General features: G+C 33.0%; 4 protein-coding genes and 3 long non-coding RNA genes across 22 annotated transcripts; 3 read left to right on the top strand and 4 right to left on the bottom strand.

The window, feature by feature from the left end:
* The first annotated feature begins 113,865 nt into the window (after nucleotides 1-113,865).
* Nucleotides 113,866-148,429, top strand: LOC123694887 (homeobox protein abdominal-A homolog). 4 transcript variants are annotated; one of them, XM_045640495.1, is made up of 3 exons: nucleotides 113,866-114,597; nucleotides 122,267-122,299; nucleotides 144,700-148,429. In XM_045640495.1, the coding sequence occupies exons 1-3, from the start codon at nucleotides 114,000-114,002 to the stop codon at nucleotides 145,095-145,097; spliced, it is 1,029 nt and encodes a 342-aa protein (XP_045496451.1). In that variant the 5' UTR covers nucleotides 113,866-113,999; the 3' UTR covers nucleotides 145,098-148,429. The 4 variants fall into 4 exon arrangements, with proteins under 4 accessions (XP_045496451.1, XP_045496450.1, XP_045496449.1 ...); XM_045640494.1 differs by having other exon boundaries at nucleotides 122,267-122,311; XM_045640493.1 differs by having other exon boundaries at nucleotides 122,252-122,299.
* Nucleotides 148,430-158,373: 9,944 nt separating this feature from the next.
* On the bottom strand, nucleotides 158,374-159,283 carry LOC123695198 (diguanylate cyclase DgcN-like). The gene is made up of 3 exons (XM_045640963.1): nucleotides 159,264-159,283; nucleotides 158,589-158,991; nucleotides 158,374-158,529 (listed from the first exon to the last, which is right to left on the bottom strand). The coding sequence occupies exons 1-3, from the start codon at nucleotides 159,281-159,283 to the stop codon at nucleotides 158,374-158,376; spliced, it is 579 nt and encodes a 192-aa protein (XP_045496919.1).
* A 12,470-nt stretch (nucleotides 159,284-171,753) lies between these two features.
* Nucleotides 171,754-239,499, bottom strand: LOC123695150. 2 transcript variants are annotated; one of them, XR_006751908.1, is made up of 3 exons: nucleotides 239,230-239,499; nucleotides 190,422-190,700; nucleotides 171,754-173,032 (listed from the first exon to the last, which is right to left on the bottom strand). It is a non-coding gene; the product is annotated as an uncharacterized LOC123695150 (long non-coding RNA). The 2 variants fall into 2 exon arrangements; XR_006751907.1 differs by having other exon boundaries at nucleotides 190,426-190,700.
* A 12,412-nt stretch (nucleotides 239,500-251,911) lies between these two features.
* Nucleotides 251,912-360,220, top strand: LOC123695112 (homeotic protein ultrabithorax). Of its 2 annotated transcripts, XM_045640843.1 has the most exons (4): nucleotides 251,912-252,784; nucleotides 300,498-300,512; nucleotides 331,623-332,758; nucleotides 359,285-360,220. In XM_045640843.1, exons 1-3 carry the CDS (start codon nucleotides 252,325-252,327, stop codon nucleotides 331,922-331,924), a joined length of 777 nt encoding a protein of 258 aa, XP_045496799.1. In that variant the 5' UTR covers nucleotides 251,912-252,324; the 3' UTR covers nucleotides 331,925-332,758; nucleotides 359,285-360,220. The 2 variants fall into 2 exon arrangements, with proteins under 2 accessions (XP_045496799.1, XP_045496800.1); XM_045640844.1 differs by lacking the exon at nucleotides 300,498-300,512.
* LOC123695114 lies at nucleotides 255,612-305,713 on the bottom strand. Of its 3 annotated transcripts, none has more exons than XR_006751901.1 (4): nucleotides 305,522-305,713; nucleotides 297,725-297,908; nucleotides 297,324-297,593; nucleotides 255,612-257,810 (listed from the first exon to the last, which is right to left on the bottom strand). It is a non-coding gene; the product is annotated as an uncharacterized LOC123695114 (long non-coding RNA). The 3 variants fall into 3 exon arrangements; XR_006751902.1 differs by lacking the exon at nucleotides 305,522-305,713 and adding an exon at nucleotides 299,785-299,947; XR_006751900.1 differs by lacking the exon at nucleotides 305,522-305,713 and adding an exon at nucleotides 299,791-299,947.
* Nucleotides 259,511-260,463, bottom strand: LOC123695113. The gene is made up of 2 exons (XR_006751899.1): nucleotides 260,306-260,463; nucleotides 259,511-260,176 (listed from the first exon to the last, which is right to left on the bottom strand). It is a non-coding gene; the product is annotated as an uncharacterized LOC123695113 (long non-coding RNA).
* Nucleotides 360,221-419,184: 58,964 nt separating the features above from the next.
* On the top strand, nucleotides 419,185-569,634 carry LOC123695111 (homeotic protein antennapedia-like). Of its 9 annotated transcripts, XM_045640838.1 has the most exons (5): nucleotides 456,117-456,475; nucleotides 481,348-481,397; nucleotides 515,047-515,087; nucleotides 554,650-555,501; nucleotides 567,192-569,634. In XM_045640838.1, exons 4-5 carry the CDS (start codon nucleotides 554,841-554,843, stop codon nucleotides 567,440-567,442), a joined length of 912 nt encoding a protein of 303 aa, XP_045496794.1. In that variant the 5' UTR covers nucleotides 456,117-456,475; nucleotides 481,348-481,397; nucleotides 515,047-515,087; nucleotides 554,650-554,840; the 3' UTR covers nucleotides 567,443-569,634. The 9 variants fall into 9 exon arrangements, with proteins under 9 accessions (XP_045496797.1, XP_045496795.1, XP_045496791.1 ...); XM_045640841.1 differs by lacking the exons at nucleotides 456,117-456,475; nucleotides 481,348-481,397 and adding an exon at nucleotides 419,185-419,555; XM_045640839.1 differs by lacking the exons at nucleotides 456,117-456,475; nucleotides 515,047-515,087 and adding an exon at nucleotides 419,185-419,555.
* The last annotated feature ends 7,082 nt before the right edge of the window (nucleotides 569,635-576,716 follow it).

Raw genomic sequence — 576,716 nt, 5'->3', positions numbered from 1 at the left:
ACATAATTTATAAATGAGGAGGAAACATTTCTTTTAACCGATCGTTGCTTGTATTGAATCAATTTTCTTGCTGTTCTCTCATTTTATTGCCAATTACGAACAAGCATTCCCTATGAGATTCGTTCCCTTCCTGTGTGTTTTTATATCTCCTTGTTACAAGTTATGACTTATTATTATATTTGATATAGTACTGATAGTATTATGTATTATGACTTGAAAGAGAGGATGTTGTTGTACCTACATATTATATTTCGTATTCGATTGTAAGGTAGGTACTTTACTTAGGTAGTGAGTTACCAACTTTGTCTATTGTACAAGACAGCAATGATTTTATTCTCTTCGTGTTATTTCAGAACGCTAAACTATGCAAATTTTTATTGTTACTTTAAAACTCACAAATGTTCAAGATGTAAGCTCAAATAGATACAAATTGTCTTTGAAACGCGTCAGAAATGTATTGTCACATTGGGTACAGTTCAAACCCTTTTTTGCATATAATTGCATAACAAATACTTAACGACTTCCTCAAATGGAATTCGTCATAAAATAAAGTAAACTAGAGCAAAAAATTAAGAAGAAACGTATTGTATAACGGACTCTACCTAGAAAGGGTTTAAACATTGCGGTTAACTGTTGAACAATCGGTACAGTTATTGTGTAGTTTATGGCGTGGTTGTAAATCATTTACAGAAAAAACTTAGTGACGTCATAGGTAGTAAAATTTTAACGGCGAGGCCGATCAGCTGAGGTGAGACCGCTGGCTTGGATGACCCTCAGTCGTAAGATGGATGCAAAGACATAAATACGAATGTACAATTTTTCTATACTTCTTCTATTCAAGGCCATATTGGTTCTTTCAATGCATTCCCTTACCTACCAATATCACCCTATATGCCAAAGTAAAATATACTGTTTTTTATAATAAAATAAAATTTATTTTACAAAATCTTGTTTCAGGAAAGCCTACTTGAGCTCCATTCGTTTTTCTCATGTGTATGATGTGTAACCGGTTGTCATTAGCTTGATAAAAATCTTAAAAGAGGCACTTTGTTGAAAGAATAGGTCTACATATTTTTTACTCCACTTATGTTATGAGTGAGTTTTGAGTACATACGTAGGTACTTTAGTGCGTTGTATATATGGTATTTTTATAAGTAGTAAATAACTCATTAGTAGGTATTATCAATAAAATCACCTCTGAAAATTCAAAGTTGTAAGTTGAGAAGCTGTTTTTAATTGCTATATCCTATCAATTTTTATAATACAGATATAAATTGCAGGTATTTCAAAAATGATAGGTATTTATTGTTGTAATAGACTCTTTACAAAAAGAAATATTCAAGTAAAACTGAAAATAACAAAAGTAAAAGTCGCAGTAATATTTCTGCTAATAGCTATTCGCAATCTCCACAGATCATATACCGAATACAATAACTATTTCTACAGCAACCTGTGCGATAACAAAATGGAGCACGTTTCTACATTTCTGATAACGAACGCGACTTTCTACGCATATTAAACTCGATAAACGGGACGATAAGAGAAACCTATTGTTGTTGGAAAATTCTAATCAATCATCTCGATTGAAAATCTGAAAATTGTCTAATAATTGACTCTTATGTGGGATATGGAAGTAGGTATTTAATTGAATGAATTATAAAATTATTCAAATTTTTTGAATGAATACCTTTGAGAAATATAGGAATTTTTGTGCCATCAGTATGCAAGTATGCCTTAAAAGTATCTTCATTTTAAATAAAAAGCTTTGGTGTCTGTGTTTATTTTATTTATAATTGTTTTTATTGATGAAAGTCTACTGACTACTTAATACTTTATTTATCTTCTGGATCATAAGTAAGTATTTATTTTACTAGTAGGCACATAAATGAATTTAATTATATTATGGACTCTGCTAATATCCACAAGGTATCTGCAAATCTTCTACACTACGTATCGGTATTAAAATCTAACTATAAAACCCATTATAGCTCCTTTTATCGATAATAACTCAATAAAAGTCGCAAGTGTAACCGAGCCGTATAAATCGGCAAACTAAACAATAGCCAGGGCAGTTATGCTCTACATTTCTTCGCGGCAAGTTTTTGCTTTGTAAAAATGAATTTTATCAGTTATATGACCACCACGCGTTGGCCAGCACGTCTTTACCAATTTAATTTATTCGATGCAGTGCCTCTGTGTATAAATCTGTTGCCACTTCATATTTCTGTAACGTGTCCGACCCAAATATTGTCCAGACGTGATTCTCGCTCACTGAAAACATGTGTGAAAAACGCGCTTAACCTGTCCGCCGCTCGAATGGTGAGTCTTGGATATGTTTTAATCAACTCCAATACGATACACCCAATGCCATCTATCTAACCAATAGACAACAACTTTAAGGAGACGTTACGGTACATTGTATATGAAACTCGAGTCAACACATAAAGGACCTTACACACGCACATTTTGAACTCGTTTCGTGTACGAGTGTGCGTAAAAAGTTTTATGTTCTTGAATGTGCGTGTAAGTAATAAAGAGAGCTATTGAAAAGCTTCGGCCGTTCGCCGCGCGGTGGCGTTGTTCAAAAGGTTCGTTTCCAAGTTGAGACGCTCGACCTTTAGAGAAATTGTGGCGCTACTGTGCTACTTAGAGCCTCAGTAAAATGTATAAATGTAATTTATAGAGAAATATATTATTTGTCATTGTGTTGATTCTGAATTGAATGTATGATTTTTTTTATAATATGAGATAATTTTATCAAGGAAATATATCCCTAGAATACTAAACATCGCCTGACAGGCCGCGTGCGGTCAGTTTTTTCCAATTATTTCAAGTAGATACGCGTCCGCGAAGCATATTGTGCTTTCACGCCAATTCGGTATTCTCCGAGCCACAGTAGCCAACGCAAGCGGGCCAGGCTCGGATGCTTTGTTTACGAAATATAAGGCACTCAGTCGCTTGGGAGGCGATCATTAGTATTTACGGTAAGTTTAATTTTTGGTAACTATTTTTTGTTTTGCGATTTTTTTAGCATGTAGCTATGTTATAACTTTCAAAATGTTTATATTATTTTTAGATGGATCTCAACGACGAACAAATAGCCGATTTTTTACTAAATGAGGACTCTGACAGTGAAACTGAGGACCACCTGGAAATGGATCCTTATGACTCTGACGATGCGTGGCAGATCCTTCTTTCGTCGAATTTCGACGGGAAAAAGACTTAGAAAATATTGTACTAGATAACCAGAACCCCTGAACATATAATTACATAGCCATAACATAACAATAAAAATTACTACTTGGAACATCGCTCTCCAAACTCCAGTTCCTGTGACAAAAAATATATCTGAGTTCAAATTAGTTTGTAGACAAAACTGTAATGTTGCCATAAGTTTTATTTAGATTTTTAAGAAGTTTATAAACTCAATAGTATAATGATGCCAAAAAAAAATAAGATGTAGAAGATTTTTTTTGTTTTAAGACTGTTCAAAGACTGTTATATTATAATAAAAAATGTTAATGACTTTAAGGTTTTAGTAAAAAATTTATTTTAAAGAAGAATGGTTCAGTTTAGTTTTTGCAAAGGTAGAGGTTTGCCTATTAATTTAGGTTACCTTTATAAATAAAAATAAGGAAAACTGATAAAATTTACATATATTACACAGTTTTATTTAAAAAGTAGCCTCCGGAGCGATCATTAGTATTAAGCTGTAGTAAATTTATATTAGTATTCTAGGGATATATAATAAAAGTAAGTAATCTAGTAATATATCTACCGTAATAATAAAAAAAATCATAGCTCTATAGAATATGATAAAGAATAAAGTATAGATTTTAAGAAAAAAAAAATTAAACTACATTTCAAATATTTGAATTATTAATAGATATATATAATATAGATTAGCCTAAATGCATTCTCCACTATAACAAATAAATAAATAAATAAAATCTTTATTTGAATTCATACATAAGTAAATAAAAAAGGTAGGTATTTACCATTTAACTTTTATAACAAAGTTGTTGACGTTAATGACTCGTAAATTGGATACTAATTATGTCCCTATTGTCAGAGATTAAACAGTTCCGCTTGTTAATAGCATTAATTATTATTTAATTAAACCCTTTCATTCAAAGTAGTACAATATACTAAATAGATACTAATAAAGACAGTATGTTAACCTAACCTCGAAGCCATCCTTCAAATTGACTTACGTATTTAAACTTTGATCTTTTCTATCGCGTAGGTAATTGGATCTAATTCATACTTATCAATTTGCATATTGCATTCATATATTATGGACATTTATGTAGTGTCTTAGGATCTACACTTATATAATTAGTGTTCACGGAACTACTTGGGTGGTTCATCTTATCGTGTTCGATATTTTATGCTATGTATATGTATAGAACAGTGATTTTGTGCCACCCAGTTAACTTTTACACGTAACTCACGGGCATGCATGCGTGCAAAATTGATGGCTGCACAGGAAACTTGCGTTGAGTTTACATCTGACATTTTAAATGTGTCGAATTTGTGTGATATAGGTACTTCTTGGTGTGATATTATGTTGTTTTGTTTTAAATATTCATTATTCATAACATGAATATATTAATTCATTTTTCTTTGCTTTAGGGTTCATTTTAATAGCAGTAGGTACCTACTCAAGGCTAATTATAACACGTTTGTACGATTTTTTTTTTTATTTGTAAGGTGGTAGGTATGTTGGGATTTTTTTTAGTCAATTACTTATGCATAAAAGTAAAAATCTTCACTATTTCATTTCTATTGGGAAATAACGTCGCATCGGCTTCATTCAATTTGCAAAATGTCCTGCCTGCTAGAAATGCAACAGTCACAAAAGCAAAATCTATTTCATTATTTAAAAATGACCTCAGTGGATCGAGCAAAAGTTCAAGCTTACCGATCTATCGCGTAAGGGCTACCATCTGACAATATAGAACCGGTTTGCACGGAATTTTGAGGTTAAAAAGGCCATCCCTGGGTTTCATCTGGGAACAGATTTGAGCTGTGATGAGATGGGACAGATTCGTCTTATTGTTAGCTAAAGTGTTGCCGGCTTAGTTTGTTTGATGGGTGTTTTAATTTCTTTGAGGCGTGTTTTTGATTTTGGCTCCCGGTAACCCTATATCGCGGGTGGCGGCTACATGGAGCGGAGTAGGTACCTCCCGCCCCCACTCATCTAACTTCAACCATTACTGGGGTCTTCCATTCGTTCCAATTTGAAATTTGAAGCTGATGCCACGATATATGGCGCCGCAGTGTTGTAGCGGAGTTGGATGTATTGGGCCGGAACAATAAAGATGAATGTAGGCATTACCATGAGTTATGTAACGAGTTTAGGCGTATTGTGCTTTTTTAACTCCTCTTCGATTTTCCAAAAATTGTTTGAGTTGTTGTAATCTATTGTTATTAAAAATTGTAGTTTACAATAAAATAATTTGAAATGGTATTTCATTCATAATGTTAAAAGAGCACATTTTATTATTTTTTTAACTAAACAAATTTCTCTTAACTATTTACCATGAACTTCATTTTCACAACATTTAAAAACTCAAGCATTTTTACAAGGACCTAAGTACTTACTATAATTATAATCACAAACAAAATAAAACATTGCATACACAGCGCCGCATATAATAAGTATGCAATACCTATAGGGACTCGAAAATAATTTCATAGAGTTGCAGCGCACGTCCGTTCGTTATTTTCGACGGGCCAATTCCGCCGTCTACACTACCCTGTGCCCAGCCACCTTCCACAGTTCAAATTACAATGATTCCTTCGCAATACAAAGGGGAATAAAACTACACGTACAAACTGTTTCAGTCTTTATTGAATTTGTATGTTAATTAAAGTGTGAACTATTATTATAAACCTAGATAGGGGAAAAATATTTAAAATTATTTATTATTCAATAAAATCATAAACTATACCCTGGCTTGCTGTATTGCATTTAAAATTTATTAAAGTTTTATAAGAAAATACGCTCGTCATACTAGTTATAGTAGCTGTACGTAGTTAAGTATATAATATTTGTAGGTATAGATATAACTAACTACCTACTCTACGAACTTTTCCAAGTCAAAATGTAATTAACCTATGAAGCCATAAGCTACCTATCCCTACTTACTGATAATAGTGTTGCCCAAATGCAAGAACAAGACGAGACTTAGCCAGTCTTGGTCTTGGTCTTGCGCCAATACACCTGGTCTTGGTCTTGGTCTTGGTCTTGCGCCAATACACCTGGTCTTGGTCTTGGTCTTGGTCTTGCGCTCTCAGTCTTGGTCTTGGTCTTGGTCTTGCAGCAAGAGTCTTGCAAGTCTTGCAATTACCTATTAGTCTAGGTATTACTATTTATTTATACACACATATTACTATTTAATTATATACACTTATAAATACCTAAAAAACCGGCTGCTAGCTAAGGATTCTCCAAGTTATCCCTAACAATTTCCCTCTTTTATATCCTTCCCCTTTCCTGAGGACAGCAACACATCCACTTCCCAGTGGAGTGGATGCTTATGGGCGGCGCGTATCGCTTAACACCAGGCGACGCGTCTGCTCGTTTGCTATCCCATAACATAAAAAAAAAAAAAAAAAATATTAAAGTTTACTTTAAATCTTAGAAAAACGTATTACAGTTGGAACATTGTGAGCTTGAATTAACATAGCCATGGTAAAGATCAAGCAGATTAATAAATAACTGAAGATTTGATAAGAAATTCGAAAAATCAAAGTCCTAGCTGCAAGACGCAAGAGTCTTGCAGGCTATGTCTTGTTCTTGCTCAAGTCTTGCACGGTCAGTCTTGGTCTTGGTCTTGCTAAAAATACGCGGTCTTGTTCTTGGTCTTGGTCTTGCAAAAACGCAAGAACAAGACCAAGACTGCAAGACCAAGACTGAATTTGGGCAACACTAACTGATAATAAAACATGTATTAGAATACTCCTACCTATTTAGATAAAACACTTTTTAACTGAACAGTAAACAGGTATTCGAAAAGAAGTTTGGCTGTGAAACTACCTACCTATATATTAATGACTTTTTCAAACAAGTCATATAATAAGATATTCTAAATTCTAATCTATCTAAACATTTCAAGCTAAATGTGCTCAAAACATAAAGAAAAGATGTTTATATTATTACAGGAAAACAAACAGTGCGTATTTCTTAAGTAATAGGTACTTACGTGTGACGTAATATGAAAGCGGTTTCGATATATCGCAGCAAATACAGAGGCTATAGAGGGTGATATACGAAGAGGCGACAGGCACCCAATTTGTTCTACGCCTTCACTGAATTACTTGGCGCTGTTTTGTTATCTATCGCGCATTGTATTTTAGATGTATTCACTTTTGTTATGTATATTTATTCTGAAGAGGTAAACATTTTCCTTAATATGAATTGTTAATAAACTAGCGTAAACATAACCCAGGTAATACATACAGGTAATACTTAATAAGGTATGAATAAGTCGCTCTATATTTAGTAATTGAAAACAATCGTGTCCATAATTATACGCCCTCGTTTCAATTTTGCTCTCAATGACACCAGCGCAATTCAGCGATAAACATTTTGTAATTCTCGCGTTGTTTAAGGGTCGTACCGACTAAATCGTCCACATATATTCCGCCAACGTAAACTTCTTAACATATGCTGAAAACGAAAGAATGCCAAATCATTCCAAATACTGAGTGACTGCATCGATAAACTCTTTCATTTAATTAAAACGATTTCAGTGAAGCGTAGCCGAGATCTGAACAAAACAAGACGCGCGGACTATGCTACAATGTTATTCCCAGATGCTGCGTATCTTTCAGAACAAGACTAAGTATTATGTTCCCTCTGGATCTCTAATAAGTTTGATAGTTTATTTTCTCCTTTTACTTAGTATACAACTCGTGCACGTAACAGTTAATTAAATTGTGACGGATTTTTATTTGAAGGTTTTAGAAATAAGAAAACACAGCATAGAAATAACATTTATTAATAAAATATTCTATCCAACGTATAATTTTTTAACAATAGGTAATTGACAAAAGCACTACATTAAATATATGAGTAATTCTTACAATTCGTAACAAGAATAAAGTAGAGCAAGATATCTAGGTATTAACATAGAGCTTATTATTAAATGTTGCCAAATACCCATTTACATAAAGGATAGCTTATACATAATATGTAGTGCTGAGTCTAATATCATAAATCTCAGCTTCTATTACATGTCAAATATTCATATATTAGCAAAAAAGTCTTGGCCCTCTGTGGCGAAAACATCCACTTAGATTAATAAGAGTAGAGCCAACTTTTGATTCAATGGATTTCCATTAAGTATTTACTTAGTAGGTTTTTTTGCTTATATTTCTTAAGGCTTTTTATTGTTTGTTGTGAAATGATTAATATTAATTACTACTAATCCCTACTATATAATAGATATTATATGTATATTATTATGCGAAAGTAACTCTATCTGTCTGTCTGTCTGTTACGCTTTCCCGCTTAAACCTCTCAACCGATTTTGATGAAATTTGGCACAGACAATCTTTACACCCTGAGAAAGAACATAGGCTACCTTTTATTGCGAAATATGTACCACGGGCGAAGCCGGGGCGGACCGCTAGTTAACTATAATGAGTTTTGTTTATGTCGATACATAAGAAACGAATATATTTAACATTTATTTTATTTTAACATATACACGCACTTATTTGCAATTCATATAAACACCTGCACATTAATAATTATTTACATAATAAACATAATATCTTATTAGAGTTATGTCATTTAAAAAGATCAATGTAGGTACACTAACAGTTGAACACCTTTGGATAAACCTAAGTTATTGGTTTAAATAAATTAATGGTCGTTACATAAAATAGTAAAACATGTCGGTATTATAGTCCTTAATGATACAAATTATAATAAATTCCTTACTTAATAAACATTTGCTTAGTCAGTAAAGTTAACATAAGTAAATAAACTAATAATTTTATTGTCACTAAGCCTGTATTTAAATCAGCGCTTTAAATCGGAATTTATAATAATTAGTTTCAGAAATGTACTTGTACTTATAAAAAATAGTCTTATCTACGTTATAAAATTTAATATTTTTCTTCAAGACGGTATATTCGTGAAGTTTTTGCAGCGACTCGGAAGGCTCATGCAAAATGTATAAAAGCGAGGCGGTTTCCTCCTGAAATTTGTATAAGAGGGGAAATAGTTCGTGTCCCTCGCTGACAAAACTTCATATTTTCGTGGACGTATATTGAACTACGGGGTTTATGCCCAAATGGAATACGTAAACAAAAACAAACTTTGTTGATATCTGTTTGCTTACCTAATATCTACCTACATATTATATACTTTTTTGTAGAGGTAGTGGGTATGTGAGTGGTTTACGTTATTACACGGTACATATTAAAGTATTCTTCTGCTGAAAATTATTTTGAATCGTCATTATACACATACATTTTAAACATCCGACATAAAATGTCATTTAATATAGCTATAAAAAATCTTGTTTTTAACAATATAATATAAAAAATCAATATCTACCTGTAACAATATAACAAATTTTAAGTGTTTACAAATATAAAAACAGAACTTTTGTCTCATTTCAAAGCATTGTGTTTTTGTTGAAAGTGAAAGTCAATCTATAAGTTTTTTGCATTGAAAACATCAAACAGAAGCTCTATTTTTATGGTGTTTTTTGTGTTTTAACGTTTTATTACATTCATAGTAACCTGTTATGGTTCGTAAAAGTAAAAGTTAAGAATACCATTGGCTTTTTGTCTGCAAAATTCATTAGAAACACAGTAAAAAATGAAGTAAATTAAAACGCAGTTAGCGGCGTCCAGTACTAAATGTAAGTACATCAGTATAAATGTAACTAAAGCAAAGATAAAGTTAGATGAACATTTTACCTTTTTGTTTTATCTCTGCCTGACGTTAAACATACCGGCAATGAGAAAAGTTACTACGTATACACTCAACTACAATAATTACCTTTCCCTAGTAAAATCGTCCATCCTGCAGGTAGATGCAAATAACAGCTCGAAACTTACGCTGTTTAGATAAAAGTGCTTTTGTCTGAATGGCTCAAAGTTAGCATATACTGTGTTAAAGAATTCGCTCTGAAATATTTTGGGGATAGAAGTATTAAATTACAACCGTTCAATGTTCAATCTTGATTAAATTTACTATTATTATCATGTGAATAAAACTTGATACTAGAAACAAAATAACGACGCTTTGCACCTAACAACTGCGTTTCTCTATGACAACAGTGAACAGGAAAACAATTTACCTACATAATAAAATAGTATCATAATCTAATGATACTACGGATAATAATATCGCATAAACAGATCAAAAGATAAAATGTACAACATTTTTTTACGAGAACATGTTATGGATAATGGAACGCCATATTGTCTGCGAATTACGTAAACGAACGTAGTGAGGAGTAATACTCGTAGAAGTGAAGATATAAATTATAGTCCCCCAATTAGATGCAAGTCACGGACACATCCAATATCTTTATGTAAATCGGGAACTTGTAAAAATAATTCAGTCATCGATGTAGTCAGTCTCCCTTGCTCTGGCCCTGTAACAGAGATTGATTTCATTAATATATTTTCCTTATCATACGTTCTTTATCAATAAATCTAGTCTATAGTTTCCTTATACAAATATATTTATATTAAACAAAGTATAGGTGTATTTAACTTGTTTTAAGCATCTGCTCTTTTAAACAATTCTATTTAAAACGAAAATTCAAAATACCCCTCAAAACAAAAGCAATCATTTTATTCTGTGAATTTTGTAATTTTCTTAATAGAGGCGAAGAAATACCAACCACGCTAATGATCAGAGATGAAAGGGTATCGTTCACAAAGCTAACGAAATGCAGCCAAGTCAAGTGTCGATCTCTATGCTAATTTAACAAGTCTTGCTCTTCCAAATTATAATATTTCAGTTCTCCAAGTAATGGAGATGATTATGGGATTTTTCACCCCTTGTTCGCGTTAACAACCTTGTTTATTTTGATGCCAATAATAATTCTAATGTTACCCGTGGCAATATAACCTCGCCATGTTTCTCATCTATATGGACCGATTGTTACAAATATTTTGTATAATGAATGTAAGTATATATTTAATTTGTTTAAATAAACAAAAAAAAATAATACTTCTATCAATATAGGGAATCCCTAATCAAAAAATAGCAATAATAAAATATGAATATTAATGAGCAAGTAGGTATAATTGTCACAGTAAAAGATCTAGCATGGCCTCGTCTCGGAGTCAATTTCAAGGTCTTAAGCCTATTGTTTTCTTCGTAAACTGGCGCTTTTGGCAGTGCATGAGTCATAAAATATTTTACAACGTGTGTAAACGACAACTCCTATGACTTAATATAATATCTATGAAGGTATTTTTTAAAAGATTTTAGATATCAAAACATGTCATCAGGTTTTCTATTTAAATTTGTATATAAATAACATGGTTTAATAATAATTCAGACGCGACTAAAGTCGCCCGTCGACGAGAGTCTTAAGGGCAGGCCTAACGTGAAATTAGACGGGAAAATGAGACGAGATAATTACACTGCCTCACCCCTCACAATACCCGTTGTTTCGACTTTAATCTCTTTAAGTTTTATTTACTTTTCTTGTGTAAATTAATGCAATTAGCTATCTTCTGTTAAGAAACGTTATTCTGGGTAAGCTTTTGACTTTGTCCTTTTTGATAAGAGAATTCTTATACCTACTTCAACGCGTGGTATTAGCATCGTTGATAAAATAGGAAAACATTTTAAATAGATGAGAATTTCTTGGTGTAGGAAAATTTATTATTTGAGACCTATTTAGTTGTTATCCCTACACACAACGAAAATATTATTGGTAGTCTACTGGGATATTTTACGACATAAGTACAAATTGTCAAAAAAAGGATAGGTAGATGTACCTATATCTAACACAATGTTGTTATAAAAAAAATACCTAAGTACTACATAGGTATTATTCACATTCGTTAAAAAATCATTACGTTCGAAATAACACAGCTACCAAAAATATTTACCTAAAATATTAATAAGAATATTAAATGTTATGCTTCGTTTCAATTTTGATGCACATGCAGTACCGTCGGCCATGTTTTCTATCTGAGCTGTTTCCCGCGCGCTATCACCATCTCTTTCACTCCCCAGTGAAAGCTGGTATTGCTCTCTCGTAGCAACGTTCGACCTGCATCCAATTAGAACAATACGCATGCGCTCCGTGTCAATGTCAAATCAATCTTTGTAGGCTGATGCAATGCACTAAAAATAATAGTTGAGTAGTGCAAGGAGACGAGGATGATAATTCTAAATAATTAACTATTCTTCTCTTGTTTCAGATTTATGGACTCTATCACCGAGCTCTACAAAAGGTTCCTGGGTAAAAACTATTTAATAATTAATAGATAATAACTTTTTATGATTGGAAAAAATATGCTATACCTAAGCTATACCTACATTCTACCCTTAGATTCTACCATGGTCGAATCTTGTAAAATTTAGGTATTAAAGTATACCTATCTACCAATTAAAAAAATATAATGTTTTCAATTAAATATTTTTTAACTGTAAATACAGATATACGATTGAAACTTAACAAATTACCTAATAATTATAACATCATAATCACAGAAGAAAATATTTGAAACAATAATCATTACCTAATCATTGTAATTCTTTCTAAACCAAGATAATGCTTAAGACGTTTCCTCTTTGAAAGCGGTGTTGTTAAATATTTAGTCATAGACCGGCAGCGAAGCATATTTTTATGAGTAGCGGGAACTCATTACTATCTTATTACCGCGGTGTCGGCTTCAGGCATCGATGAACCGAGGCACATCCAATCTCCCAACTTCTCATTTATTGATATTGACTCTGAGGACGCTCCGTAAATGTTGAAGTGAGATGTATAACATATTTGCCAGAAATGCCAATACTAGATAGACCTGTCCACAAAATATTTAAAAATTAAAATTCTCATGTTGGTTAATTATTTGGTACCTATGATACATAAAGTTAAGGTAACAAACAATTAAATAGTCTTAATGAACTAAAAAAGTATTTAGACATTAATGCTTGCCAACCTTGTTACCTACAACTTACAAGGTCCCTAAGTAGGTATCTACTGTAGCCGAACGAAACAAAATCATAAAAAAGGATAGAAAAATAAAAGAAACTTCTAGACATATCTTGTTCTACGATCATAATATTTGTTATAACTTATTATTATCAAACCTAACACGAGATAAGCTTGAACCGGGACGTGACTTGTGAAAAATAGTCATTTCGCTTCCGCCGTTCTGATTTGTAACCGGAGCGCGTGTGACGATCGACTCGTATTCATGGGATCGAACACTAAGTAATGAAATGGCTTTAAGAATGCTTACGCGGGTAAACATACGGGGGTAGGTAGGTACTTTATATGTATGTATAGAATCAACCACAGCATAACTATGTACTTAATAGATTTTCATGATTTTTTGCAAGTCAACTGAAATGTTTATAGCTGACTAGGTAATTGCTACCTAAGCTTGATTGTGACAATAAATTCATTGAATGCTGGAACCATTTGAATGCTGGGTACAAACAAAAAAATATCAAACAAAATAAAGCAGTGCAGCGAGGGTCGCGTGTTATTCCTAATATGGTAATTCAATCAGATACTCGACTCGAAATCGAATCCAATATCGCAACGGTTGAGTCTCCCAGCGAGGAAATGGAACAAACATCTTACTATATCCACAAATACTTTAAAAACACGAAAGTGCCCCGGCTTTTAGATTATAAATTGACTGTTTAACATTGGAAATTCATGCGTGTTCGAATGGTAGCAATTTTTAGGTAACAAAATAGCAAACTTATTGTATTGATAGCATGCTAATGTGGGTGATAATGATAATTATGCCTATTTCGATTCCATTTCCACATACCTAGGTAATATACTGCAGCAAAAACTTGTTTGCTAGATATGGAAACAATTAATGTAAAACGTTTGAGATAGCAACAAAAATATAGGCCTATAGGAACGCGCGTGCTTAGGTAGCGCGCATAACTAAGCTGGGTTATGTAACATCGCGATAGGAGACAAAGTTATAATCGGCTTAGTGGATCGAGCAAACTGTGCCCTTTCGGGGACAGCATTATCTGTCTATTGATTGTATGAGGAACGAATCTTCCGTATTTGCCAATATATGTCATCATATTTACTTATCTCAGGATTTTGTATTATTATAATATTATACAAAGATTCAATGCACATATTCGTGTGTATAAAGGTTTACACTCTAGTGTCGGTTATTAAATAAAGTCTGAATACGAGCTCGATAACTGTGCTCGTAGCGTTAATATAGCTGTACAACATGTGAACAAGCAGTTTCCTCATAAGAGCGCCCTAATTACATTACAGCCCGTAATTTACAGGGTAAATCGAAATTCGAAAAAGTAATTACACGAAGAGCGCGCGTTCGTTTGCATGCGTAATTAATGTCAACACAGGCGAATTCCGCATGGAATTGGAACCTGTCTGTCAAAGTGGAATAAACGAAGCCAATCAGAGATAAATAACCCGCGGTCCACGAACCGCTAGCGTGGCCTGTTTCATTTGCATGTCAATGACGCGGGGAGGGCGCGGCGGACGCTCTATGGCGGCTCACCTGAATACGCAGCTAGTCACGAATATCCCGTTGCGTACTTCTTATTTTTCGGGGCAAAACCCTTTTTTTGTGGGGATATTTTTTTCGAGATTCGGACTTTGTTATTTTTGTATGCTAAGAAGGCTTGGGCACTCTTCCTAATTGATTTAAGTTAATAGAATTCCAATGATTTCAAGCATTGTATCAGATACAAATATTATTAAAGACACTTCTTACCTATACATACTTTTGTTTGGTGCAATTCATTAATTCATTTGGATTCTTTTTAATAATTTTTTCTTCGCCCCTTTGAGTGCTATAGGTTCCATTTGTATTCTGAAAAATTAAAATTTAAAATTAATTCAAATAAATAATTGACAGTCAAGACTTTACATTGCAAATAATATAAACTGGAAAGTTTTTATTACTACTATTTTGAAAATAACATAAGTTCATTAAATAAGTACATAAAGCATTCTGAGCCTACCTACAATTCAATAAAAAATTTTTCACTACATTAAATAAAAACCTGAATATCACTGTCTGTATGTATTTTAGTTACGTAGTAACTATTATATAATCTGGGATTATACTACACCTAGTTAACTTCCTATATTTCAAAATATATAAATGAGAAGGTACCTACATCTACCTTGATCTAATCGGAAACGCTTAATTTCAAACCAATCCAATATTGTAATTACAAGGGCCGACTTGATTCGGAGAAAACAATTCAATCTCACGGTTTGAACCAACAAACTTAATTAGGGTTCAAGGGTTTGGAAAAATACGGCAACCAAAATGCTGATTTGGAAGCTTTAGAAGAATGTCTATCCACTTTATAAATCCACGCGGTATTAGATATAGATTACAATAAAATTTAAATTTTAAATAGTTACCTTGCACAAACAAGAGAAAGTTACAGCTATCGGTAAATTATTAGTAAAGCTGTAGGTACATAAACATTATTTATTCCAGTCACAATAGGTTTTTACTTTTTAGCCTTTTCTGACCGCATTTTTTTGTAAGATATTTTAATCAGCAGTAGTTAGCATAGTTACAGTATTACCTTCCTCAAAATATTTTTTATCCCTAAATTCTGCTCGTTATGCTCTAAAACACTGAATATTTTTCAAAGCTCTCGCCGCAAGGTTCTAATAATTCATAATAGGCACGAAGCTGGTTATAGCAAAGAAGACCTCCATTTCAAAGATCGTCCATTAGTTGGAAACGTGACCCAAACTCTTGTCAGCAATTCCACGGCAGGACGATATCGCATTTCTTACGACTCGAACAGAAGAACACGTCAAATTATAACTGCCTTGTATTTTTCAGTAGAGATACGTTATTTTATTGATTTAAGAAAATCTTGAGACACTTTCAACTATCGTTATATAATAATAAATATTAGTGGATGATAAAATTGAAATTATTAAATGAGTAGGTAATACAAATTGTATAATTATTTTAATATTCTATACGTAAGTACTTTTAAATTTAAAACATGTCAGAAGACTCTACATTTGAATAAAAAAGCTATAGCTTTGTAAGTAATATGAAGACATGTAGGTAAGTCAAGAAAATACAATTTGTGACAAAAGTTATCTAAACCACAAATTGTTCTATTTTATGACTATTTCTATCAAAATGAAGATATAAGTAAGACGTTGGAATACGAAACAAACGTGTAAGTACCTATACCTTTATCTGTAGAGATGTTAGGTGCATACGTTTGTAGTGAGTCTATCGCAGGTGGGCGAGGGTGGAAACAAATATGGGTGGGGGCGATATGGCCTCGTGTTTTATATTATTGAGGCTTCGACGGCCGTTGGGTACCGTTTACCTTGTTTACTGGCGGAGCAAAAACCAACTAGGGATATTCTTTCGTACGAACAAAACTCATTTAAATAAATCGTATGCAATCTCGATACGCCATTTGTTTCCAAATCCGATCCTAAACTCGAGGTGATTACGCAAAAAGGATAAATTTTATAGGACATTTATTTAGGTCTCTTGTGAATTCTGTTTGATATTTCGACCAAATCCAATATGATGTTAAACATTTGCGACCGTATACCGTCGTTTCGTATAACATTGGATAAAAACAAGAATTTTGTTTGGATAGAACACGCATCCCTGATTATATTTGGACAAATATTACTCGGATCTCGTGTACACAGTATAATAAGTCTCTTGGGCCGTCAAATGGAGCCGAAAGAAAAACCATCGTGTCTCTTGAAGCTTTCTTACATTTTATCCCCGGAATACATTGGTAGGGATAGAACGGACTAGGGAAAATCTCTTGAGCTATATTAAGGTGCAAAGGTGGGTATCAATTCCCAAATGGCTCATTTATTTTTCCGTATTGTTCCTTGCCGAGTACAATATATGGGGCATATGAGTGTACAACAAAATAGACATGAGAAGAATATGAAGGTATTACGAGGGGATTTGAAATAGGAAATGTTTCAATTAGGAAGGTATATACAGTCTTAACTTGATGATATATAGCCTACCTCGATAAATGGACTATCTAACACCGGAATAATTTTATAAAATCGGACCAGTAGTTCCTGCGATTAGCGCGTTAAAACAAACAAACAAACTCTTCAGCTTTATAATATTAGTACATATAGTAAAATCCATTTATTAAAAATAATCTAAATTTATATAATATATATAGGTATTATATAACCTAGCTTGAAAAAAATATTTACATCATTGTCTCATATAAAATTGATAACTATATACCTATTTCCTATTTATTTTTAAAAAATAAGATAAATTTAAAATTAGTAAATACTATTATAATATCATAATATTATATTAGATTTAACTGTCAGTTAACCGAGTAGGTATTGTTAATGCATTGTTATAGGTATATATTTTACAATATAATTAACAATACAATATAATCAAACATTATTTAGATTTCTAATAAAAAAACAGTCATTTTGATCAGAAATGTAGAGCCAAAAATACGCCCAAACAATGAATGTGTACGATTTTATTTTTAGGTAGGTAGTAGCTGTACGTACCTAAAACAAAACAACAATTATATATTTCGGAATGATAAAGATGCACACAATCATTTCAATATTCATTAAATTCTGTTTTTATTATAGTCGAGCCAATTTAATAGGGAACATTTGACGTCTATCAATTTTATCTTCGAAGAGAGGTAACCTGCTTAAAAACATCGATTAAAGTGTATTAATCGATACGGATTTGAAACATTTGTCAATCGAATTTATTAATTTATGATGATTTTTATTCACAAGTCACAATGCATTCGATTCTAGATGTCAGATTTCGATTTTTAGAGTAACGTCTCTAGTATTTAAAAAGAAAAAAGGTTTATTGACACAAAATTGTAGCGACGTCAGTTCTTCAATTCAGAAATTGTTTATTATGTTTAGGATGGTTTATCAGTAAAATGAAATCTTAAAATAACTTGTATCGGTCATTATTATTATAAATATGTAATCGTAATTGAAAAAAGTTAAGCAAATGTGCAGTTCTAACAAAACGAAATATCATGTTATTCTATGTCGCCGTTACTAGGTTACGTTGTTGAATTTTGTTGAACTGTCAAATGTTGCCTATTAAAATGGCTCTACTTGATTGGAAATTATCAACAAATGTCACCAGAATAAATTTATTCAATCTGAGGTTTCTAAAAACTGCTCTCGTGACGATACAGTTTTGTAAAGAAATTTTGTTTCAAGTATGTCTTTGAAGTATCTCGTTATACCAAATGAAACTTTGTATCGATATTCGTAAAGTTCATTATTTTTTATCACTTTGTATAACTTGTTTAGCTTGACATAGCGGAAGTTACGACTTTATTCTTCAGTCAATAGGATTGTTTGTTGACTGTAGGGCTAGTTATGTAAAATTAAGGAACGCCGACCCGCTGTTGGATGGGACCGCCAAATATTGCGACTTTTATTTATGTCCACTCGAAGTTCGTAACTACGACAACGTCGATCACGAAACAAAATATTGAGACCATCATTTTTCCGATCACATCTGATAACCTTCTTATCCTTAAGTTTCTGATGGCTTCTTTAAAAATCTTCACGGATGAACATAACAAGATAATTTCAATAGTGTTTTGTATAATAAAATTGTGAAAACGGATACCTACAAGAAAGTTATACCTACGCGTAATTTAGGTTAATATAGGTTAATATAAAGGTAGGTATAGATACCTAAGTACTTGGAATATATTTCTCAAAAATAATTAAGTGTTTATTGTAGATTTATACTATTGTCAGTGAATTACGTATAGATTTAACTGAAAGTACTCGGTAAAATTTAATTATTGTATTTTTATACTTATCAATTTGCACCTACTACTTACAAGAAAAAATCTACCAATATTTATATATAAAGCACAACACAATAATACAAATATGAGGCGAAAATTACTTCAAATTTTCCTTATAAAACAGAACGGTTTCATAAAAACAACAGCCTACATACCTATTCAAGATGCGAGGCAATATTTTTGTTTGCCTGTATTCCTTACCGCACACAAATAAGTCTACAGGCTTTTACCTCAAGATCCGGCGGGATTGAGTTGATCTGTCTTACTCCAGTTTGATTACCATACACTCCTTAAAAGCCCACGTTTACCATGGATCTACGAAGTGAATCTAATTATTCACGCTTGTGCCGCATCAATAATTTGATTTGCGATTAGTAACGTATAAATTTAAGTAAGGCGTTCGATGGAACTATGATCTCACTGGGCCTTTGTGAGCGGCCACACACGTGCTCTACGTAATATTTTATGGAAGGTTATTAATATGAATAAAAATCTACGTTTAAGTTATTATTTTTTAAATGTAATCCATGGCACTGTATAATTATTTACTAAACATAATATAAAATTATACTTTTGGCATAACAAAATATGTTTTCGTTGCGTTCCAAAAATTTCTTGCATCTTTGTAATTGTTACATATTGTGTGCGATTTATCCACTCTACACCTACGCTTTATGCAAAACGCGGAAGATTAAAACGATATTTGCTTCTCTCCGCCTCTCATTAAACATTTGGGTTTCATTCCATTACGAACATATCCGAATACGAAATTAACTCCCTTATACGAAAACGGTTAGTAATTTCCCGTGTACCTTCATAAGGAAAGCAATAGCATTGTTTAACTTTCAAAATAATCTTAATGAATATATTTAACCCAACGTTCCAGTGACTTGAAACATTATTTAGTGAGTGGTCATTCTATGAGTAGTCGATAACACTCAAGGTAAATAGACGCACTCAACATTGTTCACATACCTACCCTTCGAATTATAGCTACGTGGGCACAACATTTGATTCTCGGCAGAGTAAAATATTTCTTCCACTATAGGATGCCTATTATTTTTATTCAATCAAGTATAGAAATATACCTATGTTATTTTTTCTCTATACATTATTACTGAAATGATTGATAAAAACATTTTACATGGATGGATTTTGCAAAACTATGCATTCAGGATACATCGCCCATTTTTGCAAGTGACTACTATCAAGCTAATTTTCCGTTTGTAGCTTTATTTTGATGAGACGCCCAATAATTTCGTGTACGAAAGTCTCGATTGTGGTAGCTAACAGAGATAACAAGGATAAAAATTTTTGATTTGATGGTTCTCAAATATTTATTACTAACTGAATTTTTTTTTTGTTCAATCTCAAGATAATTACCTAAATTATTCGAAAAAATATTTGTCCTACAAAATCTATGGTTTGTTCAAAGAGTCCCCCTTTCCAAAGTGTATCGATAACGAGGTCATCATAAATGATTACTAACAAGCTGATTTTTTTGTTTTCACTTAGTTAATGTTTATATAATTCAACAGACATATTGTCCTACAAATTGCGTAATAAATATTTGAGAACCATCAAATAAAAAAAAAATTATCCTTGTTATCTCTGTTAGCTACCACAATCGAGAGTTTCGTACACGAAATTATTCGGTGTCTCATCAAAATAAAGCTACAAACGGAAAATCAGCTTGATAGTAGTCACTTGCAAAAATGGGCGATGTAGGATCCTGAACTACTACCTATATAATTAATTGTAGTTAATCAATAGATATAAAACTCTGTGAAGCTTTCTCAAAATAAAAATGTTAAATGTATAGAGATAAAGAAATTTTCTCATGCCATCCAATTATACAAGAATGGCTTGTCTAAAGATAGTTAATTAGTTACATGTTGAATAGCTAGTGAACTTTTACTATACGTAGTAGGTAGGTACTATTATATATTCTGTGCTTATTAATGTAATTGAATCTCATTAATATACAAGTATTAATTACTAAGTAATTAAAAAGTTTTGTAAAATAAATATAAGTAAACAAATTTCATCTCACCGCAAACAGGAAGATCCGAAGAAAATTAATTTTTAAAATGAAAAAAATCCTTTTGTTTGAATTTATGAAAACGACTTGAACTCAGCACTGCGAATACATCTGCACGATTAAACTCAAAGAATTTATATTTAAAAGGGGCTTGGTGGCAAAAAATGGGGAAAGCGGGTCCCATTGTGTCACCCTCATGTAAAAACTGGGCCAATAGGGAATGCCTGTGACCTCAACAATTGATTTTTTCCTACCAATCGATACGATTTCACAAAATGGCCGCCGATTTTTTTTAATTTTCGAGTGCGAAAGTTACCATCCATTATTGACCGACTTGCATGTCATTGTGTGAGGAGATGCACAGATAAAAATTTAATTTGGAACACTTTCAAAAATTTTAACGCTAAGTTTTTTTTAATGCATTTGCTGCTATTTCAATTTATAGGTAATCTATGTTTTAGAATGTATCACTTATATTAATAGGTATTAAAAAAAAAATCTGCCAAATAAAACTTACATTTTGTAAGTTAGGTAGTAGTACAGTGTCTAAGTTCGTTTTTAATATTGGAATATCTTATTTGTCGAATGTTTAACAAAACTCTAAATAAAAGAAAGTAGGTAGGTAGATATCCTTTTGGTGTTTACATATTTAAAGTTTTCAAACCTGGTAAGAATAAATAAATAGATTCCTTATTCGCCTTGAATTTAAAGCAGGTATGGGAATAACATTTTTTCCTAATGATCCTATTTAAATTTGAAGATATTTACCAACACAATGTGTTTTACATTTTTGGTATAAAACGGTAGGTACTATAATATACCTACCTAATACCTATAAGTATTTTTTTCTTTTGTAACTACCTATTATATTATTATCTAAATAATTAAATACTTATGCCGATATACCTATTACCTACCTAGTAGGTAACTTAATTTAATGAAGTAATAAAATTGTCACCAAAAGTCATAAAAATGTAAACGCTTTTTTTAATATGTACCTATTGGTAATAGTTAGGTATAAAGATTTTATCTATAGTATATGTACCTATTTTATCATACTGGGGCTATTATGAATCCGTAACAGTTAATATAATTATTATTATTACCAACACATGAAAACTATTAATGCGAAGTTTAATAGTTTTTGAAACGGATGAGTATAGGGTAAAAGTGGGATAGATACCCCACTTTTTGAAAAAGCCTCATAATTTTAATAACATGAATCTTATTCGAACACTTTGTATGAATATAGCTAGGTTAATTATCTGTTTTTAATTACTATATATATTTTTAATCCTATCATTTATAGATAATGAGTAATAAATATTTTTGTAGAACACATTTTTTGAGGATAGATGCCTGCAGAGTGGGATAGATGCCTTACGTAGGTACTCTATAAACGCGAAATCTAATAAAATTTATGTGATAAACCAGCAAATGTCATGTTAACATAGTTGTTCTGTTGTCCAAGAATATACTTGCGCTCGCACTCCTTCTTTTATTTTGTATTTTCGTGGCGTGGTTCTCCTACAATCAGTATAAGGGCAGATCGTTAATAAGTAAGTATACATAACAAAAAAAAAGCAAATTAAACGAGTTAAATCGGTTAACATAGAGAAAACCTCTGACGCAATCAGGTAAATATATAAATAGTAACAGTTATAAAAATTATAAATTATTACACATGAAAATTTGTATTACTACATCAAAAATAGTAATTGTCAATTGATCCAGAACAGAAGTCAACCAAAACCGAACGAGATTTTACATAGACGATGCTATCAATAGATAATGTAGAGGCAAAGACCTCGACAGACTAAAATATTATCATCTAGGTATAAGATATCGAGCTTGCGTTACTATAGCCAATCTAGCACTGTGAGTTATGGATCTAACCCGTCTGTTGTCTCTGCCTTCTATAAATGTTCGCTCACTTGTATGTTTTTCGTTTTTAGTCATGAATATATTCGGCATTCCTACACTACAAGTCAATTAGTATATCATTAATAATGTACCTTTATAAAAAATCCCAATTTACAAAATACGACAATTTAATTAGTAAAGGAATATTATTCATCGCTTATACCAAAAAAGCCAGTGCATAATTTAGCATTCTAATTACCTACAATAGTTTGTAGAATGTTGAACTAAACTGGCTTCACGGTTTTTGTATTTGTCTGGTAAAGGGAATATTTTTATTTTCTACACAATGGTAGATTAATTTCATTGACGTCATTTCATTTTTTGTGATTATTTTTTGTAATCAAAACAAAAGAGCGCTGTTCTTTTAATTATGAAAATTTTTATAAAATATATTCTGAAAATAATATTACAGATAATCAAATTAATTACAAAATTAGTTGAAAACTACTAATGGAAATGTAGAGATATAAAACAATTTTATTTATAAAAATATTTATTACCTATATTATATTATGCATTTCATAAAATTTAATAAATGTAAAAATAATGATATACCTCTTCATCGCCTCTACATTTTAAAACATACGAAATACAAAGTCACCAAGCCATCAAATCATTACCTATCATCCCATCCCAAATTCACAGACTCAGTTTCAGTACAACTCTACAACAGCTCTACTATAGAGACATACTCACGCCATCTATCTACTCCTTAAAGAGTCACGTATCCATGTGTGCTATCTGTATCATAGCGTATTCGTATACACCCACACATAGACACAACTTACGATACAACTTATTTACTACGCTCGTATTCGTGGCGCGTTGATAGCGTGTCGTGGTGTGCGTGAGTCGTGTAGCCACGTTGTGTTAACGTGAGATTGCGCATGTTTGTAAACCGCGTGTAAACAATAAACATTCCACGCACACAGGCGAGTACGGTTGGGATATACCGCTAGCGCCATCTAGTTCGTTGCGGTATAACTAGGCTTACGACCGCTTTGTATAACGTGGAATAGAGAATTTTAGTTGTGAGTTTTCTTTTAGTAAAATTAACTTAATTGAAAGGTTGCACTGAACTTGATGGTATGGATTCATACATTGAAATAAAATATTATATTCTTCAGGATTTTAGTCGTGATAACTATTTTGTTGGAATAAAATAATATCATATAAATGCTATTAGCATTTTAAGTTGAATTATCAAACAAAACATATCTTCGCGTCTTTGCAGATTTTATATTTACATATTTTCAGAATGGACTTTTAAAATATGATGAGTTCTGATGGGAACTGTGGTCTCTCATCCATTCATTAAAGGACTACAAGAGCTAGCTGAACTTCAGTGACTCGCGCACATATTAACACAATCGACGACGGTTGATAGAGATCACGATTTTAGATTTTAGACAGATTTTAGTCCTCTTGACGGGTTTTGTTTTATTTCCCATACTTAATATTATTTAGAAAAATCTACAAAATTAGAAATAATTTTACAGCTTTAAAGTAAGTAAAATAGATTCTACAAGAAAAACAAACAATTCTGGCGGAAAAAAAACAGCGAAACAAGCGACACATCCATCTAGTAACAGGCCACGGCCGGTACTGTCGGTGCACAGGCGTTCACGCATACATGCATACGTTTTTGGTTTGGTAGTAAGAATTTGCGATTTACACGAAATCTATTGATTGGACTAAAAAAATAAAACACTATTATTCTAGTGTGTTGCTTGTAGAATTATATGCCGAAAAAACAGAATGATTGCATGTAGTTTAGTATGGTTTTGAGGCATCAAAAAATTTTTTTAGAGGATGTGATTTTTATCTATAGAGTAAAATAAGTTGTATTGTGTTTTCAATACAGACTATCTAGCTAGAATATCTCCTGAAGAATATCGTAGTATATTTGCCTGAGATTTTTTACTGCAGTTAATCATATACTTTAAAGCATTATAAAACTCGCGTTTAGCTCTTCTAGTCCCCTTAATCCTAATTAATATTAGAAATGTGAAAGTGTGTGATTCTTTCTTTCACACCACAACGGAGCGATTTGGTGGTATGTTTTATATGTCTCATTCTCAAGAGAAGAACCTTTTCGATTCATATTTGAATCACTGATAGATGGCGTAATCCCAGAAAATTTTCCTACTAATATTATAAATCCGTAAGTTTGTGAGGCTGGACTGTTGTTATTCTTGCCATAACCTATAACGCGCCTAAAATTAAACAATTATTTTCAAATTATCTTTTAAGTTATGTTCTTGAGTTTTATTTTTTGGTTGCTACCAGTCTACATTTATAGTATTTTTGCGTAAAACACACTCACTTAACTCATTCAAAAACGAGCGTGTGCCGAGTACATGTGTTAGAAGTGAAACTTCTTTAGCAAGATTCTAAGATACCAAAATCGTTGCCCTACTCAAGTGACGTGACGGTATTGCCATGACGTGACTTTGAAATTTTACTCTCAACGCGCCTAAACGTTATAAAATTCAACTATTTTTGTAAATATGCGAAGTAGGTACTCAGGAAGTTCATGTGTAAAAATATGAAACATTTTGAGTATACTCGGCGTACAGCTGAGTATACAAAATTTATAAAATTTAGCGAGAAAGTTAAAAAGCGTGGTACTTAAGTAAAATTGCCGCCTTGTAATTTTGAAGCCAGTTTTTAACTTTTCATTTAACATAATATGATAAACATAGGTTTCAGAAAGTAATGCATAATTATATTTAAAAAAAACATAGCTTATTAATTAAGGGCTTTGGTAACCGCGATAACTTTTGTAAAGCTTAGAAAGTAGACACTGTAATATCCAGCGAGCTTACGATGTTCAGGTTGGTTTAGTTTTCCACTTCGTTTTTATCATAGAGATCTAGAGAGATGCCAATCGCTTGCGTTGAGTACGAAACAAGTGTCTCATAACAAATTTACGCACACAACAGTAAACAAAATAAAAACAATACTTCGCGTTGTGTGCGTGTCATCACACAAAAATTTGAGAGCGACTATTCGTTCGCACACTAGATTGTAAGTAACGTACGTATACAACACCACACAGCCGCAAGATATGCGTTTACGATAGGGATTGCTTGTCGATAAAATGAAAAAAGTTAAAATTAAAACAATTTATAGGCAATACAGTAACTAGGTAGAAAATAGAAATGTACACCTTGTTGGTAGCATTCATGGTGATGAAGTACATAAAGCATTGCCTATTGACTTATTGTAAAGTAAAATAAGTATGAAATAAGTGAATTTTTTTTAATCCATGAATAATAATCACTATACAATTATTGCTCGAGTACCTATCAAATAATAATACAATCAGATATTAAGCTAATAGTAATACATTATGATATAAAAATAAGGTAGTAAAATAATACATAATACGATAAAAAATCCGAATCTTATCGACATGGACACACTCGACGCGCATCCTCAAGTAACGACCGCGAGCAGCGGCCGTACTACACGATCGAACGTTTTTGTTAGCTTTAGTATCTTCATTATACATTGCGGTATTCGTACTCCGCGTTTGAATAGAGTCACATACAAAAGAAGCATTGTAAACTATTTACATAAATTAATGTGACTGTCGTTCTGTCACATAATGAAACCAAGAAATCACTCTACGTAATATTGTTTTTTAAATTATAGTAAGAAAATCGTATAATTTTTAGTACTTACCGATGGTATGTGATTGAATTTGACTTAAAGTTGCTGGTTTCACTTCGGTTTTTACAAACTTTAACGGAACAACGCGGCATTGTCAAATAATACCCGGCCGACGGTTGAACGTCAACTGAATGCAACAAACAGCATGTGTTCTTTTTTTGGGCATATTGCTGCGACACCGGCCCCGCCCCCTAACCATATCTCCCTTTAGTTTCTGTGATCTGTGGTTTTTATATTTTTTTAACATGATACAATTAATTTTATGTGCTTTAAGAGTCGAAGTATCATTTTCTTTAAAATGATAATGTTAAGGTTTTCTTATTGTAAATAATATATTTCATTCAAAGAAATAGGACCTACTTAATTCAAAAAGAGCAAAGTAAACTACTACAAAAAATAAACATAAAAAAATACAGCTGCTGTCCTATTCTAAAATAAAATTTTTAAGTTGGTTACAAATTTTCAGTTGCACCCTTATTCACGTAGCGCGCGTTAAAATAGAACTTTATCAAAGTCTTCCATTGCGTAGAGTGAGTTTAGACGCGATTTGAATCTTTTAAAAAAAATATATGCCAATTAGCTATTCAAATTCGTTTCCATTTAATTATTTTTGCGCGCGTATTTTTTTAACAGTAGGCCAGAATTGAGAACGGATGTCAATGACCTCTACTCTACCATAGACTTTTCTTAGAAATACCCTTGAAATATTATACGAAAAAAAGGTAATTACATTAACACATAGTAGGTATTTCCATAAAAAATCTATATCTGTTAATTAGGCAGAATATTCAACTCGCGCCGCGACTCACTTATCACAAACATTACGTAACATATTTCAAGTCGGTCAAATCCCGTTATCAAGCACATAATTTAACTTACGAAATAGCCATACGCCCACAGAAAAATCGCTCGTAAATAGTCATTCAATGTGATATGTATGCAAGTGCATACAGATGTTATTTTTTGTTAACGTTATTTTGATAAAAACAATGACCTTTGCCAACGAAGCGCCGATGATAATAATTATATCTTATTATTGACATAATACTGCTTAAAACCCCAATTAAGTATGTCATTGTATTTCGCCGCTAATTGAGGACATCAATTATTTATGAAAACGTTTGATTAGAGGCCAGTTACAGAGAATTTTTACTTAATTTTCATGACCATGTAAATGCTTCATTAATATTCTTAATAATATAACACCCATTAAAATAATTCTAACACAATTCAAATTGCGTGTCACTTGTTTTTGATATAATCAAACGACGCATACACCTACATTTTGTGTTAGTTCATTGACATTTGCTATAATACTTGAGGGGATGTTTAGCCCCTGATGTTCCGTCCTTTTCTCACGTATGCTACAAGAGCGAGACGGTTATATCGAGCCAGCAATTGTCGGCTGACAGGTGACGATAATTGGCATAGAGTCGGCTGCGTTTGAACTTTTGAAGGTCGAAAAATAAACATTTGTCAGTTGTCACGTCTCGCGAAATTCTGTAACGTTATAGACTATGAAGATTATAGACTTTAGAGTGATTTGATATAATTCTATAGTCATTCATTTGTCAGTCATTTGGCCAGGACGCGAAATGCGTGACTGTTTTTTCTTATTCAGCACCTATTGATTGTTTTTTTAAATTACACATTCATTGAATGTGTGGTATTTTTATAGACGTTGGAGAACCTCACATCCTTGCGATTATTCAAAGATATAGTCAATAAAGATGGGAATCTTGAATAATGTTTCAACGTGTTAACCTCGAAATAAGTATTATTTATTGCGCGGTTAATTTTCCGATTTTGGCAGTGGTACAGACAAATCGCAGTTTTAAATATTCTTTATGAAAAGTAGGTACTTATCATATAAGTATTTGTCGAGTACTTATGCAAAGGAGAATGCCCATTTTTGGTACTGGTTTTTCTCATGCATCAAGACAACAATATATTAAAAAAAATCTCGGCAATTTAGAGGCCTTCTTACCATCGGAAAATATATTTTGAACAGGGAATGTTTTGTAAAATCTAATAAGACATGTAATTGTTTAGATCCGTTATTATAGATTTAGTGTCCATTACCGTTTACATTTTTGGTACAGGTTTTTTCTCATGCATCAAGATAAAAATACTATTAAAAAAAATCTCGGCAATTTAGAGGCCTTCTTACTATCGGAAAATATATTTTGACCAGGGAATGTTTTGTAAAATCTAATAAGACATGTTATTGTTTAGATCCGTTACCATAGATTTAGTATCCATTACTGGTTACCACGGTAACCAAGCGGTAACTATTATGACATTTACTATGGTAAATAGCTAATATTGTTTTCATTGAATTACAAAAAAATCAATTAACATAAAATCACTCTGTAAGGTATTGTTTATACACTGTAGGTTGTTTTAACATATATAGTGAAGTAAAATAATATAAATATATATAAAAAAATATGATTATGACATAGCTTGTAAGATAGCTTGGAAGGTAACCAGTTATTTCTTATTTGTTTCTTTCTTCGAATATGTAGTGAAAAAATGATTCAAACAACAACAACAATATGTAAACTGAATAAAAACTCTATTGGCATTTTTTAAATATATATTTAGGTCCGTCTTGAAAATCTTGAAATCCGTCCCGGAAGATTTCTGGTGCCTACCTACACATAGCCGATGAACACATAGACTTTGCCTGAAAGCATAAGCGCTACGCATAGATTAAATATTATGTTAAACGAAAAATAGCCTTCAGACGATAAAATACTACCTAAATCACACATAAACCTAACTAAATCGGGTTCATTTAAGTTTTGAGGTTAATTCACATTTTTCTCAATATCTTGAAAACCCCTGTTTTTATCACAAAAAAATGTATCGGTAAAAATCTTTTGAATATCGAAGAACCCTCCAAAACCACTCTGGCATTGACGCAACACTATACTGTGGTCCATACTTTCATGGGCATTCTCCTTTTTTTTTCATTGCCTTTACAAATTTAAAATATATCTACTAGGTACCTACGTACTTAACAATATTTAAACTTAACTTACCTACTTCACTTTTGTATCATTAACATAGAATAATAGGACATTGTGTTTAAATTAAAATGCTATTGTAGGTACCTATTTAATTTTATTCCTAAATCTATTTTGTTCTTTAATTATGTAGGTAAATATAATCCTATTATAATAAACATGAGCTCCAAGATATTTCGATGTTCATTCACAAGTCTAAACACAATAATTGAATAAAAAGTCAATAAGATTATGACTAAGGATTTCCGATACATGATTGTCGTCCATTATTAGCTTTCTAAACATAAGATTCTGAGGTTTACATTGGATAATGCTATCCCTTTCCAACAATTGTATTTATTGCATTATAGAAAGGGATAGATGGGTTGCGAGGCATTCGCTTTAAAAAGGCTTCGACGGTGAAACTGGTTATTGCCGAATGCTGCGGGATGCTCGAACGTATAGAGATACATTATTGAAATATAATTAATTTTTAATAGAAAAATGTTCATTCATTCATTCTAAATAGAAAAAAATCTCATAAGATTGAATAACTGGAATAGGTACTAAAATAAAGCGACGTCACATCAATAATTTATTCAGAATTATTATAATGATGACTTGATAACTTTTTTTGTTGATAAGTGGATTTTCAAAATTCAGTTGCTTCAAAAATTTCCGTGTGTGACATTTTGGTAGGTACAGATTTGATATTATTTTTATATTTAACATTAGTTATCTATAAATATTCATCAAATCGTTTTATTTTTAATTGTTAATCAGAAAAGAGAAAAGAAAAACGTTGAGTTCTCTATTATTTTTTCAGAACTGTAGCGCTCTTATGATGTCATACAATATTTAAGTAATTTCTTTCCTTGTAGGTATTATTCTTCAGCGTCCCGAAGCATTCGGTATGATCTCGAAGAGCCTCCAAGGAATTTGGATAGATGGCGTTAGTATCTAATGGCGCCCTTATACCTTCAGCGTAACAAACCTTATTATGAAAACGTCTAAGATTAAAAAATAACAAAAAACTAGGTTCAATATACAAAAATTTCTCTTTAACTCAGCAAAAACTATCAGACGAAAAAATTCTTATTCGGAGGGAATCGTTTTTGAATAAATTTGAATAATGATTTCCTTTCGAGAACCGCAAATTGGTATTGTGGGCTCAATCTTACATACCTGGACAAAACTCGGTTTAGATAACATACAATAGGTAATAGGTATATAAATACTTATACACCTATTACCTATTGTATGTTATCTAGGAAATATATTTAGAAAAGGAATATTTATATATTTTTTTTCTTCTTTATCATAATATGCTTACAATTAACGTAGGTACCTAGACCCTGCGAAAACATAATTTTGCACAATTAAACAACTTATTTTCACATAAGCTTGATTTATTTCTGCTCTACAATTTCTCCGATGTGCTTCATTCTAATTTATTTTAATGTTTATCCCTCCTTTATAGTTTATAAATTGATTAGGTATGAGTAAAATTGAGGATTAAAATTATAATGTAGGTACAAGATAGATTTGAATTGCTTATTTTAATAATTCAGTAGATATACCACCTACAACAACGGGAAATAGGTATCTACATAAATCACTCCATTCCTAGCAATTTCGCTTGGTATTTCCTCACATTTTGTTGTTTTAAGAACCTGTGATTTGAATCAATTGACCATTAATTTAATACTATAAATAAACATTAACCTAAATATCAAATAGGTACATACTTATATAGCATATTTTGTTACTTGTACCTACGACTCGTGGAAAGCGACTCTTTTACAATAAGATAAGAGCTCAAGCTTTAAATTTAAGCTAATAAGATTAAAAACTAATTCGAATGTTTTTGAAAGTGGAATTATTTGTTGTACTTTCTTTGTTATTGGGATGTTTCTAGATGGAATTCTGTTGCATAACCGTGTATAGATGGGCGTCCCGTCGCCTTACTTATAGTCACGCACACATTCGCGTTTACGCATGCGCAATTGTGTTATATTTGTTGGTAAATATAACTAGTATGTTAGGTCGATAATATTCGGCATCCGTGGAAATAATAAGATGACATAATTTGTGGTCGGAAAGGGACCAGAGGGCGCTACGATGCTCTTCACAAGGATGTTTGTCGCTTTGCAATAAACGCAATAGGTACCTTTTTATGGAGTAGTTTAGGTATTTTTCTAATACGTATAATAAATTGATGAACATATTTTTTAACAGTTTTTAAAGTAAACCAAGCAATATGTATGCTATTTTATCTTTCGTATTAGGTAGGTACGTATTTTTCTACTTATTTTATAGATATTACACATAGTTACCTACCTACTTACCTCTATAGCCATTAATCATTATTAGCCATAATTTTAACCGTAGTATTCTTTCGATATAAAATTCAAAACGTTAATTTATATAGGTATATATTTAAGATATAGATACCTATTTAATAAATACCTACTTCATTATTTATGAAGTAACAAAATTGATACCTACTACTAAATAGTTTTCTCAGGATAAAAGAAACCCGAAGAAAACTATTCGTTATTAATAAAGATCCCTCATTCAACAGAAGCCTGGCTTATATGTTATGTAAATTGTTCTTTGTTATTATATCTTCCAAAATAAGCCGGAGTGATAAAGCTGACAACTGTAGATGTTTTCATAAAAACTTTTCTAGATAAGACCCTTTCGAGTTTAGATTACGAAAAAGTTTTTCACCCCGGTTCATTCTGTTCTTATTAAATTCTCGTGGGTTCACAAACTAGATAGATTTCCCTTAAGACCAGGCTGGCGTAATGCCGGGTAAAGGAGCAAATAGAGGTTTAAATGATATCCCCGTTGTGGTATTTAGTGAACACAACATCTTAATGTTTAGAACCGTCTACTATTTGCCCTTACAAATATAAAGACATACCTATACATGGATTCTAAACATGTAATATTAAAGTTATATTGAAAGCAAAGGTCGACACAGAGTAGGTAATTATAACATAAATCTAGCAAGTAGGTATTATACAGTCGCTCGCTCTAGCTTCGCTTAGGTTGATCTGGAAAAATAAATTAGATAATTATATTCTTTATTAGATACGAAAAATTGGAAAATTCGGCTGAGGAGTTTGAGCTAAAATTATCTGTAGTTAAGAAAAGAAAAGCTTATTATAATATTAGTCAATATTTAGAATACCTACGTAGGTAGGTATCGCATATAAAAAATAGACCGAAATAATATAAACAAACCATATTATAATTTATGAATTGACTTTTTTTTCTTGTCTCATTTTGGTTACCATTTGCAATTGCAATAGTGCAGGTATATAATAAATATCACATTTAATCAGATTCGCAGACATTATTATCACTTGAAGTATCCCAAAAGAAATAATAAGAATGACATTCGATACCGATCAACCTTTTACTCCGTTTAGCCCGAACACTTTGAATGTCTGAAAATTAATTTTGAAATCGACTTGTGACTAATAAACATATTTTAGTTACTTTAAGTTTTCGAATATCACTAAAAGTTAACCTTGCAATTTAAAATAAAGTCGTATTCACATATAAATAAATTTATTTTATTATTATATATAAGATCTAGGTATTATTAAGAAATAATCTCTAGGTTTCTTGAATGGATACTCACTTACTTCAAAGTACTTTGAATAATATAATTAATTAAACGTCCAATAAAAAAAAACAGTTTGTTTTAAATGATTTATTTAATTAATTATTTTCAACAGCGTATACCTAATAACCTAATATGGTAGCACGCACGGTAGCACAGTATGTAATAGATTGTTAAACAACTATATAATGTATAATATTTAACTACGAAGGAAATACTTAGAACGTGTCTACTAACATAATATAATGTAGAGTCATTTAAAAATAGCTGAAAATATGTGTAAAATGTTAAGATATAGGTAGTAGGTATAAGGAGTACGAACAACGTGATTCCCTTAATGTTTTTCTTTAGGGTTAAGTCTATTGGCATGCTAGACTGTACCCCACTAAAGCCCTCAATGGGGATTTACCCTTATTATATGATTTTAGATTTGCAATATTATCCATTACCTACACCTATTTCAATGAGTAAGTTAACATTAGGTAGGTACTATTACTGTAAACAATATATAAGTACCTTGATTCGTTACTTATTTTGTAAGCATGATTTCATAGTAATTATCTGTAACATAAAGAAAAATAACTACTCAATGTATATTGTATACGTAGCTTTAGAGGTTACCTATCTGTATTGTAAATTTGGCACGTATTTAAGTATTCGATTACAGTAATTCAAAAGATAAAGACAACCGGCTATCCGGTTTGGAATGAAAGAAATTCGATATTTTGTACATTTTATTATTTACTTACGTCATCGTTAAGGCAATATACCTAAATCTTTTACCCATAAAATTGTAAATAATACATTGATATATTTCAGAGGCATATAGGTATAGAAATTTTATGATAAGAATAAAAAATTACATGTGTTTTAACTTTTGTAGTTTTAGACTTAACTAGGTGCGTGACTGTTTATTGTTCTTAAAACATAAAGTAACGCCAAAAGCAGTTCGTAGGTATTTTTAATACTAATCCTTAAAAGGTTTTATTACAACATGGTGATTATTAACTGTAATTTGAAATTAGTTACGGTATTTATTTTTACAGTGTCGTATAAAAGCGGCCCACATTCATAATGAATTTTAGAAATAACTTATGTTGATAACGTATAGGTAGGTATATAATTTGTACAATAACTCTTAAAATAGCAACCAGCAACCTTAATGATTTGTTGAAATAATAATGTTTTCATAGACATTTATGTTAGTCAATTATATGTTTGTGGACCTTAACCTGTATTTACAATGACAAGGTAATTTATTCTATAGAAATATTTTGCTCATAGAATGTGGAGAATTTGTTACTCGTCCTTCCCTAGAAAATTAATTAGGTAAACTGTAATCAGTGTTATATACAAGCATTAGGTATAGGTATTTTAATGCATTAGCAAATACGAGGTAAAATTATAAATAAATTTTTGCCACTACGAAATACCACTCTATTGAAATATGTTTATAATTTATGTAGGTATTGCATTTAATTAATCAAGTGTCATGACGACAGTAATCTTGCTATTTTAATTACTACATATTATCTACAGTTATGTCCTAGTCACAGAACTTTAAATGAATAAATAGAGCGCATAAACATGTCATAAAGCAGATAAGTATTTAATTAATTGAAAATATATTTACATTTATTAATATGTATATATTATAACAGTAATATATTATGTAGAACATATCTGTTTTGTGAATCGTTGCATACGCAACTGCATAGTAATAAGTACCTAGTTACAATGATGTGTATCTACCTACTTAGGTGAATTCGTAATTGGTTCTTCCATATGTATTCCTTATTTCACAGTAGTAAATATTTTTTAAACTTTTTGTAATGCATAGAAAGAAGAACAAGAGCAATATATAAGTGGGAAAAATATGTAAGTATAGTTAACATCATGAAACTAAAATCTTTTCACACTTATTTTAAATTAAAAATAAAAAGCTCTACATAATATACTGAGTATGAATATAATGATTCAGATCTCTATGTACCTTTATAAAGTATATATGTATATTATGTATATATAAGATATTTAAAGTATCAACATTCATCCAATCATACCCGGAAAAATAATATTACCTACTATTTTTGTAAATCCTTTTGCTTGAACATGAGAGTCTGGTTATCTGGAAGTTGACATTAAAGCTTATCACTAAAATTCAATTAAAAGTAAAAGATGCAATTGCTATCAAGCAATTTTCTTATCTGAAGTTATAGGTATTAAATGTATAGATATTCAACATATCCAGTATGTAATGTCATATAATAGATATTGTTGAAAATAAACAGACCTGTAGGTATGTAGGGGTGTGCCATTTCACAAACAAGGGTGTAGACTCATTATCGTCGGTCCCAGGTTGCATTAGGGTTGTTATTTTCTTTTTGTAACGTAAATCTTTGGAACGGAAAGTTTCTGGATTTGCTGAACTGTTTACCTATTTGCTGGAATCGTAGCTACACTGTTTTCCCTTTTTGTATTTAAGTTTTCATTTAAGTCTGCACAAACACAAAGTTCTTAAATATAATTCATATTTGTTACAAACCATTTAACATTTCTACAGCCCTGCACTGAATGTGATTTGAATGCAAATGTCCAAACATCTAAAGTTTGCTATTTGTAAATCGTTTTTCTCGACGTTGAATCTAGATGAGATTTCGATGACTTGCATTTCGTAGACGAGATTCTATTTGAACTGAGTTTGAAGTAAGCTAGAGCTTGTAAGTTGTACGTGATTCGTCTACTGGCTTTACATCTCTATATGTAGGTATATATTTAAACTAGCCGAGTTATCTATTTCAAAGCACTAGACGGTAGGTACCTTGATATGCAAATTATAATGAATATGATTTTATAGGTACGGTAACATTCTAGAGTTACTAAAACTAATTAACGGTTAACAGATAATGTCAAAATTACGCAAAATAATATGTAAATTAACAGCGGACTTAAATATAGAGATTATTGAATTACAAGGAATGAAGTTTATCTTCAATCTTTGCAGCCAAATTCAAATTTTTCTCTCCTTACAAAATACCTATATAATTATATATTCATTGACATGTGATCATTACGAAAAAATATATCAGCCGTGTTTATCTATTTTTATGTAAAGGTTAACTATTCGTATACATTTACTTGGTTGGGTTAAAAGCATGTTGGTAGGATAAAAGGTATCTATTATTACATCGGGATGGAAGAACATTTTTGAAACCTTACGGATTAAGGAAGGCTATTAGTTCTAGGGTCTGTGTGAGTCTGAGTGGGTTGGAATCCTTGCAAGATTCCGCATGGCAAGAGCGATAGCGTTTATAAATAGCATGTTATACGTAGGTAACTGTTTGATAAAACGTTATATTGATAAAACAACCAGGAAATTAAGAGTAAAGTTCATAATGTCATTGCTGTTTTTACAATATTGTAAAATTTATCGTGACGTAAAGGAATTATAAAATAATCAATCATAAAAATATTCTATTGGGAAGTATGGTCACAAATATTCCCAAAAAATATTTTATTTATAGGTTGTTATTGTAGGTTTCTTGTTTGGTTAAAAAAAATCGCTTAACTTTCACGTATTGTACCGATCCCAAAATATCGTCCCTAAAATTTGTTGCAATAGCTAAGCGACGCGTCGGCGTCTACGTTGAAAGACATAAACATGGTCCAGACAACTCAAGCCGTCACGATATAACCTAATCAAAAAACTGGCAACTAGCAAATCAGCTCATCGCCCTATCTTCCTCTTCGCTATTTAGTAAACAGCTTGATTGTGAGGAAAACAATAACAAAAGCGTAAATAACGCAATAAATATTTGATCAAGAAATTCACCTCAATCGAATTGCGTACTTTTAAGAGTTCATTGCTCTGCGAAATTATTTAATTAACAAACCAGCATCGGACAACAAATTGAGTTTTGGGAGGAATTTAATCCTTGAAACTAATTGGACGCCTGCAATATTACAAGGGTATTAACGAAACAATTATCCTACAATAATTTCGACAGTGTAACATTTAGATTACGTATAACTCTTTGGGGGCATCTGTTTTGCTACAGCCGGATACTTGATCTTATAGACTAAGCAGATGTAGAAGCGACTCTAGCATGGGTAAATACACCCTATTTCCATCACAAAGAGGAGATATTACGGACAAATGTTGTGTGTCGAGTGCATGAATGTAGCAAATCGAAGTTTCAATGTTGCTCTGTTCTTTAAATTAATTTTGGCTCTTGAAACCAGTCCGGCATTTAAAACGAAATCGGTTAAGTTAATTAAACTACAACGGTTATAATAAATTTTGTATGTTTACGTTGTGTTTTTACACATATTGCCAAAATATTCGTGAACATTCCTTCTTTCGCATGTGCCTACTTTAGACCTATATATTTTAACCGTTATTAATTAAAAATAATTAGGTAGATACTTTTGCCCCCAATTAGGTTTGACGATGAGAATGATTTGCTGTATATATTGATAGTATGCATCAATAAATAATAAAGGATAATTTTGAAGTACAACCTTCGAAAATCGGTAACCGTTTCTCAAAAGCAATCACCTCCTCTTACGTTTCATTCCATTATTAAGCTCCTCGAAGCTCTACAGGTATATTTTATTCCGCTATAAAGTATTATATTTATGACAGATTCATTTAGCGAATCCGTGTTCAAAATTATATGGAAATTTTGCTGATACATAATTCAAGAACCAACATTTATTTTCGCAGAAGTAAATGAGATGATTGTAGGTTTCACATGTTACGATGTAGGTTCGTATCGGTGCATTAATTCGACGTCTTATAAAAACCATGAATTTATTTCGTATGGAAAATTTTATTTGTACATAAAATGGGTGTTTGTATGTCCATGTGTCAAACAGGTGGTCTTGCGTATGAGATTAATATCAAATTGGTTGTGTTTCACGCCAAGATACTTTTATCGTTAATTAGCGGTTCATATAAATGCAAATTATTGAGGTGGAATTGTATTTAAGTTTAACTTCATGAACTTCTAAATGAAATTTAATATTAAAAACGCTTACCTAGTATTATATACCTACATAAACGAGTAATACAATATTAAAAGGTTTCAATTCGATATAAGTTTTATACCTAATTGTATTGGATAGTTATTAGTTATCATACAATTAAATATAGATATTTAATGCAAAAATTCGACGTAAAATAGGTACTTTCCTATAAACAAGTATAAAATACCTAGTTACTAACAATAATTTACCCTGATGAAGCATTTCTCATCATTTTCATCTATCTTTTTAATATCATTAATACAACAATCATACTGAATAGGTACTATTCATATATTATGTAACTATTTTATCTGTAAATAATCGTAAGTACTAATTTAACTTTAATATAACAATGTTCCTTGTAATAAACAAATAATTTTAACACGTTATTTGCTCGTATCATGTACGGATATAGCCCAGCTTATACTAAAATCGGCCATTTTCGTATCGTCTCCCATTAGTATTCAAATTTAAAAATGGAGTTGAGTTGAGTGCACCGAACCCTATTCGATATTCGATACGTGTGACCAATTTAATGCGATCCCTCAAGTAAGCCGGTTTTAATCCCACGCTAACGTTGATTCTATATTACACGGGAGGGAAGGTGGTTCCAGTTAAATTGGTACAAACCATGCCCATCCCTTGGTAGTGGGGACGCAACGGTACCGATACGAAAGGGCTTGTCTACATTCATCATGCATTTTATGGCTGAGACTTGAAAGCCGCTTACATGCGAGTTTCATCCAGTACCTGTTACCTTGTTTAATACTCTAATTTTCATATCTACGTATACGTTCGAATGATTTACCGCCTCAGTATTTTGTATCGCGAGGTTACGCACTTTTTAACCTTTAAATATGAAATGCTGGTTGCAACTTGCAGGTGAAAAATATAATATAGTCCGTTCGGAATTGATCAGTAGGTAAATTGGACAGGTAAATACTATATAATGAATTTTCGCATAACGCGCAAACCTTATCAAAAAGTTTGGGAAAGTTGTGACCCTCTTTAAGGAACTGTATTTTACACGTCGCCTAACCGCCCGCGATCTGTGAAATTGGGCAATTTATGAAGTTCCAGGGAACTCTAAACGAGATTGCCCGTTGAATTTGGTATCAAACTTTCATACTTAAAGCTATCACCGTATCATAATCTTATCTTCTCCAATATCTATACGAATCGCAAATCCAGTTCAAGATTGGGTATCAGTAACCTATAGGTAATTTACATTTTGCATACCTACTAAATTCCAACATTTTACGTTACAAAGTCCCTGAATGTAAATTATGGATAAGTAATGTGTGAGTTGAAAAAAATTCTTATGCTTCAGGGATAAGGTATGTTTTCCGGTAAACATTTATCTTACTTGTATCTTTAGGAAATAAACACTATGAGTTACTGTTTTCCAGAGGTGAAAACATCCTTTCAAGTTTCAACACAACACGAGGAAAATAACTACAAATTGCCCAAAGAATTCGTTCAGAAAAAATTGAATATATTTAAAAAAAATTGGACAGACTCTTTTAAGCGATCTGGTAATCAATTAAATAATTAAAGTAATGGTATGCTCTATTTAGAACTGTGAAGCACGTAAATAGGCATAAATATAACATGAAAACTGATGAACCAATGACATTTAAAATAGTTGGCAAATGTTATTAACGTTCCTTTTTTATTCTTTTAGTTTTCCACTTTACAGTCAGATTTCTCCTAATACACTCTAAAAACAATTCTAACAAAATTATGAAAAGCACGACAAATATCCGGATTATTAGCTTACACAAGCAAATAAGAGACTTCATAAAACACATTGAACATATGACACTATATATTCCTATGTTATCGGCTGCCTGCAGGCAAGCAGATGACAATAGGGAATATGCATAAAATTTTAAATGGCCTAAAATATTTTTTTCTCGAATACTTATTATCGTAATATTATAATGAAAAGGATTTTTTTTTATTTACTTTTTATTTAAACCCTAAAAATAATATTCAAAAAGTGCAAAATAAGTGAGCGAAATTCAAACTGCCAGAACGCGCCACCACTGGTCGAACGAAATGTGACGTCATTTGACACGACATTGTATGAATCATCACTCCATACTCCATAGTAAACACAAGGTAAACACCCACTGGACGTGTCATGTGACGTCACGCAAAGCGCGCGCACAATGGCGGCGTTTGAACTGCTTACATTTTTTAAAAGATTTAAATTTCATTTTTAAAAATATCTAGAGTATTTTGAAGCCCATTAATATTTTTTTCTACGTTATAAAATAGTAAACTATTAATTTAAGACAAAAAAGAAAAACATGAATATTCCCCATTGGCGCGCCGTTCACAAGGGAGAAATAATCAACGCCTTATTAGGTACGACAAAAAGGAAAAAGCCAAGGAATAATAACACAAGAACACACGTAATAACTGAATATGTCATTCATAGCAACGTGTTACGCCTAGATATGTTACAATTGACACCCCGGTCGACACGTTCCACAAATATTGTGCTACACTTTGCAAATATAGAGAAAATGCTATATGAGTATACGTAGAACAAACGTTTTGACACTAGCTATACGAGAGTAAATTGTACACGTTCATATGAAATTACATGTCGTTCACTGCGTTTGGCACTGCGTCACGTACGTATAACTACATAACCTTTTAGGCAATTTTTATTAAATAAATGTTACTGATAGTTTATTAGAGTAAAAAGTTTTTTATTCAATATCTACCAACAAGCTCTACTATTTTGTTACTCGAAGGTTTTTTAGTAAGTATTGTTTAGTATTAAGATTATTTGTCTGCGTTAGACAGTTATATAGAGCATCTAAACACCTTTCTTCAATCACGAAAACAGTGTAACTGAGAAAGTTAAAATGAATAAAATTGTACAAACCATTTCTATTGTTGTTCCCTCCAACCGCACTCATAAATCAATGATCACGTATAAAGGAAAGCAATTAAAACCACGGAAGAGACAAAGAAATCAATAATCACAATGACAATCTCACCTTCACTATTTCACCTGTAATTTTGAACTGATGCGTACATGAAGAATCTAAGGCAACGCGGAAGGGTTTTTTGTTTATGCTCTAAATTTTATGGTTGCACTAAAAGGCCAAACAAAAAGTAAAAATGGCCAGTAATTGGACAATACACTCTCAATTTCTTTATAAAAATATTACAATAGCTGCACAAAGCTAAAGGGTGAGGTGTTTTTTGATACGCCGAAAGAAACAAAAGGGCGAACGCAATGTTTTGTTTAAATGAATGCACCAATTTTTTAAGACCAGGGTCATGTGATGCACTTTCTTGGAACTAGAATCAGTAGTTAAAGCAAAAGTGAGCGTTTTTTGATATCATAAAAAGCAGCTACGCATTTTGTTCATACATTTAAATTTTTTCAGTAATGAGACAAGTTTGGAGTCGTTTGCAACTTTTCAACGTCTTACACAGACTATTCTATTTTCAGATGTCAGTTTGTTAACCTTTACTTAAAAGTTTTATTTGCTTCTAGTTTATGGATTTAGCTAATTTAACATTCACCAACTGTAAATTGGACTTATTTGGATATTTCGTTCAAGTAGTGCCTGTAATCGCAACAAGGTTAACTTCGAAGTTACTACCAGCTCGTGTTTCGACTACAAGTAAAGGACACCTTCAAAATCGATTAGAATTGCGTTCATGTCCATGAGAACAAACATTTTCCTTTTTTCGGTGAGAAATCGTGGTCAATTTTACGACATCGTGACATCAATTCTTGGTAAGTTTCAAAATGACTATTTTTATGGTAAAATTTTCAATTCATTATCATATTGACTTCTGTTTTCAACCGTTGGAACCGTTGTTTTTTCTTAAAGACTCATGAATAAAACAGAATTTATATCAATTAGGTACCTATATCTCAAATTATTATTAAACCTAAGTGCCTTCTTTTTGTTAATTTTATAAAACCTAGAGTTCTACGCCGACGCTTAAAAATTGTCTCTACAAAATGTTTATTTTTAAATATTTTAACACTTTGCCAAACGTTTAGACGTCAGCCGAGCACTATTTGTCTAATCTTTCAGAGAACGACAACTAGGCTTTCCAATTATCAGCAAATTGTTATTTAGTGTACCATTAATGTATAAAAGAAATTGTGCAACAACAACTTTTCTAATATCAACTACAAACAGCAACGCTCGCTCGCTGCGACGTGCCAAATTGGAAAAGCGCCAATACATAAAATAAATTATGTTAAAAATGACGTCAATACCGTTACCATTCTCATATTTTATTTCCTAAACAAGGCAATATTTCTTTTGTTTGGATCACATGCACAAGATGTCGGAATGTAAATTAATCAAAATGTATTCTTGTGATTCTTTGATCAATGAAACGAAATCTCGCAAGTGACTCGGAAGATATTTAAATTTTACAGCAATCATGAGACAAAATATGCGCCCGTCTGAAACCTTTGTGATTTCGTCTCATTCGTTGCTGAATTATGAAAATAAAGCGCAATGTCAAAATGAATTAAATCATTTGCGTCTCCTACCAGACACACAAATAAGTTTAACGTTACCATATCCATGAATAATTCGTATAAGTCATGGAATTTGTCGTCATCCATTTTGTTACCGAAATCTTAGGAGAATAATTTTGCTATTGTAGGGGGCCTCATTCCGAATACGCAAAGCTATCATCATATTACTTAGGATAAAGTGAGATCTTATTTTGTGGTCGAGGATTAAGTCCGTCTGCATATTTATTCATCATGATTTATGATTTCGTTCAAATAAATAACAGTATTATCTAATTTTTCCTTTTGTATGCATCTCAAGATACCTACCTACATACCTACTGTAATCTTTCTGATAAATTTATCCGGGAAAGACTAATCTTGTTTATTTCTACGTACTTATCATTTAACTACATAAACAATTTTTCTCAAAAGCGGCGTTAGGAGAATGAACTCAAGATTTTTGAGATCTCCACTGTGATTTAGATAGAGCTTCGCGAGAAATCGTAAGGAAAATTTAAATAATCTGTAAACTAAATTATGAATTAAATCGAAGATGCTTCATTACATCGCAGATATCATAATATGAATTCGAAAATATAGCATCGAGTATACCTACCTATAATTAATTTGCCGATAATTTATTCTCTCAATAAATTAATAACTAATCCAATCGTATCGACCGCATAATTTTCATAATAATTATTTCATGCGAGGATTTATTAAAGTTTAGATACAGCAGACACATAGTTAATAATTGGCGTCAAGCCAAGACCCAGTTTATACTTAATGTAGAACGTTCGTAAAACAAGACTCCTTGTTACTTTATTTTGAATCACTAAAGCCCCTTTGTTTTCTATACATCCTCTTCACACTCGACTTAAAACATTCAAAGCTTTTAACAGCACATTTTAGTGAGAGATTAAAAGGTATAACACAAAATTATTGAACGATTACCTACCTTAGTTCTGTTTGAAGATATGATGGTAGGTATGTTGTGTTTTGGAATTTATAAAATTTATATGTTCAATAAAAGCAGATATCGTTCTAACTTAATAGTTTGTAACTTCTGCTTATAGTTTGTCACTTCTAATTTACACCAGTTTGTTTGTAAATTAGGAGGGATAAATAACGACGAAGAGCTTTACTGATGAATATAGATGTTATATACCTAAGTATTTACCTATATTCTTATGAACTATGATCAAGGAAATCTAATAATCGTTGACACTTGTTACAATAATATATTATATACCTACCACCTTAGAATTGAACAGCACAGCCAAATGGACATCATCAATACGATAGGTACCTACCTACGTGAATCTCATTCATACAGGTTATCCTGAAACATACGAATGACGTAGGGATTCATTCTCAATGTGAGAGGTGCATTTCCTGCACCTATTTATTTAAAATAGTACCGACAGCAAATATGTCTAAGAATAATATTTCATCTATTAAGATTTTGAAAATTATACGCGAAGAGCAATGGCGCAAATGTATGATCAGTAGGTACAAAAATATGGTAGGTTCAATCTATTTTATTATTCCTAAAATATAATAACACAGTGATGCTAATTCGCACTGGAAGGAAGACCGTCCAAAGAAGTATCCTTTGTCTATTCCTGTTATCTACTGAAATTCAGGTATAAGTAACCTTTATTACGCATACCTATATAAAATCTTAATTATTTTTAAAGTTTAATTATATATTTACGTAAACTTTTTTGCATTTTTTGCAGAGTTTCTTACATTATAACGTTAATAAACTTTCTTAATTATTATCCAGTTCGTCTCCATCGTAAACATGGGAGTTAATAACCTATGTCTGCGTAAAAATATTAATAATAATTTGTTTGCTGTCGTTGGCACGGCACTCAGCACTCGCAATCAAAGCACCCCATCTCGTAAGAGCCTGTATTGAGTCAGCCAAAATACGAAGCGAACCAAGCACCGTATGCTGATAATGAATGTGGAATTTTATACAGGCGCCTTCCGACTCTTTAAAACCACAAAAGTAACATCTCGATACTTGTCACATAATTTCGCTGATTTTATTCATAACATAAACGTATTCAGGTGGATTCGTAATGTAAGAACGGTGTTAACATTGCATTTTATGCACCGCGTCTCGGGTCGCTTGATTAAGAATTCCACTCGATATTCTTTAAGGTAACGAGTAGGTATAAAAGAAATAAGCTTATGTGAATACACGTTTATCCTCTTAATGTGGGTCGGGTCGGGTTTCATTTAATGTAGGTATATGAGATAGAGCGCCACTTAGTTAACATTAGGTACCTACTGAAAATGCAAAAGCATTTAGACATTAAAGGCAAGAAAGCATAAGTACCTACCTAAGATCTCTAGTACAAATTCAGACATAGTAATTAACTATTTGCCATAATACCTTAGTTCAACAGAGAAGATAATGAACGTACCTATTTCATGAAATATTCATTTATCTCTAAGCATTTTCCTCCAAGTAGAAATATGCTACGACTCTTTAAGAACTCCGGTTGCGGATGAAAACAAAAATATTTATCAAAGACCGGGGAGGATGGAAAGATGTCCCTTAATGCGACCCCAGATGTATTCGACCTGTTATTTATTATCATTCCCAGAAAGGTATCCATCCTTAAATATATGAATGCAAATTCCACCCCTTAGTGGAAAAGCATTCTTGCGCGATTTATCTCTACCACATTCGGTTGGAAAATCTCCTGAGGGAGCTACGAGCTATGCTTTCAAATAAGAATAAGCCAGTTTGAACGCTACCCAAATATTCAACCAGTTTTATAAATAGATGCAAAGCGAAGCTTACTATAATACGAAACTGGCGTGTTGGCAAGAATTTAAAACGGCGAATTAGAAATGGAAAGTTAGAGCGTATCAAATGAGACATGAGTCAGTAGCATACGTTACTCGCTCATATTAAACACGTCACAGATTACGCCACGATCGTAAAATTCGTCCGTCCATTGAGTGAAACAATAAAGCGCGATTTGTATCAAACGGTGTCACTAGCCCGGCAAGTTCAAGTGCGCTATTAAGTTGCACAACAGGCAATAAACACATGAAATAAAAACGTAAATATTCACTCGTCGTAAAGGCGGTATCATTTATAATAATAGCGGTGTGCAGCAGTTTTATATGAGAATGTTATTTTTATAGGCATCGGTCGGGTCGTAAAAACAGTAGACTAGAGGCAGACGGTTTTTACGGTTCGAAGCATGGGTGACGGATCGGCTCAGGTGATGGAACGGGTCGGAGCGAGCTGCTCGTAATCGCACTGCAGCGAGCGACGAACAATACAAGGACGCGCCCGTCTCATCCATGTTCAATGTACCAGCCACATGATGCAATGCTTCCGTTGAGAATTTTCTCTGCTGTTATATTATACCTATAGATACAGCACTTCCTTTTTGAAATGAGATTGCTTACTCTTCCGCTATTTTTCTATATGAATTTAGTCTAATTTTTCTCTTTTTGTTTCAGATATGGATATTGGCAGGTGAGATACAAAACTAAGAAGAGTAGTCAAACTGAAAATATAATATGTACCTAACATATTTTCTTAATACTATTTAATTACATCATGCTATTTTATTTTAATGTTTAACATCCATTATGTAGATAATAATTACATCCGTGTAGAAAATAATTATAATATAATATATTTTATAGATTAGTGTTATTATCGACCCACCATTTTTAACCGACTTCAAAAAAAAGGAGGAGGTTATCAATTCGGCCGGTATATTTTTTTTTTTTTTTTTATGTATGTACACCGATTACTCCGAGGTTTCTGAACCGATTTACGTGATTCTTTTTTTGTTCGATGCGGGATGGTGTCGAATTGGTCCCATAAAAATTTTATTCGGATAGGCCCAGTAGTTTTTATTTTATGAGCATTTTTGTCTGTAAGTATTTGTAAATTTTGCAAGTGCAAGTTTGAAGTCGGTTGTTTTTAACGCAGTTATCACTTGTGACATATAAATATCGCATCTGCGTTAGTTTATGTACATTCACGAAGAAAAGTGAAGAACTAATGACATTTTATTAATCCTTACATATTTTATCGTAAAATATAAATTTGCTGGAAGACAACAAGTTATATAATTTATTTATTTTTTACTTAACTGTAAGCTTTAATGAACTTTGTAACTGGTTTATCATGTGTTTTAAATGTGTCATAATAATTAACAGTCAACTAATTGCTTGAATGTTTTTTTTATGATATCTTATTATCACTGGGATAGGATAAACTTTGTTTAAATAAACTTTTTTCTTATCAGTAAAGTGTCAAAATAAATGTTATCAAAGTCACAAAAATGACACCTAGATTAAAAATAAAATGATATTTAATAGGTACCTGACATTATTAGAACAAATTTAATGTCTGTATTATTAGCTTGATTGTATAGGGTATACCTATCTACATATTTTTTATTTTATAGCGATGAAATAAAAATAAAAAACCAGCCAAGTGCGAGTCGGACTCGCGCACCGAGGGTTCCGTACAAACCTGCAAGGTTTACAATTAAAAAAAATATATATTATGTGATGTAACTAAAAATTTATGGTTTTCGTAATTTTTCCTTTATCTATGCTATACGACGTTGCTTCGTACCAAATTTCAAGATTCTGAGTTCACGGGAAGCACCCTGTAGGTTTTGATTCCCTTGCAAGTGTCGAAAATTTGCGGCATAAACGGCTGTATCTTTTGATTGCGTTGGCTTAGAAGTTTGATTTTTTCACAGCTTCAAGGGACAGTAGACCTGAGTAATTGATATAAATTTCAGCTTCATACCTCCACGCGTTCCTGAGAAAAAGGGTCTTGACAGACAGACGGACGGACGGACAACAAAGTGATCCTATAAGGGTTCCGTTTTTTCCTTTTGAGGTACGGAACCCTAAAAATAATAGCTTAATTCTAATATAATTAAATAATTGCCGTAACTGGTTGCGTGGTCAAACACAGTTTATGGTCATAGATTGTAGCAATTATCTTCCTTATGTATTTAAGTGTTATGGGTGAATAAAACAATTAAACGCATAGAAGCATCAATGAATCATCTAATTCAACAATAATTGATATAAATCCACTTGAAAACTCACCGTTACATAATAAAATTATAACGAGTTTTTATTTTAAGTAAAAACGTCATAATTTATTCGGACTTCGGTTGTAAAACCTTCCTGTAGATAATTATGGCAGCGTTTCATAGCAGGCGTTATTCAGGTCTTTTGATGTTCATTCATATTGAGGATAATATAATTTGGATAAGTCAATTTCATCACACAGAAGTATACCTACATATATATAGGTTAACCTTTATCTTTGGAAACTTTTAAAGAGATAACAGATGGATTAAAACGAACTCTATTAATTGTTTACAGAAACAGAAGTTAAATGAGTTTCTTGTATAAAATGACTTATATATAATGTACATTGTACCTATATCTAATTATTAACCCTCCTTCACCCCAAAAATGAACAACCCATTTTAATTCATACAATAAATTACATAATAGCAAACCAAATTGCGTAATACAATCCGCATTTCCGCTGAAACAGCGCAACCATTAAACGTTTACAACTTCATAGCGAGAAAACAAAATGTCAATGGAATGATTTAATAATTGCCATTAAAACATCTACAGTTGTGTTGATCAGGTGACCACGATTTTACGAGCGGCGCGTGCTGTTCTCGTAAAATTGTATCGCTTAAGGCATTAGGTTATACGTGATAGTCACGTGTTTATAAGATTTAAAATAGCTTAGAATATTTGACTATGAGACTGGGGATTAATGAATTGGAGTAGTTATTTTGGTGGGCTTATGGTAGACACGTGGAATGGTTGCTGTGCAGATTAAATAGGTAACTATGTATATTTATAGGTACAAACAAAACAGAGAACTATTTAGGTACATTACACAATTAAATATCAGGCATAATGAATATAGGCCGTTTTTTATTATTGTGAATTTATTTCATTAATACATGTAGGTAAATGAACGTATAGGTATGTAGATAAATTTAACGACTCTACCAGTGACTCTACCTTTATAAAACGGCATAAGCATTGAGTTGAATTATAAAATCATTGTAATTATTTAGTCTAGGTATTGGGTAGAAGCTAGAAGGTATCACTGTAGTTGTTGTTATTATAATTCGGAATCAAATTCATATTCCTATAAAATATTCCATTTTCATTCCTTTGAATACGTTGTATTTTTTTATGTATTCAATTATTATCTACCTACTAGTTTTCTTCAGAAATTATTGATAACACATATTTTACAAATATTATTTCCATGTCAGCAGTTCTAAAAACGATACTGCTGCGACATGACCTATTACTAAAATGACTGCATACGTCAGGAATATAAAGGAGGATCTTAAATCTAGCTCCGCCTGAAATATCATGGCCGACTGATACGGATATTCGATGCGCTTTCCCATTGGTGCATTCTCCTGTAAAGACATGACGCAGCATCAATTTCACCAATCAGCAGACACCAAATAAGTTCTGAGATAATCGCATATATATCTATCTCTCTCATCAATAGAGTGGGATATGGGAAATGAAGCGTGTCAATGTACTGATGATGTAGAACTTCGATGATATTCCGAGAGATGGCGTCGATTCAAAAAGTTCCTCCACTCGTACAGAGATGGCAGCACTTCAAGAGTTAATTGTAGAGCTAATATTAATACGATTTCTTGATATTTCGCGTTTTGAGGTTAGTTTAATTTCTTTTTTGTATTTTTATTGTATATTATAAGAAACAAATAAATTTAAGACCACTCGAACAGTAAGTACTTGCATATTTTATTTAAAGTTCCTCTAAAAATTAAATGTAGAGTTATGGTTGAAGAGACGTTTAACCTGTTACATAAAACGTGTTCCAATTAAAAATATTTATTTCTTATAAGATTTGTTTTTGTTGACTTTCTTTATTCCTATTCTTCAACGTGCTCTATTGGTTGTAAATTGTAATGTTATGGGACTATTCACTGAGTTTCCCTTTAAATTTGTTCATCGACTATTATTATTAACCTTGGTAGATACAAATTGTCGCAATTTATTCAAGGTCAATGGAAATGTGCAATGCGCATTTAAAATTGAAAATTATTTGTATTGTCTTTATATGTTTTTTCCATCTCTGTAAAGAAAAAACCATTGCGTTATTTCATTAGATGTTGTTTTAAGGTGATCTAGGTAGGTTTGTAATATTAAAAAATAGGTAGGTACCTACTTACCTCCCAGGAACTTATAGAAATAATTTAATGAGGTATATTGCTGATATTTTTTAATTTGCCTAAACATTGCTTTTTATATATCATGCTTAGGTATACCTATACCATACTTATAGGTATTAGGTAACCACTACTGATGTAAAAACTATGATACATATAAAATTCATAATAATAAGAGGTCCACTCTATATCAACAACGATCTATGGTATGCAAGTAGTAAAATAAAATTAAGGCACGCAATATTCAACTTTAAATGTCAGTAGTTATTATATTTCATTAAAAAAAATAAGGTGGCTATAAACCTACCTACCTAATAATAATAGGAGCAAGAGTCTTTACTAAGGTAAAAGTAAGAAATTTCTCAGAATTGCGATGACTTCAAGTTAATTATAATGAAAATTATAAATAATTACTGTTTGTAAATAATTAAACAACATATTAAGTAAACGCGAAAAATAGGTATACAATATTGCGTTTATTTAAATTTATTTAAATTTTTTTGAAAATATGTAGTTACAACTCATAGAAAATACTAGGTATACCTACCTACATAATGTACCTTTTAAATTGTAATTCCTAAAGTTTCTTTATGCAATACAGTTATATCTAATTATTGATGTAAATAACTCATCATTTTTTAATGAAATTCAGGACCGCATTTGGTTTTAGGTTTAGAGACTTTTACTAGATAGAAAAGAAAAAAATTGTATGGGCAAGTGATATTTCCTGCGGTAATATCATCACAATATTATCTTATAATAATATACCTATAGTGTTTTGCCATTATTTAGAAGTTATTCAATTTTGATGTTGGACTTGCACTAACAGCCTTAATGTTATGCACCTACTTAAAGGTACATATTGTTGGTAGTGAACAAAATTCTAGAGATCATGGTGTGATTTGAATTTTTTTTTTGTAGTTTGTAGGTAGGTATGATGACTGGAATATATTATCATATAATTATGCTTAGGTAAATAAAGAGGCAATTATTAATAAAAACTTTATTCGGTATGTTAAAATAACAGATAATATTATGATGTATGCTAATATAACTATCTAACGGTGCATTTACATCAAACGAACATAGAGCTAGATATAGAGCAAGAGCATTCCTTCGTGTTCTTTTAATGTAAACAAAAAGTCGTATTTGGTGTGGTTTCATTGCATAGAATCTTTTCAAACGCTCTAATAATAACGAAACAATACTCTACGCCTGTTTACACTAAAATTATTTGACATAGTGTCGTTAGAATGAGCATTAGCTCGTTTAATGTAAATACACCGTAATTAAGGTTATCATACATTATTTTTATCTTTGTAGTAGTTACACTGGTCGATTTCTTACGAAATTAGGAACGGAGCGGAGTTCCTAACCACATTGTTTGGTCGTTTTATTTAGGTGTAGAGATCTTATTCCTAAAAGAATAACTATCTACAGTTCTCAAATATGTTTATTATGTAAATTATTTATATACTATCAAATTCCTTATAAAGTAGGACTGATATCAGTCATTAAACGTTATTAAATACATATTTCTGCCATCTCAAAGGGGCAAGTTATTGTCATACTTTATACGTGTTCGAAGTTACTAGTTTATTTATACTATAAGTTTATTTAATAATGAACGTTATGTATATCAGTATAAGAACCGATTTTAGAATAACATTGTACAACAAAACATTGCGTGAGTTAGTCCCAAATTCGTATTCAAAAGATACCTAACATCAAATATGCAATAATCGTAAAACGAACAATTTAAACTCGCTCTTTGGTTTCGAATATTGCTACTTTGGTAAAGTAAATACGTATTTTGTTCGATTGTTATAGATAATAATTGCTATTTGAATTATTTGTGAGGGCATTTTATATTAATTTTATTACATTGAAATATTAAATAAAAACCATGATATCGTTTTGTTTTATTTTTATATTAGGTAGGTACTATTTTGCCAATATTGATGAGAAAATCTTTACAACTTATAAGTGTTATATTTAAGTACATATTTAATGACACAAAAGATATCGAAATTATTTACATGTATTTATAATAGCATGTATTTATTCGTTAGCAAAGACTTAAATATAACCGTTTTATTAACTTGACATTGTTTTGACCTTTTTGCCTGGTTTTAAAGAAAAATACAAAGCAAGAATGTTACATTCTGTATTTTCTTTAAATAATTTTCATTACTTATTATCTTATTAACATAATATGTATAAATATTTAAAGTTCTTTATAAATATTTGTAGAGTCTAGCATATCTTAACAAAATTATTATCTATTAATAAAATGGTTATTATTTTAATTCAAATGAGATTTTATTCTTATTTATTAGGTACCTAAGTATATCTACCTATAACTAGATGTAGGTAAAATATTTCTAGTTATCATAATAGGAATTTATTATTTTATTACACTTCTCATGATTTAAATATTATTTATTAGGTTCATATTTTATTATAGATATTATTTTATAGTTAATAATATCGGATCTAATTTATGGAGATCCTCGAGCAGTCGAGCTTAGCTGGATTTCTTTAAATGTTCTGTAGGTATTTATCATCCTGAAATAAAAGAAAATATATTCAATTTAAAGTGGACATTTGTTTATACGCAAAGCAAAATGTGACAAATTATTATAATAAATGTAATTTTATGAAGTTCATTTTCAGTGACCACATTAGAATTCAGAAGTTGTAAATTTTTTGGTTCTTTGCCAAGATTGCGTATAAAATATAAATTATGCCTCTTATTAACATTACGGCTTGAGAGCAATCTTCACTAAAAGTTCATTAGTTTAATTTGCTAATTTTGATGAATATTTTTTGTACAAAATTAATAATAATGCTAAAAGTTACAAGAAAAACCTAGTCCTAGGTACAGAGACATTTTATAATAGTTATATAATTGTAGTTAAAACTATAGATATAATTAATAAGGACAGTAATATTCAGCGATGATATTATCATATTACCTATTATGAATCATAACAACACAATGTACAAAAAAACTATAATAAAATGAAATAAATATAAAAAAAACCATTTAACATTCACAATGTTTAAATAATTAATTTTATAGAAATAATCATGCATATTTTTTATTATATTTCATAATTAAACATATTAAAATACAGTCCAGATGTGTTAGTAATGGCGTCTGAATTATAAATGACGTTTCGTGATCGCTTACGAGATTGGACGCGCTCTTGAGCAGTGGTGGGGGTAACACACATACAACGCCGGCTTCTTATTGGTTGATTATTTATACTGAAGAACAAGTTCAATTCAAAACATTTGATAAGCTGTACTAAATTCACATTACTACGTAATTTATCAATCGATTGTATCCATTTTATACAATTTAAATTAGATGTAGAGTTTTCTGACTAGGTAGGTAGAGTTCAATTCGCTCTATATACTATGTTATTCTTAATTAACGGATTATTGTGCTTAGATAACAATTAATATTTATTGCAATGAAGGTACTTAAAAACCTACTTACATTACCTAACCTTAAAAACTATATTATCTTATGTTACATTTGTATCTCCAATAAAACATAACACTTCATTTAACATCTTTAAAGACACTTGACTAGCCCAAAATATCGATTTTATAAAACTTTCTCTCTTACATTAATTGAACTTTACCTTCCCTTTGTCAGACCTTTTTGCATAACAAGAATCAAATAGTGTATTAGGTATGAACGTATGCGTAGAAGGTATATGTAGGTGTATCTACATTGGTCCTAAAGTGCAGTTAGGGAATACCGCACCGACGGATACAGAACTAAAGTACCTATAGGGTTCGGTAGGAACAAGATACACCGTCGGGATGTGTGTGAAGACGCCTTTAAATGTTTAATATAGCATCTTAGTATTTTAAATCCCGACTGGAAAAGAAAATAACTGAAGAAACCTTGAGCTAGATTACATCAAAAAATGTATAAATTACTATTTAGAAGAATATGATTGTGATAATATGATTTCAAGGTTGTGCCTATATGAAAGGATGTTATCTAGGTACCTAATAGATAGTAGGTAAAGTCAATTGATATGTACCTAGGTAGTGAGGTACATAGTTAGTTGGAGATCTAGATTTAAGTAGGTACCTAAAATTTAAATATACTTTTAATTTTTATAATAGGATAAGAATATTCTCAATTGGAAACAATAATTCAATAGGTACCTACATAATTAATTTTGAATGTTTTAATCAACTTAATTTCTTACAACCTTAGGTATAACTTCTTACTCCTAACATATTAGAGTTCAGTAGATGAGTAATTAATATACCTAATATTGATTTATAAGTTAGCATATCTGATATTTGTAAAACTAAATTACAGCTTAAAATCTTCAGATGTGTTTCATTCTCGTCACCACGGCTGCGTCGTGCGGGGTCAATAAAATATGTAGGAAGCTTCGACGTGAGGCTCGGTGTTTCTTTCCTATAACAAGAAAGAATTTTTCTATGCATTCATTCCTTAGAGATTTATTGGCTTCATGTGAAAGAAATTTCTCCACATACGTACGAACAAAGTAATCTTAATAATGCGCCGGTATCAGAGTAGAGGAGATGGAAATTTAAGAGATTTTTAAATGTATTCGAAGGTTTTCTAGAGATACCTACCGACGTTATATTTTTAAAGGGACATTACAATTATTTACAGTAAAAGCAAATAATTTTACAACCAAATTACTTTTATTGCAAATTATGAGATTGGAAAAACATATTTTATTATGATACAGTTTTCTGAAATGCCATTATAATGATTGTAAACATGTGTGTGGTATCGTAATGATCAATAATTTATTCAATAAATTTAAATATTACATTATATTTTCTTGTATAAATAGTATATTATGAAATATTTACGATAAAACTCGATTTCGATTTATGCGAACTAGGAATAAAACGATTTAATAGGTAGGTACTCCTAAAATTTATACTTAATTTTCTAAATTAAGTTGTTTTTACTTAAACATCAATAATATCTAATAAATTGACTACGTTAGTAACGACATTGTAATTTTAGACTGTCCATCCAATTGCGAGGACTATTTTCGATTATACTGCGATAAAACAACAGGTTTCAATTGATTTAGAGTTATGTAAACAGTAGCGTCTATATACCTTTCTATAGTTACTAATAAATGTAGTTTAATTCACAAGACTAAGCGTTTAATTGAGCGGTAAATTTTGTTGTTTTTGTAATAGAAAACAATGGTGGTAAATAGGAAATAGAAATTACTTATAGACGATGAGGGAGTTTATCTGTAGAGCAACTGATTTAAAGCTTATTTCTATGTATTGTATATTACTGGTTGGCACAATAAGAAGGTATAAATTGATAATTGCCTTAGTCACAACCTACCTACTTAATCTTTGGAATGATTAGTGTCTACGCAATAGTTATTTAAACCGATTTGCTAAGCATTATTAAAGCTCTGATTTAAGTAGGCGTCTAATTTATTATGGAACCTTAAAACCACAGAACGAATCATCATTACATACATGATAAATTCAAGCTCTGTTAATTCTTGTGCCGCATAACATTTGACACAAACGATGCCGTCTCATTAACCCCGAGTGAGGGCTCGTTGTGGTAAGTTACTGTCGGCTCTGGCTATAAACTGCGCCACTATATTGTCCTACAAACATGGGCAGCGATAGAAAGTGACCGTCGATACTGCAAATAGTAAGCGCGGTTTGAATAAGATCTTTGGGCTACCTACGGGTGGCCAAAAATGTTAGGTACCTACCTATACCTATAGTGGTAAATTGAGTTGTCAAAATATTATAATACCTACAGTCTACACATGTAAATAACAGGAAATAGGTATGAAAAAGAGCCTTTTAATTTTTGTGTTGATGATATCCTTATTTCCCTTTTCGTGTAAGATTAGATAACCATGACGTCCTTTCTTGTACCTACGTAAATAATTATGTTTAAATTCAGTAAGCATGCATTCTGTGATTAAAATAACTCAAATAATTTTATTATACTTTAAAAATGTCCCTTTATTATCCCTGTCTTATACTTTCGACAGTATTTACGTCGCATAATTATCATCATCTTATGACTCTGAGCGTCATTAAATATAGGACCGAACAACTTACTTAAAAATGGAATACTAATGAAACATTAAAAATTTAAATTATCTGATAACGAATTCTGTACTGAGCCTAAAATGCACTTTTGGAAGTAAGAACGTCCATATTACATTTCTACCTAAGTAATAAGGTGTCATGAATAATCTTAAGCTGTTTTAAAACATACCTACGGGCTTCATGTGAGTTCGGATCGGTCGAAAACAGGTCTGATAATGCGAATGGCAGTTAGATACTAATTTTATGAGACATCTGGGAATAACTGCCTTTCGACCTCTCCTGCGAACGCCCGCCGACTAAATATATTCCAAACTGCCTCTTACTGTGCGTAATCAATTTATCCGCGATAGAATTAGACTCTTATGAAATTCTATTGAGACATTTAAATCATTCTTAGTAAATTAAACTAGCTCTACGAGGTTTTCTAATTATAAGTGTTTCTTTATAAAGAAGTAATTTATACTATCTACTAAAAAATACATTTTTCATATTGCCTGTATGCAATTACGGGTATCATTAAAAGTTCTTAAGCTTTCGACAATTAAGACGACAGGTCAAAATGTCTTTATATTTATAAGACTATTATAAAAGCAAAAGGTTGCGAACGATGAACAAAAATGTTATTTTACAAACAAGGCGTACCATTACTTCGTAAACCGAAAATGAAGCTACTGCATTAACTACTTGCATGCTAAATTTGGCATATTTGATTTTCACTTTTGACGGCATCGTTACAAGTTGGTTGCAATCACCGATTAACAAAGATTTACCACCATTCGAAATTTTTAATTTATCAGTCAGAATCTGGAAATATATTCTTTTGAAATTATTAACACATAATAATGTAACTTTATCGTTTCTTTTAATGGAATGTTGCGGCTATCGGAGTGGCTTGGGGTTCGAGATACGACCTCAATAATGCTTGATGTTAATGGACTTGGACGATGAAACTGTGTATTAGGTCCGCATGTACAGATTTATATTTACTTACCGATATATACTTACCGATATATGGGCGTAAGAATACGCTTGAGCTCACAAGATTTACGACGAAACAAACATGTTGCGTTTTTTGTGTCCGTATATTTAGATACAGAGTACGGACTTATTACAAAGTCGATCTTAATTTTAACACCTCCATTAAATAATGAAATGTTTTTAAAATTAAGAAGTCAATAAACTGACTATTAGTACTCTTTGTGGTATTGTGGTATAGGATATTCAGACGATTAAATCAGAAATAACTACTTATTACCTACTTTACATACGAGTAACTACTATTTATCGCACAGAAAAAATTTGTATATCAATACCAAGGCATATTTTTACTTTGATCCAGAAAACGTATTTCTATTTTTTTTTTTGCTTATAATATTAAAATAATGATACGGTCCATATATTATAAGAATCAATTACCAACATACGTATATTATATAGTAAAGGCTATTCATTTTATAACTAAGACGACCAAAATATCGACGTTTTGTTGTTCTTTTTACATCCTATAATTCTATACTGGTGTATCCCGGTATACAAATGGATCTTGAAAAACAACCACTTATTTTGACAAGCGATCTTTTGTGGCAAGTCGTAAACGCAAAACTATTCAAGCTGAAAGTGTCTTAACATGTTTGATATAGAGTTCTTTTTTAATCGTATTCGGTAGAGAAAATATAAGTTTATTTTCATTAGCTACGCTAGACCTTAATTTTAATTTGAAATGAGCTTTTTATAGAGGACTCTGAAGAGAAACGATTTTTCATAAATGATGAGGCGGCTTCGATTGTGCGTACTGGATAAATATTTTTATGAAAAACTTTGGAGTCGGAAAAATGTGGGGTGTAATAAATATTACGCTAAGACACGTCGACACGTGTAACTAATCGTTCGATTATAGGTACATTTTTATAATAAATGGTCTTTTGAGATTGAAAATTTTGTTTGACGTCAAGTTAATGAAAGAGCATAATTTGTGAACTGAAGTAGAATGAAAAAAGGCCCTTAGCGTGCTCTTAATGAATCTTAAATTATTACTATTTATAATTTTAATATATTTTCTATTTATAAACTCAAACCCTTAGAAACGCTTTTGACATTTTATAATAATTAGATACTATGTGGGAATCGACATTACTCTTCCTTAATTTCCTCTTGAAAAAATTATTATTGATTATAATATTTTATTAAGTCCGAAGTAAGTAGTAACTGATTGTATTAAAGTTAATTTCTAAAGCTTTATATTTCACAAATTTCCCCTTGTATGCTGTAATGAAGAGAACTATGAATATAATCCGGGTAAAGTTTGTTTCAGTCGTTTCCTAATTGAGTCGGAGGCCGTGGGACGCTCCAGCGGGAACACAGGTGTTCTTAATGATTTAATTTTGACTAAATCGTGCAATCACGCCGTATTACCCACTCTTGAATACCCAAATGAATCTGGTGATTAGTTAATAAACATTTTTCTTCAATTTGATGAAGGTACCTTACTTTACCTTAATTTCGTAAGATCCTTTTTGCTAATCTGTCACTGACAATACACGGTAAATAATAAAGTTGTTTAGACGGTTTTATTTCGTGTTAAATAGGTATTAGGTACACAAAACGAGTTAGCTATCTTATTTTTAAATCTCCTTTGGATAAAATACCTGGTATGCTAAAATTCTTTAAAATCTACCTATTGGTGTTGTGAAATCTTGCGTATAGAATCAAAACATAATATAATTGAATGGACATAATCTATATAGTTGTAGAATATTCATTATATTATTGTGTGTTTCACAGAAAAAAATCGTGTTACAGTTCCAGTTGATCGTATAATTTATCATTAAATCGACATAATTAAGTAGGTATAATTATTATGAAGCAAAACAACCATTTTGACATGATTTAAGATACGAGCTAGCGCGCAAGAGCAACTTTTGTCTCCGCAACTATTTTGTCTCTCCCATCAACTCTATAATAAAAAAGTCTGCTGGGAGTTGTTTCGCTACGTGCCCGCACTTTCTTACTAGCCCATAGAGTTGACGGGACAGACAAAATAGGAGACAAAAGTTGCTCTTGCGCGCTAGCTCGCCTCTAATAGAGAGTTTTCAAAAAAAATAAATAAAAAATAAAGGTGCCAAAATAAAAGCTTATTTAGAGTTGTTATCGTTATACCTACGTGGGTATGTTTTGTAAATTAAAATCTATTTTGCATTTTAATTGCTTTGGTCTCATCATACACATATTTTGCTAGATTTTACACGAGTGAGTTTGTCAAACGGGCAATTGGGAATACATAAAAATGCTATAAATTCCGATCGTAAACGAATTGTAATTTCTTTGCATATTTTCTTGCAATAAAATTTGTTTCGAGCACCTTTATATGTGTTTAAATCTGATTTACCATTATTTATTAATTTATTGTAGCTTAATCAAAAATGTATGCGCCTAAAGTATACATTACACTTAATTTCGTTTTCGCGTGATTTCTGTAGTAGGTAGGTAGATACGTAGATAAAATTGTACAAATACAAAAAGTTTTCTTGCGTCATCCTGTGGTTTTGCCTAGAGAAAAATTAACGTTGCCATTTTTAAAAAACTTTTTAAAAGCACAGTTTTTAACAAAGAAATCTTAGAAAAGATAAAAGTTTTAAGATTTCATTTAGAACAGGCTCCGTTTCGTGAAAACTTTGCGAATAACATTTTCGCGCTGCGGTGGAAAATACCAGTGTAAGAAAAAACAAGTCCTTTTAAATCGTCCAAGTTTTTAAATTTTTCTATTTACTTTTCAAACGAGAAAATTCAACGAATAACGGAATATTTTATTGTGCTGGAATTTTTTTGTTTATTTAATATATAGATAGGTTTTTGAACTATGTAGGTATTACTTACTATTAACAAATAGGTATAATCCAACCTGGCTTCTGTCTATCCCCAATAAAATATCGTTAATTCCTTCACCTACGTCAACGATCATGATAGAGTGCAATACTCTGATCCTCTCTGATCATATCTAATCCGAGTGTTTACGCATTTCGTTATACAAATAGCTATGGAAATCGGCAATCTGCATTTTATCAACTATTGGTATTTGGTATGTAACAACAAAGTAGGTAGGCAAGTTAAATTGTAATTGGACAACATTCCTTTCGCCCTAAGATCGCGAGTAGAGTGGCATAGCTAAATAAATTTTATTAGAAACACGACTCCCGAATCTATACTGTTTCCATTACATTGATTAAACAAGATCCAACATGATGGTATTTAACTTTTAACTAGTTGTGCACACATATACGCAATTTGATGGCGTGCTGAGCCACATTCGAGTCCATCACATGTCTACTGCAAGCGAATTTATTCTTTATTCGCCGTGTGTAAGAAGTGTTTTCTATTTCTGCGTGCAATGGAGATATGATGTAAAGGAACAGAAGGTCTCGTATCGATTAGTTGTTGCCTCGAACCGATACAGCCGTTTCTATTTACGCTGTTTACCTATTTATAACCATCTCAGTCCCTACCTGCATCCGACTTCGATCGATTCTGATCCCGCTTTTCAATCGACGTACATATGGGAACTCTTTCCCTTAAAATACGCATGAGGAACTTTTAGGAATGAGAATTCCCTGACAGTTGTCATAAATAAGAAAAGTTGTGGCGCAATGCTCGGAGATTTGCGAGTTCTATTTTGTGCAAAAATTCTACAAGAAAATAAACGCAATTTGTAGAGTGTATTGTGCACCTTCGAATTCTTTTTTCTTACAATATTTCTTTCTGTAGGTACGCAATTTCAGTAACTTATGCATAAATAAAATCATCAAGCTTGTAAACGCAAGAGATATTGCGTGATATTTTAGCCTTATATTTTGCGGAATCATCGTGCACGCTTTATTTTCGGTCCTTATTACGTTTTCCGATGAAACTTAAACTGGCCACATTCAAGTTTATCAGGTGAGAAGTGTCGCAGGGAGAACGCGTGCCAACAATTTTAGTGTCCATAAACAGCAGCAGTTAGAGCTCATCATTCTTTTTAACGAGCGACGAGAATTGCTTATAGTGTAAAAAGTAACGCCGAGTGGCGTCCGCGGCCCTGTGGGCCAAATGGCTAGAAATATTTATGGTTATTACACATATGTAGTAGGGAGTTAACAGATTTTTTCCGCATAGCATTCCATTCAATTTGTTTTAATACATCTATCATACACATAGAAACACTTAAAGCTTGGGATTTACATGGTAGCTTTGAAGTTTGAAAGCTAACGAAATTTTGAGTCTTTATATATTCATCCAATAATATCACAGAAACTACCCTAAACCTAATAAAAAATAATTGAGCTTTTTATTATTCAATGTAAAACGTGAATAATTTACAATTTAGTTACACACCTTAAAGGTATGAAGGACAACAGCTACGTATACAAAAGTAAGACTTCTTGAAAATAGTACAACCTAAGGGCAAACTGAAGCCCGATTGCGCAACGCCCCGTATATTATCTAAGTCGGCAGTAAAATTAGAGTTAGAGTTACCGATTCCATCGACATTTAGTGTCGAACAATCAAGTCGAAAACAGTTGGCGCCCGAGGACGGGCGGCGGACTACGCCTACGGAACAGAACACAAAACACTCACCATGTGCAGCTATGCGATAATACGACCACAAGCGACATTCCACGCATGAATCCACTCATCCTGATACACGACAAATTATCAGACATTATCATTCTTCATCCACAAACCATTAAACTTAAATGTAGTCGTCATAAAAACAAGGAAGAATAACTAATAGGAATTTGATTAGAAATTATTCCATCGTAGACGCATTCAGAGAATTGCAACAATGTAATGGTTAGGGAGCCAGGTGCAAATTTGGTTAATTATTTCCTCTCAAGAGATAATTCGTCAGACGCATCAGAGTATAGTATTATAAAGCCTCGTGAACGTCAGCTGGCGCTCGGTTGGGGGGGTGAGCGGTTGTAGCCTCCCACGCACGTAGGAAAAAAAAATACATTCATTCATTTCCTCTCAGCTAAAAATTTATCAAATTGTAGCTGACCCAATATCTCAACGAAAAAAAATAATCAGCTGGTTACAACATGGTGTATTATACGTCAGCTGGTGTCTCGAACATGAAAAAAATAAAATTATTTTCCGTGATTTCCTCTCAAACTAAAATTTACCTGATGATAGCTTATATGTAATTGTGGATATATATATAGGTCAGCTGGCTGTATCTGGGTGGAAAAACCGTCAGCTGATACTTTGAAAGTTATAACATAGGAGTTAGACAGAAGCATCTATTGCCAATTTATATGCATCAACTGACTAGGTTTTCCTCGAATTATTGCTAGCTGATTTTTTTTTATTTATCGCATCAGTATATTAACAATCAGCTCACAAATTTTCATCTGAGATGAAATGACGTATCTTTAATTATTATCGTTATTTTTAAAAATTCAAGCAACACACGCTAGCATAATATAGACAGTAATAAGGTACTTGGAGGTGGTTAGTTGTGCACATGATTACACTACGTACATTCAGCCACATCGGTAAACATGTTTTTACAAATATTATAAACTGCATTTAAAAATAACTATCATATCATCAAATTCTCATAATTACCTAAAAGTGTAACAAATATGAAATAACCCACTAAAAACATTAGTTAACTTTATTTATTAAAAAAATAATAGTATAATATATAATTAATAAAGTTATTACTTATCTTTTACGGGGACTTATGTTGATGGAATTCCACGTATCTCGATGATTTTGTTAATGTCTCATTATATTCGAGACACCAGCTGACGCATAATACACCATGCTGTAACCAGCTGATTAATATTTTTCGTTGAGATATTGGGTTAGCTACAATTTGACAAATTTTTAGCTGAGAGGAAATGAATGAATATACTTTTTTTTCTTACGTGCGTGGGAGGCTACAACCGCTCACCCCCCCAACCGAGCTCCAGCTGACGTTCACGAGGCTTCATAATACTATACTTTGATGCATTTTACTAATTACCGCTTGAGAGGAACTTGGTCATAAAATATGCTTCTGGCTCCCGGACCATAAGGCTCGATCGCAGATGGCATTCTCGCGAAACGTTCCCTTAGCCGTGATTACATATTTTAATTTATTCCTTCTATCCTTTCCAAGTACCACAGCTATCGACGCAGAATATTAAAGTACTTACCTCCATTACATACAGAGTATCGTACGCTGCGTAGATCGGAATTAATCTTTCACATTTTCTTTATCTGTTAAATGTTTAAGTGCTATCCTAAATTATAACTGTAATATTTACATTTGTTAAAAACTTCATACACGTAGGTTACTTTTTGAGTAGGTGTATGTGCAATGAAACTGTGAATTTAAATATCAGTTCACCATATAGGGTCAGTATTCTGAATGAAACAATGAAATGTTTACCGAGGAAGAGTGGATTTAACGGGCCTCTTCAGGCCTTGACTCTATCCGCTTGCGTATAAATAATTCGTCATCAGCTGTTTTTATTTATTCTGTTTGATACTATTTAAGCCTGTGTAATTATTACTTTCTCTATGAAGTCGTTTAGATATTAATTATATATGTCGTTTGAACATATCTCGTTGAAAAAAATTTAACACGAAGGAAAAAGGAAATCCATATTTAAATTTGCATGTTATCAAGAATGGCTTACTACGCTAACAAGGAACGACACTGTTCCCGGGGCGGGCGCGTTAAAATTTCGTGTGGAAATGCACCCAATTTGCCGAATAGGAACGAGGTACAATTTGCTGTCTGTTATCTTTGCAACCCATCGTCCTATATTGTACCGTCTACAGACAACATGCCGTGCCAAATTCTAAGAAACGACAACTTATTTTAAGGAAATATTTCGAAAACTTTATACCTAAGTTAACATTATTATTATTTTCAACAATTTAAATTCTACGTACATACATATGTGTAATTCAAATTTATACGAGTTGGTCACACAAACGAACATAACAATTATTTATGTATATTTTATTAATCGTTAATTAAGATCAATAATCATAGTTCTGTACAATTACGTTCAAATCAATGAGCTCATAGAAATACTGGTCGCTCTTGATACTATTTTAATTTATTACAATGACTTCAAAGTAAGTAGGTATAGGCTCGTTCTAAAAATACGAGATGTCTAGTTCAGTAGTCATTCGTCTAGCATTCGTAACCAGGGTATAGATCACGTCTGCGCGACGGATAGCTTTAATATTCATTGCACATAACCTATTGTACTTTAAAGGGCGCCTTCGTGACATTCTCAACGTAAATCTATACCCACTTGTATATGAGGATTTATTTCAGCGAACACAAACGTCAACAACCGTTTAACCTTTAACGTGTCTTAAATTGTAGATATAGAGTTAGCACCAAAAAATTAAATCAGTCCTAGTAGGTATGAACAAACCCATACCCTATCTGTATAAGTTTGCAAAAAATATCATAAATACAAAATCTTTTGAATTACCAAACATATTATTATATAGGATATAAATAATATATGTTCGATCAAATATTCCGACAGTACCTTGTTTCGTATTCGGGCGGCGCTCCCCAGTTATATTTTGAATGAAAGTCTCCAGACCGTACGTATCTACATATTAGAAACATAACATAACATCGAACAGTTACGGAATAATATTGCCTCATAAACAAACAATGCAAATGGTTTACATCGCAGCGAATATTTTAACAGTGTTTCATTACGCTGAAACAGTAAATTAAGAAATTATATATTTCTTCAAGATAATATACATAACGGTAAATTTACAAATACCTACCTACACTAAGAATGTTATCTACCTATTCCAAATAAAATGAATTATAAAATATTTTATTCTTTAAATATTTCATCTACATAGTACGCTCTACATACCTACTAAGTACTATTATGCCTTTTTCTGAAGCTTGTTGAGGAACTTGAATATCGCTTAGATGCCATATTGCAGAGGGTGTGCGCGTAACGTTTCGTAAGTAGGAAAGGGTCTCGTCCCTTACAAGTGTGCTGGCATAACTTTATTTTCAGATTAACATAATTAGAGGGACCATTCCTCCTTTGTTTTGGGTAGAATTACCATAACGTCCCTCGAATAAGCAAAATGTAATTAGTTATTAAGCAATGACGAAAAACAGGTGCTAATTTTGTTTAGAAATTACAGACGCTTTATATTCAAACAGCTATAACTGAATGCATTTAATAAGCAGATTATTTTAAAATAACACCTGAAGAGCAATAAATATATTGTTTTATCGATCCTAATTGGCAGGTATAAAATTTAATTCGCATACATATGAATTTTTCCTATTTAAAACCGCGACTCGGAGTTATAATGATTCAATGTTTATGGAAGCCCTTTACCTGTTATTCAAGTCATGAAGTAGGCATTTTAATGGGAAAACAAAAAAACGTGAGCCTTATCTGCGTGCATTTACATTTCATGTTGGAGATCATAAATTAATGTAAAAAGTTAGGAATCGTCTAGCTAAGAGAAGGCCTCGATGTTCTAAGTAACCTTCTTGTTATCTATGCTAAGTTTCAGTGCTTAAGGTCAATGGAGGACATCCGGAGGGACAGAAATGACAGACAAGGTCATGGAGTAACTTAGGCAATGGAACGCCGAACATGTTTTCGACGTCGCGTCGGCGTAAATAAAGTACACCTTATTTAGTAAATAAGAAAAGTAGGTAGATGATAGATATATAATTAATATGATTTTTTTTTCTAACCTAGTCCATAAATACAATTTGAATCGAATACAAATGTTTATGAATTAACTAGAAAAATCAACGTGTCATATATTATATATAGTTTTTCAGAAGGGATAGAAGTTTTTACTACGCACTTTTTTACTACTTCCCAATTTCCTTCATAACAAAAGATAAAAAGTAGGCAAGTCGTGGACTATATTTTATACGCAACCTCTGTTGAGAAAAACTTCTTGATCCAATGTGAGATTTAGTACAAGATGTTGCAAAACATTTTCATGGGTTGTATTTTGTTTTCATTATGATAGAGCTTCAAAAATATTGCTCTACATTTTGCACAGATTTATGACTTTATGAGCTTTTATATCCTATTAATAATTTAAAGTAGATAATTTATAATACAACAAACATTATTCTACTGACAGGATAAGTTACGATTGTAAAATTATTGAATGAATGAATGAATGAAAAATTATTTATTGCACACAAAAATACAAGATAACAAAATAAATTATTATACATTATTAAAATGTAGGTACATAATATGCAACTGTGATCAGCCCACAACAATATACCTACCTACATTTAGTTTTCCTGTATTAGCTACCGATTAATTTACATATCTCCCTAAAATTAAAAATCCTCCCTAACGGATGAAGGGGCATCAGGTGTCACAAAGCGATCTATCGAAATGATATTATCTCAAACATATTTCCCAACAAAGGGAGGGTCGCTCCCCGCTCTCTGAATACATTACGCCTACATTGATTTTTCCTCTTTTACCTGCTATAGATAGCCATTGTAAAAGGTCATTCCGTGTTTAAAAATGTTATTGGGAGGTGCGTAATATGTATTTGTTACCGATTAATGTTCTCTTCATGAAAACTTTATTTTTTAAATCTATTATGTGAGTAATCTATATGTTATACCTATGAAAAATTAATTAACAAAAAATAGTTCAATTGCTGATCGAACGTTGGTCTCATGACTGATAGAATTTTATATTAATATTGCAAAAGTAATGATATTAAGGCATAAAAGCTTACTTACATATTTATTTTGCAAATAGCAAAATTAAGACTCTACAAAACCTTCTATCTAAAGGTATTCAAAGCAAGAAATGTAAATCGAAAATAATAATACAAAAATTTATGTAAATATTATAAATCGAAAAATTTTCACTCCATGGTCGCTTTATTATCTATTATAGGCAAATTAAACAATGCAATTTATAATAGCAATTGCTTCTACTTTAATCATGCAATTACCTAAAAGAACCTTGCATGACTGAAGTTAAATTAACTTAAAAATTTTAAAATATGAATCAGCAAAGCAATTTAAATATTGCGTTCCACGCGAAATTCAAGCATTAATTCCGAACCATTTAATTTGTGAAAATAGAAAACATTGTCACAGCGAGACGTTTCGGAATTGTGTTTTCAATTTAGTACGTTCCGACCTTTCGCCCGGGGCTATGACCACCTATGACCGAGCATCGAACAGGCGACGTCTAGACGAATTATAGGGTACCCACTTGACTTTTGGAGGATTTAGATGCGTTACCAATTTAGAGTAAATTAATATGTTAAATGGTTGTATGATAAGTCACGAAGACATACATGCCTTTCTTCCAAATATCGAATCAAATCAATATCAAATTATAAGCTTAATATGAATTTTAATAAGCCAATAACGTAACATGAAATATTTGTCTTTGTGAGATATAATTAATGGTAGGTAATATGTAGGTATTTATTAATAACAGTTCCCTTCATCATTTAGCATTTTAAAAACTATTCCAAAATTTGAATTAATTAATTAGTAAGAAATTTTCTCTTTTGTTATCTTCTATATTTAATGGCGTGTTGTCTAATTACTTAACTAATATTAAACTACCTTGATAATTAAGAAAATAACAAAAGTGTGATACCCGTATTTGAGTACATAAAGTAGGTATATTATCTGAAGAAGTTAATTACATCTGATCTACCAAAAATTCACAGTCATTCGCTTGAAATATATAAAGCCAGGTATGTATATCGCTTAATCGAGAAGGCCCGGAGGATCGACATTAATCGAAGGCTTTACGAGGGTTCGCGGTACAACCTCTCACAGCGCTCCATGTACGTACCGACTCAGATAAAACCTATGTAATAAAAATATCCTTTTGATGTGCGCGCAATTTTCGGAGACGAGCCATGATTTCATAATGAAGCAATTGCGACTTGTTCACTTGATGTTTCATTTGAAATTTGCTCTACATTGAGTTTTATTTTTATTTTATTAAGTTTTACTCTATATTTTTTTGGTATTTAGGTATAATAATTAATAGTATATCTTTATCAATTTCATTGATAGATACTCTGTTACATAAGATATTTTTGGAATACCTAAATAGGTACGTACTGATGTCGCCTATTTATATATTACCTAACTGGTTTCTGAATAATAAGTGCGTTTTCCTTTATTATTTTCCTATATCATTTTCATATTTTAAAATATAAATAATCAATAATATGATTATGTTACTGTAGAATAATAACCTCCTAAACTAGTTTTTTCGTTATCTGTTCAAAAGTGTTATATTTGAATTATTTTAAACTAGGATTTAAACTAGGATTATTTTAAAGATGGCTGCCGTTTGCCCCCTCCACGTCTCACTTCGCTCCCAGCGCAGCCTAAAATATTATGCACCCAAAATCCATTGTCTGTTGCCATGACAACAGCCCGCTCGATACCGGGACCTTGCAGACACATAATGAAACATGCATTTATCTCGCTTACTCTCCAAAACGTTGGATGCTGAATCCGGATTTTTTACGAACGCTCTTCTCGCACGTTCTACGATGGCCGATTGCCAGATGTACGGATAGCAGATATGATATTATGGATAGTAGAAGGGTATCTTGTTGGATTTTAATGTCAAATTAGATTATCTAAGATAAAATCTTGGATAAAATTATAATGATACTATCACTTAATCGAATGACACGATGAAAGTAGAAAAAAAATTGTTGTGTGATGTTTTGAATTTTCCTGTCACTCTGGAAGATATTTTTCTGTAATTTTCTTTATGAATGGTATGAAAAAATTGAAAAAATTCAAACCTAGTCTAAGCTGAATATGATTATATTTTAAAGACACGTTTGGTAACTTACCAATGTATACGATTAATATTATTTAAAATATGGTAAAAATAAGAAGCACTTCTTTTTGATAAAAAATCATTTTGCTTTAAACTATAGAGCACACTTCACCACAATTAACGAATATATTCCTATTTTCCACAAGTTAAATTAAGTTTAAAATACATATAAAGGTTAATGCAACACATCACTCAATCACATCCTAGCAAATGGTGTGTCCATTTTTGGAGCAATTTCTAACTGAAATTAGAAAGTTGCATATCTGCGTTCCCATTGGTCCTTGTTAAAAACGTCCCTTTATTCACCTTTAAACTTTCTCTTTTTTGTTACAATTCCTTGTCTTCCTGGTTTCACCTCAAACGCGGAAGGGTTTTACAACTTTCTCCTTTAAAACAATAATCTTTTGTTTCAGGCCATAAAGTAAGTAGATTGTCGTTTTATGTTATTGAGACATTTTTTGTTTGTTTTATCATAGCAATGTAAAAATATTTACCAACTTAAAAATATTTTGATTATTTTTTATTTGACCAAAATGTTATAAGTTTTTCAATAATGCTCTGTATTATTGCTATCAGACTATAGTTATAATAGGTACTATGTAGGTAGGTAGGTAGGTAGGTACATTATATCTCTACTGGAATTACTACCTCAACTCAATTTTATTTATTATTATTTTGGGACAAATGCAGGATATCATAGATATTATAATTAATAGGTACCTACATAAGTTTATACCAAAACAATAATTTAAAAAAGATGCATTAACTATTAACATTACTATCACAGCTACTATTTTCATATTTTGCTAGGTACCTAAATTTGATGTTTACATGTTAAAAAAGTGTATTTCACATTTTGGATATGTAGAGCTGCATCAGTTGCGTCATATCTTATCGTAGTTCATTGCTTAAAACACAGAGGGCGCTGAACTACATATCAAAAACATGATTTTTTTTATTAAATTTTTTGATTTTAAAATTAAAAAACGTTAATTAATTTCCCCAGTAAAGAATTCACGTTATGGAATCAGGGTATTAAAATATGAAAAAATGTATTCTTATGAGCTGCTCTACATTCATTCTGCAAACTCTATCACGCCTTTTCTTGGTAGGTTCTTACATTATTATGATCAAATTTGAATAGATAGGTATAAGAATAGCTTAGCGGTTGTATTTTACATATCTACACAAACTCTCATGTGTAAATAATAATTAGTTTATTAAAAAAGAAATAGGTAGATAGTGGTGCTTCATAAAAATTTTTTAGCTCTTTAAATTCACAATATTCTCTAAGGTAGACATGAGTAGATGAAATATAATATTATAAACGATATATCTAGATACAAAAGGAAAGCTCTATCTACTTTTGAATATTTATTAATAAGCAAATCCTAGTAATTAAGATAATAAAATTATGGTTTACTTTTTAATTATTACTTCCTATAGGTAAATTTCATCAATAAATTGTAATCTTAAAGATTTTATATGCATTTGCATGTAGATGTTTAGATATCTACTTCAATTACACTTTTTGTATTTTCTTTGTTTTGCAAATACACATACATACATAAATATTGACTATCAGGTATGACGTACTTACTGTATGAATGTACATAGGTATTTCAGCAAGAATTACCTATCCAAAACTACATCTCTAAGCTTTCCTTTACCTAGGTAAGAATCTCTGTGCTTCTTATTATGATTATAATCCGTGTAGATAGATTAAAGTTTTTGTAATTTGATTGTATCTACCTAGATAAAAGTTTGAGATAAACTGATACTAATAAAGGGAGTGCATTAAAATAATCAGCAATGAATTTGAAATATTCCTAAATCTCGGAATAAAATCTACTTAATCACTAATATTAAAAAGATATTGAAAGTTTATTTAAAAAAGAAATGTTTTCTTTTCACTCTCTTTATTGATATACTTTATCACATTTGAATGTATATAGTAACGTGTCTGATTGATGAGGAATAAAACTTTATGTAGATGTAAGCAATTAATGATTATATTTTATATTCGTGAGATAGACACATAAATTGTAATAGAGGTGTAATAAAACAACATATTATTATGAAGGTAGGGAATTTAATTCAGTGTTTCTTACGGCTAGTTACAAGTCAATGTAATTATAACAAGTACTAAAATTACTTTGTATTTTATACTTAGCAATTAAGTTTACGTACTAAAACTGTTTTATTACATAGGTACTAGTTGCGATAAGTCATTCTATTGTATTTATAATGATTAAGAGAATGCAAACGGGCAAATATTACAAAATGTTCAGTTTTGTTTATATAAAATTATAAAATACGATTTATGATAAAATTAACAGAACAATCAATCAATTATTTTACATTCAAAATTACAGATTACAATGATACAATTATTTTATATTTAAAATACAATTAGATTTAAAATAAAATACAATAAGATATAGTACGCAGCAATTATAACTAAAATATAAGTAAAGTAGGTAAAATGTTTAGAGGGAAATTTAAACATAGTGAGATTTCGTAGCAGCGTAGAAGATTGAAGACGGAGGCAGCGGCAAGTGTCATCTTCTGTTACGTATACTGAAGGTATACCGGAAAGAATGAGGCACTCAGGATACATTCAGTATACGTACAGAAGGCGACGCGTAATCTTCTCTTCTTTTTCTTCGAGATTCTTCGATCCAGGGACAACGGGTAAGAATTTTCATTAATTTATTTTAGCTTATTCTAATTTACAAACAGGTTTTTACTTTACCTTTAAATATTAACATGTTTTATTAATTATATTATTTACAACTTATTCTAAGTCTCACCCGTTATCAGCAAAATAGCAGACAGCACCTTTGAAAAAAAATTCCAATTAACATCGCAAACTTCACTGAGGATTTGTAAAAACGATCATTTCATATAATATAAATCTATCCCAGACGACCTCCACTAAATGAGCAAACTTATGTGGAATCGTAAATAAATAACGACTTTGCGAATTCTTACACAAATTGCGAAGCTTTTGTTAAGTCCTCACCAAACAATACCTTTTGTTTGCTAACTACCAATGAGCGAGCTCGTCTTGTGCAAAATTACAGGATTGGTTTGCAAAAATTATTTTCGCAAACCCGTGAGCCGGTAGCGAACGACAATCATCTTTTACTGCTTTTCGAGCAAGGTGGGATGACAATCGCCTATGGAGCCTATTGTCCTTCCCTATTGTCATAACCGAAGGACACATTACAAAAGCCGTGCTCTTTCGACCACTCGTAAAAAAACCTAAAGAATAGAATGCCTCCTGTCAGACCCGACTCAGGAGGGATTGAATAGAGAGGAAAAAAAAAGAGCAAGGGTGCATTATACCCGTAATTTACGACCAAAGTCGCATTACACCGGGCTTGCAGTGCAATCGATTGCATTGCACAAAACGGTCACGTTACAAAATTGCGGGAGTTATTTCGAAGCACTAGTGGAGACGTGGACGCTGCGAGAAGCCGCGTAGCGGTTCGCGTTTATGAGACAAAGCACGTGACTTACCGGTCGGTCAGCTGTTCGCGGCGTGCGAAGTAAACATTGGAGGTTGGCGAGGGCGGCGCGCGAGTGAGGACGTGTGGCCAGGCACGGCGTCTCTGGGCGTCTGTCGGTCTGGCGTCGGGGCGCGCGTCCCGTCTCTACATCGATTGCCGCCCTCGCGGCGCGCGCCGCCACCCAACGAATAATCCCGATGCAAAATTTCATTACATACGCCATGATCGTTGTTATTTGCACCCCGTAATGTTTTTTGATAGTTTGCTTAGGACCTCTTTCGGTACTATCAAATATAACTAAAATTCATGACGTATTGATACCTTGGTACTTAAATTTATAATTATATACTAGGTATCTACTTATTATTTTATATCCATAGGAGCTTAACAAGAGTTGCTGATGAAAGTCGATAAAGCTGATAGCGGACGCTGGCTGTATCACCTGTTCCAGTCGCTTGGAAGCGCAGATATTATCTACATTTGAATACCTATGTGAACTTTGCTCTATATGGGGCCGATTTCCACAAACTCTTACCGTGACTTAGCAAACTTTAGCCATTTCTAATTCATGATTGTAATGGTTGCTAAAACTTACAGTTAATATGTACAAACTTAGGATGCAATGATGTCCGTATCGCAATGTCACCTCGCTAAAGGTTGTTCATTTGTTATCAAACCGGCAATTTGAAGGTGCAATTAGTCGATATAAAGTTTTAATTAAGGTGAACTAAGAGGTTCCTACTAATTTAAACAATATGTACCTATACAATTGTGTAAATTGAACATGCATTAATTGTTTGGAACATAGCAACGTATGAATATAATTTACATTTAAAATAAGCATTCAATTACCTACGAATTTTAGCATCCCCTATAGGCTATAGTCAATTGCTATTGAGATCAAATATAGAAGAATTGAGACTGTATTTTTTATGATAAAGAAAGATGAAAGTATGATAATATTTTGCGCTATCTTTCCCGAGTTTATGATGAAATTCAAACATCACACCATTAACTAGATATAGAAACCAAATGACTGTGTTATTCGATGGTCGACCGCCGATTAAACGGACAGGCCGGTAAGTAAGGGGAGGAGTCAAAATCGTAAAAAAATAGGGTGGCACCATTCACCCCGGCAGCACCCGCCTGTAACAAAAAAATGAAGATTTATTTGCAAATCTGTGACACAAACTAATGGTCGTGAGTCGTGAATGTCGCCTCTTGATTGGGAATTGTGGCATTTTATTATTAACTCTACCATAGTTTTAGCGTAAGCTCTACTTAGCGATAGAATATTTTAAAATTTTAAATCGACCGATTGTATCAAAGAAAAGTTGCAAAACAACATGTTACAGTTGAATAGGTGTGTAATTAGATTTTTATTTCAGTGCGTTGGATATTTTTTTTATTTAAGGATTATTGGCGATAGATCTATCACCAAGTAGAATGGAGGACTTCCTCGACATCCTGATTTATTCATGAGTAGGTAGGTATTGCGGTTATTTCATAGGTTCATGTTAATTCTATAACAAAACCTATTGGTAGATAATCATTTCATAAAAATATGCCATTATGATGTAGAGCTATAATGCGTAGTGAATCTACTTAGATAAAAAATATTTCTTCTTGTTTTTATTATTATTTACTTTTCATATTTATGAAACGCACTAGTAACATAAAAAAGTGGACCTAGGTGAAGCAAGTATTGAGCAAGTGGATACATAATTAAAGCCATATAAATTTTGTATAGGTATTGTATTTGTTTATTTTTCAATCGATGGTAGATAATTGTGCTACATAGGTATAATAATTTTTAGGTAAAAAAGTTCATAAAAGATGACAATATTATGTAATAACACCATATTGTTATCACTTATCAGTTATTTGCTTTAAATAATTTAAAAAATAATCAGTACAATCAAATAAACATTATATAGAGTTTGACAACACAATAGAAAATAAGACAACTTATTTTAATAGTCAGTTATACGTTGGTAATTAATGTACTTTAAGTATAAATGATATAGATAACTGTAGACAGTTATCTATTCATTTCAATTATTCTATTTAGTTCAAAATTAATTTGAAGAAGTTATGGAGAATTTTGCAAAGGAAGAAAATCTTTCGGAAAATATGAGTAAAGGTTTTTCATTATCTAACAGTATCTTTGAGTTAGGTACCTATGTTTCAGTGCCTATAGAAAATAATGTTGAATTTAAAAAGACATAAATAACGTCTTAATTGGAAAAAGATAACACCTCAGGACTTTATTAACGTTAAAGATATTTAAAATCGACTTAGTACCATTAATATGGCAATAAGAAATTTGACTTCACATTGAGAAGGGCGCCTTTGATCTTCGTTATGTGCAATGCGCGGGCGTCGATATATTGATGCAATTTAACTGCACGCTGCTGCAATAATTCTGCCAGCAGTGACTTACACAGTGGACATCGATATATGCAGTTTATATCGTTTTTATCTTTTAAAGATTGATTTATGATTACAGTGCGTCTGCGACACGTCCGCTTTTTAAGGTTCCTTCACCCGCTTTGGCCGTGAGATAAATTGTGAATTGAGATTTTAATTAGTATGCAATTCGACAATAATATAATGCTGACATTATTGATTTTGCAAGAAATTACCTACTTTTTCAGGTGCCTCGTTATTTGACTATTTTGAATAGGTTAAATACCTACAATTTTCACTCTATATTAGTAGGTAGATAGCTCGCTAAGTAGCTAGATATTTAAGCAACTAACAGTAGGTTATATGACTATATATATTATGTGTATATAACTAAATAAAAAAGTAATTTTTATTTTTATCTTAGAAATAACATAAACAATCGTTATTCTTATAGGTATGGGGGTAGGCAGGAACCTACTCTTTTTCTTTTTAGTCAGTTTTTTTATTTTTTTTTTTTATTGTTTGAATATTTATTAAAAGATAAAAAATTAACACCCATTAGGTACATAGTTCTTCATTAAAGCAAGAACTGATTAAAACAAAAGGACTATCAGCATTTTTATATTAATGTTGCAGGGATTAGTGGTAATTAATAGATACTACCTACAAGGTCAAGGTGCAATTACACATCTCTCGTTACCTACCTACCTTAATTACAAAAAAAAAAACAGTAAAAAAGTATTTTAGATGTGTCACTGGATCTTATTAGATTTTAAATTTTTATCTGTTTATCTTATTAGTACCTACTTATCCCCAAATTTTTAAACCCATTTACAAATTCTATGTTTATTGAAACTTAAACAAAGGTAAGTATTAAAACGGTTGTAAACAAAATATAATAAATTTACTTAAATATTGAAAATCTTGTCGCTATTGAAACGTGAACATATATCGCTCTATATAATTAATTTTATGGATCTTTAATCAAGCATAAAATTTTTATTACTCGCACAATAAAAAAAGGTTTAAACTTACCGGTAAAGGAACACTTTCAGGATTTTTCCGTTGTTTTTGACACACAGAATTTAAAATTATTTATTTCAATGAGTCTTTCATTTATTATAGTCACAAAATAATAAGTACAAAATATGAACTTGTTTGACATTTAGGCCTAAAGAGTGGAGGCGGCGGCAAGCGGCCGTCGGCAGCCATTTTGTGGCGCTACCGTCGCGCCGGCTCGAGTGCTCATTGGTTGAATGACGTCACACGCGCCATGACGGTCCACCATTGCTGTGAATTTGCAAATTTATCGTTTCAATTAAATTATTCAAAAATAGATTCTACCCCGTTGAGATAAGAGCACATAAGTGGTATGTATATTTTGGTCACATGCTTGACGCATCTATGCTGTTTAGTCCGCATTCTTGAGCCAGGACTTATCGTTTTGGTTCCTTTTTAAATGCACCCAAATCGGATAATGGGGTGCTCTTGAAGTTTTATTTGATAGATGGGATAAAAGATGCAATTTACAACTATCTAAATCGTAGACCGTATTGATTGAGACATTTTATTCTTATTTTAATTTTAATTTGTTATTAATTATATATTATAATACCTACCTATATGGTTTGAGATTAGGTATGAAATTGCTTAAGGTTTATTTCATAAAAGGCTCTCAGGGTCGGATGAGTAAAGACACATATTGTGTGTACCTACCTAGCAATCTAATCATTTAATATATGAAAGTACCGAGGTATAAGATCCCAGCATTTAATAAGATTGCCAAAAAGGTTAGGTATGCCTACCTTAGAAGAAAACTCTCCGAGCTATTTTCTCCTGGCAGATAGATGCTATAGACATAATCTAGGCTAAGTAACGAATTTTTGCTATCAAATGCTATTAAAGATAATGGAGAGGTTTATTAATTTACTTCACGACATAAATTACTACGTTGGTACCTATATTATCAGAATAATACAATGTTTGTCTCTAGAAAAGAATATAGGTAGTTTATGCGAGTTTGGAAACTCTACATTTATTCATTATGCTTCTATTACCGGCATAATAGATAGAGCCTATTACTGAAATGATATTAAACTTGCTTCTAGGTGTCACAGCTGTGTCTACGAGATATAACCTTATACGTATGTACCTATAGTAGAGCCGAGAGCAATAGGGCGTAAGAGCTCCTAAGGGCGGAAATTGTATTTCCTTAGGACCTAAACGAAATTGAAAAACTTCATTATAGGTTTAGCACAGTAAATGGTATTAAGAACAATTATAGATAGGTACTTTATATTTAAATGTAACATAATTATTAATGTTATTATTACCTACGTATGACAATTATTTATTGAAGTTACAGGAATAATGAATATCTTCATTGTCGCTAATGTAGATACCGTAACGGCATCAGTCTTGTACAGATTAAGGAAAAAATTAAAGATTTTTACAAATTTCTCATAGGTTTTTTAACTTTATTTTATATTGTATGTTAAGTTTAACGTAACCAATGTTAGAAAAAGGGTATCATTTAAGCTATCACCAATTTAATTAGTTTTGTGTTTCTTAAATAATAGGGTTTGTCCTCAAAATAGTAGATCTGTCACCAAAATGTAGTCACCAAACAATGCAAAATCAGTTCCACAATAAATTACCTAAAATCCTGAGATATAAGATCTAGTACCAAATAAATGTTTTTGTATGTATTATAATAGGTGTGTCCTAATAAGTATATAAGCAAACTAATTTAAAGAGATCACCAATAAATCATATTATGTTACTAGAAAATTGCATTAAGTTCAAATAAAAAATTAGGGTTGTCATCATCGTTTCAACCAAAAGATTTTGCTACTTAACTAGACTCCCAAGGTTCTAAATTTCCACTGGTAGTATAAATTATATTTAAATAATTTTTTTAGCAGAGTAGTAAATAAAACAATTAAAGTCAAAATAATCAATATTTATTGTTTAAAATAATTACCACTGAACAATCAGCGCTGGTTTAAAATAGCTGGCTTATGGCTAGCAGAATAGTAGATAAAACACTTAATTAAAGTTAAAATAATCAATATTTATTCTTAAAAATAATAACCACTGAATAATCATTTGGTCATCATTGTTTAATTTTTAAAGCGCGCCAATTTGTATCCGCCCCTTTGATCATTTTTTCATTAAAATTATAAATTGATGTATTAAATTGGTAACGAATACTATTAATTTAATATCTGAACGAAATAAAATGTTACTACTGTATTGGTGACAAAATATCAAATAAAAAGGAGTCGCAGTCAGGGATCGATAATCGATTTATTTGGTGACAGATCTACCATTCTGAGCACAGAGCTATTATTTAAGTAACAAAACTGTTATTATAAGAACGAAGTTTATATTCATGTAATGCAATATAATTTTATTGGTTATCGATCTCTTATTTTACACATATATTAACATTAATTTGATAATTCATACCTGGGAACAATTTTTGTTTATCTGAGAACGAAAATATTTCGTGGTGATAGATCTATTTATTAGGTGATACAACTTGATGACAAATATAAATTTTGGTGATAGAAAATATAGTTCCCTTAGAAAAAGATTACAATGCATAAATAATGAAGTTATTTATAAATAACAAAAAAACACTTTTTATACAATACAATATACCTACCTACGTTTTTTAGTTAGAAATTTAATAGGTATTATACCTAAACTTTTTATAATATTTGAAAGGCGAAAATTAAAATCAATTCGCTGTGGGAGGTAATAATACCTACCACAAGATGTAGGTACCTATATCAGAAAATACATCTTATCAGCTATCTTACCCTGAACATTAGCATTATAAAAGGGTCTGATAACAACATCTGAGATATGCAAATGAAATTGATGTAGCTATATTTGTAACAAAGGAAATGATATGCCTCCGAAACTGTTTTTGTTAATATTATTCTATTGCACGCCCGGCCGTCCTGCCTATTTATTACGAAATTACATGAACTCACTTAATGAAGTTCTACCACATTTTATCCTAAATAATTAAAGACCACCGTAGCTTAATAACTGTATCAGTCTTTGTAACGCCGACGGTAATTTGTTTCTTTTTTCTTTCAAAATATATTGTTATAAAATTGGAATGAAAATGGACGCTCGAAGGGATACGCGCATCTGTTCGCCGCTTTATTTATGTGATCGGTCTACAGATTAGTCTCATACATTTATAATTTTTATTTGAAATCGCATATTTATGATTATTAACTCAGAAACCCGGATAGATAGGAACTTGTATTATTTTTTATCAAATTGCTATTATTTTTCTAACATCATCGTTAGTTATATTGTTAATCCTACATGCCACTTAAATAGCCTATCATATCGCATAGCTTATGTCTCTGTTATATAATTATTGTACGCCCGATTTGTTATTGTTACGATATACACCCGTGACACATGTTTTTATGTTTGGAAACATTACAGCCTTGTACGCTTTTCAAGTTGTTACTAATGAATGTTTACACTTATCAGAATAGATCACACATCTACGCTATACTGATGGATATCTCTGCGTAACGACTATAACCCCACCTAACACCAAAAATAACTGAAGAAAGTATTTCGAAACGTAAAGCAAACACTCTGGAGCGAGGTCATTGCACTGACTATTTATACATTTGTCACATGGATGTCTTAAATCAAGGGTATAAGAGTTAGAATGGAGTGATTGCAGCGGTATCTATGTAGACGATCAGATGCAGATACTGTGACATGCTGTGACCTTGACCCGCTGGATGACGAATTCCGTCCTTGTGGGGTCGACGACTCAGATACGAACGTATGTAGGTTGCTAACATAGCGTCTAGTCTACGTAATGTGTTACCTCACCATCACCATCATTGTTCCTACGAAAGCATTTTGAATCCGAATCGAGTTATGACTTCAAGTTCATTGCAATTTGTATTTAGTGATTGTCTCACTTGTTACCATTTCGTGTACCTACCTACCTACCTATGAACTAATAAGGTCATCTTTTAAAATAGTAAGTGTTAGATTTCAAAATGGTAGAAACCTAGGGTTAACATTACATAAAATTAACACGAGTCCTTGATTTCCAAGTCTTATTAATAACCATTTCTCAAAAGGTACCTATATAATATTTTGGACGCCGTTTAGACTTATTTTACTACTAGGTATTGAAGTATAATTCTATAAATAATAATCAATAAAATTTATGAAAAAGGCAATTGTGGAAATTTCGAGCTTTAGCTACCTAAAGCTCGAAATTTCCACAATATAGGTACCTACGTACCTACCTACCTAGAGTAACGTTGATATTACCACCAATCCCATGATCAACTTCAGTGCAATATAAATAAAAAAACCTTTCAGTTAATTACAAGATAACATTGAAAAAGCTAAATGAATTCCACTGAATACAATGTATACCTACAACAGAAATAACGTGCAAAGCATATCAAAATCGTGGGCGTCATGAGTCTGGTTTAAGAAAAATTATTGTAAAATACACTCGACCATAATTGAATGCGCCTCTGCATTGACTTTTAAATGTAATAAGTGCACAGTTTACGAAGAGCTTGCTCACCAAATGATATTGAATAAATTAAACCTTATTAGTACTTTGGACTATTTCATCTGCATTTATGTTGAATATTCGACGATATCGCTACTCACTCTGGTTATTAATCGACGAATGAATGAATAACAAAACGTTTTTGTTAATTAATTGTGTGTTTAAAGGAATTATGTAAACATATTGATTTTTACCTACGTACACGGTGCAAAAGAAATACACTTAGGTATTTTTTTAAACTGATTGTTGTAGCTGTACTTAATAATTGCGAGTCGAAAATATAAAATGACTGAATAGTGTTACAGCGATAAGTGATAGGTTAGTTCTGTATATTTTCAGTGGTTTAATAGTATCTATAAATAAGTAGTGAATCTATATAATTTACTTGTAGGTCAAATGGACTATCCCTTCTTAGCACTTTGTTTTTTCCGCTCCATAAGAATTTGGGTCCCGATTACTCTTTGTTGCTTTTACCGAATAAGTGATCAAGATCCCTCGCTTTCTTCTTTAATGTACTAAAATAAATAAATTTGATAACAATTCTGGTTACCTATTTTCTAAAAATAATATCTTATAGAGAAAATAATATAAAATCTACCAACAAGTAACTTTATTAGGTTACTTACCTACCTTATTTGCCTAATAAGAAAATACTTACACACTTCACGTATTAGTTTTAAAATAAAGTAATCCAAATTTGTATCACAGTCCTAATAATAATTTATTAGTGCCAAGAAGCCATGTTAGCCTGATAAATTAACCCAAAGTATATTGCATTTGATTAAAAGTCAGGTAGGTAGGTAATTGACCGAATTACCAATCTGAACACCGAATGCAAGAACTTTATTTATAAATGACTGGCATATTTATATGGTTACTTAAAATTCTGTATGGGCGCAAAATAGCATGCACAACTATTGAACCAATCTATTATTTAAATTCATTTGCTAAATTGCTGCTTCTATTTCATGTGATCAAAGTGAGTTATAGATGAGATTAATTTATAGCTCGTTCAGAACGCAAGTGAATCTAGTTGGGCGAGTTGATAATGCTATTTTTGTATAGTGTGATGACTGATTTATATATTATGAATTATGATCTTGCATATAGGTAATACATCGTTCAGATTGAAGACGCGCGCTGCATTATTAGTTTAACTTCTCGGTACGCTTGAAAAGGAATTGCACGTTTGCCAAAAATCACAGCTGTGGAGAAACATGTCGCACTGAATACTGATTAAAGCGACGTTATTGTTTTCGTTTTTTCACTTTCGTCCCCGCGACTTTTGGCCGACGACCTATTGAATTTTCATGGCGTTCTTTATTGGAATTTCTTATGAGCTCCATCGATAACTACGCTTGACATCTAGGTATATCTATTATATAAGAGCCGATGTCTCTCGTAGAGGAAGTCTTGCAAATTATATGAATCATTAGCATACATATCACATTCAATTCAATGATCCTTTATGACAGTTTGAATTACTTTTATTCTCGTAATAAAAATCAATGAGTATACTTTACCCACGGAGTAGGATTCAAGCTATGCCTGATAAGAATAAATTGAATGTTATTGAAGCTAACAATAGGCGTAGTAGCCTGTAGTACCAACAAACAATGCCATCAATTATTTCAATAACGATCTTTCTCTGTCACATCATTATCAATGGTTAAAATGTATTGCTCTTTAGCGTTTTTAAATATCGTCGAGAGCTAGTCATAAACATTCTGAAATATCTAGATAAGAAAGCGTCGCGGTAAAAGTAGTAAATATAAACCATGCTATAAACATAAATATAATGTTCATGACATTGTCGACACGATAAGGCATTAAAATTGATCGAAATGCAATAAATATAACAATTAATAGATAATTTCCGACTCTGTGACTGTCGCCATACAAAGTTGGATATATGCGACAATGCGCCCTTCGATCGGCATTCCGTTTTAACATGAACGTTTAGGTGCGAAGAAAACATTGTTGACGCCATTATATACTAAAATGCCTATATTAATGCGTAATCTGATAGTAAAATGGAAAATTTTATGACGACATAGCTGCTACATTATTGCATACATTAAAATCCTATAGAGTCAGCTGGAAATAGATTAAAATTGTATTTATCGATTTTATAATCGAAGCCTATCAAATTAAGAATACTCTACTCATAGTGATATTTCAGAGAAAAGTTTGTAGGGTAAATGTGATAGTATAATTACCTAAAATTGACTTTTCACACGTTACTGCTTCGAAATGGCATTTTAAGAAAAAATATCCGAGATAGGTATCCGATACCAAAGAATTTGACTATTTCTTATTTATATTAAATGTTCATTAAACACAATATGTTTTTACTCAAAAAAGACACGTAAGTAGAATGCATACGAGTTACATTTGCAAGACACTACTCGGTATATAAGTCTGTAGTCCACTGAAATTTTATTCACGTAGGACGTGCAAATAAACACAGTATTTTTATCGCCACAATGTACAAACCTTTATATAGTGGCCGTCGATTTCTACTCTTTATCTTCAAGCGGTGTTCGCTTTATCATGTATGAAAGTATTTTAGTGTCAAAGGACTCTACAACAGCGTGGTTTAAGGCAACCATTAAATTATTATAATTGCAATTTTACAGTCTACTGTCACAAGCACAAACTATTCGTATATTTGGTACATGTAATTTCAATTTTCGTTTAAATTTGTATAAGTCATAAATTGTTTACACTTTTCAGTACTCTCAGGCGAAAATACGTAAGTACTTTTACTTGAATTAGGGAAAAATCCCGATTCGATAAGCAACCATAAAACACTGACCCCTACATCATAAAAATCATGTCAATTCGGGTAAACGAATCCAGCCTTTAAAAGCAGGTATCGTGTCTCTAAAAAGCTTGTTTTTTGCATGATCCGTAACGGTTGCATTGTTTTATGACGGTAGAAGGGTTACCAAGTTACGTAATATAACAATAAACGGTTTGAGGACAATAAATTTTAATAGAGCAGAAATTTATGAGCAATTTGCGGAGACATTTACAGCTGATGAACGAAAAACTTAACTTTCCGTGTCCCAATTCCTTATAAACATAAATTTTATCGGGCTTTGTTTTTATTCGAGTTAAAGAAAACTGTATTTTTTTTGTGCGGATCGAGAAGCATTAACACGGAATTTATAGAAAACTTTTTCTCGTGAAATTTATCGAGCACAATTGTTTTGAATGGTGTGCCACGAAAGAGCCACTGCCACTGAAAAATATGAATACCTAAGTAGGAAGGCATTATCTGCCTGATATATACTAAAAATTGACTGTCAAATAGTGAAAATCACGTAGGTACTTGCTGGTCTTATATTGCGCTACGTGTTCTTTTTCATACCAACTTATATATACTTAGTTACAGTATTAAAAATGATACCGAACGTATTTTCATTAAGCTGGGATAATAAAAACAATACAAATGAAAAGGGTATCGAATACTGTTCGCATATTCAACGTAGAAAATTTCCTATTATGATCCCTTCCCTAAAGCAACTACTGTATAGGGCCACATTTGTATAGCGATCCTCTGCCACACGGGTTAGGTATGAGACACTATGTATCGATAAACTCATTTTAATCCCGCGTGTTGAACAACTTGAATTCTTTTTGCAAGAAGTAAGTATTATTTTACCTTCGAAAAATGATAGGGAATAGAGCTAAAAGATTGATTACTATTCAACACCAGAAACATGATAATTCTCTGATTTACACTTTTTATTTATACATTATGTACACGGTATGCAACACATGAATTTTCTAGCGACATATGCAAAATAACAGTAGAGCTCATCGATATAGAAGGTATAAACGAAGTCACTATTGAAAGTCGCACACGTGTCTTTAAAAGCAAAGTGCGCACGTAGCTTCGGACTCGTTTATACGAAGCTTAAGGTATGTATTTTTAGACATAGTTTTATTCGCGACCAAGAGTGGAAATTTCAATAAAAAAGCAAATTTTTCCTGAACAATTTTCTTCTCACTACCGTGGCGTCCGTTATTGAGTTCCATTGCATTATGCTAAGGCTGCCTTCGTTATAACGTAAATGTAGGTACTGTAATTTGGATTATCTCCGTGTGGAAAATGTTTGAAAATTTGTTTGCGAAACATTTCGTTTCGTAATGTATATTTTGATTATCTTTCGCATGTATGAATTGCAGCAGCATTAGAGGCAAAGATAATGAGAAATTGCGAGTCATAATATTAATATTTAAACTTGTTTCCATTACAACACTAACGATAGCATGAGCTCCAAATTAACAATTGGATATTCTATGCAAACACTAAACAACATCGTAAACAACTTTTAATCGATGTAATCTACGAGCTAAAAGATTTGCATTGTATTTAAAAGTTTCCGCCTGGTTGTTACGCGTGGGGCAAAAGAGGGTGGATTAAGGACGCTCGGAACGAGGAAAGAATACACAATTAGTTTTTCTCCTACCTGCTTCAAATACCAAAGCAAATATAAGTTGACCTATGATTTCATAAAGCGAACCAATATCCAATATAAACTTTAATACGGCTAAAAATCGGATCGCTTGTAGTGGGCGGATTAAGCCGGGGATTTTAAAACGAAAAGGAAATTTGATAGAACCGGAACCAAGGACCCGGATCAATGAGCGGAACTTGGATCGTCTTTGTTCAAAAATCTTATAATTAGACATTTAGTATTCATGCTTGTTACAGCGAGAACCCTATTCTATTGTCATGCACAGGAAAGTAAATAGGTAGCTGGTAGTTTTTCAATCAACACTATATTGCTTATATAATCGTAGCAGTTATGGGCTATAAAAATTCATGATTACTTATTATCTTGATTGTTGACTTTGATATGTTAGACGTACTGTAGACGAGATACCAAAATATTTCACCTCCTTATTTTGCGAATTTCAGATCTAAAATATCCTGTTATAAACAGTTTAAGCAATAAATCTTCTCAAAGATATTACAAAAATCTTATTATAGTTGACACTGTGATATACAGAACTTGAAAATCCATGGGGATCCAAAAAGCATGCATATTTATGTTAAATTTAACCTTAATAATACCACTCTTTCTCATAAATACATGCTTCATACCAACATTACGCGTGGAAGTGAACAAGCTTCCCTATGTTTGTGTTTAATATTCAACAATATTCTCCTACCGCAAATATTATTCGGTACGCTTTGAAAAAACGACTATATATTTTGCATAACGTTGAAATTAACTGAGGCTGCGCGTCGTTGATAAATATAGCGTTACGGGTGGAGGCGCAAAGTAATAATGCTATCTAAATGACAAAGAAAATTCCCTATATATACGCATAAATGTTATGAAATGTGAATTTGAACAACTATATCATAAAGCTGTATGGGGAATCATGTAATATAGGGAAATTTTGCTTCGTAAAATATAATGCTTATTTTGGTTTACGTTCCTTCTTTATCTACTTAGTTAATAATTTTCTTTTCCCTTATATTTGAATTCATTCTTCATGAGTAAATTTCTGGTTTGAAACATTGCAATTAAGGTCAGATTTACTTACCAATGACTCTGTAAATAAGCTTACTGTACCGTATATACATAATATAGCAGGTAAAATTTCTTAATGCCTCGGAAGCGTTTCGGGCGCACCCTCTGTAATAAGCCAAATTCGTCCGTAGGGAGGATCTACAAGTGATTTAAAGAGATTGTCAGTTAATGATCCCACGTCGGCCACAAATTCAGCCCTTTCTCGGTACCTTTTGAGCTAATGGCCTCTTTATCTTCTTAGCCCACCGGGTACCGACCGATATTGGAGGCAGAATATAAAGTGTATCGACAGCGACGCCTCGCTCTACCTCATTAGGCTTTTAACTTGTCAAACTAACGGGAAATAAAAACGCACCGTTTTATTTGGATAGATAACAAATAGGATAAGCAGATTTAATTTTAATTCTTATTACTCTATTACAGGGTTGAATTACTTTGTGTTGATAATAATCAAATATGTTTATAGCTCCTTTAGTGAACATCGATACACAAATTGGATGATCGGCAATAAAGCGGAAACCATGCCTACGTAATCTAGTTATCTCTGATATTGTATATTAGCGGTGGAATACACTTATCTGAACAACACGACCCGCCGCGCCATTTTTCTGGGGCGCCTTACGCCAAAATATTGTTACTACCATGGCCGTAGCTACGAAAATATATACACCATTAAGTATTTTGTTTATGGGACCGGCTGTATAGATATCGTAATTCGCTCTGAAGTTTCCAATTCCTACTTTATGATATCTAAATTATTATTGAAGTACATAATAAATTTGAGTAAATACACAAAGCATATTGTACCTACATTCCGTAGTATTGAGACACATAAAAATAAAAAGATATAATGTAATTCATTTGCGAATTAAACCACAAAAATAATTACCTATCCAATATAAAATGCCTGGAGCTTTAAGTACTTAACTTATGGCTTCAATATCTACATAACAGGTTCGCTACGAAGGCATCCGCGATCAGTCTATTGTATATGAATAGTAGACGTGTTCCGTACAATTTATTAGTGTCTGATCGAGCGTGTAAGATCGCCTTATTTGTTCGTCGTTCTTCCCACACCTTACCTGTTTCCAGTCTGAACGATTGTTAGAAAAAAGGCACATAAGTCGATCCAACAGAACGCTTTCGTTCGCGCGGCATCCAATAAAGTAATTCGATTCAAACGTCGTATATGAACGTTCTATGGCTTTTATGATCTGAATTAATGTCATAATTGCGGCAGTTTTGGATAAAATAAATCGATAAGACTGACTTAAATAATACCGCCCGCAGTTAACAACATAGAAATATTTTTCATCCAACGTAACTTGGCCCGTGCACATTCGTTGATCCCTATGCATTAAATATTGGTTACGTATGATTAAGGGTCTTCGAAAGTGGTTAACTAGTATCGAAATAAGTTATATAAGGCCATTTAAAATACATTTTTGTAAGCGATATATTTGATTCATGACAAGACGTTCGAGAAACGCATATTTTAATAATTAGTTTTAATATTTTCGGATACCTTCAAATCTATTTACTAATAGCACACGTGATATTGAAAACAAATATTTTAAGATGATGGCAGTCTGATGAAAATTTGCATAAGCTTTCTAGTTTCCAATTTATCTAATTTATTGCTGATATCAAGCTTGTTAATTACGTGTTTAAAGGTTATTAGGAAGTTAAAAAACCATGCAAATAGCAATAAATTTACTTTCATTCTATTTTAATTTGGGTGGTAATATTCAAGAGTATATAAATGGTAATTTAAATCCATCGCAGCAATATGTGTTTCAATTTAGTTTCTAGTCTCTCCGGTAATATAAAACGAGAGCCTATCCAGATTAAAAAGAACCATGAAGCTTCCTTCTTCAGTATACGGCACGTAGCTATAAAATTCAAATGAATAGTCGAGCTGGGATCTTTTAAAGTTGGTGGAAGCGTTGTACATTTCTAGAGTATGTAGTAGGTAGGATGTACAATACATACCGGCGTATGTATGTGTAGTTAGGTAGGTAGACAGCGTTTTGTGAAATTGCGAGGAAGCGGTACCCAGGGGAGAGCGTCTGGACTAAACACCTCGTTTTTATTGTTTCTGTCTTATCTGTATCCCTATGAATGCAATGTAGGTATATACTTATAAATATTTTTCAATGTACAGTGTACAGTATTAAACGTTTATATACAAACGTTTTTCTTTGCTTCCTTTCTTTCTATTTATTATCGTTTTTTATTAAATAAATTTTACAATCTTAATAAAATAAATTATATACCTAATATGTAGCCAAAAGAGCTTGATAAATTAAATTTTCTAGGAAGCTAACATTTTCGTCGTTTGTCTATAACCCTATGTAATTTATACTCTGGTAATATGCAATTATGTACAATCATAATGAAATTGGGTGTTTTATATTTAATGAAAGGAACTGCTCACAATTTATATTTACATATCTCTACGCTGTCTTTAAAGACTTCTTCACCCCAAATCATTAATAAATACCATCAAAACACGTACTCGAACCCCAAGTACAACCATAAACAGAATCGCAAGACATTATCTCGGTCCAGTTATACCCACTTTAATAGCGTGCTCCATAATTATTGTCCATGCAATTGTACATTCCTCTTCATAACGCTTTATCACATTAGCAATGCGAAATATCTGTATGAAATATGTTCATAACGTCCGAATCTTCCCTTTGTGCCTACTCTCATTACTCCTAAAATATAAAGGTGGCTATGAAAGGGGAAGAGTATTGGGGTCGATTTTAAAAGGGAGGGTTTTAATGTTTGGTCATCGCTCCCGCTTGACCGAAAGGGTAATTTCGAGGCAGACAACGAACGCATTTGCATCACAATGAGAGTCGGATCTCGAGGCGAGGGCTTCCGTTGTGTGGATAAGCTGCATTCATATTATACAAGCGCGGCATATAAGCCGTCTGGTAAACTTGCTACTCGGGAATATTAATTATTCTCATAATAGCTGCTGCAGCCAGAGTTTTTAATTGCGGCGCTGTCTTATCTAAGTTTTCTCATTTCATAAATAATTTAATGTCTGACGAAATTGCAAAAAGCTGGTAAAATGTAGGTACTCTTTTATATGTTATACATAAAAAAAAAATAAGTAAATTTTCAGTATAATTTACGGCAGCAAGAAAATATAAATATCAACTAAATTAATTGGATATTGATGTCATCTTGTTATGAGTAATGTATTGAAACATCTCATGCTTCTATTTATAGTTGGTAAGATTTGAGAAATAATATCTTGTCGTTTGTATTTCTTATCAATGAATACAGGTGTGATTGTAACGGGATTTAAGTTTTATAATATTACCAGTGTAAAAATTTGCATAATTAATTGAATTAAATCCCTACAAGATAAATATACACTTAATAAAATGAGCGGTAGGTATATTTTGGTACTTAAGGAAAAAGCTCTGGGTATTTTAGCATGGAAAATTTTAGAATAACAAATGTAGGCATCACTGGATGCAACGGGCATTTGCAATGAGACGTAATAGACTGATATATTACTGAGCCGGTACAATGCATGCAGACGCGGATGCAATTGTCCCTTGCAAATGAACGTGGGCCACGTCAGGGACACAACACATATGAATATTTATATCGGCGGGGCACTGTATTACATTACGGATCGTGAGATAATGGACATTGCAACTGAATTACATTATGTTCCTCCCAACAATCCCATGCAAATTTGATTTACCTACAAGTTATCAATTTATTGATTCGTTTCGAGTCATATTTATCATTGGAACAACTGTCACATCCGACACAAAATACTTCAAATTTTGTAAAACAAATAATAAAACCAAATAAAACACATAAAGAAACAATGGAGCCTCACAACAATACCAGAATGACATTAACTTTTAAAATAAAGGACTTAAAAAAGTAACAAAGATGCACATACAATAAGCTATTCAATCCTTTCCTCAAAATATGTCCGACGGACACTTCCTTATTGCCTCGTAAATCTAAGCGCCATACAATATCATAAATAACATTTTTTAATTGTCACAAACCTTAAGTCTACTTTGCTTAAAAACAGACCAAGAAATTCATTCAGAATTCGGATTCAAACAGGCGACTACTAGTTTACGAGCAAACTGAGCGAAAATTTTGTGAGTATTTTCTCATTTCTCATTGTTAATGCATATAGGTAATATTAATATTCTAATAGAAAACAAATCACGTAATATATAGTAGGTAGGTACCTAGATACCTACCGCACGAAATGTAACATTTTATTTAAACATGGTTGTGAAAGCAGGTGTTTGTAAATTAAAATTTTCGTCTATTATGAAAAATACATAGGTAGATAATTAACGACAACAGAAATATCGTGAGCATATTTTAAAAGCTGTCAGTGCAACGTGTTGCCAGGCACAAACCCGCCGCTTTATAATTCCAAACTTGACGGCAAATTGGGGGAAACTTGCTCTATAACGTTCACCAGTTAAAATTACTTCTAAACTATTCCATACCTACACTACTAATTAAAAACGAATATATTTCTATCGATCACGGCGCCGAACGAATCGACAATTGTCGGTAATAACCATAGAAGTTAATAACTTAATCATCTATGTGTGAAAAACAAAATATCTGCATTTATTAAGGCATTAAATTAGAAATGGCTATAAGGTTGATTATTCCATGCACGATTCATGAATAATAATTTCATAAAGATACATTTTAATAATTGGAAACCGTCTGTGAAAACAAAAGACGGACGGGTTAAATTTATGACAATGATCGATTTTGAGGTTGTTACAGTAATTTTATAATTATAAAACAAAATAATCCGAATCGTTAAGGTTTTTTTGGGTTCGCAATTTAAGTATGTTTCAGCGATAAATAACTTAACGTAAATCGAAGCTTTAAATCTACTCGAATTTCTGTTATTTGTTAATTCCTTGGTGTTTTTAGATCAAAGAATATTATTATATAGCTTTAACTAGGTATATAGATCGTTGATTATACACAAAATATAGTTATCAATATCCACAATTAGTAGCAGGTCTATACACGCAATATACAAGGTAAACACTACATGCAATGTTTTTAAAAATTATGTTTTTTTTTAATGTGGGATAGAGAAAATATAATATGGCTAGGTATGTAGCTACCTACGTACCTATAGAAAGATTCCATTCTGATCGAAGAAGGTCGATATGATGCGGTGTTACAGTTACATTGACCCATTGAAAACTTATCAACCATAAAGGTAGGTAGGTATAGATATGTGTAGATATGAATATTTATCAGATGATACAGAAAATATCTGAAGAATGTAGGCCAATAAGTCAACCATTAAGGTATCTATCAAATGTAAATGATTATTTTATTATTGTAATAAAAATTCATCAGGCAAGGTAAACAAAACACAACAAAGAAGTAAACAAAATGACACTATTTTAAGCTAGAAAATTGTTTACTTTGATAAAATATTTATTAGTAGGTACATAATATATAAAACCAAATTCTTGCCATTAATTAAAACATTGGATAGACTCCAGAACGTCTTTGGAATTGCGAAACTCCATTGTTTATTCACGATACATTAAGTTTTTCACCGTTCCAGACATCCATTAAAATTCCACTTGAAATTGAAACTGAAACTTCAACAAGTCTCCAGATTTGCAAAATGGCGTCTACAAAAATTAAGTCGATCGTATAAAAGAGAAGTAATTTAATAGGATTGAACTTTGTCGTCGTCTACTGCTGACACTTAATTATATTAGGGCTATGTAATTGAAATATTTTTCCACGTTTCTATTCCAATAATGTAAAGTATCTTATGATATTACGAATAGATTTAATAATAGCTCTTTTTATATAAGTCCTTTCTGTAATACCTGCTTAGGTACTTCTCATTAGTTTTAGTACCTATGTAGTTCTAGAAACGATTCATAATATAAAGTTTAATAAATGTATGACGTAAAAATAATAATTGTAGAGTCGGTAGGTCACATAACACATCAGTTTTATTTTATCAACAAAGTCAATCTCTAAATATAACTGTAGCGTGTACATAATTGATTGTAATTATTATTGCTTTATTCAGAGCCTTATCGTTCTATTTGGGTACATGTAATTAACGTTGTATCGATAATTGTATGAATAATTTAACAGTAGGTACCTACTTTGGAAGAAAGCGACGTTAATACAGGTCAAACTGTCAAACGTTTCTTAATGGCTGCTTAAGTTTAGGGCCAGTAATTAAGGTCGTTGGCAACCTTCACGTAAAACATTATCTGTTTTAGAACTTTTCTAATTTCTACAGTTAATTTAAGTTTAATTACTTCGTGTCATTAATGTAAATTGGCAATCGGCATTGTTTGACTGAATACAATATTTAAAGTATTGAACGTTTTTTAATTAAATTAACGCAGGTTTTTGTTTCATTAAATGCCGTAATATAGTATTGAAAGTGTCATGAAATAGAATTAATAAAATACAAAAAGTTATTAATTTGTGAGATAACGTGAAAATTTAACGTGTGCACAAAACAAAACGAACACGCAAAACAATCCGCATAATAAAATGTAGGTAGATATATGAAAATAAAACAAACATAACGTAGTCCAGCTTAGCCCTTCACATGGCTAAGTCGTAAAGGACCGGAGTAAAATAAGTAAAAATAAAGGTCCAGAAGCGAGAGATATCAAAAGGAACTTTTGCTTTTTAACCAGTTGGTCGCCAACTTTAAATTGGTTTGTACCGTCTACGACCCTCACTGGCAGAATGGGAAAACTAGTACGTGAACTTTTGTTCTCATCTGAACATTTGCTACATGACATTGTATACAATATCCCTTTCGTGCGCTACGTTATCTATTTCGAATTATTTAACATCAGCGAAACTAGGTATACTTAATCAGCACGTAGGTATTCGTATTAAGAACTGTTTTTGTAGTTAAGTCCTTAGATGAGTAAATAGATGCAAAGAATTGATTATTTAAAAGAAATACGACAGTTTCGCAAGCCCTAATGAGCCCTATATGCGCACCGTTTTTATTAAATCTTGGACAAAGATTTAAAAAAAAATAACTTAATAAGCTATTCAATTAATTACTAGATTATCAAAATTGACATAGGATTGGTAAACAGATCACAGAATTCTATTTGCAGTTGTAAATAGAGTCGTAATTTTCATTCGCAAAGACTAATATAGCTGAATGCATAAGAACGTGCACATAATTTGTTTGCTTAATACCGTGCCCGGTATCGATTTTCTTGTGAAACAGCAATGCACTTGGCGTGGTGTGCCTTTTGCCTACGTTGGAAGGCTATATTTCTCCTACTTTACGATTAGAATTTTTACTGAATATGAGAACAAAGAATTACTTTCCATTTATGTATCATTGCCCTTTTTATATTATGTCGTATAAAAATAGTTCTAGGCTACATACCATCTGTCGAGTTAAACGTAAAGGTGAAGGCTAAGGTTTTTAACTTTTTTACTATCGATAAATGCATTTAATTATAATATACTTTGGTACAAATCATATTTATTGCAACAAAAACGTCGGACGTAGAGTTTCTTCCGAAGCTCGTGTACACAAATCACTCATTCGCACGCATACGATTTATTAATAGCCATTGATAGTAACAATGTAAGAATGACGTCTATAAAATCTAGAGGAAACTTAAATCATGTTTGATCTAAATTTAATTTTATTACTAATAAAATTCGCGGGAGACAATCCAAGGCCGTAAATGCTATAAAATTATTTACATAAGTAAACCCTTGCCGTGTTATATTGTTTATAACGTATATTAATAATGATTTATTGTTGTTATATCTGTTTAATGTGTGTACACATGGGTTATAAAATATTTTATGAGACACTTTACGACGGTGTAACCTCAGAAATGCTTTTATTGATATCTAAGCGCCGCCCCAAATTGAACTCGTTAGCGAACGTGATAGTCTTTTAAATATATTACAAACATTAGCCGATATCAATTATCCTTACATTACTCGATACCGTATTCTGTATGTTACTTACATATTTTGCAACACATTATCTAAATCTTATCTATATTAATAAATTGCTTAACTTAGCATATGATTCTAATGAAGCGACAAGTCTTATAAAATTAACATCATACTTTGCAAAGAATACTAATTTAATATGCAACACTTAACAACGGATTTTAAAGATGCAATAAAAAAATCAAGTGTATCATAAATTGTCAACTATATTACCTATACCTATATTTTTTTACACTAGAGGATATTCCGCTTTCTTGCTTTGGATTTCCACACACTTTCCTTTGTAATTGAACTCATATCACACACAAAAACTAAGCACTTAAATTTTTAAACGTACTGTTTTGCAACTCGAGGCGCACTGAGAGAATTCGCGTTTTACCCCTTAATACCTGTGATTATAGCCTTCACTACGCTTCATTGTTCAGTAATTACCTTAACAGTTAAGTTTTTACAAACTTTCATGCACGTATCGTCGTTGTTCCAAAGAAATTTATGCCGTATTTACTTTTGCATTCGGTTAAAAATCGCCTTGGAGTGATATGAGGTTTCGTGGTGCAATGACAGAAATATTTATTACACCTCAAAGGGTTGAGTAATAGGGTGATGGTTTTATGGTTTTTCGTTGTGCAATTTTCTTGCATTGTATGCCATCGCGGTATATAGTGCGATCACAAACTGCACAAATTTGATCCTTTTATATTTTTACTAGATATTTTTAAAGAATTTAACTTTGACAGTATGATTCATTGTTTCATTCACATTTAATTACGCAATTAATTAAAATTACAGCTCTATAAAAGTTTATTTAACATAATATACGTTTTCATGATAAACTTCGAGATTTATAGGTTCATGGAGTTGAATCATTTAATGCAATTTTTTTACATTTAGGTAGGTAGGTACACGAGATGGTGATGTAATGGAAAATTTATAATTCAGCTGAAGCAAGTCATATTACAAACATAATTTTTATCTGTATCAAGAACAGATCATAACAAAAATATCGTGTTACTAGCAAAGTATCAAATCGCTAGTACGCAATATATCTTTGTTTTGGCCTGCAATTAACCACTAGACCGACAATAAAGTGCATTACGGACAGCGCATCGACAAAGCAGCTATTGTTCTGTCACACAACCCTTTCTCTCGAACCGGGAAATCTCTAAACATCTTAAAGATGTTGTAAAACAGGAACAACGGAAAGTATACATATTGTTTGTGCAACGGTGATTAGTAAGGTACGGTACCTGACAAATGCGAGGTGAATAAAGGGTAAATGAAGATAATGTTCCCGTAATGTTTAATTTTCTTGTGAGAAGCAAAAATTTTGAGTAGTGTTATTTGTGGTTGCAGAGAGCATTTTATGATATTTTTTCATTTGTTTATGAATGCTTGTGTTCTTATGGGACTTTAAATGTCAATTAATAGATAAATTTCGCCAGACGGGTAACTGAAACTCGAATATTATCTATACATACATAATATTTTCTTAATACGAAAATACGATTGGCGAAGAGAAAACAGAAAAAAATTAGACATAATATCAACAATGATTCTTGTATGCAATGCAATGTTTGTAAAGAGCTTTATAGCGAGCTTACATCTTACATGACGTCGTTGCAGCTATGTCTATACCCGGCGCGGCCTAAGATGATCCCTATGACAGTTCGTCTTAGTGATTGCTCGTATGATGGATCGTGTCGATACTTTACTATTTTATAGGCAAAGGCGTGGTTTGCATTCAGCCACGTCGGTAAACATGTTTTTACAAATATTATAAAATGAATTTTTAACGTCTATTATGTAAACGAAACGGTAAGTAAAACGAAAGTTTTCCAAAACATAAAAATGCACCTTATCATTTGCTCGTAATTTTTAACCCGTTTAACACAGTGTATATTATTTTATCATGAAAATGGAATCCCCCATTAAATTTTTCTAAAACTTATATTATCATAGGTAAGTAAATTAACGCGAACGGAAATTAATTAATTAATTATGCTGCGATCTTCTGTTCCATTCAATAGTGAATGAACTATAGCTTAAGCATGGAAAAAATGTGAACTCGTTTCCATTATCGAAATTTGTTTATCGATACTTTCCGCACTAGTCGATAAATGCCAACGATGTAAGTTTTGAAGGACGTAAACGTAAAGTCAGATTGATATAATTTCTCGTAAATGTTAAGAATTGTTATAATGCCAACAGAATATCATTGTAATGGCATAAAGCTACGTAAAAATTAATAAATGCCATTTTTAGACGCCTCCAATACGTTTCTAATTTAATGGTGACGCCATTACAAGTTTGTCTCTTGAGAATAACTGTCAGTGTCATAGGGATCATCTTAGGCCGCGCCGGGTATAGTTAAAGGCAATTAATTGTTTATTATTTATGGTATTATTTATGGCGGTAGGTATGAACTCAATTAATTATTAATGAGTGCATTAAAGTTTATATTTCGATTGCTCTTTATTTTATAAACTTTAATTAACATATTTTACCTTAAAGTATTTTCTTTATTAGCACGTTGAGTTGAGGTGCGATGTGGTAAAAATTTAAACGTAAAACAAAAGTCTTTTTATTAGGTATACTTTTTATATGTATCTACATAACTAGTACGATGTCATGCAATTGTGTCAGCGTCCAGCGATACATTATATTGGTTTTACATTTCTCTTTAGCTTATCGTATCTTTTATTTATTTTAATAGGTAAGTACCTACCTAATTAAAAAAAAAAATTGACTCGAGCTCCCTCTTGTTAGCAAAAGCTGAACTAGTTGCACATTTCGCAATGCACAGTAGCACCATCTCTAGGGGACTTTGTTTGTAATGAGCACTGAGTCCCTGCCAACCCCGTCTACAATAGAGGGATACAAACACGTTAGGGTGAAGCCACATGGAGATGTTGAGTTTGCGAGCGAACAATTTAGAACAACGGAGCTTTTACCAGTAAGTAAAGTTTTAGTTTTTTCTAGATACTGTTTTTGAAATGACTGCTCTTATCTTGTTACTCGTTTCTTTACTTATTTAATTGTATCCTACCTACCTACATTATATTCTAGATTTCGAGACGAAAAAGCCTTTGATTTAGTTTATTAATACTAAGTTTTAATACAGTAGAGCGCGTTTTTCTTACTTTTCGAATTAAACTTCACTATAACATAAATATAAACTACCTACATATCTTTTAGCGTCATAAATAAACAGTACTAAGTTTTCCACATTAATTTCGTTCGACATTTGCTTTAAATATCGGGCGTGTAGGCGTTCCACTTAATCTGGCGATGGCCTTACATTATGTTGCATGAAATAAGTCTCGACAAAACTTTGTACGAACTATATTTTATACACATTATGTACTGCTTAGCGCTTGTAAAATAAAACGTTTATGAGCACGCGACTACACAGGTGCAACTCTGTTGTTCGGCAGTAAACTTTTAACTTATATGCAAGTTATTTACACATTTGAGTTAGGCACGTAGATTTATTAATAAGCAAGCAGTTTATAGGTCGGAACTTATGATATATGTATATTATGTGCACTTACGTTGCCCTTTTTTGTTGCCTACAAACCGTATAGGTATAAAATAATTATTTTTGTTCCTAGTGTGATCTAAGTACAGTACCAGTAAATATCTGCAGGCAGTAGATACATAATATTAGATATAGTATCTACCTATTTAAAAATATGTTTTTATACATAGCAATATCTAATACAATAAAATCTCGTCTCTTCTTAGTCTGATTATTACAGGCACCTACCTAGTTGTTTATTTTAAATTGAACACATCACACGAGAACAAGGTACAATACGCACATTTGATGAGTGCAAGAATTTATTGATATATTGCAACTCCTGACACATTGCGAGACCACATTGCCCACACAATTTTCAATTGAGCTTGTTTCCGGCACCTAAGGTCTTGCTTCGAACATTCTCAATTCCCTTAAGGTCGAAGCAATTGTGCATTGTGTTGTTATGGTCTTGCAAAATCAAAAAATTAATAAAAACATTTTTTTTTTCGATAATTTTGCTAGATGAGTAGACACCTACCTAAAGGAAATAAAGAATTGGTACTATAATATCTAGTTAAAATTATGGTTAAATGCATTTGGTAAAACAATTTCATTACGATTAGGTTCCTGTATGATTTTTTTTTAACAAATCGTATTGTTAATGTTACATAATTTGCTGAGAAATATCCTATAATAAATACCTACGGCTGTTCTGAGTATTTAAATATGTATCGCAACTTGTTTTATAATTAAAGTGAATTAATAATTATATATAATTTTATAGATTGTTTAATTTATTGTAAAAATATATTCCTTAACGAAATATTTAAAAATTCATTTTATAGAGGTAAACTATCTGATAATCTCTTTACAAAAACGTATTCGTAACTCTAATTTTAATTACACAACCTATTTTCTACCTATATTAACACACCTTATACATAATATTTTAAGGACGAACGAAATGCTATAGGTATCTGAACTCAGGTTCAATCACTACCTATGTAATTATGTATGTATGTTAATAAAACAAAAGCGAATCATTAAATATCTGACCCATATTTTTTACACATACCCGTACCTACTATATTCCTACCTATATAATTATTATGTATAAAAGACAAAATAAATAACTCAATCAGACTTAATTATTAGGTATTCCCTCATAATATGTGCTTGTGCACATTACTTTATTTTAAAGAGTTTTCTCGTCGCTTTTGCTTTGTTTATCCTTATACTCGAGTCTTCCATTGACCTAGAAAGCGAAATTTTGCATACGGACGTAATTTTGTGTGTTACTTTGTATAAACATTCGTTTTTTTTAAACGATCCATAGCAATGATTAGAAAAAGTAAATTGTCTCTATATATTTATTATCTTATCGCAAAACTGTTTCGTGATACCAAACATTAAATCAGAGTATTAACAACTGCAGTTTTTTCCACGCTTCCAAACTACGAATATTCAAAAGTTTCAAACCAAAATATTGCGTGACTGAAATATCTACTAGTTATATACAAAAGTATATAAAACTCATCTGAACACGTGTTTGTGAGGAAACGGGCGATCCACACCGAATGACAATAGAGGTTTCCCTTTCAAGCGGAAAATTTACGTGATAAAAATTCTAAATCGTCGCGTGTGAAAAAAAAATGTGAAGGTCCAAAAATAAAGTGGCTGCGGTAGGTGTCATTACGGAGTCTTATGGCGGTTTTGTGTGGGGTTGTAAATCAGCGAGGAACGTGAGAATTGAATCATTATTATAGGCTGTGATGCCTGGGCATCGTTTACACGATACCTACTTAGGTATCATAATGCGTTGTACGCACGCTTACGTCAATGTTATCGCGAATTATACGTGATTGAACGATTTTTATATGGGTATATAATGCCTGCTAACGCTGCTGGAGTGAGTCGTGTTGTGTAATTTATTGTACAACCTTATGTGGAATATAAAATATATTTTTTGATTTTTATTTTATGTGATGGATGTTTTTTTTTTTTTATTTTAAAAAATATGAAAAACTGTAAGGTGTTTGAAACAAATTACTTTTTAATAAATTGAAAATTTATATTTTCTTTTGTGATTTTCTCTATAAACTAGGCAGGTAATTTAATATCGTTCTTTCGACATTTACATGTTCAGGATTTCTGAAAACGTAGGACAGACATTAAACTGAAAACAGTATGACAAAAGCTCACGGTGGATATACCTAACCACAATATAACTTAGGCAGGTTTTCTTGCATGAAAAACGAACCGTTTATTATGAAACCTAGTATGTATTTTGATTACCTATATAAGTAGACTATATGGGTTTCTAATTTGTATATCAATTTTCGGCAGCTTTTATATTTTTTAACAATTTACATGTTTTATGAATAAATCTAATCTTGAGACAAACAGACCAAGCCACGTTTATGTTTTTCAGATTTATGTTTAGGGCAAAATGTAGAGCAATTAGGTATTTTGTTAAATAATTTCTCATTACAGTTATATTATGTAGATAGGTACCCTAAGATGACCTCGAAATGATCAATGCTGCAGATGCAGTAAGCCATGGTCCACCTTAGTTGGGATAACCAGTGACATAGTGCATTCACCCCACGAGAGAGGGCGCTTTAAACAAATATCTGATTCTACATTTCATGTGATTTCATCATATTATTTTATATTATTAAATTAATACATTTTTTTTAAAGATTTTTATATGAATATGGCTAGTTGACATTGAAAAATGAAAATTAAAAAGCGTTAACAGAATATTTGTATTCATGAAGGGTTGTAAAATAATTTTAACTTATGCTTTAGTTCAACTGAAATAACAGAGATGGCTCTGTTTATAAAAATGTACCTTTATACGAAAGGTCATTAATATTATTGATTTCCATTTATGGGATATAAAATAAAAATTTACATCAATAAACATATCGATAATAGTAGTGGTGAATAAACTAATAATTTATATTAAAATATTTTGACGCTTTTGAACTTACCTATACATAGATATTATTATAATTGCAAATTAAAAACCAGTTGTATACCTTAATTTAAATAAATTATTTTCTTGTAAGGTGTAATAATAGAACAATTTTAATAAGTTTCATCAATTAGGTAACCAGATGGTAACAATATTTTACTAATTTGTTTTATTTAGTGTAGGTACTCTCTCCTAGTAGGTACCTCCACCTGATAGTACCTATAAGTCTTTTTATACTGTCTCTACCAAGCAACCAAGCAAGAAAATTAACTTTCATTACAAAAAAAAAACTACGACCGATATCGATACATCATCGTCAGGTACCTATATTTAATATTTTATAGAGAGGAGGACATTTAAGGGGGAGACAAGGAGGGGGTATTTAAATAAATAGATAATATTTTATCACGAACGCCTCAATCCAGACTCCAGAATTTTGGACAGTGCTATCCATTAGACTAGCAAACCAGAACCACCTTGGAACAAAAATAAATGACGTAACATAACTATAATCTTACTGAAACTACGCAATTTAATTTTATTACTATACCTTAGTAATTTTTAATAAAAATTATACTTATTGCATGTGTGAGATAATTTGTTATTATCATAAAACAACTCTTACGTAAGAGAAAATTTTAATACCTTCTATTTTTAACAGCAGTTGTTTACGCTCCACATTCTAACCAGAGTACCTCGTTATTTAAAATACCATCTTATTTCAGCGAGTTCATAGAATACACGGGTATAATTTTTGATATCTTATTACTTTGTGATAATTCAAATAATTGAAACAGTATATTACATGAAACTACATCCTTACTATTTCGAATGTTCATAGCATGTAGTTCTACTTGTATTAGTATTTCTACTTTTATGTAAGAAATGAATTTCAGTGAACTCACCAATCTCCAGACTCATTTGCAACATTTGCAGTTAAATACGAAAGGGAAATTGTTTATATTTATAAGTAACTACGTATTGACAAAACATTTGCTATATTTTTTATCATAATAAAAACAGTTTAAAATAATTTGATATGTAAACTATCTAATAAAAAATACATACATAGATTAACCTGATGTAGAAGCCGAGATACTGAAATGTTCTTGAGTTTGAAGAGGGTAGAAGGGCATCCATGAATTCTAATGTAAGTAGGTACCTAATAGATATGCTCTTATACGAATTGGCCAGCAGAATTTGATTTCTGAGAGTAAAGAGAAATGTTTATGAAATTTTATTTTATTCAATCTCTCATAGAGCAACGTTCATTTATCATTGAGAAGTAGGTACCTATATGAGACAACTTATAGGTAGATATGCTCGATCAAATGAAGACATATGCTTGCAGAATTTTAAACGACTAATCAATAAACAATTGCATGCTCAATTCATAGATAAACGGTCACAATTTACTTACAATTTGTATAGCTTATCAATTAATGTATCGTGTAGTTCAAATACCTCATAATCAAATTAGAATTCTGGCCAGCTAGCACGTCAGTTGAATTTCATACGCAGGGACGTAGAAAGAAGTAAACGAAAACACGCAGTAGAAGAAGACGTAACGTTTATTCATCTAAGTAAGAAATACCTCGATAATGTTAAGTCTCATAAAATCACCCCATTGTTCGGTGCGACAACATTTCGGTCCGTATCAACTATATTCGTGTGAACTCGAAGGAAAAATTACGAACATACTTTTTGTCATACAGCACCTAAATGTCGCGTAAATGTATTGAGAGCGAAAGTCGCTAAATTTGAGGCGTTCTTGGAGGCTTTTGAGGAAAGCCCGTAGCTGGTGTTATAGGCAATGAGACGGCCGGGAGGGAAGGCTCTATCGGCACTTTACACGCTCTACCGCAGCTAACCTCCGCCCAAATGTAATAACACGCCGCCTGCTCTCTGTTTCAATTTAGAAACAAATTGAAATTGTTTTTATTTGAATAATATTACTGTTACAACGCTTGTGTAGATTCAGAAATGATAATAATTGTATTGCTTAGTGCCCTAAATGTTGCTGCGAATATTGTTGGTTTCCGTTCTTAGGACGTTCTTATACTCACAAAGTTATTATTATGAGTTTGTCATTACATCATAGTTTAAAAAGGATATTGTTATTTCTTAGGTAGGTTTCCTATAAGTTGTAAATTTCATGATTACGTAATATGTTTAAATGAGATTGCTGATGATGATTTAGTGACATAATATGTAAAAATAATGTGTGTAAGTTCCTAAAATTCTTGATGAATTGTGTTTGAGATATTCAAGAGACACTCAAGTAGAAATAAGTACCTTCTATATATAAAAAATAATAGGTATGTAAAAATAATGTATGTAAGTTCCTAAAATTCTTGATGAACTGTGTTTGAGATATTGATTATCAAAGTTTTAGGCACTCAAATAGAAATAATAAGTACCTTCTATACATAATAACCACCATAGTTCATAGGTATTCAGCTTATACAAGCTTTTTTATAATCTTAATAGCAAAATATGGCTCTTTTAATTTTAATTTTGCCTACTTTTCAAGCATATTATCATACCTACCTAGTATTTATTCCATAGGTACCTAATACAATAAATGAATGAATTAAAACTAAGCTGCACATTGCACAACTACAACCTGGTGGTCGTTCCTTCTCAAATTAAAGATGCAAATAGTTATTTTATAATCGGATTTCGTTAATTAAGGACGCTATAACGTATTTTTACAAAAACACGCTGTTTTTCGGTACCATTTTAACTTAAAGCAATTACACGTGAGAACATAGTAATATCTTAATTTAAAGATAATATATTCAGCTCTACGTTCATCTTATAAAAATTGTACGACGTCATACAAAATTGTCGCTGAAATACGTTTTTTCCATCACAATAAACGCATAAAATGCAAAAAAATGGGGTCTAAACCGGTACCATTTTAGGAAAATTAAGAGCCTAATCTATCTTCTTAACTATATCTTATTGAGGGATATATAGTCCTTTATATATGGTGTAATTTTTATGAATCTAAATCAAAATTTTATTTCAATAATGAGCTAAATTAAAAATACTTGTCGATTTCTTCATACATTTTGTTCTCGCGGTTCGTCAGACCGCGCTCAGAAGCGCTCTTGGAAGGACGGGTGTATCGCTCCTCGTGCCAAAAATAAAAACGAAATAAAAAAGATTATTGTGCGTGCACTGTCTTTATCGTGATTTGAAATATTTGATACTTTTTATGAGTAAACTGTATAAGTTTCATATTCCAATTATTTGTAATTTAAAATTATGTTTTTAAAATTACCTTGCCTGATATCCTCTTTTTTATGGGTTGTTGAATAGATTGGTGGGGTAAAACAATTCAAGATGGCGTCGATGAAAATTTGGCTTTTTTTCGTGATGGGTGTCATTTTCATAGTTTTTGGGGTAGCTATTACCGAATATGAGGTCAAAACTGAAATCCAAGATGGCGCCGACGAAAATTTTACATCTTTTCGTCATGGGTGTCATTTTCATGGTTTTTGGGGTAGCTATTAACGAATATGAGGTCAAAACTATAATCCAAGATGGCGCCGACAAAAATTTTACAACTTTTCGTCATGGGTGTCATTTTCATGGTTTTTGGGGTAGCTATTAACCAATATGAGGTCAAAACTGAAATCCAAGATGGCGCCGACGAAAATTTTACATCTTTTCGTCATGGGTGTCATTTTCATGGTTTTTGGGGTAGCTATTATCGAATATGAGGTCAAAACTATAATCCAAGATGGCGCCGACGAAAAATTTGACGTCTTTTCATCATGGGTGTCATTTTCATGGTTTTTGGGATAGCTATTAACGAATATGAGGTCAAAACTATAATCCAAGATGGCCCTGACGAAAATTTGACATTTTTCGTGATGGGTGTCATTTTCATGGTTTTTGGGGTAGCTATTAACGAATATGAGGTCAAAACTAAAATCCAAGATGGTCGTCGAATTTCAAGATCGCGTCATGGTAATACTGTCGCGTTATGGAGCTAGGCGGCGATTTTGGTATCTATGAATCTCGCCAAAGAAGTTTCACTCCTGACACGTTTTCTCGGCACACACGTTCTTTTTTATTTTATTCTCTTCGTTTAAATGTTTTAGATAAACTTTATTTTAAATAAAGTTTAGCGAATATGTTTAAAGAATATATTTAAAGTTACTAATATCTGTCAGAATATTAACATGATTGCCACAGAGTTGCGTTTTATATTAAATTTCTAAATATGCATTTCAATGTTCTTTAAAATTGTTTTTTTTAAGACTTTCTACAAAACTGTGGTTGTTAACGTTTTTGTTATTTTATTTAAGTTTACTTTAAAGGAGTAAGAAAAATATACCTAATTATCGACGGTTACATTGGGGATTTGGTAATAGCTGTCTCAAAAACCTTGAAAATGACACCCATGCCGAAAAGATGTAAAGTTTCGTCGACACCATCTTGGATTTTAGTTTTGACCTCATATTGGTTAATAGATACCCCAAAAACCATGAAAATGACACCCATGACGAAAATATGTAAAATTTTCGTCGGCGCCATCTTGGATTTTAGTTTTGACCTCATATTCGTTAATAGCTACCCCAATAACCATGAAAATGACACCCGTGACGAAATGATGTAAAATTTTCGTCGGCGCCATCTTCGATTTTAGTTTTGACCTCATATTGGTTAATAGCTACCCCAAAAACCATGAAAATGACACCCATGTCGAAAAGATGTAAAATTTTCGTCGGCGCCATCTTGGATTTTAGTTTTGACCTCATATTCGTTAATAGCTACCCCAATAACCATGAAAATGACACCCATGAAGAAAATATATAAAATTTTTGTCGGCGCCATCTTGGATTTTAGTTTTGACCTCATATTGGTTAATAGCTACCCCAAAAACCATGAAAATGACACCCGTGACGAAATGATGTCAAATTGTCGTCGGCGCCATTTTGGATTTTAGATTTGACCTCATATTGATTAATACTTATTTAATAGCTACTCCAACTCCTTGAAAATGACACCCATGACGAAAAGATTTCAAATTTTCGTCGGTGCCATCTTGGATTTTAGTTTTGACCTCATATTGGTTAATAGCTACCCCAAAAACCACCCACATTTGCAAATGTGTTTGCTACTTAGGAAAAGTTCATATTTAAAGATATAGGTAATGTGAATGTGTGGTAACGAATTTAATTTATTTAATTCCGACTGTTTCTCGGAATAACATACATTTACTAAGAATTGCTTACAATGCCGGGTTTAATATATTGCCGGTAACATATAATATTATGTATGATAATAATTCTTAAAAAAGTATTTTATACATTTCTTAAAAAGCTTCGATATTGTATACAATAATACAATTCATATTCAAATAGGCATGACGAAAGATTTTGAAATCCTCTTCCATAATGTGTGTATACGTTTACTATACAAGAAAAACCCTATATTTCGGTAATATACTTAAATTTAACGAAGATAAAAGCCATTTTTCAAAAAATATTTATAAACTGTGCCAAAACAGCTCGCAGGTGTCATGGCGTAGGTGTGACGTCACTCTTTAGTAAATACGTAATTATTTGTACGCATTGTGAAGAAAATTAAATAAATATTTATTTAATATGTGTTATAGAAACGAATTTCAAAGTTTATAAGTGGTGTGCAGTATTGCAGTGTGAATCCACATAAAAATAATGCTCAAAAATGTGTTAGTAATTATTTCAAGCGAGAAAATAATAAGAAATGATTGTATAAAGTGGGCGCGGAGAACCCCGAAACCACGTATTGTGAATTCGCAATTATATTTCTGTTCTGAGTCGATAAAGCATACGTGAAACAAAAGAAAATAGATAAAAATGCGTATTCTCAACATATTCATAACAACAAAATACATCTGACGTGAGTTGTTTATTTAAACGTGACGTCACGCGTGTTTTAGTCAAAATGGCCAACTGCAGAATTTTAATGTTTTATTTTATTGATAATCTCATTAATCTTAATGTTTTTTAGATTTTTAAGTCACTATATTTAATTTATTTAGTATACATTTTCCCTTGAAAACACTAATATGATCATTTATGGATACTGTCGTCATGCCTATTGTTGTAAAATAGTCACACTTTTTTAAGTTGGTTGAATACACTAAAATACTTATAAGGATCGTACCTACTAATAATATGTAGTAACAAAATGAATTTTTAAAGTTCCCAGTAATCTTCTGGAATCAATTTCAATAAAAATATAAAAAAAAATAATATCAAGTATGAAGATGGTCTATAAAATGGAATGCGCTATGTTTACGTGAGCGCGATGTTCCCGCGAACCACGTGGCGACGTTAGATACCTAAATTTGAGTAACGCAGATTTGTGACAGCGTCCTTAACAATATTTATGAACAATACCCATTCATAAAGGTATTTTGAATTCTCTTCGGTACGTTGCTGCATCCTTTATCGTAGGGTCGCGGGAGGGGAGCCGGAAAAATTGCACATAAATATTGAAGCTGCCACTTACACGTGCGCCCACCGCCTGACGATAGTTTAGTGTGGATACGCCTTTATTTTGTTTTTGACGGCTGAAAGATGGTACTTTGTTGTATGGTTCTTGTAGTATGTTTTGTAGATGCACGTGACTATGATGTTTTGTTTTGTGGTTCAAGTAGTTTTAACGTTATAATGGGGTTATAATGGGTTAAATGGCATAATATATTGCTGGAAAGAAATAAAGAATGAGATGAAAGGTACCGGTATGATGTCAGATGTCTTTAAAAGAAAACAATGTAATAAAACATTGCAAACGTAAATTCTTTTATAATTGAGGCTGAGGATATTGTAAGATTGAAGTAAACAATAATAATATTGAGGCATATAGCCTATAGGTAGTCGACGACAATATTCAGTTGAACTGTTACAAACGTTTAGCTTATTAAAAGAATATGTTGATAACATGGCTGCCAAACTATAATTTCCAAACTATAATTTTCTTTAATTTATATTATATGAAATTGCTCTTGGATCTAAAACTCTTTCACTCAATTAAGAAAAAAATGTATCTGATATTATAAACACTGTAGGTAATCCTGCAAATGAAAAAGAGAACAATTTTAATATCTACCTAGCTCTACTAATCACAAACAAACCTCGAAGTAATAGGTACCATATTTATACAATTATCTATGCAGCTCTATAAGTTGAAATCAAAAACTAACCTCAAAGCATGTCCATACAAAACTAACGCGCTAGTGAGGCACAGGCCCTCTTTCTTTTTCTTGTAGCAAATTTCGCAACAATCTCACTTATTATGCCACACAAATTTCCGCGCCCTCTGCCTCCTCTAGACGTGAAATTAAAATTTCCTACTTACCCCCTACAGGCTTGTACACGACACGAATTGCTTAATAAATATCGTTGCCTGCCTAGTTACAATCTTATTGCCTACATTAAATTATGTTAAAGTTTAATGTTTGATCAGTATTTATACTGATAACGTTCAGAATTATTCAGATTAAATTACAACACACTTCTTATTAGAATATTTGATTATATTGAAAAGGTTACGATAAGAAACATTGTCGTACATTACGTAAATTTAATTAAATTAATTAACTACCTAGCCTTAAATTTTACTGTATGTAAGTACTTGTTTTTACATGAATCATAATTGTTTTTATTGATTAATTCTACTAGGTGTATTAATTTGAAATATACCTACCTAAATATATTTCATTCTTAAAACGATAAGTCCGCAATCGATTACAGATAAGCTTTGCATCGTTATATTTCCTTATAAATATAATTAATGACTATTTTTTATTTTGTTACAGGTTAAAAGATGAACCTTGCTCTACGGTAAGATATTGATATAATATTTTAAGGTTATAGCTATAGATATATTCTTCTTCATAAATATTCACATACCTATGTTATCTATATAACCTTAATGGCGATATTTATGTACATTTTATAAATATGGAATTAATATTAATTTATATAAGAATCTACAGTAATTTTCTCATAACTTTTCGACACATAATATGCTAATTCGACTCGTGCTTAAACCAGATACAGTACGAGTTTATTATTTTTATAACGCAATTTTTAAGTATGTATACTTGAATCATATTTTGTGTAGGAACCTATGGGTATTTTGTAAATCTTTTTCGTTTGGGCTATTTTTTGTCAATTTACCCAGATTGACAATGACTTACCAGGTACCAGGTCCCAGGTATATGTACCTACTTATAACTTCTTATTAGGTAGAGCTACTCTATGAATGATTATTTAATGTATGTAAGGTAGGTAAAGTGTGAATTTTAATAATACTTCTGAATTTAATTTTCGATTAATTTCGGTTTGTTTATGTACCTGCCTTTCCTAATGCCTTGTCTCAACTGTTTAATCTAGACCACTTCTTGGACCTATAGTCATTCAATGTATATCTACCTACAGTGATAGAAAATAGAAACGGTCTAGGTATTTATATATAAGTATATATATTATTACCTACTACCGACATAGATCTATCCTATAAAGATTCTTATAAGATAACCACACAATCTAAAACGTACCAATTTACTTATAAAAATGGCAAACAAATATTTTAAGAGCTCTCAGTCCATAATCTTCTAATCACTTCTAATCCCGTAGATCAGTCTCAATTGACGTAAACATTCAATTAAACAATTGGGCTAATCATGAACGTCGACTATCACAGTTGATGACCGCTTAAAAGTGACAAAACAAGTAGGTATATAGAGAATTTAAAAGCATCGGTTCTATAAACTGCTCGTTAAATCTCAAAAGCGATAGTTGTAAATTTTCTCAGGAGTGTAGAACTTTTACGATGGACGTTGCCACACCCACCTCAGACTTTGTGGCAGTATGATGACTCCTATACATCGATCCCCTATAAAACGAGGCGTGATGTGCTGTCGGCTTTTCTTTTGGCTGATGGATGTTATGTTAACGATATTAGGTAATGAGGATATATAGGAGCTAGTTAGTGTTTGATGTGGTGTTTGATCATCGCGTCATGTTTTGCCTACGCTTTATTGCGATCGCTAAGATATTGTATACTTAATTGTGATTAAAAATAAGATTGATAAATTCGTCTAAAATGTAGGTAGGTAATATTATTTACCTACTACTCAAAACAATGTAAATTAGCCTTAGAACTTTAATTATAAATTCATATTAAAAGTCAAATTTATGTAGGAAGATATAAAATCTTTAAATAAAACATAAGATTAATTCTAAGAATAAATAATATCTATTAATAGTTCGATATCTATCAATGATTATAATCTAAGTATATCCCACAGAACCAGACACAAAATACCTTAATATTTTATATGAGACGCTACCTAGGTAGGTACTAGATAAACTTTACCAATCCCATAAGCAAATCTTGTTTAGTGTCTGAGATAGTGATCTGTTGAGATATGTAGCACTAGATTAGAATTAATGTATAGGCTCTATAAAACTTATAAGTCCAGTTAACTCTACACATTCTCTAATAAGACAATAATTTATTCAAGAATAAAAAATAACAAACGTTGAAGAAAATACCCTTATTTTTTAAGCAGTTGATAAAATGCACTTCATAATATTGCACATAAGTGCGCAATATTGTGATTATAAATATGTCAGCAGCTCCTAATTGGCTGTGTTTCACATGAAATAAATAATTTCAGTAGTTTTATAAATTTTAATTAAAAGTAAAAAATGAAGTTAAAAGGAAGACATAATATGAATAATTTATATCTACAGGGTTAGTTTTCAATGACCGCCCAAATTTTCAGAAATGGTTCAGAATCGATAACATTTTAGATCTAATGAAAAAAAAAACTTTTTTTTTAATTAGATTTCATTCCTGTCCGCCACTCAAAAGCGAACGTGTGGACATTACAAAAGCACAATTCAGTTCAACAACCTAAATAGGTAGAAGTTAGCACACACATAAATTTGGCGATGCGCGCACGCACACAAGTGCATTGATTCTGGCGGTGTTTACGATTTAGGAAATTTTTAAGACATTTTCAAATGAATTCTATTATTTTTATTTTATTTTATTCGTCAATAATGTTTCAAATGTACCTTTGGTTTAATATCTAGATCTTAATTTTAAATTTTGGCTGGTCATTGGTCATCATCATCAAACTAACCCTGTATAAGTGACGAAATGTTACATATTCAAATTTGTTTCACATGATTATAATTGCCACTAGATACGTCATAACTCATACGAGTTTACAAATATAAGATAATAATATGTACCTAGATACCTATTTAAAAAAAATGAAGTGGATGGTTCTTTTATTCCGGCTTGAACTGTTTTGTTATTTTATGTATAAAATAGCAGTTACACCTTGGCCACGGGAACCGGCGGCGCGACCGACGGCGCGTCGGGCGGCGCGGGAATTCGCGCGGCGCGGAAAGCACGCCACGGGCAGTTGCGTTCGCCGCCGCGACCAGTGTAGACGAGGAGACGAGATGGCTTTATCAAAGTTAGCTCGACGTTAGTTTGGAGAGTAGCAGCTTTTTTGCTCAAGATTTAATGTTTGGAAGATATAGTGGAGTACACGAATTAAATAGAAATCGTGTTACAGACGGAGAATTCCACCAAAAATATGAAAAATATAGGCAGCACCCAGATTTTTTTCACAACATTTTTAAACTTATGTTGCGGGTGGCTAGACTTCCAAATAGCTGGTCTATCTAGAATTTCTGCAATAAAAGCTTCCGTCTCCATTTTCGCGAAAAAAAAATAAACTATTTTAAATTAAGTTCGCTCCGGCACTAGTCGCCGCGTCTGCCGCTCGACTCCGTGGCCTGCGCCGTAATAACTCATACATTTGTTTCGATCGCTAGTCGTGCCGCGCGATTCGCTCGGGAAAATTCGCCGGTCGTCTCGCTGGTCGCCGCTGCGCGTGGCATGCCCAGTACATTTCCATACATTTGATTCATTCGCAAGACGCGCCGCCGGTCGCGCCGCGCGAATTTTCGCTATAGCGAATTGTCCGTGGCCAGCACGTTAATATTAATTTGAACCAAAACACTAAGCAAAGATGAAAGACTGAATGGGTGCCTGAATAAAATTATAAAAAATTTCACTCATATTTTTACAATTAAATTCGTGCAATAAGAAGGTACCTACCTAAATGATCTAAAAAGATTCATTTGCATAAATCCAATAAGAAAAACGTTATTAACCTTCCAGTCAGTAAGCAAAGAAATAAGAATCAATAATTATAGATCAAAAATGGCCCTATCGTAAAATAAATGACCTAAAGTGTCCATATCGAAGTTTCTATACGTTTATGACATAAACATAACAATAACAACATAAACTCAATACTTATGCAATGTTCTACTGCCACACCGCTGTACCACCGACCTGATAAAGCTGAAAAGGCAACTTAAGCCTATAAAAACCATGCACTAAACTCATTTTAGCATTCAAAAATGTGTTAAATAAATAACATTCTCACGCTATAAACAATTTTATTGCTAAAATCATAAAGTTTGTTATTGCTCACGTGCGCGATGCGGTTACGACAGAAAGGCATGAATGAAATGAGTGAAAGAGAGAGATATGTTTGTAAGATAAAGAGAGCGAGCACCAGTTCGACCACGTGGCCGGCGTAACACAGCTAAGAGCAATTCTTATTAGGATTTTATTGTTTAATTTTATTGTTATGGCGCGAAGATATTTCTTATAACTTGCAAACAATAAAATTAGAATAAATTATAGTAAGCTCAGCTGGGAATAAGTAAGCACACGAATATAAATAAATATTTGGTATATTTTATTTGTATCTTAAATTAATTTATATTAGTAACAGTTATCTAGAACATTCTATTTATTAAAAATATCACAAATTATTTACACGTAAATTTTTGCTATTTACGTACAATGCTGAAAATTAGTGATGCAACGAATACTACTTTTACGAATACGAATACGAATATCAAACCTACTATTCGGCGAATACGAATATCTCGCCTTGGTAATAAAAGACTTATTTATTTAATGAATGTTTACTCTTCGAATAATTAAAATTTACAATAGGCAAATTTTTATTTAAAAAACATAAAATTCGTAGATTTTCTGGTTTTAGGCGATTTTTTTTCAGTCTGGATGTTTCCAGCCGTTGAAAAAAGTCTTTCCGAAGCGACTGTACATGGCTTCAGTGAAAAATATTTTTGGGCGAGTTTTTTCTGACTTGGAAAATGGACATTTTCTCGCCAAAAGGCCAGTGGATCAGCAGTCTCTGCACACGTTATATTTTTACGCGCGATTTTTAAATCTGTAGTAAATAGAGTTGCGTACAAAAATATTCGTTTTTAAATATTCGCATATTCGCCGAATACGAATATTCGGTAAATGTCTACTATTCGGCGAATACGAATATTCGTATTCGTTGCATCACTACTAAAAATATTTTACCTAGTAGGTATTAAAAGGACAAGTGAAATTTTAACCTACCAGATCTTTAAATAATGATCACCTGAATTTTCTATCTTGTGAAGAAAAAAATCAGAAAAAACAAAAATATAATCAGATCACTTTTGATTACTCAATAATTAATTATTGAAAGTGAATACCTACATTAAATGTTGAACATTTATCCATACAAATTATCTCGCAAGTTATAATGTTAAGCATTAAAATAAATATTAACGTATTAATCAAATAAGAGGTAAGAAAATATTTTTCATCTTTCAATCGTGAAATTGTTATTAATTAAGATTGTTTTATAAAATTATACGTAACGTAAACTATTGCAAAAAAATGTTACGCTGTTGCATAGTGCCATTCACTTTGACAGCTAGAAGTGCCGGAATGGTTTGTGATTGGTGGTGAATGTTCTGCACCGGATTACTATTGGCGTAGACGAGCAGAGTGCGGGGTAGCGCGGGGCTCGGCGCCATTACAGAGAATGGCCGGCGGAATGGTCGTTAGCGAATAGCTTTTATCTCTTTCTAATATAAGCCACGCAGGTAGGAATTAATGAGACGGAGAGGGTTCCGGCGCGTCACCCCGCTGAGTCACTGCGTCTCGCTCGCACCCACGTGACACGTTTCGCCGTCTCGTACACGGCGCGCGGCAGCGGTAACGTTCGCCACGACGGGGAATTCAGAGTCGTAGAGCCTCATACGCGGGTCATAAACGATCCGCGGCCATAGTAGAGGTGCACGCGCGAGAATCGATCCGAATCGCCGGCGATAAACGCATCTCCCGCGAGGCGATCGTCGCGCGCCGCGTCGCCGCCGAGCGATGAGTTCCAAGTTCATCATCGATAGCATGCTCCCCAAATACCACCAGCAATTCCACCACCAGAACTTATTCGCGGGTGCTGGGGCGTCTCCTATAGAGGCTTCACTTTCATCTTCTTTGTCGTCGTCGCTCTCGACGTCCCTGTCGTCGTCGTTATCTGGCGGCCTGGGGGCGGCAGCGCTGGGGGCCGGCTCACCAGGTGCCGGGAGCCCACAGCGCTCTTCCTCATCATCGTCAGCGTCGCCGGGAGCACCGGCGAGGATGTATCCATACGTTTCGCACCACCAGCAGTTCGGTGGATCGGTGCCGTTCCCAGCAGGCAGCGGCTTGTCTGCGGATGATAAGAGCTGTCGATATCCAACTGCGGTGGGCGGCGATCCGATGGTGAACTACGCGTTGGGCCAACACAATGGCGGGGCTGCAGTGTCCGCGGCTTCAGCGAGCATGGCTGCGGCTGCCCAGTTCTACCATCAGGCGGCAGCGAGCGCAGCTTCGGCGGCGTCAGCGGCTTCCGTAGACGCCATGGGTGCTGCTTGCTCTCAGCCATCGGCACAGCCCCTGCCCGATATACCACGCTATCCTTGGATGTCTATTACTGGTAAATAGTTTACTTCTTGATTGCATGTTTGTTTTAGATTGTCGTAGAAGAAATTCATCTGTAAAAGAAATGTTGTAATTGTTAGTGTGTGAAATTTATTTTATTTCCGATAGCTTATTGTTTGTGTTCTTTAACTTAGTTTTTATGCATTGTCTTTTGTTTTTATAATAATTAATGTTATAATATTATGTAGATAAATGTAGGAAACGATTTGAAGCATGTAATTTCTTGATTACCTACCTACTTATTTCAAATTGGATTTCATACAACGGAAACGTGCAACGTTATTTATAACAAGTAAAGATGTGATTCATGTTATGAATTCACATTTATCCTTGTATTACCTCAATACAAAAAAAAAATAACTTGTTATAGTGAATTCTGCTTAAACATAAATATTCGCTGGCATAAATTCGTTTAATAGATAAAACTGCATCGGTATGACCTATTAAGCCAATAATAATTGGATGTTACGTGTCATTAATTAGGTATCTATGAATAATCAATGGGTGAATATAAACAATATAATCTAATTAAAATTAAAAAGTTTACAATTGTCTTCACCTTGTCACAAAACAAGTCTTATTTGAATATTTAAATATCGGCTCTACATCATTGAGATAATATTAATATGGAGACGATACCGCCTACATCACTTATGTTCCACTCAACATACGTCATGTGGCGTAACTGCACTCAGTCGCTTGCTCGCTCATTGGCGCGAACGTCACGCTCATTTTTTATTTGTTTTAAAGTGAAACGCATCAAATATGCCTACGTGTGTGTTACGATATTGCACAAATAATACAAAGAATACGGAAAAGTGCAAAGGAATAACTTTTCATCAGTAAGTAACTAGATAATAATTTTTAAAACTTAGTTAGAGCAAAATTTTTGGCGGGCGACATTTTGTCATAGATTAAAAATTTAAGATATGACATTGGGCATGAAATAAGTGTTGTTAGTAATATTTGCTGGCGTATATTTTTATAGTATAAAATAATAATTTTACATATTTAGAAAAGCATAGACTGGTTGTTAATTGAAAAAAGGTGAAATCATGAAATATGAAAATCAATTACTCAATCACCAATTTTTTTTTGTTAATTGATTTTAATCAAGTTTTTAATTGATATTGTATAAGCTACTGACTTGAACGTATAATTGAATTATTATTTATTTATCTGTACTAATATTATAAAGAGGAAAACTTTGTTTGTTTGTTTGATTGTAATTAATAGGCTCATAAACTACTGGACCGATTTTGATGAAAGGAGAATGCCCATTTTTGGTACTGGTTTTTCTCATGCATCAAGACAACAATACTATTAAAAAAAATCTCGGCAATTTAGAGGCCTTCTTACCATCGGAAAATATATTTTGAACAGGGAATGTTTTGTAAAATCTAATAAGACATGTAATTGTTTAGATCCGTTATTATAGATTTAGTGTCCATTACCGGTTACCACGGTAACCAAGCGGTAACTTATTACATTTAATATGGTAAATAGCTAAATGTATTAATATCGATTATTGTTTTCATTGAATTACAAAAAAAATCAATTAACATAAATCACTCTTTAAGGTATTGTTTATACACTGTAGGTTGTTTTAACAAAGATAGTGAAGTAAAATAATATAAATATGTATATATAAAAAAAATATTATTATGACATAGCTTGGTAGGTAACCAGTTATTTCTTATTTGTTTCTTTCTTCGAATATGTAGTGAAAAAATTATTCAAACAACAACAACAACAACAACATGTAAACCGAATAAAAACTCAATTGGCATTTTTTAAGTATATATTTAGGTTTTCTTGAAATCCGTCCCGGAAGATTTCTGGTGCCTACCTACACTAGTCGATGAACAGATAGACTTTGTCTGAAAGCATAAGCTCTACGCATAGATTAAATATGTTAATCGAAAAATAACCTTTGGACGATAAAATGTTACCTAAATCACACATAAACCTAACTAAATCGGGGTTATTTAAGTTTTGAGGTTATTTCACATTTTTCTCAATATCTTGAAAACCCCTGTTTTTATCACAAAAAAATCAATTGGTAAAAATCTTTTGAATATCGAAGAACCCTCCAAAACCACTCTGGCATTGACGCAACACTGTACTGTGGTCCATACTTTCATGGGCATTCTCCTTTGGCACAGACAATCTTAAGACCCTGAGAAAGAACATAGGCTACTTTTTATTGCGAAATATGTGCCACGGGCGAAGCCGGGGCGGACCGCTAGTTCAGAGATAAGTAATTAATATTTTTTCTATTCAAGGTTTCCATGTCTGGGCCGTGAAGAAAGGGAAAAATTATTTTTTTTCTAAAAAAGGCTCAATTTGTAAGGAATAAAACTTCCCATAGCCCTGACTGAACCTAAAACACGAAAAAAAAAAAAAATTATTCCATATGACGTCACTATTTACATCATCCTATATTATATGCCAGATATTGTTAGCCCCGCGTAGTAAAGTCAGTTCATACCTAAAATAAATATTAAGTAAGTACAAAGAAAATTTCAAGTCAACGTGCATGTCAGGAGTGGCACCCAATAAAATAGACAGAATGAAACAAAGTGTCGCCTCTATAGCGGTGAGTCAGTGACATCGCATAATCTATGACTGTCTAGCCGTCATTCGCGCGCCCCGCGCCGCCGCGCTTGGCGCACAGATTTTGTTCGTGGTGTCTGCTCCATATTAATATTATCTCAATGCTCTACATAGTTTTTATCAAATCAATTTAAAAGAGATAATCGTGGAATTATTAACTGTAAATAAAACAGATTTATATTAAGAAAACAGTACAAAGATAATTAAGCCCATAAAAATCATGCTTTCAATATAATAATATCTATCTACCTACTACCTAGTACATAGTTACCTATAACTATTACAAAATGTAGCGCCGCCGCGCCGGCCGTAGCCGTCGGTGTAGGGTAGGTACATACTATATAATATATAGCACTAGGTACTAGATAATATATAAAATGTTATATTTTATGAGAAATTTAATATGTATCTACATATATAAATAATTATATAGGTATGGGAAAAATTAATATCTACACATAGATAGTAAAAATATAAATACACTCATTCATTAAATCAACAAATCACATCTTAAATAGGTAATTATTCTATATAATTAGGTACCTACATTAATAATTAATTGCCTGAATAAAAATTTTCAATAAACAAGGACATTGATGTACGGTTAATAAATTACCTATAGATAGTAAATCAATGGGGTATAATAATAGGTACCTATAGGTGTTTAATAAATAATTTAATGCTATAAAAATACCTAATATAATTCAATTGAATATTTAGAAATCACTGTAGGTACCTTCTAATAGTAGGTTTAGAACGGTAGTAAAAGTAGTAAAAGTAGCTATTGAAAAAAATGTAGAGTCGTAAAATAATAAAACCAATATAATGATCACCTCCATAATTCTATACCTAATATATAGTTACCTACAGTATTTGCTTATATATATATACATAATTACATAGTAGGTGTGTAAAAAAAACTAGAACATAAAGATATTTGATAGAAAAATCATCAAGCTACCTAAATACAAAAAAGGACAATAATATTTTGTATTTTAAAAACGTTAATAGTAACCTACTTTTCGCTTTCTATATGACCTAACAACCTAGCCACATGGCTATCAAGTCTAGCATCAAAGCAAACAAAACTAACCTAGGCCATGGCCCGTTAGATTTGCACTGCATGCGTTCACATGTGAGGTCCACTTTGTACTCAAAAACGGTACTCTATTAAAGTTTTACTGCTTGTACGCTTTGAATACAATGGTACAATTATTTTTTATTTGCGGTTTATTGCAATACTACCGTTCTTTCCTAAACTTTGTTTGGCTAGTTTACGACCGGCCAATTTAATAGCGGTTGATTATGATTATTTTTTATATTATTTAAACACTTGGGATATTGTCAAGTAATATCTAATTGAATAGAATAGTGCTTGTGTTAAAACACATAGGAAATTATAAGTAGGTAGGTAGGTACCTTAGTAGCAACAATAATTTGTTAATCTTTTAATCTCAATTTAATACTAATAATTTTTAGATGGGTAGGTATTTTTAATCAATCCAAGTAAATATATTAATTTCTTTAAAACAGCTGTAAACACAAATAAAACTAGATTTTCTTAGGATTACAAGATTTAATCAAATAACATATTTACCTATAGGAGGATATAACCTACCTAAGTAAAATAACAGGTAGGTACCTAAATATAATTAAAAATATGATTTAAAAAAGCGAACTTTTTGAACGGTCACAAATGTAAATATAAAACATTTGTGGGTTATATAAGTATAAAGACGCGTCTCGGCAAATAAATTCTCTTAAAATACCCGAACATATGCCGATAATAATGTTAGAATTGGCTCTAGAACTATATCAGATAAATTTATTCAGTTCAATAAATAACAATCCATTCTCATAATTATTCCACTAATGAATGTCACTTTGAAAATATACCAAAGTAGCTGTTGCGTATAACGAACATTAAAAAGATTTATCTCTTGAAGGGCGTTTACCCACGAGTCGATTAAAATTAACTTATATTTTTTTTATTCAAATTTGAATATTAAATTTGCTATCAGTATTAAATTCGTTATAACCACAATCGCTATAATATTGAATTATTATTGAAGAGGTAACCATACATTTAATTTTATAAGAGGATTTCGAGATATTTGACTCATGAAAGGAAAGTTGAAATTAGACTAACGATCTGTTGCATGATATAATTTTTAATCCGCATTAAATATAGTGTGAATATGATATTTTTTTCATCTCAAACGAGGAGTTCTTCCTGGCACATGTCCGCTATCAATAACATGTAAAGAACCCATAATCAAAGCGAATGTGCCATCGTAACGCGCTCATAGCTCACTAAAATTATACCAAATGGACTATAACCGACTTGTTTCTGTTTTAAAATGGTCTCTTCACGTGATTTGTTACTAATAGAAGGTTATAAGAATTATTGCGGCCGTCTCGGTGGATTCAAACACGAATTATGTGGATGTGCCCAATACTGCGTCAGCGGTTGTAGATGTTTGACTTACTATATTTTTTTTAAATAATATAATGGAATTTATTAATCATTTATATTATGATAGTGTCATACTTTTTATGATGTAATTTATATTTTATGTCCCCCCACACCGTGTTCTAAATAAAATAAGAGCTCTATGTGCCGATATATCATCAGGTACTTTGTAATTTTAAAATTATTTACTAATACATATTTTGGAAGACTTGTTATCGTTATATGACAGAAAAAAAAATTAATGTAATAATAAACAAAATATTTAATTTTAGTAGATACCTATAAATAAGAGAAGAGATAGGTAGTTCATAATTTGTTTTATTCAAATAGGTACCAGATACTTATAGGATTTTTTAATCATCAATGTGAGTCAATAGAAGCAACTAAATATGTATAAGTAGGTATTTATGTTGCATTCAAATAACATGCATTAATACATTTTAATTTCTCACAACTAATGCTTCACGTTGAATCTCTTCAACCAATAAGTACAAAAAGAATATTTCCCGCCAGAAGAGGTGATATACCGGTTACAAAGATGGGCCACTTGTAGGCGCGCATAGCGCATGCGCGGAGTAAACATGGCCGACGCCGCTGGCCAATCAGAACGCTTCACCGTGCTTCCCATGTGATAAGAATGCTTCATAATTTTATTGATTGCCAATTTCTAGTTGTTAGAATAAGTGCAATAATGATAAATTTACCTCATGTCAATAAATTAATTTACATCTTTGGCTTATTTGCTAAAGCAATTTCAAATATTTTAACATAGTTAGGTACATAACTAGGTACACAAGTAATAATTAATTTATAGATATTTATGTGCTTACAATTCCATTGCTTATGGATTAATAAATAAAATTGATCAATCTAAAAATTGAATGATATTTAAAGACTTCTAATTTCAAATGCTCTACAATAAATATTAAGCTTATATAATTTCATATTATTTAACGAGGAGTTAACCTATAGGTACATATATACAATAATATATCTAATTATCGTATACTTATTCTTAAACTAATCAATAATTTTTATCAAATAGTGATAGTTAGATAGATAGAAGTAGTGTAAAAAATCCATGTGCCAAGACTGATATGTAGAGCTTATCTGATTTGTATGGCACTTAAAAAAATTAAATTTTAAACGGTTTTCAACGCGCTTATCTCTTGAGAATTGTGACTTTCAAGTACCTACCTATCTGAATATCGGTTGACATTTAAAATTACATCGATGTTTTATGTTAGTACTTTTGGTTACCGATTGTGTAATCAATAAATTTTATGTTTCCGATTGGCATAATTCGGTTAATTTTAGTGCCTTACAAAACCGGAGTTGTTACTTTAATGCGAATTAAGGTACTTTAATCGTCCTGTAAAAGTTGGTGTCGCAGTACTTTTGATAATTAAATTATATTTGCAGCAAACCTTAACGTGTTAATCTAAATTATTGCAATCTAAATTATTTAAAAAATCCTAAAATCAATCTTGACGAACATGCTACATGATGTCTATATTCGTTAATTATAAACGTACTTAGGTATATCCCAGTAAAAAAGAAAACCCAATTCAAACTGCGACGATCACAAAATAATATTGAAAACCAAACCAATCTTAGGTAATTATAACTGCAAGTCACGATTAAACATAATATATCGACTCTTTTCAAATGTCTACCTACCTAAATCATGGTCTGATGCATCATGCAATGTTTTATATAGTAAACAAAATTCTTTTGTTCAGTGTATTGTATTATAAATTGTATTTGTTTACTCTGAACGAGCGCTAATAATTAAAAAGAATCTCGCATCACTTTAAACTTTTTGAAATTTTGTGCTCTATTGCGTCGTTACTCGTATGAAACACGCAACACGCGCTTACTCTGCGAAACGGTTAAATGAGCTATGAATAAACTGAAATCGATAAATTATTTTTATTAATTCCAATAACATCTACTACTCCGCCGCTGTTACAATATAAAAACTTACTGAAAACTAAAAAAGGACCAGTAAAGCGCATATAACAGTCGGGAAAAAAAGGTTTATAACCGAGCGATATCATAATTGTAAACAATAAAACATGCAGTATCGGTGGAAAATCTCTAAAAAGATGAAATTGTATGACTTTATAATTGTCTTGATTATGCTGGCATTGTTAACCATAAACCGAGCAAAAAGTTTTTCGCTCGTAACATGTAAGCATATCTCATACTAACAACAAAGCGTTTAATTTGTTTATTTTATATTTTATCTAACGTACCTACTCATAGAATTCATTTATTGGCTTGCATGATGTTATGATTATCTATACCTACTACTATAGAAAGTATTACAAAAACTGCACTTTATTTACTTAATTATTAAATGTCCAACAGCATGCACTTACATATAAATTTTTATTGTCTAATTAATTTCATTAATTTACCTACCTGTGTTATTTAATTCTAAATTTTTATTCGTGTGAAGTAAACAATGTTTTTATTTTCATTTTTTTATGTTCTTCAATTTTGTTATGCATGTATTTTTGCCGAAACAAAGAACTTTCTTTACGATTGATAATAGATTTTCCATTTCCAGATTGGATGAGCCCCTTCGACCGCGTGGTCTGCGGTGAGTTCAATGGTATTTATCGTTTCACATTTATTTTCTTTTAATTTTAAGATTATTTATTAGATATAGTCCGTATACACGAGATGATGCAATTGTTTGCCCTTTGTGCAATTTTTCGCTCGTGTCTTAAGACTTTGCTACCTTCTGTAATATTTATTTGCAATTATTAATTTGACATGCTTTGTCGAATTATTAAAATAACCTACTGTGTTTTTTTGTGTGAAAACTGCTAAAAATTGGCTTCGATTGCAGCATCAATTTTGGTTAACTTTAGGTAATCAAATTTTTGATTGAACAACAAATGTTTTGTTTGCGGTTTCTTTTAATTCATACTGGCGATTAGCCAGGAATTAGTCAAAACTAAATAGATACCTATGTGATTAAGAAACGCATTTGTAGATAATATTAGCTGTTCTGTAAATTATAAAAAACTTACAATAGTAACTTTTTTAACGTTAGTTTTTTGCAAAAGAAAGGGTTCTTTATTATCGCTTTGAAAACTTTCACCTTAAACAAAAGATTATTCTCTGCAATTCTTAACAAAGGATCAACTATTAAGGTAGCTTATACATAAAATTTATTTTGTACATACCTATAATAACTAGGTATTAATTAAAATACCTACAGGTAATAAATCCCAAAATCTCCTGAAAAAACCGCGAACCTACAAAAAAAACTGATAAAATTCGAATTCATTCAGTCATTCTACCATAGGAAATTTCGTTTGCGACATTTATTCATCTCCATTTAAAATATGGATGTATTAATTTGAATAATCACACCAAAAAACTTTTTTAACGTTTTTTAAACGTTGAAGACCAATAAGTATAGCGTTCATAAATGCAATAGCTATTGTCAGTATCTGTAGGATTCTTCTGCACAAGAGATTCCCACTACCTACAGTAACTTTCGCCAATTTGTCCAACAAAAATAAACAAAGACTTACGGCAATAGGGTTGCACAATTTCTCTTTTTTCTTAAAAATAGCAACGCTTTGTGCTTCCAGTGTTTACAAATAAGGTATAAGTCAAAGGGTTTTAAATCACGGTGTCGAAAGCTTTTAAAACAAGCTTAGAACAGGGGCTATTGTTTTGTTGGCACGCTCGCAAATTGCTTTATTACTCAAAGCTTTGCGGCCGTTCCGCGAAAGTCGATATGCCCAAAATTGCAGACAAAACATTATTTGTTATCATATAAAAGTTGCCGAATCCAAGTGCAAGGGCAACGTATACGCATTTGTAAACGCACTCACAGTGCCAGTATTTGCATTTCACGTACGGTTTCACAATAAAACTGTCTCTCGCGGAACATTTATTTGTTATGAAATGCCGCGAGTATGGCTCACAATGTTCCTTTATCTTCAATATATTACAATAATCGGGCAAACACAACAGATTACACTCTACAAGTTTATAAAAGTTGTTTTATGATGCTATAACAATTAAGAGCTAATCACTGTCAATCGTAACTCGACTGTTATAAGCCGCTAGAGCTGTGAAAAAAGTGTGCCTGCGAACAATAACATCTCAGAATTGACCATAAAGTGACGACCTTGCGGCAATAAAAATTTAACGAGGCAAGCCTGTGGCGTAGCGTAGTATAAACACTGCCAGATTTGTGAACGTGATCGTCATAGAAACAGCTGGTTCGACATGTGGCCGACGACTCCGCGTCGGCGACAGTTTTGCGCTTGTATCATAAAAATTTTAAAGGCTTATAAAGAAACCGTAATGTGTGATTTATTCGTTTATATACAGTCGAATACATTAAGAAAACTGTGCCATTTTATTATTTTATTGTCCACTTAACGAACGTAAATGTCGAATTCAATATAATTTAAGAACACAGCAGCTTTCACATCTTTGTTTAGTTTACGTGTAATCTATTTCTCTCGCTCTTATTTTTTTCACTGGGTAAGTAGAGCGGTCTGTGATAAAAAATGCGATATCGTGGCCGTGAAACATAGATAATGTATTTTGTTTAATTCAGAGGTCTTCGCTCTAGCAACATTCCAAATGTCAATGTCACTTACGACGTGTCTTACGTGCTGTGCGACTACACTCGGTTTCATTTGATGTAATCTTCAAACGCTTGTCGTTCAAGGCTATAGTTGTTGTTGCTATTACACGAATTACGCAACCCACTATTTTTAGCTATGTTAAAAATGCAATACCTAAGGTTGTCGACCTGTATGAATTCATATGATATGCAGTGCGTGAATGTTTCACAGATTAAACAAATAAAGTACTTAGGTATATATGGGTAGGTCATAGCCGGTGGCCGTTGCCAATACCAATAACTTCTGTTATTTTATATTTTAAAGACATAGATTATTTTATTAGACATCTAATTTTTTAAGGTAGATAGGTATATTAGATACTTTATTACCTACTCAGCAGCGAAAAACCCAAAATGAATCATAACTTTAATATATTGTTTTTCTCCCATTTATTAATTTTCACAGATAACGATTTTCGTTACTTTGAACACTCTTTGTAGTCCTAAATAAATTTTGCCTTCATCCATTGCGTTAACAATTTCTGAGCAGACAGAATGTATTTTGCCGTCTGATTATTTCGTGATGATTTACTAAATTCTTATCTGAATAGGCACTTCACGCTGCAATTGTGTGCTACAAATAATAATAATGGTAAATTTATTACAAATAGATATATTACTTAATGTTTTGACAGTTCAATGAAGTTTAGGGAAAGGGTCAAAGTTGATAATCTTATCTTACAAATAATTTCTGTTTGTTATTTATGGTTTTCGGCTGATTCAAATATTACATTTAGCTACATTGTTTGAATAAACTTTGCAGATTTAAATGTTAATAATAGAATGCTATATATAATATACTTACACCTTTCATCTCGGCCGAGTCTTAAAGAAATTTAGCAGAAAACTACATGATAATAATACTACTAGGTAGATACCTACGACAAAACCTTGATATTCATAGGGCTATTAAAAATGTCTCGTTGAATGTTGGGGTCAGTAATACGCATTTGTATCCTTGAGTGAGAACTTTAATTTTTAATACAATTTCCTTTTAAAGCCTTATTAACTGACAAAAATTATTACCCGCATTATATACATACCTACTTAATTAAAAAAAATAAAGATTAAATTACGAACATACCTTGCAATACTTTTAATTAAATTTTTCTCTATAAATTGCCAATAAATATTAACGCAGTTCGTTTGATCATTTATTTATGAATCGGTTGGTATCCACGTTCCTTCGAAACTATTTAAAACACTTTGAGTGAATCCATATAAATCTATAATGTTTGTTTATACGTGCGCGCACGCATGTATCGTTATCTTTTCAGACTATATTTATTATTAAAAATTTTCATTTCCAACGAAAACTGTGTGGCAATAGTAAACACTATAATAACTTACAAAATTGAATAAGAAAGAAATAGTGTTAATGGTGTTTTAAAGAGGTTAATTAAATCGTTTGAAACGGATGTTAGATATTATTTAAATAAGATAGAGATAGACTTTTAATTTCACGTATTTTTTTTTAAGTTGAAAGTTGATAATGCAGTTTTAGCAGTTTTTAGTAATTAACTCAATACTGATAAAAATGAACGGTAGGTATTGATTTTCGATAAGAGGTTGCTATGCCGATATAATATGTCTGTATTAAATTATTAATTCCAAACTTAACCAAAGTCTGTATGAAATGCAAAGTTGGCGATGACGTTTTTGCAATTTTAATTCATATCCTGTTGACATAAAGGCTTAATTTTATAACCTTAGAGCAACGTGAACTATAGTTTAAATATTCACTTAATACGTTTTTCACTCGGAGCACGTTGCGACGGATGCATTCAACAGGAGTCGCATGTACCGGCACATGTGTTTATTTCATGCTTTTTATTATTTTACCGCGTATTTTAAAGATGATTTGATTATCTTGTTCGATGGTTGCGCATAAACGTTAGCAAGGCTATTTATGTAAATCAATTACGTACACACCCTCTATTAAAGCGTTTTTATGTAAACACATTTATGTAACAAATCGTCGAGTATTTTTAGGGAAAACACATTTTTGTTGTAATATTGTGTGTTGACTGCTTTATTTAACATTATGTAGACTACCCTTATTAACAGTTAATTATGTTATGACAAATTAAAAACAGTCTAGTTAAACAGTTTACCTAGCCAAATATTTTACAATACAGCTACTGTACTCAAAGTTTATGTTTAAAAGGCTAAGCAACTAAATAACTTGCACAATATTAATATTCATGGTTCATTTCAATATTATAATAGAGTCTATTTCCATTCTATAGAATCAACTCATTTGTTTCTTACCCATAAATTTAAAGCAGTAATTGTAAAATGTATTAATATGTTTAACGTCATTTGTAACCGCGATGGGAATTTACATATTATTATTTCGATTGTTTGTTTTAATTCTTGGTAAAAATAAATACGAAGATATTACAAGAAAAAAAAGTAAAGATCGTGACTAGAATATCGAAACAAAAATGTTCTTATACAATAAATAGTAATTTTCTTGGCGTGTAGCATTCTGGAAATTACGAGATTGTCTGTTTTATTAATTAATATTAAGTTAAACCTTTATAAATTATTGAACAAGTATTATAATTTGAATATTAAATATCATATTTTCATACAACTTTGTGTATGCAAAACGTTTCTCATACAGAACGCTTTGAAGTCAGAGAACTGATTCAACAACTGTATGGATGTATAGAGGCATTGTTCAATAGTACGTCGAACTTCCAAGGCAAGAGCTTAACTCGCTACGCCATGCCAAATACTTTATGTTAATTCTGATACTGCAGTAACGTCTGCCAGTTTGAATTTATTTTATTCGTCTGCTTTCAGTCGATATCGTTATACTAATGTACTGTATTTCAGACAATTTATTAAGCCAATCCAAACGGTACGTTACATTAAGTATATGAAAGTCTTAAATTTATTTGCTTGTCGTTCAAGCTTTAGCAGAAGCTGTTAGTTTAGGATTCCGCACGAACTCGGGGTCACATGTTTGTGTTCACAGTGTAAATAGAACTCTAGCCTAAGTCTACATGGGGAAAGGCCTGGACGCAACGATAACAAGCTCTTAGTGACGTGGAGCTGTCGCTCTTACACTCGTACAGGCGCTTACAGATATCTACTACTATCTGCAACAAACGCAATTTATATCTCCATTAGCATTGTTTATTTTCAGATCGTATAAAACGTAGAGTGCTTAGTAACAACATTCACAAGATTAAAGGTATATGCTCGTTAAAAGTATCCAGCTAAGTTGATCCAACGTAGTGCTAATAAATGGAATACGCTTTGTACGAGTGACGGATCAATAGAAAGTGGTTGTTGATGTTAGTTTACAGCGCGCTCAGCGTTTCCTCGGAGTTTGCATAACTCGAGGGTAGTCTCTATAAAAACAAATTGGCTGGCCGCTGACCAGAGGCGAGCTTTACACACGTACGAGGAAACCGTGCGACATTCTTGAAGGTGATTTACTGGCATTTCATGTAACTCACTACAAACTATAAAGAAAATAACATAAAACTGAGTTATTTTAATATTATATGACTCAATTTCATATTTCAGTCGTGCTCGGAATTCTGAGAATTCGTAAGCTAAAGGCAGTTTGTTGGATTCAACTTTCAAGCCTTCGCTTTATATCATCCGTATAAAATATTTATGCAGGCTGTACATAAAGGAGATTAATGCGGCTACCATTATCTATACCCATCGGCTACTTTTAAAAGAAAAAAAATATAAGTTCATCCGCTCGAGATCCCGAAGTATATAAACAAGTTCGAACTTCGAAGGCGCCAATCAAGCACGACACAATAAAACAACACGGAGCCGAAGTTATAAATAACGAGATAAAGGAATGGAATTACATTACAGGCTGGAGGCTCTATGCGGCTCATGCGCATTAATCTCTGAGATACAATCGTGCGGCGGTAAATCTGATACTATCTTGATATACAAGTGGACGTTTTCACCTTCAGACAACGTTCGCGGGAAACTAGTCGTTTTACTTGTATACTGTCTGTACTTTATTGCTTGTACACTTTATCTGGATTTGATTAACGTTTCTTTATGTATTTTGTTATGCGTAATATAATATATTCACTTTCACTATTACAAACGCTAGGATGATATACTTACGCTTTGTTTTATATTGCTATTTCGCGATGTGCTGAAGGATCTATTTCAACAACAACAATAAATTCGTTTGCTTATATTTTGCGCTATTTTACGTGCTCTTCATGAAATTATTAGATAAAAAGTAGAATATATACATTAAATATAATACGCTGTCTTAGCTTATTATTTTTCCTTTTAAGGTTTCGTTGAATATGAAAAGGATTTGATCATAAAACCTGTGTAGACAAAATTAAACAATAAAATTATTTTAATTAATCGCCCCGCAAGTAATTTCACTTAAATTAACAACAACTTAAATGGCTAATATATTGGCACTATCACACATATAATGTAAAAAATCTTTGTTAAAATTACAATAATGTGTGTGGTTTCGTCCAATTAAGGCGACGTTAAAGTAATTTTGTTCCCACTAATATGTAATTAAATCGTTATTTTATTGGCTTAATTGTACGTAGCGAGTATTTTTGACGCGTTCTCCTTTTGAGGTCGGCCGTCGCCTACTGACTCACAAACTTATTTCGATTTTTCCCTTTCAATAATGAACGCAAGTTAATGGCTTTATCTAAAAGAGCACATTATCATTCCGGTCCTGTCGCAGCGCAGTCTCCGTGAATTATGATTTTAATCTAGACTTTGCTCGTATCGCATAGATTTTATGGAAATTAACCGTAAGGAATTATAATCGAGAATTCTTAATTAGTGCGCCGGTTTAACCACCCATGGAGAATTAAAACCATTTTAGGTTATTTATTATTTTGTACTTTCACGCTGCATCCAATTCTTGTTTGACATCAATGAAGCCCACGCTATAAAGTCCAATGACCAATGTCATACGTTGAAATAGATAGCCTCGGAACAGTATAAAAAATTGAGTACATATTAACTAGTTTATATCGTACGCCAAAACTGTATATACTAGGTATATGCATTTGTAATTAAGCCTCTCATAATAAGTAGCTTTAAATCGCCACGATTTTATTATTATTCAAGTCGACGTTTCACATTCATTAATTCCCATTAGCCTTACCTATAACTCAACGAAAACGTGATATAGAAATGAATAAAGATATATATCAAATTTCAAAACTAATTCAGAAGGCAGGCCGCAGCCCACGTAGCTCTACCGACAAAGAAATAATTAAAACGGCATACCTACTACGCTTAGCATTTAATTCCTGCAACTAAACAAGATTGTACATACAACTTCTCAGTACTCGCCGACTGAAAATAACACATAAATATTTACATCATTTATGCTATTTGATATCTCGAGCGATTCAATTTAGAGAAATGTTCGAAACTATGTGTTTATTTAGCCATTCAATGGAAGCATCAAGCGACAGATCTAAATTTGTAGTTTGGTGTTACCCGTGCATTTGATATAATTTGATATAGCCCTTAGAATTCAAGCGGTGTAGTGTATGCATGTTGGAGGGTAGCGCAGGCAACGGGGCAGCTAGGGGAGAAGGGACACAGGGTGCGCCTGACATTGAAGTAGTGCCAATAACAGAGGTATAAATAGCGGGGGCCGGCGCTACGTAGGGCGTTACATTTGTACGAGATCGGAATATTTTGTTAGTACGCTCGCTATCTCTAAACAACGGATTACAATGCGGGAAGGCTCGTCGCAAGATCTGTATGCTTGATCAATTGTTAGCTTTATATGAATCGATCGCGCATCAATATCAGCTTTTATAATAAAATACAAATAATGTTTGAAACTTCATATAAATATTTAGATAATGTTCATTTTTATTTCTGCACTAGCTGTTGCCCGCAGCTTCGCTTGCGTGGAAAAGATAAATTTTTATGATATAAGTTTACCCCCTATTTTACCCCTTTAGGGATGAATTTTCTAAAATCCTTTCTTAGGGTACGCCTACGTTATGACATCTACCTGCGTGCCAAATTTCAGCCCGATACGTCCAGTGGTTTGGGCTATGGTAGATCACTATATCAGTCACATTTGAGTTTTAAATACCTATTATATAGATTTAATTTATCGTTTGTAGCCGTCGATTTTTAAATAATTATCTACCTATTATAATTGGGATACATATTAACAATATTTAAATATACTATATAGATAATTACATTAAGGCACAATGCTATATAAATCGAATCATTAAAGGTTATGTCCCCATTCAACGTACGGTTATTCTCGGATAAAAGGTGAGATCACGATTTACGATCTTTTAGCCATATGCCCTGACTACGTAAGATGTTTTTATTTACGCGTCTTAAATATGCGTAATTCAGTTATTTAAAACTTCTATCGACGAATTTAGAACGCTTTTGTTTGATTTAGGTAGGTACGTAATGTAATTAATAAGACGTATCTACTATCTACCTATTATAGGTATAGTTTAGAAAGCATAGCTATAATTTGAATTCCAAAGATTTAGACAATACTCTTGCTAGCTGAAACGAAAACCGGTTAAGTATCAAAAAAGTCATAATAAGAGTAATAAATACTCCCCTAAAAATCGAACACCCTCGAAGCACCTATAGAAAAATGACCAGAATAAATTGGAATGGCAGTAGTGGCAGTCGACAAAACATTCAGTTTATGGGGTGTCATATTTACATTCGGGAGATATCGCATGGGAATAGCGAGGTGCTTACCTATTACTGAGATAATACAATATGTTCCTAGAATTCACCCTTTGTGTTTTCGACGCACTTGTATAAGCTCATGTGAATTTATTTAAAAGTAATTATATACATACAATGAAAGTTGCACAATCGAAAGCAATCAGTTTAGTGGCATGTTGAAATTGATCAGTTTTCCACAGATCGCGATTATTGGAAATTCTATTAGATTTAATAATTTTTAAACAAAGTTTTGCCATTTAAAATAATTATTTCAAATAAAGTTTCTTTGTTTACTCTAATTAACGCCTACACCATCAGGAATGTACGACCATGTGTACAGCCCATACACGATTACTTACCTACATAATGATTACTCAAAGGTATATAAAGGTTAGGTAGATAGAATTGGCTAATCCAATTACGGGAGCACTTCAATTACACGAAGCTTGTTTATGTGCGCGAGGGTGCTAATCGATCGCCAATAAATACGGATTCGACTTATTGCTCCTAACTCCTAAGCTCCTGAATAATTTTATTCACCCTACACGTGTACACTGAAACCTAAGCTCAGGATTTATATTTTCCCGCTTATTTTTATTAGGTATCCATGCAATAAACAGAAAATCGAATGGTGTTGATAAACGTGTATGTCTTTGTTGCATGCTTAACTTTTGATGTTCTGAAATTGGTTGTTGAATTCGATTAATAAATGGGAAATAAAAGGTTATTAAATTTAAGTTAATGCCAACGGTCATTGCGGATCCGAAACAAGGTTAGGTGCCATGGCATTTTTGTACCCATGTAAACAGAGACCTTATTCTGGTCGTATAGGCATGTGAATGGAAAACTGATTATGACAATGAACACTTATCAAATAAATTTTGTTAATTAATAATTGAATATACATCAAAATTCAAAACAAGATTTACCATTCAACATCAACACGTCCAAACGATCATGCAAAGACCATAAAAGCCAAATTAATGCATCGCGGTTTGATACCCAGCATGTAAAACATATTCTTTGATGGCGGTAACTTAGCAGCAGGCGGGCAAATGCCTTATATAAAAATGCCCACGCATTACACTCAGTATTTATATAAAACAAGCACAAACACCCTTTAAATTGCAGCTGAAGATTAGTCGGCGCAATTTTGGCGCGTTACGAGACTAGCGATTCCACCAAATAAAATGTTTAGGGTCATTCCGGCCGACAACGAGCGAAACCAGCTCTCCGAAATGCCGATAGACCTATTTCACCCCACGCCCCTTAGGGAACTATATGGGTACGAGGCTATCATAAATTTTGCCAAAAATTTGCAATCCTATCTCCCGGTCCGGTAGGGGAGGCTTAACATTAATATTACTGTTTGTTGGGTAATTTTGCTATAATATGCATATACCTATTGAATAAAAAATCTCTAGTCATGTTTTTTATTACTGACCCGCTGCTAGATGTATAATGTATATGGTTTTTATTAGATGTATTTTCCCTTTTCTCAGGGAGTTTTCCTTAATATAGGTAGGTAGGTATGTGAATTTAAACTAAAGCAATGTTTTTAAACTAACGTGTTTCAAAGTTCTTGTTTGGGTAGTATAACTAAAACAATTGGAGGGATTGCTTTGAGGTTGGATTAATTTTTAATTATAATTACGCCGTAGCAAATGGCGACCGCTCAAGACGCAGGCTGAATGCGTGAGACAAGGCTTAATCACTAGGTTTATAACGAGGGTGGGAGAGAAATTATACGCATTCTTGAATTATAAGGGATCCATAATTGCATTTCAGATCTTTATTAGAATTTCAATCAACTTCTTTATAAACGTTCAATCATAATTATCTTTTTGTTTAATTAATATTGCTGTAGATATTTCTTCTCAAGGCTATATCTTTAAAATGTTATCTAAAAATCTCTTGTTTGAGCCTAATATTATCATTACGTATCTATTTTATTTACGTGAACTAAACTTTGATATGTTATTTAACTAGTCACGGTATTAATTGAATTTGTTAAATTAATTACAAACCGTAAAGGTAGCAAATACTGCCTATAAAGTAAACTAGTGGTTAAACGTACGCACATCAGTGAAATAATATAATGTTCGTAGTGTAGTTAACAGGCACATAAGGGACCATCGTCGTTCGTCGCTTTAGTGCGCATAACCCTTGGAATAAAGCATTTGTAATTAAAACGCTCTAAACAGACGATTATGTATGAAAACGACACTCTTGAGTAGTATATGAGTCAAATCTACAGGTGTATGAATAATAATCATGTCATAGAGCGCTTTATCAGTGGACAACGCACCTGTTCTCGGATGAGGTTAGGATATAATATTATGGAGGTACCTGGTACTCGCAGTATTAGCGTTTTTCTTGTTTGGGTAGAATTATTAATTATAAAAAAAAATATTACGAGGAAGATAAAATATTTTTTATAATACCTGCCTAATAAGCTATGTATTTCTCTACTTGTTTGAAAGCCTCATTGAAAGCTTAACAATGAATTACGTAATTAATTCAGTATTATCGTCTTTCTTGTATAAACTTGATATAACATTTTTTAAATTAAAAATGACACAATTATATCAACAATAATATTAATGGATTATTGAATTAAAATTAATTCATTATTTTGCATAACAGCTGGCGTCCTTATCGCTGTAATTGAAAGTATATTGTTATCTAAATTGTTATTTTGCAGCTAACATTTAATCAATAAATAGGCAGTAATTTTTAATTGCGACTGACCAATAAACGAATTATCCATAGTAGCATTCACATTGAGAATCCGTTTGTGCCCGCATTAAGTTCCAATTAAGGGAATTTATGTGTCTGGGTCGATATAAACCTTCATAAATTACGCAGTTGAATTAATAAGCGTACAATAGAGCATGTAATAAGCACGGTCGGTGGTGACCGCCTGAGTATACAGGCGAATTAAATTTGCATGTTAGCAACCCCATAACACCCTTAGATACGCCTTGTCCATTGCAGGCCGCCATCTTGTATAACAAATGCACTGGGGTGATTAATATCAGCTGCGTTTTATGTTTAGAAGATTTTAATCGCCTTAATTTAATATTCTGAAACCGTAATTAAAAAATACAATATATAAATATACAATAAATAATAATTACAAGACGTTTAAGAGTAGGTATGTGGGTAAGAAGAAAAAAGTTTATTAATAAAAATCTGCGAAAAACAGCACTACAATCGTGTTGTGTATTCAGAAAACTTCACAAAAATCTTCGAATGTACGAACTTGCCCCAAGCATCTTTGTTCTAGATCGTTTGTACTTTGTACCATCGAGAAGTGCATTTCACTAGAGTAAAAAATATGAAAATAAAGGTAGGGAGGAGTTAAATTATAATATATTACATAAACGTTTCTCCCTTTTGTTTTTAAAAAGTGTTGCGTTCTCTTAGAATGGGGCGCGAGGTATATTCAAATTTGTGAGTTTGTAGGGGAGGCTAATTCGTTTTAAATTACGTTACGATATTGTGTTTTGAGTTGAAATATAGTAGAGGGCTAGGATAGAATATTACATTGGTTCATCCCTCGAATTTTAAATGCGAAAGTATGCTATTGCAATTAATACAAGATGATGCTAACAATATTTATTGCACATAAAACTTAATTGCTTATAAACCTATGCAACATACTCGCTTGTGTTCACACCTATATAATTATGTGTATTTTAATCATATACAAAAACACTGTATAGCAACAATTTCAATAAAAATCGGTTTACTAAAAACAATTAAAGGACTAACCTAAATGAAACGCATTAAATTTAAATTAATCAAAAACCACTTAGCATTATTTACGACTTTATCAATGACCTGGTGTCGCAGACACATTTGGCAGTAAATTTATTGGGCAGGTGTATTGATTAATTACTTATTAACCGAAATAAATAATACAATTCGTCATTTGAGAAAGGAAAAGATAATCTAGAATGTTAATAAAGATATAATAATAAATATTCGGGGGAAACCTTTTGTGATTCTTCTGGCGTTAAGGGAAGGAAAATTGCGTAATTCCCCAAGGGAGAAACGGAGTAGGCGACAGCTGTGAAGCCTAATGTCCTTTCTATTTATCTGCAATCAGGGAGCCGTAGGTATGTAGATAGGTATGTCATAACGTTTATTACGATATATTTACGATATGAGATCAAATTCCTCTCATTTTCGACACCGAGCACCTTCTTACCTACATGATATTTTATTCACGACATTAACATTTATTTTTTAGTAAATAAAGATTATTTAACTAGATTAATTTGATTCTGCGTGATCTTCTTACGTAGTAACATGATCGTCTAACATTTGAAATATTTGATTGAATTCAAGTTAATCCATATGACGAATATTAACGATCGTTGAAATTATAATCCAAAGAGCAGAGTGATTTATCGGCTATAAAACTATTGAACATACTCGAAACGAATTAATACTTTTCGATAGCTCGTCGACTTATATTGCGTAAGCGATGACAATCTCTGTTTTATGAAGGAAACCTCGTAAATGTCTATTAATATGAATGGGCTCCAATTACTTTTACGATTCGCGTTTTGTTGGGAGAGGATCTACAAAAAGTTTACGATCTCCGCGCCCCCCGAACTGTTTGGCTTTATATCCTCGGGTGTGAAGTCATTGAGAACTGGATCGAATCGAGGACGCTCTGAACCAACGGCAGATGGCACACGATCCCATTGATCCGGACCTTTCATATAATAATAAACCAAATAAGTCATAAAGATAGATCTTAGAGTAAACCAAGGCTGAAAGCTGGTACCTAAACGCCTTGTACAGATTTTGAAAGAGTTAGGTTGAGTTTTTGTTAGAGATCTAATTTGCATAGATATTCAATTTAACCTTATTAGCAAATTGAACAAAAATTCGTTTTGTTGAAATATTGTCAGTAAAACATAAAATGTACACAAGTAATGCAAATGCTTTCTTTGTAAGTTGTCCCTAGCCAAAGCTTAAAATACGGCAAAAATACAGAGCAAGCTTTTACTTCAGTTTAAAAAAGAAAAGCTCTGCTACAGCTATAAATGTCCATTTGAATACATTCTAGTTCGTTATAAGAATCTTCTTTTTAATTTCATTGGACGACTTTTCGAGGTAATTTTTGTATATTTTTTGATTCGCAAGATAGTATTTAATATTACAACTACCCAACTATTCCAAATTACCCTCATAACCACTTGAATCCGCCGCTTAACGCATTAAACAAACAAAATCGGAATCGGAACATCTGAAACGTACAATAATAGCCATTCAGTGAATCAGAATGTGCTGATCCGAACGACTATAGGCCAATAACAGAGAGCCGACTTCCTGCGCTGCGAGTCAGTGCCGGTGCGTCTATCACACTATACGACCCGTTCAATGCGTCTTACTCTACTTTTATCGCTCGTATCAGTCATAAAATGCTAATGAACGAGCACTTCGGACCAAACATCCGAGCGCAAGATTCATATGACGGTATAAAACGTAACCCGAAGTCGACACTTCGTTGGAAACGTAATCGTAATCGCCCATGCGCTTTCAAAACATCGCGGGTAACACGACCGCCTCAATGGCCGCTAAGATAGCTCGACGTTTCTCAAAGCTCTTTTAACATGCGACCGATATTAGAGCAGGGAAATGTGTGCTGATTCTCAACGGATATAAAAATCTTTAGGTTAATTGCGACAACCGTTTATATACGATAAACAAAACGGGATATATTTACGCATATCAAAGCTTTCATGTCAGCGATGCATAATCCAAAAATACTTTACTAACAAAGCTCTAAATACAAATTACTCGGATAAATAAAATGTAACACGTCACATCTGTTCGTAGTAAGCAATGTAGCAAGTATAATAATATTTTTAAAAATTCATATAGATCGATTAAGTTACATGTGGTAGGCGAGTTTGAGGTTAATCGATAATATTGAGGTAGGTTAGGATTCTATTACCATGTATATGTTTTATTGATATAAAATAGTGCTTATTGATAATTCTTATGTTTGATGAGCAATACTGATTTTGAACATAAATTTTATAGATATAAACATTGTCAATATCACTCAATAAAATTAAGTAAATAGCTCATAATATTGTGTGAATGAATTCGAATTCTACTAAATATTTATAAGTATTAAAAACGCAACGGATATTGTTATATCGGTACGTATCCTTCTAAAACAGGTTGTTAAAGTCAATGAAGTAATTCCACATTTTTTCTTGGAATTAGTAATAAGGTAGGTTGTTTTTATCTTTTAAATGGTAGAATTAAAAAAAATCATATAGAATGACTAATGAAGTTTATTATTTTTGTTATCAATTGTACCTAACTCTTAACAAAAACAGAATGTCTTTGAACATTAACCTACCGCTTTACACGTTTTTCTCGACTCTACATATTTTAAATTTTCAATGAATGATTTCAATTATTGATAAAATTTTCAAGCTACACCTTTAGTTCTCGGTGTGTGTTCACCTTAACAATAAGCGTTAATCCTTACAAAGGTTCATAAAAGTCGCTTTAACAATATTTAGTTATTCCAAAATGGTATGTGACATATAACACTGAGCGTAAATGTTTTTTGTGACTCTTGAAATGCGTTATCGTTGAATGATGGAGTCATTTTTAAAAATAAAACCCGCCTCTCCTCGTGTCACGAGAATAAACGACCACCTCGCATTAATAAATTATCAAAATAAACTTTCTTTACACAGCTTTCGTAGGTGCGCTCGGGTTTATTTTGAGCAGAGATTAAATAATATTTAATAGGAAATCAAGTACGTTGTTAAGAGCCGCAATCCGTTGTTTTAAACATCCTGTTATTACATTAACACGTGGTATCTACCTAAGTTAATGTAAACAAAGACGACTAAAAATTCGAGTGTAAGGCATTCGTTTCCGTTTATCCGAAATAGTGCTGAGATGGCTTTGTGTTTATGATAAGAGAATAGACGTAACGAGCCATTCTTATTTATGAGATCGTTATAGCTATTCTGAATAGGAAAGGTTACATTGCTTTTATCTCATTCATTATTATTTAATGATTATTAAGTTCCAATACTCATGTAATGTAAAACAAATCAAAGGAAATCGCTTTGGATTACAGTACCTACTCGGTAAAAGTTATGAGAGCTTTCTGCACATTAAGTAGTGATACTACAAGTTAGTAAATACTTTCTTTTATCTTCAATCCCTAAAATTTAAACGCAGATTTAAACACTATTTTAAATTAACAACTTTAAAGTTTAAAGAAATAGACAAGCACTTTTTAAAATCAAAATTAATATTTGCTATTGTATATAAAACTATTTTGTTTATATTTCGTAATTAAATACCATTGCAGTAAAATTCTAAGCGAATTTAAAACATTTTAATGAAAGCGACTTCAATTACAGCATGAGAGACAAAGTTAATTATTCCATTGCAATGGGCGTCAGTCTGCAGGTTTTATTTGTGAAAATAACTTTTCCAGCATATAGCACGAAAGAAGAACCCCGCTACTGCTATTGATTTTTTTAACTGTTTTATGTCTAAGGGGATAGAGTCGAAAATGTATTATTTTGCCCGGCAGTGGACATATTGGGTTTTAACGACTGCAGCTGGTCGCATGAAACGACTATTGCAATGCTGAAGGTAGAGATTTTTGCGAATGTAAAGCCATAGTAAAATTTATATCATTTGTGTTTTTTATTTCGTTATAAAGTACTTTTTAATTATAGTTAATTTTACTGAAACCATCAAAATGAAAAATAAATTCTTAGTACCTAGTCTCAACTTAATTCCTTTGTAGAGTCTACGTTGCCAAAATTTAATTAAACATGCCATAGCCTTATGTGTATTTTAATTAATACATTATTATGTCTCTTAGGTAAACAACTACATAGTTGAGACAAATGTAAATAATTTCCAATTAAGACAGTGTGACATTTGCGCATAAATTATACATAAACAGTTGCACCTTGCATCAGCTCATAAGAAAACAGTTGTAAAATATGCAAAATACTGTTAATTGCTGTCTTAATTATTACTTAATTATCAAATACTAAATACGTTAATATGCAAAATGGGCAAAGGAAATAGTATAGGTACTGTACTCTGTAAATTGTATGTATTAATTACCAATAAATATGAATGTGAGTGGGCATTCCAATGACACACCTATGTAATATAAAATAAAATACCTATAATATTATAATAATTGATAAACAAATAATATAGGTGTAAGATTTTGGCTGCTCTATAAAATTTATATGGTCCATACAAATTTTAAATTAATGCTTCAGTATAAATTAATTACTTTGAGATAATTTCTGTATACTTAAACTCATCAAATTACGTATCAATACGAATATAATAAATTGATTCACGTAGGTAAGTAATTATAATGGAAACATTCAGACTAATTAAATCGAATATAATGTGTCATTCTAGATATCGCATGACCCGTTTATCTGGGATAAAGTCATCAATTTCAATAATAGTTGTCATAACAGCACAATGTATAATGTAATAGTATAATAAATAGCATTTATAACTATAATAAATGTGCAGTGATCTACAATCCAGTGTCCACTGTTCAGACATAGGCTTTTATTTATAATTAGGTTGCCCATGACGGCGCAGTTCTTATCAAATTATATTTCTTAACTAACTCGGTTATCGAATAATTAAGCTATGCGCGGTTTTGCGTTAATTTAGCGCGTTGATTATATTTAATTAAATAACCATGTTTTCAGTTTCAACTACCGACCAAATTAAAACGGTGCGTATTTTGTATAGAGTAATGTTATGCCTTGTTAAGGAAATTATGAAAAATTTAGTAAAGTATTATTGCACTTATATTGCATCATATATTTTATGTATGTGCGTTTATATACCTCAATACGCATATATATAATGTGTAACAATGTCGGTGCATAAGTGCATACGATGTAGTTGGTGTGAGGCAATGACCCTGTTAACATTAAATCAGCCTGTCAACACTTGTTAGTTCGTTTGTGTGTTCATGACGTGTTCATATTGGTACAAGTAGCTATATAAAGAAACACGCCTAAGTTTAACAATTTGTAAATGGCCCTATTAAGAAATAAATGAAAACACAATTCATATAATAGACTTTATTTGATCAAAACAAATAGGTATCACATAACTCTAAGACTTAATGTTATGAAAATTAAATTCTGTAGCCAACAAAATAGATACTGTAATACATTAATTATTAACAAATTACATTACCTACAATACCTACTCAAAGCTTGTGCTTTCAAACCCTGAGTTTATTAGCAATAGCATTGTTTATGAATATGATATCATCGTTCGCCATAATAACAGTGAAATCTCAGTAAATGAAGTATCGATTTTAATCTCCGCTTTTCTCCATTCCAAACTGTATCGTTTCGTTATATCAGAAAATATGTTGATATTACGCTCACAATTCTCTATTAGTATTCAGCATCAAGATGAATACGTGACGTCAGCCAGGGGCAGATCAAAGATCATTCTGACATGCTACTGTACATACTTGTTAGGTTTTGAAAATAGGGCTGCTTCCAATGTCTTTTGGACATTAAAAAAAATGTTTATTTTCATCCCTAAGGAAAAAAATAATAAATAATATACAATATTGACTCTAAATCTACGTAGGTAAAATTTTTTATCTTATTACATACCTAATAGATAATTATTATAATTGCAAAAATATGTAATAATTCAGATGCAAAATTGTACAAACCTGTTTACAGATATAATTATTAATTACCTGCTTTAAGTCAAGTTTCAGATGAATGCAACAAACAATAAAAAAATATTAAAGGCATAAAAAATAATGTTGGGCAAAAAATTTCCTACATGCAACAAAGTATCAGAAACTACATCAACAAACTTTATAAATTTTAAAAAGCAATGCTTTATGCGAATATTTGTTAAAAATGTATTATTTACGTTTTTCATTATTTATGGAGCATTTCCAGACAGCCCTGTTCGCATGGCAATGTCCTTCGCGAAGCGGAGCACAGAACAACATTGTGATGATTTAACTGGCGCTCACAACGAGCAAAAATAGTCCTTTCCGACTCGAACAAGCTTGAAATATTAGCTTTGTAGTCAAATAAATTCCCATATCTCCACTTACGGCCCTTTTCCTGCCCCCGTCCTCGCTAGAAAACTCTATTTACAGTAACAAGTTCACATGTCTAATAAATTGTGGAAAGGCGTTTCTCGCGAATTAATTTCCGCTCTTGTTAAAGGTACTCTATTGTTTGAAACATAATCCTTTCACCTTAACAAAATATTTTTTACAAAAACTCCAAAGATGTATTTATAAATTTGTACTGATAATATTATTTCATTTCTTCTTCTTCTCTTCGGTAAAATAATATATGATGGGTATATTATAATCTCATAACTTTTTTGGGCATATAAACCGTTATTTAAATTCACATTTACATGAAATTAACGTGTATGAAATGTGTGTAATAATAGAAACATACCATAAACGTAATTAAATTACCTAATTTAAATGTGTAATGACTGAACTTAATTGGATTTATATTGTTCATAAAAAATAAAGTGTCTGCGAAATTATCTTGATAATTTAAAATATTCTTAATCTTTAATTTGAATATGTATTTATTGAATAAATGACCGGAACTTTAAAAAAAGGCTCAAGCTAGAATTAACACTTTACTTTTAAAGAAAGAAGAAAATATATTGGATGATTATTAACCACTCTACCTACCGTGATTCTCATTAAAACATTGAAGAGAGAGACGTCGCGACGTCGTCGTAGAATTATTTCTTCTTGCATTAAAATTAAATTATACCTACTACTTTAGGTACCTAGTGTACTCACGTGTGAACATTAAAAATTGTCCCACCGTGGTCAACAACAATAAGTTACAGGAATCGGGTCTCATAACATATTGCCTTTAGCCATTCCAGGAGTCGCTTAGCTTGCTCCATAAATAACCCTCTTACTGGACAAACGTTGATATAATTCACATATGACCCTTACGATCCGCTGGGCTTACATTAATCAAATAATATAAAACTGGTTTTATACAAAGGTGGGCAGGTTATACAAAATTAAATAAAATAATAAATAAGCGAGAACATTCTGTGAGATTTATTCGAAGAAAAAAGGGACGCAAGAGCCGGGTCTTGTCGCTGTATATTATGTTTGCCTGTGTCGGCTCACGATATACGCCTCTAATTAATGCTACGACGTTGTCTTCCAAGATATATTGTCCTCGCCGCGATCCTTTTAAAATGCTCTCTTAAAATTTTGAGATTAGAAATAAATAAAATAAGCGATGCATAATTTAAATAAAAAACATCAACTATCAAGGAATAGACATTTAACTTATTCCATGGGATTTAAATGCATAAAAAGTTTAGTTCCTGATTTCTTTTGGAAAAGCTCGTTTTAAACTTGCGAATTCGATTCCCTAAAAAAGATCGATTCAACAAACTCATACATGGAGCAAATTCTCCAATCTACAAAGCTTTCGAAAATAATGGAACCCAGCTGACGGGTAGGGAGGTGTCTTCGCCTGTTGTCATAGCGACCGTGCGAAGGGTGGCCAACCTGCCTCGCTAACACATTACAAGCGCTAACAAAAAGCAAATAAATCCACCCCAACTCGCAAGTAGAATTGGACTCTATGTTCTGCACCGGAAGAACCTCTTTAAAATATCGGTTGTTATCATTTATGACCTTTCTCTTTGATTGTTTAATCGGGACGCGTGTATTGTATTTTGGGTTCCATCTTTGCTTTTTAAATTTAGAATAGCTATCTCCATCTCATTTACTCGCATCACGATCTATATTTATCGTCCTCAACCGCACTCTATAATTGTTCCATTTCTGTTTATGACATTTTAAACAGTTTTTAAGTTTTTGTTGAAATGACCGTCAACAATAAATGTAAAATTGAAGCAGTAAAAATGCAGTTACGCTAATTTATTGCTCATATAAAATGCGGTTTCCAGATTCTGGTGGATAAAGTGATTTATTCATTGCATATTTATTTCAATACTAAAATTGCGGATTACCCGTACCGTGTAAAAATATGTTCAATTAAAGTGTAACTCAGTAAACGGTAATTTTAATTAACGGAAGTTGTTTCTTTAAAAGACATCCTTTGTTCTTACATTGTAAGTTATAAATTCATGAAATTAAATCAATTTTTTACTTACATGCATTGAATTAATTTTCCTTCTGCTACTGCAGATTAAACTTACCATCTTGCTTATGCAAAAAAATATATAAGTAATCTTTATGAACGATAATTCTGCTCCCATAATATTCTGGGAAAAATAAATTAACAAAATTCTGATATTATATTGATCAATATAAACTGATGGGCATAATAGGTATAATATGAGTGATATATTTTTAGATCTGGGGTGTAACAAGATTGGAAGTGTAAAGATAGAGCTACATTATAACAAAAAAACGCACATCACATTATAAACGATTATATACAAGTATATTGTTAAAACAAAATATCTATGTAAATCCATTAGTCACGTCTGGGCATCCTAAATTGCTACCTAAGTTATTCAGGTAAGGCTCTGTACACACGACCGGGCATTCCAAAGCGCTTCGTTGGTCCGCGTCCGCTATATCAATTATACACGCAGGGAAGACTATTTATCTTACCTTATTTATTGAACAACTCAAAAACCTGTCTGAGATCGGTATTCTTGAGAAATTTTTTCACAGTGTAAACATGGGTTTATGTATATTATGTACCATGAATGTGATTAAATTAATTTTTGATGAAGGAAAAATAATTTATAGATTGACCGGTTAGATATACAATTAACTGACTTTAAAGTTCTTCGTTTAATAATATTTGTATATAACTATAATAGATACATAGAAGTTAATCGAATGATATGTATAAAATATTGTTCAAAAAGGTTTAGCGTTCAAAAGTGGACGGTCAAATATCTGTTTGTGAAATCAAGTCCACACTAAAATCTTCGACCAGTTGCTTTTTTTAAAGTAAAGGGTTAAAACTTTCACAAATTCCAAGAAAACGTTTTTATCTCGCTGTACACAAAGAGACACCTTACAAAGCATTAGAAAGTTGCGCAACCCTTCCTCACCCAGACGCCTTATAGAGCTTTCTTTTTAGAAATCTTCTATTGTGATTTTTGGACCATAAAATGAATTTAACCCTTTCCGTTACTTTTTTAAACAACACCTTTTTGGGGACAATCGACGACTAACGGACCGTGCATTTGTTTACGTTGCTGTCAAAAACTGTCAAGTCGTAAATTTTTTTACCTCAATTCTAAGCGTATAAACTTAGGCATTCGATCTACTATGAGGTTGGTCCCAGTAGCGGATACTCTAAAATTAACTTTTATGTAGCCATAAAATATTAATGAGACATTAAATTCAAAGAAGGTTTGGAAATGAAATTTAATGGTTTCCCAAAGCCTTTGCGAATCGAAGCCAATAAATAATATTCTATGATATATAGCAGTAATAAACGTTGTACCATTCAAAAATGCTAAATATGTGCTACTTATGCTAATATTTTTTGTTTGCTAATATTTGTAGAATGACATATTAAATGGATGTTATTTATTTCCAGGTCCCAATGGTTGTCCACGGCGGAGGGGTCGACAGACTTACACAAGGTTCCAAACGCTAGAACTAGAAAAGGAATTCCATTTCAACCATTATTTGACACGCAGACGCAGGATAGAGATCGCCCACGCTCTTTGCCTCACAGAGCGACAAATAAAAATATGGTTCCAAAATCGACGTATGAAGTTAAAGAAAGAATTGCGCGCTGTTAAAGAGATAAATGAACAGGCGCGCAGAGAACGAGAGGAACAAGACAGAATGAAACAGCAGCAACAGGAAAAACAAGCCAAGCTGGAGAGCCAGCACCACGGGCACCACGTGACCCACCACCACGACCCTATGAAGATGCCCATAGATAAGGGCTCCGGCGATATTCTCAAAGTGAACAAGGTGCCGACGTAAGGCGCCCACGCCCCACGCATCGTGTAGCAAAATCCTGACTGATACTGTATCATAGTGTGAATACATGAATGGAAGTGTTACGTCCATGAGGACTCGCGGGTTGCGTTAGTCGTTTCGTATCCACTAGTTTTATGTTTTGCGGCTGATTTCGTAGGAGTGTCGCCTCGTTGTGGAGGTGTTTCGTGACTTTTATTGTATTAATGTTCCTTTAGTGCGAAGGACTTGCCTCGGTGTCGTTCGCTGGTGGACAGGCTGGTGATGTGCTTTAAGCATTTATTTTGTTGCCATAACCACACCATGTATTGCAATAATATTAATTTACTAAATTTTACAAAGGTGTTAGTGTCGCTCTAAGATTAACTATTTGGAGTGATTCTCGGTATTGTTAGTTAAGATTATGAATCTGTGAATCTCATAGTATTTATTACAGCAGCTACTCTTAACTCATTATGTTATTTCTTTTTATTATAGCTATTATAATATTATGTACATTTTGATGTATATTTTATTTGGCCGCTGCCCGTGGTCCAGTAACGTTAAAAATCATCACCACTATTTTGTGTTATTGTAAATTTTGTTGTATTTGTCAATCGGTTTCAGAAAGTTATTTTTATTTTTGATTGTGATTCAGTTCCGTTAGTTAAGTTCAGTGATTATTGTTGTTTATTTGATCGCGTAAATATAATATTCAATTATCTATAATTATTATTACATAAATTACTAATTCCATAAGAACGTTAAACGTATATTTAAACAAAAATACGTATCAAAGTACAATTCCATGTGTAGGATTTTGTCGTAAAATCGTTTTTATTAATCTTTCTTGGAAATATGCAATATTTTTTGACGATAAGCATTCTACCTATATAGAAAATATCGAGTCCAAATTAATGAACAGGTTTCGATAATGAATACGACGTATTGTCCAAATAAGTCAGCAGTTCAAAATTATATACGTAACATTGATACATATAATAAACAATAATGTGTACTAAAGTTAAATTTTACATGTATCTCTAAAGTTGAATAGAATAAGTGTAATATATCTTTAACGTAAGTTCGACTTTTTATGAAGTAATCTAGGTGTCATTTATACGATCTCCTCGTTCGTATTCCTGAGGACAGTTTGTTCGAGACACATAATGCAGATAGCAACGGCTTAAAGTGTATTAAATTTTTTTTTTTTAAACAAACGTGCTTCCAAAATACAAAATAGATGTCTCAGTCAAAAATTATTAGGCAAAAGTTTTTCTTTTCCATTCCTTTTTAAAAAGTATACAATAAAACTTAATTTGCTTGTAATTCATATATTGTGCCAAAATAAATTAATGACTTATTCATCTCTCTCATCAGCTCCTTAATTCGCGTCCCATTTAAGCATTAATATTTCTTAAAACGTAATATCAGAACAAATTTAGTAGTAAAAATTTAGTGTTGATAGTCACCATTATACGTAAATTATTGTCAGGGTAGAAATAATAAAAATTAAATATATATAACATGTGTCGATATGAAAACATTTGCTTCATTTTTATAATCATCTCTTAAATCAACTGTCCACTGTTTATACCATAATAATACTTACGATCTATATTTATCATTTTCCTTTAATGACGATTAATATCGTAATATCATGTTATAGGCGTAAGAATTTCCGAATCGTGTTTTCAATAATTCCAAGCCATCATAGAATAAAACCGATATAATATAGGATTAATGATTCACGCAATATAAACTATAAAATAGATAAAAATATCTTAAAACGTATTAAAAGATTCATTTTTATTTTAAGTTTTCCAAAGGATTTATTTTATAAAACAATCTTCGTATTATTAATATTGAATGTATCGGCGATCGATATGTGCAATAGTTTTATTCGAATTGGTTTAATCTATCGTCGTATTTGGTGTAAGGTTGTCGTTAGTAGGTATATAAAATTAACAATACATATTCCATCTTTGAACGTGAATAAATCGAACAAAATGTACTTAACTTTGGTATGTGTAGGCTTTATAAATTATTATGCATAGTTGTAACTACCGTAGATACTGATAATTTTAAGCGTATAGAACCGGTGAAAGTATTTGATTGAAAACGCTTAATTGCATATTTAGTCTCGTTAACTACAAATGGATGAGAAGGTTGCTTATTAGAACAAGGGACGTACACTGAACAGTGAACACGTTACACACCGATACTTGAACAATTACAACGCAACGTGTGTATACGAACTGTTACAAAATTGTTATCAATTATAGATAATTGTGTGCTTGTTTTTCCCTGTATTGATTTATAACGTAAGAGTTGTTTCATTATTTTTGTGGGATAGTGCAAATTAGGAGAGTTATAATATGTGGAATACCTAGAGCCAATATGGTTATTATTCGTGACTACTCGATCCTTTCTGGTTTCATTTTCAACAATAGGTAGAACTTGAGGTGTATGAGTAATGAAATTTGTGTGTATGTACGTCCAATGATTTATGTTAGGTTTTCTTTATTGTTTCTGCCTCGTAAAGAACTGTAGATAATTCACGAGAAACAATGAGCAATTTGCTAAATAGATTATATACGACCTCCATCCGTCTTGCCATATACATAGCTAGAGTTCTCTAGACCTTAGGTATTATAGTGCTTATAATACCAATACCATGTCATTTGTTTATATATGTTAACATTTTTGTTCGCCTTTTAAAAATATTGTTTGATATCAAAATATAAAGTTTGGATTTATAAGATATAAATTATTTATTGCAATATATAATTTGTTTATTATTTTTGATGGAAATTGTCCTGTTTTATGTTTATGTTAAAGTTATAAAGACTTTCTTTGTGTAGGTTATGATCAATTTCTTGTCTTTTAAATGTAGCAATGTATGTATGTACCTACGTATATCTATATTTTTGAGAATAGTTATAAAATCGTCATTTAAAAATAAGTAATTGTAAATAGTTGTCGAAGTTTTTGTCGCGCATTATATTTTTGTTCATATTTTGTTTATGTTATGTATTTATGTAATGAGTGCCGTACACGGTTCGCTAACAATTAAATAGTGACAAAAATAAATGATCATTGCCTTTGTTTGAATTTTGAAAAATACTTGAATTAAGTACAAGAAAATAGAAAAGCATTTACTTTATATTATCACTGTGCTAAAAATATATAAATATGGTTTTAAATTGTCCATCTGAAAAGAGAACCGGCGTACGGAACCATGTGACTGTGTCGTGTTAATATAAGCAAAATAGAGGGGTGATTGTATATGAAACCCGCATTCAATATTGTAATATTAATTTCGAAGATTCAAGAGAATAAAGAGTTAATAAAACAACGTACAATTTTTTGTCTTTACAACTTCCCTTGTAAGTTATCCCTACAACATAATATTATCCTTTCATCCTTAATACACGTTGTACATAATATAACGTTTCCAATTATTTTTAAATCATCATCAAATACTTATTGATTTAATTTCATAAAGATGTTCATAAGACATTACTTATGAAGATTGCAGTATGATCAGTATATGTGAATTTAGCAATGAAATCAGAAATTTAACTAGGTACTTATGTTAGGCTTACCTATGCGTGTATATATGACACATTATAGAGTAAATAAATTTTGTGTATCACGAAAATGAAAACACATGTAAGAAGTACCTACAATTAAAGAAAGCAAATAAATCAATTTATGAAGCTACTTATTTCTAAAACATATCTCGCTTGAATAAAATTGATATGAGAAAATCTTACTTATTGTCTCCTCCTTTATCAATTGTTTGTGTGTTATATACCTAGTTTTTAATATTTAAATATTTATTTTATTTGATATACTAATAGATAATAATGAGGAATGAATTGTTGAGCCTGATATGTTTAATAATCGAAGACTTATTATGAATCCGAAAAAAACCAAACACCGCGATCTCTAGAGATAAAGATTAAAAATTGGATTCACATAGAGACGTCTAGAGTCATGTGAAGAATTGACCTCTTTTCAAATGTCCATTAAATCATAATACTGTTACCTACATCTAATCTGCTTAAAATAAAAACTTATAAAATTAACTGCGTCAAAACAATCGACTTCAAAAACGGTAAAGTAAAAAATAAAAAGGATTTATATTATTAATTACTACATACATATTATTTAGATGTGCTATTTACTAAAAAGGTTTGATGTCGGTGCACGGGCTTAATAAGAACCGACTATATAAGAATCACGTAAATCGGTTCAGAAACCTCGGAGTAATCGGTGTACATACCTACATAAAAAAAAATATACGGGCCGAATTGATAACCTCCTCCTTTTTTTGAAGTCGGTTAAAAACAAAATCATTTTCTTATAGGTACCTATACCTACTGAAGTACCTATATTCCTTATTCCTATCTACTTAAACATTTATATTCTATTACATAGCTCTATATAAATAATTATTGAAAAACATATTGTTTGTAAGAGTTTTTCTTATCTTCTTAGACATCAGAAACATCTTTTCTATCTTGCAGTTTTATGCTTTCTTCCGTTCATCTTAGTAATTTTTTCCCCAATTTAATGAGATATTAGATTTTATAGATCCAATAGCTACTTTGCTTATGCATCACTTCTGTAAGTGGAAAATTCAAAATATAATAAATAAAAATACTTAGTATCTACGTTATATCTGTAGAGTGTAGGTATCTAGGTAATACTAATCCATATGGTGTTTTTCATGAATCATAATATTACTCATTTCAAGTTAATCGTCATTTTGTGAATCACTAGAAAAGTAACACTTCATTTTCAGAAATTCCCCGTCAAATATAACATTAAAGATTATTACCTAAGCAATAAAAATGTTGTAATAGGAAAATTGCTTCTTATTCCATTATAATGCATAGAAAATGAAGTCTGTAATTAATATCATAGAAAATGAATAGATATTTAATATAGGTCCTTATTGCCGAGCCTATTACCTACATATAAAGGATCTTACCAAGATAGTTCATAGTAATAGTAGCGCCTACATATCTGTTTTTAATTCATATATAAGGACAAGTTACACATTTACATAAATGGAATTCATAATTTATATTGGTGGAATTAACATATTAGTGATGAAAATTACAAAAATCCTAGGCACGGATTCCATTATTTTCTTTATCAATGCGCTGAGAGCCAGCTCTACCTACTTAAAACAGAATTAAATTTTAACCGTAACTAATATTCACACTGTCGGCAACTCATTATTTTTACAGTAACTGTCTCATATATCATTACAAAAAAGAAAAAAGCCATTGCCCTAATAGTTAAATGCCCCTAAATACCAATAACGTTTGTCGGATCCCCGCCAAAAACAAACCATGAGTTATATCCATAATGTAATGTATTCTGCCATTCCGCCATTTTCCATTCTCCACAGACACTAGTGCTGTCAAATAAATTTCAGACCTACGGAATTCACAATAGGTGGGATCGTTTCACGTTGAACTCAGAATCGCTTAGCAATTCACTTCCCCATTCCAAATGAAAGCTACGCAAAGCTAGTGATGAGTTCAAACGATTTTGTGCTTACAGCCAAAAGTAATTTTTTGTACCGACCTTTCGGTTTTTGTTGATAGTTTTTTCTAGTACCCCTATCTTTTGACATTACCTTTATGGCGCCTGATATCTTATGGTGTGATCGTAGCAAATTCTTATGGCAGTTAAAACGATCTAAAGCTGTTGTTGTAACCAAAACAAATTCAGTTGCAATTCGATTATCTATTATGGGAACTTTTATTGATTTGACCCCTTACATAATTTCTTACAAGCAATCATTCATTTTATACATATTGCAAAACTCTTTATTAGGAGTATAATTGAAAGGAGAATGCCCATTTTTGGTACTGGTTTTTCTCATGCATCAAGACAACAATATATTAAAAATAATCTCGGCAATTTAGAGGCCTTCTTACCATCGGAAAATATATTTTGTACAGGGAATGTTTTGTAAAATCTAATAAGACATGTAATTGTTTAGATCCGTTACCATAGATTTAGTATCCATTACTGGTTACCACGGTAACCAAGCGGTAACTATTATGACATTTACTATGGTAAATAGCTAATATTGTTTTCATTGAATTATAAAAAAATCAATTAACATAAAATCACTCTGTAAGGTATTGTTTATACACTGTAGGTTGTTTTAACATATATAGTGAAGTAAAATAATATAAATATATATATATACATAAAAAAATATTATTATGACATAGCTTGTAAGATAGCTTGGAAGGTAACCAGTTATTTCTTATTTGTTTCTTTCTTCGAATATGTAGTGAAAAAATGATTCAAACAACAACAACAATATGTAAACCGAATAAAAACTCTATTGGCATTTTTTAAATATATATTTAGGTTTTCTTGAAATCCGTCCCGGAAGATTTCTGGTGCCTAGTCGGCTAGTGTAGAGCCGATGAACACATAGACTTTGTCTGAAAGCATAAGCTCTACGCATAGATTAAATATTATGTTAAACAAAAAATAGCCTTCAGACGATAAAATACTACCTAAATCACACATAAACCTAACTAAATCGGGTTTATTTAAGTTTTGAGGTTAATTCACATTTTTCTCAATATCTTGAAAACCCCTGTTTTTATCACAAAAAAATGTATTGGTAAAAATCTTTTGAATATCGAAGAACCCTCCAAAACCACTCTGGCATTGACGCAACACTATACTGTGGTCCATATTTTCATGGGCATTCTCCTTTATCACAAAGATAAAAGATTGATATTGTTAGAATACTATCCTATATCATACAATTAACAATAAACTTATAAAAACTGAATAAGTATAGCGTACCTATAAGGTTCCATGGAACAAAAAATATCAAGGTGAAAATAAATTTTAATATTCGTACAATAGAGCTTTAGGTAGAGTAGAACAGAAAATATCATTCAGTAATAGTATCTATATTTACATTTTGACGTGTAAATAAGAGTTCATAATATACAAAGAATCGTTCGTTAGGCGAACGTTAAATGGCACTGCATAGCCTGATGGTACTCGCTGCCAATTTCACGCCCTGACGCTCTTGCATCGACCTTTAATTACGCACTACCAAGGCATTTGCGACTCTATAGCCTAGTAAACTAAAGCTCTATTTTCAAGCTCTGGTAAAATCAAAATTGCGTTCTAATAATTTAATAATATACCAACAGCAGTGAACTTTCCTAGTTTAAAAATAATTCACTCTGCCCTCTGCAATAATTTTCAGCACCTAGGTAGGCACGCTACTTATATAATTCAGTGTTATTAGGTATTTATTTCTAATGAGAGGTCTGTAGTTATGTAATATAGATAGGTATTGCATAATCTTACTACATCTATATCTAATATATATTTTTGTTTATTTGAGTGTAAACCTTTTAAATTGAACATGGCGACTGCGATCCGCTTGCAAACACTTCCGAATACGATAGAAAACTTGATTCTTTTATATTATCTTGGTTTCGATTTTATTGTTCGAGGGAAATTGTTTTACTTCAACATCTTTATTGAATTTATTTTTAAATAATAGGTAACTGTTTTCCTAAACAAACATTTAAGATTGTATTTAAGTTCATACCTACCTAAACATAAAACAATATTTGTGTTTGAACTTCTTGTAATGTTAAATTAAACATGTTAGAATTTACTCAAGGTTTAAGAAAGTACGTTGATATCATTTTTAAAGCCATAGTAGGCCTACATTCAAAAATTAATACAAACTAAAGTCGGGTTTTATTTGATGTCTTATTAATTTAATCACATAAATAATGTGTTATGTATCATTTATGGTAGTCTACCGATTATGACATAGATTTATAAGATGAAAGCTTTCCGAACTAACTTCGGCAGACACCATATTAAATTACTGTTTAATTTACATTAATTATTACTTTAACAATAACAATAATTAATTTAAAATTATAGTGTCGTCTAAGGTGTCGTCTTTCATTTTATGATGTAGCTATTGAATAGCTTATCTACGTTTAAACCATCATAATTAGTCCATAGACTTATTTATAAAAATCTTAAATGTCTATTCTAGAAGAAAATTATAACAAAACAAAGACAAAGCGATCAATCATAGGTTACCAAATTCTAATTATTATTCTTCTCAAATAATATATGAGTAAATATTATAAAAAGCTCGTCTTAAAAGCTCACAATTATCTTATTTGTCTTACAAAATTTTATAACATGTATACAGTACAGTTTACACGCTATTAATTTTGGTTTTACATATTTTCATTCAAGATCAATAACATTTAACTACGCTGTAGGTGGCACAAGGGAATAACAAGTTAATTATAAGTTAAAGCATAACGTATTTCGGCTTAGGTATTCGTTATTCACCTATGCCTACCAAAAGTTATATATTTATGCAATATTTTATCATTAATCTGATATAATTATAAAATATATAAATTGGGTTTCGACACTAATTTTATTTACATAGTGAATGTTAGTGGAAAATTTTTGAATTAAGAAAACAGCCAGGAAAGGACACACCTCATAACTTTTTAAACAATTAGGTAGGTACCTACGAAATGTAAATCTTTCAGTAGATACCTATTGTCAAATTTCTTAGGATTTTTTAATTTCTAATGCGTTATTAGTAGAATTAAAAAATAACAATTCATAACAATATATTAAAAGATAATTGTTATTTATTTCCAGTATAAGCCTTATCGTGTAAGATGATAAAACTGCAATAATAATGTTTTACATCAAATTTTCACATAAAACTAAAAATTATTAACTTTAACATGTATGCTAGAGGCAATATTTATGATGGAGGAATTTCGCCGACTCATACACTGGATATTGCTGCAGAATTTCACACGATCATTGAAACTTTTACGATCGAAACATAGATTTACCTAATACACGCCTACACTGTATGGCAACCTATTGTTAAGGAACATAAGCATTTACTATCGATGAACTAAAATCGTTTAGCTTTACAGAACCGATTAGGTACCTAATATTGTATAGTTCTGTTTTATTCGCTATGAAGAGTATAGGTACCTATAATTGAGCTTGCAATATAAAGGTAAAGCTACTAAAAGTAACCTTAACAAAAATTTGGAAGTAATATGTAGGTAGTAGGTAGGTGAAAAGTTTTTAAGCTGACTGTTGTTGGGACATCATCCTACATGTTGATTGGGATAATAATAATAAGCTAAAAAAAATGTCGAATTTTATGGCAATAATCGCTTGAAATCAACACACATACAAATTCACATTAAGTTTCTATTGAAACTATATCTATTTTATATAAATTAAAGTAGGTAGCCGTTTCAGTCTAAACTAGTTCGCGGTATTCTATGTCACGTTTCGTGCCAAACAACTTTGGGAAGGGATGCAGTATCGATCGCCGACTTACGTAAACCGTGAGAGCAACACAAAGAACCTATTAAGTAATTTACAAAAGAGCGATGACAAATATTTCTACCCCCTTTATATTTGATTTTTTAATAATAGATACATATAGGTGTATTTTGACTTGATCTGCATTATTTTGGTAATGATCGATGAAACATCATTTTTTTATTGTTTAGTATTTAATAATTGTAGATGTTTTCCTGGATCTATCTATCTGGATATAATAAATATATCAATTTCGAATTTAGGTATTATTTATTTGGGTGGAAACGTATAGAAATGTAAATATGAATTTATGAACATTCTGTATCGCGATGATAACATATTTTTTGCCTAAGTTTTTTATACTTATAACTAGTAGATATACATCAATGGTCACTTTCCTCACCTATAATAATTAAAACTTTTTAATTTACCTTATCCTTTAAAAAAATATTAGCCAATATTGCTATAGAATAAACAAAGGCGTTATAAAATATTCGTATTAAAGAAATTTGATTTATACAAGTTAATTTGAGATTATAAAAATATTGTTTTATGGCTGTTATGTAAATTGAGATTTTTTTATCACGCTTTCATCCGGCAGCTTTCATCGCTTTGCGACTGCGCGAAAACTTGCTAATAGTTACATTGATTTTGCAGATAGAAGCCAGGTCGGAGTTTATATCTACCACGTTACACTAAGCTACCCAAACATTACATCTCTATACCTACCATCGCTTACTCTCCACTAGTAACGTGAAATATTTTGGAACGAAACTCCGCAATGTATTACGGACATTGATTAAATATTTTATGTAAGAGGAATGGCGGTGGTTTTTGTACAAGAGAACATCGCGGTACGTATAATAATAGCAATCTTATTGGCAATAGTCGTTTCAAACGAAGCTGGTTTGGTGTGATCAACAAAAATGAATTGCTCAAATGAATTATTTAGGCGTTCTGTTAAACGTACACAAAATAATCATGACAAAATCTTTTTTTTATCTAAAAATTTACAAATCTATTTCTTTATAATTTGCTTGTTTGTTTAACATATTATTAAACTCTTACATTGAACTATGTATAACAATACGGAAGTAGGTCTTACGTAACATTAGATTATCAGAGAGCTTTACGTGAAAAATCATAAGCAATAAATATTCCACCTATCCTTCATTTAGATGCCTACCGATATTAACTACAAGTTTTAAATGAACAAAGCGAATAGCTCAAAGAAACAATGCCTTATCATTACCGCATCGATCTTATAACCCGTGTTTGTTAACAAATAAATGAACAGCACATCGTAGGGTCTCATAAATTGGTACAATTTAATTGGATCGCGTTAGGTAACAGATCGTTGGCGTGGAAGCCGCGAGCTACATTGAGGGTTATTCGTACGGTTAACTATCCTTCCAAGTTACGACTATCCTGTATCCGCCCTTTATCTGTGGAAAATGAACGTTTGCCGCTACTAGCACGGGAATGTTAAACGTGCGGTATTAGTTAAATAAACTAAAATCTATTTTAGTTTACGTTTAAAATTTAAATAAATATGATAAATTCGTTTAAACTTTTCCTTTATAACTGAAAAATAAGTAAAAATTAGATACTATTCTGTTTTCAAACCTAGATACGAAATTCTCACGACAATAAAGATATTAAAAAACATAAAGTAACTAGTTACAAAGATACATTTAACTACCGTAGTAAATAACATAAATCGTAAATTATAATACTTTAACTTACCTAACAACTTACTTTAGTAATATATATACGTATACGTAGTATATTATTATTAGTCTGAGGTAATAGTGTAGTTTGAACAACGTTTACATAACCACCTATATAAATATTTTGTATGTCTATCTTTAATTAAGTAGGTACTTGTTACATTAAACGCTGAATTTAGTAACTTCTGAGTTTTTATGTGGAAACAAAAATTGTAAACTGATAAACTGTGAATATTTCAAGAGCTAGGTAGTAGAAAGAAAATTTAAGCGAGTCAAAGGAGATCAGAACCGGAATATGAAGATCTCCGATAATGTACCACGGTCCCCTTCCTTCTTCCTTTTGTTAACAACGTAGAGGGCTAGGGAAGGCCATGTTATATTGGACGAACCTTTTAATCTTTGTGTGAGTGCTTTTTTATACAGGTATGTGCAAAATATGAAGGTACGGATGGTTATGTTACTGTATTATTGATTTTTCATATAAAGCTATTGTTGATATCGAATTAATATCTTCAGGAATATTTCAAATATGGTTATGATTTAGTTCATTCATACAATAATACTAGACTGCCTAAAGATAGTCAATTATACAATAATTAATCTTAAATAGAAAATAGAAATACATTATTTAACGCGTGATAATTGCCAATTTTCATTGTTTCAAGGCGCTACGTCTGTATCGAATGAAACACCGTGGAAGCAAACCCAAAACGCACTAAGTCGCGTGATTCCAACAACTTATACGACTTTTGAGTTGCAAATGGCACCATCCTTATCTCCGCAGCAAGGTGATTTACTATAATTACAAAGATAGCGGTAGATGCCTTTGTTATAATTTTCCAGGCTGGCTCACGAACGTTTTCCCGCGCAAACTCATGAAAATGGAAGCCATTTTGTAATGTGCCTTGTTTTTTGATAAGGGTATTAAAATAACGGTGTATTCGGACGGCTTTTACTTAGCTATGGAAAGTATTTACACAGTTATTTGTATCTAGGTACGTGAGCTCCCATTTTGAATGCTAATTTGGGGAGGCGCTAATGAAATTGAATGTGTACGTTAATGTACTCGGCTACATGTTTGTTTGTATATATTGGTTGAATAAATAGCTGTTATATACGTTATGTAGTATTCAATGTGTGTTGTATTTACATCTGAATCAGTTATGGAAGAAGATTTTAATACTTAGGTACTTGTAATTACACTAAAGATAAAAAAAGACATATTATAACATACAAACCGAACAGTTTAATTGCATACAACTATTATTATTAATTATAGTAATAAGTATCCTACCAAAAACATAAATGTAAAAATAGGATCCAAGTTCAACCGTCGCGTCGACTAGGTAGGTATCTACCTATGCCGAAAAAATAATTCAGATCTAAATATTATGTATGTGCCAAGTCCTGAAGACAGTCCAGAATTTTACCTATTTACAAAGATGTCTAAAATTCTTTGAACTCTTGGGTAAACTGAAAACAATTTGTAATTGTTTTTATTTTCCCTTATAGAAAAATGTTTATTCAAAATATGACTTTTTTTAATTTGAATAATATAATTATTTACAAAAAGCAAACAAATAATGACCTATTGAACCTCATAATATTTTGACCAGGTTAGTTTTTTGTTCTATAAGTACCTAGTTAAGAGAAAAACAAAATTTTTTTTTTGTGAATCATTTAGGTATTAGAAATCAAATGTGTAGTGCAAATAAGTGCGAAGCTATCATAACAAATCCCTTTGGTGCTGTTTTGTAAGCAACTCACGCTGCTTGTGTTTTTCTATGTACATATTGCCGTCAGCCGTTTCCATCAGACTTTCCGCCGACGTAAAGTCTTTAGCGAGCGCGACGCCAATGCTAAGGGTCATAGTGATCCAGTGCCCGCCCGGTAAGAGAATCGGCTGTTCAACCATTTCCTTTATCTGCCTCAACTCGCCCGCTGCCTGTCGCTCATTGCTGACTGCGTGGAGCAGTATGGCAAATTCGTCACCGCCAAGGCGGAATGCAAGATGGCGGGTATTCGCAAACATTTGCAGCCGTTGTGCGACTTCTTTGAGTACCGCATCCCCGGCAGCATGCCCCCAGGTGTCGTTAATAATTTTGAAGTTATAGCCGACCATAAATAACAGCGCGCTATTATGTAGCGTGTCGGCGTCCTCACTCCTCAATCAGCCTGTTCAGCGCCGTGCGGAAGACCGCGCGATTTGCAAGTCCTGTCAGCGAATCCTGAAGGGCGGTTTTTTGCAGCGACGCGTTTTTCAGCTGCAACTGAATTTGCCAGTCTTCCATCTCATCCAGCAGACTATTAAAGTCCTGGGCAAAAAGGTGAAACTCTTCAATTGTTTCCGGTGACACACGGCGAGAAAAATTACGGTTTCTGCGGACGTCGTGGACAACGTCAGTAATATTCTGCAGTGCGGCGTCAATATCACCGTGTAAGTGGCGACTGGCGAGGCGAGTAATATGCAGGCCGTGAGCACGCCCAACGCAAGCCAGACGAAAAGAGTAACGGTGGCGTCTGTTCCTATGAGGCGCATTTCACCGATAATTTTACCGTTGTGCCAGATCGGTTGTCTTATAGGGTGAGGATAAAGCCACCCCGTGACCAGACTGCCAATCATATCATGTTGAAAGGGTTTTTCTGCCTGCCAGTGGATCAGTTCCCGGCCTTCGGAATCGACTACTTTTGCGGCGGTGAATTGTCCTTGTCTACCCAGCACCGAGAGCGATTCATTGGCCGAGGCACTGTCGTGGAAAACGACGGCGTCCTCCAGGCTGTGGCTCACGGTCACCGCCAGTAATTCGAGATTTTTTTTGAGCGAATTGCTTTAGCGTCAGCATCGAAGCGACGGAAAGCAGCAGCCAGACAATTACCTAGCATGGCGATAACCACGCTAATGATGCTGATTCTGCGTAATGTTCCTTTAAACGTCGGACGTGACGAGGGGGTTAAATCCTTATTCATGACTATTATTCCCTGGCCTAGCCAGCAGTAATACATCGGGGCTAACACTGACGCCACTGCGCGTGAGGGCATCAATATTTACCGAAAAAGAAACTGAGTCATTATGAATATTCAGGCAGAAAGCGCTGCCAATTATGCATTGCGGGTTCTGCTCGGCAATTAACAATAAAGGTCGAGACTGAAAACGTTCTTTTAATTGCAACTGCTGTTGCGGTAACTCGTTACCAAAATAGATCCCGTCACACTGCACTCGTAATGCCTCTTCATCGGACTTAACATTAAGCAACGCTTGAAATGGTATTTTGCTATTTTTATCGCTTAGCGGGGCCTCATAGGCGGTGGTCGAAAAAATACAAAGCCTGGGAAGCCCCTGAAGCTGGGGCCAGCGGGTATAGCTTACAATGCCGGAAACAATGGTTCAAACATTGTTGGACAGCACCGGACTTGCTGGCTGTGCAGCCAGCGTTCTGGATATAAATAGCAGGCAGACGATAAACGACGTAAATAAACGAAGCTCACGCCAAATAGACGAAGTTTTCACGCATCACCAGCCCAAAAGCATCTTAGCCGGTGAAACCAGCCTTTATTATTTATGATGTCGCCGTTGAGCTGATCACTCCCACATAATCCTGACATTCATTCAGGTGTGATGATATTCCTGATTATCAAAAATAATTACGAGAAAAGCCTTGGAATGATAGCGTAAATCGTTATCGCTCTCCCACAAAAAAAAAACGCGCTCACGGGGGATAATATCAGCATAGAAGAGGAATGTTTAGTCGGTGTTTTGTGTGTTTGTGCATTTTTGCCTACAAAACACGCACCTTTACGTTGAATTTAATTTGATGTTTACGATTGTTGGGCTCCTAAGCGCTGTTAAATCGTTTGTGTAACGATTAATTTACGTATATTGGATTACAATCTTTACTGTTGAGGGTTACAGTAAGTCCTCCTCCACGAGGAAACGACTATCGCAAACGAGCTAAATACAGGACCGCTATCATGCAAAAAGACGCGCTTAACAACGTTCATATCTCTGACGAACAAATACTTATCACACCGGATCAGCTGAAAGCAGAATTTCCACTTACTGCAGCGCAGGAAGCGTAATTTGAGCAATCACTTCAAACGATCTCCAACATTATTGCTGGCCGCGATCCGCGCCTTTTGATGGTCTGTGGAACTTGCTCCACGATCCGGACGTTTTAAAGCTCTGTTTGAACAAGTAAGCGATAGTACCTCGTGATGCGCGCCTATTTTGAAAAGCCTCGTACTACCGTCGGTTGGAAAGGGCTTATCAACGACCTGTCAGACCAGCCATCCATATGCATGGCTCGTTTGAGGTAGAAGCAGGTCTGAAAATTGCGTCGCCTGTTGGTTGAGTTGGTTAGCCTTGGTCTACCGCTGGCAACCGAGGCGCTGAATCCGAATAGCCCACAATACCTGGGCGACCTGTTCAGCTGGTCCGCAATCGATGCTCGTACAACTGAATCCCAGACTCAACGGGAAATGGCGTCAGGCCTTTCAATGCCGGTTGGTTTTAAAAATGGTACCAATGGCCTGGGAACGGTGATTAACACCATGCGCGTTGCCGTTATGCCCTACCGCTTCGTGGGCATTAACCAAGCGGATCAGGTATGCCTGCTGCAAACTCAGGGTAATCCGGATGGGCATGTAATTTTGCGCGGCGGTAAACTACAGCCCGGCAGACGTTACCCAGTGCGAAGCCGACATGCAGAAGGCAGGACTGCACCCATCCTTGATGATAGATTGCAGTTATGGCAACTCAAACAAAGACTTCCGTTGCCAGCCGGGCGTGGCAGAATCCGCTCCAAATGGGTTCGTGTAATCTAGACACGCGGCAGCGTGTCAAGCCGAGTTCAAGCGAAGAGAACTGGCGAGCAGCAGCCGTGTGTATATTTACACGAACCATTTCGAGCCACTTTTCACCCCCTTATAACTCGAAAACTATTTAAGTTATATAAACCAAATTTGGTACATATCAAGAGGACCTCAAGATAAACAAGAACCTTAAATTTCATAAATACAGATTAAACAGTTGCGTAGATATTAATATCCAAAAATCGCAATTTTTAAGACTGACTGACTTATAGACATATACAAAACCTAACCCACTTCCAGATGACCTAGAAAGTTCAAATTTTGTAATCAACTAGGTAATAGTGAGTGTACAAAGGAAAAAATCAGAAAATACTGAATTTATTTGTATTTATTTTTTTTTTCAATGACATAAATTTTGTTTGTATGGAAAAATGGAAAAGTTTAAAAAAAAGAAAATAGTATATTCACCTTACTAGTCTTAAAAAATAGATCAAAACTAATCAGTGGCCGAAAAAAATTTTGAAATCCATCAATAAATGACTGAGATATAGATTATTGAAGTTTACATATTTTAGGACGAAACATCAGTAGATTCGAAGCGCCTCTGACATCACAATCACTCGCGCTAGTATCGCTAGGGCGGATTACTTCGATTGCATGATTTCTTTATTCAAAACTGTTATTAAATGTAAAATAAAAGAAAATTGTAATAAAAATATTGCCTTTATTGCTCATACATTTAAAAATAATGTATAATTTTACATATTCACATTTATTTATTCTTTATTTATGAGTGTTTAGTTTAGTTTTAATTTCAGTGTAAATAAATAAATAAATAAAATCTTTATTTTGCTTTATACATGGTATTCAATGGTGATACAATTATATTAATAAAGCACAAACATGTTTAGCCAATACAAGCATGCAAAAATAATTACCATAAATGGTGTAATGGAAGAAGGCTTCGTCGAAGGTCGAAATGATTTAATTTGCGTAATATTAATATGAGTGAAACATCTTTAGGCGCGTTTAGAGTAAAATTTCAAGATCGCGTCATGGCAATACCGTAACGTCATGGAGTAAGGCGACGATTCTTCTACAACGATCTTTGCATCTTGGTAATAGTGTGTGTACAAATTCACGCTGGATGTTTAGAAAATCATGTAATCTTTTAAACAGAAAACGAGTTTAAAAAATTGCAGATAATGACGGGGCAATGTGCGCTGACATTCATAACATACAAGAAAATATAGAAAATAATACTAAACAAACCATACAGAGAAACCGCAAGAAAAAAAAATCGTATATAAAAAGTATTATATTTATAAAGTAAATCAAATTTGCAGAGTAATTTTCTGTACAAAAAGTAATGATATCCCACCAAAAACATAAATGTAAAAATTGGAGCCGAGTTCAATCGTTGACTTAATTTGCCAAAAAAAGAAATGAGATCTAAATGTGTGCCAAGTTCTGCAGACAGTCCAGAAATTTATTTACAAAGATGTATTAAGTTCTTAGGTTGACTGAAAACTCAATTGTTTTATTTTCCCTTAGAGAACAATGTTTATTCCAAAATATAACTTTTTTAATTTGAATAATATAATTATTTTCACAAAGCAAACAACTAATGACCTATTGAACCCCATAATTTGATGAGGCTAGTTTTACATACTGTTTATATTTTGTGAGGTTCTAAACTATAACTATCTATCTAACTTGGCACACATTTAGATCTCATTTCTTTTTTTGGCAAATTAAGTCAACGATTGAACTCGGCTCCAATTTTTACATTTATGTTTTTGGTGGGATATTACACACGGCTAGGTACTACTCGCCAGTTCTCTTCGCTTGAACTTGGCTTGACACGCTACCGTGTGGTTAGATATTAGCTAGTTTACTCATACATTTATTACCTACTTAAAAAGGCTTAATGCAAAAATAAAAATCTTTACTTAATTCGCTTCTTATTATTATTATCTTGGCAGCTAATTAAAATTGTGCTTTTCAAAATATAGAATAGAACAAATTTCAGTAATAATCTCTTACAACAGAAGAAACCTTTGTTTTCCATTGTAAACATGGAAAAAGCGAGCTAACATTTCAGCAGCAGTATTCCACATCAAATGAGATAAACAGTTTGTATTCTGGGCGTAGAAACAATACGAACGCAATACGTATCATGCAGGGAGTACAGATAAAGGAATTTCCGTAGCTGCGAAAGGAACCCGTACATTTTGTGTTACAAAGGCTGGAGTTTTTGTATAGCCCTAGTATTAATATCGCGATAATGCAAATTCCGTCGGTTTACGGCCTCCGAGCTCGTTCCAGCCGCCATTACCGAAAATTCAGCAAGGTTTCGACTCTAGAGGGCTTTCATGTATTTTCGCTGCCTTATCTAGTACCTTTTTTAATATTGATAAATGTTAGTGTGTTACAATATTTTTTGCTGAATATTCTTTGTTTAAATTATTAAGTAATTGGGAATATAAAAATAAGAGTGGTGGTATAAAAGACTCTTATATTCCATGGCTTATTTTCTTTTGATACTCTATATAGGTAAATTCATTCATTTATTTAGTGAGTTTACTCATTAACATTTTCTAATGCTATTTATGCGAGTCTCCTGAAGTACTTAGGATATAATGAATCGTCTACCTACCTTCTAAATTATTACACTGTTTACTGTACCTAGTAGTACCTAATATCCTTATACCTACTTAATATTAGTAAATGCGAAAGTTTGAAGAAAGAGCGAATAATTATTTTTAATGAAGATGATAAGAGGGTGGATCTATTTTTTATTTTTATCTAGATAGGTACTAAGCTACGCACGGTGTAACTTCGAATAGGAATTTCTTTTGACCACGTGGGCGAACAGCTAGAGTATTACCTACCATTTCTCAAATTCTTATACAACCATAGAATCCATACTAATATGTATTATAAATGCGAAAGTAACTCTGTCTGTCTGTATATTTTGATACCCGAGAAAGGACATAGGATAGGTTTTATCCTGGAAATCCCACGGGAACGGGAACCATGCGGGTTTTTTCTTTGACTGCACGGGCGATGCCGCGGGTGGAAAGCTAGTAGAAGCATAAAGGATTAAATATTGATAGAAAATGTTAACACTGCAAAAGTCACACCATCCCGTCGACACCATATAACGTATTCTATTCAATTGTATGGAAAATCGGTGGGATTCAGACCCACCCTAAAATGATACAATTTATCTCTCTTCCTCTTACGTACAGTTAATGCGTCAAAGAGGGAGAGTGAATGAAGTTAACGTAATTGAGGGTAATATCAGAATAGTTTCAGTCTAGACGAGTAAAGTTGTAGGTTGCAAATTACGGGCGCAATAGTGAGCTGGTTAAAATATATTGTAATGGTACTTTAGCTCACGCTTACTTTAATTTATTTGACTTGGGATTGTGGACATTCTACTTAAAACTATTCATGACCATAGAAATACTTTGACACCCTGGATTCTTGCTGGATTAATTTCAAACGCTTCTAGATTATTTGTATTTAAATATAAGGCGGGATAGGTGATAAAAATTGATAGATTTTTAAAGAAACATTAAGCATAATAATAATATAATAATGAATCTTTTTGAAACTTCTACTTACCCTTGAAACTGAACAACAACCGCGCTAGTTACTTTGGTTCAATGTTAGTAGTTTCAGTTTTTGTTTTAGTTGCTATTTTGAAATTATTAGGTAATTATAATTCTATGTCAACTACATCCTTATTGATATCTATGTAAAAGAAGTTGACCAGAGTGTTAATGAATATCTAACCAAAATTAATTGTGAATTTTCTCGTTGCCTCTATCTTTATCGATATCTCTCGTATTTCACAGTTTTTCTCTGTAAGTTGCATTGCCGTTTATCTTTTCATTTAATTTTACATCCATATCTCTTTATTAAACATCTATCTATTTACATTTGTTGCAGCTTTTAAATTTCCACTTAGCGTAACAATAAACAAACACGAAAAATATTTGTTGCAACCTACTTAAATAGGTAGCATTCATATTATTTTTGAAAACTGTGAGAAATTACTAGATAAAAGTAACCTTTTGTATAGTAATATCACCTATAATGAAAACACCGATTATAGGTATACCTACCTACCTACTTATGCGTAGTTAAGCCCTCAATGCCTTTAGCACACTTCAGTGTTTTATGCGTTACTGCAATTTTTTGACTTTACTTTAATTTCATTAAAACTTAAATATAATACTGATTCTGTTTCAATTACACCTTATAACACTATCCGGTGTAGTACCTGGAGTTAGTTTAGTTACTTGTTCCTAATCCGTGGTAGAGCCCAATCCCCACGGCCGTGGGAAGAGTATATGTAAGGGTTTTTAGTAAAATATAATATGTGAAAATAATATTTTCCAGTTTTATTGCCATTGCCATTGTAATTCGACCTAAATAGATAAGAATATGCGGTCAGTAAAACAAATAGATACATCACAACCATCACCTGGCCCCGCTTTATGCCCCTATAAACGTTACAAGCACCCATAAAAGCATTATTGCCTATTAATTTCACACCACATTAGCGAAACATACAATAAAACTTTAACATTTAAGTCGGTGACAGAGATTCGAGTTTTGTATTAGGCGCCATCTATGAACTATTTGCAGAGGCTCCAAAGAAAAAGATTATGGCTGCTATAGTCGACTTTTACGACGTCGTAAAAGTATGCTATAAAACCGAAGGGCACGCACGCCCTCTGTTAATCGTTCAGAAACCGATATTGCGGCGAGGCCTCAAGATAGATTGCTTTGAGGAACGTTAAGAAATAACTTCTCGACGATTTTCTATTTATGGGCCTAAACGAATTGCGTGGATTTACGCAATGTTTGGAGCTTAAAGCTTCATAACATTGGGATCAATAAACTGCACGCGGCAATGTGCCTGAAAGATAACTAAGTACAAAACTAAAAACACTTTTATTGATAAATAATAAAGAAATAATATAATAATTCCAATTTCCATGTTGTGTTCTAAAGTTAATTAAAATAACTATCAATTATTAAAGAACATTATAATTTACACGACAAAAAACTATTTTGGGTAAAAAACAGGCTTTAAACAATTCAACTTGGGCACCCTCACAAGTTACAATCGTTAAATTTTTATGGACTTGAAACAGCGTGACTTTAAAAATATATAAATTTATAGTCACTCGAAGTGTAAGCGATTATTCAACACGTCGTAACAATTTTATTGCACCAATATAAACAAAGCATCAATTTATTGAAAAGAGAATCAATGAAAAAATTCGAACCACAGGTTACCTATTTCTTTGTGGCTTCTATTATTTTATACAGGCATAACAGGTGATATAATACTTTTTACACAGAATTACAAACCTGAATTAGGTACCAGAATTAGCTACATTTTGCAGTTTTATCCATATAAGCAAAATTTTGATCAAATTATTTTATAAATTTGTCCCTTATTTCTTAAAATTATTCTCAAATGAATGTGAAGTTAATCTGGTGCTACCTATCTATTTTATGCTTCTTTAAACATGGAGTCATAAAATTACTAAAAAAACTTTTATGAGGATTCATAAGATTGCTTATTTCCTCCTTTTGGTGTAGTAGGGTTGGTACACCATTAATTTGAGTACCTAACAGTATTAAACTGGAATATGGAGTAAATATGTAATAACCAGATTTACAATATAGCAATTAATACTTGTATTAAACCATTAGAAAAAGACTTTTAAAAAATTATTGCAAAAGCTAATATAAAGAAACTTCATTTGCATATTCATGTATTAGCATACTCATAAAAATTAATTATTTTTAAAATAATCTTATGATTATCCACATTCTATTAAAACATAACCTATGGTAGGTAATACAATATATCTATCTTTTTTTTTCTTGAAGGTTTTTTATGACGACTTTACTACGTGACTTTTTTTTGATATCTAAGTATTATTTTATAGTAAAAAATAATAGGTACATTCAAAAAGAATTTCCTTGATATGAATGAATAGGTAAATTAAAATATTCAAAACCTTATAATATTTTAAAAATTACCAAAAATACGACACCAACAACATCTATAGTGAAGCTTATAAAGCTTTTCAAGCTCTAAAGTGCATCTTATTTAGAACACTACATAGTACGTGCACGCGCGTATAGATGGCACTATACATAAAATTTTACAACTGCATTATTGCATTGTGAAGTCATTCATAACCAATAGATGGTGCTATTCTTATATAAACATTTTATTTAAATAATACCATAAACTCTCTTTTTTAATTGAAAATAATATTATTACTTTAGATATAAATTACATTGTTCAAAGACTGATATACTGAACTAACTTTTAGATCCTATATTCTCATAGGAAATTCATGACATTATGGTTGATAATATTGTTATTTAATAATTAATTCAAGGTATTGATAAATTAAATAATTTAAGTTTACCTACCTATTGAGTTTATTAGTAGTAGTAGATAGTATAATATTCTAATAAACTTAAAAAAAAACACAAAAACTTGGTAACAGAATAATACTTATTATTTTAATAATTATTTATTATTATTTCAATATTATTTTAATATTATTATTTTAATAATAAGTATTATTCTGTTCATATCTGGCAAGTATTGCTCTTGTTGAGCAATAGTTGCTCTACAATGTTACTGGAAAAATAACGCTCGCTGCAAAACGCAGACTCATGTTTATAACAACTTTTCAACAAGTCGGTTGAACTTTGTTAACTTTGTTGTATTTTAACATAATATTTTGTCCATGATAGAATAAAAAATAGATTCAAGGTTAGTTAAATTGTGGACATAAAATCAATCAAAAATACTTGCCATATACTGGCATTTTTAGGTAAGTAGAATTAAAAAAAGTTCACCTGAATTAATAATCTCACAGTATAGTATTATAACATCTGTAGCTTAACTAATAGTTGGGTACATACCTTATAAAATATTATCCAGTGTAAGGGTGAGCTTTATTGAACTTTAATAAATATGCATAGAGCCTTTTATTCACAGTGCGTCTCTGATTCGTTTCTTGTTCTACTAATTACACAATTTGACCGCAAACTATTTAGTTTCCTATATAATTTAAAATTATACGTATTATATTCGTAACTAGTAAACACAGCACTTAGCACTAAATAAGTTCAAGTAAAACTGAGTAGAATTCAAATGATGTGCCATAATTCCCCAAAAACGGTAAACAACAAACAATGTAAGGGTTTATTTTATTACGCAATTAAGTTAACACCGGCCCTTTGAAGCCCTGAAACTATGGCCAATAACATAACAGTTAATTCTAACCAGTTATGACGGTAATGAAAAAAACCTTTTTATCTTTTCAGGTATGTGGATTGTGGAGCACTTTAAGGAATTGATTTTGGTAAGAAATTCTTATTTTTTAATAGAATGTGATTTACTTTCATCAAATACTGAAGAATAAAAAGAATATATATGAATTTATATTTTTCGGTTTTTATGGCATTCAAAGAAGGATGCGGGTTCGAGTCCCGCCTCGTGATCGAATTTTTTCTATTCTTTATAAATTTATAAGAATATATATATATTGTATTTTTTTTACGAAAAAGAGCTGAGTATCAAGTGCCTATCTAGATTGCCTATCGAGAGTCTTTTATTTGCTTATGTTACAGCTGACCCCGCTAGATACTTAACTACGCCATTCCTATAATAATCCATGAGTATTTAGCATTTAGCTATCTACTTTATTTGCATTTTTTTATAATTTACATCATTATTTATATTTCATCGTAAAATTGTTTGGATTTGTTATATATAACTTATTTCACCAAATTCAGTGTATGAATCGTATAGAGCGATCCGAATTTACCTACTTTTATAAGATAGTATCGCATAAAGAATAAATTTAATTTCACCAATATCCTACATTCCGTATGTTTAATCATTCCTCAAAAGTTATACTTATTTTTATGCATATAGGTAAGGATTGCATATCTATTAATGTCATCATATTTTAACTAATAAAAACTATAGAACTCACTTAAAGCTAAATGGGCAATACAAGTAAAAACAAACAAATATCAAAAAGTACCTTTTAAGTATAATGAAAATAATGTTTAACTTTCACAGTTAAACAAGTTTAGAAGTTTTGCCTCTAGGTATACCTACCTGCTTTTGAGCGGAGAACTTTGATATTATGTAGGTTTGTTTGATTTTCACTGCAGACTTTACTTTTACTTATATAATTCAAACCAGAATTATTATTTCGTTTTTCAATCTATAAGGCACGCCAGTTTCAAATGAGCCAGAGTCTGTGTGTAATGTAGTTAGACAAAAAGCAACATTCAAATAATCAATTTCATTGCAGTCCAATACAATAACATATGTAATTATATGACCTGCCTGATGTGTTACCTAATTTTCAAAAATGAGGCATGTTTGCGATGTGGGACTCTAGCCCTAGTAGAGAAAAGATAATAATCAAATATTATATTATGTATAATCCTATAACTACGACGTATTAAAATATACTAATATTTTATATAAAATAATAAGATTCTCCTGATATTACTACATACCTATGGTATACATAATAGTATAACAGTCTCAGCTATTTTATCAACTGATTAAATCGTTCGTAGCTACCCCTTTATGAGAATAAGAAGAATATTTTCCATTGTTCCTTTTGTTTGGCAATTTAGATAAGGAACTTTGGGTGTTTTCCTATTTTATTTATCAATATGTTACATGTAAAGCTCATGACATAATTTCATATTTTTATCTCATAAAAGTAGACATGCATGTGGCCAAAAACAAATCAATAAATCCATATGCAATTAAATCCAAATACTCAACATTTTGGAGTTAAAATATTATGTCAAACCAATGTACTTTATAAAGCCCCGTATTCATGGTAAACATTTTTTTAGGAACAGTTGATCAACATTGTTGGTGAACGGCGAGAATGTTGCTAGCAACTATGTTTAAATCAATACAGGTTGTCCACATGCCAGTCTGCGTTAAAATGTTGCCCGAGGAGGTAGTGTTGTTGTGTTCTCTGTATCTGATTTATAGGCTTTCTAATAAAAAAAAGAGAAAAAGATGGTGGATTCGAAACTATCTTTTGCAAAAAGGAAATTTTTTTTTGGGTATATTTAGGGCTTGAAAAATTTCTTCGAATGCATCGTTCTTTTTGTTTCTATCTTTGTATTCTTTTATAGAAGAATCCCATAATAATGGTTTTGATTGAAATAATTCTATTAGTTGCATTATTTTATCATTGCTCCACACTACTGCCATGTTTATAAACTGTTGCAATCACGTTCACACACGTCAAAAATTGTCGCTAAGCTGATGTTTACGCTTGTCGGGCGAGAGCTTGTCAACATGACGCTATCAACTCTGCAACACGCAGTGTTGCCAGCAACATGTTGACAGCAATTCCGCAACACATTGATTCAACTTTGTTGCTAAACAAATGTTTACCATGAATACGGGGCTTAAGAATGTAAACGATGAAATTCTTATTAGATACACATAATATCAAGTGTCTTTTAACTTATTCGAATTGATATGATTATCATGTTACGTCAATACATAGAAAATATGAGATAGGTATATTCTTACAATCTGATCGAGGGGATCACGTAATGGACTGAGTTTAATGTGTTTTGTTTTCCCACTTCTTTAAAGCTTTCTAAGAACAGCCTTTTCTTGCCTTCGAACTGTATGCGTCGATAATTATTAAACAAGAGATACAAGAGATGTCCCTAAATTTAGGCTCTACGCATAGTCATGGCAAATCTTTCTGTTTTATTAAAGAAATAATATCTACTATTTTTTTTAAAGCAATTAAAATATGTACCAATTTTGATTCAACCAAATAGCTATTACCTAGTACATTTATTAACTTGTGAATCACATCAAACAAAAAGTTCTTACTTTATATTTTAAGAACAAAATTATTGGAAAGCTTTTTTTGGAATCTAACTGGGATTTCTAACGACCTCTCGGTGTATGATAATACTATCAAACTTTCACATTGCTCATCATACTGAATTTCGCCTAACTCATTATGTTTTTAAATATTTCAAATGCTCTTTACGTTATCATTAATGTGTTGAATAATTAAGCCTAAAGAATAAATATGAATGTTACAATGTAACAGATCAACTAGTAATAAATATCTCCCTATCTCGAAATAACATAATCAGCCATTAAGAACTCGAACCTCTGCGGTATCGCATTCGTAACTCCACAATATATTCCTTACAGAGAAAAATCTTAATTTCACAAGAAGATTTGTGCCCTGGACGGGTATAAGAGCCATTACAGGACGATCTTGGATTTATGGCCAATTAAAATCTATATCGTCGAACCAATTAAAGAGGTTTTGGTTTATTGGAATTGCTTGTTGTGTTTATCGTGGAAGGCGATTGGACCGGTTAACGTCAATCGTATTTATGTTAATACATTTACATGTAGCTTAATTAGGGCTGATCAGAACGTTCACCTGTGTGGTTCGCTTTTCTCTATTTCTCATGAAATAATTGGAACGCCAAGTCCAAACAATGGGTACAAAATAAAAATAATGATTCTATTTTTAAATGACCTTATTTTTAAGTAAAGGATTGGAAATAAAAGACGAGGCATGTCATATATTTTATTGTTAGGTACAATATGTACATAAAATTGCAAAATGTGCAGTGAAATAAAAAAAAATCAATTCAAATAAATCAATAGGTAGATAGATTGATTTGTAGCATAATATACTAAAACTAAAATATACAATTTAAGACAATTAATATAGAAACTTGTTAAACTTCAATCAGCTGTTAAAATACTTTAAGTTATCGGTTGTCTTTAAAGTAGGCACATATTTCTAAGCTTTTGTTACAATAGTTTACATAGTTTCGACATCGTCAACATAATATGGTTTTAATAGTGTTCGTTTTTGTTATACGATACAACGTTATACCTATTTGTAAATACAAGTAGTTCCTACACATAAGAATTAAATTTACTTTATCATATTAATACCCTAAAATTTAACTAAAATTACCTACCTTAAAATTCATTAAAGCATTCAAATGTGTGAAATGTATTTCTTGAGATGAAATTGTTTACCTACAATTTAAAATTAGGTACTCCGATAGAGTTGAAGATAGGTAGGTACTCGTACCTATATGAATAAGTTATCTAGTTAGGAGTAAAATTCCTATTAGAAAACCAATGCAGTTTTGTGAAACTAATTTCGATAATAATAAAGTTTTGGAAGTGTTACCTTTTCTAATTTCTTGTTTTGTTGTCTTTCTTTGCAACTTGATTTAATTTTCTCCCTTTGGATATTTAAAATTTGGTCCATGTAGAGCAGTAAATATAGCAGTTTTACATTTCTTTCAAATGTCTTATTGACTAACTTTTGCATTAGCTTAGGGCAATTATCTTTATTCATCAAATCATCCCCATGGAATTCAAGAAATCACAGTACATAATTTATTCTTTATTATCAAAACCATTATATTAGATACACAATCGCGAAATAATTGGGGAAGGTATTGTTCATTCATTTAATCTTTCAATGTACCTATTTTAATGTGTGAGCATTCTAAGTTGAACATGTTTAAACACAATATTACCAATAAACGTTAATCCCACAGTAGCTTGAATCTCAACAAAATGAATAATCAATAGACAATAAAAAAGATACAATCAAATTAAAAGCGGGAAGCATAAATGCGGATTAATTAATTTAATATCTTTCCGATAGCCATAGGCCGTGTTGGGTTCAATACAACAAATTTTCAATTACCCATACTAGTCGCAAATTCAGCTTGAATGTAAATTATTTTGCCGTGTGCATTATAAATATAATTGTAGGCTGTATGGGCGGGTCGTGGCGCGCCAATGGGAGAAGCGAGTGGCTCGTAGGCGGCGCTCTACGGAAGACTAATGTTGTTCCTCTGAAGCCTTCGTCGGGAGCGCTATGCTGCCTGAAACCAAATGTATGTTTTAGATGTTAATTTTGTTTAAGGGAAATTAAATAATATCCTTTATGTTACGTTATGGACAAACAGATAACTAGAGGTCTAGGAAAGATGAAGTATGGAATTTTGATGTAATGTAGAGTCCATATGATATAATTAATGGACGTTTATTTAAACGTTACATATTTACAATAAAATAAATATCCTATTATACTAATAATTTTGCTATAATTATATAAAACTAGCGGTCCGCCCCGGCTTCGCCCGTGGTACATATTTCACAATAAAAGGTAGCCTATGTCTTTTCTCGGGTGTCAAAATATCTCCATACCAAATTTCTTGCAAATTGGTTCAGTAGTTTAGACGTGATTGAGTAACAGACAGACAGACAGAGTTACTTTCGCATTTATAATATTAGTATGGATTAACACCTTAATTACTTAAATAGATACCGACTCATTGGCGCTAAAATAAAAAGGTCTTACAACAACAGCTATGAGCGTAATGCGTGCAGCATTTAAATACGATTCCGATGACTAAAAATGTCGTTTACCTAATAACAAAATTTTTAATCATTATTCTAAATGAAAAGTTTTGATTGTAACAAAGATACAAGTAAATAATTTTATTACAAACGATAACATAAAAATTCATCTGCTCTATATTTATCAAACTATTAAAACATCTAAATGCTATCTGTTTTTCTTTCCATTTTGTAACCTATTTGATGTTATAATTTTAAATTGGCGTCGGGCACATTTCTATGGACATGTAGAGAGATATCATAATAAAAAAATAAATCCAATAATGAAAGCTAACTAATTACCACCAATCAAAATAAATCCGTAGTAGTATCCGTCCCAGTAGCGCCGGTGATAAAATAAAAAGTGTAATCTCACACCTATACAAAATACATGGACATTTACTACCACTAAATGAGTCATAAAATTGCCTAAATCTCCCTCAACAGAAAAGTTTATGGTCTAAATTATCGTTTCGGTAATAAAGTCGTCGAGTGTGGTGCTTCCCCGAAACGACTCGCTACTTACTCTCTCATGTCAATCATTTACGTCAAACAAAATATAAAAATCAATTTACGACACATTCAAACCATTATGTGGTAGTGGAAACGGCTTCATTACCACTTACTGCAAATACAAAAGCGGCGCAACACAATGACCCCAATGATTTATATAAAATGATATATCTATGTGTAATAATAGTTTGTTCATTGTTAATTCGTACCACTGCGAGCCTCGCAACAATAAATTTGCGATTAGATATAAAGAAAGAACCTCTTCCATGATTTATTGGCAAGGGGAAGACATTTTCTTTCGTTATTTACCTGGAGTGTGCATTGTACTGTGCAAACTCATTTAATTCCGACCACAATGTTAGGTTAAAAACGTGAGCTTTTGTTACCGTGAAATGCAATTCTCCACATTTATTATGAATGCATTCTCTTATTAGTCCCGCCAAAAAGAGAATTATAAAAAAATAAAAAAATTCCTAATTGCCATTACATATTATAATTGAGATGATCAGAATATACACTGTTTCATTTTTCGGATTATTATGCGTCATGGACTGTTTTTGCTTGTCCTCATAAAAAAACATGTTCGTAGATTTAAACCGGCAAAAACAAAGAGCTCTCTTTGACCCTCTCCGAAAATGAGAAATGCATTATTCGACGTATTCTTTATATGACCATTAATTTTTTCAAGCTTTATTTATTGAGTACCGAAGGAACGGACACAAGCAGGTGGTCCATACTTAATCAAGACGTTACCGAAAATAAAAAACTTGTAGCTATATATTCTTTTTATCTGAATTATAGTTCTGTTCGACATAACTTACTGCCGACCGGACCGGGGACCGTTTTGTTTAGGTATTTATATAAAGCATTTTAATGGGATGGGAAAGATGTATAACGTTATGAATATATCAGCAATAAAATAGAAATATTTGTTGGGAACCAGTTGTACGCAATAAATAGAGTTGCAACATGTTAATAATGAGCATACAAATATATTAAGATGATACTTCAGGATTATTATTCGGATGCATGAAAGGGATAAGCAAGAGTTATAGAATTAGTCATGGTTTATATCACAGTATATGAATTATAAATATAGAAGCATTCCTTTGCAGCGCATATTTGATAATGCTTTTATATAGTTAACTTTTTTATTACGTACTGACCTTTGAAATGTCTATATCAATAAAAATAGGTATAACGTCGTACTTAATAAAAACTGTGTTTATATTTAGGTACGATGTCAATCACTCCATACAATTGACACAATATTACGTTCAATATCTACCTATATTTAAACATTCGTGAAATTTTTTTTCCTATTTGTATATTAATTTTATTCTAAATCCAATCCTTAATCTCATTGCGTGGCTTACATTCAATTTAAAACTCTTTTATCCCATTTAATCCTGAAATCTGCCTAGCTCATTAACGAGACAAACAGAATTTGAAGCTGTTGTTTGAACGCAGCTGTGTTAAGGCGAAATACCGAGAATAAGGCGGCAGATCGCAAAGCAGATAGACTTGATTTAGACATCTAGCCCTCAAGATTTGCGCCGGCACACGGGAATGTTTATGTTAGTACTTTAGAGCAGGGAGAAATGGCTAAGACTATCGGAAACTTTATTTGTAATGTAATAAATTCGGATTTTTTTCGCACTACATTTACTTGTACAGGAGCTTCGTTACTATTTGCAACACATATTTTCTTGGAATTGCGTGTTTATTTTATTATATTGGTTTTCAATTAACGCATGTACAATTTACAGTAGAAGAAATTTCAATTTAAAAATCATATACCTACCTACCTAATGTAACGTATTAAAATAAAACGTTTTAATGGCATAGCATACAGTTATATTTGAATGGAAAAGTAAATCCTCGACACGTTTTCACAAATCAAACGTAATCCACTCTCTTATCAAACAAAAAAGTCCCTCCGTTGGTGAATTTTTATCCGCGACAGAGGGCAAAGGGGCGAGGACCAACAAAAGATAAAAGAGATATATAAGTGGCCCTCGGCAATGCCATCAAGTCGTTACAAGAACAGTAAAATATTTCAAATTGTGCCCAATGCCGCGGAAAACGGAAGTTACGCCTTTTGCTTCGTCTTGTGTAGACTGTACCTAATTATAATTGGACCGACAATTTTAACTTGTGTAAAAAATGTTTTATGAACTTATTTCATAACAATGTAAAAACAGTTGACAAATAAGTGTTGTTTTTAAGTTTTAACAGCATTCTATTTTAATATAGATACCTATACATAAGTAATTTGGAAATATGTAGGTACCTATACGCCATACATTTTACAGTAATTAAATACAGCATTATACGTAGGTTTACCTTTTCATCTAAGCGTATATCCAGTAATTGAAAAAACTAACTACTACTATCTATCAAACACGTATATAATGTCTATATACCATATTAAATAGTAACATAATAATATGTTTATTACCCTCGCTTGTCCCAGAGCACCGTCCGCACACGCACACGCTCATATCGCAGTAAAATAGACACATAAATACAATTTATCAGCGGACCCACACTGACCATTCCCATGAAACAACAATGGATTACAATTAGATGCAAATATCATTCAAACGGAGTAATATCGTGAGTGAGAGGGTCAGCCTCTATGCAAATATTGCGAAGTTGTTAAATTTCCCCGGTGACCACCCTGCGCACATTAAATGCCTATATACAAGATATATATTCGCAGTTTTCCCGATACGAGTGTATCAAATATAAAGATATTTTGGCTTAATGTTCCGTGAAATCGCTTCACGCATGGCTTGATGTGGACTATAGTTATTGTATTTTAAATTACTGTTTGTTTCGCTTTACTTATAAGTGTTGGGCTTTTCTTATTGGACTGTAATTGTGAATATTTGTTTGTCAATAGGTGGCGTTGGTTGTCGCACAATTAAGAAACTTTTTACTGAAATTAAATCATAAACATACCCACATATTTGGAAAATGTATTGACTCAAAGATTGCAGAAATTATTTTATTCACTGAATTACTCAGAAACTCAGTATGGGTAAGCAAGAATATACATATCCCGAATAAAGAATTTTTTTATTTATAGGCTTCCGATTTTCTCAGTAAACTTGTTACCATAAATTCCATATTCTTTTCAACATTATGGAAATGCTCTTTGGATGTTCGTGCGAAAATTATTCCAAGTAGGCGTTCCTTTCGACGTTTATTCGCTTGTTGAATAATGTTTTATTTTTATGACTTTCAGTAACATCTCCACCGCGACATCGATGAAACTATTCCGTGTTCGCAAAGTATCAGAAATCTTTATTAAGAAGTGACACTTAGCGAAAAGTTTTATTGAATGCTTTTTATAGTAAACCTGCTAAAGATAGCAAAAAATTACAGTTGGCAATCAGACTCCTTAAACCAGATAATAATATTAACACATTATTCTTGCAGGGTTGAGTAAACTAGGCATAACTATGTAGTTCTGTAAAATCCATACATTGATTTCAAACACGTAATGCCGAAATTTCCACACCAAAAATAACATAGGAAAGGATAGAGGATGCTGGTCATAAATATATATTTAGTGTCCCTTTGTGGAAAGACATTGTTATTGAAATAAGGTGAGCGTGGGCCGTTTCCTCGGCACCCGCCCTTTATCGCTCTACTAACTTCATCTATAAGATATTTCAAAGGTATTTTTCATATATCCTTAAGCTGCATTTAAAATACGCACGTGCACAACATATTTGATACAACACTGATCGTTTTAACATTATTATATTGTTAGAAAGAGGTATGTGTTTATTGAAAATGTAACCTGTTAAATGATAAGTTAATAGATTCTTAATAGTGTTTTATAATAAAGGTTAAAATTAATATATCTTGTCGCTAATGGACCAATAGTGCAGTTATTACTAGGTACCTACAGCTACCTACTTTAAGGGGTATAAACTACAATATCCCTAAAGTTGTTGAAAGTATAAGGATTTTATAGTTATTAGGCACATTATTATGAACATCAACTGTTTTTAATAGTATCTATAAGTACTTATTTAAAAAGCCAAAATGTATTTTTTATCCAAGTCACTACAAAAGTAATACTGACTTTCTAACTCTATTTTCATAACGTGATTAATAAATATTTAATGGCTGTAATAATAATAAGTGTATTCAAAACTTTTTAAGATAGTAAAAGTGCTATGGAGTATATTATAAGTTCAAATTAAGGTTTAAATGATAATAGTCACGCAAGACAACCGTTTGAAGACAACAAAATGGAGGGTACCTATGTAAGATTTATAACTTAATTAAAATAATGTGTCATAAATAAAGATACTATTAAATAGTTATGCATGATAAATCCAATATTAACAAATAAATTGTATTAACATTGTTTTAAAATTTATTAGATAATAAATGTAGGTATGTACCAACACGTTATAAAGGAAACTTTCTTCAAACAACTCGAGAAATTCCCATCGAACTTAAACAAAACAAGAACAGGCAAGAATTTTAGCAAATGTTGGAACGAAACAATTTACGCCTACGAATACGTAACATAACGATACACGAACCGAATACGCTTTCGGCAATAACCGGGCAACATTCTAACAATTTAATGTGGCATAAACAATACAAATACTGTACTCGCCTCCGGCATGTACCCGCGTACAGGCTATATTTATTGTCTATGGTATTGTGGTGCGATCGTTACCGTATATCTGAGTGGGGGCGTACTGGGGTGCCCTATCATGAATCCTGATACACACCGACAATTTCAATACGACCTGCGTACGTACACAAATGTGGACTGTGACGTATGCGCGTGGAGGCCTCTTAAAATTGGAAGCAGTGGAAGGGTTAGTTGATTGGACGAATACTCCTGGGCCTCGGTGACCCGTGTGCTATGTTAATGGGTTTAATCGTCCACTAGTCCGTCTCGACGATTTATGTTTCATTTTCGATCTCGTTATGCATGGTGGATTATGTGTCCCTTGTTAAATTCATAATGGCTTGATATAAATCTAAGCTATGGTCCCCATGTCTTTCATGCTTGTGAGTAGAAGAACTTTTATTCAGATTTAAACATAATAAAATGCTCTATGAGATTTATTAAGTGTATTTATTGAAGTGCTTTAAAGAACGACACCTTTACAACTTTAAAATTACAGTATAATTTTAAATATGCACTAGTACTTACGTCCTACACACATACTAAGTTAATGACTTACAAGTTACAAGTTATATTGAATTTTTGTTCATCTACATCTTTTAATTGACAAAATTTGTAAAACTATCTAAGTTTTAAGCTCTAGCTAATATGTATATACAAAATGTACATGCACTAGGTATCTGTGTCCATTACAGGCATTAGGGTAACAGTTAATACAGGTGGTTTATCAGAATTTAAAACAGGGATTAGCACCGTCTAGGCCGGCCATATCGCGTCACCCGCCGGTCTCTATTTCACCGGCTCGCGCCGGCTTCCACTGGATCGCGCCGGATTTTACCGGATTATACCGGCTCCACGCGGCTGCTCCTGCAATGTCGCGATATCGAAATGTTTATGCGTTAAATTGCTCACCGAATTATATGGCCTATCTGATTAAGGTTGCTTTAATTTTGTGAGCATTTTAATCACATTTGCATCCATTTTGAATTTTGATTAATTTTCTTTATTAACTATCGAAGTAGAATCGAATTTATTTCATTCGAAATAGTTATATGGCCAACAAATACAAGTAAGTATTCTTAGTTTCTAATAATTACATACATAATATATGTATTATTTTGGATAAATGAAACATGAAAAGTATAATGGCAATATCCATTAAATTCTCCCAACACCAATAATATTTTGCTCGTGTGTAACTAATTTATAATCTATTTAATAAAGGTAATTGAATTCCATTTTATTACCAATACAAAACATCAACACACGATCTTCCAAATCCATCCCCTGCTACGACGTAGACTCTCTACGACGTAGCAGTAACATATAATCCTTTTCGCTACAATAGCAATTTCAAACTTCCTTAGGGGCTTCGGATAATCTTTCTTTATATCGAGTCAGTAGCAGCTACGGAGACTTTTGTCCTTGTCGAACTTACCGAAAAATTCGCATTCTCGATAGGGACGAAAAATCTTTGTGAAGAAAACGCTTCACTTCCCAATAAAGAGGGGAGTGGTAATGTGTATTTAAATTTTGGTTCAAGTGTAATAATTTCGTTTTTTAATTTAATTTGTAATGAGGTAGTAAATCTTGGAGGGGAGCATAAAATAAATCTCTTTAAGTAATCTTAAATACGCGCGCCAGGTTTGAAGGGGATTATAAATTAAGATTATACCGAGTTAGATTCAAAACGATAAATCAGAGATTATTATAACATGTACGATGTTATAATGCTCAAAATAATATGAATCTACACGATTTATGGTATAATAACATATAAGTTAAGATGTCAAGAGATTCCGATATTGGAAATATGTACTTCATGTTATAAATTAGATACATATTATGTTAATCCTTGTATGTATGCATATTATTGTGTTTATGTTAAAGAAGGATATTGACAAATATGTATTCTTCTAAAGCCAAATATTTATCTATTTTAATTTTAACAGGGAATAATTATCTTATCAAAATCTATTGTAACTATTTTCCAATCGTCAAATTGTTACCATCTTTAGTTTTTTTTTTTTTGTTAACAGTTGTATGAAAGAAAATGTGTTGAATTTGGTAATAACATTTTAAATCACTTATTTATTTCTCAATTAATAAAGAAATAACTAATTAATATTATTAAAAATACATCACAAATCTCATACAAATTTCACGAGCAAAACTCAAAAGCAACATTTACCGAAGAATCCAAGATCGGAAACGCAAACATTTAAAATAATCTTTATCAATTTTCTTATTAATTTTGCGAGTGCAAAAGCGTTACTTTCATAGCTATTTTAATAGGTAATTTTCATAAACAAACTTGGGAATCCGGGGAAGGAGGGTCGGGAAAGGCGCGGGTTCCTTTCCAAGATAGAAAACAGCTCCAGCATCGTATAATGGCTTTTTGGAATGGCGTCGTCCGTCTTGACACCCCCGCCCCTCCCCCCCGGCTCCGGCCCACCCCCTCCGCGAGAGAGGATGAATTCTTATTTCCTCATCTCGGAGGCGTCCGGTGCAAACCCTCCATGTAGATTGCCTTTTTCTCGTACAACCTTCGTATAACATAACAATGGCTTGTTTTCAATTTTGTTTCGCGTTTTCCGTCGGTTTCCTAATGTAATATGTATCTATTTGTTTTGTATTCTTTACAGTGCAAGGTCGGAGTTTCTATTTTTTTGGTCCTAAGAAAGTATGATAAACGTATTTAATTAAAATAATGTATTTAATAAGTAAATATTATAACCAGCATGGTTAACTTGCTTGAATTAATAATATTAATTAACATATAGGTAGTTCATTGTTACTTAATAGATATATTTCGATCGAGTAAAAACGATATTCAAGATCATTACATGTATGTACATTATTATTTGTTAATTTATACAGCATCTTAAACCAAGAAAAGAAAAGTGAGTGTAGTGTAAATTCCCTAAAATAATTAAACGACTTTGTTATTCATTGATTACGAAGTAAATAGGAAAATTATGTTATTAATAAGCGTGAAATTTAACAGAAATATAACAGGATATACTTAAATGAATAAACGTATCAACGCTACAAATATATTGACTTGTACTGGATATAACGTAGGTACAAAAAGGTCATTATAATATATTAGAGACAGCAAAGCGACTGCATTCATGAAGTGCATTCTGAGCCAAAAATACTTTGATACTCTGCCAAAACATGCGGAACCGAACGTAAAGTATATTTCAATATTATCGTGTGCCCTTTTAGTTAATTAAAATGCTGAATTTACTAATAATTCTGAATTTTCCGGACCAAAGAGTATTCGTATTCTTTTAAATCTAGCTAAGTGCATGTCTCTTTAATGTTGATGTTTATCTTAGAGATTGTGGTAAGAATGGTAATGTTAACAGTCACATCGCATATTCATTAGATGTACCTAATTTAAACTTCGACGATTGAATATTATCTTAAACCAATAACTAAGATTAAGATATATAATTTAAAAGAAGCATACGCGAACTATAAATAAACTATTCCACCGTCTAAAAGCACATCACACAGAACTAATAATAACAACGAGCAGTTAATGACGCAACCGAAATAATCCAACCTCAAAGTCGCCTTAATACTTTTGTGTCTCGCAAATTGTAAGGGGAGGGATAAGATTACACAGCAATCATAGCAGTTGTTGGAAATGAGAACTCGCCCTTAAAGGATAAACAAGTAACGTGTGCGTACAACTGCCGAAACGCGGATTTCATATTTTACGCGTACCTACCCCGCGATTTTAGAAATGTTTCATGGGGATGTTGCTTTGCTTTGAATCGAAGATGTCAGCTTTTAAATTTTTAGCCACTTCATAATTTTTTTTTAAATTTTCGGCATATTCTACAACTAACCACACACTACAATATATTAATATCATAAATCAATTATAAGTAAAATACCCATATTAATTATTTAAAATTAATTTTTTTAAAGCATAAGGTACATATTATCTATTAGGTTCTTTTTGAATTTAAAATAAACCAATTTATTCCAAAAACCAAAATCACCGAATTTTAAATTTTAAATCTAAACTAAATATAAAATAGAGTTCCCTTCAAATATGCAGCATTATAGTTCACCAAAACGTACCAAAGCAACATTTCACATCAAAATTGCTTTTCTTATATCTCAGTAAATGTTTAAAACATCGCGGGAGCATGTGTTTTATGGGGTTTAGTACTTGTTTTATTAATTTTATATTTTTTCTTACAGCTGAAGCCATGTAATGGCTCCGCAATTCATAATAAAACAGCAGTGTTGCAACTAACTACTATTGTTATTTCATGCTATTTTTCTTAAGAAAAATGTGCTTTTTATTCAACAGTGTATCTACAACCTGTTTTTTACTGTTCGTATTACATTATAGGTACCTATGCGTCAACATCTTTATTATTTTATTTTATAGCATAGATAATTTTCACAACCATTTTAGAATTGATACATATACCTGTGCAAAATTTAATAAAACAAACACGTGACATATATTACACATTTTGAATCAAAATGTACGCAGTACTTTCTAATTTCCACCAGCACAGGACGTCTCATGAAATATTGAAGAGTATTTTGTATTCAATACTTCATAATTTAGATTCTCATAAATAAATTAGATGGAATAACATAAAGAAGGATATACATATAATATGCGTAGTCCGCCTACGGGGTGATTTATGTTTATCTTGCTCTTATAAAACGGTATTAATACTTATAAATATATCAAGTATGAAGACGCCAGGGTCAACATTAATATATTAGGATATTATTTTGATTTAAGTCAAACTAAAATAACGGAGCAGTGAATTTTACGTACCTAATCGTATTGTCTATTGATTTTATTTAGGTGCAGATATAGTCTCGATTTAACACGTCTAATTATTTTGTCCATAGTTAAAAAGCTTAACTTAAATGTTGGTTTAGGTACACGAAATCCTTATCGGCATAACGTTTGAATAATCATATTTCTCATAATTGCTTCTAATTTCTTTGTGACATTGATTTTTATCTTTTCTTCATCGAATCTAACATTCTAAAGAAAATATTGTCCAACGTTATAAACTAAAAATTCAGCACCCTCCAAGCATCACCCTACAGACATCTTCCTTTCGCCAGCTCGACGGGAAAGTTGGTAGATCTGTTTCCTGTTTGCCATTCCACCACCCGGGGCGACCCCCGGTACACTGACTCACAAATAAATACATACGACATCCCTTGAGCCCTGAATAAATCTTGCCGATTCGAAAAAGAACGCTTTTACGGAAATCTCTTGTACCCACTGAATCTTGGTTTACTTAAACTTTATTCGTCGTTTACTTTTATCCGCGCGTCGTAAACCATCTTTGTCTCACATATTATTATGGTAAATCCGACTGTTCTTCAACATTTATTTTATAAGCAAAACACGTTATTTTCTGCTTTTCAAAAAGTTTACATAGAATATCTCTAATTTACATACTTAGCATTAATATTTGAACGTATTTCGTGCGTGCGTTGTCGTAACATTATCCATTGTCACAAATAACTAGTTTTTTGCGAACATCATAAAGCCTATAATTTATTTGATTTAATCTTCAATGAAAATGATGATCAAGCTTCAATATATTACGCCTTCCATGATGAGGTTTCCCAATGCTGAAGATAAAGCTTTAGATATCTTCATTCAGCACCAGATAAATGTGAGTTTGTACCATTTATTTAAACGTAATTGGAAACCACATTTTAGTTATCACTCTGTAAAAGACGTAAGATATACCTCCAGCTTTATCTGCTTGATAAACGTAGCTTGTACAATCAAAGGATGCGGTGGTTATAAAAATTAATGGTTCCCGTACAAACACCTTATTCCAAATAGCATAACTTGTGAGAAATCTCCTGAGTTGACTTTAACTCCGAGAATTTTAAGGTTTTAACAATGTTGGACTGGATGTGAAACAATACATTTTTATTTTCAATCGGTAAGTGTTAGTAAGTAAGTGTTGAAAAATAAATAGGTATTATATTTTTCGTTATGTGTTTATAAAACTGCTTCCAACAAGAAGTATTTTTTATCTGCTAATACGAATGACTTAACATATCGTTTAAGTATTTTTAAATCGCGGAATATCAATATAAATGTTTATGAAAAATGAGACATGATTAATTAGTTTCAATAGCTTAGGCTGGTTGCAGAGCTTGACCGACCGTCAGTGCGTACCGTCGGTCCTGACGATACGCATCAACAATTGTATGACTATGACACTATTACGCATGACAATACGCGTGCGTATGGTTGGTCTAGCTATGAACGGTTTTATGAATGTCCATATATTATATGACAAGCGCGACTGACGTACGCACTGACGGTCGTTCAAGCTCTGCAACCAGCCTTAGAAACAATTCAAGATATAACTAAACAGTAAACACTGACGGGGCACCTATATTTTAAAAAAACCTAAATAGATATTAAGTATAAATGTACACAAACAACAATAAAATATAATAATCCATCCATTTTTTCTATATCAAAGTAGGTATAATATCCCAAGTTGCAGTGAACAATGCCGTTCGATAGTGGTACAATAACCCGCCTCAAATGGCCCGGAACTTTTTCTTTAATGGTTTATTTAAAAATCTCGGTATTTTTATTCAAAGTTTCCTTCGGTAAAGACGAATAAATCTCTTTTATTAGCCCCTGGAGACATCTAACTTTGATCTGAATCGCTTTTATGCGATGTTTGCTTTGTTCCTCAGTATCTATGTGATTTAGCGTTATGTTTTGCACATAGAGATTATTTATTCGTCTGCCGAAAAGATATACTGTATCAATAGCCTCACTGAATCTATTGTAGGCGGAGTATTGTTAGTGGTGATTTGAGAATTACAACAGATCTTTGGCCATATTTTACCTACTTCACACGCACTTTTTTTTTTGGCTATTTCCATTATTAAAAAAAGTGTATAAAAAGCATTCAGATAGTAGTATAAATTTAAAAACTTATACAAATGTCTCTGTGCTATAAAAAGCTATCATAGTAATTTTAAACAAACAGTAACAGCTTTTTAAAAGCACACCTGATTCAAGCACTTTCGATTTTTTATAGCACCATAAGCGTTTTGGTTACAGTATCCGCTCCTTACCCTCGGAGCGGTGGCGAAGTCGTCAGGGTACTCAGACAATCGCATTTACGACGTATAAAAGTTAGTCTTTATAGTCCTCTCGTATATAAAAGTCGCGTTTATGCCTTTTTAATTAATTGTCCTGTCGTTAAATGCCGTATCAGCTTAGAAGATGGCTTGAAAATTGTTGACGACGTAGTGATTCAATAAAACGACGTTGATGGGCTGATAGTTAATAAAAATAACATAAATGTTCATTGTATATCCCGTTTATTGGAAATAAATTTTAAACATCACATTTTATGGGTTTAAAATTGCCTATGAAATAATAAACGTTCACTGATGAATATTTTATTGCGGCGAATCTGATTGCAAATTCTAGAATTGTATTGCAGATTTACTTAATTATGGCTTTAATTAAAATACAAGCGGGTGAAGAAACGTTAAGATAAATATAACGTATTTATAATTATGTTCAAGGCAATGATAACAAATATAAGATCACGGGGAACAATGATTTATTAACATTAATAAGTAGGTACGTAGGCGGGACGTTAATGTTTTCATATCTTAACGAATTCATTTACATTAAGATATTTATAATCTCAGCGGGAAAGCATACAATACTTTATACCAAAAATTCAGTTTCTATAATAAATGATAAAAGTAATCCTCCATAACAATCGACGGTTATAGCCGAAATGTCTTTAACGGTCAATAGAAGTCGTAAAAGTTATTAAAGTTTCCACTGTCGAGACGATAATATATGAAATAATAACTTGTTTCACTAGTTTAGTGATCTTTTTTATTGTTTTGTATTACTTTCTATCATATAAATGTATTTGTTTATAGCGAATAAAAATAATAGTTTAAAAATAAGTTTCGCTTTGTTTGCCTTTATACGATTCTGTACTCTACTCTATCTTTTCATCTAGGTCTCTAGGTAATTATTGTACATAAGAATGCTATACATATTTGTAGCTGATAACTACAATTTAACTCAACCCTCGCACGCCGTCGCTATTTACGAGCCGTCAATTAGTTTCTTCACTCTTTTTGCAGTAACAACGATAAAGAGTACAAAGTGGCCATAGACACAAATACAAGTGGCTATAAAACGAATGTAGCTGAGTCAGTTCGCCATAGCATTGCGCATGTGCGGTACATTCCGGCACTTTTATTGATTTCAGTAGCACTAACGGTCCATAAAGCCGACGTGCTGGACTGGAGCCTTCGCTCTATGCCCCTTATTACGTACTCACGATATCTACTGAATTCCACTTGTTAACTTTTTAAGCGATACCTACTTACTCTCTTTATTCAGATTTTTACTTATTTCTGAACTTGTTTTATCAATTAAAAGGTTTCTTTGTAAGCTATTGTGTCTATTATTTTCATTAAATGAAGCATAATCGCTTCTTTGTCCACTGTTTCTTTAAGTTCATCAAAGAAAACAGTCCGCACCTATTTAAATAAAGTATCAACATGATAAGTTGTTTCAACACATATTCTTAAACCCTTTATTTTTTATAAGTATTTAGTTTTGAACTAAATAACATCAACTATGATTACTCATTTTTAAAACCAATTATTTAACACTCTTGGTTAAATCTCTGTCACAAAGATTTACATAACGTAGTATTAATCAAAATACCATATTTACGTCATTACTTGGACTACATAAACGTCATTAACAGTCAATAATGACCCGAGCCACGTTCAGATTAGCAGTATAGGGGACCACAGATCATAATTGTAGTGACATTTACAGAGCTTCATTATGACCATTATTATTTTGTTGGTACATGACAATTATGGGGGTCATTAATTGTTTGTTGACGTTATAAAAATCTATAAAAATACAGAGATAAAGGCGATAATTGTTTGATAGATTATTTCATATCTTTAAATTTAAGTAATTCTGACTGAAATATCTTTCCTAGCTTGGTTATTTGTATTTTGTACTGCATATTAATTTACGCTTTTTATTTTAATTATGATTTTATACATTATGTGTTACCATTACCATTACCTATCTAATCTGTGCCATTACGCCATGTTCATATTTTTAGCGACTTGTATTTAAAACAACGGTCGCACGGTAAATTAGTTATTTCTCCGTATAAGTATACCAAACGAATGTTAGCGCAAAGCTTCAATAAGACAGAGATTGTCAACCCTAAGTACATAATAATGCTTGAGCGTAATATGAAAAGAGAACATTAGTGGGTGTTCGTCGTGTAATATCGACGGGGTAACGGCTGCAGAGGTTCTATTGCCGCCTTTATTAAAACTAAATTTCGCACCGCAAATCGTCCACAAGTCTGCAACGGGTTACTATGATTTAGTAAGCATTTGGGATGGTTTTTAAATGAACTGTCATAATACCTTTCGGTCTAAGTAATAAAAAGTTAGCTATCATAGCTTGCTAATACATTTGTATAAGAAAAATACTATCCCGAGACTCCTTGGAGCTATCAAAATCTACACAAAGTAGATAGAATTGATAATTTAGGTTTTCCTAACCTAGCAAGAACATTGGTTACAAGTAGGAAAGTCTTAACGCGATTAGTGCACTGTGCAACTATCTTAACAAACTACAATATCTTTATTCCTTCTTAACCTCGCTACATCTATCAAGGAAACCATAACACAAACAAATGTTTATAAATATAATTCAATATATATACAGTAATTCAATACGGACGCCATAACCAGTGAGCCATATGTCCAAGACGAAAGCGCAGTGTAGCGATGATTTCGGTACATTTAGCTCGACCGTAATGACGCTCGGAATCGTCTTGATGGAAGCTATGAATGAGCTCTCACAACATAAAGAAATCCCCTTAAAAAGGGTAGCTCCGGGGTGGGATAACACTGCGCAGCGACGCTCAAAGTATACGGATTTTATAAGAATATGCTTTCCTTGTTCTAACATCTTATGCATTTTTTCATTAAGTTAAATTTTATTTTATCGCTATAACATACAAATTTAAAGGCGAAATTACAGCATTTTTTACAAAATTTCTATTTCAACAAGCTACCTATACCTTTGGTATACCTATAGAGAGGCAATAATAAAAACAATGCAAATTGCAATATAACTGTATACTAATACCGCTATGCATAATATTCCCAGAACTAATTACAACAAATATTGTCTGTATGTAAGAAGTTTTGAGTAAGCGCTCAACATACGGCGGTTAAAGTTTGAGATGTGATGTCTGGCAAAACTTTGTGCTTCGAGACGTCTAAGCCAGGGGTGGCGTTTCATTACTGCGCTTCTAGCTAAATCCAGACTAGATTTAGGCTATCTCAGAATGCACCTAGAATAGCAACCTCAGCATAATTAAACACACTAAATGTAAACTGCAGTACCTAAGTAATTGAAACTCTAATGGGATTGCTGTTTGCGTTTATGTCTTAATTTCTCTCGTTTATTATTAAAAAGTTGCTGATTCATTTATTATCTTTCATAAGAACGGAAAACAAATCAATTCACTTTTGTATATATCTACTCATATAATCAGAACTAATTGGAAACATCGTAAGTAAAAAGTTCTCAGAAAAAAACAGAGAATTCTCATTTCCATACAAAAAATACATTGTTTTTGTGATTGTATTTTGTAAGATAATTAAATTATTGTTACAATAGTTATTATATTATACCTTCTATATATTATCCATCATTATAATAGGTATTTTGACCTCTATAAAAAGTTTATAATGAGTTTTCGCATAGCTTATTGTATAGGGCAGAAAAAGACGATAACTATTTAATATCTAACAATTTCCTTAACTTTTCATACATATCATATCATGCTTATAATATAAAATAGGTATATATTCACTTATCGCCTACCCTTATGACTCCATTAATCTAGCCAATCCATTCCCAAAGATAAAGCATTGTTTAAAACAACATAGCCTTCATAAGTTCGCGTAATCTAATCCCCCGTTCGTATCAAAAGTCGGCAAATAAACAAGAAACTATCACGAAGTACATTACTCTCCGTTCTCCGAGATTTACAGTTACAAAACAAGCAGAAATATCTTCTAGGGTTACAGTGGATCGGTAAAGTTGCTGATGGCGTGTTCCTGACCCTAGCGGCAAAGGGGAGCAAACAAAACAAGTTTTTTCCTGTGATGAATAAATAAGACAAGGGTCGCCGCTGAGGGGTTATCCCTACTTGTAAAATTGGCGTTTGTCTGATTTGAATGTTTTAATCCTTTTGAATATTGCAGTCTCAGATGGATTCCACGTATCTAATTACTCTAATGTCTTGACATTGTTAATGTACTAATCAACTAATTGGTAGGTATAAATAGGAGATGAAACATGGCTTATGGGGACGTTGCTATGTTTGTGTAATTCTTTTGATAACTATATTCAAAAACTTGTTTCATGTGAGTCAAAAATACATCACAGTAGTTCTACTGTACAAATTAATTTACTTTTTGAATGTAGATTTTATTTGTATGATTTTACATGTAAGCACATAAATCTAAATCTAAACCTATTGTACGTAGTAGATACAATTATAGTCATAAGTCAAAAAAATATTTTTTATATTATTTAAATATACCTACTTCAAGTACCATTATCCAATTAAAGAAAGTTTTCTTTCCAAATACTGTCACCCATATAAGTTCTTTCTCGGATTCGTTTAGGACGCACGGTGACCCCGGGCGATGAAACTAACGGCCCGGGGAATCAACAAAAGAGCAATAAGATATGGTAGGAAAACTAGTGTGGGTCCCCAGGGAGCCCTCCCGCGACTTGGACTATCGTCTTCGGGCTTTAGGAAATGTGTTTTCCACGATTCGCTCAGACGGATCCGAGTAAATAGTCTTGAATCACGAATCTGTAACAAAGAAATTCTTATCAAGTTCTATTGTGTCACTTGTTGTCACACATGTTATTTAGGTTAATTTCATAGACCAACACATGCATACTGTAACTATAGCATTAAAATCTACAAAACGTTTCCGAGTCAAATATTTGCAGTTCCGAAGTGCTTAATCGCTATTATATTATCGACATCGCTTAAAAAGTGCGCGCTTTTATTAAATGTAGCGAATTTATGCGTCAGTATTATCGAATAGCTCCGCAGTTTCGCAATATGTATAATTGCGAGCCGCTGCGACTAAGCAACACGTCACCGGGATAGCCTCGTATATCCCGGTAATTGGAGCGAACCCGGGATTCCACTTTCTTTATTGCAAATAAACTAGTCCCGCGCCGGTGTTATTCTAGTTTGTTGCTGCAATTTCAAAGGTTAAAATCATCAAATGCAATAAAAACTCTTTCTATTGGATGCCGTATTGAATATTAAAAAAGTAATGGCTATGGGTTTCAAATTTACGTTTTTTAAATGGGGTGTGATTAGCTAGGATTTCCTATCCAATATTTGAAAAAATAAGCATTTATAAGATACCTAATAAAATAAGAGCAATATACCTATAGGTAGAGTTTATTAAGAAATTATTTTGAATATGTCTATGTATTAATGAACATTTTAAAATTATATTCATGAAACGAATATTATATTCTATCTATTTGTTTAAGTAATGATGATTTTCACATATTATGTAATGCTATATAAACAGATTAGGTACATATAACATGTATGTATCTAGTGCGCAGTGCAAGCAAGCTCAATGGGCGGCAATGAATAACAATTTATATGCGTTTAATGTGCCAAGCAATTAAATTGCGACTGTATACTGTTGCCACATGTTATATGCGCAAACACGCCATGTTTAGTATAGGACTACCCACATAATACAGGACAATGATAAATCATAAAAGATTCAAATAATGACTCATAATTAAGTGTTTAAACAATTATAACACCCATAACATTTGTTTAATTACAGCAGCTATAAAGTACAAATCATAAGCCCCTTGAGCGAGAAAATAGTAAAGTTTGAATACTGAAACATAATATTAAATCGCGTAACTTCATAACTAAAACGTTAAGAATTCATAAACAGTAAATAACAACGGACCCAAAGAAACTCAAGACGCGACGAAAGTATACTAAAGCCGCATTAAAAATAAAAGGTAAGGTGAAATTTATTTGTAATGGCCGCCGTACGATGTAGCTGATATTACAAGAAAATACACTCCGGTCTAGAAATCCATGAACCTTGTAAGCAATTCTACAAAAATGGTAAGGGATTTTAGGACTCGGTTCGGTCGGCGATCGGTCGCTTCGAAAGCGTTGTATTGTAGAGTCGTATAGAGTTCTCAAGGGCGGGGTTTCGTGATGAATTGAAAGCATTCCGGACGAGCGCGGGGTGAGGGGGGAGATTTTTGAGGGGAGCGTTGCTCGGAGAAGGAATGGGGTTCGCGGGTGCAAGGGGGTTGATTAATGGTCCCCGCTAGAGGGAGCCATGTTCATTATACCGACGGAACGATGTGTTACTTGCCTACTAATATATTTTGCTTTCGGTGGCTCTGCGATCCCAGTGTGTTATTAGTTCATTATTTTAGGCATTTTTATTTCTTCCGGAGATGAAAAATGATGTCCCACTGATTACGGGCGGAATACAAAAATAGGCTAGGCCGTTTTTTTTTTTGAGTTAATAATTCCAAGCGGCATCCTATGTTATTCGAAATTCGACGTTAATTAAGTTTATGACTCTATTTTAACATGTTAATGTCGATCTTAAGTTTTTATTTGAAAACTAAACATTAACTAACTGCTTTATGGGTAATTTAAGTATGTTATTAAGACATTATTTTTTTGTGAACAAAAAGCACATTCGTTTTGAATGTTGATGTATTATTTCATATTTTTTTAAATTGACTCCTATCTGCAACGCAAATTAAAAAAAAATTATGTCTGTTCTTTTTACATTTGAAATTATATTGCTCTCCATCTTATATCTACTACAGAAGACATAATATTTACTAACTAGATGCTTGTCCATTCTTTGTCCGGATAATGTTAAACGGGAATTTAAGTGGTAGAGTTATAAATAATGGTAGAGGTAGGTAAAATCTGCAAATTTTTAGAGCGCTGATATGTAGAGTAGAAATGTAAGGTAATAATAAATTATTGTTTATATATTATTGTAATTTTCAGAGGGATTATTGCTGTGAATCTAAAAAGTATGAGCCATAATGTTTTTTTAAAGGATGTTCATTAAGATAAATAATTAAAATCAAAGATAGGTAGAGCAAAATCTTTATCTTTATATTATTAGTAGAAACACATGTATCCCACCTTTTTTAATAGTTTCTTTACATAATATAATATAACATGAAACTAATAAAAAATTTAGGTTAATTCAAAGTTTTATCGTCCAAATGAAATCAAAACAATGGCGTGTCATACAGAATTTCTTGTGTATTTAATAGCAATTTGGGAATATTCAAGAGCAGTATCAGGTCATTATCATCAACACGCACGCAAGCATATAACATTGAACAAACAACGAAACTCGAGCGCTCAAACAAAACTTGAGTATTCCATTCGCACGCGCCACTTAAAATAGAAACAATGGCCCCATTAAAAATCCGCTCCCGGGGTATTTTCCAGCGTATCCCGTAGCACGCATAAATCGCCAGCTTTCCGCCGAAGCTATTTCCAAAGGAGCATTTTCTATTCCGAACCGTGCACCCGTTTTTCTTAGACTCCCATTATAAGAAGGGAGGCGCACCCCGAGGGGGAGCCTCCCAGTAGAGGTTAAGTCGACGTATAGGCCGTTATGAAAGTTTATAAGTAGAATGGATGATAATTATACAGGATTCACGTATGGGGCGTGCTATTCGGGCGATATCACCTGCTCCCGAACCGTGATCGCTTGTTGAATGTCGAATTATGTGCGATTTTAATGAAACACTTAATTTAAGAATGAATTAGGTAATTTATAAGTTTTTTTATGATGTTTTGGGTAAAAGGAATTTCTTTCACAGACTACAATATTTGTTATCTATAGGTTTTCTATTTTACATAATGGGACAGGATCTTATTTTGCGTGGCTTATTCTAAGTAGGTATCTATTACATTTGTATCATGATTCAATCGATTAGGTACATAACACTTACAATGTGTTATGCCAGGAGAAGAATATATTTATATTAAATATGCATATGAACCATATTTTCAGAATGCGTTCTTCGTTTAACTTTGCTCTTTAAAAATACAAGATTAAGTGATAAATCTGCCAAAGATATAAGGAACGTAAAAGCTCATCTCACTGTTCGTTATACACCGCAAAGTTCGTAACACGGCAACTCTATTTACATGTAAATACTTTGAAAAAGTAATTTGCGCACGGCGTCTTTCGCGCCGCCCTCGAGATTGCGAAAAGGCGCATTAACCGTCTTCCAGGTGATGCATGATAACTGTTATAGCCGAATATAATTTTCTCAGACCCACAGCGCTCCCTTAATCCCCGCAAAAAGCCTTCGGAATTATTTCTACAGATATTTACGGTTTCGTGAATAAATAAAATTATGAGCGCCTGTATACGGGGTTCTAACTAAGTCGACTTGTTTATTATTATTCCTATATTAAGTTGTTTATCTTTTTAATGGTCCTCGAGAGTTATACGGGTCGAGTCGATTTATGCCTTGGAGGATAAGAGTCGGATAAAAAAGAAAAATGTCGGGACTGTCCTCTGATGCCACGCTGAGATTGGTTTTAAATTTAGATGTGATATTGTCTTCCACACTTTTTATTTTCTCATACATATGTATTATCGGAGAAGTCGGTGTACAATGGAAACTGTAATAAATTGTACGTAACACAATACGATTAAGAGAAAAGTTATTTAATAGCACAGATTAAAAACGTGTGTCATATTTCTAGTGGCATTTATTTCAGTGTTACAACAGGTTAAAGGAAACGTTTAAACATTTCTCGAAGAAAACAATAAAATAATGCAACTTTATGGTCAAATCGAAGACAATAAGGTTTAGGTCCGTTATGCCGCCAAACAATATTGCACAAAACGACACTTTGTGCAATTCATTATTCTGCAAGAACAATAAACAAAGAAAGGGTGACAATGACCAAACCCTTTTATTGCTTTTGTTAGAACAACAACCCTTTCTTTAGAAAGATGTAAAGTTTTGCTACAAGAGAATCCGTTATTTTGACGCAATGGCTTTTAAATTCTTGGAAAAGGAGTCATGAATAGGAAAGAACAAAACAGTTACCTACATTTAACTTACGTTCCTTTCCGTGTGCAGGTAAGAGGCAATTGCGCAATAAAGATTCATCATCATCAGCCCATATACGTTCCCACTGCTGGGACACGGGCCTCCTATGAGGGTACAGGCCATAATCCACCACGCTGGTAAAGTGTGTGTTGGCAGATGACACAATATGTCGTCGAAAATTTTTAATACTTCGACATGTCGGTTTCCTCACGATGTTTTCCTTCACCGTTCGAACAGTGGTGATGTAATAACATGCGCAAATAAATTGAACAATCAATTTATTTCCTGCGCGCTCGCCTGGTCTCAAACCCCGGACTTATCGATTCGAAGTCCGAGGTCTCACCACTGGGCCACCACTGCTCTTAAAGTTTAAACGTTTAAAGAGGAGTATTTATAAAATATTGAAGATGGTAAACGTGATGACCAATAATTGGTATGAAGCTTTGGTATGAAGCTTTTATATCCATATAAAATATTCGTCTCTATACCTATTAATTATTATTATACATCAATTTCTAAATTGTCTTCAAAAAATCTCTAGATCTCTTAATCCGTATTCTCCTTTTACAGGTACATAACAGGTAGGTAGGTATTGGGAAATAATACATTTTCTGTCTTACAAAAAACGTATAATTAATCAAAACACATTTCTATTAATGTTAAAATAAACAATATCCTATATTAGTTTATATTTATCGATAAGATAAAATAACCTTCATGAAATAAATGAACCCTATTTGTCACATCCACAAAAGCGTCTGACGTCAATCATTCACAACTGGCGAAGTGTGAGAGTCGTAAAGTTGAGTGCAACGACCTCATTGCAGACCCTACCCAAGGTCGAGCTAGTAAAATGTTTATGGTCTATAAAAGCTCGTCTGAACTGTGTCTGTGTGTCAAGGACTCAAGACAAAATGTACAGATGTTTTGAAATGAAACAGTGTTTTGTGTACTTGAACAATGGATGTATTTAGATAAACCCAACTTTAGATAGAGAATTTTAAATTTAAATCAATGAGCACGTGTAATTGATTTCGACGCGTACTATGTATTGAACGATACATATTTTAAATCCCCGTGGAGGGGTCTCGAATTATTCAATAAAATGGCAGCAGTTGCAAAGAAAAGCAATATCGGATACTCAAGTGGCTAATGACGGTTTGATGCCGACGGAGTGGCACACTCGTAAAAAATCACTAGAAACGATCCCATTTTGATTAAAAAATCACGTGATCTCACCCTAAATGTCTACAATACGAAACTTCCGAATGATTTAAAAGTTTTAATAACGAAATTCTACTCAAATGACATTATACTTTCAAATTAGGAGTGAAAATTTAATTTAAAAGAGAGACAACTCGTCGCTCGAGGGGTGAATGGGTATCCTTCGTCGTAAAAATGTACAAGCTCTTCTTTCACAGAGTTTCTTTTCAGAGTGAAAAATTTATGCCGCTTCAATCTCTCTGAGGAAAATTAGAAGGGCCCTGTATTTATTAAAGGAGATGGTTCGCACTCGTTAGAGGAATTTTAATCGCCAAAGTTTTCCTTATGAATGCGACGTTCAGCTTGACTTTCGAGTTATCTTTTATTAGATTTTAGGGCTTCTAATTAGGGCCGTTGGATGTGCCGAATGAAATCTTAAACGCTTTCTTAAGCACCTTTTTGTCATCGCTGCGTAATTATAAGAACAGAAGCCATAATGGCGTCATTCGCTCGTTATGTTTTTGTTACATTTTTAAACTCAAGCTCAATATAAAAACTTTTTTATCCATGTAAAATGTTTAAATAGGTATTTAATATTATTCTTGTCTACTGGGACAAAATTCGCAAAATCTCAATAACTAAAACTAAAAAAAAAGCTCAAAGTTTAAATTCAAACATAAAACAATAAATAACTACTTACTTTTAATTATTTATGGAAATTAGAAATGCATACGTATCAGTTATTCACGCATTTCTGCAACGTTGAAAAGCGTGCAAAAATTGGGGTAAAATTTCATAAGGTGGAAAATAATAATTTCAGTAAATAAACCGACCGCAGGCCCGTTTACGGCGGCGACAGCGTATTTTAATTAGCGATACATGAAAATGCTTTGGAAAGCTTCGTTTGCCTGCAAATTTAATTTAAATTATAACGCTTTTCCATGTTTCTGTATTCTATACTAATAACATTATTATTCCTACCTAAGTATGCAAAAAATTACGGCTAATGTTATAGATTTAATTTAAGTATATATTATTTTGAAGTCCTCTCTATGTTTTACTGCCTAGCTTTGGTTGTGTTAGGGCTATTTTACCTCAATAAAAGCATACTATTTTAAGCTCAAACATTTGATAAGAGAGCACTTAAATGCCTGATACTTAAACAAACAATCATAAGTGCCTCTCAACGTAATTTTATTGCTTGTTTATGACATTTTATTTCTAATTCGGTTGCCTTTATGTTTAATTAACTGTCAAGCGCATGATTTAAATTTATAATGTCACAATCGAGCATGGATAGCATTTATTGCCGATAAAAATTATTTATTGAGTCCTTTAGAGTCATTTTATTAGGATCATTTATTTGTATTACCCAACAATAATAGTTTCCTGTACCTTCATTGGTAGAGTAAGAATGCAAACTAAATATCCAAAAAACATACAAGTAACATTGTTATCATTAAATTACCATCATAGGTACCTACTATGATTCTAAAATTCACATTTATCCGAATTGAAAGAACTCAAGTTTGGAACTATGTATATACTTTCTTCCTTTTCCTCTCTCCATCCTTTCAATTACAATAATTACCTATGTAATCATATATTTATTGTCACATACTAGGTATACTAAATGTCAAAAACGTTTTAAAACATTTTCTATATGTTTGAAGATTATCTTAACGCAATGCAAGTGTATATGTGAGCGAAGTTAGAAATACGGGCGGTCGGCACATAACGAATGGGAATGACCCGATTAGGGCACCTTTTAACGTATTAAATCGAACTTATCTGAGAGCTTGTCGACGGCCTGACCCGAGGGTTAGCCTTATCAGCCATACCACTCACTCTGGCCCAGAGATACAACCCGTACGAGGTTTATTTTTCAAGTATAAGGAAGGATTGTGAGGCGGAATACCTTATTTTGTATATTGTCTTATATATTATGTAAGTAAATTTATGTACCTACCAAGTATTTGAAGTTCACTGCAGTAAAATAAAAATGTAATCAATCATAGTTCAGTTCGATTCAATATCTATAAATAATTTAATCTTGTAGGTAATGAATTAATAAACCAAAATTAAGGTGGGCATAGCATTTCTTCCATATGGTAATATTATTGCATTATAAAATAATAAATGTACCTACTTACATATTATAGTAAAGTTCATAATTACCTAGTATGTGATTTGATTCGTTTTTGCTTATTATATTCTCGTTAAAAAAACTATCTGTATAAGGAAGCTATAACAATCAAATAGATTAAAGAGTCTCTATCCGCTAGTAATACCTAATGAATATTTGAAAAGGCCATTAACAATATTAAAAACAAAGCCAAATCCAGTTAAACTACTTATATTTTATTTATTAGATTTATTAGCTTTTCATATCTAGTAAAAACAGGTTTTATAAGTATAATTTTTAATCAAGTATCCTTAAAAATAAAATTAGCATTAATTATTTAGATCTCATGTTTCGCCCTAAAATAGAAACAAAGGCCACCAAAGTTACCAATAACATATTCGTGGTTCATTCCGAAAACAAGTTGGAGGCTTAGAAGCCTTACTTTTCACGTAGTTCAGGACTTTGCCGCTAGATGGAGGCGCTAGTACAAATTTGGTAATAAAAATGTATCTCATCTGAAAGTTCACATTCTTGTATTTATTTATATTGCTTAAAATGATTAATTGATTTATATGGTGATTGCTTGAAAATTTATTGCAACGAATTTAATGAATGAATTATATTAGAAAATTTTATTATACAATGTAGAGCCTAGAGACACTAAAATATTAAAACAAAAATCAGTTATGACTTAGTAAGTAAGTATTATTTCAGTACCGAATATAAGATTTAGATGACATGCAAATATAAAGACAATTTAATTGTCTACCTATATTTTTGTATGTAGACTCTACGTAATATAGGTATCTTTTCATATATTAATGTACAACCCGAACCTCTTCGACACCATTAAACCTTTACATCCCACCGGAGATTACAAACAAAACCATCCCCATTAGAGCATTAAATAATGAAACATTAATGATTAACGCTCATATTTTTCACTTAACGCAGTCACTCGCCCCTATGTAGTGCCATTTCACATCATTGCTAAATTGGCACATAAATTGTACTCTTTAATTCAATCAACAGCCGTGTAATTCGTCTGTCTGACCAATAAATGAAAGCCCTTGATTTTTCGACCTTTTGCTCGTCTTGTACTGATTTCATTGAGGGTCGAGACATTAAAAGAGGCCAAATTTTACTGGTTTTAAAGTACTTCATTATTAATTTAGTACACTTTCACAGATATTAGTAACACACTCTCAGAAAGAGGGGAAGCGTAGCAAAAGAATTCGTTCTTTTTTAGTCTCTAAAACAAGCATAATTAATTGTTAATTAGTCTTGTTATGCGTGCTATTTATTTTACATACATAGGTAAGGTATTTTTTCGCAGTAAGCGTAAGGTAAATATGAAGATTTCGAGTATCAAAAGCGAGTCTGCATCCTGTTCTTAACAATGTTCATTTTAATTTGCCTTTGTTAACACAATATCTTATTATGATAGAATCTAGTACCAGCTTAAAAAATTGGTAGAAAAAATAAATGACCAACACATTTGAGAATTGAGTAATTTAATTTTCATATTCTTGTAACAATAGTGTAAATTAGAAATTCAAATGTTCACACAATAACATATAGCTAGCTAGGGTGCCTCCCCCGTGCACGCGTACGTCGGAAGTTCCAAACTTATTTATGCGTAGACGTATTATTTATATCCACATTTCCTATCACAAATATAAATATTTCATGTGCTTACTGAATAATGGAAACATTAAACAATTATGATATTACGGTCTTTGATCTCTGACTGGTTATTATTATTGTGAGAATTGTAGTGAGAGTCACATACCTATTAATAGGTTTATAGTTGTGTTTTATATAGTTTGAAATAGATCTCTATTATATTTTTTTGTCTAATTACCTACAATAGGACGTGAAACAAGATTTCAAAGTAAGTACCTACTTACTCATATATGTATAAATACCATTATATGTTCAATTAAAATGAATACACCAAACCCGATTCAGTCGGCCGTTTTTTATTGCAAGATTTACAAAAACAACAGATTTTTTGCAAGTGCAAAAAATCTATTTAAAACAAAATTTTTCCTGTAAAATTATACCTATCATCATATATATAAAAATCAATGCCACTTTTCGTTGTAATTCCATAACTCGAGAACGGCTGAACCGATTTCGATAATTCTTTTTTTATTATATTCCTTGAAGTACGAGGATGGTTCTTATGTAGAGAAAACGTAAACATGTACCACGGGCGAAGCCGGGGCGGACCGCTAGTACCTTATAAAATAATACGCTTTAAAGTACATCGACAACACATACCTCGAGAAAATAAATAGAGACATATATCAACCCGTCAATAGACAAAAATTATAATTTTCACTCCACCCCATTCCATTCTATATAAAACACATCGGCACACAATTGTTCGAGTAAATAAAGCCACTAAGAGCAACAAAGGAACATTCCGAATGTCGGATAATGAGCGGAACTAGCGGAGAGGAACGGAATGAGAGGTCCCGATACTTCCGGGCCATTACTCGCTTTGTTCATGTCCTCCGTGTCAGCGGCACGCGAGGGTTACATCGAGTGTTTGTCTAGATAGGTACTTATGTTTTATAATATCATATACTAAATCTGGATATAGCTTTAAGATGAACGATTTAATTGGTTATCTTAGGATAAAGCTTGATAAACTATTGGTTATGATTTTTTTTTATTTCGTCTAAATCTTTGTCAGTATGTTATAGCTTGAAGATAAACTGCTAAATTGGTAATGAAACTATTTGAATTTCATTTGAGATGGTATGTTTTATATAATATCATAATATTATGGTCAAAACAGATAGGTACTTTATTCTATAGACTTTGTAAATAAAAGAGCAGATTTATTGTAAGAAAAATAATTAAATGACGCTTGAAATACATAAAAACAGGTACTTACACAGTTACACTTATTGTTTGTATAAAAACTGTAATCTCGCCAGACTGTTCTGATAAAAAGTAAAAGAACTTACACCCTTTATATGGATATTAAAGCTTTAACATTTAAAAATTAAAACCTAAGATTACAAAATTGAAAACCCAATTCATACTTACGATAATATACTTTATCATTATATAACCTGTCATGAACATCCCTATAGACTTTTAATATCTAGTATTAGTAGGTTAAGTGTTATATTAGTTTCCACTTAAGTAGCCTGTATTACATTTCTGTTATCTGTTTGAATTTATGTGATTATTATTAATTAGATACATTTAGCTATATTAAAATTATACCAACAAAATGTATGAATAAATTGATATTTTGGGTAAATCTCCGGAAAAGGTGTTTCAAATTTTCGAATGAGTAATGTTATAATTGTACTAAATCTTAAAACAGAGATTTTTTGCAGTTCTTCGTTAATAATATAAAAATCCTTATCGGCAATTGAATGAAACAATTGTTCTTCTTATGAAGCAACACATTTTGTAAATCAGCACATAAAGTACTCTCAGTAATAAATAATTCTTAAAATAATAATGTAGTCACATAATTATAATGAAAATTCCCTTTTATATTTAGATTTGTTATTTTAACAATAAGTTAGCGCACAGCGTGAGATTTGACACTTAATCATTAAGATACAGCCAATTATATGAAAATTGCCGTTTTTATATTCTAAATTAATTTTATTGGCATGTTTTTTATGTATAATGGCATTCTTTTAAATTGCTGGTATTTATATTATGTGCTATAAGGTCTTGAAGATCTCTTTCTTTGGGCTATATCTTTAAAGCTTAAACGTTTAAAAATATATTGACTTTAGTTAGTACTAAGTATAAGTCGGTAGTTTGTTAAAGTTTTGAGTGATTTGTAAATGTGCGGAAGAGATAATAATTAATTAAAAATAATCAATAAAATAATAATTGTTATATATTTACACCAAATGATGTCAGATGAATCATTTAACATTGGGTATACCTATACCCAATGTTAAATGATTCATAAGTAAGTACCTACTTACTACCGTAACTACGTTACAAACATGAATCAGTACCTAAATAACAATTAATACAGTCTTGGTCGATAGCAAAAGGCTCTAAAACAACGGTATTTATTATCTGTCGAGCTTCATATTAACTGAATTCCGTAATTTTATACCAGGTACTGATTTTTTATTAACGGTTACACGAATTTTTGCATCCATTAATAAAATATTATCTCAAGAGCTCTTAATTTATTAAGTGGACATTTTAAGGAATACAAGAAATCGCAATAAATCTATCTTAGTGATTAATAAACTAAAGTAAATGATTTCCTAATGTATATTCAGCAAGCGAGGAATGTTCGGTTTTCATGTTTTTCTCCAAGCAAACTGCCTTACCGCCTCATTAAGAGCTATATGTATGATGATAAATTACTCCGAGTTTGGGCAAAACATGTAGATATCGGATCCGAAGTGATAATAGAATCTAATGTATGTATTTAATCTATAATAATTTAAGCTTATCCGTTCTATGTCACATCAATTAGTTGGGAGATTATAAACAATTTCGTATATAATATATTATATTCTATTTTATGATAATTCCCTTCATTACAGAAAAGATAATCTTATAAACTAATAGATAATATCTGACTAAAAATTAATTAAATGATAGAAACACTCAAATGTGTGACAATAATCCGAAATCAAATAAAAAGTTCGCTTAAGCTTATATTAAATAAAAAATGAGAGTCGGAGAATAACCCTTTAAGAGTCACAATCACTGAAAAATACTTTCATTTAATCCCCTCATTGAAACTCATTAAAGAATTAACATTTTTAAAACGCTTTAATCTTCATAAAGTGCCCTCTTAAAGTGACGCCTCGAAGCGGGTATTAAATTAAAATTCATGAAAATTACTTCAGGGCGTGCGCGAAATGAAATAAACTAATTACAAAGTTACAGATACCAATTCCGCTTGATTTATCAGAGCCGGCTGATCAAATAATTAAAAATATACCAGTCGCTTGATAGTGGTGGTTGTAAATTGTGGTGACCGCGTATTCAATTTGCGAAATATAACGAAATGCGGCAGCCTCGGTGCAAACGCAATGTCCTGCTATTTATTACTGGCTCGTGATTTTCATAAGCCTGTCCTGATTATGTTTTGTGGAATTCTAATAATTTCAGTTGGTTTTATTGATGTGATACTGCAACCGGCTATTGTGCAGCTTATTTCAATGTATAATTGACAATAAAACACCCATTTGATTCGCCTGATCGAGTAATCGTAAATTTATTATAAAATATGTGTTGATCTAAAATAACACCTACAAATTTGTAACGAATGTAATCATTAATCAAGTTGTAAAATCATATAGACGTAGAAATTACTGAAGTATGAAACGAATACTCGATAAATTGCAATAACAGAAACATACGTTTTGTTTAGAAGTAGCTACGTCTTATTAAAGGAAAATATAAGTAACACGAACACTTGTGTATTCAGCACTAATTGGCGGCGCAGTGAGGGTATATGTGTTTTGCACCCGCTACGAGCATATTTACGACTCTTGCATTCGATATTTTTCCTACAGGCATTAATGCGTGATGCTCAAATTGAAATATGGTGCGCAGATCGAGATGGTACTGCGTGCAGTTTGAACGATACCATTAACTGGGCCCAGTTACTCTATTAAAGTTTTTCATGATGTTTGTTAAATCTTAACTTATTTTATGTAGGTAGTCATTAAATCGATCGCACATGTATTTTAATGATTCAAAATATAATATCATAAAATTACCTTTATGTTAAAAAAAACAATCAATTTAAAAATAAAGCAAAAACCAAGCATATCCTTTTAAATAAACGAGCATAAAAATGTCAAGATGTATTTGAAAAAATTTGAAAAACAAACAAAACTGAGAGGTATAACGAGGCGTCATAATGTTGTAGCCATTCAAATTATTGTAACTGCGCACCTAAGCACCATTTTTCACGAAATCGACAACGTAATTACCACGATCTTATTTATTTATTGTCCTGATAAGCGAGTGAACTCGCTGCGAATGTAAATGAGGCATCGACTTGCTATCTCGAGCGTTATGGATTGCACAGTGGTGTGGCTAAAGTATGCCTTTTTGATCAGTGAGCTCTTAGCCTTGAGGTTCTTGAACTGTTTTTTATTAATCACGTCTCCTTGGTAACGGGCATCGCACTAATGGAAGCTGTACGTCAAACACTGCCGACTGATGTGTTTTATTTGGAATACCTACCTACTTATATCCTTTTATAAAGACATTAAAATGAATATCGTCACATATAATGTGTGCGTTTAAGATTATATGGTACCTACGTTAATTACAAATTTACTTTTATATAACGCATATTTCTCTCTGTAATATACGTTATCCGATAGGTAAATAAATGCTGTAAGAATTGCATTATGATAAATTAAGTACGAATTTAAGAATGGTTTAAACAAAACAAATGATTCAAAGGCAATATGTTATTGTCGTTTTAAAAAGGAAAACATAAATACAGTCACGGGCCGTATAAATAAGTGTGTATGTTTTCGCATAAAAAATACGTAAATCCTGCGTTACCATCAATTACGTATGCGTTTTGCACATTCAAAAATAATGAAGCTTTAGCCAAAGGAATATTATTTCTGAAAATACCAAATTATATATGGTGTGAAATCAATTAAATCAATTAAATGGTGTGAAATATTTGTGCGATAATTGATTAACTGGTTTCATGGAATCGCAAATCTTTATGAATTTCAATTTTAACTGTAGCGTGATTATTATAAATTTTATGGCATTTAAGTAAGTCTCTACATACTCCATATTTGTAAAATGTAACAAGTACCAAACTTATAGCGCATTGTTTCTCTAAAAATCTATTTAATTCATATCAAAAGTGAATACAATAGAACACTTCAAGGATATAGTTTATATAGAAACCGCTAATTAAAATAGAATGAGTTAAAACTTTTGAGACACCCGTAATGAGTTCAACTAACAATTTTCGGAAATGCTCCAACACAGAACACACAGAACACTATATCCAACCCCAAACACTAAACTCTGTGTCTCTCCGTGTTTCATTTATATTGCTGGTTACATAAAAGGGTGAAGGGTTATTGCACAACTACAAAATATTTTGGAAAAGGCTTCCTTTGACCAACATAAACAACACGGTTGTTCGGAACTTATTTGCATTTACACGGGCCGAGTAATTGCAGCATGCTCCAGGGAGAAGTTTAATTAAACTTGAGTGTCTTAAACGAAAGTAGGTATAGACCGTTTAAAGTACCCACTTGAAAACTTTGTATGGCTGCTCGTATGGAAGTTAAAGTTAGTAGTTAGTACCTACAATTATCCAGAAAACAATAACTAAAGCTGGGTTTTTCACACTATAATAGTTCACGTGAATTACACGAAAATAATGTTTTTAATTTGCAAGTTTTTGTTGTACAACCTAAAGTGTTACTATTGTATAAATTGAATAGATATGATCTGCAAGCACATAAGCACCAAGCGTAGTGTGATGTAGCAATTTATTTGCAGTCATAAAACAAAATAAATTCAACAAAATGTTGCATCGCAGTTGAGTGCCAGGACGTTTGTGATTCAGTCGCTAACTCTGATGTATGTCGACGTGTTTGCGAGGGACGTGGACACAAATTGAAACTTATGGGTTGATTGATGCTTAGCTTCGTAATTTAACTAGAATGCATTTTTACATTGATACAGATCTATGTACATACACTTTGCGGCTTACATGAAACTCACACCAACGTCTTAGAGCGTGTAAAGAGTTATTTATGTAATACGTAGCGCGCTTCAGTTATTAAAGTTGTATTTTTCAATTAATTTACATCTTATATTTGGTACATTTAAATAGATTGTTTAAAATACATTTAAGAAAAATATTTTTTTTTTTTATCTACTAGCATTACCTAATAGATACAGTATCTACATTTAAAACATAAAAATTCATAAAGAGGATTATCAATATAATATATTATCAAGAAATTATAAATTTATAACTTGTGTATATTGTATTACAAACAATAGTCTCTAGTTATCTTAGATGCGAAAATGAGATAATTATTTATAGACACTGAAAGCTGGCTTTGCCTACCAATAGGCGTATCTTGATAATATTTAATGTACTAAGGCGAAACTAATTGTATCACCTCTGCCCTAGACGGATTTAAAGTTATAGCATTTAGATACTTGTAATATCTTATAGTGAAATATTATCATTGATAACGTAAGCCACTCAGCTAAGAGTACCATAAATTCGTGATACCTATAATCAATCTTGTGATTCATGTCTTTGTTATGCTAATATAAAACTAATATTTTTCGCAAAGCTTTCAAGGAAAATCAGAGAGATTCATTCTTTATTGAAATATAGCTCTATATTTATTTCAGGGCAACTGTTTAAACGCTTTTAAGACAAATATTTTTTTAAAGATCAACACATCGTAGCATATTTATTTCAGTGCAAAAATGTTTGATGACAGTCACAAAACACCCAAGAAATATACCCTTTAGATCTTCAATACAGAGAAATGATAAGAATTCCGTCACGTTGTTAGGCTACCACATTTCAAGGTAAGATTGACGATAGTAAAACTCGTCTACGGTGATACATTTTAAAAATAAGTCACTTATTTTCTTAGATCGTGACCCTGCAACGTGAATTACATTTCAACTGCTTATTTAACTATTTTTGTGATATAAAGCTCGAACATTTTTCATCACGAACATTTACGTATAAACCATGAATAAATAAATAGGTACATTAAGCTTTACGGGTTACACAATTTTATAAGTTAGAACAGGTGATTTGAATTTTAAAACATATGGTGTCCACATAAATCGTATATTTATTGCCTAATTGAATTTCCATTTTACACCTACTAACTTGGTAGAGTTTTATTATTATACTAGCTTCCGCCCGCGACTCCGTCCGCGCGGATGTCGGTCTTTGCGTGGATGGTTTATTTCTCCATTTTGAGTAACTCGGACAATGACATCTTATAAATATCTATTGGACCCAAATACGGCTAGGTCTATAATAATACGCAACGTGTGTTCGCGGTACCTACTACAGAACAACGTCTATGGATAACTGAAAAATTGAGATTAATTTTTTTCTACGTATTTTTCCAGGATAAAAAGTATCCTATTTTACGCCCAGGATAATAAGGTATAATTATACCAAGTTTCATTGAAATCGAACCGGTAGTTTTCACGTGATGTCTTCACATACAGACAGACAGACAGACAGACAGACAAAAATTTTTTTAATCACATATTTGGGTTTGGTATCGATCCAGTAACACCCCCTGCTAGTTATTTTTTCAATATTTTCAATGTACAGAATTGACCCTTCTACAGATTTATTATATGTATAGATTAAGCATATTTTATTTGTACATTGTACACAATATTGGTGTGTTTTGATCGTATGCGAATACTAAACATATCACTTAGTTATCCTTAGTAATGTCATATTGAAAGTGTGAATTCAGTTTCATCTTCGAGTAGAGGAAAAGCTTCGGAATATACGCGAAACACGTGTTCACACTGAACGTATATAAATTCCGAAAGTTTCATTTGAACTACAGCCGTGTGGTACAAGTTTATTTGCTAATATTTTGATGTTCACTTTATTGTATTATAATTAAATTAAAATAAATATTATTAATTATAATCAGTATTTGTTCCCAGGTATGTATATATGTAGAGTCTACATTGTAGACATGTAGGTACGACAGATAGATAAGTAAAGTCTTTGATCTTTTTTTCCAATTTATTTTCATAATGAATGGATGGATAGATGAATTTTTGAAATCCAGATTCGTCCGCTGGTCTATTTTTTTCTATTTTTGTATTATTTAAACCACTGCGCACTGTACCAATATTCCGGTCATTCCCAAGAGAGCATGGGACAAATATTTATGATGGTTATCACAACTTATTGTATTACTTCCAGAAAATACAAGCGTCAGGAAAGTTGTAGCATTAACTTGTAGGTATACCCTTTCATTATCTAGAGACGTAAAGATAACGTAGAAAGATTATGGCGTGTAACAAGTGCGGGTATCAGCATTAAAAACAAAGTCAAATATAAGTAGGTAATAGAAAATGTCATTCAAACAATTTTAATATTATCTACCGTTTTTATTTTTCTCAACATTTGAATAAATATTACAAGTTACTAAAATGAACTCAATTAAAGTAATGCACAACGAAATTGCCCTTAGGTATTATTTTAGCCTGCATATTACAAAATCTCTATAAAAAATCATTTGGATCTCTTTTGAGAATAATAGTATAAGTACCTAGCTACCTACTCAATAAAATCTCTGGGCCAGTAATTGCATAAGTCCACGATTCTCTCTTCACTTGCGCCACTCATGAAGCTGCATATTAAACGCATGGACGTCTGCACGTCATGAACATTTAAGGAAGGCAGATCAAAGCATCACTCGTGTAATTCAGGACATGCACAAAGGAGCGGCGTGCGTTGAATTATATACAGTCTGCGAAAACCCTTTGTTTCTGATTTTACGATACATGTAATTACATCCCTACACCTAAATTTAGAGCACTGATCATCTATTTGGTATTTGTGTCGCTTCTTTACATTTAAAGCTTTTTACTTACAAACAAGTACGCCATGGTAAACACAATCCTTATATAAGCATATACAGCAAAAAGTAGCGAATCAGCTGCCGACCTCAAAAGGAATTGGGAGATGAGATTGCGCGATAACGATACGTGCAGTTTGTAATAAAACAAATTCTTGTGGACGAAGCTTTGAAGAAAATTCCTTCAATATTGTCATCTCATTAATTACAAAGTAACACTCTATGTAAAGAACGTTTGAATTAATATGCTGAGTTAATAACATTATACTTGTAGATTACTAGTTGGTAGGTAAAAAGAAAAATCTAACGCTATTTCGAAACATTATACAGAGTCGTTCGCGTGGGTAGTCTTTCATAACTAACAAACCCTTTTGTGCACAAACTAACGTCGGGCGTAATTCTAAAACTTGTCCGTACGAAACTTATTTACAAGACAGGAGGAGTTATAGGCGTGAGTAATGGAACTTATGTACGAGCTACATTATTCGATACTAAATCTCCACTGGTGTCGCATTTACTATTTAAATGTATTCATCCGTGAGTTTATCCGAGCGTCATGCGGCGAAGCCTTTTCCATAGAGACTTGTATAAATAATACGCATTTACGTTAATGTCACATAACTTATACAGTTACACAATATTGATGGGTGTTTGTTAGCGAAATCTGAAATTATTACTTTTCAAAAACTTGATGTGGATTAAAGAAGCGGTGTGGACATCAATGTAGAGAATATATTATATGTATCATAATTAAAGTCTAAGATATGCAGTGCTGTCCGTTAAATTAAAAAATACTGCATAAAAATTATAAGATAAAATACAGAACAACAAAAACTACTGAAATGCATAACAAAACATAATGGAATAAAAAATATACTAAAATATAATATTTGAATCATTAATTGTAGAGCCACATGGCACACCACTCCAATTCACACTACAAATTCCGGCAAATTCTGAACAATCTGTATTTCACACAAATACATAATAGATATGTATTTCAGCAACCTAAGAATTTATATCATAAATTATGTATGTCAATAAAATACTTCAAGCTTGCGCCTTCCACCGCCCGTGATGTGTTAATATCGACAATGAATAATGCAAGCGCGTTAGAATGCATTTTCATGGCCATTTCGAGAATTAATTTCTAATTTAAACATTACACCATTCCAATTAAGGAATAGAATTCGATGACCTTTATTAATGAAATTAGTCAATTATTGTTTTCTACATACTAACGCTTTTTTTCGACTTCGGCATAAAACCGTATAAAGAATTAATTGTGCATATGCCTGAATTGTAGTGGTCATTAAAGTCAACTTTGTATTCTTACCACTGCAATTTGTCTCCAAACTGGCACTTTTCTTAAAAATACATTGACAGATATTGACTTGAATGAAGGTAACAATCAATTAAATAAAGGTTACGATCCATAAATATTTACCGAGTAATTATTCTGATGACCCTAAATTACTATCTTGCGCGTATATCACAGATTGAGGTCAGAACAGTTTCTCAATAAATCGCATCTTCTATAGTGACCCGGCACGACTGGTTATGTGAAATACAATGGCTTATGGCACTCTGTCGGCCTTCTCAAAAGAAGTGAAACGTGCAAAATATTTTAATCATTCGTTCCATTAATATCGCGAATTCAATCCACGGTACAGTAGTCAATTTATAATTAATACTCAACACAAAAGGTAAACTAGTATCATTGGATAATAAACAACAGATACATTAATTACTGGCCACTTTTTTGAAGAAATTTTTGTTATGACAGACTACATGGTACCCCACCTTTGCTCTAGGACATAGGTACTCTTCTTATTAATAGTTGAAGATAAATAACACTACCTTAGTCCGAATGCCTACCGTATATTATTTATAAACAAAACATCAAAATTTTACAATATTGCTTTTTATAATAACATGAATTACAAGTAGGTACCCACTTTTTCCCTTTTTATGACAATAGACAAGCTTTTTCATAATTTTATACACAATCAGTAAAAGTGAAATTACATAACTAGAACCTGAATAGTAGCACACATACTAAGTGCATATAATAAGTAGCTACGAGCTTTCACAAGCATTAAGATAAAGGTAAAAACATTAAGACGATATTGAATAGATAATAGCCTTACATAAATAGCCACTACCGACTTCTTATATGCGGAGACACTTCTCACAAAAACACTGCTTATAATTAAAGTTTAAACAAACCATAAACGGCTGTACCCGGGCATGTTGGAATCCCATTGATGTGTAGATAAATTTAAACACACCTCCATATTTCGCCATCACCTTCCATAGTAAGAACACTCCATTGTGAATAGACTAAATAATAAATTATGATCTTAAAAGGTCGAGTTTTCGTTCTTGAAATAACATTGGGTACTAGTTTTTGTATGGGCATTGGGCATCCGATAGCATTTTGAGCTCACTAATTATGCATTATGTAAATGGACTGTATTAATGAAGTAGGTACCTATTGTTAATTTCGTACGTTATGGAATCGATTTATTGTATTTTTAGATTTTCTAATTTAAATGTTTACTTTTATAAGCATTGGACTACCCAGTTATCTCTGCTTGGTAATTTGACATTATGTTATAATCTACATAAATAGAATTACTACTAAGTAATAATTGAAAATTCGTATAATTTAAAGAAAAACTTGATGCAACTAGTCTCCTGTACACAACATATTATTATACATTTGTATGCATTAAGAAATAAAAAAAATTGGAAAAAGCAATATGTTGTCAACGATGAGTTGTGTTGCACCTTCAACTTTTTAAAAAACGGCCACATAACTCTGTTTTGAGTAAAAACTATATTTATTACCTTAGGTGTAAGTAATAAAGTGTGTCTCGTAAGCGATAATCCATGGCATTATATTTTTTACTTATTAAAATGTATGAAGTCTTGAATTCTTATGTGTTATATAAAACGCACCTGTCGTGACACTTATGTATGTGCCACTTTATAAAGTTTTTTCGTAGATATTTATTACAGATAAATAAAACTATAAAAAACCTTTGCATTTGTAATATAATTGTGTTATAGGCTTTTGAATTTATAATAATTTAGTTACTAATGATTTCAAAGATGTATAGTAAACAATAAAAATATCGGTTGGAATAAATGTAGAGCACAATAAAAAATTTAAAAATAATGAGTAAATAGTATTAGTAGAGTCTTGACAATATTATCATTAACTATATACTTACAATGTAGGAAGGAATACTTCGTTTACCTACTATCAGACTAATGGTTATCAAATAATTTTGAAGAACTGAAATATTTCTATGTATCATAATATTTGGAAAAATAAATTTATTGTTTATTTATTTAAAGCCTTGTCACATAATTAATTATTATCTATTAGTCGTAAGCCTTAGTTCTTTCAGGATCTTTTCCACATTACAGAAATTGGATCGATATTGTATACCTACATGTTATTTCATACTTTATGTGCCTAGTTAACGTATTGGCAGCCATTATATATGAGAGAAACATGTAAAGCTATATTAATACTCACGAAACATAATAAATTTCAGTAAGTTTACTTTGTAACACCTCCAGATACTGAAATTAATATACCTTATCATTTCGACCTTCGTCGCCAGACGCCCTTGGTTACCTTAACCTTTATGATATAAGTTATAACGTATTATTATTAATGATGTTTTTATGGTAATTTCACATGTTATCGAGAAATGTTTATCATGAGTGTATTGATAATGGTGTTAAAGATAGATTATGTTGGGATATATAATATTAGATACCTAGCACGTAAAACACTACTCTACTTTTTGTGTGTAAACACCTTTATTTTAATTACTATACCTACCTAATTAGCCAAAGGGTCATGAACTTTTTATACCTATTATAATTCTATATATTGTTCTCGGAAAAACCCCTCAAATTGCCGTTACAATAACAGTATAGGAACGGTACCTAAAACAATGATTACCCACTTATTAATTCTAGTATGAAATTCACAAGTATTAGATACTATAAGTATAGTATAACATTTATATCATCACGTATCTCCTACCAGAAATTCGTTCAATAATTTTCACTCAAGCAACAACAAAAAAAAATTTAAAAAGAAAAAAAAAACAATGAAAACTTCGTAAAATTATTCGACCATTGTTTATAGAGAGATTTTGTACCGCTAGGAAATCTATAAAGTTTATCGTAAGCGCTGAGCATTTATAAAGAGCTAAATAGTCGGAAGCTGCCGGGCTAACTTTGAAAGCCAATATATTACAGCAGCTGTTAACTTTACAGCCTTATGGCACAACACTGCACCGGCCTCTGACAGCGAGCCAACTTCGCGTTTTTAATATTTTAGTTTACGCTTTTATTAATACTAGTTTTTTTTCAAAGTAATAACCCAATTCACTTCAAGCAAGGATATTAAATAAAGAGAACTTTATATAATTTGTGTCAAAGTAAATATTCATGCTAATAAAACACGACAAAAATTTATCGCTAATCTTCAAAGTACATATTTGTTGCAAACAAGTAAGGTAAGTTTTATTAGTTTTTAATACCAAATGCACAACTACCATGTTGCGTTGTTTCTTGCCTATACTCATTACTCATTAGTATTATTAAAACATTCAATAAAAAATTGCTCATCAAAATATAAGAATAATGAAACCTATTCATACAACATTGTTGTTTGTACGAAATGATTATCATCTTTCAGTTATGAAGAACGTTAAAACATATACCTACTTAATTAAATAACTTACAGTATCTCATATTGATTATGTCTATTAAAAAACTGACCTATAAATCAGCAACTCAAAATAATAAGAGTAGGTACCTACACCTAGTAGGTACACATTTTAAGTTTAGTATACATATTATGTAATCACAAGTTCATTTATATAAAAGTCATCATAAAATCATAAAGAGCGTTTATTCATTAATGATGCTATTTTTCATTGAAAAATTAAAGTACCTACCTAAAATCTTGAGACACATTTAAGAAATTGTGCCTAGTTCAGGTAAAAAAACTGCAGACCCCAAAACAACAAACAGGAAAAAAAATACCCAAAAACTGCGATGATAAACGGGTCCGCAGACGTGAATAATACGCAATACATCTTCAAGCATCCCTCTCACACCTACAAAAATGGCGAATGAGGAATAAGGAGAATGATTGGCTAAACCGGTGAAGCAACTGTCCCCATAAAGCATTTATTTTTATCATATTTTATCAGACGCCTGCTAAAATCCTTTTAAAGTCACTTTTTACCTACGTCATGTAATGAATTTTCATTTGGAGGTCAAAAAGTATTTACCTCATTTCGTATTCTATTATCGTAAATCAGAAACATAAATAATCTCTGATAAAAAATTCCCAGTCATACACAGTACCATCACAGACAGTTAATAAATCGCGAGTCGATTGTAAGCGCTTTTAAATCATGGCAATACCAGATATAGTGCACCTTATCAATTAGAAGCACATTACAAATTTAGCCTTCCATCTTGCGCTATGAAAACGTTACTGTAGTTCTTCAACACATGATGTTATGGTTGAAAATCGCGCAGCTTGTTATGCTGAAAGCAGCAATGGATTTGTATGACGATTGCTTGCTTGGGGCACGTAGCTTGAAATAAATAAAGGCCAAGAGTTAGTGCCTGCCGTGAGCAGAGCCTGTTCCTTATCTGCAGTGTTCTAGGCTCCGTAACCTTATACTGTTGGGGTGTTAAATTTAAATTAGCTATCTGTCCACGTAAATAATTGCCCAAATGACGCATGATTTTATGGCATACTTTAATCAGCTTTAAGCCTTACTCAACACTACTCTATAAACGACATTCTTCATTCGCAACAATAGTAAACAGCTAAGGAAACTAAGCGGCTAATGAAAACAGGTTTGATTGCGGGTATAAATATTCAATATCGTCATTAATCAATTTTATTGCAAGTAAAAGTTTGTGATTTCACAATAGTGAGTGATTTAATTTGTTCGTATTCAGGTAATAGGTATGCAATTCTAATGGTTCAAAATTCAAATAGCATTGGAATAATAATAATCAGAAATCTAAATGATATTCAGTATGAATTTACGTTAGCAAATGTGCAAATTTCAGCAAACATTCCCTTAAAACATCTAAGACAACTTATAGATATGTACTTACATCTAATGGATTCGCGGCCATTCTTACGTTGGATGCATTTTAAAATGGACCGTATTATTTGAGGTATAAAGTTTGCATTTTAAAGCATGGAAGTTTGGCAACGGGGTGCCAGCAGGGGTGATTTATACTGGAGCAATGCAGTAGTGTGCAGTTAGTATTGATTTCCATTCGTGGGACCCCACCCTCGTGCATCTCACCTCACGCACAATGGCATCAGGCCAAGTGGCTATCTACAAATAACGTAAAAAACTATTCAGCATTCATAGTGATATATTTTATATAGGTTAAGTATTGGAACATGTTTGTTACGGATTTAATTTTGAAAATTATTTCTATAATGATTTCTAGTAAGTATTAATATCATAAAAGAGTTAAAATGTGAAGTTAGAAAATTTCATAACAAGTTAAAGTAATTAAATGTTTCGAGCTTTATTACTTTCTTTTTACATTGCGATATATTCAAAGAAAAATTGCAAAATTGCGATGTTATGCGAATAACTAAAGCGCTGTTTTTACGAATTACGCCATAAATAAGGAAGCGCATAATAAACGGCTAAATGGTATGATAGTGATGAACGTTCAGACCGGCCTCGACCAACAGACACACTCCCTAACTCAATGGGTCAATGACCGCTATTTCGGTTATGGTACTGCACTACATTTCGTTGTTATAATTACTTTTGCTATCAAGATGTAAATGTTTTATAGTTTTATTTATACTTTAATTATATAATACATATTATGTTGAGTTTATAAGTAGGTAATTAATGAGTTCTCTATATTGCACGACGATGCGAAGCATCAGAGAGTGCTTTACGATCGAAAAATTTTTTTCGCCTCATTTTTGCAGCTATTCTTATTATTATAGCCTTGTTAGTTCACGGAATCAAGATATTTTGCATACTATTGTCGAGATAATTTAATGGAGATTAATCCCATACTTTTTAAAAATTGATTTACTTCAATAGAATTGGAAAAAAACACCGAAATAGGTCAAAAAATTTTCCTGTCCGTCATGTGTGAAACCTGAAAGCACTATAACTTGTGAAAAAATCCATCATTTGAGTTAATTTTTTTTTTAAATATTCTAATCGACGATTGTAGGTCACTGAATGCGAATGATTAATTAATTCAGTGTCGTTTAATTGCAATTAATAAAAAACTAAAACTACAAGACTGTATATCTATATATATATATTTTTTTTTATATTTCATAATTAAATGAGCATTATGAGTCGTGCACTTTTGGATTTTCCAAATAATTTTCATAATGAGCGCTGCTCGATCAAAATGCCTTGTGAGTGTTCTGAATTAATTCAAATACAAAGAAAAATGACACGACATTACCTAAATAATTATTAAAAATTCTATCATAATTATCATGGTCTAAGATCCGAATATAAGTCGAAATGCAAGATTTTCCCAGTATTTTCCCAGTCAACCCATTTTTAATACATTTTTTAATACACTAAATTTATTATAAAATTGGTCTCATTCTATTATCACGCCGTTGCATTTCGACTTATATTCGGATCTTAGACCATCATAATATGTTCAACCTAGTCAAAATCGAGGAGGCTTGGAACACAAGTCATCGAGGGGTCATTCATGTTCCCTTAGAACAGCTGTTTCGCTATACATTTCTGTGGCAATCGTATACAGGTTTCATTAATTGTTTTTTATAAAACTAAGCGACCACATTTTATTTCGTATCAGAACAAAGTAAAGAAGATAATTTATGGGTAGGTATTTGGATTGATAATTCAGATTTTTTAACAATCACATATACCTGCACCTCTGGTTAACATAATCACAGGCTTACGTAAAACAACTTCCCATAAAGCAAATTTTATTGCAAGAAAAATAATTCCTCATCCCATAAATCGGGAGGACCACAAATTGTTTTTGCGCATCTTACATCACGGCCTCGTTATTCGAAACTTGAGTTATGTCGAGTAAAAACTCGAAAACGAGAGAATCGATTTATTTTTAAGGAGGAGAAAGCTGGTATCGATTCGAATCGACTCTTCCGGGTTCTGTATAGGAGTAGGTACCACCGTAATAAATACCTACGTCGCGTGATACATCGAATTCTTATCGTGTGTTCTGGGGATTTATTTGGGGCTTTCGACAAACGATTTATTGTGTTTCAAGGAACCCGTTTCGTGCCTACCTACTCGGCTTAGTAAATAAAGTTCTACCGAAATTAATGGCGTTCTTTCTGTAAATAGATGACTGAAGATTGATTCTCACGTTACTTCGATTGCTAAGCGATTGAATGGTTTGTTTATAATAATTTCTTGAACATATGTATATTACATACCTACTTATTCGAAATAAAATGCTTATCATGCAAACTTATCATAAACTACATCTGAAGATGTTTTTCTGAAAAAAAAAAACTTAAATTCGAATTACAATACATATTTTGAAGTTCACTTTAAAATTTGTCTAGTAGGTAGTTTTTATGACATAGACCCACAAAAAAATTCAAAATGCATATAGATTTTTATCAACACATTAAAATAATAAATTACCTAATTACAATTAGGTATGTACTAACATTAATATTTATTTTATTCTATCATGATGATTGATGCCCAACTTAACGATCACGTGCTTACTACTGACAGTACTCTACAGTAGTCTACAGTTCTAAATTGATGATGAAATGTAGAATTTACATAACTGAAAACAGAAGCACGACATTTATTCCAAGTTCTATTATTGAATAATTTATGAAAATTGGTCAGAATTTTTTTTTTAATAATATGCGTGGTATAAAGAACTGCGGAATTTAGTTAATCCATTTTATTAGGTACTACAACATTGTCGTTCCATATTCAAGCATTAGTAGCGCCAGAATGATCACGCTTTCCATCTGTCTTGCGTAAAGGGATGTCAAAACATTGCACAGAATCCAATTCCACATAATAAATGGTAGTTGAAATTAAACAGCCTTGAAATCTTTTTGGTACCGTTGGATAGAGTAGGTAAATGAAAGGCGCCCATCAACACACTGTCGGATTAAGCTGTGTTATTTGTAGTCTTAAAAATATAAACGACGAGTAAAGCTATTATTTTTAGAGGTAACACCAGTGTTTAATTATTTATTGTCAGACATTTTGGAAATTTTTAATGAATTACGCTGAAAATATTATGAATATAAAGGTGAGTGTTGAAACGTGATATCGGTCAAAGAAATAAGACTACATCAAAGAAGTTATAAATATCACACGTATTTGTATATTTCGTTATAATTATTTCAAAGGAAATTTTATTTTTTATTTGGTAAATATCTTAATAGTAAATAATAATATCCTGCGAAATTATTTATAAATACAATGGGTGCGAATACTACCTAAAAAAATTATGTGGGGGTATCTAAACTTTTCAAGCCTCCAAACCTATTTTAAAATGTCTACAATAATACCTACTTAGACAGCTTTATCATATATTCGGTATGTACATTGTTAAAACATCAAAGAGAATTCATAAAACACATTTCACAATTTGAATTTCAAATAACTATACTTACTTGGAAGCCATGAAGTGTTTTGTTTTGTACATTTTAATAAATGCATTTCTAGTTTCGTCTTAAGAACAGTCCGTATAAATTAAAATAAAATTAAGCTTACACGATAATCGTATACTGGCTTTATTGGGTAAATTGTATAGGAACTGTATTTCATTACATTCATCATTTTCTTATTTTTGTTCTAACTGCAGTCGTTGTACACCACACTAGTCAAGTGTTAGATAGAGTGCAGATACACCATGTCAACTCTTATTTCGGATCTTCGCCGGTTTCATAATTTTTCCTTCATCGATTGAAGCTATATTGATGTGAGTATTTCTGAGTTAATAATCGTTAAAATTTAAAGAACTAGACTAGGTACTTATCGATCGGTGCCCTTCCTTAAACTCTTATTTAAATTTCTGCTAGAAATAAGAATTTAAGTATCTACCATTGGGAAAATTTTAGGCCCTAGATAATATCCGGTAGGTAGATACCGTTCACAAACGTTAGGTGAACTTACTTACTCTTATATAAACATTATTAAAATATCAGATAGAAATTGGGAAATTTCAATACCATACAGAAAATTTGAGGCCCTAATATCCGCTACTCAACATAGGTAGTGTCGACACTGAATCGTGCTTATGTTTATGGCTTTACTACATGGCAGATAAAGTACTATACGGAGATCCGGTACAACACCGAAAACCACTTACCCCTTACAGTGGGCCTGCTGTATCACGTTAGCTGTTTACAAGAAGGGCTCAATTTATTTATTTGTTCATTAAGCGAAGCGGGGGATCGCAGCGAGAGCTGAATTTTAGGATAATGGCTGATGGCGTACTTATAGACACAGTTAAATGAACGTTTAGGTTTTGATATTACGGAGTAAGCATTATATTGTGACTTTATATTGAGTCATGCGACATGTGGTACGTATGTTATCTAAATTGGATTTTAAAAGCAAATTTTAATTATTCAAAGCAGCTTTCCTGTATTTTTTATCCATTATCACTCAGTTAATAAATCTAAGCATAAATAGGTGATTAAAATGAGTGAATTTTTGTACATTAGTTTTACATATCTACTAATATTTCATTTAAAATAAGAAGTTTTTAACTTACTTTACTAAATAAATTGATATATGTCCAAAAATATCGTTTTCCATTTCAAAACAATATTTTTCCATTTGCATTTTTCATTATATCCTTACTAGAAAAAATATTTTAGAACCGATAGCTCTACATTTACAACATTATGCAACAATATTGGAGCCAAATAAAATTGGTATTCAATTTCAGTAGAACATCATCAAAAGTTCAATTTGAAATCAATTCGAAATGTGCAAAATTTCTAAAGCAATAAAAATTAACGATCGCAAATCGATTAATCGAATAGAACAGGCACGAAAGGTTAACGAAACAAAAACGTGAGAAAGATGATAATTCGACACGGTGCTTTAATGGCTAGTTACATATGAATCGCCTCTCGAAACAAACGTAAAAACAAATCGTACGAAAGAATAATTAACAACATTCACATCGGCGTCCACACTTCACAGTCTAATGAAATTGTGAGTATAATCGATTCAACGCAACCCGTACTATAAGTGAATCGGGAAGAGAGTCGCGTAGTCTGTGGCCGTTATCGAATTCACGACTATTAACGTAAGCGGTGCGAGCCTCTCAAAGACTTTAAATTGAATTTGGCGTGTAATTCAATAATGGCCCCCAAGACCAGCGGCACTAACAATCTACGTAAAATGATTATATAAAATCATCGATTTGTTACAGAGACCTTTGCTGAGAAATCGCGATGCACCTTAGAGGTTAGGATGCAGTTAAGAGGTGTTAAAATACAGTTATTTAAGATGTGTCGATGGCGACTTTCGGTGCTAAAATGTTTTCCAAATTGCACATAACACATAAAGTAGCCGTTTGCATCTATTCCAATATTAATAATGCTTCCAGATAGCACGACTTGCAATAAAAATAATAAACCGTCATCTTCTATTATCTTTGTAAAAATAAATGTAAAAAAATTATAATAATTAGTACCTAACTGTTCTTGTACTCTATTTTATTGGAATTATAGGTATTCAATGTAAGTTTGAGTTTACCCATAACCCGGGTCAAATTATTTTAAAGAGATTGTAACGCAGCGTTAGAGGTAAAAGTTTTAATCCTTTAAAAGTGTACAGTGCTAACGTCGTAATAGTTACGCTTCCAAAGAATTTGTTAGTAAAGACATCTCGTTTACGATAATGTTCGATTTTCTATTAAACTTGAAAGCGTTCCACGTCCCACATTCTTATCTCGAATGTTCTACGACATATTTTTCCAAAGTTTCCCGGCGCGAGCTTTCAGGCAGCCGCGTATAAAGCTCTATTCACACATGGCGGGAGATAAGGCAGCTTTCACACCATTAAGCCGCGCGCTGGAGCCCGGGGCTTTTCCAGATTAGATTATACACTCGATTTATGACGTCATTAAAGCTTTGATAATTACTCGGGACAGGCTGCGTAGGCGAGACGCGGGCGGGGAGAGGTCGGGGGGCACCAGCTCGGGGAGACTCGCTTGTACTGTTTGATTGGATTCTTGGTACTGCGAGGGTAAAGGGATTAAAGTTATGGAGATTAGTTCGCCGCCCGCGGCCGCGCTCACTTCGTTTATGTTAAAAGGCCTATAGAGATGTGTTCCGATAAGAGATTGCTTATTGCCAATTGTGATAGCGGGGCAGGTTTTAATTTCGTTCCGTACGAACGTATGTGCGTATGTAAATACAGATCTGATTGCCTCCGAGGCAATTACAATTGCTACCTTTAATGTGTTGGGCTATAAGTAACACTCGTGTTAAGGTACAATGCATATACAATTGGAAATTTGTGATATCTTGAGGCTTCAGCTTCTATCTAGTTGAAGTTAAGTATTTCCATTTTCAATTAGATGTAGGTATAAACCCTAGACTTACATCTAAAATACCGCCACTGATACTTTGAATCAATAATTTAAATTTAACTCTACATTCATATAATAAATATAAATATTACATAAATAACATCTAAGAATAACATATTGTTAATCGAAGCAATAAAGAAAGTCTTTTGAAAACATGTCCATCATAAACTGCCAAATAAGAAAATTCAAAATTCCATACATTGATTTTCATAATATACCTAATTATGCACCTTATTAATTTCCTAAACAATGAATTCTTTAAATTTTGTCCAAGGGTGATACTAGATATATCACAATGATTTAACAAATATGAAAGTATAAGCAGTTTTACTGTAGATAGATAGGTACAAATAGGTATCTATAGGTAATCTAATATATAAAAATCAATGCCACTTTTCGTTGTAATTCCATAACTCGAGAACGGCTGAACCGATTTCGATAATTCTTTTTTTATTATATTCCTTGAAGTACGAGGATGGTTCTTATGTAGAGAAAACGTTAATATGTACCACGGGCGAAGCCGGGGCGGACCGCTAGTATACTATGTAATATACCTACAAATACAACACGTACGTAATATACATACAAAACTTACACGTACCAACTACACTATACACACTTACTTACTATTCACACTTTATTCAGAAAATGTTTCATGATATTCATAATGCAATATCTTCTTATTATATGAAATGCATATTTTCTTAGCAAGAAAAGCTATTAAAGGACTCCCGTAAAGCCTTATCTATTATGCTTGCATATTCTTGTCGCTTAGTGCTAAGTGAGCGCGAAATTGTTTTCCATATTTATAATACAAGTGCAGTATTGTTTGTTATTCTTTGTTGCATAGAAAAGTAATGGATAGAGTTTTTTATGCAATTATGAATAGGGAATATGGTAAAAAGGGTAAAACTAATCAAGTGCATTTGAGATTTATTAGAATACCTAGAGCTTTTAAGTTATCTTTGTCGTTTTATGTTACATTATCAATCGATATTTGTTTATTTTAATGTCCTATGTATGATACTATTTTTTTATATTTATTTTTTGTTACATCAGCAAAAGTTTTACTTAAGTGTGCTCAACTCTACGTAAATTGCATAGAAAATATACCCATCAATTAAATTCCGTACAAAAACCACAATCATATCTCACAAATTCCTTCAGAACTAATTGTAACAACTATTTATATGATAGTCATTTGAGACAGAAACCACCCATCGAGGCCCAACATTCGTCCGCGAATGGTCCTTCAATTAAGTGTAATGAGCCGACCCGTCCTGCCCAAACTACGTTTACCTAACCATTTACATCGCACGAATATATTAAACCACCTAATCCGAGCTGTGTTAAATTGGTGCCAGTTATCTGCCCTTCATCTTTAATGAAATTGCTTTTTAATGAATGTTCAGTCTTAATTGTGGAAATTTTTTTTGTTTTTGGTTGGTAATTTAATTATGAATCTGAATATTATCATGTAACGCACGTTCTTTAATACGAAACCATAACAGAAAATATTTTAATTTCATTATACACCTATCTATACATATTCAATAGCACGAACTTTTTAGCCAAACAAAGTAGTCCTATCAAAATGATAATACCCATAAAATATTACATACGTAGCGCTAATCTTTATTCAAGAGCGATTTGTACGTACTTCGTAGCATTGAATTTCCAACACGGAAGCCAACCAAAGACCAGCCTCGTATACCATTAGAGCTATTAGACTCGATTAGTGTTGCCATTAAAAGTGACGCACATCGTAAGTCCGATCGCATTTGGCAGTATTGTGATCCCGATACGTCGAACAAACGCATGATAATGATGCTTTAGTGCACGCCTAGTACCGACAGCATATTTGTTAGTCTTTGAATTTAATAAATAAAAGCTGAACACCCAGACAATTTTAGATATTGTTTGATGGCAACTTGACGTTTTTGTGAAGACAAGAGTAACTTTATAAACTGTTAAACAACAAAAATTGAACATAAATAATTATTGCTCTTAAAAAAAGTCATTTCATGGTAAACTGAAACACATTTGCATTACATTCAGTCCTCTTCTCTAGCTCACTGTTGAAGTTAAGTATAAAAAATATTTAAAATAAACTAATTTTTGCTTCTTATACAAAACATTATCGAATTAATATATCTATAGCTTCAAAGTATCTACGATATAAATAACCACAATGATTGAACGAACTGATTACCACAGATTTATCAAAAACAGAATCTACAAGCAACCTTGAAATTTATAAGAGGTTTAATAAGGGTCTAATGCAAACTGCGTATCAAGTGCTTGCCTGGAGGCTCCGATACAGGGCATTCAAAATAGGCGATAATTATGAAATGTGGCGCCGATTGTCGCCCCATTAGGCGGCTTTGTAGCTTCGGTGCTATGTGTGCTTCCAGATATGCAAATGTATTGGGCTACATGAAAATAATTTACTCCCGCCGTCTAGCTTTACATAAGCTGCGATAAATCCGATGCAATCGGGGATCAAAAATCGGTGTAGTCCTGTATGAATTTCTATGCATTATTTGAGAAAATAGGTAACATTAGGGAATACATTTATAGTACCATATTGCCTATAATTTATTCATAAACAAATAGGGTAATCTTTACACATATTAAAAGAATAACTTACCAAGAACTAAAATTTCTCACCAACACCTTAACACAGGCACTAAAAATGACAAACTGAATTAAAAACGGAGACAAAATCAAAACAATTTGGAGAAATGTTTTGTGCGTTGCACATAATTCACCTGCAAATACCACCTTTGACAGCAATTCATAACGGCTCATAACAATAACAATTATTACCTTCATTGTCCGAATGTCCAAACAATTGGTGAAAGACTTTCTTTAGGAAACGATCGACGTGTAATTATTTTACTTAGGTTGTTTTTTAACGAGACTAATGGCCCGGAACACCTTTCTACATCGTTACATTCTAAGCGAGGTACTTTTTAGTGGTTTACGGTGCAATAAAATTGCTCGGACAAGGCCAAACATTGCGGGATTCTAATTTTATTCGCAAAGCATCACAAAAGCACCTTACCTTTTTGAAATTTTTATTGCGAGATTCAAGGACATCCTTTCTATTGCGCAAGTTAACCCATTTAGAAATAAATGTGTTTGAAAACAGGGGAATTCTTTGTTCCAAACTGTAAGGGTTATTTATTGTTTCCTAACAAAAACGTTTAAGCTTTTTTAGAAGATTGTCTTCTGCGAACGCGGCGCGGCACAAAAACTTGTACTTTTTTACATTTTGTAATGTTTTGTTTTTATCGACACAAATATAGGCCTGCGGCTATTGTGTTAGAGGCAGCTTGTTGAAGAAAATTTAGTCTGGAAAAAATCGTTCTAGTGTTCACTCGGTTTTATGTATCATATCAGGATATCAAGATAATGCTAGATTTATAAAAGTCATAAAATAGTGATCCTAAGGAAAAGTGAATAAACCTGACAAAAGAGTGAAAAGTTTATAAAATTGGTAAGTGTTGTCTGAATCACTTTATTTCCAGTAGGATGCCTTTACATTTCTATGACTTGGTAGCTTGACACATTTGATTGTTTCATTCTTTTTTTTTTATTACACCTGACTATCTAAGATTGACTAGATAGTCTTTTAAATAAAACTGCCACTTGAAAAAAACCTAAATGCTCTATTCGAATATACCTACGTGAACCCTACAAAATCTATACGAACTTAAAATCATCTAGCGTATTTTAATAGACAACCAACGCTAAAAACAAAACTCGACGAACGCCAGAGAATACAAGATGGCTGCATTCCAACAAAATTTTGGTCGCCATAATAAACTTTATGCCAATGTAATAAGAACGTCTCACAAACATCTTAGATATCTGAGTAGTAACTCAAGCTGTCCAGCTGATAACGGCCCCCGCGCCCTCCCACCTAAACTTAATACCATATAACTCACAATCGAATAAATTATTGCCAGCTTATTCGATTTCAGCTCCTTCTCTCGACGTTGCTTCTTTTTAATCGCTGCACAAGCGCCTTGCAATGCGAATGCAATGATTTATAAGCTTACTGGGCAGGACGAATGTTAGAGATCCTCTCAATACCTACTAACGCAAGTTATATCATCCGTTTTTAGTTGAGTATTCTTTTAGAATACTATAAATAGAAGGTGTTTGATTTAAAAAGCTTTCTATACACTCTACTTGTATACATTCTACTTACTTCTACATTCTACGTAGGTACTCAAAATTTGTCGGTAGGTATATTATATCTTGATCTAAATATGTAATTGAATATTCGAAATTCTAGTAGTACCTTGAAGGTATACCTATTGCACCTCCAAGGAATGTCTGATTGTGTTAATCCAAAAAGCTCTAAAACGTTCAATACCATCCCGCATTTGATCTCTGCGAAGATCTCTACCGTATCTTTTATTGCGTTCAAATAATGTTCACGCACCCTAACCCTACAAGATTCAATAAGATACATCCGTTAAGTGCTAACAATTTAAAACAATCGTGAGTGGGTACCGACAACGATGCCAAGGGTTTTTTTATCTCGGCTGATGTATATTCTGTCACGACTGCAAGATCGACGTGACTGTAATACACGCCGGCATTAAATTAAGTATTCGTTTCAATAAATCCCAGTATTATCACATTAAATATTGAAAACGCTTTTAACCATATACAATGGACGAAGGGTATCTCGGCATAAAGACATCTGACTGAATAATGATGTGAAATTGGTAATATTTCAGACAATGCAAAGTGCCTACACTTATTTGTGAAATTTTACGTGACCTACAGAGTTAAGGAATAAACGACGTTCGGATTTCGATAAAAAGTGGGCATTTTAACAGATTTTTGTCCGAATAGCAATGAAAGACTTTAGGTACACAGCCATAAACACTACGTTAATTATAATTTCATATAAAACTAAAGCAGCAAAAAATGCTCCAATTAACAGTTAGAAAACAAAAAACGACCACCAAACGCTTCTGAAAGAGTACAACACACCAGGAAACCTGAACTTTACACATAAAAAGCCTAGCACAGCGCAATACATTACCTAATAACAAGTGCAAAAACATTTTATTCCGACACAACACGCCACAGAGAGTTAATACGGAGATAGTACAAGGCGGGCTCGTTAGAAAATTGTTGTGAGTTTGCGAGTTATGGACACCGTAAAAGGATGTATCTGGCGAGGGACGATAATACAGGCCCAGCAAACTTCTAACACGGAAACTAGATTTGTTCGCGTGTCGATAAATATCAGGCTCAAATCCCAATAACGCTGACAGGTAATGTTGTGTTAATTTTCACGGTATGGGATTTTGTAGTATCTATATATATTATATAAGAAGGTGCTCAATATAATAGAGCTAATGTGCAATTAATGTTATTTCTTCAGAATGAATAAGTATAAAATTATCATGTATCTGTTTTTTAGCTCCTCATTTATTCCGTTCTTTTTATTAGTTGTTGAGCTCTATCTTACTTTTTTATAATTTTTGTAAATATACCTACCTATATGTTTTTAATTATAAGTATTTATTAAATTATCTCCAAATATTATTTCTCTTTGTCTTTACCTTTTTATTTTATGTAACATTATACACATACCTGCTCTAGGTCATAAATAAATTATGCATCTTCTATAATATTAAAATATTAATATTTCAAATAACATTATAATAAATTATGTCTAATAAGCTGAATAAATTCGTGTATACGCCATTTGTAACAGTGATGATAAATTAGTGTGAACACAGGCTCCTGAAAAACAGTTTACAACTATATTAGGAGCCTGGGTCATTAAATTTTTGTAAGATATAATGGTGCAAATAAATTATTTGTTTATTTATTCTATAAATAGTAAATACGACTAGCTTTTTACAATCAGGAACGACTTTATTACTTTTTTTTATTTTTACAGACGTTTTCCCATCTTTATATACCTACTAGCTTTCCACTCGCGGCATCGCCCGCGCAGTCAAAGAAAAACCCGCATAGTTCCCGTTCCCGTGGGATTTCCGGGATAAAACCTATCCTATGTCCTTTCTCGGGTATCAAATTATCTCTATACCAAATTTCATGCAAATTGGTTCAGTAGTTAAGGCGTGATTGAGTAACAGACAGACAGACAGACAGAGTTACTTTCGCATTTATAATATTAGTATGGATTATTCTTCATAATTAAACAGAAAATTAAGCGACTTAAATTAATAATAATTGTAGGATTAGGTATCTTATCTAGATCAGCCATGCATGTCGGTACTACAGGTGAAGTGAACATTTTAAAATTATTAATCTTTTAATTGCCTAGTTTTAAATCATTTAAGTAACTCTTTTTGTATTAAATAAGACTAGGTAGGTACATACGAATTACCATCACATATTTATCTTGTAATTTTTTTCCTTATATATCTACCTAATAAGGTAATAAAAATATGTAGGTATTCCTTAATTTTATATAAATAATAATCATTTCAGTAGGGCAGTTAGGGCAGGTATTAAAAACAAAACTACAGGCTGACAATTATATTATGAGAAGAAAATCAAAAGAGGCCGAATGAAACAACATTTTTGATACCTAACTCTACAAAAGTAGAGTAGGTACCCTACCTAACGGCTTATAAGCAAAATGTAAATCCTTCGTGTTAAAATCTATCTATCTGTCCCTATTTTAGACTATTAGGTATTATTAAAAACTAAAATATAATGTACCTACCTACCTAGATATATTAAATAGAGAAACGGTAAAATAGAAAAAAAAAAAATTCAGCTCTTACTTAATACAATTTCATTATCTAAGTACCTAACAAAATAAAACTTTCACTAGCTAGGTAACTACCTAGCACATAGGTAGTTTATTACAGTTTATTAAGTACAATTATTGTGGTTAAGTTCTCTATTTTATCGTTATACTTATAGGTAGATGTTCTCCGTCCATTTGTCTATACAAATATTATCTATACAAATATTATAAAGAGGAAAGGTTTGATTTTTTGTTTGTTTGTTTGTTTGTATGAATTGAATAGGCTCCGAAACTACTTGGCAGATTTGAAAAATTCTTTCACCATTCGAAAGCTACATTATCCACGAGTAACATAGGCTAGGTTTTATCCCTGAAATCCCACGGGAACGGGAACTATGAGGGGTTTTTCTTTGAAAACGCGGGCGAAGCCGCGGGCGGAAAGCTAGTGACTAATAAGATTAAACCAAAGAGAAAGTGAAAGAGTAATAACTCATTTATTCTTTACCTATACCTACTCATTACATAATATCAGTTAACTTAGTATAAAATATAAAGATAACATTATAAGGTCAAATAACTCATAATGTAGGTATCCTTCAACTATCATCAGCCTGTACGCAATGTAACCATGCGCCGACGCAGTTGATTCAATGACATACTTATAAAATCTTGTACATTGCACTCGCCCAGTATCCAAGCAATTAAAAATTACTCTTAACTCAATGGGATAAAGACTATATTCCTACGAGGAATCGAGAACTTACGCTGTTATAGTTCTGTCTAGAATAACTAGATTTATAAGATACTAAACGATGTGTACGATATTGTTTTAGATCTTGACATTGGTGTTTAATGTCTTTGTTGGGTTTCCAGCCCAACTGAGTAATAGATACAATTTTCACTTGTACTGCATTCCCATTACCGTCCTAGTGGACATTTCAATATCCCAATATTTATCTTTATAGCCCTTTATTTTGGCATTCAAATGTATATAAATTATCTACTATCAGCCGTATCATACAAACAGCTCACATCAAAATCACAGGTATAAAAAGCTACTTTGAAAAATTACATAAATTATGCGTGAATTACTTAATAAAAATGCTATAAAATGCGGCTCTATATGATCTTTACGCGTTAAATGACTGATGATTAAATAATAAGCCACCGCGCACTCGTAAAACAAAGATTAACATACAGTTACGGTTGTAAATAGCCTATAACTTTGATTTTTACGACTAAATAATCGTAAAGGAACCCCGATAACGATGCCAAGTTCAAGAGTTGGGCTCTTCTACGAACGCACAAAGAAATGTCTGCTCCCCAAATTCGGTCGGGTTTTAATCGCGGACAATGCAAACGGGAGGCCCGGTTTGATGCACTTTTATTTTACGACGCACTCATAACATAAAGCGTTGAACGTCTCAACAACGGTTACGAGCGCATTAGGGTGAAAGAGACCGCACTATATCAGTGCGCCCAGTCTTTTTCGTGCGTTCGGAATGTGTTCCATCTGCTCAGTGCTCACATTGTTGGATATTTATAAATTGTGTGGTAATAATATTTATCTATCCCGAAATAGAATCTTACGTTAAAAAAGTATAAATATTGTGAATATTTGAAGTAGGTAGCTTTAACCACTTCATTTTATAGAGGCCGGTGCACACAGTTCCAATTTGCGGTTTCCCTTGGCCAAAATTCCGTGTAATTTAACAACTGAAATTTTAACTGTATCTAGTATAAATTTAATAAGGATGGGTAATTAAGAGCGTAAACGAGCTGGGTGTTTGGGTTTGGCTGAAAACCAGAATGAGGTTTGCAGTATTAATGTACTGCGGCTCTACATTTAGTAAACAGTCACATTTTAAAGTTTTTAACATATCTAGATAGGTAGTAAGTAGCTCATTATTGTTCTATTTCTGAATACATCTAACCGACCTATAAAATAAATAGTATCTATTGACTATTACTAATGTAAATAATACCTAGATTAAAAAAATGGATGCAATAAAAAACAATTAGGTATTAAGTTTAATGTAGGTAGATACGCACCTACCTAATAAATCTTATTTAGGTAAGTATAACAATTACGATCAAAAATTAAACACAAAATGAACTAAGATTTGATCACCTAATATAATTTTGCCTTTGATAAAGCATATCAAAACCAGGACAATTTTTAAATCTTACCAATCTTGATATCTCTACATTTTAAAGGATCGTGAAAAAATTAATAAAAGATGACGTGTCGAGGGTAGGTAGGTAGGTACTATAAAATGGTCTTACATACCTACCTACCTACAACATTATATATATTTACTTAAAAAATCAATAGATTTCATACAATCACCAGTTCCATTCATTTCGATCCCGAAAAGCGTAAGACGAAATTTTAATTGAACAACGGAACCGAGATTCGAGCAAGTGCTCAGTAAACACCGTGAATCGCCCGATAATAATGAAAGTGATGGCTATGACGCCATCAGTGTATAAAGCGACCGTTTCGGCTACATAAACAGCCCGTATTCTACTAACCAAATTACAAAGACACCATAATGACCTTTATTGTCACCTCTTAAGGTCCAAGTTCCAATTTTTTCGCTACATTGTATTAGAATGGTTTGTTTGTCCCCCTCTACCGGCGGGAGGCGCGCGCGCGGTTGGCTTACATACGATTCAAAATGGCTGATGGCTATTCGTCGCAGATGAATGTCGTCCGTCTTATTGTGAACATCTCGGAGCTATGTACCGCTGCGTCCGCGCCGTATATAATGGGTAGCGAAAGAAGATTTATGGTGTTTGATTGGTTTAGAGTATCTACCAGGTAGGTTGGATTTGAGACGACTTTCGTGATGCCTAACTTATTGAATATTAACATATTATTTTAACATTTTACTGGTATTTATGGTTAGGTACGTAAATAAAATGAATATTAATTACTTAATTATTGTAATAAAAATAAGTATCTAAATATTCATTTTTAAATTTAGATCATAACTCATACAAACATGTAAACGAGAAAACAACATTGTTATATAGGTAGATACCTATAAATCGAATTTATATTTAAAAAAAGATATGGTCAGCTAATTGGAACTTTTTTAATTAGTTACAGAATTTAAGGACGAGCAATTAACAAAAAAACGAAAATAGAAGTCGGCTATAACTAACACTAACTAAAATTAACCTACTTATGAATGGCAAAATGGAATTTGAAATTTAAAAAATAAAATTAAAGTATGAGGGTAGGTTTATACCTATTATTACTTACCTATAGGTATTGAGAATTTTTGAAAATGAGGAATATTCTTTTATCAAAAATAAATTCGCGGATGTAGATACCTATTGAATTATTCTAAGCTGTATTCAGACGTACTGTAAATTGTGATCCAACAACAAAAAATATAAACACACACTTTTGACTGTTGGTTTAAAGTTAGGTATACCTAGATGCCTTTAACTTACCTACTCATTAAACTCGAAATGTACTTAGGTACCTTGGTAAATTTTGATTTTTTGCTTCACCGTCAAATTTTAGGTACCTACTACGCAAGCCACAAATACCTTATCTACAGATATAGGTAGGTACCTACCTATACAAATTTCCCACTGAGAATGTTGTAAACTTATAAGTAGATACATACCTACTCATAGATAAGTAGATACCTATACACTTTATATACCTACCTATTTTCGGATCAGTAGATACCTATGTTAACTTTTGATATAGGTACAGTTTACTTAGGTAGGTAGGTACCTATGTAGATATCTACTAATTTTGACATGACTAGGTACTAAGATAAAATAAATCTCAGACTCTAAATAACACACTAAATAATAATAGTTACATTGTCAAACAAATGCATTAATAATTATTTACTTATAGGTATTATATAAATTATATATAATAGGTAATAATTATTTACTTATCTACATATTTATTACCTAAAGCCTAATTAGGTACACTGTTAGGTATCTAAAAAAAGATTGCAATTCCAATAATATTATGTACATTCGTTGGTCGTACAAATATGATTGATAACCTCTATTTTTGATATCGATTAATCAAAAATAAGTTATACCTCTAAAAATAACACTTTTTGGTGTGCATCGAAGTCCGTCGTCATTTATCTTCTTCATTTATTTTTTATCGGTAAAAACTTATATTATACTATTTCACAAATCATTTATCATCTTGTCACCATACTACCTTCGCTATATTATTATTTGTGAAGGGATAGGTATTATTTAAAGTTGTCTAAATTAAATTATTTAAATAAATGTTATAGGTAAATAGATAGATGAAGTGTTGTGTCATGTTACATGAATGAAATATTGCTGAAATCAAAACCTTATACTTTTATTAAATACCTATTTAATATTTTTCAAAAATTTTCACACGACATGTAAGCCAACCACATAGAACCCACCGGTGTCGCGGAGCCCGGATATTTTGATATGGCGACGCTTGCCGACGGCTGGCCCTTTTCTCTTTTTAGCATTCACTATGAATAAATCCTTATATTTATGAAATATATATGCGTTGACTATTTTTGTTGAGCTATATGATATAAATAATACTTTTCTACCCACTCTACCTTGATAGGTTACAATTGTGTGTAATAAAAGTTGTTTTCAAACAAACGGGAAGTCAAAATGTAACAGATGAACTGAAAATTTTCTTGAAAAAATCTACAATAAATATAGCTATTATAGCTATCCATTTACCAATAATTACAATATTAATTAGTAATTATTAAACCGGAAATAGGTATTAAGAATATCATAGTGATGTAGGTAGGTACCTACCTAGATTGTACAATGAAGAACTTATATAATATATTCTTGATATACCCCTCTAAACCTATCTACTGAAATAATTTAACATCGAACTAACTATGAATAGAAGCTCACAAGAAATGACAATAAGGAAATGAAGCACGGAATTAATTTTCATTCAATCCATACGCTCGACGGCATATTAAACAATTCAATAGTGGTGGTCTTCTACATACAATCGTATTGATTCCTATAAATAAAATATTAATACCTTCGTATATAGTCATGATTAATTATGAACGTGGGAATTATGACCTATGTAGCATCGACCATTCATAGACATTTGTGAAAATACTACCTACCAATAAGTGTGTTAGGGAGTTTCCTCCTTTTACCTATAAGTGAACTTTTGTCATCATAAAGTAATTAATTATCTACAGATGTTTTAAAGATAAATTATTAATTTCTAAGAATAAATGATTTCCTTGTCGTTGCCTTGTATCGACTACTGTCATTGACTGTCTTACAGATGTAGAGCCTTTTAAAGGTAGGTATATTATACCATCAAAATATTAATTACTAGAGATGCGCCGAATAGTGGTTTCACCGAATAACCGAATACCGAATACTATTCGGTTAGAACCTTACCGAACCGAATATTCGGCCGAATTATTCGGTTCAATGTTTTGACGTGTTTTGATGCGTAAACCGGTTCTAACGGGTCGCAAGTAGCTGCCGGCTCGGTGGCGAGCGAGCCTTACCTCACCGCCCGCCACCCGCGTATATCGCCCGCGCACTCCGTGCCGTCTCAGTTGTGTTGAAACTTCGCACAAAATATTAAAATTTTTAAATTGTTTAAAAATTTTATATTTTTACTTTAAGTTAGTGTTTGCAATATGAGCGGACGTAATGTCATTTTCTATTGGGACTAAAAGCATTGTCTTCAGACTTCAGGATTTAAAGTATTATAAATATTAAATACTGACTAAGTTCTAATAACAAACATGATTAAATTATTTTGATGTAAATTTACAAAATAAACGTTGGTTTGAAATGTAATGATCGTTTTATTTTATACAGGGTGTAATCGTTAACTGTGCACAGGCGATTATTCCATAACTATTACAGATATCAAAAAACTTTTAACTCATATTGAAAGTACTAGGTATACCTAATGAGTAAAATGACAATAATAACTTTTTAAAAATAAAACGAGAAATATCCAAAAATGTTACATGAAACGCTCCCATACATTTAGTATGAAATATGACTATTTCAAACATTTAATATGAAAGGTTTTGCTTTGTTATTTGATTTTGTGCTATAATTATTTCGCAAATTTTAATGAAAGTTCATTTAGAGACTGTAAATAGAGCTCGATGTGGAATGGGACAATGTATGGGAGCGTTTCATGTAACATTTTTGGATATTTCTCGTTTTATTTTTAAAAAAATATTATTGTCATTTTACTCATTAGGTTCAATATCTTTTTCTTATTCTTTCAATATCAGTTTAAGGTTTTTTTTTATATCTGTTATAGTTACGGAATAATCGCCTGTGCACACTTAACGATTACACCCTGTATACCTTAGGTTCAAACATTCTTCATTTTCATTCATAGGATTTCTTTGACTTGTGTATAGTATGACATAAATCATTCATAATATGAAGTTATTTATTTAGTTCTATAGCCAAGAAAGTAGAAATACTCATACCGAATATATTCGGCACCTAAACCGAATAATTCGGCCGAATACGAATAGTGAAAAAGATGCCGAATATGCCGAATACCGAATATGTATTCGGTATTCGGCGCATCCCTATTAATTACCTATTTAATTAGGCTGTTATTACTTTAGTAAGTTTACTTCACATTAGGTTCCCGTATACCTAGCTATTCAAATATGTATATATGTTTATACCTATCTACCTACATAATATTATATCCTCAAATAAACAAACTCTGATATCTAACTATGTACTTAGTAATTCTCAACGCGTGTCTAATATTAATAAATTCAAACCAATGCGACATTCTCACAACACGCCTAAATTACTAGTGTATTATGCAACCGAAAATATCACTCAATAAAACAATCACGCAATTAGCCGTGTTGGTGTGAAAACAAACAACGCGCGAGTCGAATTCTAACACGCTCCGGCGCCCGCGCACGCGTCAGAATATCCGTCGAGATATTTATAATTATTTACATTTTACCCGGGGTGCAGGGAGCCGACGATGGAAAAATTACCCCGGGAAACCGTCGACGATCGATTTGTGTTATTTTTTACATGAGCACTGTGGTGTCGACAAAACATTGATGGTATGTTATGGCTTGTCAGATGTTTTGGGTGTAGGTATTATTGTTATGTAGGTCGAAGCTTGGTGTAGGATCAAGGCTGCGAAGAATTTTTCAACTTGAATAATAAATAATTATTAAAATGTATACCTAAAGCTTTATTTAAATAATACATTATAATGTGGTATTTCAAATTTCTTGTTGAAAAGAGGACAGTGCTTACAAAACAATTTCAGTTAAAGTTGAGTAGTTACCTACTTTTATATTTTATTTAATATTGAATTAGCGTATTTTGACGTAAACGTAGGTACATAACGTAGGTATCATTTAAAATGTAAATTTTCTGTGTAGATCGCTAAGAGGAGTAAATGAGTGTGTTTAGGCTTTTATTGAGTAAGCGGTTAGCTACCTATATTTAGCTACTATACGCTTGTATTAACGACTTATTTGTCTAGGTTTGTTTTCATTGTACTTTAGAATTGCTTTAAAACACAAAGTTAGAAAGCAATTTATGGTTTTAAATTTTAATTAATTAAACTTAATACCTACCTATTACCCTAAGTGCTGATTTTTCAATGCTTGGATAAAACTTATTCGTCGAATAATCTATAAAACTACCATTTTAAAAACGTATTCCAATTGCCCGTATTTGACAGTTTACATGACATTTTAATATTATCGTTATACTTTATTGGACGGATAAGTTATATCCAAGCATTGAAAAATCGGCCCTAAAACTTATGATATCTACCTACCCCATTAATTTAAAATAGGTTAACTAAGTACATCAAAATAAGAACAGAATTAAGTTTTGTTTTAGTTTAGACAAGTAGGGTCATTGCGCCTGTTCGCGTCCACCTGCCTATTCGCGTCCATTTTGCGGACATCTTTTAGAAAATTCACGAAAATAAGTATACTTTAAGTAAAATTGTAATAAGAAAAATTTCCGATAATACCTCAATGTATAAGAGATATGCACACATATTCAAAATATGCCTGCGGACCGCCTATCCTATTAAAAAAAATATTTAATTTTGGCTATTAAACGAGAGAGCTAAAACGCGCGGGATTTTGAGAAAAAAAATAGTGCGCAGCGTCGCGCTTGACGGTAAGTATCTTATTGTTAAATGTGAATTTTTGAATATGTAACTGTTTCTTTACTTTGCTAACAAAAGATGGAATAGTATGGATTATAAATCAACTTATTTACTTTACAATTAATAGCTAAAATAAGGTGGACGCGAATTACTACACCGAATTTGTACAACTTCCATTTTGCGTCCACGGTGGGCGCAAACTATACCCTTAGTGCATAACAATAGAACATATTGCGTCCACATTGTTTTTCATTACGTAGCAATGAATTGTTTGTTAAAATATGTAATTTAAAATAGATAGTAAATTTTTGACTAAGACCACAAGTTGATAATTTAAATTTCATTCAAATTAGCAAATTTTTATGCTATTTTTACTTTGATATCCGTCCGTCCGCGTCTGTATGTCCGTCTGCCGGTCTGTCTTTCTGTCAAAACCCTTTTTCTCAGTAACGAGTGGAGGTATAAAGCTGAAATTTATATTGAATACTCAAATCTACGGTCCCTTGAAGCAGTGAAAAAATCAAACTTAGAAGCCAAAGCAATCAAAAGATACAGCCGTTTATGCTACAAATTTTCGCAAATTTCGACATTTGCAAGGAAATCAAAACCTACAGGGTACTTTACGTGAATACAGCCACTTGAAGTTTGGTACGAAGCAACGTCTTATAGCACAAATAAGGGAAATATTGAAAAAATAATCATTTACAGTTAAAACATATGAAAAAAACAGGATGATACCTACGGAACCCTCAGTGTGCAAGTCCCACTTGCATTTGGCCAGTTTTTATTAAATAACTATATTCGTTAACAAATAATTTATTAAAATCTAATTTTTATTTGCATTTATCTGATAAAATATCACCCAATACACTCTAAATTCCTTTTCTAAGCTGGTGGACGCGAACTGGTCCACGGGTGGACGCAAACTGGAATTTTTGGACGCGAACTGGGTAAAACGCCTAATTCTGATATTTGTCTAGATAAATAAAAACCACATGATATTTCCAACACAATTGAAAGTAAATCTTAAAATAGACTATGTAACGAACACGTTACATAAATTTTGCGTTGAAATTTGTTCTGGAACATTTTTATTTTCTCCTTCAAACTTTCCAACTGCACTAAGTGGACGCGAACAGGCGCAATTACCCTACCTATCTACCAAAATTATGCCATTTAGGTACAATTTTATCAGGTAGATACAACAAAAAGCAAAGTCTCTGTGAATAAAGAAAAGGTGGCTTCCTTTACTTGTGGTAGAGTCCGTTTAAAACTACCTACATAATGTTATATGGTAATTGCAACCAAAATAATACCTAATGAAAAAAATAATTACCTAGGTATAAAATATTCCTACGTACAAAACACAAAGAAGTACCTAGATAAGTAGGTAAATGGTAAAGCTGTCTGCTGTTTTTGTAATGTCAATGTAGAGCCAAAGTTTGGAAAGTAGGAATACAATTTTTTTAATATTCATATATCCAATTAACATTATTATATCCAATAATTACCAATTATAACCAACTAATATACCTACCTACCTACTAATGAGTAGCCAAATAAATTTACAGAAGTAGAGTTCAAGGAAAAATGCAACAAATCGAAATTCTGAAGAATGGTGGTTGAAGATATGAGGTTCACACTGAGATTATATACCTAGGTATATAATCTCAGTGTGAAAAAATTGAGTGTCCATTATTTATTTCATTTTAAATCAAACAATACGATATAGTTGTATGTGTAAGTAAAACAGAAAGTTTGTACTAGGTAAATACATCTAAAATTCCGAAGTTGCTATTTTGAGGACAATGATGATCTTTAGGGCTTAGGTCAAATGTATAAAACAATGATATCTTATCAATAGAAGACGAAGCCGCATGATAAGGTGCAGGAACCCTACATAGTGATATATGAGGCTATATCCATTTCATAGAAATATGCTTACTTAGGAGTCTATATTTAGTAGGTATTATCAGCTATGCACCCTTTATACTTTAGGTTTGCAAGTCCTACTATAGCTACAAGAAGAACTTTCTACCGCTTAGGAATCTCTTATATTTAGAAACCTACCCTAGGACCTAGGTACCTACCTACCTACTTATAAAATCCATTCAATGCTTCAGGCATCGAAGCTTAGGTCGTAACAAACACAGCTTACATATTGAGGTACCTAGGTACTTAATATGAATTTAGTAAGTAGGGATTTTTGTTGGGATTTTCCAAAATATTTAGTCTTTCTAGATTTTTATAAGAGACGCAGTCAATAGTCAATCTACGCAGAACACGAAGCAAACTGCGCAGCCATATCAAAATACCTAAGTCATAGAATTTTTTTAATGTTATAAATGATTCATAATTTTTTAAGGGAGCGTTATAACATAAAGGTACCTATGTAATATTTTAAATAAATTATAAATAAAATATTAAAATCCCAATCTAAACATTATCTAAGAATTATGTATAACAATAAATGACTAAACTTAGCAGTTTTTAGGGACGTTTTACAAAATATAGAAACTTCAATTACCTATTAATTCAATTATGTATTAACAAAAATGTACGTACTAGGCAGATAGGTATTTACAATAGTTTAAATCACATAATAGTTAAATAAACATCAACAAATGGTAAAACAAAATAAATCCTCCACAGCATTCCGAATCCAAAAATTCAAATGGAACTTACATTTATCTCTCTTTCTAATGCAACAGTTATAAAAGAGACAAGCTATATCTAGCGGCAGTGTAAAGCGCGCTGCGATATGGCGGACGCATCTCAACACATTGCAACTTTAATTTATTCAATCTAAAACTAGTAAGTTTAAAAAATAGCACATTTCCAGACACGTAATTAATCACATTTTTACTATATTTAAGTCACTGTTCAATTTATTTGTCTAATACTAAATTTAAATGCTTTTTAAACGCACACAATCACAAAATATTCACTCTTCGCCTAAGCCATCGGTCGCCATATCAGAGTCGGAGCGGCCAGGGTCGGACTTGACCTCATAAATATATTTTATTTACTTTGTTATATTGAGCGTATAAAATATTTAATTTATTAATTTTCATATCGTAGTGTGTAAAAAATTAATACATTAATATACTATCTGACATAACATACAAATAAAAATACAATACCTACAGCAGGCCCCTTTTTATGTTTTAGAAACATTTTAATGAATTTAACTACAATGAATGCAGCAAATGATTCACAAACTATATTTAACTAGCGGTCCGCCCCGGCTTCGCCCGTGGTACATATTAACGTTTTCTCTACATAAGAACCATCCTCGTACTTCAAGGAATATAATAAAAAAAGAATTATCGAAATCGGTTCAGCCGTTCTCGAGTTATGGAATTACAACGAAAAGTGGCATTGATTTTTATATATTAGATTATGGTTATACATATATATTTTGAATAGGTACTTTATATATATTTAAAAAAATACATAATTCATAATTCTTCCATGCCAAGTAGGATAAAACACATGAAAATCAAACGAACAGGTATATCAACATTAAAAGTTAATAGGTAACATGAATAACATGAATAAAAATATTATAGATAAGTCTCCCAAGACTGAATCTTCTGTGCTCCGACGTTAATTATTAAACAGCGTAAAAAAAGATGTTTAAAACTTTTGAATTGTTTCATACATATTCAAGATTGATTATTGTACCTAAGTATTGATTTAGTATGAAGATTATTTCATGTAAGATACTCTTAGTAATCCATAAGTGATTTGCTACATTTGACCGGAGATAAAATTACCTACAGTATTGGCCATTCAAGTTCAAAACTTGAATGGCCAATACTGTAGGTTTTGTTAGAAGCATATTAATTATTTATAGCGATTAGCGGCCTATTGAATGAAAATATGTACGACTGTAAAAATATAAAATTTTGATGATTTTCTCTGTAATTAATAAAATACTATTTTAGGCTAATAATCATCTTAATATGATATCGCTACTCAAATAAATAAAAATTAATGATTTAAAACAGTGTAGATGTAGGTACATTTTTTGAGATCTACAAAAACCTACAAAAAATAATTATGACTTGGTTTCAATTTAACAATTTAGGAAATTAATTTTAACATCTCCATTTTTGATATTCTATTCTACGATTTTAAAAAGTAAAAAAAAAACTCAAATTTTGAAACAGCTAAGTTCGTATCTGTCCGCTTATGCTCCGCCCATAACAAGCAACAAAAGTTTGCGCGGTGTTGCTTCAAAATATCCCGTTTGGAGGCCATTTTGACGATCATGAGGAAAAGAGATAGCATAATTGAGTGGTGTCGTAACGATCCCATGTGCGTGAATGAGACACTTATGCAAAGCTAGTCTAGTTTTAATGGATCGGGAAATGTAGATACAATAGTAGCGACTAGATACGACGTAGATTTGTGTTTAAAAATATCTCACCATTCTTGGATAGAACGCCGCGGCCGCGGCCGTCGGGATAGCATAAGACGTTGGAGTTTATTTAATTAAATGTAGTACATAATGTGTTTAATTTAGTCAAGCTTAGTCTAATATATTATTTTAAAACTAGCTGTGCCCGCGACTTCGTCCGCGTGGAAAAGCGACTGCATAGTAGTTACTACTTTACATACAATTATTTAGTAAACACGTACTACCATAAAAAATTCATAGAATTGTTAATAGAATTTATTACTAATCTAAGCTAAAAAACTTACGTACTTTCCGGAAATCCGGGGCATTTTCCGGGGATATCCGGAAAATGCCTGTAAAATATCTGGAAAATCCCCCGGAAAATGTGTGAAAATGTCCGGGAAATACCCGGAAAATATCCGGAAAATGCGTGAAAATGTTCGGGAAAAGCGTGGAAAATGCCTGAAAAATCTCCGGAAAATGCCAGGGAAATGTCAGGAAAATGCCTGGGAAATGCCTGGAAAATATCTCGAAAATATCCGGAAAATGCGTGAAATGGTCCGGAAAAGGCGTGGAAAATGTCTGGAAAATCCCCGGAAAATGCGTGAGGAATTGCCCGGAAAATGCCCGGAAAATATCCGGAAAATGTCCGGGAAAAGCGTGGAAAATGCCACTTCAAATTTGCGAAGTAATTAAAGCAGACAACCAAAAAAAGAAAAAGAAAGCTAAAATCTTTCATATTAAATGTATATGGGATATTCATATTTCATATTATGTACTTAATGTATGGGAGGGTTTAAAGATATTTTTTTTATATTTCTCGATTTATTTAAAAAAAAATGATTACGGCCATTATTAGGTTAAGTACTTTCGATATCAGTTTAAAGTTTTTTGTTATCTGTAATACTTACAAAAAAAAATCGCCTGTGCACACTGAACGATTACACCTTGTACATGAATGCCTTAGCAAATGTTCGCCGTGATTATTTAAATGATCATAATTTTTTTTATTAATGAACCAATTGACATGAATTAAACACTAAATGACAAAAAAAATTAACTACAGTTTTGGGTTCGGGATCAATTTAATAATTACACCTGCTAATATTTTTTTACATATTTTCATTGTATAAAATCGTAACATAATTTCCTTTATGTGTTCTATTAACACATAGATAATATCTTCCCAAGGTACTAAATTTTAATAAAAAAGTTGTTTTTGTTATTTATATCTAAAAAAGAGTATTTATATTAGACAGAAATAAACATAAAATTTTTATAAGTTTTATGGAAGCTGAATGTAATGCAAATGGGCAAATATAAAAGTAAAATTAGGTATTTAAAATAAATAAATGAAACAACTACCAATTACAGAAAAACTTCTTTTTCGGTTGAAAATTGCTGGATCATGAGTATAATTCTTTATCTCTTACCTTGGGCAGTCTGGAAGAGATCGCTAGTAAGCAATAAGACCGCCTTATGTACATACCGTGTTAATCCATTTGGTATGATTGTAAATATTTTACTTGGTGTGGTACGTATATTACCACACCAATTGATAAATAATATGTACTCTGATCCCAGTACGATCTGTACCGCGATAGCCATAACGATAATAAAACAATCAGATGACAGTAAAGCACGATTAAAAATCATACTTGTACAGTAGTTGTGAGTGCAATATTTACGTTTAAAAATAACATTTTTTTGGTACTAAAACGTAGGTAGATTCTCACGCACGCACGCTGATACGTGGTTGGCTGCCCCTTTTCTCATTCCCGAAAAATATCCTCTAAAATTACCCAAGATTCTTCCAATGATTGTACCATACGTTGGAAATTAACTTAAGTCAACAATTGACCACGCGCCAGGATACTTATTTCTACTACATCCTCATGCAAATCGTTAATTTTTATGAACATTGAATCTGTAAATAAAAAAAATGAAAAAATTACTTTACCTAATTTTAATAAATAAAATTGTATCAAGAACTAAAGTGACCTTCTTTGGGCGTTTAATATCGTCTTGTAAAAGTTATACATAAAAATAAAATTTCATCATTTTCTTATTTTGTCGTAACTTCAATTCTAATTAAAAACATGAGTCTAACTATATAATTAATTAATAAAGAAATAATTAATTATAAAAGCTACAACTTACCTTTTGTGGGAACGCAAGAAGGATTTTTTTTAAATGTCACAATTAACTGTTAATAGTGTCTTGTTTGACATCAAATAATAAACATCTACCCTCACTTGTAAAATTTTATTTAGTATATTCACATAAAATATAAGCACCCGAAGTGGACTCTGGGAAGACATGGGTTAAAAAGTTAAATAAATAAGTACAATTAAAAACCCCACCAACATCATATTATTTAATTTTTAATTATAAATTTGCAAGAAGCGTTAAACATGTAAATTGATTTGATTTTAATGAAGTCTCATAGATGGCGCTGTTTCAAATTTGTCTTTATACTACTAAGATTCATTAAACTGTTTCTCTGCCAAAATTACGTAAATGACGTAGTTTTTATAGTGTAAAGCTAGATAATAGCGTGGCTTACCCAAAAATAACATTTAAACATGAGTCTTTAGATTGTACGCTGTGTAATACACGGAATACGTTAGAAAAATAAAGGTTCACAGCTCCTCCCCCGGAGGTGATAGCATGATAATGTGTATATAAAAGCCTCACCCGACCTGTTAGTAATATTCATGCAAAATTTGAAGTCAATCTATGCGGTACTTTTCGAGATTAGCTCGGACAAATATACAGACAAACAGACAAACAGACAAACCGACAAACAGACAAACAGACAAAAATTCTAAAAACTATGTTTTTGGCTTCTATATCGATTATAGATCATGGATTATGTATTCTTTTAAAAAAATATTCAATGTACAGTTTTGACTTTCCTACGATTTTATTATATGTATAGATGTGTTCTGTTAAAGTAGTCGGATAATGTTCAATTTATAAAAATGTATTCATAGGTACTTACTTATGGTTTATCTGAAATTTTACCATAACCCTGTTCACTAGTATTATTGTTTTAGAATAAAACAAAACAGACCTGCTATTTTAATTGCCACAATCAGCATTTTTCTTTTATTATCTAGATAATAATATTAGGTATTCTATTTGGTGGAGACTTGTAGCGCCACACACTACTACGATGACGTCTACTCTACTTTGTCGTTGTAGTTAAGGCTGTCACCAATAGGTGGCGCTTATACTAACTGCTCTCGGAACACCCTCATAAAAATAAATTTTATTGTTATGACGAAAATAAAACTCTTGTCGTCAATTTAAACATCATTTTACTATGTAATAAGATTTATTTTATGATTAACAAGTGTCTTGATGAATTTATATTGCCGAATGATGAATAAAGCAATAAAGACGAATTTTACGATCGAGTTATCGCTTCTATATTGGCTGTTATGCCACTTTTTCGCCGTAACATTGTGACATAACATGTGATAACTGTGGTAATAAAATGAATTATCTTGATAATGTTTATTTGAATGTATTATATTACTAGCTGTGCCCGCGACTTCGTCCGCGTGGAAAAGCGACTGCATAGTAGTTACTACTTTACATACAATTATTTAGTAAACACGTACTACCATAAAAAATTCATAGAATTGTTAATAGAATTTATTACTAATCTAAGCTAAAAAACTTACGTACTTTCCGGAAATCCGGGGCATTTTCCGGGGATATCCGGAAAATGCCTGTAAAATATCTGGAAAATCCCCCGGAAAATGTGTGAAAATGTCCGGGAAATACCCGGAAAATATCCGGAAAATGCGTGAAAATGTTCGGGAAAAGCGTGGAAAATGCCTGAAAAATCTCCGGAAAATGCCAGGGAAATGTCAGGAAAATGCCTGGGAAATGCCTGGAAAATATCTCGAAAATATCCGGAAAATGCGTGAAATGGTCCGGAAAAGGCGTGGAAAATGTCTGGAAAATCCCCGGAAAATGCGTGAGGAATTGCCCGGAAAATGCCCGGAAAATATCCGGAAAATGTCCGGGAAAAGCGTGGAAAATGCCACTTCAAATTTGCGAAGTAATTAAAGCAGACAACCAAAAAAAGAAAAAGAAAGCTAAAATCTTTCATATTAAATGTATATGGGATATTCATATTTCATATTATGTACTTAATGTATGGGAGGGTTTAAAGATATTTTTTTTATATTTCTCGATTTATTTAAAAAAAAATGATTACGGCCATTATTAGGTTAAGTACTTTCGATATCAGTTTAAAGTTTTTTGTTATCTGTAATACTTACAAAAAAAAATCGCCTGTGCACACTGAACGATTACACCTTGTACATGAATGCCTTAGCAAATGTTCGCCGTGATTATTTAAATGATCATAATTTTTTTTATTAATGAACCAATTGACATGAATTAAACACTAAATGACAAAAAAAATTAACTACAGTTTTGGGTTCGGGATCAATTTAATAATTACACCTGCTAATATTTTTTTACATATTTTCATTGTATAAAATCGTAACATAATTTCCTTTATGTGTTCTATTAACACATAGATAATATCTTCCCAAGGTACTAAATTTTAATAAAAAAGTTGTTTTTGTTATTTATATCTAAAAAAGAGTATTTATATTAGACAGAAATAAACATAAAATTTTTATAAGTTTTATGGAAGCTGAATGTAATGCAAATGGGCAAATATAAAAGTAAAATTAGGTATTTAAAATAAATAAATGAAACAACTACCAATTACAGAAAAACTTCTTTTTCGGTTGAAAATTGCTGGATCATGAGTATAATTCTTTATCTCTTACCTTGGGCAGTCTGGAAGAGATCGCTAGTAAGCAATAAGACCGCCTTATGTACATACCGTGTTAATCCATTTGGTATGATTGTAAATATTTTACTTGGTGTGGTACGTATATTACCACACCAATTGATAAATAATATGTACTCTGATCCCAGTACGATCTGTACCGCGATAGCCATAACGATAATAAAACAATCAGATGACAGTAAAGCACGATTAAAAATCATACTTGTACAGTAGTTGTGAGTGCAATATTTACGTTTAAAAATAACATTTTTTTGGTACTAAAACGTAGGTAGATTCTCACGCACGCACGCTGATACGTGGTTGGCTGCCCCTTTTCTCATTCCCGAAAAATATCCTCTAAAATTACCCAAGATTCTTCCAATGATTGTACCATACGTTGGAAATTAACTTAAGTCAACAATTGACCACGCGCCAGGATACTTATTTCTACTACATCCTCATGCAAATCGTTAATTTTTATGAACATTGAATCTGTAAATAAAAAAAATGAAAAAATTACTTTACCTAATTTTAATAAATAAAATTGTATCAAGAACTAAAGTGACCTTCTTTGGGCGTTTAATATCGTCTTGTAAAAGTTATACATAAAAATAAAATTTCATCATTTTCTTATTTTGTCGTAACTTCAATTCTAATTAAAAACATGAGTCTAACTATATAATTAATTAATAAAGAAATAATTAATTATAAAAGCTACAACTTACCTTTTGTGGGAACGCAAGAAGGATTTTTTTTAAATGTCACAATTAACTGTTAATAGTGTCTTGTTTGACATCAAATAATAAACATCTACCCTCACTTGTAAAATTTTATTTAGTATATTCACATAAAATATAAGCACCCGAAGTGGACTCTGGGAAGACATGGGTTAAAAAGTTAAATAAATAAGTACAATTAAAAACCCCACCAACATCATATTATTTAATTTTTAATTATAAATTTGCAAGAAGCGTTAAACATGTAAATTGATTTGATTTTAATGAAGTCTCATAGATGGCGCTGTTTCAAATTTGTCTTTATACTACTAAGATTCATTAAACTGTTTCTCTGCCAAAATTACGTAAATGACGTAGTTTTTATAGTGTAAAGCTAGATAATAGCGTGGCTTACCCAAAAATAACATTTAAACATGAGTCTTTAGATTGTACGCTGTGTAATACACGGAATACGTTAGAAAAATAAAGGTTCACAGCTCCTCCCCCGGAGGTGATAGCATGATAATGTGTATATAAAAGCCTCACCCGACCTGTTAGTAATATTCATGCAAAATTTGAAGTCAATCTATGCGGTACTTTTCGAGATTAGCTCGGACAAATATACAGACAAACAGACAAACAGACAAACCGACAAACAGACAAACAGACAAAAATTCTAAAAACTATGTTTTTGGCTTCTATATCGATTATAGATCATGGATTATGTATTCTTTTAAAAAAATATTCAATGTACAGTTTTGACTTTCCTACGATTTTATTATATGTATAGATTATGTTATGATAATTTATATTTTTAATGTGCTATAAAACAATTATGAATTGTTATGTTTTGCATCAATTAAATTAGATTTACATTGATTTATTTTATGTTAACATGCTATCAGATTTGGTTGTAGAATTTTGTTTTATGTCATGGAAGATAAGTTTCTTAGTACGTGGGGTCACCGCAACAAGACCGCAACATTGTTGTAATATGGCCATACTAGGCTGTGTACTTTATTGCTAACTGCTTTCACTAGATGGCAGTAAACCTGTAAAACCTGTAATCAAAAAATGCTTATATTCAAATATAACTAATATCAACGTTTAGTTTGTCTTTTTAATTTAAAGAAATCTAATTTATTTTTATTTGATCTTAAAAACTAATTAATTAAAATAATGCACTATCCAATTGTTGCACCGAGTGCTTAATAGATGGAGTTAGTAAGGAATGTATTGTGAAACGATTAAAATGACCGTAGGTTCATACTAAAAATAACACCTATGATTATTTTTAGTATGAACTTTTAGATATTGATTAACTTTTAGATATTTATATTTATTTAAAATAATACTCACAGAAGAACAAGTTTTTAGAGGAGAAATTGAGAAGTTGGAGTTATAAAATAAGCCTACTTAGGTAATCTATTTGATTTCAATATATTTTACTAGCATTTTGCCCGAGCTTCGCCCGTGTTGACGAATGATAAAAAAGCAATATCTACAGAAGATACCGACTAGACCCATTGAGTTTACCTATTCTTTAGTACCTACCTATGCCTATATCCAAAAATAGGTAGGTACTTAAAAAATAGTGTAGGTACCTAGTGACCTAAATAACACACTACCTATAACTGAGCTATCTACCTACGATCTTGGTAAGTATTTTATCATTAAGATATTATATGATAAAAATTAAAATTAAAATCAATAGTTTTTTAAAACTTACTCAATTGATTCATATTTTTCCTTCCATAAAAAATATTTTCAGTGAATTTGGAGTCCTCGTATCCATTGCATTACCTAGGAACACCTCCTTACTTTTTCCTTTTTTTTCCAAAGTTTTGCTGTTACCTTAGCGTAGGAACATTCTCCAACCTGCATACCTATGACAAATCGTTTATGAATAGATAACATCTCTTATAGGTAAAGCAAAAATGGAGATCTGTAAGTATCAAACACAAAATATCTTGTTAAATACTTTACAATCTGTTAATTGAATCATGGACGATAATTAAGATATGCGAGACCATTTATTGAGCCACTGACCACGTAAGACGCGTACGCAATAAACTAATCTAGTTAGCAGACATAACAGTCCATTATAGCGCATTGATTGATATCAATCAAATAACTAGTAATAAAGCCATGGAGCCTCTATAAAAAGGAAAATTACAGTCATAAAACTGCAATCGCGTCCGAGCAGACAGCTAGACGCTACGTCTCGAGAACTCCAAACCACGTCGTTAGGTATATCCTCACACGATAAAGACATAAACTATCAACGACTCCTTTATCTCTATTAAGCGGTTGATACTTTAAACAAGTCAATAATGGTTCAATAAATGTCTAAAGAGCGGTATAATAACAAACCGCGTGCGTCCGCCGGCTGCCTCCATAAAGTTTCGAATTTATATCGAGGTTTAGCCCCGGAGGCGTATACGAAATAATCTGAGCGGTGTTTACTGTGAGTTCTACAAACGGCGCAATTCACGTGACGTTTACGAGCGTTCAAGTGGTAGTAAAAATCGTGTTTATGAGCACAAGGCGCGTGCCCTGCGCGGGCGCCGCCTGCCACGCGAATATCAACGCATCTGTCCCACGAATGCGAATGAGACAATTCACTTTTGTTTTCTTGCATTTTAAGGCTAAGGTCAGGGTAATATTTAGTCGATTTAGCATTCCGTCGACGGAGTCCGAAACTCTTAGACAGGCAGGCGGAACGACTAATGCATAAGCATTCGAAGTCGAATTGTTGTCTCGAAATACAAAGACTAAAGAGTGGATTAAAATTCGAGCCTCTACCGAAAACAGTTTGAAAATTGTTATTATTTTAATTGATTAAAGATTATGAGGAGAGAGCGAATTGATTAATAAGGAGCTTTTACATACTTATTTTGATGATTTATTTAATGATGTTTCAAACATAGGTAGGTTTATTAGGAGTCTATTAACCTTATTATTTGATAGGCATATACTTACACAAAAATATAAAATAAATTATTAATACTTTTTTTAGTTAACTAAAAATCCGAGCTCTCTTATCGCCATCTACCTTCATACTTTTAGTCATATTTATTTATTAAGATATAACGCTACTCTAGGTACTTAGATAAATTTTGATGAATAATAATTAATTCATGATGCTTTTCTCTCTACCTGATGGAGAAATAATTAATAGCAATTTAGTTTCAGCTAAAATGTCAAAATGCTCAAAACGTAAAAACTGAACATAGGGACGGATTTAAACTAATTAATATTAAAATAATTTAACTTACTTAACTAGGTATACTATTTTACTTGATTAGTAAAGTTGTAACTTCACTAGGTAAAGGTATCTACGTAGTGTTAAGTTTTTGCTCTTACATCCAATCAGACAGTCTTATAAGAACTTTAACGTGAGATCTTGTTAGATGTAAATTCAAACAGACTATGAATTCGTTAGTTTATTTTTCTTAAAGGGTATTTATTTGCAATTGTAATAAACTTTATTATAGGTTTTCTTTAGGTACGTAAGGGTTGTTTAAAAAATGTATCCTTAAATTCCTTATTTCACAGCTATTAAATAAAATGGCTTAATTAAAATTTTAACTAAATGGGTCATTTATATCGAGGTCTCTAAGAGGCCTATAGATAAGCGTTATAAAAACTTTTATATGCAGTTAGGTGGGTACTTACTACTTACTTAGGTATTCATTATTTACCTACTCGCTGCTATTAAAACTATGGAACTTTAGTGCCAATAAAAAACTTCTGTCGAGCCGACAAAAAAAACCTAGTTTTAGTAATGACTGTGAAGCAATAAAAATAATTTAGCGTAGTGTTGTAAACATTAGATACCTATATGATTAGGTATTTATTGATTTGTTATTTTGAAAATATATACCTATGTTGTAGTAAATACTAGTTAAGGTATTTAAATGAGTTTAAATTTTCACATAAATTAGATACCTAGGTACCTACGGACTTATTTTGCAATTATGTAGGTACCTAGGTTTACATTATGGGCTAGTTATCTATGTCTCTACATAGCATCAAGCATGGTTATGCCTCAATTCGCGATATTAGGTAGGGTGTTAATTAACACCTTCATTTTATTAGACGAATTACAGCATTTACAGCTAATAAAGATTTTCACCAATAAATCAATTCATTTACCTAGCATAATTTCTTAACGATAAGCAAAACTTTGAATAAGTATTGAAACACTAGGTACATACCTAGTTAGGTATATACTTTTTACATGAAAACTATAGAATTTTCTTCTTTCTCTACGTAGGTAGAGCTCTAAAGAAAATTAATGAGATACCATTTAACGCTACACATTGATTTAATTGTGCTTATAGGTATCTAGTGGAGTAAAAAATCAAACGAATCAGCCGTGAGCCCGGTGGAATGTTGATAGGACCTACCTTTAATTTTTATAAAACAATTTCTAGGACGCATCGGTATTTCTACAGCCTTAAATTGACCAATTAAACGATTTAAAAAAATTCACAGGCCATCCCGCCCTTTTTATCGGTAAATATTTGTTTAAAGAGGTGAGTGCAATAAAAATGCGAGCGTGTCTCTGGGTAGGCCGCTTTACCGAGAGCCATTCATTCGTTTGATGTCTTCATTTGGTGGCGCGAACCGAGTGCTTTTGCGATAATGCGCTATTGTTTACCTTTCGATAGTGCGTCTTTGGATGCACGCGCCACTCTGCGCCAGACAGAGATGGCTATGGATACCTGCGTGCCGACCGCGCAATACGCGCCGTACCGATAGCGCGCCACCTCACTCGCACGTTCTTCTTTCCTGCCGGTGGGAGCGAGATAGAACTATCGCTCATAAAAACAGGTAGTAGAAGAAATAATAATCATCTTTACGACTTCTCACTCTATTCAGCACCTTGTTACGATACTGCGAGTCTGCGAGCTCATTGTGGCCCGACCGTAGAGTGGTTGTAAAATCTTTTCTTTACTGGCCCGTTTCACTAATTGTACGTTTATGAGTTTACGACTTCTGTGGCTTAACTTTTCAGTGGCAAAGTCATTACCGATCTTTTGTAGGTGTTTTTTGTTGTGGGAATGGATACATTTTGAAGTCTTTATAATTTACAACTTATAATTTAATACTCATAATACTTAAGATTTCCAAATATTTCTTAAGTTCTTAAAGTTTTAAGTGGAATAGAAAGCATTGCTTAAAAAAATTGTTCTTTCATTTCGGACCTAGTTGCATTATTGAAAGTACCTAAAGGATTGATCTGAACTGTAGAGCACGTGTACAGGAGGAGTGATAAGAAAGGAAAGGAGAGCATGACTGATAATATTTATAGTGATTAGCGAAAAGGGGACGGAACAATCGGCAGTGTTGCGATCGCAGGCGGCGCGCGGGGCGGCGCGCGTGCTCTCCGAACCGCGCTCAGTAGATTGCGTGAGCCGAGTCGCGCTGGTCGCACTCGCCATACAGTCGCGCGCTCCCGCCACTCGCGACTGCAAACTTCGCTCGCGCTCGTCCCGACACATGTCCCACACTGAAACTCTGAAAGCGCACGTGACTCAGCCTCCGAGCTGGCCACACACGGTACCGCTTAAAAACTCGTAAAATCGCGGCACGCGCTTACGAGTCGTAAAATAATCGTAAAAAGTAAACACACGTCGACCGGCCTTTATCGCCGACGAAGCCCATTATGACGCTCGAGTGACGTTTAATAGGCAATAAAATTAATAAAGTTTAATATTCACTCTGTCTGTATTCGGAGTGACTGCGAGGTCGCGTTATCACGGCGCTTGGGGCCGCAATGACATAAGTGTTTTCTAACTGAGTGACGTTAGTGACAGTGACTGTTCACCATGAACTCTTACTTCGAGCAGGGCGGTTTCTACGGGGCCCACGGAGTGCACCAGGGCGGCGGTGGCGGCGACCAGTACCGCGGCTTTCCTTTGGGCTTGACTTACGCCCAGCCTCACGCTTTGCACCAGCCCAGACCGCAAGACTCGCCTTACGATGCGTCAGTCGCGGCAGCATGTAAGCTATACGCTGGAGAGCAGCAGTACGCTAAAGCAGATTGTTCGAAGGCTGGGGCAGACCAGCAGAACGGTTACGGAGGCAAGGAAGCGTGGGGATCTGGGCTGGGGGCCTTAGTGCGACCCGCTGCATGCACCCCAGAAGCCAGGTACAGCGAATCGTCGAGTCCTGGACGAGCCCTTCCGTGGGGGAACCAGTGCGGCTTGCCGGGAGCAGCGGCTTCAGCACAGCCTGTCCAGCATCAACCCAGCAACCACACATTCTACCCCTGGATGGCCATTGCAGGTAAGCCATACAATTTAGAATTTCCGTTCAAAAGCTTCTCTACGAAGCAAATTCAGTAGTTTGCTTACTAAGTTCAATTAAAACAATGTACTACACGCTGTTATGCACACTAGGTACATTTATGCCATTTCATATTTAAATTTATGTAAATATTAACTTATAAAATTAAAATTTAGCCCTCGTTGTAAAACTATAATGCTCCACTTTACACAGAAAAGAATCGAAAAATAATATACCCACAATTAACGGTATATCAAATCGTAGTAATTTCTTCATTCCCATACGAGACCCTAAAATGACGCTTCAACCAGTTTTAAAGCTCTATATAAAATATTCTAATAAGATACCAATATGAATAAAAATCAGGTAGGGAGCGCACTCCACTACTTAAGTATCAATAAAAATCACATAAAATGTACGACCCTTGTTAACACCTTATTAGTGCGACACATTATAGTTAGTACCATTAATATGTGATTGTCATCAAATAAATGTCAGATGAGAATGAAGATTTTGAAATATTTTTTGATTTTTGCAAAAATGTTTAATTTTTAAATAACCATATAAAATTTTATTCCTAATAGGTATGCCATTCATCCTTATTGCTTACGAAATCATATTTTTTATTAAATTTCTTCATTTAAAGAATTTTCAATTCTGAAAATATTTTCATTTTCCGTATTAATATTAAGGTACATTTATGTTTTAATTAAAAAAAGTTAGTTGTCTTTGAAACTCTACCTTTGATAATAATTCGATAGCAATTAATTTATTCACCTGCCTGATTATAAATCGTAGGTTTTAATCTTAGGTTCTAATTATAACGACAGACTTACTCAATGATATTCTAAAATGAAATATTAAATGATTTCTAAGCCATCATGTTGATTGACATGTGAAGTTGAATATCTTGGGTTATTGCCAGTTGTGATAAGTCACTCAGTACGTTACGATCGGTATCTGCGCTGGGTTAAAATAAATAAATACAAGTATCGGTTGAAGCCCTTATTGAGATTCAGTATGCGGAGTGTCGTGTTAGAAATAGGAATAAAAAACATTGCGGATGCTCATGCAACGTCTTAACGCTGCGCTAGTCGCTAGTCGCCACGGTTAGAGGCGCGGGCGCCGGTCCACTCGGGTCAATGCCCCGGTCTAGTTTGGGCGCATTATTATTATCTTTGAGGTTAAAATGACCAATCCAATAGCTACTGTATATTCGTAAGCTTACAGCGAAAGTTGTACCTTAAAGTGATTGAAGGGAGTGGTCTATAACGAACGATCGTTTCCTGTACTTATTAAAAAAAACTAGTGTGCTCATTGAATATAAATTAGTATGTATGTACCTAAATTTTATACACTTTACATTTGTTTTTAAAAAATAAATGTGACATCAGTACGACCGCCGCAGTAAATTTTATTAGTGAAATAAAAAAATGTGGCGAATCTCGTATTTTTGAGATATATGAAATTGACTTTAACAGTAAAGGTTTCTTTATTTCTTTCAATACTCATTTTTCATTAAATTATTCACACAAAACAAGATGTTACCACAGTTCATAAAAGGTGACGCATAACAATGAGCTACAAGTATGTAAGAAAAATACAATTTCCAGTAAGAATTTCCATTATACATCCAACTAGAATACAACGGCAGGTTACCGGCCATTACTAACGCGTAATTAACACGACGCGTGTGTGGTCTCGATTCTCATAACTCATGTTTGATAAAATTAAGTAAGAGGGAATAAAAAATAAAAATGAAGTAGTCGGACTGCCCGCCGTATTTCATCCTGGGTTCACGCAATGCCCGCGAAAACAATACAAGGCCGTTAGCTGAGGGTTCAACTTTCCGAATGGACTTTAAATGTAACTAAATGTCTTCCGTCACATGAGCATCTTGTACTTTGGTAATTCTTGCCAATAAAGTCTCCTTTCTTACGGATTTTGAACCAAAAAAAAGAAAATAACAAAGATACAATTTTTCTTAGTATAGGTATTTGTTATTTAAAAAATAATTGATCTATTTATCTAAGCATTGCGCCAGTGAATAAAACAGTATTACTTAATTAATCATAACGAACTGCAGGCTTAGACTGCAGGTATTCATAGGTAATAAAATAATCGCATCAAACGATCATAAACCAAAGTATGTAGGTACCTAATATTATAAAAACGAAAACTATAAATTTTTTATATTTATTTTTTGAAAAAAAAAAATGTTATTTTGTACTGATGATGACTTAAAAAATAATATCCTTGCATTTCGCAATGGTTTTCATAAATTTTGGTCGCGTCTTTGAATATAGGTGGCGCTGTTTCCAAAATAAAACGGCAGGTTAGGAATTAAAAATAAAACTAAAACGTGTCGGTTATAGTCTCGACCGCACTGTAAATAATATTTTTAAGATTCAACGTGAGATAATGCTAATTAATTTACGTCAAATAGAGGTTTTTGTTCGCGTGCTCTCAATACAATTATTTATAGTAACTACCTACCTACAGGTTAAATAAAAGAGTGGGAAAATTGATAATACCCGTATAATATATACTTAATACTTTCTATGCTAATATGGCTGAAATAATCGTTAGAGTAAAAATATTAAAATAATTAATAATATGTTATTACCTAATATATAATACCTTGAGCCTTAATGTAGAGCCTCAAACAGTACCTACGTACAAGATAAATTTAGACATTAACTATAAAGTTGTATAATATATATTTAATATAAATTTAATAATATAATTTATATATTAATTGCTTATGCAATTAATATATAAATTATATTAATTGCATAAGCAATTAATATAATTTAATAAACTCAAATGAATTGCTAATATTTATTTAATAATTTATGTGCGATTTTAAATCGACTTGTACACTTGAATAAACATAATATTTCTTGAAACACTAGATACATGCACTACATCCAATAATTTCGTTCTCTTAGAGACATAGAGCTTCATTTACCTATATATATTATGTTTCAGTCCTTGTGGAAACTTTTCTTTATTTAATCATGATTATATATAAATTATTTGAGTGAGAAAAACAAAGTAACTTTTGTATTATTTAATTATCATACCTACGTAGATAATATTTTAAAAGAATCATTCCTTACACTCAGTCCCCCCTCATGCGTCTAAACGTAAGCAAGATCTGACTCTATAATTTCTAAACAGGTTCCAAAATTGCCGAGTGAATTTCGCTCGAGGCCGAATATTTTAAATGCTCCTTTATTAAAGGGAAATGAGATATTGTAATCACTACCTAGTTGTTCACTTGAAGAATCCGCAATCGACGCACTGGTATCATTTTGTAATTCTTTTTATTTTTCTGTTAAATTGTTGCGATTCGATTTCTATTGGAGTCTTTCAGGAGACAGGTTTCTATCAATGCATGCTATGTTAATAAACATATTAATAATGTTTTAAATTTTATCGTTTTCTGAATCATTTTTATTATGATGTATAATACGTAATTATTCTCTACCTATAGGTAGGTACGTAAATGGAGCATTATGTTTGTCAATATTTCATTCCTGAGGGAACGTAGACAAACTTTACAATTTTTTTCCTTAAAAATCTTAATATCCTAGAGCAGGATATAAGTAATGTTTCGTTTTTCTAATGTTACAGAAAATAGTTGTTATATTTATTATTTAAATATCTCTACATAAATCATCTCGTAATGCAATGCATGCAACAAATTCATAACAATAGGCATTTGAAAATAACATTTATATTATAATTGTATCATTTATATAATTGCTAATCCGTTTAACTGGATATTTTTATACATTATTATTACATACGTACACGATATTTAATACATTAGACTGTAGACACCCGTGTTGTAGGTACCAAGTACCAACGCAATGTTACGAGACAATTCATGGTAAATAAATACATATTCTTTGAAACTTAACAATATTTTCACAGAGCTGAGTTCACATAGAACAACTCATACATCAGGAAAACCAACATAAAATATTGATTTGTTTTCCAAAACAACAGTTTAGACCGCAAAGCTAAGCCATCGTAATATATCACTATAGAATGCTGCGTGCATCCGTGACTCATGAGAGATCGACTTGAAGGTTGCTCCACTTCACGTATATGCCTTGCATTACAAACTTCAAGGGAATTCCAGCTCAGATGTATTGTTGAATCGTACTATAAATTCTATTTTAATGGCCTTTCATTAAAAATGGAATGGGATTATGATTTATTATATTAAAAGGTTATGTTAGTCACATACCTATGTGTAAAGAATTAGTCATTCATACAAATAGCCAATAAAACAATAATAGAAGTTTTCATTGATACTGAAATGTTTAGGATTTATGCTCAACTTTACAATAATAATTCAGAGCAAATTTGATTATTTCGTTATTAATAACATGCCTACGCGTCAGTAGACTTACCTGTTTTTAAGAATTTTTATGAAATACAAGTAGGTCTAAGAGACAAAGCAAATATAATGCTTTTTAGTGAAGTCATAACTGAAACGACCTTGAACAATAGTAAAAGAGCTATGGCCCACTCAATAGCATTTTGTAATGGTACCCTAAATTGGCTCGTCCGTCCACCGCATACAATCAAAACAAACAACGTACACACAGAAAAATAAGAACATAATAGCCCCGTAACAGTCGCAAACCATAAACTAATAATGGGGGAGATATGTTTTATGGCTTTCAAGTTTTGAATACATTTAAGTTTTTTAGCATTTAGTTAGGCGAATATCGTGTACGGGTGAGCACGTTCGTTTAGCAGTGCAATTGTGAGATTCTAGTGTCCTAAATTTGCTGATTAGATATAAACAATAGTTGTTTGTGGAAGATGCGCGTGCCCATATTTCCCGCGTGTGGCGTAGTGCGCTGGCGGCCATCTTGGATAAGCATCGATCATAGGTGTGCAGCTGTGAAGTGATAAATATGAACCCCGAGCGTCTTGGTGTGCGTGCTTTCTTTTTGTGTGCAACCGTTGAAAGCTCCACTCTTCAATTATTCGACGCGCGCCTCTGCAAATAAACGAAAGCGGAATGGTTATCAAGCTTTAGAATCTCAGTAAAAATATTATAAAACTTTCGGTGCATTGTCATAATTACGAAGTTAAACTTGTTTAAAATTTATTGTAATATGAGATTATTTAAATATAAATTAATTATGTAGTTTCTATAACTTATAACAAAAAAATGGGAATGTTAAAGCTCAACTATACCTACTTTAAACTAAAATATAATATGTATTTTGTAATATTTTTCTTTTATATTGTATTATGTAGATGTCTAGGGGAGAGCGGGGATGAAAGTCACATTTTTAACTTTTTTTATGTAACTTCCAAAATACGTTGTTTAGGAATGATATTTGTATACCAAACGATAGTGTCATTATTCTGTTACAAAATAAATAAACGTATTTTTGTATTATATTATCAGTTGTAGAAATATTTTGTATTTTCACTCTAAAGAAAAATGTGACTTATAACCCCGGGTCAGGGATGGTTGTCACAATGCCTAGGGTAGGTAGTCACATACTAAATAACAGGCAATTTATAAATAGAACGTCACTTTTTGGTCTTACAATTTTACGGAATAGTTTTTAACTAAGAACTCTTAACCAAATGAAACCGTAGACAGTCTTTATTTCAGTCTGAATACATATTAAGAATCACAATTTTAGCAAATAATAATAAACGTGAGTCAATATAGAGTCATCAAGGATAAATGGACTTCCAGCAGGTTTGTTAGGGTGATTTTCCGGTGTTGATTGAAAATTAACGGCTGAAACAAACAACAAATAAAGTCAGCTCGCATACAGGGGGCTGGTTAACATGTGACAACCAGCCCCCGAAAATTTGTGACAACGAGCCCCATAACACGTTTTAGAAAAAAAACATTGAAAATAAATTCCGGTCAATGAATATCTAAAAAACTGTACTACGATATTATAAAACACATTTCATCATCATCAAATGAACTGAAAGATTATTACTGTGAAACAAGAACGTATAATTACGAGGTTCGACACAGCAGCACAAAAATTTACTTTAGCTGTGCGAAAACAATAAACACCTGTGAGGCCCTAACGGCAGATCGGAGCGGTCTGACGCGAAGTAGGGACAGCGTTGTCACTGTACCGCTCTTGCCACGCTGTTCAACAGACTTATTCGATAGTTCAGTTTTGTGTTAAGACCGCTGTGACAACCAACCCGTGAGACAACCAAACCCGGTCTCCCCTATGTACCGATATGTAACTAATAATGAAATCATAAAATATTTATAAAGTTCCGTTCTTCAACCCATCATAGCTGTTATCAAATCTTTATAGTTCACACGCATTCTCCGTACCATCGACTTCATTAAACCGCGTCCGATTTTAGAAATACGATCATACACACCTAAATAAACAGACGCATGAGAACATCAAATGAAAGCTACTATCTGGGAACCACGGCCAGATTATTACGCGCTGCATCTAAAATCATTGGTTATCTATTCCCGATCCGTGACTTCTGCTGCAATCTTACAATTGTTTCGTTTCGACTCTTTGTTTGTTGAGAACTTGCAGCTTCCAATTATTTTTATTCCACTGCTATTTTCGAGTCTCGACAGTAGAGTATGCAGCACGAATACTGAGTGAGACGTGGACGAAATTGGTTCGATGAAGAAATAGTTTGTAACCAAATTTACGTTAACGTAATTTATGTAAGGTAGGTTTATTAACCCTTAGCTGGTATCGCCTTTTTTGGCAACACTACCGGTATCGTGGGTCAAATTCTACCCATACCAAACAATCTGTTGTAGAACGTAGATTTTTTATTATTTGTATAAAATATGGTTAGAAAAGAAATAAAAAAATATTTTTTTACAAAATAACCTTATTTAATATTAGAATATAAAAAAAAATATCATGTTTTACACACATTTGTAAATAACCTTATTTTTTGGCACTTTTTGGTTAATGTGAACTTAAAACATAAAAAAAAAATTGAAATGTTAGAAAAACTTTAACTAAAATATATTTATGGCACTTCTAATATCTTTATTATAACAAAAAAACAAATTGCTTCTGAAATCAGCATAAAATAAAGAAAATGACAACCAAAACCAAAATGACTTCTACCATCAACTATCATCCTCATCTTCTTCACTCTCATCTCTCGTATTTTCGTTCCTCGTATATTTTCTATTATTCTCGTATCTCCTCTTCGTTTTCACTGTCGTCAGAACTTACTCCAAATACACTGTCTTCTAAGCAACTAACAGATTAGGGATTGTCTCGATCGCTGATGATTTCGTCGTCACAAAGTTGGTTTACATTTGGTATTCTTTCATTTTTCAATTCCAAATCATCACTTAAGTCGTTCATCAACTCCTCGATTTGTCTGTCGTTCAAAAAGCCCTCCAATGTAGTACAAATAAACAATAAAACCAAAAAAGTAAGTAATTACACTCAGTGAAAAAAGTTACTTATTTGGTATCGTGGGTCGAACGTGACCCAGAAAGCTACTTACCTCCGCTCCTAAGATAGTCACAGTTCTGCACATCAACACCCCGCTGCAGCTAGCGACGCACTGAGAATACTTAGAAGCGCACAGTCGTTGCATAAAATATTTAAAGAATTATAACCGAAAATGTTCGCTTCTGGGTCAAATTTGACCCACGATACCTGCTAAGGGTTAATCATAAAAGACACTACTTATACCAAAGGTCATACTGCTTAGGATAAAAATCATAACAATAACTATACCTGTCTATTTATTAATACATATATAAATTATTATAGTATTTAGGTATATGTATTTATAGGTACCTTTGTATATTTGATTTGATACAGTAGACTGCTGTTCCGTAGACAATTAAAAAGGGGAGATACCTAAGCACCTAAAGTTGATTTGATAATAAGTGCCTTTGTGATTTTATAGTAAAATTTCTAAGGTATATAGGTACCTACATAAAAGTAAATAAAGTTTTATTAAACATTACAGTCCGTCCAAGTGTCAGCCGGAGGGAAGGGGAGTATAAGGATAATATTCCAAGAGAAGATATGCGGACTGCGGAGATATAAAAATGTTTAAATATTTTATAATAATTTTTACATTAAAATCATATTCGTATTTGAATGTTTTTTTGTAATTTTAACTATAGTCTACTTTGTAACATAGCCTAGTTAATATACATTCTAGTAGGTACACCTACATCACTAAACAAGAGTAAAAACATTGGATTGCGTAACAGTTACGTTCAATAAATTAAACAAAAAACAATCTTGAATAAATAGTTATAATTGAAATACCTTATTGATGTATGTAATATTATTACTTCTAACAATCTATGATTATTTATTTGCGCGCATGTTAAACATTTATGGGTGGTAGGTAAGTACTAGGTAGGTACACTTTAGTTTAAATCTTAAAACGGTATCAAGTTAAAAAGTTAATAGTTAGTAATATCTCAAAAATAAATATTAGCTTTTTGTTTAAGTAGTTTTCATAAGAAATGATTCAATAATTATTATAAAAAATAACAAAAAAATGTAGTGCAAAATGAACGGTACACCAAAACATGGTTATTGTAAATACAAGAGTACCTTCTTCGTCATCAGTAGCGATGATAATGGTACGGTCTACATGTTTGTACTCTCGATAAACAATGCTATGAGCTGAAAAATGCTCATATAATAAGCAACGTCTTATTAAAGAAGCGGACAACTAGCAATCGTTCAGCTTCTTTTATTCACGTGTTTAAACACAGTAAAAGGCAAGTATAATTATAAAAAATAATGCAACAAAGATTCTACACTCTATTTTAAAACTCAAAATATAATTATACCGTCTTTATGTATAATTGTTCATAGCTCTTTATGTTAACAAAGTAGTTTGTTCCATGTAAAGTAGGCAAATTGTATACTTTTAAATAATAAGGGGCTGTTTAATGTCTTTTACAATTAAAGGTTAAGGTTAAGAAATGTATGAAATAAAATTGTTAAAATTTCGCTTTGCTATGCGTGGATAACCGCCTTACTCGACTTCGAAGAGTAAGGCAATTAATAATTTTGCACGACTCACCGCTCTACAATCGCTAACCGACTCCACACAAAAGTAAAATTACAGGCATTTTAACATATCCGATAGGAATCGATATAATCGATCATTCGAATGCGAGGTCGTATCGACATTCAACTTAATTTATGACTCTTCTATACATCACAGTAGGTATCTTTCTAGAATAATCTTATAGTAGGTACGAGTTATAATAACAAACAGTACGTGCTAAATTCCTCATTGCATTCAACAAAATTGCATTAAATAATTTTATAACGATAACTTGTCCTTAGTAAACTATTAAACCATATTTAATTCCACATAAACTGCATCGTAACACACTGTATAAATAGCTCCTTTCGACCGATGCGATGTGCAAAACCTGTGTGAGGTAGGTAGATTTTAATTTTTAAGTTCTGCATCTTACGGCATATTTTTCATAAACTCAGACTGAAATCCTTATTCTAATGATTCTGTGAACCTTTTGCCGTGGACATACTGTCCACTATTGCATAACTTTTTGGAGTATTTAGGCTTTTTATAAACGTCCACTTGATATAAGGGGCTTCGTGCCGAAACTAGCGTTTTACAGAACAATGTGTCTTTTTAAACTAAGTCGGTTAATCGTGTTGGTTCCAGTGTGCATTTTATATTAAAATATACTTTGTATTATCGTGTTTTTACGTTGATTTTTCATAGCGTCATGTTTAATTATGATAGAAAAATTATAGCAACATAACTTATAAATACTGCTGCGTATGTTGGTATTATAGCGGAATTATTTGCGAATACTTATCTACTCACTTATGTAATTATTAATTGTATTTCACATTCTTTACTGCCCTGTCCATGTAAGATATGAAATGAAAAATAAAATGTATCTTACATATCTTGAAATAGTTGGTAGGTACCTACTATAATAAGTATAATAAATTAACTTTATTATTTATTTTATTTACAGTTATAGAGCATAAAAACTGATAAAAGTTCGCATGCAGTTCACTTACCCCGATATCAACAGTCGCTACTCTTTAATTATTCTTAGTAAATCTAGTCATATTTTTATGTTCCGTAGCCAATTTTTCCAATCAGTCACGGCACTCAAAGATTTGTTTCGGCTCTCGTTAGAACGACCACTAAACTTTATCACACCACTTCGGTAGGACGCGATAATTATCTGACAATCAAATTTTATGTATGCCTCGATTGTAAATTTTTAGTATTGGTGAAAGGCTGTGATACTTTCGAGTAAGGGACTCAGAGTTTTTCGACAGATAACCGCGAGAAACAGAAAGCTTGCGCTAGCGCCGATACCGATGATAAATGGGCCCCACCACGTACACGGCTAATCAACCCTTCAATACGGATGGAACATTCAGAAATATATCTATCTCATTTTATTTAATTTCAATTGTTTGAATTGTATGGAGAAACTTTAATATTATTATTTAAAGAAAAATATCATTATCGCCTGTGTAGGTATAAAAAATATCTCTTAATTAACAACAAAATAATATTGAAATCGTTTTCAGTCCGTTCAATTATTAATATTATGTATTCTATCAAGCAATAAATGCCGGTATGACCGGACATTAATCATTATTATTTATGTAATTACCACCTATAACTTACTTACTTATAGATATTTCTTTTAAATATGAAATTACTATTAGAAAGAGTCGGCTATACTTATCAAGGTTCTTCCTTATCCAGACGAGAACAGTAACATAACTAACCGTTCGAAGCGGCCTTTAAACGATACTATGCGGGTCGAAAAAACCGACATTTCTATTACGATGACCGTTTTTTCACCGGCCACGTCGAGAAACACAATCGTAAATTATAATTTATTAACCCACAGGACGAAGTAAATTAAGTTATCTATATCGTATCTATGGCGGTGCGCTTTTGATTCTAAAATTATAATATAATCGGCCTCAGTATGGGTTAAGTGTTCGAATGTACAAGACGCGCTGAGATCAGTTTGTGAGTGCAAATTGTGAGAGGCATTCTATCGTTCATTATGCATGCCGTCAGAATTGTTAAGGCGTGACCTACCACAGTTCATTGACGGTGGAGCAAAGTGTTCCAATCATGCGATGCGACACACGTTTCGTCGATCGACGTGCAATCAGCGGCGGGCAGCTGACATAAATCTACAGCTGTATTTTAATTATTACCTCATCAGGCGCTGGTTGAGAAAAGGGCCAGTTACGTGCGAGGGATGTGAGTAAGGCTGTGTGTTAAAATGAGTCTGTTATAACTCTTTCACACGCATCACGGGAGATGTGTTTGGCTAACACGGCACGAATGTTGGTATCACCGACGCTCGCGCAGAATTACAATGCGAATTTCCTTCTGCACCGTACTGGCGATACATAAAACATTATGTCTCGCCGTCATGTTTACAACGGAAAAGAGTCGCGGGCTGTGTGCTAAGCCGGGTCTCATAATGTGTTTTAAATTAGCCATTAAAATATTAAATAAATATAGTTCCAGTAAAGAGTCGATTAAAAGAATACAGCGGACGTGATTGCGGGTCGTAATGTTGTTTCAATATTAATAATGTACTGTGTGAAACTGAAATATGTCAGTTGTTTTATAGGGTTAAAGACCGCGGAGATTATAAATGCGAGCGCACGGAGTCGACGCCGCGAAAATATGTCTCTGCAAACAAGCGACGCCAAACACTATCCTAGCACTTTGAGTTAGGAAGCGAAATTTTTATTAGTCTTAAATTAGAGCACGGTCGTGAAAAGTCATTTACTTTCATACAAAATAACTGTTGAAATATAAAACTAACTATTTATAGAATATAATATCATGTATGAAATGAAATGCTCTAGGATTTATGATTTTTGTTATGGAATTTAAGTGTGTTTGTGTATAGGTACATGACGTTTATTATGAATAAAAAATGTAATTCACATTTGATATCATAATAAGACATACCTCTAGCTTCCTCACTACAATGTAGGTAAATAATTAAAGTTTTACGAAGTATTGTTTATTATGTTAATTCCAAATACCACGCCACTAATGAATTACCTAGATGATACATGTAGATTTTATGGACATTAAATTTTTAGTTATTACTCATACCTACCTAACTTTATATAATTTCATTGAATTCATAGTTTTGATACCTACTTGATACTTGATACTTTGTATTTTTATTCTTTATAGTACCTAGGTGCAATACTCAGTGTTTGTAATTTACTTAAGTGTACTCAAATGTACGATTTTATATAAATTTTTCTACATATTATTTTCCGATGTGTGTACAGATAACTGAAAATTACGGTTGCTTCCCCTAATATTAAAATGTGTAATGACGCTCAATTACCAAGCAATGATACATCGTACGATTCGTACGGCATATAATCAAATTCGATATCATTTCAATGGGTTTGTAGTACTCAATACCTACCATGTTTCAATTAACTTTTATGTGTTTTTATTCTGATAAAACACAAGAATAAAATAGTAAATGTAGTCTAATGAAAAACGTGAATATATTGTATCTTTACTACCCATTAAGATACACAAATGCGTTTGTAAACAGATTGCAGAGCAATAAAATTATTATTTGATTATTTCATTGTGCAAAAACTGTAATGAATTAAAGAAGTAAGTATTCTAGGAATTTACTTTTTATAACGTTATTGTAGATTTATCTCATGAAACCATATTTTAAAATGTTAATTGTTGACCGTCTAAACTGATTTTTCATACGAAACAACGATTACGTAGTTAAACGCCTATAGATTTTGAATTCCATAGAAGTTCACTACACATACATTACCAGGGGCCGCGACCCCGCACTTTGCCGAAACTGAAACTAACACTATTTAGAGCTAACTTAATTGACTTGCTAGAGTTAAGTCTCCATTGATTACGCGATACATGGCAGTTTTGGTGGCGCCAAAATGTCAAACTCCGCGGCCGTAATCCGTATGGAAATAGGGTCACTTTACAAGAAACGAAATTTACGGCAGTAGCACACGAGAAAATTATGTTATGAAAAATATAAGTATTAGAAGTAATAGACGGTCTTATCGGTAATAAGGTGGCCTTTATTTTTAATATATTAATGGAACTATGAATCATTAAATATATGTATAGGTTTTTTTTTAAATTCATAAAAAAGGACTCGTGAGAACATCAATTATTATCTTGATGTTAATTTCTTAAAATATTGATATAAAGTTGTTTATTAAGTTAAATAAATGTAAATAGACTTTATGGAACACTATTACCCATATCAATTAAACAGAAACAGGTAATTTAAATAAATTAGCAATCCGTTAAGCCGTTTACGGCAAATACTTGCGTTTCAAAAAGATTGATCAGCTAAAGGCACCTATTCCCGACTTCGAGATTTATTCTTATAGCAACACAATTTATCAAGTTTATTAAGCTATAAGCAATTTATTAAATTACTAACGAATAAAAACAACGACACGGCCGCTCGTGTTTGTGACAAATTTTGCAAATATAAACGTATAAATATCGGCAGATTTAAAAAGGATCTCATTTGCAGCATTTATGTGCGAAGCTTGCCTCTCGATCGGTTCGGTAGCGCTTGAATTAAGATAATGTTCACACCTGCTCACTTTGTATAAACGTCACAACGCGAGACCGAAGCACTAACTTCAACTGTTTATGACTTTACCGCTCTGAAGACACCGCGCACCGGCCCGATAAGTCGACTAATTTTTTATTAATTTTACGACGGTCGTATCTAGTTATAATAGCATTATCGTTATACGACGCTTGTATCGATTTTATTGCGATAGTTAATTTTATTTTTATATTTATATATTATGCTAGAATTTTATTTGTGGTTCTGTACATTATTTTGAATAGGTAAACCTTATTTTGGTAAGATAAATTTGAGAATTTTAAGTCTGCATTATAATTAATTAAACTCAATTTACCGCCACAACAAAAACGATTTTCATAATTATTCTAATCTTAACGACTTAACTATTCAGCACATAATATCTATTTTTACACGCTTTATATTAGCTTCACCTGTATGTTTGTAACCGACTTCTTTGGGCGCGATTTTGACCCACTTTAAACGGCCAGATTTCGTTCAAACTTTGTAGATTTATTGAGGACCGATGACAATACACTAATTTGATAAAATTTTCTATTTTTTAGTTCGGTTTTCTATAAAAAGCGTGTTTTTTAGTTTTTTTAAACTATTATTATTATTAATAAATAAAATTAGGCACTTAGTTCATCGCGTAGTCTGTGGCGTAGTATAGAGCTGTAGCATGTAGGTCGTTCACAGTTCTATAGGGCGAGCGCGGTCGCGATGTTTTCGAGTGGCTTGTTTTATTCCGTCCCTGATACACAATATTTTATAGGATCAGCTGTTCAATTGCGTCACTAACAGACGTATAATTGGAATTTTAGGCAAATATCTAGTTTTAAATTCATAAGGTTACTGACAGCTAGTAAAGTGTTGAATAAAACGTTTAAAATATCACATCAAATGTCGGATTTTCGAGGGGCATCATATTTTTAGATAATTTTACGACTCGAGTTCACACATTGTGAGTGCTAAAATAGAATATTTTAAATTTTATTATATTTTAAATAAGCTCGCCTAATTAATTGCATAACAGTTCTTTACTTATACAGGTTTTTTGTTTTTAGTTGGAGCGTCAGAATTTTTTCGCAAGGTTTTAGTTGTGCAATCGTTTTGTAAAAGAATTTATTTAAATAACGGCAGGACCGTTTTTTTTGTCCAGGTTGCATTCATTATTTGTTTAACTGTTGAAAACTTAATCGTTTAACAGCTTTAAAAAAGGTTGTACAACTTTTATGGTTAAGGTTTATTGTTTTCATTCAAAGGTAACTCAAAGAATAAGAACGCTTTAAAAGCGGCCTGGCATTTTGGATTCTTAGAAAAGTAACGGTTTTACTCGCTCTCATTAGATCGGTCGAAAATATTCTGGTTTGCGGTCTAAAAGTTATAACCGTCACGAAAACAAGAGCAGGTGCTATTCACATAGATACTTTACGTACGCATCGGGTTCGTTTATATGCCAATTTGTGCGATCGAAAGAAGATTAGGTACATAATGAGCATCTTTTGAGTACATATAGTTAATACCTATATGAACGGTGTGTTTCTCAACTAAACACTGCGCTCGTACTTTGTTCTCAGTCACGAAATTTGTGTTGGCATTCTGAAAGTAGGACTGGAAAAAGCGTGGATGCAAATCCCGCTCTCTGCCGCATGACGCGGCCGGCGACCGCGCGAGGCCGCGTCTACCGCGTTGGATTATTGAAACCGCGACACTCGCTACACATCATAAATCTCGAGTCGCGTCTCCCCATTGTTCCCCACGATGTCAAAGATCAGCAATTTGCCATTGTCATGCCCACGATGTTCTACCTCATTCTACATTCGTATTCGACAATTAAAACCATCCTGATTTTTAAGCTCATTTCGGCTCCACATTAATCTTCCGTCGATAAAAGCTGATTTATTGTCCGGCTTACATGACTAATATTAATTTTAACATGCAAACGAACCGATTGTGTGCCTATGTTTACGTCTTATTTTTTGTTTTATAGTTATTCCATTCCGAATTCTCTTAGCTCTGTTGACACGAACGTCGGTCAACGGCATTCCGATGAGATTTCTAATAAAATTAAATAAATTATGATAGTGTAGCGCCAGCGAAACATTCGAAGACTGTCGAGAAAGGAGCCCAGTTATTAACACAAGATATTATGCTTTTAGAGGACGTAGGAAGAGTTACTATTGAAACTGGATTATTCAAGTTTCCATCGTCAATTTTCAAGAGCATTAAATCGTCTTAGCTGCGTTGTCGGCCCGCGGGCAAATTCGCTCTGCTTCACCTTATATCTATTGATTAAAATAATATTTTACCAACATTTATTTAAAAATAAACCATGTACCTAGTAGACCTAATCTTAAAGATATTATAAAAAAAATCGTAAGTGTGAGTAATAATTTCGTTTGTAGATCCAACCCAATTGCTCCAAACAAGCTTGTATGAATGAGATCACTTTTTACAATTTAACGACACCAACTACCTAGGTCCGACTAAATTTGTCGGACGCTTTACAAGTTCAAGGCCGCTATAAAATTACGTACCCACGTGGTTGAATATTGATCCACAAAAGCATAACAAAAAGAGGATATTTTTCTAAGTTTTTTTTCTAGTGAGAGTCTTTGATTAATTTTATAACGAGACCGCCGTATATATGCAGCCTTGATAAATGAAATTTATGCTGCTCAGAATACGTTGGGTAATAAAATTATGAGTCAAAACAGCATTAGAATAAATTATAAAATAAAGTTATTTTTTTTTTTATGACGTTTTCTCGTGAATTTAAACTTTCTGCACGCATCGACCCGTAAATATCTGTGCCGCGGGTGAGATTATTTGCACATTAGATACTTATGTAATAAGTAATAACTAATAATTCAATTTTTATTTTAATAATATATAATAATTAAGTAACTAAAATTTTCATACACTTAAACAATATAGAAATAATGTAATTATGAAATACTTCACCAAATTAAATTATATTTTTATCATATTATTTAATTCAATAAAGTAAAACTACCTACAGAGTACAGCATGAATAAATTTGAGATAAGAATATAAAATATTGCTATTTGTTAAGGTTTCAATATAAAATTATTAAACGTAGGTAGGTTTAAGATCATTAAAATTCAAGGAAATTTAATTATTTTATTTTAAAAGAAATTAGATACAAAAAGATAAACATTATTATATAATACTAGTGGTTCGCCCCGGCTTCGCCCGTGGTACCTACATGTTTAAACTATCCTATCTCTCAAGTTGGATCGAACTGTACATGGTGTGCGAATTTTATTAAAATCGGTTAAGTGGTTTAGGAGTCCATTGAGGACAAACATTGTGACACGAGATTTATATATATTAAGAAGATGTACGGAACACAAATTGCATCGAGTTGGACTTGCACTTGACCGGAATTACAAACTGCGATCTGATAACAATCAGTATTTCCTAATGCATATAAATTTTATAGTACGGCTATAAACTAATAATAAAAAGGCTTAATTAAGTTGTTACTAACTGCGCCTAAAACGCGCACATTAAGATTAGTTGGGGTAATTAATATTCATTTTTGTTTTAATTACTTGTAAGTCTGAAGGTACAAAATATTCAATTGAATAAATCGCATTTTATTGCTCTTTTACTGATGCATAATTAAAGATTTTATATGTTTTATTACTTGTTATTTTATTTTAATTTTAGTTAAATAAGGCCATATTTCTGTTTAATTGCAGTAATAAGCACTTCATAACATTGCTTTGTCGTTGTAAAACCGATTTCTATATTCAAAAATGATACATTACATTTAAGTTCCTAAATGTATTTAATATTAATTTAAAATGTTAATTTGTATGTTAATGTATACGAAGTAATATTTTCTTATATCTATTAACTTCCTAGTTCTTACCAATTTATCTGCAAATGGCACTTAATGATAATTTTGAAAATGTAAAAGTTTATAGCGATGCGTTAGAACATATTATGCGAAGATAAGTTAGATTATGTACCTATATTATGCGAACATTGGAGGGCAATTATTTAATCTATTTCATTTTATGATATTATATTTCGTGGTCCAATTGAAAAATTCACAATAAATGTCGTAGTGTGGCAATATGTTATGAGGTTTTCAACAAAATTGTACTTACAAATTGTATTACGGTAGCAGTTGTTCACTTTCTCACAATCTTATAACACAATGTGTCTGGACTTGTATTTGAACTAAGGTTCATTTTCAGTGTTATGTTATTTAATTTTATTTTTGTATGACAAGCCATTGTACCTACTTTAAAGTTTAAGTGTTATTAAAATATTTATTATGTTGTGTTTTTCATTTAACTCTACACTCACTCTCATATTTTGATTGTGTAGTGTGTAAGTTTAACTTGTTAAGTTGATATAGGTAAGTAAATAATAAAATTATATTTACATACATGTAAATATATTATATATAATAAAATTATATTTACATACATGTAAATATATTATATATAATAAAATTATATTTACATACATGTAAATATAATTTTATAGTTTAATGAAACAAGTGGATATTGAGAATTTTCTTTACAAAAATTACTTAAATGTTTTCTTGCTATATGGTGGTGAAGGTACCTAAACGAGATAGGTATGTGCAATTGAACATATTATGTACATTCTGTATACTTACCTACTATGTACCTATAAACATTCTTGAACTGTACACCTAAATACTAATGAACCACATACAATACTAAACTCTTTTCCATTTAATTCTTCAGTCTTCTTCCTATATACTTTCCCATACACCGTTTATCATCTGTACTGATGATAGCGATTAGAGATTACCTGTACTCTGGCACAATAACCGACAAAATATTTTACTACTGGCCTATTACTATCATGTGCGTATATTCACTTGGGCTCAATATTTATGTCTTTATAACTCGTTTGCGTGTATAATACCAATATGGATACACGCACCCTACGTCAGAGGTGCCTCTCCTTTTTAGTATCAATTCACTACTGCTTTTAACTCATCAAATATAAATAAATAATATTTGCTAGAGTGGATTTCAAACAATCTTTATCTTCAACTAATTTAAATGTAACAGGAACTAGGAAATTACTTAATTTGCTTATATTTAGGTCGGTACAAAGGTATCCGATGTTTTGCTCATAAAGGCATATTTCAACAGCAAAATCTGTTTAACAGTTTTTATTTTTTTTTTGAATTAGGTCATATTGTGTAGGTACTTCCGGTTGTAGATGTTTAATTAATATTGATGTTTAGTAAAGTATTCTACCATTCATTTATTAAAAAAATCTATGCAGCTTCTGTTAGAAATATTAATTAGACTCAACTTTCCTATTTGTTGTTCGCTTTAAAAAAATATAAACATCAATACAATAATGGTTATATTTTGATATACAGTTTAGATATAAATATATTTGTTTCAAAAAGCCTCAGAATGCTCTATAAGTGAATACTGAATATATCGATTTAGTGTGTTTGAGATATATTGCACGTTGCCTAGTAGCGTGCGGCATGACAAAATGCTATGATGTAATGTTTTTTGTCCAATAGCTTGCTGGTTGATGATCGTTTAATAACATGTTTGTTTTGAGGATATACCCTAGTTTGTTAATGGTTAAATACTATCGATTCTAATATTAGAAAGTTAAGCGAATAAGCAAATAGGTACCTACCTAACCTTCCGCCATTTTCGTAAACTTCTGTAAATTTTTGTTTTACGTAGAAATTAAAGTATTTTCTATAGGAAGCGTATTGTAAATATAGATATTACATTTCAAAATAAAATACGGAAATGATATTCTGTCTTTACATTCAAGTCAGGTTTGTTTAAATTCCTATTCTAAATGGCATTATTAGATTTCAGTACGAAAGTAATGTTAATCGAGCTCTATTGTCTCATCACTATAGCCATTTCCTGTCTTCACTTCGCCTACAGGAAAGGGTGTGAGTCACAATTATTACATTTAATACTTCAATTATAATTCTTATTTATATAAATGTACAATTGCTTTTCCTTTGTCGCGCTAAATTCAATAGTGGGGCCAATTAAATTTCTTCTACAACGATTATATCTGAAAGTAACAGGTTCTGAATTGAAAGTCACGTTATCAATCCTTGCCTATTGGGTTAACAGTTTAAACTAACTTGATTATAAAATTTATCGTCTTGTAGATATAAAGTGGCAAAAACTAACGTTAAAGTTATCTCTGCTGCAAAGTGATATTCTGTTCATTAATGGAAGTAATGAAAAAACAATATGTAACACTTCGTGGGGCATAAAAAATACTGCACATCACGAATGCTCATTCAACTCATCATGCAAACATTTTATTCAAGATTCATTTAATATTCTAATAAAAAGAACATAAATCTATTTCCATAGTAGCAAATAAGAATAGGTAACGGAAACAATTCAGTATGTTCTTCGACCTTGCAATTGTAATAAATTTCATAGTTGTGACACGCAAATCTCTAACTGCGGGTGAATTATGGCTGTGAATACGGTTACAATTTGCCATTTGGATCAATTTGGAGTCAAAGATACATTGGATTATCGCTTGTTTTTAGTACCTAATGATATTTCAATTGCAAGTGCTGAGATGGATAGTTGAGAAATAAATCATAGAGAAGAATTTATACCTACTTGCAACTTTAAGGTTTAGGTTTTCCTGTTGAAAAATGTAATTATTTTGGGCAAACAGAAATACTTTTAATTTTCTATGGATATCTAAGGATAGGTAGGTTACAAATTTGTGTATTATAAAGCGCACTAACTAATATATTTTATAAGAAAAAAAATCTATTTTAAATCACGATTGATTTTTCTCTAAACACTTGTCACGAAAGCAGACATAAGAAGTTTGACCAATTTTATGGACATAATTTTGCCACCCAAAGCTATGAAAAATATTAGATATTAAATTAATTAAAATTTGATGTACATACTACATACCGTGTCATCATCTTAATTGTAACCATTTAAATTCATATCACCACTAATATTTCTTATGTTGTTTGTACTGCACTCAGCGGGCGATCCTGCGCAGGCGCCGCGTTACAATATCGCTATTGGCCCTGCGGCTGTAGGGCTGCCAATCTACCAGTTACTGCTCACTACTTACATGAAGTCACATACTCTACCTACAATTACTGAACTATGCGCCAAACGAATGCTCAACAATACTCAACACTACCTTTAATTGATTTATAATAGCTGTTAATGGTGTAAAAAACACCATTATATCGAACAGCTGTATTTAATTGATAATAATTAAACACGCCGTGATAAAAAAATTGTTCATTATAAGATGCCTTATTGGCTACAAGTGTCGATTGATTGACGTTTGATCTGCGAAACTGCAATCACGCGATCATTGTTCAATGATAAATCAGTTTGATTTCATTTTTTGTACTAGTGTACAATGTAGACTCGTTAAACAAAACCGACATGCATGGCAAATTATACAATTTGCGTAATTGCGATCGTTTTATCATAAATTAACGCTTTAACAAGAACATCTAGCGAACTGAAGAAAATAAATACGATTTCCTTTGTATAATCCCGGGTACAGCACAAAATCAGCGTTAAAACTGTAGTATTTATCAATACAGTCAGCGCAAAGAGAGTAGTTTATTCGCATTAAATCATAGCACTCATAAATCGTGCAAACCCGTTCTGCAGCTTATCAAAACAATACGCAGACACACTTCCAACTACGCAAGGAAAAACGTCTTCTCAATGAACTTCAACATTGTATTCTTGTACCTATTTCGCGTACGAACAAGGTCTATATTTAAAAGCTCATAAACGGGCACTTCTCACGTTCTTTAAGTGAGAAGATATCATTTCAAAATTAAGCCTCAAGAGTATGATAAATTTTCATAAATCAGATGTTATTTATTGAAGTATAGACTTTAAGGTGTTGCCAATTGGTTTATTTCGGTTTTATAGGATCCATAAACTTAAGACGTTCATGTATTAGATACCTACAAAATAATCGGTCTCGAATCGCTCCGGGTTTGTTGTAATTTTACAACGGGAAGTAAAAAACGATATTTTATAATTATACACGTCAGATAATGATACGACTGGCACAAAAAGGGAAAAGTAAGATTGTTTTGCGGCGGCATTCATACACTGTTTTACTGTTATAAAAACTTTACGGTAAGCTAATACTTCTCGATATAAAGTAAGCGTGGTATCTACGATTTATTTTAACCTATGAGCATCTCCTAAAATATAATTCACCGTAGGTATCTAATATTTCGATAGTATCAACCCTGAAAAAAATATTTAACTCTATAAATACGTTGGTGTTAATTGTTTATTAAATTGTGCACCGGTGTGCCGCAAATGTCAGGTCACAGCGGAAAGCACTATTATCTATAAAGTAGGCTTTTATAACAATTACATTCATTTGCACGCCATAAAAGAGATACTGGCGATAAGTTTTTCTTTGGATTGCAAGTGTAATGCGTTTATAAATTGTTTTTTTTTTTTTGCGTTGATGATTTGATAAAAATAAAGTTTATCTTACTATAAAAGCTCTTGTCAACAAAACTATTATTTCAAAGATTTCTTAGTAATGATAGAGTACCAGAAGCGGAGTTAAAACCGGTAACTTAGAGTCCGTAGGATATGGTCAAGGGTGAATAAGATAAAGTGAATTGTGGTTCCAGAGGCTTATAAGCTTTGGCACGGAGATTGATGACTAATAACCTATTTTATAATAAAGTATATCGTTATTTGAGTGTGCTCTGTGCTACTGAGTCACTACTCACTAGATGCATTGATTGTCTTTTGTATGGAAGGTACTGTGGGAAGGTATGTTCCTTTTGACAACAGAAAATTAATAATTTATTGTATAGTCGCAAGTAGGTAGATTAGTGATTCAAATGTTCTTGATACATAATCTAACACATTATTTACGTGGATTTTAATTATTGATCAATAGAAGAAAGTTTAGACATCGCATACATTTCATGTAAAAGGTATATAATTAGCACAATCAATAGTTTACACCTTATCAGCTGCATTTTATGCATTTCCTGCATGCCCTAGAATGCAAAAGGTTTTAACCATTATGCTAAAACTTATCTACCTATTATGGGATAACTATGTATCGACAACGATGACACAAAAACAAACCGTCAATTAAAGCAACCAATAATTCATGATAATAGAATATAAGTCAACCAACATTAAGTTCAATTAAAAGCCTTCCATATAATTACACATGTAATGTATTACAGGGCTTTGTAAGTCTTATGTGTGATAAGCATCGATGTAATTGTAAAAACTCGCATGTAGATCCATAGGATAAAGTGCTTTTGCCTCTAATGCACTTTTCAAACATTACTGAATATGATTGTAAATCGATGATGTTTCAATTGTACATTATTTTGTTGATTATGTTCAATGTATTTTATAGTTATTGTAATTAAATTCATAAATTGCTACCTACTTATTTTATACATATGGTTCAAAATGCCATGTAAATTTCTCGTAATTTATCTTAAAAGCTTACCTCAATATTGAAATCGATGCTAAGACGCATGTACCAAAATTGAGCGCAATCAATTTTGACCACAAATTGCAATAATTTGTTATTATTATCTAAAAATTGGTTCCTTTGTTTTATTCAGCTTAATCTCAACTGACCGGGGACGTGAACATTTAAAGATTGATTTATATGTTTTGATTTTAATTAAACATGATGCTTATAATTATTATAGAATCAGAAAATATGTAGGAACTTTACATGTTATCAAATAGAAAAATGGAAATATAAAACACTATTGATAAATGATCAATCCTAATGTTCATCAAATGATATACTTTATCCTTAGTTTTTTACCTTCAAAGGTCCGTCCCTAACAGAACAGCATATAAATTATTCACACATAGTCGGATGTAAATCTCCGTGTGTGTAAGCAGGTAATTTCGAAGTAATTAGATACAAATAATCCCAAGTATTCTGATGAACAGCCATAGCGTTACTTTTTGTGTTCGTAGCAAACATAATGTACCACGTACAAACCTGTTTCTGTTACCAGCACCGTTTGCAAAATAACATTTGTTTCGTAATAAAACTGATATGAATCGAAGTAGTTTTATGGTCCATTTTTGTACGTATGTTGTGCTACTATTTTGCTGTATGAATTATAAAAAAAAAATGTTAAGAGTGATGAGAAGGATTTAAAAATGAACAAGATAATTAAGTAATAAACTACTTATTAACCATGTTTTACACAGACCATAATATTAATAAAATTGAATTGTAAAATTCTTATATGGATGAACTATCATTAATTTATCTTTAAACGAGAACCCGAATGTGTAGCCTTCCTTATACCTACCTATGTTACTTCGATTTTTTGTTCAAGTGTTAACAGCCTGTAAATAGGTATGTAAGACTGTTTTAAATATGTATAATTGTATAGGTATAAAAATATCAATAAATTATACACACTCAATATCCAGAGAATAAATAATTAATTAAATAATTAACATAATATTATGATCACTGTAATTATTAAATTAGTAAATCATAATAAAACTGCTTTTTGTCATATTACCTACGTACCTACGTTGGTACCCACCTATGGGTTAATATTTTAATACAAAAATATAAGAAAACAATGAGCTTGATTAAAATGTAAACTAATATTAAATTTGCTAATAATAATAAAGTACCTACTACAAAAGTAAATCGTAGTTTAATTTGTTTGCTGACTCTACATTTACGGTCTTCGCCCCAAGATGATGTTATTTAAGATGAGATCAATTTTATTGAGATTTATTCTGTGAACATGTTTCAAATCGATTTTCCCATTAATTTAAAATACATATATTTTTGATACATTTATCTATTTTTTATTTCATTGAAAACAAAAATAATGATTGCTCTATCATAATTAATAAATTAATATAAATTATAGCACACGTTAGATTTTAATTCGACTATTATAAGAGTTATTAAGTAAATAGGTAATAAATAAATATATTTCTTATCTTAAGCACTCATTGTCTGCAATAAAGTTTAGGCAATTAGTAGCTGATATGATCAAATTCAAGGACGAAATTTATAATGAGTTCTAATAATAATTTCGCATATTATTTTTGTTACAATTGCTAATAAAATAAATTCAGTTCTTCTATTTCAATTATAGGTAATTGACACAAAGTAACTCTACCTTTTTTATGTATGAAAATTAAGGAAAATAATTCAATAATTATCATAAGAAATGAGTATTGAACATGAAAAGTAAATTAAACGCATCATTAAACAAAACACAACAATTATCTAATAAAACGTAACTATAAATAATTATCATATTACTACATAGTTTACAAAAATATTGTTACAAGATACGCTTCAGTGTATTTAGAAAGGGATGGAAAAGGTGCCGTCCTGCTCGCACACCTTAAACACTAAAATGCTCGATAGATGGCAGTAAAAATCGTGGAAACGGTTTAAAGCAGCCACTAGTGTCGCCATCTAGTGGAGTTTAACTGAACTTTTATAGCGCGTTTAACGAAGAGGGCACTTCGGCAGCTCGTAAACGATTTTATGAGCGCTCCACTGCTCCTCTGCTAGGTATTACCCGACTGAGTACGATTGGTAGTCTAATATTTAGGTGCTACTGTTGAACGGTATAGTATTCAATTCCGCCGATGTTCATGGGCTTTTATGTGCGATTCAAGGTGCGATTGGATGGCGTGCTCGAGCGTTTATTTGGCTTTATTGTTGGGGTTTGTTTATGCGATTGCTATTTAACCAAGTACGAGGTTTTGTACATGCTCTCGTTATTATTATTACGATGTTATGAAACTTGAGAGACGTAAGTATAGAAGAAAAATTTTTTGATAGCTCAAATTGACCGCAATTTTTACTGGATTCTTATTGGATTTTATTAAGTACTAATGGGCAATATCAACTATCTAATATTTTATGTAGGATAAAATAAGAATAAAATATTTTTTCTCACATTATAAAGTTCATTAAAGGTATGAAATCGATAGGTAGAGCAAAGTCAATAGCAATTTATCAGTGATTTATATTTGAGTTTTCCCAAAATGTAGCCGTGAAAAAGGCAAATCATAAATAAGATCCGATTCAAATTTGTAGAAGATGCTATCAGTATGATTTGTAGGCTCGCACCCGAGAGCGTTTGTCTAGTGATGCGATGATTACCTTTGTGTTTATCGATAACTGGATAATACGATAGTTATTTATTTTTAAAGTAGGTAAGCACTTTGAAATATTATTTGTACGTTTTGTTCATTTTATGTTAATGGGAACTCATGTTAGTTTATTAAAAACAAATATTATATAACTTAAAAAAATAACATATTAGATATGTTATGACAGAATGCTGTTATCCAATAAAAATAGTTTTTACGAATGAAAATAACTCGCTAGTGTGGAATATATTTTAAAGTGATTGACTAGGTATTTATTATTCACATCATAGAAACGTGTTTTGAACATACATTGAATTTTATACGTACTTGATATACAGAATAAAAACCGGAAATTGCCCAAAATGGCTCCGACCTAGAGCGACAAAATATAACGATACCTAGTCGAAACATAAGTGATAAATAATCATTAATTTGAATACGATCCTCGCCCACGTTTTAAGACATGATTTAATAGTGTTAACTAAGTATTTGACAAAGCTTGCTTATTACGTATTATATCAGCTTTTATAATTAAGTGAATTAGGATAATACTTTGTTTTATATATAATTCATATGAATAAATTCATAATTTAAAACATCATTTCGACAGGAAAGTCTTTTCTTAAATCACACCGTTATATCTATAAGCATAACTAATAGATCACCACACAGAACCAAAGATAGGTACAAAAGTAAATCTACGTATGTATTTGTATTCTTAATAAATAAAACATCCAGTGAAACCCATGCCACCCTGAGAGCAACAAATTACATCCTACTTGACCGACAAACATTTTTTTGTGGACGCACATAACCTTAACAATGGTTTATATCTTTTAAATGTGATTTAACAGGTAATTTTTTAAATAGATTACCATTCGGGTAAATTTATGTTTTGGTAACATAAATAGGTAGGTGAGCATTAGAATGAGGAACTACATTTATTTTCATTTACCTCCATTTGTATCGTGGCACCGCGTGGAGATTACGTGATTTAACAAAGGGAGTGCTATAAATCTGGGAGGCCTGTCTTAGTAGGCTTTGTGGGCATTTTTGATATGTGCCTTTAAAAGCTTTTTTCTGTATTTAGATGAGAGTTCATTGTGTAATTCATTAAAGTGAGGGTTGGTTGCGGCGTCGAGCTGTGTGCTTCGTGGTTGATATCGAAAGATAACGCTGTATTTATTGCAGTCCAATAAGATGTCCCGGGAGGACGTGATATCCGAGCGGACAACGAATTAGTCGATACAAATAAGTGTGTGTAATGAATTAAATTATAAAGTGGTTGATAAAACAATACATTTATTTTACCTATTAAGTACTTTATAGTTTATTGGTAAAAAAAAAAACAATTTATTTGGTGTGAATAAAAGTAAATGTGTAATTTATTGAACTAGCATTGCACCATAGCCATTCATCGCGTTAGTTACCATTTCGATTCATTAGCAGTCCGATCACGCGTAGGCCATCACTCGCTTTTACAAATGACTAGACTGTGAAATGCTAATGTCGAGGTGTGATGCCGATTACACGGGAGTTTCATCATAAATATGAACCATTGTTTCATACTTACTTATCTTTCCTCTAAACTTTGTACAATCTGAACAGTAGCTACGTATATATTTTTATCAACAATGTTCATCGTCCAGTTCCCTAACGAACCTATCAAAAGAGTGTGGGTGGTCCCATAAACTAGTATTCGCATTGTCTATTCTCGAATCGAACTTGCGATTTGCATTGAAAACCTACTCGGCATACATTATATCGCTGGTATGGCTAGTAATTAGAGCTATGTCGATATCGATATTCACATCGCGCTCCTCATTAACGTTTCCGCAACTTTTTTATTATTTATACACATACCCACTGCAGTTTTGTAAAGGTTGGACTTTAGATTATTTATGGATTGTGTTTGTATGATATTTGAGTTAATAAAGAAGACGGGGTGATATTTTACCCAACAGTGCAGCATACTGACCTGACCGACCGCCGACCGAGTAATACGTCACGACTAGACAGCGACCCCTCCCCCGGACACTCCGGCCGTTAGAACGAGATGGTATTATGATTATTGATGAACGAGTGATAGAGATCGCATACATTCGTGAAACATGGCGTATAACACCCCTTGATTTATTGTGGAGAGTGCCAAAGTTCGTAGTTTATGTGTGCGTGATGCGCAAACTTCTATTTTATGAATCAAATTAAAATGAGGTCAATTTAAAAAATATTTATAATAAGGCCATCCTAAGTTTTCTATAGATCAAAAAAGTTAAAAAAGATATGCAAGTAGAGTTCAATAATAAAAAAACCTACCTAGGTAGGTACTTATACCTAGGTAGGTTTGTTTATGAAAAGTGTATTTTTAGTTGGTACTTTCTATTAAGTAAATTATTTTTACATCTATTGCCAAATTAGTAAAATAATTATAAAAAAATGTCGACGATAAAATGTAGAGTCAGTATTTATTCAACTAGAGTTAAAAACAATTTGTTTTAAAAAAAAATAAGCGATCGTTGAATAAAAACACAATATACCTACCTAACCTATAACCTACCTATCTAATTTTAAAATTAAATATTTGTTAAGTAGGATTTTTAATGCCTATTTATATTAATGAGTGTTTTTTCTTTTGTTTCAGGTAATTATTCTGATAAAATTCGAACGCGCCGAGTTTTATAATAGGTACCTACGCACCAAAAGATACGAAAATTTATATAGAGATGGAAAGAATCAATTTAAATGTATTATTTTTTCCACATTACTATTAAATTTTATTGTAACCAAGTATCTAGTAACTACATAATCAAAATAGTTAGGTAGATATATTTAAGCAAAGATATACGATATACCTTCGTCTTAGTTTAATATATTAGGCAATAATTATTCAATTTGACAGTATTATGGTATAAATCGTGTTTTGCTGAATAGAATACACAGCATCAAGTATTGTAGGGAATTTCTCCCCGCTAGGAGGTCTTCATTCCTTGTTTATTGACTCCCGTACCCGGATGAGAACAAATATCTACTGTGTGAAACATCTGTCAGTTTATTAAATGTGAACACAATAATGAAAATAAATATATTAAATGGATCTTTCAATATTAGTAGTTTCAAACAAAGTTGGTAGGAATATATTATAATTTGCTTCTGTTCATAGTTACAGTGGTACCTATATTTGTTAACTTAGACTTAAAGTGCGTTTATTTCTATTTTCTAATCGATGGTAATTTAATGTTAGAGCTTTTCTTTGTTTAGTAGGTATTGTTTATCATTGCTCTGCATATTTTATATCTTATTCAGATTATTATATATTTATTATTTAACATTTGAAACATATTAAACCTTAGAAACACATTGGTTATCATAATTAGAAGTTCCATAAAATAATTGCAAAACATAGATTGAAATTAAGTCTTGTATGTAATTAACATAATGCGCTGAAACACAATACCAAGGAAACATGTTTCAGCATTATCCTCTCGGCATAAAATACGCAGTTAATTTTTCGTAATTATAATTGGTGACAAATATAGTAAGATAGAGCCGGCGAGGGCATTGTTCATCCGATGACAAATAATGGCAGATAATTCCACGCTATCGTCTGTCCAATGTGAATTTAGCACTGTTTCGAGCCAATATTCCCAGTTCATATTAAACCTATACAAATGTATAATACAGAGAATTATGTGTGTTCGAAATTTAACACGGCCTCGAGGCTTTAAGTTTTGTGTTTATGCTTTAATTTGTACGAAATAACATATAATAAACCTATTATATTTTCATCGTTGTACTGATCTTTAGATATATACTTTGTTTAAAGATATTAGTAACTACTATACAATGCAATGTTTCAACGATAAAAATTAATTCACCAATAATTCTCGGTGAAACAAATCTTAAATTTTATAGACCGCGTTATTAGTACGGAGAACTTGGCAAAATGACCATTTACTAAAAGTCAGATTATCTTAACAACTCGTATGACTATTCGAGACGTTCATTACTGACTAACTGTTCCTTATCTATTGGAAATTTCCTAAAACGACTTACGATAGTTAATATTTAAAACCCATGAGTATGGATATTCACGCGGAATCGTGACTCTCGTGACTGAAGTTGGATCTGACAAAACATTAGATACTTCAGACCTCCAACACCGTTACCCTATTTAATAATCCAAATATAGCTCTTATAATAAGGTATGAAAACTTTAAGCGCAAGCTCAGCTACGTTCACTTATCTATAATTGCTACGTTATTATCATCTCTTAGCACTCATGTTCAACAATTTACTTACAATAGCGATACAAAAAACCAGTCATCAAGAAATACCATTCATTATATTCTATGAGTAACATTAAAATAATAATACACATCAATTTCGTATATTAGCTTAGAGGAACAACATAAAAACTTCCTCAAGGTTTCTATACTGGCTCGTAAATCTCGCGTTTTTAATAGATAAATAGGGCTTCGCACAAACGAGCAATATCACATTATTTGGCCCTCCCTCAGGAAAGGCCCTTCTGATAAAACCTCCTTACCTCACACCCTTTATGTTAATGTACTACGCCAGACGGTGACAACCATTTTTTGGCCCACTTGGTTACATTATGGATGCTATAAAGAGTATTTCAAATTATATTCCCCATTAAAAGGAGATGGAGTTTATTTTTAAGTGATTTTTGCTGTACCGTTGTAAACGTTTTTTAATATTTTATGATACTTTGAATACAAGTTACAGTAAATCAAAGATAAGCTTTAATGTTTATGAATGCTAACACAGGTAGCACGTTTAAAAAAGTGGTTTACAAAATAGTTATTGTTCTAGCGTTGTATGCGTTGAGTTGTAACAAAAGTAAACCCGCGGTGCGATGTAATAAAATGTTCAAAACTTGGAAAAAATATTCTCCCATAAATAAAGCCGCTCGGATGCAAAGTTAGATAAAGAACATCTCACACACCTGAGCTAGGAAATTGCTTTTTTCTAAGCACCTTAAGTTTTTTACGCAACTTTCTCCAACAATAAAAGAAGTTTCGTAGAAGAACTTTCTCGTTATTTTTTGCCGACAAGGCGTAAATCATCGTATGATATGACGGGTCGAATATGCAAAAAATATAAGAACAATAAAAATATTGTGACATCATATCTTTTGTTGGGAATTGCGTGGAGAAAGTTGCACAATCCTCGGATTGTTATTTGTTTGAATGTTTTTCGTTTCGAATTCAAAGCTTATCAGTGACTGCGCATAAAGTATACCCTTATCACAACTAGTTAAAAACTAATTACAGGGGTGACACCACCTTTACATAAATCCCGCGGCTCCGCCGAATTGCCTGAGCAAAAGTTATTTTTAAGAAAAATCCCCTGGAGGCTGCGCTTCTTCACCCCGCGCCCCTCACTCCAGCGCCAGAGGAATTTATCACGATTTATATTCATGGCATAACAACGTGAGCCAGTTTGGGGCGATACCGCTCAAATTACAATCTGCTAAATAAAATACAAACAACGGCATCTAAACCATCAAATATTTAGGCTATACTTCTCTTTACTTTTGATTTGAATAATTTTATTGCTATAAAACAGTGAGTATTAATTAAACATTTGATAAAACAATAATATACCATATGTTACCGAATGGTTAAAACATCACGCTGTAACTCTCGCACCGACGGGCCAACAAATCAGCTGTGGTTTGGGACGGAAGTGTTTAGTGCCGCTACAACAACTATTTAATGGCTTTGGCACACAGAGTCAAAATGAACAATGATCTGTATCTGTTGTATATTACTGCCATCTTACATCGATCATCAGGTCCTTGCGTAAACAGTTGTGGCCAATAAAATATTCATCTGATTGATTCATTCTAGAATAAGCAGTTACAATGTTTCAATTTGAATACATTGAATTTGCCTTTCTTGTTTATTGAACGATCTATAGATATGAAACAGTGTATCTTTATATGATTTACTATAGAGCTGCAATATATTGCCTCTCATATTATATGAGATAATATGAGAGGAATTAAGCGCCAATTGGTCAACCTACTCTGTTTGGAACGCAGAATTTGGCACACTTAAATGTTCACTTAAATAAATGAATGTAGTTAAGGTTAATGCTATGAACCAATCAGTGAATGGACTATTCCACTAGTGATACAGACACTAAATAAATCTTAGGAACGGTAGATACCACTAGATTGTGACAAAGGGGTGCACTGCCTTCAGGGCTCAGTCGGGGGTGGCTCCACCATAATTGATGAGGTTCTTTGCACAGCAGGGCGCAGAATTATCATCGCGCTACGACACCCGAGTACAAGCTCTCATTAATTTGTGATTAGCTTGCAGTTGAGACTCTTGTGGCGGTTTTCTTCTAATTAGATAATCAGTTTTTCCTACTATTGGATTTGGCTTCCTTCCCTTTACGAAGGGTGGAGTCACTTCGGTTAACATGGGTTTTTAATGTAACCATTCAAAATAAGTATAAAAAGCTTACAAGCATTGTTTGAGTTAAAAGCAAATATTTTAGAACTGAGTTGTAAATTTTGAATAATTTAAATTTAATAAATTAGTTTATATATATACTAATTATATTTTAAATAATAGCTATATTCTCACATATAATATTGAGGATAAGAACTTCCAAAGAAAAAGAAGTAAGCAGTTGTTATTCGAAAGGTTATTGACTTTCATGGACAATGTGTATTTATATCTCATATTCAACACATACAAATTAATTATACGTGCCATCTGTGAATTAAATATGGTACCTTACTAAGTAAACACAATGCAAAGCGTTTTGTATAAAAAACTCATCCCGTAATAAATATCTTAAGCATCGTTTACTTGGAAAGAGGCAAAAACGTATTCCCCTATACTGTTAGTTTAAAGGTGGATTTGCAGGATATTTATTCATGCACACTCGTTCTTGGGGCGAATGTATTCGTCTTATTTAAGAATACTCGCATAAATAGGTTAGGTGATATCGCTTTTATTGTAACTAATCAATAATGTGTGTGATCACTATCGTAATTATTTGCGGGCACGCTACATGTAAATTCAGGTAGTTAGGTACCTACTGAAGACATGTAGGTACTTTTTAATACAAAGTTGTTTTGATTTTACTAAATTGTAGAGCACATTTTTTTTTTTTTATAATATTAAATAGGTAGTAAGTCTGAATTCTATGCCTCTAATTCTGCACTCTAAATATATTTTGATAGAAATAAGCTCAGGCATTATCTTTAGTGTCAGTGGTAAATTCTGTGTGAAATAGAAACTTGTTATTAGTATGAACTTACAAACTTTTTCATAAATTAAGAATTTCAAGTTATTGTTTTGCGAATTTAACAAAACGCCCGCAATAACAACAAACTAGGTAGTATCCCCTAAACTGTCTCATAATTTTAGTGTAAGTGGTTTAGCAAAGAAATCTTACGTGAGTTTATTAGATTAATTCGGTTTGGGGGCATATCGGAGCCAATTTGTCTGATTGCTAGCCATGTCAATGTATGTATTTTACCTATGTATGCGCCTTCTCCAATTTCAATAAATTTTGACCCCATCGCTGCGTCCCCATCGATAAATATTTGCGCCTGATTTATTCAATAAACTTATTAGGTACACGATTGATAAATATTTTTTATCCGTCGAGTCTGAAACATTGTTTAGGGTCTGTCTCTATCTTCTACTGAATTCTGCAATGATACTTTCGGAAGTGCAACGATCTCTAACTAATTTTATTTTATTACAATCTAGCAATCTTTGTTCAGATAAAAACAAGAAAATGAACGCAAAACCGATTGTATTCAATGGTTTAATAAGGATTATATACCACGACATTGAAAGAAGGGCGGAGCTCATAAAATAATCAAGTAGCACCTCATAGAGTGTTGGGCAAATTGTTAATTAGAAAGGTTGCGTACCTTATCCGACCTCGTACGCATTACCATCGAGCCCGCCTTTTTCCCGTTTGCGTTGAGCTTAAATCTCGACAAGAGGAAAATCAGCGGTGAACATCAGGAAGTAATTCTTTTACATTAAGACGAAATACAGCCCGGTTTTATTAGGTTGGTTATGTACGTGGTTACGATATTGTTTATTGTGTATGTGATGTTACTAGTATAGGAAGTTATTTATTCTTTTGTGCTAGATTTAGTGACGTTATTTATTTTGTTATTTAAATAAATTATAGAATAATTACGAAATACAATCATAGCAATTAAAAGCAACGCGTCACAAAACATTAAAATTAGAAAGTTAGTTTAAAAGTTTCACTCAAGAACGAGAGGGTTAATTCTTACTAAGGCAGGCCGTCATTTAAGATATTTAAATCGATTTTCCCTAATTTTCCGCGAGAGGGCGCCAGAGGCCCGACTCAATTTATCCGGTGTCGCGAGGCGGGACCGGTCTCTCTATTGTGCGCCAAATGAACTACGCGACGATCCGTACAGGATAGTTACATTGCTAACGACATCGGGAAATTCGAATACGATTGTCGAATGCGATAGCGGGTAAATAATATTATCAGATCATCAACAAGGACCCATTTTGAATCCCGCGCGTTCTTACTCGGGTTTTGTGTACATAATATAATTAACTGTTCAATGAATAATTACTGTTTACACTTCTCGATTAAATTAAGGAATTCGTATAGTTTATCGACCCTCACAAACCCTTTAAATTTTGTTTCATTAAGGCGTTTTGCTTATTTCGCCCGACCGGAACCTATTTGTTGAGCTGCTATTTAAAACATTCGCCCCGTCTGTTTACATAGATCAGATACGTTCAACAAAGGCTTTTGTAATTAAGAAAGATATTTTAAGCTGGCAGCAGCTTGCCTTCTACGCGAAATGAATTTACTGGATTAACTGCGTTTCAACTTTTGTTAAATGGAGTTTTGTTTATTTATTGCGATTTAATCTAATCCGCGCTTACGCAATTTATACGATTTAATTTATAAAATACTGGCTTATTCAGCGCCTAAATTGAAAATCACACTAATTCGATTTTCGCGTTAAACAATGGGCAATTATTAATGAGCTAAATAACTCTCTGCGTATTGGCGCCAATACATAAAAGATAGGTAAAACACGCAAAGCAATATTTCGAACGGCTCTCGGATATAAATTTCGTAGCTCCAACCCCAATTTAGGAGTGCATTATTTTCGCTTTCACAGACATCCGATACAATTAAAATCTTCTTTAATTAAGGGACGGCTATATATCATTCGCACGTGGCGCACTGAGTTTTCCACTTGTATATTTACGCCTTAGAACAAAGTAGCTTAGGATTATGGAGGATAACACAAAAATAATGCTTATTATCTACGGCGTAAAGGTTACATTCGGTGTTTAATATATTGCATTTAAAGCATAACTCTCTATGGTTTCCCGGTATCTCTTTTCACTTTGTCGCAGTGTCTCGGTTATTTACTTTCACGTGAGGGATGCTCGCAATAAATAGGTGTGCGCAAACATATTTGACGTTTACAAATACCTCCCAAATTGGTTTTCTTGATAGGACAATGTGTTATTAACTGGTTCAATAAATTTTGCCACTGGAATAAGTTATGTATAGTCACGCGTTTATATTTTATAGCGCTTAAAATAATTATTGTATGAAAATATTTTTAAAACTTTTTTTTCTTAAATACTTTAAGGCAAATGAAATGTATTAGTAGATAATATCTAGGCTATCCGCTATTGGGTTTATTATACAATATAATACGTACCTACAATAAAATTAACCTAAAATATGAAACTCATAATTAAACCATAGTTAATTAAGCGACTTCTAATTAACTCAAATCTAATTATAAAACCAAACGGTTGAATATTATTCGCTAACAACGTTGTGCGAAAATATGGTGAACAGTTTTATGATGTGTTAGTTATATCAGTAAATACAAAAAGTTACCTATATGTTTTATTAAACAAATGTTAGAACATGATCAATAATGGATGTCGGAATACATCATCAAAACGAGGTGTCGGTATAGAGTGAACGTCCGAGCTCCGTCGGGAGTTATAATTCAAGTGACAAATATCGAATTCCACAATTCATTTTTCTGCTATCTGTGCGCTTGTGTCGCCATCTGTGCCGGAGGGACTGGTCACTGGGCCCATTGGTTCTCCATCAAGCCGCCCGCCGGCCGGCATGATCTATTTTAGTTAGAAATAAAACATAGTTTTTTATGCTTTGATATTTTGTAGGTAACTATTTTAGGGTACCGACGTGACGTTAGGGTGTGGGTTGTATAATGGCTTTTGACGTAATTGATGAAATGGTAAAATATACTTTATCCAATATAGGTAGACCGAATTGCAGTTGCAATACAATTATAGCGAGACTCTAGATTTATTTGATAGGACTCTAGATACCTACTCTCGATTGACCCGAATTATTACGCACATATTTCTGAGTAAATTATAGTTTGTATCATTGAAAATATAACGCGATACAGAGCGCATGCATTATCGGGATCGGAAATTTCACATGCCCATATAATTTTAAGCTCGTAAAGCCTGAACAATAATTCACTGGGAGCATTTGCGGAAAATGCATTTTATTGTTAAAACGTGAATTTTATTTATCGTCGACAGCGTGTGGTGGGGGTTATAGTCGGGTAGGGGGGAGGGGGGGGAGGCTGATTTGCAGTAGCGGCGCATCGAACCCACCCTTTGGCATGGATTATTTATACTAAAGGTAATTTTGCTGGTTCATTATTGGGAAATGCAACATTTGTGCATTTCACGGCCTGTCATTTGCAGTTCATTAAAAATAAGCTGAAACCGCAATGAATCGCTCAGGGCATTCCAGATTTTATCTCGTTATATCATATTTATTATTTTATTGATATTAATTTGATGACTGAATCGGACAAGCGATCTTTCGAATATTTTTTATAACCAATTTATGAAAGCCTATAAATCGCGAAACCCATAACATGTACGTAAATCTACATCGTAGAAAGTTTTGGCAGCATGTAAGATACACAATTTTCTTTTACTGCAAGTTAAAGTGTAGCGTTTATAAGTGCACCAAGATAATAATCACAAGGCGTAACCTACAACCAAGGAAACGCCCATAAGGCATTATAGCCTCTGTTACTTGATTTTAATTGCATATTTGTTACATTGTAACTTCTTTAATTGTTATTCATATCGGTTTATTTCTCCTGTTCTGTAATTGTATTTAATAGTAACTCGTAAAAATACTCGGGGTAAATCTTGAGGATTTTCATCCGCATTTAGTCGTAAGAAAAACAAAAGAGCAACTCTTTTAAAAGCTATTTAGCTGCGATCCCTAGATAGCCTCCGCCGCAACGGCTGGCTGTTTTTTCCCGCTGAAAAGCCAATTTGGAATGAATCACTGTAACAGTGGCGAGCATCTGTGCTAATTTACCTACCGGTGGACAGTCTAATGCGAGTGGCTCGCTCGTAAATATGGAATCGCGACCGAGCGCCGAATATCGAAAGCCGGCATTAGTCGGATACAGCTAATACACATGGGGGCACGTGCGATATATTATCGCGTGTTCATTTGAATACGATGTTTAATCTGTTCATTGCTTTAGCGCGCTTAACGCGAATAAGCAAATTATTCGTTCCAATACTCTTCAATGTTGAATCCTCGTACCTACACACGTGTAACATTGATTATATTAGTATTTACGTTCGTGTTCGATTGTTTATAATAGTATCTACTAAAGGGCAAACAAACAATTGTGTTATCTATGTGTAAACAATCGTTGTTTTTAAGATGCAACCGTTTATAGAGGCCACTGTGAATGGAGAATCCGCACCGAGTTTGAAAAAAATAGTTTTTAACCTCCACTTACGAAATGCAGTAGCATGTAAAATATTTTACCCTTAAACACTTGAACGTTTTTTTCACAAATGTTATTTTTCGTAGTGATATTTTTGTTGAATTGAAATACAGCTGCTAAAAGCCGACAAAGGGAGTTTTCTTGTTTATATTGAGGTACCTAGGTACTTGGCGAAAAAATTGAATAAAATAACATGTGCTTATTACCAATTTATTTGTACTTTGCGTATTTCTCGTATTAGTAAATTTTAGAAACTCGGCCACCAAAAGCAGGTCGTTGTATCGCACACAAAGCAAGGACAAAGGCAGCGTTTACTAAATTGAACTGTGACAATATCTGCGCCTACAATCGCCATACATCGATTGGCTGTCGGTAGTCACATTGGGAGCGAGCGCGTGACGTTTACAATTCGTTTCTCTGCTTTATATCCACAATGCGAAATACATTTCGGATAAACATCGAAATCCGCGTGGAAGCAATTAGTATCGTGTATGCATAAACAATATTCCCAAACGTTAGGTAAAAGGACTGTTCTCGTATTTGACCCGTTTATTGTAGCGCTGTAAATTTGAGTAACCATCGTTTTCATGTGTACAGGTTGTTAAGAATATGCGGGTATTCTTATAGCTGCGTTGTTTACAGCAAATGTTTCAATTTACATAAAATGTTATTCATTACAAAACTGTATTTCATTACCCGATATCAGGTATGTTACTTTGTATCGAAACCTGTAGTGGAGTATAAATTAAAAATAGGATTTCAATTTATAATTAGGCAAAGAAACGAGATATGTAGGTACATATCTCGTTTCTTTACTTAATTTTAAATGTGTAGTGAGTCACAATACTCACAATACTTATTTCTGCCCCCCTAGCCACAGCTTACGTCAATCTCATACATTCGTAGTCTATTCTATTGAACGCTACGCTAACAGAAAGCCACTTGGCTAGGGGGGACGTCTACAGCTTACGTCAATCTCATACATTCGTAGTCTATTCTATTGAACGCTACGCTAACAGAAAGCCACTTGGCTAGGGGGGCTGTTTTCGTATTTTTTGTATTTATTATTTATTGGCACTGGCCCGAATTAAAAATATACCTTTTTTTAATAAATATAAATACCTACCTAACCAGCAAATTCTATCCATAAATAAATACTAATAAATAAATACAATTTTCTTTATTCCAGGTATGTAAAAACAAACGGCGATCACACCTTCAAAATTCGTAAGTAAAAAGGGAAATACGTATAGCTCGTACTTCATCATACAGGGCCTTATCAAAACCTTTGATATGCAATAATGGGAGCAATGTATCAAACTAGCTATCTAAGTTAAACGCAGTTTGAAGTATGGCCAGCCCCGGCCCCCCCAAAAGGTGGGGCCGGGGCTGCCTTATCGCGGAATTGCAGGCTCTCCACCCGTTTACCTTAAGATCTTTAATATTAATAAATACAGTTTTATCCTTATAAGTATATTAGTGTGCTTTATTGCTTTCATTATTAAAACATTCGAATGCTTTAGAATTTAGATCATAGTTGTAGTTTAGTTTAGATTACGTCTTTATTTCTCTTATGTTTAATGACACAAATTGCACATTTTTAATCAATCCCGGAAACCACAGTTTAAATTAATTATAACATGCATATTTATAAACTGAGTTCCATTTGTATTAAAGTAAACAAGCGAGTATTATGCAAACTTCCACAGCGCCTCGCTAAGCCACAATTTAGTTGAAAAAATGATACATTGTCTTGTGGACGTTTTATACTTGCAAATACATGATGTTGTAGTAACTTTATGCAAAGGTTATGTGTCTTACGTCCGTGCCGGCATGCAACCTGCGTGCGCCACAGGGAATGAAGATGTTAAATAATTTAGCTGGATGCCCGTATGGTTTATACCCGCCTGGAGTTTATGTACTTTCCTTTTTAATTAGGCCGCAAATTATATCTGTATCGATGGTCACGATATCGATGTGAAAATTGAATTACAGTTATTTGCATAGAAAAAAAAGTACCTAAGTTATTTCTTTTGCAATTTATGTTGCGTGATTTAAAATTTTGTATTTACCAGTTACCCACAGTTTTGCAAAAGCCTTTAGTTTTTTTGGAACGAAGTTTCGTTTTAATAAACGCATAATATATCTATCTAGAACAAACATTCATGCTGTCCATTGTTAAGATTAAAAAATACTGCACAAACATAAGCATATGGTGAATGAAGAAACTATATTCTCTATAGCAATATTATTTCGTGCGTAGGGTCGCCATAAACCACCTAGGCTGTGGTGGCGCGTGGGCGCCCTGATCTACAATGCGGTTTCCCTATTGTTTTGTAATGACTTAATACTATTGTTAATTAAATAGTAAATAAATAGCTGATTTGAGTATTGTTTTGTACTAAAATAACTCTTCTTTAAGCCGTCGTTAATAAATGTTGAATCGTGGTTTATTTGTTAGAGCTGACAAATAGCTAAAAATAAATTTAAAGAAGTTTAAAATTGTAAATGCAAATAGATTACTAACTAGGACTTTCTATACAAGACTATTCTACTAGGTACCTAATTAAAATACTCATGTCTAATTTGAAGAAAAGTTTAAAATTAACACCAAATATTTATTAAGTTTACCTTCAATCTGTGACTGCATTTATTCGCTATTTATTACCATTCTCATCACCCATAAATATCATAATAAACGGTTAAATAATTGCAGAATTTATCGGAGACCAACTCGCGTCGCATATTATCAAAATTAAAATTTATAGCTGGCAAGATGAAGAGAGTGAACCGCAAGGTTGGCCCTAACTCAGCTCGTCCCCAATGTATATGACAAATAACACGGTACAGGGGGAAATCTTACTTAATTTAACTAATGGACTAAAATAATATTTATTGCCACAGGCTTAATAAGCCTTGGGCAAACTGTTGCAAACTTTCGGGAGGATTCGTTTTATTCCCGCAAAAATTAAGCTTGTATGTCTGAATAAGAATTGTTTTGCAACAGCCCTTGTTGTTATTATAATAGTAAAAGTTTGTTAGTACGTCGAATAGTTTTTAATAAAGAAAGGAACAAATTTGATGCATGTGTAGTCTATAGGTACGCACACGGCCAACAAAGACAAATGCATCTCTTGTGTAATAACTAATCGAGATTTATTGCTATAACTCAATATAGGTACGATAGCTAATAGTTCAGGGTTTGACGTCACCCCAACGCAAATACTTCTGGCAATTTTGATAAATGCGTATATTGTATAGGTATCTTGTTATTTTGATTAGAGGCCATTAATGCATGTATTCTGTTTGCTATTAAGATTAGTATAAGTTATTATTTTCCTTAATTCTGATGCTTTCAACAATTCGCAAGTTTAGAAGTAGGATTACCGGTAAGTTTCTTGCATGAAATATGTTTTTAATTTAAATAATCTTGACTCTACATACTACCTACCTACTGCAGAATAAGTTACGAACAAGTATCGCTAACTTGATGTCATTGTTCAACTAAAAACGCTGACAATCCATCAGAGATAGGTTACAACTTACAAATTAGTAAACTTATTAAAAGCTAATAAACAAACCATCGTATTGTAGATCGGACATTTCGCTTGCGTGGGGAGGCGAGGAGGTGCCACCCCGCACAAAATTATGTACGACGAACTGGGACTAATATATTAAGGGGAGGACGTGCCAGACTAAGGAGACTGAGTACTATAGGGTGGGCCGGCGGAATACTTAAGAACCCGGTGTCACCCCATTAAAACACACGTTCTGCATTTTTGGTGAGACATTTTAATTTGGGGACAAAACTCCGTGCAGGTCGCGTGAATTCCTATCATTCCGTGTTGGAATATAAATTTAACTATCAATTTACCATAATAAACGCCTCATTCGAATTCCTAAGTGAATTCGTTCATTCGGAAACATGAATGAAATAAAAATTAATGAGTTCTAGTCATAATTGGGTATCTCTAAAAGTAGCCACTATATAGTCACTGCGCTCGATTTATGGTATGAAAATAAATATTTCAACACAAATATGATATTGCGTCTGGATGCGGGTTAAACGGTTGCAAGTGGTAATATCGCTGTGAAACGAGGCGTGAAACACGCGGTGCTCACAGGACGCATCCGGAATCATAATTCCAAAATAACTCCCAACCGAGCTCCCTACTACTCGCCACAGCCCCGCACTTTTTTGGATAAACTGGGATCCCCGTCCCGAAGTTAATTCCCAAGATAGACATAATTTGGAATTGGATCCATCTATCCTGCGTACCTACGAACAAAAATAAGTTAGCTCCTTGTACACGCCCGATTTATGCGGTCAAAAACAAGAAAAATTCGTTTTCTATTTTCACGCATTCAACTCTTATGTTATCATATTTAAATCAAAACAGTTTAAAACATATTATTATTACGTAGACCCGCCGCTTTTATCGTAAATAACAAAGATGAAGATATAAATAAGATTAAATTAGACGGTATGATTATTAAAATCAACATTTAAAGCAGATAATAGCAATATATTAAATTCACAATGCCTTAACGCTGACCAATTCGTTTTACGAGCAATCCTTACGTTTACCAGGTCATAAACGACACATAAACATGCTACCGCCCATTTACAAAACACTCGACTCTATGTTTACTTACCGTTTTAAATGCAAATATGATTATATTGCTGGTGTGACTTTTGATGGAGAAGTGTTTTATTATTTTGAACAGTATCATTGTTCGAACAAAGTCGGTTTTTGCAAATAAAATTTTGTTTAGGCGCACATCGCATCAGCGACTTGACGCTCTACAGATATCGCGGGAGATAAACAATATGCGAGTTTTTTTATTTCACCTTTGACACTTTAATCCAATTTGTTTTCTTATATCCCACTCAGGGGACGGGGGAATTTTCTGTTCTTATAATTGCTTTTTTGAAAAACATTCCTTTGTGTATTACACCGTTCCAATTTTAGTAGAATACCGTCCGATTGGGAGGAATTTATTACAATGCAAAGAATGATTCTTCAGAATTACATATTTTATAGTTGTCATTAACAATATAAAAAGACAGCGTATTAAACTTAAGTCCCATGGAAAGCGATTGCTTGCGAGGTCATAGCGATTCTTTTTATAGCCAACTAAGAAAATTGGCTCATTAATCTTAAAGATAAATGCTCAAAGAGTATTAGGCCCATCTTATCAGTGTACGAAACTAATGGTCTTTTGGATACCAACTTTTTATCACATTTCAGGTTATATAATATGTTCTAATATGTGGTTGGAAATGGGTAAAGGCATAATTGATTTTTTAAGCTTTCCCAATTTCATGAATTATTTATTAAATTACAAACTGAATGTTTGATTTTTTTGATAATATGTAGATTGATTAATAGTAATGACTAATGAGTATAGATAACAGATCGTCTTTCCGGAATTGGACTTTAAATTGGCTTAAACAAGAATAAGGTTAACCTAAGACAAAAAAAAATAAATAAATAGGTATTTAGTATTGGACATAGGTTTTTACTCTTAGTATTGAAAATGCTATGAATATTATTTCAGTTCGTTGTTGTTGATAAATTTATTTCAATGGGACATTAATTTTTTTACTCTATGTGTGTAAAGTGGGTTACATTGTGATTTAATTAAAACCAGTTTAATAAATCCACGACAAAAATATCTCTTCTGAAGAACATGACACTATTAATCCTCGCGCATTTCAAAAGACAAAAGCTGACGAAATTTGTACAGAATTAATTGTTGTGGTCCATTCTCCGTTTATTGTGACATAAAGCGTCGTAAATATTCACATACTTTTTAAATGAATGGAGGACAAAAATGGACGATTTTACGATACGATTTGTAAGATTTATCCGCTAATCACGTACAATAAGTTCAATCATTTCAGTTGTTTATTCGAAATTTATTCCGCTGGGGAAATACAAATGAGTGGTGAGCTAGTGAGGTGATAAATCTTGTCGATGTCTTGGCATGTCGCACGTCGGGTTAAAAGCTCGATAACCGAGACTCACACACCTACCCGAGCCAACAATAACCTCTGCGCTGTTTTATTTCTTATTCCGTCGCGGCCTAACCAGATATCCGCCAAGTATTTTATGCATAAAAATATCGATATATAATTGCTTCATTACGTTCTTGTGTTGGTGTGTAAAATATGTGGGAGTCGTACACAGGTCGTTCCAGTTTTGTTTATTAAATTTGCACTTGTGTTATGTTTGTTTTGACTGCAAGTAATATTTCTTTTAAAACTGAATTGAAGAAAAACAAGCAGACAAGTATAACGTGTCTGACAGGTGACATACCTACCTTAATGGTAAAAAAGATTGCGATTACCAAATCAAATAATTGTCAATAAAAAAATATTCATTAAAATAATTAAATTCCATGTGATATTCCCAACAATTCGAAAGTGACGGAATAATTATTCTAAGTGCTGATTTTTCAATGCTTGGATAAAACTTATTCGTCGAATAATCTATAAAACTACCATTTTAAAAACGTACTCTAATTGCCCGTATTTGACAGTTTAGGTACATGACATTTTAATATTATCGTGTAATACTTTATTGGACGGATAAGTTTTATCCAAGCATTGAAAAATCGGCCCTAAAGCTGATAATAAATGAACATTAAACGACTTCTTACCACTTCCATATTCGTTATAGTGTTTTATGGTATTGTGTTATTTTAAGTATCGAGGGAGACTGATTATAATTAAAATAGCGCTTATATATGCATTCATAACTACCTCCATATCGCTTAATTGTTTACGCTATAACAAGTTCTTATAATGATGAACATCTTTTATAAATAGAGACTAAAAATACGTACGTTCATTGCACCTTTCGTAGCCGTATCAGATTTTTTATCTGTGAATTGTTAATTTTAGACACCCTGTATTTTGCGTTCTGAAAACAGACGCGATCTCTGGTGTCTGTCGGGCCTGTGTCGCTATCGTTGTATCGCAGTGCCACGCCGTTTGCTTTATGGTGCCAGCTTTGGTGTAATATATCATGGGGATCGCACGCCATGATTCATTCCGAGCCACTTTTTAACTTTTCGAACGCACCTTTAATGAAGGGAGAATGCAGATAATAGATTCTGAAAAGCGGATAACAGTTAATTTAAATGAAATTAGAGGTACGAGTATGAATATTATTTCGGTATAGTTCTTAGAATTATTAGTAGATATATTGAGGTTTGTAAGGAAAATGATCAAGTGGGTGCCATACTGTTAAGAGCTTGTAACTTGTTCACTTTGCATTATGGCGCTCAATTTGTGCCAACGCGACGGTCTGCTGCTTGTCGTTTATAATTGGCTGAACTTGTCGGTCGCCTAAGCGATTTTTTTATTCTGCTCCAATCGACATTACTCTTCGTCTCCCGCGAGGGACGTAAATTGTGAACATAGAGGCCCTGGAAACAAGCATTGATGTGACGTATGAATACACGAGCACGTTATGTTTTATTAAAATTCAAATTTCAAACGAAATTTCCTATCAGCGCCGTGCCGAGTTTCAATTACGTACACGTACTAAATTAGGGGCGTTTTCGAAACATACGATTTATATTATTCGAGGTTATTGATGTTTATGATGTGTAAAACGTTGAAAACTGTCTTTTATTTAGATGTATAGCAGGTGGTCTATCGATTTTTGTTCTATGGCAACGAGGAAGCGATCGAAAGCAATGTTTTGAAAACAAAACGTTGCATAAACTTATTTTAACAACGGAATAGCGAGTTCTTTACATAATTCATAACTGTTTATGCATATCGAAACAATTGACACATGTAACGCCTGCTCCGTGAACATTTATTTTTATTTTATTCTGAAATGTACATTGTTTTGAATGTACCCGTATTGATTTATTTTAATATAATTATATCTACCTACTCTATGCACTTAAAATTATAGAATACCTATGGCAATTTAAATTTCTGTAGGTTAAAATTTTTTTTACACATCTTATAAAAATTTTAATTGTCATATTATAAATCGAATTAAAAATAGAAACCATTAATTTAATAAAAATGCAACAGCTTAAGTTAAGCCGCAGTAAATAAGCGAGCAGTCTTCGCGTTCGCAAGCTAAGCCAAAAAACTGCAAGTGGCTTTTAATAAATTATACATGACTCTATTTATGGAGCGCTCATTAACTTGGCTAACTTGTGAATACTTATATTTTCTATAATATTTATTGCCACATATAAAAGCACGGTCGTAGATTTCAATTTTATTACTTAATTATTTGCTGATATTAAAATAGTGAGATTGTGGATAATATGAATATAAATTACCTAATATACAAATCTCTTACAATTACCTATGTAGGTACCTATAGTCGGTAAATAATTTATGTTAATAATAATTAATTAATCATGCAGACAGAACTTTTGCTATTATTTTCAGCGTAAAAAAAATATAGTTGTTCCAAGCAAATTATTTGCGTTTGTTACAATTTTCTCTATAGGGTGTTAAGTTTTCAGTTACTTACCGTTTGTAATTAGTCAGGCGTCGCGGTAGTTTTAATGACAATTTCTTTGTTTAAGAAAGGATGTCTAGAACCACACCCCGGTGCTTCATTGCGTTTCAATTTACATTTTAAGAAACATAGTCATAACATTGCTTTTTTTCTTCTGTAGGAATGACGATAAAATATTTATTCTACAGATTAATTAAATCTCAAATATGTGCTAAAAGCCTTATGTATCAAGCCTTTTCCTAAAGAATTATCTACTCGGATACAAAGAGAAATAATTAATTCCATAAATAAAGCAGTACGTTGTCAACAATTTGCTTATCAGCCTTATCAAATGGCTGACCTTTATTCACCTCTGACTGATTTGCACTCAGATATGCCAGTGCATAAGACCCTTCCTGATTCCCTAATTCCCTTTTATGTCAATATCGTTTATACGAGCATGACCATACGTGAAATGTTAACAGGAACTATGTGAGCCGAGTTTAGAATGCACGTCATATTTTACTAGATAATAAATACTATTATTTGCTGACAATAAAAACAATTGGTTAAAAGTTCCTGAAGTAAATGTAGGTATATAAATGAGGTACCGCGTTGTTTAGCAAATACCTTTAGATGTATTATCGTATAAATTTGTGGCTCCCGCGTGTATATAAAGTAAAATGTAATTTAAATACAGCTTAAACGTATCTCTCCTGAATTCCCTGATTCGTCACGCGTCTGTTAATAAATCTGCTCAAATACCCTCCCCTGCAGCATAAATAAGGTGGATCTTGTTAAAACTTGCGGCAGAAAAAAATACCTCATACATTTACCGTCGTTTTTAAGCTTAGACGCTCCCCTTAAGACGGTTTCCTCAGTCATAAATATGCAGATACGTTCACCTGGGCTGAAGACTAATAGATGGAATTTAGCTCCAATTTATTGTTAACTAAGCCTTTCTTTTCTCCTCTTCCACACCTATAAACCCGGCGAATTATCTAAAAAACAAATAATATTTTGCAGTTAATAATTTGAAAAAAATTGTAATGTATATGTATTGCCTCCATTAGAACCTACTGTCAAAGTGCACTTTATTTTGAGAAGTTTCTTATCTATTTAGTAACAATTTTATGTTTCAATAACAGAAATTACAAGATAACATGTGTTATAAATTGAGCAATAAACGTATTTATAGTTGAGTACCTGTCATGTTATGAGGCGACTTATTACCTACATGATAGACTACGTAATAGTGATCTAATTAAAAGCAAAATAGATAATGCAATTATCTCATTACTCATTAATAGCTCAAAGTAAACATTGATAAATTATCAACTGGCTGCTTTATCATGATTTATTGTTTATTAGTTCGACAACAATTTATCAAATAATTGTTTCCGTAATTGGTTCAGTTCATCTAATATTTTTTTATTTAAAAAATGGTATGAATGAAAGCTCCATACCGTTGCTTCATACTGATAGCAAAGTGCATGTTTATTTTCAGTTGAAACCGCTAACAAGTTTTTTTTTTTGCTTTCAGATAGGGTGTTATTAGGTTGGTATTATTGAATATATTATCATCTACTTACCAATATAAAAAATCTTATGTCAAATAACGCAAATAACCCATTGATTTACCAAAGATATGTTACTATACCTACCTATTCATATCATATTTATTTATATTTGTATATCACTAGGCTGGGCTATAAAATAAATTAACCCTTAAAAATACCCATTAACCTAACAAAACAAATAGTCCGAAAAATATTTCAAAGACTATTCTTTTCATTTCATCAATAAAATATGTCTATTTTGGTTGCCAAGGTGCTACGCATCGCGGTCAAACGCCAACTCAACATATTACTCAACACTCTATACAAAATATACATTATTTCATTCACACATTACATAAGTCTGAAACGCAGGTGTTAAAAGCGTATTACAGCTAACAAACAGGCGTTAAGCTTCGGGATTCGGCAGACCATGGCGCGGGGAAATGGTCGAAGATTAGCCGCTTATAGGACCTGCGGATAAAATTAATGTTTCATCTCGAATTACGGCTTAATTATGTCTTAATGTACCCTCTTAAAGTGGTCGGATTATAGCTCGATTGTAAACGAACATTATTACACAGCATAGAGAAAATGATTATAGCTATTTAGGTACTAGATAGGTAGATCACGATCCTTTACCGACTTTATTTTGTTCATACTTAGGATTAATAAGCTCGTTAATAAACCCATACTATAATGTGATTAAGAGTACTTTTTCTTTAAAAATAATGTATTTTAAGAATCTCTTTGGAATTGTGTTTACGTTAGGATTTAATTATGCGTATAATTAGTTGCGTACATAAGTAAATTTTAAAAGAAAGTGTTTCTTATAACGACACTTTGCTATTCAATTTTCCACGCCATGTAAGTCTTGTATTTGAATAACTATGTAATGAAGTAGCGGCTAATAGGTTTCAACATTTATAACGTCAAACTAAAAATGGTAAAACAACATCCCGTAATTGCTACGCAATACATCTAACGCACGCCTCGATATGTGAGTACTATTCGCTAGGTCTTTCGCAGAACTCAATCATGCGGTACTTACACTCGTAAATACTGCCTACATTCATTTACGACACCTTTTGGTACTGTGTTAATAGTAAATGCACATATTTCTCCCGGCCACAGTTTATTCGAGAGCGTGTTAATCCTCAGTCTTTCGGGTCTAAATTGTTCCAGCCGAGATTATCCAGTTTACAGTTTGATACGAGCAGAAGCCAGTAACATGCAAACTTTGACAATTTTCGTGACGCATGATTCCGGTCAGGTTTAAGTTTTCGTTAATTCTGCGTACACAGGTCCGGCTCGAATTTGCATTTTGCACGCGTGATAAGTGGCCAGGATTACACGGGATTCCCACCAACAGCCTCTGTTTGTTCTGAAATAAAGGGCTGTTAAACTTTTTTTCATGGTAATTTGGGTCACCTTTAAGAGTAACGATCGCTGTAAATTTGTTTAAGTAGGCTTAGTCCTACCGTTTATTTAAATTAAAATGTTAATGCTTCGCTAATTTTACAAATTTTCTAAAAATAATACAAATGAGCTTACCTACTCAAGAGTTATGATATACCTATTCATAGTTAATTTAATAAATTTGGTTATTATTATAAATGAACTTAAAGATGGTAGCGTTACATAAGACATGTTATTTACTGGAAATTAAATTTCCGCGAATGTAGTGCGGCTGACTTCCAAAAATTTTCCAGTAAATCTTTGGCTTTCGGTTCACTTCTTGCGCTTAAGAAAGACTTGGCAACGTACTTTATTTCTGCGATGCTTGCTTTGCAGTATGAACAGATAATAAATGTAAAAATAGCAGATATTTTAAAAATATATTGTTCCGAAATTTTGTTAAATATTTCAGTGGTTTAAGAAGATAAGATATATTGCAATAATAACAGATATAAATGTATAACAGAATAATATATGAATAAAGATGTATAAACGATAAAGTAAAACCCGTCAAAAAAACTTCATCATTTCAAAATAACAACGTTTAACTAGTGTAGCTTTTCTGTGAAGAAAAACTCATTATAAATCAGGACACAATTTGAGATTCAAAGTTAAGCGCGACCAAGTTTAACAATATCGCACTAGTGCGCATTCAGTTTTATCTTTATCTAACTTGAACTGTTTAAGGAATATTCACCCGTCGACTTAACGTAATGTTTTGAGAAAAATTGTTTTTCCTGTACATTAAAATCCGCATGATAAACGATTTCAACTAACTTTAGTTATGCGAAATGTAAAACAAGACTGTTTGTCTTGTAGTATAAACAATGACATGCAAATTTACTTACATGGCTAGAACAAATGTTTTCTTTTAGTTACCTTTATTTTATTTCTTTAGTTAGGTTCTTTTAAAAGATAGTATACATGTTATGTTTATGAACAGGTGCATAATAATGTAGGTATCTGGAGTTAAAAAAAAATTATCACACATTTCCATATTAAAATTAATAGCTAAATAAAAACAATTATTATTTTCAATAAATTCCTCCTTATAATTTTCTCAGACAATAATATGTTTTGTGAGTAGGTAGGTATTAATAAAATAAAAATGGTAGGCAGATAAACAGCGCATGCGCGGCCGACGGAGCTTTTGGCATTAGCCCTTCAAGTGTTTAATAATGTTAGTTTTGGCATTTGGTTTAAGGGTTTAATATAGTCAAATATTAGGTAATATTTATTTATAGTAAATTTTAATAATTGTGTGTTTATTAATACACCTTTGATAAAATACTAAAAGGCATTTATAACGCAATATTAGAACCATTTAGAGCAGTAGTACTTTTGAGGTTATGCGCTATAATTTTTGTTTACCCTTTCAGTAAAATAATAACGTATAAAATCTCACCAAAAATATCTTAATCAATTTTAAACGATTTCCTTAGCTGTAAGTAGGTATATTTTAAGTAACTTTGGTTAGTTTAAATTCTCTATACCTATTAATAGAGTATTATAGGCATGTTATTCTACATCTGCTTTTTACATTTCTTTCTGATTGATTAATAAATTAATTATTTAATGAAACATAATAGGGTAATTGCGCCAGTTCGCGTCCACTTAGTGCAGTTGGAAAGTTTGAAGGAGAAAATAAAAATGTTCCAGAACAAATTTCAACGCAAAATTTATGTAACGTGTTCATTACATAGTCTATTTTAAGATTTACTTTCAATTGTGTTGGAAATATCATGTGGTTTTTATTTATCTAGACAAATAGCAGAATTTGGCGTTTTACCCAGTTTGCGTCCAAAAATTCCTTTTTGCGTCCACCCGTGGACCAGTTCGCGTCCACCAGCTTAGAAAAGGAATTAAGAGTGTATTGGGTAATATTTTATCAGATAAATGCAAATAAAAATTAGATTTTAATAAATTATTTATTTACGAATATAGTTATTTAATAAAAACCGGCCAAATGCGAGTGGGACTCGCATACCGAGGGTTCCGTATTAACCTGTCTTTTTTTCATATGTTTTAACTGTAAATGATTATTTTTTCAATGTTTCCCTTATTTGTGCTATAATATAAGACGTTGCTTCGTACAAGTGTCTGTGTTCACGTAAAGTACCCTGTAGGTTTTGATTCCCTTGCGAATGTCGAAATTTGCGAAAATTTGCAGCATAAACGGCTGTATCTTTTGATTGCTTTGGCTTATAAGTTTGATTTTTTCACTGCTTCAAGGGACCGTAGACTTGAGTATTCAAAATAAATTTCAGCTTTATACCTCTACGCGTTACTGAGAAAAAGGGTCTTGACAGAAAGACAGACCGGCAGACGGACATACAGACGGACGGATATCAAAGTGATCCTACAAGGATTCCGGTTTTTCCTTTTGAGGTTCGGAACCCTAAAATCAACATTATTATTAATATAATTCACTGTGTAAGGAAACTGGAAAAACTTAATTATATTTATCTTCTCATCATTATTAGAACCAAAAATTAACAAAAAACAAAGTTACGTTATGTAAATAAATAATAATCAGTTCTATTAAGATTACCTAAATACCCTATTTTTTAGTTTCTAATGAATTAAATTTCTTTTTTGTTTATAATATTATTTTCTTAACCACAGACTTATTGACTCTCATTCTCAAAAATACTGGTCTCATTCTTAGAATACCCATTTTAAAATGAAAAAATAGCATAAAAATTTGCTAATTTGAATGAAAATTTAAATTATCAACTTGTGGTCTTAGTCAAAAATTTACAATCTATTTTAAATTACATATTTTAACAAACAATTCATTGCTACGTAATGAAAAACAATGTGGACGCAATATGTTCTATTGTTATGCACTACAGGTATAGTTTGCGCCCACCGTGGACGCAAAATGGAAGTTGTACAAATTCGGTGTAGTAATTCGCGTCCACCTTATTTTAGCTATTAATTGTAAAAGAAATAAGCTTATTTATAATCCATATTATTCCATGTTTTGTTAGCAAAGCAAAGAAACAGTTACATATTCAAAAATTCACATTTAACAATAAGATACTTACCGTCAAACGCGACGCTGCGCACTATTTTTTTCTCAAAATCCCGCGCGTTTTAGCTCTCTCGTTTAATAGCCAAAATTAAATATATTTTTTTAATAGGATAGGCGGTGCACAGGCATATTTTGAATATGTGTGCATGTCTCTTATACGTTGAGCTATTATCGGAAATTTTTCTTATTACAATTTTACATAAAGTATACTTATTTTCGTGAATTTTCTAAAAGATATCCGCAAAATGGACGCGAATAGGCAGGTGGACGCGAACAGGCGCAATGACCCTACATGTAGGTATATTTTACATAAACAAAACAAAACTTCATGAGAAGTATTCTTCAGTTGGAACAATTAAAAGTGTGATTTAGCTTTTGATGGACGTTTATTAAGCGTATGTAAATAAACACAATATTTTAAATATTGTTCAAAGACTTGTTTAAAGACTTCATTAAATAATTTAGCTTTACCACTTCAAAACAAACCATTCCAACTAAGCTTGGTACTAATAATACCTTGGCGTCCTGTTTACACTTTTGTTTTCCAGTGATAATCTTACAAATTTATAAAACTTTGATGTAAATTAAACTTAACACTTACTAAAACACAAATTTTGCACAAATTTAACTAAAAACAACGCGAAAATCTATGAAAAACTCACAAAAACAAATTGGAAAACGCTCGGACGCGTCATTTGCATTAGTTCGTTTAGGTGGCAGCCGTGTCGCGTCATTCAATATGGCGATGGAACGGCTCCTTCTGATTGGTCGCCATGTGACACGAAGTGAAGTTGGCTCAAGTGTGCGAGCGAGACAGGTTTATGAGATGTTTTGGTGTTGATGAAGGACGAGCTATATATTGGTAGGATAGTACATTTGTATGCCGGCGGCGAAAGAGACCGGTTTCGTCAGAGGCGTTTACGTAGTGTGTGTATGTGCGCTCGGCTATGTGTCGAGGGCAGGTAGACGCTACCTATTTATAATGACGGATCGTATTGCCGAGAGCATTCGTCGCTTTGGATGAATTAAAATGGAATTTTTAATTGTAATTTCTTTTCTTTTTCAGGTAATGAACATTCAATGTATGCAGATATTGTTGAGAATTAACAGGTTTGATAAGAGGAAAATTGGTAGGACGATGTTTAAACTTTTAAAAATATTTTAAGCGAATTAAGAAAATACTTTTATTTTCATGCGAGTTAGGAATACGATTTTGTTAATAATTTGTTAAGTTTTTTTTTCTTCTAGTGTCGTAAATGCCATAACTAATTATTATTGATACAAAGCTATATTTGTTTAGAATTTTGGAGTCTTGAATGATTTGAGAATAACTTGCTAGGTACTCTTTATCATATCGATAACTTATAGGTAAGTAAATAATATTTTAAGATTAAATTTAGAAAAGTTTTAAATTCTTTAGATTTCCCAAATGTACCTATCTAGGTACCTACACGAAGGCATGGCGTATTTCTTATTTTATCGGGTGGGATATGATTTTTGAATGACATTTATTTTATGTTTTTAAATATTATATTTTCAACCTAATATTTCCCTTACTTATTCAATAGATAATAAATATTCATTGTATTCACCTGCCCAAATTTTTATTAATTAAAATGTTGACTAGATAGTTTATCTATTTAATGGTAATTATATTCATTAATTCTATACATTCAAATTGAATATAGGGAAGTTATGTTTAGTTAATTTGACAACTTTCAAAATTGGACGCAGGGGGCAACCTAACAAGAAATTAACGGGAGATACAATGTAAAAACACTCCGTATGTCCCAGGGCCAGTGGGCCGAGATAAATTTACTTTGTCGCGTAACTAGCAATAAATATGCTAATTCCACACTATAACGTCCGTATGTCGCCTAGCCGCTTCAACATTGAACGAGTGAAAAAGATATCACAAAATTGCACTGCGCACTTCACTTCAGTCATACAGTCTCAGATCGACATCATGCAAAATCTCGCTCTGTTTCTTTTGATCGAAAGTCGTATATTTTTTCGTCGATTTCCAGAGTTACGTCCTTCTGAGTGCGACACTCGTTTTATCGACCTAGGCAACTACTAACCCAATAAATTTCGGTGTTTCGCTCAGTGAACGAATGCATCGTCCTAGATACGAATGTGCGGGATTTGACCGCATGGATTTATGCCCCGGATTATGAGTTACCAAACAGTATTTGTCTGCTCTGAGTAAGCGTTTCCGTCTCATTTATTTATTGGATCTCACAGTTCCGTATTTTGTATTGCCAAATACATATTCAATACAGTCGTTTTGATATGTAGGTATGGTACAAACAAATAATATAAACATAATAACTTTTATGTTTTCCTATTATTGTATGTACTAGGTAATAGATATTTCTATTAGAATAAGATATTTCTGCAGAATTTTAATTTAGGTACATATGTCAGAAAAAAATCGCCTTCTAAAATGATTCAAAGCAATATTGAATAAGTTTCCGCTATATGTATGTCTTAATTAAAAATATAACTCGCGCATAAATCAAGAACACAGCTTCATCGGCAAAATGAAAACAATCAAAGCCAATATTTAATTGATGGCCAAACCTTAATTAACTTGTAGTCCACTGAAGCGGTTTCAAAGCTCTACAGATAAAAGAAGCCATCTGTATTTCGGTATTCAAATTATTTTCCAAACGTGTTCTCTGTTCCGATTGAAGTTGCACTGCTAAAATCTCCTTGTCACGCTCACTCTTGCGCATCCCCTGCCTGCGCGAGGAGAGTGATCCGACGATCGAAAATTCTTAACTTCGAAAGGGTAATATAACATTCGAACTCATATGGGACCAAAATAAAACGTAATAAAAAGATCACATCACAAAAGTTTGCCTAAACTAACCTCGTTAAGAGATTTCTGGATAAAAGAATACCGTTTTTTCAGTATCGTTACGATTGTCCAGGCGGTCGGATAGGACGATCGCTGGATTTCTACTAACTTTTTTAAAACGTTTCGGTTTTTTGAGTTAAAGCTTTCCGTTCAAGTACAGAGAGAAAGTTGTCCTTACAAACGTATCGAACAATAACGTTTTTGGGACCCTTGCGCAAGAGAAAGTCGCGATTGTTAGATAAAAAATGCCTTTTGTATTCAAAAGAACCGGAGAGTCAACGGCTTGAAGTTTTTTAGTTTTCGAAAATCCATTTGGTAGAATGCATGTGTTCTTATAAATTCTGTGTACGTTGAATCAGTGTACAAAAGTGAGAAGTCATCTTTAAAATTATGCTATGTAAGTACTTAACGTCATCGCTCGGGTGCTATAATAAAAATGTCAGACATGATGAATTTTTGACGAAATATGGGGCAAGGGCGAACGGACTTTAATTTTTTAATCCCACCGGCATGTAAGTAAAAATTGAACATGAATTTTTGTTTTAGGGAAATTTCCCTTTACAAGCTGTACGAACCAGCATATAGATATGCAAAATTTCATTTCTGAATATTTTAGACTGATTAATCCTATGTTACCTATATTACATTTGCAGCTTAACAATTATTTTGTTTGCGTATAGGTACGGTATAGTCCGTCCAAGAATTTTGAGAATAAACAGTATCGTCTATGCAATTCAAGTAGCCCAAGGGATAAGACGGAACATGTTGAATGTGTACGCACATGGAGGCACAAAGGAGACGCTTAATTAAACTAGCGGGGCAAGCGAAACGTAAGCATTTAATTTATATCCCTGCAGTAACTCTGCGAGCTCCTCTTGAATGCCTTAATATTAGAGGAGACGCGGAGAAGCTCGGAAATGAATATTTCTACAAATAGTGGAATTTGGTTAATATGTGGGTATAAGGTATTAACTATTAACGTTTCAAAAGTGTTGACGCGAGATTGAATTTAAATTCGTAATCAAAATCGTTTTCCGCCCAAATATTAATGAATGCATATTTAAATGTAGAGTCCTATACGGCTATATCTACTTTAAATCACAAATAGGTACAATGTATAGGTCGTACATACGTATTTCAGTTTTCGTATAGCCCAATCCAATTTACAAAAATAGTTTTGAATTCATTTAAAATTGTAGAAAATTACGTGCTACATAGATTTAAATAAAATTATTTATTTCAGTCATTTGTTTCGAAATTTTCTTAATCCTCTCGCTTCAACCTATGTGCTTGCACCGTATAATTTTCCTGTATTTCGCAGTAGAAAAACGTGCTTAGCCAAACAACTAAAATAAACTATTTTAATTACGAGCTACGTTCTCCACTGAATCAATAAACAATTAAATGTGTGCGTAATTGATCGTATAAAGGCTACACACATTAAAATTTCTAGTTCATTTGTTACGCTCAGTAATATATTCCATGGACGGCTTTCTTTAATTAATGGAGAAAAGCTTAATTGTAATTATTGATGAACAATCTCGAATGCAATAGCAATGTCAGGTGTTAAATTACAATTGCATAAAGGCATTTTTATTATTGTTTTATTCATAAATTCGAAACGTAATAAATAAGGTAGTCGTCAGCTGTTTACGAGGAATTCTTTGAATAGTAGTTCAAAGTAAGTAAAAAATGTTCCTTAAACGGTTTTCTTATTTCACGTTTCAGACTTCTTTATATGCTCGGTATAAGAGCACATTGACTCTTGGTAGCGATGAAAGCAATAAATAATGTTGAGTGCGTCTACAACACGATGCAATATCACTCCCAAATGGTGAATACAGACCGCATACAACTTCGTTATTATATGGACGATGGAACATCTTGTGTCCCTATATGATCATACTATGAAAATATAGCCACAATTGAAATTAAAATCGTTATATCATACACCTTCTTCTATTAAAATGCACCAACGTAGTCACGCGCAAGGAAAATAATTTAAATACTTACATACAGTAGATTAAAATTAATTTGTTCAATGCATTGATTAAAAGACAATGTAATCGAATTTATTGCTTCCGTTTTATGCTGTTTTGCATATTGATAATTGATATGTTTACATATTTTACCGTGGCACAAAATGTTCAAAGATATTAAATTTGTGTGGAGACGGTCTAAATGCCTGTAGATCCTTCCACCTATTCCCTTCTTAATTAAGTCCATACTGGGCCCAAGCAACAATGGCCACTCTCCGATGTTAACCAAGATATTCAAATATGTCTAAGGCTGCTATTATATTGCTACCATTTATAGCAATACCACTTCTGAATTCAATTTGAATAAACATAGTAAATTGTTAATTGGAAAGCAATACTTTTTTAACTATAATACTAGAATTGACGATAAGTTTAATTGCATTTTAAAACTTATTATACCTACTCAAAATGATGATTTTGATGAAGTTAACATTTCTCTGATGTTAATTTTTAAGCTTCTTTGATATTTAATCTCAATAAGAACATCGAATAAAATCAGATAGATTTACAAACTATAAATAAATAATCATAAGTAAAGTTAAATATTTATGTAAACAATGAAAATGCGTATCTTTTAGAACTGCTTTTGAAGGGACATAGAAGTGGAAATGTTATGATAACAATAATATGCATGCTATGAAGAAAAACCGTCCAAGTGCGAGTCGGACTCGCGCACCGAGGGTTCCGTATTTAATACCTATTTACTACTTACGTATTTAATACCATAATTTGGTATGAATGTCAATTTAATTCCTCTACGCGTTTATGAGGAAATGGGTAGTAAGTTTTAAATTATTTAAAAAAAATATATTATGTGATGTAACTAAAAATTTATGGTTTTCGTAATTTTTCCTTATCTATGCTATAAGACGTTGCTTCGTACCAAATTTCAAGATTCTGAGTTCACGGGAAGCACCCTGTAGGTTTTGATTTGCGAAAATTTGCGGCATAAACGGCTGTATCTTTTGATTGCGTTGGCTTAGAAGTTTGATTTTTTCACAGCTTCAAGGGACAGTAGACCTGAGTAATTGATATAAATTTCAGCTTCATACCTCCACGCGTTCCTGAGAAAAAGGGTTTTGACAGACGGACGGACGGACGGACAGACGGACAACAAAGTGATCCTATAAGGGTTCCGTTTTTTCCTTTTGAGGTACGGAACCCTAAAAATTTATAGTTACAGAAAAGTTAATGTTCTGTTTAATATTCATGCATAGGTACTTTAAAGGCTTTAACATAAATCTCTTCAATGGTGTATATTACTATATTATAATGATAATTATTTGTAACGTAATTGGGATATTACCATGAGCCATTAAAGTTTATTTATTAGTAAATTGTCTTTTAATGTGGAGATAAAAAAATATTTTTTATAAATACAAATATTAAATACGAATATATAGGCAGGTACATAGTACTCAGGAGTGACTTCTTCTGGAATAGGTTATAGATAATTAATATAAGATAATCAATAGTGAAATGTTATTTTTTTTTTTGTTTAATCATATTATGAAATAAACTCACTTCATACACGTTAAACGGCAATAACTGTAAATTAGAAAATGCCTACAGCTGCAGGCAAAAAATAACGCACAATTTAAATCGAGCAGCGAAATAGGTTTTGAAATCGAATAGTACCTACCTATAAATAAACGCTCCCGGTTCACCAGGTGACAATCTGATCGGCAAAAGAAATAGTCCAAGTTTACATATGGCTAAGCTAAAGTACGATACTCTCAAGAGTTGCCGCATAAATTGGCCTGTTCGTGATGCAGTGCCTCGTTGAATATGTATAGGTGCGCTCCCTTCCGTGCTTCTCATTTTACTAATAGATTTCTCTTTGATTAAATTTGTATATCGTTTTATTCATACGGCCGAAGCTACTATTGTTGTGTGGCGGCCGCTTAAATCAGCGGTTACGGCCCTGCTACGTTTTGTTTCGTAGGTACTCGTATCTACGTTTTGGCTGTTTGTTTTGGAACGCGAAAACCCTATTTATAGTGTGGTCCAGTCAATTAGACTAGCGCTGATCGCGGCTAAATTATAATGTACTGCAACTAAGGTAATAGTTAACAGCTATGCTCCTACGTCGTAGGTGCGATCAGTGTGGTTCAATTTTATAAACTGTAGATTTTAGTCGAACACTCTTCTTGTATTATTATCCAAAAAGTAATTATCATACTTACAAGGTTTACGATTTTAGAATAAAAACTTTTAGTTGGTTGGTTGGTTTTTTGTTTGGCCGAATCCGACCTCGCATCGAAAAATAATATTTTTATAATGTCTTTATTAAATTCGACTATAGAATGAGCTCACGCCCGCTTATTATAATTTAGACGAGTGCCCAAAGCTCTACCGGTCGAATGAAGTCATCATGTTAAGAATAACCAGTTTGATACGGGACACTTTATTGAGATAGGTAAAACAAATGTGTCGAATGTGATGTTAAAAATTCATCTAAGCATTTTACAGTCCCGTTTGTAGAAGACAAATTTTCTTACTCTACTTAGTCACGATGTAAAGATTAAATTAATATATTTATTCTATAGGTACCATCGTTATTTTGCCTTAAGTCGGAAATCATAGCGGTATTTGATATGCAAGAATGCAAGCACAGATTTCGTGACGGCAAGTCATGGCGTGGTGTTTATAATTTTCATACTTTTTGTTGTCCAACTGCAGTCTGCAACATGTGACCCCACTCTTCGTGTGGTCTAATGAGTGTTAGGGTAAAGTATGTTTAAATATCAATTTATGCGCTTATCTTTCGATCGTTCCCCTAGAAAACTGTTATGACTTACATAATAGCCGATATAAAATTCCTAGGCTTAAATTATACATTCAAAAGCTTAATTAACAGCAGATACATGTTGCGCATTCTACTTCGTAAAGAGCCACTAATCTTACAAATGAAGATATTTATGGGCGCTTTACCTCATTAGAGACATTAAAAGTTTCCAAGTCATAACGGCGGCAACTCTTACCCGCCTCGTCTCATTGTTCATTCAGAGTACGTACACCGCTCGACTTGAAATTTGTAGGCAACTCTGAAAAAGTGTCAATTCATCATAGCAAAGCCCCAGGCTCGGGACCGAAGTCCCCCGTATAAATCTCACTTCCATACTTTTGCGTGGGGAACGACTGCTTTATGAGATCCTTAAGGCTGTATGGATTTGGGAAAATATTTCCTCTCCGTGCTAGCCGTCGACAAATGAAGGAGCATTGAGCACATTAGAATGTGTGAAAGGTTCTATAGACGTTTTTTATTGTTAAACCGCGCAATTTATTTAAAAGCCAGTACGAATAAGACTAGGTGGTGCGTACATACGAAATACCTATTTACTAATATTTATTACTCCGAGGGTTTATGGTTGGTGAAAATTTAGACGTTTTCCAACATAAAGCTCTCGGATTCTATTGCTCACGTAGAGTTTCTTGCTTTTATTTCATTCACTTAAAGCCGGCCATACCGTTTCAGAGACTAACGACGTAGGTACCTATCAGAAATATTTATGGGTAGACACCGGGAGATATTTTTAATTTTAAAAGACGTTACTATTTTACTAATGTCATTAGGTCAAAGTGATTTACGGCTCAGCGGCTGGGACATTTGTTTTGATACTTACTAATCTTGATTTATAAACACTGGGAGACGTGTAGTATTTATGGACGTATACATTGAGTCATATCCGATAACATTCTCGGGTTTGAAGATTGCAGAATTGTAATTGAAATTGGCGTAGGTATTTATATTTTATATTCATACCTAAGGATATAAAGTACCGGCGTGCGTGAGGGCAAGAGCCTGGGCGCGCCTCATTAGAACGAGCCCTCCCCTCTAGTGGCCGTGTGCGCCCGCGCACCCGTTTATCCCAGACTCGACGACATTTCCATTTCTAGCGCGAGAAATAAACATTTTAGGCGAACGCCCGCAAACTATGAGAATCGAGATTATTCCTAGATAGAGTTTATTGTGTGATAATAAGCCGCTATTTGTAAGTTTGCTTATAAAACATATTCGAAACGAAGTAGCGTACTTCGTTTCGAATATGTTTTATTAATATATTTTCTAGATAGGTACATACGTGATCTACATATGAAATATTTTAATAAGTACAACCTCTGAAGAGAAATCTTAAATGTGGCGCGGTAGAGCGTTATACGTGCACAATCGTTTTCCATACAAGGCGGTGCACCAGTTAAAGATAAATTGGAGGTCTCGTGGGCGCAGTGATTTGAATTGAATTAATTATGAGCCGTGGAGTATTCGCTCACGATCTCTTGCAGGAAATGCAAACGAGAAAGAAGCGAGGGGCTAGTGTATTTTCGCTGCTATTATGTGGAGTACGCGCCTTATCTCGATACAAAGTTCAATAAACCATTGGACGATGCTGCAGCGCGAGTGAATCGCGGACGGTGAATTTATGCGACACAATAACGTATACAGGTGTCGCCGAGCTCGGCACCCCTTCAATAAGCCGCCGCGGCCGATGGGAACTAAATAGGATTGGAGATCCTTAAATACAAACATTACACTCTATATCTACCACGAGAACAACAATAAAATAAGGAGGAAAAGCTTCGGAGATTTCTTCTATTTTTCCAAAACATTAGCTTTGGAACGAACAGTTTCATCATACCTAGATAAATCGTGAAGCAGATTTTAATCGACAGTAAAACGGAACCCCGTTGTAAATCGATGTTGATTTTCAGCGCATTTGGGATATGAATTATTCCCGTTGATTGTTCTCGTGATCACGTTATGATTCACACATGGAGCGAACTAGATTTTTTTATTACATATCTGTATTGCATTATGAATTTAATGTTGATATGTAGTGGTTTATGAAAAATTTTGATATGTAACAGGTATGCACGGTGTAAGATCATTTCTCGTAATACATATTACATACCTACTTATATAAAAGCTACATACATATTTAACAATTTTAAATACAACCGCGGTCCTCGAGCCTAAAAGTAACCCTAATTTGTTTTTGCGAATTTTTCGCAACGTCTTTTTTATCAATCAGTGACTGGTAATTGGCTGAGCAAAGCCTGAGCAGGTATAATGGAGAGTGCTATCATTCTGCACCACTCAGCTCGGACATTCGGGGAAATTCTTAATTGGTCCAGCTTTTGTGACGTTGAATATCGCCGCTGAGATAATAACATTGCCAATTATTAGCAGATCGTTGCTTTTAATTAACTGTTGAGTATGTTCTTAACATATTGCTGCTGAATTTTGATCGAAGCCCCGATTTGGATGTCGAAGGGAGTTGTCGTGAATCGTGATGCATGACCGCTTCCGCGAGATCAATATAATTATAACGGGATTTTTAATTACTGTAGCTCTTTTTCGAACTGAAAACTTTTAAAATGATACACGAAACACGAAATTGGTATTATTAAAGTATCTTTAAATTGAAGCAAGTAATTATAAGTTTATTAAGGAACCCCATGAAAAAGGATCATCGAACTTTCTTCAGGCTCATATATTTTAAAAAGAAGTTCGGAATTAATTTTCACTAATAAGGCATTGTCAAGGTCCACCTCGGTCTCTAAAAGAAATAAACTTCTTATTGGTTCGCAATTAAAGTATCCCGAAGGTGACCCTCTATTCCTAAAGCTGAATAAAAAAATACTGCATTCGTCGAATACTAACGAAAGGAGGTTCACTGAAATTCTGCATCGAAAAAGCTCCCAAGCGATACTTATCAAGTGTTTGAAATGACACAACTGGATTCCATCCCTTCGGACATGTACTTTTTCCGTACGGGAAATAAAACTGACGAATTTCTCAATAAAAGGGAGATGACCGACGAGTTATCACGTACTGGATACGGAGTGGGTATTTGGAGCGAAGCAGCAAAAAGTATTCAGGGGCCATTATTATGGCATTTTTGTCGTCTGACAGGGCTGCGTGGTCGCGGCCATTACGGCCGCGGCGCGGCGGCGGGGTTGAGACGGCGTAGAGGGGCGAAGTATTCGCCGCTCCCGGGCCCCGCGCCCCCCGCCCCGCGCGCCGCACCCCGCCGGCCCGCACACCCGCGACATCCATCTTCAATATGCACATAAAGCGAACCGGACTCGTAACGGCGGACCCACATTCCCATTGCTCTTAAATTTATTTATCTCTTTATTAATTCTCAACTTGAATTTTAATGCTTGTGAAATTCGCCTTTAAATGTATCGAGTTAGACTCGACGTGTTTATTGAATGTTTATTGGCGTCCGAGATAAGAACTTCATTAGATTACCTTTTATCGGTTATGTAAATTGTTACAGTTTTTGAGTTAGATTAAAATAAAATTGGCGTTTTGTTCAACTCGTAGGTACTTCGTATACCTAGCAAGGTGTAGGAGAGAATGCGATTGTAGGTAGGTAATATATTTATGTAACGTCATATACTTACTTACATTGTACAGCTGCGTATTGACCGCATATTTTAAACAAGCGGACAATTATTCTTTACTCACCACCTTACCTAGACCTTATCAGGCGGGCCGAGAGACCTTATTTGTATTGAGTTTGTTTTTGTCATGTTACTTTTTATTTATTAAGTGAGTATATTTTATGAAACCGGTAACATCGACGATGAGTAAATAAGTAGCTATTATTTTTATACAGTGATATTTATTTACTGTTTACTGCGTCAGACAATTATGAACAAATATATAATTAATCAATATTTTAAAGCTGTGTTCCTTTTATATAGAGACATATAGGTAGTATTTATAGTGGCTTCAACCAGTTGCATTTTTATGTCCTTTAAAGTACCACATGTGCAAAGATTAAACATGTTATCTGTTACGGTATAATTTCCGCTACTTCATAGGTTTCTTCTTATAAATAACAGGCTTCTATATGTTCATATCCGGAACAAATCAGTAAGACGTGACATCTTGAGGAAGGCGACCGTATTCAGGTCAAGAAGTATCATAATATCAAGTAAAAATTAATAAATTTTACTATGTAGAGTCGTACATTATAAAAAAACGTGTAAGTTTATAGCCTATTTATAAAATTTTCGTAATTATATATTATTTAAAATGAATTGTTATAACACTTATCGCTATCCATATACAGCTCACACATGCACACGCTGTAAATGTAAACTGTTTAAGTTTCATAGCCAATAGTCATGTGACAAAAAGTTGCAAAGAGCTCGCGTGGTCACTTTAATGAAGTGTGCAAATGTCGATATCGTGGACATGTCTAGAAGGCTTTAATTAAGCCCCTTGTCTCGTTCGTACATGAACGGTTATTTTAATTGACGCTGCTTTTCCACAATGACTTTCTTATTTTATGTAGGTAGGTTGAGCTTTACGAAATATTGGGTTTAATCAAATCAAAGTTTTTTATTGTTAAAAGATTTAACAAATAAAAAATGGTAGCACTACCGGGTTAGAGAAGTTTTGTTATATGTATTTGTATTTTAATAGAAAAAAAATTACCTTAATACCAACAATTTTTAGAGTTTTATGGATTTGTTTCCTGAGTGAATAAAATGAAAAACCACGTTAAATATTTTAGTTCCATACAAAAAAATATATAATACATACATCGGAAACACATGGGTATCGAGAACAAAGCAAAAAATATGTACCCAGATAAGTAAACGTCATAACCACGAGGTTCCAAGTCATGCATGCACGATCTAATGGCCACCTTCGATCTTTAGCCTCCAACCTCCGCCATGCCTGAATCAGTTCATAATCAATGAGACTGAGCTTATGAAATACCCATTTTTGTAATGAAAATTCATTTTTTTTCTAGAAGTAGGTAATATTGTTTCTCGATTATTTATTGGCGCCTCGATTAAGAACAACACAATCGATAGGTAATACCATGTAATACACAACTCGTATTACAATTATTGCTCGTTTTTTGAGTTATGTTTTTCGTGAATTTAATAGAACCAAGATCTGCACAAAATAATACCTACCTACTCTAAAACCTAACTTTTTAACGAACAAGATTTATTGAGGAAATTCGCATAACACAAAGTCGTGAATAAACATCCGAGTATAACTTCTGAAAGTAATCTATGGCTGATGAGATATGAAGGTATATACACAGAAATACAATTTCATATATTTTATTCGTGCCCTACTGTACTCGGCTTGTATAATAGCTCTGTTTATATCCCCAGGCACGAAAATTTATCAACAGGCAGCGAATCAGCTCTCTGCAATAAATTGAGATTGTGCCAGCCTGCGAGATTGTCCTATCTCCAATATCTAACATATCACACCACAGACCTATAGATATGCAGTTAGTTACTGTAATTTGCAATTGCGTCTTTGTGTTAATTGATCCCACCTTCCTGTTACTATCGATAATTGACAATAAATTGTCACGCACATTAATCTCTACCTACATCAAATTACCTATCGTAACTGCGTATTGGGATCAATGTCTATGAAATTATAACGTCATCAAGCCTTGATTTACATACGTGTATTTGTATTTCCTAAGCGCAATCTGTATTGAATTCTGTATTGTATTTCTACGGCTTAAGTGCTGTTTTATATTTGAAGACATTTGACAAACATTGGACACGTTTAAGAACGTGAGGCACGCACTAATTAACGCTCAACGTGAAACTTTACTGAGCAAGTTAGCTGATCAAAGTTGGTCTGCGGTACTTCATATATTTACCCCAGTTTCGTTACATGAGTTAAGATGCGGACGGGAAGGGCAGGTCTAATTAAACTGGTAGCCTCGTAATTGCGTGTCTAACGTTCCCTACACGTAACATGGCCTTTTATTAGGTGGAAATTCTGTATACGGCACTATATTCAGGCTTCGGGCGAGAGTTATGATGTACGCTTCACGCTATTTATTGCTCTTCCCAATTTGTATGCTTTTTGTTTTTACAACAACAACCCCCTAAATTATTTTACGTTTCATCACTATTTTTGGACAAAATGTGGAACCTATACATGTCTCGCATAGTAGTTTTGCAATAACTTTATTGGTATTTGGTATTTTAAAACGGCATTCTATTCAGAGCGTTCGATTCAGTCTAAAACAAAGCCTTTCATCGAAAGCGCAATGCGTAGTTTTTATTCGATTATTCGATTTATTCGCGAGTCCGATTCGATGATTTATGCACCGCGCATCTAGCTCAATGAGGCTTGATATAGTTGATGCATTATTGTCATGTTTCTCGACAATCATAAACGTCTGCATTACACGCGGCCCATTGTTTATTACCACTGTTAGCGCCTTACATTATGAATTTAAAACGAGATACGTAACGATAATGAAATGATCGATTGGTTTCTTTATTTTTCATAATGTAAATTCGTAGTGAAAAGGGCAATTGAATTTATTTTATCAGATGCATTGTTAACGTGATCGTGTATAAAAGGAAATTATTATCTCCTTTACAATTTTAAATGACAGTGTCGATCTCATTGTGTTCGCCAACAATTAAAGTGGTGGTTTATTTCCATAGTCCAATAATAATTAATCTTTAGGTGAAGTTGTTATTTAAATACGAAATTCTTTTTAAAATATAGCGAACCAGAAATTATTAATCGTATATTTTCTTAGCACCAATTGTAAAAACACTCCCATGGCGAAGGACTTTGTTCCAGTAACTTTCTTTAAAGAGTTTTATTCTGAACAATGGACCAGCGATATAGAATTTTAGAAAGCTGACCATTCGTTGCGCAACTTTCTCCCTTTATCTTGTGCACAAAGGTAAGAAGTTAAAACTTATAATTCTTATACATAGTTTTTTACGGTTCGTTCTAACAATACAATCGCCATAAAAATTTTGCAAACATTCATTTAACGGTCGGATTTTGTTTTTTGTTCACGACTACACAGTACACTTATAAGGACGAGTAAAAAATAACACTTAAAACTAAACAGATTATTTACGTAAAATAATACGTAATTACTAATTACACCTACACATAGTAACCTAATACGTGCTAATACTGAGGTTTTTAAAGTGTTAGTAACTATGAAATAAATTACAAGTTTTATTCACTCTAAAGTTAAACATAAAATAACACCCACTACAAATAGGAATCTTGATTGTGTACAAATCTACCTATTTAATGTATTTTATCAACATCTTATATCCCGTAATTGATGCAAATTTTCATTCATAGTTCTCTCGTTACACATGTATTGTGAATGTTTACCATTGATTAGCACAACAATATATAAACAGATACGCATCTAGGCGCATAGTTAGGTATTAAATTGTGCTGTAACGACATTTACGAGCATATTGGCGCCATGCAGGGTGCAACATGCTAAGGCTATCACTTACCCCGTCCGTGGCTAATTCACTGTGACAAATTAACAACGGCTAAATTCATGCCCTACAGTAAATACGTACCTACTTACGCATCTGTATTAGTGCGTTATCTATGACGATTCGTTTGCTCCTTCAGTGAGGCTTCTTATTCGATCTACAAGAATGCGACGTACTGTATAATATTATGTTTACCTACTTATCTTTATCTTTAAGAAAGTAACAAAATGATTTAATTTAAAAATTGGTTTTAATAGATTTACATGACCAATAATGGTTTAACATAGAACTTTAAAAAATCTAATAGTGAAAAAACTAGATCAAAAAATGTACCTACTTAACCCATTGAGCCCAAAGCGGCCCGATCGGTCCCAGACACTATAGATTTTCTATTGTGTCTGTGGTTCCGGGGCCTGAGTTATTAAACATAAATCGATCTATATGTTTATTTGACATATAATATCTAACAAAGTTTATTTCACTTCTCTGATACCGGGAGCAAAGTTTAAGTGAATTTAAGAACTGCTACGTAAAAGGTAATAGTGCTCGTATACAATTGTATTCTTCTGATCTCAAATCTCAATACCATACTTGTACCTATTGTAAGGGGCTACAGAACAAAGTCAGGAATGGAGTAGCGAAATATTAAAGCAAAATGTTTAGCTAAAAAATGTAAACGATAACTATTACCTATAGGTAATTAGGTATAAAAAATATGATGCATAAAATAAGACATTGTTTGAATTTTACATAAAAATTCAAATAAATATTATTTGCCATCGTGATTAAACTATTAATGTGACAGATTTACAAATAAATCGTGCCGGTTTTGCGATATTGAGGAGACTGGAGGCTGAACAAACATCCAGCAGCATAGAAGGACGAGATTAACTAAGTTTGAGTTTAAGTTCTTCTCTTGCACTTCAAACAAGTAAAATAAATAAAGGCTTATATAAAACATTAAAATTAAACAAAACCGCATGCATGTTCCCGCTAGCTGTCCACGAGACATGAGTAACCTCTAGGTCGGTTTGCATATTATGATTCAGTGGAGTATCTTGTAGACATTGGAAATGAAATATTGTGTAGGTACAAGCCCGCCGTTTATCTCTGACTAGCCCAATGTAGCTCAGGATTACATACACATATACGTATTTATATTATGGAGATATATATAGTAAAATTGGAAATATTCTAATTATAATTTTAAGTCTTGCTGTCAACCGGACTATCAGAAGTTCTTATTATGTTTGTAAATACATAAAATTTTATAACTAAACAAAACTAAACTAAGGATGCATTCTAATTTCTACTGAATAATTATTGTAGTGAAATTTATTTTTACATATACATTCTTGCTCATGTTTGATTAAGGTTTGTTTTACAAGCGAAACAAAGATACATAATTTAACTTTTGACTTCACTGAAAAATGTATCAGACCTCCCTGAATTAATACATCCCACGAGAAGCGTAAGGAAAATTTATGTTATTATTCCCTCCGTTATTTGTTTTCTCATCAAGTTTATACATTTAAAATAAAGAGATGAAATATTGCTTCACATATTTAGCTCACGTTTTAAAACATAATCATGTAAACAAGTCGAGAGAATGTTTATTGGAAATAATTTGGAAGAATTTTTAATCATTTCGTTTTAAGACGTACAAAATATTTTTATATACCTACCTACTACAAGAATAGCAAAGAATATAAATAGTACCTACATGTACATACATAGTTGTACATATTTCACAATTTCCTTTAACAAAACGACGACTATTGCGACGTTGGCGGCCGCCTATCGCCTTCATCTACATGTCCAGTACTGACGTAGAGACGGACTAACAAACTTAACTGATCACAGAAGCTATTGTTACGAAACTCGTATGTAAATGTGACTAGTTCGAGTAAACGTGTATGTTGTTGTCTTTTTGTGTGAGCTATATGCCCACATGTATACATACAGACAACTTTACATATACCTAGGTACGGTTGGAAGATGGACAAACACTTGAGTTCCTGTTTATAAAGCAACTATAAAAAAATACAATATTATCAAAAATCATGCAAAATTCAATGAAAAGCCAAACCGCCCTGAGTAGGTACTTCTAAGTTCTAGCTACTTTTAATTTATTCATAAGATACGTAGTTTCAAACAAAGTGTAACGTAAAAGTTAGTTAATAAACACGCATGCAGTTTGCAAGTTGCAGCAATCAATACTGCAATTTAGCTTTGTTGCGCACGCATGCATCATGTTATCCACGCCATGCGCTACCGTAAACACATCAATCACGTACGCAATCCACCAGCTAGACATGTGACTGATATAAAGAGTTGCAACACTAAAAAATAGCCCTTTGCTCCAACAAATTCCGCTTGTTTGCTCGCTTTCCGCGCACCGACTCCCATAAATCGACCGAAAAAGTCAAATTGCAGCGATAGCTCACTGCCCTCAACTAAAAATTGCGATGTACAAACAAATATTGCATGAGCGCTTGTTGTTTAGTCAACTTTTTATTGTTGTACAACTTCATTTTATTTTTGATGTACTGAAATGCCGGCTCAGCTAAGTGCACATAATTGCGCCGATGTGAGTTTTTTGTTCTATTATACGCGGAAACGTGCATGCGAAATTTAATTTTTAAATATGTACAACATGCTGCTGTCACAAGTTTTTGAGTACACGGCCTCAGTAAATAATTACTGACGTATAAATACATGTTAATTACGGAGGAGCGCAAGTTATATTTTGTAAAGGAATAATGTATTCCACAGCGCGCTACCGTATTAATCCCTCAAAGCTTTTGCAGCGGCGAGTACGGGCTGATAAACTGCAAAACTAATGCCACACGATTGCATTACGATGCAAACTTTTTCAGTAACGGCACCGCCGCGGAAATCGAACAAAACGACTGGAATATATTGGCTAGTTTTTCACAGCACCACGCGACAGAGAACGATCTGATAATGATTCTGGAATTTCAACGAAAATACTTTTCAACTTTAAAACTTTATTTTAATGTTCTCGATCGAAGACGGGGATTTGGGAGAAATAAAAAGTGAAGAATAGTTAGTTCCCGTACGTGTTTATAGCGAGGGATTCTCTTATGATGAGTAGTGCGCTCGACACCGTTGGATGGATTTACCGCCGTATGAACGGATTATGTGGGCGAGAGCAAACACGGGGCAGCGGACGCCATATTGTGATTTATTGGCAACTTTTGATTCGCGGTTTTATTGCCGCTTTACTGTGGAGCAAATATATAAACTGCATGTTGCACTTTTATCCTTTAAATGTCTATTAAAGATTGTCTTTATTGAAAAAAAAACCTTAATTTTAGAAAGGTATAATTTTTAGATGGAAGCAGAATTCTGACAAATAAAAACACATAATTTAATATAAGTATTTACAACAAAATATGGAATAGAAAATTGAGACTTTCCGCAATCTCGACAGAAATTTGTTAATAACCCTGACATTGCTTCCAATCTCTTCCCCCAAACAATTTTTCTCGTCCGAAATAAATAAGATACGCAATAAATTATAAACGCCCATTGCTCCGCTAGATACAAAACAACGGACAGACAAGGGAGGCTGGGAAATTATGACAAATCATGCATTAAACATAGGGAATAAATGTTTTCTTATCACGTGCCTATTCCTGTTTTGATATTAGTTTTCCTTTATCTTTATTGACACAGGTTTCGGGGAGAGCGTTTTATGGCTTGATGTGGCGCGACATGGCCATCGATACGTGTTTACTTTGTAATAAATTCTTGAGTTTTTATTTCTTTACACTACATAACCGTTTGTGTAGTAATGTTCAGCAATTGTAGGTTACTAAAAGGTACCTAAACCATACGTATAGATCCTTCATGTATTATTAAATATTGATTACAACCTGTGATTACAACGTTGTCGCTTAGTGTAACCCAAAACCACAAATTGTTGAAATTGCCCGTAAATATATAAGCGAAAATATAGTACACTTCTAGTTTGCATATTCCTTTGTTCGAACAGATATAACTCTTGGCTAAAAACTGCAATGTCTCAACACATTCAGACTGCAGATCTGGTAAATTTATTTCAAACGCAGACAAAATCCTGGCGAAATCCCTGCCTCAACGACCAAACTTGCATTTAAGCGTAATGCAAACAGTACTTACTTTCACATAACTAACTTATGTACAATGATTCAAACTTGAAAATTTTTTCTCAATTTGAGATAATAAATGTATCTAACTAGATCATTTTGTGTTACCTCATTACCTGGTCCATTAATTTTATAATGATTAATAAAAATGTAAATAAACCTTTATAATAATTACAATTTAATTGTGATGTAAGATTGTAATTATATAGCTATTATAATGCATTAAACCTTTATTTATTTCATGTTCTGATTATTATTTTCCTAATCCATTATATCTTAATTTATAGCGATCATTATGTGCATTAAATTCCAGACTTCATATATCCAGAGATTTAGTTAGTCGTGCCTTTGTGGTTTCTTTGCCAACTCGAAACTTAACTTGGAAACTTGCTCCAACTTACCGCGTCTACCGGAATTTGAACTTTAAGTCAGGTGAATTTGCAATACAATCATATATTTTCAAAACAAACTTTCAGACGATTGAATAGCCTTTGGAACTTGTAGCTTCTTTTAAAAATTTAAATCATTAACTATTTCTCGTCGTATTTTATTACGCAGAGTAGATTTATAAGTATTTTACAAAATATATAATTGCATTTTTTGATAAAATTTTGCAGGGGTCTGTCTAATAGTTTTTGAAGTAATTTATCCGATTATTTATTTAGTGTTATTCTTTTTATCCTGTGGTAGGCGTTTATAACAAAAATCAAAATGATCGTTCTGAAATTGTAAAAGCTAAAGGTCTATCCTGAAGTAAGCTGCCGCGCCGCTATTCTCTTATTTCCGACATTTACATGGATGAGATCGGAGGAGATCATTATCGGAATTGTATGATTCGCTTTCACGTACTCACATTACATACGTTAAATCGCAAATTGGCGGTTCACTCGAACGGACACTTTAGCTCCACTCACGTACCGCTTTTTCACTGAAAATAACGACCCTAATGTCTTAACTTAAGGACGATATCGGCACGTTTGACAGTTTATGATTTGTATAGCCAATGGGTACGTGGTAGGTAAATGTCTACTTTGCGGTCTCCGGTCTGCAATCAAACTTGTTACCGGCACAATAAAACTTATCCGATCAACTAGGTAAAGTACGAAGATTCATGATTTGTTTGCCTGAGATTTCAGATAAACATTATTTGATGGCTACAAGATTTGATACGAACCGTATAAACATGTTTCATTATTTATTATAAAAAGAATCAGCAAGAGATAAAATAACATATAAATAAATTATCTATGTCCATTTTTTGTAACATCAATAGCATGGCTTGTCCCATTTATTTAATAATAAATTGATTTTTACAATAGAAACGAATGTTTTGGCTTTTATGTCATGTATAAATCAACACATATTCCTTTGGAGTCACTGTAGCGCTATAATTTAACACCTCCAGAACAAAACGTCAATTTATCAGAAATGTCCGTGAAATCAAAACAACATTTGGAAATTCATCTTTCGTTTTTTATGTGCGATATATTCTCAGGTAGATGATACGTTTGCGATTCCGTGTTTTGTACTTATCTCGTTATTTTAAGATAAGACGTAGTCTAATCCGAGGGTAGAAGGCGACCATGATATTTCAAAGTTTGACAGGTACAAGTCCTGTGCAATATGGCCACCACGCCACCCAATGAGGCACAGCCCCGTCACACGGAGCGCTTCGTTATAAACGAACATTAATCACGGCTGATTTATTAGGGAAGGAGTGACACATTTTATATTCTATTTTCGAGGACTAACGAGTTTTTCAAAATGGTCTCCGCTTGAGACATCGCAACAGCTGCATCTTGTTAGCGTGGTTTCAGTGATTTGCTTTTTGTTGTATTTATTCGCGTCAATGCTTGTGCCAATTTAAATTACGTGCTCCCTTTTACGATTTTCGATTGAATATATAGATATCGAACATTTTGTGTTATTCATGTTATGAGCTGAATGATCTCGTAAATCCAGTATCAGTACGCCGTTATTGATTTATGCGCCATATATTTTGAGTAACGAATGTATTGATCATATTTTATCGGCAAGGAAATGTGCTGTATACATTATATTATTGCAGAGTCGAGGGCGTTAGAGGCCAAATTGATTTTTAAATAAGTTCGCATTGTCCCCTTGAAGGAGAAAGTCTCAGGGTTTTACATGCCACATACGTCAGGGTTTGTCCTAATCCCGGAGGGACGTCCAATTTTTATTGCTTTCAAGCCTGATCTATGAGCTAATATGGGTCCAGTATATCGAAAAGCGATGTCTAAAGGGTTCTAATATTGTTTAGGGTACCTACATCTCTTCGATTTCGATAACATCTCGTTTTAATCCAATATCGCGGCTGTCACGAATTGCATCCGTTGTCGAAGGCGTAACTTTATAACGTGCGTGATATAAATAATACATATGCCCATGTAAAGTATAAAGGGTAGGGGCTATATAAATTACGTAGGTACATACGGCCCGCGAGATTTATTACCTATATTACGAGTAACGAGTAACAGAACGTAAACTTAAACACCATCAATTAGCAATTTGCATTTATTATAAATACCACTTAATTTTATAAAGTAACCAAGACGTGGCTCGAAACGTCATTTCGCCAGCGAAAATGATAATTTTCTCGATAAAACTTCTCGAAAGTATTTCGTGGCATGTTGTTACTGCCTCGCAATTATGATAATAACTAACTTTTTACACAAGCCGTATCGATTGGCGGCGGTAACCGTTACTTACGATTGGTCACCATCTCATTTTGCAGTTTGCACTAACAATTTAAATATAAAATAAAATTGTTCATATAGGTAATGTAAATATTAATTAAATTCCATTATTTTTGCAATTATTACAAGAAAGGACAACAAATTGGTGCTTTTAATGTAGTTTATATCAATTTATCATATTCCACTGATTGCGGTCGCATAATTTTATCTCTGTAGAATTTATACACGTTTGTTAAATTTATCGACGTTCTTCACGAACTTATCTCATAAATAACATCCGAAGACAGTTGTAAAAATTCAATTTCAAATATAAAGTAATTGCGAAAAAATAAATAGTTCCTTTAACCCTTAATGTCATAATAACGTCTGAGATGGGATGAACGAAAGAAGTTGTTTATCTTATAGGCACTTAATTTCGCTATTGTTTTTAAATTTTCAATCCTTTTTCCGTACACTCCGTCCAGAGTCCCACATAACCAATTTAAATTGATTCCGTGGCGGATTCAGAGTGAATAAAAAATTCTCGTTCGAACGTAAGAAAACCACGCTTCGAGCGTGTTCATTTTCAACTTTGAGTCAATTAAGCTTTGCCAATTTAAGTACTCGAGTATGCTGCGCCGGTGACTAATGTATTATTCATATTGCGTTTTTGAGATAACAAGCAGACTCTTAAGTCGATACACATCTAGTGGGCTGATTGGAAGTCGCTGGGAAGATAGCGGCATCTTCTACTCTATTATAATTAATACGCGCACACGTGCCTACGTTTCTTATTTATGCTGTGAGAACGCTCTGGGCGCCATCTTAATACCATTACAATAACCTATTTATTTCAAATAAATTGCAGTATTCCAATAAGAAATTCCTAAATGCTAAGCAATAGGCAAACTGATAATAGAGCCTTCCAGGTTCTGTGAACATTTTCAAAATTGCAATCATAGATCATCGTTAAATTTTAATTAATAAAAAAAGAGTATCGAAAGTAGAACACGAATTTAATTGCTCACCATGTAACACGAATCTATATAAAGACGGCGAGACACGAAACTCGACCGACATAAACGTTGTTATGTACATTAACAGGTATTATATATCGAATGATCACAGAGGTTGGACCACCCAGGCTGTAGGCTCACCGCGTTACCTGTATAGCGCTACCTCACCTACATCATGTGCTCATATGTAAAATGCCTTTAGGTATCGGCGCATTATAACGTCCATCATATATTCACTGTCGTTGAAAGTGTTCATTTCGTAATTTTCGATTCGTTTTACCAATAAAAATTATAAGCTCAGTCAACTGGATACCTCTGAATATGTAATAAGCGAAATTTGGAAAAGTACGCGGCCGATTTTAAAACTTGTTCTGTGTAAAATTGACCGTTATTGTCTTATATTTTTTACTTAATAAATCGTGTAAAGACGAGTTGAAGAGTGATTCTTTATATCATTAATTCATTATGTATTAACATGAATAAGAATTTCATATAATTTTTCTTTTAATAAATTGATATTGCTATCGATATTTCTTTATAATGGTTTTGTATATTGACTCTGAAAGAGGCATTAAATTTGCATAATTCTATCGTAGAAAATTACAAGCGTGGGCATGTGATTGCGCATTAAGCTTGCAATTATGCGTCTCAATAGCCGCATCTTTATCTCTTTTTCTATAGTTAGTGGCTTTCACACGTAATAAAATCAATGTTTTTACAAGCCTTAACGACCCCTCGAGAGTAAATAACCACATCCTGCGTCAAGCTGCGGCACATGTTGCGTAAAAAATTCCGTCTTAGACGGCGATGGAATAACACAGCGGGTGTAAATCACGAAGAAAACTTTTACGAATTACGAACAATTAAAACATTGAAGCAAACAACAGTTGTTGCGAATGTCCTCCGCAATTGCGGGACCATTGAGAATTACGAGCGGTTTACAGACTATAGATCTTAGTTCAAAATTCTTTACGACTAATATAAACTTACGCAATCCTTTTGTCGCTCGGCAGGAGGAAAGCGGGGAAGTTGCCGGAGTTTCTTTTGTTCGAGACACGTGTTGCAAAACGGGTTGGGCCTGACACTTGTTCAGGGGTCTTGGGAACTGCGAGACTCGATTTCCGTGGAACTAATGTTTTTTACTCCTCTAGTGTAAGAAAATACGAACGGACAATTCACATTTTATTCCTTATCTATCAGTGTGGATTGAGTGTTAATTAGCATACTTGACTTTTGTTTTTGTTTTGTATGTACCTCACTTAATCATTATTTCTTCATTTAAATGCGATTCGTCGAATCATATATAAATTTTATTATGTGATTTGAAGCGAATTTCGCAAGGGCGGGTCCTACAATCTTCCACGCCGGAACTCGACACAGATGCACAGATGATGTTTCAGATTTGCTGCTTACGGAAACATTCGGTGTCATTATTTACCTATTAAGGCCTCACCACACATCTTTTTTGCTAGTCAAAGACCCGCCCAATGCCTTAATGAAGCCATTTGTGTCATGTTTATTGCTTTTATGGTGTACGCCAGATTTTGAGGAGAATTTATAAGGCACAAATTGACAGAAATCGTTGCCATTAATTAGTCTACATATTCGTTTATTTTCTTTTCGCTCTTTAATATATATTAAATATTTACCGACTAAAGACGATAACAAGTTTGTGTTTTTATATGGTATGAAATTGGAGTAATTACTTGGTTTCCTTTTACATACGTATCGAGGTTTTAATTAGACTTATTTATCAAAGTGCACAATGTTGCAATCGACTGAGAGCATGCTTTAAAGAATTAACGACATTCTTCAGTTAGACAAAAGTGTACCTTATTAAAAAATGCATAACTTTATGTTCGCTTATTTTCTTGCTATTCTAGTGGGATTAACGTCGATTGATTACATCAAAGTAGGCACTTGTGCAATGTACAACGGCAAAAAGAGGTTCCAGTATATTTACGACTACTCGTGGCAGAGGCTTTTGTGGCTCAAACAATTAGCGTCACTCAATTAACCGCCCTCAGATAAATTTGTTAATTATTAAAAAGGTGCACTTAAGTCTCGGAGTAAGAGGCATTTTAAAATTTACACTAAGAAATTTCACGTCTGGAAGGTAGGTAGGTACTTGAAATTATTGTAAAGAAAGGTTAGTAGTCTATTTTTGCTCCCATAAAGAATTGCTCAGTAAATTACGAATGGAAAGATTCAGTTAGTGCATAGTTCAATAAATATGTCTGCCTCCCGTGACTTGAACTCTTTCAATATAATAGATAAACGCATACATGCGCTGTGGTCTTTAAGCTGCCCGCTCCCACTACTTGAGATAATTAAGCCATTAAATCGCTTGCCAACCCTTTTACACTGTGAGAAGCGTTCTTCGGCCTCGTTTTAAAGTGCTTTTATTTTTGTATCAACTTCAAAGGCAACGTGTTACTTGCGTGTTTGGTCTTTTGAGCCCTTGATTGGTTTTTGACACGTTATTTATATCAACCGGTTGTACATTTCATTTATGGTGGAAGTTGATCGTATAATTTACTGCAGTGGAACACCTATCAGTGGCTGGCTATATTGCCTACACATATTGATTTTACGATAACGTTTTTATGTTCAATATTCGCCGACTACTTTATATTGTGTTGAAGGTGTACCTACTTACTTTATTTCTAGTAATATTTTATCACTACGTAAAAGATAAAGGCTTCCAATAAAGTTTATAAAATTAACTCTCGATATAAAGTTATGAACATTTAACAACGCGAAGTAAATGTTTTTTGTGCATAATTACATCTTCGAGATGGTCTCAGGGTTGTCAATAAAACAGCAATGAATTACAATTTTAACTACTATTTTAATATTACTTAAAAGTGTATAATATTATGTGCTGTCGAATGTATAAATATTTAAACATAAAGTAATGTTTTATATTACCTCATTAATACACGTAACATCTACATAAACAGTTTGGATAATCCAATAATTAGAAGTCAGATCATAGTTTCCTATTGGAAATGTACATACAGTGCGCTACAAGTAGGTATGCGCTCGCGACGCGATACGGACGTCATATCAGGCAATTACATTGTTACGGAGGTAGCCCTGAACGTGATCGAATTTTCACGAGCCGCGGGCATGTGGCCCCTACTCGGCTATCGCTCCCGTGAATCGGGTTCTCGGTAACCAATTCAAAAGCTTTTCCAGTACCTAAGGAAGGCTCAACGAAGATTAATAATGTTCCTTACGTTTCGACCTTTACGCGGGTATTCAGTAATGAGCCCCGTTACGAGCCTTATCAATTGTATATATTTTATGTCATACGTTTAGAGATTAATTTTAATTAATTACCATTAAGAGATTCTCTACCAGCTTTGAAAGTCTAATAGCATATCATTTATCAATATTGATGGCAGGACCAAATGAAGCTGTCGCTACGAGCAATTGTAACGTCATTTCAACATGTAGACAACCTAACCCATTCAATGACGATCAAACGACTAACCGATGTTATTCGAACTTTTTGTATACATTGACAACGAACGAAGACTAATCCTTTTTTTATTTGTTTCAGGAGCCAACGGCCTCAGAAGACGAGGGAGACAGACGTACACGAGATATCAAACGCTAGAATTAGAAAAGGAATTCCACACGAATCACTACCTCACGCGGAGGAGACGCATAGAGATGGCGCACGCGCTCTGTCTTACGGAGCGGCAAATCAAAATATGGTTCCAGAATCGGAGGATGAAGCTAAAGAAGGAAATTCAAGCGATAAAAGAACTAAACGAGCAAGAGAAGCAGGCACAAGCACAGAAAGCAGCCGCGGCTGCGGCGGCGGCCGCGGCGGCCGCGCAGGGCCACCCCGAGCACTAAGCGCGACCGTGCGTAGCGCAGTGATACGATTGCAATCCGAACTGTCCCTATCTTTGTGTTTGTAAATTGTTTGTAATTATTTTCGTTATTTAAGTGTTGTTCGGTTGTTGTGATTATTTTTTAAATCGATTGTCACGAATCAGACGTGTTTCTTTGTATGAGCGATGAATAAACTGTTAATGTTAGTATAGAAACGGGTCGTATTATTTTGTGTTTCGGGTTTTGTTTTTGTTGATTTATTGAATTATTTACGTATATTTTAATTCGCGCTATCGTCTTAGATGTTCGCGTTTGAAAACCAGTGCAATTTATAGAAATCTCTTCCGTGTATCATAGTGTAGCTCTATTGTAGTGATATGATTACGAGCGACCGTAGCGCTAGCGCCCATCGACGTCGGCGAAACGAACTATAATTACATTGTACAAATTGATATGCCTACCAAAGAGACTCGGTCTCGTACCCTTAAAGTTAAAGCTAAGTAAGAAGAGTCATAAGTTAAATAAATTATGTAACGGAATATCGGACTTGTGTGTAGACAGACTAACCGCGCCATCTAACCTTCAATACTCTCGCATAAGTATAGTGTAAACGTGGTCGTGTTCCTGCAGATTTTATAGTCGGTGAAGTTAAACAAATTGCCATAAACATAAGTAGGTATTATTTTAGCGCGTAGCCGTGTACATAGTTAGGGATATGGTAGCGAAAGTGAGGAGTCTGCGATTGCGCGAGCGCCGCGGAATGGGCAGAAAAAGACTACGGGAAGAGTGCGGGCAAACAGAGAGGCAAGGCGGGCGGGGAGAGGGGAGGCGCCGCCGGCCACCGAACAGGACTAGGTAAGTTTTTGTCAAAGTCCGCGGCATTATTTATCGAGTGGAGACGGTTGCGAAAAACTTACTCGTCACCAGCCGATCCTGACGCCATTTTTGAAATCGTCCAAGCGAGACGTCTATGGATAGCTGCCTCAATGTTTTAATTTACTAAATCGAGCCCTTTCATGTTTCCCGACCGTCTCCCTCCGCTATCGAAATGTAAACGGTGCTTTCGATGTGCAAAACCATAACATTTAATTATTAATCGGAGAGATAAAAGTCAAAATAAATTAAGATAACCATAAAGTACCGTTCTCATTATCGTATCCTTAATATTATGTGTTCTGATTTAAATACTTGTGCGAATAACTACCTATAGATAACAAAAATGAGCAAAAAGGTGGATACCTCAAGCATTTTAATTTCATTTTATAATGGCTTCATCACTGGTACTGAATGATAGACGGAATTGTCTATTAATTAAATTAACTATAAACATTTTCATCTCGCATACCTAATACGGAAACGCAAACATTCAAACGAATACTAAAAAATGGATTCTTTGAGCGGAGCGCGAGGTACGGTCAGTAAAACAGATCCACTAGCATGCCTGTCTACTTGTTTGGTCCGCTTCTGATGTTGATAAATGTCAAATAGCGGTAAGTATATCGCAAGCATTACATAATTAAATTGCATTGCGTTTTAAATCATTGGCTCGAGCAAATTTATTATAACAAGTTGTTTCAGCAATTATTTTAATAACATGCAATTTTCTTAATTTTAAAAGTATGAGCAAATAGTTTTCTCGACTTATTTCTCGATGCTCGAAAAGGAATAAGTATGTGCTTCAAATATTTATTGACATAGCTTCGAATTAAGCGCTTCGAACTTGGAGTAAACGTATACGGTAAAATATAGGGTTGATGCTGCTGACCATATATGGGCGCCATTTTTGGGTCCTCGACCTAAATCAATTCAACGATAACTGATAATTATTTAGTCCGATAAGAAAAATTATTGGCTGGGCTGATGGCAACGTATCGCGAAAGGCGAATATTTAAACGGCTTAATTTCACTGTGGTATGGAGGACGGGATTTCAGGTTTATATATATATAAATCATAACGTGAAACTTTTTCACTTGAAACTCACATGAATATGCATAACATTTTAATGTGTAGGTATGTAGGTACTTAAACGGATAAATTTTAATTTTTAATAAATTATCACAGCAAATATAACAGTCAAAAATACATAAATTACTTAGACTGTTTTTTACAAAAAAAAAAAAAAAAAAATTCTAGATAAATATAGGTAGTTTAAAAAGTGCTCATGTTATTTTATGGCGATATCTTTAAATGCTGCGCACACTTCGAAGGTAGGTAAATTCCGTTACGTGTTTAAAGTAAGGTGCAAAATTTTCATTTAATGGCATTTATTATAAAATTCCACCTCAAAACGCGACTTAATTAGATGAAACTTGAATAATGCATGCTGGATTAATCATTACGATGCGTCTGACGTTTTTATTTTTATATTGAAAATTAATTGATATTCAGCGGCGGTTTCTTATTAAAATATTGCAATTTTATAAGGCTCCTGTCGTGAACCTGTTTCGTGGGTATGAAATGGGTGTAGGTACAGTAAAGGAGCGCTTTGCGGGCGGTGCATATATCATTATGTACACGAATGCCGGTCCGGCAGCTGAGCCGAGATGAGAGATCTTTCTTATGTGGAGTCACCACGAAGCGAGCCATGTCGCTCAACCCTGTTATTTATCGATAACGTTTTTATATTCATTCACTTTCAAGAATTTAACGGAAAGTTTTATTTCTCGCCCAGGATCGAGTAACGCTGAGATAAATAGCGTTGAATTTTTGAAAAATAGCACGAAGGTCGGTAGTTTTTTGGCGGAAGGGTACCTAATTCTAATAACGTTGGAGGTAAATTAGTGTTGATACCAATCTTTAATTACTAAGTGGCTACGTCAGATAAAATTATTTACTGATCAGTATGAACACATAAAGAATACAAATAATATTGAATATAACTTACCATAAATACCGTATTCTTTAATTAAATAATAATTTTATAAACTACTCGCTTATAAGCGGTATAATAAAATATTATAAACGGTAATTGGAAAGAATTTGTCAGTAAATACTGAATAATATTGTTAGGTAAAGGCATAGGTCATCCTTACAAGCCTGGGGTTCCGTTAACATTAACTAATGGACATTTTGTTATCGTTAGCAATCTTATCTTAATATCCTAACAACAGTTTGTTCACACGACATCTAGACAGTCTAAATTATTTTATTATGGGTGTGGGTATGCGGTCTATCATTTTTTTCATTAAAAAAAATCTTATAAAAAAATTGTAAAGTTTTCCAAAAATTAATGTTTATGTATAACTGACTGATGACTCTCAATGTCCTTAAGTATATTATGTACACTGTAGGTATACCTCATTTTTTTTTGATTTAGTAGTAATTTGTGTTATTTATTTTAGTTTTTTTATTTATATTATTATGCTTCATTGTCTCTATATTTGGTAGTCCATTACTTACCTACTATGTAAATATGTATTTCATAATATCATAGGTTTTCTTATTTCCACTAAATCAATTCGTAATAAAACTTGAAGCATATAAGGCTAGGTGCACTGTACATATAATGTAGGTAGCTAGTAAATAGGCACGAAATCCAGCAATAGTGCAGTATTCAAGTACATTCGTGCCCAGCGATACTATCGCGTCACCCGGCCTGCCCCGCCGCACACGACTCGACTGTACCTTCCGTACTATACCCATAAATTTGATAAACCTGGGATACCATTTAACAACGTCTTTCAAAAATACAAACCTATCTGATAGTAGTAAATTCCCTACATGCTTTATTGTGTCCGCTGCATTCGCTAGCACCGTTTGAGGGAAATGTCCGATGGAATTAAACTTCGTGGCGAATATATTCAGGTTACTCACCTCTTGTACGCGAAGTCGAATTGAAGGCTTTCATCGATAACGATTTATTTAATTAACTGTACCCGCGCACGAGGCTACTCGAAGCTTCTGTATAATGCCTTTATAAATGTATCTATACTGTTATTTACTACCTACCTATTGCTTTGCATTCAACTCTTATTGATTTTGTTGCATAAATAGCCAATTACTTTAATTTAGTTATAAATGTTGCGTATAAATTTGCATAAATTTGTAAGAATTTTGTACTACAAATTTTATGAAGTTAGGTAGGTAGGTAATTGTAAAATTTAATGTTCGCTTAATTGTATGCAATTGCTTGTAGTTGTTTATTAAGTGTGGTTAATAATATTTTGTATTTTGAAAACGGAAAAATAATGTTTTATTCATTTTATAATCCTACATACTAATTTGTGAAATAGGTATCAAACGAGAATGTGATAATCCTAAAATATTATTTGGCATAAAATATCAAACAAAGATGCGGTACGCGGTACGCGTCTACATATAACAAAGAATCATACAAACAAAGCGATGAAATCTGAGCAGCCCTATGCATTGAGAATATCGCTTCTTGCGCTATCCATTAATTGTTCCATACGAAGGACCACACTGGGGGCTATAAACTAGGCGCGCTATCGTTACTGAACTGCCTACTTAATAGTCACTTCGCTATAATTGCAGCAATCAATAAAGTTACAAGTGCTGTTGATAAGTTACTGTTCACACTATTCTATACTGGAGCTGTCTAATACATTGCCGAAGCATGCATGTTAATATTGATAATAAATAAAATTATTATCTTCAGTTTTCAATAAATTGCTGTAAGTCTTTCAATTTACCTTGGCAACACTATATATTATGCAGTTATATAATTTGTATTCTATTGTAACTTTATTTTCAAAAAAGGTATTTTCCTTATTAACTTTAAAAGAAGGGTTCTCCTTATTAATAAGTTATAGAAAAGAAGTAGTCTGTTTTCTCTTTTAGTCGGAGAGAAAGAGTGAAACGTAAGAGTTTGCGTAGGATTAATTTTTAGCAGCAGATACTCCTTTAGAACCAGTAAATTGATATTTAAACCAGAATCAAAGAGATTACGCGGACAAGCTGTCCATTCTTTATCTCGTCACCGCGATATATATGTCCGCAGACTTTGGAAGGATATAAATTAGCCTTGTTACTTCATTAAGTATGAATTTGCTTCAAGATTTATATACTAAAAAGATAAATGACGCATGGATGCACCAAAAAAGTGCAAGAAAGAAGTAGCGATAAAATTGTCCTGTTAATGACTTCGTGTGTAAAAAAATGTTTACAAAAACTGACATGGCTGTCGGTTGGAAAACAAAATTTAATGGGGTTACTTGCGAAGGTAATTTTTTCATCTAGCGACTAAAACGGTTAGTATCTACCAATCATTAGCGAATACCTTGTTTAAAATACATTTTAAAAAGGAGTGGCAAATAATTAATTTAAAAATACATACCTAATATATTAATATTCAGGTAGGTACTATTGTTTTATTGCAGACGATTTTGTAAAAATTAATGCCTTTTGCAGAAATTCTAGGTATATCATGATAAATCATAAATGATAGAAAACTAATTAGACCGCACTTTGTTCTAGAACATTCCTGACCATCTATGTATAGCGATTCTGAGAACAGCAGTGTTTATGTAAACACTGCACTGGTACCACCATCCCACACCATCCGGGGGCGTTCGCGTGTACGTTACAACCATTTACTAGCCCTCACTGTCGCCCAGGGACCGCTGTAAAACTGACCAATAAAACTTCATTATCTATTGGTTTGTTCGCGCTTCCAACTTCTATTTTATTGCTTTATGACACCACACTGAATGCCATAAAACTCGTCGTGTAGCTGGGAATTGTGACAAATTGCGCTTCCTTTATTACAGTGTGTGATTGCCGTAAAACCGTAGGAGATTATTTATACTACAGGTACCTGTTTCCATTTATTTTATCAGAAAATAAACGTCTAAATAACACACGGTCGCGTGAATACATATTTGCAATCAATTTTAATTTCTGCTTGCCTTTTTGTGTTTGAAGATGTAGTTAGTCATTTTTCCTGTCTGACCACATTATTCATAATTTATTACATAATGTAGGTTCAATATTTACATGAAATATGATTGTTTAAAATTATCCTCTTTATTATAATTTAATCACTAACTATACTATTATATCGATGTTTATTAAGTCTTCAACAAATACCTATCCTACCTACTTAACATTTGCTTGACTAAATATTTTATATACAACCTAAAGTTTTAGAGTAAATTACATACATAAAGGGCCTCATTATAAATTATTATTAAATTGAGGACTTAAAAGGCCGTGTCACATACCAAATCTTTAAAATTATGACATTGGATGAAAAGGTCAAAGTGGTTCTCGTGATATGGCATGGCTAATTTACCATAAATTGATGATTAAAAATAATTGGTAAATAATTTCACCATAAATAAAAAAGAATGTGAAAATAAAGTACGTGGTATTCAAGTGACATTTAGTGGGCGTGGTCGCGTTTAAGTAAAGTATAGGTTGCTTTTACGATATAAGTGATTCCGATACCTAAGTATATTATAGGATATAACGTTTTGGGAAACTGTTTCGTGTGTTATTACTTATTTACCTCATGATTTTGCAATTGCTTATATAAAGAATTAAAGAGTTTAAGTATACCTAAATGAGTCCGAGTTATTTTCCACTTGCACTTATAGGATACAAAATCGTATTTGCTATTGAGTTTATTGGACATTATTCTTACAATTTTTGCTTTTGGTAGCGCAAGTGTTTGTGTCGTAGGTATCTACATCTCACTTCTACGTACCTACGTCCTACGCAGCTATTTAGTAGGTACACATAAATAAATGACGCTCAACCTTATTAGCACCATTAAAACTTTTCGTAAAGTCTAATAAGATTAAGGTTTTCAAACAATTGCAATTTAAATTATTTTTGCTTTTACTAGATGTAAATATTTTTTTCACTACAGTAAATAAAAAAAAATATTTGAAATTGTACAAATGCTTTATGAAAGAAACTTAGTTTTCTACTTGCTCTCGGACCATACCTACCTATACCTAGTAGCCAACCCAAGTAGCAAAGTCACGCAAAAAAAAATACATCATTCATTGACACATTCTAATATGCAATTCAGCTATTTCTAAAGACAATAAAAAGGCGCGAAAAGCTATCACTAAACAACACTTGAAGCGTGAAAAATGAAGTCAATACCGAGCGCGTCGACACGGCAAAAGTGTATAAATTAGAAATGTTATAAATCAGCGGTTTAATTGAAATAGTTAATTGTTATGCGTTGTGCGCATGCGTCGACCGTGATTTATTGCTCCCAGTTAATCATATCACAAGTGCATTTGAATAATGTGACTCTTTCTCAGAGGACATTGACGAGGTCAGTCGGTATAGGAACCTGTAACTATATGATAGATAGTTTTTAAAGATTTCGTGCACGTTTTTGATTTGACCTTTTGTTTTAGGTATTCATACTTATTTGTTTCTTTATGTAGAGTTCTAGTAGGTCTAGTAGGTATTTACTTTGTCATTTCAATTTAAATTCACACGAATGTTTTTAATCAATTAACAATTTTAAAATGTTTTGACAACCAATCAATTATTATATGTATTATTATATTTTGTAATAGTAAGTTCATTGTGTATTATCATTTAATAAAATCATATTCAGATCAATATTAAATTTAGGTCGATACTATAATTTGAAACTGGTCTTGTCCAATTTTTGTTTTTACTTCCGTTACCATAAACTTAAATAAACTTCACACTACATTTCTTAATAATAAATAACTGACTTATTTCAAAAACATTAAAAATCTAAGAAGTAGAGTAGGTATATAAATATTCCAAGAGTAAAAATAGGTACCTAAGCAAAGGGTTTGAACCCCTCAAGTGTCTCCCCGTGCCCTTTCGACCCCCATTACTCTACGTCTTCTGATAATATATTTTATCTATTAAATTGGAAGCTTTATGGTACCGCGCTATTCTGTTTTATCTTTTTTTAACTAGTTATAGCCTATAGGTTATCCTTTGTGGCTCTTAAAAATAGTATTTCTATATTATATTGTAAAACTTATCCAATAGATAATAAGAACCTACTTACAAATTGCAATGATAAAATTGACTTTGGCAAACACAATGTTTTCTGCAAGTTTTCTGAGATGAAACATATTTATTGCTAGCAATTGGCAATTGCAAAAAGGATAATTTCAATAGACAAGCAATATATTATCAGATTAAGTTGAAACTTCTGGTATTTAAATACCTATGTGTGCTGTGGCATTAAAACTTTTAAGTTTTAATATTGCACGTCCACCGGTTTATACCTACCTATTTAACTGGGTATGTAGGTATGTAGATACCTAAGACTAGATGATGTATCAAAGTTTGTCATTTATAAATCCAATAACCACATAACAAATCGTAACCAGTTCTATCTAGATACTGCTTAATACTGCAATTCCTAATACTTATCTCTTATTAGAATCCCATAAGAAAGGCTTAAATGAATTATAAAGCAATCAGTCGATATAAAGATGAGTTTCAGAAGCGTAGCCACGGAAGGAGTGAGGCAACTGAACTGAACCAAATAATTGCTATTCCATTCACACCGAGGGCGATTTATGCAGGGAATTATTTCCTTGTTGTTTTATTAGGGGATTTGTCACTAACCCTCGCTTTTATAATTACTTGAGATATCGAATAACTTTTTAGATTGGGTTTATGTGGATAAAATTGGGATAAACATTGCTGTGTGATACAATATGTATTTTCGCGTATAAGGGTAATGTTAAAATTTTGATATGGGTACAGAAAATGTCGCGTAAATAAGGTTAGACTTGCGTTAGTACAAATTCAATGAAGCTTTCTAGCCACTGAATACCACAAAGAAAAAAGTGGTATACTTATCTACTTAAACAAGTAACATTTATATGTAATTATAAATCATAATAATGACTCGATTAACGAGAATCTCTTACATTTTATGTACAAAGAGGATTCTTGCAATCCTTTTGAAACTCAATAAAAAATTCTCACCGGTCTATGATCAAAGTATCTAGATAATTACATAGATATTATAATCAGAAATAATTTTTGCTTGTCTTTAAAGTTTTAAAGAAGAAAAATAAACTTTATTTGTTGTTGCTTACAGAAATATTTTATAAACCATAGTTATCTATGGATTACCTATAAAATATTTCTGTAAAATATTTCAATTGATAAGACGTAATATTTGTTCTTTTTAATTTAAAAAATTGAAAACTTAATAATTCAAAGTTGCTCCTATATCTAAAATAAAGTCGTGTAAAATCATGGAGTTGAAAAATTATAAATTGAATGATTATGAAATTGAATGATTAAAAATTATAATGATCTCATAATTTATAAATAAAGTGTAATAAGTATAACGTACTTATAATATTCTGTGAGTGGCTTAGTAAATTTTATTTTAATATTATTGTTAATCATAATCTCACATCAGCCTTACACAGTCATGTAATGTCTGTTAACGTTGCCAAAAAAAGTGGTTGTTAATGTCAATTTTTTATGATTTAAATTTTAACTCGGATTTTTTCAACAATGCGAATTATTAAAAAATATACTTATTTTTTTTATCCATCATTTCATCAGAATACGAATTGTGTTCTGCCATCTAGTGGCGAAATTATATTCTAGTTTGTGTTGTCAACACATTTATGTTGATAATTTACAGAATAAACTTTAAATAAAAATAGTATTATTAATGTATTACTTATTTAAAATGCTAGTGCTATTTTTTGCTTCTTATTTTGAATAATAAATGACATAAATCTTCTCTACGTTACCTTTTAATAACATTCTGAGAACGAAGTTCGAACGTAAAATCATAGAGGTCGCTAATATAAATAGACGACAGCGCCACAATCGGTTCGTGTCCAAACAAGGGAACTAAAAGTGGCGGGAAAAGCTTACAGTTTGGCTTTTGTCTCGAATGGTGTAGTTTGGTAGCGAGTGAAAGTTTATGATACGATTCCTAGTCATGAATATTGCCTGGCACTTTATTTAACTTGATATTGAATGACTAAATTTTTCTTGCAACGTAAAGGTTCTTTTACATTGAATTTTCCTTTAGATTTACTTTTTTCACTATGTTTCAGGTTTCTAAATACATACTTGATTGAAAAATGTTTATATTTTTAGTTTAAGTTCTGAATAATTCTGATAAACATTAAAAATTATAACGAAAAATTAATTGTTCCTATACAAGTAATTGAAAATGTTCACACGTAAATTACAATTATTAAAACGTAAACTATGTAGGTATGTAATAATATTTTGATTTTACCTTAATAGATTTTAAGAAATAAATTACACCCTATTTAGTAGCCTATAGCTACACTAGCGTCATCGTTCGAAGTAATAAAACATTATACTTTACGACGTGACGAATTGACAGAAAAAAATTCATTGCTGCAATCAGAGATGGCGCTTTAGTATATTTTGGAATGAGCGCCATCTATATTGAAGAATTAGGAACAACAACTACGATGCCTCGGCGAGTTATGGTTTTATTGGTCATCGGAATCCCCATAAAAGTTATGAGCTGCGGCTTTCCTCTCAAATATGGAGATATCGGAGGGTGAATGGGCGCATAAGACGGACTTTTATTGTTTGTAAATTGGTTGTAAAGTTATGAGTTCTTTCGTATTGTGCGTAATCACGTTGATCAGCTGTTATTTTATGAGATAAATCACTTTATTACTACAACCGTGTTTTATGAGGATATAGAGCTCCAATGAAGCTGGTTCTGGTTTGTTGTTTTGTATTACGTCTTTACAGTACTGTTTTATCTTTGTGTTTATCCAGTTATGAACATGATAAGTCCGAGGTTTTTTTCTATTTAAATAATAGAAAGATCAAATAGAACTTCATCAAATTATCATTTACCTACACGGTGCTCTCCCAAATAGATGAATTATTTTCTTTGCTTTTGCAATTTTCTTTATTTTAAATCACTTTTAAACAAGATGAGGTTAATATCGATTTTTGTTCACCTACTCGCCAAAAGATGGCGCTGTACTGAAGGTTGGGGTATGAAATATATTTAAATCAATATTTTTCAATCATTTTATTCAAGTTTTTAACATTACAACTTTAAATCTACTATCAATATAATAATTACTTGTATAAACTTCATATATATTACAATATACAAAAAATATAATTACAACATTGTACCTACATAATATTTATACCTAATACTATTATTAAGTAGGTAGGTATATAGACAAATTAATATAAAACTCTAACATTAAAGATAAACTAAAATTGATTCTCTTATAAACAAAAAAGCGTTTCCAATAAAGATCAAAGTAATTGATAAAGCGGATAACATCATAATAAAGGTAAAACAAATAACACATACTCAAGTATAGAGCTCATAACTTTACGAGCTAATTATTTGTTTTACGAGACGTTTTACGATAATCACGATCGTTCGTTCGACATTTACGACTTTTCAAGTTTAACACCTCATACCGATTGCGGCTTATTGCCACTTTAAATTAATTTTGTAAACAGATAAAAATATGTATTGTATAGCGATGCGCGTTTTATTTTATTACTCTTTGACTGAATTATGATTTTTTATGGACATTGTAGAGATTCTTTCGTTTTTATCTTATGAATTAATTAAGTTTTGGCTGTCACGGATAAATTTTATTAACCATGTTATAAATATTATTATAAAACGTACATAAAAGATAAAGTACCTAATCATCAAAAACTGTGCAATCAAAGTAACACAAGCCAATGTACTTACAACACAAGTAATTGTACATTGGCTATGTTTTTTTTTTAATCTAATGGATTGTTGAAAGTTCCCATTTCATTCACAACTGTTCGAATCGACCTTAAATGTAGTTTTGTATTGTTTATTTTTATTTTATTAAAGGAGAATCTCGTATGGGCCCCCGAGGATAAACCCGGCTTAATAAAGTGTGGGGGAAAGAGATGCAAAATGTCGTGAAAGAGAGGGAAGTAATGAAGGAACATCGTAATTTATGGGATGCACATTTGGTATGAACGGTATCAGATATTATAAAGTAATTTTGTGGCTTCCTAACGTGACGCTCAGGACTTAAATGATTACGTAGGTATATGTATTTTTATTATAATTTTATACAAAAATAATAACAATTAAAAAAATATGACTAAAATCTCAGTTTAAATTAACAAACCATAAGTTTGTGTAAGATGTTTGACATTTTTGTAATTACTTAATTATTTAGTTAAATCTGATTTGACACAAAATGAAATACAAACAATAGAAGTATTAGAAACAATTTTGAATACAAAATAAAAGTATTAATAATGTATATATGATTTTTGCGAGCGTATACCGCCTATCGCTATGAGTAAGTTATGGCCGCTGTAGGGTGAGTTACACCCTGCTTAGGTCACGTGGCCCGAAAGGGATGGGGTTATATAAAAATCCGTGCAGCTAACAAGGATGAATGAAGTTGGGGCGGCAAGTTATCTTCGTTCCATTCAACTCACACTCGCGCCGCCCGAACGTCCGTATAGATCAATAAAACTACTTTATCTCTTTTTGGCACATCCCCATACCGTCGCCGACTTCCTAGAACGATACTTTAGCCAGCTTTCTTCTAAAACTCCAATTTCTAAACGCATTTCTTATGTCAAAAGGAACGTTTAAAAAATTGACGGCGCGCTAAAAAATTTCGAATGCAATTTAAAAATAGAATGACATTGTCCAAAAAGGTGCATTGTTTCGAATCAATAGAAGAAAGAATTCCTTTTTTTAGAGCGCACTTAGCGCAATTGTCGCTCTTTTTTACACTGCGAAGTCGTGTAAAAGCGTTTTATCCGTGTTTACAAAGGTAATGGCCATGAAATATTATTACCGGGCTATTACGGAAAGCCACAGGTAGTACCGGGTCGTATTCGCTAGTTCATTGCGATTGTACTGTTAGTTTGAGTAATCGACACAGTTAATTTCGAGTTGCTTTTGAGTCGAGTCAGAATGTACGTGGTTTGAATTTGGTACTTGACATTTGAGTGTGCGTTGCAATTGACCTGTGTTTAGTGCATCAAGATAATCGCAGTGACCTTAATTAAATTATATATTTATCTTAATTACACGTAAATCACGCTACGTTCTGAATTTTACAAGAACCGTTATAAGTATACCTACCCCTTACTACTCTATGTGGTTAGAGACTCTTTTAGTGTTGTTAAATACTTATATGTAGGTACTTATCGACGTGTTTAAATAACATCGTATAAAATAAATATACCTATTACCTACTTATCTATTAATTAAATTGTAATGAAGAGTAATATCAGATTCTACACCATTTACTGCAAGGCATTAAAGTAATTACGGAGGCACCGATCCGCCCAATAGGTATCCGGAACTCAATTTGAAGGGTTCACACACAGTTCACACATTGTTCTTCTAATTAATTGTAATTTATATTTTTTTGGTTTTTATGGCATTCAAATGCTTTATAAATATAATTGTAATTTTCTCGATGTAAGTTTGAACAATTATAGTGTACTTAATATTTTATTTATTCTAAAAATATTTCAGAATATTACTTGTCACATTTAATTATGAAAAATTATAATTTCCTAGCAATTAATAATAAGCTTAGATGTTGGTTTAATTAATTAGGGACTACATACATTCTGTGAGAGTAAATAGGTCGTGAAGGTATGTGGGAAATGTGTTCATACAAGTTCCATAGGTATGAACTTCGCCTAATTATCTTTTAAGGTAAAAAATTCAAATATTCTTCACCCGATAACTGGCACATTAGCATTTTAATACTCAATTACATCAGTCACCTTTATAATGAATTTATGATACCTCTCGTCTTTACATACCTACCTACTGACTACTGTAATTTATTGAAATAAAATTTTATGACATTCATTTAGCTGAATTATTTAGGAAAACTACTAATAAAGCCTGTATATTTTGTGCGTTCAATTAAGTGTTAATGATTGTCTATGCATATTTTATACATAAGCATTGTAGTTTAGTTAGCTAAGTCAATTTATTAATGAAAAACATAAATCTTGAACGTTATCCTCCAATGTGAATGTTGCATTAGTATTACCGTCACGTGATTACAAAAAGTATATATTTCAAAGGAAACTTATTCAGATTTTATCTCGCCGAAATCTAGTTAATTCTCCAATATCCATACGTCTTCGTGTCCCCACTTTATTTGAAAGATTACGAATCGTGACAAAACTCGAAATGCCTACATACATACGTTACGCCTACAGCGTTAAGGAGAAAGTTGGGATTGTTTTACTGAATTAACTGCCATGTGTATTGGGGCTAATAGATCATTTTAAGAAATGTACCTATACTTTGTGCAAGAACGTAGACACATGTAGATAAGACAACATCTGTCAGTAAAGAGAATTACGACCCTAAAGTACCTATGTAAGTTGTAATGAAGTGTAGTATTGAAGAGGATCACAAACTTGAAGAGAATTATTAATTTCAATATAGGTAGGTACCTAGGTAAATTTCTAGTAGTCTTTTTATGTACATACCTAGTTTGAACGTAAAACGAAGATGCCCATACCAACCTATATAAATTATTTCGAACGTATGATCCTTCACATAGCACTGAAATTTAACCAAAATAAACTGAAGACGCGAATTTTATTTTGCGAGTTAAGAACGCAAGTTCTTAGGTATCATTGCTCTCATACATCGCTGGTATCAAACAAAAGTTTGGTCACGCTTAATGCCTTTACGACTGCCGGGGGTGACATAAAGAAAATGAAAAACATTTTGTATTATTCTTGTTGCGCTCTTGTCCCGCCTTACTTCACCGACCGTGTAGGCTGGCGATACTTGAGCGACTTTGGTAATCCTAGATATTACATCCTAACAACTATTATCTAATAATTACCTACAGGTAAAGTGTTGTAACTAACCTTAACTCGAGTATATAAACGAATTTAGCATGAATATTGGTATATTTTATCAACCACTATAAATTCGAGAAAGTCAGTGAGCTAAACTTGCAGTGTGAAAAATTTAGCTTGTGTATTCTTAGTGCATATTATCTCAAATTATCTAATTAAATCGAAATATTTCGGGATTGGGCAAAACTACCATTATTTAATTCGTGAAATGAATAACTACATAGGTATCATTGTATATTAATAATTATGTTTGCGACATCTCAGGATGAGTATTATTAATAAATATAAAAATACTAAATAGGTAGAGACACAAAGAAAATTGCAAATATTCACATAATTTATTTAAAAAAAATCGCAAAACAATATCGGGCCTTTATTTTCCCTCTTGCAGCGTCTGCTTAGACAAATATTCGCAGAAACTAGTTACGTGTTTCGACTCTAATGTAAGTAGCTTTTTAATATTTATCACCACTATATTTCATTTGAAAGAACTCTCATCCTGTTTTTCTTGTTTATACAACTAATTTAGTCATCATTATCAATATTTGGGAATAATTAAACGAACTTGCTTAATTTTATTAAAAACATTTGTCTAATTTTGTTTTATTGGTTTCCGTTATAGGTCGAATATATTTTTTAAATATACATTAGTAATGTAAGGCGTACGTATTGAATAAAGTCCTCTCTGTCAACAGCACCATAAACTTATCAACTGCAGTCTTCGTGCACTATTTGTTTTGTCTTACTGCGAGATGGCGTCTTCATTTGCGTACGTGTAAGATACCTAAGTGTGAAGTTTCGCTATGCAACCGCTTGTGTTGAATGATGTCAGCATCTGAAATATAAAGGATATACGAATAAGTAACAAGTCAACAAACTATTAATATTTTTTAGTAAATTTGAAAACTGCGAAATAGAAGAACAATGGTTCAACATGGAACCTGACAAATTCTATGATATTATTACTTTTAACCTAAGCTTTTAACAGTTTAAAATAATGTTTTATAAAACATTCGAACAAAAATATTACATTCCAAAATATTTTAAACAAAAGTTTTCCAAACATATATAATTCATAAATATTATACCTATATCGCGGTCACATAACTCAAGCCCGCGTCCCGAGTTCGCTCGTAATTCGTCGTGTGTGGCTCGCGACTCTTCTCTCTTACCTTTCCTATAATTTAACTATAGTACTTCAATTTTCATTTGGAAATTTCTCCCATGTTTTGATAAGAAAAAGGTACAATTTTCCTTGCAGAAATATAGGTGGTTAGGCTTTTATCGTTACAATTAAAAGTAAAGCCTTAGACAAATGTGATCTATGATAAACGTGATTTCGGTAACGAGCTCCCGCGACGTTGATGCATGGCCACGATTGTTATTTTTCTAAGGAAATAGAGGAAAAAATAAAAAGTGTGAACACAGCGCTTCACTAAATAACCGGCGATGAAAAATAGTTTATTGTTGTATCACGTGATTCGTGGTAATAAAGATCACATCCCAGGAGTAATCTTCGCTCCGAGAAATTGTTTTATATTTTCCCCTGTTTGTTCTCGAATGAGGGATTGTAATAACGTGCTATGCTAAAGTACAATATTATACTTGTCATATTATTTAACTAAAGAAATTAAAATTATGTTGCATAAATAATAATTATAATAAGTGGTGAATCGTTTCACCCTTTTGACACATCGTAACAGGAATTGCAAATTAAGCTTTACGTTATTAAAAACAAGTTTCGCTAAACATTACAAATATTAAATCTTTGTCAGCAACAGCATATTAGCGAATTAATCCAGCACCACTATCGGACATAACATCGCTAACTTAAATGCTGTTACACTAGTTTTGCTTAGAAAACTCGATAAAACCTGTTATAATGTATAAATATTTGTCTTTTGTAGGAATTTAGATTTAATTTATGCACACATACCCAGGACAGATGGTAGATATCTAAGAGGCAAGAGCTTAGGTATTTGCAAATTGTATGAGGCAAAAGTAATTGCAACTAATATTCGAAATGCCTTTTCCTTTGATATTTGGGTTAGATAGCTATTTATGGTGATTGTGAAACTGAGGTGATAGCTTAATACAAATAACCAATACGGAAATCATATTTGCAATTACTTACCTTGTAATATTAGATATCACCAAATCGCAATTTTTATAAATTTTACATGACACTGGCTCTTTCAACACAGGTAATTCAAATAAAACAGTAGATTCTGGTGTGTAATTCATCCGAACGTATTATTTGTGTAGCTTTAATAATTGATACGGACAGGTTTCTATGTAGGTTTATTGTAGGATCATGCGTTAATCCAGACTGAAATGTTTGCGAGCTGTCAAAAATGATTGATTTACGATCGACACTTATCAATCTTGGTCTATTGGATCTGATAGTAATTAATTATGAGGTGCAGTGTGCATTTATTTTACATGTCTTTCATATTAACGATTATATGAAAATATTAAGTCATAAATTATATCAGTTTCTATGACTCTACATCTATATATAATACTAGCTTCCGCCCACGACTTTGTACGTGCATCCCCGTTTTTCCCCGTTCCCGCAAGAATTTCGGGATATCCTTTCTTAGGGGACGCCTACGTTATGACATCTACCTGCATGCCAAATTTCAGCCCGATACGTCCAGTGGTTTGGGCTGTGCGTTGATAGATCACTATATCAGTCACCTTTGAGTTTTATATATATAGATTATCTCATATTTTCGAACTTATATAAACTCAATTTTAAATGATTATAAATATTTCCTAGATAATTTCATTGAATATGCAACTCAATCTGTTTTGACTACAGCCACACATCCGACACGCAACGCCGCGGGCGGTTTGGGGCTGTACACAAACTAGCCAATAAATAATAACAAGAAACCGATTATTTGTAATTAATAGCGCAAACCCACCTCGGACGCGCCATGGCAACACTTGCGTACGATCGCTATGACGGATTATCTTAACCCCACTTAAATCGCATTGCCAACTCAATCCCATCTTATTTCCTTGGCATCCACAACGACACATAGATTTATACGGACAACCTACAAAAGTTTTCGGATTAAATAGTTTTTCTCGTTTCAATATTTGGCAACAAAATTATTTTACGTATCTTTTTTTACGCTATGCTTTTAAATAGAGGCGTGATAAATGATTCTGCATTGTTGACATTTAATATAGTTCGCATTATATGCAGACATCGTATCATTTATATGCAAAATGAATTATTGCAGTGATTTATTAAAGACAGGCATATTTACTATTTCATTTGTACGAGCGATTTCGTAACCTCTATCTAAAGCTCGCCCAGACGGACGTTGTTAATACGGAGCCCAATAAAATAAACATCTATCAATGTATTCTCCGTTAATTGAGAGTAGAGTTTGTCGGAATTTTAAAAATGTTGCGCGCGAGTGTGATCTTCCACATGCCGGCGAGAGTGTTACAGAAATAAATAGAGAGTTACATAAAAAGAAGGATTAGAGGGTGCGTCATTTTGCTTAGCGCGTTCTAAAAATAATACAAATCTGTGCGGTGTGAAAGTTCAGAACGGCGACAAAGTAAAGCGCGTGCGTAGCTTTTAAACAATTCTGCGTAATGGTCGCCTTCTTGAGAGATATCGATGACTTACAGCCAAAAAGGGATAAGCGCCATTTTTTGGAGAACGGACTTATATATACCGCTGAATTGCTCTTTTTTTTCTGCGTCGTTTGGTCTAGTTCACACATCTCTAGGTTAAACTTTAAGTCGGTTAGGCGGTAGTAAATTCAAAGACTAAGGCCAAATTTCTTCGTCTTAAACGACAGATTTTTTTGTGTGGAATGCATTTTGGTAGTTAATCAAAAATTTTCAATACAAACAACCTTTATACTTTTTGGGCTTCCTGTAAAATTTTACTATTTTAACGTTAAACCATTTTGTCTGAAGGCAAGTATAAAAAAATATGCGTTTAAGATAATTTGCTTCGCTGTAATTTTTTGTTAAATTTCATTTAGTACTTTACGCTCGTGCCTTCAAAAAACAAAATTGTCGTTTGATATAGAAAGGCAACATTTTTGAGACTTAATTTGGTGTTTAGCAGTTTTTTTTCCGGTTAGTCTTTAAACACTTAAATGGCGGATACTACATTTGTCCCTATAAATATTTAATAATAGTTTGTCGCTTATACTTTTTTTCCCTCCCGAAACAGAAGAAATTATGACGCTTAGGATAAAATAGCAGAAATGAAAAATACGTTTATGCTAATTTGTTTTCATCCTATTTGTCGTTTATACGCCTAAAAACAGTTTGGAATGGTGGTTATCGGTATCGTTTCCCCAAACCTACGAGCCCAAGCGGCTTCGCGATGAGAAGACTGATTTCATTAATCTTAATTAATGTTAAGAAAACTTTGTTTGTTAAAGTTGCAGTTCTTTTTTTTAAATTTTTGTAATGTTTTATATGAGAAATACCTACACAGAACAAAATTTAATATACATAAAAATTACAAAACGTTGAATTCTATTTAAAAAATCTAGTTATATTGGTGCACTTGGCGATAGACTAGCGCGACTTCCTTCGGGAACAAGGGCGTTTTGGTCCCTCGCCAAGGCCATCCAAGGTAACTTTTGTCGTTCATCCTTTCCACCTTTGCACAAGGACGAAGACTCTCTGGCCCATTCCGCTAAAGAGAACTCTTGGGCGCTCTCTTTGCTAGGAACTCGACTCATGATGACAGGGGAATGACACCGCCGACCATCCCGCGGTGCAACCATTCAATGGCGGATATACGCTTCACACAACGTGCCGTTCGAAACGCTCTCTTTTCCCTTGACATCCATAAGTCGACTGGGCCGGATGGAGATTGTGCTTAGGACATGTGCTCCTGAGTTGGCACCGGTTGTAACGCGTCTTTTTCGGCTCTCTTACGCCAAAGGCATTGTCCCGAATTCGTGGAAGACTGCTCTTGTCCACCCAATCCCTAAAAAAGGCGATCGCTCAAATCCGTCTACTCAAATCCGTAAACTACAGACCGATCGCCATCACTTCTTTACAAAATAATGGAATCCATTATTAACTGCCAGCTCATGAGGTATCTGGAGGAGAACCAGTTGTTAAGCGACCGGCAATACGGTTTCCGTAGTGGTCGCTCGACTGGTGATCTTTTGGTGTACCTCACTCACAGATGGGCGGAGGCGGTTGAGAGTAAAGGGGAGGCATTGGCTGTAAGTTTGGATGTAGCGAAAGCCTTCGATCGGGTCTGGCACAAGGCACTTCTAGCGAAATTACCATCTTTCGGACTTCCTGCAAGGTTATGCGATTGGGTAGCCAGCTTCCTGGAAGAGAGGAGCATTAAGGTCGTTATCGACGGTTCTTGCTCTAAGCCTCTTCATGTGAACGCTGGTGTCCCACAAGGCTGCGTGCTATCTCCTACACTGTTCCTTCTGCATATCAATGATTTGTTACAAATCAGTAACATTCATTGCTATGCAGACGACAGTACGGGGGATGCTCTTTATCCCGGCCGTGCAAACACCTCAAAGGAAAGCCTCAATAAGAGTCGAAACAAACTTGTGTCTGAAGTCGAGTCTTCTCTCCAAGAAGTCTCGGAGTGGGGCGAACTTAATCTTGTCGAGTTCAATCCCCTAAAGACACCTAGGTTTGCGCGTTTACCGCTAAAAAGACCCCATTTGTCGTAGAACCTCGGTTTAAGAGTACTCCTCTTAGTATATCGCCGAAAATCGGAATCCTCGGAGTTGAAATCTCGAGTGACGTTCAATTCCGCAGTCATTTGGAAGCGAAAGCTAAATTAATAGCCTCGAAAAAACTTGGTGTGCTCAGTAGATCGAGACAGTACTTCAAGCCGGCCCACCGACTTCAGCTGTACAAGGCTCAGGTGCGACCGCATATGGAGTACTGTTCTCATCTCTGGGCCGGAGCCCCACAGTATCAACTCCTTCCACTTGGCCGCATCCAACGTCGAGCAGCTCGAATTGTCGATGACCGTAGGCTTTCCGATAGGCTCGATCCACTGTCAGTGCGGAGAGACGTTGCGTCTCTCTGTATACTGTACAGAATCTACTACGGGGAGTGCTCTGAGGAATTGTTCCACCTTATACCAGCCGCACAGTTCCACCACCGGACCACACGCCGTAAAAACCAGTTCCATCCGCACCATCTGGATGGTTGGCGCTCCACCACTGTCCGCTTTACCCGTAACTTCCTTCCGCGTACAGTGAAACTGTGGAACGATCTGCCACCTGCGGTGTTCCCGAACAACTACGACATTGAGGCCTTCAAGAAAAGAGCTTATTTGTACATTAAAGGCCGGCAAAGCACCTGTAACACTCCTTGTGTTACAAGTGTTTATGGGCGGTGGTGACCACTTAACATCAGGTGGCCCACCTGCTCCTTTGCTTGCTCTGACATAAAAAAAAAAAATTACCTTTGTTATTTTTAAGTTAATTTGAGCTCGGCTATGTAAGAGCCATTCGTCGGAGATGCTTTTTTATTTTGTTTTTGATTTTGTGATGCTTATGTTATGTGCTATTAATACGTCCAATAAAGACTGATTTGATAAATATTGATGTCTTCTAATTATTTACATCCCTAAAGCAAAATTTGGGGCAAAGCAAGTTTCAGTATCTTATGCAAAATATTTCCGTTAAAAAATTTAACTTTATACAGTTTTGCATACTGTTAATTTTTATTCGGTAGCTCCTTACACAGTATTTACCTATATTTTTTCCCTAAAACTTTTGCTTGTGACATTTTTCTTCGATGTATATAACATTTAAATTAGAATTACGTCATTTATGCTCAAGCAAAAAATTCAAGTATTTACACTTGTGCCATTTTTCCTGTTTACAAAATAAAAACCATTTGAGGATAAGCGACAGTAAATTGTATTTTGCGCTATATAATGGAAAAATAAAAACGTCATTTAATAAGTACTAAATTCAATGCTATATTGTATACATCTCCAGCTTTTTGGGGTCTATACAATTTTTTTTATGAATTTTTTTTTTATATTTTTCACTTTAAACCACTCTCATGAACAATTTTATAGGTGGCGGTTATCCTTTATTGGCTGTAAAGCATCGATATGTAGTGATTTATTATTGAGATCGATAGGTTAAACGTTCGGTCATAACTCGGAGCGCAGCACAGCTGGTACATTAAGAAATATAACGAAATCTTTATTGTTTTACTTTACTTATCTTCGCAATTTTACTTGTGTTCTATTAATACAAAATCAATTACTGATTCAAATTATTTTGCAAAAAGAAAACAAGAAAGCGTATACTTTGAATCATAATAAAATATTCGATACATTTGCGTTGTATAATTTCAAACCGTGTAATATGTAATACATTTTTGAATATCAGATTATAACAATTTCGGTTGGATTTTTTTCCGACACGTCATGTTTTAAGAAATTTACGCTCGGCTTATAGCGCTCAAAATTTTAGCTTCACCCGTCCAAAATCCTGATTTATGTTCAATGCGGGGACCGAATTGGAATTCGTTGCAAATAGCTCTAACTGTTGTATTTAAAGATAAACATTAGGGGAGCGGGGGGCACGTTGTTACAATTTTTAGATAATTATTAATATCACAAAATCTATCAAATAATGTATACATTTGATTGCTTTTACCATTAGTGTGTCTATTCGGCTAGTAGAATAGCATTGGAAAAATATTAAAACTTACGTAATTTTTCCTATAATAGAGAATTAATGAAATGAGTCGATTGGAACAACTTACCCCTGACTTGGGGCTAGTTGTTACAGCTTCGGGGCACGATGTTACAGTAGGTAAATAAACAAAATGAACAATAGTAATTAATTTATTTTTTATTATTTCAAAACGTTATGAATAAAAGATACTATTTTGAACAGTCTTATAACATTTATGAGCAATTATAATACCTATCTTTATCGTAATTTTCCAACTTTTAACAGTAATAATCACATAGCTTTGGCAGGAACTTTCTTAAATCTTTTATAAAATACTTTTTTATGACTGAATTAGAAAACTTCGTCAGTAAATATTCTGTGGTAAATATCAACATGTAGGTAATAAATTATTTATTCTTTTTTAACTTGTCACTTCAGTCAAACTAAAATCTAACATTTTCAAGACACTTTTCTTTTCAAATTAAACATTTTGCTTGCTTTAAGAATGCTCGTTTTATTCTGCAGTACTTCTGCCGCAGCAGATTCATAAACTTCTTGACTAGTAATTGTACCTAGTACAGCAATTTCTAAAGTCAATGAGATGAACGATAATACAAGGTCTGAGGCAAGTTGTTACATGTAACAACCTACCCCGAAAAATTGTAACAACCTGCCCCATGGTATGTTTTTTAATTAAAATTAAAGCCGCCATTGATGGATATTAATAGCAGAATAAAACGCTATTACAAATTAAAACTCGATGCATTATGAACGTTCGAGGTGAAAAGAATTTAGAGAATAACAAGCATAGACAGCAGGAATCAAAAATTTCGTATAAGATTTTGTTACTTAATTAATGGAAATCGAGACACGTGCACATAACCTAACAGTTTGCCGCTCGGCGGGTCACTTATTGTTTTTTTGCAACACACTATGTGATAAGGAAACAAATGAGGCCACTTACGTCTACCAAAGAGTTTAAAATCCCGGTAAAAAATGCGTGTAACTTCTTACCCCTGTAACAACGTGCCCCCCGCTCCCCTACAGCGATATAAAGCACATAATAAAGCTATTTATCAATATCCAATCAAATTATTTTGTAGGTAATAGAATTGGTCTGTTACTGGATCTTATATAATGTAGACATTTGCATGCCGTTTTGATAGTTAATATGTCTTTAGAAGCGAGTATATACCTAGTTTATTTTATGCTACCGTTTTGGGATACTTTTGGTCAGCAAGAAAACCAAAAGGCAAAAACATATTATTCCTAATAAAATAGTAACAGAAAATATAGTTTACAACATATGCATTCAAATTCAAAAAATTCATACAACATCAAAATGTGGAGCGAACAATAATCGAAATTGTAATGGCGCTACACAGGCACGTCATGGCATTCGGAGGGGATGAATTAATGGCCACTCAGGTAGGGTGGGATAAGCCCCGCCAAGCTGCCTTTTTAATAATGGAACCTGGAAGAATTGTATCTGTTATGTAATTTTTATTTTTTGATACTAGGAGCTACATGTGTTGTAGGAATTAAATAGACAAGAGACTTTTTGAACTTTTATTTGAGTTAGTACCCAGAGTGATCACTGCGTAGAGTACTTTTAATGAAATGCATTTTTTTACAATATTACTTATATTTTAAGAAAATGTTCTTCTTCTTGCGAGTTTGAAACATCTGTCATTGCATAGGTACTTAATTGCGTAGGTACCTAATCAATTTTAATATGTTCTAAAACTCTACAACTCTATATCATTTAAAAAGTATTTAATTAATTTTGAAACAGATTTTGTCATGCCTTTATTTCTAGTTTATGCGTCTAAATATAATTTAAATCTAAAATGCGTTAACGAATGTAATAAAATCCTTTCGCTTGTAGCAAGGCGAGGGGCCGAAACTGAGACAATTTGCCACTCGCCCGTCTAAGCCCACCTATGCGTCTTTCTTATTGCCAGCTAAATCTCGAATATACAACTAAGATTAATCCCGCTGAAAGAAAGGGTGTGGTGAGCTTTTGTGATTATGAAAGAAAATCATATTTCAGATTTGTTACCGTTATTTATCACGAATATGAAAGTATTTATTGCTAAGCATACAGCGACAACATTAAAAATTAAAGCAAAATGGTATATAATAATATATAAAACAATATAATATAAAATGTATAATAATAAAAAGAGGTACCTACTATTGAAACAAGAATTTGAGAATTTTATATGGAGTTAATTAATTATCTTTTTTGTAGACATTGCAGTTATTAAATGAATTCTATGAATTCCACTTGATAAAAAGATCAGATATTAATACAAAAAAATAAACAATTAAAAAAAAAAGACCACTATTAACATTAAAATATGAGGACATGTCTCAAAATTAATAACACATACTTCAATTTCGAATGAAACAAACTAACCGAACACGTGTGAAGCGAATATTTCAATGTAGAAACTCATTTCATAATGGTCGTGTAAACGTGAAAAATTACGTTTTTTATCGTGAGAATACTTGCGATCGCGATAAAATACCAGTGGGTGATAATTTGCCGATTAAGTTCGAAGCTGGTTTCGAATTAAACGTCTCAATGCGATGTTGTCTTATAATTCAGATCGTATGCGAGATACGATGAATTGAATGATTACAATGCAATTTTAAATCTGTGACGCCGTCAAATGTATCAGTACTTGATCTGAATTTAAATTAACAAAGGTGAATATCTGATAAGAATCGTGTGCAATGTGCTTTGTTACGGGTTAATGTACAGGTCGAAATTTTATAAATCTTTTTAACGCTTTAACATGTTCTTTATTATCTCAGATATTTGTCATGGAAAAAATAGGTAGTTAATACTTAATACAGTGCTCAGTTACGTAACAAAGCGGTCGATATTCATTATTTCCACGGTGGGATGCGCGCAACCCTTATCAAGGGAAGACGCCCGTTTTTTCTCGGTTTTCCCAAATAATTTATTTAGCGGGCTGCCGTCAATTTATCTCTGTGGGAGCTAATTTCGCGTCGGCCTGGTGGCTGGCGCATGCTGTAATTCAACAAATTGCGCGTCCTACTGAATTTATGGTCTCTCGCACTTGACGGAGCGCCTACCGCTGTTCTTTCATTGTTCCTGCTGGCCAGTGTCTGAAATAGAAAGGAATTCAGGATGTTACTTATAGTCTAGGTCATTACCCGCTGTTCTATTTCTAGACGTTTCCTGCAAGATGTATGTCCTTATGATGTTTGCTGAAAGGATTGCTTTTTGCTTTATTGCTGGCGTTTATGCGTGGCACTTTGCGTTAATATTCTGATTTAGTTTCTATGTAATTAAATAATTTAGATAATTAAACGCTTCGTGCATTGAAACAAGAATTTACAAGAATCGATGTAGTTTCTTTGTTTTTAAAATATCTAATTAAAAGATGATAGTCTAATGAAAAAAAAGTATTAAACACCAAAACACTAGTTTTATAATTATTATAGTAGCTAGATATAACATCACCCTTACGGCTTACCTCGTCTGCAGTAGTAACACATAATAGTATCAATTATTCGGATGGCGTCCTCTTCTTTATTACTTTTTCCAAGAGGAGGGTAAGAAATAACTTCTGTGCCTATTTGGCTTAAGATGAATTTTACCAAATAAATCACCTCTGGGACATCTGGAAAATAACAAAAAAAAAAAATGATTAATAAGTAATAACGGTTTTAAAATAATTACAACATAATTATATTACATTACATAGATGAACAAGGTTTATCGATAAGTTCTTTTTTTTCGCAAAGATTGACCTTAATGATGTATGTAAATAAATCAAAACACATTTAGTCAGGTAGTTAGTTTTCAATCTAAAACAACGGTTAATATCTGCACATATATCATTTGCGAGGACTAAAATTTAGATATAATTTAATCTATGAAAGTGTTGAGTTATATGAGTGAAGTGAAAATACGTAGCTGTTGTTTCTTTCTGCTGACTGCGGCCGAGACTCGTCCCGCGCCCACCGCCTTGCGAATCGGCTACATCAGCGACGAGTAATTATATAGAGCTTACAATTTCATTAATACCTTATATGTATTTATTTGTTTTATTTTGCGCTAGATATATATCAATGTTTATTATTTAATGAATATTATTACATTAATTTCTGTCATAAATTTGGTTACCTATCAATGTAATATAGATACCTACTAATTGATGTTATTAATCATAATTTTAATACCTACCTTATTAATAGAATTAGCTTTAGTTTCAATATTATATCCATTTTCTGTATTTAAATAGAAAATCATTAAATAGAACACAAATTCCGATACTCCATTAAAATATTCAAGTTCCGGATACCATAACACACTTAAATCGAATGCGTTCGTTAGGCGTGCTTTTATGCTACATTCCTAAACGTACCGTTTTAACAACTCCATAGATATCCTCGGTCTTTGTAAATCAGCATATGCAAAGTGGTATAGCAATAAATCTAGCAGCTCTTGCTCGTTCTCGCATCATGTTACATCTTAATTTCAGCCGGCTCGACGGAGCCTGCGAGCTACAGATACGGCCTTTTATCAAAATCGCTTTAGAAATTAATGCATAATGGAATTATAGTGACGCAAATGTTCACGATAAATAATATAAGAGACACTATATTGCTCAGTGATTGTTAATTGATGTATGGCCTATCGATTGATCGAGTTATAGAGGCGATGTCGCTTGGCGTTTTATTGGTTTTCAAATATTTTACTCGACTTTGCCTTCTTATCATATTAACGCTATAAATAAACAAATGCTAATTTTATTATTGTTTGCCCGTTTATCATTAATGAAATTTTATTTTTTTGACGTTTTATTAATTTCGCTTTTCCTTTTGTTTCAGGTGGTCGTCGCGTATTATGTCGCTTCATTACCAATCCTTGGTAGGTCGAACACATCCCGGCTTAAAACGCATTGTAATAAGTCATGAATATTGTAGTACAGTGTGCACTGTATAGAGGCCCATACTCCGCCCGCTCCACACAATTTGACATCCCGAGATCAAGATATCAATGCCGAATGTCGAATAAATTTTTCTGCCGGCCCACACGAACGCTTAGGCAATCGACTGCCGAAGATTTATTGTCAAAATTTCCCGTTAGTAACGCTTACCGAGCACACTCCGCGTATCACTATTTCACAAATAAAAGAACCAGTCGCGATATCATCGTCAACTATAAATTATATGTTCGTATGAAAAATACACGTTCGATGTCCGCTTATTTATCGCTAAGCCTGAGTTATGTATGCATATGTTATGTTAATCTCGAGATGATTAAATAGATGCCTCTTTAATTATTAATTAGGCTGTGTCGGCGTGTCGTGTGACGCAATGAACAGCCAGAGGTTGACGTGTGACGGTAGCCGAGGGGCGTGTATGGGCGGCGAAGCGACGCCGAGCTGCTATCAGTCAGGCTAATCTGCTATCGGCCGTATCGGAACAGTGGCCGTTCCACACTAGGAATAGGTCAAGTTCCCGCGTTGTTCCCGTGATATATTGTTCAGCATCTCCCTGAATAAATCTTGAACGCCTGCTGAGGTACACGAGACGGCCGCTCGGCTGCCTCCGGCCTCAAATGGAATTGTGTTTTTATTTATCGTGCGAATTGTACCTCACTATCGATCACTTGCAATCGCAATTTATCTGCAAAACGCGGACTCGGCTCGATGCGGACTGTAGCCGTGTAGATATACAGATTCTAAACCATATTGTGAAGCTAACCGATTGGCATTTTCGAAATGCTATCCTTTTCGAATATTATAGAGTGTCGCGTTGGCTCGTTGGCTATAAAAGATGTCGCTTGTATATTTTCTTTGCAATAAATTTTCATAAGAAATTGTAATGTACAAATATGTCAGGTTTACTGATGACTTGCCATTATTAATGTAAGATTCATTGGTAAGTGGGCAGAACAACAAAATAAGTTTATGATGTTGCATTCTGTGACTCATACGTCTTCGACAATGATAGATATTTTTATCTCAAGATTGTTTCACTTCGTAAGAAATCGTGCTAAGCAAGGAAAGGGATTTATGTAAATGTAAATATTTATGGTAATTAGTATGAATTTTAACCTGAAACTGATGTACAATGTCTGTATACGGTCAGAATTAAATACTTTATATTATACTTTTTATAATTAATTGTGAGAATATTTTCTGGTGGTGTGACGTAATTAATGTGGTCTAATAAATAAAGATAAGCATAAATAATAATATGAATTGAGTTGTTACATTGATTCCATTAAAAAAGTGTTTATATAATTTTATTATACATTTTAAATAAATTTATAACGATTATTTTTTATTTATTCAAAATTAACTTTCGATGATTAATTTTATAAATTTCGATAAGATATTTTTTATTTATTGACGTCACACCTACCGTCCTATATACGTAAAAAAGGCTTTATTACAAACATATTCCATTATTAGTCGATAGCTTAACTTATTCTTAGCTTACTCATAGTCAGTTCAAATGACAAGAAACAAAACTAGTTGTGCCCAGTATACGAATAGCTAATAAAATTAAGTAATAATGTAATTTATTATAAGATACAGTAGTTGTAATATTTTTGGATTCCTATAACATACGTAATTATTGTAATATTGTCACTTGTAGCATAAAAGTCATTTAAAATTTGGTCGAGATTCTTTCAGCTTTGTTTAATTAACGAATCGTAACGTGCCAAATTATCTTTTGTTCTACATTTTACACCGTGTTAATATGAAGAGTTCCTTTTTTGTACATTTATACAAAATCGAGTCGATGTTACTATATTATTTATTTAGAAAGAATCTACGTCTAAGTTTTCTAGCGGCTTATAATTTTAAAATATTGTAAATAAATAAATAATATTTATATTGCTTTCCTTCTTAATCGAATAAGGATTTTATTATTGGAGGTTCGGAATCAATACACTTGTTTTTGGAACTCACTATATTTTCGACCTGTATACAAATTAATTTTAGCATAACGTTTATTTATTTTATTCGAACGTGCTCACGAATATTATACGTAAATTTTGTCCTTAAAGCATTTGTCATACGTAATAGGTAGGCACAATTTAAAGTAATGTATCATAATTGATTAATATTAATTAGAATATGAAGAGAAATACTTAAAACTTGAACTCTAGTTAAAATGATTTATATGTTTGTGTTTGATGATTGTAACTGTGTGAAAAATATGTAAAATTATACGAGTTATTATCACTTATCATATATATTTGAATGGGAAGCGATATTATAATTTTTTGTACAATATCAGCTATAGTGCGAGATGGATCTGCATTAAATAAAATTCTGTTACTGTACACTTTGTATTATTTTTATAAACACACCTTGTTGAAACTTCCTTTTATTTGAATGCTTCATAATATTCATTATGATATAGATACAGAAACTCACACCTAATTATCGCAAAGAGCATTTTTGACTAATTAATTGCATGAATAATTAATTCAAGAAGACCTAACTATAATGAAATTAATAATACATTTATCTAAAAAAAATTTGAGTGAATTATTATTGCACAGGGGTGTCAATTATAATCAACTAGCTTTCCGCCCGCGGCTTCGCCCGCGCAGTCAAAGAAAAACCCGCATAGTTCTCGTTCCCGTGGGATTTCCGGGATAAAACCTATCCTATGTCCCGGGGTAAAAAGTAGCCTATGTCCTTTCTCAGGTATCAAAATATTTCTATACCAAATTTCATGCAAATTGGTTCAGTAGTTAAGGCGTGATTGAGTAACAGACAGACAGACAGAGTTACCTACTTTCGCATTTATAATATTAGTATGGATTTGAATTCTGAGTGACAATTATTTAATAAGAAAACTTTAAATGCATATAAAAAATAAAGAATACCATTAACATAATTAAACATATTATATGTAAATGTTGTATAAGGAAAAAGTTATAAAATAATGTGGGAAATATTTATACCTCTAAAACACATACTTTAAGAATATTAAAATAAAAGTAGATAGTAGAATAAAGCTTGGCAGGTACATTGAGGAGTAGTCGCAGTGTCGTGCCAGACAGGAAGCGAGCATACGAGGCCGAAGAGTAGGGTTCGATGCTTCGCTAGCGAATATCAGCCTTATTTACATACACATACATACATACGCGTCATAGCAAGTTTTATTGTACGCCGTGAATAAATTTCGAGTGGGTAAGAATGTCTATATGGTGCAATAAGAGCTGTTTATTTTGAGATAAGTTATGGAAAATTCGGGAGGAAAACAAATATGTGTTGTTTTGTATGAAACACTCTGTGAAGGTTCTCAGTAAGATGTAAAGGAAAATAAACAAACCCTCCATTCTTATATTTATATAGAATAGATTTCATTGGAAATGTAGAGCAAAATTTCAATAGGCATCGGAAGGTAATACTGAACTAAAAATTGCCCATTTCATACACTATATCTCATGAGGAGTCGAATGTAGAATATAACCTTAAAATACCAATATTATAAACTTGGTATTCCATATAAATAAATAAGACTTTGTTTTTGAATTAATTACATAAGTGGGTACACTTTATGTAGCTAATTAAAAATTTAAATTTTCATAACTTCATCCTGCGCTCATCTATCATAACAACAATCATGAACAAACGTGGACATTGAACCTCCCAAAGCGGCAGCCGGCAACCCTCACGCAATAGTCAACACTTAACAGTAAAAGCTACAAGAAGCATTGCCTTAAACGCGGATCAAGGATGATTTACTCGCGAGAAACTAAGCTCCATTTTTTACAGAACACGTAAATTCGTCCGTCTGGGCTCCGTATAAATCACGCTGTATTCCGGGATTACAGTTAGAGTAATGATTCAGTTCCACCTGGTGAGGGACTGCTATTATTTAGGTATTTGCTCGACCGTTCCCCGGGTAACCACTTTTGGGTCTTAGCCGCTTAGTCGGCGGTCTGTGCTGTTCTTAAAACAGTAACAGTGGTATCTATCCTCGATTTAAATTCACCATGAAATTCATTTTAAATTAGCATGTAAAATTTTTAAAAACTTATGGAAAAATCGATACTGAGAATAATAAAATAGAGTCATGATACTTGCAATTTATTCGAGTAAAATCTGATCAAGCAATTATGATCGCTGCACTGCTTCATATTGGCTTTATAAGTATAATTCTATTAAAGATTTAAATCACACTATGGTCACTGGTCAGACTAGACGCAAGGATATATCGATACTCTCTATATCATTATAATTTCAATCTGATACCTATCCGACAATAATTTAAAAATAATTGATAATTACAAAAACCCAGGTATTAAAATATCAGTCAGTAATTTTTTCCAAAAAAATTCCACACACAAAATGCTCTTAACCAAACACAAAATACTCCTATTAAACAAAAATTGTAACGTAATCAGTTGAAAATAAAAACGGTTAAGATAGTCTTTTATGTTGAAATTAAGGCTCCCATGAAAGGCTTATAATTAACGATCTAATTAGGAACGTGAGACTGCTTACTTTATTAGGTGGCTGGGGTTTCGTGACGCTACGATGTTCTGATATCGGATTTTGGTACTAGTTTAATTAGGTATTTTCATGTTACACCCGTTTGTTATGGCTGTATGGCTAGTCCTCGTAACTGGTAACTGGTAACGTTCTCGTGTGACAGATACGAGTTATTATGGAGATTACTTAATGCAGTGCTATTTTACTGCTGATTTTATATTCTAGGAGGTAGCAACGTTGACAAGTGAGCATTTTAGTATAGTTGGTTCTTTGATATGCTGTTCCTCTTGCTATTTCGATTACAGTCCGGGCTGTCTGGCTGGCCGCAGTGGTTGCGTTTATTAGTGCGCATCTTATCTGCACAGGAAAATATCCTTAATTTAAAGTCATTTTTTAACGCGTAATTTTTAATCGTTTGCCTTTAGATAGATCCATTAGACATACATTTTTTATTGCAAGACGTTTTTTTCGTTGTTAAATAGGTGCCAGACGCAATTTTTATTTCAAAATAATTAAAATATCATCGAAATAAGTGAAATTCCATCAACATGAGTCCCAGTGAAGGATAAGTAATCACTGTGTTACTTATACTATATACAATATTCATTTTACTATTTACAGTTTTTTGCAACAATCTACCATATCACCTCCTTTTTCCCAACGAACCTCAAATAGGACGTTAATGTAAACTTGATAAAAACCAAATATCATCAAGAAATTAAAGACTTTTTAACGGATTTTAAACGCGATTTATTCATTGTATTATTTTCCCAAGTCTTTAATTTCAAAATGTATAATACTCGCTTAAAATCAAACACTAGAAAATACAAATATCATCAAATTCATATTTATACCCAAAAGTGTAATAAATATGAAACCATCTATTAAAAATATTAGTTTACTAATTATTCAATATAAGTATTAAAAAAGGATAATATAATATAAATAATAAAGTTATTACTTACCTTTTAAGCGGACTCATGTTGATGTAATTTCACTTATTTCGATGACTTTTTAGTTATTTTTAAATAAAAATTGCGTATGGCACCTATTTTACAACGAAAAAAACGTCTTGCAATAAAAAAATTATGTCTGATGGATCTATCTAAAGGCAAAAGATTAAAAATTACGCGTTAAAAAATGACTTTAAATTAAGGATATTTTCCTGTGCAGATAAGATGCGCACTAATAAACGCAACCACTGCGGCCAGCCAGACAGCCCGGACTCTAACCGAAATAGCAAGAGAAACAGTATATCAAAAACCCAACTATACTAAAATGACTTTTTTTTAAACGTTGCTAGCTCCCGTACTATTAAATGGATGTCAGTATAGAAAAGTAGGATCTGTTTTTGACAATGATAATATAATTGTTACATACTTATTTATATCAAATTTACATATTAAATTGTGCGATTACCTAGCAATAAAATTACAAGCCATAAGCACTGTACCTATCATATATATATAAAGCTACACTACCACTCACTCACTGACTGACTGACATCGGGTTTCTCGGAAACTACGTGGAAAGTTGGGGGGATTTTGACGTGATCGTATAGAGGTGCGGCGAGTGACCACCGGAAAAATATTGACAACTCCAACACCCTGGACAAGAGAGTGGACCCCTGGAGGTGCGCAAAAACGGTGACACCTGGAGGGGGGGTGTCTGAACAAAAAATGCTCAGAACTGGTGGCGATTACCAGGGGTGGTGGAAAAATGGGGATTTTCGCGAAAACAAGATGGCCGCCGTACTTTGCCAAAATCGCCGTTTATGAATCCTTACGTCTCAAATTTGGCACACGTGCTCTGTTCGAGCCGGCAAATCGATCGGTGCCCCGTTCGAGTGGCTCCGGGCCCTGGTTTCCGACTTTCATACATTGGAAAATCCAACGGCCCGCGGAAACGGTGCGAGTTGGGTGGGGGGTCCCGGAACTAAAAATGATCACCACCCTGGGACGCTACCAGGGAGCCGTAGTGGGACGCTCGATTTTGGAATTTTTCCATTTTTGGCGCAAACATAAAAACGTAAATTTAGCCGAGGTGGTGCAATGGAGAAATACACCAATGACGCATTCGTACTCGCCCAGCTCCCAGGATATCCAGAAAAATCCGAAATCTTAAACTTTCCCTCATCTCTCGAAGACGGTCAACGGCCCGCGCAAACGGTAGCAGCTGCATCTGGGGTGCTCGAACTAAACTTGGAGTAGACCTCGAGCAATTACCACAGATAGTGAAAAAAATTCAAAATGGCGGAAAAAATGGCCGCCGCCATACAAATTCTAAAACGGCCATCGCTGGTCCGATTGCGCTGAAACTTGGCACAGGGGCTTAAATCGAGCCTCACATTGAGTTGGCATACTCATTATCGAGTTTCCATAGCTGGTTTCCGAGTTTCATACAACGCAAAATTCGACGGCTCTCTGAAACGGCGCAAGATAGGTGGGGGGTGTAGAACTAAAAAATGATCAGGAAGATGGGGTGCTACCAGGGCAATCGAGAAATTTCAAATTGGACGTAATTTTTTTTCAAAAAATGGCCAATTTTTCAAAGCAAGATGGTGGCGCCGTTTCCGTCACGATCGGTCTGAAAATTGACTTCTGTGCTCTGATTGATCAGATTTACAAAACTGCATACTCAAAATTTCTCTCCGACCCCCGGTTTCCATTTTCCATACATCACGAAATTCAACGGCTCTCTGAACTGGTGGCACTTAGGTTGGGGTCACCAAGGTAAAAAATGTTTAAAAACTTGGTCCGCTTCCAGGCACATAAAAATTTTTGCTAAAAAGCGAAATTTTTTTTTTCGAAAATTTTGTATGGAAATTTCCATAGTAGAAAGGGTAATAGGAATAGCATCGGCAAAAGACGGCACCGCGGGCTGCTTGCTGCCCGCGCACCGCGCAACCTCGAGGCTCGACAGCCTCCCGGAGTAGAAAATATTTATTAACTTTTGAACTACCGCACGAACCAAGCGAGCGAAGCGAGCGAGTCACGGCAGCGGCCGGCGTAAATATTCAAATAGGTAGCGAGGAGCGAAGCGACGAGCATGTAAGGTTAACTTATGAACTACCTACCACACGAGCCAAGCGAGCGAAGCGAGCGAGTCACGGCAGCGGCCGGCGTAAATATTGAAAGAAGTAGCGAGGAGCGAAGCGACGAGCGAGTTAGGTTAAATTTCGAACTACAGCACTAGCCAAGCGAGCGAAGCGAGCAAGTCACGTCAGTGGCTGGCGTAAATATTCAAAGAAGTAGCGAGGAGCGAAGCGACGAGCGTGTTAGGTTAACTCTTGAACAGTTTATTATGAAAAGTCACTGCCCGCTATCGATAAGACGTTTAAAAAATTTTACCAATATTTGAATAAGTAATTTATAAGCAGTTTAGGTAGCGAGGAGCGAAGCGACGAGCGTATAAGGTTAACTTTTTGAACTACCACACGAGCCATGCGAGCAAAGCGAGCGAGTCACGGCAGCGGCCGGCCTAAATATTCAAATAGGAAGCGAGGAGCGAAGCGACGAGCGTGTTAGGTTAACTCTTGAACAGTTTATTATGAAAAGTCACTGCCCGCTATCGATAAGACGTTTCAAAAATTTAACAATATTTGAATAAGTAATTTATAAGCAGTTTCGACTGACTGTAGAATCGCTGTTAGCAGATGTTACAAATGGAAAAGAAATTCGAATGCATTTTCAAATGACTGAAGATTTCTGCCCTGGGATGAGCCGCGAGCTGCTTGCAGCTCGCGCACCATGCACCCTCGAAGGTGAACCGCCCCCCGGAATAGAAAATATTTGAATTTGAAATTTATAAGCACTTCCGATTGACTGTGGAATCGCTGTTTGCAGATAATAGCAAATTGACGGGGAATTTTAATGCATTTTCAAATGACTGAAGATTTCTGTCCTGGGATGCTTCGCGGGCTGCTTGCAGCCCGCGCACTACGCTCTCTCGAAGGTGGACATCCTCCCGGAGTGGAAAATACTTGAATGGGGAATTTATAAGCATTACCGACTGACTGTGGAATCGCTGTTAGCAGAAAATTACAAATGGACTGGGAATTCTAACACATTTTCTAATGACTGCCCTATTGCTTCAACCCAGGGGCAAAAAGGGCTCGCGGGCTGCTTGCAGCCCGCGCACTACGCTCCCTCGAAGGTGGACAGCCTCCCGGAGTGGAAAATACTTGAATGGGGAATTTATAAGCATTAACGACTGACTGTAGAATCGCTGTTAGCAGATGTAACAAATGGACAGAAAATTCGAATGCATTTTCAAATGACTGAAGATTTCTGCCCTGGGATGAGCCGCGAGCTGCTTGCAGCTCGCGCACCACGCACCCTCGAAGGTGGACAGCCCCCCGGAATAGAAAATATTTTAATAGGGAATTTATAAGCACTTCCGATTGACTGTGGAATCGCTGTTTGCAGATAATAGCAAATTGACGGGGAATTTTAATGCATTTTCAAATGACTGAAGATTTCTGTCCTGGGATGCTTCGCGGGCTGCTTGCAGCCCGCGCACTACGCTCCCTCGAAGGTGGACAGCCTCCCGGAGTCGAAAATACTTGAATGGGGAATTTATAAGCATTACCGACTGACTGTGGAATCGCTGTTAGCAGAAAATTACAAATGGACTGGGAATTCTAACACATTTTCTAATGACTGCCCTATTGTTTCAACCCAGGGGCAAAAGGGGCTCGCGGGCTGCTTGCAGCCCGCGCACTACGCTCCCTCGAAGGTGGACAGCCTCCCGGAGTGGAAAATACTTGAATGGGGAATTTATAAGCATTAACGACTGACTGTAGAATCGCTGTTAGCAGATGTAACAAATGGACAGAAAATCCGAATATATTTTCAAATGACTGCCCTATTGCTTCAACCCAGGGGCAAAAGGGGCTCGCGGGCTGCTTGCAGCCCGCGCACAACGCACCAGCTAGTTAATTTGATATAAATATAGAACGGTTAACACGTCTTAATTGAAAAACATACTCGTTATTTGATAACATACCATATAAGGCTTGTTTTGATCTGAACTGCATCTAAGTTTAATTAACACTAATTTATTAATGACTTGTAAAGCGAGTCAAACGATTAATTGGAACACGATTTCAAATATAAATAGCAATTTATTACGAACAAAAAGTAGTCATAGACAAAAATTGCAAGCTCCACTAGCGCATAAATTACGTACGTCACACGATAATTAGCGATTGCATAAGCCTCGGTACATATAGAGCTATCTATCTCGCGTGCGCGCATCCATATTTCGTTGTCGATGGACATATTGAGTTATCTTAATTAGCGAACCACCCAGGCAATCGAGTTCCGACTTAGACATGGACTTATAGGTCCCTTGGCTTCGCGTTAAAAAACAAGAATCTGTCATTAATCGCATGCATCCTAATAGGTGATGTTGTTTATCCATCGGGCTTTATAGTTATGATTGCTATTAGTATTGGTTTGATTTATTTGTTTTATGAGGAATGTTTAATGGTGGAATTTCAAATATTGTTTTTTAATCACATGAAAAAAACTTTACATAATGATGAATATTTTAACAGTACCTACCAAATTAAAAAAAAAAAAAAAACACCTATTTAGCTATTGTACATACATAATCTGAAGAAAATCACAACTTTCTCGTTTTGAAATAACAAACGAATTCACAAATATTTACGTTTTTTATTTCTCCAAAGCATTTTTTATATGCCTTATCAAGATCATAAACAAACCTAACATAACTTTCCATCTAAAAATTTATTAGGAAAATATTAACGTTGACCTGATCGATAATAAATAAGAGCTTGGGTTATCGTTCAATAAATTAATTTTCAATACAATTAAGACACGCTATCGGAACAGGTCTGTCCATACACCCACGGCAAACAATTAATATTCTTCTATCTGTTTATGGAATGATAAAGTTGTTCACAATACTTACGTACCTATACAAATTTATAAATTATTTTATAATTTTTCAAAACGATAATTGAATGTGACATTGTGCATTTGTTATTGAGTTTAATTTGGTGAAGGACTGAAAATAATGCCGAAATACGTTCATAATAGAATTCTTTGATGATGATAATATTATGAACACATTTGTATGCAGTGCAACATAGGTACATTTATTTGGACAGATTGTGGTCATACCGTGATTAATTATTAACATAGAGAAATATGTTCATGTCATTATTAAACTACCCTGAAAACTATTTAACTCAAAACTGAACGATCCGAAACCTTTACCCATAAAGATGCGCAAGAGCAAGTATAATCATTTAGTAAAGGTCCAGAACAGTTGTAGTGTATCTAGTATACATTTCACGTACGCGGCCATAAATCCACGCTATATCAACTCCTGCGCGGACATGCGGATCGTGCTCCTCCAGATAAGATAAACTGTGGCCGCTAATTAAGTGTTTAACTTCATCATGTTATATTGCTAATAGGCTGTAGGTACTGTGATCGGTTACCCAGCTTGTGTTTGCTTGAATGATTGCTCTGATAGTGTTTATTTATTGGCGGATTTGCGTTTTTATAAGCCAATCTTGTTGTGAATAAATATGTGCTAAGTTGTTTGTTTAACAGACTGGTAAATATGATCTTAGTGTGTTAAAAGTGAAAACTATTACCACTTTTTAAATAAATTTAATACAAAAAGTGGTTTAAAAATTGCTGTTTGCAGTCTTTGTATTTTGGACAATAAAGTAATTTCGAAGCATAAAATTGCGATAACAATTATTATGACGCGTTAAAAAATGTCTAAACAATACATATCCAGGAAGGCGATTGTAAACTAAAAATCTTCCAGGTAATATATTAAAAATCATATCCAAACAATGCTTTGAAAACATTCGTGATGTTTTCCGTAGCAATAACGAGCGAAACCGCGGGAATGCGGAGACAAAGCTTTTTGTGCCCAAGTGTCATAAATGCATGATTTACGCAATTACAATGTAAAAGAGGTGATAAATTACTGCCCACTTCTCTATTGAAACTTCAAAGGATACCTTTTTAGCTACACCGTGGTATAAATAGAATTATGAACTCTATCTCGATGGCAATAACTATCGATTTAGAAGTAACTTGTCATCGAAGTTTTGCAGTTCCTGAGGTATGAGCACAGTGATTATTCACAGATACTGAACCTTACCACCCGCTAACATGAGGTAAAGTCGAAAAATCCGGCTTTAAAATTCAACAATATATATATTTTCATGCTTTAATTTGCATTAACAGGTGATTTTTGTATTAGTAATTTATTGCGCACTTGTAATATTGTCACAATTTTACCAAAATTATTAACATAATCTTTTTTTATTTCTTAAAACGACTGACCGTTATTTTATCAACGTGGACCGTCTCAATGGCTTATAATTCTTAAAACAATTTGGCTTATTGGTAACTCTATATCATTGCTAATTTATTTCAATGAATTGATTTAAAAATAGGTGAACAAATTTTAAAACTGAATTTGAAATAATGAATCAAAAATTACCTTACTTTAAGTATGAATACTTGCTCTACTATGGCTCCTGAATTTTTTAATCAGATAGTGGAACAATTATTATTTTAACTGCATTACACATAAAAAATAGGTGTATTATTAACTACTTCATATGGTAAATTATTTCATACTATCTTTACAAGTTCAAATTCATTGCTACTTAATATTCAATGCACTTTTGAATCGCCCCTGAATTGCACTTCACAAATCACTTAAGTTCTCTTAATTTAACATTGTTTTTCAACATAAATCACTTTTATTTGTGATAAAATTTGACCCCGTAATATTTGATGTATTGCTTATGAATCATTAAGATAAATTTAAATTCAGTGTACGCGCTCTTCGCATTGATGTTTGTATTAATACGAACTACCTAAGCGTTGCAAATTGCAATTTTTTAACTAGTGTTTATTATTGAGCGGACAACTTTAAAATAGTAGCAATCGGTCAAAATATTGATATATTCTAGAGTATTTTAGTGCTTTCTGAACTTAGTACTATCTATTAACGGAAACTCATGTTGGAATAATTTCCCTCATCTCGATGACTTTTTATTTATTTTGAGAGCTTTAAGGAGTCTGTTAAGCCCACGGGAACTGTCTGGGACCTACTGGCATCTTATTTTTAACTGTATATTCTAAAACATATGTGAAAATCAGCCATGAGAAAATACGTGAAGTAAGTACTGTTTTTATAATGAACCTTGGTCACCTGATATCTGGAAATTAGCCCATTGGCCAAGCTAGTCCACATTTAATCCGTCAGAAAATAGGTGAGGTCTGGAGACTTATACCTATCTACTACCTACTACCTACTAGTACCTATAAGTCTCTATGGTGAAAGACAAATCCTGCTTTTCCTTACTTATATGTTATATCATTTGTTTTATGATAATAGTTTTGACACAAGACTTTGATTTCCACTCCTTGGTAAGTAGCTAAATTGTTGAGTAATTTTTTGGTGCCATAGTATGTTGTCAGATTTAAAATCGTTCAAAAATACATCTTCTTTTGGAAACGACTACAATATAAATTATAATTCAACATACGATCTCATCAACATGACACGCTCAAGCGATTCGCATGAGCAATTGTACAAGGTCCATACTCCTAATGTTCTGTCAATCATCGCTGTGTAGCGTTTAACGCGGAATAATAAATAGAGGTAAATTTTTTGTGAAGTGTCCTACAGAATACTAATATTGTGATGCGTCACGTCCTTCCTAAGAACCGAGTATATTATACGACGTACTGTTGAGGAACTGTTTTTGAATACAGGTGCTGAGGAAATACAGAAAATACAGGGAAGCCATGCAGGTTAATAAGTAGGTATATGAATTATATTATGTCAATATTGCAAAAAAAAAAACTGAATTGAAGGCTAAAACAGGCTACCTAACACATTAACACATTAATAGGCTATAAGAAAATAATCTACAACTTTTATCTGATCAATTTTGGACATCATGAATAGTTTGTCAAGATACAATTCAATTCGAGAAGTATCCAGCAAATAATATTTAGAGATAATTACTTCGACAAACTATTATTCATATTATATATTATTCATAGCTTGTTATAAAAAAATTAAAAAAAATATTCATTTAAAATGAATTTCCTTTTAGATAACCTGATACCGCCATAATTGTAATTCAAGCCAGCCAACATTAATTCCTTTGTCAACATCTCACATCATCTCAGACACGACCGCTGATCAAATCATGACGTCCTTATTCCATGTTACTTACCTTGTGCTCGAATCTTTCTTTATATGTTTTCAAATCGTTACTCACAATAATACCCAAACAAACACTATAATAACAAAAAATACGGGATATTGTTTTTTATTGACTAATTAGTATTGACCTTATCACACGCTTCTTGTTGTTGTGTTTATGTACATTTTTTATAGAAAAGTACTTAAGAATATCTGATATGTAACTTTCTTTGTGATAACATTACGTGCTTGGTTTTACTTTAATGATATAATCGATTCTTCCTTAGAGCAATTTCTTAAGAAAAAACGTTTCCTTATTGTATATCGTATTAAAAACACACGCTCCGTTAAAACCATTGTGTTACATCCGTTAAGTACATTAACAATTCTATTAGTGTTTTAGCATTTAGGTACGAATACATTACGTCTATTTTTTAAAAATATTTTTTAATAAAAAATACTTCAACAATTACAAAACAGCAAATGTTGTCATATAGCTAGACTATTTATAGGTATTGCTTTCAAGTTTGGTATTGAACAATTAGTCACGCAGCTCCTGTATTCACACAGTGTGATTAAATGCGATCATACAATCATAAAACTCTGCGGTAGGGCGCGTACTTATAGTAGATGGATTAGATAAGATTCACCGATGATTAGTATTGATAGTTCACCGCTCACGTGCCATCGGGGTACCGTCGGACTGTTAATTATATTATGTTGCACTATGAAGTGTACTTAGTAGACTATGAAATCATAAGAGATATATTATTTCGTCAATCGATTTGCAATGTAGTTTTTGATATTTTATCCATTTTATTTTTATATATATCTCCCATTTGAATTATCAAAGGCATGTATCTTTAAGATTGCAATACAATTACCTATGCCAACATTCTTTATATATTCCAATAAATATTTAGAAATAATAGGTATGTAATAAAAATGAAAAGGCGCCTGGTTTTAAATACTTCTTTAAGGATAAGGATAGCTGTTATAGTATTTATTTATTTATGTTTCATTTTACATGCCTACATACCAGGATAAACAAACTTAGACCATTATACATTCTAAATGCCAACAAAAATGGTATAAACCTAAAATGTATCCTCTGGAAAACTAAGATTGAGGATACCTTATAAAAAATATTAAGGCCCGTATACATACGGCGCTAGTTTCCTAATCAAGTATTGTTTACCAATTGTCAGTAGAAAATTAACATGAAATATAAGCGCGAAACGTGTCCGCTGAATTTGAACACAGGCAATGTGCACAATACACGCCCGCGCCTTGTTTTAAACCTTAATAGAAGTTTCAATTGCTTTCAATTAAACATTTATTGGTAATAGCGATATAATACATTGTGGGTTATATAAAAAATCTAAGCGAAGTTCAATGTTCATAATGTATGCTATGCTGCCTATGTATGCCTATGCTAATAATTTCATATATTTCCGACTTCCGAGTCTATGATTATGTAGGAAATTCAAGGAAGAAAGGTCGGTTTCCTTTCTCTTTTCTTTAGTAACAAGCAGTTGATTATTATCACTCGTCCGTGTCCATATTTACAAGCTTTCAACGTATAAAATAGGTATATGAACGGTAGTGCTTTTAAATTTAATGACTGTGATATAATAATAATAATAATAATAAAAATACTTTATTGTACACACAGAAATTTACAGAAAGACAGTATAAAAGCAGCGAAAGAGGTCAGGGTACAGTAGGCGGTCTTATCGCTCATGAGCGATTTCTTCCAGACAACCAAAAAGCAAAGGAGAGCTGAGAAGTAGGAGAGTAGGCGTGGTACAAGAGTGAAAGTTCATGTACAAATATTACACAAGATAAAATAAAAGTGCAAGAAATACTTAAAAACAAAAAATATTAAGATGCTAAACTAAATAAACATAAATATAATACACATAAATAGATAAATATATAAATACATATAAAATATATATAATATATACAATACATAATATAATATATACACATACACTTACATATTATATAATGTTATGTTATACTGACTGAGGATAGAAAAATATAAAAAAATATAATCGACACTATTCACAATAAATAGTTCACATTGTATCTAATTACAGAACACTCATCATAGAAATAATGAAAATTAACCACGTCAATAAACAACACTAAAACATATTATAATGAGCTAACTGTCAACATAAGCTTTAATTAAATAAAATTGAAATGAAAACGCTAAATGGATTTTACGTGCTTTCATTAATGTCCATTTCGTATATTTTCGAACATTTATTATTGTGTGCGTAATGTTCTCGATCGTTATTCATATCTCTTTTAATAATCTCCTTTAAAAACAACATGTTTTCATTAAGGCTTGCCCGCCTAAAATAACACTGCGTGAAATTAAATTATGGCGGCGTTAAAACTATTCATGAGATCGGTGTTTTATGTGAAATTGAATATATGAAAACTGAAGGTATCCGTGTATTTATTTGTGAGGAGGAGGATAGATGAAAGGGGTTGATTAGGTAATGACTGTAGGACATAATATTGTGACTTACAGCTTTTACAAGCAGAAATGTAGAGCAAAGCAACCAACAGTTGTTTTCAGTATTATCGATCAAGAAGCATTTCTTTTACGTCTTTCTTCAGTAAAATACCTTTATTCTATTGTTAAAAATGAAAATCTTACCTTCGACAGATTTATCTAAATACTTTGCAATTGCAACTGTCATGTTGAATTATAATTTTTATTTCTGAACTCAGGGATGTTTTATTTTAGCTATCAAAACACGAATAATAATATTTCCGCTTATCACGACGTTGTCGAATTTTCCTCTCCAACATCTTACCCAACTAACCAAACCAAATCACAAAGCACAACTTATTCAAACTTGACATTAACAATTTCAACAAATCAGTCTGTCAAATCAACCTTAACGTTTCAGAAAACGCTATCAAAATTCATTCATCGTATTTTGCGATCATCGTACTACAGACTATAGACAAAATACTAGACGAATTTAGTTAGCTGAGTGGAATTTTTTTCCCATTTGAAATGTGAAAAACAAGTGTTACGAACACGAAGTCTAGCCGCGTCGTATAAACTTAACTAAAAATAGCAAAATGTGTGGAATTGTTAATGAAGTAGATTCGTATTTAAATTCAGTGCGACCATCACCTAGTTGTAAAACAACAGGTTAAGTCTGAGCGTTGGTAGACGACGTCTCTGAAACGGTATCCAATATAAGAATGTAAAATAACAAACAAATAATCAATTTCGTAATTATAGACTTTACTAGTGCGAAGTAGCGACATCTCGTCTTCGTATATTCGAACAAAAATTCCAGTAAAGTAAAAAATCTGAGAACAATTAATAATAATTATTGAAAAGAAACAAGAGGGACGACACTCACTGAAATGCATTGATGAATAATTATAATAAATCTTTATTCTTCCTCATTATTTATCCAAATCCTATGGATGAAATCACTGAGTTGGTGAACAAGTTTCCATTTGAATCAAAGTGATGTGTTGAAATTGTAAATAAAATAACATAGTATGTACTATGTACTATATATTTGCTAAACTAGCTAAGCTAAACTTTTATGAAATTAAATTGAAAATCCGCTCATTCCATGTTGAACATTACCTGAAAATGAACAAGTAAATCAGAGTACAATCAAAACAAGCACTAACTCGGACATAAGTCTAGCGACAATTCGAAACATGGGCAATAAAAAGTACGTAACAAATAAGCTTAGAGAGTTTACTAGACAACGTCCTCGGAACATTTGTTAGGGGACCGCGTAATTTTTTACGCGAAACACAGCAATGCGGTACGTTTTACAAAAAAAAGGAGATGAGAATAAACAGACGACGGCGAATGGCGAGAGAGAGCTCGAATTTTGAATACAAATGTAAATTAGTATCTCCACTAATTACCCCGGCAGACACGTCCAGGGCTATGCGTCTTACGGACTTACTGAGGACGTTAATTTTTTACAAAGACTCCAAGGATCGATAGCCCATTTTTCTCATTAGCTGCAAATCAAAGCGTAATTTGTCGGGCGGGCGGAGCGCGCTAAATTATGGCACTTACCACACTATTTTTATAGGACTCGATAGCATTTGTTACCTCTACACGTTTTGGTATGTTAGAGTACGGGTAATATGAAGAGCGCCGTGATAGTTGTCTTATTGAAGGTATAAAAGATTTACACTGTAAGCTGTAAAACGATTATACATATAAAACTCAACAATAAATATCTCAATAGTGTTTACCGACCTACTCAGCACTTCGAACTTAATAATCGTAAAATAAATACGATTTAACAATTGTATTTTAATGTTTGTATTACTGGGTTAAGCCCTAAAAATTCCAAGAAAATTTAGGTAAAGTGCCAGTTAGTAAAAATAAAGCATTATCTACAGTATACGTTAGTAGCAACCCTTATTTTGTGCCTCAAAAGCCTACATATTTAACACATCGTTTGCTGTCATCCTTTTCGCTGTTATATGTAGCAAGCATTCGTATCCATCCACGTAGCGAACATTTAATGACTTTACTGAATATTATCATACTAGGTATTTAAAAATCTATATTGATATCTACAAAATTCTTCCTTTAAATATTTTTTACATTATAACTAGTAAAGATAGTTTTAATAAAAATCGATCATACCTACGGGCTGCCTACAAGCCTACAACTGATTAAACTTGGGGAAAGCCAGAGCATGATTTGTTAATTATTTTTTATTTATCTACAATTCCCCTCAAAATTTACGTGTAAGATAATCTTAAACAATTTAGTAAGAATTAACGCGTCAATTAGAAAGGACTTGCACTGAAATAAAACATAATATTTAGAAATATCCCAGTCTGACGTAAATGTATAACTCATGACCATAATACTACAGTCGCGTGGGCATTCAAAAAAGTGTATAATTTTTATTCTTGACTCACAATTTGCATGTTCCATTCTGGGAGTGATGTACTTGAAAATTATACGTGATGAGAATAGGGTAATGCTACTGATGAAAGAACTTCATTAAATAAAATTGTTACATTTTCGTCCGCTTTAAAATGTTTTAAATCGTGCGTTATATTTTTTAGTATACCTAAGTGTGTTTTGAGTTTTGACAAATATAATTATGAGGATTGTTAAGATATGATAGAACCACAATAGAACTATATAGTAATGGTTGACAACAATATAAGATAAATTAACTCTCAAGAAAACAATGATAAAAAAAATTATTTCCTTAAAAGCTAGACAGACATCCAACCGTCATTAAGTATGTAGTTTTTCAAACTAATTCCTATATCAGTTATATAAGGAGTCGTAATAAAATTCAGGTTTAAACCAGTTAAAGCTGCGTGAAAAAGGAATAAATCATACACTCAATAAATAACTCTGTCCATGGTTTATAATAACGCGACGCATTGTTCCCTTTATGCTTAATATAAGAGACAATTACAAGTGGGGACGGCGAAGGGTTGAAATTGTAAATCAAACGACGTAATTCATAATTTATTTCAACGCAAATGTTAATATTTAAGAACGCACCAGCTGTTTAATACAAAGTTTATTTAGATCATAATTAATCGCTTATTTCATGTTTCATCAAGCTTTTTAATAACTTACTATCATTTAAGAAATATATATGCGTGAAAAACAAAAAAGCAAAATGCCATACCAGAAAATATTACCTTTTTCGAAGTCGACGACGTATATATATCGTTAATTAAAAAATTCCTTATTAACTTTTAGATATTAAATGCACGGTTTTTGCGGTAATAAAAATTAACATCGCTGATTAACAGCTGGATTAATACCATCAATACATAAACGCAATATATCATCTCACGGTTGCATTTATTATGACATAATTTACTGTCTTTATTAATAATTACATTCCACACATTAGAGTCATCGTTGCAATTACAACAAAACACCTGTTCTTTAAATCCTTTTAAGTTCATGTCATCAATATTAATAAACAATCTCTTTGTCGCAACACTAAAAATTGAACAAGATAATATATGAGTCGAGAACTCCAGTCACTGAATGTAAAAAAGCGTTTTTATGATTATTTAATAGACCAGTAGACGTGCATAGAACGAAATCAGAATAGATAAGCGCGGTCACGTAAAACTTTTACACTAACGACCTCCATACACAACAAATTGTACAGAATTTTCCATTGCAATGTAAATCGGCGGAATTGCGGCCTATGGAACTTTTTTGTGTGTTTATGTGTCACATTTAGTTTTGATTTATAAGGCACGATATTAAATAATATAATTGTTATGAGTAGATATTAATAATAAAAAAGTAATATGTTTAAAAGTGATGATAAAATAAAGTTTAATTTTACTGGTGTAATTATTTATCTAAGATTAATGCTATACCTATTCAGTTGTTGGTTTGACACATGTTTTGAACTTCCTTGCTTTATTATGAGAAATACGTATGTTGTTTATCTTATCTTGTTAAACCGAGACTTGTTTTCATTAGTCACCTTCTGGAAATGCAAGTCAGAACTTAACAGTGTTAAAGTTCAAATGCTTACAGTTACAAGCATACCAACATGTAATATTATGTCTCTTTACAGGAGGTAAGTAGGTAAATCAAAAAATAAAACCTATATTTGTCAGAACAAGTTTAATGCTTTTGATGACAATACGTGTGCATCTGTTGAAGCCAAGGTTTAAGGGTATTAATCAAAATTATCTAAAATCCCACAATTTAATCTGAGTCAAGCCGGCCAGGGCGCATTGCCCCATAAATTATTATGTACTAAGAATCTTAATAAAGCGGCTCTGCCTTTTGTAATAAATGACGAAACAAAAATAAGATCTGAATACTAAATTCGTTTTGAATTACTTGATGCTTGTTGGAGTACCTACCTACTTCTATTTGATAAATTGTTGTTTTACTAGTAATAAATTGGATACGCAAAAGGTTACTGTTAAATTTAGAATATTAAATGATTAATGATTATGTAGGTAATAATTAATTCAACAATCAATGAGATATTATGCTTATTACCTACTGTACAAATTAATATTTTTAAATAAATTAACTGTCTCTACCTAAGGTCTCTACATTGTATTTGTGATACTTTGGTTTTTCTAAAGCAATTGATCCTAACAACATTACATACATAACATCAAGCTAGGTGGAATAATTAAGTTTATTTTAACCATCCTTTAATCATATAAATAAAGTATAATAATATTAAATTAAAATGAGGAATTGATAATATTTAGTCAAACAATTTAGTCAAAGTTTTTTTTTAAACAAAAGTGCTTTAGCTGCTTAAAGTAAGAATTAGGTACAATAAGTTATGGTCAAGTAAGAATAGACTAAATTCAAAGTGCACGCGGTTCAAGTCATTTGGTCAGTGTAGAGTTCATAGTAAGTCTGGACAATAGTTATTTCCTTAGAGCAGGTCATTAAAGTGTCGTAAGCAAACCGCTAAGCTACCTACTCCTTTAAATTATTCCGAAACTATTTGTATTTAAGTGATATTTAGTGTTTGTTAGACCAATTTATACTTGTTCGTTTATTGGGGATGAACATTATAAGGATATTTTAAAGAATTGTGTTAGCATGGAAACGTATAAGTCGTCGTTTGAGTTTTACGCAAAATATGATTAAGCTTTCAATATTTAGGTTAATTGTAGTAAAAGTTGTAATAACTATTTATTTAACTTCTTTATTTACCATTTCGCTGAACTTCAACAGAATACAAACAAGGTAATTAGTCTATAATACAATTAATTTTTACCTATTCGATTAACATATATATAATATGTTATTATTATATTTGCAAAATATAATGTATCTTATGTTATTATGTGCTCTTGACCGTTGACTCAATTCTAATACATATCCGTAAGCTATATTTTGCGTATAAAAGCCGAGTGACAAATAGGAATGAATGGAATCCTACATCAGTTCAGACGGTGAAAAGCTCCCGAATTAATGTTTTCCCTGGAAATATATCGTTTGGAAATAATAAATTACTCCTTTGATGACGACAAAATAACCACTAGTAAGTACTATATAAATTTCTATTTACAGCTTTTCTTTTCACTTATAAGCAAAGTAGGTACTTACATTAAGCAAAAACAATTTGTACAAAACGATATTGTACTTAATACATACACATATTATACATTATATAAATGACATATTTGAATTATCTAGGATCAGCATGGTGCCTTGGTTAACAGATATTCCATAGTTCTCATGCGTTCGTTACATAACTTAACAATAATAAGAAAATACAATCACAGAACATTTAAATCATGGCTTTCATAAAGTTCCTCTAGTACAATAACGTTAATGTTTATCTCCATTCTTCACGCGATGCGTTGAGTTTAAATCCAAACTCGGTCTCAAAACATTAGACTGTATAATGCTTCTTTGTATTTTCTACTGGGACGTATTTCTAGATTTTGTATCTCTGCCAGAGGGAAATATCTCTAGAGATAGATGTGGTAGAAATGTACGTAAACATGTTTACTGTTGCCGATTAAAACATTGAGTACTGAACAATAATTCATTGTGAGCAACGTGGATAGTTTCTTGAATAAGTTGTATTGAGCTGAGACTCTATTATCGTTGGATTGTAAGATCGCTATCGAGTAACGTGTTAAGTCTTGAGCATTTAAATTGCAATATACACATGAACAGTCATTAAAGAAGCTATTTATAATTTTGATACATTCCAATTTGAATAATGTCATTCTTGAAGTGTTAATGAGGGATAATATAACCTCATTACCAATAATTAACACCTTACTTGAGAAATTAAACCGATTATAATAAAATTCACTTTAAAAACCGACGTGACAATAATATATTACTAATACATTATGAATGCATTTAGAAAACTATCTCGCTGTATGAAAAATATATTCCTTCATTTATTTTCTCCTTGAGATGATATGAATAGTGTTTATGTGAAGAAAAATAAAAGTCAGAGCACTTTAAGCGACAAATGGCTAACTTGCAATTGACAGTATTAAGCAGCTGCCTGCATGCCAGAATTGTACTGTATTTGTTGTGTTAAGGGGTCTATTCACTTGATATCAAGATTTAAGAATTATTTGTTGCTAGCACGGAATTACTGTATTTAAATACAAGATTGTTTTATTTAAATAAAACAATCTTGTAAAGAAGGTCTCTACATGACTATACATTATAATAAGCAATGTAGGTATACTCAAAAAAACTTTTCCCCTATTTCTTTTAACAAAAAGGTAGGTACCATCCAAGGCAAACCCAAAGCAAAGGAATGAATTAGGTACCTACAAATTATTTTATTAAATATCATAATTTGAGTAATTTTAAGACAGTAAGCACATTTTGTAGGGCATGAATGGATATCTAGGATCTAGGATTTTCTTCTGTAATGGAAATAAGTAGTACCTACCTATAAATAATTACCTATATAAGCTACTATTTTATAAAATTACCATCATTCCAAGTAAAAACGGATTCAAGCTATCTAAAAGCCCCTTTATGAAGTCAGCGGGGTTGTCACGGCGCCTAGCGGGTTGCCAGATACAAGTTTTTCTTTGATAGAGTTCAAATAAATCTGCGCCAAGATCAGCATTGCAGACGGCCGAGGCGGACGTGCTGAATTTAGATTTTGAAACCGTTGCATTCCGCGGTATATTACGTACATTCTTATTTAAATTGAATATGTGAGTTCTGTTTTTTGACGACTTAATGGTTGGGTGTAATTTTTATAATTTACAGAAATATATATGCGGATGATGTACAACTCTATCTCTCATTCTATCCTAGTGAAACTACACAAGCACTTGACCACATGAATTCTGACATTAAGCGAATTGACTCTTGGGCACAAAAAAACTCCTTGACTCTGAATCCCCTCAAAACCAAGTACCTTATATTAGGAAATCCCAAAGTAATTGAAAAAATAGCTAACCACGATCCTGTCATAACAATAAATTCAAGAAAAATTGATCGTGTGCATGAGGCACGTAACTTGGGACTAATTTTTGACGAACACCTTAGGTTTGATAAACACATTAACAAAACAATCTCCACCTCATTCTACAAATTAAAAATGCTTTATAGAATAAGAAACTATATCGAAACACCTCTACGCATTCAACTATGTGATGCTCTTATCCTCTCCAGATTCAATTACGCCGACACTGTTTATGGCCCCAGACTTCTTTCTCGCACACAAACAGCGATACAGCGGGTACAAAATGCGTGTGCGCGTTTTTGCTGGGACATCCCTCCAAGAAGTCATGTGAGCCCCTACCTTAATACCGCAAACGTCCTTAATATGCAAAAAAGACGCCAGGTACACTTTGCCACTTTACTTTTTGGATTGATGCAGTCGAAAATACCCACATATCTCTACGAAAAACTCGCATGGGTAGGTGAACGAAGTGCCTTAAATTACCTAACTAGGTCTGCAAACTGTAAACTATCCATACCCAAGCACCACTCAGCAGCAATCAAGGGTAGCTTTCGATACAATGCCACTAAGTGTTGGAACAACATCCCACCACCATTAACCAGTTTGACAAATATTAATAATTTTCGTTTCCAATACCGGAAACATATTTTAAAATCCTGTTCTAACACTTAGTGCATTTGTATCGAATTACACATTAAATATCTATTATATAACATAATATTATATACGCATTTATTCTCTGCCTATCTATTCATTATAATTATTAACATTGTATACATAATTTCACTTTATTTATTTACATTATATACATAATTACATACTGATATTATATACATATTAATAGAAATATATCTTTCACTGAAACTCCAATAGTCACCTTGGGGTCACTGAAAATCAGTGGTGGTAAGGTATTAATCACCTTGCCATCATAAACTGAGTTGGCTCCATTTGTCAGGTCACTCACTGCCACATTGCCTACTTCTTCTTAGGAATAAGCTTCTTATTATTTTTCTTTTATTTGTTTTTCCTTTGTAAATCAATTTTTGTAATCACTTTATGATTCTGACAATAAATGTGTTTATTATTATTATTATTATGTGTATCTCATTCCATAATACTCGGGTACCATCATAAGGAAGGTACCCGGTCCTTTGGAAGGCTTACGTGGGGACACGGATCCAACACGCAGAGGCCCTTTAGAGAACTTTACTGTGTTGTGGGACACCAGCCGCAGCCTGCCCATGACTGCACTATAGAGATACAGTCCTAGGCAGTCCGCGGCCGATGTAGGACTATTTCGAGATATGGAAAACAAAATAAACTGGGCTATGGAGAGGGATGTTAAATGGGCCGGTATTTGGGGACTATTGGAAACTATGGCACCTGCCTTTCTACTAAAAGAAAGTAAAAATATGTTGGCAGGTGGTGACTCGCCCTCTCACTGTATGGGCCCCCGAAATAAGCCGCTGCAATAGTGCGACAAGGGGGCAACATATTGTGAGCAGCTAAGGGTGGAGAGGCGTCCCTGGACTTTAAACTACGATCACGCGCTCCCTGAGGGTCCAGCATCACGTGCCCACTCGCCACTTACGCTTCGCATCCACCCTTCGAGCTAAAAGCTCTCGCGACTCCACTCTGGCCGGCCGGTTAAGGCAAGCCAGAGGTGGGGGTCCTGTCCTCGTCAGGCTTCACTCCGACCGGCCGGTGAAGGCAAGCCGGAGATGAAGACAGGGGCCTCCCCCGGGAGCACTCGGTTCCCGCGGGGTCGCTACTCCCCGACACCCCGCCACAAGGTGTCCTGCGGGTAACTGATTGCACGGGTGGAATATCTATTATCACGTAAACAATAGATATCCCAACCGTGGGCGATGGGGTCGTCACATCCCTACGCCCTTATTATTATTATTATTATAAATATTGGAATGACAATATGAACGTAGCAATATCTAAAATTTTTAAAAACTACCGAGAGTGATTTACTTATAATCGGAATACCTAATTAAACATATAGGATAGTTTAAAATAATATGTAGGAGGATTGTTATATTTAATTTAAATAATTAAAACAAACAAAAATTTGCTTGAAAATTTTGACTCTCTTACTTAGCAAATTCGAAATAACGTAGATAATTATATTCATTCACACTTAATTCGTTATATGCTACATTGTCTATGACAGTTTACTTTAACGGCAAGAAATGATTTTTATTAGGTAGCATTTACGAACTACACTTTTAATTATAGTTCGAAATTAAAGTTTCCAATTTACGAGATTTATTCGCTACTAATATGTTCCCTAAATACAATATTTATTATTTTCAGACAATTTCATACTTTGTTCGCAGTGTCCTCTCGAGCACGATCCCGTTCATCCAATTTAAGATGATCCGTGAAAGTGTTCAATCAGAAATATATTTCACCATTTTATTATCGAACAAGAGGGTCATGAGAGACCATCTTACACTGGACATACGTGTACGTTGAGAAGCGAATATGAATAATGCATTTTTGTTTTGGATTTTTATGAGGAAAGTTTTGATTATTTTCAGTTCGGTAACAAGTATATAGATACAACAGAAAAGTACGGACTCTTCGATGCGCAGAGAATAATTGGCAAAACTCCCGTTTCAGAGGTAGAAATGGATTGCTTTGCAATAATTTTGAAGTGGGAAAGTTATTTGTGGTCCATTATAATTGATTTATATACCTACATGAGATTAGTACGTAAAATTAATGTAGCTACTACCTATTTTTGGTAAATTTACTTTGAATGTTCAATTGTGCGTGTATACTGTACCTATATTCAATTCCTTTTGATCATATAATTAATTCGATATTACTAAAATTTACCTATTCTTAAAACTTAGATTGTTAAACATTATTTTGGTAAAAAGGTGCGGTTTATACATAGATATAAATAATAATAAAGGCGTATGCCTACTCTATAGAGTATTAAAATTTACAGGTTTTTATCGCTCTGTGTTAATTACTTATTGAAATGAAATAGAATATATAAATTATTAAGCATTCATTGACAATCGTATAACTATATACATATATGCAATATCTAAACATCCGTACACGTAGTTCATTTGCCTTTAAACATTCGTTTCTATCGCGTCTACTAAATAAAACAGTCGTTATAGTCACTCGAGGAGGTGCGCGTGTAATAAAAACTACAAAAATAAGTATGTAATATATTCATCTCGCTACATTTATCATGTTCCCAGTTATTGTTTGTCCGGTATGCGCAGCTACGTTAATGTGGACGAAATTCGGACGGCAAAGAGTAAATTGTGACGTAGATGTGTCATGTTTTATTTGATTTTTGTACCAGTCACCTGTCGTATGGAAATGACATGATACAGAATTAGATTAAGTGGTGAAAAACTGTTACCTATTGCTTATTAGTTATATGGATCATAAAATATTTTCCCGATTCTTCCACAAACGATTGATTTGGTAAGATTTTAAGTAGCGTACAACTATAAGAAATATAACAATAGCAAATTTTCAATGACCTTTTAGTACCTACCTACCAAATAATTTGAAACGAAACTAATTTGTAACTCAAAAAGCTTTAAATAATCAGTTGTAGTAAAACAGCAAATCCAAACCAATAGGTAAGTGCTACAGTCAAAATCATCCAGAGCGTTTCGAATGTTGTTTTGTTGTCTTACACATCTGCGATACAATATCTATGACATAAATGACTTTATTCGAATTCTCCGAAGAAATTGCGGGGATATTCCCCACTCGCGCGGAACCCGTGAATTTCGAGAAGACAATTTCTCGCTGTTCGGCAGACGACGCTTTTGTTTTTTGAGATTAACACAAAAATTTGCTAACTACCACATAATAAGTACAAAAATGTTTTAAATTCGCGCATTCCTGCATGACCTGTTACGAGCCATATTATTTTACTCTAAGTTTTTGCTTTTAAATGTCAATTTTTTTGTATCCAAAATATTTGGAATCACCGCTCCTTAATAAAAGATTGAGTGATTAAAAGAGTAATTAAGTATCGACGCTCATTTTGTCGTGGCGACTTTCAAATTTGCATGTTAAACGAAGTTTAGTTTTTGTTCTTGTATTGCAACCAGTATTGAGAATTGAGATGCTCGGTTCGCGTGCGTACCCTTAGGGATATCCGTGTTAGTGCATAGCTATTGCACTTTATTTCCAAGCATTAAGGTTTATTATTCTGTAACAACCGTAAGTCGCTGACTTTTTAATTATATTGTTAATGTCAGCTAAAGGCGTAGAGATCACATGCTTCGATTTTGTGCGGACGTCTTACTCCTTATTTTAATTCCATCTTCGACGAGGCATGGATTTGTTTTTAATTACACGGATATACATATTAATTTAGGATGAAAACTATTTTTGTTTATATTTTTATACGAGCGACACGTTGAATTTATTGCAAAATATTGATTACGTTATTACTGGCTAAATTAAAACGAAACGCTTGATTGCACAACATGTAGAGGCTTTTACAATATTATATTCCTTTGACATATCCTGCCCTTTGACGATGAAAATTTATTTACCTACCGTTAACATACAAGTGATAACTGCGTTAAAAACAACCGACTTCAAACTTGCACTTGCAAAATTTACAAATACCTACAGACAAAAAATGCTCATAAAATAAAAACTACTGGGCCTATCCGAATAAAATTTTTATGGGACCAATTCGACACCATCCCGCATCGAACAAAAAAAGAATCACGTAAATCGGTTCAGAAACCTCGGAGTAATCGGTGTACATACATAAAAAAAAAAAAAAAAAATACCGGCCGAATTGATAACCTCCTCCTTTTTTTTGAAGTCGGTTAATTATATCTAAGAATAATTTAATCTATAGCTTTTAATTGTTTGGAATTAACAAATAAGATTCACTAATCACTATTACGAAAATTAACTAAGACTTTAACATTTTTTACATTTTCTAGGCTGTCACGGAAAAAGAATTACCTAGAAGGGGTTTTGAAAAATAACCCCAAATACCTTAGACTCTCAGCCTCGGACTCTTGGGTTTAAAGGTGTTAATTTTTGTTACCTTTAGATACTTATTCCCACATGGAGAACTAGCCACCTAGATACCATGAATGAAATCAATTTATCGCTAACCTCTTCAAGCTTTTAACGTAGATCTTTTAAAACGCCGTATAACCACTCCGAATCATTCTTTAATTACTTTCTTAAAAATTTTATATATTTTGATTGGAATTCGCTGCGCCACGAGTTCCCGCTACTGTTTCAGGGGTAGGAAATAAATTACGTACTTACGTCGGTAAGCCATATTAAGCGACCCCAATTAGCTGAGATGTGATATATTGCTATATAATATATACTTTGTTTTGGGGCAAGCGAATCGATTACACGTTAGCGGACGCTGGCCAAGCATTTAAATATTTAGGGGGCGCTAATCTGCGTGATTGAATTTGCCTTTGATGCGGATGTGGTCAGGCAAGTTCTCTCATGCTTTCTCTAAAAAATATAGGTATATTTCATACAATACCTAAAGAAACATATAAATACGGTATTGCGCTCCGAAATATAGTGACAACCTGGTGGTAAAAATATAAAAAAAAAAACAACATAACAAGATAATGTACTTACATAAGAAGGCTGTACAGTAATTAACAGTCACATAAGATTTAAGAATTTCACATACGAATTTGTTTTAATAAGAAATATGACTCTATATCACGTCTATTAAGCGTCTATCTCTATTTAAGCTGTTTGATGTATATTAGGGGCAGCTAAGTTTTAAAGTGACAATCGTACCTACATTCTACATAAATAATGATTGGTCTTTTAGTAACTATTTACTTATAATACCTAACAGTAACAAATTCGATGCTTTTATTTTATACGTTATCTAACAAGTTAAGTATCTCTAAGCATCAATTAACCATATAATTACAGATTAATGTTTAAACCATACATCGATCCACACAACTCACAACAAACTCGAATAAACCGTTCGAGTTTCCCTAGTAAAGTACAGCGTGTGAAATAAATCTAGGAGCTGTACACAAAGCGTGCGGAGGTCTGATAGCGAGGCATCCAGTGCCGGCGAAGAGAAGGAAAATTAGCATTTTAATAAATACACACCCTATGGAACAAACCGTCCATAAATTCGAGCGGATCTTTATAATCAAATTCAAACACATTACTCTTATTTTGTATGTGGAGTCGAAATTGGTGGTTGTTTGCACTTCGGGTAAATTACGAATTTTGTACTTACTTGCTACTGTATAATGTAACCTTAAACATGATTCATTATTTTAGAGATTAACATGGAATTTTAAATTGTATTATTAACTAAGGGTAGTTAGGTAAATTTAATATTCAGGTTCACCAACATTTGAAAAAAAAGTTTTATTTTAAATAATATATACATATGGCCAATAGCCATTTATATGTTCCTAGTTATTTATTTCATTACATACTTATTTAAAGAACATCATGAAGAAGCCAAAGTGTTATGTACACCTGAAAAATACATGAACTCAATGCTATGAGATACCGATTTTAATTACTAAACATTACAGACTAGCACATATGAACCACAGATTAAGTATATACCAGTACATAGATGTATTAAGCAAGTGGATCGCGGTCATCGTAATCTTGGATAAGGGCTGCGTTATAAATCAGAGCGGGTGACGCCCGGGGCCTTTACTTTATCTACTGTGGGTGACGCTAGATCGTCGGTACAAAGGGATCTGGATGAGAATTAATATAAGCACTTAAAGAGATATTATAAACTGTTTTGTTTCTTTGAGGTTATCAAGAAATTAATAGAATGGAAGCTTGTGAATAATCTCATCAAGAATCATGTCAGTGCTTAATTTTTTCTTATTTTAACGCAATATTAATCTTGCATACTAAGGTAGAGCAAAAAAACTAAGTAAGGTAAAGGCTCCTAATACGGCGGTAGTCAAAATCGCTTCCTAATACGGTGGTATTTCTATTTTCGAGTTTTATTCCTGTTTTATAAATTTTAAGTACACCAAAACGTAAGCTATTTATTCCAAATTTATTATTCCATGACTTAACTAACGTTTGCAAGTATAGCACATAGACAACACAACAAGATCAATCAATCTGTGTAATGGCATCGACATGAGAGGTGTTTCCATACAAACGCGAAACAACAAAAGTAAGTACACTAATATTTATAAACTAAGTTTTTCGTATTAATAAGCCGTTCAAGTTTGTGTATGTATTGTTTATTACATTTTCCTACTATTACACTCACTATTTAAATAGCTTGTTTCATATTTGTAAGTCATTTTCCACCCAAAAAATAAGAAATAAAATACCGCCGTAATACGATACAGATTTTATAGATTAATCCTAATACGGTGGCATAACTCCGAAATAGGAAAAATACTGGGCATGTTTAATTGTTTATAACTTTCATTTTATTTACTTATTGAATTAATTCCAAGATTAGTTGAAATATTTATTAATCTGATAAATTAGAAACCATATTCTGCGGTATGTGTTCTTAATTAGAAATCCAGTTAAATATGAAAACGGTTGAGTACAAAATGTTTGTTTCTTAGAAGGGGTAAAAATAGGAAGGTGTATTTTAATGTATCACAAATCATTTATTTTGCATAACTGTTGATTCGAGTTTGACACATCTGAGCCAAAAAACTGTTATCATTTGATTAAGCATTTACATTCTCTTGTTTATCGAATTTTTGATGGGTCAGAATTAGGATTATTAAAAACACGAGTAGTTTTCCTATTACGGTGGTAGATATTTCCAGGTAACTCTGTATTAGGTTATATGATCTCCTATTACGGCCCTAATATAATATAACTTAAAATTACCAGATTTAGGGTTGCGTAAATAAATAAGAAGTGTTGTGTCTTTTTTTGTAGATTCTTAAAATAAGAATAGATATGCGTGTTTTTTTTTCGATAAAACTAAAAGCATAAATGAAACACATTAAAAGTGAATCAACGTAATCAAACCAATGGTCAATGAATAAAAAACTTACAATTTACTTTACTAACACATTCCTATTATTTAACAAATATTATTTGTACGGAACTTCAATGAATATAATTTCTGACCCTCCGTATTAGGAGCCGCCTACCGCAGTATTAGGCTATGACCAAAATCATACCTCCGTATTAGGGAAAATCGACCTGACTATTTAAATATTTTTTTAAAATAAGAAATATCATGAAAATAAACATAGACTCAACAGCAATACAAAATTTAAGTTCCACTTTTAACGATAAAGTGGTTTGGCACCTTTAGAAAGACTTACAAATGCTTATTTTTGATACTTACTTTCAAATGTTGCGAAATACCTCCGTATTAGGTGCTTTTACCTTAAGGGCTATTAAAGCACATGACTTTACAAAGTGAAACGCATATCAATTTGATGGACACTCGGGGAAATTATAACAGGCAAATAATTTTTGTGTCTTTCAGTCATATATCCAACAATAATACAGATCAACGTTTTACCTACAATGCTAGTGTTCATATAATAACATTAGGTACCACATCCAGCACCCATATCGTAGTGTGGCCGATAATTGGTCCCCACCCCGCGCCCCGGACGCACACCTCTGACCCGTCCTGAAACTTGCAGCCGATCACAATAATTTATTAACGGCCAAAGATTTATCGCCAATGCCGTTGATAATGCTAAGCACAGTCCTAGTTTCCTGATTAAAAATTAAGCAATAGCTTTGGTTTATTTTTAAAATATCCTTTAGAATTCTCAATGTGTCCTAGTCGTATAAAAATATTAGAAATTTTAAGGTCCTAAAATATGGGTAAGTCCTACTGAAATGTTTGAATCCAAATATTGCTAATATCTTCAACTCAATACTTTAGGAATAATGCAATGAAAAGTACCTATTGTATAACAAGAACTAAAATAGTAAAAAATAGAGCATAAAGATTAATACTTTAACATCACCACAGTTTTTCAAAACATTTAAATACTTTATGACTCGGTATATACCTACCGCGGCTTGTTTATAAATAATAATCCTATTTATATTTCGTTACAACCACAGCGGTCTAGCTAAAGAGCCAAAATTAAATATTATACCAATAAAGGGGATGATGATAGCTTCCCTCGCATCCGGTTTCTGCCGATAATAATTCCTTCGCTACCCAATAAATATACCTTCGACTTTTTCATGTTAAACCGCGGTATATTTCATAATAACGTGAGACGACACAGAAACAGGGCCCTTCAAGCGCTTCAAGCAATAAAGGGAATCCCTGTAACGTGCCACGCATCTTGTCCCTATGACTTATAAATATCAATTTATACGCCACGTCAAATACGAGCAAAGCCTGACCATTTTTAAGATATAAATCGACCTCTATATATCTACAAGATGTTCAATAAATCTTAGGAAATTTTTTGGTCGACTTTTAAGTTTTAACGCTTTGGCTTTTTGATTGTGGGGCGTGCTAAGTTTATTAAAGCAACTAGCTGTGCCCGCGACTTCGTCCGCGTGGAATAGTGACTGCATAGTAGTTACTACTTATCTTAAATTATTGAGTAAACACAGACTACCATAAATAATTAAAAGAACTGTAAGTAAAATTAATTACTAAACTGAGCTAAACAATACAAAAAAAATGCCTTATTAATTTTCTACGTAAAATTTCTTTTAAATTATGTCACATTATTTTTAGGCACCAGGGGGGAGGGGAGCAAATTTCTTTTCCTTCCTTCCTTGTATGGATGTTTTTAACTATGTATCGTGCAGCAACTGATCAGCTTAATCGATACTCAGTTTTTATCAAATCCAGCACAAAATCCAAATCAGATCTTTCCTGAATCCTGTCTCACGCCTGTAGTAACTAAACCGTTTAGACCGTGCAATAAAAATTAAATTAAAAAAAAAAAAAAAAAAAACAGCGCTACGAAGAAAAGTGCATAGAAAAAGGAATAAATAATTTCACAAACTTCCCGAAGATTTTTAAAAATAAAAACCATTTTAAATATTTATAAAAAAAAACAAAGTCGTCGGGGCTGCCATGCCAACATCATCATAATATACCTCATTATCAAAATATATGGTAGGTACTTAATTTTATAGATCGTCGGGAAGTTTGTAAAATAATTATTTATTCCTTTCGGTTTCTTATTTTCATGTAATATTTTCAAGTGAGCGAGACCTACCTCTACCTCCATATTACATTCCTACATCATATTGATATCTATAAGTTTGTTGCTCCTTGACATCTTTTAAGTTGGGCCGTAACCGTGCACAAATTGTAATGGACCACAGTGGCAAAAGAAGTGGTATAAATAGGAAAAAATATTGCCAAGGGCCAGGCCTATGTAGCTTTGAGTAGAGTTCAAAATTTCCAGGGTGTGGCTATCCTCTCGCTCCCGTATCCCCTCTTCTTTCACAGACTTTCAACCCTTCCCTTTCCATCCCTAGTAAATGGCAGAACCGATTTTGATGTAAACCATATCTAATTGTACCTATATGTACACGTCATATCCTGTAGTTTGATGCTCCATTTGGTTTATTTATCCCCACTGTCACCCCTAAAAAGCCCTAAATGTAATAAACGGATGAACCGATTTCGATAAAATGTGACTAATTGAAATTCACACGTTGCCCTTTCATATTTTGATATGCCACTTGAGTATATTATTTGACCACATTATTCATTCCCACTTTTACCGCTGTAATCTAATAAATGGATAAACCGAATTGGATAAAAATATAACTAAGTGTACTTCACCCGTCATGCACTTTTATTTGATATGTCACTTAGGTATATTTGACAACATTCGTTTTTTTTCATTCCCACTTTTACCCATAAAAAGGTATAATAAATGGATGAACTGATTTTGATAAAATATGTCTAATTAAACTTTACTCGTCATGCCCTTTCATTTGATATGTCACTTGAGTATATTTTTGACAAATTCATTTTTTTATTACCACTTTTATACCTATCTATACATATAATAAATCTGTAGAAGGGTCAATTCTGTACATTGAAAATATTGAAAAAATAAATAGCAGGGGGTGACACTGGATCGATACCAAACCCAAATATGCGATTAAAAAAAATTTTGTCTGTCTGTCTGTCTGTATGTGAAGACATCACGTGAAAAGTAACGGTTCGATTTCGGTGAAACTTGGTATAATTATACCTTATTATCCTGGGCGTAAAATAGGATACTTTTTATCCTGGAAAAATACGTAGAAAAAAAATTAATATTAATTTTTCAGTTTTATCCATAGACGTTGTTCTGTAGAACCGCGAACACACGTTGCGTATTATTATAGGCCTAGCCGTATTTGGGTCCAATGGATATTTATAAGATATCATTGTCAGAGTTACTCAAAATGGAGAAATAAACCATCCACGCGAAGACCGACATCCGCGCGGACAGAGTCGCGGGCGAAAGCTAGTATGAAACCCCCCCCCACCCTTGGGCACTTTCGATAATATGATCACTTGGACATTTACAGGAATAATTATTTATAATTATTGTAACAGATAACTTACGTTTTATCGTACAGTGTATAGAATGCCTTAGCAAATGTTCGCCGTGAATACTTAAATGGTCATAACTTTTTTATTTACCAACCGATTGACATGAAATAAGCACTAAATGTTAAATGAAGATTACCACAATATATTAGTGAAAACCGCATCTTAATCGGATAAGCCGTTTCTGAGATTAGCGTGCACGAACATACAGACAAACAGACAAACAGACAAAAAAAATTTTAACTACAGTTTTGGGTATGGGATCGATTTAATAATAGCACCTGCTAATTTTTTTTTACATATTTTGATTGTACAGACACGACTTTTCTAGAATTTTATTATATGTATTGATGATGATGATGATTATGATGATGATGATTGTATTAAAGAGCGAATTTGAATAACACAATTAGAAATAAAATGTAAAAGGTATGAAGTTTTTCAGTCAATTGCAAGTGATGAAAATAAAAAGTAATAATAATATTATGTAGGTATGCATACAACCCAGTAGATATCCAAAAGTCGACTAATAAAGCTTAACACTGAACACCGACGGCCATTTATTACCGAAGTAATTCCTCTTTTTTACAAAGTAGAACAAAAATTCTCAGCGAATTTAGAACAATTGCGAAACGCGAAACCAAGTTGACATTAACATTCATTAAATACCGTTCTCGGCTTTAAATTTCCAGTCAACAGACAAAAATAGAGCAATGTATTAAAAGGATTTACGGTACAAATATATGTAAAGTTTGCTAGATATATTATATTTGGGGTCGGGACCAAGATGAGAGGGGCGTACGTGAAAACATTCGGCTACGTGCCTTAGCATAATGCCTTCCAAAGGGCGCTGAGGATGCTAAGCTTCCGTAATTCGTCTTTCAGGAATCCCTAATTTGAAATGTGGATGACTTTCGAAATACCGCGACTTAAATGAGAACCTCTAACCCTGAGAGGATATAGGACCTTGTGCGTAAGTTAATACATGACTGTATTATAAGATTATTTTATTATAATAAGTGAAGGTAAATTCGGAACATGACCTTAATTAGTCATGATTTTTCTTAATAAATTAACTCACAGCATAGTTCACTATTTTTTTTTGGAACGCAGGTGTCACCTAATGATATAATTACGGTGGTGTGCACTTTGGCAAGTATGAGCTCTACAAGAAATTACTTCGTTCGACTCCGGTAGAGTCTTATATATATAAATATTAATACGTCCTTTAAAGTAATTAAATAATTTTAGTTGGTAGGGCACATAAAGATAATTATAGACTAGCGAATAAAGAAATTTGATCATTGAAATCGATGCGAATCGAATCTTAAAAAGGGATTGTTTGTTCCATTGGTCATTTAGTGAAACTACAATACTGTAGACGTGTGATTCATTTTTTTGTTTTATATTCACATCCATAACATTAAGCATTAGTATTCTACGTTACCATATGCTTAATAATAAACTAGACATCGCCATCAAAAACCAACGATAACTTCACAAAGGACAATTTACCAAAAAAATTATCTTTATTAAAAAGCTTACAACGTTCATGGACTTAAAATTTTCGCCTGAAAGTTGTTTGGAGATTAGCAACAAAGCCGGAGCGATATCTTAAATGTAGATCTGTTGTAAACAAATTCTCGCGCTCACCCCGATTTATGAGTTTATTTATCATTAACAAATTATTATTAAAGCGCACGACGCTTTCGGTTTTTTGTTCTTCCTACATTTCAGCATTAAATTTCCGCTGTTGTTGGTATAATTTGCGATACTTATCGCTAGTGTAAAGAGTTTTGCTGTCAAGCTTCAGTATCAGTGATACTATAATCGAAAATGATTAATTGGTGAGGTTTATTGCAATTAGCTAAATTAGTTGAATTTTTCTTTCGAATTTTTATTAAATGTCAGTTTATTCTATTTGGTTGTGTTGTACTTGTGTTCAAGCTATTTAAGATGATACATATGATTATTATATACAATATACATATAGATTTAAAAATATTGTAAAATTACATAGCTCTACTTTAGCATTGAGTACCTACTCTATATGCTATGAGTAAATTCTATAGACCGCGTATCCCAAACAATTTTCTTATAAACTTCAGTGTCTACAAAGCAATGGAAAATGAGCAAAATGACAATCTTCAACTGTAACAGTTCGTCGTTTGCTTCATCCAAAATTCAATTAAATTTTTACTGAAGATTATCACGCAGACATAAACCATGAACCCCGAGAGTTTCGATTACGTATTCCTATCAATTCCTATCGAAGGAAATTGATACAATATAAAAAGGTACCGAGGAAGAAAAAGCATTATACTATTAGAAAGCTGAATGACTTTGTATTGAAATTATATTTGAATTTAGTGAGTGTTTTTATACTCATTAATATTGAAATAAAATTGAGCCAGTAAAGTATTGTGTGATTATTATTTATTGTACATAATATGTGCATAGTGCGCACTATATACCACATACCAGTATACATTTTTTAGAATTTAAGAAATTATATAAATGTGCATTTATAGTTCACAGCATAGTAGGAGGTATTTTATAATTTTAAGACAAGTGAATCGTTCTGAATATTTAATAAAAACGTTTTTTATACTGTCAGAAAAACAGCAAATTGAAGTAAAATGGAAACTGCGAATAAAACAACATCTGATGAAAAATTATAAAATTAATCATCTTATCATTTATTGTTATTATATATTTTTATTTATAGATTAAATATATTTAGCAATAGACATCAAAGGCTATTGCGATGACTATTCCATATCTGCAGGCTGTAGGGAGCGCTTGTAAATGAAAAATAAACACGCGTAGAGCTTTATGTGTGTCGCGATGTCATACATATTATCGTTGTTTGCTTCACACCGTTTCCTTTAATTTACTACTATAATAATTATTTGCATTAATTATTTAATATTGCAATGTTTGATTTAAGTATTTGTCATTTACCCAAAGGCTGGTGTTGTTATTTCTGTCTACAATCTTAATATCTTATCCTACTACTAATATCCTACCGATACCATAAGCGTAAATGTTTATACCTAAGGTTTATACATTGATGGATCATGGATGATTGTTATTTTTGCAAAAGCAGATCATCGGATCCCTATAAAATTTGGTAGAGACAACATATTATATTCGTAGTCAATTAAAAGTAGGTACTTCAAATGAAGCAGAAATAGACAAAAAACTGTTAAAACGTAAATGGAATTAACAAACATTTCAACAACGTTCAATTATTGTTTTAAATAAGATAGTATATTATTAAGCTTAGGAATATATTTATCGGATCAACCAAACACGTTTAGACAAGCGCAGAGAGTTGTTTCCATCAAATGCAAGTGAGAATGATGAATGACTCCACAACACTATAAATATTTACGTCCAATATCCGTAGCGTAATATAAATAAAGAATTCGAAGCAGATAAGAATTTCGTCTCATCTCCCGAAGCATACGATAGTGCTATACGAACTTACCTTTAATACATTCAATAATTCAGACAGCTCAATACATTTATCATCCCGTACTTATTCGATAAAAACCGACAGCTAATATCTTTATAAGCGTGCCCAAAACAAATTACCATAGAAAAGAGATTCAAAAACTTTCCTACACTCATACCCATTATAAGTTTTACGGAAAGAAGAAGCGTTTTTCGTACACACGTCGGCGTCGCTGGCAATTTTTTTCTCCAGCGCAGTTTTCTAAGTGCTATAAATCTTTCACGTAAATAATTGAAACGATATTTTATGCCAAAACATTCTGCGGGTGGGGTGACGTCGCGGGCCACCTGCCGCCCTTTCTCCTAACTTGTACCACTTTCTCACTTTAATTTGGTTGCGTAATGTATTTTCAATTACATTCAAAGTAGCACCGTGATTTGTGGTTCGACTAAAGGAGATTGGAGGATAATAAATTCTTTCTTTACCTAATTTAGAGGCGCTACTGTCGTTAAATAGACTTTTCAGTTACATTCATTTATTATGTCGAATCATTGCTATTCGGACTGAGGATTTCATAAAACTTTGCTAGTAATTGTTTAATGTATCTAGTAATATTTATTGCAAATTAACTAATATTATTTTCTGATACATTCACTACACAGAAAATAAATTGGTTCATATTTTAGAAATTTACAAAAAGCTTCATCTATATTGTAATCAAAATCTTTTGCAAATGGTCCCTCGAGGATTTAGGATATAATCCACCACACTGGCCAATATATTTTTATTTATAATTAAAAATTGTGTAGGCACACATTTGGATAAAGGTATATATTAATGTCTGAGACCCAACAGGATCAGATAAAATCACTTGAAGGTTTCGCAATCGCTGTGTCATAAATAAAAGCTTACTTTTTCACATTGGACAAGAAATTTATCATTTCATTTGACTTTTTTCCCTTCCACCCACTTTTTGTACATCTCGAATCACACTTTAAAAGCCATTTATTCTCGATAACGTTTACACAATTTGATTAAGGTATGGCTTTTCGAATGTAGACAATGAAATGTTAGAGTGCATTTTATAGGTCATTTAATATTTTGATAATAGGTGCGAGAAGTGTGTTGTGCGTATTTGTGTTGTAAATATACCGAATGAATTTCAAAATAGTTGTATTCAAAAACAAAAATTGAATAATAGAAGGTTAAGTTGATTCGTAAGTTTAGTATAAAAGGCGCTTATGGATGTTTAATATTTTAAACCTTTAATTTACCATTTCATTCGAACCGAAAACGTGACTAATGAAGCGAATTTTTCGCTTTGTCGCGATCGTGTTTGTTGGCCCTAGATTTTTGAATAGAGTCGGTTCCATTCTTTTGTGTTCTCTACATAAGTGCAATATATTTTTAGTCCTCTTTCGGCAATAAGTCATACGTGTAATGAATAAGGGTGATTTGTTTTGGATCCGTCCAAATTTATGGATGATATCGGGCCTTTTTACAAGCGTTTTTCTCTCCATTCCGGCATTGTGATCGCCTTTTTCTGGCTCTTTATCCGCGCTCAAACTTTTTTATTGTCCTTAACACTGACACTTTACGAGTTATTAATTGGTTGTCACAAGTTTATTTATTTCTCTATTTTGACAGCGGAGCGTTTTTCGGGCGGATTGAAAATCTATCATATTCAGGCTGTCGTAAATTCGCTGTGATATAGTGCTGTACATGGTAATAACTTAGCGTACGCATCGACTAGTGCGGACGGTTGTGACGCGTGTTAAATAATGACATTCGATATTAAAATTGCCCTTGCATACGATTTTTTGCGCAATTGCACATGTTGTATGCTCCTATTGGAATATTATGTACCAAATTTGTACAACAAAAAGTTAAAATATTTGCTATTAATAACAATTTATCGAACACTTTCCCCACAATGCATTTAAAGAGTGACGGTTGCTTTAATTAATAAAGGAATGTTCTGAAGCGAACATTGAGTTTGATAAATGTTGACTATTACAGAATATTTTAACTAGAATTCATGACCCATGCATTTCTTTCGTAATTAAACAGGACTAGTTATTATCAGAATGTTGAAGAATTTACATTTAACAAGACTGAATTTTGATGATGAACGTTCATATTTACGGATGTACTTTATTATACATCAGCGTAGCTTTCTCTTACGCAACACTATAGCTAACATAATGTACCTATGTGCAAAGGTCTGCATGCTATTTCTCCGTCTTATGTAGGTTCTTTTTTCCGCCATAAAGCATTGTTGGCTGCTTTATTCCTTGATTTATAAGAGACGTTCGAGAGACAAATAGCCGGATTGTGTTCCAAATTTTTAAAGCCACATTTCGTTTCGCGCAAACTCTCACCCTCTAATACATACTTTACTGAGTTTAAATAGACTTGACGCTTAGCTGTTACGTGCCTGATTATTATGTGATTATAGTTCCAAGTGACACTCCAGGCACAGCCATTTCAGTACAATGGATACGCTTTTCTTCTAATAATGCAGTTTTGAGATTGAATTACAATCTATTTTCAATTTATTTATTTATTTTTATTTATTAAAGGTACCTTATCAATCTATTCTATACAATTGGTATCTTACAATTTTTATATCTTATCCAGAATTTACAATAACAGATATTTTTTTTGGTTTCTTAATTCAATATTAATCCAGTTCTCCGTAAACGTGTCACGGACTCTTGTTGATTTAGGTATTTCTGTTTAGTTTCTTAGCAAACATAATATTGTGTACTCAGATTATCGAGTTGCTTGATTTTCTGGTGCTCCTGTTGTTTATATGAATGAATGAAAAAAATGAATGAAAAATACTTTATTGTACACCTTATAGAATACATTTTATAAACTTAAAAATATAATATAACAATGTACAGTGGGCGGCCTTATCGCTGGCAGCGATCTCTACCAGGCAACCCAGAAAAGACGAGGAAAATAAATGAGTCAATAACATGGTGGTGCAAAATAAATAAAAAAAAAAAAAAAAAGTGCCAGAATAATAAATTTATTATGTATATACTATACCTACATATATGCAGCTTACATTATAATATACATACACAAATAATAAAAAAGAAAAATATATAACTATATACATATGTTGTTTATATGTGCATAATTTTAGAATGTTAATTTTTTACCCAAAGTAGTTCGTTCTTTTCTTGTAGCTTTTGCTCTATATGCTATTATATACATACTTCATAGTTTTATACTTTATACCACAAGTAACAAAAGCCAAATTGTTTTACCATTGTTCCCTTCCATAAAACTATTTGTATACAATTGAAAGTCAACACTAAACTCCCGTCGCGACTTAATTTTTACCCCATAAACGCCCCCCACGAATCGCGATACCATATGGTAATTCGGCCGTCGGCAATATTCGGCAATATTCGGCTGAACGTGAGTCCCGCGCTAAATTGCCTATTTATTCTTAACTTCATATATTACTTTACGCATGTTGTCTGCGCAAAGCAATATTTATTGTTTGACCGTTATTGCGTCAAATGACGTATTGTTCGTACGGATAGGTTAAGGATGGGATCTGCGTGTGGTTCGCTTGTATCGAACTGAGAATTTATATAGAAGAACTATGTAATAATTCGGATATTTGAAAATATTTCATTTTTAGTAAGTATGTAAGTAGGTATTTTAGAGTAGGTAGTATAACTTTTGAGATCTTCAATATAATTAATGCAGGGCACTTTTAATACGATGTACTTTTATGCCTCACTTAATATGGGAAATCATTATTCGATTGTTTATTTAGATATCATCTTTTCTTTTTAGCCATTTACCATCATTTAACAATTTGTACAAGTCTAGTCCTACTTTAAAAAATCTATGCTTCTTATTAAGAAAATTATCATTAAAACACGCACAGGTGGTAATGCCACTTAATACCAGGTGTAAAGATATTGGGTTGCACCTTTACGATAAAATTATCTATTAATTTTCCAAACCTTTTAATTTATCTACCGACTTAAATAAAATCGGTCTCTGATATCTTGTCTGTTGCTCTTATAATCCTCATTTAATGTGGGATTAATGAATAGGTTTCCTTTCTATCTATATAAATATGTACTTATAGACTTTGCACTAGCTAGTTGTCGCGTTAGATGAAATATATATTTTAAGCTAGTAAGTACCGGCTCTTAAAAATACCTCATAATATGGACAAGCTTTTAAATTCCCACAATTTCGACCAGTCTTTCCCACCCAAAGCTAAGGACTCATACAACTTCCTTAATGATCATTTCCACTTACGATTATAATAGTCCGATATTAAATAGTTTCCTAAATGTGCGGGGTGATCAATGTGTGTTATTTACGAGCCGCAGACTGGCAGACGTACGATAACGTCCGTAACAATATCATATCGCTATTACATTTGGTTACTATGACTTATGTACTTGAATGTGGTTCTATTTTTATAAACTAGTATGGGGATTTGGTTAGAGGATTTTATGTGGTTTTGTTTTTTGGGCGATCATTTTTGCTTGGAATTTCTTTATTGGGGATATTGCGTTTCTATTAAATCATTAATGATTTAAAAATGGTTGTGTACCTACATACTTTAAATAGGATACTGAAAGAATGTATGTTAATTTTCACTTGCATTTTTTATTTATGTTCGTGTCATCGAGATTTTACGATAAATTGAGTACCTAGCTACCTACTTAAGTCTTATGAAGAGTCCTGGATATTTTTAACAAGCAAACATTTTGTAATACAGATAACTAAACGGAATTTTATAAATTATATTTGTGTTATCTACTTTAAGTACTTTTTTAATCTTCCATTAAATAATTGAAGACGATTTTATTATTTTCAGCGCCCAAAAGTGAGTTTTCAAAGTCTAGTTTGCCTACTGGTGAACGGTAATCTAACTTCACAATCAGCCTATAATAGGTACTATTACAATATCTACCTAATACAACAATTTCAAAGTAAAACATAGTAATTTTACGCTTTGGCGAGAGAATAGGAATAAGTTGACAGGGACTTGGAGGCTGAGTTATGTTGCTGAAGATAAACGGCGTGGGCGAAATGAAGTCGCGGGCGCCCCCCTCGCCCCCACCACGTATAAATTTCGAGAAAAATCCCGGTTTCGCTACGTGTGATTTGGATTATTAATTGAATGTATATGCGCTGTTCCATTGCTTTAATGGTGCGGTATAATGATGTGAAAGTGATGTAGAGACGAATATTTCGTATGTAATACTTACATTTCTTATACATATCTACCTACATGCAACCTTTTTATTACACATAATATTTTTTAAAGGTATAATTCTTATATCTATTCCATTTTGGATAATCACTTATTCAAAGCATAGGTTACATATATTTATTTAGGTACATGTAGAAAGTAAAGTGCTAAAGAACAATTATTTTCAGTATTTTTAAAGAAATGTTAATTGCCTCAAAATAAAAATGAATTTTGGAGTAGGTAGATAATATAAATGTATTTTACTAATATCTACCTATAGTTTAAATGCACTGTCTGATAATATTAACTGTCGATATAAGCATCCTAAGCATAAGCATAAACGATATTTCTCAAAGATCAATGGGCATATAAAACAAATGAAATCGCGTCAACATCTCATAACGTCCGGGAACTCCGATCACTGGAGCATTTTATCCCTAATCGGCTTTTTTGTGTGTTGTTCTTACATTAATAATGGTGTCGCTATCTCGTAAGATATCTATTGCTGACCTGTATTATTGTCATAGGGATATTTACAGCGCTCATTTATTTGTCGGTGTCCCCTCTTATTTTCCGTTCGAGGCCAATCCGATAGGAACGACTGTTGAAAATTTTTCGTAAGCAGCAATACATCTTGTCGCGAGTCCTATCTTTGGGCGCACATTCGACGGCCGCCCCACTGCCGACTGCAAAGAGTATGTAACTGAAAATAAATAGACAGTACATTGACGTGTTAAAAGATGTTTACTATTTTTTTGTATTGACTTTATTATAAAATTAACTGCGTTAAAAACAACCGACTTCAAAAACGGAAAAGTAAAAAATAAAAAAGATTTGATATTATTAATTGCTACATATTATTTAGATGTGCTATTTATTAAATAGGTTTGATGTCGGTGCACGGGCTTAATACTAATGTGCTTAGTGTTTGGCACCGACTTCAAACCTATTTAATAAATAGCACATCTAAATAATATGTAGCAATTAATAATATCAAATCTTTTTTATTTTTTACTTTTCCGTTTTTGAAGTCGGTTGTTTTTAACGCAGTTAATTTTATTTAATACTTTTTAGTGTAATTTTCAACACGAATCAAACGAGCCCAAACTCGATAAAGTTGAGTCAATATATTACTGAGTTCCTATGGCCACCTTCCGATTCCATCATCAAATCAGCTCTATGTCATGATAATGTTTCATCGCTATCCAATTTACACACTTATACAAAATTTCAGCTCAATCGGTTACCGGGAAGTGAATCAAAGTTACTTGCTACATTCCAATTAAGTCATCGAGTACAGACAAAAATGCTCATAAAATAAAAACTACTGGGCCTAGCCGAATAAAATTTTTATGGGACCAATTCGACACCATCCTGCATCGAACAAAAAAAGAATCACGTAAATCGGTTCAGAAACCTCGGAGTAATCGGTGTACATACATAAAAAAAAAAAAAAAAAAAAATATACCGGCCGAATTGATAACCTCCTCCTTTTTTTTGAAGTCGGTTAAAAATAGTATCTAAATATGCTGATAATAAAATTTAGAGTAGATATACTTATTAGTTATTACTTATCTAGGTACTCTAAATTTTATAGATTTACTACGATGTGGTACCTACTCCGCATCGTATCTACCTATTAAATCGCATTGTACGAATTTGCTGAATAACAGAGATATTTTTAACCGACTTCAAAAAAAAGGAGGAGGTTATCAATTCGGCCGGTATATTTTTTTTTTTTTTTTTTTTTTTATGTATGTACACCGATTACTCCGAGGTTTCTGAACCGATTTACGTGATTCTTTTTTTGTTCGATGCGGGATGGTGTCGAATTGGTCCCATAAAAATTTTATTCGGCTAGGCCTAGTAGTTTTTATTTTATGAGCATTTTTGTCTGTACTCGATGACTTAATTTCAATGTAGCAAGTAACTTTGATTCACTTCCCGGTAACCGATTGAGCTGAAATTTTGTATACGAATGTAAATTGGATAGCGATGAAACATTATCATGACATGGAGCTGATCTGATGATGGAATCGGAAGGTGGCCATAGGAACTCAGTAATATATTGACTCAACTTTATCGAGTTTGGGCTCGTTTGATTCGTGTTGAAAAATACACTAAAAAGTATTAAATAAAAATAACTGCGTTAAAAACAACCGACTTCAAAAACGGAAAAGTAAGAAATAAAAAAGATTTGATATTATTAATTACTACATATTATTTTTATGTGCTATTTATTAAATAGGTTTGAAGTCGGTGCCAAACACTAAGCACTTAGTATTAAGCCCATGCACCGACATCAAACCTTTTTAGTAAATAGCACATAAAAATAATATGTAGTAATTAATAATATCAAATCTTTTTTATTTCTTACTTTTCCGTTTTTGAAGTCGGTTGTTTTTAACGCAGTTATTTTTATTTCCATTAGATTCATAGGTACCTAGTTAAATAATAAAAATGTATATTATTGACCTTTTAATCTATTTATAGCCATGGCATAATTTACATAATGTTATTGTTTAAAATTTCATTAAACTGCTTAAACTATTTTAACAATGTAATTGAATTTGTTTTTAAATAAACTTTTTAATCGTCTGTTTTCTATTAATAAATATAAATGGTTGACTTTACCTTATATACCTGATTTTTTATTAATTTAAGTTTATGCCACATCTGTTTTTTTAACTCATCTTTGCACTTCGTCACCCCTCTCCCTCCTTGCCCACCCGGCGCAGCTAAAACCACTTGTGCCAATTTTCTTAGGGACTTCTTCCACTTTACTTCAGCTTTTACCCATATAAAACAAAATGACGTATGTACCAGCTTAGTGCTAGGAAATTAACTCTTATATGTATAAAAATAAAATTGATATTACCCTTTCACTAAATTGTTAATTAAACTTTTATAGCGAGACACATGACTAAGTTAGTTTTGGGCTCAATACTTTTTCTATTTAATGCCTGTTTTAATGAGTTTTTGACAGATTCCAATACCAAAATGATTTATCGAAATCCAATAACTTTGCAAAAATAAGTTATTGCAAATAGGTACTTTACTGCACGTTCTAATTAAAATTAAAGCTATATGAAATCGTGCAGCTTTAAGAATCATCAATCAAAACTGAAGTGTGATAAAAAATACGAACGGGGCAAACAAGGGTCATTACAATAATCGTTGTGTGGTACTTTTTGTCACATGTAGGTAAATTATTTGGGAGCGTCATAACTCTGGGCGAGCTGAGGCCGCGGCCACACCGCGCCCAATAAATCCCGCCTGTCGGGATCAGGTGACACCATCTTCTTTATGTTTTTTCCCAAGCCATTTTACGGAAAAGATAAAAATCTTTACATATTTTGACGCTGCTTTACTGGGGTTATTCTCAAATTACGCGCGTCCATTACCTAATACCCGGAATGAACAGTTTTTTAGTGACACGAAACTCGAGTGTCAACAGAATAGTACCACGAATGGATGTCGGTAGCATTTTTCATTAAACGGTTCTTAGGAATTCTTTTTAAGAGCTGTAATAAGAAACAGTTAAACAATAGACGACATTGTGATAAGATATTTTGAACTTCATATCTTGGAGAATTTAGTAGAACTATATAATTTTATATGAGAACCAAAACAGGTATGAAAAATAGTTTTATTGTATGTTTCAAATGTAACATGATATTTATTCAAGAGGATATGAAAATATTTTCTGTAAACATAGTGACTTTGTGTTTTCAGCCATAAATGAAACATCACCGTAATGCTGCTTACATTCATCCATCCACATTTGCAAGTTTGTCTACCACACACAAACAAATTGCTACGATAGCGTTTACAGCAACAAAGATTTATTCAGAAATCGAGCAATTCTAAAATCGATCTTATGTTTACAGCAGTTACGGCTGAATTTCAATAAAACGCGCACGAAATATAGAACCTTGTCTCTACAACTATCAGGACATACGCTACTCACATCAATTGCTGTGTTTATTTGAAATAGTCGTAAACGAAACTGTATAGATTTTAGGAAATAGAATCTTAGATAGATAAAACTTTGTGCGTATTTCCATCGCTCTGAATGTGCTACTGACGATAGAGAGTTAGAGAATAGACGAGCAATGTATAAAACATTAGTAAACATAGAAAAGTAGCGAGGCGAACTGACTGGCGTCTATGTACCGTACACCGCACTGGGCAAAACGAAAATATATTACTTTACCGAAGATTTAGGAGTGTTTGGACCGAACAATAATGTCCGGCTTTTGTGGAAAAAGATAAATGGCGATGCATAGGTTACATTGAGCAGAGTTTTTCTTTTGTGAGCGAATGAAACTTCAGCATGATACGAACGTAGCGACGTTATTAATAATATTTATGTTTCTATTAAGTTCTATTGTGCTCATCTTATGTAATTTGGTGTTATTACGGTCTTTATAAACGTGGGCTTCTATTGTAGGGTTATTTTCTAATTAATTAATAAAATTTTTCAAATAAATTCAACGCTTTGATCGATCGATCAATCATTCTGACAAGAAGTAGATACAAGAAGGAAACAGGTAAGGCAACACGTAACACGATTGCACGGCAACCAATAAAACTGCCTTACAAATTTCTAAGCATAATCAGTTTACGAGAAAACAGCAATTTTATTTCTTGCCAGCTAACTCCTAACGACTCTCTTCTCACCTTTTTACACGAATATCGACACTTGTTAATGTCAGTATTATGCGACGTGGTCTTGGTCAAGTTTAAACGATCATTGCGAATTCGTTTTTTATTACATTAGCACTTTGAATTTCTTTACGCAACTTAACGAGTAATAGCAAAGCAAATTGTATATTAACATAGCGCTATGGTCAGGGATTTGCATTGTAAATAGATTTCAATAATTTGTTAGTACCCATAAATGTCTGTGACGCCATAAATTTTGAGACGACAACAACTCTTATCGAATAGATAAATAAAATTAATAATATGACAGCTTTGGTAGGCGAGTAGGTATCTATTTGATAAACACATTCAACCAGTTACTATAATTTAATTAGTGTAATGAGTGTCTAAATGCAAACGCAATAAATTTATTTTCTTCTTCCAGTATCGTTGTTTGCTCTACCATTTATAAACGGAACATGGAATTAGTAGGTATATAATAATGAAAACGGTAATGAATATTGTAATGGATATCTAGGTAAATAAAAACCCGTAGTTTATAAAGTTCTCGTGTTACATAGTGTGTGGTCCAATGATTAGAACATTCATTATGTCAGGTTAATGATTTTCTTTAAATTACGAGGTTTATGATAACATTCGGGTATGCTTCCATACAGGACTGATGATCTGAAGCCATCAGATCATCTCTATACAGTTTATCTACCCATGTGGTTTAATATCTACTCAGAAAAATCGTTAAGGACTGGATCAAACATTAAAAAAACATCTTGATTTAATCAACACTTAAATCAGTAGTGGGTATTAAAAGTTGTAATTTAATATTTAAGTTTAAAGGTGGTTTGAAGTTGGTCTAATAAGAAAAAGTGCTTCACTTTTAAGAAGTAAAGCTTGTTTGGGTGTTTATAGGTATTGATAGCTAGAAATTGGTTCAAATAAAGATAAGCAAGTATTGTATAATTATTTTGTATATTAAATACAGGTTTTATTGAAATGATTATTCAAATAACACATATGAAAGAATAATATGAAAGAAGTGTACCTATGTAGATATACATTAAATTATTGTCAAAATTACTTGAGCAAAGATTTAAGTAAATTTGTGACTAAATATATTGAAGTAGGTACGACTTTTTTTTTTTTTTTTTTTTTTTTATTTATTATCAAAAACAATAATGTTTACAAATATAAGTGTACAGTTGTGACTTAAAAAACCACTGAGGTTTATAGTGATGTTCGTATTTATATAATGACAATTTCGGTTTAACTGATTAACAATTTTTATAAGTAAAGACTAAATAATGTTTACATAATATGAAGACACATTTTATAACTTTAATATACATAACTACAATTGGGCTATATAATATTGCTTGAGTTTACGTTTGATATTTGTTTCAGTAATACTATTTCTTAGTTTAATATCCAACCCATTCAATATATCCGGTAGCAAGTACGCGGTACGACGTTGACCATACATGTTTTTTGAGAATGGTTTAGTTAAGTTCTTAAGTGTTGTGTTACGTGTGTGGTAGCAGTTAGAGTTTATTATTTGATTGTTTGTTTTGAAAAAGTTTTCCTTGAGCAACTGAAGTTCAAATTTATAATTGACTGGCAGGACATTACAGTGTTTAAAGAGTTTTGAGGTATCATTTTTAAATTTCATTTTTATTTGTGGTGACACTATTATTTTAAGAATTCGAACTTGTAAATTCAGAATTCTTTTTAAGTATGTTTTGTGAGTCCTACCATAGCTAGTTAGGCCGTATGATATTGTGGAGTCAGCAAAAGCATTGTACAGCAACAGTCTTGTTTCATATGGTAATCTGTTTTTAATTACATACAAGATTGCCAGAAAAGATCGCAGTTTATTGCACACTTTTTCGATGTGCGTCCTCCAGTTGAATCTGTTATCAATCGTTAAACCTAGGTAAGTGTAGGAGTCGACAGCCTCTACAGTTTCACATTGACATGTTGTCGCTCGCGGTTTACAATGCATACAGTTATGCGTGTGATTTTTAATACTTTGATAAAGATCACCAATAATGTGGGGGGATTTAATGTGCATTAACTTCGTTTTGCGTGCGTTTATTACCAGTCCAGCATCGTGACACCATCTACATAAGTTATCAAAGTCGTGTTGAAGCAGATTCATAGCTATGTCAATGTTTTTATGAGTTACTACAAGGCATGTATCGTCGGCAAACTGGAATATCTTAGAATGCTCTATTGCTTCTCCCATTTTATTGACGTATGCCAGGAAATGTAAGGGGCCCAACACAGAACCCTGCGCTGTTCCCATGTCAACCTTTGTAGCATCACTGTATGTATTACCAATTCTGACAAAGTTGTTGCGATTTTGAAGATAACTGTTGCACCACGCCAGTAAGCTGCCCGCCAGTCCACTATCTTCTAGTCTACATATTAGTTCCTTATGATCAAGTGTTTCAAAAGCGCGAGAAAAATCAATAAATAGCACCAGTATATGCATTTTTTCGTTAAGATTTAGGTTAACAGTATCAGTAAAGTCCGATAGAAGGGCGTGAGTGCTTTTTCCAGGTTGAAAGCCGTATTGGTTGTCAGAAATTACATTATTATCGTCATAAAATTTATGTATTTGGTCACTAACAACTTTTTCGACGATTTTATCAATTGCCGATAGTAATGTAATTGGTCTATAGTTCACAGGATTATCGTGTGCCCCTTTTTTAAATATTGGTCGGATACATCCTACTTTTAGTTTATCGGGGTATATACCTGTCTGAACCGAGATGACTAAATGCATAAAAGCAATTTTCTCTTCTCAATGCAATTTTTTTCTTTGGATGGTACCTCAATTAACTATTACAACTTGTAACAAGACTCTAGGTGCCTGTCTCAGTACCTACAATAAAATATTTAAATAAATTAGGATAGGTAATTAATACCTACAATAATAATTTTTGTTCCTTCACCCTTTAAGTTTCCAAATAACTGTATTGTGAATAACGGTAGATAGTTATTTAATTAGATACTATGTTACTTGTGCGTGTTTGACTGCTATTTAGAAATTTGTGTAGGCTGAGACATAATTATTATCTTTAGCTGTAGAGGATCAAATTCGTAGTTTGCGTTATCAATTTATTAGTGTGAGTTGACTGCTCGGGTAAGAATATAGTTCACTCTTTGGTTGCTATTAAAATTTTAAAGAAAATCAGCTTTACTTAAGAGGTATCCTATGACCTATCTAAATTCGAATATGTACCTTTGCATATTATAATTTAATTTAAATCATCAACCACAGGTTGGTACCATGGGTACCTGCTATAGGTGTAGTTTTCTAGGATTTGAGAGCATTATTTTGATAATGATTATTTTATATGCAGAATTTCGTTCGAGATTTAGGTATAAGACTAGGTATAGAATTACTTATAGAGCATACTGCTTAGCAGTGCATTGCTAAGCAGTATGTCGCTGAACATAAAGATTGTTTATAACTTATTAGTAAATAAGTATTTAAAGTTTATGAAGTTTCTTGTACGCAGGTAACATGTATAGCTGCATATTATACTTAATATGTTATGGATATCGAACAATGCGGTCACAATAGCAGCTCATTTGGTGCGTCCATCAGGAAAGTCGTGACTTGCAGTGAAATCGTCGATTACTTTCAGGGCCGTGTGGTCGTAAACTAATCTGCATGTTAAGCAATACCGTTAGAATGAGTTATTTTTTGTACCTAGGTAAGGTACCTACCTACCTAGGTATTAATTATTGCCTAAGTTTGTAATGGTTGCTTGCCTTGATTGAGACTTTTTTAATGATAAATAATTATGTGAAATGCATGTTTATTTATGTAGAGATGAAGTAGAGAAATAAGTGATTGGGAGACATTTTAACATCTAGGAATAAAAAATTAAATGATCTAATTTCCATCAAATTTAAACAAAATTTGTGTCATTTAGCATGTGTTTTTAGTTGTTATTAGTTTGCCTAGTTGCCGTGTAATTAACTAATTAGCAATATGTTCTTTACTCATTGTGAATTTTCAATTTTTATCCATCATAAATTATTTCCTTAATTTTATGTTTCATGGAATGAATTGCACATGCAACAAAAATCAAATTTTTAAAATTGAATTTCGGCAATGTTTACACAAACAGGATCGATTCAGCCGGTAAGCTCCTACAGTGACGCCATGCTCTCGACTGCCGCGATCCCACTCCGGTCCACTGCAAGCGCCACGCGCGCCGCCCATAAACATGTCACTTCAGGCCGCATACCGCGATTTACGACCTCTCACTCTAACACACCCATAACTCAGCCAAACAAAAGGGAAAGCTATACACTCATCGGTCCCCAGCGAATAGTTTAATTTACACACACAGATGCAATAAATTGAACTAGTACGCGTCTTAGAAGAGCGTTTTTAAACTTTCGTTTAAATCGTGTTTTTATCGGAATGGTAGAGCAATATTATTTTTTTAATATTATTTTTTTAAATGAAGGTTTATTAATAATTTTATAATTATTATTCTTACAAACTTTTCACTCTATCCCTGAGCGCGGGCTCACACAATGAAGTTTATCGTAACAAATGTAACGAGAACAGTATTTTCATCTCTCTCTAACTCACAATTCCCAGGTCGTAAATCGTGAAATGGCCGCATGTAGGTTACGCACACTGCCCGCGCAATTCCGGCGGGAGCGCATAAAGTATAGTTTTCTCTGTTTTATTGCGTGTTTTAGTGAGCGATAAAGGAGATGGGAATATAGCGGGAAATCAGCTGTTTGGGGCATGCTTTAAACGCGCTCAGGAATGTGGCGGATGAAATGTGCTGTGCGACTATCTGAATGTTACTCTACTTCGATATAATTTTTAGTTGAATGAAATTAAATTGTAATTTCATTTTTTTCGCATAGTTATTATAAGAATATAATATATTATTATGGTAAACTAAATGTATATGTTTACATTACGTTTGTCAAGACGTATATCTATTATGTGTTGTATAAATGTGACCGTTAACATTTTTGCAACCGTTATGCTTTGCCTTAAGCTGTACCTACCTACCTACATAAAATATTTTTTTTAAAGAAGAATTTTTTGCTATAATGTATATTATAACCTGCAATATTTTTTTCTTCTGTTTCAGTTTATGTGTGCGTCAAGTACGTAAATTATTCTACTGGCCAGATTTTGACAAAATTTGGTACCTACCTATGGGAAGAAACTAATACAGTCTATACATATAATAAAATCGTAGGAAAGTCAAAACTGTACATTGAATATTTTTTTAAAAGAATACATAATCCATGATCTATAATCGATATAGAAGCCAAAAATACAGTTTTTAGAATTTTTGTCTGTTTGTCTGTTTGTCTGTTTGTCTGTTTGTCTGTTTGTCTGTATGTTTGACCGAGCTAATCTCGAAAAGTACTGCATAGATTTACTTCAAATTTTGCATGAATATTCCTAAGAGGTCGGGTGAGGATAGTTTATACATATTATCATGATATCACATTCGGGGGTGGAGCTGTGAACCTTTATTTTTCTTACATATTCCGTGTACTACGACAGCGTACAATCTAAAGACTCATGTTTAAATGTTGGTTTCGAGTAAGCCATGCTATTATCTAGCTTTACAAAATAAAAACTATGTCATTTACGTAATTTAGGCAGAGAAACAGTTTAATGAATTTAGTAGTATAAAGACAAATTTGAAACAGCGCCATCTATGAAATGTTATAAAAATCAAATCAATTTACACGTTAACTATTGGAAATTAATAATCAAATGACGCATATAAAAATGTTGTTTGACAATATCCAGATTGACACTATAAAAATTATGCTATTTAAGTAACTTGGGAAAAGAAACATAGTTTTAAAAAGGAAGTTGTCTAATGTTAATTTTGTAACAGCGCCATCCATGAGATTTTATTAAAATCACTTATTGGAAAATGATAATTTAATTTTTTTTTATTTATTTATTTAACTCTTTAATTTTAATCAAGCTATACAAAAAATAAAATATTATATTGCGATTTTATACAAAAATACAGTATGTTTATTAGGCCACCTATTACTAAGCAATAATTTCTTCTAGGCAATTATATTATTATATTATAGCAAAAAAATCAGCTCGATAAAATTAAATTGTTTGTTGTTAGTTAATTTTGTAATCTTATTAATTGTAATGTGCATTTTTTTGCATAAAAGTTTTAATGTAATACTCAGTTTTGACAATTATTGCAAGTTCCAACAAAACCCTCATAAATCATAATTTTGAACAGATTTGAGCAAGATAATTTAAAAAATATGCCATGTATATTGTATCATAGAAAAGGTAAGTTTTTGATAGTTATCATTTCTTCATTAATTACATGTCGTTAGTACGAAATAAACATTGACTTTTGTTCAGTATTTATTATCTGTATGATTATTGCTTGGTAATTAATATATTTTCATGTTGCAAAATTAATTATAAACATAAGTGTGAAACTAGCTGGATTTCTTTTTACACACCCACAGATAATAATATATTCTATTATAAATCATAATAATATTTTATCACCATACAAAAATGTTTCCTTTTACCTAACTAGATGGCGTTAGTCTGGGACCTCATTTTGCTTTTGAATATGCTGTAAAATATTTGTTGTATCGTTGCTTACAACAGATGATTTTTTTTCTTTTGAAATATTACCGAAAAGCCGATACAAGAGAAAATATACAGGGTGTAATCGTTCAGTGTGCACAGGCGATTTTTCCGTAAGTATAACAGATAACAAAAAACTTTAAACTGATACCGAAAGTACTTATCAGTTAACCTAATGAGTAAAATGGCCATAATAAATTTTTAAAAATTAATCGAGAAATATCAAAAAAATTATCTTTAAACCCTTATACATTACTGTATGAAATATGAATATCCCATATACATTTAATATGAAAGATTTTAGCTTTCTTTTTCTTTTTTTGGTTTTCTGCTTTAATTACTTCGCAAATTTGAAGTGGCATTTTCCACGCTTTTTCCGGACATTTTCACCCGGATGTTTTCCGGGAATTCCCCAGGCATTTCCTGGTTATTTTGTCATAAATTACAGTGTATTTGGGACATAATAAAGTAAGTTTCCACCAAATTTTAAAATAAAAAATTTAATAAAAAACCAAAAACTAGGTTTTTTTTAATTTTTGATCTAAATTTTGGGGTTATGTGAAAAAATTGTAAATACAAAGGTTGTAGATCTTTTTATTACAACTTTGCCATTGAACTTTTTTCCGTAGGACTTGTAGTTTTGTCGGAAATCGCGAGAAACCATTTTTTCTCTTAAAAGCTCCCCCCTCCCACTTCCCGAACTCGGATTGACCGTAATTTATTTTTCCTTTTATTTTTATCATATTCCCCTCCTTTTCATCCTACTGCGATTTTTTTTTGTTTCAAAAATTATCTACCCTGGTCTAATAGGGTACTTTTTATCGTGGGAAAACTATCCAAAGTCAATTTTCCACGCGGACGAAGTCGCGGGCACAGCTAGTTATGAATAAGTGTATATTTTTATTTAAAAAAATGAGGTTTCGTTGTATAGGTATTTGAACATTAAATGATTTTAGCTAAAAATAGTTGACAAAATATACACATCTGAAGTCTTGAAACTGTATTAGCCATTAGGTAATATAGTTTAGGTATTCTTCGAAAATCAATGAGATACAAAATTTCTAGGCTTGCATGTAAAGCCGTGGGCGGAAGGCTAGTTTAATATAAATCGATAGGAAATCTAGGTGTTTGCGTTTTGATTATTAGGATAATTATGTCGTACACTCTTATTTCTGGAATGGGTCACAGGTAGGCAGAATTCCCACTATTACCCGTGTTCCTGGAATAAAATATTTGAATTTGAATTAAGTTACGGTTTTAGTCTACTGTTGTCAGGCAATTTCATAGTGATAAGTGAAATTGATGGTAGGTATTATTATAATCAGTTAATAAAAGCAGTTGAGCAGTGGTGGCTCAGTGAGCAGTGGTGGCTCAGTGGTGAGACCTCGGACTTCGAATCGATAAGTCCAGGGTTCGAGACCAGGCGAGCGCGCAGGAAATAAATTGATTTTTCAATTTATCTGCGCATGTTATAACATCACTACTGCTCGAACGGTGAAGGAAAACATCGTGAGGAAACCGACATGTCGAAGAATTAAAAAAAAAAAAAAAAAAAAAAGTTCGACGACATGTGTCATCCGCCAACACGCACTTGGCCAGCGTGGTGGATTATGGCCTGTACCCTCATAGGAGGCCCGTGTCCCAGCAGTGGGAACGTATATGGGCTGATGATGATGATGATGAATAAAAGCATCTACATATTATAATAATAGTAACCTTAACGACAAGTATTGTAATAGTTCAAGAATATTATGTTCTCTGTACCTACTATTGTTAGATGTTTTAAAAATTATTACCTACTAGGTACCTACATACCCATAAATACATGTATGAGAAATAAAATTACTTTTATGGTAATTTAGCATTTTGTTTTATTTTCCACTTGATAAATTTCATTCATTAACAACATGTTTTTCTTACACTGCAGGAAAATAAGTCTACTAAAAGAAATATGAATTTCTTTAGCCGATAGCGGGATGGTAGAGGCAACACATACCTACCTACCTAATGGCAATTGGTTCTACGCTCACGCGTCAACCACTGTACCGCCTCCTTGGTACAGTGGTTGAGCGTAGAACCGAAGGGTCCTGGGTTCGATTCCCGGTGGAGACGAAGAAAAAAAAAATGTCTCGGTCTGGTAGGACACAGAAGGCTGATCACATACTTATCCCTAAAGAAAAATCGATCAGTGAAACAGATGTTTTCATAATGCATCTGCCCCTTACCCCACTACGGGGATATGTGACTTCACTTTTTAATGGCAATTGACAGGTGAACAGATTTATAAAAGGCTAAAATTATTGAAAATTAATTAAAATGGTATTTTCTAGATTTTGTCCTGATTTTGTTGATTTAAATTTATTGATTTAATGTGCAGAATTGTGTCCGTAGTAAGTTGATACATTTTAGATGAAATGGATTGAATATTTTGTCAGTGATTAGAGTGAAAACTATCCACAATGTGCCTATATGACTTGTGTAGGCATATAAATAGTAGCATTTAATAGTAATATTTGTTATTAAAATAAATATTTAATATTATATCACCCAAGACAGTGTTATTGTTTAATTTGTATTTTCAATTTTAAATAATGTAATAAGACATAACGTCTTTCCAAAACTTCCATCAGGAAGTTTTCAATATTCTCTAGGTACGGAAATAGGTACCTTTATAGGTAGATATGTCAACGATAAAAATAAAAATATTAGCTTGAAGCTAAAATTACGTTTTTAAGTCCACCTATGAACATCCACATTTTCTATGAACATCGCCTTACACCATGACATGACGGTATTGCTATGACGTGACCTTAAAATTTTACTCTCAACATGCCCAAAGAAGTTTCACTTCAAATATCTGAAATAAATCAGTAGGTACAACAAAAAATAAAGCTCAATGTCAACGAACATATTTTTAACACCACAAAATAAAAGCCAAATAATTATTCACAAAATATGAACAGTATAATAAAAAAAAACAAACAATACACCTACGTAGTATAACTATGCTTATTTGACGCGCGCGACAGCCGGCCGTTCGGTGACAAATGACTGAGGCGTTCGTTTATCTCGCGGCGGCGAGTTTGGTGGGGAGAGTAATGGCACCCAAACGAACGCTTCTCATTGGTTATTATTAAACTCCATTCGAATCTTTTCAATTTGGGCGATCCATGTCTATTCTCTTACGAACACTTCAGTTGTAGGTAAGTTACCGTGTGCTCATGATAAATTAATGTGGTCTTACTTTATGGGATAGCTGGTAGGTATAGTTGTTTTCCTAACAAAGTGAAGGAATTTATTTATTTACTTTATATTAGTCCAATTTCAACTTATTTAATTTATTTTTTGTGTTATGTAATTATTGTTTTCTTCAAATAAAGTGAATTTATTTAAGGTTTAAAATAATATATACGTTATAATAGGTATATATTTTTTAATTTTATCATATAATTATGTATAAGAAAAATAATAAATCTGCTACATATGTGCCTAACATATCTTTTTATTGTCACAGAGGTCAAAAGGTGGATCGCCTGAAGTCCACCATCACCAGTGGTAGAGCCTCTACAAACGCATAGGATGCCTTTAAATAATAAAGGATAAAGAAATTATTGTCGACAGGCATAAAATAATGAACCAGGGATAGTGATACCAGCCTCCGGCTTCCCTAATTATCATGCGAAACATAGAAGCATTTCTAAAGTAACTATTTACCACCGACCTGTGGAGGTGTGGTACTTTCTTTGATGCAAGCTGGCTATTCGTGCCGAATCATGTTCGATTAGTGTATTAATCTATAAATACAATCTATCCATAATATTTATGACCTTCTAAATATCTGGTCAAAGAGTCTCAAGTAAAACAAAAGGCTTAAAAAATACTCTTTTCAATTTATTTTATTTTTATTGAAAAAAAAAAGGATTCAAATGGGATTGGAATTTTGATATATGAATGGAAAATGATTTGTTTGACAAGGAATGCCTGCCTGTCAAACATGGAAAAAGAACAGCTGTGTATAGGTATCTGATAAATTAGTTAGTTTTACTTTATAAATAATGAAAATCATAAAAGTAGTACGACAAAGTCGTTTTAGTGATTGGTCCAAAATGAAATGAGGTTGATTGACAATTTGACAATCTATTAAGTCAATCGTTTGATTTGGTGCGCACGCGCCTTAAATAAGGTACATTGATGCATAGTGACATTGAGAGCTTATCTGAACGGCTGTCTTTAGTTAATAGATTCGTTCGTGATAAAATAACATTCATAGAAGATTCATAGTATATAATTATTTTATAATGAATAACGGGCAATGTGTGAAGTAGAGACACTTTCACGTGAAACGTATTAGTTATCAACGTCTGGTGCATCGAACGATACACGAAGAAACTTTACGACGCCGCACTTGCTCGGATCTGCCGTGCTACTGACAACCACCGCTGATACAATTCTATCGCGGACGGAGTGTTCAATTAATCGGCTCGATTAACGTTGTCTCTCGGACATCAATGGTGCTGGCTTAACGGAGGGTGGTGTGTCCTTTTCTGTTGGTCGCAGATTTAGTGCGGCGCCGCGACGTACGTCGCTAGGCGGGGGGTGCGGCGTCGCTCGTAAAGCATCGGTCGGCACACTCAACTGACGCGCGCGTCGGCGACTACGCGTTGCGTAACTCAGCGCGCCATAAACAACGACTTCTCGCGTCGCCGGTCGCACCTGACGGCCGCGTACCCACGTGCGCCTGACGCATTACGTATTGCGCTCATGCCTTCGATAAAACGCTGACACGTGACTTGACGAGTGAAACTCTTAAACTCTGTAGAACTGTGAGTTTGTGAAGAAGTTATTAGCGAGCGGGATGCCGCGAGCCCATTTGCCGACGGCGGACGGCGGCCGCTCCGCTTAAGGTAAGGTTTATTGCCGATTTATTGCTCCCGACTTCGCTCAAGCCGGAGCAGAGGGTCGCACATAAGTTCTGTTCGTTGAACAAACTTTTGTGCGGGATCTCGATGACATTTCATAGGTATTCCGAATGATTACAACGGCGCATTCGTTGTAACACGCCGACAATAAATAGCCCTACACATTACGACGGAGAAAATTATTATGAGTCATTTAGCGTGAAGAACGACGTTCACGTTTTATAAGAGAAAACATCTAATTAAAAAGATTTTAGACAAACTATTCAATTTGTATGATTGCCAAACAATGACAATAAACATTTCAAAGTTGCTCTAGAACAGCTGGGTAAGAAGTTATTTGAGGAGACCAAAAGTATTTTAAAAACGAATGAATTTACTACTCTGTCTTACAAAACAAACACAGAAATATGTAGGTATAAAATGAAACAATACAGACTACCACTACATAAAAGTTTCCTAACAGTATCTCATAATAGATATTTGACTTAATATATTGAACGTTCATTAATAAAATTATCTTCAAACATATAGTAATAGCAACTCCACAATAATAATCTATTTTCTTACTTAGCTCTACATAGTCATACACATTTGAAAATGCCAAGTAGTAATATGCCTTACGCCCTTGACTTAAAGCCTATTTTTGCGTTACTTCAAAGGATAAAAGGATATTATTTAAGAAGTCTCTTTTAAATATTCATTTTTAGTTTAGAATGTTTGATAGATACCTATCTACTATTAAAATTGTTAGTAACAAAACCAGTGTAGTCATAAAACTTTTATGTCTCTATCTACCTACTAGAAAGAATAAATATAAATACTAGTACCTAATTATTTGTGTATAATTTATATTATATAGAGCTATTGGGATAAATGATAAAAAATAATTATTGTTTATATTATGTAAATAATAAATTCACTAAGTATATGAGTATGTATTTTACAAGGCCTATTAACCATGTACCTACCTACAAATTATCTATATGCCTATATAAAAGTGAAACCCGTTTCGCGTTGTCACGGTATCACGTGTGAACGGCTGAAACGATTTCGATAATTCTTTTTTTATTAAATTCCTTGAAGAACGAGGATGATTTTTATGTAGAGAAAACGTACCTTAATAAGTATCACGGGCAAAGCCGGGGCGGACCGCTAGTTTTATTTATTAAAAATTATCACGTCTTATAATTTCCCAATAAAAGATATACAAATAAAGTACTTGATACCTTAATACGGTTTTCCATAGAAGATAGTGAGGCAAAAAACGGGTAAATGGTAAATCATTTGATAGGTAAATTTATGAGCCCAATAAGGAAATGTTAACCTCCTATTGGAAGACTATATCCACTTATAATTAACTGTATCTCCACCGCCATGTAAATAGTGCCATTAACTAAAATTAAAAGATAACAAATAATTACTTTTCTGTAGGTTGACTTGTTTGAATTTAAATTAAAAATATTTCACCTAGCCGCGTGATAAGGGGTTAGTAACATGGTTCAATGTACAAGGTAATGTACCTAACCTGTTTTTCGATGACGTCAACTATTATATTATAAACATTAATTGTAACTTTTTTTAAAGTCAAGAATTTAATTGTATTTGTATCCTTACGTTTGGTACATTTAAGCGAAATAAATCTAAGTTTAATTTTGAAAGTCAAAGTTTTGAAAGACTTTCAAAGTAAATTAAAACTGTAAATGGCTGTATAAGATCCTAATGCATGTAAAGTTTTAAAGATTCAGCTTTTGTTAAATATACCATTGTGAGAAATATCACATTACCAAAATTTATTGCTATTTATTATTAAACACATTTAAGTTTATGAAAATGCATGCTTAAAAAAGATGAGTAGGGGGTAAAACCTAAATAAGTAGATAGTAAAGTCAAAATAGTACGGCAAAACTTAAAAAAAATCAACAAAAACGGTTCAACCTTAGGTAGGTATTTAATATATATATACTTATGTACATGTTTTTATAATTACACATTATGATTGTAAAAATACCCAAATTACACATTATAATTATCTATAAACTTTAAAAAAACCTCATACATGTTAATTACATATACACAAAACTAATAAATGTTTTCCCACATAAAAATAGAACATCCATCCATAAAAAAATAAAAATAAACTCCGCATTAACGCTTCATATTCCATATTTGTAGGAAAGAATTAAAAGTCCAATTGCAAAGAAATAAATGAGACACTGATCCTAAGATAATATTATGGGATATAATTTATCACACCGTACATAGCTGTATTGGGAGCAAGTTTTTATTAAAACTGTCTTGACGAGATTTGTCATAAAAACTACCCTCATTAAATGACACCTACCACGTACTTAGAAAATTGAATTATACATCGTTTTATGGGTTAGGTAGATACTGTACAAGTGTTTTTTTGTTATTTAAATCAAACACGTCTTATAATGATATCTAATTGTTAGGTTTGTAATAATACAATAAAAATATTAAATACATTATTAATAGTTGTAACTATATCATATTAATAGTGTATTATATAATAATAGTAAGGGAAAATCAGTCGTTTAATATAATTGGGTAGTATCTACCTAAGACTATACAAATATTATTAACTACCTACTTATTGATGAAAACAATTTAAACCCGTAAATAATAATAATACATTTAAAACAGTTAATTTGTAATATAAGCCATATAAATTCCATTCACAGAATTATATTGTAATATTATGATGTGTTGAAAATGTTTGCGATTCTGCGCACGCGCCGCCATAATTTAGTTTTCACATAGAGTTTGATTACAATCTGACCTCTGTAGTGTTTTCTAAACTAAAATCTGTATTACGCTTAGTAGCTAAGGAATAAACAATAGAAAATGTTACGCCATGATAAAATATGCGAAATATAAAATAAATTTTATCTCTACATTTTTTGAAACAAGTAAATCTTGATCAATTTGTCTTTAAATGTTAATAAAACTGAAAATGTGTTAATAAATTTAGGACTTCAAGCAAGTTTACTTCAATAAAGTTATTAAGTTTTTAATATCTATAATATAAAATAACCCATTAATATACACAGTATGTGACTAATTAAATAAATATTTAATATAAATTCTTATAAAATACCAATGAACACTGACAGGCAGTAATTGTATGTAAGCAGGTTTCAACAATGTATCAAATGCATTTTATAAAGGCTAGAAACGGCTTTGCACTAAGTCGGCAAATAGATATTTAGGGCAAAAAGGCCGCTCAAGTTCAAAGTATGCGTTGGGACCATTCATTGCTCTATTCCACTTGTAGCTATGTTATTGTCGCTGTACGTATTAAATAAATTAATAATTAATAATTATACATTATTTATAGATACTATTTAGTAAGTAGTAAAAACAATTATAAAATTTAGATCTTGTTTAAGGCAGCATAATCGTTAAGCAGTGGTTTCTACCAGGCAATAGTAAGGTCTTTTTGTTAATTGCACGAAGAAATAAAAGTAGGTAGTTGATGCAATAATGAAGATGTTAATTTAAATTATATCTTCCTATTTTATTAAGTAGGTATAAACCATATTAGTTATCTCCTTGAAACATTAAGACAAAGATAATTTTTAATTTAGCTGGCTAATGAATTCATAATAAAACTTTCTTTCAATACAATAAATACTATATCTACTAGGTATAGTGCTGTATGAAGAACTCACAAAGAGTCTGTGTCATTTTTACTCTCATAAAATACATGATTGAGCGACTTCTATTTATAGTTAAGTATGTGTTATGATTTATTATGTGAAATAAAATGGAAAGAGTTCTTACTTCTTACCAATGCTCATAAAACAACAGCATATGTAGGTATACCTGTATTGTGCTATAAATTTTGCTTTGGTATACAAATATAAATTATAGAAAAACATGGATTCATAAGCTAAGTATTGAATATAAATGAAAACATGAAAAAATATAAATAAAATAAACGTACAACCACTCGCACAATCGAACCATTATTGTAGTGCATTTATTACTAAAACGGACCAAAAAAGATGAGTAGTAATGCAAAGGACTCTATATCGATCGTGAAATTGTCTCCCTCACGGTAATAAATTATCATCTTAATAAGTTAATGAGTGATTCCAACAATACCTCGGTTTTTGCGACGCGAGGTGTGCCACTCCACTCGTTATTGCCGTATGTGAATCGAGCATCTGCCACTCGAATTTGATTAAAATTCATGTTTATTTATCGACTATTTTATTTCAGTTTCTTGCTTGTTCACACATTAAGCTATGTTAAAAGAAAGTTCGAATTTTTTTTGTAATATCGATACATACCTGTTTTTAATTAGTGCCGAGCTGTATCTACGATTAATGGTCATTTTACGATGCGCTCTCGATTTATTCGAGACCGCAGCTTCCTCTAAGACTGTATTTGCATATTTTTATCTTCATGGCACATGAATGCTTGCAACTGTAGTGTCAGCGAATAATATAAATATCGATGAAGTTCTAAATATAGTTAAACGTTTTATTGGCGCCGCATCGCGTCGCGTAGATAGGTACGCCGTCAGGCCAGTATTTAATTTTGATAAAAACTTAATTCGAAGCGTCAAACATTCTGAAGTACCAGGTGAACGCGTTACCTCCCGCGATACTTGCAAAAAATCGACATCTGTTAAAAAATGTATGCAAGCGGTCGTACACACGATCATATCTACTTGAAATACGTCGTTGGAGACAAATTGCAGTCACTTCAAACGTGGCGAGCGATCGTCTCGCAGCCGCAGCGGAATAAGCAAATAGCCGTTCGTATCGTACAGTGTATGTACACCGGTGACCGCATCGCAGCGAATCCGTCCCACCGGTGCGGTAACAAAACGCAAATTGCCTTATCGCTAGATATCGCGAAGAACCGTAAACCGGACCGTAAAGCACACTTCAGCTTTAAATCCGCATAATTATCGAATAAGCTATAAATTATACGGTGTGGGAGCGCACGTTTGTATTCTCATTGGGTCCCGCTTGTTACAACATCATTGTCTTATACTTTAAATATATTTATGTATTACTTAATCGTCCACTCTTAGCATACCCTTTGTCCCAGAACGTTCTGTCTCCATACACATATTATATTGTATTGATATTATAGCTTTTAAATAGCTAACAAATTATTCACTTTTATTTCAATTTTACATACCTACATATCTGCAAAATACACGCGAAATAAAGAATACTTACACTTATCTGCATATCATCAAAATATGTTAATATGTATAGAATTTTATTTGCGTACGCAATTTATATAAAATATAAACAAGAATCAATTTAAATAACTGCATTTAATTGTGTCACGATTCAGAATATATACTTACAATATTTTTCATTCTTATCCGTTGAATTTAAATGCAATGACAACATAATTTTGATAAGATTGACGTGTATAGTCAATAAATGTAAACATAAAGCTCGATTATAGTTGATCAATTAGGACGAATACGTATCAACTACTTAATCATATTTTCGTCTGATTTAAAGATGTTTTGACCTCACACTTCGATAATGAATGAGGCGGTCGTAAACGGTAGAATCAAGAGAACATTAATGTCAATAAAAAAGCCATAAACTCTATTAGCAGTCATAAACCTCACCGCATCTGTTCAATAGCTGGTTTCGCGTACAAATATCGTTCAAACTCACATTATTTAATAGGCTTCTCATAAAAAATATTATCAGTTTATTATATTAAGTATTATATTAAGTTACTTTATACAAAGTGATTCTCGTGAATTTTTTCATACATTAAGAGCTGTAAATTTTCATGTCATACGATAGCGTCCTTTGATAAAGAACACGGAAACGAGCTTTTGTTATAAGCCTACATAAATAGAGCAATAAATTACCACAAGGTGTTTCAGCGTCGATCGTCTTTTGGCCACAGTTCTTCAAAACATCCTCTCATTGATTCATTGTCAAATGCATTACCATAATAATTGGTTACCTGCTTACTTAAGCAGGTGAATTGCTAGAAATGAGCTTTGTCTAAATCCTCTTTGTAGATTGTGCAATTTTATTGTCTCACGACCCCTGACGGTCTGTTCCTATTGTCACTAGATAAAAGCATTCTTTTATTTTTTAAAAGTTAACGGACCTTCAAAGAAATTTGTAAACATAACGGGTCTCGTGCGTTGTATTTGCATCTTTTCGCTGTTTAACATCACAATAGACGACAGAATGCAATTTTTTTACTGATTTACTACGAGATGTGCACTTTAGTTTTGAGTTTGTGATACTGTTACGTCACATTTAAACACATGTTTGTATTTTTTAAACACGCCTTTGTTAAACTTGATGATTCTTTAGAAATGTGAAGATGTTTCTTTTGTTTTAATAGTTTTTAATTGCTCCCGTCTCTATTGTGCGCAAATATTTATTATTCCTTTGTAACAAAAGTCAGTCAGGATCTATTGTATTTCAAAGAAATTCTTTAATTTCTTTTTAAAAATATTTTATAAAGAACAAACTTCACATGCGTATTGTGCAATTTATGCGTAGTGAATTTTAAATTAGTTTATAAAACATTTGACGGTTAATTAATAAAAAAAACTCGTGGTACATTTAAATAGGAAAACAGGTTTAGATATTAAAATTGAATAGATATTTTTCAGTAATAAGACATGTTGCCTCAAATACGTTTTTAAAACTTCCTTAAAAAGGATGAAGGAAGTTTTAAACCTACCTCATTATTTGAAACAAGAATTTTCCATTAGGACCACTTAATGTACCTAATTCTAAATTAACCTCCTCAGTGAAAATGGACACATTGTAACGGTTTGTTTACGTTTTTTTAAGCTTACAGTTTTGAAATAGAAAATATAGATTACATTAGATAGGTATATTTACTGTGTAACTTTATAGGTACCGTATGTTTAACAAAGACTATAAATGCATTGCACTTTGATATGAAAGGAAATTAGTTATTCCTCAGATAAATATAAAAATACTCCAGTATGGGCTTTTTTAAATTTTAATACTTTATAAAAACGTTCTCTATTCGTTAAATACTCTAAAAACTTTTAAGTAACGTTATTTATGTTATAAAAAAGTTTAGCCTGCCCGTCGAAGCTGTGGTATGACTTGAAAATTGTAATATTTCAAAATTACTCAAGAGTCGCGTTTGCTTGAATAATGTGCTAAGTTTTGGGGTGGTTGTTCCCCGTGCGTGCCGCGCCCAACTGTTTCTCAACTTCTGTTCTAGAACAATCAATCATTGTTACTTTATTAACTAAATAAGTTAGAGCTAAATAAGTTAGCCTGGTAGAGATCACTCTGAAGTGATAAGGTCCCCCATTAAACATATTAAAGCTGTATGAAATTTGTTATTTACTTTTCAATTTTATAAAAATATCTACAGGTAATAAAGGCTCAATAAATAAATAAGTCGCATACAATTGTGTTATCTGTGCAATTTCAATTTAGACAAATATATGATAGAGAATACCTACAGCACTCAAATTACATCAGATAAGGATGTTATGAATTATTCAGAAAAATAAGTTATTAAATAAATTAATATTTTATCGACGTGATATTAAATGGGATAATATATTTGTATCGCATATTGTTTTCTTTTATTTATATGTAGATAAATTAATATGAATTTTATTAATTTAAATATCTTAAGTCTCTATCTAAAACAAACTATCATTAATCAAACAGACTACACTGTATTCAAGCGCAGTCTACATTTACAGATAAAATTTTCATACTTTAAATAAAAAGTCCGTTAACATTTTCGTTTAGTGGTCCACCAGAGGTCCGAGTCACCGTTTGATTTTATATAGATAACTCCATATAGTATATTCTGGAGGCCGCACGTGGCGAGGGCCATGTGACAAACCGGTCTTGAACAAGCCTAGTAACCTCTAAACGACTCCGTACGTGAGTTAAGGATTCCTCAATTCACTTTTAAGCCCCTTTTGTAACGCTCCGCGCGTGGGAATATGAAAATCGTGTGAAAACTTCACTCTTGCGAAAGTGCTAATTTAGTAACGAGACCGCTACGTTTTTATTTTTAGTACCTAATCATTTAAATATATTCTTACAACGAACTATTTCACAATTCCTTTGAATTCATAAATACGTTGTTTATTTTATACTATATCCTTTAGTCTTCTAACCAGTTACATTATTGTCAGTCTCAGCAACTAAGCCATTTATAATACCATGTTGAATTATGAAACAAGGAGCTTATACAAGGAATTTTGTGTAGGTATCAAACTTGAATAGAATACTGTTGATATTATTAACAAGACAAACAAGTTTATTAAGACGTTTCAATTTAGCTAGATATTTATGGCGAATGATTATATTTAAACGTAGTTTTAGATAGCAACACCATATTAATTAGATAAATTAGGAAAGTCGATGTTGAATATTTATATTCGATGTCATAATATTTTAAATTACAGTACAATTTATGTTGACCCTACATCTTTATTATGTCAATTGAACGATAGGGCGCATTGAATACCTACAACGATACCTTGAAATGAACAATTCAATAATTGTACCTACTTAGTTAAAAGTTAAAACTATAGGTTATAACTCGCTCTCACATATTTCAGAAACATGCTAAGTGCTTAATTCGAGTTGAACGTTAGACTTGGCAAATTCGTATAGAGTTTAATTGAAATCCTTCGCTAAATGTAGAGAAACCGCACCTGTAAAACTTCGAGGCTTGAAACTTGAAGAATTCGCTTCGCTCCGCTCGCCTCGTTAGACGTTCGCTCTTTGCAAAACCTCTTTTTATTTATGCTATAACTTTGATACGGCTGCGGTTACATTCGATATGGGAACAAAATTAAATCCATTATTTATAATTATAACCCAACTAATGTAAGCAAATTACTAATTAGAGATGTGCTAAATTATTTAATTTATGTTTCGTCATCTTATAGTCTTTTAAATACTTATAAGTATAAAAAAATATGTCAACGCCCGCGCCGTTTTAAAAAGATTATTCTACAATAAATATTTAAATTAACGTTTTTGCCTAATTAGATTCTTATGTGTTATGTAGGATATTACTTTTGAGTTTGTATGCTCTAAAATGTTAATCTAAAACTAGATACATAATACCTACTATTGCAAAATTATAACTACAGAGACAGATCGTTTTAATTCGTTCTAAACTGAATACAACACATTTACCGTTTAAAATACCATAGCCAATTAAAAAAACGTACATCACTTTCTAGAATTCGCAACACGCAATTGTAAGGTGTCGGAAAAACGCTGGTAATTCTATGAAAATGCAGTTCATCGAAGAAACCTGCTTTGGAATGCCACATGCCGTCTCATATCAATATCGATAAAATTGCGTCACAATTGAAATTAATCTCTCCTGCCATAGGTTTAATGTACATTTTGAAATAGCGGACAAATTGCTTTTACGTTATAACGCTATGTTTCCTTAATTGTTTCAAGTTTTTGTTTGAGCAAGGTGCGGATATAGTTACCGGGGAACTTAATAAACGGCTCATGCTGATTTATTAATATAGGTGGTCTGCTCTAGGATTAACTTTCATGTCTAGATTTTATGATGCAGTTGTGATGTTGTGGTATTGAATTATTATTAAGAGTTGTTTTTAAAAACGGATATTGAACTCAGTGTGGTGTTATTATGAATTTTATTCATGTGTTGTGTCGGTTGATATATTTTATGGTAAGTTTATGACAGTAGAATGATAAATTGGCATAAATTGCAACTGCTTCATAGCGCACGTTATCTATCTAGGCATCACAGAGCTGACTGCTCAACGCATAATAGCTTGACCTCGCTCTTTGCGATCAAACGTGGACTTCTACTTGAAATAAATTATTGCATGGCATACTCAATATAACATATTATAAATTATTTCTAATATATAAATCACTTGATGTTAATTACATGTTATAATAATTTATATTTTTCAAATATTAGTAATAAATATTAAACTCTCTAGTTAAGTGTACTACATTGATTTCGTTATTGGCCTTAGAATAAAATATTTATAAAATATACTTAATTAAAACACAATCATAATATGTAATTTTGGTGTCATTGATTATTTAATGTGTAGGTAAATTGCAATACCTATAATTAGGAATTCCTTTTAGAATGGCATTAAGGTATGTATGTGGGCTATATCTCTGTCAGTACTCACATGGTTAATTGTTTATGTTCATACTCAGATACATATTTGGCATATTTACTAATTGTTATTGCCCACCTAATATTTTAATATTCTTGGATTTTGTGATACGATATAGATGATTTTTTCTTTCTCTCCTTTTTGCATAGTAGATAATATCTCCTAAAATGTTTTATAACAAAACTTTTAGGAATCTGGAGTGAACCATGTAGGTACCTATCTATAAAGATTTTTTCAAAATAATTTCAATACATCAAATCTGAAGTAGGTATATTGACACACGCATACACATACATACACATTCGCTCTATATATCATAACAATTTGAACCACAGTTTACACTTTACCCTCAATAATCTTCCGTACTTCAATCGCACAAGTAAAATATAGCACTGATCTGGAATACACCTCGTTAATAATAATATAAGGCTTCCGTAGTGTTTAAAGCGTAGTTAGCAACAAAATAGCTAAAGATTGCCAACGATCTTCGCGTCTGTACTATAAATCTCCCCATCACATAGGACCACCTAATTAATTACTCCGGCAGCTAAAATTGTTCACGGTGTTCTGACTACACATAAGTACTGGTATGTAGTATATTAATGGCTCATAAACTCCTAATGAGATTGTATCACAATTTTGTATTCACTCGTTGCTTCTATCCCTTAAGTAATTGTAAATATGAACTTTCTAGGTAATTGGATTAATTCAATAAGGTAAAAAGAGAACTTTCTGAACCATTTTATTTGTAAGGCAGCCACTATAGGTACTTCTTTGTAACATGCTATTGTTAAGTATAAAACTTCTTTAAAATGATTGTAACAAAATAATGCCCATAGTAAAAAAAAATTAAGTTTAGTAGAGTCACACCCCGGACACTCCATACAAAATTATCGTTTTGACAGTCACACTGTAGAGACTGCAAATGTGTGTGTTAACGCTTTATGGTTGGCACATTTTTGACTAGCGTAAAAAAAAATCGCGTTTTTCTGATGAAATACATCCGTAAACAGCACAATATCTAACCATTTTCTACGAAAAACGATAATCACAAATCCAAAATAATAAAATTACTTTAAGTCAATTTGATTAATGTTGTCAATCTTCGTTGCGTATCGTCCCTGTAGAAAAATATGGACCATTTTTAGACTGATCGTGCGGGGTGAGGTAAGTGTTTAATTTTGGCGGGAGGCGGAGAGTGTCAGTTCTGTAGCGTTTAGCTACTATTATGTATTCTGTGGTAGAGTAGATATTTAAGAATTGCAAATATGTCTCAAATTGTAAATAATAAATCTTTAAAATATATTAAAAAAACATAGGGTAGTGTACAAAAATATAAAAAAACGTTGTGTTTTAAGTATTAATAATTTTGAAGGTAAAACGTACACGTGTGTACTTAAATGTTTGTGAGAAAAACATGTAGAGTAAGCATGTAGATTGTAGAGTCATAATTTATTTTTAAATCATATTTTTGTACATAGCAGAAAAATTCCTATGTGACATTTGATAGGAATTTTTATGTAAAGCGATCAAGCTATGATGAATCATTTCGTAAAAATGAATCATACAACATTATTTTAAGAATTTTCTATACTATTTAAGATAACAATAATATATTTTTAAACATGATGTAGGTATCTTTTTAGTTTTTACTTTGTCATTAATTATAATAAATTAAATAAACAACAAATCTATCTAAAGCTTATATCTACCTATCCCAATTATCTAATCTCCTTATTAGCATAAAACTATTTAATTTTTAATTTATTCAATTTATTGAAATAATCTTCAATATTCTTAAATTATTTTATATACGCTATATGTACTACAAAACCGGTGGTTTCATTGAAACAATACATCATACTCATAAATTATTAAGGGCACTATGAATAGTAGAAACGCTCAACAGTTATACAGCTAATAAAAAACGCGTCAATAATAGCACCCTGTATAAGTACAAAGCCTTAATTGAAGATTTCACCTCGCTGCCGTGACGAGTCGTCATTGGAATTGTTTTTTAATTTGTCTTCGGCTGCCTTTAACCCATCAATCAAGCGTGTAGCTGCCGTTTTCATTGCAAGCGCACCCATTCTCCTTCAATACGGTTTTAAGATTTCGTATGAACGACAGCTAACTAAGCTATTTAATGAATATTAATTTTATGCATTCAATAGAGTATAGACAGATATACTTCAGCTTATAGACTGTGTTTACTATTTCTAACCTTTAATTTTATATTTTAGATCCGTCCAAGTATAAACAATGAACGCAGGTAATTACTCATCGTATGTTATTTGCATTTATTAATATACCTACTGCATATTTAAAATTTAATCACCGTTTCAGAATTTGAATACAAATATTGAACCATCCTCGCTGTGTACCTATACCTACTCGTTAAAACAATGAAAGTGAATAGGTACAAATAATACGGAAAAGTTGAAAATCCCTTCAATACTAGGTATATTTAAAGACTGTGTTCAGTCATGTTTTTCCCATGATTGATTTGCAACTCGGTGACTGGTATCACTGGTACGAAAATATGTCGACAACAAATTTTGCACATAAAACAATGACATATTATTCACTGTCTTCTTCTTCTAAGTCGGTCTTTATAACTAAGTATGTAAAGATGAGTATGAATGTTATAATGATACTCTCATTTAAAGTTCTTCAGTAAGATATGATTTGAGCATTATATAAATTGGTGCTATTTTAGAATAATTAAGATTAATTACAATAAAAATATCAGGTACAGGCGTCCGTCTTCGTCCGCAGTCACATCAAGACTGACATAAAGTCGACTATGATTTATGCCTTTTCATCTAATTAAGCCTGGGCGCATCTCATTCTATGTAAATTTGAACAGCCTACTGAATGAGTGATGACATGTTATATGAAGTTATATAATCAAGAAGTTAGTTTAAATTTCTATAAAATAATTTTCATTTTTAAACTGAACGATTCCTATGAAAAAAGTTCGGACGTATTCTCCTAATTTTGAAGCTATTTTCTATTAAATATACGACACGTTTCCTGTAAACTTAACTCGTGAAAACCCTGTACCATGAGACTCATGAAACGTTACAAGTTGTCGAAATTGTTCTGAGATTCGAACATTTTGCTGGCAACGACGCGCACTCTTCGAGACGATAATGCTCCGTGGTACAGGGTCCGAGGACGAGTAATGTTATGAGCAAGCCATTATTGTCTCGGCCCATACCGTAAAACATTACGCAGTTGTATAAACTCAATGGATATATTATGAGCTGCCAAATTTTTCTTTGATTATTTACTTACAATGTTTCAAAAAAAATTATTAAAAGTTGCATAATTTTTACTGTATTTGTTCCCAATTTATATAACAGTATTTAGTTCAACTCAACATCTGGTATCACAATTTTTATTAAAGTTACTGTGCTCATGTTCTCTATCACATACCATTTTGTGCTTTATAAATCACTTAACATTATCTTCTTCCTGAAACATTTAATTTAAAAGCTGTCCCAATGAATTAATTAAAGACTGAGAGGAACAACAAAGTGTTGCAATAAATTAACGATCAACGGACATATGTTAGCTGTCAAAATATTTCCCTTTTATTTTCTCTGAAAACACATTAGCAGCTCCTTATAGTTACAAAATGTTTAAGAAACCAATAGTAGGGGTTTCTGTTATATGTTCGCAAGTTCTTATGGATATAAAATAGTTATCAATAAGATCGTATTCAGTAACAGATAAAACACATTTAGTAAACTTTGATGGAAATAAAAATATTATTTTGGCGAACTTTAGGTACTTACTTTGGCAAGTATTTAAATGACAATTAAGCATAAATCGTTGCTCTCTTTAGAAGTCATACTTTTATACTTATTATTGACTTTTGCAGTAGGTATGGATAAAAAAATACTTCATAGATTCATCAAAAATTGAAACTCTACAATTCTACATACGTTTTCGGCTCAATTTATTCCTTAATAAAGTGTCCAATAAAATTTTTACATCCATAATATATAAGCGGGAATTGTCACGTCTGTCCAGCTTGACAGGCACGAAATCGCCAAATACAAAGCGAGCGTCAACATAAACTAACATCCGGCGAACGCTGATGTATTGCGGCCGCAGAACTATGGAAACAAATCTCTCTCCGTGATAATTTACGAGCGCAATATGGCTGCAAGCAAAACAGACAAACAGAACAAAAACAGAAGCGCGACCCGCGATAAAGGATGTCGCCACACGCTCGCTTTAAAGATAGACTAGCAAGGATTAGAAAACAAATAAACGAACACCTTCCGCCAATCAGCGCGCGCCGCGTAATTATAGGTTAGCGATAATGATGCCTGAGCGGTAGTTGTTATTGTAATATGCGGTAATTTCATTTTTAATACCGCTTATTAAATTATAATCAACTTATAATTATTGACGTTGTACAAACTTCTTTTTGTTAAAGGTAATTTAGTTTATCGCGTTTGTTAACATGGAATTGATACCTACATACCTACTTCAGTAGCTGTATAATACCTATATTAAACATTAAATATGCATTTTAAAATACATTTTTGAGTTTTCTTAAAAGTTAGTAAATATACAAGTTGTGACCCTACAAATTTAGCAACGTTCAACTTTTAAGTTACTTTTGCACGATACCAACAAGGAGTTAAATTGATAGGAATTCAACAATCGGCCCGAGCAATTATCACGACATTTAGTTGAATTTCATTTCAATAGTGACTCATAAGGAAACAAATTAAATGGCCACTGTCCGCGCTAGGGTTGGCAGCCCGATAAAATGCTTCGAATTGTCTCCTGCCTATCTTCATTCCTGGCTCGATTATTTAAAAAACGCCCGTTGTGTTAGTGTTTTGTCCTTGTCGCTCGTGATTTAGTCAATATCAGCCGTCTTTGTCGCTGGGTAGCGGCTGCGTCCGCGTCGCCGATAGCAGCGGAATGCGCCGCGGCCGGCTGACTTCAGTCGAGCGGTACTCATAGACAATTTAAATTGGAGAAATTGGTAACCGGGTACTTCGAAGAACTGGTACTAACGGACAAATGTGGACGTATGTAGATAACACATTCGCTCGATAATATATTAAGCTCTGGCACTGTCAATATACATTAATATTTATTGGGCTAATGCATAAAATATGTGAACCGTTCGGTTATATTAGGGCAAGTGTACAAGGCAATTCATTACTTTTGTACTGACTAGATTAATAAATGGATACAAAACACTTTATTATACAATTTCATGAGGGTAATAATTTTTGATCCACCATCATCGCATGAACCGGTTAAAACTACACCTTACTCGATAAACAATAAACTTTTAACGCTTAGCATTATTTTTCTACATTAGTTCATAGATAGCTACGCAGCTAATATTAAAACTAATTGAAAAAGGTTAAATTCAAAAAAGGCACCTTAAACTAAAACGCTTACTTCCCGAGGAAATTTTCAAGTAGTCTTGAGCGCTGTATTAAGGGTAGCATAATAAGGCTTTTTGGATTAGGTGTAGCGCTCTTGAGTGAGAATAAACCCGGGGGAAATCCTGGCGCGCAGCTTTCCCTCTAATTTATTACTCCTTCAACGGCCAGCGGCCTTTGTATTGGATGCCGGGAACGTGCAGCATATTTTTAGATGGATTAACATGTAACACATTGTAATTAGTGAATTAGGATACTTTTATTGAGATTTAAGACACGTCGTTTACACGTGTGTTTTGGTTAAATATACTTTCATGCTGCGTAGATATGGTATGGAAATTATTTCTTGGCAATGATAGTTGTAATTCTAAGCCAGCGATGGTAAAATTATGAATCAATCCATACAACTTTAATACACATAAATTGTCGAGAAGCCATTCATGTACCTAGTACATTTTTAAATAGCATTGGTGGATTACATGGAAAAATTACGACATTAAAACTTTTCACAATACTCGTATACCTACTGATATGCGTATTTTGTACTGCATTAAAAAGAAAAGCAATATTCAACTAAGAAGTCACGTAGATTAAGTAAAGCCGTTAATAACTAAATTGCTCTGAAATGTTAACTTTATTTATCGTAAAGTATATTATGTAGCGCTTTATGAAGATAAATTAAGATCAAGGTTACTGGACCAGTGAGATTCTTCAGCCATAAATTAACTTTACATAAACAATCAACGGATCTTCTGAAAGCACCTAAACCGAGAACGGGAGATAAAACAAGTTATTTGGAGTGAAGCCATCGAAAACAAAGACACGTGATGTATTTGTGACTAAGAAATGAATCGATTTAATGACTCTCTTATCTAATTGGATTTATTTGGTCCGTGTATTGAGACAGACGTTCGTCAATTTCAATTTGTAGCGACTTGAAACGAGTGCTTAATACAAGCCGTTGCTAAGCCCTTATAGAATGTAGATCAATTTATAGATTGGCATTAAAAGGTTACTTAAACAATGTGCGATTATCATTTATCCATTTACATATAAACGATTATAAACTGATTAATGGTGAAAACAACACAGCTCGTAAATAATATCAAAATGTATAACGGCGGTAAATGATGACTGCAATGTTACTTTCTTAAAAGTACGTAATTAAATCCCGTGGCATAACATATTATTAATATCAAAAACTTCTATTTAAATAGAAGTCGTTCTCAAAATACATATTATTACGTACATTTCTTTTGTCAAATCGCAAAGCTCCAAGCTTATCTAATGTATTTTAAAAAACTTCGCTGTAATACGCGATATATTTTTACCGGATGCGGTATACCAATACCGCCACAGTGCATCTAATAGTCGGTAGTGAATTAGTGCGCACACGTTTGTAGTGGAGACACTTCATTATGGGGGCAGGACATAAATCAGGACTTCTAATATTAAACATGCCTTGGTGAGGCAAATTGCGAGCCTGTCTGCGACCAGTTACCGTGGCCAAAACGATGAACTGTTGATATATTTGCGATCGCTAAAAATGTTATATTTGCGAAATTAAGTGTACATTTTATTATGTTGTAAAAGTGTCAAGTGTAATATCGTGTAATATCTGATATTATAATTCTAATAGTTGATGTTTTTCGAGTAGGATTGTAAAGTTTGTCATGTTTTATAATATTGGTATAAATCGTTGTATTTTTTTTCGTTTCGTTATTCTTTTATCGCCCCTTCCATATAATTAAATTTGGAGCCATCATTTAAATGAGATAATAAATAAATGTTTTATGTATTAATTTTTTTAACATCGTCAGATAAATTCGCGAACCCCTCTGCGTTTCTTACTAATGTGATTTTAATGTACCCACTTGAAATGTCTTCACTTATATTTGTATAATCTATGGAAGGTGCTGTAATTTTGTATTTTAGCTAAGCGTCTCATTACTAAGGGCCTAATTAAAATAAATACCTGATGATAATGATTACAGCGTTGAGATCAGATATCAGGTAATGTATAGTATTTTATTCATTTCTCAGAAGTTTAATTACGCCTCTGACAAAAATTATATACCTGCTATAAGTGTGTGAACTGTGAAGTCTCTACTAAATTAATTAAAACTGATAAGTTTGGGTAAACAATGTTCATAAGGTGATAAATTTCCCATAAATATATATAAGAAGTGGGTAATAGCAAAGAGGAGCAATTTATTTTATTTTATCTTTTTTTGACACTATCGTTGTTTCGTTCAGAAGGGGACTGGGGTGTATTGAGACTCTCCTCCCCTTTTTGACTTGCGGAATATTATGGAGATTAAAAGACAACGTTTTGCTGAAACCGTGAAAATGTGGATTTGATATTATGATATATGAATTACTGAACACAAAGAAAAGATGTTTATATAAGACTCAGATTTAATGTTTATTGAAGTTATATAGAGTAATTTAATATTGCGCATTAATAATACTAAAAGATACAATAATACACTATAAAACATAAAACTATTGTCTTTGTTGGTTTGTTTGATTGCATTCAATAATTCCAAGCTTATTACGACACCAACATCTTCAAACACACGTGTTTCAAATATAGGTATAACGAAAATCCTTTTGTCGTAGAACATCTTAGCTTAGTACATCAACTTATTCCACTTAATCGGACGGTTGAACGTGTTTCAAATGGATCGGAAAATGTTAGGATGTATGAAATTATTTTTGTCGCGTCGCCTCCCGTGGCGTACACTTTTATTTGCCAGTGAATCAACGCCCTGCTGATAAATTGCTGTATTCCCGTCGTATGTGCTCTATTAAACATTTCTGTAAGTGAATTCTTGTTTTTTCTTTTAATTGCTTTGTGTAATTAGGAGCGTAGGTCAGTTGAGGGATGTTAAATCTATTGAACAGTCTTTGAGAGTTTTGGTTTGTATAGATGTAACAGTAATATGATCATTGTTCAGTAAGATGCTACAAAGTGAAGATATTTCATACGATATTTAGATGAACTTAGATACTTATATAGAAATTTATATTCATTAGTAGGTATACCTAGAGAAAATGATTAAAAACATATTTTCACAATATTAGTCAACCTCTTAAAACTTTCAAAAACAAATGTAAATTATAGTCTTCATTCCTGTCTGATTTCGTTACCGAAAGTTTGTGTAAGGTCGCTTAGTCGCGAGTACTTACACATTAAAACTTTCTCGAGGTAAGTGAGAAGTTCGGTGTGGCGGACATGGTAAATGCATTACGCAATTAGTCAATTAACTGCTGCTAAGAAAAAGTTAAGAAAAAAGCTATTATCGAGTTTTGGTAAAAATGTAGAGCGCTAGAAAATTTTTGGTGGACAGGGTTTTACTATTTACTACGCCTATATACATACATATTAAACGAAGGTATCTACAAATTTTACAGTTACGTTAAATATAATCATCGTCATCATCGATATAGATAAAAGAAAAACAAAAGAATTTCCAGAAAAACACAGATTATAGAGTTTAATTGTTAATGTAAGTTTATTAGATATCTATGCATTCAAGAAAGATTGAATGAAATAAAATTTTGAATCAAAGCAATATGATATCTATTTTTTAATATTAATACAATATAATATAATATGCCCACAATTTCAGTATGTCCGTAACGTTATTTCGCGACACCATTGAAATATTCGCGTATTGATCCAAATTATACCGCACATAACTCAAGCGGTAACTTAAAACAGTGTCTAACATAACACATGGTGCAGACACATAGTTGTAGAAAGCAATAATTTATCCCTCATCCCGACTATTCCCTTGGCACCATACATCTATCTATGTATTCGACGCACACGCATATATACATACTGGATACATTTTACCATAGAACAGCGTAGGACCATGGACGAATATAATTATTTATTGGGTCCATGGTAGGACGTAGTTCTTGAACTTTCGATTACAATCTAAAATGTTATCTGTGACGGACCTTTGTTAGTTAATTAGATTTAATTGTAAATTTTATTTATTTAAGTGAGGATTTATTTTACTTGTGTAAATAATAAACAAGTAGGTAATAAAATAAGATTATTTGGAATTAATTTTGAGACTTGAGCTTTAAGATACTCATTACTCAAGTTTAGTTAGCTATGAGTATGACGGACAGTTATTAACATCTTAAATTAAAATTGTAGCAATTAAATTATTCTGGGAATTCCTAGCTCATATTATCGAAATTGAAAACTATCCAATTGTATCCTATGTAAATATACATTTTTGACATACAACAAACACATGTAATTCAATATCATATTTAACGAAAACGAACATACAAAGTTTTCTAAACCATTTCCGTACCAAGAAATTCTTCATAAACTTCTCCCCATAAAATATATTCTCGGAAAGTACAACGGTAACCATCCATAGATACCATGAGATCTATGTAACTGATTCCATTTATGCCCTTCCAGTTCTAGATATCCCCATAACTCTACCAAATATGAAAGTTACTCGCGAACAGCACACGCGTTGCACAATATATCACGTTTTGATTCGGCCGCGCCATAAACAATACAATATATCAATATGAACACACGGTGGCGAAAGGGCGTAACGTAGTATAGCTACATATAAATGAAGGCAAGCTTTATAAAGTTGTTGTATGTTTATTATTTTATTTCGATGTTCGCAGAGCGTATAAGATGGTTATTAAAGATAGCGATCGATCGGACAGTTTAATGTATTGCTTCATGTATGAATAATAAATATTAGTTACATTCATGTAATTTAAAATGCCTTTTTGTTAATTGTATCAGTTACATTAAAATTAACTGAGAATTTCGGTTTTTTGTAATTTAAAGGTGGTTTAATTTTTTTATTATTTTTTAAATCGTTTATGTGAAAATTCGATATTAACGGTTTGTTAAAATTGTGTAGAAGTTGGTACTAGCCTTTATAAATGTAGGTATATACCTACCTAAATGTAAAAGTTTGTTTATAAATTTTAACAATCTAGATATTATTAAATAAATTAGTGGAACATGTAGTTAAAACAGCACGTTCTAGTTACGACACAGGAATAGCATCTACGTATTTATCCTTCTAGTTCCTTTATATCTTTGTAGCATTATAACGAATACGTAATTCATAATTAATGCTTCGTATTGTCATTTTGATGGAAGCATTCAACGTTGATGTGTCGAAACCGGTTGTTTATTAATTAATTCCTTTATCACAAATAGAATAAGAGCACTGAAGTGCACATTGTAATGTATTTTCCATTTTACAATGTAACCTCGCTATATTATTATTCGCATGCACTTTTTATCGTAATTTGTCTTTTTTTTTGTGAGATATTGAATCTTGTTGAGTTAGATCGTGTCGATATACGATACTTTACATGTAGGTAATTAATAGTTAATAATTTTTTAATTTACGTATAAAACGTAAAAAGAGTGCAGTTCAATTTCTATCTTTAGCTACTGCATCATTTGACCTTTTGTTTTCTATTCTTGTAAAAACTGTAGAAAAAGTAATAAAAGTCATAAGATTAATAGAGTATAGTGCAATAGACACATACAGATACAATGTACGTGCCGCGGACCCGCCTCACTTCACTCTACACGGCTTTGTTCTAAACTTTGATTAATTCAACGCTTGTACCGTGTTTTCTGTTGATTAGTTCCTTGTTGCTTACATCGCTATCCGTTTTAAAGTTTTCGAGATGTGCATCGGTTTAATAAATATTAAATACTTAGTGGTATACGAGCGAAATTCTCTTTTATATAGAGGTATGTTTTTGGTAGGTAGGTACCTACTAATCACTAGAAAATATTAATTGCTGTCTTATGTAAAACTTTTCAGAAATATACCAAGATATATCTAAACAAGATCTTGTTCAGTGATGATATTCATTATTCAATTAACATTGACATATTATTATAATGGATATACCTAGATCCCGCATAACTTAGGTATGTCGTGGCCATGAAATGGCCAATTTAGTTTGGCCAGATCGTTAAATCGTCAACGTTTCACGATTTGGTCATCCACATTTTGCCAGATCGTCGATTTGGCCAAAAGTGGATGGCCATTTCACGAAATGCGACCATTTTTGTTTCCTTTTTAAAACGCGATTCGCTTCTGGCACTCGCCGGCCGCTGCCGCGGCACGCTCGCTTTGCTCGTTCGGCTCGTGCGTTGTTTATTAAAGTCTAACCTAACCTAACCTATATTTTATACGATCTGGCCAAATGTCGATGACCAAATCGTAAAACGTTGATGATTTAACGATCTGATCAAATTATGTTGGCCATTTCATGAAATGAGCAAATCTACGATATGGCCACGACAGGTATACACATTACATATAGAAACTACTTAGATACTACATACCTACAAAGAAAAATATAGAAATTACTTTATTAACTAATGAGCATCACAATTCACAAGTACAAACAAAAGTTAAAGAAGCTTCACATTTCACATAAATTACCCATTAAACGAATTTGAAAACTAAATAAAGACATTTATATTTAACAAATAGGTATACTTTAACAAACGATACATCCAGAATAAATAACTAAAACATTAGTTCATTGAAAATGTTTTTATCATTTGATTGAAAGGGAAACGAGCAGATGGTAAACAACAAACATACATTAGTATTCATATTATACCTAGTGTATTCTAGATGTAAACGTCCAATTTATATATCGCTAGCTTTTACCCGTGGCTTCACTTCAGTGGTTCTGTCGGATGTGCCTCCTTTATTTATATCGAAACGTAAATGTTTTCGGCATAAACAGAAGTTTGAATCAACATACAATTCTATGCTCACATACTTATTTTATCATTAGGTACCTATTTTATCGTTTTAAAGTAACTTGATCTATTGCAATAAGTTTAAATAAGGATTTTAGCAAATGAAGATAATAATAATATAAAAATTAGACTTGTTTGATGAATTATTTATAATTTCAATTCATGCATAAATTTATTTTGTTTCTGTTTACAGTTTACTGTTATGTTGTGTTCATTGATACATTGAATATAATCAGATCACTCTAACAATAGAGTATAATCAAGAAGATACATCTGTATTGTAGGTATAACCAAAGAATCAGCAAGCCTACAATCTTGCAAAATCTCGCAAAAGTCAACTATCCGTCGCAAATACGAACCACCCAGCCCTCAAACCTGCTGAATTGATATTCTTATCTCACGAATTACATTAATTAGAGCCTTGTCGGTAATTAATATTAATTTAAATCACCTTTACTTCGCAACACTGACTGCGTATCACAGTTAATAAATTTCCCCGCGCATCGACTGCCCACTACCTATGGACGTCTGATAAAGACTGAAGAAACAGTTTTTACAATGTCTGCAAGCAAATCTCAACCTTATTTCCTGCAATATCGACTGCTATTAAAGGCATACACCGGTTGGTAATCGCATGCAATGACTGTGAATATAAGTAAATTAAAACGAAAATTATAGTGATGTTACGCAGTGTTGCGTTAGTCGGAAATAAATAAATTCTGTATTATGTTTTTTTGTTAAGAGGCATCGTCCTAGTTGGCACGTGCCCAACCGAATTATTAACTGGTAACACCATCCTTTTTTGTGTGTAATTGATATGTAATCCTTCTGCTAAATATACGATTTGGGGTTAAATGAGATTAATAAGAAAAAAATTCAGTTCGTAGGTACTATGTTTTTATGACATTTCGTCAGATAGATGCGTAAGTTAATGAACATCATGAATATTCATAAAAAAGAACCGAAAAGGTTTGTGGATTTGTTAAAGTAGGTACCTACATAATAACTACATTTAGTACGTATACTACCTATTACTATTTAATGAATATAATGGTGTAGGAAAAAAAAGAAACGCTTATAATTTATTCTACACGAGCTCTAAATTTAAATAATATATTCAGTTAGATAATTATAAGATTCACAAGCAACGGATTTTTTCGTGCAGAAAACTGTTTCGGTCCTTTCGTCAGTCGTGTATAATAAAATGCATTTGAACGATTACTTGCCAGTTAGGACAGTATAAATATATATAACACCATCAATACGTTTCATAATTCTTTATAATGAAGTAGCTAGCTACTGTAACTTCAAATCGAAAACAATTAAATTGATAGTCTTTGATATTATCTTAAAAATATGAATTGCATGTGCCTGCTAAACGTTTGAACTGTAGGTATTATTTAATTGACTTCATGAAATAAGGGACAACAACATACAATAATAAAGTTATGTGAACAAAAAAAGTATCATTTACTCTTTTTTATTATTGTGTAATTCATACCTGTAGCTTCTCTTGTGTATTCTCTTGTTAATTATTTTTTATAATTTATTTTTATTCTCAAATTACATACAATTATTTTCAATATTTTATTAGTTCTCTTCATCGTATGTCCCGTTATTCCGCTTTATACTTTACGTATGTGAATTTTTTAAATGGTAACAGTTTTTTTGTTACGTTATAATGAAAATAGGTACCCAGTAATCGTTTCTCGATTAGTTTAGAACATAAGCCCTTTTATCGTTCATAAACTACATATAGGTACAACAAAACTTTAATAAATTAGTCATGGTTCGACCGCAGATAATTTCGAAATAGAAAGGGTTTAATTTATTATTCTCTTGCAGACGTATTAAAATAGGACTCGTTTCATGAAAATTAAATACGGGGTCCATTACACCCCTTTGTCTATGACCACATGTGCCCGGGATATGCAAATGATGTATCGGATTTCTATATACCTTTTTGATTAAAGCGAAGCTTGTACACGCTTATCTGGATGTATCTATTATTTTTGTTGTAATCACGTTATTGAAATGCTTTATGTATGTTGAAATGGTAAATAACATTTGGAAAACATAGTTCGAACGAAAATAGCATTCTGTGAATTATATTTAGGTACCTACTACCTATAAGAATAATCGTGTAAACTAATCTTTGAACTTTATTTCTGTATAATATTTCGCTCCAATTTTTTAAAGCGAAACCTATATTTCTCCCATGTGTCAGCGCACCAAAAACAGAGTCTAAGAAACACACAAAACCAAATCCGGACCACTTAAGATTCCAAAGATTACATGAATATAACATTAACAAATGCCTGTCTAATCCAACATTCTCGCAGGCCACTATTTTAAAATCTTTGTTTTACTTTTATTGTAGCGTTGATTCAATTTTATAATGCCGTTTATAAATGGCGGGACATATTTATGCGGAGTATAACTCATTCTGTCGGCTGGACACGTTTTAGTTGAACCGAAATTGCATGATAATTTTGATTAGAATCCGCCCGAGTGATGAGCGATGCAAAAACACGATGATGTGTGCTTGTGTGGTTTAAATTTAATAGGTGTTAGATTTCACGATTGATTATTATCTCTTTGTACTGTGTTGTCAGCAGATTAATTTAAATAGGTATGCAATATTTAAGCTTCCGATGTATTATAATTACCTACGTCTGGCTTTTAAACAATCCAATGCTTTTTAACAGAACAATCCTTGGAAAAACAAGACTTTGAAACTGACAGATTCAAACTTTTATTCGCAAATAAAGATGTTCCATACCTACTCCAGTCTCTATTTTTACAACATTACTATTAAGGTAAAACGTATAAAATCTAAGTTGGTGACCTGAAAGTAGGTAAATTGATCGACAATCGCACCGGTATCTTCAGAACTACTAAATTGAGGAAACCACTTATCAACCTCGTTGACAAATCTTTGATGGAATCGCACTGCGGGGCGATAACCTAGTAAAATAGATCTGCTTATAAAGATAAGTAATGTTTACAAATAACCTACATTTTGTCCGAAACCTAGATTCCTACTTAGTGCATAATAATATAATCCTTGATTTTATATAATCATAGCCAAGACGAAGAATCATTTAAGACGCAAACACGTATCTACGATACGTATCGTGAACGAAGACAATTATAAATGTTTATATAGAAATTATCTATTAAGCACATAAACTTACGAGCAAAAACAAAAATTCACGAAACGAAAATGTTATAAATTATTTGAACAATGGCTTTAGGTACTATAAAAACAATACCAGACTGTGAAGGCAACTAAATAAAATATTAGGCGACAATCTTTTATGAATGTTAATTATCAACCCTATAACAGGCGTTGCAATTACGTCACAATAAAACTGTATCAAACCACAGAAGGGTTTATTATATTCACTACATAAGCCGAAATAGACAATCAAAATACTTTTATTCACTACACAGATCGTCTTAACCCCTCAACCCTTTCTATTCGGCTCATAAAATTGGCGAATCGTACAAAAATACGAACATAACGCCATTTGCATAATGTTTTAGGCTTTGTTTTTTCATAGAGGATCGAATTTCAAATGTCACCGCAAAGCAAGGGTGCGAAAACATCCATTATGGGGTGCAGGCCGTATTAAAAATCGTTTCGCGTCCTTTGCATTCTTAAGGTTATGAGTTTTGTGGTAGACCTAAATGTGAAGGATATATTTTATTGAAATAATCCGGCTTAATTGTATGCAGATGCATAATTTTCTAATGGTCTTATTTCTCTTTTTGTAGAGTTATAAATCTTAAAATGAGAAAAATCAACTTAAAATTAAAGTTTTTAAGAAATTATAAAACGTATGATAAAAAATTGTTAGGTAACTTTTTACCAAATTTAATCTTACCTTTACCTACCAAACTTTTGTTAAAATTTTCAATATTTCGCCGTAAAACAATACCGCATCATAATCCTTAAAACCCGCTTGGAATAAAAATACAAAAGTTGATATAAAATCGAAAGTAAATCGCATTGGAACTGGGAAAGTCCACTAGCTGGAGAATTTAATAGGTCGTATCTGTACGTGGAAAGTATACGCAATGACGTGGCCTCTACTAACGGTTCTGTCCACTGATTTTGTAGATAAGCTCATCGTCCACGTCTCTGTCGAGATTTGTAATCCGACAGAATGTTATTTAGATGTACTATTCTTGGTGGAAAAGGCACTTTCGTGTATGCATATAGAAAAGACGTAGTAAGAAGTTCTTTGTAAGCTGTAATGCGGTACAAATAATTATTTGGTGTGTTTTAGGACCATCTCGTTTGCCTGATTGAACCTATATTATGGTCAGTTAAAATACAGTCTGTGTTATATTCAAAAGGTAAATTGTACGAAGTATTTACAGTAACAAAATAACAATAAATATTTAGCACACGAAATGCATTTTGTTAATTCGAGTATTTTATAAACTGCGAATTGCAATGTTTTCGAAAAGTTGTCACTTGGGAATTAAGATTTATTTGCGTCATCTGCATCTTCGATATTGTTTATGTCTTTCGAACCCCAATCGGATGTCTATTTGGGGTGAATAACAATTATAAGAATCGTCCTAAGTATTTTAAGTTATGCACAATTTGTTATTGCGTAAGCGAAAGTAAAGAAAAACCTATGTACATAATATATTATGTTTAAGGAATGATATTATGTAACCTTTATATTGATTTAAGAGTAATTCAAGTGTAAAAATGAAATAAAATCTCTATCCCATGTAATAAAAACAAGCAGATTTCATACAAAATATAGAACTTACAAAAGTAAATGGTGAAATATTGATTGAAAGTTTATGAATATAAAATATGTTTATTTTAATTACGCGATAGCGTTTAATAGGAATGACAATTTATAGCTATTAGAATATGGTAATGGTGGTGCCTGCTGCAGAGAAAGGGCCTTGAGTGTTTTTAATTTGGCGGAAAATTAATGAAGATTCCTTTATTTTATTTCGTGGATTGTAATATTTAAGACGAACTCTGTTTTCTGTACAACGTTTTATCCTTTTATTAAATTTAATTCGTGTTCGTTTTGTACGTGAATATAAATCAAATGTTTGTTTTGAATACCTACGGCTGAACCGTGTGATTTACAACTTAGCTTTAGGCTTTCGATTCACACTAACGCGACGCGCAACATTTATCAACACATAACGTGGCACCCCATAATGGGATATTTTTACATAGGTCCCCTTGGAAAACCAATAAGAACAATAATAAATAACTCTTATCATATTTCGAGTATGCTCCTGGTCGCATCGCGAGAGATCCGAACCAATATATCACCAGGAATTTACGAGGCAAGATACGACAAGAAAATTGCAAGAATGGTGGCGCAATCTATCTTAGTTGGGTCGGCTAAGGGAGGCTGCTGGGGTAGCGCCGGAGCGGCGCGGGCGGGGGCCGCAGGGGAAACTTCGAGAGGTTATTAGTCCAAGCATCTGTTGTTGAGCGGGGGCGTGATGAAACTGCTCGGGTACAAGCTAACAAATCTAATTGCTCAGTAGGCGCTCGTGTATAGTGGAGGCTGACAAATGGCCCCTCATGTGGTAGCGCGGTACAAGGTAGCAATTTGTTAAACGCACAGGTCACACATGATAATTGATGATTTTTCTGTCTATTATTGAGATAGCTAAAGTTGTATTTAAGAGGATATGATGACGACGACCATGCATATAATTAAACTGCCAGTACTGCGTCATGCATATATATATATTATACCTACTGGTAGTAGAATCCTTTTGTTTCTGGAAATAATCATTATTTCCCCTTTTCGTCAGAGAGTGGTTGTTGGAACGCGAGCAAAATTCAAAACATCAAAGTTTAAAATCTATTGCCAACTTGAATTTTGGCTACATCCTCCTATGTTTCAAGGAATAGGTGTAGATTCTTTTATATCGGGCCCGCTTGATAACGAAATACGAAAAGTTTAGTTCTACCGTGTACCTACCTCATACAATCTTTTTATGCTTATCTTTCTGTGATTTATGACTCGTTCGGCGTCCAACAACGGGAAAGAAGGAAGGTATACAAAAGTAATTTATTTTTTAAGTTTGTTTTTCTTGTCTTCCCGTCCGTGCGTGTACTCGCCGGGCAAACATGTTTTTGAAGTTGGCATTTTTGAGTTGTCGTGTATGATTTATCTTTGACCCGAGTGTAGGCGGTGCTTAGCCCGATCGGTATTTGGGCAGTTGGCCTGCCAGACATATATCAGTATAAACACAGCGCTTATGTAACGTCACCTCTTTTGTTCGACTTAACGAAAAGGTGAATGAGATTTTTTAGAAATAAATTAACATTCAAATCTACTTAACTGCTAACAGTGATTTATGTGTTCGAGAGTAAGGATTGTCGTCTCTAGGAGCTGAGAGTTGTTGAATTTATTTCGAAAGTGATTGACTGGTTTGGAATAATAAATAGCACTAGGTATAAACTAGAAGTTGTAGTGGTTAAGAGCAGTTTAAATTAATTATTTATATACATTTTAAACTGCTCGTAAACATCCTATGGATGTTTGGATTTTGGTAAAATACGTATAAGTTACTATTGATACGTAGGTACGTGTGGAGATTGTTAACTGATAGTTCCAACTCATCACCTAAAAGGATGATTGCGTTTTACATTTAGCATAAGATTGGCAGTGCCATTAGTAATGGCAAATAATCACGATTGTTAAGAGGCGCTTTGATATATATTTTCACACGCTTCCTGATAACTATCTTGATATTCGTTCAATTAGGCGTCTTTACCAACCGGACGCGCCATTATTCATTATTCATTACACGACCCGAAGACATATCACCTGAATGATTTATTATTTTAACACATTACGTTTTCGGCTTAATTAAGATTATTTATTTTCGTCCCCAGGTATGCATCTACCAGATTCACGTGTTTATTTGGAGTGAAAGCCGGCGTAAGTAACTAGTTTTAATAAATATTTATGTGTCATACATTTATGATGTTATGACGACTGTGTACGAGATTGTCGTATAAATTTAATTACGCGGGAGCGGTAATTAAGCTTTTTTTATATTAACAGTTATTGCGGCGTGTAAATTGTAAGCAGGCATTACGTTAATTGGTTTACATCTGAATTTGCACAATATAAACGTCATGGCCAGTAATATAAACATACGTGTTATTTTGTGACAGTTAAAATGATCTACATTGTTTTAAATGCATGAGAAACTATTGACGATAAACATGAGTGTAAATATTGTCGCAGGTGTCAAATAAAACGTCAAATCAAGCATAGAAAAGCTCGGCCCGAGGCTGTGTCCAGCAAAAGAGCATTGCATTATGAAGATTGCACATCTAGCCGAGCCAAGTAGCGGACTAACGTTCGTTGCCAAAAATCACACGATAAATAATAGAGGGGCAAGCTGCATGCATTATAGCTGCACCTTATCTTAGTGAATTTGAAGCCAAAAATCGTCCATTAAATATGCATTAAAATTACCTGTCTCGAATGAAAAATAAGCGAAATTTACGACCATTTAAACCGCTTGTTGGTTACGTGACAAATTGCGGCATGTTATATCGAATAAATGTATATTAAGGTAGCATTGAAGGTATCTCAGTGCATAATAAGTGTAGGAACAAAGATCTGCGAAGCCCTACGCTCAGATTTCAATTTAAACAGTTGAAGGTGGTAAAAACGTAAACGAGTAACATTTATCAGCGTTAATGCGTAGAAGATCATATCTCACGGTAATTTATGCGGTTACGCATACGAATTTCTTAATTAAATACAATTTTCAAACATTTATTACGTATCGAAAAATCATCACCTATAACTTATATTTAATTAACAGCATTCCAATAACACTTTAAATGAACGGTTATAAAAATGAATTCCCTCAAGCGCGATAGTATCAATTTCAATTATAATAGGAAACGTGGATTTATATATTCTAAGCAGGCGTTGGTCACAGCCTCCTCAATTAGATGCGTCGCGGATAATATTGTATAACTGGATTTTCTATCAAGTGACCAGCTTGTTTATTGCATTACATAATTCGGGTATTTCCATTTGGATCTAGTGTAAGTTTTGCGTTTGTTGTAATGTTTATGTAAGACCTTTTGCTATTCGAACCAAATACATTATCATAACTATATAGTTTTACATACCTACGCGTGTGTGATATCAATTTTAATTGAGGCTGGGAAAAAAGTAATTGTGTAAATTGGTAGTGTAAAAAACGATATGAATTTTATTTTAAGTAATTATATTTGTTCTAGCAAGTTGAAATATTTACACATAATATTATCCCATATCGGACACGTGTTCCGAAATTACTGCGATGAAGAGTTCATATTCGGAGATATTTCTTTAAGAATAATTAATTTGTAATTTTAATTAATATAATTTATACTTGTAATAAGACGACTTACTATTTCCCAATGAATTAAAAAGATCAGTACAACCGGGTTCTTGTAGACATGCTTTCTTTATGGAAAACTTAAAAGTTTAGTAGGTATTATGTTATATTTTAAACATGAAATAATAAACATAAATCCGCGTTTTCCCATGTCTGTAACCGGACATGCTCCTCAAAGTGCCAACGTATCAGCCCACTCATTGTCAACATCATTGTCCTTTGGTAACTGCCAAGATTCATACAACTGCGTGTCCCCTACTATTGTATTATATTATGTGAAGTTTTGTATACAAACAAATGTACGTGAGAATACTATAAAAAATACTAACCAGGAAATTATAAATGAAATAACCAACCATATTAATATCCTTCGTATTTTCTATCTGGATATTTAAATGAATTTCACGTCAATCTCAGTTACCTACCATGATTCAGGTATATAGGTACAAAACACACAAACTTACCTTAAATGCGGAGCTTCTATTCCTTCAATTTATTTACAAACCTACAAAATTTCCAAATCTATAATTCACGAATTGAATATTCCACTACCCAGCTATGCGGTAACTTCACTACTCGAAGTCACCTCGAACTTATCTCGAACTTATCTCGAACTCGTCTCGAACTCACCTCGAACACGACGAAATAGTACCTGAGCACGCGGCTTGGTGCCAACGTTCGTCGATTGTTATTCACCGGCCCTCTGTTGACATCGCGCGCTTACGACGAATACCCAATGTGGGGAATTTTTACAAACCACGCTTTTTGTATGGCCACTTATAGATTCTGATAAAATTAACGTGTCGGCGAAGGCTTTAAGTACGCCGCAATTGCTATTTTTGGAACTTATTTAAATAGGGCTTGAATAATTGTACGTGTATGAGTAGCATACGAAATTTTCTGTCGGATAAAATTTAACATCTAACTGTATTGTTAATGTTATTACAATAAAAAATTAACAGAAATTTATCAGTTACGATACAGAGTAAACGTGTATAAACACACTTGCTTTTCATATAACACATATTTTTAAATAGCAAGGACAAAGGGATAGGAAGTCAATAATACAATTAGCTTATATATTCTAGTATTCGGACCACAATAGAATACAGACAATGAGTCTCATAAACAATCCTACGGTGAGGCTAGGAGATACAATAAATATATATGCACATTTGAATCATTTGGCCATAATTCACAGCCTCATTAAGGCACAGTTAATTTAAAGCTAACGGAAATGGATCTCTTGAAGCATTCGCCTTAAATAATCTAAATTATTAGCTTGAATATTTTCCTTTTATCGTTTGTTTTGGCTACTGGCTATTTGATCTATGGAGAAATAAGATGTCCTTTATTCTGCTATTTATAACTAACTTAATTTATATTCCGCTATGTCAAGTGCTTGAAAAGTAGTAAAAATATAATAGATGATCACTCACTAATCACTTCTTTAATAATAATTGCATAAATTGCATTTAATTGATGTGGCAATTAGTCTCACTGTCATGTTTGACGTCAAATACAGACCTAATTCTTCTCCGAAACAATTATTGTGATAAGTTAGTATTTTATAATATAACAAAATATACTATTTTTAAAACCTTATAACTAATATTTATCATACATTTTACTATGCTTATGTAGAGGAGTACAAAAAATTCTTTTTTGAAAAATAATATATTAACAAATAACAGTCATTGTGTTTATCCGTCATTATTATTTCCGTTTATTTATCGACAGACGATGCAATCATTGTTTTGTTATTCAACAGTACAGTTAGCTGCGTATAATTTAATTCAATTGATAAAATGTATTCCGAACACAAAGTAATCTAGAAGGCAAGTCACAAGCCGTCCGACTTTAGTTTTCAAGTATTCCCGCCTTGTCTTAGCCCTTCGTATCTACACTAACATATGAATGAGAGCGCTATCGGGTCCAGGAACAACTGACAGATGTATTCGTTCCCATGTTAGAAAACATAAGTGGTGTGACTGTCACATGGCATGCACTTGAATAGATACGTCTTGATACAAAGCTATCCCAACGAGAGCCTCTCATGTGAGCGACATCATACCTAAGAATAAATACATCAAACCGTATCGACATTTTAAAATTACAATCGTGACTTTCCTCCGTAGATGTTGAAAGCTCACGGCGATGTTTTATTTAAAGTGAAGGCGCGAGATCCATAAATCATTTACTGTCTTTCACTTCGATTGTTCGATTATATTTTAAAGAATAAATCGTAACAGAATACGAGCCTAATTGCGCCGTTCCGTGCGGTGTCGTCAGTTGTAATAAAGAACGAGTTCATCGTATTTTCGTAGTAAAAACCGCGTATATTGTGTTGACTCGGTAAAAAAATTGTGGCAAGTTTATTATTTAAGAGAGATGTGAGAGAATTTCGCTCGCACTAATTATAATAAGTCAGAAACGGTACGCAATTAATCCCATTTGTTCTGCCGCTGTTATTAACATTGGAATTAGGAAAAACTGGTTCAGATACGAATAAGAAGTGGATTTAAGTGTCCAGTTTAAATCAGATTCAGCGAAGTGCAAAAGCTGACGCGAAGTCAATCACTTATTTACATACTTACCACTGACAAAACATTTCAAAATGGTAACAAGGAGATACCGTTTACTTCTGACAAATTTTAGTGACCAAGTGAATTGCTGACTTAAATTAATTTGTAATATTGAACAATGAATTACTATGACATACCAATATTGGATAATAGTTAATATTGTAAGCATTATGCAAACATGATAATATCTAGAAATCATTAGAACCAAATACCTAATAGAACGATTAATAGAAGCTTATGCCTAAACAGAACGCTATCCTTTACACCTCGTCAGTAAGAATGTGTGTTTAATATAATTGTTGAACGATAGGCGGCTATAATGTCTTCATCAATAACTGATAATTTATGTACAGCACGATCTGTACACGACGAAATTGCGGCCGCCGGCTCCCCTTTGTAATCAGTGCAGAATTATAAACCCATTGCAACACCGCAGGCTCCGATCCATAAGTTATTAAGAAAGTTATATCTCAATGATTTCAGCGAATGACGATGTGAACGTCGCATTATTTACATGTGAAGCCACGTTTGTGCGGTATAGGGATGAAATTGAAATGTCTTTATTTTTGTAGAGTTAGGTAATATATTATATATCTACCTATTTATTATTTTACCCATAACAATCTGAATATTAAAAAAATGCAAGCAATTAGTAACTATAATAATTAATACTAAATTATTGGTACTCAGTACTCACAAACCCAATAACAAACGTATTTAGATTCAAGAAAATTCAAGTCAAGAATATTCCCACCTGCTTCCAAGTTAAATACAAGACTCATTCTTGGATCTGAGCCTCTGCCAAGATTAAAAAAAGTTATTACAATCTAATAAATATCCACCGAATTATTATATAATAATCCTAAACACCTCATCGTGGAACATTAACGTCCTCGAAAGGGTTAATAAAACAATACATTAAACACGAGTGAGATTCTTCAACAGATGTATTCAGTACAGATATTTTTGTACGGGGTGGATTGATGTACATCATTAGCTTTAAGATCGAACGGTCTTGTTTACCAAAGATAAAGTCGGCCACTTGAAATTTTCGGTGGCTATTTTAAACGAGCTCTTTTATTAGTTTTAAAAAAGGCCGTTAAGATTAGAGCGTTCGAGGGTTAGCTTTTTGGTATTTGAAATATTAGGTGGGAGGAATGGCACTCCTACGCGCTATTAATAGCTTTTTTATGGACTCCTTTGTAAGTACATGACTTTTTGTTTTAGCGACTAAACGATATGGCTGTTAATTATTATCTTAAGTGCCATAAAACGATTATATAAATTATCACTTAATTTTAAGTATAACATGCGTTAAACGAGATTAAACAATTTAGTCATAAATTACGACACCTACCTAGGTACCTATTTACTTTTAAGATTTTGATTTTATAATCAATAGTTGGAGCTGCAATGTTATCAACTGCCATCACTTCATTGTCCTTTTTATTTAAAAGTTAGAATTTAATCCACTCCTTCTGAAAAAAAAATCTAATAGACTGTAATTTATATTATTTATCAAAACAAGAATTTTTGATGCCACCATAGTATAAAGAGATGCTACCTTGTTTTGTGTATACCTACTCCGCTCAAACAAAAATTGAAACTCTTTATAGTGATGACGAAATTTTTAATAAGAATTCAGAGAGAGATTCGCAATTCAACAAAACAAGGCGACAAGAAGTCATCTTTGGTATTTTTAATGCACAATCTCCTCCAAAGATCGCGAGATAAACGGTAAAAATGAGTCTTTTAAAGCATTTCTCTCTCTGCCGCAGTTTGTCATTTAGCACACCCTTATCGATGCTTGTGCCAGATAGCTCCGTGTTTATGTCGCTTAAATTAAATCGCCTGTGTTGATTATCATGACATTGCTTTTTATACATTCGCAGATTTATTTCACTCGAAACAAATCTTTTGTTTTGTACAATAACACATCGCTCGCGTCTTTTATTTAGCGTGCGACCGTTTGTTTAGTTGTTTTGATCGTTATTTACATGTCTATCGTTGCGGAATAAAAATCGATTCAGCTGAACATAAACGTATCGGGCAATAACAGAACATAAACGGTCATGTAACGCCCACGGAGCCGAGCGGCTCGTAATAAAATTATTATCACATAAAATTCAATATAAACACCATAACATTCTATAAAGCTCGCCACGATTTGAGTTAACATCTTCATTAGGGATCGCACGACCTCCCGATTGCGGGAACTCGATGCAATTTTCGAATCGAGTCGAGTTTTGCTTCGCTTTGTTGCTCAGTAATTTGCGTTGGGTTCCGATTTGTTAGCCCTTAGTGTGTACCACGATTCGTAAGGCGCTCGACAATTTCTTAGACGATACGTTGGGTAATTTTCGATCGCGGAGGATTGGCGCTTTCGAGGTGCCCAGGCTCCACGCCGTAATTGAGGCTTGGGGCAGGTCGTAATTTTAAAATTGCAAGCTTTGAATGTTTGCTTCTTATTGTTCAACTTCATTTAAAAGCGTTTTACTTAATGGTATATTAAGTTTGTTGTAATGATCTGTAATTCAAAAATTTCCTCAATATTTACGAATGGGTAGGTATTGTTTTTGTGTTCAGTGTTACATTCAATTGGTCATTTTTTTACAAATTTTAATGAACAATGAATAGAAAAAAGTGAAATTATTGATAATAATTGTTGTAGGTAATTTGTGCAAAACCACTTCTACTATTATAATTGAAAAAAAATACCAAAAGACTTATTTGTAAAGCTGGGTGATTTACGATCCACCTTACCACACCACCATAGACACCTAATTGTATTACATTCAAAAAAAAATCGATGTATTATCCCGTCAGTTGACAGGTAAGAAATCTTGTTTTTTAAATATTACTCATCGTATTCGATTTGGGAGCGAGCTATGGAGCTTTATCACCACCTACTCGGTATCCCGCGGTTCCACGGCTCCCCAAACTTTAATCTAATGCGACACACATTCCGCTAGCCGTCTCGCTCTAACCTAGCGTTATTAAACGCCGGCGAACTATTGCTATCTCGCACCCCACTAAAATAGACTGCCCAAGCGCAACGCGCCGTGTCAAAACTTTTGTGTAATGGCTTACGAAATTTTCCCCTACCTCGTCACTTTTTTCTACAGTCGAGCTTGTGGGTTAGGGTCGTAGAGTTGTGTTAGGGAATTTTCTATTGATATGCGATGTCGTGTTTATAGTTGAGCAGGCTTATATGCAATGCGCGGCAGATGCCTTCTCAATCGCTAGCCTTTTACTATTATACAATGAACAACAGTGTCAGTTGTAAATAAGGATTAGTATAGACGATACGTATCGGACAAGTGCATGAACTTTGTGCTTTTTATACAGCGCAATTATTTATTATTCACTTATTAGTGATCCAATAAGATACTTATAGAACTTACAGTGCTATACGTGATACTGAAGAATATATTTGGAGTGTTCTTGTGATATCACAATATAATAGTGCTTTTTGTTTTAAAGGATTTATGTTTATTGTAAGTAGTCTTCATTTACCTAGTTTGCATATTGTTATTTTTTTAGGACTAAATCAGGAGGGACAAATATATAGGTACCTAATTATGAATTAAATAATTCGTGAAATAATTTAAAGAATTCCTCATAATATTAAAGAGTTTAGTAGTTCTAAATTTAAAACTTAGGTAAAAAATGTACCTACTAGTTCAGAGAGCCTATTACAGTATTTAGGAATATAAGGACGATAAAAACCCATGGAGGGAGGGTTGTCGCTTAAAAACCACAGGACAGTTCTTTGGCATATTATGATAATAATGTACATATTATGTATTTTGTAAAATTAAATTGTAAAACTGACATGATTAAAAAGAGCAAACTCCATAGGAGTTTCTTGCCGGTTCTTCTCCGTAGATAGGTACCTACTGCTTTCCGAATCGGTGGTAAATGTTAAAATATGTAGGTAATGACGTTTCAAAAGTTCTAGAAGAAGTCTAATTGAATAAATAAATGTTTGAGTTTGAGTTTGAAAAACAGCAAACCTTATCTCAGTGCGATTTAATTAATTATAGAGGCTATAGGTACCTATATATAATATTATAAGTCTTACATCATTTTATCTTTACATTGTGTACTGAACATCTAGTTGATTAGTTGTTACCTGGTTATTTATGGACATTAGAAGATAAATTATACTTCCTTGATCGAAAACTAAATTAGGTGAATAAATTCGCCAATTCAATGAATTGCAGTTACGTACATATATAAATTAAAAATTTGGGTCCAAGTCAAACTCTTTAAAGATCAACTTGGAATGTATCGAGATAAAGGATGTCATCCGAAGTATCAGACCTTAAAGCGAAAAGGAAATAAAGTTCATTGTATATTGGAAAAAGTGCCTTAAATCCAATGGGATAGAATTGAAGTTATCCTGGCAAATCGTAGACGTCGATTTACTTTTTTTGACCCATTCGGGATAAAACTTTTGACCTAGCGCTGAGAATTCATAATATCAAAGGTCCGACGTCCGATACGTTATTCTTCGAAATAGTTTTTTAAAATAAATATTATTTTTATGTTCTAATTTGTTCTTTAGAATTTTCAGGTAGTCAACAACCTAGGTAGGTAATTGTTTAAATTTAAATTATATCAACATACCTACCTACCTACATATTTTTAAAACGGATTTGTAATGGATCATCAGTGGTGTATTTATCATATACCTAGTAATCTTGTATAAAATAAATTAAAAAATATTAAGGCTATAATATTCTTATTCGTAAAAGAAGCTCGTGGCAGAATTTTATCGTTAAAAGAGACAGGATTCAGTACTTTTATCACTTAGGTATTTTTGTCAGCGACTTCCTCAGATAGCGGAGGCTTTCTGAGTCGCGAGGAAATGAAATTCTTATCGTGCCTTCGGAGAAAGAAGCTCACTTGTCTGTTATCCGCAGGAAATATATAGAGGGGGAACCGCGGCACGCAATAACCAACATCTGATTGCTTTAAGGAATCAACAAAATCTCCAGCTCAATCTAAAAATGTATCGCAGTGTTTTGCGAAAAGCTAACTTATATTGACGTTAAATCGAAAGTAATACGAAATAGATATTCTAAAGAACATTCTGTGCTATGGGATTATTGGAGTCACGTTTACTTTAATAGAGCGATTTTTTATTAAAATGTTGAAAATTCCTTCGCACTCTCCATCTTCGTTTGCAGTTAATGAATAAAATTTAGATAATACAGTAGTTTTAGTGATTAATATTAAAATGCTGCTTAATTATTTACCTTGATAATGCAGGTAACTTTGTATTCTGTTAATAAATTTAAACTTAAATAGGGCGTATTGATAATAATATGCTTCAGTCGATGTGTTAGCAACGTAGGCAGGTAATATAGAACACACACTGAGCCTAAACGATATGATGTATCGGGGCCATACTTTATGAAAATGTTGATAAATTTTATGATTATTATTATATGCATATTCACGGAGCGGTTTAACGTACGGAATCACAGAGCCCGCTTAAAAACTTTCAACAATGATGTCCCCTTTTTCATTCTGACGCTACACAAAATTTACGATCGGCCTGCGTTCGAGCATTGCGTGCTTGATGATTCTAAAAAGTAAAAATGTGTCAACTTTTTTACAAACTTCTTTCATTTAGCGTCTGGCCTTCCAGTGTAGCCTTGTGATATCATTCTATTGTTCATTTTTTAGTTTCTATAGAAATGTCTCCGGTATAGGCAACGTAAACAAGGGAACGGCATGTGGTAGTGAAATTCGACTAAATATGCTTTTGTGTATGTCATCTAAAAAGGGAACAAACACCTTTCGAATTTTGTTGTGTACGCTTTTATTTTACTTTTTTAGAAAAAGAATTGCCTTTTGGAAGAGATATGGTAAATTTTACGCTATTTCAATTATATTGAGTAGAGACATGAAATAGAGACATGAAATAGCTCATAAAAGAACATGTAAAGTCTTAAAAATTCGATCACAAGGCATTGAGATATACATATGGAGACGACACCGCCTACATCACCTATGTTCCGCTCAACATACGCCATATTATATGGCGTAACTGCACGCTCATTTTTAATTTGTTTTAAAGTGAAACGTATCAAATAAGCCTTCGTGTGTTACGATATTGCACAAATAATACAAATAATACGGAAAAATAACTTTCATCGGTAAGTACCTAACTAGATAATAATTTTTAAAACTTAGTTAGAGCAAAAAAGATGATGAAAAAAATCTCCTCCATACGTAGAATTATTATCTCAATGTCACAAGGTCTATAATAATAGCACCGATTACAACCAAAAGTAAAACTTCTAGCCTTATAAAAAAAAGCTTTGCATTATAACACATGTACCCTACAATACATACATAGAGCCACAAATTACGAAGCGCCAAAAGCCTATTATTCAAACCGTTCTGTTTCCTGGGAGATAAAATCCTAAATCTTATCGAAGTGTACACCTATTTCATACTTATCTGTATGCACAAGACATATTTGCATAATCGGTTTATTTTTATAAATGCCCCTGAGGAGACCATCGTTTAGATAATATTGTTCCGACTCCCGTTTGCGCTCATTAAAATATATTCAAAAATGTCGAGATTGAATAATATTTATTTTATGTTATATGCATTATGCGTAGGTCGAAAAATAAATGGATTGTATACAGTAAAATGTTAGATTCTTATGTAGAGTTAAATAATAAAAACGCTTAATAAATTTGAAATATCATGTTTTAATAATTTATATTATATAAATTATAATAAAATACATTATATCTACTGCAATTTGCCCGAAAAATATTTTCAAAAATGTTAGTCATACACTGCAGTATGAGAAAATGAATAATTTCCTAAAGTGTTGACATCTTCGTAATAATGTGCCGGCTGACATTTATGTTCACTCGTAAAAAATTGCAATTTATTATTTGTTTTTATTACTCTACATTCGAATTTAAAGCGAAAAAATGTTAAAGAATATTCGTTATTCATTGTCTATTCAATATTATATTTGCATTCACGTTGAAGTTAAGTTAAATTTGTGATAAAACTTTGAATAATACGTCTCGACGTTGGCTTCTAACCTCTATTTCGGAGTCTGATTACACGGGCAACGCAAATATATGGCTATTTTATTCGACGCAATAAAGTTTACGGAAATGTCGTACAGTGACAGACGAACAGCCGAGCATAGAAAAACAGATAACGTCATAAAGTAGCCGTGTAGTATTAGTGTCACCGAAAATGGAAAAACCGAATTCACCAGAGCTTTTTATGCTAATTACGTAAGCCAATAGTCTGTTTTTAAGGCATTCGAGCTGTGTGTTCATATTACTGCTTATTCGAATTTCAAATTTAGAAATGCGTGGGCGCACAAGAATTAGGTGGTGTTTAAAAAGATTAAAATCAGTCGCATGCTTGAGTAGGTAGGACGTGAAATATCGTTTTATCTAATATACTTACATTTTGCCTGCACGTTGAATTTATCTTCTAACGAGTACCTTTTTTTTTTTTTTTTTTATAGTGGGGAAATCTTCCAAAGATACCCACGGCCCCCGGGGAAGGAGCCGTGGGTTATGTCGGATTCTTACCGACTAAAACCCCACTGTGTTCCGTCGAGCCGCTTTAATGAGGGGGCCGCGGGTATTTGTTAGAATTCTTCCGCAACCCCCTCGGCGGCAGCCCATCTCCAGGCCAGGCGCAAGCCAAGAACAGGAAAGGTGATTTGCCTGCTCTTCCCTCCCGTTGGCGGCATGAGCGGGACACGTCTCAAGTCGCCTCACCGCACCGGACGATGGATTACATTCCCCGTTCCACCGCCCGGCGCCCTTCGTCAAGGAGGCACGTTGCGACCGTGTAAAGCGGCCGCAACACGGCGACGACGCCCAATAAGACGTCTGCGCCGGATCGGGTCCGCGTGAGGATCCCTCTCGCGCACCCGCTCTGCCTCCTCTTTCTGCGAGATCACACTCTCCGAGAATGCGATCACCGCACGCCAGGATCTGTCGCCATCCACCATTGCGCGAACAACGGAGGGTAGAGAGAGATCCGGCCCGATTATCGCGACTAAGCGAGCACGGGGCTCGGCCCACGCGGGGCACACGGCAAGGGTGTGATCAGCCGTGTCCTCCGGGCAGGCACACCAGTGGCAGACCATGCTGGGTTCCCTCCTCGCGACTTTACACAGGTACCGCCCGAAGCAGCCGTGCCCGGACAGTATCTGCGTAAGGCGGAAGGTTATGGCCCCGTGCCGCCTGTCGCACCACTCTTGGAGGACTGGACGTATGGCCGCAACCGTCCACTCACCCGCGCTGGGCTCCTCGAGCCGGCGTTCCCACTCCCGGAACCGCCGCTCGACAGCCTCGGCCCTCCACTCCTCTACTTCCTCGTAGGAAGGATTCACCCCATGTGACCTAGACGCCGAGACGCGGCGATACACGTCCGCTAGCATCTCGGCGTCCAGATCCCATGGCGGCGTTCCGGCCATTACGCAGGCAGCCTCGAAAGACACCGTGCGGTATGCCCTAACTACCCTGAGCGCCATGACCCGCTGCGGCCTCCGCAAGAGGGGTCTGGTACGGGCGCTCAGGGTGTCTGCCCAGATGGGGGCCCCGTAGAGGGCCATGGAGCGGATTACGCCAGTGTATAGCCGGCGACACCCACCCCCAGCACCTCTAAGGTTTGGCAGCAAACTTCCCAGTGCTCCGGCCGCCCCTACAAGACGGGGGGCGAGGCGACGGAAGTGCTCCGTAAACCTCCATCGGCTATCCAACACGATGCCTAGGTATCTCATGGTGGTGGTGACCCTGATCGCTACCCCATCCACCCGGATCTCTGAGCCTGCGCTATGCAGCCTCCGGCGACCGGGAAAGAAGATGGCTTCGGATTTCTCCAGCGCCACCCGTAGTCCCAACCGCCGGATGCGGCACACCACCTGCTCAACTCCCGTGGTAGCTAATAAAGCTGCCTCCTCATATGTAGCCCCACGCGCAGTCACCAGAGTATCGTCGGCGTAACAAGTTACGCCAACACCTGGGAGGTTAGTGGCGCGCAGGACCCAGTCGTACCCGATGTTCCACAGAAGAGGCCCGAGGACCGACCCCTGTGGGACACCGCACGACATTTCCCTCTCACTCCATCCATCGCGGGTTGGATAGGCAACAGTCCTATCTGATAGGTATGACCGCAGCAGTCGCACCATGTAGCCCGGCACGCGATGATAGTGGAGAGCTTGCAGGATACTGCCCCACGGTAGGGTATTAAACGCGTTGGCGATGTCCAAAGACACCGCCAGGAGGACTTCTCCACTAGCGGCCGCATCTTCTGCGGTGGCTCTCACGCGAGATATCGCGTCGAGTGTTGACCGACCACGGCGAAAGCCGAACTGGTTCCCGCTGAGGTCTGGTCCCACTCCCTCCAAATGGTTGACGAGGCGAGCTGCGAAAACGCGCTCAAAAAGCTTGCTCACCTCGTCAAGCAATACAATAGGCCTGTACGCTGAGGGCGAATCGCGCGGGCGCCCCTCCTTTCTTAACAGGACCAAATTCCCTGTCTTCCACCTACGGGGAAATTGGCCCCGCTCAAGGCAAGCCGAAAACAACCGCTCCACACGGGGCCCGAGGGCTTCCAACGCTAGCACCCACGCTCGACCAGGTACCCCGTCAGGTCCAGGAGCAGTGTTTTTCCCTTTAAGCCGCGTAACTGCCGCCTCCAACTCCTCATGGGTAACGGCAGGGATTTCTTCTGCAAGCTCCTCCTGTGACGCAGGTGTCGCCGCCATCGGCGGAGGAGAGTATCTTCCTCGGTCCGGGAACAGAGACACCACAACCTGTTCTAGCAGACGGGGCTCGAGAGACTGAGACAGGGGCGGAGCCCACGGGCGGAGCTTCTGCCTCACCCGTTTATACGGCCGACCCCACGGCACCCGGTTCAGACCCTCGAGCATCTCTTCCCATGCTCTATCCTTGGCGCTGCTGATTGCCTCTTGCAGAGAGGTAACGCACTCCCTGTAGGAGGCATACAGTTGCGCTTCCTCCACTTCATCCCGTCCACTCCGGCGCCGATGCCTGGTGTACGCCCGCCTCGCAGCCACGCAGGATGCGCGCAGCTGGGCAATTTCGGTGGACCACCAATACATCGGTCTTCTGCGCGGATTCGAGCGAACTCTACTCATGGCCGCATCACACACCTGCGCCATGGCATCAGCCATCCACGCTGCATCGTCCTCTACTGTTGTTGCGATCCGCGGTGCAGGGATCCATGCCTGAACTATGGCAGCCTCAATTAGGAGTTCCTTATCGAGACTACGAATCGACCAACGCGGACGTCCACCATTTAGGGAAGGCTCACCGCGAAACGCGGATGGCGCAGAGACGCTGAAGCGGATGTATCTGTGGTCCGACAGCGTTTCCACATCAGTAACAACCCTCCAGTCAGTAATTCGCCTTGCAAGGGGGGGGCTAGCGAAGGTGATGTCGACGATGGAGCCCCCTCTTTGCCGCACGCAGGTAAGCTCACTCCCGCGATTTACGACCGAGAGATCAGCCGCGACCGCCCACTCCTGCAGCACCGCACCCCGCGCATTTCTCACCGATGATCCCCATGCAATTGATTTGGCATTGAAATCTCCGGCCAGAAGCACGGGCTGCGAAGGAGCTAGGTCAATCAGTTCCCCCAGATCTGCCAAGAACCGCTCGAATTCGTCCAGGCCACGGTTGGGAGAGAAGTAGACCCCGATCACTGTGTTACCCTTGATCGAGGCCGAGACACAACCCCGCCGCCGGACTACCCTTTCCATTACTGTGCCGCCCTGCGTTACGAGCGTCACCAGTCCATCCAAGTCAGCCGCCCAGTTGTCCCGGGACGGTACGAAATAGGGCTCAGCCACCACCGCCACATCTATCTGCCACTCCGCCAGACTCTGGAGCAAAAGATCCTGGGCTCCGGCGCAGTGGTTGATATTGCCTTGGAGGAAATGGAGTAGAGCCATTACTGCGTTTCCATTTCGCTAACCATCACATTCGCCTCGACGGGCGCGGGACAAGGACACGGCGCGGTACCTGGACCATCGCGTCCCCGATTTCCTCTTTTCCGCTTGGGAGCCTTGCAAGCTGGGCCCCCGAGCCGATGGCCTGCCGGTAGCTTGGCCTCGGAGCATAGAACGCAGCGAGCGGCGGAGGCAGAACATTCCCCGGCCTTGTGGCCTGTTTCTCCACATCGGAAACAGACGTTGCTCCTATCTACGAGCGAATTGCACTCGGCTCTTACGTGCCCCACCTCTAGGCAGCGGAAGCAACGCTGTGGCTTCACCTTGCCAAGCGTGACACTTGCAGAGATCCACCCTACTTGGATACGGCCTACCTGTGCCACCTTCTTTGCCGCGGCTATCGGGCAGCTCACCCAGGCTGAAGTCGAGCCGCGAGAGCCCACGCGCAGTCCACTACACTTAACGTGTTCTGTAGGGCATTCTCCTGCCCGAGAAATCGCAGCCACGACATCTTCAACAGCCGCCGAGTCGTCCAAGCCGATGATGTGCACTTCAGCGCATTTCACCGGCCTGGAAACCTTGACGGTGCCTTCGTCCCAAATCTCCCGCAGCTTTGCAGCGAGAGCATCTGCCTCCTTCGAGCTTGCGGCACCAGGGACTTCTAAGATCCTTGCCCCAGTCGCGGCACGCTTGAACCGCAGCGCACCTACACCGATTTCCGCCAAATCAATCTTTTGGCGTGATCCAGCCATTATAGAGGCATAGGTGACGCCTTGCTCCACTGCGCCTGGCTGCAGAGCAATAACGACAGCCGAGGACGAAGGATTGCGCAACCTCTGCGCCCTCGAGCGCACTCGCGCCGGCCCCTTTTTCTTTTTCGCCTTGCCCTTCTTTCCGACGACCGTCCATTCCTGCTCCAGCCGTGGCTGGAACTGGGGAGCAGAAGAAGTGGTGGGCACAGCCTTGTCAGCTGGCTTGGTCTTTTCCGGCTGCCGTGCAGCCTTCCCCTTGCCCTTCCCCTTGGCTTTTGCAGCTGGACCCGGTTTTGCAGGCTGCGCAGCAGGCTGTTCCGGTTTTCTCACCTTTGCTGGAGCAGCACCTTTCGCTGGTGCCCCATTAGGGGGCTTTGGCGGCGGAAGAGGAGGAAAGTCCTCGGTTGGGGCTTGCCCAACCGCCATTCCCTCAACCCTGCCATCCCCCGCCAATGGGGGCCTTACACACCTTTTTGGAGGCAACTCCAACGCTTCTAACCGGGCGTCCACCATTCCCCCGACCTGCCGCAAAATCTCCGCGGTCAGATCAGAGTCCACTCGCGTTTGCATGGGCTGTGCGGTCCCTATGATAGCCCTAAGCTCTCCCATCTCTTTTCGGAGGCCCGCGATTTCCGCCTGTAACTGGGTATTCGCAGCTTGCAGCTGCCGCGTCTCCTCTGATGCAGTACGCTGTGCAAGAAGCACCGCCGCTTCTTGAATGGTGTCCGAGGCTTCCTTGAGGGAACGTTTGAATGCCACCCTTAGGTTTGTCGATTTTGCACGCACCTGCTCGATGGCATCCAGGCTCTCCTCTATACGGCGTTGGAGGGCCGCGGCAGAATCGTCGGCAAGACGTCCGTCCCCAGTTTCTCCAGCGCGGGAGGTACCGGCTCGAGAGGCTCGGGTGACCTGCGTTTCCTCGCTAGCCTCGAGCTCCGATTCCCTCCGTACGCGCGACAAGGCCTTCCTAGCGGCTGTCATGTCCGCTAAGGTCTTTCTTGCAGAGGCTGTACCTGCACAGAACCCCGCTGCTGCAGCCCCTCGCCCTTTGCCCCTTTTCGAGGCTTTCTTGGCCTGCCGCGTTCGGCCTTCTTCCGTGGAGGAGCCTGAGCAGCTCGCTCCAGAGGACCGCTTTCGCTTGGCCCACAGTCTATCCTCCTCATATGACTGGACCGTCATGAGACTATCTACGGACGTTGCCGTGGACAGCCCACTGGGTCCAGTCTTCCTCCTTCTGGTTTCAACACGCCCCGTTTGGGTGCGCGCCTCCACCCCACGTTCCGTTTCGCTAAGCTTATCGGTCTCCGTTAGTCGTTTGCCAGTGGTCAGTTTCTCAGTAGCATTAGGGCCTGATGCATCACCCATATGGCGGCCAGTGCCCCCTCCAGAATACGATGGGGCTGACGGTACTGTCCCGTCGGGACAGTCCCGTGAGGGATTCTCCACACTCGAAGCGAGGTGGTACCCTCCTGGAGTAGTTTTAGTTTTATTGACCTCCATTTTTGCTTTTTTTTTGTTAACCAGGGGGCGCTCCCCTGAGACATCTCTATCTGCCGGATTCCCACCGACCATTCATCCTCTCGCCGAGTGTCACTGACTTAGGATTGGGGTAATTTTTATAGGGGTTGTCTTCCCCGCAGTCCCGAAGAACTCCCGGCCCTGTCTGCCATCCTGCGAGCAAAAGCTCCGCTGGCCCCTTTGAGCCACAGACACGCGCCAAAGCGCCATGCATCTCCTATTTACTCTTCTAATAAGAGAGGTACAGAGAGCAACCAGCTCGGTCCATATTCGCTTCACTCAAGGTGCTGGCTTGCACCCCAAGCTACTGAGCCCCTCCGCCGCGACAAGGCTTGGACCACGGGGGGGGCTTGGACCACGGGGGGCTTGGACCACGGGGGGGGCTACCTACTCGTATCTCAATGCTTCATTTTAGGTAGGAAGTCCGGCAGAGTGCAATTGGTATATTGGTGATGTAATGCAATGCGAGTAATGGACTTATATATTTTAGGAGGATATTTCCTTAAAGTATTTAACAATAAGGTTTAATTTTAATACCTATAGTAGGTAGGTAGAAGTTTTATGATTAATAATTTTTAAATTAAGTTTTTATTTAAACGCATCTATTAAGTAACGTATTTATTCAGATTTAGGTAACATTAATTATATTCATACATACCTACCTACTAATTAGAGTTACTTATCGTAGATATATGTCTAATAATTGTTTTGTAATAAGAAAAATAGAGCCAAGAGCAAAAATAAATCTAGAAATCTAAAACTAACATAGACATTAGACACGTGTGGCATGCATATTATTATATTCCAAGTCTTAATTGACATATCATAAAAAATAAATATGTATTTTTATAATAATCCGTTTACATTGTACATAAAGAATGTCATCTCCATAAATAGATGTTATTCTTACCTTAGACCTCAGAATATTCTAAGCGTCCCTTAGATAATTTAATAATTTAATAAAATGGAAATCAAGGATATTATATTAGCTGCGTTCCCTACCTGGATATTAAAGGTTGTTACATAGTAATTGTATGTACCGATGTCCGATAGCAAAGAGCTTTTTGATTACCCTCCATCACACAACCTGCCCAATCTCTCCAAATTATGTCGAACTAAATTACCAACGTAACTAATAGCTTTATAATTTCGCTCATTTCATAAGCAGGTAATTCGCAAGATCAAATCTTTGTGAGACGTTCCAAATTCTTTTGGGTTGTTTTTTTGGGCGCGTTTCCCGTTGCGCGGGGCCCTGCCCTAGTCGCCTGTTGTGCCCAACCCTAATTTTAATGGCTGCTCTGCCATATCCGGCTATTTAAGTGTGGAAGACGCTCTCTTATTATTTTTTGTTAATTTTTTGTGTGATATGGATTTCATAGTTATTAAATAATTAATCACACTTACCTAAATATAATATATCTATCAATATGATTATGATTCAAATATGAGCGTAGTCCGGTTGAATTTTAGAAATCGACTTTATGCACTTTTCAAATTGATTTAAAGGCGTTAAGATTGCTGATCAAATACCTGCTTCTGATTGGCTCCATGTAATCTTGATAAACTCTGTAACAAGCAGAGCTTGATGATCGAAGAAGCATAAAGTGTTAATCGATCATTTTTTCCGCCATCTTTATTTATGATCAATCAACATGGAACGTAACGTAAACGTTACTTTTTATATATGATCTAAGCCGTTTCTAAAACATGTCAATGGGAATTATAACACCGGAGGCGTAACTAATTGCCGTAATTAAACTGCAATAAATCAGTCATTTATGGGCTGGCTATGTAGAGTAGCTGCTTTAATGCATAGTTTTTACTCTCTCACAAAGGTGGGATGGACTCTGAATAATTATCAATGTTCTTATTTGTTTTGCGATGAAAAATAAAAAAAAATAAAATTGCTAAGCCGTTGCGTTGTATCCTTAGCTTTTTGTAATTAAAATTATAGATATGCCGCTCGGTATGCTAGCGTAATTCGATATATTTGCAAATATTACTGTATGTAAGAAATTTTATCAATTGCTCCGCGTAATGTCAGGAATTTTTATTCGCTGCATAATATTTATATTGCGGGCTGTTTTAAATAAAAACGAATCCGACCGATAATTAATGAAGGCTTCATAAATCAAAAGTAGGTACAATGTCTGGCTGTTCAATTACGATGTTACAATTATCTTAATTTCGTATAACATCAGAGGGCACGCATGGAGTGCACTTAATTTAGTGAGATAAGTGTGCCATAAAGCGGGTACCTTTTCAGACTGAATTAATTAACCCTCTCGGATCGGATTCGTGTGTTGGAGCGTATTAATACAAACTATAAGTCATCGGAGCTGCACTCGCGGCCAACCCTTCCGCGCAAGCTGATGCATGAGTTACGAGTGTGTCGGACGGGCCTCGTCGACCCCGCCGCGCCGGCCGATCGATACGCGCTTTTTGTTATATTCAACCCGTAATTGCTGAAAAGTTTTCACGCCGTAGTCCCGGTCACGCGTATTTTATTACTATGAAATTGAATTATTTATGACGCAATGCACGGTGAGCGTCCATTGTGAACGCCACGCAGCCGCCGCTGAATTTTAATATTGAAATTATGTATTTATACACGCGGGATTATGCGATTAGTATCGCTCGGACCCGACGCTCGTCACAAAATGACATATCAGCGAGAGAGGCTTAATTGCGTCGGCCCTAAAGCCTTGCATGAGATTTATGTATATCCAATCCCGGCCGCCTAATCCCGCTCTTGCCCGGGTCAATTCGACCCCGGAAAAGGTTTTCCCGGTTATTTTCCGTGGAACTTTTAATCCAGCTGAATACCGACATACATCATAGAGGATTAAGAGGTTTAAATTGGAAGTTACCGACGTCCGAAATAAATTTAAATCGGCTGGCAGCCGGTATTGTGATATCGGTACTGATGCTAAATGGGGACCAATTTATCCATAAAGTAAATCTTCTATTACTTTAAGCTTAAAACAACTAATATACATTGTTCACCCAACAGACTTGTATATCAATATCCCTCTTTGCATTGAACGATAAAAATATAAGGTCATGTCCCTTGATTACTGATAATTTAATTATGAAAAAATTCAAAGCATTTTCTCTGAAATATCCTCAATAATTCCTTACTAAACTATGTAATTACTAGATAGTACTTCCCGTGCAATACATACTGCCATATTTCACTCGCTCCCTTTTCAACTGCAAGATTAAAAGGATATCAATAAGAGGCCGATAAATCATTGAAAACCTCTGACTGTGACCGAACCTTCGAGTGGACCCTTCTGAAACACCTGACCACCATATAGTATTATCCCATGTCCCCATATTAAATCTAAAAGCTATTAATATTGTGGAGGATGTGCAATCAAGTATTTTAATTGTATTTTAACTACGGGTACTAGGTATGTTACTACAAATTATTACGGTGGGTACATTTTGTAATCTTCTTTTAGTCGGCTTTCAAAAAGTTTGTTTGACTGATTGAACATACCTAAGTAGTGAAATTTCCTCCACAACATCAGTTAGTTTGATACGATTACGTAATTTAATGTAAACATTTTTTAATCATCATGATGATGATGATTCAAACACTCGACGAACTTGAACTTAGAATATGTAATAAATTAAAAAAAAAATGTTTACATTAAATTACGTAATCGTATTTTGAATAAATTAACATTTTTTACTCTTTTTATAGTTAATGATATTTGATATTAAAACTATAGTTAGATCAAATTTTCTATGAGGCGATAGGTCAAGAACGCTCCACTCCCTAAATATTTAATACATTAGTGTAGTGTTGTGTTAGAACGGGTTTAACGTTCTAAAATGCCGTTATGTTGAATTAGTGTCTTTAAAAGAATGGGCAAAAAATAATGATAATGACTTAATAAATTCGAAATCCATAGAGAAAAAAAGCACTCGAAGTGTTACAAAGTTTGTTTCCAGTTTTACCGAAGTATCTATTTCTTGTATTTTAAACCTAAATTTTAAATCTTCTAGGTTAAAAACATTTTTATATTATTTATTTTAAATTCCCGGTAAATTATCCGTGCATTATCTTGATGAGAATTAACAGGTTATAATAATTTATCTCAGTCAACTCATTTGTTCCCGCTAAATTATTAATGACCGTGCAACCCTTAAGCGAGTTTCAGAAATTATTTCTTAATTCTTACTCTGTGTTTTTGAACTAATGTTTTCCTTATTATAAATATTAAATAATATTACCTATGTATCGGATATTATAAAAATTTATGATGATAAATGTCAATAGTTTCCTCTCATAACCGGAAACTATATATCGTGTATATAATATTGATTCATATTTATTTTAAAACGTCAATTCAATATGAGTAGGTATATGATTTATATACCTACATAGGAACTCGAATACCTTTTACAAATATTTACTGGACCAAAACGAAGCATTATAGTCATGCTAAAAATTACTCAAACTATAAAATTTTTGGCAGAATTTATAACTTATCAAAAGCCAGAATGCACGGGACTGCACAAGCTTACGAAGAAAGCATTCAAACAATCCTCACTTAAAGTAACAAAAGCTATAAAAATATAGATGCGGCAATATTTCAAGCCCAGAACAACTTAGTTGCGAAGTCGCCTCAGCTAATCAAGTGTGAAGTAGCTTTACAGGGGGTCCTCTAAAGGGTGTAATAGAAGGGTTGGGCACAGTACAGGACTTCGGTGATTAATGTACGCGTAATTGTTCCCACATAATGTACAATAACTCGTGTAGATAAACACTAAGCCACAAGAAATATTTATGAGACTGTAGATAGAGACAAATTGTGGCTGCACTGAATTTAGCAGATATTCTTCATGTGCCGCCAATTTGTGTGCTGTGGCAAGAGTTTTGGTGTTAATAGGTGATATGATGAAGTAATCGACAAACAATTATTGTTTATCGCTTTATTTTAGATATGGCTCGGTTTTATGCTTCTCTAATCATCTAAACTGTTGCACCCTTGCAAAGTAAAGCAAAGTATTTAAAGAAACAAAAAAGGAAGATTTGATAAAAAAATACATAGTTTAATGTAAAAAGCAACATGCCTTTAATAGTTAAACAAGGTATCATTAAAATATTTCAAATAAATTGTTAAAGCCCTTAATAATTCACTCTACTCAACTTTAACAAAGTTTATTTATTACGTACAAAAATTCTTAACCAAAACTTTGTACATTAATTTTTCCCTCAGTAATTGTTTACATTCCGAAAGTTAGCTCATATGTAAGGGTCGAATAGACCCAACCCGGTCTATATTAAACCATACCACTTTAGGCAAATAATTACACTACAATCGGGGTCATAAATACCTTTAAAATTGTTAGCGCCCTTAGAGCTACCCGAAATTATTTTCTAATTTTATATCCGTATATTGCGACTATTTACCCATCTTCTATTATTTATTTTTAATTACAATATTACCTTATCCGATATATTTGTGCTTGCATGATCTTTATTCTCAAAAAGGCATGATACCGGTTTCTTATAATGGTACCAAGTAGGTTTGTTACTTAATACCTTTTTATTGATACCAAAAAATTTCACTGAATAGGTACATAGGTACCTACATTAAAAATTACATATTGTACGGAGTCGCTATACCTATCTTTCCACACACGAGTGCGATTACGCGTAAGCAAAGATGTATAAGGTTTATAAATTAAATGTGCTATCTTACCCACGATCTTGGAACAACGGCGTTCATCTATTGTCATCGTTCCGTTTAATTCACCTTTAATTACGTATGTGGCTTAACCTTATTTCTTGTTCGATAAAGGTGAAGAATGCGTTTAGCCCTTGGGCTCAAAAGATAAATTCATGTAATATTTCTTACAACTTCGGCTTATTTCCTGGGTGGTCCAGTAATTGCGCTAATTACAGCATGCTTCTGTTTTAATAGAATGAATTATTGATGTTAGCTTTGATAAATTGTTATTGACCGCCGTGGTCAGTAATTTTTTGTCTATGCCTCCTGGCTGTTGGTATATCATTTTGTGTGCATTTATTTGATATTAAATTATAAATATTTATAATCGTTCATACATAATATCGGCACGATCTAAAATTTTCAATTCGTTTAAATTCAACACCTTACATTTAAATGTGCTTTATTTTTTGTACCTCTTCTATATGTAAATCATGAAAAAGGTTTTAAACCTAATTAGTAATTAGGTACATAAACAAAGTTAAAAACGAATACAAGTAAACGTCACGAATCTTCAGCTAGTGTAGAAAATCACCGCTAGATGGCGCGCTTTTCAAAATTGTTCATTGTTCCTATGAATACACCTGAGCACCTTTTATAAATCTTAAAATCTTAATTGGTGAAAAAAAAAAATACTAAAAAAAAGTTTAAAAAGTACTAAAAATAAGTAGGTATATTTAACACATAAATAATTAAATAATTTTGAAATGCCTATAAATGATTAGATAAATAACTTTTACATACCTACCTACCTGATATGAATCTACGGATGATATGTAGCGCTTTTATTATACCTAATGTTTATTTTTTTGTAGAACTAACAATATACCTACCTAGTGGATACATACGAGTACCTACATTGTAGGTACCTGTAGGCACACAAATTGTTGCTATTAAGAAAAGAGCGTTTAGTAGGTAGGTACATTGTTTCTTCTTCGTTTAAATGTTTTGTCATCGGAATGTTTAAAATTTAAATTATTTAAATACATACATAATTATATTAAAAATTACAATTAACTTCAACAATTTTTACCGATAGGTAAGTAGATACCTAGGTATCTAGGTATACCTACTGTTTCGACGGTGCTCCTAATACAAAATTTATCAAATATTACCTCAGAGAAAACAAAAATAATTTCAAGATGTAAGTACTATTACTATGTAGGTAGATGGTCTAAAAATCCAATTCACACGAACTGAGACAAAAAATTATTAAAAAATGAAATATTTCGCAATTTTATTCCACCATCAAAGCACCTACGAAGATTGCAAAAATTGTCTCCTCTCTTAATAATAATACTCACAAGGGTAACGTACCCCTAAAAATTAAAAAATGGCCGCTAGAACCGCGCTCTCGATTGGTGGCAATAATTCATCCCGCCGCCGCTAGGGGCGCTGGCAGCATGTCATTTGTCTATGTCAACCCCCGCCCCCTCTCCGAGACTACTCAGCAAGATGTAAGCTACAACACTTGTATTGTATAGATATAAACTGAATCTATTATCCTAAATTTTAAATGCATTTAATTTGTTTCCGTAGAACACTTTCCATACTCTTGTTTCGCATTAATGAAATAACATTTTCGTTTACATTATTCATCGCGAATACCTATTTAAGGCTATAAATAACAAATTATGATAAATGTAGTGTGGATGATATTATGATAGCTGTCGCAGGTATGTGGTGTAAAAAGTGTAGACTGGGTCTGGGCGGCAAAAACACATTTCATTGCAGTCATTGAAGTTGTATCCAATTTTAATTTACAGAGTAAAAAGTATAACGATTTTCGTTTCGATGTTGAACTAGCTTATACAATTTTATTAAACTTTTTAATATTTTAGAATTTAGTTCTCAAAAATTTTACCATTTCCATTTATAAATCCTGACTTATAAATTCAATTCATTTTATTATTTTAAATACGAGTAAGATATTAAATTATAATTTATATCTAATAATGATCACATGTATTTAGATTTATTATTTTCTCACGATCGCGTTGTATGAAGGTATAACTACACATTACAAGTAAATAAATAATTGGATTAAGCGTGCCTTCTAAGCACACATAAATCTAGTCTGTTTTTATAAATACACTAGCTAGAGCTATAAGTCAAGGGGACAAGTTCAACCGTTGATTAGATTTTCTAAATAGAATACTTTTATGGTCGCAAAATGGACCTTATTACCTACGGATTAAATCTGTATGTGAATTGTGAATGGAGCTTGAAATAGGAAAAAAGTGGAGGAGCCATCGCGTGATCAAGGGCAGTATCAGAACGCGCACGCACTTACCCAAAATATTTTAATAAACCAGATTATGTGGAGGTTTTGATTTTTCCATACAAAATAGAAGTTATTCGGACGTGTTTTTATGGAATTTTCGTTCAGCCCTCTCCTTAATATACCTACTTATCAAATTTCCCTGTTTTGATCGAAATATTATGTCGGTTAATGTCAGTGCATTTCTAGTTCCGAGAAATAAAAGGTACCTACATTTTGAACATTTCTAACAAAATTCATTTTATATTTGAAGAGATAAGAAATTAATATAAATTGTGTGAGAATGAGTTAAATTTCTTTAAATACAGAAACTTTTGCTTCAAAAACTAGTTCACACTTTGAAATTATATATTTAAATAAATAAAAGAGGACACAAAATAACCAGTTTCGAATAGTTAACATGTTACTTGGAAATTCAGCGTGGGAAATACAATACCTACTAACGTTTCTAAGAAGATTTTATATAAGACTTCTGTTTTATGACATAAAATGTAGCAACATTGTAAGTGATCGTGAGCATTTATCTTGATATAAAAAATAACTGAGCATCGGTGCGATGTTGTCAAGTATTTAAATTATATTTAGGTGTCTTTTTATCATTTAACATCTAACTAGAATATAAAAACCCTTCCAGCTAGTTTTGGGTAAAAGATAATTTTATCGACACTTAAAAATAGGTACGTGCTTATACCTATTACAAATTTGTAATACAAGTTCTTATAATATTATGTTAGTAATTTTGTAGATATTATATTGTACTGTACGTCATAAATTACGAATCTAGGCATCGAAAGCAAAAAGCGTACGCAAAACAAACGTAAAGTATTTCTCTGCATAATTCGCGTTGCGTTAACCTCTATTAAGTCCAACAAGAGTTGACCAAAAATAAATCACCGGCGACAACTCTATCTTTGAAACAACAAAGCATTCGCATTCGCAACGATTATTATCTCTAAAACAAACTTAATGCATTTACGGGTAGTAGCGACACGCTCTAGAGACATTTTACTGCACACAAACTAATAAAGCCATCGCCCTTAACCTTTATATCGTGCTCGATAAGGAATATTTTGCTTCGCAATAGATACATGCGTACAGAACTAAGTTTGCCAACATGCGATTGCGGGCGGCGTAGGCTTTAAGATTAATTGGTTAAAAGTGATTTTTGAATGGATTAATGGTATGTGACGGAGGTGAATAACTAGCAGAGGACCAGTCGTGATCGGGGATCGTGATTGCAACACCGCTGCGTGCCCTTTGTACATGGGTTCTGTAGCCGTGAAAAATCACTTGAACATATAGTTGCTGCTGCCGCCCTCGACGTTCTAATCTAAGTAAGCGACAGCGAAACTGTTGAGCAACTATATGCTGAGGAATTATACATGTCCTGATTGTACCTCTACCAATTCCTTATTCCAATGAGTAATGTATTTGAACTGGGAAATGTTTCTATCATATAAGAATTAATTCTTATAAGTAATATTTTTACTTCTCTGTCTGATCTGAAAAAAGTAGGTGTCTATTTTAGCACATTCTTCATAGCTCTGTGGGTTCATCGCGCAAGTCTTCCGCTATGAACGATTCTATGAATCCAACGACATAGGGCATTGTGGCAGGCATTGCCATTTTCTATTTAAATTCACCAAAATACGATTTTGTATTTCATTGCACATTTTATAACATTTACATCAAGTACCTATAGAATCATTCGAACCGATAATTATGAGTTTACTTACATTGTTAAAAATGTAAAAAATAATAATTATGGTTAGAGGCGTATAAAAAATCCGCTTAAACCAAAATACGAAAATCGCCTTAAACGGGTCAACGTAGACGGCCGCGGTTCAAACCGAGTTTAACAAAGCAAACCAGAAATCTAATATGAATGTAAAATATTTCAAAATATATCTGAATGCATTTAATAAATACTGTTGTCCGACCTTTATAACGTGGAAGTTCAAAGAGAACGTTCTCATCTGTTATTCAGAAAAGGTACCTCTAATATTACATATAAATGAAATTTAACATATATACAAACATGTGGGATTAACTTAAAACGGTCCTTGAATAGTTCTGTTATTGTTCAGACTGTAAACAAATGCATAAAGTGACCCTATCTTACTAAGTAGGTAATACTTAGTTTAGGTTCGTTTTATAATCTTACCTACTTTCGCGCCGGATATAATATGTAGATTGTATTTTTTTGTCGCTAGGTACATCCTGCAATCTGCATTTGAGTGAAATTTGCAGTAACACTTCACTCTCCATTCTCAGTATTTTTAAGAGGATTTTATTGAAATAGAAGCACAGTATGTTAGAGTGCGCACATCTGATTTAGATTTTCTCGAATAGGTATGTCTCCAGTCTCCACATACCTACACATGAATATTTTCTTTACGCCTCCACATATTGTCCTAAAATAAAACCATAATATATTTAATAAGGTCATTAACTGTAATCAATTCCATTTGCCTACACAACATAAACACACAAACAAAACTATTATTACAAACGATGACTAATGTCAAAGCTATCGATATGTCTATCGGTTGAAATTAAAAATTCGAACACCGCCATATCCTAGTATGGCGCACAAGGGATCGTAAAAACGTTATGGCTCTATTCTACGACGTGATGACTCCTGGATCAGTGTTAGCTGAATTTTAATGTAGGGCCCGACTGGCCAATGCGCCATCGTTGGCTTCCGGGAAGTGCTAGTAGCTAAGCTTGTTGATACGGTTTTCGATGAGAAATTTGAGTTTTGACTGGTTTAAATCGCGATCTTTTAAGTGTTTTTTGTCTTCTAAATTAATTCTAAATCAAACACAAGACAATAAATAAGTCTTTTTTACATAGTTTTTGATGAGTAGATATAACGCGAAATTCATTACTTCTATTTTGCGAACGTGATTTTCTCACAGTCAGAATTTTCTAAGTCGTATATAATCCTGAATGAACATTTACGTGTGCATGTACGAAGTTAACATGATAATCAATGCAGGTTCTACGGAGGCACAAATCACACTGCATCACGTAACATCCTGAAAGGGCAAATGGCTCAGAAATTTTATGTGACACTGACTTGTTGAGACGATATTAATGTTAGTGTTGTGAACAATTTATACAACGGTTACATCGATGTTATTGTTATTTGAAAGCGTGCATGATTTGTTTGTTTACAACGATAGATGGCTCTATTTATCTGTTTTAAGTGCAAATGTTTGTTTGTGACGTTTTTAAAGCTTGTGTTATGAGCTGTTGTAAAATGTATGAGGGTTATAGAATAATTTATATTATTGAAATAAATTGCTATACTTACTTATAATACCCACAACTTCAGAGATGAATGTTAAGAAGTAAGGGCAGGGCACACACATTATTGCTTCAATTTTCTTGATGTAATATTTTTTATTTTTATTTCAATGCTTTCCACCCAAACCGTAATTTCATTATTAGACTTCTTAAATATTAGGAACTACCGAATTTTCCAAAATGCTAAACAACCATACATTTAAAATGCGTAATTTCGTGAAAATCATGGGTGTTCGCGCATGCATAGTTTATCACTCGTTAGCTCGCCAATCTGCATGCATGTCCGCTCATCTCGCGGTGTCATTAATTATTTCGACACTGATTAACGTTTAAATCAATCTTGTGATTGGCAGCTCGTATACCTTGTTAGTACTAATAATAATTGTGCATCTATTTATATATAGAATAGGTAAAACAAGAACAGCATTGTAGAAGATCTACATTAATTATAAAATACCTACATATTATGAGTTTGTTAAGTATTTGCTGCAAACCATTGAAAGACACGCACATTGCCTTAAATAACTTTAAATTAGCTAATAAAAGCTCATGTTTTAATGCAAAAAAGGATGAGCATTTAGCACCGTCCTAAGATGTAATGCAAATTTTTTAATTAAGTTATTTGTAAAAGTTAATGAAGCTATAACTAAAGTAGGTATTTCTTAATAATAAGACGTTGTTGAGAAGTTACCTACCAATGCAAATATGCGAATCGAATGCAGGCTGAATGACCGGGTTATGTCTATTTTATCCGATATTTGCTAAAGGTTTTGCTATTATCACTCACTTTTAATGAGAGCGGTAAGTGTTATAAAAAATTAATAATTGGACGGCTGGTGTTCAAAGGATAGGCATGAATTCTATGGAATGTAAACTCGTAAAATAATACGAGTGATGCATGAAGTTGGAACTGTATAAACGACGCTCGTATTAGCTATGGTCCAAGGAATCTTTTTAAATGAACTGCTTCGTGCCAAAAATAGTGCATTGTTCTTTAAATGAAAAATTATTATGCTGTTTGTCTCACTTTTTATGGGAAGAGCTTTAGTGTAATTGTCTGTTGATACCTCTATTTTTATAGAATTTATACTTTTCAGTGTGCTTTTAAAGACAGAGTTATAGGAAAGAAAATTATATTTTCATACCTATTCCATATTATAGTATACTATACCTAACAGAGTACTTATAGTCAATTAAATTCAAAAGGTACACCTGTAAAATATTCATATTTCTCTATCGATTACTAAAGAAAATTACTCGTTTACTAAAGAAAATTGTCGCAAAACAGCTGGCTCGTAATAGAGACTTAAACGTAGTGATGAATGTCGCACGATGTCCTAAGTTGTAAGATCGTCAATTACACCGCACATAACACCTCATAAAGTACACGCAGTTTATATCCACTAGAACATCGCGTGAAGGAAATGCGAATCTAATGAAGAAATTATGGCACCGTAGTGATGTTTATAGCAACCGTGTCGGATAGCTTTCCTATTTTATCTTTGAAGGGCTAAGTGATGTATTATTATAGCCGTTCTGTAATTATCGCCCCGCTATTTAGACGTTACGTTATTAACTATTATGTTTTCTTTTATATGTAAATTTTATAGCGAATAATTGCATTTTATTATATTTCAGTTTACACAATTGCCCATTTCATTTGTATATTTTTTCCAATAATCTCTTTAAATATTGTTAAGACACATGCGCAGCCAAGGTGCTAGAAAGAATTAATCTTATTCACGATAAACAAGCCGTAAAAGTCAAATAAATATAAATGACCATAAACATACATTTTACAGATTAAGTGAATCTAATGTGAAGCCGATAATTTATGGTGTCATCAAATCAATTAGTTTAAAATCCCTGGTCACACCTCCATAATTCGAGATCGACACGCGCGCTCTTTTTTATCAATATAAGCGACACATTGATATGCGAAATGCCTCCGCGATTCGCACGTTGCATACATATGATTAAAAATCGCCGCGGTAGGTGACCGGTGCGTACACAGCTTTAATTGAATAGATTTAAAGCCACACATCGACTCTTAATTGTCTAATTTGTAGCGAAAACAACGCATGGTTTGGCGGACGAATATATTAAGTATGGTATGCAGAAGGACTTTCTTTTGGTACGGGAAATAAACAAAGACTTGTGGAGCATAGTAAGCAGTAGTCGGTTTAGGCTTAAGGTGACCTCTGTGATAAATATTCATCCTGTGAGTGTGTGTGTATAGGTGGATAGCAATATGCAACACGAATGCATCGGTTTTATCGGCGTTATAACTACTACATAGATACAATCTAGATTGCTAAACTTTAGCTCAACCTTACATACAAGTTTTATTAAGTAATCCCTAATACTCATATTATTCTAAAGAAAAGTTTGGCTCCTTATAACTTATTGCATAGTATCTTAGTAGTAGTATCTTAATATTTATTGTGTGCAACGACCATATCGTAGCAAGTGGGAACTGAGGTAGACTTTATCTTGTTGTTTACATTATATTATCGTGATAATTATATGTTTTAGTTATCAGTATACGCTAATAAAAGTTATTATAAGTTAATTGGCAGCTCGATACAAAACGGAAAGGCAATTTTTGAATCTTTAAACTGTTGGCATGTTTTTAATGTCTATAAACTTCTACTTCAACGACTTTAGTTAAACGTCTCTTATTACGGTTTCATACCAAAATTCAAACAATATAACATCGATATGAATGATGCAAAAGGCTGTATCATCACTGATAATTCGGAAATTCTGACATAAACGTTAAAGACATTAGCAGATTAAACTTGCGATTGTGAAATTGGTAAATATGTAGAGCTTATATTTTCATATTAAATTAATAATTTAATGAACAAGTGATGTTTGTACTAAAATATTTATTTACTTTCGTAAACGGTGTCGCAGTGTTTGAATTTTCAAGTCACAGCTCTTTGGGCACTACGTCTCAGAATCGTATTAGGCTAAAAATCAATTAAGTCTAAGTATTGTGAAACTACATTACTATTCTTCAGATAGTTCGTAGTACGTTTTAGTCGTATAATATGGGTGGCCAGTTGGCCACGGTAGGAAGACCAACATTGTAGAACATACGAAGGTAGAATACGAATCCTGCTAACTGAATTGTAAATACCTAAGCCAAATATAAGATATCGACAGCTATATTGACGCCACAGCTTAAGCAATGAACAAGGAACCTTTATAAATACATACAATACTGTCAAATTTAATAGTTAACGACTTGTACCTACCGCAGAAATAATTAATTTAGCAAATAGATGTTCATTTTCATTAAGCAGTCGGTACTCCGACAATATTCTAGCACATTTTTTCTCACAAAACAAGAAATACGTTCACAGTGAAACCGTTAAATAAAGACAAAAGACGACATCCATAAATCGCAGCTGAAAAGTAACCAAAGCATTATACAGTTGCATAACAGAACCGTAACAGTAAATAAAAAGGAGCAGAACTGCACGAAACTGTGCGCTTTTAAATACGGACGACGCTCTGCGCGGGCAAGGCAAAGACATTTATGTTCACTAAACAAGTAGTAAAAGTCACTACTTGAGCGTTTTTATGGCACTCATAAATGTCAGATTGTAAGCGGGTTTTAGCTCGGCCCGTGCGGGCTTTTCGTGGGCGGCCCTATAATTGATTCCGTACGTTCAATTTGTGCATTATAATGATTTCGTTTATGTTTACTTGACATTTATGACACTATACCACGTATAATAAAACGATTTGTTTTTTTTTTCAGGTAAACATTTTCTTCGGACCATTAAGTAGACATCGGGGTGCAAATTAATGGTAAGAAGTAGATGGTTTATTAGTGTAAAAAATAGTTGAGGGTCAGCTGTTCGCTGTCTGGAACTTCGATATTCACTATAATTTTATGTAGAGTAAATATTATGGTAACGTTATACATATACAATGAACAATTTAAAAGTAACCAACTCACGCTATTTTTGTGCGTGATGAATTAAATCAAAGTGAAAAAAAGGTTCCCGAATTCCGGGAACCTTTTTTGAGAGCTCTATCAAAATGATAGGATTCTAAAATTATTATCCCGGGAGGAGAAACATTTAGGTTCGAATATTTAATTAAACCCCTGTGTTAAATTTTAATGAAGTTCATGGGGAATAAATTGTATAAATATTAAGCCAAGTTTAAAAAACTAGTGTCAGATGCCATAGAAAAATAGAGTAATTGGTAGGTACATTTCTAAAATTCAGGTTAAAAAGTGAACATCTTGCTTTTGCATTCCTCACTTTCAAACTATCTGAAAAATAGTACCAGCATTTATTTACTACCCAATAGATAATTCTCTACCACATAACTAACACCATACGTAATCGCTATTACCCCATGTTAACACGTTTTTACCGCTGCATGAACACTCACATTTTGCGTAACAAGGGTGTCGCTGTATAAGGCAAGCGATGGACACTAGAATAGGTTGCGTTTCCACAGCCCTGCTATGCAAATTATTGCATCATTAAACAGTGAGCTTTCGTGTTAGATTGACAGTCTCTCGTCTCCGCTATTTGTTTCTGGCTCTTGATTGGCGTCCTCACAATTACTGTTAGACGCGCGTTTAGCTTCGCCTGTCTTCTGTTTCCTTTTTGGAATTGCAACACCTAGATGTCAGTTCGTCTGTGCATTACACAGGTCTGATTTTTGAGCGTCTAGTTGTATAAATATTTGCATTGCTTTGTGTCCAATTTCTTACTTGCTAAATTAATTATCTAGACACGCGGCAGCGTGTCAAGCCGAGTTCAAGCGAAGAGAACTGGCGAGCAGCAGCCGTGTGTATATTTACACGAACCATTTCGAGCCACTTTTCACCCCCTTATAACTCGAAAACTATTTAAGTTAAATAAACTAAATTTGGTACATATCAAGAGGACCTCAAGATAAACAAGAAACTTAAATTTCATAAATACAGATTAAACAGTTGCGTAGATATTAATATCCAAAAATCGCAATTTTTAAGACTGACTGACTTATAGACATATACAAAACCTAACCCACTTCCAGATGACCTAGAAAGTTCAAATTTTGTAATCAACTAGGTAATAGTGAGTGTACAAAGGAAAAAATCAGAAAATACTGAATTTATCTGTATTTAATTTTTTTTTCAATGACATAAATTTTGTTTGTATGGAAAAATGGAAAAGTTTAAAAAAATAGAAAATAGTATATTCACCTTACTAGTCTTAAAAAATAGATCAAAACTAGTCAGTGGCCGAAAAAAATTTTGAAATCCATCAATAAATGACTGAGATATAGATTATTGAAGTTTACATATTTTAGCGCGAAACATCTGTAGATTCGATGCGCCTCTGACATCACACTCACTCGCGCTAGTATCGCTAGGGCGGATTACTTCGATTGCATGATTTCTTTATTCAAAACTGTTATTAAACGTAAAATAAAAGAAAATTGTAATAAAAATATTGCTCATACAGTTAAAAATAATATATAATTTTACATATTCACATTTATTTATTCTTTATTTATGAGTGTTTAGTTTAGTTTTAATTTCAGTGTAATGGAAGAAGGCTTCGTCGAAGGTCGAAATGATTTAATTTGCGTAATATTAATATAAGTGAAACATCTTTAGGTGCGTTTAGAGTAAAATTTCAAGATCGCGTCATAGCAATACCGTAACGTCATGGAGTAAAGCGATGATTCTTCTACAACGATCTTTGCATCTTGGTAATAGTGTGTGTACAAATTCACGCTGGATGTTTAGAAAATCATGTAATCTTTTAAACAGAAAACGAGTCTAACTCAGCCCCCGGAATCACAGACACAATAGAAAATCTATTGTGTCGTGGCCCGATCGGGCCGCTCGGGGCTCAATGGGTTAAAAAAATGCAGATAATGACGGGGCAATGTGCGCTGACATTCATAATATACAAGAAAATATAGAAAATAATACTAAACAAACCATACAGAGAAACCGCAAGAAAAAATAATAAAAATCGTATATAAAAAGTATTATATTCATAAAGTAAATCAAATTTGCAGAGTAATTTTCTGTACAAAAAGTAATGATATCCCACCAAAAACATAAATGTAAAAATTGGAGCTGAGTTCAGTCGTTGACTTAATTTGCCAAAAAAAGAAATGAGATCTAAATGTGTGCCAAGTTCTGCAGACAGTCCAGAAATTTATTTACAAGGATGTATTAAGTTCTTAGGTTGACTGAAAACTCAATTGTTTTATTTTCCCTTAGAGAACAATGTTTATTCCAAAATATAACTTTTTTAATTTGAATAATATAATTATTTTCACAAAGCAAACAACTAATGACCTATTGAATCCCATAATTTGATGAGGCTAGTTTTACATACTGTTTATATTTTGTGAGGTTCTAAAAACTAGCCTCATCAAATTATGGGGTTCAATAGGTCATTAGTTGTTTGCTTTGTGAAAATAATTATATTATTCAAATTAAAAAAGTTATATTTTGGAATAAACATTGTTCTCTAAGGGAAAATAAAACAATTGAGTTTTCAGTCAACCTAAGAACTTAATACATCCTTGTAAATAAATTTCTGGACTGTCTGCAGAACTTGGCACACATTTAGATCTCATTTCTTTTTTTGGCAAATTAAGTCAACGACTGAACTCGGCTCCAATTTTTACATTTATGTTTTTGGTGGGATTATAATATTCTTGTATAATTCATTAATCTCATTTATAATATGAGTTACTATCTAACCTCATTATCTGTTATTCGTATATATTAGATACCTACTATTCAATATACATATTTTATTATCAAGCTATCATTAAAAGTTGTAGAGCACTTCTTGTTTAATTACTCGAATCCACAAACAATACAGTTTTTTACGTCCCTAATAGCAATCAGCGAAACATTACCAACTACAATTATCTAATAATTCTAGATAATCGTAATGTTAACGGTATCTAATGCCTATACAAAATCAGCGGAGGACAGGCACCTGCGGCGGGACATGTGTATGCTTGTAATGCGACTTTTATTGATATAGCGGCTCCGTTTATTGCTCATACTAACTGTATAAAGGCTTATTAAATTTCTAAATAGTTTTAACACGTTTATGATATGAATGTTATAAACGTCAAAGTTAAAAAAATAAAGTACCTACGCCTTAAACTTTATTCAACAGGATTGTTTTAGTAAAATAACTTATTATGCCACACATTCAATATATTCAGATTTTGTGGGTTTTAAGTGTCTTGTTGAAGTTGAAGAAATGACAGTAGGTATACAAAATATATGATAGTATACGATATATCGCATCGTAAGCCTCAACGATATATCGTCTACGTTCCCATAAATTTGTAAAGGAAGTTTAGAGCTATAGGCAGATTGGATCCTAACTGTACCTAGTATCGAAATTGTACCGATTGCAAATTTCTCATGTGTGCAACATAAATAGATTTTTTGTTAAAATAAACGTTAAAGAAACAACAAATTATTTGCATAAACTTTTCTTTACATACTAAGCTTATGCGCTCAATTGTAGGTACCTACACTTAGAAAGGCTGGGCATCTCTGGGATTTCCAACAAGATTACTTGTAACAGTTTATAGTTTTGTAGGTGCCAAACTCTCAACCTTGCGAATCTATTTGCAAGCCACGTACACGCCAGTTGTAAATTGAATTTTATATCTGCAATGATGGTGGCCTGATCGTGTGTGGCAAAGAGAAAACTAAGACGGTTTTAGAGGAATTTTTGCACGTTTTTCTTGTATTAAGATGTAAGAGAAGACGCTATGAGGTGCATAATTTCTCAAAAAAGAAAAAAAAAAAGTTAACTTTACGCTACTTTGCAAAAAAATAATAAAAACTCAGTCAGATATTTTAAATGTTAACATAAGGTAAATTTATATTTGGAAATCCTTTGAGACTATTTGTTTCTATTCGTTACGAAGAGCTTAATAAGCTTTATTGAAATAGATTCATGAGCACTTCTAAAGTTGATTTTACTAGCAATTCCTACTGACTTTTACGGTCAAGAATAACTCATTATTCTTAATGTTTACAATTACATTAAATAATTTATAAAAAAATTAAAGAATAGAAAAAAATATCATATTTTTCGCAATAATATAAAAAAATAATCCTATAATTCAGGATATTATCTACAATAATTAACCTATGGTACAGTCATGATCGTAATCACAAAAAAAAACCTCAAAAATCGTTTTATACAAAAACACGCCATTCCACACCTATTTGCCACACCATACTTGAATATTGAAAGCTAATCATTGCACCGCTTGCACCAATAGTAATGGCGCGAAGCCCGATGCTTGCCCGATAGCATTGTGCGCGCGCGCCGATCGCGTCGCCGATTGGGGCAGCCTGTCGCTTACGTGTCGCCTCTCGACTATCTCGGGCCCCATCGCACGCAAATTATAATCGATACCATTATTGTAATATCCGAGAACATTCGAGAACTATTGTTGCTACGATCGCTGCGTGGGCGAACGAAAAGAGTTGCCTGGAGGCAGTCCCATTTAATTGCACCCTTTTAAGCTGGTAGAGCGCTACACATATTATGTACTGTTGTTAATCATTCATAGAATTCAATAATTGGTTGTCGTTTGACATTTTCTACGCGACTGTCCTACCAATAAAACTTAAATAAGTACCTAGTACCTACTCGCAGTAAAGTGCTGCATAATAGCTTATTATGTGTCTTCAGCTGCAAATAGTATTTGTATCGTATCAATAGAAATTAGACAATACATAAAATATATTCATACGAATACTTTATTTACTTAAAGTTAAATTTAAAAGCTTGAAAACATCACTCTCAAGTAATGAAATGCCAATGTTTGATTTCATTGCACGAATAAATTATAAATGATCGAACAATTTGTCCGATTTTTATCTTTTCAATTAATGTTACAGCGTCGTTATTATAATTTTTAATTACCAAAAGCTCGCATACTGATTTAAATAAAGTATAAAATTGCTTTAAACTTCATTTAAAGTAATATAATATTTAGAAAACGTAAAAAATGCTTAACATGTACCGTAATACTTATTCGTTATAATTTGTTCTATAACACATTTAATTTATAGCGTGAATTAAACAATTCGTTTATCGATCGCAAATAAATGATTTGGCTTTACATAAAACTTGTAAACAAAACAAAGGGACAGGTGAAAGTCCTTTGGAACAAGGTTAATACACTAAGGCATCACGCGAGACACAACAGCTGTTACGTAAAAGAGCGTTTAACGGCTTTAAGCTATAAATTGGAACGATATAAGGTCAGGGTCCCCATATAAACGTTCAGTGCTCGATGCACTACACCGCAAAGTGGTCATTCGTTTCAAATAAATTACCATGTAATGGCACGTTAATTTGCATACTCTGGTCCTCATCCGCAATCACGACACTCGAAAAACAACTTTATTTTGTAAAGTTTAAAATGGTTATTTCATTTTATGTGTGATTTCATTCAATAACTTCGGCTACAGTGCTGCCGCTGCGGATAAATTGAAGACTAAAACGTTTTTGGTAGTTCGAGCACCATCCGCGAGATGGCGCTAGGGGACGAAAGCTCTCTGATGTGGTTCTTGTCGAAGCACAAGGGTGGCGCAGGGGTTGAAATGGTTCGTGAAATGTACGAAGGGATGTTTTCATTCGGCTGAAATATTTCGTTGCAAATCTCAAAGATGGCGCTCTACTATATTCGCATACCCGAAAGCTTTTAGGAGCGGAGTGAGAAATTCATTCGAATGAAAAGTTGTATTAGTTAGTACTTAGTAGAGATGTGGTAGAGACCTATGCGAAATTTGAAACTTGTGTATGATATTTATTTTAAGGTAATTTATAGTTGCACTTCATCTACTAATAGATATAATGAAACTGTATAATTTACTAACTTTTGAGTACATATATAAGCAAGAGGCAAGTAATGATTTATTGTTGATTGACTGATTTTTAATATTTCATCTAAAATTAAAAAATAAAAAACAAATAAAATTAAATAAACATGTATGAATTACTTATGTATGAATTTAAGCTAATCTTATAATAGCTCTACTTTTTGGACTGTGAACAACGACGGTGAATATCAAACCTATGTTATATTACCTATTACAATTAAAATGGGAACAGTTAATTATAAATCTTTATCAAAGATAATATCTTTGTACAAATATATTTATGAAGAATGGAACAAAACCCGAACTAAGTATAGCCAAAAACAAACAGCCCAACTTATTTGCCCTAGACGAAACTCGGTCAAAGTGTTAAGTTGAGTTAAACATTGTAATATGTTATCTAGCCTTGATCTTTACATAGCTTTATATTAAGTTTTAATAGATTTTGATATTAACTATACTTATCATTGAACGTAGTTAAATCTTCTTTATGTATAGGTATTAGGTATTCTAAAGAAAGTTACTTAGAAAGTTGGTAGGTACTTACATCTATCGTTTTGTTGCGAGGAATAAAATAAGACCTCTCCTTAGAGATTTATTAAAATAGAATAACTAAAACTTTATTATACTAAAGCTAAACTTTCAAACATCGTTATCCTTGTAGAAGTTCATTTATGAAAATAAATTAAAACATTTACCTATCTATTAATTATTTTATTCATTTGCTCTAGGTACCATATATTTGTCTCCATCGCGTAAAAACAATCTGAGTTAACAGTATTTGTTTTGACAAACTTTCATAACTTTTCTTTGATACATAATTTGTCAACGTTTATTTCCGCGTTGCGCAAACCAATCGTTCTCACAAAGCTTTGCAGTCATTCAACAATTCATCGCAGAGAACGCGACAGCTACCGTAGTCGCTTTTAAATCGCTCCATTATACTAATCTTTAACAATAAAAGTGAAAGCCGAAAACTTCATGCAAATTTCGTTTCACATAAACATACCTGGCTTCTTACTTTTGATGCATTGTTGAATCGCTATAAGCAAGCCAAGCGACAATGGCAGCAATAAATTAGAAACTCCCGAAGGATTTGACCCAATTGTCGCTTTTGTTGCGTTCTGATATTGTTCAGTAATTGTTTTTGACTTACCTGTTAATTTCAGTGGGCGGAAACCCATGGGCTATAAATAACTCATACCTACGTTTAAAATTCTTCATAATTTTATTCACGTTTTTATCTGATATATTTTAAAACAATCGTAATACGATCGTTCATTTCGTATGAAAATCTATAACCCGCTTTTAAATTTGTTCTTTCATGGAAGAAATATAACTTAGCACGATATTGATACGGGTTATATTGGTTTAACGTTGGAACTTGGGATTATTAAACAAATCCGCAAAACCACCCCTCGTTTATAAATTTCGTCGCTAAATTCGGTTTCAGCGAACATTTACAGCCGTTCGGGTCTCTCAAAACAATGTACGAACGCTCTGAACAATTATACACCCCAAGCCATAAATACGAAGACAATTCAAGCATACATCCGAGAAATTTAGACGTCTCATGCACTAAGCAAACACATATGATTTATAACTAAACACGGGGACCGTTGACGTTTCCACACCATAAATCGCGTCCCTTCAAGGCGAGCGGACATCGGGTGGTATATGAAGAGAATGGACTCGACGACAGTGCGGATAAGTTCTGCTAGGTATACCGTGTACCAGGCCGATGGCCGGTGCGCCGGGTGGCCACCCGACCGGGTATAAATCTGGAGCATCCGGCTCGCCACCGCGCCGGTAGTGGCGACGATTATTCACCCAATATCGAGTTTTGGCTTCACTTGCTAGCTTCTAATCTTCGGTTTCGTCGCACACAATTTATGAGCTCACAGCTCGATATTTTTTAATAGTGTTTACTGGCACAGCTCTGAAGTGGCGCTGTATTATGATTTTTTATGATATATTGGACATATTATGCATTTAATAAGTGATAGGGAAACTTAGATAAAGTGTGTGTATACAAATATTCATCTTGCAGAGATATCAAAGGTTCAGAAAAACGATAATACCATTTAAAGGTTATTTCAGTCAAGTCACGAATCCTTATAATAAAAACATTGTCCCGACCTATGACTTATACAAACGCGACCCAAATCAGATAATCTATATCTAGAATACTAATCTACCTAAAGAATTACAAACTACTTTTATAAAATAAATACATCCGTTTGCCGTTTGCTACCATTTCAAAAAGTTTCACATAATTTTCATGATATTTAAACCTAAGATTTTTCATTTTTGATCTTATACTTAGACGTTATCTATTTATTATTTTGGTGGCATAGAGAAACTAACATGTTATTTATTCAAAATCTTATAAGGATATTATTGATGATCTAGGGCATATAAAAAAACACCTGAAACAATTAATTTATCTTTTTTTTTATTTAAAGTATAACAAAATATTAAAACAGAAAATTATTTATCAACAATAATTCCAGAACACACGACTAATACAGAACCTTGGTCATAAATCATTTCGCCATTTTTGTTTTCAACGCACCGATAACTCTTTTGTCACGGGGTGATGTTGGGGCCAATGGAGTTATTTATATTTTCTTTTGCTGGAAGAAAATTTCCTTTCTGTAAGCTTCATGGGTCAGTGATCAGATTCGACGCTGTAGGCGAGCGGACGTTCTGAAAACCAATGTATGTTACATTTTCTATGGTATAAAGTTGAACATAAAATACGTACCTAGGGATAGATAGTGGAAGTAATGTTAAACAATAAAACGTTTAAGAATGTTAAGCAATATTAAGGATAATATTCTTATACGATTAGATGAGTGAAATTATCAAATTTTATACGATAACCCATTTATTGTCTAAGTGTTTCATTTTAATAGTTCATTAACATATGCCTGAGCATATTTTATAGTTCGATTAGACCAGTTTAAAAAATAACAAGAAAAATCATATTTTCCTTACACGAATTCTCAGTTGTACCCTCCTCCTTACTATAAGCACCCCACCGTTATACGGAACCCTGGCCCGAGCGCACCCCAGCGGGCAAATAATTGTTTATTTTCGATCGCCACACACTTATGTGCAACTACCATTTATTATTTGGTTCACTTTGAATTCATTTCGGTAATGAGTATAAATAATGTAACAATTTTTTATTTAAAATTGTATTATAGAAGAGTTTATAATTAATTGGGTATTTTATGGAAGAAACAGGGAAATCCCTACATTAGAAACATTAACTCAATTAACCAATAAACTAGGTAAAAGGTAGGTAGGTTAATACTAAACATTTGTGTTGTGTGAAACTTCATATTCAATTTTCATTAAAAAAGTGATTGAAGCTTAACTAATATGCATGATTAAAATAATGATAACATTCATTATCATCCCCTTCACATTTCTGTTTTTGATTGATGATTCATTAAAAAATAATATTTTGGTAATTATTGCGCATATTTCATACGCAATAATGCACAAAATGTAAACCACCAGACCATATTTTACCAGTGTTTGATAGAAATTAGACCAATTGACCGACTTCTCCGATCTTAACCAGCCCATTTATATACCCACTACCATGGTTCGCTTACCACTAATAAGATAATTCTTATCATTTCTCCTTCTGCTTGTTAATAAATTTTATAATTATTCAAAATTAGAACATAAATAATTTTTGAGATTTCGTTCGACCACGGTTCGGTTACCACTTTTATGATTATTATAATTTTATTGCAATTGCTCATTTAAAACACAGTACCTATATTTATAAATTTTATGAATATGAGCATAAAACCCTCTGAAATTAGTCGTTTCTATGATATATTTTGTAAAAATAATTTAATTAAATAAACTAGGTATATAAATCAATTTGTTTAAGATCGAAATTTAGAACTGCCGGTACGCAATAATGTAGGTATCTAACCGGCTCAAGTGTTCCAAAGAAAATTAACGTATTGAGTTATTCATTGGTAGTTTTCATTATCATCCTTCACCCCGCCTAATTCTCATACATAGAGGAGTTGACATAAATAACAGAATATAGAGGAAAGCGGCGCATAGACAACACAATAGCAAATGTCGACTCACTCGCGACTATTGTACCGTGGCGCGGGAGGCGTTACGAATCAATGGAGGGAATTATCGGCACAGAGCAATACGTAGAAACGCATTAGAGCTAATTAATTTGAATAATTATTTACAGAAAATACTAATTGTATAAGACAGCATGCTTACATTTGTAACGCTAATTAGATTATGGCAGTTTGAGATGATATGATAAGTTGAAGATAATTTTACTTTTAATTCTCAAACTTGCATGATAACGTTGCATTCCATCGCACCAAATTACAAGTACCTATACAATTAATTATTTAATAGCTATAAATTAAATGATAATGAAAATCAATACCGCTTGCAATTGTTATTTTATTAATGTATTACAAAACGATTATTCAACATGAACATAAAATATGATAGATATTATTATTAACGATGCCTGACGAAGCATGTTCATTTGAATATTTAAGCCGGAAAATTATGTTTTGCTTACTTCTAACGCGTTGTAATCAACGAATTTATATTTTCCTGTGTTGCGTATAAAATTGTAGAGCGACCGCGACGGTCTAATCTATGCCAGTCTCTGTTCAAGATTAGTCCGTCCCACGCAGCGTGTCGGTTGAAGAGGTAAATGAAATGCTATCCGGAGGGGAAAACTTAAATTAGGGGAGACCGGGGATGGTTGGCTATAGGGGCAGGTAGACTAAACAACAATAACTCGCCACCATCACGTGTTTTTCATCAACCAATTACGAGCGACGATGCCTCCCTACGACCCGCTAACTTGTGTGAAGTGAGCCGCCGCAGTCGCGTGGCGTTCGTGAGTGGCATCACATGTTGTATTTTTGGTCTCGGTAAGTAACTTTTTTCGTTCGTACTTTTTTTGTTATTGTGTCTTTGGATCTGTTAGAAACAATGCTGTTGTTATGCCAAATGTAAATATGATAATTTTATTCTAAATTACACAGTATTGCTTCCATGTTAGTGCCAGAGTTTGCATATGATACGCAGGTGAAATTCAAAATGGCGTCAGGGGTTGGTTGACTAATTTTGTTCGGGGTAGGTAGACTAATTGGTCAACCAACCCCTTTATAATAAGTATAACATTTTATCATTTTATTTAAAGAATTGTGTGGGCTAATGGTTAATGTGCATCATCAATGTAAACACTGTTATAGTCTTCTCTCACATACTAAATTACAGTTGTATTTTTACAGAAAATGAGGACGTACAAAAGAAAATCTGAAAGGGGTGATGTACCAAAAGATATCATAGAAAGAGCTTGCCACGAAGTAATCTTCGATAATAATAGCATCAACGCCGCATCAAAGAAATACCAAATTCCATACAAAACGTTGCATCGTTATGTGACTAAACTTAAACAAAAGCTAGAACGTTATCCGAATTCCGAACCTCGGGAAAGCTGATTTGACCCTGGACACGGCGGGGTACATAAATAATAGGCAGGTATTTAGCGATGACGAAGAAAATAAACTGGTACCTAGCTTATTTGAAGACGGCTGCTGACATTTATTATGGATTAACACCGTATGAGACACGCAAGTTTGCATTTGAATACGCAAAAAAGAATAATAAAACTGTACCTGAATCTTGGAATACAAAATTAATGGCTGGCGAAGATTGGCTTGGTAATTTCTTAAAACGTCATCCCTCGTTATCAATAAGATCACCTCAACCTACAAGCCTATCTAGAGCTACGTCGTTCAACAAACAAAATGTATCTGAGTTCTTTGTTAATTTGGGTAAAATGACTTTGGCTGAAAGAGGCACTTTAGTGACAATTGCAGTTAGCAATTTCAGCTCTCGGCAACATGGTTCCCCCGTTATTTGTTTTTCCAAGAGTACATTTCAAGGAGCATTTTCTTAAGGCGGGTCCTATAGGTTCAGAAGGTGACGCTAACCCATCTGGGAGGATGAAAGAAGAAAATTTCATAAAATACGCAAAGCATTTTGTGAAACACGTGAAACCCAGTAAAGAAAAGCCTATTCTTCTGCTCTTGGACAACCACGACTCACATTTATCAATCGAGGTGCTGGATTATTTCAAAAACAATGGGATTACAGTTTTGTCATTCCCCCCTCATTGTAGCCACAAACTACAACCACTTGACAGAAACGTTTACGGACCTCTCAAGAAATATTACAATAAAGCCAGCGACAACTGGCTAGCTACTCATCCTGGAAAAACCATCACAATTTACGATATTCCGGTTTATTAAATAAAAAGTTTCTATCATTTAGTACATTTTAATGTTTTATTTTATACTAATCCTCTTTATTTACACTAATTACTGCCTAGGTCAACCTACCCCATGCCTTTAGTCAACTTACCCCGGACATGGGGTAGGTTGACCAAGCGTCAGGGGTTTAGAAAATCGACTAAATAAATATTATAATGATAAATATATAGGTTATAGATTAGTATTTTAGGTACCTGAATAGTTCTTCTATCTGTATCAACTGCTATTTTTGTTATATACAGTTAAACATCAAAGATATACGAACTCAAGTCAAAAGTTAGTCAACCATCCCCGGTCTCCCCTACTGAATTTGGGGGTCAAAGAAATAAGTCTTTTAGACACATACGACACGCCACACTGAACCTATTGATTTAAAAACGCTGAACTATTTAAATTAAAATGTATTGATTTTTTGCTACCCTACTCGTATTTTACCCTAAACGTGTGCCGCTATGATTACTAGTGCTTATGTTATATACATATTAGTGATAGATACATAAATAATGAAATGTGTAAAATGAGAGGCACAAGCAAGCAATTTACTGTCGACGTCATTATAAATTTTGTTTACAACCAGAATACGAACGTAAAATAATTTTATTGGTAAAAGATAACAATCAAAAAATCTAATAAAACTATTACGTGATAGGAAGCTATAAAATAAGTGTCTTTCAAGTCGCCTACCATTAACTGTTTGACAAATGCATCACGTTACATATTGCTTAAATTAAGGAAGGGTCCTAGTAATGATACCATTTACGATTATCATCGTCGATCGCTACCGCACCGGGCTAAATGCCGCCAAATTTAAAATTAGAACGTCATAATCTAACTCATCGATAAAAAAAATATATAGCCTGCCAGTTTTCCACATTTGTATTATATTAAGCTTTAAGGTCGAGATGCATAAAGTTTATATTCAGTCGATTTAAATTAAACATATAGAGCGAAACATCTGCCGTTTTAGCTCCAAGTCTACATTTGAAATTTTGAAAAAAGAAGAAGCCGCAACAGATGCGACATGTTGGATTCTTCCAAGCAGATGTTAATAAAACTCCCTCATCATAGATTAGGCTGGCTGATTTTTTGTTTTTGTCCACTTTTATTGAAACAATACCGTTCCTTATATGGCAACGTTTGTTTTTTAGCATGCGGGTAAGATAATGGTTATAATCGGTCCGTCGCATTACGTGTACAATGTAATCGACATTTTTTATAATTTGTTTTAACAAGGTGTATTCATTGTTGTGCTATTGTAAATTAACGTAATCGCTAATCAAATTAAAGATCGCGATGACCTTCTCATATACATATCATGCTTGTTACCAGCCCTTAATAGTAGTACGTGATAATATTATTAATTAGGTATAACATACATTTGGATACTTAGTGTAAATGATCCGTTGACTTTTATGTCACTAATGATCTTTAGTGGACTCTCTTAAATATCTTATAATAATTGCATTTTGTTATCAAGAGCTTTGAAATTTAACATTGAAAAGTTAAACAAAACAATTAAAATTCAACATTGCAAGTAATGTTGAATATTTCAGAATCACAGAGTAGTAAACATTCCTAACATCCAGAACGAATCGAACATTCGTAGTATCGAAAAAAACCTTAACGAAGTTTTGAAATTATCGTGAAGCCGAAATTTCACGGTCAATTTTTATATACAGCGGCGGTTGGCACTGGCTTAATCATAGTACAATCTAGTTTAACTGTCGTTTGACATGCGAGCCTTCGTGGACTGAAATTAGATAAAGAGGGAAAACAATTTCGTGTATTAGGAAACGTCGAGACCTTGGCCAGAAACGTTGAGAAATGTGCGTTCAAGTTTTGTGTAAAAATATGGAAAAGTATTACAGTTATTTCTGTTTTATGTTGTCGCTATTATAATGTTGCTTGCACGTTACTCGGCTTGACAAATTGCGGTCATATATAATTTCTTTCGACATACTCCTAAATATAGGAATATGGTAAAATATCAACTTCTGATAAGACATTATGCAAATATTTTCCTACCCTTTAGTAAATTCATATTGTGCAGGGTTGTGATTAACATTAATGGTATTTTTAGCCACTACGAAACTTTTCTCGAGGAAGTTCCTACCCGTGCATCATTCAAGGAATGTGGGCTTTTACATGCAGTAGTTTATATGCATGTATCGGACGTAAAGTATATTGTATCTAGTATTTAGGCATGACGTCACCGAACACCGCCATGGTCCGTGGTCTCATACAATAGGCGCCACGGGCTATTCCGTCGGCCTCGCCCTCCACCACGGATATAAAATTTATGAGGGGTACATTCTCACTCTATAATTACGTATCGATTCGGGGGCCCTGTCACGACGCCCAAATATTATTATTCATGCGTCTTCAATTACGGCTTCAAAGGTTACATAGATTGTTATTTGGTTGTTAAATCTGGGCTAGACGGACGATATTCGATAAAATTAATCGCGTTCCTTTTTTACTATAATTATCAAATACCATTTCGATTATAGGATTTTAATTGATACGTATAAAAACTAGGAAGAGGATGAAGTTGGTATCACTTCCTTACTACTGAATGCAAGCTTTTTATAATAATATCTATAAACGAAGACCGCACACCGTCTCTATACATCCAAGGACCATAAAAGGGACAGCAGTCAAAACTCAAAAGTAATGAACGAAAGGGAAAGTATGACACGTGATCGCAGTCCCGTTGCCACAATACCTGTTGCAGTCTTATTTACGACCCAAAACAATCGCTTTATCTTGCCTCATCCAAATAATGCGACCGTAAAACCCGATTTTTTACACGACTCAACGTTTATAGCTTCTTGCATAACGTTTTGTTTATAAACAGTACTTTTCAAGGACTCGGCTACCTTCCGTGTTCCTTAGTGACAAACAAGTCGTCCCGAACAGAAGGTGCTTTACGAAATGTAACAAGTATCGAGATAATGGTCTATTAAAATTCATCTGGCGTCTATTAAAGTACGCGTTCGATTTATCGCTTTATTTAAATAGGTACCTTTACTTAATAACGGGCCATTTAAATAAATAATGAAGTGTAATGCGATAATAATGTTCGAAATATGTGTTTCAATTTGTATTACTTACAATAATTCTTATTAGTGCGACAGTATGAAGAATAGCTTTTTTCGATTGGAATAAGCGAAAATTGTAGTGCAGTGTAAAAATGTTGTGTATAATTTGATAGTCAGTGAACAAAAAGCGCGGTAAAAAGTGTACCGTTCGTCGTACAAAAGATGAACAAAAAGTTCTAACGCGAGAAATGGCGGCCGTGGCTTTCGGGTGGGGAGACTGGGGACAAAAACTAATAATAACTGTGTGTCACCCCATCACCGCTGTCCTATTTTGCCGCACCTACTCGTCATATGAACTTTGCTATCGGAGCTCGCTTCAAAGTAAGGTATTTTAATATCACATAGTTACCTATGTATGTATGCAGCTTTATAATGATTAACAAACACGTTTGAAAAAATATTTTTCAAACTTTTATAAACTCAAAACCTATTGAATAGAAATATGTTTGTATTATAATAATTGCTACTGATTTTATTTTTTAAAGACACGTTTTTAACGCCAAACACAATTTTAACACCCAGACACATACCTACATGAATGGATACGACTAGATAAAGCTCTACCTACACTCAAGCCTTAAAGAATTTTAATTTTTAACCTCAAAAATCATTTTCAAAATTCGACCGCAATCTTCTTATCTGTAGGAATACTAATCACCTACAATTAACTTAAACACTATAATAGAGCATAGTCCCAAATTAATTTGCAGTTCATTTACACGATACACAATTATATTTATCTCAAGGGTCCAATCGGGTCGTAATCTAACGTAATTATAACATGCCTGCTAGTGTAAGTCACGATTTTAACTAGGCGTGGGGCGCGAGTTTAAAAAGTTAAGTCCTCGTTAGTACGAGTACATAGCAATAGTTAAAGAAATATGTATAGATAGCGTGGCCGGAATCAGATTATCATCGCGGCTTGGTAAAGACGGTGGTACACTGGACGTCATGTTTTCATTTGTGATATGTATGAATTAATAAAAAACTTGGGAATAGATCTAATTTTTTATAGTAGATAAGTAAAAAAGTAGGATTATAATTTGATCGTATATATTGAAAGTAACGATTTCAAATATGTATTTCCAAAATGCACAATGCATCCATCAAATATTTGACATATTATAATCCAACAGATGTTAGAATCTACTCCAATAAGTAGTGTTACTCAATTGTAATTTAAAAATAAAAGCTCATTGTGCCACCGGCGTTACACCGAGACCGTGAGTTAAAGCGGGCCGATAATCCTGGATGTAAACACGCGAAACACGATCAACTCCACCGTCTACTTCTTTACAAGTTTTTTTTTAAATATTACCAATAGCACATTACTTAAATACACATACTCACAATTTAAATTTCTAAAGATGTAAACAAATTAACAATAAATTGATAACGAACCTCGACCTCCTATAAGTTAAAAAGCTGGCACAAATAAAAAAAAAACATATTTTTAATCTGTAGCAGTTTTCAATATGAAATTAAAACTCAAAAAGTTCGTAACATCCGGAATGCTGAATGAAATCAAATATCGAACGCGGAAGTCGCCCCCGTGTCTCCCGCGAAGATTTATTATATTTGTCCTGCGCTTATTTCATTATAGTCTGTCGCAAACGGCCTATATGATTTTTTCAATTTAAAACAGGCACAAATAAATCTGCGAGGATTATTGTCTTGTAAATATAAAACAAATACGCACAACGAGCTTTAAATGCAACAAAAAAGGAATGGGTAAAGTTTATTCATAATAAATAGCGGTTGGTTATTTCCTAGTAATTAAATTTAATTAGGTCAGGTACATAATAATGACATGATTAGCGAGGGTATTTTTAATAGGTATTTACGCAAAAATAATATGATTACGTTCGCTCAATCCTATAAGATTATCTAAAGTCCGAAAACTAAAAAAAACAAGAGCTTAATTAGAGATTAAGATATAAATTTTCAATTAGCCGTAGAATCACTTACTGGGATGAATGAATATCTGTCCCGTTCACACTCGCAAGCTTATCAATCTAACACGAGTCGAACAATAGCGTCGCATGTTTGATTTATACAGGCGTTTAGTGGAAACATTACGGATAATTATACTACGACCGTGCAGTTTTAATGTTTTATATGTTGCGTTTCGCAAAATATCGCTATTACTTAAAAAAAGTTAACGATATTCGATTATATGTATAATATTTGTATGGGTGTAAGATGACATTATAATTTATACGTGAAAAATTGAGGTGTAAAATCAAGTTGTGTTATAAGTTTTGTGTGTCTGTTTGTTTGTATAGGTACTTGTTTTGTAGTTCACAATCAGAATTCTTCGTTTTTTTTAAATATAGTCTTGCTTTGTAAAAAGTTTACAAGAATATTTGAAAGAAATAAACGTAGTTATTTCAAAGATGTTCAGGTACCTATTTTAAGTGTGGAAAAATCATAATGGTGGTAAATTTTTAAATGTTCAGTTTAAAATTATATATTTTCCAAAAAATAGTTTATATTAAACGTTTCAACCTAATTTTGTTTTGGTATTGTAACGTCAACTAAAATTCTTAAATTCCGAACATAGGCATGGCAGCAGATGATATTTAACATAATATGCGACGCATTTAACAGTAATCGATATAAAATAAATACCTATTAACTAAGTACCATGATCTCTTTGGAAGTTCGGGAGTTAGAAACAAATCTTAAATTGCGAACTGTCAATTGGAGAGTGGAGAACAAATCCCAAGACGTTTCGCTCGAACTACACCTCCACAAAAGCCGAACAGAAGTAGGAGCTCAGCTCACGAGCTTTTCAAGGGTGGTGGCTGCTTTCGGCGGGAAAGCGGCTTGAAGCGGTGTAGGGGTGGGGTGGTGGGAGGGGGCGTGATGGCTCGTATTGATTTAGTGCCGTCGTCGACGAAGCTATGTACTGCTAGCTAGGTGAGTATCGTCGCTTGATGCGCTTTCTTCTGCCGCGGGAGCGCTACTTTCGCTTTATTGGTGTCGAACGCGTTATCGCATTTTAATTATAGTAATTATGATTTAGAAATTTCGATGGACAGGCATTGAATTGGTGACAGAAGTTATAATTCTTTGGATGATAAATTGATAACAGAAATCACTTTTATATTCATGGAGTAATTAATGCATTTTTCCCTTTAAAATGATGTATTTATTTCTGGGTAGTTTTAAATTATTCGTCTAAATCATGTCCAAGGTACAACTTAAAAGAGGTAGAAAACAAAAAATGCCACGTATTTACGGTTGAAATAACAGGATAATTTAGAAAAGCGCTTTTCGTAGCTGCAGCGCTGAATTCCCAAGCGTCTTCCCGGCGTCGAAGATTTAAATGGATATTTAACTTTAGTCTCAAGGAACCTAAAGTCTATTGCTTTTAACGTCCTCTGAGTCAAAGGCGTTTTTTTGGGAAGCTAGAGAAGCTTTTAGCAAATGGCTTAAAATTGTCTGGATTTAAAAAGTTGTGAAACTTTCTTATTTACTTAATTTTTTGTTTCGACGGTTTCGAATTCAAATTGATTTCATATACACGAGCTAGGCTATTCTTATGTATTAATTGTTATCGACAATTAGAAAAACTTTATCATAACCTATCATATTATTATCAGAAAGTATGGGCCTAGTAGGTGTGCAACATTTTACATTATCATTATAGTACCACTGGTCAAACACACATAAAAAACAGAAAGATCGATACTCGTTATCTAAAATCTAAATTAATCTATATTTCTACAAAATATAAATCTATCACTTAATTTACAATAATCTCACATTAATATAAACTAGTTTAATTAAAAGTTTAATTATTCCACTTAGCATTATGTTGTAAGAATTTAAAATACTTTTTGAGTAATAAATGTCATTACATCATTTATAAGATGTTGAGTACAGAGTAAATATTTGAACTCATGGCCATACGTAATGTTTCGACTTTTATAAATAACCTACCGAGTGCAAAATATCTTGCTATTCACATAATTTAAAAATGTTGAACATCATAAAAATAATATAACTTTTCCAAAATAGGCACGAGAAAGAAATAAAAACTTCTTAAACTACTAACTGTCTAAAATCTACGGAAGGTATTTTATATATTATAGTTTTATTTAAAAAACAATCAACGTACGATTTGTGAGCGTTCTATAAATTTAAACAAAACAAAAATAATATCATTGGACACGTTTAAACATTCAAATATAAATAACATAAATAACGTCATCTAAAAATGCGTAGTCGAACGTTCTAAATACACTTGGAAGCCTCTGTTTCGTAAGGTTAACCTGTGCGGGTGTAAAAAATTTATGACTACGCGACTGCGCCTACGTTTACAACCTATTTTAGGCGCTTCCCGCATATTATAATCACGATTTTAATTACCAAAATTGATAACAATCATAATACCACCTATTGTTTAGATTCGCTCGCAGGGAACTAACTTAATTATTTCTGTAATTTAATTTTTAATGTTCGTCGAATATAAAACGTCTCACTTACCACCATACTTCATCCAGAATATTAGATATTTGCAATTCTCAGACAAAAGTCACCCACCAGGTAGACGACTTTAGAAAATCTTTTATTTATAAGTCCGCGAACAATCTACATAATATGTCCGTACTATATTTTTTCGATCGAAAATTTGTAGTTCGAATTCGTTGATAGGAAACATATACATCAATGTATAAGTTTATTAGACCCATATCAACCAATTAAGATAAATATAACGGCATTGTATATTAATTTGTACTAGATGAATTTGAGCCTATTTTTTTTCATAAAGTTCAATGACTTCCATTTTAATTAACAGTTCTGAAATTATCTCATTTAAATTGAATGAAAAACTTTATGTCTAAAGAACCTCGCTTTCATTTCTGGTTTGCTTAATTACAATTTACAACTTCTAATTTATACCAGCCGAGGTTATCAACTGCAATCTCTTCGGGTTCGAGTTTCAATCGAGTTCTAAGTCGAATCAATAAATAGGTAGGTAGTAGGATATATGTAAGGCCGGAAACCAGCGGGTGTTCGCTCTCATAATTATATTCACGGCTGATATTTTTGAACTTTCACGTGAGCTCTTTATTTCGGGTTTTTTTTCTAAACTTTGTGATTTACGCCGCGACTCTGATTCTGTGACTGTTGGGGTGTCGAAAGCTTTATGCGACTTCCAAATTTATTCAGTTTTAAACGATCCTTTAGTTTAGGGTCTTTTATTTTTCTGTTATCTGTTGAAATTTATTAATATTTCCTGATATACTAAACTAATAAAATTAACAACAAATTTTAATAAGCAGATAAAATAAGATAAACTATTTTGAAAGGATTAAATCTGTAATTAAAAACAAAGTTAAATAGGCGAATGTGGAATCGAGTATTTATCATAATAATAGGTCAGGTGCAAGCTGTTATTGAGCCACAATTACAAGCAGTTATCGGCACAACAAAACTTATAGAGAATCAAACAGGAGGCCAAGACGTGGGCCACGTAAATCTTTTCTTCCTTTTGCTCCGGAAAAGTGCAAGGGAGCGAAAACTAACAGAAAAGTAATGGGTTCACTTCTCTGTAGCATTCGCCCGAACTAATTGTTTTACTTCGGAAATACTTCCACATACTGTTTTATTTATCAAGGCAGTTTCCGTTATTTTTGTCTTTTGTTACGGTTCTGCTATACAAAGCAGATGCTTTTATTTAAATTTCTATATAGTGCCCCATATTACAAATTTTCACCACTCATTATAATAGTATCCTATTGTAATCATTATTTGTATTAGATAAGTATAATTAGTTATGAACGATGTATATTATTTTCTCTCATCAATATAAATAATGAATTTTAACTGAACGTAGAGTGAAAAGCAGAATCTGAATGTTATTATTCTAATTAAAATTTTCTTCTAGTTGTGTCACAGCTCGTGTTTCAAATTCGTATAAATCTTCGAACTCGTCGGTCGGAAATAGCACCTCGTCCGTGCATAAATCACGGTCTATTTAAGCAATCTGAAACGAAAAATCAAAAATAAGCCGCATACATGTCGCTTTACATTTTTTGTTTGTGCGCAGTCTTTTTGATCTGGTACGTTTTACAAATCGTGTATTGGAAACTGTTCAATTGATTTTTTAATGAACGACGTATTTGGCTAACAGATAATAATTTAGGTACAGTAATTTACGTTCGATCGAATGCTCTTTGGAGCAATAAAATACTGTTTATTTTCAGTACGAGCTGCAGATTATTATGAATACTCTTTCCTTACTCTATACCTACAATATAATAAAAACAACAATGTACCTACCTACTCGTAATTCACCTCGTACACAAAGAATTCTTGGAATGTAATTTTACATTTATCTCAGCATTAAATCTTGAGTCCTATTGAATATTCTGTTTCATTAAGACTGGATTAGAGCATTTTTGCTAAATTCTCATGAGAATACCGTTATTCTCTTAGTTAGTCTTCTCTAATATCAAAATATTTACACTAATTTATACAAATTTTGTGATCTACTTTCCGTGGGAATCGTATCGTTCTTGTTTTTAAAGGAAATAAATGTGAATAAAACTTGTTTGAAACCTGATTGATGAGTGAAATCAGCTCAAGATATTAATTAAAAATCAAATATCCTGTATATTAACTCGGTGTTTTAATCGTAGTTTTAGATATATTATACCTTAAAGATAATTATATGAATTTTATTAATATCGTGATATGCATATTCATTCGAAACTTCCTCTTAAAGAAAATATATGGAAGTGGGTAAATTATTGTACTTCTCGTCGTAGTTTTTTAAATATTCCTAAAGGCATATCGTAATGAACGTACATCCTTCTTGATTGATTTCGTATCAAACAAAAACGACTCACCAATTCACTACTATAAATGGTATTTGGATAAAATACATTTTTTGTGTAATTGCTCTTAATACTTATTTGTGTGTATAATTTATTGAGTTCGTACAAATATAATTAACGTGGAAAGGCTTTACAATCGTGCAGGTGAAAGCGCACATGTTTCCACTATACTTTATAGTTTATAGGCTTTTGTTAATAACTCATAAATAAAGAGCATTGTATGATGATGATTTTTAAAAGAGATCATAATTACCTTTACAATTAACAAGCTAACTTATTCTATTTAAAGCTATAGCCTGAAAATGCTAAAGTTTGAAATCATTAAACTATGGAACAATTTAGTGGAGTTAGTTGCCTCTAAAAAAATAATTAACGTAATTAATTTAGTTAAGCATTAAATTTAGATGATTTTTCAAGTGGTAACCAAATTCGTAATTTAAATAATTTAAATACGAGAGGGCATTGCGTCTTGGCAACAGAGCGTCAGTAGAGCACATCCGTAACGCAGTTTGCGAAATTGTTTACTAAATTACCTATGACTGAACAAAATACCAAAAACTAGTATTAGAATCCGTTACACTAACCTCATTTCTATACTTTATGATCAAGTGTGTACGAAAATGTAGATATTCCGTTATATTTAAGAGGTACATGAATAAATTCAAACCTGACCGAAGTAATTACACGATGTTTACAACCTCTGATAAAACTTAATTGTTACTTCTCGTACATTACACATGAAATACATGCATTTAAAATTTTTGCATTCGTTTCGTTATGAATTTTATTTTAATTAATTTTTTTAAACTTTTTATCTGCAATTATATTTCTGAACTGTTAATTTTATTTATGCTATGTGTTTCGTTTATATAATGGTTATAAACGGTTATTGCGTCTAAGATCTTGTAATCATTATAATCATATTATTTTATAACTTCTTAAATTAAATAATAAAACAAAAGCGAAGTGGGTTGGAACGCAGTTGACCACAATATAAATAAAAATCGAGGTAAGTAAATGGTTACTTAACGTTTATTTCCATAATTTTGGAACCATTTAAATTGTATTAAAGATACAAAACGAAATATATGAACCCAATTCAATCGAGTAAAGATTTGTTTTGAAGCAATCATTGAATGGAGTCGAATATTTTACTCTTACTTAAGAGCCGTTCCAACAGTGAGGCGTTAGACAAGTTCTGTAATTAATTGTAAGAGCCGATTGTACCGACGACAGGGGAATGATCCAATAGATTTATCGTCTCTTATGCTCTGATTCAAGACTGTTAACTATTCTCGAGATGGTCACATGCGAGAGTGAGATGAGGTACCTATTTATTAATATGATAAAAATGTAATGAAAGTTGTATGGATCATTTTTTATAAAAAAGCGTAAACAAAAGCGATTTACTTCTAGAAATATTATAGATTATTGATGGATCAATCTTATTTTCAGATAATGTGATCGTTTATTTAAAAGCTCCGGAAAATAAAATTCATTTGCAGAAAACAAAAGGAATAAGGAAGTAACTAAAGTAAAACAAAAGTAGGAGCCCCTTATCGAACTAACGTCCGTCTTCTGTAGAAGGCCTTTTTGTTGGGATAACAAAAACGCATTTTAGGAAAGGGAAGCAAATTAAAGTTATCGATAAAAAATCGAACACGAACATCGATAAGCTAACTATCGATATTGGCTACAAAAATCGTTGGTGGCACCTACTTAATCATGTCCATGCACCTGCTCCATACATATTCATTAACCGATATCGGCTACCGGTCAGTATCAATGACTGTTTTCGCGACATTGCAATGAATACGAGATAAAAATAATATGAATTCGATGCAAGAATACAAGTTCTCGTCCACTATAATGGGTAGGTAATTGAAAAGCATATGACATCGTCATGTTTTGACGTGAGAAAATGTTTTGTAAGAATTATTGATGAACGTAATTAATATTTATGTAATGTAAATTGGATCGTTATATTTTGCATTTAATAGGTTTCATCTCATCTTTTAACATGTATAAAATTTACCAGCTGTAACATAAAACGGTGTGTTTTCAATTCTTTACACAACTAGGCTAAATCAGATGCAAATATTACCAATTAGAATTGTTACGAACCGAAAGAAATATGCAAAAATGGAGACGAATTTAATTTAAAATGAGATCCGTCTACGTTCCGCTTGGGCCCGCGTCGATCGGAACGAAATTGAAAAAGAGAAAAAAATTCGAGAGCGGAATAAATAAAAATAGATATCCCGCTACAGCGCAAGTCGCCGTTGAAATGAAAATAAAACAGCACAATGCTTTTTGTGGACGAAATAAATTAAAAAGTGTGTCGCGATTTTGTGAGCAACAAACCGTAGTTTCGCAATGCCCAATGTCTGTATATGTGCTGTATATGTTGGGTATTCTGTATTGACATTCGAATAGTTTTAGCCGCGTCCGCAATATTTCAATGATGTTCAATTTACATTCTATTTGTGAGGATTATCGCGTGGACAATCATTTAGTTTATGTTTGAATACAAGTGTTCCAATTCACTAGCACTCGCTTTTAATGGCTTTCATGTCACAAACCGTAAGGATTCTTTAAGATATAGGTCAGCTGGTAATGCTTTTTTTTTGTTTTATTCGGATGTCCTCTATAAATTACGAGATCATTGGGTTACATATGTTTATTTTGCTACGACGTTCTGAAGTGCTAAGGAAAAGAAAAAAACTGAGGCATTGACCAGCAACTTTATTTACACTAATTATATCTATCCGTAATATCAGTTTAGATTGATATTTGTACTTAATTACTTAATTACGTAAACATAATTTCTCTTAGATTCTACGACTTGAAAGGATCAAACATACCTATATTTGAACTATGTTCAGGGAGTACTGAATGAAAATCACTATTATTTTTGTTTAAACGATTAGTTAATGCACTCAAAAACAGTAGGCAAGCATTAATAAAGGGGGAAAGTTTTACCTAAATTATATTTGTGGGTCGTCACGCTTTCCCGGGGCGCGGGGCGGGGAGGCGGGTGATAAGAGGGGTTCTATAGGCCGTAGGTGGATGTCCCGTATTCATAGACTAGGTATTGAGACACGATTGATGATTTTTTTATTTATTTAATACCTATCTATCTTTCAGTTGAGAATTAAATTATAATAATTATGTAAACAAACTCTATGACTAATAGGTAGGTAATTGACGTTGTCTTTTTATAAGTGAAATGCTGATAGTACCAACTGGATGTCGTATAAAGAACACTAGCAGAACGTTCTGGTCCAGTATAGTATTAAATAGTAGTATTAAGTTTACTAACGTGTTTCGTAGACATATAAATCGTGCTTGATTCTTCTGGGGTTCGGATTTTTATGGAAAACTGACGAATCAGTCTCGGTAATTCAAGTCATTTGAAATAAAATAAGTATAATAATTGTTAAGTAAAGTTTTATAAGAAGAATAAAAATTGGAAGCGAATTAAAAGCTGTATAAAAACAAAGAGCTGCCAATGTATCAACAAAGCTTTTAAGGTTATGCAAACAATTGCAGAATATATTCAGGGCGTGATTAAATATTCGAGTGGTCTATACTATAAATACGTGTCTTTTGTAATCCAACAGCACTTAAGTCGCGGGGCGATCGGCTGTGTACACTCTACATTTACGCACTTTGACTAAAACCAAAGTTTTGCGTTAAGGACTCACTTATATCTTTACAGTTATAAGATTTTATCTCTGTAAGCGCTCCTGAAAACAGAAACGTTACAGAAAGTTACTATTTTTTCGAAAATAAACATATCCAAGAAAGTTCGTAAAAGTTTTTAATGTTACAGAGAGCTACGATTGCCAAAAGAATTCTGAAAACATTTGAAAGCTGAATTAGATTACAAATGAACTGCTACGAGCTGTCTTACCTGACCTGGCTCGCAAAGTAGAAGCTTCTGATGGGTCTTCTCCATCGACATGACAGCTCGTTTAGCTGAAGCAGCTTCAGTGAAGAGAAGAAAGTTTGCGAAGAATTAGGAATGAGGCGTGCGAGTGCGGGGGCGAGGGGCGGTGTCGCGGCGGCGGCGCGGCAGTGCGCCGCGCGCGGCCGACGCGCCGCCCGCCCAGCAGTGGTTCCGCCGCCAGCCGCCGCAGTCGCAGTCGTCACCGCCGCCGCGATGCCGTCCGACCGCTCGCCGCGAAACCGCTCCGAAACGCTCGCGATTTGAACTCGCGCGCGAACCCCCACGAAACTGAATAAGTTCGACAAATCCTCCTCCTACCTGGACCACTATATAGACGGACGTGTTACCGGTGATAGTTCGATAGTTTTTTTTCTAGTACAAAATTGTATATCTTCGGTAGAGAGATGAAATTAGTATTTTTTAAAGTACAAAGTATTTAGCGCTGTAGCGACTATAGATTACCTTCTAATAAATACAGGGTCAGTTTTGTATGAATTCATTGTGATTGTAGATTAAGTCGCCGAAACGAGAACTCTATATAACCCATACTGTTTTAAGGTAGCCTGGAGTATTTTTGTTTGGTAAGTTTATTGAGTGAACGTAGAAATTGATCGATCAATTCGCACCTAATCGATTAACTGTAGCAAAGAAAATAAAATGGAACATAATAAAAACATAAATTATATCGAACAATGTTGATTAATTTATTCGAATAACAGCGAAGCAATGGCCAAACAAACCATTTATATCACGTCTGAAACTCGAATGATTTCCACGTCACGTAAATATAAACAATGTTTATTCCATTGTATAAAGAGCTCGAGATGTAACGATAGCGTTATTGTTACAGGCATTAGGACCGCGGTAGGTGCCTGAGACGGTTGCGCTAGACAACACTTCGTACCTTGCAATCCGAAATCCGTTTGTCCCGCCTCTATCAATATATATTTAGCACGAACAAATGCCGATCGTAAATCGAATGCTCCGCGATTGTTTTGAATATAGACATGAAACATAGCAGCAAAACAAAGTCGAACGGTGTATGCAGCTCAGCGCGTGCCCAAACTTTGATTAATAATTTCCCAGCATGCATCTGTGGTTTATTATGATGCATTGTTTTCGTTTGTTTAATAAATTACACGATAGATTAATATAGCACCTGAAGTTTACATGAACGATCGCCGGTCGAATGGCCTTTGTTTTGCAGACGCTTTCTCCTGTGTCGTTAATCATTTAATCGTAGCGGAGTTGCGAGCGATAAATAAAGCCATAAAAAGGACCGACCGATTGAATAAAAGTTCAATAAAATTATATCAGACGTGTTATCAGACGCAATAACATTGACGTTTCACGGAGTTTGAGTGAAGAATTCATGTAGATATTCCACTTCTCACATACCTATTTATTACCTAATTTGCAGATAAATGTTATATTAGTGTCGCTCTCTATGCTCATGGGAAACATCGGTCTGTGAGACAGAAAAAATGCAACGCTGAATATAATATAATATATCTTATATTTACAGCAATGAACGTTTTTTGTCCAAGCGTTAAAAGCTCTTTAGGATGCTAATAGGTGCATATTACAAGTTTCTTTGTCACGTATTTAAATATTTAAATCGATATAATATTATAAGTAGCAGCAATCTATAAAACAATAAAAAAGTCTTTGAAATTTTTAATTAATCTATTCAGTTCGTATTAGTTCTATTTTTTGTTATAGGTATGAGAAATTACAATAATTAGTTATGCTAAATTTTTTTTCTATGTTAAAAAAATAATTATGCTAATGAAAAAATTGTAGTTAGAGCATCTGCAAAAAACAATACCTACTTAAATGTCATAAATCATAAACAGATTTTTTTGAAAGTCAAAAGGTATTATGAGTTTTTATGAACAAGTTGCGTGGGCCTAACGGTGCAATGCACAACAATGTTAGTTCCCCAAAAAGGTAACAATGTGAATGGTCTTGCGCAAGATTTTTATTTTGTTCACGAAAAGTCGTGAACATTTGAAACGCGTATTGTAAGTGTCTCGTCGCCCGCGCCGGGGTGGCCAGTGAAAGCGCTCATTGTAATTTTAATATGCGAGACCTCTCATTTGTATCGATGCTTGCCTACTGAGCTTTACGTTTGCTCATTTTGATGCGCATTTATTAATTTAAAAAGCGGATATTAGGATTTTATATCTTTTTAATCACATGCGAAACTGTGAATCTACCTATGCATAAAACATAAATCAAATATGTGTAGGTATGTAGCCGTCATTGAAAACGCGTCTAACCCATTCGCAACCAATAAAAACATTGTATCACCGCAACACAACGTGTCTGCCATTTGTGCACGATTGCAAAATAAATCATTTCTGAAACAAGTAATTAAAATACTAGTGGACGCCAGAATCAGGCATTCCGAATACGCGGCTGGCAGTGAGATGCAAAAACATGAAATGCTCTCAGCGAATATGGAAAATAGTTTTGTGAAATTTTAAATTGATTGCTTCATTTCATCGTTTGTCATTGAAATACAAATTCAATATTATATGTTATCTATATCATTGTCATGTAAAAAATATTGAGCACGATTTCCCGCAAAAATTCGCAAATGTACTTATTTTTTTCTTTTTGTAATTCTATACATGTGTCAATTGTTTATGCTACTCTCAAATAAGTTGTTTATAAAGTAATAAACATATTATGATCAACAAAATCAATAAATATGTATGCACGTCAATGAGTTATTGTTAATTAATATCATCTGTTTAATTAGTTTGATAAAATGCAAAAGTTTATTTAACTCTACGATATCATTTACAATGTAGCAGGTGGATTTTTTAAAATTTTTCAATAATTAATGAGCATTGATAATTGCCAATTGGTATTCAATGTCAATATCCTTTGTTTAACAGTTTTAAGGTATGGAAATAATTATCTCTTAGTAGAGAGATATGATTGGCCCTGGCAAGCATTTCCATGATTTATCATTTAATTTTACTATAAGTTTATCATTTGAAGTAAAATACAAATACCAACCATAAATTGTAATGTAACATGATACTTTTCTAAAAGAACTACTATATTCATAGTTAATAATCACACGTAAACATTTTACGATACAATAAATTTAATTGATTTTATCACACATACCTATCGGGATCAATTAAAATATAAACGACAAGTTATACGAGAAAAACAATTCGTCACAGGAAGTTAATTTTAATATCGATATATTAAAACATCTTAACCGGAAAATCACGATCGTAAAATAAGTGACGATGACGCCTTAAAATCAGCTGTGACATTTATCACTACAATAATAAAACAAGCTGTAATAGGCATAATCTCAATACACCAATTAAGGTTAGTGTTACGACTGGTAAACGGTCGGCCGGCGATATAAGTGCGTCGTAAAGTTAAATTTAATGGCTCAGTTGAGCAGGGAATCCTCTATAAACAAACAGATATAAACAACTTTTCTTTTCTTTACCATTTGAAAATTGCTGCCCTTTAACAAAAAGGTGTTTTCGCGCTCATTAATTTTAATAGGATTAAAGAATTTTAAGATAATGTCATTATGGAAGCTAAGCCTTTTCGTTTAATTAAATGTTTTTATTGTATTTTATGGGACGTGTTCGGTTTGTTAGTACAATATAGTGTCGTTATTGGCAATGTTTATAACAATAAGCGCTTTGCGTTGTTCGATAAAAAACGGAAGCAGAGAATTATGACTTTTGTTCACGAACAATTCCATCTAGCCATAAGATATTAATGTTGTAGGTACCGATGAGTGATGGTTAATATCATGTAAACTCAGGTGTCTTATTTTAACCATACATAGTTTTGTTGCAAAATGCTCCAACAGATATAATTATCTAAGTTTAAGATGGAAGCACAGTAGAAATAGAAAGATTTCAACAGCGCCAACCAAAACAACGCTGAAGGCGAATTTCATCTATATTTATAGGAGCCAATTAAGCAAACGCCATTCCTATCTGGCTCATCTTTGTACGTATACACGGATACATTGCGTGACTCTAAACACAGAGTTTCTTGTCGTAGGGCACGCCGGCCTTAAATTGTTATGTATCGGATCCTACATCGCGAGCCGCGGATGTCTAGCGATCTCGCTATGTTTATGACGCTCTGCCTGGACGTACAGTTGACGATTTGACATTTCATTTCAATGTATGGCATAGAAAAGCCATTTGTTATCACATTTAATTTTTGTCACAAAAATCATGATATAATTTTTTTTCATACGCTATAAATTAATTTTATTAACAACATTCGCGTCTAGAAAATGAATATGAAAATTTATTTGATTATGACTTCAGATTTACAGACGTCTTCATTTAGATTATACAGTTATCAACGTTTAGGTATGTATGAACATTATTTACCAGAATCACTCGGAACATTTGCTAACATTCAGGAAAGTATTACATAGATCCAAGAGGCAAGCAATTTCCTCTCAATCCCGCCTGTTTGCTATGCAGGTCGTGGCAACCACTGATTTTTGCTCGATGTCGACACAGCTCGAAATGTATTAGTGGGTTTAACGCCTACGGAATAAGACCCTTGAACCGAACTGTGATACGAATTCACTATTAGGTACCTTTTCAACCTTTATATAATTAATAATAAATTAGTATTTATCAAGCGTTCGTTAAAATAGAATAATTACTTACGTACATAAAAGAAAACATGAGAATTTTAACTGAAAATAAAAACATGTTTTTATCAATGAAACTCATAATAACTCTCCATCATTTCAACAACTAGCGCGCTTGTTTAGTAATGAATATAAATTACGCCACAATATATAAAAACGAATAAATTTTATTAATAGCTAGTTGAGGGACGTGTCTTATTCTAAACGCAGACAGAAGTGGGTGTTTCGTGGGCTTATCTTGAAAAATATCAAAATCAACGGGGAGTCTATGAGTCATTACATTCGTTTCCACATTGTAAATAAAATCTACGAAATCGCCAAACTTTACTTTTTAATTTATGTACAAAATTTGGTAAATGAAGCTTAATTAATATTTAACGATGTCTATTTATTAAGAAAAGATTAAAATCTACAACTCTATGTACCTAATAATAATGACATTTAAAATATTGTTTATCATGTTTTTACCGGCTACAAATATTTTTTTATCATACATATTATTCTAATTATATTTTTTAAACGTTACAGTACAATAAGTTCTCAAAACTAACGTATACATATACCTATGTCAATTTTACACTCAAGTAGGTAGGTACCTACTTTTATTCCGGCTCAAACTCGATAAGTGATCAATGTTTCATATTTTGATACATTACTTTTATTTACTCATTAGGGTTGTATTATATCAGAAGATATCATCAGCTACACTAAGCTTGTTCAAGCTTACTTACATGACTCTATATTTGATATGTTATTGCGATAAAAAGTAATTATGTACCTGTCACATTTTGATAATTGTTCACATATTAAGTACTTTAACATTGTGGTCAATTATTATTTGAAAATTTTAATTGCTTTTAATCACAAGTTATGCATTTATCCTTTATATAAAAACATCGATGAAATTTTCATGAGCCTTTTTTGAACGTAATTTAGCCAAATTATGTTTGACAAGTTTCTTATTCATGTCAACCTTTCGATGCCTTTTAAATTTGATCTGTCTGATATAATATTTTAATGATAATTGATAATTTAATTATAATGATAAATATGTTTGAAACTGGTTTACCGAAAATCTCAATAAAAAGTATCTATAGAGAAAAACTGACAAATGCGAAATCTTACATCCACCTTCAAAAATCACACAGAAAGGACAGGTGTTTAGCTAAATTACTTAATCTAAATATCGAAGATCTAAAAAGAGGCACATATTTCATATCCCATCTGTTGTCTAATAACCGTCGATATGACAAAAACCGGTAGCGAGCGGGATCTTTTTCGTCAGCCTAATGCGATGTTATCAGAGGGGCGAAGGACCGCAGCGGCAAGCTTTGCCACTTATATCGATACTATAAATATCTTTAAAGTGTACTTTCTTCCATGTATGGATATGTACATCTGTCACACATTGTTTACAATATATTGTTATAATTTAAAAATTTTCGAAACTAAATGATAACATTTGGCTTTCCAAACATTTGCATAAATAACGATTTACTGAATTGTTATTGATTGATAGATTGATTAAAGTAGTATTCTAAATTTTCCAAGCTCCTTAATTAATTTTAAAGACACTATTTATGTATGCATTTACTTCTATTGAGCATTAAAATCAATTAACTGTTCAGAGCATCAGAAGATTATATTATGTTTTTAATCATATTAAGCCGACTTAATGAACTCGATCTATCTTAATAAAAAATCTAGGTTACATTTAATAAAACGTGTAAAGCGACTTTGCTTTAATTTATTGACGGATGTTGAATTTGATACCTACTCAATTACTCATTTTATGTTACATTCAAAATAAATTACTTTAGAGAAGATTTTGTACCTATGTACCTATTATCGATGTTTTCAAAGAAACTAAAGAGGCCATAAATTTCGAAAAATATTCGAAACAAAACTGAAATAAACTTCCATACTATTTAAGAGTTAATTACGTAGAAAGTGTAATTACTGGCTATGAATTTTAATCACATTAAAAGAAATGTAAAACATTACATTTTGAGTTTGTACACCTTGAAAATATTATTCTGTACTCTCTGTAAGATCGTGGAGATAAATTAAGATGTTATAAATGTTTAATATTTACAACTGGTAATTACAGAAGTCTTAATTTAAAATGATTCCTATATTTATGTTTTATTTCTTGAGAATAACTTAGAATAAAATAATGTTGTAAATACAATTCAATGTAGTAAATAAAAATGGTTTAACATGTTTTATTTTTGTTATGGTTTAAATAAATAAATATTTTTTTTGTAGGTACCAAATAATTTTAATAAGTTTATAAGTTAGTCAAATCCCTAATGCCTTTTACCAACAAAATATGTCAACTCTTTTAGATGATATTCTTTATAATTTCTTTATAAACGAACATGGCCGGCTGTAGAGCTTTTTAAGTGTTTCGTAACTTAGGGACCAAAAGGCGTCTGTTACTTATAAATTAATACAAAAAGGGATCATAGACAGCCATTCATTAAAACCAGATGTTTAATAAGCAATTAAGTATGTGCTGTAAATGTGCTCGTTTACATTTGGGCGTTTATTCAATACATTAAACATGTACCTAGGTAATATAACAACTTATTGTGATTTCTTACTAAATGTGTTATTTTTGTTGCAGGTAAATCTTCGAGATTTCAGTTTTCGAATAAGTTTTAATAGGTTAGTAAATTATATTAACTAAGTAAGTATATAAAGTTCAAAGTAAAATTCGAAATTGTTAAACCACAGATAGAAGATAAAATAGTCATACCCAGCAACTTTACGGAACATTTTAGAAAGTTAGTACAACACAATGAAAAATCTCTTGTGCAATGCTCTTACAAAATCTTTAGATACAAAATGCACTAAAAAGCGTTGAACTTTACAAAAGCTCTCAGGTAAGTATACCATGTAATAGCTAGTGCCACTTATAGAATAGAACGGTATGATACGACACGATATCTTCCCCAACGTATGAAATAGAAATAGATATTTTTAATAAGTGCGAGCGCGACAGGTGTATGCAACTCGGTTGCGCCCTTGCAAAGCTTAGCGCTCAGCTGTCCGTTCGGAGCGGTGATGTTTGAAACACGGGACAGGCGGAGCTTAGCTACAAATCACTCAATGTCACATTTTGACATTTGAGATATTAGCTCTTTTTTTCTATAACTCCGCCACCTCTGTAGATATGTACATAGTTGCGAATGCGATGACATTTTTTTAATCGACACAAAATATTACATATTTTGATATGAAATGTGTTCTATTTCCGAACGTATAAAATAGTTCTAAAGAAATTCTACTCTGTGGCTGACCATTAAGAATTCTCACGCCTCATCACAGAAGCCATAAAATTTACGATCGCCGTGTTAACATTGTTGTCGCGCCTTTTTTAAAATTCGAAGCCAACGGAACAAACTGGAAATGGCCCGCGTCCTAAAAAAGCAACATAGCCAGTTTTTGATTAGGCCCGCTTAACAGTAATTAAAATTAAATTATATGATGTCGATAACGGGATTTGTTGGAAAACATAAATATTGTAAGCTTTAGTCAGATAAGAAGCAAAATTTTTGTATTATTTATTCAGTTATTTGGTTTGGCAGCGGATATCTCTACAATATAGGTAGGGGAAACTTGCCTAATTCGTACCACTTAAGGAGAACCTCAAAAATTTTTGAAATGAACAATGATACACAGTTATTTATATTAAGTAATTATAATTTCACTAATGTTCTATTAGTATTTCAACAAAAAATAACATATATCTTGTAAACTTGTGAGAAATAAACAATTTTCAAAAACTTAAAAAAAGTACGATTTAAGACCATTCATCTTAAATCGTACTAGTATATTCTTAAATCGTACTTTGAGATCCTATCATTGGTTTACAGTTTTAAAAATCACAATCTTAATAATCTTCTCCTCTTTTTCTTAATTTTAATGTACCTAGATTAATTCGTATTAATACAGCGGATGGTCTTTGCCAAATCCTGACAGTCATCGCAGTAATAACATTTTGTTTTTTTAGTTGTCCCTGTACATAGCTCATGTAGGTAATTGTGAAGTATGGGTAGGTAACCATACTTCACAATTACCGCATTTAATCATGTTTTCTTTAACGTCTTCTTGACATATTTTGCAATACCAACTGTCATTTTCATCTTGTTCTTGTTTCTTTTTCTTGTTTCCTTTGTGAGGTGTTTTCGTTCGTTCGTACAGGTACGTTTTAAGAAGTTGCTGCGAGTACGAAATAGGCACAAGTATCAAAAGAATTTCAAATTTGCCGCAAAAAAAACTGTCAACGAACAAGCCGGCTTTACTATGTGAAATATATTCACAAATATACGCATAAATATAAAATAAACAGTTAAACAACTTATGAACGGTATACTTGGAAGACAGTTCTTGTGAAGTGTGCGAAAAAATTACTCAAAAAGTAAGAAAAAACTTACTTGATAAATATTTTAGTCGGGAGCAACGTAACAGGTATTTATTTGTCACATGGCAATATGGCCGACTATTATTGACATTTTATGCCACCAGAGGCGCTGGTAACTATTACCCAAGCCGAGATATAGACGAGGTACGATTTAAGCGCAGGTACGAATTATGCAAGTTTACCCTAACGTTTTAACACGATAACAAGCAAGAATTTATTATGTATAATAAGTTTAATTTGCATGTAAATTTATTATTATTCCTCGTGTAATTTTGAACTTATCTATACAACTAAAAGTTCAAATAAATAAAAGCCTTATCTTTAGTATGAATAATGGATTTTTACAAAAGACATTTTAGGTTGAAAACGTGCGGTTTTGTTCCCCACACAAGTGTCACGTTCGTATTGTTGGTGATTACGCAAATTGTCCAAATAGTCCCCAAGTTTGTTTCCAAAGACAATAACCATGTTACTGAGAACATAATTAATTTCTAGCTCCGAAATGTTCGAAAGATCTTGCCGTTATACTCGTAAACGCAGCGGGGCTTTACACCTACAAACTTAATAAAGCACCACATAAGTCCTTTCAGCAACACGATAAAGTTCATTTTTGTGTAACACACACACGTTCTTATTTTTGTTAAAAATTAACTTCACGCATTCTAAATCCACATTTTTACCCATAGACAAAACAATACTCATAATGAATAACATTATAAGTAATTACCCAGGGATTGTTGCTTGCGTTTTGTTCTAATGCAATTCAAAAACAAAATTTACGACGCAATAAATGACATTATTCTATTTTAAAAACGTTCGTGGAATATTCATATTTTTAACGGTTTTCAAATCCGCTAAAAAACTTTAAAAGGTCATTGTTTGAGTAACGAAGTAGTACGTCCTCTCTTGCATCCGTTGACATCATATCCTCTGTTAAATTCTCAAGAAATAAGTAATTCAAACCTTGATGTTGATTGATTTGTATCCCAATATTTAAAGGTTACTAAAACTTGTTACCCTTTCTCACTAATAGACGATATATGCAACAAATATTACCTTATCATTGTACCTAATATATTGCATACGATGAATATTTAATGTTCGGACATAAGCTTAAATTATGATAAGATTACGCAAATCATTATATTTAGCATGGTCGAATTTTTGGGAGGGGCTGAAAATATTACTTATAGCAATCAACATATTATTATTACTTAGGTATATATAAATTTTTTTGGTGATATGAATTATTAGAATCAAAGCTCTTAATATCTGATTATTGCAGAATGGTAGCTTTAAGCTTTGTTAAAGCTCATATCATTTGCTACTAACTATAAAATTCTCGTGACACATTACAAGAAGGACATCTGCATCATTACTATTTTATATGTCAGTGGTATTAGGACCACCATTCTCTTAATACTTTACTATGTGCCAATTCTATCGCTAGTAATCCGATTTTAACGGATGCATTAAGAAGATTGCAAACTAGCAGTGTTAATTATTAAGACCGGACATCGGTGCAGAGCCGTGTGACGTAATCACACGACTTAGTCGTCACTAAGAAAACAATTTAAAGCTTACTGACGAAGGTTGTCTCATATAGTCGACTCCCCGTTGGGCTAAGACGCCTTGATGGATGGTCACAATATTGAAAACCAATATACGTATGCCATACCGTGAGCTCACGCGAACCATAATAAGATTATAAAAGTAATGGCTCTTAATTTGATTATATCGATGAAAATGGACTGTAATTTATTGAAAACATTTTGATTATCATGTAATACGATACATTAATAAAAAGCTTGACGAATTGTACCTGTTTTATACTGGTTTCTGTATCGTCGAAATCAATGATGTAGGTAATGTTATGGTATTTAGTAGTTTACTTGCGTGAAATTGAAAGTGTTTACGTTAGAAGTAGGTATTTTTATAACGTCATATTAACGGTCACTATAAAATCTGGTATTAGCCTTCTCACTTTTACTGCCAGAAATATGATGTCATTCACTATTTTCCAAAAGCAATTAACACAGTTTTTTAAGTTTCATTTACAAATTACTTATATCTAATTGATAGATCCATAAAAAGCTGTCGCAAGATAAGTTAAATGTATCCCATAAAAATTATCGCAGGAGCTGTCAATCTAGCTAATTTATGATTCGGTATCAAAAAATTAATTATGACTTCAAATGAACCAAGGTCGCATATAATTGGGACTATGAAGTTTACAAGGGCACTTATAGACGAGTTTATTGCTTTTAAATTGTGGTCGGAACACGGTGTGGTGAGCCTGCTTAGTCGCGCCAACTTAGTTTTACGATGCCCCAATAATACCAACAACTGATGGATAGATACACTTTTATTGCCCATCAAATGTAAACGAAACCAAACCTTATAATTCATTACGGGAGTATCGAGTTTTCTATGCGAAAAACTTTGATGATTACGATTCAAATTTGATGTATAAAAATGCAAATACAAGTGGGGATTACGGTAAACTCTTAATGATGAATCGAACTTCCGTACAATATTATTTCAAATTTTAAACTGTGTTTCGTTCGTAATTTTTAATATTATTTCTTCAATATTCTCCCCTTTATATGGTAGGTAAACTGATAAAGCGGCGGCTCGCGCTTGCTTCTTAGAAAAACAAAAGAGATTACTCATCCGCTCGAACTCTATCTGAGAATTCTTCGAACCTATCGCATTGTAGCGACAGCAAATTAAGCTGGTAGTAAGAGGTGAAAATTGCTTTGTTAGATACAGTCTCTCGTATAATAGTTAATAAATAGGTATCTATTAATTAGTTGAAATAAAAAAAATGTGCCAATTAATAAAAAAATAACCAATAAAAATTAAATACACAAAAAACGAGATTTAGTATATTTAATCCTCTCAAGAATATTGTTGAAATTATTAAATAGTTTGTATTATTTAGTTAGGTTACCATATTTAAATTGTTCTATTTACATCAGTTCTTCTCTTTAAAACGCTTATACATAATAATAAAACGTAAAACTTAATATTAGCGACAAAAATCCTTCATCAACCGCCATCATGTTTATTCTATTACAAGCGCGAGATAAAAAGGCGATTATTTCGTAAAGTTCTATCCATACCCACCCCAAGTCCACGAGACGAGAACATAAGACGGAGCACGGAGAAAGTTTGAGTGACGTGCCCCCTCCACCGCTTCGCCCCCTCGAGGATTTATGGCGCCATATTGGATTGGGACAAGATGACACGATGCCCGGATAATTTGGGCAACGCTATCACGTGACGGGCACGAACTGAAACAGCACTTTAATTATGATATTCCGGAGTTTATGCCCCGAGTTAGCGAATGTTTGAAGTTCACTTCGATAGTTCTGTAAGCGAGCTCTGATTAACAAAGCTCGCAACTTTTTGTTAATTCCTCGTTACGATTGCGTCTAGCTGTAATACCGCATTCGTAAGTTTTTTCCTGGCGGAATGAAAGATGTTATAAACAAAGTGTTCATTGGTGGGGCAATAAATTACTGGACGCTGCACGCACTCGCGCGCAGCGTCTGTCTTGACACGCATGCGCCGGTTTTGCGTGCCAAAACACTGCATCTATGCAGGCGTTTCGAAATATAGATTCCCACAGAAAATTTAATTTATGAGGCCATTCCGTTAAAGAAGCAACCGGTTTAATCAAGGTCGTCAGTTTCGTGCTTTTAAAAGTTTGTGTTTAGTTTTGGTCGTTTAGGCATTTTAATTATGTTCATTAATTTCTTTATCAAAACAATGCTACCGCTATTCGTTATTGATGATACTTGGTGATTAAATACTTATCCGTTTTAAAGTATTACTTTACATTATTCATATAAAAAAAAAACTTAGCTTAATATATTTTTAATTATTATCTAGTTACACAGCTTGAAAACAACTGGAACTATTTTCATACATATTCACTTTTACATTTACTTTATTAAGTGCGGATTACCTAATTGCAAAAACGAATCTGTTTGTCAGAGGGCCCAAAAGTGCGAATGTTGCTAAAAGAAATCTTGTTAAGATGACAATTTATGGGTTGTTTTTGCTAAATGAAAATAGTCGCGGCCCGTGAACTAAGCAGACCTTTTTGATTTCCTTAATGGAATCGTTTCACTTGGGATTTGAGCTGTGCGTTTCAGTTCCGTCCTACGCGGAATTTTATACCATCAACGGTCCTTTTGTGGGAAGGTTTTGTATTATTTTGTATTGAATAGTAGTTACATTAAATAATAGTAATTGTCACCAACGCAAATATGTTCTACTAGATTTCCGCCCGCGGCTTCGCCCGCATTTGCAAAGGAAAACCCGCATAGTTCCCGTTCCCGTGGGATTTCCGGGATAAAAACTATCCTATGTGTTAATCCAAGTTACCCTCTATATGTGTGCTAAATTTCATTGTAATCAGTTCAGTAGTTTTTACGTGAAAGAGGAACAAACATCCATACATCCATACAAACTTTCCCATTTATAATATTAGTAGGATTAGTAGGAAGTATAGGGATAAAGGAACTTCGTTGAGCTATAGTTTAAATTTTCTTCGTTTTTTAGTCCAGATACGAAAATCCATATTAAAATAAGTTGTTTTATACACATATTTCTTAAAAAATTGCAAGTTGCTAATTGATTTCTATAATAAATTTAACATATCTAATAGTAGGAAGAACACATTATATTAGTAATTAGTTTTTTTTAAACCCTTTGTTACAATATAATTATTGGTTATGCAACAGAATATTAATTGTATCTGTAACATAAATGACATCTAAAAAGTTACATTGCATGATTAATCACGTGAATAATTTGCATAACTAATTGTGCTAATCACTACCTTGTATAGTTTTTATTTTAACCTGCATCTAATTTTCTATTATCATTATCTAACAAAAAAGTGGAAGATATAAAGTATAAACTAAAGAATATTCAACAAGGCAGCTGATAAACTGTAGTCCACCGATTAAGGTTTAAACATCTATCAAAACAAAACAATGAAAAGTTTAAAACTTTCTTTGTACCAACGCTCGGATGTATTTCAGGATTTATGACAAAGCGAATTTCTGTACCCGTTCCTCTTTTGTTTATTTTTTTTACCACAACTCTTCGCTGCTTTCCATTAGCGAAAATGCGCCATGAAAAGTCTGAGATGAAAATGTGAGAGCTGAAAAAGAGTGGAAAATGGAGCGTATGCTTTTTGAGAAATGTTAATGTTGTCGCGAGAAATCTGCTTTATAAAAAACGTACCTAAATACTAAATACGCGGTGACAGGTTACAAGTTACAACAACTTACAACTACCTAGTCCTACAGGGATTGTTGAAATTTTAAGTGTTTATATAACTCGTGTGCCATAAGGATTTCTTTAAGAAAATAAATAAGACAAGGTGTTGCGGGTAGGTACATACAACTCAAAATGGAACGCAAACTTGGAATTTAATAGAACATTTTTATAGAACATAAATAAACATTAACGTTAATGTCCTCATTTCCTCTGTGTGAATATGCAAATGAATGTTAATAAAATTATATTAAAATATTGGAGAAATCAGGTTGTTGAGTAAAACGTGTGATTGGAACGCTTCTTAGTTCTTATTGATTTTAATCGGTGTATAATTTATTTTTATGTCAACGTTGATTTAGTCGATTTGCATCTGTTTGACATGAAAAGCCTTTCACTCTTAATTAAATCCAAAATTAAAAAAAAAACAAGCCAAAATTTTCTCATTAAATCAATAAACTACCAGATAAGCAGGCTGTTATAATAATTTTGTTTTATTGATGAGTCGTTGTTAGAAGTAATTATAAATACTAATGTCTAATTGTGTTTGAATAATGACCGACAGTGGTTTTTGCTATTCCTTATCCATATAAAAGTTGAAATTATTATGATTTAGGTATTAATAGTTAATACAAACAAATTTAAAATTCTATCTCTAGATGTTGTAAATATTAAGCAGATCGAACATGAATATTCATTGGTAATTCGATTCAGTTAATGTATTATTGAAACAGATTTTAAACAATAAATTTACAAGGCTGACAGTTATTTTTTTTATATTAGATATATTATGTTGATTTTAATACAACCTTAACCCCCGTATTTACGCATTTAGTATTTGTAATTGTCATTTTAATAATACATCGACACTTACACCCATCACGTAGTACATTACTGCAAATGTTTCATCAGATCACGATCTTACATTTCATATACGATTCAATGTACTGACTCCTTTGTAGGGTTACGTTTTGTTTGATACAAGCTTTGTTCATAACCCTCGAGATTCGGACGCGAGTTCCCTTTTTGTCCCGTTTTCCTGCCGCTTTCTACTTCCTCCCTCCTACGAGTTGGGATGCATTTGTAGTGTTTACTTGGAACTTTAGTTTGTTTTGCTGTATATACGTGTAGTACGAAATAAGGAAGGATTGAGCAAAATATGTTTTGCGTTTTTTTTTTTTGTTTATCTTCATCTGGAAAAAAATTCAGTAATTAGGTATGCAATTTAAATAATGATTGGATAACTATAGAGTTGAGACCTTTAGTTAAAAAAGAAGAGATTAAAAACATTTTAATACGCATAGATACAATTTAGACAAAAGCTCTACATAGATAGAGCTTTAACATCTAAACAATATAACCTTGTTTAAATAAGTCTATAAAGTACTCAGTATTAAAAAATACTACCTAAAAATCTAATTCTAATCTCAAAAAATAAACAGTATTCGAAGTTGCAAATGTAGTACAGTTTTGTCGCGACACACGTCGGTCTATTTTCTTTACATCGCTTTATTTCGTTGCTTTGCCTCCCGCTGTTTCCGTACCGCGACCACTTTTGGTTACTTTGCTCTGTTTCCTTATAATAAATAATAAACCATACTAGTTATATTTGAAAAACTCTTTTAGCCTTTTATTAAATGAGGAAAAGATAATTTAATTTATGTGTCTTGTATTTAAATTATTGTCTCCACACACTCGTTTATTCAACGACTTAAAATTCAGTACATTTCGCTCGGTTTACCAAAATTCAATTTAAAACGATGTTCACAAATTAAAAATGCATGAGAATTGCCGCACCAATGAACGAATTCATCGGGAAACCATCAATCAATATTTTCTTTGAAAAAAATTAAATGACCATAAAACCGATACTGGGACATTTAGTATGCAGATATAATACAAAACTATTTCTATGCTAATACGAATTTCATATTCTGCTAACCGATTATCAATCGTGTATTTAAAAGCGATAACTTTAAACGATTGTGATGTACGATCCATAAATCACCTAAACACAGTATTGTCAATAATATGTTACCATTTTTAGCGAGCATGGCACGCGACGTCACCTAATAATATAATGTATTTCTGATAAATAGCCCTTATTTAGCGGAGCTAAATTATTGATATCAATACAATGACTTGATTTATACTGCACCGTGAAATACATCCAAAACATTTTAGTCATATCCCTTCGATAGGCCGTTAAATACGGTGAAAGACTTTCGTGTCTAGAAAGATAAAAATTTAATTCGATTCAGTTATAATAAAGTTTTGTTCACTGTTGTCCATTTTTGTAAATGTCAGAGCACCTTTATCTATAGTTTTTAAAATTAAACATGAAATATATGACAATAACATGAAAGTTATTAATTAACGAAATATTCCAAAAACATTTTTGTACACGTGTACGATCAACGTGTTAAAGTTGTTGTTTTTTTTTTTATTTATGTACCTATTCCCAAAATGCTGTTATGATTTCAAAGATTTTCAAATATCATAATGACCTATTGAATAATCATACATCCTTTCCGAATACGTACACGTCAAGATTAATAACTCGGTAAATGTATTTGTTCTTTGCATCGCGAAAGAATCAATTTTATTGGTAAAACAAGCGGCAGTTGATTTATGCCCTACGAACGTGTTCCCGCGATACCGTGTCACCGGTCCGCCATGTTCGCGCCTCGCTCTAGAATTTGCTAGAAATTTCTTTGTTTACTGTTTCAGTTATTTTATACTTTAGTCTTGGTATTTAAAACTACATATTGTATATGAGAGTTTGCTAATTTCATACAATTTTTAACTTCTTTTTTAACATAAGATAATATTAAAAAAATATGAAAAATAAACTATACCACAGAGTATATTGTATGAAATATTATATTGTCTGTGATTTTCTTAATGCACATTAAGATATACATACTTGAATCTTATTTCGTAACCAATAAGGTTGAAATTAGTAAAGACTTTTACAGACAACATAATCAAAACATACGTACTCTACTTACGTTGGTTCTATAGCTCTTATTGTTTCTACAAATTTTATCATTATAAATTTATATCTAACTTTTGTTTAAAAATGTTAAATCCATTTTATTAAAGTACTAAAAACAATTAAAAATATTCAACCACTGATAAAATAAGAAAGAATAATAGATTTAATAGCGTGAACTCCGTAACTCTTTACACCTGCTCATACAATCGATTAGAATCTTAACAAATTCGTTGGAAACTATGCAATGCTAATTGTGTAAGTTATCTACGATTGCTTTTGTATATTATGTCTGCATTAAACATTTTCTTTCGTATTACATTAATAAATTAGTCAACCAAATGAAAACACTTATCATTTTTATTGGCTTCGCGTTTTGCATTCATTACGAATGGTGTTTTGTAAAAAATGTCACACAATGCAGCTTTCAACATATCCAATTTAACTAAGGCTAAACTATTTTTTTTAAGGCGTTTGGAATAGGAAGAGTGAAAGTACAAGTAGTTTATCCATAGATGTACAAATCTGCGATATGATGTTAGCATAGATTATATTATAAAAGTAGTTCTACAGTGTGATTTAGTTTTATCATTAACTAGCTTCCGCCCACGACTTTGTACGTGCATCCCCGTTTTTCCCCGTTCCCGCAAGAATTTCGGGAAATACTTTCTTAGCGGATGCCTACGTCCTAACATCTACCTGCATGCCAAATTTCAGCCCGATACGTCCAGTGGTTTGAGCTGTGCGTTGATAGATCACTATATCAGTCACCTTTAAGTTTTATATATATAGATATCGAGTTAAATAATATCTATGATATTGTCCATTTAATTTATATTTCTTTAAAATAGAAAAAGGTGTCAAATGGATAACCTCCCTTCTTGGAAGTAGGTTAAAAACATTACAGACATACAAAGTATTTGTCACAATCGACAACATTACCTATTAATTTACACATTTGCTTGCCAATTTGCTGTATTTTTTTACCATTTGTCATCATTAGCGTACTTGGAATTATTCTTCATCAACATAGCGTTGTCTGACGCTCTTCGGAAAGACATAAATTACGGTCATCGCCTTTTTTACTACCTCTACAACCAACGTTCAGTTATTGAAATATTTCTTTCATTCAAACATATACCTGCCACGCTACATAAATTCCAACATTATCGTCGCTAATGCGGCTATTATCACTGTATCTAGAAAATAAAAGTACCCTTAAATGACTCGAAGACTTTAAAATATCTTAAGGGGAAAAAGAGCGCTGTATAATGATTCAATTAACAAACACCAAGTATATTACCGAACAATACAGAAGTGAGTCTCTAATGAGGCGGTACATTTATAGCCCATAACAGTACGCGCACCTTGTCGCTCAAAAATAGCTTTAATAAATATTGTCGCAACACTATCGTGCAGCTACAATATTGTATCAGAAATATCTCGGGCGAAAGCTACCAGATCCACAAGGATTAGGGTCACGTATGTTGAATAATATAAAGTGGACACAGATATGCCAATTTCGTGACTTAGATATAAACCTGATATCTCTCGCATTGTTGCTAAACTGAGAACGAGTGTTGCAATCGAACCGAACATAAAAACGTTTGATTAATTGAATCGGACGGAACGAAGTTTTGGGCGAGATGTTTAGTGAATTAAGTTAATGGGTTCCATCAGCGATGAATGACCAATTAACTCTTCAGAAGCACTTCTGAGTTGCCGTCAATCATTATAATTAGTGCTCGGTGTGATATAAAGCTGCATAGCTCCGACCACAAATCCACGTTCGGCTTCAATTTCTAACGGGCCGCGCCGGCAACTGTTTAAATCATGCGCCTGATCCAAAAATAAACTGCGCGCGATCACTTCTCCGCCACGCTGTAAATTCACCGCTAATTTACAGCCCCACACTGTTATAAATAAATAAATATTCGTCGCCACACTATATCCTCCGCTGACAAAATGCGGCATTACTTGTATGGTTTTGTCATAACAGATCCTTCGTGGGATACACTTAGCGGATAAATTATGAACTGCTTCCAACATTTTGTCGAATGGGAAAATCACCAATATCGATATACAACTTTGATAGTGGTTTGTTTAGACGTGATCCAAATTGCCGCAATAATTTAGGGAAGTGCTCAGTAAAGTGTATTGTTAATGCCATCAATATGTCACACTTGCGGACAATGTAGAGAAAAATGTGAATCTCGTTTCAGTTCAATTAATTTGGTGGCACTAGGTAGTGAGCTACAAATTATTCCGCCACTTTCGACGGTAGGAAAGTTATTGAGTGCCAAATGGATTGAAGCAAGGGAACAGCCGGAGCGTCCGCTCTCGTGCCAGGGATCACTGATGATTGTAACAGAAATTCTTTGACATTGTTACCGTTAATCTTGCAAATACGATTTTAAATAGAACTTTTGTTCCGATGACTCATCGCTTTAATTAAACGCTAGACTAAAGGTTAAAATTTCAATAAAAACTTTCTTTATCAATTTGTTGTCTACATTCATAATAAATTGCATTCATATTTCTAAAATCTAATACTTTTGACCTTTAAGAAGTATTTCTTCATTTGAATGTAAGTTAAGAAAGCAGCTGCTAAATTTATCGTCATTATAAATCGAGGTTGTAAGACCAAAGGGCGGACTTAAAATATGTATTGTTACACTATTATTTTTCATAGAGCCATTGAGTATTTGTTCTTTTAACCGTTGGTACTAACGACCGGCCGTTTTGTTATATTACATATTATAACCTATTAAGGTTGGTTTATTGTTCTTATAATATGATGAATGCATGAACTACGGTAGCGTAGCGAGTTATCATTTCTCAAATTTTAATGACTTTAGCAAAATTTTGCTCTATGTACTTACCTCGTTCCTCTGTTTTTTATTTATTTAATACAATTTGTTTGTTTTAGTGAATTAATATCGTATCATATTATCTTTTGTTTTGTAACAAAATATTATACGAATTAAAAGGAGAGTTTGTACCAAGGTAATGTTAGGTAGTATATATTAACTTTGAACGATGCACTACAATCTCAGCGTACGATATTACACAACCCAAACATCATTTACTTGAGAACACGTAAAAGCATCCAGATTATATATCGACAAATGACGTAGGGAATTCATCTCTATTGAAATATCATGATGCTATGTTGCCAACGGGCGGAGTTTGGCCGGTGCCAAGTATGGCGGGCGCGTTAATGTACCGTCCAAGCTTCACAAAATGCTCTTATTGTCCGTCTAGCCATTAGTTGATCTATGTGGACACACACGGTGCATTGCGAAATGTCAATCTGTATGTAATGATTAAAATTGCTGCATATCCAATTCGCATATGATTTGACGGCATCTCGTCTCGCTCAGGAATCTTGCCAAACTTTTATATCAACATTGTTTGTTTGTTTTGTGATATTGGTCGATGTTACGTGTTCCGTAAATTTGAAATATACCTAACACGTTAGTTAACTAAATTTTATTACCGTACATTTCCAGTAGGCATGTTATCGCATAGTAATTAATTAGTAAAATGCTAATAGAAGAACAGACATTTATAAAGGTTGATTATCTAAATGTCATTTATCAGTGTGTGAATTAGCCTTGCAATTGAATATCTTAGGTACAATTACGAATTATTTATTAAGTGTGACATTTACATTACTGCGCAATAAAAACGCGTAAATCATTTTTTAATCATGAAAATTAAAACGTAAAACAAATGACAACAAAAACAGTTGGATATTTATAAGTGGCTCGAACAGTTTAAGCTAGTCTCTGACTCAGACTTATCTATTTATTCATCATTCAACCTTTTATTACAACTAACGTGCTCGCAATACTAATTTATAAGAACACACACGTTGTCTGTATCGATCTGCTAGACATAATCCGGTAGGTATTTTGTATTAGTGATTTTCCTCGTTGTAAATTGGTATTCGCAATAAATTTCTTTTAAATCTTTATGCAAGGTGAATTGGAATATTTAGTCAGTTTTTTTTAATGAATAAATTGTTCAATTTAAAATGAAATCAAACGGTTATATTTTTAGAAGTGATACGAGTGAAACGTGTTGCTTGAAAATAAAAGATCACGGTAGAAAACCCTTTGTATAAACGTTCGTAACATGGAATTCAATAAAGCATTAAAATTAAGCGTATTCAGTTCGCGGGAGGAAGCAGTTCAAATCAGATGCTCGGATTAAGATAGGATAACACAACTTATAATGATATGTATGTACGTGAGAAGGGCCCGCCATGTTTTATTTATCTTCTCTCGTGATACAGTCGTGCCGTGAGATCGCTCGCCACGTTTTTTGCCCCGGTCCTGTCTGTATTGAGACGTCTCCGTATGCCTGTCCCTACAAGCGACATGACGGGGACACTTATTTTTCAATGTTTTTTAGTCTTTAACAAGCAGTGTTTCACGTTTTTCTTGCTATTAGAATCAGTAGTACGGTAACACGCAGTTTTTGTCAAGACGATTCGCTCAATCATCTACTAGGTACGAGTACAATGCGTATAAATTATACATAAGTCTTTAGAAAAACATTTTTCATCAAACGACCTTCGTATCGAGACATCTGCAAGGGGATATTAAAAATCCATTCATCACGCCAACAAAAAATAGGAATTCAGATTCACACTCAAATACGGCGACTGCAAAATCTTGAGAGACGAAGAGGTATTTGGATCCCACCCTCGCCCGGCCTCGCCGGGAGACGCCTCCCTTTTGACAGGAAATGATTGTCTAATATTAGCTTTGTTATAAGGCTCCTCTATTGGGATTCGAGCACACCTTTTAGACGTTTCGATATAACTTCGGATCGATTACACGTGGTATTCGCAATATCAAAATAGCATTAAGGAAGATCACACAAATTCACGTCGTTACGTCTTTCAACAATTTACTCGATATATCTCTTGAAAATAACACTAAATTAAACAAAGAATGTCGGGTCAACGGCCTCGTCTAGTCGATGGCATCTCAATTTTTTATACACCCCCGATTATCAACAAAAGTCGTCGCATGTATTGGAATGAACTTCAGAGTTTTATTTTGAATACAATTTATTGGTCGGACGTCTATTTCGACTGTTCTTTCGTCAACACCGGGAAGCGTTTGGGCTCGAATAGACGACACTTTGAATAGTAGCTTCGAGATGCGAAGTGGGTATCTGCCGCTGACAGATTTGTGGAATACACGTATCCGACACGCCACCGGAAGGTTTTTGAGGCCATAAATCTCCTTTATTACATAGTAATATGGCATTATTATGAAAAATCCCGCACGTTGTTTAAAAGAGATATTTTTTGTTTTAATCAAATTTCATCTGGAATATGATAGGGCATTTTCGACGGAATATTTTTGTCGAAATTGCAATAACTGAAACTCGCATATTGCGCGATTCGCGTGTAGATAACAGAAATAATGGGGTTCAAAAATGAAATTAATTCCAGGTTGATGATTTCAAATTGAAAAGTCACATCGGCTCGCGCCATAATTCATGATCCTGAAACGTGTCCGGGCGGCTGTGTCGGACGACAATAGGGTTGCCGCTATTGTGTTTGCGATACGTTCCGTTGTCGTCCTAGATACAAATTGGAAAACATCCTTTCGCTAATAGCATTGTCTCGATTCTGCTCGATGAGTTAGAGTCTAGTCGTGACGACACGAAATCGACGACGGCGTAAATAACCCTATTTCTATGATTTTTTTTTTCATTAAAGTGGAATGTCGGAGTTTTAAAACTTACCGGAACTTAAACAAACTTAACTTAAAAAGTTCGGTGCTTAATAATTAGTTAATTGTTGTTTAACATCACTATATATTATTCAGAAAACAGAATAAAGGGAATCGTTCGTTAATCGTCAAAAATAAAACAAATTTTAATAAAATAACCAATATTAAAATATTTATAAGCGAGTAAGTAACTTTCGTTCAACCCTACTCCGTTCATTTTCACAGTACTTTGTCGGGCGACTCTTCCGCTTCACCACGCACTCTATCTCTAGAGGTAGAGCATCAATTTTAATAAATTTACCTTTAGCCTTTTATATATAATATATTTTATATACCTTCCTAAATATCTAATTCTTAAGAAAATTTTAAAAATATATAACAATTATCAAATATTGTTCAGCCCTGTTTCAAGCGCTCACCAAATATATGTTTTCACAGATCTTTGTCTACCTATGAAACTTTGAAGTTCTATAATAATATAATCATGTTTGAAGTTCTATAATAATAAAATCAATTTTTCATTATATTATTATAAAATTTATAAATGCGTAAATTTATACAGCGAGTATAATTCTAAAAGTAGTTCTAGGACAAAAAGAAGCTCTATACATATTGAAACTGAATGTGGAGCTTCTTAACAATGTTCTAAACATGTTTATGCGATGTTCACTTAATTTCATAGGTTTTAAAATAGTGTGTAATTTTGCACTTGCAAAGGCAATGTAAAAACAAAGTTTTATATGTAAATACTGGTCGGTAGCAGGCCTCATGTTTAATGCAGCCGCTTGTCATGAACATTTGTCGGTCGCAGTAATTCAAACCTTCCCACTTTTATATCACTAGATATACCTAGTTATAATGTGATAGATTAAAAATTTCAGCTTATCACTAGTAATGGAAACACATGGGAGTATAAGGTCCTGAGTTCGTCGTTTTTGAAGAGGGAAATTCAAGTGCCTTTTGATAACGACTTCCTTACTATATTTTTTCTTATTTCGTCTTGTTAACATTTTTTCATGTACATAGTTCATTTTAAGTCCTAATTTAAATATTATATATTTTTATACATAGGTATAAACATTTCTTACCTATCTATAAAATCTACTAATAAAATATACGAGATAAATTAAATTTAACAGTTCCTTTAAAATACAAATTTAATCTGTTAAGGAAATTATATTGGCTTCTAAAACTTTATGATTTTCATTAAATGAATGAGAATTATGAACTCGTAAGTCATCTGCTCAAATATGAAGTGCTATCCCAATTTATATAATTTAGCAAATAGTAATTAGCATAATAACAACATAATAATTAATCGCCATGCCGTCTTTGGTCAAACACAAAAAATAATTCATTTTAATAAAGTATTACGATTTTGTTTCGTAAGCTACCGTATTAAATTAATTACGACTAAACCTTTTTAATAACCTCGGTGACGTTGAAAAATAAAGCTAGCGTTACATGTTAATCCTACTAATTATTGCTACGAGTTAATTAGAAAAAACATCGTAAATCATTTTATCCACGACTCTCAGCTATGTAAAGCTAAGTTGCCAAGGAAATACAATGGGTGTATGTATATCCTTATCCGATGGCCTTTTTCGACTACGGTTAGAAAGAGAAACAGTGTTTCTCACACACATACGAAAGCCGAGCCCGTAATTTGCCTGCACGAAAATTTGATAATAAATCATAATAGTTTTAGACAGACTTGGGGTAAAAAATGAACCGAATTGGAAAGTGAATTGTAAGGCACAGCGAGGTTGGCCTGTTATTAGAGCAATTATGTTATTATGTTTGGCGTATCTAATCCGAAAAACTAAATTGGAGTCGCTCGCTGCCGGCGAACGCCCAATAGGTTCAATCATTTCTAGTTGTGGGTCGCACGAAATTCGTTGCGGAAGCAATAAGAAACACGAATACTTCGACCAAATTACACGTAACCTAAGAAAACTATCGATCGACAAAAACTGGGGTGCTATCGAGAACTCTTTCGAGACCCTCATTTCGCTACGGTTCATAGTTTCGGACAAATTAAAAAGGGAGCTTCGATGCTGTACATATTTCAAAGTTCACATTTCATAACAACCCCGTTGCCCTTTAATATCCCTCACTCGACTCATATATCATTCGGTATGACCGTAATTGTAGTGATGGATTCGACTTCATTAGAATAAAACGCTTATAGGCGACGAGAAAAAGTTCACTATGGGCTGCATAAGTAACGGAAATAAGAACACTGTATGAACGATTGCCTCTTTCACAATTTGTATCTTTAGCATACATTGCTCGCGAAACAGGTTTTTCTCCTATGTTATGAACACGTTTTGTGTTTTCAAAATGCGTCGTCCTTTTGTATTATCTAAATATCAAATATGAATACCAAATAAGGGTTGGGACAAAAGAAAAACTGGCATGCTTTTAATTTATGCGTAAACGAGTACATGAAAACGTAATAATAGGAGCGTGTTTGGTAAATATATTATTGTAATAACTCTCTTGGGATACTTCAAAGTTGCCAGGGTCTATTTTCTAAAATTTCACGGTAGATACATCATTCGGCAGTCGTGGAAAATTGTTAACATCTTCATTATGTCCGCTGAGTGCCTTTTGGTTTGGGTAATTGTGATGTTATTTTATTTTGTCCAATTACCACCACCTTGACCACTGGTTATTGTACATTTAGATAAATCATTATTATTACTATTCCATCTGTTACTTTGTTTGTATATACTGGTACATAATCATGCATTGCTAACATTACATAGTTTCTTTTATTTATTTTCTTAACTGTATTCAATGACCATATTGTTTACCAATTTTTATCGAAGCAATATTTATGATGTTGACAGTGAGATAAAGTTGCAATAAATTAATTTTTATTAATTCTATTCAACTTTTGTTTATGGATCTGCAGTGCATTTGCTTCACGGCACTATCGTTTTAATTATTATTTTTTGCTGATAATTCCATGTTTAACATTATTTTCTATGATTTATGATTATTACCGGTATCTATCCGTTTTGTAAGTAGATTATTGATTTGTTTTAAGCGATATTTACACTTTATTACTTTAACATTGTTGCAAATATATTCTCCTCATTTCTTCTACTTTGATTTTATTTATTATTGTTGATGTCTGAAGCTCTTGGCTCAATTTTAATGTTTAGTATCATATTTAAACTCTCCTGTTTCTAGTCATTAGAAGAACAAAAACTCACATCAAATTAATATAAAATTGTGCAGTTTGATAAACTTACAGTTAATAATATTAAATTAAAATATGACTCTATATACAAAAAGTGACGTGAAATTTATTTGTCTATTAAAAATATTACACGAAACATGGACGTCATGATGTCAGCTCGCACGTCATATCGTTTGTTATGATTTCAATGTTAATGTTATGCTGGAGCTTAGACTCAATAAATGTCTATTATATTGAACTTGACATAGGTTCCTCATTGCACTGACCTACTTATCTCTTTCCAAACACAGCTGACCTGCAATATCTAAGCTAATGAACCGATGCTGTCAGGTCAAATGATAAGAAGCCGTTGACTTTAGTTTTTCTCTCCCTTAGAGATAACGAGCTAGCAATATTTTATTTTACGACATTCGAATTTGTAAACACGATGTATGATTCACTTGATGTATTTAGTACGATGATACTCATGTTTTTCTTTTTTGTTTCAGGTAAGATTTGACAACTTGTGAGACAACTCTATCGTACCAACTCGAAAATCTTTTAAAATAAGTAAGTTAAATCGAGAAATTATATGTCCTAAGTTTCGTGTCTTCATTATCTTAAAGAAGTATCTGAAGGAGTTTAATCATTTAATTGCTTAACAACACCTCCTTGGCTCACATACATCATGAATGTTAAATAAGAGATCATTCGTTTGATTCCAATCGCAGAAACGAGGACGCATCTCTACAACGTTTTCCGCCCATCCGTAGCAACGATGCATTCACACGCATTTGGATAATCTCTCATGTGATCGGCTACATAGGCGCGTGTACACTCAATCATAACCGGCCATTTTGTAAAACCGATACTCACTTCGCATTCTCTTTTGCAGTTAGGCATCATTTCGTTTGGCCACGCTAAAAGCACGCTGCATGTTCGCACTCCCACCCGTTACAACACAAGCGCGTAGCGCGTATGATTCATGAAGCTTCGTCTGTGAGAGTGCCCGCACGTTCGCGCTCGGCTGGAAATTGTCAGTGTAGTTGTGACTATCGCACGGAGCGGCTGCGGGTGTGTGCGTGCCCACTCATGGCAGCGGACTATGACGGCTCGTAGATTTGACAGCTAGCTCAATGCGGGTTCAGACGTTCATTAAACGACCACCGTAATTTCGTGAAATAGTTGACAGTTTACGTACAAAAAAAAGTTACGTTCGCGGTGAGCTTTACGCGGTGCAGCGCAAATTTTGTGATCGAAGATTTTCGCGCGCTCTTGAACTTGACGTGTTATTATGATAGAAATTGAATTGATTTGTGACATTTCCGTTCGTATTTACTTATCATGTTCGCAATTAGATACGCTTCGTCGGAAATCAGTCTGAGGGGCATTGGTATGAATAAAATATTACCCGCGGTTTGGTGGTCCCAACTAGACGGAATGATATCACTAACGTGCGAAAAATATACTGGCCTGTAATGACCTTGTTTGAACTATACCAATTAATAATGGCGAAAAAGAGGTGATATTGGATTATTAAGTGTGATTCAGTTTATTGTGATGTAATTGTCGTTTTGTAAACTTTTCTTTTTGTGCAACTTTAACATTTGATTTTATAAGTGACTTAAAGTTTTTTATGGCTTATTTTAAGTGAAATTTATTTGGAATCTCTGCAACATACGCTTGGTGAGTTGAACATTTGAAAACTCTACTTCTAATAAGAACTTTGTGCTAATGATACCTACTCTATTTATCAATAAACATAATATCTATATCATTTTTGAATTAATTTGAAATGTTATTTCAGGAAAATAACAACCTAAATATTTAATAATAATGAGGAGATAGAGTTTGTTTTTCACGAAAACTTCATCAACAAACATACTGTAGGTGCTACAAATGAAATATTTAACTATCATTAATTATACTTTAAACACCAAGTAAACTTTTGGTGATCCCATATTTTATCCAAATTCATACATACATTGTCATATTTATCAAACACTGCAATATTATATGTTCTGTCACTTCAGCATTACCTACCAAAAACGGGATAAATATTATTATATCGCAGCATATCGTTTCTAGGTATATTTCCATACTATAATTTAACAAACTACCAAAAATATAAAAAAATATTCAACGAAAATTTCGAGTCACAAAATAAATTGTATACATTACGCGATGTTCCTATCAAAATTAATATAGACATTAATTCGTATAAGTATAATATTTCATTGTTTTCTTTCGTCGAAATTCCTTTTGTAGGAGTTGCCGAAGACAGGTACGGCAGGCCTGGTCATTTATCATGTGTGATCTGAAGTCATTTGAAGGACTAAATAGAGTCGTATCTCTTTGGTAGACGGGTGTTTAGCACCGCCTTTGAAAATGTCATTAATCAACTTTTTATGTTATTTTTTGGGTATGTAACTAACGTATAGTGAATGAATTGCATTATTATTGCTATGTAGGAAAATAATATCAAATAATCAGATAATAATTTTTTAGTGATTTATTAAATTTGTTTCTTATTGAAAAAAATTGTAATTTGAAGATTTTTGCATGTGATTTAATGTATTATATTTCATTAGCTACTTAGGAAATAGGTATACTCATACATGTACCTATACCATTTAAAATCATATAGGTGTCCATTTTTTTTTTATTAATAAAATATAATATTAATCTATACATAATTATATAGGCATTGTATATTTTAATTTTCCTTATTCAGAAGTTCAAAACCTACACATAACATTACCTACCGACCAAACTGTTTAGATTCACTTTCATAATTATTAATATGATAAAAAATTCATTTCAGGGGCCGAATTAGGTAATACGTATATGAAATATATACAGAAAAATTACAATTTATATAAGAATTGTAAATTTCATTGAATATTCAACGAGGTGTGTTATAATAAATAATTATGAGTTAAATTTAATAAGACTTATTGTAGAGGCAACTCTATCGTATTTCATTGAGCCAAAAGAATATAATAATTATTAAACATATTTCGCAAGTTTTTCCTACCTACAATCAGAAGATAAAGTTCGTTCGTATTTCTATATATTCACTATATAATGATCGTAAGTTTGATACTCGTTTATTAATATGGTAGAGCGTTGCATTTTGTACGTCTCTATAAATATGTACCTACTAAAATATTTAATGTGCGAATGCTACATAACAAACTTACAATAATTAAGTAGATATAAAAATAAATACTTAGTAATATCACATTCGTATGAGTAGCACATTCATAAACGTATTGTATTTATCTATACAAATACTATAAAGCTGAAGAGTTTGTTTGTTTGTTTGAACGCGCTAATCTCGGGAACTACTGATCCGATTTGAAAAATTCTTTCGGTGTTAGATAGCTCATTTATTGAGGAAGGCTATAGACTATATATAATCACACTAAGACCAACAGGAGCGAAGCCACGCAGGTGAAACCGCGCGGAGTAGCTAGTATTATTTTCGTATTTAAGTAATTATTTTCTAAGATTACATTTATATAAAAACACATTCAACAAATCTTACTAATTTTGTTATACTACCTATGTATTAATAGTTGTCTAAAATTACTTTCCTAATAAATAGATACGAATGATTGAAAATAACTGAAAGCACATGAAAATATTTTAGACATATTGCAATACAACTTGCAAAACCTCGGCTTGAACCTTGAAGATATCATAATAATATTTATATTTGACAGGACATTCATAAATTAAACTAGTTGTTTGTACAAATGATTATAATTCCTACAATGATAAATTTAGATTGAAGCACGACTATATGATTACCACTTATAGAAGGAATATTAACATGACTAGATCATTTATAATATATCAATAGCTATAATGAAGTGTATTTGTAGTTAATATTAGAGGTATATTCATTTTATGCAAATAATTTAAATTATTTAATCAATTAAGTTGAAGAGTTTCGTTTATAGTAAACTCTACATTTCTTAAAGTTTTAGTCCATGTAAAACATCAAATCGTTAAAGTTTAAATTTTGTATAGTCATATTATAACGTACGTAGAGGTATTTGAACTAGATTTTGTAACACAAAATAAAGAGTAAAATTTCATCCAACTTATAAAATTTTATCTACCATAAGCCAAAAAGCACAAGCCATTAACTGCAATAAAACAGCAATCTCGCATCGTAGATAATTCATATGCATTGCATTCTGAAAAAAATCTTCATTACATATATAATTTGTTATGTACAATGGTCGGTATCTAGTGGCTATTACTCTAACGGTACTTTCACCGCTATCATGCTGACCATCAGATGGTCTGCTTTTTGACTGCCTTAATAAAGCGAGCATGTAAGATTTTAATGTGTAGCAAGAGATTTGGTTGATGCGATAATATGCCGTGACTGCAATCACGACTTTCTATGTTAGAGAAATCATGACGGCGTTTTTGATAAATTCGGCACGCCCTTACAACCTTACAATTGTATCATGTACATTATGCTATTTTGAAATAACATTACCTAATAAGGACCAACTATATAGTGTAAAGAGACTGTTATGAGATTGTAGCTAGATGATAATATTAGATATAAATTTTGTAGTAATAGCGAATCGTGTAGGTACCTACAATTTTTTTCAAATATACGGAAATGATGACAAATTTTAAAATGTAAGTAAACATAAAAAGGCACATTGAGATTTATTGTTACCCTTTTATCAAGACGATACCAAATGAAAATAACTTGTTAATGTCAGTTAAAATGTGTAATAAATAAAATTACAAATCATATAGGTAGGTACATTGCGTGTACCTACATGTGTCTCTATAACAAAAAGTGACTACTAAACATTAAACATACCAAATAATACTGAAGATATTCCACTTTAGATAACAATTAAACAAAAATTCCATACCTTAGTTATATATGATTCTAAACAAAGTGCAAAAAATCATTTGCAAAATAAAATATATGAACTTCTCACTTTTTCCTTTACATTTCTAAAATCTAGTAGCAATATCTATTGCTATTTTTCTCAGTACCTAATCAAGTGTGAAGTCCCGTGTCCCTGTAGTGGGGTAAGGAGCAGATGTATGATGATGGCAGATACATACATCTGTTTCACTGATCGATTTTCTTTAGGGACAATGTAGGTGATCAGCCTTCTGTGTCCTACCAGACCGTGACATTTTTTTTTACTTCGTCTCCACCAGGAATCGAACCCAGGACCCCTCGGTTCTACGCTCACGCGTCAACACACTACGCAATTACACTTACGCAATAGTTCATTCGTTGCTATCTGATTTGCTGTTATGCAAAACGTTATTGAAATGCCCTTTTCAAACGATAGATGGATCAATTATTTATTCACTACTAAAGGAGGTGACTAGAAATAAATGAGCCTTTTACGGTAAATATAATGAAGTACCAAATTGGATAAATACCGCATTCCTATATATGGTATAAAACAATAAATATGCTAAAAAATATATTCAAATGCGTTTTTTAAATGGAGATATGTCATCAAAAATTAAAAGGAACATTATGAATGTTCTACCAGAGATTATAAAACCTGGTGAATAGTTTATAAAGTGCCTACTTAGTATCTGTTCCATTACTTTAAGTAGAAAATATATACGTTTTACTCCGATTGGAAGGACAATTTATTTCTTACTGAAAATATTCCTGTGGCATAAGTATTTATAATGACATATATAATAAATATCTTAAACGTGTGAACGTAAGTAGGTACATACATTTATATGTGTTGACATCTTACATGCAACCGATAACATTAACAAAATACAAATAATCGCAATAATATATAGAAATGTCAAATCCTGTTTTCCTTATTTGTCCGGACATAATATCCCATCAACCCAACAATTCAATTCAAAAATTCAAAAAACCCAATTCAAAAAACACAAACATCAATTGAGTCACAAAATTTCGTCATTAAACATACAAACAATTAATTTAAACGACATCACTAATCTTTAATACAAAGTTAAACCGAATTGCTCGAGGCATTCATAATCGTTTTATAAGTTCTTCCATTTCAGAAATAATCAAACGGTATAATAATTGTTAAAACACAACTAAAATGATAACGCCCACCTCAGAGTCGCGTTAATTTAATATCATTTGTACGTGTCATCGGCTCCCACTAACGAAACAGTCGTCTCATTAAATATTTTAATTAACTTTCCATATTCATGTCCCATGTCAAAAGCTGTGCGTTTAAAATTTGGGTTAAATTATTTAGAACTCTTTGTTATTGTGTAACTTGCAGACTTTATACTATGCTGCCTTGTTAGATTTTTTAATTAATTTATGAATTTAGTGTAAAAGTTTTGTTATCAGAAAATAATATACCAGCTTTTAAAAACCCACATGATATAAACTGTAGTACCTAAATGTGATTTGTGTTGATCTTAATTAAGACGTAAAATATTAACCGGTAGTGAATTGAGGAAGCAAATTCGATTTTAATAGTAGTTAGGTATATTGATTAAACGTTTTACATAAAAATGTTGTCCTTAAATAAATTCGAGCCACTAATAAACATCAATATCATAACTCATATCCGTTAATTTCGCCATAATTGCAAATTACACGTGTCAAAACATTACTGAATTCCGTGTTTTTTGCAAAGAGCCTTTAAAATAATGACTCGCCATGCTGGAACGGAAAGCGAATTACGTTACGTTGATAAATTATCACTAAATAAAGATAATCGGCCGCGGATTGCCGGTTTGACATGAGAAGTCGGGGATATTAATGTGTATTATAGGTCTCGGGACACCCGCTCGTTTGTAAAGCGAATTTGTAAAATTATCGGTCGAGCGTTTTGAATATTAATCTTGACGTCCGCGTCGGCCTGATGTATCGAACTTTTTAAACTCGTTCTGAATCGATATAGATTATTATAAAGGTGCCGTTTTTAGACGCTCCGGGAATATTAAATTCTTAAAGAAACAAAGAAATTGCCTGTTAACATGAAAAGGTTAATAAAGAAAGTTATGAAATATATTACAAGTGATATTGTAATCATTTCAACTTTATTTATATATCTAGGTAGTTATTTGGATTGTTTTATCCTCTCCTGTGTTGCTTACAAATATTGTAGCTATAAGAAATAAGAAATATTGTAAATATAAGAAAAGCGTTTAGAATTATAATCTAAATAGGTACAATACAGATATCCTAGTTAAAATGCATATTATATATTTAATTGATATACAGATTATAACTTATAAGTTACAACAAAGGACTTGAAAACCTCGAGTTTCATAGAAAGTAATTGTAACACTGTTTTTGTATGAAAAATCAGAATCAATCGCTTCCTTATTATATAGGTTGAGCTTTTTCCTACAAATGCTAATATTCAATGTTCCAAGCGTTATCTAAATTTTAAAACCTACTAAGATAACAACAATACTACTCATTACACTTCTTAGCTTTAGGCATATGAAGAAGTAAGTTTTTATCCACATTCAAAAGATTGAGACAGTTACTTCAGCAACGAGAACACCCAAAACTAAAACTGGAATTAAATTAGAATACAATAGATCGTAGTTAATTCTCGGAGAGATAACAGTAATATATTATAGCTGCAGGCGAAATTTACTTTATAATCATGTCATAAACATTAGATAATTGTATAACGGTTTTATAATAAATGTCTTGCATTAATTAATCGAAGTTGTCTCGAGGTGTTAGTTGCATTAAATCGTGCGACTATGTGCTATTCATTATTGATGCATTTATTTATTATATACTAGTAATATAAACGACTAATTGGATTGGTGTTAATTGTCTTAGTTTTTAACCGACTTCAAAAAAAGGAGGAGGTTATAAATTCATGTATGTACACTGATTACTCCGAGGTTTCTGAACCGATTTACGTGATTCTTTTTTTGTTCGATGCGGGACGGTGTCGAATTGGTCCCATAAAAATTGTATTCGGATAGACCCAGTAGTTTTTATTTTATGGGCATTTTTGCAAGTGCAAGTTTGAAGTCGGTTGTTTTTAACGCAGTTATCACTTGTAGAGTTATTTAGTTTTACGACAAGGAAGTACTGGGTTGTATTAAGCTTAAAAATCTACTGGGAGAAAATGTTTCTAAAGAAAAATTAAGCTATTCCGCTAATTTTAAAATAAAAATGATTAAAAATTCTTTCTAAAAATGTTACATTTAGGAAATCTGGTCTATTACAAAAATATTGTTTGTAAAAGTGTAATACCTAGGTATGTGAAAATTGTACAAATTGTAAACTTGCGTGAACTTTTTAGTACCTACTTACCTACTATTATTGATGTTTTCCATATTTCTATTAAGGTACATATTTAATTCGTAAATTTTACTTTGGATCACCTCATAAAATGTAATAACCCTTTAACCTGTGAATCGCAATAAATCATAAATAAATCAATAAATTTTTAATCGAAGCTCTAAGATACATTTGTTCTCTGGGTTGATTTCCTACGAATTCATTCCAATGTCATGAGATTTAATTGCATAATTCAAACACAAAAAATCTATCCTCAATTTACAAAATGACTATAAATCAACAATAAATATCGGTAATTTGGATGAGGGATCACAATCATACCTCAAATTATAGATTGAGAAAAATATAGGGGTTGAATGAAATTTTCTTAATAACATGTCAGAGGTTTTATTTTTTGCACTTTGGTCAAATCTTTGGTCAAGTTTTTTCGGATGGAAAAAAATAAAAAAGTACACATTTTTTGTGAGTCGATTGATGAATGCAGCCTCTAATGGTGAATGACGAACACCGCCTATCACGCCCGCGCCGGTCAGTCATCTTAATTTTGGATTATAGGTACTGTCTTCCAAACCCTGACTTGATCAGATAGTCGAATACTCATAAAAGTACGAATTTATACATACCTACTTCTCCCATTAACTTGCGTATTGGCGGCGGACTACGATGTGTTCCAAAATTCTGTTAGAGTACCTAGTGACAAAAACATTGTATATATTGTAGAGCAATATTGTGAATCAAATAGTTATAATTATGTAGCTTCAATATAAATAGAGATAGAGGGAGAAAGCTTTGCATGATATAAAAGGTATGGATATTGGATTTAGTTAAAACCTTATGACATAATATTTAACAAAATTCACGACTTTTTTTTCGTAAAGCAGTTTTGTTTTTTACAAATTAGGCTCGTACGATAATTAAACACCTTCAAATTAGTGTAAATTACACATAACCTGTACACACAGTAAGTGCTCATTACAACAGGTGTCTAGCCGACATCGTCACAACTGTGTAAATACCGAGTAGTTAAACGTAAACACTGCTAAGTAATAATTTGTTTGATCTGCTTGTTCTGGATTATATTCTAATACTAATTGACTCAACAATTTTAATAAGTGTTGTAATTATTTGATATTGCGATATCTATTAGAGATGTTTATTTACACTTGCTTATAAGTAGCAATTGAATATATAAAAGCTATCTTACTTCTTAAAACGTGGCAATGTTATAGTAGTAGTAACGCCTAACCTAACTACCTAAGTAGGTTTCCGCCTGCGGCTTCGACGGCGTTTTCAAAGAAAAACCTGCATAGTTCCCGTTCCCGTGGGATTTCCGGGATAAAACCTAGCCTATGTTACTCGTGGATAATGTAGCTTTCGAATGGTGAAAGAATTTTTAAAATCGGTCCAGTAGTTTATGAGCCTATTCCTTACAATCGAACAAACAAACAAACAAAGTTTTCCTCTTTATAATATTAGTGTGACAAAAAAAAATTATAGATATAATATACCTATGTGTATTGTGTAGGTATATAGAGAAGTCATTGTTAACGATTTGAAAAGGTGATTTAAATTTGCGTTTTTTAAGTTTTCCTTAAGATTATAAATTCTATCTACCTTTTGATATAGGTATGTATATAAAATAAGTATATTGATTTAAAAACAGGCGTTTGATTAATTGGTTCATTTAAATAATTTAAACCAATATTTTGATTTTGGTTAATTAATTCTTAATTAAACAGACTATATTTGTTGTATTTTTCAATAATTAAATGGTTAAAAAAACCTGACTCATTTTTGAAGACTTTAAAATAGGTATATCAATAAACATAATAAATTGTTGAAGATAAGGTAGAGAGCTCATTAACTCGATTTAAATCTTACAAAAGATTTCGATCGATTCATAATTAATTAAGTAATCTGATTATAAACATGTTAGTATATCTACGTAAAAATTTGTTAAAAATTTGTCTCAATAATATTATGCCATCAATGCAAGATAAAAATAATAGAATATAAGGTAAAATACCTACATATTAAAGGTATTTAAGTTGCATAGGTAAATATTTATACCTAATGCTTATAAATTGTATATAAAAAAAAACTGATTGATGTCTAATGTAGGTACCTACCAGCTACTACTTATGTAGGTAGGTACCTTATTTACTTTATGGGTATCCTAAGGCCCTTAGCTAGAGCAAAGGTCGTCGACAGTAGGTAGGTATACTTCGCCATGTACTACCTATTTCATTACAAATAATTACGATAATGATTATTCAAGTATGGCACCTGCATATAGGTAGATACAAAATTTTGCATGCAAACTTATAGAGGTACCTACACTCTACAGGCCTTTTCCAAATCAATGTAGCGACTTCCACAGAACACATAGGTATGAATAGCATAAATTTCGTAATTTCGAATTTCAAATGCAACCAGCAATAGGCGTAGCTAGTGATGTGCCGTGTCGAGGTGTTCCCTCGATAACTGCGCCGTGGCACGCGATTCGCTCCGCCCAACACCACGCACGCGAGCCTTACTATGACTTTCGTATTATGAATTACTTTGGCCCGTAATATAGACAGGCATTATCAGGCTAATCTTCCCTTTCAAGTGCTCAATAATGATGTAAATTTTGTTTTTCATTTTGGGTAGATGGTTATCTATTTAGAAATGAAAACATTATATTATTTCATTGATATATTTTTTAATAACATAATTAATACTGAATCGAAATGTCTTATTGAAAAACTAAACAAATACTTAAGTAAGTTACACATTAAAACATTTAAGTAACATTGAAACAAATTATTCAGAGCGCTATCTTTAAGGGCCCTTAGTAGGTGAACACGGAAAAATGGACTGTTTTCTATGAGCTATAATTGAAAATATTGAGGTTTTTTCGCACTGAAATTTCTAATATGTATTACAGAACGTATGTGTGATGGGATGACTGTTTCCAAAACACGATTGGAAAACTTTTGCTCGATAAAAAAAAATCCTGAAGTTACCTCTAAAATATCATATAAATGCTCATTACAACCGTATTTTACGATAATAATTCGTATAAAATCACAAGTACATAGGCATTTACCTTCTCGATTTCGTGACTGTTTTAGATTTAGAAAATACTAAATATTTTCATTCACTTTTTGATAAAAATGTGAATGGCGCTTACGATTTTTAGTTTCGAGCACGTTGATTCCATACTAAACGTGGACCCCCTCACCGCTTACCTCAGGCCCGAATAGCTGAATTTTCGCTGACCACCTAACCCCCCTTAACAATGTAAAGCAAAGCCATCACAAATAATCTTTATTTAAAAGTTGGAACCACTATAAATACCACTAAGGAGATACTCAAAACATTCACACATTCAGTATGTTAACAGAGCTGTTGCTATTTATGCACTCCGTTCAAGAATCTGGCCGCATTAATGCAATCTGAGCGTCTAATAAAATCCAAATGCAGAACTAACACTCTTGATAAACGGCGGCCATCATTGCACGGCACGGCCTATTATGAGAGCGTGACGTCACCGCCCCGCCCCCCGCCGCCCGCTTCAATCAAACCGGGAACCCTCGTCATGCCCCCACCCTACGATCCGCTTTACTGACTCCGCATTTTTCTCATAATAATAACGTCGAAAAAATCGCACAAAAAATCCTGACAGACGCACCGATTCCATTCCGTCCCATCCCTACAATCCTCGCTGATCCGCGCTTGCCATTTCATTATTGAATGTTTTGACTTTTGATGAATTTCGTTAAATCTGACATTGAATTAATTAGGTACAATGATTTAATTGAAAAGTAAAGCTTTTGTCTTGTAACCATCATGTAGATACCATATGAATGAATAGGTAAATAGCCTCGATAAATAGAAAAAAGCTTACCAAATAGATAAAAATTATATTTTTTTCTATTAAAACTGAATTAATTATAATTATTATGGGTATCTACCTGTTCTGATGATACCCAATACATAATTAAACTTATTGTGATTTGTGTTAGGTGGTAGATTTTATACCTATTCCTGAGTTATTAAAGATATTTAGGTGTACCTACCAATCTACAATAAAATTGTAGGTAGGTACCTATAGGTAGGTAATAAGGTTTATATTTACATTTTATTTTTATAAGTATATGTATATGTATGTCTAGTGATACCATAATATTAGTTATCGCTACTAAATTTAGTTCAATAATTGGCAATGAAGACCATTAAAAAATCGGACTCAATTGATTTCATTGTTTGCAAATTGATACAGGAATACTTAATACAAAGTCTATGGAATACCTAGTCATTTTTTAAAACTAATGTAGTAATAAATGTTTTATAAGTATATAAGAAGTTGTTCAGAAAATGTTCCATTTGCCAATAAAAGGCTGTAATCGATGCAATTAGAATCGAAACAAATAATCGGTCAAAGAATCGATTCCAATAAAAAGTTACAGTCTAGTGAATCGAAACAAATAATCGGTCAAAGAATCGATTCCAATAAAAAGTTACAGTCTAGTAAGAAGCCTAATTGGCTTAAGAATATAGGAATGATTAAGAATATAGGTAGTAATATATTTCACTTGTCTAAAGGAACAATTAAATTCTAAGATATGATATTAAAGCACAGCATATCTACAAAATAAATTCTAAATTAAACTCTTCTTTTAATATTAAAATTGAATACCTAATAGAATGTCTATAAATTTCAGATTGATACTTTTGTAATTTTTCACGAAGCCATAAATAAGGAATGGAAGAAATAAAATCTTTATACATATATTATATAAATCTCGTGTCACTATGTTTGTCCTCAATGGACTCCTAATCCACTTAACTGATTATAATAAAATTGAGAGATAGGATAGTGTTAAATCTCAAATCGTTATAGAGAAAGCGGGCGAAGCCGCGGCTGGTAAGCTAGTAAATTATAAATAGCTTTAACTAAATACAAACTTCATTTCTTAATTAAATATGAGAACTGCATTATAATAATCTTAATAAGTAATACCTCGGGACCAAATTCAAAACGTCTTCATAGGATTAAAAACAAATTCCTTCGATAGAATATAAGCATCAATTCAGTAGGAACACATTCAGTACTTAACACTGCACCTCAATTAATTTAGTTAATATTAATAGAACAATATAATAATATAATAGTGGTTGATAGTAGGTATAGACAAATAGGTAACGTATGCGCGTGCGCAGCTATTCTTATTGGAATAATATTGTCGTTGGAATAATATTCTACAATTTTCTGTTTACTTCTAATTAGATTCACAGTGCAATTTTATTAAGTTTATCTTTTTTAATATTTAAATAATATTCAATGAATTATAAAATAATCCAATTAAACTGCAATGTCTTCAATAAATTCAAAACATTATAGTGCCATCTATTGATGAAAAGTTTTGAATTAAAATTGTTTACCATTTCGTTTTGTGTTGCTTCTCACCAATAGATGTCACTTTTGAACAGGTTTTTAAAATGCGTGTGTGAAAAGATAAGTTCATATAACTTAGTTTGAGCATGTTACTATAGATGGTGCTGATATAAATAAAATATAAAATATAATTATTTAAAAAAATTGTACTGATATAAATATATGTATAAGTATAATTTTTTTTTCATCTAGTAATTAGTACACAACGTTTGAAAAAATATTATTGTTTAAATTATCGTTTTCGACATGAATAGGTTAATATTGCTTTACAAGAAATAGTGCCGGAAACCTATCATATTTTCAAACATTATAATTTCCTTTGCCTAAGTACTTAAAAAAATAATAAACGCTCGACAAACTGTTGACGCCAACAGCTCATGGGCCCTCTTCACAATGGGCAGCGTTGGGCAATCATTGTAGCTGTTTAGGTATCCATAATCCATATCCGCCCTGATTGCGGCAAACATAGACGAGCATATTTTGTTGAGCCACTGTGAAGAGGACCTATTTGATAGTAGGTACCATCAATAAAAGCACTTGTTAAAGCCAACTATTTAATTAAGTTTTTATCTTATTCATAAATGAGCTACAAGGCTACTAGTGTTGCCCAAATGCAAGAACAAGACGAGACTTAGCCAGTCTTGGTCTTGGTCTTGCGCCAATACACCGGGTCTTGGTCTTGGTTTTGGTCTTGCGCCAATACACCTGGTCTTGGTCTTGGTCTTGGTCTTGCAGCAAGAGTCTTGCAAGTCTTGCAATTACCTATTAGTCTATTACTATTTATTAAAGTTTACTTTTAATCTTAGAAAAACGTATTAGAATTGGAACATTGTGAGCTTGAATTAACATAGCCATAGTAAATATACTTGCGTGATCAGTATAATGTAGGTATTCATTTTCATTCTAAGCACTTTGAAACTTATTTATTCTTTGGAACACCTGTAGGTACTCTTAAAAAAATTCGAAATTATTTTGCATGAGTACCTATACCTACGCCCTATGGCGGCAATCAAATAGTGTCAAATGTTATGATTTCGGCGTGGCGGCAACGATTGTTTTTCTTTGAGAAGTAAGTACAAAACCTTTGATGCCGCATTATCAAAGTGCCGATGGTTAAAACATAACTATGCATGCACTCAGTTTGATTTTAATAGATATTTTTTCAATCGCTATGTTTATGGTATTAGTCGTAATGCGCATAGGTCCAGTTTTTCATATTCTTTGATACAGTTTTTTGCGTCTCATAGAATTCCTAAGCGTACCTACCTATACACCGAACTGTTACACCTAACTACTCAGTGAAATAGCGCTAAGTCCTAGCTGCAAGACGCAAGAGTCTTGCAGGCTATGTCTTGTTCTTGCTCAAGTCTTGCACGGTCAGTCTTGGTCTTGATTTTGCTAAAAATACTCGGTCTTGTTCTTGGTCTTGGTCTTGCAAAAACGCAAGAACAAGACCAAGACTGCAAGACCAAGACTGAATTTGGGCAACACTAAAGGCTACCGACCAAGAAATAACGTGATGCCTACCTACTTATAGATCAACCATGGTTCTTATAAAAAATTTGTTTTTATAAAGTCATCGTTCATTCAGCAAACAGCTAGAAAAAAATGTTGTGTGGTTTTATGAAACCACGGTAAAAGTGAAACTTAGGCACAAAATTATCGTATTTGTACGATAATGACTCCGAACACTGCTTTATACCTACTCGGCAGCCGACCGTCACGCGACATGCGCTACACAGACCAAAAAGTTTGAGACGATGTAATAAAAGTTTCACTTTAATAAAATAAAATACTAACCAAATTAGTAGCAAATTGATCATTCTTTACTACCTACCTTTGAAGTTGATAATACCTAATCCTCGTTTTCGCTTAGAATGTAGGAAATGTAGTTATAAGTAAATATGAAATAGGTAAATTTAATGATGTTAATATATGAAACAAATGCCAAATATAAACGATTCCAAAATTATTACCGATAATTTTTAATTATTTCTGAATACTCGTATTATCGATACTCGAATATTGTATATATTCGTATTTCGTAGACTATTAAAAATAAAATAAAAATATGTGTAACTTGTGTGTACAGTGTAACACACAAACATACTTTTGTAGTTAATAATATACCGTGTATGATGTCAGGTTCGAAGGATCAGTGGTATTTAGTAGTTTATACAACAAATGACAGATGGCGCTGCTAGAAGTTAAGCATATTTTTAATAGATGGCGTTGTTTTAAATAACTTTTAAACGCAAAATTGGAGCCGCAGAAATAGCTGTAAATTAATATTTATTACTTTATAAGCATTATAATATTTATTACTTTTATTACCTACATATACAGTTACGGAATTTGTCACAAATGAATAACAGTAATTGTACGCATATTACAGGGGTAGATAGCTTGCATGTAAATGAATTTGTACCACACTGAGATTGTGTTTACTTATGACTAGTAGCAATTATAAAGGTGTCGGTGTCCGTATCACATCGTAAATCACATCTGCGTGATATAACAATTAGCCGGTATGATAGCAATGTTAATTAAACTGCAATAATACGTGAATGCACACTGCTTATTGTTCTTGCGTTTTATATTGGCGTTTCAATTAATTTGTGTGAATATTGTGAATATTTCAATTATTAATTATGCCGCCTCTAATACGTAATTACGGCACGGTTGATTCAATAGATGCTAGATACAAACTATTTTAATACTGGATAAATTTGTAGTCAATAACAGAGCAATTTAATTTATCATATTTTTTAATAGTGGATAGAGATTACAATCATTTTTCACGCTTTCATACTTTAATTTGAACCTTTAGTTCAAACTTTTGTGGGATATTGTGTGAAATATTTTCAAGTTAAAAGTTGAGTTCCATGTAAAAAAAATCACTTCATTCAAAACTAAATCGTATCCCCTCACGTATAAGTAACATACCTACTTACCTAAATAATGGTAAATAATATGCAAATGAATGTTAATGAAACATTGAATCCTAGAGAGACAATAACAAACACGGACGCGTGGAATGTCCGGCGCGGCGTTTTGATTGCGTTACATTTAATTGATAGCTGGCTTTGATTGCCAGATTCCTGCCGGCTCTATCAATCTGTCGTATAATTATTACTATCTTTGACATTGTAGGTGGGTTTTTTAATCTTGTGTTTGGTTGCCTGGAAGAGATGGCTATTAAAGCCACAAGGCCGCCCTTTGTGCATGTACGTCTCTCTTCTGTATATGTAGGTATGTCTTTTTCCTATTTGTAATGGTGCATAATAAAGCGTTTTCATTCATTCATTCCTTCAAAGCACATATTATAGGATTATAATAATTATTAATATAAAATACAAACATCGATATTTTGTATTGCATTTGTTTGTGATTCAAACAACGCCTGAATGGATTTATGACATTGTGTATCTTGTTTTGAGCTTTTGAGATTTTTTTAATACGCAGTTGATCCATGGATGACACATAGGTACCTACCTATACAGATGTACCTACCTATGATGTGTACCTACTTAGTCTGTTTTACATAATATAATCCCGGATGAATTGGTTATAAAGACAGCAAATAACAATCTACATTGCTCTACATATCTAACTTTTTAAGCTCAAATATTTATTCATTTTTAACAAAACAAATGTGACATTACAAAAATCTGCACGTGTTTCAAACCTCTAGAGGTGACCAGCATTATTAATACGATGCGTGTGAAAAATAAGCCCAGAGTACAATGAAAATTAGGTAACTTGCTTGATTAAATTACGAACTTGGGAGACGTAATTAGTCGTGTACATAGGATTTCACTCTGGGTGTCACACACCCGCATTCACTCCTGAGGGTCGTTTTGACGTCACTTTGATGACGTAGAAAAATTAACCCGAAATTTTATTTGAAATAACGACTGTCTATTCCCTGTTGGGAGACTTACAAATGTACCTACTCCATATGAACATTTTCGTTCGTTGTTTAAAGTAGATTTTATGAAAGTTTATTAGGTAGATATAGGTATTACAGTAAGTTCATAGGTAGGTAATTTATAAAAGTAAACTAATATGATGCAAACAACAAAAAAATAAAGTTAATAATAAAAACAATGACAATAATTAACTAATATAAACTAATATTGTCTTTGATTGAAAGGTGGAAAGAAGTTGGAATTGGGATTTAGATTTAATGGAAATGTGAGCCAACGACCCATTTTAGATTGATTGACATAATTTTCACTAAACAACAAATACAGTCTTCAACCTATTTTTGCCTGAGATTTATATCTCAAGGGTTTTCATGAAAACTTAGGTATACATGGAGAATGTAGAGCTAAATAATAAAACACAACTTATACAAGTAACCACGTAAAATATCAAAAATCATCTTCCGTATATTACGTCCAAACGATTTCAGTACCAAAATAAATCAGGACCACTTTATTCCAACAATAGCGCTAATTGACAAATAGTGGAAATGATAAATACAAGCGTCAGATATTTTCTTAAAATACACCCTTTGATCGTCATTTGATTAACAGCACTGACTGTCGCTCGCGAGCCGGTATTAATAATATTTTTAATTTAGCCCACATTCTGTTAGACCAGTATATTTTAACTACCTATGATTTATCTCGAAATTCACACATAGGTACTGATTCACGGGTGGTTTTTCGGCCAATTCACACACCTCTTATGTCACTTGATGTATGTTGGATTGTTTTTTTATACACTTATGCATAGACGCGATTTATCTTAAATGTTTCGTTTGAAGTAATATAAATGTCACTGTACAACTGTTTGGATGTTTACATAGCATTTTTATATACTAAATAATATATCTTCTTTAAATACCAGTTAACATTTTATTTATTTCTATTAGGTAAGTATGCAGTATATTACAACCAATTGGGTAAATTTAACACCAAGGTTATATGCATTCTATTCATATCAATAAGTCATCTTTATTATTGTAAACATTCAAATGCACAGTAATTTAATATCCTACGTGAAGTTAACTAATTACGCGGCACCTTACCTAGAAACTCCGAAAGGGCATGAGAACGTTTCGCTTGTGACTCACAAAACCAGTTATAAATAAATCAACGCAGGTTATCAAATTATCAAAAGCACGTAAGACTGTTAATTTCCTCGTCGGTCAGTTTAAAGACATGTTCCTTGAACTGGGTCGAAGATCTTATCTTAACCCCATAATTGCGGGCTAGAAACATTAGCGTCGTAGGTACTTCACAGATAAAAACTGAGTGGACAAAACGAGTAGATACTTACGTAAGACGTACGTGGATATCATTTCATTTCTCGGTAAAGAATAGTAATTGCTACAATGTTGCCATGAGATGTGTACGATAGGCTTTTTACAGTAATTAAGGTATCAGTTTGGTACGCAAGAAAATGTCGTGAATTTTAATTAGTGCGAAAATGCAGCTGCCGTCGACCTCCCCCATGCAAGCGATTCTTAATCCCAAAGTTTTTAATGAACATTTCTATCATACATTTATAAGTGTATACGCAAATTGGACAAAGCTAGTGGCTGGAATGTAAATGGAAATTGAAAATTAAAAAAATGCGGGGTTCGTCCCGCTTGGGGAGCGCCGAAATCGTAAATTTAAATTGTCCATCCCTCAACATGCACATTTTTTCGAGAGAGCCTTTCAATTCAAACCTAATGCGAAGCACAATCGCTTATGAATTCATGCAAAAATATATGGAGATTATAATAACAATTATTTTGTAGCTAAATTAAATGTTGGGGAAAATATTAAAGCGAAGCCTAATTAATCTTCTGGCCGAAAGGAAAACATAAACATACCTACATCAGATATTTCCATTCAAAATAAGCACTATCTGATTTAGCATATTATTTATACAGTAACCGCATAACAAATAGCATCTGCAAGGAACATATTGTCTAGAGAGACGCCGCCATCATTAACTGTCGCTAATGAAGCTTGAGCTTTTGAGTTTTAAATAACTTGCCTCCGTTCAAGGGGCGGTATCAGTGCCTTGTACTTTACTATGTAGATTTTTTACTTTAGGGAAATGTTTAACAAACCATATCAACATTTTTGCGATGTGACTTTATGAACACGTCCATATTTTTCTACTCAGTCTGAACTCAAGAGTAGAAGTAAAATATTCAGTAGCGATGTAAACAAGGAACAAACCTTTATGGCTATGGCTTCATATTGCGTGTCTAGTTTTTATTGTTTGTGAATTCCAGTAGCTGTCGCGTTAAGTACGCTATAAATTTCATACATTAAAACCAGTTGAGTGAGATCTTGCGATAAAATTGTAGATACGGTGATACTCGCCTCTCGACATACGAATTAACGTCATTGTAAAGTTATGTCGCCGGTCTCATGCGTGGTTGTCACTCATGCTTCATCAACTGCTTGGAAATGTCGAGGCTATGACAACAGGTCAGCCACATGTCGAATAAGACGTGACAGTATTTCATCTCCCTGTCTCATTTTTGAGGAACTGTTTCCTCTGGCAAGACAAAGACGAACGTCTTTCAGATTCAGAAATGCTTCATATATTCATCTAACGAACAGGGGGTCCTCACTATAGACAGGTTGTCGCTAATAGGCGTTTACTCAAAAGTTATGCGGTTTATTAACATCATGTGTGTTCTAATCGCAGGACACGTGTCAGTCTGTACATCGCCAGGTCGATGGCTGTTTGTGATGGCTCTGGCGCAACTAACTGCGAGCCCGCCAATAAAAACATTTAATCGATCGCTCGATGATTAATACCGTGAAAAAAGGGTTTAATAATAGATTCACTAAGTGCATTCACCTTTCTTTGCAGATTCACCGAGTGTCTGATGAAAATTCACCGTCCGTGCGTTCTTCGTGAAGAATCTGCGGGCTCGATCGCTGCCGTGTAGTGAATGGAATCCGAAGTGTGTGTGTGACTGATAAGGTGATAGTGTCGGCCCCGGCGGCCGAGAACCTGCGACGGAAGATACGGACGCGAGCCGCGCGGGCTGCGGGCCCGCGATGAGCGCCAACAATTGCGACAGCATGACATATTTCTCAAACGCTTACATGCCAGACATGAGGAACGGAGGTGGCCACGACCACCAACAAGCGCACGCGCATTATGGAGCGGTGCCACAGCAGGGGCACGAGATGGAGGGCTGCGACCCGCAGCTCAGACCCGCACAGCACCACTATTCCGCGCAGACGGCACCTGGAATGCCCTACCCTAGGTTTCCACCGTACGATCGGTTGGGATACTATCAGCAAATGGAACAGAACGGTTACCGACCAGATAGTCCATCGCAAATGGGTCACATGGGTCCCAAAACAGATGGATATGGACCAAACGGTCACCAGCCACCTACCCCTGCAGTCTACACGTCGTGTAAGCTGCAAGCTGCGGCCGCGACGGCGGGAGGGGTTCCTGGAAGTCCACCGCTGGAGCAAGCGCAGCAAATGCCACACCATATGCACCCGCAACAGCATATGGTGCAGCACGGCGTTCCGCCACACCAACAGCACCTCATGTACCCGGTGGACGACATGCAGCATCAGACGCAGATGACGCCGATGCACCAGCAGTCCATGCACGCGCAGCAAGCGCCTCCCCAGCAAGCGCCGCCGAACACCAACGCGTCGCTACCTAGCCCATTGTACCCTTGGATGAGAAGTCAATTCGGTGAGTACGCAAATATCCTAATTATCGAAAGTAAAAACGTAGGTAGCTGTGCAAAAACAATTTCGCCACTCGCACGCATTGATGAGAAACAATGAGTGCCAGAAACAATGAAATTCCTTCTGTGTAGGGATTATTTATGGGCTTAACTGGCGTTCAAAAGGAATTTCACTTTTCATAAAATTTACAACTTCCAACACAAAAGCGTTCACCTTCTGTTTTGCTGACACCGATAGCGAACAATACGCCCTCAAGTTGCGCTACCGTCTCCTACTGTTTCTGAATTTGTCTGAGAACTAATTTATGGGCAGGTTGCTTGATTTAGGGCTTTTATTGTAATTTGCAACACTCACTTTCAAACTGCATTAAAAATTTAGTGTAACTCGAACAATCGCGCGGGATACATTACTTATTTGCAGTAATGCCCAAGATTCGTAGTTATTTGTTAAAATTGCGTAGTAGGTACTTGTTTTATCAAAAAGTGTTAGCATGATCATGTGAAAGGTTAGAAACATAAATTCAATATCTGTGAAAGTGAACAAATAGTAAACGATTGCATACTTAATGACCATTAACGGTTTTTACCTAGAGAATAAACAAAGTAAGTATGATAGTTAGTTACATATTATTAAAATATATACCTAAGGAATAATGAACACGTTACATTCATATGAATGTTTCAATGAAATCATTCAATTATGTTTTAGAAATACAGAAGCAATATATATCATAGCCCTTAACTGAGTCCATTGGCAGACAGAACTTGCCAATTTATACTCAACTCTTAGAAGCAAACTGTTACAAGTTTGTCGAACTTAATTAATTTCAAACGTTTGATGAGGCAGAGATGGATTTCAACTTTGGCTTTGTACTCCGTGCCAAATAATGGCAGAAATGTAGCGCTATCTAATTTGTTTGTCAACATTTATGAATTACAACAATGCTTTTTGATAAAATAAGATTGATTTGTTGAAGTTGACTATAGATCTTCATTAATTATTTGGAAAATGAATCTTTTAATACAATTGATGATAACGTCACGACCCTGTAAATTATAAATATATCTATTTTATATCTACACGTAGATATTAATTAAAATGAATTGCAATACATTTTCGTATTGTAAGAAATACATGTATCTAACTACATCTCCATTATGCATAAAAAAGCATTCAGCTATAGTTACCCTTAACATTCTCAAACAAAAAGCTAAGTAACAGATGACAATGTATTTAACGTAAGAAAAATACCATTCGCATACACTTGAGCTTGTTGTGTTTGAAGTACCTTAAAGTTCATAGCCTACTTGAAACAGTGGCCTTATTTATCATTTCCAAAAATTGGCTCCCGTATTGAAAAAGTTGAACCAATGAGACGTCGTTCTGAAATAGAATGGAAGACAAGTTCTAAACAGACAAGTTGATGGTTACGGTATGCTACACCTACTCTGTAATACGTAATAATATCCAGCAGGTATTTTGGCCTTTTTAATTATTTCTGTGCTTTATTATTTTAATTTATATTCATTATTATATATACACTAGCGGTCCGCCCCGGCTTCGCCCGTGGTACATATTCACGTTTTCTCTACATAAGAACCATCCTCGAACTTCAAGGAATATTATAAAAAAAGAATTAACGAAATCGGTTAAGCCGTTCTCAAGTTATGCGCTTACCAACACATTTTGGGATTCATTTTTATATTATAGATTATTATATACATATTTCTGTACACAGGGATAATAATTGTGATGCAGTATAAAATTGGTACCTACCTACGTAGTTAGAGCAAACGCAAATTACATTGCAATTTTTATTTTATGTATCACTTAGATCATTTTCATCATTAGCTACTTTGTTTTAAATAATTTATTACTCTTGGTTATTTTTGGTTACATACTTTTGGTACAGGACAGTAACTTATTAAACAATTTTATGCACACTTGTCGCTTTGGATACCTACAAATTAAATCTAAAATTTGATTTTCCTGCAGTTTTGCTTTTATATTATATTCTATTTACGTGCTGATTTGTTTTTTTTATAATAAAAAATATGTAATTCAAAGCATGTTTGTGTAGAATTAATTTCTTACGTAGAATTAGTTTCTTACGTACATAGTACAAAATAAAGTGCATTTGAATTACTTTTAAATACACCAGATCCTATCAATTCAATCAACATTCAGAGGAACTCCACGTTAAACATTTATCGTACATTGACGAATAGCACAACTGACTAACCGAATAGAAAGATAGACCCACCTAGTCCGAAGGTAGGCTGCGATAAGTCGCTCGAATTGAGGTGGAAATGGAATTATAATGGAAACCTCCCCCACCCTGTCAGCAGCCGCGTACAATGCCGAATGGACGACTTGTTACATTTCATTGTTCAGTTATCAGGCCTCAGGCTTTTGTGTACGCTCGATGATTGAGTACAAGAATTTGTTTCGGGCCTGCCTCTGATTTTCCACTGCTGTTGAAAGCTCAAATCGTTTTGGTAAACGTTATACAATTACAAATAAATGCCAGTTATTGTTTTATTTGAATGGTTCTTAATCAATTAGGATTATTACCTGTGAACATATCTATTTAGTCTCTTTTTAGTACTTATCATCAACATATCAACTCACTTTTTTCAATCAATCAGTATTACTATGATAATAGCAGACTCATTTTCTTCCTTTTGCTTTTTTGAAACAATCGTACATTTAAGTAATTAGGTCATTTAATTTTTCTTTATCCAGAAAATTCAGATGCCATTAATGGCAAAGTCAAATTTAAATTTGATTACATTGCAATCACCATTATATTCAAGTTATAAAATTCCTATCCCATTTACGTAACACCATAATATACATCGGTCATTATGTTTTCAAAGTAAAGAAACAGTAAATTTTTCCGAGTTTTTCCCATTAGGTACTTCCTTATCAGATAAGTTCCATTGTACGAACTTACCTTTGATCGATTCTCAAACGTCGCTCCTAACAATGACGACAAATGTGCCCCAAGATTGAAGTTCCGATTCTTTTCGAGGGTTGATTTTCTCTTTTTACTAAATAATGAAATAAAAGATTTGGTCCTTACAGATATCTATTACTTTGATTCAACTGCTTGACAATAGACTGCTAAGAATTTAGTGTAAACCTGTGTTCATTCATTACAATAATTGTTATTCAATATAATATCCTTAAACTACACATTATTTAAAAGGATCTATTAAGTAATCAAAGACATTTTGCATACAGAAAAATTTCTCAAGTCTCTGACATTAAATCATGGAAAAACATAACGTTATGTTTTTATTAGAAACTAAGAGACCGTTTCCCTCGTTTTCAACTTCCCCTTGTATTTACACGTGCTGTTATTTGCATAAAGATTTTTTTATTTGAGGGGTGCAGTAAAAATACATTTCTAATTTTGTTCACTGCCAACTTTCCGGTGTAGTCGTGGTTTAGACGTTGAATGATTGCCTTCGATCTAATAATATTGTTTGAACTGTTCTGATGTAAACTTGGAACATTCCTCGACATAAACAAGGAAAATATTTAAAATAATCCAAACAAATTACAAATTATTAAATGAGATTGTACACTGTATATTTTCTCTTTGGATTATTTTTCCATCCAGTCCATACTAATATTATAAATGCGAAAGTAACTCTGTCTGTCTGTCTGTTACTCAATCACGCCTAAGCTACTAAACCGATTTGCATGAAATTTGATATGGAGATATTTTGATACCCGAGAAAGGACATAGGCTACCATTTATTGCGAAAAATGAACTACGAGCGAAGCCGGGGCGGACCACTAGTAGAATATAAATACGAATTTTATAACACTTTGCTTTACTTACAGTCCACACCCAATAAATAACTATTTACTAAAGTTATCCTTATTAACAATTTTGTGTATATTCTTTGAAAAAAACAAATAAAAGATAAGCTTATAAAGTGAGTTTACAAAACCCTTTGCAAAAGGATGCTGTCAACTTAAAAGCTCCCGTTTTAGTTTCGCTGTATATTAATAGATGGCGCTGATAAATAAACATACAGAATGATATTTCGAGTGACCTTAATTTGACTGTAATAATTTATTGGTTTTGACAAATCGAATTAATTATGTAAATACTAACAAATGAAAAAAAAATAGTATAAAGTTCACTTTAAATAAGTTCTTACGTAAATCTCCTTTTATTTTTGGCATTAGTTATTATATTGTCATGGCAGATTATGTAATGTTTTTTGAATCAACTCAGAAACAAAAAACAGTTTTTGAAGCTTATTAAAAAACCATTATATCTCATAATTATATACCCTCATCGGAGAACACCAATCCCATTATTTTACGTCCAGCGAAGGATGACGCACACACACACATGTTTGAAAGGATGTCTGTAGTGACAACGGCTGATGTAGGTATGTGTGAAGCGTGTTGATATTGCCATACTTTAATATTTGAACAAAATTGTGACAACTTTTATATAATATTTTGGGCACTACCTAAATGTATGTATGTATTTATGGGAAATTTGGCTTACAATATTATTACATATTTACTAGATGGAAAGGCAATAAAAATAGTATTGAGATGTATAGATTTCTTTCCTGGTTTGAAAGCTTTGATAGTGCAGAGGTTACGATATTGCTTAGTGACAGAGGAAAAATTATGTTTTTAGCAGGATATAGAAAAAGGTTATCATACCTACTCAAGTATAATAATCGAAATAAATTTAATGCTTTTTGCTGTAATTTAAATCACAATAAAACAACATAAATAACATGAATATTTACAAAGTTTAGTATCTATTTCATTTTCAAAACCAAGTCTTCAAAAATGTAGGGCAATATAAGTCTTCACTCCAATGCATCTGCAGGCAAATTTTGTTGACAGTGCTGGCAACATTATTAAATTGCTGTGTTCCTTTTTCCATATCGCCATCTCGCTCTCGCTCTAAGTGAGGTAAGCTTTACCCTACATTAATTAAACGTCGAGATAGAACGCCAATCAAACTTTGACCGCCGCTAAGCCGATGAAGCCGAACTTATTATATGGTATTAAAATTCCATTTACTTCGTGAACCGTTACAAATTGAAACAGAAACGTAATAATGCGTAAAAAATACATAACTAATTTATGAAATTGCTCCAATTACGCTATTAAACATAGAAACTAATAACCATCTTTATTCACAACCGTAACATTAATAATTTAATATACGAGTAATTGTGGTCGCTTTAAGTTCATGTAATGTTAATTCTATCATCGCCAGCCTTATTATTGTGATATTAAAGTACGTGTCATTAGTCTAGTAAAAAAGCATCCCATCATATGGCGGGTACACATGTGCGAGTTGACAGCACATAAATCATAAATATATACGCGTAGGTAGCGATATCGACGGAGGAACGGAAAAAACCCCTCGTTTCCTGCCCAGATCACACATGACCGGCCTGTCTATCTGCCAGACCCGTGTCAAATATTCTCTGGAGCGAAGACCGCCCCCACTCGGCTTTGGGGAGACCCCAGGGGACGCGTTGTCCCGCAGCGAAGCTCATCTTGAAGCCCTAATGCGTTCCACGACTGTAACACATACACGAAGCTGAGAGCTCATACGCCTCCCACACATCGAAATCAGCTTTCAGATAATCCATCTCGATTATTCTTTCTATCGTTTCTTATTCAGATTGAAGTTTTCTTTTTCATTAAGATTTTCGCGTCCGTGACAGGCGTTGAAAAATCACCCTCGCCAGCACCTTTCATAACTTTTCGCTTCGTGATCCAAAGCAATTACTCACATTCTATCGCCTTCTCAAATATTCATTCGTGTTTTGCCCGCTGCAAATTATCTTAATGGTTCTAACAAACTGTAATTATGCTAGAAGGGATCGCCGTTTCGAAAGCTATTATTGTATTTTTATGCGGCGCACATGTGATTAGTTAATGATCATATTTTCAATTTCCTCAATAGAAATGTTGGTCGGAAAACGTTGGTTATTGAAATGGGGATTATTGATCGATGTCGGTGCGGGAGTTGGAACGAGGCGGAGGACGCTACCGGTATCCGTCGACAGGCGGAGTCGGGCGCGGAACAAAGCTCCGGCAGCCTAACAAAGACGTCACCGGCCATGCCAGCGACGCGGAGTTATGGCATCCATTGTGCGCAACAATACCCAACAAACGAGTTTGTATAAGCTATTAGGTACGCGCATTAATATATATTTTTTGTTCACCCGAAAATTTAGCATTCCATTACGAGGGAGAGAAATGAAACGCCCGCCGCATGAATTATATTAAAATATATTTGAATATTTCATTTGACACCTTTTTTGCGGGCGGAATTTCGTTCAATCCCCGGCTCGGCGTAATTTTTAGCGTTCACCAAAACGAAATTTTCGGTGAATAACATTCCATTTCGGATGCAAAACACGACGGGAATCAGCGTCGACACAACACTGACTGATGGCTTTGTATTCGCGATATAAATTCTTTTCGAGCTCTGACCAAATGTTTTTGTATGATTTACCATTTTAACGTCAGCATATATTTCAATGAAAACATATTATATCTGATGAAGTTTACTTGCAAATATTTTATTCATAGTGAAATATGTTTTAAGAATAAATCTTTATTATCGTCAAAATTAACTTACCATGACTATAATGAAAATATGTTTAATATATAAATTTATTTTAAGGCAAACATTTTAATCAGACAAATAATGTATATAATATATACTATTTTACTTAACCTTTAGCAGGAAATGGTCATTCAGAAATAATTCACACAATCAAATGTAACAGTACCAATCACGACAATCATGCAGGCCTACACAATCCTTAACTGTGCTCAATTTTACCTACTTACAATAACTTTACCTATTCTATTTATTTTATAAAATACGGTTTAGTACAAACGCACATTAGGAAATTCCATAAACCAACACATATTTAAATTTTAAAACAAAATACTAAGCAAAATACAAATTGAGATCCCACGTTCACATGAACTTAATTTTTTTGTACAATAACAAAATTGTTATTAATACAATAATCTTTACATCAATCTCCAACTTTAAAAAACACATCCATAAAATCCGTAGAACTTTTATCTCGCGTTTTATCTCAAATTTTTGCTCAGAAAATGTTCCCATTCTCCCAACTAGCACATAACAATAGATGTTATATAAGCGAAGTCATTAGGCAGGTTCGTATATACTGAACTGCGAACGCAGATTATGTCTACGACCCGCCCAGCCACGGGATGATTAATAACCTAGCTTGAAAGACTCCCACATTTTTGTTTTTTACCGTTCGTACGTATCGATCAATTGTTTCATTTCCTTGTAATCAAGATTCGTGTTTCCGCTGTGATATGGAATGTTTGGGGTGAATTCGAACAAATTACTCTACCTATATATAATTATGGTTTGCTTGATAACAATAATGATGAGGAATTGTAAGCTTTTTAGTTTTTATTATTAAATTTATAAGTTTTTTTACTAATCATATATTATGTTGAACTGGAGAGTATTTACTAGATAACAATGTATTTGTATAACTCTCCATATGCATACACACATATACACTATTGAAAAAGAGGGATCGAAGACAAACCACTAACTTTATACCCAATCACGTTAATGTAGCTTTTATTATAATCTACATAAAATGTGTTACCAAAATGCTTATAATCGCTGGTTTGCGTGCCTGCATGGGTCATAATATAATTACTTTGGACAATATTGCTTCGATTATCTAGACAAAATAAACTGAAAACGTTTTACTTCTGTAAAGATTTCAAATATAATAACGACAATATTACAGTTATCACAGTTATTAAAAAAGAGCAAAGCTCAAAATATTCCGTTAAAATCAAATCATTTAATATCGAAGCAACTTAATTACCTTCGTGTAAGCAATGAAGCCTTCAACTTGAATCCTTTTTGCTCGATGCTGTATCAATTAAAATTATAAAGCAGCTTTAACCTTCGCCAACGAGTTCTCTGGAAACCAGCAATTTTATTTACGACGTGTAAGCGTTTAAGAGAAATTGCATTAATCTGAATAACCGTTTGATATCATGTACGATGTTGCAATACACTGAGTGCCGCGAACGTTTAAAAGTGTCGTAACTTTTATATATCGCCGAAACAATTGTAACTATATTACTCAAGAGATAAGGGTCTAAATGAAATGTCATAAAAGTTTGAGTTAGTCGCTCGTGTCTGGCCGAAACATATGAAATTGTAGGACATGAATTATGGATTGTCGATATCGCTTCAAGCTGTTGCTGTATTTTTTTCGTATTTCTCCGGCGCGATACCGCAACGAATTAAATTAAAAGCTCTTTTCACTTGTCATCCCTTGATGAATTTGGTATTTAGGATTACACGTTCGGTGTGTGTTTGTTTATATTTAGCGACTTAAACATTATGAATTGTAAGTATGTTTAATCAGAGACTGAATACATTAAACTTCTTTAAAATGAAACTACTTCAATTAAGAAAGCTTGGAATAGTACACAATACCAAATATTTATGGGGTTATTCTCAAGTGTCCAAAAGATTACGCGTTCATTCATAGCTTCCGTTATAACATCATTGTTCCTCTTTTTCCTTGAATACTCGAGAAATGTAAGAAATACCATCGTTTACCTCTACAGTATCGTAATCAGTACAAATACGATCCCAGATACAGGCCGGTCAATAATTCAACACGCACTTTATCCGGATAAATGTAACACTACAGGTCTCTAGATTAAGTGCTCTATGGAGATTCGCTGTAAATACTCATACTGTTATAGACTTATAAATATGTCGCGAAAATAAAATAAAATTCAGAGGTGTAAAATCAGAGGATCATAATCAGAATTACGATGATATAAATGAAATGCGAATCTAAGATATTAGAAGTATATAAAGTAGTAAGAAATGTTTGTGAGTTATTTATTGTTTTCTCTTCTTAAGGAAACGCTGTCGGAAGGAAATAACTTTTCTGGTAAAAAAATGTTTCCTCTTAATTATTATTGTTCGCTCTAGCGATACAGTCCAAGAAATGAGTAATCCTTAGATGTGGCTATGTTATAAGAGGGTGAATCTTTTCCCCAACGAATCTAAATGATAACACTTATCAAGATCGATCTCGTCACTGCCGTCACGTGTGTCCACGGACCCACGGTAAAGTAGAGCGGAGTGTGATTCGCCCCTTAAATGATTTACGACCGCGGGGCGACACATGCAACGTCCCTATAGATGCGATTTTTATGTAAACGGTTGGTAAGACGCCGCTGTTTGAACGCCCGTTCACAAAACGTATAGACGTTTGATTCAAAAACCCATTTAGGAAGTGCAGTGAATCATGATGCCACTTGGTATTAAAGGATAAACTTTAGATAAATAATAAGAAAATGACGTGGTTGTATGTCATTTATATGAAGATTTCAATACTTCTAAAACCATTGTATTCATAGTTCATACGTAATACTACAAAATAAGAAAGTTGTACAATTAAGCAAGCTGACCGCATCTTATACCTCTCGAACGTGTCCGCCTAATACTCTTATTACGAACGCTTTAAATCTGACGTTGGGATCATGTTTTATGCATCTGCGAGCGCGATGAAACCGCCAGTGTAATATATAAAGCCCTATGGGAAGGGGATTTCATGAGCTTTATTGTGTATGATTTTGTTTTGTGCACGAGATGTGAGATCTTCGAACGTGTATTTATTCTGCGCGCTCTTTAATTGCATGCTTTTATTTCTCTATCACCAGAGCAATCTCGAATTGTAGTTTACAATTTAATCCGCACTGGACTTCCAAAGGAAATATCAACAACAAAGAAGTCCTTAATCTAAGTTCTTTATCTATTTTTAGGTCCAACAACACCAACTGGTAAATCGAATTTATGATTTATGATTAGGCTACATGTTATCTGAAATTAAAAACATTAGTATAGTTAAAAAATATCATTTTATGTGTGTAGACGGTACTATGTGTAGTTTATTCTATGTGTAGACGGTACCATCAAACGTAACCTACAATTTTAAATAAATAATTTGGATTTGGTCCCTCGAATTAATTTCACGAATTGTAATCAGGCCACCGGACGTAGCTATGCATTATGGTATCGCACGCGAACAGAATACCAATTGTCATTTAATACGAACCAATAGTCGATATCCATTGGACAATATAATTTACATTCTTGAATGCGTCCCAAAATCCGGGTACGATGAGGCTGTTATCAATTTCCTGAGCAACAAGTGGGCGATAATTTTGAACCCGTGGCTGCATAGCATGAGTACTTGAATCTCTTACATTTTTACTATTTAATACAATATGATTCTGGTGAACGTTTTCGTTGCATCGCTTTGATTTATCGTATCTTTTGTTTTTCCTTGGAAGAACCTTTATTTATGATTATTATCATTGTATAGCCATTTTCATTATTAAATAAACAACTTTCCCTTTTTCTAAAAGAACGTATCGATCGTATTGAAGATTCTATCGTACTACCAAATTTTATTCATAGTTTCATACTGAATTAGCAAATTGCGACGTTGTTTGCATAACATGCTTGCATGCACAGCTGTCGTAGCCACGTTTAACTTTTTTGAGGTATCATTACGTTTTTCCAAGAAACAGTAGTTAACATGGCGTTATTCGCAATGTTCCTCACTTTCGTGCTACAAATTCTTCGAAGTTCGCGTGCCGATCTTGTAATGCAAGCTGTTTTGCGTGATACAGAAACGAAAATAGTAAAACGAATCGTGTTAGCTTGAATTTTGTAATTTTCAATTTCATTTGCGTACTTTATTTTGTTTTGACCTGAAATTGACTTTATTGTTTCCAATGTTTCGGCTACAAATATGGTTTCAAAAAGTCAAAAGCACTACGTATTATTTTTCACATAAATCGTTAGGCAGACCATATTACTTCTTGTGTATGAGAAATAAATTACGGCGGCCAATGCGTCTTCTAAACCGTTTATAATAGGCTTCGCATCATCTCAAAGAATAATGGGTACAAAATAAAAAAAAGGCTAAGAGCATTTTAAATTATTTTAATTGGCTTCGGTAGCGCTTTAAACCGTGTCTTCGTATAAACACAGCTTATGACATATTCCTGCAATATTGCGTGCATTTATACGACAACGGAACGATCTATCAGAATTAATAAATTATTCATTATTTTGCACCTGATGCATGCACATACTTTATTGCGATCATCTCTAGGAAAGTTTTATCTCTGACGAATTAATATTCATTTGAAGAGAATTTTATGGACAAATGTGTGTTTCAATTCAATCTTTTCAAATGTATAAAGGTATTAAGATAATTTAAGGACTCAAAAGTTTGTCAGTCAAAGTGAATTATAAATTCTTTTAATTTAACATTCTATTCCAATGAATAAGAAATTTTATTTTACCATCAAGATCTAGATAGCGAAAAAGCTTTCAAGTTCAGTTTGTCCAACGAAAAGAAATAACGAACAAGCAAAAACAATTAACAAAGTGATAAGCTCAAAACAATTTTCAATTAACTCTGTCCGATGTTCACTGTTTACAAATAACCACCATTTATCAAGAATACCTATGCAGTTTTTAATCTGGCGGGTTGCCTCGAGGCGAATAATTAAAAGCCTACCTCCTGCAGTTACTTTTCGGAATTAACGTTTTTTTCTGTCTAATTTCAGAGCGAAAGCGAGGCCGGCAGACGTACACGCGGTACCAGACGCTCGAGCTGGAGAAGGAGTTCCACTTCAACCGGTACCTGACGCGGAGGAGACGGATCGAGATCGCACATGCGCTCTGCCTCACCGAGAGGCAGATCAAGATCTGGTTCCAGAACCGCCGCATGAAGTGGAAGAAGGAGAACAAGACCAAGGGCGAGCCGGGCTCCGGAGACGAACCGGACAACATGAGTCCGCCCACCTCGCCCCAGTAGAGTCTCACCTCGCGATCGGTGAAACATCTGTTTCAGGTTAAACGACGGCCTTCAGTGTTCATTTATTTTCATATAAAAGTTGTGCACCGGTACACGAATCTGAAACCACGATCGTTACGGAGTTACTAGAACAGTTTAATTTGTATAAATTGTATGTTGGACTTTTCATAATATTACATTATAACTAATACGTAACTTAGTGACTTGACATAAAGAGTAATGATAGTGTGATGAAGAGATTTTTACAATTGTTAAGTATAAATTAATTTATAGAACAATCTCAATACCAATAATTACCAAAAAACGCGGTATGTATGAAACTGCGACTTTATGTGATTTCATTATTTATGTAGTTGGAAAAAATCATTATAATATTTGAAATCTGATGAATGTGTATTCTTCTCGATTGGAATGATAATTATTTTAAAGAGCTTTGCTTTCATTTATTTTACGAATTTATTTTGCAACAAGTCTTTTATAATTTATCTAATTAGAATGGTTTGTTTTCTTTTAATGCGAGACGAGCCCTTTAAAATAATTGAACAAAATTCTTTATTTTAATGATATTGACATAAACAAAACCGTAAGGACCTCTTATAATTAACCATTGATAAGAAGGCAATTAGTATCGATATTGTTATTATTTAATATATTTGATGTTTTATTTCTAATTAAGCTATCGAAGTGCTATTCTGTACATATATAAAAATGATAATTTGTAGATTTTACGACTATGTACAATTGTTTTAGTGTGAATAATATTTGATATAAATGATAAGTTCTCGTTCTATCTCATGGCGAGTATTTATTTTATTGTGAATCTTCTCTGATTTTGATTTTTACTTTGTCGAGGGGAAGGCCAGTTTTACAAGTGCAATGTATACGATTTTCGACGACACATATACGTAATTATAATAACTGATAATAATCTGATAGGAAATTTATATAAATGTAAAATTATTGCGAGTACGACATATGATTGTAATTTATTGAATTATGTAATGTCGAATCATACAGACGTGTAAAGAACAAATGTTGAGACAGAGAAATTCACTGAAGGTTGTAATAGTTAAAGTGGAAAGTTACCTTCAATCTCGTAGGTGCAAACTTGATACTTATTTTTCTCATAATCTCTATGAAAAGTAGGTACGGGACATGTACACAGTATACCAAAGTTAGGGAATAAACTTGGTTGTTCAATGTAGACCTTTAAAGAGTAGGTGCGTCATCGACCCTTTCATATACAAGTCTTCGAGACACGATAAATGGTATTTTTATAAAATCATTGCCTAAAGAAACCGATATACGTAAAAAATTATCGAACATAATAATATTTACTTGTAACATGTTAGTTTTACTAGTAAGTACTGTTAAAGGTGTGATTTTGTCGGGATTCACGTTATACGTTCTTTAAACTATTTATTGTAAATTGTTTTTCACATAGTTTGTAGCTAGCAAAACTTTCGACTCTAAACTGTCATTGAGCCCGTTTCTTATACATATTTCTTTTTAATTTGTGCTGTGTTCGTTAAGTAAATGTAAATTGTATTAACTGTATATTGTCGATATAATACACTATATTTATTTATTGATTCGCATAACTAGGTTCGCTTTTCAATACTTTATCTTGATTGGGTATGTTTTTCTAGATATCTGGCTGGGATTTATATTCTTTATAAGATTTGCTCAAGTGTTTCGTTTATTTATTAAGTCGAACGTACATAATATAATGCGCTAATAACTAAAAATAAGTATAAAATATTATGTTTGGCAATTTGAAATTATGCTTCTTTAGAATTTTGTAACTTCCTTAATATCTACCTACTTCTATCATCTATGTAATAATGTACTTATACAATATGTTTATGAAATTTTATTTCGTAATGTGCAATTTCATATGATCCCTTGCCAGATGAAAATTTAATAATTGGTTTGTAAAATTTTATAAGAAATTAATTAGGTTCTTAAAAAATAAGTTCTCACTCTAGGTCTATAGACGCAGTCCTTAAACGTTAAAAGAGTCCGTAGAAAGATTGAATGAATCTAATTTGGACAATTTTATTTACCATTGTGTCCTATCGATTCGAAATTTATTGAAATATAACTATAATTAGTAATTTAATAAGGTTAGGCGAGACGATATTGTCATAAATATATAAATACATGAAATTAATAAAGCATAATGATTGTAACGAAGATTTTTATTGATTACCTTCACTATAAAATTGTTTGATATACCTTCTGAAAACAAAGCAAGTATTTTATAAAAATATGCTACAGTACAATATAAGATATCGATAGGTAGTTATAATTCTGAAACTTCTGTTACAACAATGACATCAAAATATGAATATGCTCTCAATTGTTGTTAAACGTCATAATGTTATATTGTTTATAGATATAAACTTTCCACAATACACACCACAGGTACATTACCTATACCATGGTATACATTAAAATATTTATTCGAGTCTAATTCCACCGCAAGCCACAAAGCAGCTAATGACAAAATAATGATTTCGCGTGAGCCTTCCGGGTCATGCGATGCGATTGGTCAACAATCACAAATTGCCTTATGTTTACCGGCTAGGTGTGGCCTAATCACTTTTTAATAATCCCATAACCAATGCAAGCCATTTTTCTTGGCCCAAGCTTGGCCAAGTTGCGTTAATGTGATTTTGACAAGTTTGAAATTGAGGCCTTAATGATTTTCGGTTATAACTATGTATTTGAAAGGCACGATGATAAATGTTGTGCCTGTTATTTTGTTTTATGATAATGTACAATTATTCGCTTAATGCAGTTTTGAATATTTTTTTTTGTAGATATAAAGAGGTCGCAATATATCTACGAAATTAAAAGTAAATTAGATCACTGTGTTAAAGTCTTACGTAGAAATACCTAAGAGGTATATCTACATTTATTGAAAATTTGAAATGTTTAAATATTAAAAACAATGTGTTTGTGTGGGTAATATGACGATATATGCACATGTAGAGAAACTCTACATACAATAAAGCTGTATTTAATTGCTCCATTACTTTTATAATTGACAATAACACACATCCCATAATTCTTATAAGACATTCTGAACTGATTGCTGATACATTTCTTATATAACTCGTATCGTTTGAATGTTAACGGTCAAAGGTCAGTATAAATTGGTCAGTCAGTCATCTCAGCGTTCCACAATGATAGCCAAGTGTTATTTATGAGCCCCGATGTGCCATTGCACTTCATTTAAATTGGGTTCATGGCCATCTTGGACGGGACGTTCGATAACACGTAATTTTTGTTATGGTTAACATTATATTTGTTTACAAATGCTTGGTGATTAGTTCATGTTTAGTACATATAGAGAATTTAAGGAATTTTTTACAAACATAAGGGTTTTATTTAGTTTGTAGATAGGTAGTAAAAAAGAAAAAAAGCAATCCTTTAAAAGAAATAAAGATATCGATGTTAAGACATCTGAGCACAATAAAAACGCTTTAATACGAAGACATAAATCACACACAATATTTTGAACGTCCTTGCCTCATAACGTTTAATTTTATTGACTGCAATAAACTAAACCGATGCTTAAATCAACACTACTGTATCGACAAACACTTCATGAAGATGACACCTCTCGTTCCCACCTGTGCACATCTCCATTTGTCAGACAGGGCCAGGGAGATCTCTTCTGTAAAAGAGCAATAGTTTACAATGTGTGAATGTAGAGAAATAATGTTGCGTAAATCAACCTTAATAACATGGCATAGAGTTTGAAATTGATTGCATTTTTAAATTTATAGGTTTTAAATGGGTCCTTAAATCGCAATAACGATTTGTTTATAGTTTGTTAAGCCGGCGAGCCTTTGTATGATCTTAATTTATGATGCTTTATGAAGACATTCATCATTTCGGTGTGAAAGTCCTTTCGTGATATCAGATTGCATTGTTTTATTGCCTTTTAACTGTTTCATTGTTTGCTGTTGTGACTATGGGCTTGAATTATCATTGAGACATGCATTTTGATGTTTTTTTTTAATGTGTATGATTGTAGAGAGTGTAGAGTTCAGCTCTAAAAATGAATTATTGTTTGTTTATATACTATGATAATGTCAATTTGTTATCCAAGCGTGATTATTATTAATATAAAATAATTAACACATAGTTAACTATTAATATAACAATATTTTATTTCATTTTTGTAAGCAAAGCAGAATTAATTTTTCCAATTCTACATTATATTCCATAAAACACCATTCAAATATTATAACAATCATACAAATAAATTTTAATAATTTTCACAGCATAATGTAAACTGATTCACAAATATTGTACGGGGCCCAATAAGAACGGATTCGAAATTCAAAAATTGGCGCGCAAGTCAGCCATTTTGTTTAGGGCGGGTTCGTCTATGCCCCGCCTCTACCACACCCAAGTGACAGCCACTCGGACGCAGCCCAACTCATTTATTATATTGTACGGTAGGCGCCGCAGGTTAAGACCTAATGAATTTATTAAAAAAATAACTAATATTATTACGTATAATAAAAAAAAAATTGTTCATGTGATGGAGACTCAAATTTTGTGTGATATCTTATAAAACATGAAACTTAGCGTTTAGGTATCTATCTGCTTACAATTCTAATTTAAGATACCTCCAAAATTTTATCAACAATTATTAAAATGATTTTTCATAGCAGTATAAAATGTGTGTTTTAAGAGAGATCTAACAGTCGTTGAATAATATTATGCTTAGTGTAGAGTCATTTGCCACATTGCATTATTGTGAACTTTCAAGTTTCAAATAAGTATATTCGTAGGTATTAGGTACTTACCTACTTGTCTATTAAATAGATTACTTACACTTTGCAGTTCGGGCTTTTTAGGATAGTAAACTATTACTTATCTGGTTATAAATAAAACTATGATATTTCCTAACTTAAGTTTTTTTAAGATAGGTTTTTATCATTGACACCTTTACATTATTTTAACGTTCTATTTACTTTTCATAGTACCTACTTATGAACAATAATTGAAATAGTTATACTCTTATTAGTTATTACCTATGTAAAATCTTAATTTTTAAATAAAAAATTATATTTTCAGTGTCCTAGTTAGCAACTTCTTGCTTGACAAAATTAAAAAAAGCTCTACTTTTTTGACTCAAAGTAAACAGGCTTTTACTTTTACAATATAAACTCATTGAGTAAGAATTTAGAATTACCTAAATATTGAAAAACAATCGATTTGAAACAAAGTAAGTTTATTTCAAAATACTCATAAGCAGAACTTGTTATCACCGAATACACAGCAGCCGTTGCGTTTGAAGATGTCATTCACCAACATGCGATTATCTCCTTTCCTTTTATGGTGAGTTATATCTAGCTATCCTTCTTCTTCTCAGCTTCATCTAGAAGCAGGACAGATGTTACGTCACAGCTTAAAGAACGTATGAATCCAACATATAGAGACCTCTACGCTCATCTTATAAATGTATTTAAATAGGGAGAAATTAACGAAATTCTGATATATCCGCTTTAGTTCATAGTTAACCTATTTTATAAGGAATAAATTGCAAAACTATATTATCATAATCTCTGAACTTTGACATACTTACATGAAAGAACCTCGAAATGTATGATTTTGGAACAAAGAAAACGCTGTGTTCATAAAATGACAAAGGGCCATTCGACTACACCACTGCCAACAGAAGCAAGTCCCAAAATTTTGGCATGGTTTAATAGACAGAATAACAGTTTTTGAATGTTGCGAATATAATTTCTCTTTATTAGAATAAAAAAATAAAAAAAAACCTTAATTGAAATAATTGACTTATTGGATGAGGAGAGTTGAGAGTTGAGAATCCTATTAAGGTACCTAAATTAACTTTCTCTAAAAAAATCGTGAAACAAAGTAATCAATCAAACATAGATCCCTAGTAGTACCTAAGTAGGACTTATATATTATCTAAGTAGGTAGATACTTAAAAGTTAGGAAGATACCTACAATGTTATCTTGTAAACTTGTAAACATAATCCGCAATTTTCACAACAACAAAGCAATACGATGAAAGCATGTAAATGATACATAAATCGGTCAATTACAGCTATCACAATTATAACGTCATCAAGTGAGATAATACGATTCGATTAATGACGTTTTAATGATTATTGTACCTAACGTTTATATGGCGTTTATATTCGAAAATTATATAATTATCATTACACATAAGGAATGGCATAATGATATAAAGATGACTATAAGATATGAGTACCTATCTGGCAATCGTCATTTTTCATGGCGAATACTTACTTCATCGCGATCTTACTTTTGCATTTGAGATGTATTAGTATGAAAATTAGATATGTAATGGTGTTTAATATTAACAGCTCTACATACAATTTTAACGTGGGTACCTAAACTAATCCAACCCCCTTTTTAATTGTCTACATAGAAAATAACCTTAACTTAAAATTAATATACCTGAGTAGGTACGTGTCTTAGTAGAGTAGGTAGACACCTACTCTACAAGGAAACAGAACTTGAAAATAAATTTTGGGTAGGTATTTTTCACATAAAACTTCAATGTACAATATTTTCCAAAAGCGATCACAAGTCAAGGATTCCACAAAAAAACATACATCCAGTCAATTAACGTTCATACAACATTCCTATACACATTTTTACACGGTCCTATAATAATACACAAATGTACCATTCTATACCTACGTGGCCGAAACCGTCGGGTGTACCAAAATAGCATCCGACGGGAATAGAACGCGCTATTAGTTGCTGTTACATTGTTATGTCCATATTTATATCATCACTTGAGTATGGGTGAAGTCGGAAGGCGCTGGTCAGTTGTGATTCTTAATTAAGTTGGAATAATTAGTTAGCATCGAATAAAATTAATTTTGGAATTAGTAGATATCATCTCGATATCTCGATCACCGCCTTACGAAGTGTCTACCTAGGTAAAAAAGTATTAAATAAATATGACAGACGTACCTATCAAGAAGATACAATTATTTATATTTGTACCTAGGTAGACAGTATTATTTTTCATTAACGCTAACAGTCTTGAAAAAATGAAATGAAATGAATGAAAATATAAGATATGATAATATAATAATAATAGATATTATAATATAATAAAAAATAGATAGGTGCCTACATAAAAAATATATTGATACACAATTGTCCCTCTCTAATTAGGTATATATTATTTTATTTAAAATGAAAAAAATGCAATATTTAAACAGAAAAAATATTTAAAATATTTAAAAATAAAACCTCTTTGTGTACCTCGGTATTAGGTAGGATTAAAGTTGCATCATACCTACCTTCTATTTGAATCATGACAACGAAGCAGCATCATAAGGGGTAGGTAACTGATATCTTCAGTCGTATATGTTCTTCTAGAATAAAAATTGCTTAAAACCTATTCATTTCCATCTCACATGTTTAAAATCAGTTAAATAATATTCAAAAGCAGATCTTTGTTTTTATAGCAGTGTTAGTAGATATTACTAAAAAATTTTAACAAAATATTTACATATTAGGTATAAGATCACATCACATAAACGATGGAGATAGAGTTACTTCTATGCAATCTCTATACATAAACAAACAACACTACTCTCATCAGCAATTATTTCTTCCTAAAATAGCTTTCGACAATAAAAGAAGCTTTTTAGAAGAAGCTTTTGAAAGATACAAAAAAAAAACGAAACACATAAAAGTAAAATTGGTTCAGCATAGTATCTAATACGGACGGATACGGACACTGATACGGATACGTACGCAGATATCCATCAATTTCAGTATCTACCCATCTATCCGTAGGTATTTGATTTTCATTATTGAAGCCATAATTACGATCGCTGTAGATTGACTTCTTAATTTAGTCTTAATTGAAATTCTTAGAATATATACTTAGATTAACTATAGGTATAATAAAAAAACACAGTTTACTTTATATTTATTCAGTATCAACAGAAACATTATCTATGTCTATACATCCGAGGTTTTAGCTACAAGATGTCAGCTGTCGAATCTTCACGGTTTAATATCCGCTCCGGAACTCATTCCGCATGCCGCCTCTAACCCGCGTCTAAGCTGAAAAGCTGGTAAGTCTGTATCTAGCTTTCTGTTAATATATCTAGAAAGTAGAAACATAGTTTGACTGCCTAGATAAATAACTCATATACATATTTAACTAATTCAGAAAAATATTTATTTCTATTAATAAGGGTAGGTAAGTATTAAAGCAAAACCTTTCGCTGAAATATGTAATAATAAATACACTCTGCTAGAAAATTGTGATGATGGGTATAGTAAAAAATGCAACGTAAATAAATGCGAGACACTTATTTAAGAAATGATAATAAATGATAATTTAGATAACTTCTAGATTTAAAAATTAAACTGAATCGATTATAAATAATGTCGATAAATTTGCATTTCTAGTTATAGCTTATCTAATAGCAAGTAAGTCATACTTACCAGTAGGCCAAGGGAATAAGTTTGGCATTTTCATGAATATTTCCTTGGCATTATGGATTAGATACCTATCTAATTAAATTCATACATTTTTGCACCATTGGCATACTCAGTGTTTCTATTATATTCTAATCCATAGAGTTTAGGCATTTATTTTTAATCAAAGCTTGTAAAAGAGTAAGTTTCGAAATGTTTGTTTCAAAATTATTTGTGTTAATTACACAGTTCTTCACATCGTTAACCAGTAGGTAATATAATTTTCGATAGCTTGTAGTATATTAGCACTTTATTTGCACGTTTGTTGTTAATTACCCCTATACCTTTATAGTAACACCACATTACAATCTTAATAATCTATAGATTACCTCTAGAAAAATCTAAATAGAAATTATAAAATAAATTAAAATAGGTATTTGGAGAGCGAAATTTTCTTAGTTCACAGCGTCCGAAGGTAGCGGCACGCTGGGAGCAGCATGGGGCGATTCAATAAAGATAAATCCATGAGATACGGGTTAGATATAAATATATCTAGAGGATAACACTAGGAAATAATTGAGTTACTGGATTAAGCTCTACTTAACCCAAAATAGACTTTTTCATTATTTATGTAAAATAATATTCTTTCTCATATTTTTGCTATAAAAAAGTGATGTATATACCTACCTAATTAATTTAAGTTTATTTTTAATATATTTATTATAAGATATCTTATCCTATTAATTTTACTCTCTAAAAATATTCGTAATGTAATTTTTATTTAATGGTTTCCATTGCACAG

Source organism: Colias croceus, chromosome 10, assembly GCF_905220415.1.
Source record: "Colias croceus chromosome 10, ilColCroc2.1".
NCBI lineage: Eukaryota > Metazoa > Arthropoda > Insecta > Lepidoptera > Pieridae > Colias > Colias croceus.
The sequence above is the reverse complement of the archived record's forward strand: the minus strand, read 5'-3'. Positions and strand labels throughout refer to the sequence as shown.

Bases quoted from the DNA above. Each gene is read 5' to 3' on its own strand.
- LOC123694887 (XM_045640492.1), top strand. From the start codon at position 114,000: ATGAGTTCCAAGTTCATCATCGATAGCATGCTCCCCAAATACCACCAG. The intron at 114,598-122,251 runs GTAAATAGTTTA...GATTGATAATAG, and splicing joins TCCTTGGATGTCTATTACTG to ATTTTCCATTTCCAGATTGG. The intron at 122,312-144,699 runs GTATTTATCGTT...ATTTATTTCCAG, and splicing joins GGTCTGCGGTGAGTTCAATG to GTCCCAATGGTTGTCCACGG.
- LOC123695198 (XM_045640963.1), bottom strand. From the start codon at position 159,283: ATGACTCAGTTTCTTTTTCG. The intron at 158,992-159,263 runs GTAAATATTGAT...CGTGAGCCACAG, and splicing joins ATGACTCAGTTTCTTTTTCG to CCTGGAGGACGCCGTCGTTT. The intron at 158,530-158,588 runs GTAATTTTTCTC...CTTTTTGCCCAG, and splicing joins CCACGACGTCCGCAGAAACC to GACTTTAATAGTCTGCTGGA.
- LOC123695112 (XM_045640843.1), top strand. From the start codon at position 252,325: ATGAACTCTTACTTCGAGCAGGGCGGTTTCTACGGGGCCCACGGAGTG.
- LOC123695111 (XM_045640835.1), top strand. From the start codon at position 554,841: ATGAGCGCCAACAATTGCGACAGCATGACATATTTCTCAAACGCTTAC. The intron at 555,502-567,191 runs GTGAGTACGCAA...GTCTAATTTCAG, and splicing joins TTGGATGAGAAGTCAATTCG to AGCGAAAGCGAGGCCGGCAG.